Source organism: Streptopelia decaocto (genome assembly GCF_964273445.1).
Source record: "Streptopelia decaocto genome assembly, chromosome: 1".
NCBI classification, from domain to species: domain Eukaryota; kingdom Metazoa; phylum Chordata; class Aves; order Columbiformes; family Columbidae; genus Streptopelia; species Streptopelia decaocto.
Window position 1 is genome coordinate 151,563,301 of NC_138663.1, and position 576,716 is coordinate 152,140,016.

Sequence of the window (576,716 nt, forward strand, 5' to 3'; positions counted from 1 at the left end):
TAATGCAAAAGACAGTTGTTTCTTGTCAAATAGGTGAACCTACCAGAAATTAGATGTGAAGGGCACACTAAACAATCTCACATTCTCACTACTGAGCTGCGCTCCTGTATAAAAATATATCCTCTATGTACTTCATTAATTAAAAGATGTTTTCAATGAATGGTTGTAATGGTCAAACACTTAAAAGACACTAAATAAAGACTTTGCAAGATTTTTTTTGGTGGCTTCTCAAATACTGCTGTCTGCTAGTTTATGACTAAAGGTAATTCTCATTACTTTGTTGCACTGTGCTGATTGAGTCTTCTAAATGTACAGTACTCCTTTTCCAGTCTTTATCCTGGTTAACTGTCTTTGAGGTCATAACATGATAATTGATAATGCTTTGATTTATATTCAAAATAAAGATTAATTCTACTGCATGCAAAAAGGACAGGGAAAAGAATGGAAAAAAATATGTCTAAAACATCCATCACTAGTTTCCATGGTCTAACATTATTTTTATTAAATTCATAGTGTTTGAACTAGCAGATCCTTACACTTGGCAAGAAGCAATAAGAGAAGTAACAAATCTTTATTCAACGTCTTGAAACATATCAGCAAAACAGTGAAAAGAGAAAAATTGTTACAAGAAACATACATTTCAATGCCTCCAACACCAGAACAGGAAGGTTTTTCCTGTAAATTGTCAGCATTTTTTTTTCCAGATAACTGACATTATAATGTGTACCAATCACTGTTTCTAACACATTTTAATAGTCCTTAAATTCCTAGAGTTCATTTTATAAACTTGACATATGGAAGACAGTTTCTAATCTACATAGGTTATCAGATATATTGTTCAAGTTTACAGTTGTTTCCTTTTTATTGGAAAGACAACACTGACTTCTTATCTGGAGCTGGTATACGACCTTTCAAGTCCTTCCTAATCTAAAATAATTAACACCAAAAATTCTACACTTTGTTAATCTTGAAAGTCTCTAAATTATAGCACCACCCAAAATTATTCCATTGTGTTATGAGCTAATCAAGGCTGGTCAGTGGTGCTCAAATTGAAAAATGCAGCAACTTGAGTTTTAATTAATTTCATTAGAGATTGCTAAAGTTGACAGAACAGCCTGGCATTCAATTTAAGAGTAGTTACTTCTATGTTCTGTTAAAATAATTCTGTTCTTACCACCATCTAACCTAAAATTACAAACTTAGGACAAACAACTTTGTCAAAATAAACCTTTTTTGGTTTGGTTTGGTTTTTTTTGTAGGGAAAAGCTGAGAAGTATATATGACTTTTAGTTGTAATCAAATCAATCTTCATTTTAATTCAGACACTTAAAAATTTTTGTTTTCTATAATTCACTCGTTCATTCAAAATCCATCAGAAGCAATGAAACCAGCTGTACATAAGCAAGGAGAATACCTCTTTGTCTGCTTAAAGCAGAGAAACATTGCAGAAATACTAAAATATGGGAAGAAGAATATTTCTTGGATAGCAACTAGGCCTTTCTGTCAAGACATTTTTCATTGGAGTTTGTTTCCCTTTTGCCATACAAGACATTTCAGGCCACTTTTCTTCTGAAAAAAAAAAGACAGAAAATTATGCCTCTATATTAGTTAACATTTTAAAAAATAAGCCTGATTTTAAGATAAAAACAACGTTTGCAGCTAGAATGATGCAAGATGCTTTTAAAGAAGTGGATTACTCTTGTCACTGGATTACTCTTGTCAGCTGTAAACTGTAGGTCTGGTGACAAATGCCTACAGAATCCTGACCTGATGTTGTATATTTCCTTCCCTTATTCTGATGAATAGTACTTATTAGTTACACCAAAAGTAGTGGACTGAACCCTGAAGCTTGTACTCTGTGCTTAATGAGTTGTAAGTCAGGCAGTCCTCCTGGGATGGGAGTTTGCCTGGGAAATGACAGCATATAGGAACTTATTAAAGCCCTTGAAATTGAAACGTGTTCATAAGATTTGCAGGATCAGGCCTCTAATTTAGCGTGGACTAAAAAATGTTGATGGAAAGTTGGTCATTCAAAAAGCTGTGTAAAGGCTGAGCTGGGGCAGGCAGAATTGCAGGCAGTGCTGGCCATGTCTTGGGATGTTGTGAGAGCGAGGCAGTGAGAAGTCACTGATGTAGCTTGGCAGAGCACTCTAAAGTGACACGTTGAGCTAGGTTCAGTGACAGTGTAATGGACAGGTGGGTTTCATTTTCAGAATTTTAATGGCTATTTGACATTCTTTGTCATTAGTGATCCTGCTTAAAACTTTATTGAATGGTGATAATTTTTGTTTCCTGTTTCAACAGAACAAGAGCTCTGCTATCACTACAGCCAGCAAAGCACACTTATTAAAACACACTACTTCTCAGCAGAATGGCTGCAAGAATGATTCCTTGCATACAAAATATTCATACTTATTTTCAACAAAGAAGTTGCATGAGGGGAGAATTGGTCTTTTTTTCACTTCATAGGTATAAAAATTGTAAAATGCATCTTGAAATCCATATCTGATGATATGTATACTTACCACTCTACAATGATTGAATTTCAGTAGCTCTTTAAATTCCTGCTTTAAAGTTATTTTTAAAAGCAAGAAGCAAATAAACATATTTTCTCCTAAGGCCTTCTATTACAATATTTAACATAAGAAAAGAAATTCTGTTTTCAAATAGACCTCTGAAAATCAAATAAAATGTTATAAATTCTTCCTCTTTCTTCCAAAATGACCTCACTCTGGATACAAACCCAGCCATTCCTTTTAAACCAAGATTCACATAGAAATTTATCCAATTTTCTGTCTCAAATTTCAACTTTACAACAAAGTTCAAACTACTAGGTAGTGGAAATATAAATTTGTGGGTTTTATTTCAGCTGCTAAATAATCACTTACTCATTTATATTTTTGGTCTCTATATTTCATCTGCAGATCTCTGCTGTCCTTAGGAAGTGTCAGTATTGCACACAGTGCAATCACATTCAGAAGATGACAGCTAGTGACGTGTCTCTTTCATGAAGACACAAAACCCCACTGCTTCTTTCATGAATCTGATTCAGAATGGGCATATATACATGGCTTGAAGCACAAAATTACAGTTTCAGTGTGTAATCTGAAGTTCTGTTTCAAAACATGAGAAGCCATTTTATTTGTAAATTTATTGTAAAAATCTGGATGTGTTTTCTTAAAAAAAATCATTTGCTCATTTATGTCTTATTCATTATTCTTCAGGAAAGCTCATAATTGCAGAAATGCTAATAGTGACTTATATTTTTTCTTTTAATTTTTTTCCTTTGCAAAACTAATGCTGCTTTATTTGCTACAGAAAGATAAGGTTGATCCAAACATGTAAATTGATATTAGGAGGTCTACATGCTCTTACAAACAGGCAAGAATAAAAGTTCAAATTTGTGGCCTATTGACTCTGGCAGCGTCCTTTTAAAGCATTGTTGTTTACTGATGGGTTCACGTTATCAGGCACATTCCATTTGCATTACTTATAAATGGTACAAGGCTTAGTTCATGATTTATTTATTAAGATCTCATGTTGTTTTTTCGAATTAGTGAGTAGCCAGGTAACTTCTGGAGTGTCAAGCAAAAGGGCAGATTATCAGCTCCACTTAGCTCCCCCATTTTCACTGAAATGCATCAAAACCCCTCTTGGGTATTTGGTTGCTGGCAGGAAACCTTTGATGCTGTAAAACTTGCTTCTGCCCCTCTGTATTGAGCACCCCTACACACAGCTTGCTGTGCTGGTGAGGGGAAGTGGAACATGACTTCCCTGCAGCACAGCAGATCCAGCCTATGGGAGTATTTCTGGGTGCCCCTGAGGCTGCTTCAGAGGAGAGAGCTGTGCTGGGGGGTGACCATCTGCAAGGAAATCTCTGTCCTTTCCCACCCCCAGCACAACTGCAGCTCCCAGGTCTCCAACAGGCCACACGTTGCTGCACTGCAGACCGTGACAGCCAGGCAGAGTTTTTTTGGGGAAGGAAACCCTTCCTCTGGACCCAGACACCGTGCTCACATCCAGGCTGGTGCCATTAGCCCCCTTGGATGGCTCTTAGTGGGGTGGGATCCAAAGTGGTGTGGCAGCCTGAGCACATGGTGCTGGCAGCTGTGGGAACCAGGTGCAGGACTGGTCCCAGCTCAGCAGAGGCTTAGCACCTTGCCAAAAGGATATCCACTCTCCCAGGGGGGGAGAGGGTTGGGTGGCAAGTGCCAGCTGTCCCCCTGCCCCATGCTGTTGCGGTCACTGCCTGACATTGGCCTCACCTTTAGGAACACTTGAGCAACTTTCTGTTCCTGCTACCAGGTGTGACGATGGCTAAAACTATGCACCCGGGTGGGAAGTTAAAATATGCACTGGAAATACACATGTTAAAAAAAAAAAAAAGTCCCTAGGTTTAATTTGAGGCTTTAATCTGACAAAAAGGGCTTCCTGCTGCCTAGGCAAGTGCTCTGAAGATTAAAATTTCTTCTAAAAGAGCTCTCCAGGTTAGAAACAGTCACACAATAATGCTTGTCAGCATTTTCTAGCCTAAGCACCTGCGTGACAGAAATCAGTCAGATCTTGCTTTTTAATGCAAGGAAGAAAAAAAATCAAAAGAGAGAGAGTCATTGCTAATGTTAAAGATTTTTAAGTACTTCTTTTTAATTTCCAGTAATTCTTATTTTCTTTAATGACTTGTCATGGCTTATAAGTGACCATTTTGCTTCTAAAATGTAATTTTTAAATAGATTGCATCTGTAAGCAAATAATAATTTTGAGTTATTATTAGTATGTAGATTAACTCTTCCACTTTTGCAGTGAAAGGCATATTTATTTTCTGTCCACAGTGCCTTTATAAAGGGATCGCAATTCTCAGTCCTGAGTTGGAGGGATCATCCTGTACACTTCTTCAGTAATGTTTCCAGTGTGGCTGGTAGGAAGGATGCCAAAGGAATTGCTATTGTTTCCCTGTAGCATGACAACCTCTTCAAGAGGAGTAATCAGCTTGGGCCAAGAACTTGTTTCATGCGTATGGCAGAATTACTGACCTGAGCTGGATTTGAACCCAGAGCCATATGATCTAAATAGGAGATGAAAATTGATCTCAAAATAACCTCAACAATCTAAGCCAAGGAAGTGACAAAAGGGTGAATGCTTAGCACTGCAGAAAAATAAATACTGTTTTAGAAAACAGTATCTTAAGTTGAAGGATATGTATCTGCTGGTAAATATAAGGAAGACAAAAAAAGAAAACCTTTAAAGAACCTTTTCTACAGTAGTATGACTAAAACTACTGGAGTGAGAGGCATATCCCTTGTATTGTTAGACTGATGAATACTGATTATGACAATGTCAACAATATTAGCTTACATATTATGTTACAGAGAAAGGCTAGCTGAAAAGGAGTACAGGCTAGTACAAATGAGGCCCTTAGCAAAGTCCCATGTCTAGTTTATATGTGTGCATACATATATATATATATACACACATATATATTTGTTTATGTAGAAGATCGATCTATCTACACAAATGTACACTTGGGAGATGTGTCTCACTGTGTGTGTATGTATTTACAATATCGTGTATGATGTATCACACATTACATATCTAATGTGTTGTATCTCCCAAGTTTAGCAAGTATTCATTGTGATCTTTAGCAAAATAACAGCGTACTGAATTCCTGGATGACATTCTTCATGGGAAGTTGGGACCTCCACCAAAATTTACTTATCAGATGGATAAAATTCAGGCTGTAGAAACGGCCCACATTCCAGCTAGGAAAAAAGACAGAGTGGGTGAAAACCACGTCAGCTTTTTGCCTGCCTGTTTGCTTGGACTGTCTGGACAAGCTACCCTGGCAACAAGTATTTGAGTAGTGTGTTGCTTAAAATTCAGAGATTTTTTTTTCTCACAGAAAGGGTTCAAAAAGGACTTGGAGAAGAGGAGTAGGCTCTTTCTAGAGCATCTGCCTGTGTGACAAGCATTTTACCTGTACAAGAGTGTATGTTCTGCTCCTGGAATCTAGTATATAAATTACAAATAAAATAATAGCTTCATCCCAAAGCACTATCCACTAATCTACCTGATTATATCACAGGTAATATGTAAGCGCTTTTCAGAGCTTATCCTGTCAGCCATAGCATAAATGTGAAAGCCAATAAGATTACTTGGATATGAAGCATTTTAATAGCATCACAGAGTCAGGAAGTAAACAGATTATGAAAGGCAGCAACTGGCATTGATTTTATTTTGCAGCTTGGCCCGAATGTCCTAAACTTGATGAGCCTTGTAATCAATATTGTTTGAATTTCGCAGAAGATTTTATCTCATCCAGAGGATAAGGAAACGTGCAATTTCAAAAGTCAGACAATCAAAATACAAATGATGAGAAGGAAGCAAACCACAGTGTAAAACCCAATAGTGAAATCCTCTTTGCTGGGCCTCAAAGGTACCTGACAGGGTCCAAGGTTGAATCCGTGACAGTGCCCACCTGGAAGCGTGGGCTCTCCAGAGAAAAGTCAGATTCTGTAGGTGTGTTGCTAGATAATCTCCAGGCTTCTACATCTGTGGGTTTATTTTTCTCCCTTATCACTCTGGACCATTCCCAGGGAGCACTGCATTGATCTGTTGTGGTTTTGGCATGAAGACGTGCATCTAGAACAGAGATTCAAGCTTTAAATCTTCTGAAAGGAATCTCATTTGTGCAACAAAACTGCTTTGCAAATCAAACTGGTACAAAGGGACAGTCAAAGATATGGTCCTTCAAAACAGCACTGTTTCTTCAAATCAAAACAACAATGTAGGGGAAGGAATTTGGCCTAAATTGACAATTCAGTGAAATTAATTCCCTCATTGTGATCTATGAGGTCTTTCTGAAAAACATCATACTGTAAAAACTGTAAAAATATTTATCTGCAAGCGTGACGTTTTTGGAGGGCATAGGGGAAGTCTAGATCAACAGACTGCATGCCAGCTCTGATTTTGTGCCACACAAGCCTCTGATATGGTAGAAGAAAGCACTGTTCTTCATGAAGCTGGCTAACAAGTCTAAATTAACAAAAAATTAATATATGCTCTTCTCACAGAACAGGAGCATTTGACACGTCTTTAACCACAACTTTTTTCTCCCCAAAGTGTTGAATCATGTTCAACATTTTATCACAAAACACTGAGATAAACCCATGCCTTTCTTCCTGTGTAAGTACAGCCCTACATTTCCACTGGTGTTTGCAAATCCAGTAGATTTTAATACATTTTGAGTCTATTCAATTTGAAATTCAACCCTTCCACTCTGTCCCTGCAGCTCAATAATTTGTTTCTGTGATAATCATCTTTTACCTAGAACTCATACCAAATCTGCCACTGCACTCATTTTGTGTGGTTATATTTCCATTTCATACTTCCAGACTAAATGAGAGGGCAATTACATTCCCCTTAGGTTAAGAATAGCTGAAACAAAAGAAGCTGCTGCATAAGAGTGAGCAGGGACTAGCTAATACAATTCAACTAATACCCTTTAGACCTGTGAAGTAAGAGAGATCGGTTGGATGTGAATGGGAAAGATAACAGCAGAAACATGTTGAGTGCACACAGAGAAATATCAGCAAGCTAAGAGAAAAGCAAGGAGTGCTGGATGCTGGTGAGACAGTCAGCACAAACAGTGCACGAACAGTGCAAAAGCAGTCCAACACACTCCTGGAAAACAAAACAAAACAAAACAAAACACAAAACAAAACAAACACACACACACAAACCAAACAAAACCAAACCCAACACAAACATAAAAGCCTTGTGGGAGAAGTGGAGAAAGACTTGCAACAGATGACAGAGCAACTGCATCCTACTGACTTTGCGGGGATTGGGCCATATGAAGTTTTTCTGCCTATACAAAGGATTGCATAAAGAAAGTATCTGACTCTACCATCAGTTTCTCCTAACACAGAGAGCCCTGAAACACTGGCTGACTGCTGGGGACAGACAGACAATTCTGTATGCCAGTGTTCTCAGATCGCCCTGTGAGTCACCACCGTTTGTACACCTTCACCTCTGTCTCAGGCTGTGAAGGGGTGGCTCAGATTTGACATCATCCAAATTCATAAGGCATTTCAAAGTATAACTTCCACTGAAGCCTTAGCTCTTAATTTCAGAAATGACTTTGGGATTTTCAGCTTCCTCAAGTTTTTGAATCTGTATTTTTTACTGTGTACCTTGAAAACTCTCCCAGAACTGGTGCATTCGAATCATGTGCAACTCCTGCAAATTATTCTCAAACTTTTACTTTTCCAATAGATGTGTAATGAACAAATGAATTATTTGTTAGTTTTGTGGGGAAGAAGGGTGGAGGAACAAGGTAAAGCTGCTAGGGAAAATGTGGAAATCCATGGCTGTGTGAACAAATGGTTTTTTTTCCATGGATTTGAAGTAAATACATACTGAGAGTCTGATTTTGTGAAAAAGGAAGTAATAAAGGAAGAGTCTTCTCTATCTGTAGATTTTTGGAGTAGTATTTATCTTTTAAATATTCAGCAGACAATTAATGGTAGGTTTCTAGTATGATTCTGTCCTAAAGATCACCTCATTCTTTGTAGAATCATCAGGTGGGGAATACATGGCATGTTATATAATAATATGTGAAAAAAATGTACTTTCACTAATGATTATTTAATAAAAAGTTATTTTCATCTGACCTTCCGCTGGTTGTTAATTTAGCATATGATTTAGCAGAGTGACTTTCTGATTCTCTGGTTGTTTTTTTCCTTCCCTGCATTGTCATCTATTGCACAAATTTTCTGCCAAGTGTGTCAGGTTTTTTATTCATTCCTGTGACCCTGTGACCCAAGTCATCGACCAAGAACTGCATTTCATGCAAATTGCAGCTGAACACTCAAGGATAAGCCAAGGGTTTTCTCTCCTACTACATCAGCTGCTCCACAGACCAGTGGCCACGCCTGAGTGACCCAGTACCTCTGCTGTAAACATTGCTGGGGAAAACTGGAACAGATTCCTGGTCACTGTAATTATGATTGCCACCTTGACTGTGGTGTTTTACCATTTTTCTACAAGGGCCGTGAGTTTGTTTCCTGAAGCACATCAATGCCGTAATCTTAGCTCCATGATTTTATGGAAAATTTACAGCATCACTGCTTGTTTTAGAAAGCTAGCTTTGAAAAATGAATAGGAAAAGGAAAATACCCCAGAAAAAATAACCTCAACATTCACTTTTTGTTTCTCCCTTCTTCCAGTTCTGAGGTATCATGACATCACTCATCTTAGGCTTATTTTAAGGAAGGCATCCTCCTTTTGAACCTTTTAGAGATTCTTCTGTCTGAAGTCCCTTATACTTCCTCTCAGCAGCTTGTTTCCTCTGCCACCTCTCTTCATCTTTTTGGAAAGGTTGTTGAAAAGCCTTTCCAGCTGACACAGACTCACATTAGCATCTGTGTGCTCTAACAGTACAGGGTGCCAGCTACTGTCCCTTCCCATGATCCTAGGCTGGCGTCCTGGTACCCAAAAAATGTGGGTCAGAGATTTTATGCATACGTTGACCTGCTTGGCAATGTCAAATGATCCCTCAGTGCTACCATGGAAAACTCTTCCCCTTGTTTCCTTTTCCCCGATGTAAAGCAGGGGCAAGGTAGAAAACCTCCCCTGTAGCCTGCTGTGGCTGGCCAGAGGTTGTTACTGGACTCAGCACTATCCAGTGGCATCTGCTGCCTGATTTATTCCAGTTTATTCTGCTAAGGCCCCATTTGGGTCAGTCAACTCACCCCTTCTTCCCTCTGTGCTGAAGAACAATTCTCCTCTTGTCATCTCTCAGCTCGAAACCTGCTTGCTTGAGCAGCACACAGAGAGATGTTTGAGAGTCATTCTAGTACATTCATAATGACTTAAACGCAGACCAATGAGCAAATGCATACTGTAATTTCTTCCAATCCATGATATTAATGGAATAAAGATTTAAGTCTACAAAATTAAAAACAGGCAGGTAGCTACTGTACTATTAATCACAGCTTTGCAACAGTTGTCTTATAGTCTAAAACAGTATCAGTGTTTCAATATTTATGTTATCTGTGTTAATGTAAAACAACAATAAAGCTATTGAAACAGTGAATCACCTCTTGAAAACCTCCATAATGGCTAGTCTATGCTCTGGACTATATAAATCATAGCATAAGAAAATATCCAAATGAATTATATTTGCTGGGAATAGGTTTGGTCCTTAAGAAATTACATGTCTTGCAAAGAAAAGCAATAATTTGCAGCACGTGCTCTTCTAAACTGTGAGTCTACCTGGGAAATGCATATCTCACATTGCAATTGTGGGCCAAGAAGCTGAGTCCCTGTGTAAAGTGATTGGCTGTCACTGTGATAGGTAAAAGGGCTATTCTAAGAATGATGTAAATTGGCTCCTTTCTATCTAGTAAACTTTAAGTACTGTACAGTTGCTGATGGAACTGCAATTTTACAACAGGGTAACAAGCTGTCTCTATCATCATTTATAACACCAGTGATGCTCTGCAAAAATCTAAGTATATTGTTTTAATCCTTCCCTAGTCCTGTCAAGTATACAACTAATTATCCTGGCTTATGCTGTTGGAAAAAAGGCTCATACATTCTCTTGTCAGATTGCTGAAACAGTGAGTTTTACAATATATGAAACCATTCATTGTTTCCTTTCATTTATGGAAGTGTATATAAGGCATTTCACTGTAGCTACAACAAGAAAATAGGCAAGCTGTTTTAAATATGGTGGTATAAAAACTATGCCATGGTCACATACCTTGCTTTCAGCTGAATTGAGGAAACTTTCTCAAAAAACCCTTAATGCTTCATCAAGTATTTCTGTGCCTACCTCCATCTTCTTGCAATACAATACTCTGTGTATTATGTAGAGAAGAACAAAATTACACAGAACAGAGGTCGCGGGTCTGCAATATTTTCTTTGTTTGGGTTTATAATTGTTTCTAAGTGTTTCCTTTTTTAACTCTTAGATTTATTTTAGGATAACGATGCTGGTACAGACCTTAGTGTAAGCTCTGATAAACAAACAAACAAACAAACAAACAACAACCTATTATGTAGTTAATTTCTGAGATTGGACTTAAGCCAAAACCAATAATCTTGATGTATATATTAAAATAAAAGTAACCATTTTGAGAAAAATGGAAACTTACATACAACATTTGATACATATTTTCCCTCTTCCCTCTTTATTTTGCACATCCATGAAAATATTAGGAATAAATAATAATGAGTTTAAACAATATTATGCACCATGTAGGAAATATTTGCACTGAACTGAAAAGCACCGGAAATTATATAGTTGTATTAGCATTTGTATGACATCTGTATACTCAAAGTATTTGCTTGAAAATAGTTAGCACATGGAGAGTAATACTGGAAGCCCTATGATTTAAAAAAACTCATGGGACATACCAGGAAAACACAAAACAGATGGGCTGTGAGTCTGAAGAATGTCAGCTCTCCTAATTTTTAAATGTACATGGAATAAGCTTTCCCAGTAAAATTGGTATTAATTTCTGAAGTTGAAAGTCAACCTGAAATAGAGTCAAAATGCAACTACAAGCATAAATGAAATTTAGTATCACTGAAGAGAAAAAGTAAATGTGATTTCCATTAGAATTTCAGGCAAGTAATTTATACAGTTCATTTACATATTTAGCAATAATTTGCCCTGAATGACAAAATCAATATTTACTGTTTAAGATACATGAATTTTAAAGTGTAAAAACACTACTAAATATCCTAATCAACAAATTCTTTTGGGACTCTATAGGGTAGCAAACTAGAATAAACTTTTCTGTGTAGAAGTATTTCTGAATAAATGCTCTTATTATGAGCATATTAAGAGTAATATCTTTCTCTTACTCTCTATATTTCTTGGTCTATGTGCAAGGGCCAATTCGTGCAAATCAAGGAGGCCAGTTGCAATACTATAAATTCTTCTTACAGATCAAATAAAAACTGAAAACAAATGTCTGCGAAATAAATTAGAAGTTTTGATTTTGAGATAATTTAATTGGGCTGATTTTTAAGGTATTTTCATTTACAAAATCTAAAAAACCGTATCAAAACTCTTCATAAATATATTTATTCTAGAGAAACATCATTAAAAATGTAGTTCAGTTGTGATCACTGTTTCTTTATAAATTCTTCTCTCTGTCTCTGGACTTGCAGGGAGAAGCTGGGACTGTTCAGCCTGGAGAACAAAGGGGTCAGGAGGTTCTTATTTGAAGTGTATAAATATCTAATGAAGCAAATAAGGATGACAGATCCAGGCTCTTTTCAGTGGTGCCCAGTGACAGTACAAGATGCAATGGGTGCAAACCAAAACCCATGAAATTCGGTATGAACACAAGGAAAAAATTTTTTTGTCTGAGGGTAGTCAAACACAGGAACAGGTTGCCCAGAGAGGCTGAAGCCTCCATCTGTGCAGTTATTTCAAACCTGACTGGATACAGTCTGGGGCAACTGTCTGATGCTGTTTGAACAGTGGGGCTGTGTCGGGGATAGAGACCCCGGCATGGGTTCTGGCCTGCGGCAACGGAGGAAGAAATGCAGCCGACCCAATGTGGGTGATAAGCATACTTCTGTTTATTGATGCAAAGCACCATCTTTTATAGCAATGCAGAGCACAGACCTTTATAGCAGTTCTATTTATAGCAATTCTATTTATAGCAGACCTTTATAGCAGTTCTATTTATAGCAATTCTATTTATAGCAGACCTTTATAAAGCAATTCTATTAATTATGCCTACTCGTCAGACACCGATTTGATAGCATACATAATGAGCCCATCCCAGCATACATAATGAGCCCATCCCCTTCTGTGGTTTCTCTGGTATGTGACTCCCTCGTTATCTCGGAGCTGCCTCCTAAACTTGTTCACTGAGGCTCTCTTTTGACTGAGTGTGACCGAGGCCTCTCTCGGTCAGTACCTTCCCACTTACCCTTGCTCAGCTCGTGCTAACTGAGGCCTACTCATGTCGTAGAGGGGGTCTCTGGAGCCATGTCCTTTCTCTTTTAGCCATTCTCCGACAGGGCTGGACCAGATGATCTGGAGAGGTCCCTCCCAACCTAAACATTTCTGTGAATCGCACCACCCCAGCCATGGGAAATATCTCATCTTGTTTCTGTGATGCCAGTGAGACTGTAGCTCTGCAGTTGCATGCAGATCTCTAATTTATCCTTTAATTTTATAGCACTGCATGCTTCTGGATTTTTGGTTTACTTTTGGACTGCCAGTCTGAACTCATTGTAGGGAAGCAGGGTCATGTCTATGTAATGAATGTTTGGTGACAACTGTAAGGTGGATTTTGAGTCTTGCATTTCCTTCTGTAATGCACCTCTAATAATTAAAATTAAAAAAAAAAATCCATGAGATTTTTTTACAGCTGTGTATGTGATTTAATTACATTAGTCATACAGAAAGGATTTGTATTGTCATAGTAACTAAACCAAGACTCTTTTTTTCCCTTTTATGCTGCCATAGCATATTATATAAATATAATACTACTTCTTGTTCTTGGAGAGGCATGTCTGAGCACTTCGCAGGGTGTTTTTTTGTTAGGACATAAGATTCTACAGTTTGGTCTTCCAATGTAGGTCGTCAACTCATAAATGTTGTTGCTTGAGCTACAGCATATTCCTTTGCTTAAAGCAAAGGAATATGCTGTAGGCGCACAAGAATCTACTCATCTATGCAGAATTAAGTATGGGTGTAAAAATTCAGCTCACTGGAACACTGAAACTCATGCTTAACTTTAAGTTGGAATTCAGGCATGTGCTGACGCTAATGAAATGATGGGCTGCTTCACCTGATTTAGGGCCTAAGTCTTTGCACAACTGAGGCTCTGGGACTGGAGTTACAAACAAATCAACAGACCACCTTCGATGTTTTGGGGTTATTTCTTATCACCAGTTCTGTGGGGAAACACCTTTGCTACAGAACCATCCATTGATACTGCAGTGTACTCAATGTACTTTTTACTCAAATAATTAATCTTTGTTCATCCTTAAGCTTATATGTAGTTACTCTGAAATAATTAATTTTGCCAAGTGTTCCTTTATATTTACACTGTACCATGTTCAGAAAAAAAAAAAAAATGTAAAAACTGATTATAAAGCTAGCAGACCATGTCTTGGATTTTGATTGGGTAGAAAATCAGTCATTAACCCAGGAAAAACAGTAATTTTCCTGCACAGCTGCTCAAACATGCTGGGGCATTTACTATGGGAAAAAAAACAGGAGGGGGGGAAGGCATCAGCATTGTAAAGCATTGATTAGAGTTTATTATACAAATAATTACATTTAATCAATTTTCACAGTTAACAAGGGATTTCTTGGGGATTATTATTACCTAATTGTTATTAAAGATCTGACTATAGATAGCATATGCAATTCATTGCTTATTATTACTTTTACAAGCACAGATGGCATAGTACAACCAGTAAGACTAGCAGACAGTGATCTTTTTGCTAATAACAAATGAATGTACTGAGTGATTTTTTTTTTTTAGTTTGGTAAATGGACTCTTCAGATCATTTTGTCTCAATAGCAATTCCTACAGATTGCATGTAGAAGCCTGTTCAAGAGATTCCCGAATTAATGTTACAGACTCAAAATATTTGCGTTATGATGCTCATTCCAACTTGCCTGAAACTACGTTTTGCATAAGAATCAGTTTAACTTGAACTCTGTGAACTCTGCTGGCAAGACTTCTAAGGCATCAAAATACCAATAGCAGTCATACAAAGCAAGAAGTTAGTTCGAGAGCAGTTAAGGCTATTTATTTAAAAATAGAGTCATATTTCTTAAAAAGAAAGTAGAAGAAATAAAAAAGATTCTTATGTAAGAGCCAAATATATCCTTTTAAACTAGAAGGAAAGAATTATTTCAGCAAAAGATCAAAAGTTTGTTCAGGAACAAAAACACAAAACACAAAAACACAAATACTTTCGTACCTTCCTTTCCATTTTTGGGTCCCAAGTGAGCAGATGGGAGGAGAAGTGTTTGAATTTACTGACTATTTAGTTAGATTAAATGGATTCTTAAAAGCAAGACAAGTGTGCTGTGATAAGTACAGCTTAATTATTTTCTCCAATTCTATCCAGCAATTATGTCTTGGAGTTATATTTCCTCTCCAAGTCCCCATCTCCAGTAAGCAAGCCAATCATGTCATTCACAGTTAAATGGAATTATCAAAATATCTAAAAACTGTTACTCTCCTAAGATGTAATTATAGTCCTCCTGCATGAGAGCTTTTATAGTCAGCAGTTGCGCAAAGCTGGAACATGTTTTCACTATTCATCTTAGGTCATATTAAAAATGCATTATTTGCTCTCCTTTAAAATATCCAAATCACATCTCAGAAAAGGCAAAAAACAACACTAGGTGTTATTATTAGAGAAATGTTATTGGAATACTTCAGTTTTGAAACTGAAAGGAAAATAAACCTCATTAAAAAGACAGCAAACATTACATGATGTTAAGTATAGATACTACAAAAATAGAAAAGAAAATGTAGAGCCATATACTATAATTGAAAATAAAGATCACCTGAGAAATAGGTCACACATGGGAATAGATAACTCATTTTTTGCAGAAGACATATATCACAGTAGCTATACCCCTAAGTATGTAGGAAACAAAAGGAAAGTAACACTATTTGTTTTTAACATACTTGTATGCAAGTTCTGCCATTATACTAATTCTGCCATGCACTGATTATGTCTCTAATTTAAATCTGTTGAATGGCACCTCTAACATTTAAGCTTGTTATTAAAACCCTCCAAATACAACATTCTCTACTTTCAGGCCCTTCTAAGCGCGATTCAGCATGCCAAGGCATCAACAAAAACAATTCAATCTGATCTTCCAAATAAAGTTTTTAATAATGAGGTCAAAATCTACCCCTACGCATGGTGTACTTACAAGGTCAAAAATTATTTAATTACCTTGTCTTATTGAATTAGTACTCAACAGCTGAGCTGTGGTAACTGGCAAAGTGCACACCCTAGTAGAATCCATTTGGTAGGTAAAATCCATTAGCTTAAACCACTATGAAACTCTACAAAAGAAAATCACCATCAAGAAGTTGTGGTTTAACTGGTGGTTTGATCTAATGTGTTTCACTTATCACAGCTTGGCAGAGAAGTAGTTGCTTGTTTAGCCACAATAACATGATTGCTTCCATTTTACAGCCATTTCCTTACACATTTTCCATTAACTTCAACAAAGAGGGGCCTGGTTCTACCTGCCTTATGTTAAAGGGTGCTATTCAGAGCAGGCATGGTAGAAGAGCATGCACATGTTATTTCTTTTCCCATCAGCTTACTTTAATTGAGAGTAAAATAAACTTGTCTTTAAGGCTCTAAAGCATACAGGAAATAATGTAGACTGTCAGGTGAGTTGAAAATCGCAGATATGTCCAGATCAGAGGGTTATAAACAATGGTTCGGTGTTTGGTTGGTGGTCAGCAGAGTACCTCTGAGCTTGATACTGGGGTGTTTAGTGTATTCATCAATGACCTGGATGATTTGGAGAGTACCCTCAGCAAATTTAAATTAGAAGCTATGATTACCATAACAAATAGTAGGCCCTGATAAACTGAGGGACTGGACCAGCAAAAACCTTATGAAAGTCAATTAGGAGAAGCAACAAGTTTGGCGTGGCAGATGCAACAGCCCTGTGCAGTGTTGCAGCCTGGCAGGAAGGTGATGGAGAAGCAGCTGTGCCAAAAGGGAACCTGAAATGAAGGAGAACCAACAGTTCAGTCTCGTCATGAGTAAGGCAAATTTTGTGCTGAGCTGGTGCATCGTCAAGGAACATTGACCTAATCTGTAGGTCTTGTACACTTGTACTCCGCTTGCTGCCATTGATGTTGAACCTGGAATATTTTGTCTAGTTTTGGACCTCCCTATTGAGGTGAGGTGAAACTGAAGAGGGTTTAAGTGAAGGCTGGTAGGACATGATGTAGGAGAGGATGAGGGAGCTTGGCTTCTTGAACCTGGCTAAAATGAACTAAAGATGATCTAAAGGAACCAATTATAAATAACATAGGAATAACTACAAAGATAACAGATGAGTTACTCTGTGGTATCAGGTAATACAACAAGGGACAACAGAATGACGCAGGAGATTCAGACAGGACATTAGGAAAGACTTTTCCACTAAGAGAGTATTACAGCCCTGGAAGAGGTTATCCAAACAGTTGGTGCAATACTCATTATTAGAAAGTTTCATAACTTGGCTGAACAAAGCCATTGCTGACCTGACCCAGTGGAGATCCACTTTGATTGTGACTTCAGAGTAGAGTCTACATAAGTCATATCCACCCAACATTTTTGAGGTATTAGAATGCTATGGCTTTATGATGTGTCCAGCATAGGAACTGTGTACAATTCAGGTAGCAATTTTGGAGATTAATATCAGTGACAGCATCATAACTAACACAACTATTTTCAATGCACAAAACACACAGCAGCCAAACATCCAACACCAACTGGTGGAAACACAACCAGAAGGGATGGGAATGGAAAAAATTATATATATAATTGTACACAAAATAATTTTAAAAATTCTGTTGTCTTCAAGTAGGATGTGAACATAGAAATATATTTAAATGTCTTTTGTTTCTTGGCTGGAATTGTCTCAGTACAATATGCTTTTCCACTCTAGTTCCTGTTTATTATGTTTAAATAATTGTGTATTGTAGAGGAAATAATTATGAGTTTTTATCACAGAATCATAGAAATATGTGGGTTGGAAGGGCCGCTTAAAAATTATCTGGTTCAACCCAGATGATGTAGTCCAACTCTCGTGTCTCTTTTAATATGTTTTGTGAAGTGCTTTATTTGTAACTTTTTCTGGTCTCTGCCATTTAATCACTTCCTCACTTGAAGATTGCTTTGCCTGCTCTTCTCTGCACCTTGCTCAGAGAAGTGTTGCACTCATTGAACCATCAAAACCTGGATATAATCGTTGATAATGACCACTATTATACCAGCCTGTGGGAAGCACTGATGGAGGGGGCAGAAAGTGGATCCTCATGCTTTCCTTGAACATGCTTCCCTGGTGTGTCATGTTACATTATTCTCCACTGTTGATGCAAGGAGGATTTATAATACAGCTGCCATGGATCTCTGTGACATGGATCACTTTCATGCCTCTCTTTTTTGCTAACCAGTTCATTGTCAGCTACAGTCATTCATCCCCTATAGCCTCTCTGTATCCTTCCACACAGGCTATTTGAAACCGGCATACAAACGTATGGTGCAACATTGTCCTAAAACCATCAGCCATCTGGGCAATAGAATGCAACCAATAAGTTTCTATAAAAGTTCAGATAGTGCTGCTCTTAATCAAAACATCTGTCAGAGAGAGTAACTGCTGAGTTTAAATTAGAGCCAAGTTTTCATTGCATTGATCTGGCAGTGAATACTTCATTGGTCCTTCTGAGGAAAGTATTTTGATCTTTGGTGAAATCCTGCAAAATATATTTTTATTGTTACAGATGTTGTGGCTCAGAGACAAAACTAACCTTCATAAAAGTAATAAAGAAAATGCTGGCTTTTCAAAAAGATGTTTGAAATTGTGAAGGATTTGAGACAAAATGGTGTTTATTGGAAAGCACACATTCCTTATCAGAGCTAAGATGTAAAGATTTCAATATTCAGATGTGATTAGAAAGTAAGCCCATCTGTGTTTATGGTTCAAATTTTTCTGGAGCGAATGTTCTCTCCCTGTGCAATAGAAGCTTTCAGCACGTCAGAGAGAAGTGGTCAGAATCCTGCTGTAAGGTTTTGAGCCTCAAAACCTGGCATAGAGTTATAATCATTAATATTAAAAGAAAAAAAAAAAAAGAAAAAAAAAAGAAATCAACAAACCACGTAAAGCAAACACAAAAGATCCCTTTGAAATACTTTTTCAAGAACAAAAATAATGACCTGGATTCTGAGCACATGCACATGTTTAACAAGAAGCAAAAGAATGTGCATGTGTATAGCTCCACAGGCAAGCATGGCAAGCAGTTTTATGTGACTGTTTGCTCAGGATTTATTTTGTTTTTATTTTGATGTTGTTTTTGTTTGTTTGTCAGTTTTTGTTTGTTTGTTATTTTTTTTGTTGTTGTTTTCAGCTGTGGTTTTTCTCCTTTTGTATTCATTTTCAAAAAAGTATGGGTTGTTACTATGCATCTTGGGCTTGATGCTGCCAGAGTAAGTATTAGCAAAACTACTTGACACATGAGAGAGTATTTGTGTGCTCTTCTAATCTGAGAACAGAAACAACACCATATGACTTGTCTGACCAGTCACAACTAATCAACACAACTAGAAAAACAAATATTAGACATTGCATAAATACAGAAAACTGTTCACAAGCCGTCTCAGCATTACTGTTGCATAACAAACACTAATGATCTGCTCATAGGTTGATCATAAGCATTAGAAAGAAGGAGGCTTAGGCTGATGAGAAACAGTATTACTTTATTTTTCTATTTTCTTTGATTTTGGCAGCATTTGCACTTAAAGGAATACTGCCTCTTTCTTGAAGCCTTCTCCATGGTCAAAATAAGAATTCTAAAATAGCCTTCACACTAAGCTTTCTTTTTAATTTTGCTTAAACCCAAACTTCTTTGCAAAAAAAGATCACCTAGACATAACTCTAGTCCTTGCTTTCCTCAAGTTCTGTTTTCATCTGTATAACTGTGAATATACAGTAGGCATGAGTCAGTATATCAGTCTTGATGTGATGGCCAAAAATATAGTAGAGCAACAGCTTTGTTACAGTCAACACAGGGAATTCCCTTTTGGAAAAAGTGGATTCTCCTAAGTACTCTAGAAACTTCATGCTTCCTTGAGTCTTCCTCCTGGAAAGAGTGAAAGGTGCGGATAGAAAACCAAAAATGAGAACATCTGAAAAAGAGCAACAAGGTAGGGAAACACAACTCTTTTAATGCTTTGCAGATTTTCTTCTCTTGGCTTTGCTTTTCCTTGCTTTGATTTTCTGTATGGAGAGTATAGTACTATGCTGGTTGAATATTCACCTCATACTTGGCATCGGTTGCTCTGTTGGGGAAATCTATTAGAAAATGGTATTCAGACACGTGTTTTTCTACTAAAGGAAGTCTAAGCATATTACGAACCAGATATTCACTTCAGAATAAAACTGTCCTCTTCTTGAGGTTTCCTCCCTTTTGAACCAGATATATCACCTGCATCTTGGGAAATGAGGACCACATATGAAATGAGGTAGATTACTCATCTGTGTTAATCTAGAAACTGGAGAACAATTTACTGTTCTCAGCAGACTTAAATATTTGAAAGGAACAGGGGCAGATACTTGGAAGGTCTAGGGACAATCTCCCTCTGAGGGCTTTGCAGCATTAGAGCTCACTCTTCAGCAAAGGGAGGCAATTTATTTCCACCTTTGTGCAACGTTTGAGTCAAGTATTTTTATAGTGCTCCTGACTATCTTCCAAGACAGGAAAAAAATACCAAGACAAGAAGTCAAGTGGCTTTTGCTTTTAAGACATACAAGAGAGGCATAATTGCTGATTCAGAGCAGTTTGCAGTCCAGGGGGCTGTCAGTAGCCTATTATCATTAGACACATTTAACATGACTTGTCAGTAACAGGATGCTGAATTTCCCCTTCAGCAGCACATCTCTCAGATTCTGCTTCTTTGTACTCTCAAGTCTAGTTGGACCATTTGCATTTCCCTGTCTTTCAGGAGAAGACAATTGAACCTTTCCAGAAGCTAGTAACTCAGGCTTCCGAGTGCCTCCAACAGATGAAGAAAGCTGACAACCAACTCTTGAGGACTGAGAAGTCTGTAAGCAGAAACCAGTATGAACGACCTTGCCTACCAACACTTCCAACACTTCTGTCCATCACCTGGTGTCATAAACCTAGACACCTAAGTTTTCAGCATGGACCTCACCTAACTGTTTGGCATTTACAAGGCTACTACAAATGTCACCATCTTGACTAACTCTCCCTATCTGGTCACTTGGGATTCAAAAGCTACAAATCCCTGTAATGGGTTTCTTCATGTGCCTAGTTCAACAGATGAGTTCAGATTGTGCCTAACAACCCTAATGCAACTCATAAAAAAAACCCCCACACTTCTATTTGGAACCAAGAGTGTTTACTGCCTACATTTTTAAGAAAATGCTAGTTAGAGCACTCATTGTTACAAAATTTTGGACAGAGAAAACTAGTATCTGTGCTTCCTGTTTACAATAATCACCAAGTTATGGATCATTGACCATACGCAGCCAAAACTACAGAGGTCATGAGGTGATCTGGTAGAAACCAGGAAGCCTTTATAACCTTCAGTTAGGTGTGAACTTAAAGGCCTGCTGTTTTATTCACACTCACATATCTGGATCTACTAATTGATGTAACTTAGAAAATATCACAAATGCAGATTAATTTATCATGAAAATTGCTATGCTATCTGCTTTCTTCTTAAAATATCTTCTTGTGACTTACCTATAATGTTTAAACTCCATTTTAATTAAGTCAGTACAAAATATATTTATTTTTGTTTAAATGAGGTCTGTAAACCAAAATATTTTTTACTCACATCTGATACTGAAGTGCTATATTCTAAATAAACCCCCTTTAAAGTAAGTAAAGCATTTCATTTGGAGATAACCACTTAAACTTTCTCAAACCTAAAAAGAGATCTGTTGCTAATGTGGATCAGTACACAAATAATAATCCACCTTTTTCTGAGTTTTGTACATTGATCCACATTTTCCTTGTCAGAGCGGGTTCAAGTTACTTTCGTTTTCACTTGTCTCTGGTGTCAGGGGGCTAGTCTTTGAACAATTCATATAGAAAAGACTAGGCTTATGTATTCCTGCTGACACTTTCACTCATTCCCTTGATTTGAATCATTTTACACAAGCGGAATTAGTTTCAATTTGCTAAACCGTTTTGCTGGTAATATGTTTGGTGAAGATATCAAAGAGTGAATTAAAATAACCTTATTCTCCCTGTCTGACCTGGATTTGCAGTCTAAAAATGATAGAAATCAGAAAAAGCATGTTCAATATCAGTGTTATACCCCCAATGACCTGGGGTAAAAATAGTGAGAAGATCAGACATACAAGGAGGTGCTATTTTTGCACACTCACTGTTCAAAGCAGAACCACACTTCAGCAGCTTTAAAGAAAGCATTCACAACATCTTTGAAATGCAAGCTTGAATCACAGAACATACTGTGCATTGAAAGACATCCATCTAGAGAACAATGAGTAGGCATTCTATTTTTGAAAAATGTGAGCAAATAAATGGCACCATAATACATTTATTTGTAATGTGTAACAACTAGTTCCAGGGATAATTGCTAAGTGCCTGTTTACAAAAAAACAGTTTACTGAATACATTCTGAAATGGGCTATTAACGTCACTATGTATGTGTCACCTATAGAAAGTTGTTGATTCCGACTATGTTCACTTATTGTCTTCAAAAAACAAGGAAAAAAAGCTTATCCATTTAAATTCAAATGTAAAAAATATCTGCTGACTGTTCCTGCAATGAATTTAGTCCATTATTTCAGATAACTTAGTTGTGCACACAAAAACATCTTGGATAAAAAACAACAAGTGTTGCACAAAGCACCAGGAAAGAGAAGCTTCCAGTGCCTGTCAACTTCTTCAACACTAATACACATTTCTGCATCAATAACTAGTTTTCCTTCATACACCAGGAGTCAGTTTTACACTTCATGGTGAAAAAAGGCATTATCACCAAAAGCCAACATACATTTATAAAACACACCTAAACCTACAAAAACACAAGGTATAGCTTTTAACATTAGTTGACCTCTTACCTGCCTTACAATGCAGACAGTACTATAAGCCAAAGACTGGGATCTCTAATAGCCAGAGATCAGCAAAAGCATTTAAATCCTCACAGGAGTGCCCAAAACCAATTTTCCTGACAACACTGGGGAGTGTGTATTTAGGTTTTAAAATAGAAAAAAATACTTTAAACCCCATTTTGGGTAAAAGCAAGAGATGTTATTAATCTCTTGGTCAAACAGTCGCTTGATAAAGTATGGTGTTGGCAATAAAGCAAGGGAGAAAGACAATTCCCTGTTTTCTGTCAATTTCTCTCTCTCATTTCTATGGCTTCTTTCCATCTTTCTGCATGATTGGTGTGTTCAGCTCTCCTCATTCCCTCCATACCTTTCTTGTTCAGTCATCCGCATTCCTAACCATCTAGATAGTGCTGACATTTATGTAGACCTAATCACCATTGCCTGCAAGACAATGCCCAGAAAGCTTATAGCTACCCTTTGATGTTACAATCTAATTAAGTACAAAATGAAGATTTTGAAAACAACTGGTTAGTTGCCATCATAACTATGGATGTGCCTAATTTGTTAGGCACCTAGCTGTGGCCTTTACACTTCCCTACAGGTTCAAATCTCTACATTTTCCTATAGCCATGAATGTCTAGTTTACACCTGGAGTGAGGTGTAACACCTGCTTTGTGTGTGCTGCTCTGACCCTCTTCCTCTTTCAACCACCATAAAGTCTCTGGCAGCGGGCAGGATCCTGTCCTCTCAGCCAGAAAGCAGCTCCTGTCCATGGGTGGTTCATAGGCTGCAGTAGCTGCCTACACATTTTTTCTTCTTCTGAACAAAGATTTTGTCCTGTAACTGTCTAAATATGGTAAAACTGGCTTACTATAGGTACACAAGTTGCCATACTGTTACTTCTTGATCTTTTTTCTTTTTTTTCTTAATCCTTTTTAGGATAATTATATGCCTTTATCTTGATATTCTCACTGAGTATATTCTTACTACTTGTTACTGCCAATAGCCCAATATGTAGTTAACTTAATTTGTCGATTTTAACTGTAGCAAGCCTAAGGCAATATTAATATGATGCATGTATTAACATATAGAACGTGACTGTGGAAAAAAATAACTCTTTAGTTAGATTAGGTCTTAGCTGAGATAAGACCACTCCATGAAAAATATTATCTTTTTATTTTGAATATTTTTGAATGCCTTTTTTCTTTTCCATTCTAGAATGGAATAACAAAAATATAAATTATTATAGAATCATTCACTGAAAATGGCTGAAATAATAACATGGAGATGAATTCAAGTTCCATAGTGGGACAAACAAACAAAATCCCCAGGAAGCTAAACTCAACAAACACTAATAACTTAATAGTACTTGCTATTAATATTAAAGCTTTCTCTATGTGTTATTACCTGAGCTATGTGATTCATGGTTTAATTAGATAGGAAAAACTTTAAGAACAGCAAAGCAAATTGTCTCTCCCATGAAATCTTCGAGATTTCAAAATATTTTCCATTTCACATCAGGATAAAAGCTAAGACCTTTTGACAATCCTCATTTAGGGAACAACATACCACCTTAGAGAGCACTCACACTGAGATGCAGGCACAAATCACTTCCCTTATTTTGGCTGACTTATCTGCTTTCAATTTAAAGACCCACAAAATTGCTGTAGGCATCAGGCTGTGCAATATTCTTGTGTGGAAAGGCAACAGACATGCTTTTTTTCTTTCCAATGCCACCCCTAGTTTGGACTTTCTCATCAAAATGCTTGTGTACATGTAAACACACACCTATACATATATCTGTATTTAAATTTTGACCAGCTGTAAGGACAAGCTTTGTAAAAGTTTTCTTTAGGCCTTGTGAGCTGTTCTTTTGCTAGGCTGCGTGAGGCAATGTTTGCTTTGGGGTGTTTTGGCCAGTGGCTGTTGAAGATGGCATTCTTTTTGCAACAATATTGATTTTATTTGCTGTTGTTGTTGTTGCATTCATCTTTATACACAGTCATCCTGAAATTTTTCTAGCTCAGGCTCTTGTGTATAAACATTTAGATTCAACAAGCCAAAAGAATAAATTATTTCTAAAGGGTAATGATAAGGAGTGTCAGTTCCCTACTGGAAAGTGGATTCATCTCTAACAGAATAAATGTATTCAATTATGTGCAATTCTGAAAGAGATTACATTAGGCCATTGTGCTCATGTTATGCATCTGAACTACTGTGTAGTTACTGTTTTCCAAAATCTTTATTCCAATCTTAATGCAAGCATTTTAACAAAAGAAAGCCTCAGTTACTCTCATCCCATGCAAATCCATTTGAGATTCGCAACAATGAGGAAAAGACACGTGAGACCTATTCCGCTCTAGTACCTGTTTCTTTCCCACTGTTTTACGACATTAAAATGAGTGTTAACACTGCAGGTGTGCATGCAATGCACAGTCACTAAGGAGACTAAAAAGGATGTTGGTTACCCAGTGCAGGGTCTGATCCAGCGCTCCAGGGAATCCTTGAGAAATCAGTGGGTGTAATGCTGGATGCTGAAACAGCCTTGCAAGTCTTTCAGGCTCAGAAATGCTAAAGGTAAAATGTTAGTTAAGCATTTCAGTTTGTGATTTAAACATGAATAAATAGAGAAGACTGTGACTTCTCAGCTTGGTGCAATACCTCTTTCCACCACTCTACCTAGACCTATTTTTTTTCCTCATGTGAAAACCCATTGCTTTCCCACCACCCTGCTTTTCTGTTTATTAATATAATATTTATAATATTTTTATATTCTGTGATGTCTGGGGGTTTGCTTACTAAAGCAAATGTCCAAACATAGCTGTATAATGTGTTTAAAAATTCAGCATGACAACTATTATTGGAACAGTGGCTGGGCAAGTAAATCTTCCATGAACTGAAATTAGAAAATTATACCTAAAAGTGTTCACCCACCAAAACAGACCACAAGGAGAAAAGAGTTATAGATTATTGTCTTGCTTTTATTTAATATTTTAATCAAGCTGGCTTGAGTCCCACAATTAAACAAACAGCTCTCTCTTCCAAGGGATTTCTCAGAATGAACAAACTGCTAATATTACAGCAATATCTCATAACATCAGGTTTCAGGGTATTGAAATCGCCACAGCCTTTGCTTTCAGAAAAAAAAAAGGGAAGGGAAGGGAAGGGAAGGGAAGGGAAGGGAAGGGAAGGGAAGGGAAGGGAAGGGAAGGGAAGGGAAGGGAAGGGAAGGGAAGGGAAGGGAAGGGAAGGGAAGGGAAGGGAAGGGAAGGGAAGGGAAGGGAAGGGAAGGGAAGGGAAGGGAAAAGGCCTTGGTTTCATAAGCTGATATATAAGCTGATAATAATGAGAGATTGAGTCAGTAAGGAAATTTCATTTTGAACTGCTGCTTTAAAATGGCTTGTGTTCCTATTACTTCCCACATGTATAAGTAACTTTGCAATCATTCGAATTCCTAAAAATCCTTCAAAACCACTATTTTCCATTTGTTAGATGTCTAAATGTCTATGAACGTTCTCTGAGACACTCATTGAGAATAGCATAATATTGCTACACAGATTTTATTTTGTTTTGTGCTAGGTGTTGGTTTGCAGTGACTTCATGCAAATTCTCAGCTTTTTAAAAACATATAAAGTAGAAATGACACTGCTGATTGCTTTCTAGGTTGCAGTTAACATCTGAGCTGAGGCAAAACCCAACTGTTTGCTGGATGGAAGATGTGTTTAAGAGTATGTATGCGTTATGTTGGACAACACTACAGCTAACTTGTCTTCAGTGGTAATGTAGATTATGGGAAGGGGAGCATTAGTTACAAGCTAAATCTTCTCTAGGTAGAGTGATAGTTCTTATACAATTGATATGCAAAATGTCCCACAAACCTGGTGTATTAGTGAGCTGACTTAGTCCAATCCATTTAAAAGACAAAAAACATTTATTACAATGTCAGGGTTTCTACAGGTGTGCCACATTCGTACAAGCTGGATTCTGGATAATTTTTCTTTCCTTATTCATAAATCTTCACCTTTTTCTTTTTTTTTTTCACTCATGAGTTTGATTTAGCAAGGTTATTTGTTTGCTTTTTCTGTTTGTTTAAAATTTATTTTCTGGTGCTTTATTCTATCTTTATACTACCTTTAGATTAACTACACAGAATCCTCATTTATGTCCACAGTAAAAGTATGCTTATTTTTCTACACTCACCTACATTTGAAATTTCTTTTGATGGGGTCTTAATGAATTGCAGGAATATGACTTAGGCAAGCAAGGAGAACATATTGACATTTCTGGAAGGGAACTCTTGAGTTTGGGATTTTTTTCTATTTATCAGCTCTTCTAGCCATGTGTCTTTTTAAGAGCCACACCAGAAAGTCTGCATGCAGAGGGAAGCAAATTACAGATATTATTCCTGCAAAAGGCATCACCTGTGACCATCTTGCATTCTCCAGTTGCCACACAGTGGCAGTGAAGCTGCTGAGTACTGCTTAAAGTTGTACTTCTCACTTGTCACAGGATACATTTGCATTTGTATTAATTGCAGACACTGAACAACAGTCTTTCCCCATGTCTCCTATTTCAGTCCTTTTGGTTTAGTGCTGTTTTCCAATAAAAGAAAAAATGCTTGAGGAGAATTGGTCAAGAAGAAAGCTGAGAAATCTACACAGAAGTGTCGTATGTTCCTGAGTTTATGCAAACAAGCTCATAAGGTATCTGACAGTGCAAAGTCAGAGTAGTTTGCCACATATGAGCCTGTCTGCAGCTTCTATTGATGTGTTAACTACTGCTGAGATGGTTAAAATAGCAAATAAACAAAACCAAAGTCACTCTTATGAAAATAAAAACTGCTTTGTCATCTATCAGGATGACCTTTATCATTATCAGCCACAAGAACTGAGAGAAACCAAAAAAAAGGCTAAAGCACCTATTACATTAGCAAAGTACAACATCTACTGGACCTGTTTTCCCAAAACAACCCTTTGCTTTATGCAATTCAAGCAGTGGCTTGCAAAGCCAGCTTAGTAATCATGACAAAATAGAATTGCAGGTTTCTGGAAATATCAGTAACATTAAGAGCAAGATAACAAAAAACCCCAAAATAAACAGACACACCAAAAAACAAACAAAAACAAAAACAATAAACCACCAACCACAACAAAGTGAACCAACCAAACAACAATAGCAACAAAAAGCAGCGAAAACAAAAAAACCCCAGCTAACGAAAGTATTCAAAACCAATGTGAAATTCATCACATGGATGAAATCAGATGATTTTACAGTATCAATGCTCTAGGACACTAGTTTACAGTATCAAATGCTCTAGGACACTAGTTTCTGTTATCTACATAAACTTTATTTCTAAATAAAGTGATATGGACTTTAACAGTTGTATGGGTCTGGCTGGGATGAAATTAACTTTCTTCATAGCAGCTCATATGCCACTGTGCTTTGCATTTGGGGCTAAACAGGGGTTGGTAACACCCCAAGGTTTGGGCTACTGCTGAACGTTGCCTGCACAGCATCAAGGTTTCCTCTCTTCCCCTAGACTCCCAAAAGCAAGTAGGCTTGTTGGGTGGTCAAAATTCTGACAGGGGACACCACCTGGGCAGCAGACCCAAACTGACCAAAGGGTATTCCATCGCATGCCAAGTCGTACTCAGAAAGAAAAGCTCAGGGCAAGGAGGAAGAAGGGGAAGATGATCATGGGGATGGTGTTTATCTTTGCAAGCAAGCGCTGCACATGCCGAGGCCCTGCTTGCCAGGAAGTGCCTGGACATCTGTGGGCTGATGGGATGTAGTGAATGAGTTCCTTATTTTACTTGGCTTATGTACACAACTTTTGCTTTCCCTATTAAAGTGTTATTATCTTGATCCAGGAGTCTTCTCTTCTTCCTTCTTTTTTGCTCCCTGTGCTGTGGGAGGGGGAGTGAGCAAGCGGCTGGGTGGGTGTTTGGCTGTTGGCTGTGGTCAATCTACCACAACAGCATTTCCAGTTCTTTATACAGAGTCTGAGGGGGTAGAAGTATAGAACATAAACATCTGATTCATCCTCTGCTTTAGTGGCAAAACACGGGTATCCTTTAAGACTTATTTTGATCTTAGAAAAATAAAATGTATTTTCTCAAGTCAGTTTTCTATGGAATTTTATTATATGAAATGACAAGAGTCTTACTGTAAGATCTCTTTTCTAAAATACCTTTCATTAAAAATGTTTGGTTATATTGGTCTTATGAAAATTATTTTTTGTAGCTGATCCAAAACTGAGTCAGGGTTTATGACTGCTGTGACTGTGGCATATCAAAGCTGGCTTTAAAGCTGGCAATATGTACACACAGTTGCAGTCCAAGTTAGAAGTAGGTGAGGGCAGGCTAACCTCCCATCTGGTTCACTGACACCCCTGGGTTCATGGGCAGAGTTGACATCTTGCCCTGAATTTCTCAACAGCATAGTTTGGCTGTTCCTGTACCTCGGGTACTTAACTCAAAGCTGGTTTTGGAATACCTATGCATAGGCATTCTTTATGGAGCACCAAGTATACCAGTGATAAAATAAAAATTAAAAAAGAATAGCAATATTGACTCAAAGTAGACATGCTCAAAGTGCTTCTCACCAGAACAAAATGGTTAATTTAGATTTCAGAAGAGATAATGGAATTTTCCCTTTGTTCTACACAGTAATGGCATATTGACTGATTTAGTGTTAATGGTATCATTGTTAATCATTGACTACAGAGATGCAACGAAGAAAGTGGAAGCTGCTATATAAGCAAGAGTGAATTTTGCTGTACAATGATGCACAGCCAGAAGGCCTTTACCTTATAGAAGAGGTAAAAAGGGTTTGGAGCAGCCCTGAACTTGAGCTCAGTTGGAGCTCAGCACCCTTGAGTCCTTTCATCTTCAACCACTGGTTGTTTCGTTCCTGACAAAGAATGTTATTACATATTGTCTGTGCATACTGTACTTGTTTTCTTTGTGTGAGTGAATTAGTGTCAGGAGAGGGGAATTAGAGATGTGCAAATTTACCTTTTCAGATATGTGTGGGGATTCCTTTCTTCAGATTCCAAAACTCATAGCTAAATTTTGTTTCTTGAGTGAAAAGCAGATGTGATTCCCTCTTCATAATCTTTTCATAAGGCTCTTTGGCTCTGATAATCAAATCCATACTTAACTAACTTGACAGTTTGCCTGGTATTCCTCAGTCTGCCAAAAAAATGTCAAGTAGCATTGAGTGGTGAGGGGCTCTGAGATGCATCATCTCATTCCTCCTCTCAGCCTGAGAGAATTTACTCTTCGTTTGTTGTTGTTTGCTAAGTAATGGGATACATGAGGCTATGAAAAATAAAGTTAATTATACCTTCTATAGGTACAAAGAGAGCCATAAGTCTATTTTTATAAGTTATTATGCAGATCCAGAATTCAGATAGTTTAGAAAACACAGATTGTTCTTTACCTTTTAGTGCAGTATCTGAACTGGTTTTCATATGTATGTTTATTTGAATTGTATTTCATCTGGCACAGTAATTGCTATTCATCTGGAGGGTCTTTTCATCTTTTGTGAAATGAATGGACATTTAGGACTAGTATCAAATATAAGATCAGATACATAACTGGCATAAATCACCCTAACTCTACTGAGCTGCTTGATTACTACTGTCAAAGTTCAAATCTTAAACTCATTGACTGCTTCTTTCTGTGCAATGTTAATATATACATAAAATAACATATTTCCTGCTGATGCCCCGTAGAGGCGTGTATAACCAACCACAATCCACTCTAAAGCAACCAACCATGAAAGCTTCACCATGCCATGGAGTCTTCAGTTGTTGCTGTCTAGATATCAGCACAGTATGTAGATTTTGACTGATGGTCTCTGTTGCATGAATGAACAGTTATCAGTGAGGAATAGTTTTGAAAAGTTTATTTGATACATTTAAATAGGAATTTCTGATAAATGGCCCTCAAGCTTCAGGAAGTAGAGCTGGAGTCACTGCAAAACATCAATTTTTGTGGATAAATGGAAGCTTGTGGTCAGTTTCTGTGAGCTGCTTTGAGGCAAAGCATATCCTTTTTTTTTTTCCACAATGGGTGGTTTAATTTATGTCAGTGTTAACTAATAGGGGTGCCCATGTCTAGCTTTGAACCCCTCTGGCACATAAACAGATATGTGCATACAGTGTCATGGGCAGAAGCAGAGTTCCAATTTGTCCTACAAATTCTCTCAGTCCATGCCCGGGGAAGAACAAAGACCCATCAAAGAGACTCCTTCTCCCAGCTGCTTCCAAATTAGGTAAATCAGCCATAAACGCTTTCATCATTTCTTTTCAGTTAATAAGGTTTTGCTTCCTCCAGATTGTTCACTGCAGTGATATTGTCGGTATCTTCAAAAGCTGGCAGTGACATGTATATAGAGATGTGTCTAAACCAGAAAAAAAATCAGAGATACTTGATAGTTATAAGTAGTTATGGATGCTACAGCTGCAGCACTCAGACCCTGATTATGTACCCTTCTTCTTTGCAGCCACAGATCAACCTTGCATTGCTCTGACTGGAACAATTCTATCACAAGTAGATATCTTGAATGTAACTCCAGCTTCTTGATGATGTGTTTCATTGACAGCAGTGGCTGTACCACAGATGTGCATTAAATTTTATTCAATAGATCCACAGTGACCCATTTACAAAACTGAGAAGAAAAATGAGCAGCTCATCATAGGTATATCTCCTCTTCTGAAGGGGATGTTTCTGTGATGTATCTTCATTCCAGCTCCTATGTACAGTGATCCTAGCTGCCTTGTATTAGAGGTTTGGTCTTCTCACGGAGACCTCTAGGACACTGTAAAAAGTGCTGCTCATATTTATTTCTCTTTCCAGTGATAAGTTCAGCCACTTTGAATCACAGAGCTAAAAGGGCCTCATCTTAGGTCAAATTATAATCTGCTTGATTGTGTGGCTAATGCAGTGACTGCACTTGATACAGAGCACTTCCCTTGCCCATGTCTAGCTACATTCACCCTGGCTGGAGTTCTGCCTTACTGTGTTGTCATATTTTTTGGTTCAGCTTGCTGAGCTAATTGTGTACAAAGCCCTAGCAACAGCAACCAACGTAAAACCTTCTTATCTTCTGCCCAGACAGATTGAAAACTGGGTAAGCAGAATGATAGATCTATGCTCTTCACTAACAACCATTGACTTGCTCTGAGTGTGCATTGCTAGTGTGTGGGCAAAAAATATAGGCTTTCAACAGCAACAACAGATGGTCCTAAGTGCACTAGCCACTTCAGGGTATCTGCAACAATTGTATGTTGAATAAGGCACAAGTATTTGCTGCTTTCATTTAATTGCTTGTCTCTTCTTTATTCACCTCCAAACATGGCAGTGTGTCAAAACAGGCACAAATTCTTGGGGTTTTGTGCAAAGAGTGCTTTGCTGATTTATTTATTTATTTTATTTTATTTTATTTTATTTTATTTTATTTTATTTTATTTTATTTTATTTTATCAAACCAGCCTGGGAGAGATCACCATTTCACTCTCTTCTGTTCTGCCTTTGGGAGTGTTCTGAGCTCTCTTTTGCCCTTGGTACAGGGGAGGCTGTTGAAGTGGGGTATTATTTAAAAAAAAGACTATGTTCTTCTCCCTTTGTTTATGTTTGTGCCTATGGCCTAGCAGATTTAAGCATGTTTCCTATGAATCTGAAATGTCCTTATGAAATAAAAGTAAATTTTTTCATAGCTCAGACTGTGCTTTTCAGGCTTAATTACACGTATGTATCTGACATGTCTGTTATTGTTAGAATTAAGAGTCCACACAATTCTTTTACAGACTGTCACCTCTGTGTGATCTGCATAAGTCCTGTCAGGAATGCTGACCTTGTGCTGCCCTCAAGCACCTGTGTCTGGCCAGGTCCATGGTGACCCTTTACCTTCGCATGAAAAGAAATAGAATGATAACAGAATCCATGACATTTTCATCCTGCTTACAAATGTCCACAAATAAGAAGATTAATTTATTTAAATAGGACAACTTTTTTTCCTAAGATGGAGCAAGACATTTTTTCATACTGAGGCCAGGAAACTGCACGGAGAGTTTCATGGCCAAATTCTTTGAGTGGCATTGTTTTCAGATTCCTTCCTAATTATTGTGATGTCAGGAATGGCAAATCCAAAAGGTCACTTTACACAGTCCTGGAAGCGGTGCTTTCTCCCTGTCTTTTTCTCCCTGAGAAATTACAGTGAACTGATCATGGATCTATTTGTGCCTTTGCATTTTGTTTGAACGTGTTGAACGACTCTCACTTGCTGCATGGTCCAATCAGTGTAAATTAAACTAGGCCAGAAAGATATGAACTAACACACTAATCTAGAAAACAAAACCACAAACCAAAATTAACATCCCAAACAATGTCCTTGACAACTGGCAGAATATTCAGAGGTTTAATTCAGCTTCCTACTACCTGCATGTGGTAGGTACCAGGAATCCAGTACTTCCTCTTTTATGGACTCCCCTCCAGCAACAACAATTCTTCTCTGCTTCAGACAAAACCATTTTTAAGCATCTTGTCAGCCTATTAATGCTTAAGTCAGTCTACATGGGACTGTAGTATGAAGTTTCTAAAAATTGTCTGGAAATGATTTTATGAAAAATTTAGCTCAACGTGTCAAAATGGTTAATATCTTTGTAGCTAGAGATCTCACTAAAAAATCGTATCTGAACATCAAAGTCTCCTTTGTGTTTTCAGGTATTTTGATATGACAATAATATTAGGGGAAAAAAAAAGATTTTGCTGAATCCTTTTCATACATTTCTACAATTTATGAAAAAAGAGGCTGTACCTTTGGGGTTATCGAGTGGAATGAGTGGAGGCTATTCTGAATGGTGTGTCTGCACTACTATAGAAATACCTAAGGAAGCTTCAAAACAGCTTGCTCAGTTAGTGGAGCTGACCTATCTTAGGCTCACAGACACCTTGTCTCTGAGGATGCGTTCAGATTCATCAGGGCAATGGTTTGGCACTGGTCTACCTGCACTGCAGTTCTCACTGCTCCAGGTCCCCAGACACCTTCCCAGAGAGTGGTGCCACATGACACGACCCTATGGCCCCGTACCGGTGTCATATGGCTGTGGATGCAAGTGCAGGAGGCACTGCACTTTGTTCTCCCAGCACAGCTTTGGCAGGGCTAAAGACCTCATGTACTACACACACAGGGCTATGCTACTTCAGGACACAAAGCAATATTTGTGTGAAGCTGCATCTGAGACAACCAGTAGTGCTGGAGCAGAACTGGCCCCATCGGTGACACAGGTGACACACAGCCAGGCTGAGCAGGTAGACTGCTTGTGTAGGTGCTCAACTGCATTCAGTTATACTTTGACAGCTAGTCATCCTTTGAATCAAAGGTCTGTGTAGGAACGTAAGTGTGGGTCTGAATCATTTCAAGCAGAGGAAAGGATGGAGAAAGTCTTCACTGTGTTCTGGATCACTCAGTTCTATAAACCATTGAATAGGACAGAAAGTGCGTGACCACTTTTTATAGCTTTAAAAGAAAAGTTGTGTGACCCATGTATCTTACACCAACAGTGATGCATCACTGATGCTTGCCAAACGATTTGAAGACTTCCTCCTACCCTTGGCAATTCTTTGTCTCTCTCTTGGCAGCTGTACATGGAGAAAGCTGGCAATTTTGGACCACTGTTGTGAAGGGCACATGCTGTTTCAGTCTCTGTACAACATGCTCAAGTACCCTGGCTAGTGGCCTGGGTGCCAGCTGGGAACTGGAGGCAGCACTTTGTCCCCCCTGGCTTCCTCTTACTTTTACCATCAGGATTCAGTTTCAAACTAGTGCAAGAGGAAAATTTCAAACAGGGTAGGTAAAGCAGCACCTCCTAACTATAGCCTGTGCTTGGAAGTAACTTTTCACCTCAGCCTTGAAGAAGTGAGCCTTTCCCCTTGTCCTTCTGTGGCCCAGCTGTATCAAATGATGGACAGGTGCAGCCTGGAATGAAGGTCCCTGTCTAGCCATTAAGGCTTTCACCACACAGGCTACACTGCAGAAGTTCACCTTACAAAACCTTTGAGGAGAGAATTTCAGAGACACCAAAAGGATATGTAGTTGTGTATGGAGAAGAACTTATTAAGGTAATTTTAAACTCTTAAATCATTAAGGCTTTTCCTAGGGTAATTGAATGTGATCCTTGGAAGCATTCCAGGCCAGGCTGGACAGGGCTTTGAGCAGCGTGATCTAGTTGAAGATGTCCTTGCTTGTTGCAGGGGGGTTGGACAAGATGACCTTTGAAGGTCCCTTCCAACCCTCACTATTCTATGATTCTATTCTGCTAAACATTAGGAAGAGTTGTTTTCAGTATGTCCCAGTTTTCTGTTTTTCTTTTCCTTTCCTACCCCCCTATTTTAGTGCACTAAAATAGCTAAAATAGCTCATACATTGTTTTGGAACTTGTAGTACTTCTGTTATTCTGCAACATGACTTTAAAAAGGGAAGCTTGATTGGCCCAGCCTTCGAGGAGCTGGAAAATAAGGACCTATGCAGTGCAGCATCCGAAAGAGATCCAGGCTCAGCCTCGTAAAGAAAAACATCTAAACATTTATGTGATTACTAGGAACAGCATATTCTCTTGCACCCATGTGCTTCTGGATGCATTCCAAGATATTAATAGCAGTAGTGGCAGGGCTGTACGTTATATTGTTATTTCCTCCTTGGAGAGAACAGAATGTTAGACTGTGAGAATATGACATGGAAACTATGTGAGTTGGCTGCCCTCTTCTACTTTATTTACTCCTTCTTAGATCTTTCTGACTTAGGGGCTTTTGCAATCACTTTAGAAGAGATTCACTTTTTGCCCAGGAAGAGGAACTCTGGAATTTCCACTCTGGATCAGATTATGGACATTAATCCAGGCTTCTGTCTCTATCTGTCAGAAACAGAACAGACCTGAGTAGTCAATATCATGTTGGACAACTTGAGAACTTAAATTTACTTTACTCTTGAGTTACAACGGTGATCAATAGATGTCAGTAGGTATAAACATCGTTAAGCTTCATTACTTTTCATCTTATTTGTACAGAAATAGACATTACACATTCAGATAAATATCCTTTCATTTCATTGTCTGTCTCACTAAACTAGTTGACGAGTGTGTCTTCCACCAGTTTGATCTAGGACTCAGCTAATATAGCAGGCCAAATACAGCAAAGAGAAAGGCCTAAGAACGCAGGGAGAAAACAGTGATTCAGTTTTTGTTCTTAGAGCAAGGGCTGGTCGCTTTCTGAAAAGCTGCCATTCTATCACTAAATGGGAACTTAATTGCCTCTTGAACTGCCTTAGTCTGGACTAGGTCTAGCTATGTTTTCCAAGACTGGGTTTTTAAGTCGGGGGATTCCCCAGCACCCTGATGAGGAGGAAGCCAGTAGCACTGCTGAAAGCAGCAGCTCCCCCTTTCCAACCCCTCCTTCCCTCTCCCATGTGTTTGTGGCCTTTGCACAGCACTGGCTCTTGTGCCAAAAGAATTGTCCACGTGGTGGCACAGAAAAGCAGATCAGGGAATTGATCCAGTTTGAAACTAGCTGTTTTAAGAGCAGAAGCTGTTACCTGCTGCTGTTCAGCATTCAGTCATAGCAGTTGATGCTGGTGCAGAGCCAGGATAGTGGGCAGTGCAGGGTCGGGGGGAGGAGGGTGAGGGACAGGAGAAAGATGGGCAGAACTGGCTCCACCTGCAGCACTGCTGGTTTATGCTGTTTAAAGGGTTTTTGTAATTATGGGCTAAGACACTGTCAATTTTGCATTTCTAAGCAAAAAAAAGTCCCTGTTCCTGAAGACAGTGAAGCTTGACGTATGCTCTCTGTGTACAGCAGCCAGTGTAATCTTGGAGGGCATAGTAAAGCTGAAGTAAAACTACTTCAAACTAGAGACAGTGGGTATTAATTAAAGGACACTGACAAATCATAGATATACAGTCACAGTTGATAAATCTATTTTTCTACCCCAAACTTGAGGATTGCTTCTCTTGCTCTCCAGATGAAAAGTAGAATCTGCAGATTAAGACAATGATTCTTGTTAAGTGTTGAAATAAAGTTGCATTTCAGGGGACATGGATTCAATAATCTGCATAGTACCTTTCAGTTTTCCGTGTGGTGTTATCTGTTAGTTACAATACTGTAACTTGTTGAAGGGCAGATGTTCTCTCACCATAACTTAGCAATGAGGTGGTCAGGGAAAGGGAGGATCCAAAATTTTGTAGTGTTTAATTTCTCCCTGACGTAGAAAGGCAATGACCAGCAGCTCCTGTTCTCCGAAGACTGTGTGGACTGTTCCCCATAGGACAGGCGGTACAAGATAAGGCTTCCCACACTGTTCAACAGAAGCTGTTTCCCATGGAGGGATTCAAACTGTATAGCCCACCTAGCAGAAAGTCTAAGGCATCAAACCTGATGCAGTTGTGTTCACATTGCTTATTGGAGGTGGTGCTTTTCATAACCTAAGCCCCGAGCAGCAGCTGGGGTTTGTTTCAGAGAGAATGAGATAGTTTGCTCCAGAGTAGTGAACAGCATTTATTTGGAGTGGGTAATAAGGATTCGTGAACCGGGAAATTTCAATAACCTGATAGTACAGATGCTGGTTACAGGGACTTCAGTTTTTGGGGAGCTTTTTAAGATAAGGGATGAGCTTAAGTGTTTGAAAACACTTTATTTCCCAGTTTTTTGAAAGTGACCTCTAGATGTACATAAAATTGCCAAACTTTTCTTGTTGGGTTAGTCAATGTAAAGAGGTAAGCATGTAACACAGGTAGTCATCTGTGAAGATTTCCTTTACCAATCTTCAGAGGTTCTGACCTGTCTATTGCTGCTGTGTAGGGACTGCAGGTGCTTATTTGTGGATAGTGAATCACCTCTGGTCCTTTTGTCTTCTGAACTTTCCTCATCATCCTAGATTCAATGGCCTAGTACCAATTGCCTACTTTACTCATACTGGGTCTAAAATATTTTTATATTTTGACTTAGAAAGAGAAGATACTCATTTTAGTGCACAACGGAAGGTACTACAAATGCTAAATTTCTGCTTTCTAAAGGCAATTGAGTTTTTTGTATTATCGTTATTAGATTTGATCCCAGTGTGAATCACCCTGAGAGTCCTACTCATGATTTATTTGATAAAACTGCTCCTGTGCTCCCTGTAAGATTGTTGCACTACAAATACATTATTTTTCTGCTTGACTGAGAGTCAGACCCAGCTATGCAATTGGATCTGAAGTCTCTGATAAAGTTTCTGTTTGGGATCCTGCTTCCAACTTCTTTGCAGAGGCAGGTCAGAGACCAAAAATTGAATTTTGCATTGCTGCTGAAGTAATTCAGATGCCTGGTACCACAGGGCAGTTTTGAAAATAGCAACTGATGTGCAGTTTAACACCATATTAGGTCTATCTCACTGGGGCACAGGGACCTCCCTGGCACTGAAACTTTCCAAAATGTGCCGGCAAAAGCGCCCATTGACAAGCTTAACCTCAGAAGACCGTATTTTCTTGGTAGATGTGAAATGAACTTCATTTCTTCAGAAATCAAGTACTTTTGAAATGATGCTTCAAGTTTTAGTTTTGTGCATGGTACCGTGGAATAAGGCTCATTGCTTTTTTTTGCTTTCTTCCACTTTAAACACAGTCTGAAGACAATGAGAAAAATAAGGAAGCATGTAAACAGGACTGTAAAACCACTTAATGACATGTATGGATTCACAGTTAGTTTGTTTTGCAAGCTTTTTGGTTTTGTTCTAAATGAAGTGATGAGCTCCAAATATGTTTTTTATTACAATATCTAACTGCTCTGTGCTGAAGATCTTGCCATGGTACCTTCCAGCAATAAAGACACAATGTCACAACTTTGCTCAGTGAGCTCATCAGGAAGATACTTGTGGAACAGCAGCTGCAGCGAGTGATTTTCTAGAGAATTGATAAGGAAATAAATAGAATGGACTAACCAATTTTCCTGGAGTGCTTATCTGTCATTTAGGCTTATGTAAAATATTTTAATAATGTACAGACCCTGGTAGCCAGAAGCTATCACTGGGGTATCAGCGGAATCAGGGTTTGCATAACAACAGGAGGAGGTATCCTTGCTATGTTTCCTCCTCTTCTCTTGTTTCAATCCCCCTCTGTGCCTGGAATGTAAATTCTAAACCACTGATCAAGGCATGAAGCAAACCCATACGAGGCAGCTGGCAGGTGGGCAGCAAGTGGTCAGGACAGAAGGAGAACACCAATAACCTACATGTCTTAACACTTAGTGTAGCTTTTAGGAGATTTGAGAGTATGCACAATCTGTACAGAAGCCCATGGCTCAGATGTTCAGCTGCATCATGTACATCCAGCACGTAATCTGGTACCTGCTCATCAATCACTTAGGTTTCCTGGAGACTCTGGTCCTGGGTACTTACAAACACTGTTTAGTCGAGAGAGACCTTGGCTTACAAGGTGTTTCTTTTTTTTTTTTTTCATGTAAACTAAGTGTCTGTTAAAGGCTCTTATGTGATGGTGTTGATAGCTGAAGTGACCTTCATCTGTACAATTCGTGCATACGAATTCATCACATAGCCCTGCTTGACCCTAGAGGGTACTTTAAAGGGAGAGTGGATAATGCAGACCAAGTGACTGCTCTGGTGCTCCACAGATTTAAATGTGTTTGTAGAACCACATAAAACATGTTGTCTGTGATTACTTTTATATTAAAAAGAATTCAAAGGCAGCTAAATGGGAGGAAGCCAAAAAAACATATGGAGAAAATAATATCCAAAAAGCCTGGTACATGCTAGGAAACCAGCAGTCAAACAGGAACAATAACACAAAAATCAATAGGAAAAAAAAGCATGTACTGAATCCAATTAAGTTTGCATTGATTATAGAGAGCAAAACAAAACCAATTTTGACTTCTCTCTCCAATATTTGATCCTGAGAATGGTGTCCTTATTTAAAACATTTTCAGAATCAGTTTCTATGATATTCAGCTTTCTCCTCTGAGAATGTGCCATGCACCACATTTGTAATTTATGTCAGAATAAATTAAAATAAAAGCAGAGAAGCCACTAAAACCAGTTTCAGTTTTGAGAACTAAAAGTATCAAAAGCACAGTCAAAGAACTGAAATAATAATTGGTAACAGTGAATACAAAAATAACAGTTTCAAGCCTGTTTCAGATTTGGTGATATATCAGAGCAGGGCTAAGGAAGCAAAGCAAACGGGAAGTTTTTTCTCAGCAGAGTGGATCATAAATTCGGACCGCACCTAAGACTTTATCCAATATTTTCGTTAAAATTCTTTAGACTAGAAACTACCAGATATGAAAAGGCACTTTTATTTATTCATTTAACTCCTACCTTGCTGCCTAACATTTCCAGGTGATCAAATTATTCTGACTGCTGTAACACATTCTACATCAAGAACAAGGTCCATAGGCAAACCTGGATCAGACAAATGGATAAAAAGTGGAGAATAAGGTAGTGGTTACATAATTTTGGATTTGTGGCTCTAAGTTTCATAAACAAGACAATTAAAAAAAGTAATGAGATAAAAATAATGGCATAATGAAAACATTTGTTCTACCTTTGACTTTTTACTAGTTTTCAAGTTTCATTGACTTTCTAATCAAAGTGAGGATGATTTCAGTATTAGAAGTAAAAATTCTGGAAAAATGGGTATATTTATCATAATAGAATGTGTGGCAGTACAAATCTCTGTGATTTTTGGAAGAAAGGTCTCTGAGAATGATATTCTTTTGTTCCTAGTTACTCTGAAATATCTGTTCACAAAACAATTTTATTAACTTGGGCTGAGGTTAGTCTCTCCTCACATCTAACATCTAAAAGTTCAGAATGTGGTCTAAGCTTGCCCAATCTGATGCTGCTGTGAACAGAAAACATCGGATGTTGAGGGCAGGTATCTAAGCAGGTGAAACCAATTGCTTTTTAAATGTGCTTGCCTCTCATGAAATGTAAAAAGCTTGAAGTGCTCCTCTCACTTTTGGGCTGTTAAAGTTAAGAGGAATCACAACCTGATATCCAGATCCATGAAATCTGTTGATTTCAGTGGTAATATATTGAGAGATCTGGCTTCAAAATGCTACAGCTCATACACTTGGTAGTTTTGGATGCTGTAATGAAACACACAAGCCCATGAGTATTTCTTAGAAAACACAGTCCTGAAATATCCTTTCTGATTTTATTTTTCTTTCTCTCACTGGAGTAAGATTTCAGTGTGATAAAATGCTGTATAAAATGCATTATAATGGGGAAAATAAGCAAACAAGCAGGGGAAGGCAGGAGGAAATCATCTTCATTTTCAATAGTAAATCATTATTATTTTGGGCACCAGGAAAACAGCTTAACTTCTTAGAAAGGGTGGAACAATGGAGAATGTCTCTGACCTCACACAGGATACATATGCCAAGGTCCAGCCACGTTTTATAATTCCCCATCAGCGCTGCAGAATAGAGACTGTCTTGTTCCCATCTGCAAAGACTTGAGAAGGGCTGTGCATGAACTGAGGTGTTACTCAATGTATTTGGAAAACTTTAAAGTGAAATATTGAAATGAAATTAGCAAAATTTGAGCAGCTGAGCAGGATCACAGCTTTGGACTTGGGTGTCTGTGTGTTCTGTGCAAGTCCCAATTTTGGTAAGTCCCTTTGGCTCTGCCGATGTTGTGGGATGTGAAAGTGCTTGCCAGCTTCTGCATCCCTGAAACTGAATCTAGGCACGTACCATCTGCCTTTCCTCCCCAGGCTATGGTCTTCAGCCAAAGAATATTCAGGCATACAAGCGAGAAGACAGTGACATCAAGTTTCAACAAGTCCCCTAAATGAGTGGGGGATCAGGATTGCATGAAGTAGGGTATTATGGAGGACATGCAGCATAGTAAAAGTGATCCTTCAGACCGTACGAGTAAGGACAATATATTAGTTTTTCCTGCACAAGCCAGGAGTGGATGTCGAGGGAGGGGTATTCTGCCCTTCAGTATAGATGTGATCTCTCTGTATCTGCCCAGGCAGCTGCCTAAAATTAAACATGTAAATAAGTAAAGCTTCTGAGGAGAAGAAATGTTTTCTAATCCATTTCCATTAGATAGAAAGGTGTTATGGGTAAGTAGGTGGTAAGTTTTGCTGCCAATGAATTAGTACACCTACTTCGTGGCCATCAACTGTAGTTAGAAATGTGTGCTAGTCTGGAAGCTTTTCTTACAAATTGACAGTGACTGGCCAGGCTGAAAGCAAGTGTATCCATTTGAATCTATTCTGACCTTTGGTTTATGGCATACGCTCATGTCATGTCACATTACCTCATCATATCACAAAAGCTAAATGTCACACAGTGTCACATCTTACCCTAAGATGGCTCATCAGCCCCACTGTTCTCAGGTAGGTATCACATAACAAGAGCACAGTAAAAACATCGTCTCTTAGGTTATTTTAGCAGTTGTCAGTCACTAAGAAGCTGAAAGCAATATTCATGCAAATGAACAGATATAGCATAATTTATTTGTAACCTCTTTGGGGCTTAGTTAGTGAGTATTATTTCCATAAATCATTTTGCTGTGTGTTAACAAATCTTTTGAATACTCATGACCACAAGCCCTTGGAAATCTTCTGCTTAAGACTCTCTGAATTATTACTGTGTTTGAGGTGAAAGAGCACAGCACCTGAGGGCAACTGCTCAATAAAATTGTCTTTGCCTTCTGTGTGGTGGTGGGATTGCCCTGCTTACAATACTCCTAGCTTTCTATCAGCCTATGAGTCAAAGCCTAGTAATTTAATCAAGCTTGTGCCTGTTTATAAAGCTTATGTCATCCGAGTGGGAAATTGGAGCAATCCCTTGTGACTTAGGGGACGAGTCACACACAGACAAAAATGACTGACCATGGAGCTTGACTGCCACAGGACACAATTTGTTTAGACAAATGGCTAACAAACAGCTGTGAGTGATACTGAGGTTTGGATAAATAACTCTCAGTTCATGGCAAGCTCACAGACTGGAAAAGAGGGTGGGCAAAAGGTATACTCGTCCTGTAAACTGGTTAAGTGATCTCTGCAGGCCTGCTCAGCCCACACAATGCTAGTCTTTGATAAGACTTGCATGCAATCAAAAAAGTAAAGGTTTCATATTTGAAGGACAGGTAGGTACACGCAGCTGCAAAATGACACCTGGAGGCCCTTTGGGAGAGTTGGCTATCATGCTTTCTTGAGGCGAGGGCGGAGGAGTGGGCAGGTGCAATTACTTTCAGAAGATCTTTGCTTCTGGGCATGTAGAAGTTGTGTCGACCTGGAAGTGAGAGGTTTCAAAGCAAATGCTTCTGATTGTTCATCTGGCTACATTTTTTTTCCTGTCTTGTGAGTACAAGCAGGTGCCATTCCAGTGAGCATGGTTTTGTCAGGCCACTTGACAAAAACATCCTCATTTTCTTCCCTTCTCCTCCTCCCACTCCATTCTGGGCATAGAGGGAGGAAAGGAACATGGAGAGATGTGCCTTTCCTACCAGGCTGCAGGCTGGGATATATTGGGTTGGACTAGATGATCTCCAGAGGGCCCTTCCAACTCCAGCCATTCTATGATTCTGTGATATTCCCTTTCCTTGTCCATGCTGCACTCACACCTTGCCTACTGTCTCACACGTGATGGGGTGATAGGGGTTTATGACACGGTGGGGAGCATTAGACTTCTTGCATGTAGTTCACCCACTTTGAAAGTCTGGGTGCCACATGGCATGTGGCAGCAAGGTGCCAAAGAGGAGTAGGAAATGAGGGAGAAGGGATTCAACAAGGGAATGAGGCTTCTGAGGCAGCAGGCATAAGGACCAGCTCCATCATATGTTAGAGCCTTCTCTGTGAAAGGCTAATCATCTGCAAGCTCCTCAGAGGCCTGTGGAATCAAAAGGTTTTGAGGGTTCCCAAAGATTTCTTGGAGATACTCAGCTTCTTTCAAGACTAGAATCCCCCACATCACTCTCTTCTTTTGCCTTCCTGTTCCTCCTGCAGTCAAAATGTCTAATACTTACTAACTAAATCATTAACTGAGCTAAGCATTTTAATAGGCTAAGTAATTATTGCCCATGGTCATAATATATGATATGGAGAGGGTTTTTTTTGATTAAGAAATGTTTTTCCACCCCTGTATAGCATATGACCTTCAATGTATAGGCTATATTTCTTGCTCACTCTGCCACCCTGAGGGCACCACTTCCCTTTATATAAATAAAAAAAAAAGTTAATGATGCACTTGTAATCACATGGCTGCATTTGAACGAATCCCATTCCAGACTTTCCCTGAAGGGTTTAATTATACAGATTTGTACAGAATTACACTCAGTTGTAATCCTGGGGTCTGCTAGTGTAGCTGGTGGTTCCTTTGAGCATCTGTACTCCTGACCAAGTGTGCACAAAGAAATGCAATGCAACATTCAAAAGCCAAGCTTAATGAATGTAACTGCAAACTGAACCTCTTTAAAAACAATTATTTAGAACAGAATAATAGAACGTACCTTTCTGCAGAATAGCAGAACATAATTCTGAGCTATCCCTTCATTGTGGGAAGGAAACATGGTCTCAATTATTTTTCTTATGCAATTTAATATAAATACATTTTTTTCAGTCACAGATATTTCAAAAAATAACCAATTCAAAAGGATCTCCCTCCCTGATATCTTCCTATTAAAGGTCTGAGTCAAAGTCTGACATCTGCTACCCCAATATAAATCTAGAGATGATACCTGGATTCCAGTGGAGTAGCTCTGGATTTATAACAACTCAAATGAGAGCTCATTTGGCCTTCTAAATATGTAATTGTTCTCAGTGCAAAAAAATCTATTAATCCCTCCCAGCAGTCACTGATTGTGGCATTTTAACAATAACAGCCAGCATGATTGAGTGTTTTCAGTGCTTACTGACAGATGGTCATTGTGTTACAAAACAGCCTCCAGTAAATAATGACCATATCCACATGAGAGATGGAAAATAGTTCTCTATTGTACGATCCTTTTTTGCTGCACATAATGAAGTAGAAATGTGTCTTCGACTCCATTTTATACTGATACTGAAAGGCCAAAACTTCCATTTGAATGAAAAGTGATAAGAATATGAAAGCAGAAAGGTTCCATGTTGCTTTTATTTGTTTGCTTGCCTATTTGTTTTCATCTAATAAACCATTAGGACTTTGTGGTTAATGTTCTTCTATCCTTATTTCATAGTATATAGTTCCCTTAGGGCACTAATGGAGCTTCTTTTTAAAGATTACAAGTAAACTAAAGGCAAAGAAATGTTTTAATAGTTACAAGATGGCAGGGCTAAAGCTCTGCTTCATCTTAACATGATGAGTGTGAGTGCACAGTGGTCTGTGTGGTTTGGAAAGAGATTTCATTCTAACCACAATGCTTAGGACCATAATGTGTACTAACAGCTTATTACATTAACATTCGCAGAGATGTGAATTTACTAATGTTACTAATGTTGCTACAGAAATTATGTCTGTTATACTAAAAAACAATCTGAAGCACCAAGCATATTTGATAGACGCCTCCAAAATGTTGTTAGAAGATACCTTATTGTACACTAGAAGCAGCACAGTAGAAGCAGGAGAGGAGATCAGAATCAAATGATGGAAGCAAGTTGTCTTGCATCAGATTATTGATAAATAAAAGGAGTATGTTTCACTATGTTTCATAGAGACAACTAAGCCTATCTTACTGAACACATTCAGACCTTTTTTTTGAAGAATAAACTGTTGAGTAGTAACTGACTTAATTCCCACTGCAAAAAGACTCAGTGATACAACTGAGCTGAAGTGAAATGATGGAGCAAAACTGGAAAAATGAACACATAGCTTTTTGTTTACCAGAGAATCATAGAATACTTTAAGTTAGAAGGGACCTTTAAAGGTCACCTAGACCAACCTCCTGCAACGAGCAAGGACATCTTCAACTAGATTGGGTTGCTCAGAGTCCCATCTAGCCTGGCCTGGAATATCTCCAGGGATGGGGCATCTACCACCTCTCTGGGCAACCTGGGCCAGTGTTTCACCACCCTTATTGTAAAAACTTTCTTCCTCATGTCTAGCCTGAATCTCCCCTCCTTTAGTTTAAAACCATTACCCCTTGTCCTATCGTAACAGGCCCTGCTAAAAAGTCTGTCCCCGTCTCTCTTATGAAAGGCCGCAACAAGGTCTCCCTGGAGCCTTCTCCAGGCTGAAGAACCCCAACTTTCTCAGCCTGTCCTCACAGCAGAGCTGTTCCATCCCTCTGATTATTTTTGTGGCCGCCTCTGGCCCCTCTTTAACAGGTCAATGTCTTTCCTGTACTGGGCACTCCAGAGCTGGATGTGGTACTCCAGGTGGGATATCACCAGAGCAGAGTATGGGGCAGATTATGTGTTGACTGTTCAAGAGTACAAAAAAGTCTAGCTTCACAAGACCATGACATGTCGAAAAGACATAAGGGTTCATGGGGCTAAGAAGTTGAATATATTTTAACAGAAGAATAAATTGTTGATCACTAACTGGCAGAAACTTGTTCAAAAACAAATTTAAGTTTTATAACCTCAGTGGAAAACCCCCGTGCAACAGTACAGGCTGAGGGCTGATTGGGTAGGAAGTGGCTTTGCTGAAAGGACACGAAGGTCCGTGGGGGCGAGAAGTTGAATATGTTTCAACAGCATGCCTTTGTGGCAAAGCAAGCCAGCCCCACACTGGCCTCTGCTAACAGAAGGGCAGCCACATCAAAACTTAGACAACTGGTCTTCCAGTCATCCTTTCCAACCTGAATCGCTCTTTGACAACCCTAATGTCCTCAGCAGGTTTAAAGAATGTGACATGACACAGAAAAAGCCCAACCAGTAGCTGAGTTCTCCTTTAACATTTATAAGGTTTTTGATGCTCTCTGCTAGTTCAGTTAGCCTATTAAAGAAGAAAATGTGGTGGAATGATGATTACTGCTTCTGGGAACCCCATATGAGGTATTAATCTCCTCATCTTCCAGATACTTGTTACATACTTTCTCCTCGTACTAGAATGGGATAAAACAAAACAAATAAAGCTCACCAGTTTACTAGAAGCCTGGTTTCTCTCCTCCTCTCCCCTCCACTCCCCTCCAATGTTTTTTATCTTGATCCTTCATAATCTTCCACATACTTCACCAATTCTGGATAACAATTGCTAACTGTCAGAGTAATCCTGAGCAGCTGTTTGTTCACTTCAAGGATTTGTTTTGTCTTTGCCTAGGCCTTTACTTTTACCTGGGTATATTTTCAAGAACACTTGATATGTGCTTGTACTCTCATTCTTACAGGTCAGCCATCACTTCTCTTAAAGACAGTGTCCCAGTGCTTTTAGCAGGTAAGGAGCAAGGAGGTTTGTGAACACTGGGAAAATCTACTGTGCTGGCTTAGAAATTCTCAGACTTCCTGGGAAGATGGAGTCTCCATTCCCTCTACCTACTCCCATATGCAGAGACATGCCCGTTGTAATGCACAGGGGTTCCAGGCTGCTGAGGTCTCTCCTTTTTCTCCCTGAACTACAGCGCTTAATCTACTGTGACAAATGAGTCAGATGGAGCCACAAATGGAAGCCCAGAACAGGCAGTATGGAGACACAGCTCAGTTTTATGTGCCTTTCCAGGGACAAGGCACCTAGAAGACTGCTCTAGTGTTAACATCCTTACAAGATCCAAACCCTCATCAGGATCTGGCCTTTTATTCCTATGCAGGGATCAAATAAAATACTAAGTCTATAGATTTGCCATGATTTTTTTTTTTTTTTTTGTCTTGGCAAAGCTTATTTAAATGTTCAGGCAGGACTTTTGTACACATGCAGAAATAAGTAAATAATCTGTGGGCCTTAAAAATCAGCTGCGATCAAATCCTCAACTTAACTGAAGATCTTTGTAAAATCATGGACCTAAACTAGACCCATGTTCCCCAGCTATAAATCAATGTATCTGTTGAACAAATAAGCCTTCTGTAGAATGTTTAAGGGAATGATACCTGGTATAGAAAAGCAAACACATCTACATGAGATTTCTGACATAAGGCATCTACCATTGTGCTTTTGACTGGCTAAACAGAATGTCCTTCCCACTTCAGAGAAGCTGAGGTCTGGATTTGTTGTTTGCCTCCCTCGGGAGACAAAAGCTGCATGCTTTTCAAGGTGCATGATGTCTGACCTTGGTAACTGCTCATGCCTGATGAGGACTTGGGAATCATATAAGACAGAAAAATCAAGGTAGAAGAAAGTCTTTAAACTTTGAGAGCTGCTTTTGGCTTGCTGTCTTGATCTTTGATGATGTGGCATTTAGCATGTTACTTATGATAACTTTGAGGCTCAGGGAGCCCAGATCTCATAATGGACTCAGAAGATGTGTTTCAAATGCACTTATTTGCATATCGTCCTTTTTAAAATTATTTTTTAATTGTTTAAATGCTAATTTTGTATTACAGACATGGGAGCTATATCAGTAAATGCTAGACTTGAATAAGTACTTTTACTAATCAGGTTACTAAAACATAATAAATGAAGGTTATTTGAAGAATAATTTCTGTCCAAGATAATCTTAACTGCACAAACTGATTGGGATGAGATTCATAGAACAAGGATTTATACGAAATCTACCTTCAGGTTGCTGTTCAGAACCCTGAGGAAGGTGGAAATGTCTGGAGATTTCCAAAGCACTTACCCAAACTTATCCATCCACAGACAACCATTCTCCTACCCTAGTCCTGTCACACATGAACACTAGGCATTCCCTTGCCTATCTGATTTGTGAGACTCATACCATTCTGTTAGGGAGGGTCTGCACTAAAACCAGGCAGAGATGGTTTTAATTCAAATGATGTACATGGAGTTGTCTTCCTGAAATGGTGCAAAATCAGCTTCTCTAGTTTTTGGAATATTTTCCTGACCACAAAGTTATACTATATTATGAAACAGAGGTGTTATACGTCCAAACTCTCAATTTAATAACTGTGGCTATTTCATTGCCACAGCTTTCTAGCCTAGTGCTTTGTTCACATCCGGACAGTGATGTGAACATCCCATTTTCAGAAATATTTAAGTAATTTATATTAATCAATAATTAATAAGAGCCCAGAGCACATTTCTCCCCTTTCTTTTGGAGCTTATGACAGGTTCAGTACTTTTCTTTCCGTAGTCTAATGAGTATCAGGAGACAGGTGACTACATATCCATGTAGACTGAGAAGGGGCTAGAGCACACATAAAAACGGTGAGGGCACAAGCATTAGCTGATGGCTGTCACAGGAATGTTGTGTCGATGGCAATATACCTGTGCTTGTCAAATTTTCCATGTTGATGCTTCTAAGGACCTCAGCAGTTCTCCTGCACCTCAAAACAAATATTCATTAGTGTGGTCTTTTCAGAGAAGAGCAGATTTCTGAAAAGGTATGTGTATGAAGAATTGAAATTATGTGTAAATTCAGACTGCATCCAACAATTTCAGATGGAAAAGGTGAAAAACATGTCAATTATTGAAATATTCTATTTCATTACTTTTAAAGGAAAATGCTTCATTTCAAAAATTAAACCTAAAAGTTATGCTGTAATTTCATTTAGTCACTTTTTTTCATCATAAAAGTCTGTTTGAAAATTAATCCAAGTTGACAGGAAAAGAAATAATGAAGGGCTAAGGTGGGATTTTATTCACATATATGAGAACCAAAACAAGGTAGTTAAGGTTGAAGTAAATACTTCTAACTAATTCGTGTGTGTGCATGTGTTTGGTTTTCTGCTTTGTTTTGTTTACTGTACTAAGTAAAAAATCCTCAGAAAGTCAAATAATGACTTGACAAAATTTTTGCCTAAGACACCTCACAGCAAAATCCATGATTTGGCCAGATCCAGCTTGTGTACATGTGGTCAGGGAAAGGGCCAAACCACAGGTGGGAGGACAGACAGTCTTTACTAATGATCTAGTTCTCACAGCCACAGTATAAGCCAGCATTGGGATTTATTTATTTCTTCTCAAAATGAAAATCCTGAGTATACAGAGAACAGTGAAACTGGAAGAAAAGTATTTATTTACACGCCCTTCTGTTTTGTTCAGATACTGTAAATAGTTATGCTCAGGTGGTGTTTTCTTTTCTAAAACTATAGATTCAGAACAGAAAACCATTAAATGTTTAATACCATTCTGGAAAACGGACTTGTACAGAGTTTAATTACATTTATTATTTAACAAGTGAATGGCAAAACTTATTTTAGGTTCCTCAGAGCATTTCAGATATTAGCAGGCTTTATAGAGATAAGATTAACAGGATTACTAGGGATGTCGATACTATAGAGCAGAATTAAAAACTACAATGAATGTGGCTATTACTATCACTTTAAAACTATGCTACAATCTATTACGCTTTCTTAGCAAGTTAATGAAATTCTTTGTGGCACACACAAAGGATCTGCAGTATAATAAAGTTATTAGTGAAAATAAGTCAACCTTTTAGAAGGAATAAAAAAGGATCACTGGCAAAAGGGAAATGTAGTTCACTTATTCAACAATCATACTATTGTTTTGTAAACAATACACATTTTGAAAAGGCTTATCACTTCATGCTCTACACAGTTCTTTCGTAAAATATTGGTGCATGTATTTCTCTGGATGTCTAAATCAGTTTTTAAAAGCAAAGTTTTCTTATAATCTGCAATAGGAACGTAACTACAACAACTAAAAAATACCAAGTGCTATTTCAGGAGTAACAAGTAAGGTTTACAAGCTTTAAAAATTTCTCATGCCAACAGCAGTTGTTTTTCTTTTATTGTGGTTTAATATGGTTTCAGAATTCCCTTGGCTTTAAGACCAATGACTTTTTAAAGTGTAAAACCTATCTGATTCTTCTTACCTTATACTGAAGGACAGGCTGATTTGTTGGAAGTTTTCTTTGTTTTACATATTAAAAATTAAGCAATAAGGCACAATGTGGAGGAGCGATTATCTGATGATAACCCCAGCTTCCTGAAATTGCGTTATTGCAAATATAAATATAGTTTAGACTGTTCATTGGATATTAAGGGCATTAGCATGCTCATAGAGTTTAATCTTTCCCTTTAGAATATTAAATTCATAAGGCTTTTTTTTTTGTCTAAGCTATTTTTTAATGTGCAAGAGAGGACTTCGCATACTCAAGAAATACTGTAATTGCCCGGTGCATATTCCACTGGGGAGATTAATTTACAAGCACTGTACAGTTCTGCTAAAACTACTTCTCAACATTTCAAAATGTCAATAGTATATTTTCCCAGCCCTGTAAACACATTTTGATACACAATATAAACTTTAATGGTAGTTTTAAGACACCTCTGGGGGTATGGTTATTTAAGCAATAAGACACAGTAGGGTGTGAATTATGGTATAATAATTCCCTACCAACTGCATTGTTAGGCACAAGGCCAAAGGCCAAGGGACCAATGAAGACACTAGGTGTGAATTATGACATCATAAGTCACACTCTGGAGTGTCTTACTGCCATTAGAGAAATATTTAAAACATGTTTTAACACAAATACTTTATTCCTATAGTACTATATTTTAATGGAACATCCTGAAAAATCTTCCCAAGTAAAAAAGTCAGCCATTACATAACCTGGAATTAATAACAAAACTGAAAATGAAAACAAGAAAGGTCTCATATCTTCTGTTTTTTAGTTTGTCATATCGCACTGTGGTAACATGTTTTAAGGAAGAGGTCAAGAAAATAGGTGTCTCACCCAAGTTTGCAAAAGATAGAACAAAAGCCTTCTGCACAGAGGGGAATAATCTGCTTTGTTCATTGTCCTGAAAATCAGATTACCAGAATCACGTTTGTACTGGCTTCTCCTGTGTCACTGTGTTGATAAAGCTGCTAGAAAAGCTACAGACCTTTCTTCCACACTTGGTTTGCAGGGCACAATACAGACTTTGAGAGTAGCGAAAAGGTTCCTTAGACTCCACTTGAGCTCCTGCAGCTGAGGCTGATCATGGCTCTAACACAAATGTTAGTAAGGGCTGCAAATAGTACAATGTGCATTTATTTTATTTCCCATTTTAAACCCTATTTGAGAAATGTATTCCCTCTGGGTCCTCCCACGTTACATGTGCAGTGACCATAAGAGTCCTCTGGAGATAACACACAAGCTCACCTTACACATAACCAGCTCAGTGACTGGTAGCAAGCCCACTGCCATAGCAGAGATATTGGCATGGTCTAAACTGGCTTCTCAGTCAGTTTTTACAGCTTGCCCTAAACCACCAGGCTGCTCTGGATTGATTGCTACCAGTTGCTAAGCCAGCTAGTGGGCATTAGAGTCAGCAGTATGATAGACCTGGTGAGAGGGCTAATTGCCAGGCCTGTTTGAGGAGCGACAAGCCTAAGGGCCTGTCTGCACGTCTGGGCACAGTGAGGTGTTCAGGGTGGCTAAGCCAGCTGGGGTAGATGCTGTTAGATCTCTGTACAGCGATGCTGTGCCATGTAGGGATAACAATGTGCATCCTGCAAGCAATGTACTTGCAAGGTTGGGTTAATTAGCCCTCTTGCATCCAGTTCTGGAGCCATTTCATTTTGCTCTCACACAGGGACATCTGTGTATCCCTGTTATCTGAGTAGAAAAGCCAGAAAGCTCAATTCGTCCAGGCAAAGCCTTGTTCTGATATAATGGTTTAGGAGGTGAGAGTTGTTTCCTGCATTGGTTAGCTACCCCTCCTGGATAAAGTCACAATCTATGGCCGTTTACATCAGCTGAAGGTAAGATTCAGAGCCTGGAGTCCTTGCTTCTCCACAGAAAAGAAATGGGTATTCTTGAAATAAACAGAAATACAAGGGACTTCTGTGAAGCTGACAGTGGTAACAAGGTAAAATTCTGGGCTAACCTGGTGTCTCCCCTTCCTTGTCCACTCAAAATGTCTGTTTTAATATCTAGTGAGAGAAGGTGCTTAATCCTGCCTGCAGATTGATGATATTAATGAGAACAAAATGAGTTTTGCTGCTTCCCTGTAAAAACAAACAAACAAGCATGTGATTGCTTTTTGCCATTTGGCCTGCTGGAAGCTTCTGTCAAACATGATGGAAAAACCTACATTTCTAAGCATTTTTTTTTTCTTTCCCATTAACTTCCAACCAATGCTGAGCTCACTTTTTAAACCTAGCTTACATTTGAAAATATTAGTTTTACATCCACTTGCAAAATTACAAGCACTTTTTCCTGGATCTCAATAGGGAAAGGGCAAACAGCCAAGAAAAGTGTTTTGCACTGGCTCTACACACTCCAAGAACTTAAAATAAGTGGCCCCTGACAAAATACCTGTGTATTCATATAAATTACACCTCTTAGTGGCAAAGCAGTATTTCAAAGACTGCTGAGCAGTAGCTAACAAGTTTCCAGCAGCATGTTTTTCATAAATTAACATTACTGCTCAGAACTCATGTTCGACAATTAGAATGCTCCAATTTCTGAAACCATTTCATTACATGAAATTTGAGGTATAAATGCATCATTGTACCTCCACAAGGATATAATCCTTTGATACAGCCATCTCCATAAAGCCTTCTGGCTTGTAGCAGTAAATCACAGCCCTATTTTCATACCTCATTACCGTTATGTATCTTTCTGCTGACACCTGACCTTACGCATAATCAGGTATGAATTTCAAACCATACTTATAATCTAAATGAGTGCCTCATTATTTTACATAACCCAGAATGAAATAAGATTTCAGATGTAACTGCAGAATTCACAGTTCACACATTCAGAAACACAGGCCCACCGAAAAGAAGTCATGACTGAGCAGCATTGAACCACACCGGCATGTAGCAGCTTTGCAAGAATTTCAGGATTGGATTTAAGAAAGGATATTGCCAGTTCTGAAAACAACAACACAGTGTTAAAATTGTTTGGTATGTTGTTAAAGATAAACTATGAAAGAAAAATGAGAGCACTGAATTTATTACCTGTATTTTGAAGAAAGAACGACAGCACCAATTGCATAAAGTTATAAAACACCAGTTATAAACATGTAAATAATGTTCAGGTTTGCAACGCCAATAGAACACAGACATCTACAAAGAAATATATATATGTATACATGTAATATAATAAAACCATTCATTAGAGAACAAGAAACATCATATTTTTGTACTATATAAAACAGCTGTACAGTGTGCACACAGACTTTCCTGATCTCTCTAAAATGTCTGTCAGTCACTTCTCCCCATCATTTGCTTAACATATTTTCTTTATTGTCCATGGGAGAACTCTAAGTGACCGTCTTGTACTTTTAAACTAAGCACTTATAGTGCAGTTTGTCTCCATTTATATATATACACATACATATATATACTCACAGGTGCACACATATATGTATATGTGTATACATATGAAAAGAACAAACATACACATACACACACACACACACACCAGATCTGAATAGCTCCTCCATCCTGTGCTCTTGAATGAGTGCTTATAAAAAATCCCTGCACGCTTTGTGAAGGGAGGAAAGCTTGCTGATTGTGCAGATTGAAGTCATTAGATGGTTTCATTCCTAACAGTCTGCAAATACATGCATCTGAATCACATCGTGGTGTCCCATATGCCTGAAGGGAGTCTGTTGCAGGAGGTATCTTCTACCTTCTTCAGCAGTGTTGGCTTTTTACAAGGCGGTGGAGGTGGGGCTGTGATTCTTTGCTCAGTGTTGTGCAAGATTTGCTGCCAGTCTTCTCTCTCTTCACACAGCTTTCTCCTCCAATCCAGAAGCTCTTGCAGAGCCACACTCTCATTCTCTGAAAGTCTAAGCTGATGAATAACCTGTTAATGAGAAGGAAATAATAATAATAATAAAGGTGGATAAATTTAATTATCCTGGCAGTGTAAAACGGCAATATCCATGTTGAATGATACTGCATACAGGATTCTCTGCCTCTTTTGTCATGGATGTAAACCTGTGAGCAGGGCAGGTTCAGGCCCTGTTTTCTTATCTTCTTTATAAAGAGCTCAGTGATACTTATGATGATGTATAAACAGTAATGACTTTCAGCAAAATAACCTTCCCTTGAACTCATGAGAGGTGTTTCATACTGTCAAGCCCCTTGTGAGAAGGGAACCACTTTCTGCTCTCCATCCATTATTTGCAAAGGGCATCGTGGAGCATTATGAGCTTATCCACACATTCTAGTATGAGCCATGTTAGACGGTGAGTGGCTGTGAGCTCTCCCATTCTAATATTTACAATTACAGAAATAAATAAATGCATGTGGCCAAGCACTGAAGTTCCACACTTCTGCTGAGGGAAAGCTACTCTCATTTGTATTGCAGCTGAAACAACCCTGATAGATTAAACAACCCTGGTAATAATTTGAAGCAACCTTGTCCTCCAAAAGGGTTTAAAACTTTGTGCTTAACTTGCTGCTCCACTCCTCATTTATCATTCTTTACACTGAAAATAAAGAAAATTAATGATTTAGAATTGCCCTATTTCAATCTCATGTCTGAAAGTCACAGAACTGAAGTCGTATGAAGTAGGTACCAAAAATGAAACTAATGGAAAAAACTCCCCTATGTCAGTAAAGGGTGCATGAACACAATCCTCTAAAACACACAAACAATACTGCCCATAGTGATGAGTAGTTCATATTTCTAACAACTTGGTCTTAAAACTGATGTCATAATACTGTTATTCTAACAAAATACTCCTTTACATGGAGCAAATAGCAGCTGCAGGTGTAGCAAGGTTTTTGCCCCTGTCTTGGTTTAACCCCATTATTCTAATTCTAACAGCTAATGGCCCATGGCCCTTACCCTGTTGCCTTCCTTCTGAAGGACCCCCAGAGGCACCTATGATGTGACTAAAATGCCCATGCTTCACCTCACACAACAGGCTCACGTTGAGAAGTATGGCTGTTCTTGTCAAGGTTGCATTTATACTCCTTGTCATAATGAGAGCTGGCTGCAAGTTAGTCACCATGATATGTCACCAAGTATGTGCAGTGCCCCCAAATGCTCATGAGACACTACCCATGTGGTCGGTTCTGGCTGCAAGGAGGGCTGAGCGACATGAATGGCATTTTTGTCACTGATGGGTAATAAGGTTCCAAGGGTAGATGACTTTGCAAAGGCCTGTGGCTCCTGCTGTTCCTCCACGGAGCAGCAGGTACCTGGGTACAGGGGTTTACACAGGCTTTACACCAATGCTGCAAATGTCTCCTGTGCAAGTCAGACCTTTCACATATGCTGTCAGAAAAGGAATGCGACCGTACATGGAGATGCCTGAAGATCTATGGGGAATCTGCTTAATTTCTGGTTGGTTGATGCTTCAAAGAGAAATGCATTAACCTACATAATGACATTTTTAAGAAAAAAGAAGAAAAATAGAAAGTGTTTGAAAGACTTCATTAAAGTATATTTTGATGCCATCCAATTACATACCACTAGGAAATCAAAAACCTCTTTGCTTTCATGTTTGCACAAAAAGCAACTGAAAGGAAAATGAAATGTTCCATGGGTATTGTTAGAGGGATATCAGATAACTCTTGTGTACCAAAACACATTACCGTTTTTTTTTCTTTTTTTTTTTTTTTCTTTTTTTTTTTTTGGTTTTCAGTGTGGGGAGGAAAGGTTAGAAGACAAATTAAAAGTTTGTAATTGGAAACAATTTATTAAGACAGATTGGGCAGTTTTAACCTATAGAACAGATGTATGGCTTGGGAGATGCTGCAGCTTATTGTGGCCAATTGGCCAATTTCTATAGATTTTTGTGGGTTTAAATTATGGGCATAACCCAGTTTAGAAAACAGGTAGAATGGAATTCATTCTTCCAATTTAGTCACCTTATTTGCATCTAAATGTTAGGCATTTCATGAACCTGTATTAGGAATGCTTCTCAGAGAGGTGCTGGAACATACAAAAAGCAAGCTGTGCTAGCTGCAAGAGTTTCATACAAAACAGTTTCAGAGATAAATAATCAAAGATGTGTCTGAAAACTGGTAGATAAGTATACTTATAAAAAAACAGATGCTTTGAAACTCTGTATTATTGGGTGTGCTCAGGTGAAAAAAGTTTGATAGCACGACTCTAATGAAGTATGGACAAAGTATTTGGATAGAGACGGCTCCACTGCCATTCTAAGAAACATAAAGGTACACAAGTGCAGGGTGAAAAGCCAGTGCAATTTGCCTGGGCAGGGCAATGGACAAATGCATCCTATCTATAGCTTACAGGCACTGAAGAAGGTTTCTTATCCTGACCCTGCTTATACAAGCTGCGAATTAATCTTGGGTCAGCAGTCTCACTATACAGCTCATTTTCCAGTGTATAGTGGACAAATGTAGGCCCAATCCACAAATAAGTGTCCATCCTTTATTGCATTTTTAAAACAGGGAAGGAAAATATTTTAAAACTTCATTCACTACGGGACTGAGATGTTAAATAACCATGAAAGAGTTTATATTTCAACGTGGATGAAGGATGGACAATGGAAATCCAGTGGAAATGAAATGAGGGAAAATGCGCAAGAAATGGCAAAGATCTAAATGAATCAATTAATTTAATTAGTTCTATTTGAACAAGATGATATCTTTTCTCTTTTCCATTTGTGATTAGACCTGTGACAAGTTAAAGATTTATTTTACATATTCATTATGGAAAAGATCTGCTGAGTAATTTTACATGAAGCACAATGTATAACAGAAAACCATGTTTCTTTATTATTATTCTGTATCCTGAACATGTATTTTGTGAAGAGTAAATGAGGTGTGTAGAAAGCAATTCCTTTAAGACTACTGATCTTCTCAATGAACAGTGAAAAAACAACTTCAACTATTAAGGGATAGAGATTGTACCAACTGTAGAACAGGATCTTCCTACTCAGTGTCAATGGTCAATCAGACCATTATGGGCAACAAAGCTTTTGGGCTAGACCCACAAAAACATGTAGTATTTGAATGCCTAGCATCCAACAGCCCTGCCATCTGGTGAAAACACCATCCCTGTTTTGGTATCAAGAGTCCTTACTGAGCAAAAAAGAAAAGCTGAAGTCTCAAAGACAGTGACGCACAAGAGAAGAGCATCTGGAGTTACCAAAGCTGCAACAGATTGAAGCAGTTAATCAAGATCCACACTTTCCACTGCAAATATGGCAAGATGAACAAAATAAATGTTATGAGCAGCCCAGGGAAGAGACCCTAGGATTTGTTCCTCCCACCTCACAGCTAAACTATCAGACTGTAGAAGCAAATGCTCTCCTCTTGGCACTAGGGATTTTGGTTGGTGACAGAGCATCAATGGCTCGGTCCCATCGGGACATGCATGGAAGGACTTTCATCATTATCTAGTGGTTTGAGCATACTGGGAAATCAGAAGATGTGGACTTCTCTCAGGTTAAGGAAGAGACCGAGTTCCCACATGCTGAGAGGACATTGTGACTAGAAGAGGTGGACTCTGAGTGCAAGGAAGGAGGACTTTGGCTCCTGGGCTTTGTGCTGTCCATGTGTGGTAAGTATGCTAAAGCAAATCCTTCAGAGTGAGTCCCTTATGGTTTTAGCACACAAGAGACAGAGGATACAGAGACTTTCATGGTTGCATGGTGGCAACCATGAAAGTCATGGACCATGATTTTGCCTGCTGAGTTATACACATTTAAGTATCTCATAGTCACTGGCAAATGAGCCCCTGAGTTGCCTTCTGGATTTAGGCTTCTAAATTCTGCCTAAATTTCACTTTATGGCCTAAAGCAGACATATGGGATTTCAGCTTTGCCTTAGAAACAAGATGAGTTGATGTAAGATAAGTCAATAAATTATTTTAATTTTAGTCTTATTTCTGAGGCTAGTTAAAAAAAAATAGCGAGCTTTTAACTATGGAGAGTTTAAGGTTTCACATTTTTAAATAATTTGTGACAAAAGGTATGCCAGCTAACGAGATCAACAGGTCCATTTAAAATTAACTTTGAGTTCTTTAGAGATTTGGCTCTAGCACCTCAGGAAATTCATTCTGCATTAAGAGATCAAATGCTGTAACTTTACAGAGGATATTTTGTAACATTTAAAAGTAATAAAGAGCTTATATTGTCTATTTGTGTGTCAAATGCAATGGTCTTTATCATCAACCTATGGCTAAAGGTCTCATTTAACTGTCTGCCAAACAGAGATTTATTGATTTGCATTAGAAGATTATTTTGAGTATTTCATCTCATTTTGCTCTCTCCCTGACCAAATGTAGTGTTTACTTTTTCAATAATATGTGTATTGTGCTCTAGTAACTTTTGTTTTGTTATTTGTGATTACGTTTAATTTTTCTACTATTCACCAGAAAATGAAAATAAGTATTTAATTACATTTCGGATGTTAAAACATAGAAATAATTTTCTTTCCATAAAATGTAGCTCTTCATGCTTGATTACAGTTCCAATTTAGTTGCTTCTGTAAGTTTTAGTAAAATTTCTGAATATAGACATATAAGCACAACAGAAGAGAGATTTTCGAATCACAACACAATTTAAGGACATGTATAGCATATAAACCTGTAGTCCTGACACATTTGCAAAAGGTCCATATTTTCCCTTCAGAGAAACACTACCAATTATTTTCTTTAATAGATTTGTTAACGTTGGTGCTTTAAAAGAACTGTCAGTAGATGCTCACAATAAATTATTACAGCATTATTATGTTTCTGTTCCATTAGTGTTTTAAATTGTTAGTAAAGTTGATGTCCCATCATGGAATCTATGGGGAGATTGAGTCTTGAACAGCAATGATGTTAGTTTTCTGAAGTTTGATCAGGATCTAAAGTGAATTATGCAATAATCAGAAATGGAACTTCCCTGAAAAAAACTTTTTAAAAAATCTTTTCCAGTTTGTAGGCTGCCTAAAAACATAAGCAGAACAAATTTCAGCCAATAAGTAACTTACAGTTATCTTTATTAGAGCCCTCAAAATCAGTTCACAAACCCTGGCGGGTCCCCTGTGGATCATCAGTTTTAAAGACAGAAGTGATCAGGGTGTTCTCACCTCTCATTTCAAAATTAAAGATACAATTTCATTCAGTAATTCTGGAAATAAGTCATACTGTATGCAATTATTAGCAAGACCAACACATTTTCATTCAACCTCTGACATACATGCATCTCACAAAAATGTTTAACTCATTTTAATGGCTTCATCTTTCCCCGTTTTCTTTTTGTATCTGATAAGCTCCTGCACTGATGGCTTCCAAACACACATCACATCTTTTTTCCAAACTACAGGAGAAGCACACTGCAACCTCTCAAAAAATCCTTCAAGTTTAAACAGATATGTTTGGGTTTTTTCTATGTGACAAAAAAGCATAAATCAGGAAAAGATTCTTTTTCCATCGGTTCTTGAATCAAGAAAAAAAATCTGTCAGCTGACAAGTTATTTGCCAATCCAATACTTATTTAAAGATACAAGGGGGAAGCGCACAGGAAACCAAGAGTGTATTACAAAGTCTAGGCAAGCATTCATCGTGAATCAAATCAATATGTAAATTTGTGTTTGATTGGGAAACCTGCACTGGCCGTGTAAGACCCCAGCAGGGAGCAGAGAGCAGCTATGATAAATGAGTTTACATGCTTCTAAATTCCAATTAAAAATCTTCAAATACAAATGTACCACTGGGATCCAAGCTGATTCATGCGACTGTCTTGTGAATGCATTTTTATTTGTAAATGCAGACCCCCTGGATATAATGACTTTATGTGACATGCAACAATAGAGTGATTTTTAGTTAATCATTCTTTTAAACTGCTGATTATTTTTCTTTGTGTTGGAGCAACCTTAGTTTCTCCAAAAGTAACACTTCAAATGGACGGCAAGTGGGTTCATTGGAAAAGAGAAAATGGCAAAGATGACAGTTGCTCTGTCTGGTGCAAATCTGGAATTGCTCTGCAGGAGGTATGCCATCTTAAATAGAGTTGAATATGAGACCCATAACTGATATATATGTTACATTTGCATTGTTCTAAACAAGAAAACATTTTTTTCTCTTGGCTAAGATTTGTATTACATTGAAAGAATAAGCTACTTTTAGAACAGGTGTTATATAGATGACATATCAAAGGAAGACATAGCTTTGGCAATATTTAAAAATTGGGGGTAATTTTGAGAGTAACGTTGTATTTAAAACAAAACTAAAAAGTGGCTATATTTCTGAAAAAAAAAAATGGATCACCACAAATGCCAGGAAGAAATTCTTTCCCTTCTGGAAAGCATTTTTCAGGTATCTGGATTTTTCGAGAGACAGATTTAATTTTCTTCCAAACATCAGTCGTGGGGTGATGCTGGAAGCAGGATATTCTGGTGTCAGAGACCATGGAGGAACAGGCATCTTTGATTGCCCAGTCCAGCCTTCTGCTATCACACATGGCATTTGGAGACCTCTCAAGCTTCATCCTAAAAAAGAACTAATTCCACTGTTTGCCTCAGTTTGGCTTTCTGAAAGGATTTTCCAGAAAAAATCATAAAAGAAAGTCCACTAAGGATTACTAGCTACAGAATGAACTCTGTCTCCAGAAGGACCTTCCTCACAGACCACTGGAAACCAAGAGATCACACCAGCAGAAGAGTCACTTCACACCTCTCTGCTTTCCCTAAGTGGGAGCTCCTTCTCGTTCTGGTCAGAAAGAGACTCCTGGGCTACACACGCTTTTGGTGTGTCCCAATCAGAAGATTTCATATTCTTCATCTGACTGCAATTCTATTTTATATTTTTCATCTGGCTGAAATTCTGTTTCTGGTGTAAGTTGTCTGATTTTCTTTCATGCCTTTGTTTGTTTGTTTGTTTGCTCGTTTGTTGTTTTGGTTTTGTGTTGTTTTGCTTTGCAGGGTGTGCGGTGGTGGTGGGTGGTGATGTGGTTTTCTTTTGTTCTTTTATTCAGGAATACATTTTAGTTGTAAAAGCAGGACTTCGTCTTCCATACTTTTCTGCCTTTGCATCAGTGAAGTTGCCTGGGACCACATTTAATTAGGTTAATCATCTTCCACACAGCTTGGAGGTATTTCAACAATCGAAGTTATAATATATTTGCAAAATAATATCAGTCACAAATCCTGGGTACAGATATAATGTGTAATCTGGCAGAAACTATTAGAATAAGGTGAGCAATGTTCAATAATATATGACAGTACACATCAGGCATTATGATTACTTGAGCTGGGAATAGAGTTGTACAAGCCTGTACATTCAAAACAACGGTGTATTTTATTTACTTATTTGGATTTTTAGGGTTTCAATCATTTATTTTTTATTATTTGTTTTGGCTGAGTTTCTTTCAACTCTAGATTTCTGATATCAGCAACTAAATGACACCTTCTGAGAGTGACTAAAACATCAACAAATATTGAATTATACTGTTGTTTGTTTTGTTTTGCTTTTTTTTTCTCTAAGGTAATATTTCTCTTTCCAGACAAACTCACTACGCAATGCTCTTTAAAACCTTCGGAGCATTCTCCTAATTTACCTCTGATGCCTGAGAAAAAGATGATGCCCAGGACAGCAACTGTACCTTTCTCAAGATGAGTTCTGAAGACAAATCATTTATTGTAGAGGTCTTCAGAACAGCTGACCTAACAATGCTGATACCATTTTGTACATAATGTAACAGAAACTATCTGAAAAAATGAATCATGTTGCTACTTAATTGATCACTGCTGCTTTGTGGTATTAATGGAGATATTTCACTTGATCAGTTACAGACGAGGTTTTGCCACAATGCTTTCGAAGCAATCATCAACTTGTATTTGCTAATGTGTGTACCATCTTTTCTTCTGCAAAAACACTACACTTATGGTCAAAGAACACTAGAGGCAAACAATTTATGTCCTGTTAGCAATCTGTATCTCTGCCGATCAACATGTTTGCAGCAGCGTGTGACAGCAAGAGAACGAAGGGCAGAGGGACTGATTTATTCTCCCTCCCACCAGGCACTTATGACTAAGTCAGAAGTGAAGTCACTCTCCACAGATGCTGTCCATGGGGTAGGGGACCGCATTCCCATCAAACTCAGATTGGAAGCAGCCTTTTCGGGTGACCCGCTGGCCATGGGGGCAGCTGAAGGGGAATAAATATGTATTTCAGCCAAGCACCTGAGCTTCTGGAGGGGAAAGGGATGCTCGGGAGGTTTTGTTCCTCAACAGTCACAGCCTTCTACCACAGGAAAATGCAATGAGGATGAAACAGTAGAGACACAAAAGGGGCCTCATGTGTAGGAAGTTCTTTGTTGCATCTATGGGTTCAAAGAGGAGAATCTGTGCTTTCCCTTTTGATGGTCACAGAAGTCAGGTCCAGGAAATGCTTGCAGAGCAGAGGGGCATCAAACCTCCAAAAGCCCTCGACACAGAACCGCAAGATACTGTACCTACTGATGAATTTATACTGCGCACTACCTCATATCATTTAATCTGTAAGGTACATGTTTTTGACTCTAAGTCTTCTAAAAATAAAGCTACACTGTGTTATAAGACCTGAATTTTATTGGTATGTGACATTACAAAGGGAATTCTTTGATGTTACTGTCAAAACAATAAACAAAACACAATTCAGGGGGATATGTTAGTTCAGATCAATGATGAATAGGTATCATTTTGTGTCATCTCTTGGATATTATGTGTTTACAAAGGTGTTAGTGGTTTTGCTGTTATTTTTTTCTTTTTTTTCTTTTTTTTTTTTTTTTGGGGGGGGGTGTGTGGGTTGTTGATTTTGTTTGTTTGTTTGGTTTTTATTATACCAGACTTGTTTGATTGCCATGTTTTGCTTCAAAGATGATCAAAGATTACTTCCAGCTAATAGGCAAACATGACAGACATTAATAACAAATGTTAGAGCCCAGTGTTTAGAACTGTGACAATGGGTGGGGGGTAGCAACACATTGTATTTTTGACTACTCATTATTTTATACTTTCGAATAGTCAACAAAAAAGTGATCTGCAACAAATATTAAATCAAGTAGGAACAAAGATGGCCCTTGAAACTATAATGAACACAGAGCTCTTTCAGAGGGAAGAGGCTGCTGAAAGCAATGAGATTTCATGAAATAAGACCTATGGCTTAAGCTATAATGAAACGATAAATACATTCTTCACGAATATGAAAAGACATCTCCAATTTTTCATTGTCAAATGTTGGCTCCTATATTACTGCAATCTGCCAACCTGCACTATGGGGTTTAAACAAAATAGAAGAGATAAGACTGCAGATTTTTTAATATAACAATATGTGAAAAAACAACCATGATTTTTTATGTTACCTTTTTGAGCATGTGACAGATAGAAAATGTTTTAGAAGTGGGTAATCAAAACCTTATGCCAGTGTGTACTTTATGTTTGATATTACTTAACCTACTAGGATGGCAAGCTGCTTGCTTATTTGTGTCTTGTTCTGGGAGTATCTTCATAGATGCTGAATGCATGTGAAATCATCTGATTTCAAATAAGCCAACATTCAGTCATTAGAAAACTAAACTGCACAAGGAGGCTTTGCACCATTTAAGGGGAGATTTTCTACCTTTCTCCTTGGATGGCTGAATATTCAGGAGACTATGGTTGCAAACCAACTTGCATAGATTATTACAATTAGTTTATTTCATGGAACATGAAATATCACATTGATATGTATATGAAGATGGATATCATATCTGGAACATTACATAGGCTTTCTACTTTTTTTACTCCTTAGTCCCTCTCTCTTTTTACTCCACCAGCCTCTGATCTGTCCTTGGTTCTTTCCCTCCTTTTATTCTTATTTTCCTTTTAGTTGCTTTTCTAATTCCTCTCCCCTCCCCTCCTTTTTCCTTTTCCTCCTTTTCCTTTTCCTTTTCCTCCTTTTCCTTTTCTTCCTTTTCCTTTTCCTTTTCCTTTTCCTTTTCCTTTTCCTTTTCCTTTTCCTTTTCCTTTTCCTTTTCCTTTTCCTTTTCCTTTTCCTTTTCCTTTTCCCTTTCCCTTTCCCTTTCCTTTTCCTTTTTTTCTCTGACTTTTTCTTCTTTCCTCTTTCTAAATCCCCTATTCCATTTTATTATTTGCGTTCTCCCTCAATCATTTTATTCTTCCTCCAACCTTACTTCTCTGAATCATCCTTTATCTGGTGCCTGTTTTACTCCTCACTCCCACTCCCCACCCCCCCCACCCCACTTATTATCACTCTAGTCTTTAAGCTGCCCCTCACTTCCCATCTGTTCATTATCTCCAGGTTGTCCACCTCATCCCATTACAGAGAGACCATGTTGCTTCTTGCTGCCCACGTAAGAAACAAGGAGTCTTTTTGCTGGCCTGCTTTTCTTCACTCCACTATATCTTTTCTCTCACCGCATCCCACTTTGTAGCGAATGTTAATAACAACTTCAAAATATTTTTACCCCAAATAATAAAAAACCATAGTCCTGGATCTGTGAAAAAGAAGACGGAAGGGGTGCTTAGCTTTTGTTTGAGGTGCCAAAGATACAGTCTTGCTTTTGTGGATGCTATTTCATCTAGCTGCTGTTGCTGACATTCCAAAGAACTTATGTATTTCAACAGTCTTTATGCTCTGTCTTTTAAACATACGCACACATAGGAGCTATTGAGAACAGAGGAAGCAATAAATACAGTTTGGAGGAAGGAGCCCATTGGATTGGCTAAGGAACTGAGAAATGCTTCATGTAAAAGAAAAGGAGCACAGAGGTAATATTTTATAAACCTGCTTTATTTTAGGGGGCAGTTGGCTTTTAGACTCTGCTAAACAATTTCAACATTTGTGGAGTCTCCAGTATGCTTTGGGATCATTTCCTGGAGCATGACTAATCAGAAACAACCCTTATAACAAAATTTCCTATCTAAGCAAGATTATGGCACAAATGGCCAGAAGATGTATCTCTTCCATTTTGGTGGTTTCTTTGCCTCTGGAAGGAAATTATGGGATAAGAATTCAAGACTATAGATCAAGGCACATTTAAAGTCCCAAATTGTTTAAACAAATCACTGAAGCAATTTGCAACAATAAGCATTTCAGTAATGTTAAATCAGTAATTTTAAATCAAGTCTGGAAAAGGAAGTTTCCTAGTTTTCAGCTCTTCAGGGAGTAAGAGGTGCAGCACAGTTACCAAAAGGCTTTCTGCAGAAGCTCAGGCAGATGCAGTTCTTGCAGCTCATGTATTTGGGCTTAGTTGCTAAGAGTAAAGTAGGTTTTCTTGTCAGGACAGATCTGGATTTTGTTTCTTGCAGAACCATTTTGCTGTAGGTTACATTTTGAAGATTTCCTTGACTATAATTTTTTGTTTTTCAAGGAAAGCATAAAATACAGGGAAGATGGCATCCTAGGTTGGTAAAAAGAATACATGTGGCTCTTTGCTAACAAATAACTTCTGAAAGATCTACTATCCCAACAAACTATAGAACATGAAAGTTTTGGCTAACTGGTTTTGGCAATTTTGACCCCCAAATCCACCATTCAGTATTCATCTTCATTGAGGATGAAGATGATGCTATGGTGTTACATCAGATGTTGTGTTCTTTATGTTTTTATGTGGTACTTACTTGCAACCTACAGATATAATCACTTGGAAATCAGTAACTGTACACCCACAGAATAATAGGAAGGAAAAGGTATTAGTTTTTAAAAAAGCTCCATACTCTGTTATTCTTTTAAAATGCAAGACTCATTTCTTTCGATGTAAGCTCTTCCATTTTTGATAAGATAGAAGTATTTTTTTACACTCTTCCCCTCTTTCTAGCAGAAGAAATTATAATTTTATTTTATAACTTTAAAACGAGAAATATTTTATTAGTATTTCCACAATTTAAAAAAAATTTTAGTCATTTTCCATTCCAATAAAAATCAACCTTAAGGGAATCATTGCCCTAGAAAAGTGGCATTTGTGCCAACAGCTAACATTTGTTTTGTATTGTTTCACTTTAGAGATGATCAACTAAGTTGCTGAATTCACATCTGCATGATATTTTATACTTTGGTAATTGCTTCCAAAAGTGTTTGTTAAAAGATTGATCCTTATGATGCATGTTGACAGATATTGAGCTGAAGAATTTGCTCTCTGAAGTGTGTAGGTTTGCCATGTGCAGGAAGTATCAAGCAGGGATGCAGGTAATTATCACCTGATGTGACAACATGATGGTACCATAAGCCACAATGCCTCAGCTTTAGTTGGATGTGTAAGAGCCTTGAGATCCTGTGGCAAAAATGAAATTAACTCCTGTCACCTCAGTAAGGAACTAGCAGGGAGATATTAAAAAACCCATAAATATTAGAAGTCCCTGAAAGCTAATGAACCAGTTTCCCTTAGCTGAAATGACAGGTGTCTGCCAAGAAATCTAAGGACCCAGCCTATGTTTCTTTTTCTAAAGCAATTAGTCAATCAGTACTTTCATAGATCTGTGAAACAATCTGTCCTATTTCATATGTCTGTGCAAGAATTACTTTAAAGTGATAAGGTTACTGCAGTGAAGCCTGGCAAAGGCTTTTACAATACAGTCGTACGCTGTTAGAGTCACCAGCAGCATACTAAGAAATGTCAGCTGTAATTAAAACCAATCATTTTCAAATATATGCCATACTTTAGAAATGGTGAGGAATGATTTTTACAGTAAGAATTCTCAGCCCTGTGAACAAAGACTTTTTAATTTTTTTTCTTTTTTTTTTTTCTTTTTTTTTTTTTTGGTGGGAGGAAGATTTTTTTCTTTTGGCAACGTCACTTTGGAAGATGTTTATTCATTAAGGCAATTGTATAAAAAATCACAGAACTGCAGGTTCCTTCTCTAAACTTTTCACAGTTCTTATTGAGCTTGCCTTTAAGGATTGTCCCTGAATATAATTCTGAGTACATGGCACAGAATCTATTTTAAAGATTTGTGAAAACAAATGGCAAAACATCTATTTACTGAAGTGTGATATTTCAAAGTACTGAATTGAAATTGTGTTCAGCTTTTGGCAAGCAGTTTTGGAAAAATCGAAAATAGATGTTTGTAAATGGTTAAAGACTTGCTTCTAAAATAAAGCATTTAAACGTTGCAGATGTATTTCACAGAAGGGAACAGTTTCCATTTTGCAAAGATAAGAAGATGATAATGGCTCCCTTATACCAAGTTCATTTAACTCTCCATGTACTGCACTGATGTTGTAATTTACATATGATCTTCCTTGATCCCAGAGCAGCAGAGCAACAGAGGTGTAACGTGCTCTGTGGTGAAAGTGTCTCACTGTGTGAGGTTTATAACTGGAGCAGTGCCTGGGACTTGGATTTTTCATTCGTTAGAAAGGTCTCTTTGGCCACTCTTATGCCTAGTAAGTATTTGGTTGACCATTAAAAAATGTAACAGAGACAACTGAAAACATTGCCTCTAGTCATCTTTATAATCTCATATCCTCATCCAATATACTGATCTGGAGACAGCAGACCTGTAAGTACTTTGTGAAAAATGTGGCCAAAGTATATTTTGAGAGTTTGAGAGGTATGGTGATGGTAAAGATTTGTTACTGTGTACAAGACAGCTATGTGGGAACATCTACCAGGGCAGCTTTGGCCGGCCTCATTGATTTATCTGAAGAGATCAGTCTAGTCCGGGCACAATTTTTCAGCTCAGATTAGGTGCTGTAGTTATCCCTGTGCTTTGGACAGTAGGGCAGAAAAATAAAAAGTGAAGACTTTTGTACTAGTTTGCTTACGTATTTACTCAGTTAAAAGCTATTGTGTTTTAAAGTTACATTAAGACTGAACATGATGTTGCAGGTTGAATCCCACTCCTGTTGGAGTCAATGCCCAAACATTCATTCTCTTGGTTAGGGCCAGTATTTTGTTGCAATTAAATGTCAGCTGTCCACCACAGACAAGTAGCTTTTAAATGTGATAAAGCACTTCCCTTACCTTCTGGTAAAATTGTTTGAAAACTGTACCATTGGTTAATGAGAGGTTTCTGTTGAGGAAATGCCTCTCAGCTCCAATATTTTTTCTCTGTGGACAATATCTGGCTTTACTGTAAGATACTTACAGTCTTCTCAAATGAAAAAATGACTTGGGACAGCCCTTTTAGAAAAGTGGACTGAAGACAAAAGACAACAGGAGAATTAATGCCATTTAAGTAAAATAGAATAAAATAGCTTGAATGCCTTCATGCCTGAATTGGTTATTTACAAAGGAAGAAAAGAATGAAGAAAACATATTATGACAAAGTTTATTCCTTTTTGTTCACTTAACATGAAAGTTAATTCGATGTTGTTATTTTAAAGTGACATTGACTAAACGGCAATTTTAAAAGAACTAAAGTGGAAGCTTCACACCACCTCAGTACCTATTGCTGTTTTAATTTCTAGATATTATTTTGATTTTAATCTCATTTATACTGGTATAAAAAAACAGTGAAGATTGCTATAATTATGCATTTATTCCTATGAGGTTCATTATCACACAGCTCTTTCTGGTATGAATGAATATCTTGAGAGAGAAAACATCTTGCATCTTGATCCTCTGAGGGTGAAGAGATATTTCCTGCCTGAAAATAGCATCCTAACAACCAGCAACCATAAGTTTCTTAAACTTTGAACTCTAGTATGAGAACCTTTCAGGATGATTATACTCCCAGAAAACAAACAAACAAACAAACAAACAAACAAACAAAAAGAGTAAATTCATTATTGTACTTAGCTTAGCTCAATACAAACCTGTAAAAGAAGCCTACATTTTTTAATGCCAACACACAAATTTGAACCAAGGCAGTTTTCAACATGCAGCTACTATGTTGGGGTTTTTTTTCTCTTTTACTGGTTCTAGTAGACTATCAGTAAAATATTTACCTGACTAGTGTGGCTCTCTCTATGTCTTTGAATCGATGAGCCTGCCGTAGTGCTGGCTGACAGTCTTGAATATTCATTTTCCTCTGACAAACCTAAAGCAAAACAATACTAATTTATAATCTGACATTTATGCATTGGCTGATTTCAGCATAAGATTCAAAAGACCTTGTTTTACTAAAAAAGAACAAAAAAATCACACATTTGCCTGGATATTTACTATTTCCATGCTTACTGAAACTAGAATAATTCTTGTTTACCAAGTATGAATAGCATCACAGGTATGCATGCTGGTTTACAGAAGGAGCAATTGTACTGAAAGAGCCTACAAATATCACATTTCCTATACACTGGCCAGGGATTCCTCCTGCAATGCAGAAATCCCTGGCTCCTCTTCCCCTGGCTCCTTTTCTCCGCAGAAACAATGCAAAGGGAATGGAAAACAGGCCTGCGGTCTGCTCTCAAATTAACGTCTCTGGGTCACGTGGGAAGTCAATAAGTAGATCCAGGACTTCATCTCCGCGGTACAGAGGCTTTTTGTGATTCTTGTACTTATTGTGCAGTCTTCACGTAGGAATCAGCTGCCCAAAGTTTAGCTGTATGAAAACCAGTCAACCAGTATAAAAGAGCCAGGTGGTTTCCCTCTGTAGTCAAGAGAAACCAACACCTCTGCTCCTGTGATCCTAGAGCGAGGCCCACTGCCGGCCATCCCCATCGCTTCTGCCGGAGAGGGAAGACCATTCACATCGTGCTACAGAGGATCTGAAAGGTGGGAGGAGGGGAACCAAAGGCAGAAGCAGAAACACAATCAGTCCATGATAGGTGTTATTAAGTCCCTCACAAACGAGAATCACAGCCATCATGGTAGGTCTGGTATCCAGCAATTTTGGTATTGCTTCCTATAGCGTATATTCCAAATTTTCATGAATCATCATTGTAGAATCATCATCATAGAATAGTTTGGGTTGGCATGGACCTTCAAAGGTCATCTAGTCCAATCCCCGTGCAATAAGCAGGGACATCTGCAACTAGATCAGGTTGCTCAGAACCCTGTCCAGCATGGCCTGGAATGTCTCCAGGGATGGGACATCTATCACCTCTCTGGGCAACCTGGGCCAGTGTTTCACCACATGCTACTATGGCATCTATAAAGAGCTTATCACTATTCCTTCTTTAGTCAACCTAACAGAGCTAGTCACCATGAGAAGAGGATTCATCCTGGTAAGAGATATGTAAGTTGAATTGTTCTCAGTAGATCACTTGAGAAATGGCTAACATCTAATCTAAAGTATTTGATTAGATGAGCCATTTGGATTTTGTGTGGCTAAAGGTGTGGTAAAGTGATTGTGTGATATGTAACTCTTAGATAAGAAAAAATGAGGACAGCCCCACTCTTTGCATATTATACATAACATATGCAGAATCATAATGGAAACAATGCAAAGTTCAAATGCAATGAATCATAACTGCTTATGGGATAGACATAGTTCTATTTCATGTTTATGTTCAGTTTCTTGTTCAATCATGAAACTGGCATAGAGGCACACTATGAAACATGCTTGTCTTCCAACCTGCTATTTTCAGTATAAAAAAATGCTTGCTTGCTTGCTTTCTCTCTCTCTCTCTCCTTCCTTCCTTCCTTCCTTCCTTCCTTCCTGCCTGCCTGCCTGCCTCCCTCCCTCCCTCTTTATTTTAATTTAATCAATGAGCACTAACTCCTATATGGTTACTGATATATGATTTAACTCATGAAAATATAAATTGCACGAATAATCTCAAAAAATAACTTGCTTTGCAAGAGAAATAAAACAAGAATTTTTAAAAGAAGCAGTGATCCTTATTCCTTTTTGGTCTCTCTACCCTTCTCCTATTTTCCCCCTTATAATGGGGTATTACTGTGTAAGTAGGGACACCTGTTTTTCTTCGATTTGTTCTTCTGAATGAAACTTGTGTAAAGTACTAATAAATATGGATTTCTTTTCTACAGATTCAGTTCATCTGAACTTCATCTGGACACATGGAAACAGCAAAGAAGGTGAAACCTCTGTTTGCAGCTGAGGAGCCAGGTCAAATCTTGTGATAATTCAGCATTTCAGTCCTTTCCTGCCTGGTCCAGAGTGGGAATCTGACCCTGTTCTCTCACTGATTTGACCTATGTGTTGTTTTGAGGGGGAGTTATCACTTTTTGAAGGTGCTCCACGACATATGAGGTATATATTGGGGCAAGGTCTGATATTCAAGGTCTCAGGTATACTAGGCTTGTAAAATATATGTAAGTTACCACTATTCCTTTCTTACCTATATTAAATTCCCTGTCCTCCAACTTAAAATTTTTCCTCACCAAAATCACATATTTTTGGTCAAATGAAATGCATAAAATATATATTGCTCCAAAAATCACAGTTTTGTCAACACAAAAAAAATTGCCTTTTTTTTTTCAAATAATTTTCTGAACTAATAATTTATTCATATGGATTCATTTTGGACACATCTCAAATAAAGCCATGAAAATTCATCCACATTTTAAGACAAAATGACTTTTTAAATTAGGTGTTATTAATTTAATTCAAATAACAGCTATAATGTAAAATATTTGCATGATTCTAGACCACGATAAATGAATGAAAATACTTTCCTAGACCAGCAGCATGTTTTGAAAAAGATATTGCTTTTGCACTATATTCATACACTTCAGGATCTACCGCCCATGACAGCCTTGCACTAAGAATAAGGTTATAAATGATTTTCGGTTTATTTCTATGAAAAGCACTTTGATAAGAGGTCTTATCACGTAAGTAAAGTTTCCATGTACAGCCACGGCACGTCATCAGAGACATAGCAAGCAAAGGCTTGGTAGAGTTTGGAAAGATAAATGGAGCAAGTGATTACATTCCAAGAGTTTTCCTTTACGTACACCTAAGTAAATATTAGGATACCACACCTGTGCACTGAATAAAACCTTGCTTAACTCAGCACAAGGTTGGAAGCATCAGTTTAGCAGGGGCAGAGGCAGAACCACAAGAACATAAATTAATCAGGGGTTCAGGCTGGAGTACAAATTACACCATCTGGACTGGGCTTTCTTTCAAGTTACCAAAAGTAATTCTAATTTGTCATTTTCTTGGCAAAATTATCCTTGATAATATTATTACTGCAATCATATGTGGTGGTGATAATGATAACAAGGACTATGATTCAATCAATAATCTCAAACTGGAGAAGTTAAATGAAATAAATGCTTTTTTTTTTTTTTTTTTCACAGCATCAAGGATACAGCCTTATCTCAAGCAATACGTGTAATTCAAACTAGAAACCAAATCCTCTACTCACCCCCTGTAATGAATTGTCTATATTCCTTCAGAGGAAGATCCCATGCTCAGTCCCTGATCTTCTTCCTATACTTCCTATTTTGCATTTCTGACCTCTTCTCAGATACTCCTCTTAGGATCCTTTAGATAAACAGCTCAGATACTGAGCTCTAGTTCACTGGACATCTAGAGGTGGTTTCAGAGACTCTCCAGTCTCACAGGGTCTTCTACACCCAAACTGGAGACCCTGCGCCTCCCTGTGGCTTCCAACATCCATATTTGCAAAGCAACAGCAACACCACAGAGTATGTGGGTTTTTGCAACTGTGGTCACACATAATTCCCCAAACCTTCTACCTTCCACCCTGATTCTGTATTCTCATGTAGGCTGGATCTACTGGTCGGCTCCAGTTGATACACTGGGTGCTCTAGTGTGAAAAAGGCATCACCAGGAAAACCAAAGTGCAAGGCTCTGTGCTGATCAGCAGGTAGCCCTTGTCATTGTGACATGTCCCCTTTCCATCAAGTTATCTGCTGTGACACCTCTCCCATTCTGTGACTTGTTGCCTGATGTGCTTAGATCTGGTGGTTAAGTTCCAAGAGACTATATAGAAGACTGCAGCCCACAGGTGACCTGCTTAGACAGAATGGGCTGTCTTCTCCACGGCTAAGGTTAGACAAGATTAAGCCCCTCACCTGAATAACGCATGGGGCTTTTGGTGAAACAGACAGGTTCTTCGCAGCTACTCTTATGCCAATCTGCATAAACTATACAGTGAATCCATTCACCTGCATCTCCACCAGATCCAGGAACCAGGAACCCTGGTTCCCACCAGGAACCAGAGAAGAACCCAGAGAGGTTCTTTTAGGGACAGCAGCTGGCCAACAGCTGGATGAACAGTGCAGTGCAACGAGCTGGTATGACCATTAAGCACAATGCAGCACAATGCTCCCTCAGTCCAAGAGGGCTGTCTCATCTTTACAATATCTACTCTAATTTTCACTTGGGTTACACAGAGTAAGTATGTCTACAACACACTCCATGGGGGGTAAGGAACTGTCAGATTTCTGGGTAATTTCTCCCTTTCACTAACCAAAGGTCAGGTCACCTCAATCACTTATTATAGTTGTTATATTTAAACATTTCACTTAATGATTAAACATTCCTCTATATCCTATTAGGTACTAGCTGGAAATAACAAATTTCAGTAAACTTTTACCTGCAGTGTTTGAGTGTCTCCCAGCAGAGGATCTGCTGTTTTGGGTGATTTAGGATTACAACTTTCAGCATTGTAACATGAAAGGTTATTACAAGCTTTCTGATTACTCTCTGTTTGGACAAGAAAGAGCAAAAGAGCTCTTTCTTTCAGATTAAGAACTCTGGTAAGTGTGGAAGATTTGTGGCAGAAAAGTTACAGTCTGACAGCACAGAGCTGTAGAAAGCTATTACTCTTGATATTAAAGATAAACTAAAGAAGAAGAGGATTACATTATACAAAATGAAGGAGAAACTTCTATTAAAATTCTCAACTAGCAGCAGTGCCAGAAATTAAACTCAGCTTCTGAAAGTAACACAGCATTAATCTGTCTGGAAGCTGAGCCAGCAAGCTTTTTAGCTGATTAGTGATGGTTTTCTAAAGAATTCATCAGGTTATAAGTAAGACTAACATCTTCATCAAAATTATTATTCTTATGACCATAGTGACTTTAAGTCTCACAACGCTTCAGAGGAGTGGTGCTGACACCTCATTCATGACAGTAAAATACAAGTCTTATTTAAGATATTGCTTCTGTATTAACTCATATGAGTAATGTATGAATCTAGACTTTAGTTCCACCAGTGGAAAGCAGATTATATAGTTGCACTGTGTAACAGTGGGAAGAAAGATTACATTCAAGAGTTCTGTAATCTCATTATCAACTATTTAATCATGCATTGTGGGTTTTATTTTCCACAAAGCTAGAGGAGCTTGGTGTCCCGTAACAAAGAAATGAAAAAGTATTTTACATGGAAACATCTCATGGCACATTCTCAAATATCAGTATTGCCCAGATATATCCAACCAGACATGGGTTTAAAAATCATGACGATGTTAAGGTTGAATCCTGGAAATATGTTTTCCTAAGAAAACTGGCAAATTGGTTTTGAATTAATGTAATCAAAGTACACTAAAGTTTTCCATATTGTCAACTCTTTCAACTATTATTAAGTGTTGCTGGAAAACTAGCATTCTGTATCACAAAATCTTCAATCTTATTTTGCTCTGCGTCAGGGTAAAATGACAACTTGTATCATTTTCGGGCTACAAAGATGATCAGGGGCCTAGAGCACCTTTCCTATGAAGAGAAACTGAGAGAGCTGGGTCTTTTCAGCCTGGAGAAGAGAAGGCTGAGAGGGGATCTTATCAATGCTTATAAATATCTCAAGGCTGGATGTCAAGAGGATGGGACCAGACTCTTTTTAGTGGTGCCCAACGATAGGATGAGGGGCAACAGGCACAGACTGAAGCACAGGAGGTTACATCTGAATATGAGGAGAAACTTCTTTCCTTTGAGGGTGCCAGAGCACTGGAACAGGCTGCCCAGAGAGGTTGTGGAGTCTCCTTCTCTGGAGACATTCAAAACCCTCCCGGACACATTCCTGTGTGATCTGCTCTGGGTGAACCTGCTTTAGTGGGTGGGTTGGACTGGATGATCTCCAGATGTCCCTTCCAACCCCAGCCGTTCTGTGATTCTGTCATTCTGTTGATCACTTCTACAGCAGTCTGACAGGTGAAACATAGATTTAAACCTTGAAATACCACAAATAATGCTAATTCTTTACCCAGTGGGATACTGCCAGACCTAAAGGGAGTTTTTTATTACTCACAGTATACACTGACAGTCAAAACCATCCTTTATGAAAGCTACATCAAAACTGGGAACCTTCCACGGAAAATTTGGGTTTGATGAATCAGTGGTTTTTAATGGGAAAAATATCCTGGAAAATTCCATTGCACAACATTGCACTTTTATGATTAAACTTGCTATTCACAAATAGTTTGAAAATAATTAGTTTATGCATAGTAGATGCTGTATATTATCATTACAGACAGCCCTGGCTACAAGTGGTTGCAAATATACTGACAAAAACTTCACACAAAGTTACAAGCACCCATCTCACCTGTTAGTTGGCCTATCAATCAAGTAACGACTATTTATTTCAATAACTGAGATTGTTTACTAACAACTAGAATCATCACAAATTACGAACTTAAAGCACCATTTCATTTCTAAGAAGCACACCTCTTATAGTTAAACTCCTAGTTAAGGGCTCTGGGGATAAAATGGTTGATCTTATAGAAAGCTGATCTCCCACAGGTCCCCTTAGGACATCAGAATATATGCTTAAAATCCTACATAGAAAGGAATCAAAGGCTTGGTCTACTTACAGTTTTTGTGTTAACTTAACAGCCTGACTGTTATATGTACTGAAAATATTCTCCCCTGCTGCCCAAATTATTATATTGATATAAATGGGGAGATGGTTGTAATGGTCAAAGATGCCTTTTTCTTCTGTCACAGTGTGTAACAGAGCACACAGAGATGAATGCACCTTTACACTCTCATAGCTTTTCAGGCTGGATGAGTTTTCTGCTTTGATTATCAGAGAGAGCAAGAAGAATTGTTTAGGCCAAGCACTGTAGAATTTGGAGAATAGGTCTTACTGAAAGAAAGGAATTATTTAATTTTGAAACGTTTCATTTTTGTAAGAAAATTAAAATTTTCATTTTAAAACATTGTGTATTAAGCACCCTGGTCTTAAAAAAAAAAAAAAAAAAGACCATATTTGGAAAACAAAATGTAATATTTCACTTGACCTAATATTTTTTCCCTCAAAATATCGACTACATTATGTGTAGTTCTACCCTTAACACTAAAGGCTATACAACTGATCTGCTTGCACAAACCATATTTAGATGTAAGTTTGCAGCATGAAGATAACTGTACCTAATGCCATGCAAGTATTTAGACATCTGCTTTTCCACATTCCATCAAAACAAATACTTTCTATTTGTCTTGTGTCTATTCATACTTGTGTATTTGCATTGTGTGATTTTATGTAATACAGGTGTTATATCATTAGGATTTATGCTTTGAGGATCTCAAAAGATTTCATTCTTTCTGTCATTGCTTTTCCCCCATTTTGATCATCTTGTTGCAATGATTAACAAGCTGACATTCACTACTAAGGCACCTGTAGCAAAGGGAGATCCTGATTTTATATTTTCTGTCCCATTTGTATTGATTATAGGATCAGAAATCTCCCATCTCAGTCCTCTGTGGCTCAGGTTGTTTATAGACTTGGAGCTGAACTAATAACAAGTTCTTCAAGAGAGGCTGTTTTATTTTCTTCACATTCAGCTTTTACTGGAGAGGGGCTTATCAGCTCACACATACAAAGTTAAGCCAGTTCCAGAAACACAGATATTTCACAACTCAGAAGATTCCAGCTTGAGTATATCTTAAAAAGCTAATTCAAGGCAACACTTCAGCAATTTTATGTTAAAAGAGCTTTAGGATTAAAAACTGCTTACCATTTGATACTGAATTTCCATTTTCAGCAGTCACAGAACTGGACAGTAGATTAGATGACTGAATACCATGGTTATTTGCATTTTTATCCTGGGTTTCTGATCCAATATCTGATATATTTGGATCTTCCTTGCTCCTCAAGTTCAGATTAGTTTCAGCACCTGACACAAACAGAGAAAGAGACTGTCAGCTTCCTATTAACTAGTGGTTTCCACAAAAGTAGAAAAAAATAACACATAAAAACCAAGTTACTTTATAAAATGAATGTAATTAGTCACTAAATTCATGAGTGCAGTGATAAGTATGGAGGATTTAAGTCAGTGACTTTTAGTGACTTTTGCAGGGTTTTTCTCTTTTTTTTTTTTTTTCTTTTTTTGCTAGTGTTCCACCTGTAACCACTTAAAGATTATGGAAGTGAAAGACATTAACAAAATTTCATCTCTACTGTTTCTTTTCAGACAAATATCAGCTGATAAAACTCAATGAGTTTTTGTATTGCCTCTGTTTAAGATTCTCTTCCATTTCACATGAGTTCATATACCGGTCTTGACACTGCAATACAGTTCACCATTGCATTAGGTGATACTAACACCAACTTTGTTTGTGTTTGGGGTTTGTTTGTTTGTTTCTCTTATGGCTTTTGATATGAAAAGATAGGTCACAAGATGCCTCCCCATGGGCATTATTTACCCTGCCTCAGGGCTCTCCAGCTATCAGCTGTCATAAAATTCCAGGTTTTCACATCATAGCTTTTTAGTAAAATTTCTTCAAGACATCAAGAGGAGCCTGATCCTGCAGGCCTTCCCAAGCTGTGTACAATGCACAGACACTTCTTCAAAGAGGAGGGCAAAACCCTTCCCTTCTCCCCGGTCTGGCTGATGGCACATCCACGCAAAGCAAAACAGCTCATAAGAGAGTGCCCGGAGTGGCTCTGAGCTCGCCCGGCTTTGTCAGCCCAGAGCACAAGAAATGGGGCTCAGCCACCAGCCATGACCAGGTAGAGCTCCCCACTGGAGTTCAGGTTTGGGAGGCAAGACAGGGACTGGGATACAAGACCAAGAATGGATAGGGAATGGTAGGAGGGACCTCCACCTCAATTCTGGCATCCTGGGCTACCCCCACTCCACCCTCGTGTGGAAGGGCTGATGAAGCTGCGCGAAATGCAGTGCTGGCAAGGCTCTGCAGTTTTGGGTGGATTCTTCTCTCTTTTCCAAGTTTCTCTTCATTTTGTGGTGAACATACTCATAGTTTTTCCTTGCCATAATCAAGTTTGTTTCACAGATGACAAAGCTGAATTCACTTCTCTCTCCATTTAACTCCATTTCAGCTTTCCTAACTCCATCCCCTCTGAGATCTGGCCTTCACTTTGGAGCTGACATATTATGGCTGACCTGGGTACAAAGGCCCTCATTTAGCACTCTTAAATAGAAATTTTTCTTCTATGTCAGCTCTTGAACTCCTTGATTTTGGTTGCGCCTATTTAAGTTTTGTCATAATAACAACAACAACGAGTGGAGGATAAAACACTAGCTGTTAAAAACAACATTACAACATTCATCCATACTTCCAATGACATCCTCAGCTCTCCCAAAGATTCAGTATATTCTTGTAAGTCTTGAACACATGAGCATTTTTCAAGCCAACAGGAAAAACAGTTTTTCACCAAATAACAGATAATGTGCCTTCAGGTTTTCAAAATTAGTGTTGACTGCATGGTTGATTTTTCATTTGTATGCCTGAACTGAAAAAAACCCACCTGGTTTACAAAGTACCAAAATTTAAAAAATGAATTAGTGAAACAAAAAACTTGTTTATTTGAAATGTTTCATTTAATTGAAAAGGGCTTTCTTAGTTTTGTTTAGCTTTCAGTTATCTAACTCTGAATCTTTCTTAACATTTTCTCTTCTAGCAAAAAAGCTGTCCTGAAAAGTCAAAGATTTCATTTCCAAGCTGTCAGAATAAGACATTTCAATATTTTCTTTGCTCCCTCCCCTGCCCTCATTCCCTGATCATTACTTTTTGCCAGATCTGATTGGAATGTTTCAGGGGCACTGTTTCATAAACTGTGTATTTAGGCAAATGTGCTATGCATTGAATAAATTAGGCCAGCTCTACCCACAGTAACTGACTTGGGAAAGGCGATAGAACCAGAGTCTGAGATGGAAAATGCATGCACTACAATTATAAAAGCATGCCTGATTTAGCTTTTGTACAAGCAAGTTGACGGCAAAATGCATCTTTGCAGCTCATATTAAATTTGTCTGAAAAGGAAACGTCACTTTTAGATGTTAATAGTCAGCGCACTTGCCTATAGATCATAATCCACCTACATAATTATTGTGCCACCTTTTACATAAAGAGTCTCAAGGGAAGTGGCTGGGATCCTTATTTGTCTTGATATCCAAAAGATTTATTGATTTGCCTGACATATGCAATTCATTTAAGAATGCGCAAGTAGAAAGACTTTTTCTTGCATTGCTATTTGCAGAAGCCTTTTGTTTCATAGGTACATTGATATCTTTTCATGGCATACATGAAGAGCTCTTGGAAAAAGAAAAGTGTTATCTTTTCTCCTTTATATCTGTAAGATGAAATGCTACAAAGAATTGTGGATAGCTACTATTGAGCTATCATCCTAAAATGGCATAAACAAGTAGTGGACAGTTATGCAGCATATCTTTTGGGACACCTTTCTAGATAAAGATCTGTTGTTCCACTTATTCTGTTCAATCATTGTAAGAAAAACACAACTTTAGTGAAGACTACACAGAGAAAATACACTTCATAGTGCCGTATTTAATTAATCCTGGGGGTGGGAAAGAAGACTATATTTTGTTTCAGAATAATCTGGATTATATAAAGGTACTCATACTAATTTTCTATATATAGGCATGTTCATCTCCTTGTGTGCCGGATGCACTTGGCCCGCCGCCATGAGCCAAACCAGCAGCAGTTTGGTCCAGGCCCCAGAGGAGGTAAGCAGCATTCGGCTTGGCGTATTTCTTCCATGCAGTAAATAATAGGGTGAACTTGCCATCGAATTCTTTTAAGTTGCAATTTTCTTTGAGAAATCTAAAGATTGTTCTTCAGTAAATAGAATCCTAAATTACTTCCCCGCGACACCTTGTTGGAGCAGAGTCATGTGAGTCTGTGGAAAAAGTGTAACCATTTATGTTGGCTAACTTCTAAGAGACTCCTGGAGAAGCCAGAGTGCATCCCTAGCAAACAAGTACTGTCTATTTATTTTGGACTTTGTGTGCAGACAATCTTTTCCACAAACAGGATAACAAGAGAAAGCTTTAGCCAGGTGTAACCAGTGTACTGTCCCAGTGCTGCAAAACTTAACAGAGACAACTGTGTAATTCATGTTGGAAGGGGCCTCAGTAGGTCCCTCGTGCACCCCAGCTCCAAGCAGGCACAGCGGTGGGATCAGACCAGGCTGCTCAGGGCTTTGCTGAGCTGGGTCCAGAAACCCCCCAAGGCTGGAGCCTGCCCAACCTCCCTGGGCAGCCTGTCCCCCTGCCTGCCCCCGGCCGGCCTGTCCTCGTGGGGAGAGGTTCCAGCACCAGCCTGAACCCCTCTGGTTCAGTTCCTGCTGCCGTACCTTGTTCCCCGGCCACGCACGGCTGTGACGGGCCCAGCTGACCCTCTGCATCCCCTCCCCAGGCACTGGGCTGGCTGTGAGTGTCCCCAAAGTCATCTCTGCCCCAGGCTGGACAAGCCCCGCTGTCCCAGCCTCTGCTCGGGGACACCCTCCAGCCCTGGGTGTCATGGGGCTGAACTCACTCCAGGTTATCGGTGTCTCTCCTGCATTGGGGGCACCAAACTGGCCATGGTACCCAGTTGTGGTCTGACAAGGAGTGCTGGGCAGAGGGGACAACCCCTGCCCCGAGCTCCTGGCTGTGCTCCTGCTGATGCAGCCCGAGATGCTGCTGGTCAGCTCTGCTGCCAGGGCTCGCTGCCCCAGAAGCCCTTCCCCAGAGCTTCTCTCTGGACAGTTTCCCCAGCTTGTGTCATTGTAAGAAGTACTTCCTTCCCAAGTGCAGGACTTTGCATTTGTTTTTTATTTTTCAATAAGATTTAACATTCCAAAAGGCCCTGATATTATCTTCTGAGCTGGGGTATCCCTCTCTGTCCTGACTCCCCACTACCCAAAATATCTCTAAGCATAAGAAATCTGTCTCTTGACTTTTTATCATAATATTTCTATTTCACACAGTGTATCATTGCACAGGAATACTGTGGACAGTTATAAAAGATATAGGGAAGCTCTCTAAAAACTTAGAAAATTCCTACTGATTCCAATATTATCCATCAAATATTGGTCTGAAATTCATTTCACCTTCATGTTTTCTCATTCACCTCATATAGAGTGTTGGGCTTTTCTGAACATTACCGTTGGCTTCCCTCTGCTGCCATGAATCCTTGAAGACAGAAGCATGCACTGCTCTCCCATCCCTTATCAACTTTCTGAAATCATCAGAAACACTTTAGGAGAGAGGAAAAAACTATGATTCCTACAGTTGAACATCTTCACCAATACACAGAATGTTAACTTTTTGTTCAGGCTTGCACTCTGCTGTTCTCACCAGATGGGTGGATGATTTTTTTATTTTTTGATTTTTTTTTAAATAACAGCATTTTAACTGTTTCCAGCTAGTAATAAATGTTATTTGAAGAGTCATCCATGTCTACTTGTGAGAGACTAGCTGCAGAGAGGTATCAGCTGTAGGAGCATGGTGGGAGTTCATGATTATGAAAAGAATAGAAGCTTAAGTGAAAGCTTACAGACTCTTTGCAACAGTGAACAGCATTTCGATTATTATTTCAGCAAACTGACTTTGCCAAAAAGATATCTCTGACTCGGTCAAATTCCGCTCTGACTAATCTTGCAGTTAATGAGGATGTATGGACTACAAGGATGTACAGATGTTTGGACTGGGGCATAACCTGCCCCTCAACTGCAGCATAGTTAATAGCTGGAAGCCATCACATGTACAGTGCTTTTAATCAGAGCATGGCAAATCAAAGTGTAACAATTATTTCCTTACAAGCAAATTCTGTGTTCCAATAAACCCATAATTAATTACATCAACATTATTTGAAAAGTGTAAGAGGAAAGGCATACAAAAGAGGCAGCTCATGAAACCCACATTTGCTTGTTATTCTAAGTGTTCCTGGAAAAGATTGAGATTAAAAATTATGACAAAGTCATAAGGCACAGGATGGACTGAAATTTCACTTATTTTGGAAAGAAAAGTCAAAGTATGGTAATCATAGGAATGACTTATATATCTGCTTTTTATTGTCCTTTTTGAGTCATTTTCTCACTCTTAATGCACTGAAAATCTACACAATAGAACTTTTTTGTCAAAAGAATACTTAAATTCTTTTAATTGAACTACGACTTCCAAATATCTCGTTATTAAGCTCATTTTTCTCAAACATAAAATGCAGCATCCCAAACATCCTAGTTATCTCATAAGGAGTATTTAGGCCGAATCAATACTGTTATCACCAAATTAGTTAACAGGGTAGTATAGGCTCTATTTGGATGACAAATTAAAGTGCAATAATGAAACATTTTGAGAAACTATTAATTTTGTAAGGAAATTATATATTTAGCCCATTCTAAAGCAAAGTATAAATCAATGACTGATTTCAGTATTTAGATGGAGTCAACATAGACTCTTTGTGCAGCAAGACATGAAAAAAGGTAGTATGTTATTAAAAACCCAGCAGCAACTCACCTGGTTGGGTTGTATTTTTCTTTTCTGTCAAAGTCCGTTTTTGTTCTTTCTTTAAAAGTAGGCATATCCATAATGTATATCCGTTCCCCTATGTCCTTTTTTTTTTTTTTCAAATACTTCTATTTCAAATACTTCTTTAGTGCTCATTTACAGTCTGACTCAAAACTCATTAATAACAACAGAAGGCCTCCATTCCTTTCAGTGGGTTTTGGATCAGATTCATGCTTACCTTGGATGCTCTGTGCAGTGCTGCCAAAGCACCAAGGGATTCGTAATACAGGGTAAATACAGAGGGGCGTCTTGCTTTGTCTATTCTGGTAATTCAAATGTGCTCAGAACTGTTCTCTGGCCCTGAGGCAAATGGTAAGAGACCCATGTCCATGCTATTACACTTTCTTGCCCTCCACAGCAGAGGGGCTGCATCCAAGTTGTCTACTGGGAACAGGCCCTGGCCTGGGCCATTTCCTGAACCATGCCCAGACCTGTGCGGGAGCCAGCCTGCCAAGTCCCAAACCATGCCAGGGACTGCTCTAGAACTTTGACTACACCGAGGATTGAGCTGCCATATCCAGGACCTTCCCTGGCACTTGTCTACTAAAACAGACATAGCCCTTCACCTTGACAGCACTAGTTACCACAATCAGAAATGAGTGGACCTGGCCATCCTTTCAAGGCACGTGTTCTTTTTCATTAATTAAGCAGAGAGCTAAGGCTGAGTTCCCAGCTGAGGAATTTCAGTGCCACAAGCTAAGCAGGGTGTATCTAGGTGCCAAAGTAGAAACAGTCTCTGTCCTGGCCAACAAAAACATCAGCCCCATAAAACGGAAACCAAAAATGTTATAGAAAAAGCTTAAAAGTTTTTCCACAAAGGAACGAAACCTACAAAAGTATGTAACACATATAATTCTGGAAACAAATAAATGAAAACAGGGAAAAATAGTTCCCCTTCTTATCATTTAATGTCTTTAATAAATCCCACGATAATGTCAAACATTATTTCTTCATTCATGGCAAACATGAGTTCCTCTAACCAACAGACAATATATGTTTTTAGTTATCAAGATCCACAGCCATTCACACTTCATTAGCAATTATGAAATCTGGAAAATGCATACATTCTGGTAGATAAATTAATGTAATACAGGAGTCAAAGCTTTTTGGTACCTGGTCTATCATGGAATCTAAAAGCTAAATAGCTTGATTCCCCTGAAACCTGTGGCTGGCATCCAGCAAAATGGAAATTTCAAATCAAGCAGCTTGCCATTATACATGTGAATAAGTGAGAACGGATGGATCTTATTAACCAGCATATGAAAGACAAGATGTTGCAGACAGAAGGGATTCCTGATCTGTGCTCTCACTCTTTCTTGGGAGAGTCAGGGATACACTGAATCCTAGTGGCCAGTCCTGCATATTGGTTACATTTACTGTGGTAAGTGGACACTGAAGTAAGGGGAGAAAAAAAAAAATAGAAACTATGCAGGCTTTTTGTTTGTCTGTTTGTCTGTTTTATGAAGGAAAGGCATAGGAAGGAAAGGAGAGGAAGCTTAAATAAGGACAGGCCATTTGATTAAGTCTTGAGTGTTTACCACTGTGTTTTGTTGTACGTTGACAATTGCACTTGGTGTTTCCTGTTTTGCTCTCACTTACTGTTGAGATATTCCTTGCATGTGGCATTTACTCACTATCCTCAGCACATGTTGTCTTGGGTGCCCTTTAGCTGGATGAATGCATATTGCTTCAGAGTAGTTCTGTTTACCCACGTGAAGTCGCACTGTGACCTGCTGTAGCATGAGTATTTACTTTGTCTGCTGAGAGCTGGAGGCAAACAGATGCATCTTATTTGCTGAAAGAAATGGAGCAGGAGTCCCCCAGCCTGCGAGTATATGCTGCCTGTCTCACCCTCATAGCTATGCTGCCGGCTGCCACTGCCAACAGAGGCAATAATTATTCATTGATTTATTTCACCTCACAAGGCTGCCCTTATGGCAGCAATTGTCTAGGATTTCCCCCTGCAATGATGCTCCTAGGATAGGTGGCAATGAATTTGTACTGTCACTTCAGCATCCTTTCTTTCCCTCTGAGCTGTGTAAGTGGAGCTATCTGGTGGTGTTACAAGCCACTCCAGAAGCCGTGTTCTTCAATTGTGCATCTTCAAAGTGCATTTCCAGAGCACTTCTTTGCTCTGGGAAGATGCATTCACAGAAACTCTGTATGAACACTGGTAGGCAAAGAGGGGCGATGAAGCCCATAAAGAACATCAAGTAACAAAACTCACTCTGCTGGCGGTAAAGAGCTCCTCTGAAGAACATTGTGTTAGTGTGACGCCCATCAGCCACAGTGCAGAAGATAAGGCTGGTAGTGAGAAAGAAGTCGCTGAAGTGACTGCAGGAACTCCTGGATCTGGTGCAGCCTTTAAGAACCATCAGCTCAATCAATTTTACATAAATCACTTCACAGCTATGGAAAGTATACACCTAAAAGAGAAAGGTTTCTTCTGCTTTCTTCTCTGATGGACTGATGCTGATAGGAAGACAGTGCTCTCATTTTACATTTATTTCAGTGACAGTCATTACTAGCTGCAAACTTTCCCCTCCTTCCTCGAAGTAATGTTAGAGACATCTCTGAGTCAGGTAAAATTTCAGAGTTGGTGATAACACAAGTGTCCTCTTTCCCTGTCTGGAGGACTCTGAATTGTTTTAATTATGCTTGTTCCCAGCATGAGACAAAGAATCCTGCTGATGAAGTGGAGAAAACAGCCTTCTTAAATTCTGGTAATGGATTAAGAATATCTGCACAGGCTGCCACCTCTCCTACTTGGTAGTATCTGAGCAAGAACGTGGAAGATCTTTTCAACGCAGCGAGTGTGCTAGAGTCCAGCCAGTGCACATGTTTCAGAGACTGGGGACTTCATTCACCCCATCTTCCCTAGGAACTGATCTCTGCAGGACTTTCTGTTGTCCATCACTAACCACAGAGGGCAAGAAGGAGGGCAGCACTGTTTGGGACACTTTTCTGCCTTAGGAGAAAACATTTCTTCCTTCCATGTTCCCCACCTTTTCAAGTCTAATATGGAAAAAAGTAGCCGATTTTACTCTGTAATAGTTTTGTTTACTGTTAGGTGTGTTGCTTGGCTGACCAAAGAGTCTATTTCTTGTGTTTGTGTGGTTAATAAACTGCTAGTGTGCTGGAAAAGGAGAAGGCAATTTAGTAAGAAACACAGCTTCCCTTTTAAAAACTGTTTTCTTCTAACTAATATGGATGCAGCACTTCTTGAAGGCAAACATTTAAGTTTGTTTATGTTTGTGTGTGGTATCTCAGTAACAGAACAGCTATTACTGCTGGGCCATAGCTGTTGTTGGAAGAAATTATGTGATGAGACACTGTCTCAACCTTCCTCCCCCTCAAACACAGTTGCAAATATTGTAAAAATAAACAAACAAAAAGCCCCAAACAAACAAACAGACAGGGATTTGCTACTGCCAACAGCATCACACCAATTCTATTTACTTTTTCTACAGAATTCTTCTACAGAGATTTTTCAGGATCTCTCTCATACCAGCTCTGGCACTGACTGCAACGCAGAAGTCTCAGTGTGACTGCCTTGGGCAGATACATTGTGTAAGCAGATCCTGGGGGAAAATCCAAGGAATATTTTTGGATCACCTATACTGTAATCCTGCCCACCAAGGGAGGACAGCTCTTCTGGAAAACCTCTCAGACAACACTCCCTATTTACTTTCAGAGTGAACTTCAAAACTAAAAGTCAAATTTAGATGTTTCTTTACCTTGTTTTTAAGTTCATTTTGAAGGGATACAGTGATGGTCAATGACACATCCATGAACCTCAAAGCAAGAACACAGGGCTATCACAGGGCTATTCTTTGGTTTTCCACTCATTAGTGGGCCCAGGCAGAAGACAGATGCTCCAAACTGCTAGTCTTATTTCCAGTGCTCCACTTCCAAAAACTCTCCTACTGTCTCAATGGCAGAGTGCAGCGGTGTGGAGAGAACATGGGGGTCAGGGCACCTTATGTTTATCACAGGATCACAGAATGTTAGGGATTGGAAGTGACCTCAAAAGATCATCTAGTCCAATCCCCCCGCAGGAACACCTAGATGAGGTTACACAGGAAGGCGTCCAGGCAGGTTTTGAATGTCTCCAGAGAAGGAGACATTATGACCAAATCTATGACCAGTCTCTTTCCCACTGTCTTTTCTTGCTTCTCCATCCAGCCCCACAAAATGTCAACAGCAGAACTGGAACACAATCCACACACATGGGTGTGTAGAATTTCATGGTGAGCTGCACAAGTCCTGTCAAGAACTTCGGGTCATCACCGAGGGGCTGGAGTTTCTGCAGCCACAACTGTGTTGCTCTTGGATACCTGACCCTGTGAGTTCAGAAGTAGCTTGGTTTGTTTATAATACATCTTTGGTTGCTGTGCTAACATACCCCTAAACGACAACCTGACCAGTGCTGGAATGGTCACTCTTGATCTTATCTAGGTCCAAAAATAAAAGTCAACACATTTAATAATTATCATTTCCAGTAAGAAAAACTGTAGTATTTATGAGGTAAACCATTTCAATATTTACCAAAGATTTTTGAAAGACTGGACATGAAAGAATATTTATTTCTGCACATGCTTGTTTTTCACTTCAGGGCAAAACAAAAATAAATGTCACAATCTTTACATTTTGTGTGAAATGGAATTATTGTTCTCTATCGAGGCTCTATGCAAAAGATGATTTAATGCTGAGCTAGATGTAAATAAGTTAAAAGCATCTGAACAGATTTCTCACTCAGGCTGAGAATTTAATTAGAGACTTTCACTAAAATGTGTTCAAATTTCATTCTCCACTATGTCCCAAATGCCTGTAGTCCTGTAAAATCAAGTGATACGATGTTTACTGCCAAATAGCCGTATTCTTGGTTGGTATCAGGAATAGAAATGTGCTACAATTCAATTTTCTTGTTCCCCTAGATATGACTAATTTCTCACATTAATTTATCTTTGTTTTCCAATTAGTGATGTAGTGGTTCCTTAAAAAAGCCCTTTGTGGTTCTGCATCTTGGATCATAAATAAAAAATACTGAAGCCTGTTTTAAAAAAGCTCAGAACACTGTTAGTGATGAGACAACTTCCAAAACCGTTGCTGAATTTAAATCAATTGTGTTGCATCAGAAGGCAAAGAAAATACATTGTTATGAAAATAATAATCCTGTAGAAGCCTACATCAATGATCAAAGTAATGATTAAAGGTGGGCTATTATTCCAATCTATGGGGCTTGAAATACACTAAGCTTGAACCAGTATGGCGTGGTTATTGTTCTCCAGTATCAGACACGATGAAGGGGACACAAAGTAAATCCAACTCAATGGAAAGAAAGCAAAAAAAAATATCAGTAATTTAAAAGGAATGCCTGCAGTTCTGAGAGATGGACCATGTAAAAGGAACAGAAAAGTTGTTGCAATTACTTCTCCTAAGCTTCCTTCCTGCCACGCAGTGACTAGGTATGAACATAAGAGATCCTCTACTTGGTCAAGCCAAGGGTCTGTCCACTCCAGGATCCTTTTCTGACAGCTGTAGATACTTACAGTATAAGATCATGTCAAAGATGCAGAGAGATTTCCTGGGGCTGCACAGTCTTCTCCAACCTCAATTTGACTGGATATAGCTTTGTGAAATGTGTGGAGGAGTGCTAAAGATCTGATTTTTTTTTCAATACAAGCATTTAAAATGCAGAATAAATATAATAAAGGCTTATGACAATATGCGTTCTTTTTTTTCACCTGGAATACAAACGAGACTTGCTTTGTTCTTCTAATAATCTTCTGGTTAAAATTGTTTATGGTAATCACACAAAGCCTCATTTCCATGTCAGAACAGAAAAACAAAGCAGATAACACATTACATTATTTTAGGCTGTAAGAGCAAACAGTGAAATCAGCCAGGAAGAGAAATACTACAGTGAAAAAAAAAAAAAGTCATAACAGAAACCCAAGCAACTCCCCAGCAGTAACATATACTAGTTTTCAGACAACATGAAATGGAAAATTATTCTTGATATATTGTGTTTATCCTAAAACTACAGGAGTTTGTTTTGTTTTGTTTTGTTTTTTGCATGAAAAATTATGCGGATAATGGTAGACTTATAAATGAGAAGACTGCAGATTGAGGTGATATCTTTCAGGCTGTAAAAGAGTTCATAGACATTCTCCAAACAGGAATGAAGGTTACTTTCTCTAGACTCTTCTGACCCCTTTTTCTGCTGCAGTAATGCAAACCACAATTATTTCCTCAGAAAAAAACACCCAGCATGGGCTGGATGGCAGCTGTACTGCCACCATTTCTGTCCCTCCTTTGTAATTTTCTGCATAGGGCACCTCCAGCTGGCCAAGTATGGCCCTTCTTTAATGACTCGCATTAAACTCTTACTAGCAGCGCTTCAACTTTCTCCAACTTTTCTGTACCTACTGCAAGAGCTTCAGATTGAGAGCTGCAAGTAGTCCACAGTGAATCAGAGAGTGATGACTCTCCTGTGTTTGGATATCTAATCTGAAAATTAGTCACAGATAGTCACCCTCACTCCCCGGTAATTAAGGCAATTATATAAACAGATATTAATCTCTTTCTGAGAAGTGCTGTGAAACTTAATTCGTTAAAGTTTTAATGCTTTGTGAATTTTACTTTGAAGGTGTTACAGAAGTCCAATGCCTCATGTAATCATTCCTCCAGCATTCACGGGTAAAAGAAAATAAAAGGTGACCAACACGGCTTTCTGTATTACTCATGTTTTGTAAATTGTTGGCTTTTGCCACAAAGAAAGTAAAACTATTACATTGTATCCATATAATGTAGGAATAAGGACATGCAGATATGAATATTATCTTTATTAAGTTGTTTAAGAGGAAAAGCTGAGTGGCTTAGAGGATAAGGGACTGGGATTTCATCTCAGAAACCCCAGTGGGGATTTAATTTGCAAACCACTGCTGAGACTTTAGCTGCACAATAGCTTACTCTAATCTGCTGATTGATAAAATAAATTATTTACTAGCTATCAAAAGGATACCTGCCTCTGACAGGACAGTACTCCCATACATTCACATAAATCCTGTTATTTTCCAAGTCTGAGCCAATTTTGTTTTGCTCAGACACAAAGTTAAGCATCCATCTTTTCTCAACAAGCAGGAAGGAGAGAAAGTATTAAGACTTTATTTCAGTATCCGAATGGTAAGAAAATTCATCCAGGTTAAGGGAAAATCATATTTCCTTTGTTCCTTTCCGTTTCAAACCAACATGAGTTCCTACTCCTCCAGTCTGAGCATTGATGATGGGCTGGGAATTATTCTGTCTTTTGTTCTGAAGCTGAAACAATTCCCGTTTGTAAGGAATAATTTATTATCAACTGTACCAATCAAGAGAGACAACACTATGGCCTAGCAATCTGAGCATCATTGATCCATGCTGAGGAAATGTCCTTGCTCCACAAATATTTAACATGAAATGCTTAAACATGTAATTGGCTCTTCCTTATATAAGGAATGTCCCATATGTTGAATAGTTAAAAATATTTGTACTTTCTGCCAGAGAGTGTGGTTTAGTGATTAAGGCATTGAATTGGGTTTCATGAAGTCTAGTTTCAAATCTAAGGTCCTGTCTAGAAATATCTGAGTAGGGCCTTGGCTCACAACGATTCACTTTCTAGTTGTCTTGCAAACTAAAGTTTGTACTTCTAGAAATCATGGAGAACAGAAGTGTGTGTGTGTGTATTATTGCTTATCTGCATTCAAGTCTTGTTTTATGTGGAGTAAAAGGAAATCCCTGCCTAACAATACAGCTGTGGCTTCAATGACAACTCTTTTGAACCTTGGATAAATCACTTTATCTCAGTTCTCACCTGTTACAGTTTTGCTTATTTAAACTATAAGCTTTGCAGAGCAGAAAACTTACCCTATTACATGTAAAGTATTTTGCAAGAAATTGCACACTATATGATCTTGATCATTGCTTGAACCAGTAGATGCTACGGTTATCTAAAAAAATATGGCCAGGCTAGGCCACCAGGCAATAAAAATTATTGCCAATTGATTATTTTTTTCTGTTGCCTGTGTGAAAGAAGAGTGCTCTCAGTTCAGTTCACAATAAGTCTGCAGTCCATCAGAAAACCACAAATCTGTTCCATTGTAATTCTGGATGATCATTTCCCACAGAGAGGTCAGAAGCCAAAAGGACATCAGTGTTCTCAGGCCTTGAAATTACTCCTCTAGGCAAGAGGGAGGCATGTTGGCGGATCTGTCTGTATTGCACTTTTATTGGCAAGGAAGCTTTTGTCTCCAAGGCTGATGATCCCACATAGAAACTTATTGATTCCCACAGCTAACTCTCCTTGACTTCAAAATGGCCCCCAATTTTACTTTCTAGTTTTAAATAAGGTTGTTGGTAGGTTATGACTTATGGAAATAAAGGAAATCGCACATTATGGAGTGCTACTCTAGGCCATGTCTTTAATTTTAATGAAGTAACGTTATTTTTTTTTTTTTACCGCATTATCTACTATAAATAAAATACTACAAATGACAAAAAAGACTATAAAGAGGAGTCTTTCAGGAACTTAATACGCATTAGGCAATAAGTGATAAAAAATCAGAAGGTAAGACATGGACAACTTCTAGTTTTTCATAACGGAGACCACTGTGCTGATTGCCATCTTATTACTTTTCATAAGAGGTTAAATTAAGGATTTGTTTTCCACCTGTTACCCTAGAAATGAACTGAACACATGAAGTACATGAAAAAAGGCAAATTGTAAAAACACGCACACACATTCACCTGTATTTCTTTGTTACTTTCAGTCCATCTGCTCATCATTGAGCTATTCATATGTAACCACACTTAGTAGTATATAGCAGCTTCATAGCTCATAAAATATTGATTCAGGTTTTTTATCTTATATCTTTCTTGAACTTTGATCTTTCATACTTAGCACTGCCTTGATGAAATATTTAGAAGTAGAACATTTTCCATGCGAAAGGTAAATTTAGAGTTTTTATATAGTAGCCTCTGCTAATGCATCAGCTTCGACCCACAGGGGACCCAAGCTGAACCCTATCTTGGTCAAATTTAGTTAAAAATTGAGTTTGCAAAAACCCTCCATTCCAAAGAAAGTTTTTTTTAAGGTAAAGGTCAGTTTTGTGACTTGGTTGGAGTAGGCTTAACACACTTCCTCAGCAGGTGCATTGAGAGACCCTTGAGAAGATACATCCAAAGAGCTAACTTTAATAGTTACTTCCCAGCAGATAAAAATGTATTATATATATGATAAAACAAGACTCCCAACTTAAAAAACAAACAGACAAAACCCAAAAGTAAACGAAGAAAACATTCTTCATACATATCTAGGCATTGAATGTTATCAAGTAATTTTGCCAAATCAAGCAAAACTACTGCAACATCTCCTTTGCAAACTTCATCAATTCATATACTCAGAATAACAAACAAGGGCATTCTGTTGAGGTTGAGAACTGATGAAGTCTCAATCCATAGCTCAAGGCTGACTGAATTCAGCATGTAGGAACATGTAAGGTCCAGCTAAAGCTTTTTCAAGATCTGGAGAACTCACAAGTGTTCTGTCCACCATGATTTTTCTGACAGTTGGTATGAGCCTTTCTCCCAGTATAAGTCTCTTGCTTCTACCTACCCACTAACTTTCATGAAACCTGTAGAAAGTCCATTAGTTTTGAGATGTTGATCTCCCTGCTGTATTTCGATAAAGGGGTTTTGGCTGAAGGATGCCAAGGTTCATAGGAATGGAGAGATAAGGTGGGAAACAGGCAGACATACACATATCCAGAGTAAGCACAAACACCAGCTTCTCTTCTATTATAGCTGCACAAATCAGGATATGATACTGAAATCAATGGAGCGGTATGTATTTAAGAAAATGGGCAACGAATAAGAAGATAATCTATCCCATTCTCTACTGTTTTATATTTCAAAAATAGAACTTCATATTGCCCATTTTGAATATGCCACACTCAGCTCTTGATTAAGACAAGCTGTTTGGACAGACAGAAATGAAGATGCAGAAGAAGCAGAGAAAACAGTCTGGAGGGTATTTCACTCTGAATTTTAAATTCACAAAATGTTTTGTTTGGGAGATGCTACCAGAGAGAAAAGTTTCTGTATACAGTGCAGTGACTATTTTCAATAGGATATTTTTATTTTATTTTTTTTTAAGTCAGGAAAGTTATGTCAAGACTGGAGTCAGTGTTGTAATCAATACGCAGAACCAGGATTTACTTCAACTTTAATCAATTAGAAGTTACCACTCTACTAGTTTAAGCATCTAGACTTTCCTCAAACCCAATGGAGAAAGATAGGAAGAATTAAATGCCCCAAATGTCTCTTCATAGCCTAAGGATTTGATGCTTATATATCGAGGTTTTAGATGGACAAAGCCAGGTCAGAAGCACCTCATGCTCAAAGAGAAGCTAATTGAATCTGTTAACATCAGGTTGAATTTACAGTATGCATAAGTTCCATAGACTTGTTCCAGTAACAACATTAAACCCTTTATTACCTGGACAAGGCAAATAAAGGGACAATGTCTGAGGACTGTGATCTCAAAAACCTTTAGCAAAATGGCAAGCTTTGCTTCTTTTTACACTTGCCTTTTGTACTAGATTCAAAAGATGTTCTTCAGATACCAGAAAGCCGGGATACCAGGTAATCTCTGGATATGTACATAGGTGTATGTAAATAATAGGAAAGGTGAGAATAAAGGATAGAGAAGGGAAATAAATATATTTTGTGGCACATCTCTGTCTCAGCTTTATTTGGGAGAATAAGAATGGCTGTATATCACCTTAAAAGAAAGTCTTCAAATTAAAGTACATGCTATCTATCAGACACTTAGCCATGTATTTCAGTCAAAGTATTTCTATAGATTGATACAATAAATTCATCTTCATATGATATAACATCTGTGTTTATTCTACTGAGACTGCTGGAATGTTAAAAATAATCCATCTAAATTTGCATCATACAAACATTTTGGTAAAAGAACAGTTGACTTCTCAGAGAAAACCTGAAGACCTATAATTTTTATATGAAATCTATTTACTACACGTTTCGTATTACTACAATAGAGCTTTATTTTTAAAAACAAACAAACAACGGTTTTGGTTTGTATTTTTACCTACTCTATCAGCTTCCAATGTAAAAACATTTTGGTGCAGAAAAAATACAGTATACAGAAGCACAGAGGTCTGTCTTACCTTCTGGCTCCCTGATCTTACGTCCTGCTGCAGATTTTCGTAGCACACTCCGTCCTGAGTTGAACAAGCTAGTTAACTCATCAAGGGGACTGGTCAACGACCTTGAGTTTGTAGGGCTGTATGAAAATGAAGATGAGGAATTTGAGTTCAGTTTCCTGTGATCTGCTCTTGCCACCTTTGGGGAATATGGCAGTTTGGAGAATGGAGAAGAAGAGCATCCAAGCTGAGCAGGATTTGGTCTCTGAGGTACTTTTGACAGATCTGAGTTTGTACCTGTTTTCCCTGCATTAATCAGAAAACTAACACAAGTCTCTGGAGGAAAGGCAAAATGTGTGGAAGCCCGGTAGGAAATAGGAGGTGGTACAGGAGGAGGGGGTGGTGGGAGAGGAGGAGGTGGTGTGGAAGGAGGAGTCACTTTGCTGGAAACATTGAACACAACCAAGCCTGGAGATGCTGGTCTTTCATTCTCCCCTTTCTGGCTTTTGGAGTACTGTGGTGATAATGGACTTGAGCCTTCTGATTGCACAGGGTATTTTAGGTTGGTTTCCAAGACAGGAAGCTTTTTGACTTCTAGTGGTGTAAGAGGTGATTCATCAGAAGCAGGTGAACACGTGACAGGGGTTGGAGGAAATACAAGAAGTGGTGGTCTGTGCGGGAGCAAGTTAGGGAAAGGGGCTGGAATGTCACAAGAGTCTTTACAGATCAAAGCTGCTTGACTGTTTCCATCCAATGTTCCATCCTCAATGTTAAAGTTTTTTTTGCTTTCAAAAAACAGAGGAGGGGACCCAGTTACTACTGGAATTATTGCATTACCATTACTTCCTTCTTCTGGTAGAAAATATTTCATTTCTTCATATACAGACTCTCCTTGTTCTGGGCTTTCTGCTTCAGCAGAACTGCTTTTCATTGCATTCCCTACCATTTCAATATAGACAGGCTCATTTTCCTCCTCTTCTTGTGACATATAGAGACTCAACATGCCATGTTGTGGCCCATCAGCACAAGTTGCTCTCTGTACTGTCACAGTGTCATAGCCACCTGGTTTAGCTACTGTGATTGCCTGTTTTACATCCCCAGGCTTTTGGCCAGGTATTTCTTCATAAGAGCCACTAAGTTTCGTATTAGGACTTCGTTTTGGTTTTCTGGGAGGTATTTTTTTCATGGTACTATAGTCATCACTGTGTGGCCTTGGACGGGTCAGCACTAGAGAAGTGAAAAAGGTCTGAGTTATTAACAGATCAAAGACAGATTTTCTTTCACAGGTCTAGTACTTTAAGCCTTCAAATGTTGCCCATACAGTTTTGCAATGAGCAGCAGTCACAAACACAGGGATTCAGTCAAAAGTATAAATATTTCAAGGAATGAAAAGCAGAACTTTCAGCTTCCATACCACAAGCCTCTGCTACTTGGGCATATAATCTGCTTTGGTAATGTCTACTGCCACTGAAAGATGAAAACACCTGAGGAGATTTCTTTTGAATCCAAATGTTCACTACAAGGTCTGTAATGCATAGAAATATGTGCCTGTTACTCTTTTTGCCCCAAGGGAGAGGGGCATGCTTTTAACAAGGAGGTTCAGCATGGTGCTGCTTTGACACCCTGTCATTGCCAGTAACTGAAGTATCCCCCTTTTATGCAACATCTATAAAACTCTAATTATAGGCATATATTATGCCTGTCTCTTCTTCTTTTGTGCTGCGGGTGTGGAAATAATTCATAAAGTTAGGGAATCCCACAGCCTAAGGGCAATTCCGCAACTGAATATACAGTTAACTAAGCTAAACGTCTTTTTACAGCCTCCAGGCACTTGCGGAGTGAAGACACAAGACACCTAGGTGATTGGTCTTTTAAGATCAAAATTAGATGCTGTACATCAGAGCTGGTTTTGGACAAAGACTCAGGAAACTGCCATAATTCTTGGAAAATTAGTATACAGCAGGGAAACTGGCCCTATTGTTTCATACATACGAGAAGAATTCCAAAGTTGTTTGTGAGTGTATACAAGCATTAGTCTTAAGACCAGATATATACATATATATCAATTGTAATTCTTTCAAAAACCTCTGCTAGAGCTTTTTGGTTAAAACAATAATCTCTTGCAGATCTGGGCACAGGAAGCCAAAACAACTACAGAGCTCCTTAAGTCATACTAGTTTAAAAAGATATTGGATACAGTTCATCTCTTCTTACACAGAACTTGAACGAGCAAGGAAGAGGTTAAGAAAAATGGACTTGCATCTAATGAACTGGACATGAGAACAGTAATTATTTTGCAAGAGGGAGTTGTAAAGGTTTGCATCCATTGTATGCAGGATTAGAGAATAGTTATACACAGCTTTCAACCCAACCTGAAGGATCTTCCCTGAGAAGTCTAGCGGATCCTTTACACAAAGACACAAGTCACGCTTATCAAGGAAAAGCAGAATGCATTCCTCCCCTTCATCTTGCACTCATTCATTTCAAGGGTGAAGGAAAATGGAACAACTGAACTCAAAACCTTTCTATATGCACTATAATGCATCAAGACACTTTGAGACTTCCATAGCACTCTCCTTCCAAACACAAATTCTCTGTAAGCAAGTTGTGACACAAATGTAAACCACTGGTACATAAGTTATTCATGTGAATGCAGGGAAGAAATAGGAGAGAGTTTAATGTTTACCTTGGTGAAATTCAAGAATCGAGCATCCTGTTTTAGTGATGCAAGGTATTCTAACACACAGTTTAAAAGCTGAAACAAAATGGTCAGTGGGGTAGAACAGTTGACAAAGATCATTTGTCTCTAGAGGGAGTTCTGCAAATAGGTTTTGGTTGTTGACAAACTAGGCAATTAGAACACACGAGTATTATTTGCTGATTTGGAAACGAATCACAAATCGACTAATTTTATTTACTACCACTGAAATATTTCAGTGAAGCAGGACTTCTCAAAGGCGCTTGCCTGTGTTCAAAAGGATCAAAGTGAAGAGAATAAATCAATAACCTAGAGCAACATTTGCGACTGTTTCTCCCTTTATGCCTAACCTTCATTAGCGGCTTCCTTAGAAGCCGCCGACAAGCAAGCACTAACAGCCTCGTAGGAAGCGCTCAGTCGTGTGTTGGGGTCCCTCTTTGGTTTGGGAGGAGGCTGTTTCCTTGGTGACGGCAGGCTAGTGCTGTCGTCCATGCTGAACACAGAGTGCAGGGAGGGGGATCTGATGGATGACCCAGCCGCAGAATGTACCAAGCCGTCCACTGCCATGGGGACAGGGACAGAGCTGGAATGAAAGTGCTTCGGCGTTCGACAGCCGGCAAAGCTGTCCTCAGAGACCTTCCCACCCTTGTCTTCAGCTCTGCAAACACAGAAGAAGAGGCCCAGATGCATTATTCAAGCGCTAACAATGAACCTGTTCATGCAAACATAACAACAGCTTTTTGGTAAACAATCTCACAACTCCCCTGCTGGGGCGAGGGGATGTGTGTAGTAATCTTCTGACAAACAAATCCAGATCAAGCTGCTCGCTTTCTTCCATTTCCTGTTCCATGCTAAATCAGGACACTGGCCCTTTTTCACACAAATGCAGCCTTCCGTTAAGCAGTTTGGTATTCTTGATCAGACATTCAGAGAATGAATTGTTCACACTTTGATTGCTACACACGATCGAAAGCTGGGTTTTCAATCTGAATGATAATTTCTGGGAAATCCATTTTAATAGAAAGTTACTGAGGCAGTAAATGCTGAGCCTTTGTCATTATTTTCTAAAAAGACAACCATAAATTCTATTTAGATAAATTCTATTTAGATAATGCAAATCTTAAAATATTAAATGACCTTTTCAACAAGCTACATTGGCTGCTTGAACAATTCCACCTAGATATCTATATATCTTCCTGTTTAAGCTTAATTATTAGTTATCATTTTAATAATATTAATTATGACGTTATGTTTAGCTATTTCAATCACAATTTTGGAGTTTTACTTATTCATTTTTTTCCTTTCTTTTTTTCTACTTCAACATGTATTGAGAAATTATGTTTATCGGCAGCTTCCAACACATTGATTTTGAACAAAAATTCTGCTAATATTTTATTCCTCCAAAAATCAAAACTATGAAAACCTTTTAATTTAGAGTGGTAATGTATTAGACAGAAGATATCTATGCCAACATTATACAAACGCATCCCCATGTTTTTGTGTTTGTTTTTTTTTTTTTAATGTATTTCTGCATGATAAATCATCACCAGAGCTGGAATTCATGCACAGGATATAGCCAGCTGCCCATGTAGTAAATGAAATAGCTAAAGATGAAAGCACGGTGCTCAGTGGATAATTTGTTTTCACTGTAATGTTTAATTACAGTCTTTCCTACAAAAGCATTTCCTCCAATATGTAATCACTGGGATATTTGAAGCTAATTAAGCAGATGCACTGCCATTTTCGCTTTAATAAAAGTCACTGACAAAAGCAATGAAAGCAAAGGGAGTTGTTCTGAACGAAAATTAAGGTTCTATGGAAAAATAAACATTTATATGTCCAGCAAGTTATAGACACATTCCTGCTATAGACGCATACCTATTAATGGCAAATGCTACCTCTACCCATTCAGTTGTCTGAGAGAAAAGAGACCGGGGACTCAGTTCCTAGAAAAAGACTCACCAGCATTTGTTGGAATTGTAAAACAGGTACTCCTGAAAACTCTGATGGGAGTTAAACAAGAAAACATTTGTCTATTTTTAAATAAGAGGAAAGAATCCTCCTCACAATCAATCCACCTAGTTCAAAGCATAATCAGGATTTCTTAGGCTGGGCTTTATTGTATTTTAATGCCTTCCCAGCTGTTTTGCATTATCTTGTCAATTTCCTAATGGTTGGATTTTAAGTTAGAAGAATTTTTCTTTTGTTTGTTTAGTCTGATGAAAGTTCAACTATAATATATTTATCGTACAATTAAAAAATATTTCTGTAAAAAATACATGCCTCAGATACTTGAATAAGTTCCTATAAAGCTCATTCTCTCCTGAATAGGATATTAGGGTTGTTCTTAAGTTTCTAGGCTTAACTACCTGACACAAAGAAAAAAATAGGCCCTAATATTGGTCTGGGCTGAGTATATGCTTGAGAAACCTCTTGTAATTTCTCAGTCATTTCTATGACGTTCTAAGCACGGAAGGAAATCGGTAAAACTGAAGAAACACTTCGATTCACAGTAGATGTCTTGTCATCTTACCTTTTGTGGCCTTCTTCTGGTCTGTTTCGAGCCTCTAACTTCTCCCTATGGTAAGCAGTGTTCATTTCATTGCGAAGTCGGTCGTTTTCCCGAGCAATGTCAGAAGCATTTTGAATGACCAAGGCATCGTATGTTTTCAATCCCATATCCTCAGCATTCTGCAAGAAGCTTTTGATTGAGGTGACCTCTTGCTGCTTGATACTCATCTTCTGTAGCAAGCGCTGGCGAGCTAGAAATCCTCTCACAACTAACCATAACAGAAGGAGAAAATACGGATCAATGAAAGACAACAAAATTAGTGAATAACTTAATATTACTGTGTGTTCTGCTGTAAACATGAGGAAATAAGTTCAGTCAATGTCTTACACAAAGAACAAAGCAAATGTGACAGCACAGAAATAACATACTAAAATGGAAATCTTTATGTTTTCTACTGGAAGTGCCCAAAACAATGTAGCGATAGTAAATTCATTCATAAATTTGAGCTATCACAACTCAAAATGTCTACTTTCATTGAACCTTATTTTTTATTACATTACAACTGGAAACTTGGATGTATGCCACAGACTGTGAAAGCACACATTTACACTGCAAAGGTCAAAAGATCTTTTCTTTCAAAATAAAACCCTGAATAAATGATTCTTGCATTGAATGCAGTAGGAATTAAATGATTGCTTGCTTTTGGTCAACTTAAAAAAAATGCTTTAAATATTTCAGTGCACCTAAAAGAAAACCAAAACGGATACAATTTTTTTGAATGCAAGTTAAAGACCTTCTATTGCTCATTTCCTTTCAGCAAAAACAATTAGATTAATTCAATGCAAATTTCTCAAATGTATCTGTCACATCATGTCTGCATTTTTTCAGTTTAAAATTTTCATCTGCATTGCATCAGATTTATGTATCTATTAGGCCTATTTTTCACACTCTTTGTCAGTCTTACATTGGGAGATTTTGGTACATCTCCTGTAATAGCTTTCTGTACTACTTTCCAAAGTATGTACATTGATTACAACAAATTCCACTCAACCTAAGCAACACCTAGTCCCCCAAATTTACAGAAGTGCCCAGATGAGCAGAAACACAGGGCACAGTGATGTCCATGACCATGATGAACTGGGCACTAAACTAATCACTCCACCTGGGTGGTATTAATATTCTCTGAGCATGCATGTTGGCTTAGAAGGAAGAGATACCCTAACTAAATGTGCATTTTTAATTTAATTTTATTTAATTTTATTTTTTTTAAAGTTCCACAATGTCCTGATTCTTTCCTGACCTGGAATAACTACTGTGTATCTCACAGGGAAGAACCTTCTTTTAAAATTATTTCCTTGCTGCCTGAAATATTGCTGATTTTCACAACAACAACTTTATACGCATCAAAAATAGGTTGAACTTCATCATTGATTACTATAGTTACTCTCATTCTGCTCATCGAAAGTTTTTCATAATTGAAGCCAGCAGGTAATAGCCTGTATAAGATACTGGTTTGAGTTTGGGGGAAAATACTGAAAATGTTAATGTTTAGACTGGAAGGTAATAAAGTGCTAAAATGCATTAGGCCTTTTTAACAACATAATTAAATTTCAGTCTTAGGAGTACTGCAGAACAACATCAAAGGACAAAGAGTCAAGCTGAATTAATCTAAAGGAAAAATGTAAACACAGAAAGATACAATTAGTTTTTTTATGAATGTGAAATGTTATAAAATAAAATAAACAGCTAAAACAGAGGGCAACGTGGAGTATTATCTACCTCCTTCTATGTTCTTGTATAGATACTTAAAATAAGGTTTTTCTAGAGATGCTCAGTGCCCAACTGATGAAATAGAAAGGTTCATGTTAAGATACTAATACTGCTACTACCCAAAATTCACTGGGTTTGGAAACATTCAAGTTCAGGTACTTCGAGATGATTTATAATGGACAGCTTTGAAGGTTTACATTTTTATAATCACAGCCAGCCATGCCATTTCCAATCCCTTTTGCTACGTTCTATAAAATCTGACTTCTTTAAACTCTGAAACGTTAATGCACTTACCCAATTTATTTGAAAAGGAAATTAATGGTACAGTTATTTGTTGACAATTTAATGAGAGTATTCACATTGGATATACACGTTACTGAGTGTGAATTCACAATGTTGCTGTTGCAAAGGTAATGAATATATGCACAGAACATTATCAGAGTTCACTGTTCAGGAGTAAGAAAAATTCAAAAGAGCTTAATAATAAAAAATTGTTCCATCACTTCCAGTATTTTCTTTAGACTTATCTGCAACAGAGCAGATAGGGTATTTGACAAACGGTTAAGCATCAAATCCTGGAAAAAAGCCTGTGTTTTAAAGCAACATTTTTACAAGTGTGTGTTTATGTGTGTATTTTTACCTTGACAAAAAAAAAAATTGGGGGGATGGGGTGGTAACACCACTAAGGTTGGTTAGGAAAAGGAAATAGGGAGGCTAATCCTTTGGTAGGTTTGTTAGCAGACATGGACGATGCAGAGTAGCCTGCCAGGATGGTCCAGTAAAATGACATCCAGTACAGCTCACTGTGGCATTTAGAGACTGTACAGCTATTCTCAACTATGCACTTTCATCAAAGCTGAAATGTTCTGAAAAATATTCAACAAAGTTTTGTCAGGAAGAGTTGGCAGACAGACACCTCTCTTTTCTTTTGCACACATTTTCATGAACTGAGTATCTCAGGTTTTCATTAGGAGATGGACATTTCACCACATTTCCTTCTTTATGAGAACATTTGAAAGATTTTGTCTTCAGTTCAACACAGAACAAGAAACTAATTTTATAACCTCAAAAACTGCTGCGAAATGAAATTGTCATCTCCTAGACCTCTACTGTGCAGTGTCATCTACTACTGTATGGTTACTAAGATTTTCTTCTGAACTTGCTCCTCATTTATGTATATCTAAAATAATTCTCACTTATGCAAATTAAAATAATTGAGGTTAGCACCCATAAGGCAGAAGAATATCTACTTTTTTACAGTTCATCTAAGGACAAAAATCAGAATAATTGAAATTCAAGTAGACCAGGGATCTGGGTTATGTGAGAAGTGTATTAGCCATTGTGTTTACAATGTATTAAAGTTAATTTCTAATCTACATGAACTCTAATGGAAGAACTTCAACATAATGGACTTTCCAACAGGTACAAACAATTTTCTCAGGGATTCAATAAGGTCAAAACCTTCCACATGTAGTTCTCATAGCTGTGAAAAAAATATGAGAGTCTCTAAACTCACAGATCTGTTTTTAAATAAAAAGTGTTTTTACACATGCCTTCACTTTAGTTTGTCCCCTTTCTTTGCCCGTGTAAGTTAACTTTCACGAAAATAGAAAAAGACTTATCTGGTTTGGTTTGTTTTGTTTCTTTTCCCCCTAGATTTAAGGGAATGCCGAAGGGATTGCTAGTAAGAATGAGATAAAAACAATGCATACCCTATCCTATTCCCAACCTGCCAGAGCTCTTTGGCATGCTAATTCTGCAAGTTTACCATTGTACCTGTTTGCAAAGGGCAGCTTATTTCATGAGCTAACATAGTCAAATGGATGTCTAGCTGCTTCTTATTCTTGATTTTCTCAGGTTTCCCAGACCATAAAAACATGCATATGAGTGATAGCTTTGATAAAAGCTTTGAATGCATAGTTTTGGTGAAAATGACTTTTCAAGTTAGCCTAATTATGGAGGGCTAGAAACAAAACCAAAATAAATATTTCTGTAAGAATCCAAGAAAACCTATTATCTTCATTCTTCAGGCAGGGTTTGGCAGATGTTTGTTCTCTTACCTCTACCAAACATGGACATATTTGAGGATGTTTTACATTTTGGTGTATTAAAGCACTCTGCAAATGGGACTCTGAAAGGTAAATATTTCCTTTCTTTGATAAGTCAGCACGAGAAGGGAAAGAGGATAAATCATTGCTTTTCTAAATGTGTTAATACAACAGGGTGACTTCTATAAGGTATCAGGCACAAGTTATACATCCAGCTGAACCATGATCTGTTTTAACTGTCACTCTCCACATTCATTCCTGAACTGCTAAGATTTCGATTCCACTTGCTTCAAGTTTTCTCTTGATTTCCTGATTTTCACTTCACGCTCACAACGAAGAACAGACAGTTAAAACAAAAGTGGTTTTTAGATTCTTAAGTCTGCAATATTATGTATCTGACTAAAAAAAAAAACCCACAAGTCTTTGTCTTTTTAATTTCCTTTAAAAAAGTGATAATGGGAATTGTTGCAGACATCAGCCAATTAGATAAATAATGCATTGTGTGAAGGAAGCTTCTTCAAACAAAGCAATATTCACATTTTCAGCAGTTATTTGAGATTTTGATAGGAAATGGAAAAGAAGTAACAGGAAATCAGGAGGCAATGGATAATACCTCCTTTTAAAAACGTGCCAAAACATGTCAGTGAGACCTTAGTAAAAATGCATGCATCAAAGGGGGAAAAATGCCTACACATAAAAAACCAAGCACTGCCAAATATGAAAGCTGTAAGAAAACGGGAAAATAAAGACAACTAAAAATATTAAATTATTATCTTTGCATTCACTGTTGATATATTGGAACACATTGCAATTTTGTATCGTTATGCTATTTGATTTGCAACAAGAAGTTAAAGGTGATCTTAATGCCTTGAAAAAATCACTGCACATACTTTAAAAAGGAAATATTCAAGATCCTCTAAGTTTTAATTACAGTCAACAGCTTGCCATATAATTATGTTTGACAGACAGAAAGTGCAAGCATCCCCAATGCTAGTATCATCTGAAAAATCTGTGTAAGTTGTTAGCTGGAAATATGTCTGTAGGGAAATGTATAAAATAAAGCAACTACTCAAGGAGGAGAAAATTTTTTTGTTATGCAATATTCTGTTCAGTGTACAAAGTGACAGCTCAGGAACACTTGTTTTGTAATTGTTACCTTTTTGGCAGGTTATAATTTTCTTCTGAAGCTGAAGGCACAAGTCGTTGAGATGGTCAGCTTGCCAGTACTTAAGAAACACTTTTCGGACTCCTATCTAGAATATAAACAGCAGGGAAACCTTTACCATCAACAGAAAAAGGTCAAAACGATGACAAGTGAATAACAATAGTACGTATACAATCCAGCTAAGGGTTGAGATCTACAATTTAAGAATGGTACAATGCAAATACTTGTACCGAAAGGCAGTATCACTGGGTTGAATAGAAGATGTATTTGGAAAGGACAAGCAAGCTGTCAGATGCACAGTCCCCCTTCAGTTCCAAAAACATCCAGAACAAATACTACAATCTTCAAGTCAAATGCAGGTTGGAAAAAAAAAAAGCAGCATTCTGAATGTAATTACGCTAATGTGTTAGACAATGTAATAGAAAAGAAGAGATGCAGGCAAGGAGAAAGGTGGCAAGCCATAAACCCACGTGCAGCAGAAAATGGTGACAGCTGCCATCTGTGCAACAGGAAGGATTTAGCTCAAGTCTGAGGGTGGGAGAAGCTCACTGCTGTTAGTGAGAATGATTCCCATTGTCCAGGAAAATTATGAATCCTAGTTCCCAGCCTTGCCTGCTGAAGTTCTTATGCAGGTCTTTTAGAATCAAGCTTAAGAAGTCAGAGACAGAGGGACGAGGGACTCATTTGTGAAAAAATAATCTCCTAGGTATTGATTGAGTATATGAGCTTATTCTGGTGCTGCTAGTTGCTTAGTTTAACTCATCTACCTCTTGAGGGTCTTAATAACCATCATCAGATGATCTTCCCCCTTTATGGAAAAATGTAGCTAGTTAGACCAAAAGAATACACCTTCCTTTTGTTACTTCCTGAACATGCTGAAACAATCCTTAAAAATTCTTTTCCTTATCACCTTCAAAAGCATTCCTTTTTAATAGCCTAAAAAAAACCCACCACACATAAGCAAGCTACTCTACAAAGAGTAAGTAACTAAAAATTGGTTAAATAATGGGTTTTCTTGTACCATTTTCTTCTCAGGAATTCTGTAGGAGAAACTTTCCTTTGCTCCTTAGAAATAAAAGGACTAGTACCAGAGAACTGTGCTATCCTGTGAAGATTCTAGCTTCTGTGTAGCTTTTAATTTTGTATGGCTAATAGACATACTGATCAATTAATTCAAGTCTGGCTGAAATTGCAGAAATTCATTCCAGCTCTTGTTTGTCTGCAGCTCATAAGCTCATTCTCTTCTCATTGCACCATCCTGCTGCACTGTTGTTATTTTTCAGTATAGACCTGGGAGACAGATACCAGCAGGGAGATTGTCATACCTTTTCAACAAACTGTTTTTAACCCAAACAGTACTGTCAGATGTACATCACTAGTAATGATGAACTGCAGAAAGCCAGTACTTAGATACCATGTCTGAACTCCACTAACAAAATTCAGAAATGTCTGCGGCACATTTTTGTCCCTTGGCTTCCCTTCTCCCTACTCTACACTATTTTGCATCAAATGTTTTAAAAAGTCTTGAATTCTGAAATTTGAGCTGACAGACGATGGTGCAACTGTTAGTCTTTTAGTTAAAATTAGATGCACTCAAATGGCAAAATTAGAATGCTTTCTAACTTTTTCTTTTTTTTTCCCTGGTGTATGTCTTTTCCCAATAAAATAGGCCTTTTTGTGTTATTGCAAAGTGTGTGAAGGCAAGGTGACAAAAAACACATTTTACTTGTCTTGCCATTGTAGAAACTCATAAATAGGGAATAGTTTTTCTTTGCATGGTGGAAAATGCCTGGAACAGGTATTTTAGAAAACAATGCAGCTACAGAAATACTAGTATAACTTAGCTAGTCCAGAGCAGCTCCTCTATTCAGACCATCTATTCTGGAATAATCTTTCTGCTTATAAATTAGAGCTATTATTCCAGAACTATATTGCTTTTTCCTAGATCCTGTTTCTACAATGGTAGCTACCCTGGTAAAATGTTGTCTTTATATTTCCTTAATAAATTATCTTGAGTGATGCCTTCCAATTTTTAACTTCATCTGAGGCAATCTCACTGAGATTTCATGGTGCTCTCACACTCTGTTTCCAGGGAAATACTCTCATCCTCATTTTTGTGACCAGTGACTTCCAGCAAACATTATCACTTTTCTTGCCATGCTTTCAAAATTCTCTCTTTGCCTGGTCGTCTTAGTACTCTGACTTATTCTTCATCCTTCATCAGTTCTGGAATCTATTTTTTTTCCTAGGGGTTGCTCAATTTTCTTAGGAATCTTTCATTTTGTCCCCACTTCTTTTCCTCATTATTTCATCAACAAGTTCTGAGAAAAAAAGGTCTACCACTTTCTTCTTTAGTATGAATTTGCTTCTCTTTTAGATATCTAATCCTGTATCATGAACAAGCAATCTTTTCATGTTTTCCCAGCAAATCCTATCAGTTTTCTCTTATCTTCCCATCAAGTATTCTATTTTCACACCTTCAGCTTTCTTCCAGGATACTAGAACTCAACCTTGACTCCTCCCACCACACCTACTCTGTCACTAAGCCTTGAAAATTCTGTAACAATTGCTCATCAAACAACACATATTGAACTTTCCCTATTACTAGCTTTGGCTACTAAGCCCTCTGTTTTCTTGTTTATTTTACCTTAAATTCAGAATTATTCTAAAAGAACAACCAAATTATTATTCATATGGTTAACTGTAATTAAATTATCATGTAGTTATTAGAATAATCATTTGTATCTGAGTAGCTCCCAGACAACCGAATCCTGGATACAAATACTTAATAAAATCATATTCTTCTACTCTGATTACATTTTCTCTTTATACTCCACTTTTCCTTTCCATAAGCCCTCTACATCACATTGGAGCCCTTTATTCCCCTTGTCTCAGGCCTATGCCAAATCATCCACTTTTCCCTCATTTCTGCCTCTTTCCCTCCATTCCTCAAAATGCTTGTTTCTCCCCCTACTTCCTCACTGGAAGTCTCTAAAACATTCATCTCTACTAGGGCAACATTATGGTACTTTGACAGAAGAAAAGGGGATGAAAAGTTACATTCTAGAACCTTAAAAAATGCCCAATTACCCGCATTGCCCCTGGTAAAATTAAAAACCCCATTCCCAGTTAGTCTCACAATTAACACACTGGTCACATCAAGGCTATATTTCGAATACGTAACCTAAGTGAATGTTAAGTCACAATTTATTTTGCAGTGTTCACTTGCAAAAACACAGTCAAGACAATTGCTTAAGCTTATGGTCAATTTAGCTACAAGTGTCTGGCATTGTAGAGTCACAGATCTAGCGAGGGGACATGCAAAGCATTAGCACACTCTTCTCTGATCCTACACCCTAAGAACAATATAAACTGAGTTCTTGTGGCATCACTTATGCTATGAACTTCATTAGTAGAAGCCTGCTACAATTTTTAAGTGAATGGAGAAATACAAAATGTCAATAAAAATCATTTTTACATTCAGATAAAAGCTATTTATAGATTTTTACATCATATGCCGGGTCTATAGAGAGCAGAGCTCTAGACAGCAGCAGGTATAGAAGAAACTGCTGTGACACATTTGACTGCGTTAGTATGGCTCGAGATCTGTGTTGCTCAGTCTTTGAACTAAATGTGATCCCCTCTAAAGTTGACCGAGAACAAGCTGGTCTCACTGCCCTCTGTACAGTTCTGGCATTCAGTGGAAGCAATAACGTTGAAAAATGTTGGGAATTTCACATGCCAGATATCAAAACAGGTTTTGAGGCTGCCACTTGTCTTCATTCTCGTCTTTTCTCTAATCACAAAATGTTTCCTGCTTGCCTAGGGGGAAAAAAGGTGAAAATGTTCTTCCACTAAAGCACTCACTTTTCAATACTTTCTGGACTACAAAGTGCTCTCATTTGAGTCTGAAATTTTAATGTCATTCAGACTCCTGTAAAAGTAAACCATCTGTGAATTACAGTCATAGTTATTTTAATTAGAAAAGCATTAGGGTTTTAAATGTTATTTTTCAAAATGACACATTTTTTAAAGATTAAGTAGAATTGTCATTGATGACTACCAAAGCTTCAATTACTGCTACAGTCCTCCTCTTTTTTTTCCTGGGAGGAAGGAGAAAGTATGTGAGGGAGCTGTTCTTTCTCTCTTTTTTCCTTTTTTTTTTTTCTTTTTCTTTTCAGAAAAGGTGTAGGATGTAGAAGTACAGACATTCAAAACTATGGAATGGATGCTGAGATGGTGTGTAGGTGGCACGGAGGCAGTATTAGCTCATACTTAATAGGTGTCAAGGGAATCTGTAAAGCTGTTCTTTAGTTTAAAGAAGGCAATTTGTGGGAGTGCTGTGTGTTTCTGGCAGTACTTTCAAAATAGCTACCTACAAAAGACAGAGAACTATAATCTAATGATATTTTACACAATGACACACATTTTCACAGTGCATTAATGAAATGTAGAAAAAAGCCTTAAAACTATTGTAAAATGTGTCTTTTTGCAGTGTATATGTCTGCAAAAATATAATGACAAACACATTTACAGGGTACTGATCTTTTACAAGGACTGAAATGTTATTTTGAAGCCTTACTCTCTTTACTTTCTTCATACATTTTAAGAGTCCACTTTGGTCTCTGGCAAACTAGTGACCTTTCACCATGTTACATACTGAATAAACCCACAGTTTAGCATAGCTTATGTGTGGCCTTAATATAAAGTATGTGAGTAGTCCAGTATTCACGCAAGCGACATTCAGAATTTATGTAAGGGCTTGTCAGGAGTTGGACTTCAGGGAGAAAAACTGTCATTCCGTTCTCTGGGAAAGGGCAGAAAAATCGTCGTTCCTTTTCCAAAAGCTGTACAGACCTCACAGCTCTTTGGACATGTGAGGTGACAAAAAAGGTCTTACAGGAAAGGAAGTGACCAGGAAATACAAGATGTATGTGAGAAACACCCAGTGGAGGAAACCCTACCCCAGTTTTCTCTCATGGGATCTCTGTATTTACCGGACCTATCACTCAAGTCTTTCAAAATTCCAGAAATAGATGTAGCAGCAAAAGCAACAATATGAAAGAGTTTCTCTGTGTGAACTGAGAAATATAGGTAACAGGCAACAGGGACAGCAGTAGCAGAAAAAATAAGGTGGGAGACTGGAAAACTAAACCAGACAAATGAGGGATGAACACTGGGACCAAATACGAAGTATCTAAAGAAGAAAAAAAGAGAATAAAATGAGAAAAGTGTCAAGACAGATACAAGGATCAGGAGGGGGGGAAGAAAGAGAGGGATGGAATCCAGATTTGAGAGATCTAGATGCAAAAGATTTATCAGAAAGAAAAGAATGAGTTTGCAAGACTAGTAGTCATAAGCAAGCCCTGCAAGGTGGACAGAGGGAGGATTATATTCTTGAGGAAAAAAAAATGATAGAAATATGAACCAAAAAGAAAGCTCTATGTTGAGAGACAGAGAGCTTGTGAGTGTTCTGAGGTCAAAGTGAACCATGCTTCCTCTTCTCTGGCCAAGGGGATAGCATGAATTCATATTGTGTGGCGCAAAACAGCTGTTGAGGAAGCTTGCTGGTGGTGGCTGACCTAGGCCAGACTTTTGGTAGTACTTGTGAGGTCCAAACTCACTGTGTGGTGATTTCTGCTCATAGCAAATTATTTCCAAGAATATAATGGGATGATATAATGTAACAAAGATATAATGGGACAATGTAATATTACTGACATAATTCAAAATATGAGGGAAATCTAGACACTAGTGTTTTATTAATTTACCTCCTGGGATTTTTTTTTTAAATAATATCTTCATAATTTACTTAATTTTAAATCTGCCTTAATGAAAATTGACTCTTATTCTAAGAAATTAAAGACAAAAAGGAACATTGACTTCCAGCACAGTTTAAATTACTAAATGACAAATGAATAAACTGCCATACAATTTATGGGTACTCAAAGTTTTCACACTCCAGGGGAAAAAAAGAGTTAAGAAACCCTTCTATATTACATTGCTTACAAAGTGCTCTAGTACTTTATCGTATCATGTACAAAGCGATTTATAAATTTATAAATGGCATAACCATTTCATTTTAAGCCAAAATAAACATTTCTGTTTAACAAATAACTTCAAAGTCTCTCTGAACTAAGCATAGAATTTACATATGTATGAGTTCATATAGCTCATTTCTCTGATTTAATCATATGCCACTTATGTTCTATATTTTTCTATTTAATCACAAATACACTTTTCCCAAAAAGGACTCTGGTATGCTACCACTGTATATTAATACATTGAAATTTAGAAAATACTTCAATACACCTGTATCTAATCCAATAAATGAAACACCTCCATGTCAATAATGAAATATGGTTCTGGTGACTGTCAAGAACTGTGGATCAGACTCTTCATCTTCCATCTGCAGTTCTAGAAGTGTCAGAAGAATTTAAAATCTCTAGATGGAGTTCTGGTATTTCCCTTTAACGAGGGCTTGTTCTGTGTTTTAACATTCTTTTTGAGTGGAAGAAGTTTAATAATACAGTTCCCCACTGGCAAGGATCATTTCTCCAGAAGCACTGCAGGCTCCTAAAAGAACTCCAGCAGTGTCAGCAGCTATAAAACCACGAACTGGCACTAACACAATATCTGTCTCATGCAACTACCTGATGCTGATTTGGAGCTTCATAAAAACATTCTGACTGACTTTCCTGTACTGCTTATTTCATACCTGATGAGTCTTTTGATCATCCCATTCAAACTTAAGACTTGTCTTACTTTTTCCAAAATGAGTGATCTCTTGTGTTCAGAATTCAAGGCTACTGATAAGAAGGTATAATTGTGGATTAGAAGAAGCGGGCTAAAAATTAGAAAGATAAATGAAGACAAAGATTTTATTAGACATATTTAAGGATTCCTATCTTCCAACCAGATGAGCATTTCTATCAGTCAAATGCTGAAAGATTCACTTTCAGTGAAGTCTGGCCTTTGCAGCACTTCTTTTTAACAGCTGCACTGTAGAGCAAGACCAAATTAAACTGATGTTTTATCTTCTGATATAATACAACTTGTTTGAACTTTGGCAAGCTCTGTCTAAAGTAACTGAGAAGGGTTAATATCAGACCACTGACCTTAGCTAAACAAAATCTAAAGCTCCAAGTTTAAATGAGAAAGCGCAGTAAGCTATGAGTTAATTCTCCTTTATTGAATTTATATTTGCAATCTTAACAGTGTGTGGAATGATAATCCAAACAAATGAAAGTTTCCTTATGTCAGGAAAAAAAGCCAAGGACTGTTTGTGTCCCATACTTCTCTCAAAGCATGAAAGTGTTTGCAAGCTAGTCATGCTATTGAGATTGTAGTCTTTGCTTAACTAATACATCACTGCGTGACAATAAATGAAAACAGCACTGAAAATATGGGTTTCCTACTGTAAAGGCCTTTGGCCTTCAGATGTTCTGGAAAGCAGGACATTCTTCTGCTTTACATGAGCAGTCAGTATTTCCACTCAACCTGAGACTTAAGTGCTCCTTCTAACATTAATAGCAAAACTCTCACTGGCTTCTCCAGGGGTTAAACAAGTCTATTACTTTCACTCTGTCTGGAGTAAGAATGGTTTGTTTTGATTTAGAAATCTGATTTTCCCTTATATCGGGTGTGCTTAAAACTCACAGCAAGTAGCTAAGCTTGTCATGATCAAGTATATATTTAAGCTGAAAGAACACCTTATCTAGGCTGTGCACAGAATCAGGATGCAAAAACTGCCTTTCATTAATAGCTCTGCACTTTTATAATTTCAGCAGTTAAGCTATACTGAAACTGCATGGTATGGCAGCTTCAATGAAACAGCTATTTTATTGTCCTAGTTTAGTTATCTCCAGTTCAGCTTAACCAAGTAACAGCAACATTTCATAAACCTATCAACACTTCCCTAATATATGCTTTCTTCTAATACAGAAGCTGCTGAATCAAGCACCAGCCATTGACTAGCTGATAGTGCTTGCTCTTTTGCTCTACTAAGCAGTAGAAAATAAACCAAAATTTGATTCTGGTATTGGATCTTCTTCGCTTGTGCTCCATTTCCGAACAGACTGCAGAAGAAATAACTTGTTCTGTGACCAGGCTCTGGGTTTTGCTGTTTTTTTGGTTAATAAAACACTTTCCAATCACAATTTATGTGAGAAAGAAAAGATAAACTGGCAAGCAGGAAATAAACCATTTTCTTTACTCATTTTTGGTCCTTCACTTCTGAACACAGATTTACTTTCCCCTCCCCCAGGTTAACATCACCTTTCACAAAACAAGATGGTAAGGTACATTATCAGAAGGAAATTAAATAAAGTGTCATCCAGAATCACTCAACTATAAAGTCCAGATTTTTCTTCCTCCCCCTCTGCTGGGGAGTTTATTGGCAACCTCATCCTCTGATGATGCCATATAAGCAGGAGGTTGATTTCAGATGCGTGTTGCTTTCTCCTAAACTTCATCATCTTTGATGTGGATGTTTTAGTTATCTATTTTTTTTGGTCAATATCTCTACCTGAATCTGCAACAGCTCTTCAGGGAAGTGCAGGTAACAGTGTCAGGGAAGGCATTTTTGACTTATTCATGAACCCCTGCATCAAATAGATTTTTCAGTTCCAGCAGTGATTCATTTGAAGTAGTTACTGCTGGCAACAGTGGCTGAATAAACTGGTTATATGTGTAACCCCCTACTTCTTGGATGATTTTAACGATGCACTACAGATGACACCCTTCTTCTGGCTTTGCTAGCTGACATCATCCTGGGTTCCTCTTTTCCTTCTTTTTCTTCCCCCTCTTCCCTTGTAATTTTTTTTTTTTTCAGAGTCCTCTGATGTAAAAGCATAGAGGAGAGCACCCATGACAACTGCAGATTGTATAAGCTTCCTCATTTAGATTGTTATTTAAAGTTCAACTTTCATGATTAGTCAAATGAATCAAAAAGATAATTGAGAGAGAGACATTATGTGACACAGACATTAGTCACTACTGCTGATAGTTGGGTATATGGTCTTGTATCACCTATACAAAACGTATTGGTATCAAACCTGTATTCACTGGTCATTTGTCTGTAAGAAATGGTCTGGACTTAGTGTCAATTTTCTCCTAGATGCTTCCTTCCATGATTAACATCTTTCTATCCCTTTGTCACAGCTCTCTGAGGCTTGAAAAAAAGTGTAAGGAGAAGGTCACTCATTTTTTCAGATCTTGCTCCTTTCAGCTTAGTCTGTTCCCATGTGCTTCTTAGTCACTGAGTGACAATGGTATGACTCTCACCCCCAAAACCTCCTATTTCATTTAACTCATCAGCATCTCTTAAGAGTTTTGTTCCTTTCTGGTTTGAAAGACAGTGTATTATGGACTACTGTAGTTTTGCACACCTGACTTCTTCTGGTGTTAATGAGATACTGGAGTCAGAACTTCTAAAATCTGTTTGAGAACACAAGCTTCAGTTCCCTGCACGATGGAGAGATTCTGTTTTGCAATTTCCTTTTTACATTTTTGTCTTTCAACGTTTCAGGCTTATTTTGAAGTGCCAATCACTACAGAATCACTAGTCTTGAGCTCTAGGCTTTTGCTGACAGCCAATTGCTTGTTTTTGTGCCGTAATGCTGTTACTGGTTCCTGGAAAATAAACTCCATAGGCATCCTACTGTGTGTTTCGTGAGTGGAGCACAATATGCAGTTACTGTTACACAGCTTTTGCCCATGTCAAGCTTGTAGCTCCTCACGAGTTCTGAAGGTTAGTGATGCTCTCAGCTCCAGGTACTTGTAAGCGAAGCTACAGCCTCTAGATATTACTGACTTCTTTTATAAGGAACCTTGTAGCAAGGATGCAAGATATACCCCAGAGCTGACTTGAGAAATCTGAATAGGGAAAACAAGTCTATTTTAATATTATTATCTTTTCAGAGCCCATCCTTTTGCTCTTTGCTATTGAAAGAGTGAGGCTATATATGCCCACTACCTATTTTAGTGACTAAAAGGGGACTTAAACAGTATTTTGACCAAACTAAAATCTTCTTATGTGTCCAAGTGCAGGTGATCATGCATTTGTGCTCCCAACCTAGTGGAGGGCTTACTGTTTTTCCTGTTACAACTAAGGAGTCTGGGCCACTGAGAAGCACCCATAGCACAAAGTCCAACATAGTCCTTGCCCTTCACAAACAGTTGCAGAAACATTTTCTAGGCATCTTAGTGCTTAGAGGTCACACATGAATTAGGTGACTTATGTTAACCCTTTCCTTTAAGCTAATATTCCCAAAGCCTATAGGAGTCTTCAGTCCCTAAACTTCATACCTGTCCCTGAAGCTGGTCTGGATGCTCTCTTGTGGAACAGATTTCAATTCTCCTGGGCTGGGAAAAGACCTGAATCTGAAGCTCACACGACCTGGGACAATGAACTACACATTAAGTAACAGAAAGCTTCTTTTCTGTAGAAGAGCTTATATAGCACGCAAGGAAACACCATTTTCTTTAGAAATTGCAGATGTTAAAGAAATCAGTCCTGCTCAATTACAAAGCTACCCCAAGGAGAAGACTGAGTACTCTGGCTAAATGGAGAGATCCACCTTGCAATCCTCATGCTGATGAGGATTAACTAAGATATAAACAGGGTAAGGAGACGGGATAGAATGTTGAGAGCTTCCTGTTCACGTTTGGCTTTTTAATTTTTTTTTACTTTACTTGATGTACAGCAACCCTAGATACTTTGGTCTGTCTCTGAATCAGCATGGTGGTGCCTACAAAGGCTTTGACTAGATGGTAAATCCTAACTAGTTGTTTTTGTTCCCTCCCGTGGTCACAGTACAGCATTCAGTATAGGATTTTACATAAAGAAAATGTGCAGCGTTTTTTTTTGTAATTCAGAAACCACTCAAACACTAAAATATGTATACCAGATACCTTTAAAAATTTACACAATGTATATGCTTAGTTGGAATATTTTCCTTCCACCAAGAATACCCTGATTTTTTTTAACACAATGATCACAGTTACTCATAGGCTAGAAAACCCAGAAAATCTGTGCGATTCTACCTCAAAGCATATATTAAATACTGAAAGAATATAGTGCTGCAAAGGATCTGGTGGCTTGCCACAGTGGGAATGACTCAGCTAGCTTGTTTAAAGAATGATATTTTAATTGCTTTGTAGATCACAAACCTGCCAGCCTTGTAATTTACACTGTTGAAGAACAAGACGACATCTTTCCTTGGCAGACAACTTCTTCTTCTCTCCTGCTGCTGTATCAGCCAAATCTTTATACCTAGAAAAATCAGCAGAAGTAGAGTTACTCTAATGTTGGCTTGGTTGACATCTTTGCAGACATTGTCAGTTTTTCTTTGACTCTCGAATCTTTGATATCCAAACTGCAAGCTTAGGATTCTCCTAAGGGTGAAGAAAACAAGGTGTACAATCACTTTAAATCTTTTATGTTATTAGACATGACCTTGGTTAATAACAGTGTGGGACAAGTGATGTCTAAAACCCAGATTTGCTTCCTGTCAGTTCTTTGGATGCCTCACTGAAAATCAGTGCAGAAAGAATGCAAAGCCTCACCAACCAATTTAATTGATACTGAATCAGGTCACTGAATGGTGGAAAACATTTTTTCAGTATCTGTCATATGACACATGCCTATTAAGGAGTAATTCTTCAGAAAGTGACATTGATAAAAATGTTTTCCATCAGTCTGAAGTAATTTTTTCTTCATTTTGAACAAAAAGCCTTATAGGAAAGAGAGTTTAAGGAATTTGATCAGTTTACACTATTGGAAGATCAACAGGAGACTTGATTACAGCATCGAGTACCTTCAAAGGCAGAAAATGCTAGATATTAAAGGACTCTTTGATGTAATAGATGAAAGAACTCATGCAGGAAACTTAAGTCATACGAAGTCAAATAAAGTATAAAATTCAAATTTTAACTGTGGACATACTACAACATATTACTAAATTGATGAATTTTATACATCTTCATGCTTCATATTATTACTATACTTTCTTAAAGGTATTCCTCAGTCTACATCTGACTGGATGTAATGAGCTGGAATGCTTTTTCATCATAAAATGTCAATTTTTGAAAAGGAAAGATTTTGCAACTGTGTCACTTTTGATTAAACTCCAAATGAAACAGGGTTAAGTTTTGAAGTTTGTGTGCTAACTGCACTTCCTGACATTTTATTTATTTGGTTCCTTAACAGTTGAATTCACTTATAGCTCTGGTGCAACTCAAAATTTTTCTGTCCTGTGTCCACTCACACACACCATGGCAGGCAATGCTGCAAGGCTGGAATGACTCCAGGGACATCAGTGGTCCGAGGAGCTGTAACAACTCTGAAGTAACACCTGCCGGCAAACTGCTCTAAGGGCAAATTTCACCTAGACTTCTAGCTTTCTGGAGCTGCACAGATCCTTGAGTTTCTTAGCTCCCGCAGACTGGCAATGTTCTCTGGTTTGGTAGCAGTCCTGCTGAGGACTCCATGGCTAAGATTATTTCTCTGGCATAGAAACCATCTGGGAAAAACAAAAACAACGAATGAACAAACAAACAAACCCCAACCAAGCAAACAAAAAACTAAACCCAGCCTTTCTATTTATTAAGTTTTCTACTATGTTCTACTAAACTCTGTCACCTTCCAACAGAGTGCAGTCACATCTAAGCTGTCTTCCGGGACTGGTCACTAGACTGTCTTAATTTCCCAGTTGTGCCCAGGAATTGTTTGGAGGAATGCTGGCTGGAAAGGCCAAAGCTTCACCAGAGATCCTTTTAGTTAGCCTAACACTCCACATTAGCTATCAAAAACCAGGAATCCTGCTTTCCCAATAGCTCAACTAGCTGTATGATCACAAAGACATTTGCCTTATGGACTGCTAAAAGGCTGGGGCTACCCTGTTCCCATACTTGTATCAACTGGATTTTCTTAGAAATCATAGTGAACCAGAGGTGTTGGAGACACAACGTCTGGAAAGCTTAGCAAATGCTGACTGATACAAAGATGATTCGATGATAGACTCAATGCATGAAGAAGTAACTGTGAAAGTGGTCAGTCTGAAACTCACTCATAGCAGAAACCCAAAGAAATAGATCTCACTCCTTAAACAGAGCCAAATTAAAAGGTTGAAATTGTAAGTTTGGATCAGATTTACTTTAGATCCGTGAAAATCACAGGACTCAAAGACAAGAATAACCAAACATTCTTTACAATTTATATTACACAGGGAGCCAGACAAAAATTATCCGCTGTTTTCCCCCAGCTTTAAAAGTCCCTGAAATTCCACCACATCATCCTGGAAGTCTAATCAGAGTTCACAATGTCCTTCTATCCACTAAATCAAGCCTTATCTTAGAAAAAAGGATGGGCTGATGGTTGTAGTAGGAGACAAAGAGCTAACTATGGAAATTTAATTCTGTCACAAACTTCCGCTGTGAACACAGCAAGTCATTTGGGAGATATCAACCATTCCCTATGTTAGACACTGAAAAGCTACACCCCTAGCCTGACTTAGTCATCTTTTTCTCAAAAGAGTCTGTGAAGACAGGAATTTCCATTTGTTCTATGCCTCCTAGATATTTTTGTTAAAATGAGAAGAGATTGCCCTCTGGAGGTGCCTTTCCCCACTGACCATAGATGGACTCAGGAGCAGTCCAGGCAGGACGCTCACACTCTGGGTGGCTGGGAGGAATCTCACAAGTCTCCTTGTCTGACTGACTTATCTGCAGAGTGACTAACAGAGGGACTAACAGAACTTCCTTGTTTCTCCAGCCTCTCTTGTTCAAATACACTGGTAGCTCGGATGAAAAACTACCTTTAGGCCCAGTGCCATCATCTGCCATCTCAGATCAACCATTTTTATCTTGTATAAGGCTGCTTAAACAAAAACAACACCAAAAAATGTAGCTATTTCTCAGCCAGGATGGTTCCCCAGTTTGCTTCTCAGCCCATTTGTGCAAATAGCAGTGTTAGCACTAGGAGAGTAATGGGAATGGGTAAGTGGGAATGAGCAGACCACACCTACTGGTGGTAGCTCAAACTTGTACTGGACAAAAGTGGTTATGCAATCATAAGCTTATTTTTTTTATACTTAATTTTAAATGAGTTAAAATATTTAAACTATCTTACTTTTTTTTTTCCCCCTTTTGTTGGGAAGATAACCAAACACTTTGGATTTAGCTTGGTGTTTGTTTTTGTTGTTGTTTGTTTGTTGTGTATTCTAAACTTGCTATTATCCTCAGTAAAATGTGTTAAAAGGAAAGAAAAACAAAATTGACAATAATATATAAAAATAAATTTAAGCGACAAATTATTGAAGCACGAAATGACATATCTTCAGTGTATCAGATACCTACTGCTGTGAACTGAGCTTGTGTTAACATGTAGACACAATAATTTAATATCTTCTTAAATTTAACCCTTTTTGTCGTCTCAAGAATAGCAAAAGAACTTATTATTATTCAAATTTATTGTATCACAGAAAGTAGTAATAAAAAATACTGAATTTATGGTGCACGCCTGTATAAACTAGAGTTACTTGCAAACAACAGGTCTTGCTTCTGGGGAAATGTAATCTGAAGAGTCTTTGAAACTTCCCCTTTTTGGAGAATACTTCCCTGACCGCTGCAGCCTTAGTTTACTCTGAAATAGATGAAGAAACTCAGTGAAATACCAGGATTCTTCTCACTGACAGGTCACGTACTTTGCCTCAAGGAAATAGGCAGAGTGTATTTATAAGGCTTTAGAGAGGATCCTGAGGAATCCAGTTAGCACACTCAGTGCTATCTTGCTAAGAAAAATCTTTAGTCAGGTGAAATACGCTTCAGCTTAACTTGTATAAATTAGTTGCCCAGAGTTTCTTAAGAGTCAGTGGAAGACACTATTCAGGTGTCATATACCCTACTCTAGCACTGATGCTGAAAACAGATAAGATGAATTGTGCACTGTAAGGCCCCCATTTCTTTCCACTGAGTATAAAGATGGTCTATGCTCTTGACTCCAGCATAGGCATCTAACATTAGACAAAGTGAATCTCTCCCCTAGCCAAGCCAAGCAGCTGATAAAAAGCAATATTTCATGGCCTACCCAGCACAACTCATTCACTAACGCAGGCAAAACAGAATACAAAATGGGGAGCTCTAAAGGATTTAAATGAATCAACACCTCTCCACCACCGTGTCAAGACTAATGTAGTGTTGATTAAGAAATAAATGCAAGACCTTATCACGTGTGTCCCCCTTCCAACTAGAAGCTGAGACAGGGAAAACCACCGTCGGGGGGCTTTCCCCAGTGCCCCTCTACAGGAAATCAGTGTGAGAGAAGCTCCATTTTCCCCACTTTTGTCCTTAGCACCCTCCTTGTCCCAACTTGTCATTTTTACACACCTAAGCAGAAGAGCGAGCTTTGGGCTAGACAGGCTAGCACTGTGAGCATGCACAGACTGGCTGGGACCCTCTGGTGTTACAGGAGCTGTGCTCTGACCTCTCTTCCTTTACTTCTGAGTGATTTGTTTGTTTGTTTGTTTGGACTAGATACTGCTGCCAATACCTTCAGGTAGCTTGTGATTATGGAAAACTCAGTTCTCTTGTGTTTTCACAGATAAGGATGTTATCTGATAATTTTCTCCCTCACCTCCCTAAGTGCACAGCTGACAAGATCCAGCAAGCAGTTTTTCCCTGAGACAGAATATTCCCGAGTTCAGGTTATGGCACAGTAACCCACAGGACTATTCTCAGGCTCAGCACGTTATTTGATTTACACGGTGTGTGCACAAATAGGCTAGAAGGCTGCACTCACAGGTTTGTATGCGCAGCAAATCTTTGAGCATTGGAATAAACACCACACACACAATTTCAATAGCACATCAACATGATAGAAGATGCTAATGGAAAGAACAGGGCAAGTACAAAAGGCACAAAAACACGCAGCTCCAAATCAACAGCTTAAACAAACCACATAGATGTCCTTGAACGGAAGGTTCAGAATAACTTTTTTTGTTTCTTTCTTTCTTTTTTTTGCTGTTCTTTTTCTCGGGCCTCTCTCTAGTCTAGCTAAGAAAGACAGACCAAAAATGACAAAGTCAGGGGTAGCTGCTGGCTGCAATCCAATGTCCTCAGTAAGAAGACAACTTCTAACACCAGAACTCAAATCTTTCGTGAAAGCAACTCCTTCTCTCTGCATCTTTGTCTTGTTATTTAAAAAAATAAAAATCATGTATGTCTAGCATTAAACTGATTTAATAGAATGCTAAGTAATGTACTTTTAAGTTTTAAATATCCAAACATAGTTTATGCGAGGAAAAATAATCAGTCCTGCCAGTGTAATTCATTATGTCTCAGTTTCATTTTCTCTTTCTTTTGTTTACTGCAATGCATTTGTTTGCCAGGGTAAAATGGCATGATTTACTAAAATCTATTAAAAAAGCAGTGAATAAAGGAAGGCAATCAAAATTAATTTGTATCCTGTATTTCTGCTGGAAGAAACGTAAAAATTGTCATCACAAATAAGTAAAACCAGGTTGTGCCGTCTTGTTAAATTCTCTTTTTTTCCTTTCTAAACTTCCTCTTTTCTTCCTCTGACAACCGGTAACAGATTGATGTATTATTACGCCTGTGAAGTATGTGAAAGAGACGGACTTTGTTTGCTAAACTTGTCACTATGTGCTCATAACTCAGGATTTTTAGTTTTGTTTGTTTGGATTTGGGGAGGATGGGAAGAGTGGGTTCAGCATGGTTTGTATTTGAAAAATCTATCAAGTGAGAGCTGAAATAATCTAGAGGACCTATCTACTGAAGAGAGAAACCTACTTTTTTAAGAAAAAAAGAAGGATGTCTGGAATATGTTCAAGTAAGAGAAACCTTATAAAAGCAGATAGTAGCAAAGAATAGGATGGAATTTTGATTAATGTTATGTGTATATAAAGGATAAATACTCAATCCACTTCCCTGTGTTATATTTTTTTTTCTTGAAGGAATAACCTAATTATTTTTGAAATATGAGGAACATGGGAAATTCCACATAGTTAGAAAATAGGAAATAGATTATTATAGTTTCCAAGAAAAGAAGAGCAATTCTGCCTATCTCTGTACAATATATATGACAGAAATATCTCATTATACAGCATGAATATTAACAACCAAAGCAGGTATTCAAAATTTTGGAAAGAATAAATCCTTGGGTGGAGAGAAGAAAAGATGTCTATAAATAACAGATTACAGCAGACAAACACTGCATTTTGGGCTTCTTTTATGAGTATAAAAATACAGTCTAAGAGGACTATAAGGACTATAAAGTTCACCTTTATATGAAACACATTTTGCACTGAGGCTGCTTCATACAAATGTACAGAAATAATTCAGATTTGTGTAGAGGTGAGCATGAAGTGCAACTTGCCTGAAGGATTTGAAACAAAGAATAAGTATATATGGCAATGAAGCAAAACTTTAGAGCACCTGCCTACTGTATTAGTGTTGGTTTTTAAAATATCCTAATCGATATCAAGCAAGACAGGATTAAATGGCTAGACCTGCAGACCAATAAGATTTAAGGGAGAAAATAAAATCAGAGCCATTTTGAAAAAAACTGCAAACAGTTTTATTCTCTCTGGGTTAATCTGGCACACAGACATTTGCTGACAGAAAAAAACCTGGAAAGAGATAATGCTAAATGTGACATTACAGCAAACTGACGATGTATCATAGTTTGACCACAATGTTTTTATTTATGCTGCTGGAAGCCAGAAATTTCTCAACTGATGAAACATTCTGATTTTCTACTTCAACAATTAAAAATTCACTTCCTATATAAACAAGTGTAATGGCATACATAGCATGCTTTAACATGTCTATGGAAAAAAAGAAAATATACTTAGAGTGACATAAGTGGTATGCAACTGAGATAAAAGCACATAATTAAAGACTAACAAATAGAAGTGGAAAAGTCTCAGAAAATTCCCAGAATAAAATTTTACAGTGACCTGCATGTGGGTCAGTCACTGTGCCCCGGTGAAGCTCAGTACAGACTTTTGAGGGAGGATCAGGGCTATGAAATCCACTGAATCTGGATACCCTTGCATAAGAAGTGGCCATCTGGGATATTTTAATTTAGACTGAATAAAAAGTAAAAAAAAATTTCTCAGATAAAGATACTCCTTTATGATCGGTGATAGACAGATGACTTGGAAGGATTTATTTTTTTTCTTTCCTTAATTTTATGTTTTTCATCAGGTTTTGCCACCCTTAATCTTTTCTAGACATCTGAATTTCTGTTTCTGGAGAGATGAAATAATGAATATACGTGTGTCTTAATCCTAGAATATTTATTCATATACTTCATGTAATTAAGCAGGGCCTTCCTCATCTCAGACAATGTGGCAGCAGAATAATAAATAGAATATAAATTATAGTTCAGCTCTTGGGATTAGTGGATTCAGCTAAGCAAATAAAGAATGAATTCACAACATCTGTTCAAGTTTTGCATTACAATACATTTGCATCATCTTACTTAAAGCTGACATTCCCATCCCACCTTGATAAAGCAACGTAAAAATATATTTGTTTAAGAAATTGGTAAAACTGACACATTAACTCAGAAATATGTTAGCATCAAACAGACAAGCAGCCCTATTAAATGAACACTTGCCTCTAACTCTGTACATGTTTTATTTTACTTCTAGATATACAGGCCTTCTGCATAGCTAACTTCCTCTTCGTGCTTGGCCACTCCACAAACAGGCACACTGAGCAGTAAAATGCTTCACTGTATGCAGAATATATGGACAATAGAAAAAAAAAACAAACACCCCTTTCTTTATCAACCTGCTAATTTGATTCTGTGTAACACAGAGGTGATATAGTACCGGTGTGTAATGAAGCTAATTTCCCTTCTCCACAGATGTAGCCATGTGAAAACAGGGCATCAAAATTACAGGTCCTCCTGCAAAACTAAAAGGTCTGAAATCACCAAAAATCAAAAGGTACCCCCTTTGTTTTTTTATTAAAGACCGGAATAAAGAAATTTCTGGAAGTAGGAGTCAAAAGACAATGGAACAGGTGGGTAAATTTTTGCCCTTTCCTACCACAGATCAAAAACATGCCCTGTGAGTCTAAGCCACATCTCACTACTCAGGCCATAAGGAATTAGAAGATGTCATGCATTCCTTTCTTTAAAATTACACTACAAGGCAAGAGTTTTGGTGATTATCATAGTGTTGTGCACTTGGCCTCCAGGAAACTTTCTGCTGGGCCTCCCCTGCAGGTCAAGATAGAAATTCATTCTTCAAGGAAAACAGGACAATGTCATGACTGCTGGTCTACAGATCTGCAGGCACAGTGGTGGGTATAATATTACAAGGGAGTGAAATCACGAGAAGGTTTTGAAATGGTATTCAGACAAGGACATGCTCAGGTCCAGCTCCTGTGCAAGTGTTTGGAAGCCTGGAATCAGATGCCTGAAATAACTGCAACCAGGCTGTGTAAAGCAAAGTGGCTTACAACTTTTTCTGAAAAGGCTTCTTCAGAAATGTGATGTGATACTGAGTTGAAACATCAAAGTGGGCTTATGCACTTTCCCACATGGTCTCTGGGAGAGGTTCCTACTTCATTTCCCAGCTCATTTGGAAATATACCAAGATAGACACATATTGCAGAAGCAGAAATCAAAACCATAGTAAAATGGAAAATTTGATACTAAAGGAAAATAGGGTTGAATTTCATGTTACACCTAGATGATGCTTTGTTTCTCCCTTGCTTTGCTTTTTTTTTGTTTTGTTTTGTTTTCTTTCTTTTCTGTGCAACTTTCACTCAGCCAAAGAGGAATGAAAATACCTACTATCCTTCCCACAATGCTCAGTAGTAGCTCAGACAAGCTGTATTAGAGATATAGGGAAGGTTTCTAGAACCTTCTTAAACCATACAGGCCAAAGAGCTTCCCCAGGGAGATCACCTCTACCTTTACTCTCTGCTGTGGGAGCTTCCCTTGTGCCCTCTGAACTGTGAGCAGCATCAGTCTGGGTCACGGAGATTCTCCTGGCTCTGAATTGTATAATGCTTAGACAAACTCTACAGAAGCAGCACTTTTCAAGCTAGGCTAAGGCTGTCCCCTTGGCATACTGTATCAATACGCGACCAGATTTGGCTCTCATTTACTGTGGAGCACAGTAGGAATAATTCTGCTAAAACTGATGACCTTAAATCAATGCCACATTGGTCTAAGACACAAAGAAAAGTAAGATCCAGTGATTAAGATACATACTAGGATTTTACATGCATGCTTGCAGAGGATTTTGTGTTTGCTCTCAGATGTCACCTGTATTAACTGCCTATGATTATTCAGACTAGGAAATACAGCTTTTGGAAGTCTCATTCCAAGTTCTTCTGCTGAAGATTAAATGGTTGCAAAGAATATCAAGATGTGGATAAGGAGAAAAAGGGTGCCATGAATGTCTGAGTTGAGTGGAAAGAATTTAACAGCTGCAGAACCACAGAAAGAAAAACCAGCAGGAGGGTCACAGTCGCTTTTGAGTGTGGGGCAGCTGGACTGCATTTATACAAGTCCTATGAGCAGGGAAAAGAGCAGTCAAGAGCAACCACTTATATTTTCCTAGGCACTGCAAGCACAGAGTTCTATTTAATTAATCAATGAATACAAAGGAATTATTTTAAAATTATACAGTAAAATTAATTTATCCATGTGACAATTTGCATCTTAATTAGATAATCCAAAGTTCCTGCATAGTGCCATTAGCATAAACTGAAGTGTTGCATAGTTACTTCTTTAAAATGTTTATTTTAAAGATGGACTGTTTGTATTAATTTAAGACTATTGTTTTGATAGGCATTTCCTTAAAAGGTTTTCAATGTATAAGGATTACTGAAGATATTAGTGGTTGATAATATTTCATTTTAACAGGTTTATTTCTATGGTAGGCATTTAACTGAACTTCTTACTACCATATATAAATCTATGTCTATTACCATTGTCATTATGTGATGTCAGCAAATTATGAAGTACTCAATAATTATTTTTGTTGAAACATCAAGGTTCTGAAATCATTTAATGTTACTAGCTGCTTGTTATGGGCACATCGAACTCAGTCAGCTTGTAAGATATGAGTCAAGAGCTTTCAATATGTGCATTTGTATACAAACATAATTTTATCTATTTTTATAACCCAGACTTTTAAATGGAACCCATTACTGTGGTAGGTATTTTAGTACTTGTGGGAACATTTATCCATGTTTAGGAAGAGCACAACTTCTTAAATTCATAGATGTAACATATGAATAGATATTATAAGGTTATCATAGAGCAACCGGGTTATTTAACGATTTAATGAATGTTCAGTTAACTCTGAGGGATGAGAAATGTCAAATGCTAGTGGAAAGTGAATGTGAGTCCAGAGGTTCCAAGGTTGGCATTAGCTCTGGAAATAGCATAAACATTTTAAAATTTCACAGATCCTTCCTTAAGAAGGAAAATCACTGGAACTGTTGCAACAGTTCAGACACAATTATGTTTGTATGTGTCAAATAGACTTATCATTGCCTAAGAAAATGAACTTCGCTAACAAAAAAAAAAACCAACAAGGCAGAAGAAAAAAAGGCAGAAAAATACCTTGCATAACTATTGTAAGTGAAGGGAGAACAAAACTTTGAGATTTTCTTTGAAACAGCTTAAAAGCCAGTCATTCTCTATTATACAAAACAAGAAACTCCCTGTAAGAAGCTCTGCTAATTTTTATACATTCTATACTCAATGTAATGTAAATAATGCTGGAAAATTATTCAGATTGCACACTAAATATTTGGAAGTTAGGAACTGCCAGACTTAAAACTGACCATGCCATGCCGCCTTTATTTCCCTGTATCTGTCTATTTTATTACCTAATAACACCCCACACTCAAGGGACCCCTTTTCATGTCAATCCTGCAGAACCATAAGCATATGACAGACATGAATAATTCAACTGATTTCAGTGCAACGTCACAAGAGTTTATAACCATTTATAATCAGTTTAGGCAATGAAGGTTGCATTATAAAACTCAGAAGATGGCCAGCAAACAATGCTGATATTTATTTTTGCTTTCTGAATACAGAGTAAAGCTAGATAAGGGCTTCAAAAGCTAGAAGAGTGCTTTAAAATTGCTGGGGAAGGGGAACCTCTATCCATTCCACTCCTGTCAGTTTGATGCCAGTGCCAGTAATAGATGCCCAGGGCCTGGAGAAGGGTCACAGGTCAGCAGGAGCACACCTCAAGAGCAGCACAAAGGAATTCCAACCAGTACGCCAACTTTATCAGGGGCTCAACTTAAATGTAAACACACATAACATGGCGAATAAACATGAGGAGACATGCACATGCCTGCAGGGCTATGATCTTATTGGCATCATAGAGACATGGTGGGATGGGTCCTATGACTGTAGTGTTGGAGTGGAAGGATACAGGCTACTTGGAAGGACAGGCAGTGGCATCACCCTCTATGAGAAGGTGGGCCCTCTCTGGAAGGAAATGAGAGACCTGGTAACCTGGGATATGGAGAAGGCTGAGGTACTCAACAACTTTTTTGCCTTGCTCTTCACCAGCAAGTGCTCTAGCCACACTGCCCAAGTCACAAAAGGCAAGGGCAAGGACTATGAGAATGAAGAACAATGCACTGTAAAAGATCAGGTTTGAGACCATCTAAGGAACCTGAAGGTGCACAGGTCCATGGAACCTGATGAGGTGCATCTGTGGGTCCTGAGGGGACTGGTGGATGAAGTTGCTAAGCCACTATCCATCATACTTAAGAAGCTGTGGCAGTGTGGTGAAATTACCACTGACTGGAAAAGAAGACACATATTCCCCATTTTTAAAAAGGGAAAAAAGGAAGACCTGGGGAACTACAGATGACTTAGTCTCACCTCTGTGGCCAGCAAGATCATGGAGCAGATTCTCCTGGGAACTACGCTAAGGCACATGGAAAATAAGGAGGTGATTAGTGACAGCCAACATGGCTTCACTAAGGTCAAATTGCACCAGGCAGATTGATTGGGTGACCTTCTTCAGTGGGGTTAAAGCACTGGTGAATAAAGGAAGAGCAACTGATGTCATCTATCTGGACTTGTGCAAAGCATTTTACAGTGTCCCACATGACATCTTTGTCTCTAAATTGGAGGGACATAGGTTCATGAATTCAACAGATGGACTACTCGGTGGATAAGGAATTGGCTGGATAGTCTCACTCAAAGAGTTGTGGTCAATGGCTCAATGTCCAAGTAGAGACCAGTGATGACTGGTGTTCCTCAGGGCATCAGTATTGGGACCAGTGCTGTTTACATCTTTGTCTGTGACATGGACAGTGGGACTGAGCACACCCTCAGCAATTTTCCTAGCAACATCAAGCTTTGTGGTGCAGTTGACATAGTAGAGGGAAGGGATGACAACCAGAGAGACTTTGACAGGCTTCAGAAGTGGGCCTGTGCAAACCTCATGAAGTTCAGCAATGCCAAGTGCAAGGTCCTACACACGGGTCAGGGAAATACCAAGCACAAATAACAGGCTGGGCAGAGAATGGATGGAGAGCAGCCCCAAGGGGAAGGACTTGGAGGTATTGGTTAACAACCTCAACACAACCTGGCAATGTGGGATTTTAGCCCAGAAAGCCAATCATATCCTGGGCTGCATGAAAAAAAACATGACCAGAAGGTGAAAGGAGGTGATTCTCTCCCTCTACTCTGCTCTGGTATGACCCCCATCTGGAGTACTGCATTCAGCTCTGGATTCCCCAACATAAGAAGGACATGGACCTGTTGAAGTTAGTTCAGAGCAGACCCATGAAGATGATCAGAGCCCTGGAGCACCTCTCCTATGAAGACAGGCTGAGAGAGTTAGGGTTATTTAGCTTAGAGAAGAGAAAGCTGTGGTGAGACCTTCTAGCAGCCTTCGAGTACCTAAAGGAGGCCTACAAGAAAGCTGGAGAGGGACTTTTTACAGCGGTACATAGTGGCAGGAAGAAGAGCAATGGCTTTAAATGGAAAGAAGGTAGATTTAGATTAGATAAAAGGAAGAAATCCTTCACTATGAGAGTGGTGAGGCACTGGAACAGGCTTTCCAGAGAAGTTGTGGATGCCTCATCCCTGGAAGTGTCCAAGGCCAGGTTGGATGGGGCTTGGTCTAGTAGAGGGTGTCCCTGCCCATGGCAGGGGGGTTGAAAATGGATAATTTTAAGGTCCTTTCTAACCCTTCCAAACCCCAAACTTCTATGATTCTATGTCTGACCTGACACTGAAAACTCCAGTCAAAAAAGAAACTTAATTTTCTCTTATACTCATTTGTGCATTGTTGGTGAGCCCCAGAAACACATGCAGCTTTATCATTTGCACAGTCCAACTCTGTGACATGTAACATAAGAACTTATTTTTTGTATGTACAATACTTCTTTTTCCACGGGCTAGAGAACTGATGATACCATACAACTTCAAAAGTGGCTTCTGTTTCAACTCTAAAATGTTGTTCTCTGTTTTTTCTTGGAGCCTGTTACAAACCATTAATTCTGTTCCTTGCCATAGATGGGAGCTAGACTGAGACTGTGAAATACCTGCAAAAAATGGATAAATGTAGAATAAGTCAGTTGAATCATATCCTAAAAAAAAGACCATTTTTCTCTATACACTATAAATTAAGTCTAGGCTAATTAGTTGAGCCACCATCTACAGTTACCTAGCATGTTTCTTGTCTTTTGAGTATTAAAGAGGACCTAAGGGGAAAAACAGAGAAAATGAGCCAAACAGCTACAAACGAACACCTAATGGAAGTAAAAAAGAATATTCTATCTGCATTTAGCCTATTTGTAACATACAGAGCTATTTATTTTGTTCATAATATGAATAGGCCAGATACTATCATTATAACATCACATTGTACAAACACATGTGAAATGGCCTACGGCCTTTAAGCAAGTCCCAAATACTTGCTTATATCTAGGCAAATCCCCAGGTGATGTACACCAATTCTAACACATGTGGCTTGCGAGGGAGAATGTCAGTGCATTTTGTATTCTGGTTATCTTTTAAAAGTATAATAATCCTCTATATTGGTAAGTTTCCACAAAGGATTAGTAATTTACAATAATTCTGAGACTGCCGTAAATTCTTCCAAACTAGGCCCTACTATCAGAGAGGCTGGCAAAGGAAAAAATAAAATGCTGGGGAAAGGAGAAGAAAGGCATGGATGTTCAGATGATGGCATTTCTCTTCCCATGTAATCATCACATGTGATGGAGCCCGGCTTTCCTGGAGATGGCTGAACACCTGCCTGCCCATGGGAAGTAGAGAATGAATCCCTTCTTTTTCTTTGCTCATGCACACAGCTTTTGTTTTCCCTATTTAACTGTATTTATCTCAACCCATGAGGTTTTTTGCCTGCGTGATTCTCTGACCTACTCCACTGGGGAGGAGTGAGAGAGTGGTTTTGTGGGGCTGAGCTTAACTGGAGTTAAGCCACAGCACTTCTTTATAGAATAAGATGATAATCAAAACTGCCAATGGCATAGTCATTTTAAAAATCATGGGTTTAGATTTTGTGGATGACCTTCATTCTTCACAAGACACTAGTTATTACCATGTTTATGAATTTGGGTTTAAGGTGCCCTCAAAATTATGTCTTCAAAATACTTCATTTACTCACCTATTCTTGCATTCTAGAAGACAAATAAAAATTATTACCTTCAATCAGAAATACCTCTTCCAGATCTAGGTCTCAGACAACAAACTACACAATGGTAAGATTGCCATTTGGTATAAATTGATATAATTACATCTCCTTTAATGGAATATTGCTTTTGAACACGTCAGATTATGTCTTGCTCTCCTTGCAAGGATTTAAGGTATCGTGGCACATATCAATGCATTGCTCTATGAGAAGACTGGTGATGTTATTGTATAGCAGACAATAAAGCTAAAAGGGCCAGTGTGATGACCTATCACTTTGCAATCTACTCAGTACATCATTCTCACTAATGCCCTGCCTAACTTGCTCAGGAGACTCTGAAATGTTTTGCTGCACTTTTAAAATTCACAAATAATATATCACAAAATATTATAACTTCCCTGCTTTCAAGAAGCAAGAAAAAGAGACGATAGACAGAGAAAAAAAAGAACACCAAAAAGCTTCTGGACAAAGGGAGTTCAGATATGCAATGGTGAGTCCCATAGAAGATCCACAAACATAAACAACATATCTGTGCAATACAGCCTCAGCTAATAGTACAAATTTGACCAAAAGCTTATAATAGTTTATTAATAATGGCTTTATGCCAGTTGCAGAAGGATAGATATTATTTGACAAAGCCATGCTATTAGCATGAACATAAACTTCCTTGCCTGAAAAAAAAAAAGGTATCTCTTCAGAATGACCTTCAAGCAAAGTCGATTGTCTGGATGATTTAGTAATAATTAAGTACTCTAAAGCCATTTTTGACCTAAAGTCCACGATGAGAGTATTTCATTCTCAATGAATGCCGCCCTGAGTAGAACTGCAGAGTTCAAGATCTGCAGTTAAGTGGAACTTCTAATAAGAATTTCTTCTAAGAACAACTTTATACTGGAATCAGAGGAAAATCTATAATTAAAATAGGCTTTGAACATACTTTTCCACCATCATTTCTATGATTATCATAAGAATTCATTATCATTGTGTTCCATATCTTCCTTCCTAATATTTCCTATTCAAATTGATGTTTTACCATCTTTTTAAAGTTACTTTAAAACAAAAAATAATCAGAATGTTAGCTCTTTTTAACATTCTACTTTCAAAAAACTGAAAACTTAGAGATTCTTTATTTTCTATTGACTCTATATAGCTTACATGTTGTAATTTGTCTATTTTAAAACATTCGGTCCATAAAGGAGAATAAAGTTAGTCAATGAAAAGGAGGAAGGAGAAGAAAGTCAAGAAAAGAGGAAGAAGGGGAAGAGGAAGAAGAAGAAAAAGAGGGTGGTCTAATACTGTACCTGCACATGACACTGTCTAACCAGTTAGTACAATTACTTAAAATCTAAGCTGCATGACTGCATATGCATAGTTAAAACTGAAGATTGGTGCCATTTAAGCCATTTTAAAGAGAGTATGAAATGGTAAATCGTAGCATTCTAGTGACTTATTTCTTCTTGCAACACAGTAAGAGATGTCTCTACATACAGCCTACATGTTCTCCTTCAGAGCATGAATTTTTCTCTGCTGTTCCTTGAGCAGTGACAGAAGACAGGATGGGAACCCCATCATGGAAAAGACAAGACTGAGCTGAAAAAGTTAAACCCAGAAAACACAGTGTTGAATCCTGAGTGATGAAATACCAAGAAACACCCAAAAAGTGCAAAAATAAAGACAAGGTATAGCACACTAGCAGATAATTATTTGGGATTTCTGAACAACATGGTTTTTGTCATAGAAATCCTGAAATTCTCATCAGCTCAGTGAAAGGCTCAATTTACTTATCAGTTCACATAATCCACTGAGGTTATCCTGAAGTCCAACAGTTCCGAAGGTTTGCCACAAACTGGCAGGGGAAGCCTAACACAGATATCTTCTTTCAGGACCTGAGCAACTGGACCTCACAGCCTCCATTGCTAAGCAGTGTCTCAGACACAAGACATGTGAACCTCTGTCTCTAAGGCAGTAATTCATAAATTCTTCTTTGACCAAGGGAACTAAAATGCAAGCAGAGCAAAGCACTGGGTACAGTTCGGCAACTTGGTGAACCACACAAAGAAGAAAGAGAGAGGAAAAAAGAATTTTAACTTCTAATCCAATTTACAAAACACTAACAGTAGAGTCAGTAAAGGAGGATGTTACCAAAATAAAATTGTTCAGAATGAGTGAAATAGAGCATCTTACTACCTCATTTTTACCTGAACATGCCTGAACAGCTGTAATCTTGTACTTCACTGAGCAAGAAATATAAGCTCACCTCATTATTCTAGATGGATCCTTGATCACTATCATTATTTTTAAAAATTTATATTCCAAATGGCTTTTATATGTCTTCCTTGAGCACTGAGTGAGGTGAATGATGTGAAAGTCAGCCAGGATCCATTTTATTAATTGATGCAAAGAGATTAGTTTCTAGATATTAAGCTTGTACGACCAGGCTCCCTCTGCCCCAGAGAGTTTCTGAGCCCTATTGTTCTACACTGGTAACAGAGCACACACTGATACTTACTTTTTTTGTTATTCCACTGAATACCAAAACATAACAAATTAATATGTTCCTGCCAAACTGCTTTTTGTATATCTTGGGTGGAATTGTCCTCATTTTAAATAAGATATCAAAATGCTAAATGCTGGAAAGAAACAGCCATCTGCAGACAGTTTCTACTTTCATGGTTATTTTACTGTTTTCTTTCTTCCAGGAAAAGTATATTTGAGGATACTTTACCTCTGTGTACAATTTGGGCTGCAAATTGGAAACTTGGAACTCTTCCACAACACAGTTTGTGCCACTGTCTTGACTTAAAATAAAGCTAGAATTTCAAAATCTAGCCCACTGAGAATGATTCTGAAAATGTTAATGCAAAATATATGGGTAAACTTTTTCAGGAGTCTAAAATGCATGTTATGCAAGGCTTTCTCTTTTAAAGATAAGGTAAAACTGATTTCTGTCTCTCTACTCAAAGAGCTTCAGAAATTGAGCCAACACTGCAGGCAAATTCAGCAGAAACACTGCAGCTGGAGTTGGCAAATCTGCTGAAATCACATATATCATTTCATAATTATATTGGTGGTGCCTGTTTTTCCAGCATTTAATAGCATCTGACCTTATTAATTTCAATTTTTATTATATATTCATTGACAGTAGCTGTCACAGCTTCCACTTAAGAACCAGAATTTCCACAAGATTTGTCTTCTGATCAACAGCCTTTGGTGACTGAGGGGTTCACCTAGCAGCTGTCAACTTTTACTTTGATTACACAGAAGCAGAACCAGTAAATCCAAAAAGGACAGCAATAGAAATACTGATTAAGCTTTGTATCCCAGCAAAAAATGCTCTTGCCAAATATGACCTTTCCTTAGCTATTGTCTTTCTTTAGCCATCGTAAGAGTTCAAATGTGACTCAGAAATATATGGTAAAGAACAGTCATAGTAATCCCTAATTAGATATTAATAGAAATTTATTCAAATTCATCCGATTAAGAAAGCAATGCTTCTGTCTATATTACTGATAGAATATCCAAGTTTTCCAATATTCTATCACTTCACCACGAAGGCCCCTGATTCAAACATTCTGTCTTTTTATTAGCCAGTGAAGAAAAGGGTTTTAATTTTTTCATTAATTATTTTTTTTAACTCCGACCACATTATCTATATGATAAGGACGACCATAAAAGTAAATGCATGAAAACTTCAGGGAGGGTGGTGGAGGGTAGCAATTCACTCCCTTTTGGGAATTTAATTTGGGATCCGGGCCACAAATTCTCTTTGATTTTGCACAGTGCTTTCAGATCTACCATTAATATCCTTTACTTAAGCCAGGTAAGCCCAGGAGAACTGCATAGTACATTCAGCTCTAGAAAAACAAGATTTCCTTGCCTCACTACCATAAACCACTTTGCAGCCCAACTAAGCCAAGCCGTGAACCACAGAGCTGCGTCCATGGAAACTCAGTCCATCAGAAGGACTCCAAGACACAAACTGAAGGTGAAAATCTTACACTTACGGGTAAACCTCTCACAGGCACCTGTCTGGTGATACATCTTTGAGTCTTGTTGTTCTTGGATTGATAGATCCTAGGGTCACACTTAGCAACTGTATCAGGATAGCAGGATACCTTCTGTTTTGCATCTGTGGGCCTATTTCTCCCCCTTTGGGGCTGCATAGTCAAATTGCTAGTTAGCATGACTGAAATGGGGAGGAAATCCTCCCCTTCAAAAGAGAAAACCTGTGTGCAAATCGAGAGTCCTTACTAGTATTTAATATTTACAAACAAGGACACAGTAGAGCAGGACAGAATAAAGCAAAAATGACTTAGATTTTCATTCCTTACAAAACATTCAAGAAAAAATTGTAGGCAAATTTCATTTTTCTCAGGTGCATCTTTCATTGAGTTACGAGATGCAAACTGTCTGTTTCTCCATCTGAGTTTTTCTGTTCTCAGCTGTCAGAGTTATGGGAAGATCTTTGATCTTTGGGGCAAGCCATGGGGAAGCTAAACTTTTTCAGCCCAGTGAATAAGGAACAAGTCCTTCATCTTTCCCGGGGTTTGGTTCCTGATTTTTCTGCCCTCCACATTTCAATATAATCAGTATAGTATTAAACAAATGCACTAATTCCATACTTAAAAAAAAAAAAAAAAAAAGAGCCTCAAAATAAAGGAACATCATCCTTATTCACTGTAATAGAAGCTGCATTTTATCCCTGGGCTTCAGAGTACGGTGGCTCCTTCCAGATGTGAAAGTGGAGGCCCTATGACTTGGTATGTATTTCCGTACTCAAAGGCAATCAGCAAAACTTCTTTGTATTTCAGATCCTACTCCTGCTCTTGATCCTTCCTTAATTATGAGGTTTTAACTAAGCCTCTAACTAGGCATCTCTTTACACTTGCTGTGTGGTTTTTTGTTTGTTTGTTTCTTTTTCCTTCTTGGTTCCAGGACAGCTTAGAACAGAGTCTGTTCACATACACACCAGTATTATTGTAGTCTGTTGTTATCACTACTGACATTTTATATTTCACCTGTTTACATTACATTTGTATTTGTTTGGGATTGAGGGATCCTAAGTAAAAATTAATTTGATGGCATTTTTTCTCTCTCTTGCAAATTGAAGAATAACCACTACCTCAAACAGAAAGGTTTAGTCTCTTGTGCAGCTTCCTGATTGTTGTACAAGAAGCAGCTCTTCAAAAGTCATCGCACTCAGTGCCTGTGCTCAAAGTCTGGCCCAAATACCGGTGCAACTCTTGTTGCACACCTAGGGGCTGGAAATCACATTCTGAACCACACAGAAGAAGTAGAAGAGACATGATGGAGGAAAACTAATTGCAGAAATAGAGAAGATACTACTTCCCCAAGTATTAAAACACTAGAAATGCCAGTTTGACAACAAAGGAAATACAAAGTTGAAAAGTGAGAAACTCTGTCAACTTCAGGTCTATAAGCATGTATGGAAATCAGACAAATAATTCTCATTCCCCTCAAGGAATAGCAGGACAAGATGAGAGTTAGGCTGAACAGCCAACAAAAAACATCCAGTTTACAAGAATATCACCAAAGTAATTATCTGTTTTCCAAAACTATCCTGTTAGTCACTGAGGCAATACAGAGATGTAGTACAAGTGTCAGTTCTTTACAAGTGTTTTTGAAAAGGTAACTCATAATCTCTGAATTCAGTAATTTTTCCGTTATTGTTACTTGTAGTCCATTGGTTAAAAAAATACAGCTTTAAGAACTGATGGTACTTTTGAACTGCAATCTAATATATCACTTCTGCTTAAAAAAAAAGTGTGCCTTTCCACCAATAACAGAATAAATAGCCACACGCATGTACTATCTGAAATGAAAAGAATTATCCAAATCCACTAGGTATGAATATGAGGGTTAACTGGTCATCATGAGTAAAGGGAAGAATACACATGTTCTGCTGTTACAAAGTAGGACAGGCTTTGGCCTGTGTAACAGGAATGGCTACTGTAAAAAGCCTTACGGTGCCAATAGTTTCTTGCAGTACTGCTGGGACAAGAGCTCTGTGTTCCTCTTTGCACACAAATCTAAAAATCAGTAGTGTCAAGAGACGTATGCAAAGTGATTGTTTCTAACTTCTGAGTAGGTTCAACATATATTCACAGGGATTATTATAAAATGGACTTCATTTTCAGTGACACTGTGCTAGCCCCACCACTGCTGAATTTATTTTACATATAATAATACAATTATTAGGACCCAGTGCAAATAGGTAAAAAGACCAGTGCTCAGCTTCAAAGAAGCTATAAGATAATTTATTGTGGAGGAAAAAGGATAAAGATGGACAATAACAAAACTAGAACGCTTTAAAATGCTAGCATAAATGTTGATGGCATCATATTGTTGGGTTTTGTTACTATTCTTGTTTTACTATAATTACTGCAAATAAATATTTATTGTGAGACATCAGATGCCCTCTGTTTTTACTTTGAGGTAAAAGTTTTAGGGTTTTTTACTTATAAGTAAAAATTTGTCTTTGAGAGGTACTTGAAGGAGTAGTGGAAAAAGACTGAAATTATATTTGAATCTTCAAATATTGTTTCAGCATATTTTAAATAAAGCTTCTCCAAAAAAGACGAACACTGGACTCACGCCTACACTGTTAAAGTGAACACACATGGTACCTACCATTCTCTGGCACTGAAGCCAGGTGAACAAAATGATCTTTGTTCATATGGTTACTTTCTTTTATCCTCCAAAAGAGAGGAGCTACCCCCACACTGTCCACCAGGATTGATCACAGGCCTGTGCTGATCCCCAACCTGTATCTGGGAAGTGCAGTGTGAAAAGCTAGGTGGCAAGGACAAAATCCCTGCCAGGAACCACTGTAAGGATTTAACAGTAGAAAAGATTTTGGGTTTGTGCTCATGTAATAATCCTTTGAAGTGTTCAATTCAGTAGTACGGCATCGGCTGTACAGAGGTTGCCCCTAGCACTTCAGAATACGAAAGCAGCCAGCTTTTCCAAATCTCCCGTTCTCTACATTTTCTCAACCAGCCTGAACTTCTGGATTCATGCTGTGCAATTAATATTGTGGTAGGACAGAGATGGCTTACTTTTGAAACACGTAGGATTAGAAACTCCTATACACCTGAACTTTTTGAATATTTATAAAATTGCCGGAGAAAATATGATCCTGTTCAAGCAGTAATTTAACATTCACAGCTTTTTCCAAAGAGGCAATTGAAAGGTTAATACATAGGCCAGATCATGACTTATTGACATATCAGTCAAGGAGTAGAATGTGCAGAGAGGAGGAACATGTGTTGAATGCATGAGGATGCTAGCTGAACATCTCTAGGACAAGATGGTGCTCTTTCTTTGCTGAAACATTTGAGAATGTGTGCCAAAACCCCAAAACTGATTTGGGGATGGAGGAAAAGAGCTTGCCTTCAGCCAGAAGCGGTGACATATATTTTTTTCTCTTTTCACAGTAATTCAAAATTCAATTCTAACAAAAACAAAAAAAATGGACTTGTAGTATAAGCATTAATAACTCATCACCATACAGAAACACATCCTAGTATATGAAATACAAATACTGAACCCATGATACCTATACTGATAAACCTGAAAAATTAAACTATTTCTTCTGCTGCTTTTTAATTAACTGGACACAACATACAATATTTTGTATTTTATAAATTGTATTAATAGCATAAATTAGAAAAATATAACTATTAAGTTATATTTTTTAAAAAATTGAATACATTTCACTGATGATATTTATAAATATATTTCCACAAAGTTCATTATTCCTTCCCTTGCTGGCAGATATGATTTTTCCTCTGAAGAAAGTCTGAAAGGTTCATCAGCAAAACAAAACTGCAAGTGCTACCAGAACATGACAGAAGGCTTTGTACTGTAGGTAAGAAAAACTTTCTATGAAACTTAGAAGAATTTACCTTGACAAGAAATCTGTGAAAGAGAGACGTACTGGATACCCATGTCGTATGATTTTGACCATGTCTAGGACACCAATATACTGCAGTTGAGCAGACACATAAAAATTGTCAAAAGTATCTGGCAACTTGGAGTTATTCGGCTTTATACAATGAACAGAATGTGGCGTGCAGTTCTGCAGCTTCCCAATAATATCTGTGAGGGATTTCTGTGAGGAAAAAAATCAGTTATCAACCATTATTTTGCATCAAAGGCAATTGCTCAACACATATGCTATTCTTAACTTTTCAACATCATTTTCTCAAAAGGCTTCACCTGGCCATGCAAGGGGATTTCTCAAGTATATGATTTTTCTTTCTTCCATTGCAATCTTTAGTGAACAATCCTGCCTTTAAAATGTTTGAGGGTTTCTGGGGATTTTTTTGTAAATTTATGTCCAGAAGGTGTTTACTAACCCTGAGCTGTATCGCCAGAGTGGTTGGACCCCCTCGTTCCAGTCTCTGAAGAAATGAGGATGTTCCTTTCTTTTTCAACAGCTGCGGGGTAGAAAAGCACACACACAATACCTTTAGCTCAAGATGGGTGGTAAACCTTCATTTTCAATGTTACACAATTTATTAACAAAAGCAAACATTTATGCAAATACTGTGTCATAGACAACGATTTGAGTTTCAGAAATAATTGGGAAAGTGGATAAATAGCCTCAAGGATCTGCAGAGCCATGACTAGCAAGAAAGTTTTGATTTCAAAAGCAGCTGGAAAGATACAATACCTTTCCCAAATAACTGGGCAAAGCAATATGATCTGGAACTCCATTGCACAAGCAGAACTTCTGCAGTTAGTATTCCATAAGTCTGCCTATATGTAGCATAATTCTGTAACTCTCTGAAAAGGTTTATTATGTGTTTGACATATGCTTAAGTGAATAAATGTAAGCATAGATGATTAAAAAATCTTGAAAGCAACAATATTAATAGCAAAACCTCCTCCTTTTTTCTTTCTGCACAAGTGAACGTAGTTAACCTTTTTATTTTATGTTTTTAACCCATTTTCACCATTATAGATATAAATTATCAATACCTTCATATCTCATTTAGAACCAATGTTATCCTATACATCAGAGTTGGGAGTGGGGATAAAAGTGGTTGCAGAGATTAGGGGTTTTTTGTTAAACTTTCTACAGGTAAGCTGGCAAACTTATTGCAATCCAGGATTTGGCCAAAGCTCTGCATCAATAACAGCCTTTTCACCTCTGACTTTTTTCATTGCCTTTCTGCAGTCCACTTACCCATAAAACTCCCTTTCTATCAAGTCAGCATGTCCTGGCCTACTCCTGTCTTTTTCTAGTTGCATCAAGAAAGTGAACACTGCCTCTGCTTGACTCACTCAAGCCAAACTCCATTAAAAATATTGCAGTGCAAGCAATTCTCTATCCACTAAGCTAAACTTTGGAGCTCTTTTTTATTTCAAATCTCACTAACTAGGATGCAATAAGATTTTAAAGGCAAATTCGTACCTAACTTGAAGAAAGAAAAGTAAGAGAGATCTTTCTGTTCTAGGTCTTCTCATAAAAAGAACCACTAGCATGCCAATGACGTTTCTCAGTTAAAGTTTAAAAAATGATTGAAGAATATAGCTAAAATAGAGTTTTCTCCTCTTGACAGATAATACACTCATCCCTTCCACCCAACAGATTAGGTGACTAGATCAAGATCATTTCTTGAGTTAGTGGAAGAGCCAGGAACAATGTTTTTGATGCTGAAGTTCCTGCCTACTGTCATGGGTTTCATAATTCTTCCCACGGAAAATAACTGTTTGGTTCAGAATGAGGCAAAGAAAAGAAAGGAAACAAGGCAATGACAAAAAATTAATTCAGTCTCCAAACTTGGACATCTTCAGCTATGGGCTAAGGAACAAGACTACATCACCTAAGCTGTACTTCTCTCTTACCCTCTAATACACAGTTTTACATCACAAAATCTTGTACTTCTAATCTACAGGGGGAAAAAGAAAAGTAACTTGATAATCTCTGTTGAGAAACTAAAACCTCCTCCTGAAAACTTTCTCTTTACCAGAAGAACGTTTTAAAGCTTTAACCATAAGACATACCAAATCTTTGCAATAGATGAGTTTTTCAACTAACAATGAAGCAAAGTGTTCATAAAGAGAAATAACATTAAGTCAATGGAAAGAAAAGCCTCTTGTTAGTGATGTGCATTCATGTGACTAGAGTTCTGTTGTATGAACTCTGAAACCCACTGATTCTTCCAAAGGAAGTAAGGGGAATACAACAGGCCCAAAGTATGCAGTAAGAAAAGGTTACACAAAAACAAGGGAGCAAGAGCTGATGTGAGCAAAAGAGAGTTGTGAGAGCATCAACGAAGATATACTTTATTTTATTTGAAAAGGGGACACAGTCTTCATATTTCACAGAGACTTGAGCTTCCTATGACCCCTTAGGTACTCCAGAATTCTGGCCAACTATTAGATCTTTTCATGTCTATCTTAGGATGGATGAACTTTTCTCTTAGACCCTACTACAAGAAGTAGTGAGCTCAAAAAGGTGAGCCATCCTTAGCTGTCATGGCATGCTCAAGATCAAGGAAAGAGTAATTTATAGAAAGGTAAACAGGTAGATACATGTCCATACACAGAGAAATCTATAATTATACAGCCTAGAAAGTAGCTAGGTCTGCAGATGACAAGCTGAAAAGGGAGGGTAAACACAACAACCCCCTGTCTGACCTCTGAAAGTGTCTACTTCTTTTCCCTGGATATGGTGGTGTCTAGATGACTACCCATACACAGCAACATGAGTACCTTCCATTTTGCATTTCTCACTACCTACAGTACTGTAACAGTATGTTACAACTCACATATCATATCTAAAAGGAAGGCCAGTCTGTGATGGATAATTCTTGCTTTAATGTCCCTCTTTGTCCTCCCCCTTTTTTTTTTTTTTTCTTTATTGCCTTTACCTTCAGGATAAACTCCAATAAAAATGCAGTAGTTATGACTTTTCACCATATAGTAATCTTAATTCTAAGCTGATAAGAAAATGCCCCTTATACTGCATTTCCAATTACAATAACAAAACAACAAAAACAACATTATTCCAGCCCATCACAGTGGATTTTCAAAGCTATACTGGGAAAGGGAAGAAATTATTTGGGACAGCACAGTTATAGATGTGGGATTGATCCACAAAAGTGTTTAAGCACTTACCTACTTCCAGCTGCTGCATCAGGTGCCTATTCCAAACTAACAAGTGTCTCTTTTTTTGCCACTGTAACAGCTTAGATACCTAAAGCTCTGCTTTTGTCCTGCAGGGCAGCACAGTACCTTGCTCAAATTAGGCCAACTCACTATCCAGAAATGAAGTGGTGTTATGTCTCACCTGCATAGCTCTTCTCAAAGCCTACCTTGGAGAAGCCAAGCCATCCTTGTCTCTGTGGGCAGAAGGATGAAGTTCTTCACACCTTACATCTAATACCTAAAAGTTTAGAGCATTCTCACTGAATCTTAAATTTCTGATTTAATTTATCACGCTTCCTAAATGACCGTGAATATGTCTTCTGTCTCTGAAGAGAGTAACTCCAGATTAAAAGCTATTCTGGACTTCTGAAGAACCTCATAGGTTCAGAGATCCCAGCTGTGTGGTGTTTCCCCCTGGCTTGATTAGGCTTCTAACTTACACATGCTTTTCATACTTCCTTCCATATATGGTACGAGGATCTTTTCCACAGCCTTAGGAAGCTTCCTCTAGGAAGGTCTTTCTGTCATGGAAAGGCACTTAAAGGTACCTTGTGATGCCTCAGCTGCTTGCTAAATACAGCTTTAAACCAACACCATTCACTTCAGCTTAAGTTTTTCCACTGAGATTACTGACAAGAACAGTAGACCGGAATTAGGCTGCTAGCAGCAGGGGGGCTATAAGGAAAGTCCCCTTGCTATTCTATGGATGTATTTGCATAAAGCCTTCCATAATGACACATGAGAGCAGGCACCTTAATCCCATGACAGAATCAATTTTATGCAGCTGTAAGCCAAAAATAGAGTCATAAGATTCAAGAAGCCGGGTGAGGCAGCTGATGTGTTTTGAGAACTGCTTGCTTCTTTTATAGAAGGAGGAATTCCAAAGCTCTGTCAAGAGTGGACTCAGCAAATCATGTTATTTCTCCTCAAAAGACAGATGTTCCATGTGACATTAACACTCAATTTTCTGATAACCTCCCAAGTTTCATCCCCACTGCCTTTTTTTTTTTTTTTTTAAGCTTTTTTGGCTGACTTAGCTATCAGAAAAAGAGACAAGTTCAGAAATGGGAAGAGTTTGATTGTCTACAACTATCTGAAAGGAGGTTGTAGCATGGAGGGGGTTGGTCTCTTCACCCAAGTAGCAAGTGACAGGACAAGAAGAAATGGCCTCAAGTTGCACCAGGGGAGGTTTAGACTGAATATTAGGAAAAACTTCTTTGTGGAAAGGGTTGTCAGGCATTGGAACAGGCTGCCCAGGGAAGTGGTGGAGTCACCATCCCTGGAGGTGTTTAAAAGGCATTTAGACATGGTTTAGTGCTGGAGTTGGGTTAGGTTACGGTTGGACTTGATGATCCTGAGTGTCTCTTCCAACTGAAATGATTCTATGATTTCAAATCAACAGGGAAAATTTATTTACAAGTGATCATTTAAAACAACATTTGCCAAAAGGTATAGTGTTGATCTTCATATAAAACCACACAAACTATTTTGCAAAACAGAAGTCTTCTCAGGTTAACACAACAAAGACATTGAGGTTTTATTTTTGCACTTCTGTGTCTTTATTTACTTAACTATCCATCATAAAGTCAGCCAAGGAGACAAAAGGAAGAATGTTCCTATACAGCCAAAACCCATTAATATTGCATGCACTGCTAAGCCCTGGAATCACAAAATCATGGAATAATCCAGGCTTGAAGGGACCTCCTCATCTTGCCCAACCTTCTGCTCAGAGAGTCTAAGAAAGAGGTTCTCGAACCAGCATTATTAGTGTTAGTAAATTATAACCTGTTAGTTCTCACTATTGCTTTAGTGTAGATATTAAGTACTACATTGTTGCAATAGTTTGATGGCTACAGAGAATGATGCAGAGAGTAAGGAACTTTCAGAAATTATAAAGTAACTGAGAAAAATCTTCAAGGAGTGAAGAGCAAGAAGAGCCCTAAATTCTTACCTTGCTAAGCTCAATATATCTCTTTGCTTCTCCACTTGCACAGGCTACTGATGGCTTTTTAGTCAGCAAGGCTGCTTTACAGCCTTTGATTTTAAGGGAATGATATGGAGGAACAAGTGATCCAGTTTGTGTCAGCTTGGACTGAAACAATTGATTGATGACTATATTTTCACTGGCTGGGAAAAAAAGAAGAAATTAATGTATGAAGATAAAATACAAGCTAGAAAATTATATATATTGTATTTGAAAGTAAAAAGATGTACAATAGGAGATAGAATTAAATAAGTAATCTTAAAAGAAGTACACAAACTAATAAACTATCGTATTATGTTAGTTATCAAGGAGTATTCAATATCTAAGTACGCCAGGTATCAGTAACATTATTTTTAAATGTATTCAGGTCCTGTGCCGAACAAAACAGGGCAGAAAACAAAACCTTTCAGACTGTGATCTGTCTAAACTTTACTTACATGACAATCACCTCCAAATATTGTTCCATTACAGACTCCCAATTTATCCATCTATTAAAGCAATATAAGAGATGGATTCTGCAGATTTATCTAACATGCAGTATTTAGAAATGATCGAGACACTTGATAGCAATAAATTATAGACACTCACTGCACCAAATAAAAATATTTATATAAAAAACAATATGGGAAGGGATGAAAGGAAAAAAAAAAGCAAGGTGAAGGACAGAACTGGAGCAAACTATGTTCACATTTCTCTACATCAAGACCTCACTTACTAATATTTACAGGAAAAAGACAATGCCATACATATGTTTGATGCAGTGGTGATAATTAGGGCAAAACTAATACACTTCCAAGTGGTGTTTTTAAAAATAAAATTTGAGTGTTAAGACAGATATGATACTTTATAATAATTTCAGTCAAATTATCCTTTATGAGATTATGGTCACAGGCCTTTTAGGATGAACATGATAATTATCTGCAGCTTGTACTGCCACAGAACCAATAAACATTAAAAACCTATTGTGTGATACATTCTTAACCTTTTTTAATTTTTATTACTTTTATTTAAAGTAACTAACAAACTGGCATTATGATCACACCCATAAATAACGTCATTAAGTTTAGCATAACAGGTAGAAATCCTCCATTTGCTCTTTATTAGCTGTCTAAAAGTATATTACCAGATGCTTAAAAGCAACAGAGTTGTTTCCCTTTTTCTGTGGAGATTACTATTCCTGAACAGGAATAATAAAATTATGAGGAAGCTAGTAAAGCAGATACTTGAAACTGTTTCAGCACAATCAGTGAACCACCATAAATGTAATCTGTAGCATTAGGAAAGGCATTTAAATTATGTCTTTCAAATTAAAACAGATAAAACTATATCAATAATCTCTCCTGATTTGTTTGTTGGATAGGTATGTTCCACATTCTTACACATATATACAAATTACTTTAATGTTGTTAGTATATTTAAAACTTTTGATTAAGGAAACTAAATTCATGAAAATCAAAGGAAGCAAGCACTTAAGGTATATATCTACATATCTTATGAAACTGACCCTAAAGGAAAGATGTCACTGACAATCAATAAGTTTTAAGCCTAAGTCACTTAAAGAAGAAGGAATGTAGCCCTTAAATGACTCACATGCTTGCAAATATTCTGCCTCCAGAATTTTTCCATTAATTATAATTGTTATTATTACCACTTCTTAATTATATAACCACTCTCAGGATATCAAACATTTTATATCAAATACAATCCTTCATTCTTCCCTTTTAACAGCTGCATAACTGATTACACAAAATAGCAATGAAATTGCAAAAGGAGACTATGTGAGGGAACGGAAGAATATTCTCTCTTGCAGGACACACTGGAAGTTGCCAGATATTCTTATACTCTTTGGCAGATTATCATATAAATTCCAAGTAGTGAGAAATGGAATGTCTCTAAAACTATAATCATTAGGATTATATTAATGATCAATTATTTCATTTCTTTCCTCATCTTTAAAGCACACTCTTTGCCTTTAAAATGCATCTATTATTTTACAAGGGAGTTTAGCTAATTTCATAGTAAAATTGCTAAAAAATAAATACATTATAGCAGTTGGGCTGACTGGGAAGATAAATATAACCTCCAGAAGACCTCTATTTCTATGGAAAGAAATAGAAGTATATAATATATTAAGTGAAAGACTCTGCAGTGGTTGAAGAAAAGACAAATAACGTTTCAGGATCCACTGACATTTCCCTGAGGAACATGTTTTTGTTTTCTTCACAGAAAGGGGAAATGATAGAGATTTTTAATTATCTACTTATGAATCATTAATTAATAAAATGAGATACATTATTATTAGGCATAAGAATACAATATGCACGGGGAAAGGTATTTAATTTTGTATTTCAATGGACATTTGTATCTATTCACTGAAAAACATAAGAACGCCTACAAGTTCCTGCTTTTAGAAAGGTACTCAAGCAGTAAAGCATATCCCATTGCAAACTCTATGATTTTGGGAGCCTTATTTCCCCTTTTCTGGGGCTTATTTTTGTTTGAATTCATACTCAATTATTTTTTCAAGTCATACTAACCAATCACACTATACCTTCTTGTGCTTTACATCGTATCACATGATTAAGATGCTTTATGTTCATAAATTCTAAACGCTTTTTAAATTAGAGCAAAGTTCAAACAATGTATACATACTTCAAAAAGATGAGGTTGACTTTTTATTTCAAAAACTGGGAATAAAATATATATAATTTTATTCTAAAACTCAAATGAAAATTAAAGTCATTATATCTTGATTTCTAACAACAACAGCAACCAGAAAACCATTTACTTACTTTTCATTACAAAGATGAGATTTTGTGAAAGGGAATCTTTATTTTTTTCTATGGCACCAGCAATTTCATAAGTAACCTATAATAAAATATTGTGACATCATTAGTAATGACCAATGCATCTTCTAAAAATCTTACAGCAGTAGAAATGAAGCTAAAGTTTTCTCTCCACTCAACATTAAAAGCTGGCACCACATACTGTCTTTTGCTCCTTTCATAGCCCCAAAAATACCAACTAGGAGAACTGGTTGGTGAACATTGTGTGTCTCTGCAATACAGAAATTTCAGCAGACTGATTCTAAAACGTTTCCACAATGCAAGACTTTGAATCCAAAGTGTAGTGTAGAGCAGAAGGCAGTGATCTTTCCCTGTAGGTTGAGTGAGTTGCTCCCAGATCACAGATCTTCTTGTTAACAGGAAACTGTCACATTGACCATGACAAAACACTCATGGAGCAACCTGAGTCCCAGTTCACACTCAAGACAAGTTCCAGCCATTTATATGTCCTTTGGAGGCAAGTTCAAGTCTACAGGTTATGTACAAATCCCATTTACCTTCCTAACAACTATGTACATAAGGATTGTTGATCACATTAGTTGCCTAATGTCATAATTTCAAGAACAGACACTCCATCTGTCATCTGACTGCAGAGAAACCTTCAAGCATGGGGTGGGCACTCTGAGAAGTGAGTAAAACACAAGGCTCTAGCCAGAGCTCCCGAGGGTACATCCAGAACATCCAAAATGAAGAAATATGGCCAAGTGGCTGTTTTAACTTTGAGACCATCCCAGGAGATATTACACGGAAAAGCAGCACTAAGACCAAAAAAGCAGTCACTGAGCCCAGGGTTGGTGGTGGTTGTTGTTGTTGTGTTTTGTTTTGTTTTGCTTTGTTTGTTTTTTTGTGGTTTTGTGTGTGTTTGTTTGTTTGTTTTTTAATAAATGGGAATGAAAAACAAACAACTAGTTAATTCACAGGCTTTAGATATAAACAGTTCTGACTTGCACAGTAACAGAACCCAAAGGGAATTTTTAAGTTAAAAGAGAAGAAAATTACAGATCATAGTACCTCCAGGATTAGGCAGACACTTAATGGGAATTTCTTAGAATACAGTTTGTTTTTATTTACCTTGGGACCCTGTTTCTATCTAAAGCCTTTTTGAAGTTTTTTATTGGCTTTATATCCTAAGCCCCTCAGATATTTGCCGAAAATTTACCTTTATATCTTTAATAAAGCTTTACACATATAATTAAGATTAGTAATACTAATCAGTGCATTACTTTTGTTTTCCATTGGGTCATTTGACAATTACGGAATGCTATCTTACTCACAAAAGAGATTATATGACTTGGATGTGTATAATCTGTTACAGTTAGTAATTGTCAAATGATGTAATTAGTATGGCGTATGACATTCAAAAGGTATAACAATGGAATTACGTTCCTTTCCATGACAGATGCAATGTTATACGATTTTCTAATTGCATCTCCTAAGGACATACAACATAGTTAGCAAACTATTAGAATAATTTAAGTGTACTATTAAATGCTTTTAGTGTACTTAAAGTAAATGTTCTATCGTACTGCTCCATAAAAGATAATTAACAGAACTTATTTGACAAATCCATAATGCCAGTTCCTAATTGAGTGTCTTAGGCTTCGACTAAATTAGAAGAAGAGAGTTAGTATTGGTGGGAAGACTAGATAAGTATAGCAGTGGGAGATACTATATTATGATTAAGTGCCTAGATTGAAACAAGGAGAAGTTTCAGTACTGGTATAATACACCATCGACTTCTAGAACTATATTCATAAGACATTTCTCATATCACATAAAATACATAAAAGTTTTCAGGATCCTTTCTTGTGAAGAAATTGCTAACTCTAACGGTTTTCCCCTTGAGTTGGTAAATTAATTCACTGCCTAAATACATGAAAACTGACTCAATGAAATGGCACTCTAGGGTTCCATATTCATGGCCAGTCCCACAAAAGAGGAAAATAAAGAAGCCCTATTATAGCTGCCAATTTTGTTAATTTAATCCTGCCCTCTTCAGAGATGCCAACCTACACAGCACTTTGCCTAAAACACATGTATTTCCCTCCATTTTCTTCTATTGGGTTTTTAAAGTAAATCTGGCCAAAATTCTGCATTGACTGGCACTCAACTACAGTGGATAGTTATTCTGAGGAGACAAAAAACAAACAAATATTATATGATTTGGACAGGAAATGTGCACTTGCTTAGATTATGATTCTGGTATTACAAAATATGCTTCTTTTTCTCACTTTTATTTTTTGCAGCTGCTTGTTCTATATTGTTCTACATGAATTCTTTGGGGTAGAGAGTGTGTAAACCTACATGTTAACCAAAGGAAACAAGATCTTCAGATACTATCTGAACTAGTTGAACTATTTTTGTTAAAAAAGAAAATAGTGTGCAGTTCCACACTGCATTTTATTTCATTAAAACAGATTAAAACAAGAAAGGGACTTGATTTGCTTTCCTTCTTGATTTAAGTTCAAAGGAACAGAGCTTAACCTAAACACAGTGGTAGTGGGGCAAGCCAAACGTTCATCTAGTCCTGGATATTTAAGGAAAAATACTGAGGAATACTTCCACTCTGCCTCTCACCAGTCCTCCCCTCAGCTTCCAAGGTTTTGCCCATTAGGGAGCTCCTGACCTGTGGGCTGTATCTCATTTTCATGTTTAATATCTCTGGAATGACGTTTCCTCCTCAAGTTTCTGTTTCCAGAACTCATTAACATTTTGAGCATCTATAACGCTTTTTGGCAACAAGTTTCACTAGTTACTAGCTATGTGAAAAAAATACTTAATTTCATTTGTTTTGAACCTGTTTTCTGGTCATTTAAGTTTGCACAGCTAGTTTTAATATAATGACAACTAGGAGAAACAAATGAGTTAAAAAAACAACACCAAGAAAACAGGAAGCTCACACACCAAACGTGCACAGATCTGACTTTGGGAACTGCTCGTTCCTCTTCTCTTCTTACATACTCTTGCCCCTTTGGCTCATTTGGTTCTCCTGCTATTCTGCTGTACATCTTTTCTCAGAAATTTCTTTTCTGAACTGAAGTATCACCTCTCATAACATCTGACTTTGTAAGGAATTTTATCTAAGTTCAATTGATTTCCCAATATACTTTATTAACAGTGCCACCTTTACACATAATTTTCATCAATTCCTCCAAATATTTTATTTTATAAATAGTATTCATATCTTATGATTGGCCAAAAGCACTCACAGTTAATGGCAAAACCAGCAGGAACCCTAAAACAAGCTAGGGAAATTCCACCTGGAATGTTAAGGTAGATTTGGTTGCAATCACAGTTAAAAGGGAAAATTTTGCTATTTTAATAATAATTGCAAGATTTGCATGTGTTGTTAAATTCAGTTAATATGAAAATAATCAGTTCATACAGATAAAAGAGAAAGTTTTCAGAACACGTGTGAGGACAATTTCAAGGCACAGAGTGTCACTTGTAGTTAATTTTCTGCCAGTACTTAAATGTTAGTGATAAAATATAAAAGCTTGAATGTGCTATTTTTTTATTAGGATCATTGGGCTTCTTAGACTCCTAAAACAGGCCTTGTTAAGCAATGAGCAAAGTAAATAATTTTATATAGTCTGTGAAGTCTTATTCTAACACTGTGATAGAAATAATTGCATATTGAAACCAGCAAGATAAAATAGGAGGGGAGATGGGGAGAAATGTTCTATTTTTTTTTTCTCCTGTAAGTAGAAGTCCAAAATCAAGTCTATTTGAAGAAAGAAAAACAGAAAAGGAGAAAAAAAAAAAAAACCACAACTATCTCATCTGCGTGGAAAAGTGAATATTTATCAAGTAACCTTTATAGGCTTTGGTATAGCTTAGACTAGACTGATTTGATTGTTATGTCTGGGGATTCAGCCCCAGGAAAAAATAGAGAAAATGAAAGCATCCTTATTGATTAATCCATCTCCTTTTGTCTTTTGATTTAGAGGTTCAGTTTCAGAGTCTGCCTAGGATATAGAAGGCATTTCAGAGAAGACTGCCTTGCTGAAGGTGAGCTGACAGCTGAGAGGCATTTTTGAAGTGCCCATAGCTGAGAAATGGAACAGACATTGATCTGCACTTAAAGGACATTATGTGCACTGGTTTATAGAGCAAAGAAGTTGGTCTTTAGGTCTCACCAGTATATTAGAGTACTGCAAGTTAAAACAGTGGCAAGAGAAAGTGACAAGGGGCTCATCTGATTTGTAAATTCAAGTACAAATTTAAACTGCAGAAAACTTAAATTATGACAACACATTGTTCAGATTACATGAACAATGGGCAAATAGTTCATTATCTTGAACACCAGTGTGTTAAATACCACTATTAGCTAAAACTGTGTCTCTTGGCATTGTGCTAGGACAATATACTTCTGATTTACTTATTGACATGTTAATTCTTCCATAAATTTAAAAAGAAGAACTTTGAGTCCTCGAGAAAGTTTGGTGATGGAATAGTATTCTTCAAAAGTCATGACTATAAGTAATGCTACAGTTCAGAGATATAATTCAAGTGAAGCTCTTTGTTATGTGAGAGCCTGCAATGTAAATATTAATGTTATCAATAAAAGTACTTAGAAATTCAGTATTACACATTCTTAGTATAGTTTCAGCTGATGGTGGGATGCATTGATCAACCGCACCCATAAAAACGTTCGTTTTCTCAAGGCGAGCACTCAGCACAGAGTCAGCGTGCCTCCTCCTCTCCTCTCCTCTCCTCTCCTCTCCTCTCCTCTCCTCTCCTCTCCTCTCCTCTCCTCTCCTCTCCTCTCCTCTCCTCTCCTCTCCTCTCCTCTCCTCTCCTCTCCTCTCCTCTCCTCTCCTCTCCTCTCCTCCTCTCTCCTCTCCTCTCCTCTCCTCTCCTCTCCTCTCCTCTCCTCTCCTCTCCTCTCCTCTCCTCTCCTCTCCTCTCCTCTCCTCTCCTCTCCTCTCCTCTCCTCTCCTCTCCTCTCCTCTCCTCTCCTCTCCTCTCCTCTCCTCTCCTCTCCTCTCCTCTCCTCTCCTCTCCTCTCCTCTCCTCTCCTCTCCTCTCCTCTCCTCTCCTCTCCTCTCCTCTCCTCTCCTCTCCTCTCTCCTCTCCTCTCCTCTCCTCTCCTCTCCTCTCCTCTCCTCTCCTCTCCTCTCCTCTCCTCTCCTCTCCTCTCCTCTCCTCTCTCCTCTCCCTCTCCACTCTCCTCTCCCTCTCCACTCTCCTCTCCCTCTCCACTCTCCTCTCCTCTCTCCTCTCCCTCTCCCTCTCCACTCTCCTCTCCCTCTCCTCTCCCTCTCCTCTCCCTCTCCTCTCTCCTCTCCCTCTCCCTCTCCACTCTCCTCTCCCTCTCCTCTCCCTCTCCTCTCCTCTCCTCTCCCTCTCCACTCTCCTCTCCTCTCCTCTCCTCTCCTCTCCTCTCCTCTCCTCTCCTCTCCTCTCCTCTCCTCTCCTCTCCTCTCCTCTCCTCTCCTCTCCTCTCCTCTCCTCTCCTCTCCTCTCCTCTCCTCTCCTCTCCTCCTCTCTCCTCTCCTCTCCTCTCCTCTCCTCTCCTCTCCTCTCCTCTCCTCTCCTCTCCTCTCCTCTCCTCTCCTCTCCTCTCCTCTCCTCTCCTCTCCTCTCCTCTCCTCTCCTCTCCTCTCTCCTCTCCCTCTCCACTCTCCTCTCCCTCTCCACTCTCCTCTCCCTCTCCACTCTCCTCTCCCTCTCCACTCTCCTCTCCCTCTCCACTCTCCTCTCCCTCTCCCTCTCCACTCTCCTCTCCCTCTCCCTCTCCACTCTCCTCTCTCTCTCCCCTCCCCTCCCCTCCCCTCCCCTCCCCTCCCCTCCCCTCCCCTCCCCTCTCCCCTCTCCCCTCTCCTCTCCTGGTGCTGCCAGGCACAGTCTCGGTGAGAAGCAGCTGAGAACACCCACGTGCATGTCAAGCATCAGAAACAAAGCAACATCCCGGATGAGCAGAATTTTTCCAGAAGAGATCAGACTGTCGGAGTTCAGGGAAATGTGTTAAACAACCTTCAGATAAAGCCTTCCACTAGGAATTTTTTTTTTCTTTTTAGTAATACAAAACCTAAATAATTTTTTTTTCTACCTTCTGCCTGAACAGAACAGATAAGCTTTTTGTCTTACAGCACTCAGACACCAAGACATTAAAGAGCTCTTAGAAGAGACTCATAATGTGTCAAGGCATTGTAGAATTCCGTTCAGCTGCAAAATTAAAACTGGGAGATAAAGTAAAATACTCGATATGATCAAGTACTAATGTTCACAGTGGCCTTTGCAGAGCATGTGTTCGTATAGTTAAAAACTGTATCATATTGCCCATGCACAAAAAGACAGATTTAGTGTCATGCAGGCATAATAGTAAAATTCAAGATAAAGGAATAAAAAGGTGTTGCTGGTTTTTTTTTTTTTTTAAATTTCTTTCACAGGATCATTCTGTCACCTTTGTGTAATACAGTGTTCTCTCTCAGTTTCCACTGAAAAATCTCACTCCGTGTTGATTTCTTCTATGTTCAGAGGCTTACTTATGCATATTGTTTTACTCTTTTATTCTGTTCTCTTCATTCCAAAACAGTAAAGAAAGTGTAAAAAAAAAAAAAAAAAGTCTCTCAAAATGGTATCATGCATATAGATTTTCTTAAAGCATTTTTTTCACCAGAAATTCAAGTATAGATTCCAAATTCTTTAGTATTTTTTCCCTTACTCTGACCCTCTTCCTCCCATAAGCCTTCTCAGGCTCATTTTGAGCTCATGATTTGTTTTTTCATTTCCAACGCATTATCTCTTCTTTTTTCTCTCAGTACTGACTTTCCTGAAATGGCCTAAGGCTCCTTAGGATTGGAACAACAACATGGTTTGTGTAGTCCTAAGGAAAGCTACTGGGCAAAAAAACATAATGGAAGGGGCAATACCTAACAATGAATGACTACCATCAATCAAACACACTTGATATCGAAAGAAACAATTTTTCTGTTACTATCCTCACACAAAACGTTAAGAGTCTTTAAAACTGCATGGACAGATCTGTATCAGCCATAACTCTCTCATCGCATAAAGCTAGAGATATCAGTTTTGTTCACAAAAGGCTGTTTGTCGATCTCAAATATATAGAAGAGGTCTCTTCAGTGAGGTAGTATTTTTAATAGCTGCATTTTCAGTATAACTGCACTTATGAGTTGCTAAAATAGCTACTGTAAGTGTCTGAGTAAAGATATGAACCCAATTCTTCCTGGGCTTTGAGCTACACACATAAACTACTGATGAAAAGGAGCCCAAATTACAAGGGTCCATATGAGATTCATACCAGGGCCAACATAGAATATTAGGGTGTTTTTGTTCTAGATGACTTGGAGTAGCAGCTGTTTCACATTGGCTCTGACCTACATTGCACTTATAACTTTTTGTAACCTAGAGAAATCAGGTTAGCTGTCTGTTGTCTGCCTTTGCCTTCTGTTTGGCACAGACCAGCATTCAGTGTGACTTCCTCCACAAACACCAGCACAGACACATCACTGGAATATAAAAGATTAAGCCTAGAAGTAAAAAATTTCATGTTCAATTACCTGTCACATTTTCCTGATAATGCTTTTTCTACCCTCCAGTTATACTCATGTAAATAAGGAGAAGATTTACCAAGTTAAAGGAGTTACAATCAGAGAAAAAATGCGGTAAGTGACAGTAAAATCAAGCCTCCTTACTTTAAATTCGGGGATCTCTGAAGGTAATGACACAGAGAAAGATTGCTTTATACTTCACTTACTTTAGACTCATGTAATTGATATTAGACTATAAAAGCAGGTCTCAAAATCTGCCAAACTATACTGTTACTTTATATATGAAATTCTTATTTTTGAGTGCCAATAAAACCTGGTATATTTAAAAGCCTGATCCTTTGACAATTTCCATAAAGTGTAAATCACAAATGACTTCTATAAAAAGCTACTAAATGTAGTAAGTACTAGCACAATATAAAGAACAGCATCAGCAGTTTTAAAATCCCAGATTTTATTACTTAACTTATTCATGTATTAAGACATCCTAGTTGGAGAATAAACTCAATGTATACAATTTTTAGTACAGTAAATGTAAATACCTATCATGAATCACTGGAAATTTATATCTATGATAGTGACATAACAATTCCATGAGATATCAAAAATGCAAGTGTCTTTAAGGATTTTGCTCAGTCACAACTAATGGGAGAGGAGAGTTAAGCACTTGTACAGGAACTTTTCTGTTTTGGAGGGACGAGCATTTTACTGCCATAAGGATGCAAAGAGCAACCTGACTGTCTGGAATATTTCCTTGGCCAATGTAAATCAACAGATCTCCATTGACTTCAAAAGAATGTATGAATTTGCATTTCTTGGAGAGCTGTCTATTTGTTACTACTTTTAGATTAAATGTCATTACTATTATTAGGAAAAGATCAAATCAAGGGTCTGTGCTGCCAAAAAAAACCCCACAACTAAACAACCATGCAAGGATAAAACACACATTAATGAAAAGTGTACCCCTTATTACTCACAGTTTAACTTTCAGAAATGGGCACCTGAAACTTTGTTCTTAACTAATGTTCCTACTGAGTGTTTCTTCAGACAATGAGACACATATTTTTTTCATTTGGAAGAAATTTTTGTATTGTTCTGGTTGTGATTTTAATGCAGCTGCCTTGCTGATGCTGTCATGTCAGTTTTTTGATATGTGGAACCTTTTAAAGCTATTGTGATAAATTTGTATAACCACAGTAGAACTCCATGAAAAAAATATTTGCCTAACAAGTATAGAACAGATTTATAAACTAATTTAGACATCTGCAGTCCATGGTTAGCTTTAACTCTATCATTTTAAGTGCTAATAATTTTCACAAAATCTTTGTGGTGCTGTTATCTAACCACTTCATGCTCACATTCCTACTGAAAAGTCCCAATAGTGGAGATATTCAAACCACTTAACTTTGGCAAATAATTTGAATTTGGATAGAAGGCCTTATGATGAAAGAAGAGCCTCCAGGGAGTTATTCAGAGTATTTAGGTTAGGAATTTAAGCACTGCCCAAATAGTCTTAATCCTTTCCATAATGATCACATTTCTGTCATCGGGCAAGAACAAATTTGCCTGCATCAGAACACTACTCATCACTTCCATTGACTTCATTTCCAAATGAGGAGCCACAAAATAGCCCTTTCCCCTTTGATATTGCTGTAAAGGACCCTTATCTGGTTAAAGAAGCCGAAGTGTGCACATTCCAACCTCTCATCTGTCCTGGAGAGCTCAGGGCATATAATGTTACCTTGAGATATGACAGAGCCAGCAAGTCTTTTTTTGGTGACTTGGAGACAAGCCTTGAACATTCCTTATAACAGTACCCACTACCAGTAAGCGGACTGACTGGGTGTTGAACAACTTAAATCTGTTCCACCTAAAACATTCATCATAGCAGATGTTGTGTTATTCAGCACCTTTAGCAGCATGGATTAGAATTATTTTTCTGGTGTTCTTACCCTGGAAAGCACATAAAACTCCCTTCTGAACCTAAACTGATTTTTTTTTTAGCAGCATACCACATAAACCCCCTCGCATTTGCCACTTAGAAAATCATGTGAGAGAAGGTTGCTCTAGTTACCTCTAACAATTAGCAGCAGCAAAGATATTACATCTGTTTTAGAACTGTTATATGATTTCTAATTAAAAGACTTTATCATAGCTGCCCAATTTCTTGTTTGTTGAAATTATCTCTTCTGTCTGTTGCTTAGGTAAAGAGAGTCCAGGTGTCAGTCATCTGGTTATACTGAAGCACCTGCTCTTTACGTGTGTCTTCCATGAAGGACTGGGAATTGATTAGAAAAGTATCATGTGCTGCCACTAAATTCTAAAAAATCCAGGTTCTGCCTGACAACAGGTTTTACTAAGATCTCAGGTTTAAAGTGACCTATTACCTAAAATCATCAACTAATAACACAGTTATGTTCATATACAACACAGTGTATGTGATCCTGATGTGGTGGTTCTGAGGCAGAGTAGCTAAACAGTTTCTAAGTGTTCTATGCACAAAGCTGTTAGTGGACTCCATCCGTGGATGGATGGCTCATGGGATCATCTGCATAAGACTTGGAAAATGTGAAAGGACACCGAACAAGTTGTTCAGATGTGAAGACAGATTCCTGTAGCTTTCAGTCTATGTACTCACCTGATTTCAGTGGAAATTTTGGAAAAGTGGTAACTAAGAGCCCCCATTGTATTGTGCCTGTACAATCTGCGTTCATTAGCTCATTTCGAATACCATGCTTTGGACAGACAGAAGTGGGAGCATGTTAGATAATCACAGAGGGGCCATTCTGTCAGATTATCTAAAAAAAAAAATTATCCCTTTAGACAACTACCTATTTTGCTTGCTTTGGGCTGTGGGTGGTTGTGGAGACAACATGAAAATGAGGGAGTATTGGAAAGAAAAGGGTAAGAGGTCTGTTTTACTGAACTGATTACACTTTTCCCATGGACACAGCAGGAAGGGAAATGCAAAACATTCATCCTGTTTTACAGCCATATTTAGAGACACTTACCACGTTCTGGGATTTTGAAGAAAAAAAAAGAAAAAAAAAACATGCTGGTATGCAAGGTATCTACATATATGGCACTGGATCTACAGGCAACCTATACTGTTCTGGAATAACATTTGAAAGCTAAGTGACAGTCAACTAAAATGGCATTAAACATTTATGGTGAGGTATCTGAATCACCCCCTTCTTCAGTAAGTGCTTACAATGAAGATACAATTTAGGAGACGGAATTAGGTAGCCTGAATCCTGCACAATATAATATAAATTATTTTGTATACTATTTTATATACTAGATATTGCACTGAGATTCTAAGTTGTCCTCTGAAAATTCACCACTAGAAAGTGAATTGTTATTTATAGCCAGGAGCTGGAGAAGCCATGCAGAATTTTATTCTGTTTATTCTTTTGCATTAACTGTGAGTAACCAATCATTCAAACAACTTACCCTCCCAGCATAATGCATAACAGTGAAGGTGGAGCCCTGATCCTTTGGGGCAAGGTTACCATTTCCATCCTTTGTGGAGGAATATACTGTATTTGAGTCCAATGTATCCAGGTAAGACTGAATGCGTTTTGACAGACTATGTTCCACAGACCAAATAGACTGGCTTTCTTCATCTAGCATTGACAAAAAGCCTGATGGTTTCTGAAATGAAAAATAGATTTTTCTCATTTTATACAGGAGAAATAGAATTTCATTTTTTTGCTTGCAGATTAACACAGCTTGTGGTTTAGTAAACAGAAACATGTATCACCTAAAAGGAAAGGAAAAGTTGGTTAAAATATTCTGCTAAGTCCCTCAGGCTATGCGCATCAGATAATTCTGCAAGAAACATCGAGAATCATATTTCAGTTGCCAAAAATGGTAACTGTTGATGATCTTTTAGGAAACGGATTGGGCTGCTTCCTTCATAGAAGTTATACTCCAGAAACCAGCTTCAGGCATGAAAGGAATTGTCAGGCTTACAACAGAGACTTGTCAGTTCTATAGCTGCATTAAGGACATGGCATGACACACAGATGCTACACGTGAATCAGTACGGGCAAGGAATTTCTGTGTATCTTGTTCAACCCTGGACTTTTACAAATCTCTGTTAGCCCCTGAGCTATGGGGGCAGTTATGACAGCTCTCTCTGTGGTCTCTTTGCAACCATAACTTTCTCTACAGACTCATAAATCAGGCAAAAGTTTGTATTAGTCTAATATGCAGAGGCTGTGTATAAATATACGTGGTGTAAAATGGACATGAAAACTACCTGAAAGAAAAAATCCAAGGCTGCAGTATGGTTAGGGGGAGAATACACCGTTTCCATGGTAACTCCTTCTTGTACACATTCTGCTTGCTCTTGTAGGAAAAGCACTTCGTTGATGTACTGGTGTATCTTCTCGTTGGTCATGTTGACACACAGCTATTGTAAAATGAAGAAAAAATGAGTATTAGAGGTTTACTGGAAAATTCATCTATGTAGATTTTACTGCTTGATTGATATTGAATTTGATGAAATGTCAATCCACAATATCTTATCTCTCAGCAGACCATAGATTTGCAAGACCCCAGGGAAATTTGCATTTTAAGAGCTATTAGTATTAAATTGAGAATAAACAGTTTTCTGCCTGTACATTTCATTGTGAATTCCACATAAGAATTATCAAATACCAGCATTATTGAATACAGTGCAAATTTACACTAATTCTATTGATTGAAGTGGGATAACTCTATGTATAAATTGGTACACTTAATATACTTCTGCAGTTTACATTCAGGAAGACTACACAGAGGCAATGTGCTTTTAGAAAAAATAACTACATATTTGGTTAGGATCCTGACTCTGTAGTTACTTCAACGTTGACAAAGAAATTCCAGCTCTGCTTCCACATATAATGTCACGGAAGTCTAAAGAAGTCTCTGAAGAACTCATTGTGTTTTGTCCAAAAGTATGTTATATAAACAACTAGAGACATTTTACTGGATGCTTCTCTCCATTTTATTGATATTCTAAGTGAAGATTGGCAAGAAAATGGTCTTCAATAGCAAAGTTCAAAGCTTGGAGAGATAAATAATATAAAACCCTCTAAAATATTTCCTTTGATTGCCTTATAAGAGGTGTAGTGCCACTTTTGAAAAATAAATAGTTCAACAGGAATTTGAGTTTCAATTAAAAACAGGTGGGAGTTGTACCAGCTTATTTTGAGACCTTTCATATTTTATTCAAACACACAATCTGCAAAAAAGTAAATATTTAATAACTTTGTGGAATAAATGTTTTAACTGTTTTATTTCTATTAAAGTGGAAATTTTAGTGGAAAATTCTCAAATTTCCTCCAATGCTAGACTAACTATCACTAAGAAATTAAGAAAACAGAAAATCCTAAAAGGGTGGAAGAACCCTTTATATGAGGACTGGTGCAAGTAATGCTCGCATGCAAGTCTCTTCTCAGACTAAAGTAGCCACATATTTGTTTTGGCCACAAACTGTATCTTCTATGAATAAAGAGTATAAAAGCAATTCTACCAGCAAGTCATATTAAAAAAATGAAATATTTAAATTGATCCTAAAAGTGCATGGCTTAACAATCAGATGAGTGAAAAGAACCCAAGAAATGTGTAATAGCTGCCTGAATTTTCCATTAACACCTCATGCTGGTAGAGTCAACCTGTACGTGCTATACAATGAAATAGACCGGTGTGAATAACAGTAGGAAGAAATAAAACAAAAACCTCATTTTATAACCAAATGTCTGCTATTAACTGTCTTTACCAATGCATGATGGTAGAGAGAAGACAGCCTTGAATAAAACCACTGTTTTTTAAAACTGGGATTTCTAGAGATTCAGATTGTTATTTCATTTTATTAACAATGAAAGTACACAATTGACTTACACTATCTACTTATTTTATGGAAAAAGACAGTTGTTTTGACTTCGTGGCAGGCAAAATATGCTTTATTGAGCACTTTTCAAATTCAAATTCTTATTACAAACTTTTAGTAATATAAGCAAATACTGACAGAGTGGCAGACTTGCCACAATGACAGTAAGGTTCTGCAAACCAGAGCAGAGAGCAAGCTGAAGTGCTTATCTTAATACAAAGTGCAAGCTGCTCCAAAGCTGCTTTCTCTAGCAGTGGCTGTAACAGCTCTGTGGAAAGAGAACCAGGAGACCAGTCAGGGACTGCTGAAAAGCAAGACATTCTGATCATATCTTTCTCCATTTCTATGTTTTATACAACCTGCTGGGAAAAGTTAATAAAATGACTGTTTCAAATTAAAAGCTCAGCACAGGTTGACATAATAATTAAAAGAGCTGAAATGTAGAAATCAGATGAAAATGAACTCAACTAGCTTTGCTAACCCAGCTTCTTTTGCTCCACGTCATGTGAGGTATTGTACAAAACAATTACATATTTTCTGTCCAAAGATATGAAAAATTCAGAAAACTGCATTTTTAAAACATGCATTTAATTGCACTCATAAAAATTAGATAGAAATATAGTAGCAATAAAATAAAATACAACAAAATTTTAACCTAAAATAAATGTTGTGGGAATATGTTTAAGCATTGTATATTTGCTTTACCTTAGAGCATCACTCAACATTACGTATGGTACTTTTTGTCACTAAACATTGTTAAACTGGGTTTTGCATGCCTCTCAAAGGCTCCATTGTATGTCTCTTCTGTAAGAAATCCTCTATCTTCCTTTCTAATCCTAAACTCACTATCATGTCTCAGTGAAAACATGCACATCATCTTTTTGCCCAAGTCTTCATTAAAAAGTACTTATTGAACTTGCAGAATCATCCAAATTGTAGAATTAGGAAAAGAATATAGTGGACTTTCATAAAAGCAATTCATCACATTAGACAGGGTTAGCTTGGTTTCTCTTCTGTCACTACATTTGACGAGTTAGTATTATTAAGTGTACTGTAAAATCAAATTTAGGTAGAATACCAAAATTGTACTGTACTCTGAAGACAAAAAAACACCTAGGACTCCTGAAATTTTTCTGCTCTTCACTTTCTAGAAATAACTATCTGAAAATGCATAGGCAAAAAAAGGGAATTTGTGAAAAGAAAATTTGGTGGCTGTCAATCAGTGAGGGAATGATGGATGGAAACACCCTTTGGAAAGCTCATTTACATCCTTTGGTCATGCAGAAGAATTAGCTCTCTCAAGGGATGGGTATTCAGAGCATGGAGTAGAGCTTACAGCTGTCAAATCAACACATCTATCAAGCCACATGTTACGGGCCAAGATGATGAAACTACAATGCCAAGTTTGATTTGCAAGGATGTGCTCTGGCATTTCTCACAAACGTAATTCTAAGATAGTGGAAGGCAGAATCATCTTCTATTTGCTGAGGTTGTACTCAGAAAATATTATTAAACCTAAGGCTGATAATCACTTATTTCTCAGAAGTATGTAAGTACTGTAGGATTAAGAAAGAGTGCTGCTGTGGAAAAGTAAGATATCAGTTAAAAAATGTCCTTGTGCAGCATTTTAGCTATCAATCACAAACTGAATCTAGCTGGGAACCTCAATTTTAGATAAATTATTTTATTTTTGGCCAAAAAGTGTCTACCATAAAAGAATAAAGAAAAAAATTAACACTTTCATGTCAGGTACATGATAAGCCAATTTTAAAACTAGAGAAAAGACCAAAGAGACTGAGACGGAACAGGGATACACCATGACAAAAGCCATACAGCATGTAAGATCCACAGGAACCTCATCAAGGAACAAATTAAAACACAGCATCGCCAGGCCCCTCAAGGAGGGAGTAGGATCTTCCAGCCCCACTCAGCTTTGCCGGGGATCCCCCCTTCATGGGCCTGCTCCCCGGTGACAACATAGCAGTGCCAGGTTCCATCTCCAGCTTCTCCTGACAGGATCCCAGCCCCAGCTTGCCATGTCAGAGCTGTTGATGGGTGCCGTTTCAGGCCCTGTCTCTGCCCATCGTACTCAAGCCCTGTGGGATGGTGTCCATCAGGGAGGGCATGGCTGGCCCTGGGGTCCTCCTGGTGCCCGGCTCCCTGATGCCAAGGATCAGCTGGTTCTCGCTGCTCCACAACAAGGATGTTAAAACCTTCCTCTGTATGAACACTAGGAAAACTCTAACTTTAGAATATATTATTTTCCCCGGTTAAAGGCTGAATTAAGATAGTAAAACACCGTCCCTCATCCTACGGGGGATAAGGAGTGCCCCAGCACTGGGAGCTGCAGTGGGAGGTTCTGCATTCAAGTACCTATGTAGTATCAGAGCCCAGGGTGCACCAGGAGCCACCTGTTCCACAGGCGATGACAGAAGCGAGCAGGACCATCCACCTATGCTAGGGATGTCAAACTCATTTTCACTAGGAGCCACATCAGCCTTGCGGCTGCCTTCAAAGGGCTGAAAGTATACTCCTAAAATTACATTCGGCCCTTCAAAAGCAACTGCTAGGGTGATGTGGCCCCCGGTGAAAATGAATTTGACACCCCTGATCTATGCTCTGGACAGGCAAAACCAAAGAAGGCTGATTTCTTCTGAAAAAAGAAAAGAAAAAGAAAAAGAAAAAGAAAAAGAAAAAGAAAAAGAAAAAGAAAAAGAAAAAGAAAAAGAAAAAGAAAAAGAAAAAGAAAAAGAAAAAGAAAAAGAAAAAGAAAAAGAAAAAAGAAAAGAAAAGAAAAGAAAAGAAAAGAAAAGAAAAGAAAAGAAAAGAAAAGAAAAGAAAAGAAAAGAAAAGAAAAGAAAAGAAAAGAAAAGAAAAGAAAAGAAAAGAAAAGAAAAGAAAAGAAAAGGAGAAAAGAAGAAGAGAAAAGAAAGGAAGGAAAAGAAAGGAAAGGAAAGGAAAAGAAAGAAAGGAAGGAAAAGAAAGGAAAGGAAAGGAAAAGAAAGAAAGGAAAGGAAAAGAAAGAAAAGAAAAAAGAAAAGAAAAGAAAAGAAAAGAAAAGAAAAGAAAAGAAAAGAAAAGAAAAGAAAAGAAAAGAAAAGAAAAGAAAAGAAAAGAAAAGAAAAGAAAAGAAAAGAAAAGAAAAGAAAAGAAAAGAAAAGAAAAGAAAAGAAAAGAAAAGAAAAGAATATTGGAATGCCCCTTCAGACTGCCTGAATGCAGACACTGGTGTGTGTGACCTCCCTGTCTGCTATCACTGAGATTGCAATGACTGTAGTAAAGTTGTCATGTAACTTTTATCTATTCATATCCATCCACCCACAAAACAGACAACATGAGCTTACATTTGGATACCTAGAAGTGGTCTCATGGCTGAGGCAATGTAATTTTATAAAAAAAATTCTGTAATGGCTGTTTTGGCTAGGAAAGGTCACATGACAAAATTAAATGAAGTCTCAGCAGCATTAACTGAAGAAAACATGCTGAGGAGTTAAAACCTACCGTAGCTAAGCATAAATGTAGGTGAAAATTCCTTTGAACATAGCTGGGTTGTATGAGCTTTTCTGCCTCGCCATAGTGACTCTAGAGTGTTCTGTGCTCTCAGAGCCAGCTGGCTCCCATTGCGAAAGAGGTGCTGCACAGAGCTGCCACAGAAGACATCCCTCTCGCAGCACTCCACTGCATCCCATGGATAATGACACACATACTTTATTGGGTATAGAGTTGAATGGGGGTGAAGAGACACTTGACTGCTTCTGTAATCTGTGGTGCTAATTCCAATAAATCACTTATATTTCCTATAAAGAGGAGATATATATATATATATATATATATATATACATATACACTTCCTTCTGCAAAACTTAAAAGGTCTTCAGGGCAAAATGCTATGCAAGAGCTAAACATGTTATCTAGCAACAGCTACATATTTTTTCAGTTTATCACTTAAATCGGATGTCAGAGGGAAAAGACTACTGGAGTCCACTTTATTTATCTGCATTATTGCTCTTTATGATGCTTCCACAACTACAGACCTCCATTTCTGTAGAAAGACCTGACTTTCTGCAGGAGGAAGAAAAGCTACTCTTGCAACTCTAAGGTCTGGTTCTTCTGCTATAATACAGTTTTCTTAGAAACAACTAGGGGAAAATTATACAGGCAACTTTATCAGCCTTCCCTCCTGCTTATTGCCTGTTAGGTTCATTTGCTGTGAGTTCTTTCCATTTGTGTTGCAGGCCCTTCTGGTCAAAGAAGATACTAGCCATAAAGACATAAAGAAGACAGCAGCATTTCTCGACTGCATTATTTGGAGTTGTGGTGTGAAGGAACTATGAATAAGAACTGACCTAGTCTTAAACTTTACCAGAAGTAGACATTTTCTACTTTAAAAGAAGCACAGATTAAACCGTAAACAAATATAGTACCTTTCAAACAAGGGTACCTAAGAAAACATTGAAAACTAGCACTCAAAACTGCCATTTCTATTTTTGCTAGAGCACTCATATTTCCTGAAATGAACACAAAATGAAGGCCATTTCTGTACAGAACAGGCCAGACAAATCTGTGCTTGCCTCTGCCCATGTTCCAGCATGGCTGTATACAAAGCTGTTCTGGCACAGCAGGTATGCAGCTGCTCTAGGAAAATACTGTTCCCAAGCTAATGATCACTGCTAGGAAGTGACTGTAAATTGTAATTGACATGAGCTAAAAGTGTGTTGTAGTCATTTACCACGGCTCAGCTGATGAGCAGTAACTCCCTGAGTCCTGGTATTTCAGAAGCTTTCAGTCTTTATTCAGCAATGACTCCCTCAGACTGTGACTTCCAAAAACACCGTCCCCTGTCTTTCAGCTCTTAAATTTCATACCAAAAATCACAACTCCACTTACTATTGCTTAATCCATAGACTTACTTACTGGTATTTTAGAATTACATGTCCAATTTTTGCTATTATAAATATAATGTATCACACATGCTCTATAAAAGGAAGGCTTACCAATGCTCATTAAGTATAAGGAAAACTCAACACATAATACAGTTTTTAACTTCTAACATTGCCTTCTTTGTGACCATCTATAAACCTTTTCTTCTTACTAACTGCTAGTCATATCGTTTTGCCTGCAGAGTTACCAGATTCTTGGTGTAAACATAATTAACTTTAGTTTTCTAGTTGACATCTATTGTCCTATTCATTGTTCATGAACTGTTCCCAGATCAATTCTTTGTTTGTCTTTAACATTTCAATACTCTAATGTCTTGTCATTCCAATATACTCACTGGAGTGAACCAGTTATTCTGACTGGTTTATCCAGCTCTTTCTTTCTGAATCATCTTCAAATGCAGTCTATTAAAATGACATGTGATTTAGTATCATATTGTTCTCTTAATTATGATATTAAACTATCAACTGACCTGATTTGAAGCCTCAGAGAGATTCACACAGCTGCTTGGAATGCCCCCAGACTTGGGCAATCAAGAGGTTTTAATCTTTCTTGAAAACAGTTCTAATTTTTTTTTTTTTTTCCAAGAACGTGGGCAAACATACATCACAAATAATGCCTTATCTTACAGTAATTTGAAACAAAAGGTTCACTTTCTCCAAATTACTTCTATAACATCATTGTCTAATATGTTAATCTAAATGTGATGAAAAAGTAATTTTTATGGCTCCTCCACTATTTGGCTGTAACACTTTGTTAAGGTTCTGCAGTCTCAGGCCTTGAAACTGGGAATGTTTGCAGCCATGGTGCAATGTTTTGCATGAGGGCCCTATCTGGGCTAACAAGCCTGTTTATCACCAGGGCTAACGAGCCCAGACAGAACACTGAGCTGCGAGACAGCTTGAGCTTTTGCGTGCAGGCTCTTTTGGGTATGGCTGCATGATGACACTGTGCCATGTGGAAGTAACAAACTTTTCTTCATTGATGAAGCAACGTATTCACTTCAGGAATCAGACACGTTAATCACATTAAACCTTTCATATAAAAATGAACTCTGTAATCCCCTAACCCGTATTCTGTCTTTTCAGGAATGGAATTGGGTAGTTTCTGAGGTAATGACTCAGAGTATTACTCAATATTACTCAACAAAATGCATTCAGTCAAGGTGGAGGGATAGTGTCTCTTGAAATATATTTATTTAGAAAAAATTAAATAAAAATGCAAAGTTGACTTCAAAATTATCACATTTGCTATGCAGAAATCATAACATAATTACTTCTTACTCATTTTTCTTTGTCTTGTATTTTATCTTCAAACATCTTCTGCAGTCACTAAGCAGAAAATGACTTACCCCAGAAATTGGAATTCATGGTATTTTGTTATGTCAGTTGTAGAACTTACATGAGTTTAATGACAAAAAAAAAACAGAAAACAGAATCAAGGGAAAATAACCTATAAGTCCCAAGATGTACCCCTCTCTTTTGAGATGAATATAAAATCAATAGAACACTTTATTCTTATTTATCAACAGGTTTCATGTTTGGGGTTTTGTTTGGTTGTGTTTTGTTTTTTTTTCCATAGATTCAGTCTGTTAAAATGTTTATTATTATTATTATTATTATTATTATTATTATTATTATTATTATTATTATTATTATTTGACGTCTTCCCCCAAAGTAGACATTCACAATGGGTAAATGACTGGGAATATTAGCACACATCAAGAGTGCTTAATCCAGGAAACATTCAAGGAACTGTAACAGCAAAAATAGTTCTGTGAGAGAGGAACTGGAATATGTTTTATTTCATTCTTATGTTCTCTTTCGAAGGTAGAGGTAAGCCCATGCTGTTTGTGCTTTCAAACATTTGGAAATTGGGTAGTGATGCTACACAAAATGAACTAATATGGCTCTGTGACTTCTTTTTCACTCAAAGGAGAAAACTGAGGTATAAAACAATGGACTGACTGGGATGAAGGGGAAAATTCTGATTTTAAACAATAATGGGACCTTTGTTGTTGCTAACGCCATGCCTATTCTTTCCTATGCTTCGATTTTTTTCTACTGCATTATAGAATGAATGAACAACTGAACAATAATTTAAACAACTCTTTCAGTGTGTTGTGTAGAGTTGCTAAGGCATTCTGAAATACATAATTCACAAGAGCTTTGGTATTCAGAGCGTAATATTGAAGGTGGGCAGTTTCATAATTTAAAAAAAAAATATTTGATACATAAATGGATTTTTAAGCATTCGGTGAGCTAAATTTTAATTTATTTCCCATGGATGTAATTCAATTGTTTAAAATGTCACATGATGTAAAGTCACACAAAGGTGAATCTGCTTGCAATGGCACTTAACATAATGTAACATTTTCACTCTATTTTTTCTCCAAGGCATCTGAAGACCTTTTGATCTTTCTTCCAATCCAGTGTATTGTCCTCCTATTCACTGTCCTAGTTGAAGTATCATTTCCACAAGCATGAAAACAGACAACACTAAACATTTTCCCCAGGTTGTCCTTCAGTGCTGATGCTACCCCCCTTACAAATGATTGTGGTAGATGTTTACTAGATTCTTTTGAAATTATGAATAACTTTACAAGGCCCAGGTTTTAATTCACATCCCTCCAGGCAAAATAGGAAAAAATATTTTAAGAGTAAATTTTTGCCTCCATGTATGTTTATATGCTGATCAAAACACTCATTTTTGCTAAAACTCAAAACATTAATGGAAGAGTTAACATTAGCAATTACAGTAAATTCAGCAAAACATAGTCACCTACCTGTTCAAAAGTATTCTTCTGAAATTCTTCAAATCCAAAAATATCCAGTACTCCAATTTCAAACACCTGGTCACTAGGGAAAAAAGATATTACAGATACTAAGAATTCAAGCAAGTGAATCATATATCTGTTGTTCCTGACAAAAGTATTTCTGTTCTACGACAAAAGCAGGCTGTATGTCAAACACAGTATGAAACACACAAGCAGACCATGTATACGAAAGAATAGAAGTTCTACTCATCAACCTATTACATTGAACATAAATAAAATAGCATGGCTCAAGATTGTTTCAGCAGCCACTTTGAAAATTAAATTTGAAAGAGAATGAAAACATCTTAGCTTCTTTAAAGTCCAGTTTTTAAAGCTGTAGGTACCTGTTCACTCAGATGAGGGATAGCTGTTTAGAGGAAGTTTCAAAATCACCTGGTTGCACTCAGCTACCCCTTCCAGCTTACACTTCTTTGACAGCAAGAACTGCTCCTATTAAATGTACTTCAAGGGAAACCTGCTAAGCCAAAGTCCTCTCTGTGCCAGCATCAAGTAGAGGCTGAAAGCTCAGGCTGTACAAGAGGTTACCTCTCTTAGGGGAAAGAACGGTCAGGATTTGGGCATGAAGAAGACGGACATTTCTTCTCTGTGTATATAAAAGAACACTTGTTGGCATGGCATCTGATTTGTCATGTGCCACTGCTTGTATTGAAGGAAGGGCTTTTATTTTGGCCCAGTGGAAGGATTAGGGCAGGGCAGTCACCTGTGATTCGGAGAGGAGACATGGGAAAAGGACAGAGATGTTGTTATTCTGTACTTGCGACTAAGTCATGGTAAACTTGATCTGACGAAGAAACTAAGTTTGCTATGGGGAGCAAAATGAATGTTTTGGGATATCCTGTTACCTGCTTTGGAAGTATTTCAGAACTGTATATGAAAGTGCTGGGCTCACTGAGGCTGGGGTTCTTTATTTTTGTCACTGTACTATCAGATAGAGAACATAAAAAGAGGGTTACAGTAAAAACTTGGTTACAGTTTGCCTATGTGAATGCAGTGGGACTTTCCCCAGAGTGAAATGATCTGCCAGTAGGACGAAAGGCTTTGCAGTATAGCCAATGGACTTCTGGAACAGGAAAAATCAGCAAAGAAAAATCACTCAGCTTCCTGAGAAAGGAGATGGACACTTTCTAAAGCAGATGAGTTTTCTTTTCTTTTTGCTAACATAATTTGTAAATGTATGTGGTTATATGCATAGAAATAATATTGCAGACTGCTGTTTCCGAAATCTACTTTTTCTTCCACATTTTCCTTCCATGTTCCATGCTGCTTCTATATCTAAATCTGTCTGTACTTGGATATAGACATAAAGAAGAAAAAGGTGATCCACTGTTGAAGTACTTTACTATCGTTCTATTACAGTAATTGTAAACACTACCATTAAATTAGCTGAGGATCTAGCCCTGAAAATAAATTCCCATATAACAAACCAAAAAAGTAAAATAATTTAAAAAATGAGTGGTAAAAAACAAGCTAGGAAAACCAACCCTCTGGGACAAGCAGAGCCTCCTTCAGAAATCAAATCCAAGAAGTCTGCATTTCTAAGCCATACCAGTTACCATACCAATTACTGATGGTCACAAGATATGCATAAATGTCAGACATAGAAAGTTGCGTAATAAATCTAGTCTAGAATGACTTTGTTCAGCAGGAGAGGTTATCGTGAGGTCGATTAGCCTCCAAGGGAATTTCTAGAAGAAGCATAAGGATATATCATCACCTTCATGTCTAGCAGTGAGTGCAATTCAAATTGTATTTTAAAATGCAAGCCTCATTCTCACGTGTTCCTGACTAGTTATGGGTGTACATTCCTCGTCACAATGTGTTTTCCACAAAACCAGTCCATTTCTAGAAAGAAGAATTAGACATTTTGAAAACAAACTACCTCAGACTAATATTGAAAAGCCAGAACTACCATGTTATTTAAATAAGTTTTGGAAAAAAAGTAATTTGGAATTTCAGAATACTTGATAAGTTTTCATTTTTATTTGATTATATTGTCATCTATCTATAGCTTTCCTTATAAAGAGGCAAAACTTGAACTGCTATGTAATATTGCACAACAGCCGGAATATTGCAGATTTCACCATTATTAACAGCTACTTAGCATGGTTAGAATAGCTTATCCCTTCTCTGTCTGATTCAATGAATAGATTAGAGACTGTATTGCTTACATCCCAGTTGAGTGCCATGACTGTTATTTTGTCAAACTAGTCTCTCTTACTTTTTCTCAAGGAACACATAAACATTTGCATAAGGAAGAGACCTAAATGAACTAACTTAATGAATTATTACAAATCAGGTAAAAGAGGAATCTGGCCCTGCTTTCTAAAACTCCAGGTGAAAGCCTTAGCAGTCACAGAGAGGACTACCTCAAATAACATTCCTTATCAAAACCGTTATATTCCCAAGAAATATCTTGATTTGCTGGAGATGCATTTGTTGACAGGAAAACATGTCATCCTGAGTTTTTTTTGTGAACTCCACCTGATAATCTTGGCTCTGTATTATTAGAAGATGCAGACACTACATGAAAAGAGCTGGAGGTTTTACATAATTGATATCTTGCCTACAGGGCAAGTATAACAGAACAAGGCTCTGTATCCTCTACAAAAGTGACACTTATTAATTACTACATTGTGGCATTTATTTGTAAAATCTCACCAACCATTATAGTAATTTTCTGTATTAAATTATGGCCCAGATTTTGAAAATTAAATAGCAACACAAAGCAGAACATCAACATTAAAAGCATTGTTTTATATGTGGCTACAAATTTTCCTTCCTTCCTTCCTTCCTTCCTTCCTTCCTTCCTTCCTTCCTTCCTTCCTTCCTTCCTTCCTTCCTTCCTTCCTTCCTTCCTTCCTTCCTTCCTTCCTTCCTTCCTTCCTTCCTTCCCTCCTTCCTTCCTTCCTTCCCTCCCTCCTTCCTTCCTTCCTTCCTTCCTTCCTTCCTTCCTTCCTTCCTTCCTTCCTTCCTTCCTTCCTTCCTTCCTTCCTTCCTTCCTTCCCTCCTTCCTTCCTTCCCTCCTTCCTTCCTTCCTTCCTTCCTTCCCTCCTTCCTTCCTTCCCTCCTTCCTTCCTTCCTTCCTTCCTTCCTTCCTTCCTTCCTTCCTTCCTTCCTTCCTTCCTTCCTTCCTTCCTTCCTTCCTTCCTTCCTTCCTTCCTTCCTTCCTTCCTTCCTTCCTTCCCTCCTTCCTTCCTTCCTTCCTTCCCTCCTTCCTTCCCTCCTTCCTTCCCTCCTTCCTTCCCTCCTTCCTTCCCTCCTTCCTTCCTTCCCTCCTTCCTTCCCTCCTTCCCTCCTTCCTTCCCTCCTTCCTTCCCTCCTTCCCTCCTTCCTTCCCTCCTTCCTTCCCTCCTTCCTTCCCTCCTTCCTTCCCTCCTTCCTTCCCTCCTTCCCTCCCTCCTTCCCTCCCTCCTTCCCTCCTTCCTTCCCTCCTTCCTTGTCTTTCTCTGTTTTATACCACTTGTCTTCTCAAACAGAGGGTCCATACATGTTTTTCTGGACTAGCTGTTAATCATATTAATTCCAGCAAAAATCCTTTCCTTAGATTAAGCATAGCAGAGATTCCCAAGGCAAAATAAAGCATGAAGGAGCCCATATTTACAAATGAAATGGCATGTCACCAGTGTCTAAAAGAACAAATAGCAGAAAAGAGCAATTTTTGTTCTGAAAAATCCCCTTATTTTACTTTATTCTTTTACGGTTAATAAACATCACTGACATTTTTCCTCACTATGTTTCATTTATCCAGTATTTACTATGTATAAATAAAACAGCTATCATTTTAGTTGGGACTGAGAATTTGGTTTCAAGTCTAACAATATTTCCTAGCATAGACATTAGAATAATAGCAATTTGCCAATATTTGAAGAATATTTTTATATCTTGGACCAGTACATACTTATGAATAGTGAAAAACAGGCATGGATATTAACCATAACTCATCTGATTTTTATGATTTGCAGCATTTTGACTGATAACATTTTAAGTCCCCAGTTTTGCCTTTTTCCTCAGAATGACATCTCTGTGAAGATGTCCTTATAGACTAGAAATACCTTTTGATCTTGTACACTCAACAATTCCATTATAAAGAAACTACACAAAAATTCTTGGCAACCCCTAAAAATAATACACATACACCAGACATCTTGTCTGATGATCTACTGTCTTGGCAGACATCTTGCCATTCATCAAGAGATGCTCTTGACCCATTTGCCATTCCTGGCAAGGTGAAAAGAATTCTATTTACAATACTTCTGACCCAATGCTTCAGACAAGCCTACAGGATGCTATTTGACCACTCTTTTTTCATCCCAGATGGTTTTCAGCTCTGAAATCCATCAGGTTAATTCCCATTGTAATTGTTCATAATCTGCCTATGTAAAGCAGTGAAGTGAATCTGCTGAGGTAGGATGATCTAATGTGCCTTTTCATTTATCCCAGATATAGCGTTTCTTGTTCTTCCTCCAACTTCTACCAGTAACCAGGAAGGAAGCCAGTCAGCTTATGTCTGATCTGGAAAAACTAGAAGTGATACTGATTAATGAGGAAATATTTCTAGGGTCAGATAAAGTATATCATTCAGCCTTCAAATGAGGACCCTCAGAATCCTACTTAAGACTCTCTCAGTTGTCCCAGGGGGACAGATTACACCCGTTATCATAAATACGGTTCTTGAAGGGAACAGGCTGAATACTCCTAGTTGGATATGATCATCATCTCAAACAATTACCAAAACAAACTAGTTTCTGAGACTTTTGAGAGAGATTTTTCTGAGTTGTTTTTGTTTTTGTTTTTCTTTTTTAAGATTCTGAGATTTTTGCTGAGATTTGGTGTTGTTGCCACATCTCTCAGTCATCTTGTGCAACAACTGTAGTTTTTCTTTTAACATGACCTTACCCAGGTGCAAATGGTACAGGTAGAGACAGTGGTTGAACATAGCGGAAAGAAAAACTGGTTCCATATCTGAGAAATATTTATTTGAGTGACTTGACAGGTATGGTAGGAAGGGAGAAATATTTTTGCTCATAGACTCAAGATCTATAGCCCTCTCATCAGTGGCACATACTCTTCCCCAGCTCTTTAAAGCAAAATTTGTTCTATGCCTTACAAAATGGCATCGTCTTGTTTAATGAAATACTGGAAATGATCCAGACTGAAGCAGATCTCAAAATAAGATATTATGCACCATGTTTTATTAGATGCTTTGTACTGCTTGTCTGTTTTAAAGATTTTCCTACCTCCACATATACAGACAATTCTCATTATGCTGCAGGTTCATGTTTTGGACAGGAACTCTCTTTCTGTTCTTCTTGCATTCCCAGCACCCCTCTACTGGGTTAAATAATAGATAAATAAACATTTTTATGCTCTGATTTTTTTTTTTCTTAAGCTGGGGAGATTTCTATTTCAGAACATCCCATTCTATAAATTAGATAATGTGCATTAAGAAGGCTATAAATGAGAATCTTGAGACTTTTCACTTTGCCCAATTAAGTGTTGCCACTGCTACTCTCTGACAACATTTGAATTTTGATGGGGATAGGATTACACAGTCAGAATACACAAGCTTTCAGAAAATACCTATTTATAGATATTCTATATGCTCTGTTTGAAACAGAAATCTCCTGTGGCTGACCTGGTGATATAGACAGAGGGTATAACTGAACGTAGATCCATTTGCTTGTCTGTAACACAGCCACGCACACTGGCATAGCCCCATCTTCACAGAATCAAGAATGTTAGGGATTGGAAGGGACCTCAAAAGATCACCTAGTCCAATCCCCTGCTGGAGCAGGAACACCTAAATGAGGTTACACAGGAAGGTGTCCAGGTGGGTTTTGAATGTCTCCAGAGTAGGAGACTCCACAACCTCCCTGGGCAGCCTGTCCCAGTGTTCTGTTACCCTTACTGAGAAAACGTTTCTTCTCATATTTAAGTGGAACTTCTTGTGTTCCAGTTTGAACCCATTACCCTTTGTCCTATCATGGGTTGTCACCGAGAAGAGCCTGGCTCCATCCTCGTGACACTCACCCTTTATATATTTATAAACATTAATAAGGTCACCCCTCAGTCTCCTCTTCTCCAAGCTAAAGAGACCCAGCTCCCTCAGCCTTTCCCCATAAGGGAGATGTTCCACTCCCTTAATCATCCTCGTTGCCCTGTGCTGGACTCTCTCAAGCAGTTCTCTGTCCTTCTTGAACTGAGGGGCCCAGAACTGGACACAATATTCCAGGTGTGGTCTCATCAAGGCAGAGTAGAGGGGAAGGAGAACCTCTCTAGACCTACTAACCATCCCCCCTCTAAGACACCCCAGGATGCTATTGGCCTTCCTGGCCACAAGGGCACAGTGCTGGCTCATGGTCATCCTGCTGTCCACCAGGACCCCCAGGTCCCTTTCCCCTACGCTGCTCTCTAATAGGTCATTCCCCAACTTATACTGGAACCTGAGGTTGTTCCTACCCAGATGTAAGACTCTACACTTGTCCTTGTTATATTTCATTAAATTTTTCCCCGCCCAACTCTCCAGTCTGTCCAGGTCTCGCTGGATGGCAGCACAGCCTTCTGGCGTATCAGCCACTCCTCCCAGCTTGGTGTCATCAGCAAACTTGCTGATAGTACACTCTATTCCCTCGTCCGAATCGTTGATGATTGAAAAATACGGGCCCCAGTACCAACCCTTGAGGCACTCCACTAGATACAGGCCTCCAACTAGACTCTGCCCCATTGACCACGACTCTCTGGCTTCTTTCCTTCAGCCAGTTCGCAGTCCATCTCACTACTCGATCGTCCAGACTGCACTCCCTCAGTTTAGCTGTAAGTATGCTGTGGGAGACTGTGTCAAATGCTATACTGAAGTTGAGGTAGACCACATCCACTGTTCTGCCATCATCTATCCACCTCGTTATGTCCTCATAAAAGCCGATGAGGTTGGTCAAGCACAACTTCCCCTTGGTGAGGCCACGTTGACTGCCCCTAATGACCCTCTTATCCTTGATATGCCTTGAGATGGTACGAAGGATAAGTCATTCCATCAGTTCCCAGGGATGGAGATGAGGCTGACCGGTCTATAGTTACCCAGGTCCTCCTTCTTGCCCTTTTTGAAGACTGGAGTGGCATTTGCTTTCCTCCAGTCCTCAGGCACCTCTCCCGTTTCCCAAGACTTGGCAAAGATGATGGAGAGTGGTCCAGCAATGATCTCAGCCAGCTCCCTCAGCACCCGCAGGGTGTATCCCATTCAGACTCATGGATTTATGGATGTCCAGATTGCCTAAATGCTCCCTAACCCAGTCCTCATCAACTAAGGCAGACTCCTTCATTGTCCTGACTTCCTCTGGGGCCTCAGGGGTATGGGGCTCCTCAGGACACCTTCCAGCAGAGTAGACAGAGACAAAGAAGGCATTTAGTAATTCTGCCTTCTCTGTATCTTCTGTCACCAGGGCACACACCTCATTCATTGGTGGGCCTACATTGCCTCTGGTGTTAGTTTTATCTGCCACGTATTTGAAAAAGCTCTTTCTGTTGTCCTTAAACCCTCTCACCAGGTTTAATTCTAAGGAGGCCTTAGCTTTCCTAGTTGCCTCCCTACACACGCTGACAACAGCCTTACGTTCTTCCCAAGTGGCCAGCCCCTCCTTCCATGATCTATAAATTCTCCTTTTCCACTTTAGCTTACCCAGCAGTTCCCTGTTTAACCACGCAGGTCTTCTGGCTTCCTTCCTTGACTTTCTACATGTCGGGATGCTCTGATCTTGAGCCTTCAGGCCATATAAGACAGAAACTCTTTGCTAACTAGATAATAAAACATTATGCCTTCTACTTACCAGCAGGCAGGCAAGACAACATTAAGACGTTCTCAATCTTTTATACCTAATTAGCTTGGTTTTCATCAGAAAAGTAAAGCAGTGTTTCACAAGAGTTCACAGACACTCTTAAATCCCCATAGACGTAAAGTCCTCTTGCAGAATGAGTCAGGAGTTGTTAAAAATCATCCTAAGATATTTTATTACTAATATTTGGATCACTAGATCCAACTTTGCCAATGTGTAATCAAGTACCTTGAAATGCCACATTTAGGCAACTGTGAATGCTGTAGTCTATTTTATCTACAAAACTGAAAAATCAGTAGACTTATTTGAATGGAAGTAAAACAGTAGTAAACTTTGAAGATTTGAGAGACTTGGGAAGAAGTTCACCTAGAGTATTCTCACAATAATAAAATCAGCAGAATAGGAAATAATTGTATGAATTAGTGAATATAAATAACAAACATTAAAAAAAATTATAAACACCTGTGAGAAATTTTAATAGCTTTCTCTAATCTCATTCTAGAGGGCAATTACAGAAAAACAGTTCCTCCCCAGTGAGTTTCTTCAAAACAATATCAGGATGAACAAAGTAATAAACCTCAAAGGTACTTTTCAACCAGTCCAAACTAGCATCCATGGTCATAATGTAGATCTAACTAGACAAAATTGTAAGGAACTTTTTATGAAGGAGAACATCATTTCTGAAGGTGTATTATCTTAACACTGTCATTAAAATTATTGCTTTATATTTGTTGGATAGTATATAAAGTAATGAACTTGCTGGATTCTAGCAACACTTTTATCCTCTGTACTTAATACCTCTAGAGTTTGGTCTTCGCAGTTTCTCACACAGCTTCACACAATGACTTGCATTAATCCAACTTGCATCTTAAACTGCTATGCCTTGATTTACTACTAAAATTATACAGTATGATTAGGCTGGACCAAAAAAAATCTGGGGTTGGGGTATTATCTTCTTATCTTAAGCCGGCTAACTCAAGTAAGGTTGAAATATCAATGAAGGATGGTCAACTTCATTTTCACTTAAAAAAAAAAAAAAAAAAAAGCTATTTAGCTTCACGTTTGGAAAAGGACCTGAGGCCGAATTTGGCCTGCTGAAATTCAGTATGTCTTATCATCACTGTCAGTATATCCTGAGATAGTTAGCTTCCTTTAGCCAGCCTAAATGAAGAACTCCCCTTTTTCAAGCATAGATACAAAATAAAACTTCTGTAAATTCCTCATTCCTGACAACACGAAACAGCTGTCCTGTTTTAGCTAGGACAACATCACATAGTCTTCAAGTTACCACACAGGTAGAAATATTGTCACTGAGAAGTATTTCCACAAGGTAGAAGTCACCTCAGGCACATATGATTACACTAAAAGTAGACTACAGAGTAAACAATTTACAAACAGGTTTAACTTTCATTATTTGAAGATCCTATCATACCTAGAAATTATAGGTTGACATTACTGAACAACAGAGATACACAACACATTATTCTTAAAGACTGAGAGATATCAAATTGTGAAATTAGACATCAAAAAATTATTTCAAATAATTTTAATAGATTTTAAATATACTGATTCTAGTTTCCTTCCTCGATGGCCACTACAAATGACCTCACTGTGATTAGGAATACCTGAGATGGATTGTTTGTCACAGACATGCATCAAACTAAGCCCATGTTCTATAAATCCCAGGAATGAACGGGGAAGAACTGAATGTGACAACATGTCACTGTCTTTCCTTGTTATAAACACAGTACTACAAATTAGGACATGGACTGGAAAGTTTCTTTAGCTTGGTTGTCCAGGTGCCTGCAATTGTAAGGTACTGTGCAATCAGAAGCAGACAAGTAAAACAATTCTGTATTACTGGCAAACCTTCCCTTTGCCTCCAGCAGGAAGCCAGACACTCTGGTGGTATATACATAATGATGGAAAGCTTTTATGTGCAGAAAGCTCTGAGTTCCTCAGGCATGATAGCTTTTTCTGTTAGCTAGGTCTATGGAAGAGAGATGTAATTTATTACTAATTGGTCCTCAAATGGGATAGAAATAAAAAATAAAAATAACACAAAACAAACAAAAAAACCCCCCACAACGAACTTGTGAAGCCTTCAAACTCTTCAATGAGTCTAAAAAAGGGCACTTGATATTTGTCCTATGAAGCCAAGACAGATATCATATCAGAAAAATATATTTGCTCTTTTTTAGAAGTTCCACATCTGTCTTTTGTGGATTTTCTTTTACCAATAATGCCAAGACATCTCGTAGTTAGCGTTCATTAGAAAGCTTGTTTGAGCACCCAATTAGGTCTACTGCAGGGATGTCAAACCCATTTTCACCAGGGGCCACAGTTGCCTTCAAAGGGCTGAATGTAATTTTAGGACTGTATAAACGTAACTACTCCTACAAATGCAAGGCTGATGTGGCACCCAGTGAAAATGAGTTTGACACCCCTGGTCTACTGTTTAGTTTGCTACTTTGATTCTGCTGACACTTCTTTTTTGTTGTTGTTTTTTGTTTGTTTGTTTCTTGACTGTTCCACTGACACACATTAGTTAGCATTCATTTTTTCTAAGAAGCCATGCTGGACAGCAACAACATTAATTTTAGCAGCTGATAACCTAGAGGCATCCAGAACGTACTTAGAACATTTAATTCAGTGAAATGTAAACATTAATTTGAAGGCCTCGAACAAAGTTTTCTCATACCCTGTGGTAAGCTCATAGTTTTGAGGAGAAAGAACAAGAATATTCTGCACTAAAAAAACAATGAGCAGCTTATTGCTTGTTGAAAGACTTTATGCATTCTGTACTATCAACTCTTAAAAGGCTACTAATTCTAACCACCAATCCAGATTACTGCATAAAGTACCACGTCCCCTTACCCAAGCAAATTAATAAACAAATATGTTACTGAGGAAACAATTTGAAGGAATGGCCAGTGATTTAAAGATCCAGGCATCACTGCCATGATATCATAAAATGGTCTAAATGCTGGAATTATGTTTCTTTTACGGATCTGGATATGAACAGATAATGACACACCTAATAGTTTGTAATGACTTTCCTACCTGCCAGTCTCATCTTGATTTTGAAGGTAGCAGTTGATTGTGTTGACTAAAAAACTAAATAAGCGACCATACAGAGATTTTGCCAAGAGATCCCGGTAAAATTCTGCAATCTCTATAGTATGTCTCCGTACAATCATGTCTCCTAAGAGAGAAAGCAGAAAATTGAGATGAAAGCATGCTGTAAAGCTCACCTTAAGTAATTTTAATTACAGTTCCCCCTTTTCACTTCTCCTTTGCCAAACATATGCATGGTGCTGTTTTTGGGTTTTTTTTCTGAAGCCTTCAGTGAAAGATGAGAAGACTCTCAACAATTGCAAGATCTTCAGTTTGGAAACTTGTACCTTTGTACTTTTTTTTCCTTTATAGGAAAGGGTATGCATACCACACAGAACTAGCATTTTACCAAGAGAGACTTTTTCAAAACCTTTTTTTTTTCCCTTTTATTTCAGGACACTCTTGTTGACTTTAGTTTTTGGTATTAATATCTAATCTGTTATCTTGACACACTTTTGGAAGATTAATCAAGTTAGGAGTCTGTCAGTGTCAGACTGTGAAACTGCTTTACTCCATATTACAAAGACACTTCTAATTCAGTGTCCCAGCCTGACTTATTGCATAGCAGATAATCCTACATGTTCCTCAAAGAAAATTTACAAGAACATACAAGGAATAAGAAACAAAATTTGTCTGCTTTCAAATTTTTCAAATCAGAAGGATCAAAAGGCCACCAGGGTCTGATCTATGAGAATGTAAGCTTGGAAAAGATTACCTTTAAAATACTGAACATCAGTTGTTAAGGCTGAAGCGAGCTCATCTGTTGAAACCTGCAGCATCCCTGCCACTGAAATGAAAAGACAATTTAAAGAATGCCTGGTTTGTGTTCTACTGCATTTTTATTTTTATAACACATTTTCTTATGTAGATGCTATGTTTTAATAGTGAAAGAACGCACACGTAAAAAAGAAGAGTGCTGTTACAGGAATAATCAAAATTAATGAACATACAAAATCAGATTACTATAATCAGCACTTTGTGAAGTTTGAATGTCTCTGTATATTACATTACAGCTTTCTTTCCTCTTTAAAGGTTACTTAGGACTTTCCCCAGGGCTTGGCAGACTTTCTCTCATATGAGAGTGAAAGTATGCTACTTATTGACATTCTGTATCCATAAGCCACTTTGAGGAGATTTGTTAGTGAGCAAGAGGGCAAACTTCAAAGCACAAAAACAAGACATAGATTTTTTTTTTTAAGACATAGATTTTGAATGTAAGGAATTCAGTTCAATGCAAATTGTTCAGCTGTTGACAAGCAGCACAAGAGCATTTTAAAAGAAGATTGACCAGAGTGCACTGTCCAATTTATTTTGGCAAATGGTAGCATTAAATATGACATCAAATGAGACAATTTGCAATACCAGTATCGTATTTCATCCCATAAAAATCCGTAGTTTATAAAACCTCCAAGTCAATTGGATAGTGTCTTCCTACAGTAAATTATTAATTTTCAGTAGTCTTTTTTTTTTTTTTTTGTCTCCTTGGAACTTTGTTTCCACCTGTCGGTGCATCAGCGCAAGTGCCCTGATCGCGATGCTCCATGGTCACGTCCTACTGACCTTGTTCCAGTAGCTGCAGGTCTGACACAAATGCTGTCTCAGCGTCTGTCAGAGCTGTAAAGCGAACATCTCCAAGATGCAGAATTGCTGAGAGAATTACAAACAGGTTCTCCACCTCCTGTACATATTTTATGCAGAATTAAAGAGAAAGAAGAGATCTGTTGGGCACATCAGTGAAAGGCAATGCTTTATAAAAATACAAATACCATTAGTTTGCATCATTGGCATTTGCTAAGTTAAAAAGTACTCACATGTGAACTATTAACAGGAAATTTGGATTTAGAAATCACACTGGAACCTATCTAGTACATAAAACAACAAAATTACCTTTTTTTCCTTTTGTTTTAATGTAAATCATATTAACTACTGAGTTAAGAAAGTTTCATAGAATATGATAAAAAATACTGAAGTCTCTTTAATGGATGCATTATTTCTGCAAGAAATAAACCTATCTTCTCCATAGACAATTTCCATCAAGACAAATTCTTTATCTGGGAATAACAAGGTTTGTTTTTTCCTCAGCCACTTGCACTCATGAACAAAGTGTCCAGCTCTAAATTATAACAGGGTCCTGGTGGTAAAAGCTGTAGTTATGGTCTAAAAAAACCAAAAGCAAGCTCCCTTACCCACACGCTTTCCTCCCATGGTTGCATGATATGTTCTGACACCTTTAAGGCTGTGAAGCAGTTATCTTTAGGGCTAGATTTTTCCTGGCCTCTTTTTTACCACAATAAGAGAACTAATTTTGTTTATCAGGTTGGTTTTGCTTTGTTTTTTCTTTTTACATAGTAAGAAATATGCAGTTTGCTAAATATTCTAGTATCCTGAAGGAAATTATACAGCTTTCATGAGCTCTTATACTCAGCCCTCCATTTCTCCTGATTCCCCTCAAACTTTTGTCCTCTAGAATTGCTTCTTGATTAATTTTCCAAATTATATTCTTTGTTAGCTTTATAAGATTAGACAAACACCAGATCTACCATCTTGATGCTTTTTGGGGGTTAAGTCAGCTCTTTCAAGTTATCCAGCTCTAATTTTACTTGACTAAATATGTATTTACTTTTTTTTCAGGTGGTGCTAGCAAAGGCATTTGGAATGTGTGTTTCACAAAATTAAAAGGGACAGGGAGATAATCAGGAAGAGAAAAAATTCCTGTGGGTTTTATGAGGTTTCTGTATTATGGGATTTGATTGTTCCTTTTTATCTATGTAATTTAATTGTTCAGAGTATTATACCTTGAAGCTGTTTTGTGAATCTTTAAGAATGGAAAAGATTTACATTGTTGGCACTGTGTCTAATTAAAAGTGATTACAGTAATTTCCCTGGAGTGAACTAGTACTGTGTATTGTTTCAAGGTCTTAACCAACAGAAAAAAAAAAAGACGGAAAGGCACTTCTATTCCCCACAAAAGGTTATCAGAGACAGTTCCCTATGGCCTGCTCTTAACTAAGTAATATGGTGATTTTAGCCACAAATAACATGAGGTCGTGTAACTTACCAGGCTATTGAATCCCATAGCACCTAGAGCTTGTTTTAGTACAGCTAATTTCTCCCTGTTTTGAGGGTCGGCTGTTAACATTGTCTCTTCCAGTACGGTCTGGCTTAGATACCTGCACAAAGGAAAAAAAAAGCACATGCAGTATTTGTAAGGCTGGTGTACAATCATAGAATCATTTTGGTTGGAAGAGACCCTCAGGATCATCAAGTCCAACCATAACCTAACTCTAGCACTAAATCATGTCTCTAAGAACCTCGTCTAAACGCCTTTAAACACCTCCAGGGATGGTGACTCAGCCACTTCCCTGGGCAGCCTGTTTCAGTGCCTGACAACCCTTTCTGGGAAGAATTTTTTCCTAATATTCAATCTAAACCTCCCCTGGTGCAACCTGAGGCCATTTCCTCTTGTCCTATCACTTGCTACTTGGGAGAAGAGACCAACCCCCTCCATGCTACAACCTCCTTTCAGGTGGTTGCAGAGAGCGATAAGGTCTCCCCTCAGCCTCCTTTTCTCCAGGCTGAACAGCCCCAGTTCCCTCAGCTGCTCCTCATCAGACTTGTGCTCCAGACCCCTCACCAGCTTCATTGCCCTTCCCTGAACTCACTCCAGCACCTCAATGTCTTTCTTGTAGTGAGGGGCCCAAAACTGAACACAGGCTTCAAGGTGGAGCCTCACCAGTGCCAAATCCAGGGGCACGATCACTTCCCTAGTCCTGCTGGCCACACTATTCCTGATACAAGCCAGGATGCTGTTGGCCTTTTGACCACCTGGGCACACTGCTGGTTCGTGTTCAGCCAGCTGTCAATCAACACCCCAATCAGACTTTTGAGGTTAAAAGCCAGCTTCGCTCTTCTAACCAGAAGTGTATCACAGATTTTTCTCAGCCTTTGTAGGAACAATACCAGTGACAGATGGGCCATATTTCTTTCCTTAAGCTTTTGCTTAAGGTTCCCCTCCACCACCTTTAGCCTTACATGTAAGATAAAACTTCATATTTAATTTATACCACTGGGAGCTGGCCATTCTTGCACTACCAGAGATTCCCCTTTAGAAGGAAGATTTGAGGAGATCCTCTGATAACTCCGACTGCTTAAAATTCCCCTCCTGTTGGCTGAAGAATAGATAGCTCTTATTTGCCCTATCCCATGATGAACATTTGCTCCCTTAGCAGCTGAATGGGCAACAGGTATACTCAGTGTCTCTTAGAACAAAGAAGTAAATAAACACATAGAGTAGTAAGTGTACAGCCCTTAAGCTGTACTGCTTTGCATACTGTGAAGCAAAAGGAAATTTTACAAACCTTCTGAAAAATAATTATTAGAAGAAAGACAGACCCCTAGTATAGCAGCTAGTTTGAGAAAGAAAAAACAGAATCAACATAAAGAGTAGTAACATAAAACAGAATAATTAGAAACTATAGTACAACAGCCTATTGAAAAGAACACCAATCTAACCTTTACAACAATGTATTTTGACCTTCTTTTTGACCCTCTTAATATACGTCTATGGGCCAGACTTTAAAAAGCATTCAGTTGTCTTCTTATAGCTGTAACCACCAAGAATGAGGTGTCTGAATATCTTATGGAATCTGATTTTTAATTACAGCATGCTGAGAAGGTAAAAAGATGTTTTCTTTTATCATTATCATTAAATTATCATAATCATTAAAATACACATTCATCACACAACTGACAATCTTCACAAACATCACTTATGTCAACAAAAGAACTCTCCACACCTAAATCAAAGTAACATCATCACAACACAAATAAAGGTGGACAGTTTAACCACCACCTCTCATCCCTTTACCACAATTACAACAACAAAAAGTCCCCCCAATTATTCTACTCTCTGATAAAGTCTGGTCCATGATCTGTCATATAAAGATGGGAAATGATACTGGTTTAATTTCTGACAGTTCTTGTTCACATTCCTACACTAATTGCACTATAGAGGAGACACGGTTTCAAAATAAAACTCTTATTACCACAGAAAGTCTCGCAACGCTCTAGTAAGGATGGTAGCTCTTATGAAGGTGGTCTTTTATCTGAATGTGTGTAGCTTTTAGAAACATGTGGAAGAATGATTTAGCATTTGCACTTTTCTAACTGATATTGAGGTTTATGAGTCATGTGACGAAACACAGACCATATTTTTAGTAGATGGATACCAGGTTTACCAGTGTAGACTTCCCTTGAAGTGATAGTGACATACGTCACCCAAGCAGGTGGGCAGAGGAAAAATAATGGGGAAAAAAAATCATGTGCCTGGGTGCATAAGCATTTTTTGCACCTACAGGAGAACTCAGTCAGCAGATATCTCAAGTACAAACAAGCCTCAAATCACAGTGGCTAAAGGTGGTGAGTTAACACAGCCTCTGAGAACGTGGGTCTATGAATCTCACTGCCAGCGTTCTGCACCATTTCCTTGAGGTTACTCAAAACATTAATTTTGTCCAAATCAGGTAGATACAAGTGATAGCACAGCTGTCAAATTAGCTAGAGCAGATGATGCAAAGTATATGCCAGGCTTATGCTGGGGTTTTTTTCCTTCTTTTTTTTTTTTTTTACATTGCCTGCATGTTTCAAAAGGAGACTAGAATACATCTGATAATGAACCTGGCATAGAACCTACTGGTATAAAGGTTAATCCAGCAGAAAATTTTCCACTGTTCTGAACTGCTGTGTGAGCTTATACCAGTTCAGTGCTGTGCAGCATGTGCATAATTTTGATCCACAATTAGGAAATATACAGCAGCATCCACTCTGCTGTCAAAATATCCTATTCTAGAATGGCTGGAGGAGTTGGAAACTTATGGACATTTCTGTAAAAAAGCCTCCTCACTGGTGTTCTCTCTGAATAATTATTTGTGTCTCTCTCTCTCTGTGTACCAAGCAAGGAATATTCTTTCTTGTCCTGTGAAGAGAATACTGTATGCTACTTTTATTTATACAATTAAGTAGTTTTGGTTATTTTTAGCACAGTTAAAGTACTAGTGGGTAACATTGCAGCAAAAAAGATATGCAAACACTACCAAGACAGGTAGTGGACAGCAGAGTGACCCAGAACACTTATTCCCGTGGAGGAAAGAGCTGAGCTGAGCTATGAACAAACACACGGCAGCTCTTGCCTTCAGCACAAGCACTTCTTGCTGATACAGCAGGGGGCAAACTGGGTACCCGCCAAACCAGATGCCTGTGGCTCCGACAACCCGTCCATAAACTGCAGCATCTGCCAGGACGTGCCTGTTGGAAGAGAATCTGACTTTCCCAGTATAAATCTCCTGAAGGTTTAATCAGCAGATGTGCTGGTGCCCTTGGAAAGAGCTGCAGTTGGACATTTTCTAAGGTGCACTGCAACTTAGAATCAGTTTCTCCAGTCTAAAAGGAATTAAATTCTCTTGTAACATCTCAGCAGGCCCGCTTGTTTTCCGTATTATTTAAGGACTAAGGAAATATGAAAATTGCTTTGAAGATATGCATGTTCAACTGTTATATGTTTATAATATAAAGTATATGTACATTAAGGATGGATTAATTGTATAGAGTGCTTGGAACTGTTGATGGATATCATACAACTCTCCCAAAATGCAGAAAATATACACTGCAGCAGAATGGGGATATAATATATACTAGCTGTACAAGGAATCACATTTTTCTAATTATTGTTAAGTCCATTCTACCTTGAAACATATTGACATTTAGATTGAAATACAATATTTTTTTTTTTCAGTTATAAAAAGGTTCCCTGGCATCTCCTTCTTTCCACTTAAAGGCCCTGAGGATGAAAAGGGCTTGAGACACCCTTTGTATTAATGTTACTATTATCACCCATTTATACTTAAGAACCAGAGTCCAGAAACAATTTTGAATCACTGCTTGCCCTACAAAAATAAGGAAAGGGGAAAGAGATGTGTCACAGCACAAAGGTGATAATAATAAATAAACATTCTTTCACTGCAGATAGATCACTATTTCAGAAAATGTAACCTTTTTTTTTTCAATATGTGTACGTTTGCTTATATTTATAGTGCATGCTTGTCTTTTGACATTCAAGTGGCCTGGATAGAATAGCTTTGTTTGTGATGAAGAGGGATTGAACTGCTTAAAATTTCCATAGTGAACCTACCATGGAGCTTTTAGTTATTATTTTTACTTAATTTTTATTATTGCAAACTATAGTGTTATACCCATCATACTTATGAAAACTTATGCTGTTACTAGACTGTGAATAACACTCTTATGAGTTTCCAACAAGGTAGCCTGTGTTCAAATGCAAACCAGACCTAGTGACTCCTGAATTATTTGATGCTGAAAATTTTAGTAAAAGAGGTACTGCTGCTGTACAAGCCAGAGGTGATGTTCCATAATATCTCCTCCACGCAGGCTGTGGACCAATTGTGGACTTACTTAGCGTAGTGTTATTATCCTTACTTGCTTATCTCTGCATGGAAATTCATTCTGCAAATGCTCATTCACATTAGCTTACTGAAGCTTTAGAAAAAGATTATCAGATTTCGGCTGAAGTTGTACCTTTTAGTTGAAAGTAGCTGCTCAGACAAATGATATTTACATCTCTGGTAAAAGTGATGAACTGAACAGTGTACGCAGTTCTAATAATTAACTCCTTTCTACTGTGTCTCTAACCATTTGTTTAAATGCTAGCATGTTGACATTTGCATTGGACTAGTACTCTCAACAGACAGCTTATCAGCATACAAAAACATTTTAAGGACATGTGATCAGTAACCATTTATTTCAAAAAAGAAGAAACTTACTGATCCACAGTTTTTCTTTTTTAAGAAGATAAACTGTTCAATAATTGTAGTAGGGTACAGTCACTTTCAGTAAAACACAATGCTGCACTAGACAGACAATTTCTTGAGAAACATAAAAGAGACTAGATAGGGGGTTTTTTCTGATTTTTCTTCTAACAGTTCTAATTTGCAGCACAGTAGCAATCTCATCTATTCTAGCCTCTTGAAAAAAAAAAAAGACTATTTAGAAGAAAAAATCAGTGTTAGTAATTTTTCAGGATATTGCTTATCACAATGTGCAGTTTTTCAACCATCATTCGAATGACATCATAGAACAAATTTTCAGGTAAAAGTGTGCCTAGTGTGCACATGAATATAAAAAAGTACTTACTATAACATTAAATTATTTATGTATTAACTGCTCATCTAAGTCAGTAAGTACCTTACCTGTTTACCTTATTATTCTCATTATAATTGTTACACATCATAATAATTCACATTTTTCACCTTATACCTGAAGTAAGTTCCTAGTTTTGTACATAAATCTCAAATATGAAGAAGAAATACATGAGAACAAATGTCAGCTTACTTGTATACTGAGTTTTTGTGACATACGCATATTTCAAAATTTCTTACATAACCTTACTGGTTAAAATTTTTCTTTAAAGTAATATCGTCTGCTTAGGTGATTGAGCAAATAGCAAGGAGCTGAGACTAAAAAGAAACATTTTGACTATCAGTTTGCTGCTCTGCCAAAAACCCAGCAAAGCAATATTTGATTTGTATTGAACTGAAGTTAATTTATTTTCTTTTGAACCATAACCCAATAGCATTTAATATCAAATGAAATAATCTGCTTCGTTCAACATAAACAAAACATGTCATTTCATTTCCTTGCAAGAAAAGCAAAGGAAATACAAAGGTGGGACTCACAAAATTATTACAAAATGTGGAAGAGTCTTTTTATCTGATCGTTCCTATTAAAACTGTGACTTTTCATAAAACCTGTGAAAAGAGAAAAGCAAACTAGTTCCAAATTTTATAATTAAGGGGATTTAATCGACAAGAGGGTACCACTTTTCTAGTTACTCTCTCACAGTCAGCATGACCCACAGTAAAGATCTGGAGCTTCCCCACCTGTTGTGTCAGGCAGTCATTGCAAAGTGAGTCCAAAGCACCCAGAGCACGAGGGAGTATTGAACCTTCACGTGTAAGTGCTGGAACTTCTCAGTCAGCTCATGCTGAGGTAGAAAAGCTGAGCAGAGTCCACTCAGGAATTTTCACCTTCTTTTGGTGTCAAGTTCAAGAATACCATAGGCTTTCAAAATAGTCAAGCATAGTCAAATCAAAGCCAGAAAACAACCTCTTTTTGGCCCTGGATTTACTGGCCAATCCTGAAAGGCTGTCTCACGCTCAGATCATAAATCAATATTTCTATAAATTTCCTGTCCATAGTCATCAAAGTCTACAGATTGTGGTTATCAGTGCCTTGAGGGAGATCTGAACTGTTGATGTATGTCACATAGGGAACTCTTCTGATTCCAGCAAATAAAGGTTGACAAATAAATGATATTTTGCACTTGTCACAGGGACCCTGGAGCAGTAAGCCTTCCTAAGCGTTGTTATAAACTTCAGTATTTCACTAACAGAGTAAATAAGGCATTACAAAAACACTGTCCCAATACCTAAGCACTTCACATTTGTGAAATCTGACACTTGAAAATCTATAAGAACAGCCACTTTATGCCATGTACCTATATGTGTTATTGTTATTTATCATACAGAAATATCTGGGTCATTACAGTGGTTCAACCCATCTCTGACAGTGAAACTGCCTCAAAGAGGTGGGTAGGTTGTGTCCACTTCATCAGAAATTCCCTTTTGTTGGGACAGTTAAAGTTGGGTTCCAATTAGAGGAGAAGAGTAAGTGTGCTTTTGCCAGATGGACACTTCTTTTCAGAGGGTTTTCCTGGAGCAAATACATTCTGTCATGAATAATTAAGAGAATTCTTGGCAGGATGATATAATTAAGTGGTTCCAAGTCACTACAAAAGTTTAGGATAAAGCCCTTTGATGACAGAAAAGGGTTTTGTTTTGCTTTTTTTTTTTAAAGTTAGCATCTAGCTGTTTGCTACTCGACTCCTCTCCTGATGGAGGATGAGTGCTGACACATCTACATTTTGTTATAAAGCTTTCTGGGCTATAGCAGGGTTGATATAAGGGAAACATAATACAAAATTAGTTGTTAGTCTTCAAGTTTATGATCGCTGATAACAGTCCAATAAAAGTTGCTTGTGGTAATAAAGATTTCACTGATCACAGTTAACCTCTTCATTAAAAAAGCTCTGGTTATAGGCAAAGCACTTTATTTTCTAATTGCTTATACTCAGAACAATTTACTTACTGGAGGTCTCAAGAGTATTCTAAAGCTTCTGGGCTGTGCTCAGACTAGAAACAGAGTATGTATCTCTAATACAAAAAGAAAAACGCAGAAGCAAGGAGCTGAATAAGGTCATTTATGCTAGTTTTTGGTCAGATAAAGTATCAGAGACCAGATGAAAGCATATTTTGTCAAATAATTAAGCCAAACACAAATGCGAGCTATAAATATACAATTCAACTAAGAACTATTATACAATTAGACAAGGGGGTAACTCAATGTACAGATTCAGGACAAGTAAAGCTGATTAGGTGGTGGATCATCAGAAAAGCATTTAATCATAAATGGAGAGTCAAGTATGCATTGATACTGCAAAAAATTAACCATCATATGTAACACTTATTTACATCTGCCAGCATAAGAGGCCTGAAATACTTCAGGTGATAAGGCTTCAACTGGAGTATTCCATGTGATTTTGGGCATCCTATTTCAGAGAAATCAGGATCAGTTAGAGAAAATTCAGAGGAAAGCAATAGAAAAATGTGTCAGAAAAATGACTTAGAGCAAAAGTGTTCATTAAACGTAGCCTACAGAATACTGAGGAATATATTGCAAAGAGTAAAAGTCCTACAGTCCTTTGGGCCACAACCATGGACATGGAAATATCACTGCCTTACACAGCTGATCTGAGGGACACAGGAGAACAGCAGGGTAGAGCATGAAACAGATCTTAGAGAAATGAATTACTCTCAAGGAGATGCAAAATGTGAAGGTACCATACTAGAACTAAGATGTGAAGATTATTTACAAAACTCACTTATTCTGGATTTTGATACTGCATTCCTATCAAGTTTGTGGAGGACATCATATTGAGGGGACCAGCCAATATGCTGGAGTGTAGGGCTGCCCTTTATAGGCTGAAAAAATGGCCAACAGGAACTGCATGAAATTCAGCAAAGACAAATTCAAAGTCCTGCAGTTGGGAAGGAATAAATCCTTGCAGTGCTTCAGGCAGAAGAGCTGGGGCACAGCTCTGGGGAAAATAACCTGGGGGCCCTGAGGGCAGCAAGGTGGGCGGGAGCTAGCGATGAGTCCAGGTAGCAGAAATGACCAGAAGCATCCAGAGCTGCATCACCAGGAGCATGGCCAGGAGATTGGGGGTTGTTTGCCACTGCCCAGGACCCACTGTCAGACCTATCGCAGCCAGCTCTGTGCACACACACACAATACACAGATGACATTGCTAACACGAGGTGAGATCAGTGGAGGGCCTCCTCAGTGGTCATGGCTGGAGACATGATGAGGGATATCTGTTGAGAGAGCAAAGCTTGCTTGGCACAGGGAAGGAAAGGCTCCAGAGACACAAATGTCCTTGGAAGTTTTCAAGACTTGGCTGGACAAAGCTCTGAAGAAGCTCTTCTGCTCTCACAGCTGGCCTTGTTTAGGGACTAGGGACCTCCTGAAGTCCCTGTTGAAATGAGTTATCCTATGATCCTATGAAACACATTAATTCCTCAGATATGTTGGGGTTTTTTGAACGTCATATAAAAACAGTAACTTGGGCCCCAGAAGAGTGGAAAACTAAGACAAGGTAAGTCTCAAATTGTTTGGGACACCAACTTGACCTTTGAGCAGTCCCTTAAACATGAAAATTAAACGTGGCTCTTAAAGCCATAAGATATCTCAGGATAAGTAAGTTCTACTCAGAAATGTACATTGTTTATAATCTGAAGAGATGACAGTGTTCTAAAGCCAGAACAATCTTAAAAATAAGAGCCCTACAAAAGGATGAGTAACTTCTAAATAGTTGTTCATTTTTAAAATTGTAGAAAACTTAAATATTAAAGAAATTCATTTTAAATTTTAAGAAAAACTGATATGAACAATTTACTGTCATTAAATTTCCAGACACTTTGATCACCTTCTATGAACTAGAAACAAAAGAAAATTTCTTTTAGGATTTTTTAATATCTTCCAGAGAAGTAGGACAGTTGCTTTTTAGGAAGATATCCCATGCAAGCTGTATCAAAATAATCATCAGCATACATGCTGTGCCCACCACCACTATCTCCAAGCTAATTCAACTTAGCTTGATTTTGTATCTAGAGGATAAATGGTTCATACCTTCTGCATTAAATTATTCATTCATAAGTCTAGCAGGATGACTGAAAAATAATCCTTTCTTGTACAAAGACACTCAGGGAGGATAAGATTTTCAGTCTACTGGGCTTCCAGGTAAAGTCATGCACTAAGTGAGTTCTATCTTACTTTATTTAGATCTTAGTTCTTGTGCTCCATGAAGTGGGGAAAACAAGGGCTGAAAATCACTACAGAAACTTTGCTTATTCCAAATAGCATCCTGAGGCAGAAAACCACAAGTTTAAAGGTTCAGGAAAGATAGAATCATCTTCCTGGTAAGAACTGGGAACATGAATGCAAACACAGCTAAAACAGTCCTGGCATTAGCTTACGAATCAGTTAAGTTTTCTCTTTTGTGTGGCTGTTGCAATAGATTTTCAAAGAACCTGTCTGTTTGCACAGCAGATCCTGTCTTGATACAAAGAGTTGGACCAGATCTATGGAGGCCCCTTTCAAACCAAGGGCAAAGGAAAACAATTTTTTTTCTCTGTTTATATTCCTTTAGTCATTGGGGAAAAAAAAAAAAAAAGCATGGGAAGAGCTGAATGTCATAATCTGATCTTTTCTGAGATACTGGGGTATCTGGTTCCTCTGAAGAATTAAGCTTTCATGGTGTGCTTTCTTTTTCTGACCCACTTGCTCACATGTCATTTCTCTGCTACTAGTAGGATGTCTCTTAGCTAACCCCTAGAGAAAAAGAATAGTATCAACTCCTATTCTAGCACAATTGACCACACTATCTAGTACATTTGTTTTGCTAAAAGGAGTTCAAGATCAGTGGATAAAGAATAAATATTTAACATAAACAAATAACTAAATACAGGACGATATCTATATTTAATTATGCAATAGTGTAGATCAGGTTATGAATCAGAAATTCTGGATTTTGTCTATAAATCCCTTATTTCTTTTATAAAAATGGTGTACAAGCAAAACTCTTCATTCACTAATTCAAAATAGCTATTAAAACTGAGATCCTGATATTTATTTATACAAGCCAGTACTTTTTTGTTCCCACTTAAAGAAAAAACAAAACAAAACACACACTTTATATATATATATTTTTATATATATATATACACACACACGTATATATGTATATATAAAAAATATGGTGTAATCATGTGGAAACCTGTCATACAGTAATTCTCCAAAGCCATTATGTGCTGTCCAGTTAAAGAATTTCAGAGAAATGGAATCAAGCTGTTTTGAAATATCATCTTCATCTTGGATATGACTTTCTGCATACCTCTCCCTTCACACAGAGGTAGCCAAATTCTTTGTAATTGTGGTGACAGGCAGGAAATAGAACTGACTTGTCACTTGCTTTGCACGAGCTGGTTGACAAGTCAGCTTTACAGGTAATGGTAGGAAATACTGTGTTTATATCCTAGACGAGAGCACGTCACTTAGACTGAATAGATTCAGATATGCCTGTTGAAGCATTCATACATTTCTGGTGTTGTAAAGGCTTTAATTAAAGCTCAACCTTAATTAAAATACAGTTTGACCTTAATGAAAGACTCACACAAGTATCCTCTCAGTGCTAGCTTCTATAAAATGTTGCATCAATTATCCTAAACCAAACACAGACCATGCATATCATGACATCATATTCAGTGACTTCAGGCCACTGGAACAACAAGAAAGATGATTTTTTTTTTTCCTTCCAGGTTTACATGGACTGTGAAGTAAAATAATTGTTTATTCTACCACTGTATATTTTCCCCATTCAACAAAACATTTACATGTAACTAACTCCAAACCCACGCTTCATCCTACTGGTTTCAGTTGAATCTTAGTATCATAATAAGTGCTAATAAGAAGCACAACTGGAAGGTATATTTTTACACTCTATGTTGAGCTTTGATTCACTATGAAAGACAGAAAGGGAGATGAGGTGTTTAAATGAGACAGCAGGACATAAGTAGTGCTGGAGACGTAGACTTCAATCTACCCCAAGCACTGCATACATAATTGCTAGGTTTATCACCTTACCATACATTAACTTCTACACAATGCAACGCAGTGTTAGACAAAGATTCCTGAACTGTATCTATATGACTGAAGTGCAGTACAGAAGGCACCGGAAGTGGGATTTATTACCTCTAATGGACCACTGCCCCAACACAGCTCTGGTACTTTTTGCACAGCACCATCTGATGAGGTGTGTCTGCTGCGCTCCACAATGAGCCACACAGACTTATCCTTTGCCTCTATTTGTCTTTACATGACGTCTAAAACAAAGGCCGTTTAAATTTGACTTTTCTTATTACAAAACCTTCATTAATTGATGCTTTGTTGCTAGAAAATTCTCAAGAGAGCCAATGTCACAGGAGGATGAAGAAGTATTTCATAATCAGGTTCCAACTTTAACACAATCAATATGCATATTGTGGGTGTCATTTCATGTGACATTGTATTAAGCAGCATGGATTAACAAGCTAAATCCCTTCCTTCCCCTTATTAGTGCTGCCCAATGAACCGCGTATCTGCACAATCATGTGAAAAGCGTGTGGCTTTTCCCTTTGCAGTCGCAATCCCTCCTTCCCATCCAGCTCAAGGTGGTAACTCCGATTAAGCACAATGGTCATCACTGAAAATTCAACATTACCAGATTAGTTAATTTCTACTTTAAGCCAAGGTGAAATTATAACATCTCAGATATGTGTAAGTTCCAGACAAAATGTAACCACTTATAAACCTGTTTTCTTACTACTATGTCTGTTTACTGTCCTCACATTAAATAGTTGTGAAGTCTTTATCTGAAATGCACCAAATTTTTCTGAAAGGTTAGCTATTTCTGCGACTACTTGCTAAATCCCAAGATTTAATTTAGGTATAACTAAACATTAAACTTAAGGACCATTTTCCTAGACTGAGCTTTACATGTTTTTTTAAAATGTTTGCAAAACTGATGGGGTGAAGGGTATTGAGTGTATAAACCCAAGACATTACCTTTCAAAAATAAATTCCACTAATCTCTACTATATTTACAAAGTCACTCAATAAGAAATGACAACAAACATTTTTATTTCTTTAGATCTCTCATGTGAGTATGTGAGGACAATGCATTCTGCTTAGTGAGAAAAAGCTGCCTTGCACTTAGCACTGTTTGATATGTAAACAGGAACCAGATAAAGACAAAGCAAAACAGTTGACATCAACGAAGTAAATGACATTTACGGAACATGATAATGAATAGCTTCTGGCTTTTTATGCTGAGGGAAACGTGGCATATTTTACCGCCTTTTTTTCCTTTGTCTCCAGCTTTTAAACCTACCCCAACCTGAACAAATTTTACATCCTTTGAACCATGGTATGCAGGAGCACTGAGCTGGAATTAGTGCTTACCATTTAAGTGCACAGATTTCTGCTCATGACTGGTGGAATAAAGCACCAAAACCAGACTCAAAAAATACTAATAGCTTCCTAATGTCAAGAGGTAAAGTATCGGCACAATATTAATAAATTAAACACTATAGAGAGATTTAGTTATAGCCAGAATATAGCTCTTATTTTTCTAAACTAAGAAAATCAAATGTTAAGATACATCTTTTGTAAACTGGTTTCAGCACAGAAAGCTTATACTAGCCTCTGTGTTGCTCTGTAAATATTTTTTTCCCTTGATATTTTCATAAGACAAAATTTCAGATAATTCTGTAAATGTACCTGTACTATGAAATATATAGGTTTTTACATACAGTGATTATGCTCAAAGGGAAAGTGAAGAAATACAGCTTGGTATTATTCTCAAAATGCCCAATGGTTTAAATCAGAGACTCAAGCCTTCTGTTGCTAAAATTACATAAAAATATAAATCTAGGATAATTCCATTTAAGAAAAAATGCACAAGAGGAGTGACTCCGAATTTTTCACACTTCTAGAGATATTAAAAGAAATATTAATGGCAGTATACCTTGTAGTGCTGTTTCTCTGACTCATATCATTCACTACTTTATAGGACATTATCACCCAGATCATAGTTCTGTGAACTATCACTTTGCAAGCATAATTTTGAAGTTGAATATCCATTAAATGTGAAGCATGATTATGATGATGATGATAAAAAAAGTAGCCAACACTGAGCATTGTTGAATGCCTTTAAGAAAATAAGTCTGCATGCAAGTGCAAACTGGTCCAATCCATGTCCGGAAACACTTCAGAAATTGTGTTTGAACTTTGCTCCTACAACCAAGAGTAATTTTGTATTCCTGTGTTCAGACTTCACTTCAGCACTAGTTGCCAGGTAGATGTCATTATGTTTATGGGCCTCAAGGCATTTCACCACCAGCGTTTGCTACTTTTTAAATGCTGATTCATTAAATAAAACTTACTGGGTCAAGAGCCACAGTATCAGATCGAAAATTTAAAAGGTGCTTTGGGTACCTGCTTATAACTTTCACCAGTATGCAGTTAAAATGTTGATAATATTCTTCAAAATTATTTTGTATAGCTGCTGATTGTAGTTCATGGATCACTTTCAGATGAGCTGATTTACAAGAAGCCCTCTTCTTCCCATATAAGCAGATATGGCCATGTGTGTTCAGGTATGTAAACTAAAAAAGGAATTCCTTTAACTTGACCAAAAAAAAGTTAAGGCCCTCCAAGTCACTCTACTTTTGAAATACTGGGAAAAACACACTATGTAGACAAGAATTAGACATTTTTAAGAAGGATTAATATAATTAATTGATAACAATTATTTATGTGTCACAGGTACACATACGTGAATATGAGTTGGTGCAGTACCTAACTTTACCCACTTGCTCTACAAAGCAAGAATATTATTTCTATTTTAAATGAAGCAAATACAAATGTATTTATGTATGTTATCTATTTAGCAATCAGCCATCCACAATCATTCATGGCCATCACCGTAAGGTAAGCAGAGGGTCCTGCTTTTTGCAGAGCTGGCAAGTTACAGGACACTAAACAGTGGGTTCAGTGCTGGAGAATTCAGGGCTGCTCTCCCATGCCCAGCAAGACCTGCCTTGCCCCCCTTGTCCTGAATCCCATTTCTGATCCGGTGCATTCCAGGATGTCAAAAATGTGAAGAAGACGGATGCAAGTGGGTGTGTGTTTCTCTCACATCTCAGCCCTCCTAGTGAAATCGGTGATAGGAAATAAAACCCATGTGAACAATTATTTCAATAGAAAAACATAGCAAAGAAGAGTCATATCGATTTTCTCTGTGTTTTATTCATTACTGGAAGATTTTAATTACATAGGACAGTCTCAAATTGTTTTCCAACAAATTATTTCACTAAATAAATGATTTGCCTATTTAATGGTATCATTTTCATCAATTCACTTTTACTGTGAAAGGCCACAGATATTTTTTTACAAGTGATTAGCACTGTTTTTAGTCTTTGTAATCCTAATCTTGGGTAAACAGAACAGATCATGGAACTGGTGTCAGTGTACCAGTGTCAAAATAAAGACTGTAATTACTGTGTAAGTTTAATACAAAGCTGCAACACCAGCTTGGTAAACTGATTTCTGTCCATTTAATGATTCAGTAATGATAAAATTTCATAAAGGTGAAAGCAGAAATTAGAAGGTGTCAGCATTTGTCATAAGCCATAAATTACATGTCTCTGTAATCACGATTACAAATGCAGTTTGTTTGTTAAATAGTATTTCTACACTGTTTCAGTGCCCTTTTCCATCCTTTTAGTCAGGAGAAAATTTCTACTGAGTTTTTTTATTTTTTATTTCAGAGGACGTTCTTGATTTGCATAGTTCTTCGTTCAAACCGGATTTGTTCCAACAGTTTTTCTCGCCTATATTACTACTATTCAAGCAAATCAGATAAGCAGAGATCTTATTAGCGCACAGAGGTCACAGGCCAAACTGGTGTGTTGGGAAGCCCAGAACCCTTCAGCTCCCCCCAGTGTGTCTCCTTGTTCAATTCAGACTGCTGTTTGCACAGATCTGATAAAAATATGGTGTTCCCTGGTTAGATAGGCTAATAAATGTCTGAAAATCATTAAACATTCCAAAAAAACCTGTTCTATTTTACATCTATTGGCTGCCAATCAAGGGCGACTTGAGACTGTTGGAACTATATTGAAACTACTTTTGTTTACTTTTGATATCAACCACTGAGTACACCAAGTTTCATACAAACTATGTTGTACTGTACTAAGCTGCAGCAATAACAATTTGTGCCATGATTCCAAGAGATGTGTCATAAACTAACTGCAGATAAACAAGACCTATATGTAGAATGAAGAAGTTCCAAAGATCATCTGCGTAATAGGTGATTCAGTACAAGATATTCCTGCATCATTCTATCCAGCATTATATTGCATAAAATAATTTTAGAAGCCAAGACTGATGGAACTGCCATTTTTAGGAGCCGTATGAAACTGAGATCATAACATCTTCTAGTCATTAGCACTCAACATATACAGAAGACTTTAATTAGTTACTTGTAGGCTTTAGACAAAACTCGGTTTGAGTGGTTATATTTTAACTACAAAAAATCCATGTGCAAATCCAGCAAGAATCAAAGGAAACCGTGAGTGGCACTAACCTGACACAACCAGGTTTCACCTCAGTGTAGAGGTCATTTGGAGTTATGATTAATGAAAGAACTACAGCAAGAAATTACCTTACACTTTGGGGTGACCTTACCTGACTTTTCCAGAGACAGCTGGCTAGAATAATTGTAAAGTTACGCCAATGCAGTGAAAACTTCAACCTAGCTCAGGGAGCTGAGTGAAGATAGTAAGTTCAAAAAATGGTGAGAGGTACTGTCTCTCTTATATCTAACACAAAGTTGAGATGAGCTGAGTTCAATGACTGGGCCTTCCATATGACAATAATAATCTCTTAAATGACCCACTCCTGACTGGAAATTCATCTACTGTAATTGTATCAGGATGATTCTAAGAGTGACTTTTGAAATATAAATTGCCAAACTATTATTATTGCTCTAGATTTATGCAATCTAATAGCTAAGTGGTTTCAGGAACTGAATCCACTGAATCTCCCCCCACATACGAGACGATTAGCATCCTAGTAGAGTGCAGAGACATATTTTGTACTTAAACTAAAAGCCAAATGAGCTCCTCTACCATTTTTATAAGTGAGTAATCACATCTACTTTTAAGTTAGGGTTTCTACAGCAATTTCATGCCTTGGAGCTACATCCATTTTCAGTTTGATGTGAAATACTGGTGGGCTGCCTAAACAGTCAGCACTTAATTTCTTCAACAGAGGACCAAATTTAACCTCAGTAACTTCCATGTATCTTTAGCGATTTCTTAATTCTAAGAAAATGCTGAACTTGACCTAGAAAATTTAAGGTACAAAATATTCATCAACAGAATTCACAACAAATTGGAAAGTCATCTGTTTCATGTTATATTGTTTTTGCATTTTATTTCTCCACTTCAAGCATTTTTTTCCAAACAATGTTTTATTGTACATTTAGCTTTCTGTCTTCAGTAGACTCTACAGATTCCAGTGATCTTAATTACCAAGTTTGTCTCTTTCTCTTGGATTAAACAGATTTCATTTTTTCCTGCCTCATACTCTTTATCTTTCATGCCACAGACAGATTATTCTTCTTTTATTTTCTGCATGTGTTTCTATATCATGTTTACCCCAAAGGAGACAAGGAAGACAAAGAGTCTCTTAATCAAAGAAATAGCAAATGGTATAATGCCAAGTGAAACGAAGTAAATGCAAGTTTCTGGTTTAAAATTAAACATGCAGAATAAAACTGACTGGAGTTATAAAAAGGCAAAAGTCAACATTATTTTATACAGTTTGATGTTAATTTTCCTGTTCTAAACTGCTCACTGGCACCGAAAGAATGTAAAATACCAAAGATGACCAGATACCTGAGTTCCTTTAGGACAATACAGAAATACAAGGAGGAGTCACTTGGCACCCTACCTTACTTACTCTACCATACCACTCTAAACATAGAATTTATTCCTGAAAAAATCTCATCTGTTCATTTACACACAGTTAGTTCTATACCTTTAGCTTTTTAGAATTATGATGGAGAGAAAAAAAGGTAATGACTATGAATGATTTCTTTACCTCCGAGACTCTGCCAATGGACTGCTGTACATCCTCTGCCACTATTCAATCAATATGTATAAAGAATAATACAATGAGAAGGGGATTGTTAACATCAAATGAAAGAAAATACCCAGAGGAGTATGAGTTTCAGATTTACCCTCTAAAACAAAGCAGAATTTCTATAGCATTTATTCCGAAAGGCAGACAAAAAACAAGTCCACTTGGGACCTAAGACAAAGACACTGAGCTAAGTCTCGAACTTATTTTACTACCTTCATTAAATAAAAAATATTCTTGGATTTCATTTAAAGTAATGATTATTAAACATCATTGCAGCTGCATTTTCTTAAAGGATCATTTGGAAATAAAACATTAATGTCAAAAGCAGCTAATGTTGACGCTAGAAAAAATAAATTAAACATCAAAATCCAAAGCTAAGGTGCCTCTGCTTTCAAGTAGAAAAATATTGTTTTGGATATCCTGACATGTAATTAGAATGCAAGTGAGCAGGTGTGTATGTAACTAACCCTGAATTTAGGATGAACCACTTAAAACAACTGCACAGCCAGATACTCAAGACAAATACTGTGAAATAACACTAATAATACAGAGGTACACTTTATGCATGAGGTGTAGGTATCTGTAAATAGAAAAATAACCACTTAATTTGCAAAATAAAGCAGATGACATAAATGAATATTCCTGTTTTGTTCTGAAAACCTGTGCTGTGATCCTGATTATATCTTCTGTAATTGTAATGCCAACCTCCTAGTCATGTATCTTGTAGGACACAACTCTCCGCAAATATCTCACAGAATGAGAGGGTTTAATATAATGTAGTCAGTTTTCAGAAAGATACTGTATAATATTAACTTTAATGCTGACACTATTGTTATTTCATTAATATTAAGGTGCATAGTGATGACCTCAAGGAGGCAGTTTTAGTCTACATGGTCCAGTCATCATAACCAAAACATTTCTTAGCTTCTGTACCCTAGTAGGCTGCTTATGGTTCCATCTAATTTTCATTAAAATATGAGAGTCTAAGCCTAAAATGTGAGAGACTAAGCCTAAAATATGAGACACTAAGCCTAAAGTTTAGCTGAACAGAAGTGAAGTGCATGAATAAGGAAAAATGAAATGAAATTAATTAGACCACAGAGTAACATTTTAAAAAGAGCAATATAGAAACAAACAAACAAACAATCAAACTTAGTTACTCTTTATTGTATTTTTCTATCTCAGATATATCTGAAATCATGTATTGTAAAATGTTACATTAGAATTAGGTAAAATTAGTTCTGGTTAATCAATATCACTTTTAAACATGCAGATGTATACAACATATATTTTCTGGTGTCCATCCTCAAGAAAACTGAGTTAGTCGAGATTATTACTATGCAGCATAACAAATCATAACATCAGCCATTTACTGGCATTGCCTCTCAACTCTTTATTCTTTGAAGTGCAAAGAAAAACACCGATGCTTGAAAATCATGCACTAAGAGATTCATGGAGGTTGAATTTAAAAGAAAGGACAACAAAAAGAGAGCTAAGGGAGAAAAAAAGAAAAATGTTCCTTTTGGTTCAATTCCTGTTCATTTCTGGGGCTGAAAAAGAGTAAAGCAAGTTGAATAATCTCATTAATCCTATTTACTTAGAAAACCTGCTTAAATGAGGAAGATAAAGGAAAATTCAAGGTAAATGTACTTGGGTAAAGACTGTTACCAGTTGAAATAAAAGTGGAAGCTGAGGTTATGAGGGGGCAGGAAAAATAGGTTAAAGAGAATAATGTGAAAGCTCATTTTGCTGGAATATGCATGTGCTATTCACAGTAAAGGTTCATCCTCAGGAAAAAATCAGTGAAAAAGTTCACACATCAGAAAATACAAGGTAAACAGGAAATGAATAAATGAAATGCAGCAAAAGTGAACAAAAGGACAAAAAAGGCAAACGACAACAGAGAAAATTGATACAATTCTTTTGATGTTGAGATTATTTCAGGTTACAGAGATATAAAAGTCACTGAAGCAAGTTTAAACCTGCTCCAGAATCTCAGACAAATGCATCTGCTTCTCCTCTCTCCATTACCTCTCTAATAACTAGCTGGTGTAGCTTAGCTGTCCAGACCTCACTGGAATCTAAGTAAATAGAATTGCTTCATTTCATTCGGAATCTACAGATCTTGTCCTTAAAATAGTAGTACTGGTCGCAAATGAGATTGTTGCAGTATTATTGTAGGAGAAGAGCACAGTTAGAGCTTTTCACTACACAATTGAAATATTAGTAAATCTTATTAGGAAGATGCAAACTGATTGAGGTATATAATTTCTTAATTTCTACATTATTTGCTACCACATAGTTAAAAAAAAAAAAAAAGAAAACAAACCAATTTTCACTTTTACTTAGGGCTTTACCTATTCATATTCACTTATTGCACTCGAATTCCAGCAGAATTAACTGAGAGTTAACTCCCGCAGTTTTTGAAATGTGTTTGAAACTGCATCTTCACATTACTCTATTATTTAGAAAATTTGTGAAGCATGCTTGATAAGTCTTTATACCCCAATGGTTCTTTGCTGTCTAGGCATGCTAATATACATACCTTGTGCTATGTGTATCACTGCATTGTCTTGTAAGTGTTAATGTATTTAAAATGCAAGCTTTTTTGGAGAAAAGGAATGTGCTGCATGTAATCAAGTTAGGACAGGAAAACTTGCACAGTACAAAAAAAGAATACAGATTTACTTGTTCAACCAGAACTTGATGTTTTGGGGTTTTTTTTTCCAATTTAAGAATCCTTTGGAAAAGAAGAGAGAACAGGGAAGAAGCAGAGACATGGAAAAAGTTGAGTATAAATACATTTGGTACATCTATATATATGCTTGTACACATAAATTCAAGGCATTTTACTTTGAGACGCGAGATATAAGACAGTAAAGAAAATATATGTTGCTTTTAAAATATTTTAAAATATTCTATGCTTCACTTCTAAACTCCTCAAAATGTTATGCCAAAATGTTTACAAGTGGAAAAAATATTAAAAACATAAATTTAATTGTATTAAATGTGAAATTGAATTTAACTTGGATACCCAAAGACAGATAACTTCTTTTCAATATGCTCCAGAGTTACTTTTGGCAAGGTAAAACTTTTCTGCATAATTCCAGTATAATAATTTGAAAATTAACTTTCCACTCAGCATTCATTACAAAAGCAGTATGTTGGAGTAGGATAATAGCAAGATGATGAATTTTAGACACTGCCTTTGAGAATCACCTATACAAAGTCATCCAGTCTCTAAAATTCCTTATCCTCTGTAAAATATCATGTGCACTCCTGGTTCATTTGTTAGTAGGGTGGTCAATGCTAAGTACAGGGAAATGAACATAAAGAAAGTAGAAACGAATGATAACTTATCTGTATGATTTAATTCAAGATTAAAAAAAATAGGTTGAGAAAGGAAAAGGAAGTAGTTTGCAGGTTTTTCCTCCTCTTTACTCACATATTTATTAAGAACTTAAATGCAAATAGATCCATAGCAAAAAAAAAAATCTTAGGGGTGACAGATCATAGAATCATAAAATCATTTTCGTTGGAAGAGACCCTCATGATCATTGAGTCCAACCATAACCTAACTCTAGCACTAAACCATGTTCCTAAGAACCTCGTCCAAATGCCTTTTAAACACCTCCAGGGATGGTGACTCTACTATCAAATGCAAATCATGAGCTTAATAGTTGTCACATGAGCTGCCATGTATTGAAAGTGTTAACTAAGTACAAGTTTACAGGCAATATGCTAAATAAAATAGATATATTGAAGAAAACATACCTATGCAATGGAAAGCAATCAATAGAGAATTTTGAAGATTCAGTTACTTTTTGATAATGTGGGAAAAAAAAAACAGATATTCATTAACTCTCATGAAAAATTGATGAAGGATCTTTTAGGATTTTGCAGGAGTTTTGAATGGCCTCTGTCCCCTCAAGGGTTTAGCTGCCTGGGCTGAGAGAGAAGCCTTTTGGGGACCCTCCTTGTCTCAGAAGTGGATTTGAGCTCAAGTGTTGGGCCTCAGTACTGGCCTGATGTGGTGTCAGCCATACCCGTGCCCAGCCACAGGCCTCCCTGACCCCGACCTGGGGACTCATGTCCTGGCCTGGTCCCAGAATGTGCCCATCCCCATGGCCCTGACCAGCTCTCTGGGTAGCATTTGACCCCACTGATCAGCCCTGGACATGCTGGGTGCCACAGGGATGTGCCAGGAGGGTGAGGGTCCTGCCCCACTGCCACCCTTGTCTCCCTCCTCCTCTGCCCACATGGGGCAGCACCTGCACCAGCTCCTCTCTGGCTATTGCACAGAGTTGTCCGCATCCTGGAAAAGGCACTGAAAACTCACAACTCAAAGGATGCCAAGCAAACTGTCACTAGCATTTGAAAATGATTTTAAGGTTTGAAAGCCTCACCCAGTATGATTTCCCTGTATGTGATAGCAAAGAGATAGCATTTAAAGAAAAGTAGAAATGATAGGCTGCTACTGTTTGCCCAGAAGAATTAGGAAGGGGTTTTGGTCAAGTAGATTTAGAAGGACTTGACCCTCATGGCCATTCAGCTGCAGGGATGGTAAGCCTAACATCTCCTGTCACAGCTTTTCTCCCCTCCTGTGACCATACCTCCCACGAGGGAAAAGCTGAGGAAGCTCTGAGTCTGATCTTTACCTTCCTCCTAAATTTAAATACAATGAATGCCACTTTCTTGATTGCCTGGGGCTTTATTCTGTCAGCAGGGTTTTAAAACAAAGTGGATCCTCAACAGTGAAGCTCATAGAGCCTCAACACTAGACTTTATTGGGGTGAGACTGAGAGTTTTGATATAACTTACACTGAGTTTCAGCACACAAAGTCTAATGATAGTTTGGTAAAGTGATGTAACTTGGCACTTCATATAGAAATTATTACTCCAGCTGGACTACTACCTGTGGGAAAATCTGATGTAATCTTTCAAGCTCTAGTTGTTTCATTCAAAGTATTTAGATACAACCAATTTTGTAAGATAGGTCTAACACTTGTTTGCATTTCCTTCTAGTCATCAGACACAGATATCAGCAACAGGTAATTAGTAAAGCAAAGGGATCAAAATGGTATTGTGTAATCACCTCTGTGAATTTTTATGGACACAGCTGGGCTTTATAGGGGTGCTGAAAGTTTAAATAAAAGTGATTATCTATGAGGAAAAAAGTGATCTGTCATGCTTAAATATAAAGAAGGAGCATGGAACATCACAGGACTGGGACATTCATTAAAAAGTCTATTTTTCCAGTGCTGTGGGACTAATTAGGAAAATAAGTTTTCTCTATGAATTTATCTGGTATCATTAGACTGCAACAGCTGCATTTGTAGACAACCGACACAGGTATGGAAAGCTTTTAAATTACATTTTTCTGTTGCATTTTAAGTGAGAAAATAATCAAGCGATTGGAAAGAAAAATGGCATCCAATGATAAAAGGAAAGAAAAGGAAGAGGGAAGGCAAGTAAACATGCAGCATATTCCTGGCTTTATACCTATAGCAGTTGGAAACATAGAGGCTGCCTCCTAAGTATGTTGGATTGGGGAAATCTGGGGTAAGTGGCCACTCACAGGCTTGAAAATTGTCATCTTGAACTCTTGTGTGTGAGGGAAAGGAAGAGTGAGGATAAAAAAGGATTATGCTAGAATAACCACCATTTGCACACATTGCATTAGTGCTTGTTATAAAAGATGAGGACTGGAAACACACATAAAATCACACATAAGGCTTTGCACTTAATGCCACTGAAAAACGCCTACTGGGATCTTTTCTATATAATCCATTTTTCCATAACTGTAATCTGTAAGCCCTTTTTGGAGACCAACCTTATAATTTAGAGTGGGGAATGATTTCCTCAGTGATCAAGTAAAGAGGTTGTGATCAGTGTAGATTTTAATAAGAAATTCTATCACTTCATCAAAATTACTACTTTATACAGGAAATGAATGGAAATTTTTCTTAGTGACAGTGAAGAGGGTATCTGCACTCAAAAACTGTAAAAGAAGATACACCAGTTCTGTGAACTATCTACAGCTATTGTTGCAGAAGAATTTAATTGGTTTTTAAGAGCTGGGGGAAACAGCACAGCCAGAGAGAGCACACACTGCCATGAATATCGTTGTTCAATTGGAAGAAGGAAAGTTTTGCATATCTGGGAACAGCAGTCTGAAATACTAATACAAAATGCACACCCTTACCATACCTCAGCTTCTGCATGAACATGTATATTAGTATTTTCCCCAGCCTGAAGTTGTTTAGTTTTACATATACAGCTCATTTACAAGCAATCTATTTCAAACTATAAATGTTGGGTATCAAAGATCTGACATTACAAGAGAGGACTAGAAAACATCTCTGGGAATCACCTTTCAATACTGAGAGTGTTCTATCAGCTTGCCTATACTATCAAACCCCATAACAGTACAATCAATTAGGAGAACTAGCAACCTTGTTTATACTGAAAATGGAGACATCAAGTTGAACAGCTGTCAAATCCACCATCATTTCTGAAATAATTTTCTATAGTTAAGTAGCCTTCAGCTATTTTTCTAATATACATATACAAATGTAATGACTGACTTTTAATGACAGTGTGTTTGAGTATCTTACACATACCTATTACACAAAGACATTCTTATATTGTTCTATACACTACAGCTTTGGAATATCAATGATAATATGAAGCAATTGGCCCATAAAAATAAAAGCAGGTCTTTCCACATTTTTCTGTAAGATTCTTCCCACATTTTGTAGTACGTACTGTAACTGTAAGGCTAAACTTAATGTGCTAGAAAATCTAGTACATACTCTTATGAGACTAAACTGCACAGGCCAGAAAAGCAATGCTTGCAGGAATGGACTATACATGGACCTAGCAAAAAAAAAAAACCAAAAATCAAGAGTAAATCAAGAGCAAATTGAGAATATAACTTCAAATCTCTAATATCTCTGTATTATGCATCATCATCAAGATAAACAAAGTTCTTCAGTTCTTCTGAAACAGGCCAAATTAACAGAAATTTCAGAAATTTCAATCAAGCTGATAAAAATCAGCTTCTGAATGTAATGAACACATGGGAGTAGTTGTCGTCAATCAAAAAGCCTTGATTTGCCCTTTCAAGACTGCATTTCTGATACAGTTTCCCTGCTAAATGTTGAAAAATCATCTTACCTTTCAGGAATTGTTTCTGTTCAAATGCAGATACAGTGGGAGGTGTATTAATTCAGATCCCTCCCTACATAGATTTAGATGGCTCACTACTTTAAGATTCTAGTTGTATATAGGTTCAATAGAAAGTGGCCAGCTATTTGTCTTCATATGCTGCCTTAGCAATCGAAATACTTGCAAGAACACACATTTGAGTTTAAAAGCTCAAGCTCCCTCTCAGGATGGCATCAAACACCACAGAATTACAACCTAACAACTTCCCCTACATACCGGGGTGAAAGCCCAGCCTTACTGAAACTCTCAGGGACTCCAAAGGGGAGGGATTTCTCCTTTTAGTTATTTACGTTAACTCTTAATCCACGATTACATACTGCTTAATGCATTAACTACCTCTCACCTTTCACAGCATCAAGTCTAAAAATAACCACTATTGACAATATTAGTTTCACTCTTTAAGGTACTTTGATTTAAAATGAAAATAAAACCCCAGAACTATGTCTCATTTCTCATTTTGCAATGGATGAAGAAAACAATGAAAAGACAGGGGTATCCTGTGATCTTAACACTTGTTATTTACCAAGATTGTTCAATCTTCTGCATAAACATACTATATTAAACAACAGAAAGAGGAACAGAAAAATTATAAAAAAACAGTTGGACATGAACCACCTATAGTTTCAAAAGGGCTGTTATCTAATTAAATTTGCTATTAGAGTCAAGATTACACTTGCTTAAGGCAAACATGACAAATTCACTTATTAATGTTACCAGAATGATATGATCTCATCAAAATCTGACAATGCCAGAAATAATTAATTTATAACAGAGGCCAAGTCCTGCTTTCTGATTCATGTATGAGTTTGATGCTGTAGAAATTCACCCCTAGTTTATCAACCAGGAAAGATCTGTCCCATTGAACTGCTACACTCAGGAGTTTAAGGTAGGAAATATTTGGCCCAAACTCTCTTTCAATAATGCAAGATACAATCTACTCTATGCAGCCAAAGCAAAGCTTTATTGATAAAAGTAGTTTTATGCAAATGCTCAGCTATAAATTACTTCTAAAGAACTGGCACTGCAATGTTCAGACATCTATTTAAAAATGCTATTATATTCTTTTTGGATGCTTATCAGATATCTTATCAGCTAAAGCTTCGTTCATGTGAATTTAATTATTCAGGTTTTTGCTAAGTTCTTTCCTGTTGGAGCTTCTTACAAAGCGATTTCAAACTGTTTCATTTTCTGAATAAACTCAGTAATTCCACGCAACCTTTGCTAGAAGAGAAATAAAACAATGATCAGGAGCTCAGAATCATTTGGTCTTCCAAGCATTCAAAGGATTTTAAACATAGAATTTGACTCTTCCCCTTCTCCCCTTTGAAGGGTGTCATTTTTAGTGAACATTTTAGTAACATGGCCTCAGGTTTCTTCAGATCTAGTGCATTGCACTATTCTGTATAATACTAGAAGTGCAAACAGCTTAAAACAGAACCAAACATCGGTAGTCTGAAGACTTGTGCTTAAGAAAAAATCAGAATCAAGTAAGTATTTTCTGAAAAAAAAAAAAAATGTGATATCTTTCTATTTACATGTCCCAAACCTAGGAATACTATTTTATTCAAGTACTAGTCAGAGTGGAAGATAGAAAAGTTCAGAAAAAATCCATAAGAAAAAGCCTTAGAAATTAAAAACTCAAACCACTCATTTCACATTATTTTAATTACTATTAGTCTTTTTACAGTTAGTCACTATACTCATTATAAACCTTGCAATTTAACAGAAGATGATTAATGCCAAACAGGTTTCTCTCATTTCAGTGATTTTTCTTAGGAGTCATCTAGGAAAGTCTGAAGAAAGGAAGGCAAATTATCTAAGTTGGGAATATGTTTTCATTCCAAAAGAATTTGAATTAATAATTTTTGAGAAGCCCAAAATTTCCTGAAAACTCAAAAACTTTCATTTATATTAAACATTTGGAGTGTATTCAGCCTTAGACACAGGTCTTTATACAGACCTTTATATTTAAGCTCTTACTCTTAAAGGGGATCATCACAGTTTATGAAGCCAGAAATGCAACCAGCTCATGCAGAGACACATACAAAGACTTAATTTTAAGTATTGGGTGTTGAATCCTATCCTTGGTTCCAAATCAGTGAAAACTTTGTTTCTGTTTCTCTTCATAAATATGAGGTAAAGTAAATTCCAACAGGAAATTGGAAATATCAGTTACATATGGTGAAATTTCATCAAAACCAACATATTGTATAAGAAAAGTCTAATTTTAACAAGTCTTTCCTGAAGACAAAAAGATCATCATGGGAAACAAGCAAACAAACACACAAAACCCAACAGCAGACAAAAAAACCTCAGACCTACTCTAGTCCACAGAAGATGGAGAAATAACTAGGAAGTTTCCTTTCTCTTTTTCCTTTAAGACAATAATCTTAATGGATATAAGACAGAACTAAATCCTTATGAACAAGTACTCAATAATAAATCATTTCAGAGCTCATTGAAAAGTTACAACACAAATGTTAATTACTGGAGGAAGGACCTTAACAGCAAAGAGGCACTAAAATAAGAAAAATATTAATACTAAATATAAAGTCGTTTTCCTACCTGTGTGCAGACAAATTACTGAGGTACAAGGTGTATTTTTCTTCAGCAGACAGCCCATCCATCATCAAGTAAAAAACATGAAAATTACTTTGCTTGAGAGGTTGCATAATGACACGAGACTTCTCCAACATGTATGTATAAATCCTAGCTGATTGAGAAACAAACAAGTAAATTCATCATTATACTGATTGCTCTAAACTTATGTATGTTAAACCATTCACCATTGCAACACTGAAGAATAAACGATGTTTCTTATAAAACAGTCTGAAGTGAGCATATCAAAAGTATTACCATTCATTATACCATGGCTTTCTATACCAATCACATATAAACCCCTACTTCCATTAAAATTACTGGAACAAATGTCTTAGTCTCTTATATCATCTTTAAAATTACCCAGTTTTAAAGATAATAATGTACTCTGTTTTACTTATTTGAGGAACCAGTCATCATATTTGGGAAGACTTTCTAAGAGACAAGCTGTTAGTCACCTTACTGATGTATGGCCATCTGAGCACTGGCATCTATTCTAAGCTCCTTCTTAATGAAGAGAGATAGATGCAAGAGAGATTCAAGACATCTTGGAAAAACTGCACTTGGAACCATTTCTTCTTCCTCTGTTGGCAATCAAGAATGCTCAGATGAATAGTTTAGATTAACCACCTAACTTCTAGATGGCTACCTCTAGATCGCTACAAAGAGCCAAGTCCTCTGCAAACTGGTCATCAACAAGCTCACTAACTTGTGCCTGGGGAAACATGGGTATCTAAGACAGGTTATGATGCCAAATGAGAACCCATGGCAATCAGCATATCTGGGAAGAAGGTGAAGGAAGATGAACCTGACCACAATTTGCCTACAGAAACGCTGATAACAGGATCACACATAACCTGAAGCTCACTAAGATTCTGAAAGAGGCAAAACACAGAAGCAGAGGAAATATTGAACCCTCAGATCCATTCACCTGCTTCACCAGATTACAGGCATTTTAGAGGTATTTGTGAAGAGACAGAAGGAGATTCACTGGTTTGGGCAGTCTATCCTTCAGCCCTCCACTGAGTGAGGGCCGAAATTTAATGAAATTTAATGAAATACAACAAGGGCAAGCGTAGAGTATTGCATGTGGGCAAGAACAACCCCAGGTTCCAGCATAAGTTGGAGAATGACCTGTTGGAGAGCAGTGTAGGGGAAAAGGACCTGGGGGTCCTGGTGGACAGCAGGATGACCATGAGCCAGCACTGTGCCCTTGTGGCCAGGAAGGCCAATGGCATTCTGGAGTGTATTAGAAGGGGAGTGGTTAGTAGGTTGAGAGAGGTTCTCCTTCCCCTCTACTCTGCCCTGGTGAGACCACATCTGGAATATTGTGTCCAGTTCTGGGCCCTCAGTTCAAGAAAGGTAGGCAACTGCTTGAGAGAATCCAGTGTAGAGCAATGAAGATGACTAAGGGAGTGGAGCATCTCCCTTATGAGGAAAGGCTGACGGAGCTGCATCTCTTTAGCTTGGAGGAGACTGAGGGGTGACCTCATTAACGTTCATAAATATGCAAAGGGTGAGTGTCATGAGGATGGAGCCAGGCTTTTCTTGGTGGCAACCAATGATAGGACAAAGGGCAATGGGTGCAAACTGGAACACAGGAGGTTCCACTTATATACGAGAAGAAACTTTTTCACAGTGAGGGTGACAGAACACTGGAACAGGCTGCCCAGGGAGGTTGTGGAGTCTCCTTCTCTGGAGACATTCAAAACCTGCCTGGACACATTCCTGTGTAACCTCATCTAGGTGTTCCTGCTCTGGCAGGGGTATTGGACTAGATGATTTTTCGAGGTCCCTTCCAATCCCCAACATTCTGTGATTCTGTAGACACCACCCTGCAGTTCCAGATGTGGCAGACTAAAGAGAACAAGAGAACACCAGACTGTAGCTAGAGGTCAGGACCCTCCCTGTGAGCGAGGACCTGATTCCATTTCCCACTTACCCCACTGTTCATACACTTTATCTCATTATTGCTTAAATACTAGCTGTGGTGCAAAGACCAGAAGCATGTCCCTTCACACAAAACTGAGCACCCCCACCACTAGGATGCAGTACATTCTGTGGTAGATTGATGCTTTTAAATCTCTGTAATATGACAGAGCTTTCAGAGGCTCTTAGGAAGCATCCTTGCCCTAGAAAAGACTGTTGAGTTCAGAGGATAAACTGCACTTCTCAGCAATGGAGGAGCAATATTTTTGAAACCCTCTAAGTAGAGGAGGATATTAAACCATACCTTCCCATAGTCGGGATGACAATCAACTCATATAAGACTCCTTCCTTTTGAATTGGAAGTAGTTCTTGAATATTCAGTGATAGGAAATACTGGTGCATGCATCCTGCAGCACAGTACGTATGTTCTCTAAACACATACAATTTTTGAGCCATTCATGTTTTCTTAGGATTTTTAATTTTTATTTTTTTTTTTACGTTTTTGAAGCAAGACAGGATTAAGCATAAAACAGCACCAAGCTATTCGATGCAGCCAAAACTGTTGCATTTCTCGGCATAAACAGAAGCCCTACTTCAGATGCCTTGGAGGCCTGAAGTTCGAAGGCAAGGTAGAAGTTTAAAGACTGCGTCAGGTGGGGATTCCTGGAATGGTATTTTCAATGTACATTTCAAATGTACATTTATACAGTCCTAAAATTACATTTAGCCCTTTGAAGGCAACTGCAAGGCTGATGTGGCTGCCGGTGAAAATGATTTTGACACCCCTGATCCATACTGTTAAATTAAACACAGCAAACTTGAAGTTTCTTGAAGTTGTGTGTATAAGGGAATGTGCCCTGTGAGAATATTGTTGAAAGACAGTGTAGAGTGGAGGGAAACAAAAATGGTGAATCTGGAACATGTTGTTTTAAGAAAGGTCTCAGCAGTTAAGTGCTGTCCCTGAAATTAATAAAACTATGCACACAGTGCTACTCTGCACAGGCCAAACCATCCCAGACACATCCCAGTTAAGCAGTATGGAAGGTCAGTGGTGCATTTTCCACCCCTTCTTCTACTGAGCTGCACAGGCATGGCCTGACATGTGCTGGCAACCAAAACCATGCCCAGAGTTCTATCTACAGAAGAGACAGGACTGACAGAGAGGAGTTGTACAGCTGACTTGCAGAACCAAGGAGACATGATCTGGCCCATTTAATCATCCAACAAAATGTAGAAATTAACTCCCACTATTACAGAACCTATATTATGAGAAGCTGGGTATCGGCCATCTTGCTCCATGTTGCTCCACCACAGAAGAACTGTGCTGGAAGTAAAAGGGCACACTTAGGAAATTATTTAACTGGTAGGAGGATATTTTTATGCTTCCAGTAACTTTGCAGCACACTGCAAATTGAAGCAATACAATCTTAACCTATCATGGCAGGATTGGCCCAGCCACGCACTTTCATCAGAATCACTCATTACCTGACTGCCATTCCTACAGGGTAGAATGGAACAGATGAACCTGAAGGATCATTTCTGTCTTTTATTGTGCTTGAAACTTATTTCTCAGTAAAACTAACCCTACCATCAATTAATTTGAAAAGAGGTCATTATGAATCTTTAATCACTTTTTTTTGTGTGTAATGATCTTCACTAAGGCTTTCATAACTATCACTCAGGTGTTTTTAACATTCATTACTGGAGGTTATCTATCTGATTAATTAATACATTTAACTTTGATGACAGGCAACACCACTTATTTAGATGCCACAAATTAATTCAGGCCTTTTTAGGTCACCTACTTTAAAAAGGCTAAATACAGTTCATCTCAGCAGCTCCAGCAATGGGAAGAGCTGTTAAGAAAAGTTGAGCTTCTGATCAGCAAGAATCACACACAGCACTGTCTTAATGGAGTTAAAAGTAACTCATAAAGAAAACTATCACAGTAATATGCTTCTCTACAAAGTGAAATTATATGTTCTTTAATCTATGTGTGAAATAAAAGGGAAGTTCCAGAGCAAAGTCTGTCATTTTTGTGCAATGTTAACTGTGTGTACAGGCACAAGGAAATTGGAACTTGCTTTAACAGATCACTTGATCTACTGAGCAGCTACAAAGTCAGCAAAGTGGACTCTACTGAAAGTCCGGTCAGTGAAATCTTTCTTTCACCTACACCTTCTTTTTCTTGACAACCATGCTGTCCTAAACACAGATATTGCTAAAGACAAAAGAACATTTAAAAGTTCAGAGCTGAAACACTGTACAAAAACACATCAGAGAGCTTAGCTGGCTGCAGTCTTTCTTAAAACAAAAATGGAAATTCATATCTGAAACTTTTTAATTGATAAAAAATGTTTGTAAGACACACAGGTGAATATGAATTCTGCTGCTTTTTGCAAATCAAATTAGATTATTCAATTTCAGTGCAATTTGAAAAAAAAAAAAAAAACAAAAACAAACAACATCAGGCCTTGCTTTTCAAAAAGTGAAAACTGAGAAAAGCAAGGCCAGAAAAGCTGGATAGTAAGTTTGTCGGGCTTGATTTTCTCTTCCTAACCCTCTTTTTTAGTAATTTGAGGAAACTGACAGAAGCCTTACCTTTAACCTTAGGAATTATGTTAACATACCTGAAAGACTATTTACTCTCTCCCTTTCCAAATAAAAATAAAATGCAGTAATCTTGCTTCTGGAAACAAATAAATAAATAATACTGGCTTTGAGTAGAATCACACTTAATAGCTCCATCCTTTTTTTCAAGACTTCGTGGCAAAGATCTGGTTTATGAGACTGAATCAAGCCTGTAGATGAAAACTATGGCCAAGGTTTCTGTTATTTAGGCATATTGGACTTTTGCTATAAACCTTATGTGACAGAAGAACTCCAGCATGAACAAAAAGCTGTCACAAACGTCACTGATGTCCATTCAAAATCAAGGAATGCTACCTTGAGCTTGCCCTCTGTAGTAAAAATTTACACATTGCATGCCCCTTCCTTAGCAAATTGTTCCGGATCCACCTTTAAGATCTGTCTGTTAAGTAGTTTAAACAACCTAAATCCTTTGACAATGCCAGTCTAGTGTCACCTGGATTTTTGTTTACAAACCAAACATATTTGGCCCAGTTTGCCTCAATGAGTTATAAAGTCATGGCTCAGCAGAATCAGGTGCTCTGCATATTTACATTTTTCATTCATGTTTAAACAGTGCAAGACAGTAAATACTGCTGCAAATGATCTTGCAAATAGATACAGAGAACCACTGGGTGGGATTTAAACCAGCCAAAGGCAACATGCCTGATTCTTTTCTCACTTATAGTAGTGTTAATCTGGGACAATTTCACTCAGAAGTGATTCTTTGGAGTGTCCTAGAAAAGGAAACATCTACAATGCAAATCAAACAGCATGAAAAGGTTCAACTTACAAAAATCTAAAAATCACTTTTACTTCTATACTGAAGCTTCTCACTCTTGACTGTAAATTAAGGAACTTCCAGCTAACCTTAGATTTGGCAAAAGTAATTAATTCAAACCCTAAATATTTGGGGAACAGTAGGGCAGAGACTTTTTTTTTTAAATTTTTTTTGTTAATGGTCTTGACTGCCCCTAAATCTTCTCATTTGATACTTATGGTTTGAAAGTGGTAAAAACGTAGCATTAGTGTATCAGAAACCTGACAGGAGAGCCTGGTTAACTGATTTCATATTTATATCATTCACAGACAAAGGCTGTGAATTAAACTGGCAAGTCTGTGTAAAGCTGCTTGAAAACTCAAGTCCCTGCAAACTCAAGCAAGGCACCCAAAACTGTGGGAATAATTGGCCTTGAGGCCTTAAGGCTTCTGTTCCTCATCTGACACAACCTCAGGTCAGAAGTACTGTGAAAATGAAGCCATTTATGTTTCTGAAATGCTCATACAGTAAAAAATGTTGATGAGCAACACAAAATGCACAAAAAAAATAGCACAGCACAGCACAGCACAGCACAGAATAGAATAGAATAGAATAGAATAGAATAGAATAGAATAGAATAGAATAGAATAGAATAGAATAGAATAGAATAGAATAGAATAGAATAGAATAGAATAGAATAGAATAGAATAGAATAGAATAGAATGGCACAAGCCATACATGGATCAGTTAAGAGAAAACAAACTATCTAGTAGCAGTTCACTGAAGAAATACAGTCCATTCTCTGCACTGAATGAAGCTGGGATGGGCAAAACAACAGCATTAAGTTTGTATGCACAAGGCAATCCAAGAGTATCTCAGACAACTTCAATTCTGGCATTTCCTAAAGTTCATATGCTTAACTTTTCAATATTAGTATCATTGTAACCTGTTTGCATTTTTGCTCTGTGTGTGTAACAATAAGAGAAAAAGTGTGCATACAGTGTAATCATGATAACTAAATATATATGGAAATTAAATTTCTAGTATATAAAGGGTTTATAACAAGTTAGTTTTAAGGACTGAGTTTAGGGATTATTTGTATAAGCTCAATTCAGATGCTATTTAGTCCATTCAAATGTTTACATCACTTAATATAAGTCCCACACAGCTCATAAATGAAAAAAAAAAAAAAAAGCTTTTTAGTTTTACATTTGCTTTACAAATATCCTATGTTTGTAAAACAATACAGGAAAAAAAAAAAGTGACAACAATTTCCCACGCAGTGACATTTTCACTGAACAAATTTATTTGCTAAGGTACTCAAGAAAACAAATCATAATTCCCACTCTGAAATATTTCCAAATAATATTTTTAGGAAAGTTTTCCAAAGCATAAAAATATTTAGAATGATAAAAAATATGTAATGTTGGAAATGTTCATCCAATGAAGTCTAATTTACTCGGATCAAAAGTGCATCTCACCACACAGCTTTTGCATTCAGGAAGATCAGTGCAGGTAGGAAACTCTGTGTACAGTTACTTCTGCACACACCTCTCACTTTAGCAGAGAGTAACTTTATGATGACCTTTGCAGATCAGAAATGAAACCTCTTCCTGACTGCCTGCAAAGATCAGAATCTTCAGAATCAAACTGAAGTTTTGCTCAATATTTTCTTTTTCCTTTCCTTTCCTTTCCTTTCCTTTCCTTTCCTTTCCTTTCCTTTCCTTTCCTTTCCTTTCCTTTCCTTTCCTTTCCTTTCCTTTCCTTTCCTTTCCTTTCCTTTCCTTTCTTTCCTTCCTTTTTCCCCACTAATGAATGCTTACTGGGGATTATGACTTACTTATTATTATCGCACTTACTCTGAAAGGAGGTAGAAATTCTACACTAATTTACGTCTAACAAGAATAAACATCAAGATGATTCCTAGTTCCTTTAGAAAAAGCTCAAAGCTGTAATAAATTGCTTCTAATTTCAGTATTACAAGGCATATGTGTATTTTTTTTTCCGTAAACAAAGGAGTTTGTCACTTATTATTAAGGGATATTTAAAATACTCAGTATTAGATGGAATTGCAAAAAATCTCTTTGTTACTTTTATTCCACAGTAAAGCGATAACAGCTGTCACAGTTTGTTCATCTCAGACATAAAGGGATTTCCTAGGAAATGGAAGAGGAACCGGTGGCATTAATTTTTTCTCTTGTCTTTATCTGCCACCTCGTGGTTGCACAGAACAGGTCTCTGCTCCTTAATACTGCACACTACTCTTGACAAGCTATGAATTCAAATGTTGTGAGACATGTTCCTCTGATAGCCCATAAAACCCCCTTGCCTTTTTCACATACTTTAAGGCCATTGATGCCTAACTCTGGGATTCCTCATCTACTTGTCTGTGGGTAGTATCAAAATAAAACCATTGGACAGATTAAGTGATACTTACCTGCAATTAATGTTTTTTTCTTCTCACAAAACTGTAGCTCAAAATATTTTATGAAACAGCTGGCAAAATCATTCAAGGGTGTCTTAGCATGTCCAAAGGCCTCCAAGATACAGTTTACCTGCAAGACAATGGTAAAGAAGTAATAAGAGAAGAAATAAAAGCAAAGATATTTCTATAAACATCAGTGAGGTTGGTTTGTGATTAATAACTGAGAAAAAAAAAAGTAAAAAAATAATTTTTTGGCTTCAAATTTAACAAATTCCTTGAACGTGTTTTTTTCTTTTTCTTGTGTGTTTGTGGGTTTTGGGTTTGTTGTTGTTGTGTGTTTTGTTTGTTTATTTTTTTCCTACATTGAAGTAAGACGGCTGCAAAGAAAAAAATAGTGGAAGCTGTAAATGGAAGGGGAAGACAATGGCTCACACTTGAGTCATGTCCTTACAGGTAGTTGGATACATGTGACTGGAGTCATATGTCCAGAGCTGTCATGCTTAGCAAAAAGATTAGAAGCTTTGAAGGAAGCTGTGCTTGTAAAGTTACAATCAGTCAATATTAATAACCAACCAAAGGAATTTAAAAGCTTTATACAATACCAGAAATGGCACAAATTATTGATTTAAAATAGAATTACTTTGGAATTACACTAGTGAAAAAGTGAGAAAAAAAGAGTTTCTGACTTTTTTGTGGCATCTCTCAGTAATACCTTTCTGTATTATATCTTCATGGTCACAGCAATTATTTTAAAAATGTTAAAAATTTAAAAAATAATAAAAAGTATAAAATATACCATCTTTATTCCAAGTATTCCTCTGCATTTACCTTTTTTTGTATATAACTGGTTTCTTACATTAACTGGATTCTCTTCGGCACTTTCCTCTTTTGCATCCTAAGAATTTAATTGCAATATGGCCGCAATAGAATATTGTTCGGACATTAAGAGTGGTTTGCTGAAGCTGGATGACATTGATGGGCAGAGGCAGGAGGGAAGGGGGCTGTGGAGTAGCACCGATAACGTCTGGTTCCAGTCACAGAGAGAAAACTCTAAAAATCAGGCCCTTCAGAATTATTAATTAAAACAGCCATTTGTGCAGTAGGTGGCAGCAGAAAACTAGTCAGCCTAGTTTTGGTTCTACTCCAGCAGAGCTATTTAGGATGTATTTTTTCATTAGGCTAATTCAGCACTTTGTTTAACCTGTGCAGCTTTATTAACTTTAATAACGTGATGCATAACTGCAGCAGGAATAAATTCAGGCTACTGTATTCATTAAAGCACCTTAAAAGGCAACTAAACTAAAATCTGTACTTGATTCCCCCTGGGAGGGATCTGCTCTATCTAGCTTTGCTCTCTGAAGTCAAGTGTCCCATCTAAGCTAACTACAAAGGATCTTTCTATAACCAAACAGCAACTCATTTGTTTTAACATGTGATGATTCTCCTCTGCCCACATTGACTACGACACATTAACACACATGGGTACGTCTATATTATTAAACTAAACAGGACCAGGAGCAGGGCTCTCTATCCTCTACAGTAAGTGGCAAGGTAAGGTTCACATTCAGACATCTACCTCATTTTTGCAGAATAGGGTGGACATTGGACATGGTCCCTGGCACATGGTACCTTCTGAACCATGTGGCCAGAAGACCTGTTGGGGATTTAAACTGTGTCAGGGAGCAGGGTAATAACTGCATGTTAGGGATGGTTGTTCAGTTTACTATATAGATGTAGAGTAGGTTAAAGAGGTCTACAAAGTTAACTAATTTTTAGATGGAGAAAATTAGGCCTGTTCAGCCCCCTCCCACAATGATTCCTGTTCTTAGCTAAGGAGATCATCTTATCTTATTTGCACTGGATCATGATGGTCATTCCTCAGAACTTTCCTGTGGTCAAAGGACAAGTTGAAGTGGAGACAAGACTATCCTCCACAGCTCCTGAGTCCCACTGCTGTACTTGGAAGATCTGACCTGAATTTTGCAGCTCTACTTGAATAACATCTATGGTTTGATCAGTTCAAAACTGTAACATTTGTGTAGGTAGTAAATGAAAAAATACACAGTAGAAATAGATCTCATTTGTAGATCTGGCTCTTGTGTTTAAATTAAAGTGTACTGTCCCTGTATAATGATATTACTGCACCACTAGGCTTTAAAACTTCAATTTTAAAAAGTGAAAAATAACAAAAGTGTCCTTAATATTGTCACATGAAACCTGGATTAAATGTGTCAGTTTAGGAACATCATCAATGGATCAGATAACACTGTGAAAAATGCTTTAACACAGCAATTGTATGACTACACAAAGTAAGGCCACAGCTTATGCAGTTGTAGCATTTTCAGCATCATCAGGCTTTTTTAATCTCTTCAAAAAACACAAATGCAACACTGTTTTCTAAAATCCACTCAAAATTCATAGGACTTTTACTACCTTATCAGCTAGAATGTACAAAATGTGAACTAGTAGCCTTTTGCACATCCCAATAATCCTGATTTGTAGATTGTCTGTTAGTGCCAGGTGTACTTCTGACACTATTTTATCATCTTTCTGGACAGGATCATGCATAATTCAGGAAGAAAGCAGTATGTTTTGAACTATGCATATGATGCTATTAAAAAAATTCACAACAAATTATTCTAGAGCTCTCTTGAATACCATATATGTGGCCGGTGAAAGCTAAAAAAAAAATATATCTCAAGTTGAATATAAATGCTGTCGAGGAAGGTCACCAGAGTGAGTGAAATAATCTAAACATATATTAAGTATGAAACTCAAAACTCAGTTGTGATAATGCAGACTGTGCTAAAACATTCAGTGTAAATCTGTTTCTGAGCTGGGATCATCGGGAAAGACAATTTTTAGAATGAATATGAATTGGCAATCTAGGGGTAGTGTTACAGCTGTAACAACTAAACATGAGATGCGATGTTCAGTCAAAAGAAAACTGAAAATTCATAATGTAGCGGAAAGGAGATAAATTCATCTGATATATGAAGCAAGTTCTCATGATTTCATGTTATGCACTGGGCAGAATTCTGCTCTGCTGTGGGAATAAAATACGGCAGAAATACTCAGAACTCTTGCCTATTTCATAAATATATTTAGCATTTAAATGCTAGGCCATATACCTTTGTTTAGTCCTTGCAGTTTTCCTGCAAATTTCCATTTTCTGTCTTACATATCATTACTTCAGGTGTCTCAGCACTTCTTACACTGTCCAGAGAAGCAACACCACAACCACAGAGATAAATTTATTTACTACAATTAGTACACATTTAGGAGACAGTAACTTGTCACATAAATGCTTCCTATTCACTGAAACATTGTTTTCCAAAGTCACCAAAACATATATTACAGAAACAAATCTGACCTCCAATTTTCAGTTTCCTCTCATCACATCAATGTGAACTTGACTTTGTTCTCATTCATGTAAATTCAGGGAAAGAAACCTGCTTTGACTTCATTGGTGAAAATAAACCCTTCACGAGCTTCTGCACAGCAGATGCCTTTTTCCTTACAGTTCAAATGTCTTTGTCTGTCCAAGACACAGAATTTTGTTTTGATGTACTCAGTGATCAGAATGCTACTTACATGTTTGATCTTTGTATCAAAGGCATTTCTGCTGGAGCTGGCTCTGCAAGTGAGGTGCCTCACTATCTGTTTGCAGGCTTCAGTCTTCCCAGAACCACTCTCTCCACTGCAAGATTACAGGCAAGAAAGAGAAGGGGGAATAATTGTTATTTTCACATTTGATATGTTATTTATATTCTCTCCTAGCTCTGTTTGAATGGATTTAAGATATCTCAGCCAAACTTTCATTTCAAATAACAGAAGGTTTATGGATGGCAAATAAAGAGCAAAATATCAGAGATGACAGACTGGCTGTCTATGTTCATGAGGGCTGTCACAGCTGTCAAACTGTATTGTCTTGTACCACAAGAAAAGCCAATCAAACCTAAAGATTTCAAGCCATTTTGAAGGTATTATTTATAGCAAAGATTTTATCTCCTCCTTTATCTCTGTCCAGCAAAGAAGCCTGCTCATGCTGCCTGGTTCCCTTGGCAGATGGGGAACTACTGTGGTAAAGATAAAGATGGCAGTCAGAAGGAAAGGAAACTGTAGAATACAAGAGGAAGAGGGAAAGAAAATAGCAAAGGAACAGGAAGAAAAAGATTATTGATTTTACAAACTGCCCAGTTTCTGCAGTGCAATACACTGACTTCAGTGATCCTGTTTCACTTAATTTCTTGCTCATGGTATGGAATAAATATTTCAGAGAATGAGAATCTCTGAGGGGTAAAATGAGCAAATAAGACAAGGTAAAAGACAGTATGAACAACAAAGGTAGGAAGAAACAATAGAAAAGTGGAGGGATGGAGGACAGAAGCAAACTCAATGGTGTGCTTTAAGCATGGAAAAGGAAGGAAAAGAAACAAAAGAGATGTGAAGAATAAAGTTAGTGAAGCTTGGTTAAGAAATTAATGTAATAATTTCTTACTTGAATTATAAAAAGTTGCTTTCTTTTAGAAAACTGAACCAAACAAAACGTAACCTGATGCTTCTCCTTTGCTTATCTGCTTGACCAAATTTAAAAGGTTGTTTCTACAACAGCCAGTTAGACTTTTCACAAGTACAATGGCCATGCTGGCTAGTCAGTCAGTTATCTGTATAGTTCAGTTTCTGAAAATGAGAGGGGAGCAAAATACAGTACCTGTCTGGTCATTGCTTTATCTTTTCAAATCTCACTTGTAAGGAGAAATAAATTAAATAAAAGAAGAAACAAAAGAAGGAAGGACAAAAAGGTCTTCATATTTAGACAGGGATGGGATCTTTGCACCATTTAATGTCATTCAACTCTTACAGGATGTACATGCAGCTCTGGTGAATATCTTGTTTTTTGGCCTGGTAAACTGTAGCCTTAGGTGACAAGACAGATGTCTCATTACTATATGTGATGTGTCAAACTGTTTTTACCTATGTCATCGTGTTTCTATGATGAGCTGGAGTCTTACCCTGGACTTCAAACTCCTATTGGCATCAGTAGGATGTTTGTGGTCCAAGACTGCAAAGGTTTGCAACCTGGATATTTGCTATGCAAAGACCTCAAATAATAGGACACAAACCTGTATTTAAACAAGGTCTTAGAGCGAAAGAAATAATTTCCAGTCAAGAATGCCACTGTCATAGCTAAAATGAAAACAGTATCTCTACAGAATTGAGAAGTTGCTCTGTAAGTGCACTATCCCTTGCTCAGATCTTCAGCTTCTGACTTTCTGATGACTTCACTCTCCAAATGTTAATTGTACCATTCTGCCTCTGTTCTTAAGAAGTAACATTACCCTTCTGTCTTTATAAAAGTTGTGTCCAAGTTCCATGTTTCTTTGCCTGTTAACACTAACAGGAACAGAAAAAAAAAAGTGAAACAGGGCATTAGTTTTGTGATACTCCTCCCCGCTAGAGACATTTCATACTCTTGCAAATCGCAGATCCTATGCCTGTGTTATCCAGAAAGTCAGTGAGCTTAGAGATAGATATAAATCTATGTTGCACCATCACTCCTACCACCCACTAACACTGGCCAGTCCTCTGGCACCTGTGTGTCACAATGATGAAATAATTTTGTCCCTCCACAACATACTTAATCCAAAATCACAGCTGCAACCTGCTATCACTATACCACAGCTTACCAACAAGGTTAGAAACCGTGGCTCTTTGGTTATTTCAGCTGTTAAGGAACTTCTCTGAAATTAAAACCTCTCTGAAATTTAGTACAGTCACAGTTACAGACGATGCCACTGAGCAGAATTGTTCATATATATGCTTGAAAATCAGATCTGAATTAATTCATAGTTTGTAAGAACTCACAGCTTGTCTAATGTGTACTGCCCTTTATATCCAGCAGATAAATATTTGTATTTGTATCATTCTGAGGGCTGAACAAGACATAAAATTTAACAAATTTTTGTAATCTTTTATTATTTTGCTTGCTTAGGCCAATCTTCATCTACCAAAAGTAGCTTCTTTAACAGACGACTTTTCCAGGATTAGTAGGATGGATTTATTTTTCAAAAAATCAAAAATCAAAAAATCTTTCTCACAAGTGGAAAAACTGGGAGGGGAAGTGGGGGGAGGAGAAGAAGGAATGCTAAAGTAACATTTGATACGCTTGTGATTGTTTTTGAGTGTTACAAAGCAGGCATGCAAATTATAATTACAAACAGAAAACAGAACAAAGGAAACAGAGTGTTCACCATTAGTTTCCACACTTAACAATTAATTTGTTTCCCTTTTTAAATAAAGCTCTGTCCTGGTTTCCACTGAAAGCTAACTGTGGCCCAGATAACACAGGACCATGCGAGAGTTCACAAAGTGGACAGTTGCTGCCCCTTCTTCAATATTTCTTCCCAAGATTTCTGTTTCCTAAACCTTGCAGTGACACAAAGATTGCAGCGACTACGAAGATTTGACACTCTCAGCCCAACTGTTGATTTTACAGTGACTGACATTTTGTCCAGCAGTGTCACAGGAGCTTATTGACTCAAGTGGTTGCCAGAGGGGCTCAGGATTCACTAAGAACCTGGTTGCTGAAAGGGAGACACAGTGTCACTTAGTTGTTCTGTGGATTTCAAGAAAGAAATGCTATGTTAGGTAAAGTTTCAATTGCTGATATAATTGTTTGGAACATTTGGGGCAATAAATAATTTAACAATGAAAAAATAATTTGTTACCTTGAGCCAGATCTTATTTATTCCATTTACTTTGAGGTGGAGTAAAATTTTTTGTAATGTCCCCATTGTCCACAGTATCTTTGCTTTAACAATTTAATTATGCTTAGAGAACACTTCCTTTTCTCTGTTTTAAATAACTGCTTCAACACTGTATTTTTTCATAATGTAATTTACAATATGAACATTGGTTTCTTATGACTTTTGGATGGACTGCCTTATCAAAGTGGAGGAGAAGTTAACATTGCAGCAGAAAAGCATTCTTCCCCAGCAAAACTTCATTAGAAAGCATTATGAAACAGACAAAGCAAAGCTGGCTTATTTCACAGATAAAGAAGGTTAAATTAGGAAATTAGCAGAGATAGTGTACTCCAAGGGAAACGAAAATGAACAGAGAATTTGAAATCCTGTGCTACCAAAGGGCTTTAGGGAAGTTCCAGTAATACTCATTTTATTCCTCCTTTGGCTTTGTAACTTTCCTATATAACTACCTGAGGGAGGTCCTGATTCCTACTATATTTCATTAATTTTTTAGTAGGACCTTAAATACACCTCTAGTCTCCGTATCTTAAAATAATATTCATAATTAGAAAAACAAACTCTGTTTTTAAATAAAACATTAAAAACTAAAATTGTTAGGAAAAAGTCCAATTAAAAGTGCAAAACTTCGAAGACGTGAGAGGCAAACAACTCAAGGTGTTCTACAACCAGAGGAACCAAAGAAGCTACACCCTGCAAATCCACTGCACTTGGATTAGCACCCAGCTTTTCTGCTGTCTTGGGCCAGTCTAGCTGGGCTACTGGCACTGCTCACACCAGTGAGCTCATTGCTAAAGCACGTGGCTGCTGGACAGTCCACACAAAGTGCCTGGATGTCACCTTTCAGAACAGCTGTGGTTGGAGGTACAACCCGCCTTCAGGACAGCTCCCCAAAAACTACAAAGCCTGTGTGAACACCCCAGCTCTGAGACCTCTGTGGCTGCTGGTGGCCAACAGGTTCAAAAGTTATTGGGTGGAGCGGGACTTAGATGTGGACAGACAGAACCATCACGTAGAAGTAGTTAAGCCCACCCAAAATAGTCAGAAAATAGCAAGCACCAGGCAAAATCTTAAGAATTAATTCCTGCAAGTACTGAGAAGTACATCTTACATACCCTCAGTTTCTGCATTTTAGTCAGTTTCATCTATATACTTATGAATTCAGATAACAGCATCATTGTGGTTTGGTGTCAATTCCAGTACAAATAAATGCTATAAATCATCTATTTGTGGAAAAAAATGACACAACATAAAGCATGTAAGGAGGAATGTACCTGCCATTTCAGAACATATAAGTGACAGGGTTTTATTGTTTGCATTTCATTTTCAGTTCTGACCAAAAGTGCCACATTCAGAAGTGCAGGAATACTTAAGAAAACAAACAACCCTACTCCTGCATTACTTGAATTACAATCAGAAATGTTGGAAAACTTCCAACAGATTTCACTCATGTAAGATTTCCACCAGTTTTAAAGGAAGATGTGAAATTTAGTACTACAAGTTCCCATCCTGATAGTAAGATATAGCTAGGGAAGAGAAAGAGTAAGCTTGCACACTTTTGGAGGGTCACGGTTATTTCTTTATTCTCAGTGTGCAGAGAATGTAAACGAGACACTGGTTCTTGTTTGATGACTGAGGTTTCGATATTTGAAGTAGATATGTGTAAGCGATATCGCTAAATATTAAATAACATGTTTTATATCATCAGTAGTGCTATCTGTAACTGAACAACCCTGTGTGTTAGCTGGAAACTATATTTCTAAAGTAAACTAAACTGGAAAGCACATTTCTAAATGTTGGGTTTTGGTTTTTTTTTTTAATAAGATGTCCAAATCTATAACTGTACTGCAGTAGACCATTGCACTTATAATACATTGAATTATAATTCGAAAATTAAAGATTATTAACTTGAACAGAATGTCTGTGTGATGCCAAACTGAGGAAATCAAAAGCTTTCAAGGCTTTCTGCTTTAAAAGACAAGGATTTGTCTCTGTTCCAGATTATTTGGCTTAAAAATGTAATTTATATCACAACAAACCCATTGGATATTGACATTCCTGGCTGCTAACACATACAAAATTATAACATTTCATTTGATATATTCATTATGGGCTGGTTTGTGGTTTTTTTTGATTCAGCAAATTAAGCCATCAGTATCCCATAAACCATTGGCTTCATCGACTAAGGATCCTTAGCTTCTAACAAACCAATAAACTATACTTAGGCTTCCTAGACAGCTCCTCACTTATCTTATCAGTGCTTGCTGCATTCTCATATCATGAACAGCAGGAGAAAAATGCAGATAGAAGGAAGTTTTTACGAGAAGTCAACCTATTTAAGAATGTAACATCATCTTATTTTATTTTGTAACTTTCATACAAAGTTCATACAAAGTCAGCTCTTGGTGTTAAGGATACATAAACGATGGTGGCTTTCTATAAAATAGAAGTAATTGTGAATAACTGGTAGTAAACCCTTCAAGAATTTATCCAAATTCTTTCGGATTGTAAAACACTGAATTTCAGTGAGTGAACACTTGATCAGATGTGAAGTGACTGGGGAGGGGAGGAAGAACAATTTAAATTCTTGCAACATGGTAACTGTGTGGAGGAAATTAAGAGTATAGCTTCAGAAGACAAGAAAGTAAGTAAAGTGTGAAAAGACAGAGAAGGTGGCAAGGCTGATCCAGATTATCCTGAGAGTTTTATTTTTGTTTTGTTTTTCCTTTTTTTAATCAATTCAGTAGCTTAATAGGATGTTTAGGGGAATAGATAGCAGCAGAAGACCAAAGTCATAGAGAAAACTGAAAGAGGCAATGTTAAAATGAAATAGTAGTAACTATTTTATTAAATTTGGAGATGAAAACACAGCTTCACACAGTTTAAATGGGACATTATGAAAGTTCTGCAAAATAAAGTACTTTAACATTGCTGGAAATTGTAGAACCTAAAATGCAATTCTAAAGCTTCTTTAAAACATAACATTTTTACCATGGAAAAACAAAGTTTTGGCACAGAAGGGTTGCCATTGGGTTTTCAGAGGGTTCTCTTTCACTAGCAGTATGTAATAATGTTACACTAAGAATCTTATCTCAAATCTCTGCTAAATCTGCATTCTGGAAAGGTAAGGTTTTTAACATAATGCAGGTAAAACCAGAAATGATAAATTTGTTTAATTTATAAATTAGGGGCTAGTAAGTATTTTTACAAGATATATTCTTAATTACATGAAATTTATAAAGACTATAGCAATGATAGAATTAGTGGAGCTTTGAGCTAACACATTGGAGGGCACTGTCTGCTCCTTTGCTCTTGCAGAAGATGTTTCAGTGTCCACTGCCCATTCTATCTTCTGTACATTCATACCACATACACAGCCTCTGCAAAGTGAACTATCTACTTGCAATTGTACGATTGTTGGAATACTTTGCCATTGATATTTATGTATAATATTTTATGTAATGGGTGATTCATTTTACAAGACCATTCATTTTATGCTGTCTGCTTTGTTGCCTGGGGAGAGCCAGTCAACCTGCATGAATAGTGCTGTAAGCCTCTGCCCTGCCAGAAATTATGAACATCTGAACAAACAAATGGGATGAAAATTGAAGTAGTCCTTCAAGATCAGAAAGTAGTCTGGTGGTTTAAGCAAGGCTTTCAAGGCTTTGGACTTTTAGGCAGCTAAGTTCCAACTCAGGCAAGTTCAGATGCCTTCATCTCTTTTCATTATCATCTCTTGAGAAAATATGGGAGGCAAAAATTACTAGACTAAGAAAAACAGTATCATTAAGGGTTACGCTGCATGTGCAGAATTCATTAGCAATAGTATGTGTCCAATAAAAGAGTAATTCACGAATCATTAGTAATGGCCACTAAACTCATGGGAAGTATCTTTCTGTAATTACATTTTGGCAGAAAACAACAACAACAACAACAACAACAAAAAACAAACCACTTTGCTAATAGAAAATAAACTTTATCTCCACAAAATAAACAAGCTACAGAGTTTGATGAGTATGAAAGGATTAACTTTAATAAGAGTACAGTTTCAGATATTCTTCCTAGTCCTTTTGAAAATCTTGTGTGTAGCTCGATGTACTGAAAATAAAATAAAAGACACCTATAAAGAAATTACTACTTTTTAAAATAATAAACTCAAACTTTTCAGGAAAAATTCAGATGAGAGTTTTACATACTGCCATCACTTGATCTTTCTCTGGCAGCTAATAGTTAAGCTAGAATAATATTGAGAATTGCAGACAAAAAGTAAAATACTGGTATGGTACTAATTCACACTGCTGCATATCATATCACAACATGCACATCAAAACAGTAGCTTCCTCTCATGGTAAAATCTTTACAAAGTAAAGCATAATTATGTTTATAAAATATATTAACTTATACTATACTTACTATACCATACTTATACTTATACTTACTATACTAACTATACTATACTTACTTATACTATAAGATAGCATTATAAGCAAAAGCAAAGTAGTATAGACTGAAGAGTTTTACTGTATAATTGCATCATGTTTCACTTGCTAATGATGACAACATAAGGCAAAAGTGTATTCTCAGTGTGTGATTCCAGGAGTGCTCATACGCCAAAATGGCATGTCTTGCAGATATCAAGGGAATTTAATCTTGAGACCAGTGCATGCCCACACAGATCATCTGCTGTTGCTGAACTTACATGCTACTAATAAAACCAAACAAAACTAGCACTCTTCTGCTTTGTGGGATTATTTTCCTATGTGGCATCCCGATACTCCTCACTGTAAGAGCTCTGACTTGGACAGTGTCTCAGGCCAACCATTCCAATATTACAGCAGCAGCAAACACAGTACAAGGATTCTAGGAACTATTTAGTCTAAGCCAAAGGCATCACCAAAAGCAGTGGGCCCTACCAGACCTGCTTTGGGAACTCATTTCACTTGTAGAAGAATTTGGATTTAGAATGGATTCAGGTTAAAATAGCTCCTCAGCATCACCACTACCCTCCCAGGTGTAATTTTGACCTGAGAGTATTTCTTCAGCCCAGATCACCAGGCCACCACCTGAATGTTTGCGTTGGCACAAAGGTTGGTGCGGAAATGAGGAAATGAGCACGCAAAGGTAGATGGGCAGAAGCTCTTGTAGACACCTTATTCCAGTGTAACATTCTCATGGATCTATGAATCCTTTCCACTTCTTCATCCACTGTCTCCTTCCTTCTGAGCGCTTACATGAAATGGCCTGTCTAGCTACAGAGAGCTTCTCTGAGCTCCCTCATCTTCATTCAGCCTGTCATTGTACATTAGAGGTAAGTGTATTTTTTTAACTTTAAAATTTGTTACTAGGTGCACTTATCGCGCTATATGTGGATGCCTGGAAATGTACCCACAACTCAGCTTTATTAATGGAGGTATTTTAAAATCACAGAATTTCTTACTTAGGAATGAAGAATATGCTTGATACAAGAGGCGGAAGAAAAAGAAGTAAAACACAAAAGCTTGGAGTATTTCAGAACTGCAGAATTGCTGTTACTTGGTTTGATAGAAAATGAAACTAATATCTTGAAAACTTCTCCACAAACTCCTCTTCAAGTGGAAAATCGAAGAAAAACTGACTGGATACTATGCCACATGCCCTCAGGGCCAGAAAGTCCACCCTGCTCCATGATATTTATTAGCATAGAAGTAATCAATGAATCAGCCCTCACAGTGGTGGAAGAACCTTCTCTTGCTGATAGCTAATGTTGTTTTACAGCTGAATTAGCAAGAAAGTAGAAATCCATTTTGACCACAAATGCACACATGCACACACATGACCAGGTGACAGAAAGAAGGTAGATTAATAACTTAAGTTACATCATTAATATTTTTCAGATTATTATTATTATTGCTGCAAAACACATGGAGATTTCCTATATCACCTTTACTTTTCGCGAATTATTTAGATTCTACCGAAGGACTGATATAATATGAATATCCCATTTTTAATACCTCTTTATGAATTTCTAAAAGATCTCAATTCCCTTCTGCTTTCTCATGTAGTGCTATTAGAAGAAAGGTATTTCAAAGAACTGTTTCTAGCTATTTCTGTCAAGTTGCAGCTATACTTATCTCCTGTTCCAAATTACCAGATGCTTTCCTTTCAGGTTCCATTTTCACAAGTGACCTTTAGCTCTAATTAATTATCCACATAAAGGATACTTTAGGATGGTATATATGTGGGTTGCCTCGATGTGATACAGAGATGTCTTGCCAAGTCCTGATGTGAACAGACCACTCTCTTGTCACATTCTCCATCAGGTCTCTGATTTATATTAAGCTACGGTGGGCTGGTCAGGGATTGAGACAGTGGGGCTTAATAAATGCCTTGACATACTGAAATGAAACCACCAGTAGCAACTGTTTCCTGATATCAAAGCCATTTATCAATAAGTACAATATTCTTTGTGTATTACTACACAACACTTAACTTGGCAGTTGGCTTTTTCTTGAAGTGTGACCAAGTAATATTTTCTACTTCTTCTCTGTTTACACTTATAGGCAACTTCACAAAGATTCTAATCAATTAGCAGTGTCTCAAGTTCATACTTTGAAGAAAATGCTGAAAACAGTGCCTTAGGATATTTCTTATTTTTATCAATATTGTTATACCTAAAGAAAGAGTTAATATTTACAAGATGATAATATGAACATACAGTAATGATTTCCTAATATTGTTTTTACCTCTGTTTAAATGTCACTGCACACTGGATAAATAAGTATCCGTTCCATTCTGACTAGGTTATAAAAAGCTTACCTTTTGTTTCAGCCAATCAATAGTCAGTTCCACACATAAATGATTTATACATTTATAATTTGGAAACTTCTGAAGTATTTTTTTTAAATAAACTATGCTTTTAAAAGAAATATTTAATTACAAAATTCAGATGTATTCGAAGACTTTATATACAGAACATCAAATAATCACAGGAGTCCGTATCCACATAAACAGAATGCAATAGAAAAGGGATGCATATGATTGTATTTATGTGTTAATTTTAATTCTTGCAGCTCTAAACCAGCATCATTAGCTACTTTTGAGTATCATATCCTCTCCATTTCATAGTATTCAATTATCTTACAATAACAGGTAGTTCAAGAGCATTTTTTTTCTTTCTCATAGCCCATGAAGTTCTGTAAACCCTTGCCAATATTTCAGCCAACAGCAGTTGTCAAAGGGACAAGATTGCCCAACAAATTTGTGCAACTAAATCAAATTCAGCAGACTCATTGTTTTCAACTAGGATGAAGGAAAAAAAGGGATTAACAGATTTGGGGATCAGAAGTTTCAAGTGAATACAAACTTTCACCATTGTAAAACTCATATATTCAGATGAGGCTGTTTCACTGGACATTTCTAATACATTTATTCACAAATTTGAAGTTATTTATCATTAAAACAACACTGTGAATAAAGGTACTAGTTAAAGTCCATTCTGAAGTTGAAGAGGTAAATTACAACCTCAGGGCCACACAAATTTGTGAGGTAGAGTGGAAGTTCCAATACAGGTGCACCAACTCAGAGTTTTATAATTTAGACAAGGACTTCTCATTTTTATTGTCATTAGATTCTATTTCTAATCCTGATTCATGTTATATTAGCAAACACACAGAGCAGTTTTGAATTCTTTACCATTAACTCTTTGTTCCTAATTAGATGCAGCTAGATGGAGTGGGAATTCCCCAAGATAATTTATGAACTTGAGATGTAATTAAACCTTTTCCAGTTCTATTTTGCTCTAATGTATGATACAGAGATCAGTACACATAAAGAAATCAGTTGGAGGAAAAAAAAAATAGAAATCTCAATTGCTGAGTCCTGGGGGGAAAAGCTGAAAGGCAGGAGTTACAAATTAGTTAATAGAAAGATAAATTTTCACCTGAGGATAAAGCACTGGGGACGCTGCTCCTGGAATAGCATGTGGTAAGCTCTTTCAGCACAGGCAAATATATGTGGGGGAAGTGAGGAACATAATTTTCCAGAGTTACTTAAATAAAGCTGGGTGACCTGAAAAAATGTAGAAAATTAACATTATCAATACATTTCAAACTAATTATGTTTCACCTCCCTAATCCTGGGTCTTTTGTAAAGCTCTCTAAGCATTATGAACAGAATCTCTGTACGTATATATGTGGTACCATTACAGTATGAATTCAGATTTTAATTAAAGCAAACAGAGCTGTAAGCATAGAGATCTAATTAAGATACAAAAATAAACATATACTAGAGGACTCAACAATACTGGTTTGTGCATTGAGTAAAACAAAACCTAGTAAGTTACTTTTTTATGCCTCATGTTTATACTTCTTCAATGTCTTGGTTTAAAAATCTTACAAAATGAAATATAATAATATCATGAAAAATTAAAATTGAAATCAAAGGATTAAGTTATAAACTAATTCATTTATTACAAGACAGAGAAGTCTTCCATGAATGCTCTCTCTTCAATATTGAATAACTTCTGTGATACACATAGTTAGAACATGTACTATCCTTAAAGCTTAAGTATGAGTATAACCAATTATCTGCTGCTGAACCTCAGTTATTTTCTGAGGATATCCTAATGTCCTTTCAGCTAATATCAAACAGATTTTAGAAAAAATAGATAGTCTGCTAATATCTACAATTCTTTTACTTCAGAATAAATAAATGTAATAAAGAAAATACTGAATGTGATTTAGATAAGATTGTGAGCAGAAACACCATACCATTTTACAAATATCCTTAAATAACTAATTTTAGCTACCTTTTTATATAGCTTTTATCAGACCTGCACATGGGTTTCGAAAGTTAACACAGGCTCTACAGAAACCCATGGCAGCTGGGGGACAATTGGAATACTATGAAGCATCTAGAATGATACTGGATGCTACCACTTAAATCCCTTCCTTTCCATCATGTCCCATTTCCCCAACTGTTCTCTCCAACAGCCTTTCCACCACAGTGCCATTTTGTATTTGCTCCTTTCTACAAACTAATCACCCTGTCCTGTCCTATGCGTGTCTTATTTACTTAGATATTAAACTATTGAGTCTGGGGGCATCTACAATGCTGTGACTGAATGAATCCTCCAAAATATGGCCCTATTCTCATCCAGGACTTTAAAGCTACCAGACTATACAAGATTAAATCCGCACTGATTCTCAATGAATCATTTCATCATGTCACAAAACAGAAAGAAAAACCTTCACAGACTTACTGTGGCAAGTGCTTTGCAAGTTTGCATATTTTTCTAACACACAATTTTCAAGGATATATTTGCCCTAATCATACACAAATAAATGCTGCACAAATGTAACAAAACAGGATGACCATAACACAAGCTGCTTCTACAAACAGTTACTATGATACCTTTGAAGTGGTGTCTGCACATCCCTAGTAGAATAGTGATACCTTAATGTATAGTGTAGTAATACATTGTATTTCCATGTAAAAATGCATTAGTGCTGTCATCTAGCAATCGCATTGAATTGCATAAGAAGCAACGTATATCAATGTCCACTAACATATGATTCTTTATGTCATTTCAGAGTGAATAATTGCTTATAAAAATATTTTTTAGTAGTATTCTATTGGAGCTAAGTGTGGGGGGTCAGTGCAGCATAACAAAATAAAGATTGCCCAGAAGTTATGAAAAGTATTTTTAAGAGAGAAAATAAAACCTGGAGTGTTGCTGCTAATGAAAAATGTACATTATAACCTTTTCATTGCTTCATCCTAGTTTTAAAGATAGTGTCCTGCCCATTCTGTTTCTGACAGCTAACAAACCACATTCCTGAAACAAAAATGCTAACTAGTGAGCCACATCATATGGCATGTCAGTGTCTACCGAGGAACAGATATATCATCAATTTTTAATACTTCAATATACAGACCAATAACACAGAGTTCAAAATAATACCAGCTAAGCTGCTGCAGTATGAGCATTTCAAAAACAGAGAAAACAAAGCTATTTCACAACCATGTTTTTTTGATCATCTGGGAAATAGCTGCCTAATGAACAATACCATGCAGATAATAATGATGGAGTAAAAGCCGTGATGATCCAAGGTGATCCAAACAATTACAGGACAAAGTGTCTCATGCTAAACTTGCTAAAATAGATCTATCACAGAGAGGCCAAGAGAAGAAGCAGCAAACGTTCAGGAAAAATTTTAATATGGAAGCCTACCATCTGAATTCTTTTTTCTTTACAGTTTTCCCTTGGTGCACAAAATCGTGTATCTAATGTAAAATACACAGTGACAGGAAAAAATATCATAATCTTAAACCTTTGGGATGATGGATGATTTCCATTTCTAGAAACCAAATTTAGTCTCCCAACTTGGAATCTGCTACTACTGCCATTGAATGTCACAGTATTTTTTTCTCTCAAATTTACTACTGATAAACACAAAGCCACATGACATAGCAAACAGAGGCTAGTTTGCTTACCAAATTTTGAACCCTTTATAATTCTTGTAAGCTAAGTAAACATATTTGAACACTCCCTAACACAACAGTGAACCTGATCTCTGTGCAGCAATGTGATCTCAGTGAACAATGAGAAAATTACGGGGAGGGAGGAAGAAATCAACAGTTATGCTAGTGGTCTGTCTCTAAAATAGCTGAGTGGTGATGAGGCAGAGATCAAATAAATTGAATTTATGTTACTCTCATTGATCTATAAAGTCCACTTAAGTTAGTATCAACGTCTACGGACTAAAACAAGCCCCTTGTAAATAACTACTCTTTTTTATAAGAGGAAGATTAGAAAGATAAGGGAACTACTTTTCAAGAGAGAAGCATCTGTAGCGCTTCCTAAGTGGCCTGATGTGTATGACAGTGCACACATGGACCCAAGTGTCCTTTGCCCATGGGCTGCCTGTGCCCAACACAAGCAACCTCCGTGAGACAGCCCCCTATAATGGCCTGGTGTGGAGCACAGACAGTCATTTTGAGCCTTTCTGCACCATTCAAGGTTGTTATTTCTCTAATTGTGCTTTGGGCAAGTGGGGTGTGAACTCAAACAACCACTGCATGAAGTATGTGTCTACTTCTGCAAGTCTGGCAGTGGCAGAAACCATCAAGGTCGTGTTATGTAGAAGGAATTATTTTTAAATAATTGAAAGTGCTGCTGCTCATGGAAAGCATTAGCAAGATGGCTGTTTTACAAATAAGACACAGAAAAAATAGTGGCATCTTGGAAGAAATTATTTTTTTTTTGCAAAATATTTAGAACTAGGATGATCCCAACATAAAAAAGCAGATATATGTTAATTAATCTTAGAGGTTTGGCCTGCTAAATGAACTATATGATTACACTGGAAAAGTTGCACACTGTAACATTTTAAAGAGAGAATGCTTACCATGGTAGAATAAATAGGAAGTTCTTTAAAAGGGTTAACAAGCAACAGTATATCACCAATGTAGGTCTGAAAAAAAGAATAAGATAAATTGCTTTATTAAATAATAAGTTAAAATTTTAAGGAGGCTAATTCTTTCCTTCCAGAAAAGAATTTTTGCAAAGCTGCTTAAATCTAACTATCAACATATTAAATAAAATGTGTGAATTCAGAGCTTTGAACTTTATAATTTTAAATGGAGACCTAAATTTACAATTCAGACAGCATTAATTATTCTTTTTGTAGCAAAACTAAGTTCTTCATAATTGAAAATTATGCATAGAAAAACTGCACTGCATATATTATTGGTAGATTACTTGAAAGTTAATTTGTAATTTACTATTTGTTAAACTACAAAAATCTGACATGCCTACCCCATAAACAAGTTCTTCAAGAAATTTATTTACAGGATTGATAACAGAATTTAGAAACGCTATACTGATTATGCAGAATTGATACATTAAAATATATGGCTTGTGGGATAGGACAGAGCTATTGTTACATGTGTAAGTATTTTTACATGTGCATGTGTATGTGAACATTTGTACACACATATAGAAAAAAAAATCCTGGCTATATTATTAATAAAAATAGCAAACCATCCACTGATTGCAAAGGTGCCAAGATTTTCTGTTTCCTATTTAAACACTCATATGTGAAATATGTACTTAAGTAAAAGATTGTAGGTCCCCCTTGCTGCTGTACTTGTCATAAGTAGCTGCTGCCATATCATGCTCTTAGAATGCAAAAAAGCCAGGCCTCTGTCTCAGAAGGTGTTGACGCTCTACCAAAGCATGATGGCTGCTATTGAGCAGAATATTAATGATCACTGCCTATGAATTTCCATTAACCTAAGGAAAATGCCAGAGCAAGGCATGAGATCCTCTTAGGTAAAATCTTCCCTATTTTAAAATAAAAGACTTCCTTTTTATAAATACTGAGTATCTGTGGATCCTCCTAAATTCAGTTAAAATTATCTGGTTTTGACACCTTTAAAAGTGAGATCAAGCAAAACAAATACTCAAAATAGGAATTGACCCTAAACCCCAGAATTTTTATTATCTTTGAATGCCATAACAGCTGGGGTATATTACAAGGAGGGTGGTTAGCAGATCGAGAGAGGTCCTCCTTCCCCTCTACTCCGCCCTGGTGAGACCCCATCTAGAATATTGTGTCCAGTTCTGGGCCCCTCAGTTCAAGAAGGACAGGGAACTGCTGGAGAGGGTCCAGCGTAGGGCAACAAAGATGATTAAGGGAGTGGAGCATCTCCCTTATGAAGAAAGGCTGAGGGAGCTGGGTCTCTTTAGTCTGGAGAAGAGGAGACTGAGGGGTGACCTTATTAATGTTTATAAATATATAAAGGGTGAGTGCCATGAGGATGGAGCCAGGCTCTTCTTAGTGGCAAACAATGATAGGACAAGGGGTAATGGGATCAAGCTGGAACACAAGAGGTTCCACTTAAATTTGCGAAGAAACTTCTTCTCAGTGCGGGTGACAGAGCACTGGAACAGGCTGCCCAGGGAGGTTGTGGAGTCTCCTTCTCTGGAGACATTCCAAACCCACCTGGACATGTTCCTGTGCTACCTCACCTAGGCGTTCCTGCTCCAGCAGGGGATTGGACTAGATGATCTTTTGAGGTCCCTTCCAATCCCAACCATACTGTGATACTGTGATACTGTGATAATTGAAGTCCCCAAAATTCCAAAGGTATTCACAGCAACATGCCGATTCCCCATATTCCTTTAGTCTAAACAGTGAAATCCACTTACACATTTAAAAACCATTTGCATGTTTCACATTAACATATTACTCAGCTGTTCAGTAATTTAGAAATAAGTTATGAATAAGCTATGAACAGGGACACCATGATTGTCAAGTGTAGATTTTTCTCCAGAAGTAATGTATGCCTAACCAGATGCACCCCGAGGTTAATATGGCAAAACCAGGAAAACCTGCTTTAGAAAAACCTCGCTATAAGTATTTTGTTCGGTATCTAGATGATGAACATTACAATATAGAGGATGATTTCCATTATATAGGAAGAGATCATGAGTAATGAATTCTAAGCTTTTTAAATCTAAATTCCTTTCAAATTTCCAGTAATCATGTGCTCTATTAAAATTAATATAATGTTAAAGATGGAAGGATCTTTTGGTAGTTTTAGAGGGAAAATTACATGTGCTCATCAGTTTTTAACAATACACTTGCTCTGTGAAATAAACACACATAAATTTTATCCAACCTATCTGAAGTGTTATTACATTTTTAATTTCTGCTTTTCCCATATAAACTTGAGAAATTGTCATTATACATACTAAGCCATTTAAATATTAGTCATGAGCCTGAGGCAGGTTACAGTCCAGTACTTATGACAGTAATCCTACTTTTCCTATTCTCTCTTTTGTTCTTTTTTGAAAGCTTACTGTTGATAGGTGAGTAGCAACTCACATATATCTGATTATTATTGAAACGCTTCTGAATCTCATAAAGCAGGCTGCTGTCTGTTAGCTCACTCAAAGAAGCCAGGTCGTCATTTGGAGCTGGAGGCATTAGCTTGATCTGGAAAAAAAAAGTTAGAGAAATAAAGTAACTTCACAACAAATCATGCTGTACCATAACATTCTAACCTAAAGTATAAACCTGGATCACTAGAAATTACATAAATAAATGCATTAGGAAACTGGAAAGTTGTCACTCCTTGCAAACAATTACACATCATTAATCCTAAGCAAGAAAAGAACATCAAAAATTATTATCAGTGCATGAGTCTGGTGGGCTCTTAAGAACATAGACCACTACAGGAGTGTCATTTCGCTGTCTCTGAACCCATAAAGATTCCCAGCTCAAATGCAGTTCCACTGCTCTCTTCATTAAATGTTTATGGCAGAAGAAATCAAGACTATAAAAGTTAGTGCACTTGTAAGCTATTTAATGTATAGTATTTAACAAAGCTCTCACACTACTCTTCATCTTATGGGATTTAAAATTCTAATAGATTTTTTTTTCTGCAGAATAGAATGAAGTTAATAAGAAGTGGGAATCACGTTGTCAAGGAAACCAGAAGAGATACAGAAGCAGCTACTTTAGCCAAAAGTGGTGAATGAAATGAGCTTAATATTTTTGAGATTTAAGAGGAATAATATAAGCTCTGCAATGTAAAGAAAACACTAAGGAAATGAAAACAATATCCAAAAGACAGAAGACAGAAGAAAAAACAGTCAGTGATAAGGGAAGTTTGATTAAAGACAAAATTAACATTGACAAATTAACGTGTGCTTATAAATTTTGATCTATACTTAGAATGTAAGGTGATTCCTTTTTTATGTCAACCCGAATAAAAACATTTTTGCATCTCAGCAGAATACCTAGAAAGAGAAAATTCTCATGTGAATGATGGCAGAATAATTTGAATTGTTTTTTCAGAGTTTACTAAAATACTCTCTTGGTTTCTGTTTTAAGGATGGACAATGAAGATGAAACAACTTTATTCTGTTGTTCTGTTAAGATGAATGTTCAGGAGGAAAGCAGATACTGTCTTTTCTCAAAGAACAACTCATCATCCTCAGCCTCTGGCAGTGGCATGTGACAGAAGCAGCAGACCAGGAGATTTTGGAGGGAACATGGAGTGTGCTTCTGGCAAGAAGATGAGCCCAGAGACTATAGATACTGGTGTTTAATACTGGGGATCTGATCCCAAACTACTGAACTTGTATTGTTTCCATAGGTTCAAGGTCAACTTCAGAAATCATGATGATCAGGGTTCTCTTCCCACACCTGTCAGAGCTGCACAGTGTGACAGGCCAGGAGGCCTGTGTGGTTGAATAGGAATCTGTTGGGTATGCTCAAGCAGAAGAGGAGAGTTTACAGGTCATGGAAGCAGGGGCTGACCACTTGGGAGGAATATAAGGCTGCTGTTAGAGGATGTAGGAAGGCAGCTAGGATAGCCAAGGCCTCCTTAGAATTACAGCTGGCGAGAGGGGTCAAGGACAGAAAAAAGAACTTTTTCAAATACATAACAGATAAAACTAATACCAGAGGCAATGTAGGCCCACTGATGAATGGGGTGGGTGCCCTGGTGGCAGAAGATACAGAGAAGGCAGAATTACTGAATGCCTTCTTTGTCTCTGTCTACCCTGCTGGAGACTGTCCTGGGGAGTCCTGTACCCCTGAGACCCCAGATGAAGCCAGGTCAATGGAGGAGTTTGCTTTAGTCAATGAGGACTAGGTTAGGGAGCAATTAAATAGTCTGGACATCCATAAATCCATGGGTCCAGATGGGATGCATCCGCGGGTGCTGAGGGAGCTGGCTGAAGTCATTGCTGGACCGCTCTCCATCATCTTTGCCAAGTCTTGGGAAACGGGAGAGGTGCCCGAGGATTGGAGGAAAGCAAATGTCACTCCAGTCTTCAAAAAGGGCAAGAAGGAGGACCCGGGTAATTATAGACCGGTCAGCCTCACTTCTGTCCCTGGGAAAGTAATGGAACAGCTTATCCTTGGTGCCATCTCAAGGCATATAAAGGATAAGAGGGTTATTAGGGGCAGTCAGCATGGCTTTACCAAGGGTAAGTCATGTTTGACCAACCTCATAGCCTTTTATGACAATGTAACAAGGTGGATGGATGATGGCAGAGTGGTGGATGTGGTCTACCTTGACTTCAGTAAAGCCTTTGACACAGTCTCCCACAGCATCCTCACAGCTAAGTTGAGGAGGTGTGGTCTAGACAACAGAGTAATGAGGTGGGTTGCAAACTGGCTTAAGGAGAGAAGCCAGAGAGTGGTAGTCAATGGTGCGGAGTCTAGTTGGAGGCCAGTATCTAGTGGAGTGCCTCAGGGGTCAGTACTGGGGCCAATATTATTCAATATATTCATTAACGATTTAGACGAGGGAATTGAGTGTACTATCAGCAAGTTTGCTGATGACACCAAGCTGGGAGGAGTGGCTGACACCCCAGAAGGCTGTGCTGCCATCCAGCGGGACCTGGACAGGCTGGAGAGTTGGGCAGGGAATAACCTGATGAAATTTAACAAGGGAAAGTGTGGAGTCCTGCATCTGGGCAGGAACAACCCCAGATTCCAGTATAGGTTGGGAAATTACATATTAGAAAGCAGTGTAGGGAAAAGGGACCTGGGGGTCCTGGTGGACAACAGGATGACCATGAGCCAGCACTGTGCCCTTGTGGCCAGGAAGGCCAATGGCATCCTTGGGTATATTAGAAGGGGGGTGGTTAGTAGATCGACAGAGGTTCTCCTTCCCCTCTACTGTGCCCTGGTGAGACCCCATCTAGAATATTGTGTCCAGTTCTGGGCCCCTCAGTTCAAGAAGGACAGGGAACTGCTTGAGAGAGTCCAGCACAGGGCAACGAAGATGATTAAGGGAGTGGAGCACCACCCTTATGAAGAAAGGCTGAGGGAGCTGGGTCTCTTTAGCTTGGAGAAGAGGAGACTGAGGGGTGACCTCATTAATGTTTATAAATATATAAAGAGTGAGTGTCACGAGGATGGAGCCTGGCTCTTCTCGGTGGCAAACAATGACAGGACAAGGGGTAATGGGATCAAGCTGGAACACAAGAGGTTCCACTTAAATTTGAGAAGAAACTTCTTCTCATTGAGGGTGACAGAGCACTGGAACAGGCTGCCCAGGGAGGTTGTGGAGTCTCCTTCTCTGGAGACACTCAAAATCCACCTGGACATGTTCCTGTGCGACCTCACTTAGGCGTTCCTGCTCCAGCAGGGGGATTGGACTAGATGATCTTTTGAGGTCCCTTCCAATCCCAAACATACTGTGATACTGTGATATTGCTGAAGAGTTTCATCTTAATGAAATAAGACTAACTATTTATCTTCATCTTAGTGTTTCCAGATTTTTGAAACACACATAAAAGCAGTCATTCACATGCAATTTTTTGGGCAACCATGAGCAAACACTGGGAAATTTGTAGTTATAAACAAGCAGGATGAACTAGATGTGATTTGGTATCTTCTCTAAATCACAGATCTTTGGCTCTGTCAAGTTTTTTCTTCTAAAAATAGTATGGAATACCAGTATCAAAATATTCAGTGAATAGTCGTAAAACAGATGACATTACTTACTCCATTATTTCACCAAGAAGAAATAAATGATGACACCAGACATCACAACCACAGAACCACTAGCTCTTATGACATAAACCAAAATCTTGTTATATTTTCTGTTTCAGTATCTCACCAGCTTTACTCATATTAATATGTTGGTATGGTACAAATGAAGTCAACAAAGCCTTGAAACCTTCTCTAACCTACCAAAAGAGAAATAAAAATGCAAATTGTAGAACAGGAACCTCACGCTTCATTTTATATGAAATATTCTCATCATTTAAGGTTTGTCAAAAAATGACTCCCACATGAGCACAAAAAAAATTCCAAGACATGACTTGTTATGTGTACTTATTGCACGTTTTACTCCATGCCCTTATGAACATTTTTTCCTAGCTTCCAAGTGTTTTTATGGTCTTAGTTATTCTAGTACTATGCAGCTGCTTACAGTCCAAACAAACCATCAATTACTATATTTGTTTTCCAGTCATTTACCCAACTCAGCCTTCTCTTGTCTTCATCTAAGCCTAGTATTGAATAACAAGACACAAGCTTAATCACTAAAGAAACTGCAAAATACAGCAAAATTAATTCTAAAAAGTGTTACGTAGCATGCATGAAGCCATAGCTCCTCACAGAGGAAAGGTGTATGTAAGCAGGGATAGCAAAGTCCCAAATTGAGTCCCAGAGCCCAGCAGTACCTTTGATCTATGGAGGGCGCACTTCTACTCTTTACTTCAAGCACTATCATTATTATTTCTGTTTTGTTTCTTGTAATAGCTCTGTCCTGGAGATTTTCACAAAAATATTGAGGTCAACAAAAAACTCCCATTTTGGGACTGACACAGTGATTGGAAGGATTTGAGGACTTCTGCTTTAGTCTTTAATAATTTCCTTACTATTCCTCTACAGACAAATACACTCAGTAGAAAACAATGTTTAAAGGAAGTATATGAGGAAACAGGCAAACTTCTCACAGAAAGTTGCCCCCTTTTTTTTTTTATTTTATCAGCTCTATCAACAGGCAATAAATGTTGATGACTAAAATGGTATATGTAAACCTCACATGCATGTAAGAACATTTTTCAATGTTTCTCCAGTCATCCACCAAAACAGGAAAGGCAGGCATCTGATCTGCATCCTGTCTGCAACAGCTCAGATGTTGAACTAGGGAGATAAAGTAGTAACCCATAAAAACATAAGGAAAATGTGCAGCAGTAGCTCTAGATGTACTAGCTGCATAGATGCATGAGCACAAGACACAGTAGCACCCAATCACACTTTCATTATGCTTTCTATTTCTTTCTTTCCCCATAAAAATGGTGATAAAATACCTTTTATTCCATTAAGTTCAATAAGCAATTAACGTACAAATGCAAAAGAGTAAGTATCTATCTCAAGGAGATCATTCAGTAGACTTAGCTAATGTAATGATTGTTTTTTACATGTACATGTAAAATGTACTTACTTCAACATGGAAGCTGTGCAAATAGGCCAGCTGAAAATTTCATGATGTAGCTGCCCATAGTCCTCATCTCACAGATTCATTTTTTTTAGAAAATATGTATTCTAAATTGGTGGAGTCTGTCAAAATGTTACTGTTACTATTATCCTTTTTTTTTCTGTCTATTTAAAACACTTGCTTGTAAAATATTCGTATTTTCAGACTCAGAAAACCGAGTATGAGTTTTGAACAAGACAAACATACACGGGTTGCCTGCTGTGTCTTTCTGTCTACCTATTCTGGAGGTGCATTCCTCACCTTATTAAAGTGAATGAGAAATTTCTGTCACACAGAAGATGTCATTTTTTTACTTTTTTTGTGTTTAATTATGGCAGTTGGATGTAAGGCTGGCTAGAAAACAAGAATTTCACTTGGGAAAAAAACAAGTAAATTTCGTTTTGACGATTGTTTTTTATGATGCACATTGGAACAGAATAATATTAAAAATAGAATTCCAAGAATTCCAAGTTTCTTGTAGAGGGAAAGCAAATGAAAGACAGAAGCCTGTGGCCTCCTTCCCTTACTAGTGTGCCCACCTTACTTGCAGGAATAAAGCAGGCATAGGCCTTTACTATACTCTCTTGTGTGCTGGCAAAACTTCACCTGTGCTAAAGACTGGTCTGCTCTTAATCTATCTCTATAAAGACTAAACCTACACTAAGCTAGAGACAAATGTCTTTATTTGTAAGTTGGATATGCTGGGGTGCATCAGCGTTGGTAGTTTTTTAAGTACCACCTACTAAGAGCACAGGACCAGGCCATTCCAAAATGCAGAAAATCTAGCAGGTGAGGTGAAAAGCCAGCTTGGTTGAGCAAGGATCTTCTTCTTGAAATACAGTGAAAAAAGAAATTACATGGTCAGTGGAAGCAAGGGCAGGCAACAGGGGAGAACTACAGAGGTGCTGCTCTCCATTTCAGGGAGGAAATTCACACTGCCAAAGCTCAATTAGAACTGAAGCTGGCCAGTGCTGTGAAGGACAATAAAAAAGGCTTTTTAAAATATATTAATGGCAAAAGGAAAACTAGAAATAACATTGTCCCATTAACTGATGAGCACGGTCACCTTACTAACAGGGACATAAACCAAGCCTAGATGTACAATGCTTTCTTTGCCTCAGTCTTCAACACCGACGATGGACTTGCGGGCCCCCATAACCCTGGGCTGGAAAACCATGGCTACGAATATGATGAACTCCCAATCAATCCGGAATTTGTACAGGATCTGATACTCCAGCTAGATTCCTGCAAGTCGATGGGGCCTGATGGGATTAATCCAAGGGTGCTTGAAGAGCTGGCTGATGTCACAGCGAGACCTCTCTCTGTGATTTTTCAACACTCTTGGGAATCTGGAGAGGTCCTGGAAGACTGGAAGCTGGCAAATGTTGTCCCAGTCTACAAGAAGGGCAACAGGGATGACCCTGGCAAATACAGGCCTGTCAGCCTCACTTAGGTTCCTGGCAAAATCATGGAGAAGATTGTTCTGGAAGTTATTGAAAACCATCTGAATGACAACATAGTCATTGGTCCCAGCCAGAATGGGTTCATAAGGGGAAAGTCTTGCCTGACCAACTTAATTTCATTCTATGACATGGTTACCCACCTAGTTGACCAAGGGAAGCCTGTTGGTGTAATCTTTCTGGATTTCAGTAAAGCCTGTGTCTAATACTGTGTCCTACAGTATTCTCCTGGACAAGATGTCCAGCATCCAGCTGGGTAAACACACAATGCAGTGGGTGAGCAATTGGCTGACAGATCGGGCTCAAAGGGTTCTAGTAAATGGGGTTATGTTGGGCTTGTGACCAGTTGCTAGCAGGTTCCACAGCGATCCAGCTTAGGGCCAGTACTCTTCAATGTCTTTATAAATGACTTAGACTCAGGACTTGAGGGATTGCTTAGTAAGTTTGCCAATGACACAAAACTGAGGGGAGGTGTCAACACTCTTGAGGGCAGAGAGGCCCTGCAGAGGGATCTGGACAGATTGGAGAACTGGGCAATCACCAACCGCATGAAGTTCAACAAGAGCAAGTGCTGGATTTTGCACCTGGGACATGGCAACCCTGGCTGTACATACAGACTGGGGGACAAGATGCTGGAGAGCAGCTCTGCAGAGAAGGATCTGGGGGTTCTGGTCAACAGCAAGTTGAACATGAGCCAACAGTGTGCCCTGGCAGCCAAGAGGGCCACCCATGTCCTGGGGTGCATCAAGCACAGCACTACCAGCCGGGCGAGGGAGGTGATTGTCCCGCTCTGCTCTGCACTGGTGCTGCCTCACCTGGAGCACTGTGTGCAGCTCTGGGCACCACAGGATAAAAAAGATATTAAGCTACTGGAAAGTGTCCAGAAGAGGGCTATGAAGTTGGTGAAGCATTTGGAGGGGAAGCTATATGAGGAGCAGCTAAAGTCACTTGGTTTGTTCAGCATGGAGGAAACTAAGAGGAGACCTCATCACGGTCTACAGATTCCTCATAATGGGAGGGGGGGGGGCAGGTGCCAAACCCTTATCTTTAGTGACCAATGACAGAACCCAAGGGAATGGCAGGAAGATGTGCCAGAGGAAGTTTAGGTTGGACATTAGGAAAAGGTTCTTCCCCCAGAGGGTGGTGGAGCACTGGAACAGGCTCCCCACAGAGATGTCACAGCTCCAAGCCTGACAGTGTTCAAGAAGAGACTGGACAACACCCTCAGACACGTGCTGTGAATTGTGGGGTTGTCTTGTGCAGGGGCAGGAGCTGGACTTTATGATCCTTGTGGGTCCCTTCCAACGCACAGCATTCTATGATTCTATGACATTTTCTGAATGGTTAGCAGACTTCCTTGTACATTCTTGGCTCATGCCAGCTAGCACTCATGCAGATAATACCTGGGTATCATCCAGGTCCCATGTCAATGGTCACTGCCCATAGACTGTTTGGGCAGGGCTCAATCTTCTGAAGGAGAAAATAGTTTTGTCTTATAGATGTGAGCTGACCCATCCCACATATCCATAGGCCAGTAAATAGGCCACAGCTTGGTTTTATTTCATAATCTAGGTATAACCAAAGATGCTGACTCTATAGATAAATGGTTAGAAATGTGAAGTACTCAGCTGAATTCCAAGTATGTAAATATTTTTCTTTTTTTTTCTTTTTTTCCCCTACAAAGTTCAGGATTTGGTGATTCAGCATTTTGTAGCACTCTTTGCATCAAATTTCACAGCTCAGTGAGCAAATAAATCACATAGAAATTAGAAACACTAAGCACATTAGAGTGACAACCAATTCGACCTGGTAGTAAACATTATTTACATTAGTATAACTTATTTGTGGGATCCTTCAAATTCTGTTCTTCTCATTTACTTTTCTGAACATATAGATGATTTTTCTTATTTTTTTCTTCTCCATGCAGGTGTGTGGATATCATACCATGATTGCATGATACATATTTTATGAAACAAGAAATAAAAGCAACCAAAAATACAGCATAATTTCTAATATAAATATGCCTCTGGAAGTACTAGCTTTTAAGCTTTTTGTAACCCTAACAATGAAGATTCTTATTTACTTATTTAAATTACATATCCTTAACAGCATTCACAATCTGATAATAATCTCTAATGATTTTTAGTTTATATACTTGTGTCACTGAAATAAGGATGCATTCTAGCTCTTATGTGTAACACTATGATACACACAGTTGTCCCTTGTGTATGCAGTAAGTGAAAAGGGTATCAGGGGATATTCTGTCACACAGTTCATATGGCTAACAATATGTAAACAAGAATTATAAACAAAAAAAAAAAAACCCTATTTTTTAATAAAAAAGACTCAATTAAGAAAAATAAAATATTTTATCTATATTTTTTTTTGTAGCATGAAGCACATAATTCAATTCCAGGACACTAATTTCAATCTGCTATCAGAAAAATATCCTTCCTAGCTGAGAGGAAGAGCAATTGCTAGCCATGATAAAATTCTGGAACTTATTCATACTGCTGTCTTTGTTTGGCAGCACAGACCTTGACATTATAGGTGATCAAAGAAGATCTTTTACCTAGGAATAAGCAAAAGCTAATACAAGCCAAGAGAGACCCAAAATGCTTTATCAATGTAGTCATTTGATCCCCATCTCCCATGCTTCATGTAACAAAAATCTTACTTTATGAGAAACAATATTTTGTTAAGACTCTTATGCATTATTTTTGCAATTAAAAAAAAATGAGGCTACATAAAAAAGCCAAAGAAGTTATGAGCTTTCTCTATTAAAAATGCATGTTTCAGATGTAATAAGATGAAATTTTTGACTCTGATCCTCCAACAAAGGCCTAATCTGCATGCCATATTGCCTAAGAATGTACGAAATTTCTGACACAAAGCATAGGAAATATCATGCTGATCTATTTCAATAATGTATGAACATAAAATCCAAGTAATGACTCCACATATCCTATTGAAAAATTAAACAGTACATGATTACTCTGAATGTCGTTTGGAATGCAACTGGTAAGAATACAAGATTGTGAAACTCATTAGAATGAATATACCCAAGAGGCAGAGATGGGGGGAAGGGGTTGTTCAAAGCTTTCCTTTGGTATGAGCACTAAATAAAATTGTTAATTTCCAAATTGTGATGTAAAAAAAAAAAAAATTACTTGGAAATAACATCTCTGAAAACTAAAATTACATATTATATACACAAATATGGATATGATATACATATGCCTACAGTTGCGTGGCAAGTAGTATAGAGCACAATCCCCATCCTCACAGGTAACAAAAATACATTAACAAGAATATTCAAGGTACAGAGAAATTTTGGTCTTGATTGCTTTTTCTTCAACTATGGCAGGTTTTGCTGCCTCTTGATTCTCTTGTCATAGGTATCTCTCTTCATTCCACAAGAAAATGGAAGAAATAAAGCACTGCTCACAGTAAGCAATATGTTTAAGTTACTACAGCTTAATGTTCCCAAGAAAAACTGAGACTGCCCATAAATACAATCAAAAAACATCATCAAGAAAATGCTGAAACAAGAAACACCTGTGACAGAAAAGACAGTTTCCAAGATCACAATTATATCACTTCAGACAAGAAAAAACCTCATATTTTCATTTCACAAAATATGGGAATTCTTTGGTTTACTAAAATTAAAATATCTTCTGAAGAGATTAAAGTATTTTAACCACTTTTCTCCATAAGAGCCAAAGCTTATTAAGCCCTTGCCAACAGAAAAGTTCTGTTAATATACGATTTTTTTTTTAATGCAACCAGTCATTTAAAAACATAACAGCTGAAATAGCAGAGTTTCTAACCTATCCCATGTTAGTGTTAATTTCCCAGATAGGACTGTTCCTGCTTACTAATTTCCAAAGGAGCATAATTCCTTATTCAGCAACTGCATATATTGGGCAAGCTTTGCAGTTTCTACTTCTTCTAAAAGACAAAAAGACACTCATTCCTTCTAGCTTGTGTCAAGCAGGATTTCACAGAGAGTTTTCTCCAGAAATTTCTCAGCTAATGGAGCTAAAAGAGATTCACCATTAAGTCTGCTGCCTTGTTTTTGAATTGTAACTGTTGTGGGAAGTTGCACTGATGTATGATGAAACAGTAGGAATAAAGTTTTGAAAATCTGTCCTGTGAGCCTAAAGTGACTCTAGATCATGGTGCAGGAGAAAAGTACCAGCATAGAAACGTCTGGTTTCACTTTCTCTCCTGGGAGATTAGCTGTTCTTCTTCCAGTCAGTTTCCGTGTATGTTTTACTTCACAAACCATAAAGCAAAAGCCTACAGGTAATGAAAACTTGAACAATTTTAGCTAGGTCTGCACCAAAACAGAATCAAGCAGAAGAAAGTATATATTTTCTTGTCCACACTCCTGTTGAACATCTAGAAGCAAGTGATAGTCTCAGTAAGACCCTAGGCTAAACACCTCTCTGTCTTTCTCTACAATTATAGAATCATAGAAACATTTTGGTTGGAAGACACCCTCAGGATTATCAAGTCCAGCTGTGACCTAACTCTAGCACTAAATCATGTCCCTAAGAACCTCATCTAAAATCATTTTAAACACCTCCACCACTTCCCTGAGCAGCCTGACAACCCTTTCCATGAAGAATTTTTTTTTCCTAATATCCAATCTAAACCTCCCCTGGTGCAACTTGAGGCCATTCCTCTTGTCCTACCACTTGCTACTGGGAGAAGAGACCAACCCCCCTCCATGCTACAACCTCCTTTTAGGTAGCTATAGAGAGTGATAAGGTCTCCCGTTGGCCTCCTTTTCTCCAGGCTAAACAGTCCCAGTTCCCTCAGCCACTCCTCATCAGACTTGTGCTCCAGGTCCAGATCCCTTTATATGGCCATCCTATCCTCCAGCAGGTCAACATTCCTACCCAACTTGGTGTCATCTGCAAACTTACTAAGGGTGCACTCAATCCCTTAATCCAGATCATTGATAAAGATATTAAACAGAGCTGGTCCCAATACTGAGCCCTGGAGAACACCACTCATGACCAGCCACCAACTGAATTTGGCTCCGCTCACCACAATTCTTTGGGCCCGGCCCTCCAGCCAGTTCTTTATCCATCACAGAGTGCACCCATCCAGGTCATGAGCTGCTGCTTCCCCAGGAGAATGCTGTGGGATATGGTGCCAAAGGCCTTACTGAAGTCTAAGTACACAACATTCACAGCCTTTCCCTCATCTACTAAGTGGATCATGCTATCGTAGAAGGAGGTCAGGTTGGTTAAACAGGACCTGCCTTTCATAAAGGGAAGGCTCCTTCTAAGAGGGTTGCAAGCATTTACTTTTCTGACCAGTAGTGTGTCTCTTTTAGGTTGACCGTGTTTTCATCACATCCCTGCAGAGTCAGCAAGGCCAGAAATTGTATGACATGAAAATAAGATGTCAGCCAAGTGCAAAACATGTTGTGATATCTTCTGACTGAATAGGGAAATTAGTGCTCTATGGGATTCCAAAGCTGAGGACTTTCAGAGATGGACTTGTATGACTGACACATGAACTCACTGATTGATCTCATATGATTAACACATTCTTTTTAAATGTGCTCAAACAAAAAGCAATGGAGTGCATGATTCTGCCAAGGCAGCTTTGCAGTTTCTTTGAACTGAACATGGTTTAAATGGAAACAGTATCTTGCTTTTTTGTTTAGCTTCAAACTCACAGTAAATTATTTTAAATGGAAACTGTCCCCTCCATTCCTCAATTCTAAAGTAGTTTTTTTCTTAAGTGGCTAAATACTTCTGGAACATATATCTCCTAAATGCACATACCATAAAATAAAACCCCTTGTAGGAAAAAACAACCAGCTAACCAAAACCAACCCAAATAACATTTATGTCCTAAACACTCAAAGTTAGGACATGCCAGATTTATAAGCAACAGATAATTGCCTCATTTTGCATTCACCCTAATGCTGAATGAGATTGTGATCCTGTGGAGAAAATTTTAAAGGGTATCCAAATAATCGGTGTCTGTATCCTAATGCATTAGCACAAGAAAGGGATTAACACTGCAGCTGTAAATCAAGCAAGTCCTATCTTTAAATTGCAGTCTCCCAGGTTGTGCTCCTTTCCTTTGTAAACCAAAGTTGGAGACAAGAGCACCCTTTGGGCAGTGCTAACAGTTTTCCCTCCCCTGCTGTTAGCCATGAATAGAGTTTGAGGGGCTCCAAGCCCCTCAACTGCTGCAGCCCCTGACCTGCCACCAGGAGCTGGCAGGAGGCAGCTCTTCAATTTGCAGAGAGGGAACTTGTTGCATGATCAGACTGATTGCAGGGAGAGATCAAGGAGGCAAGGCTCCACAGTGCAAATGATATTTCTGTGTGGTGAGGGGAAAAAAATTACTACAGTCTTCAGATTCATAAGTTTACAATTTCCAGACCTAAGGCTCAATAGACATTTCAAGAAACTGCATGCCGTTACCTGTTCGAGTTTGGTTGTGGTGCTCACAGTGACATTTTCAGGTCCACCATCTTGAGATTGCTGCTTACATAAGCCTTTAGCTGCATCTTTAAACATGGTGTCTTTCTCCAGCAAGCTGTCTTGCTTGGCAATCGGTAAAGCCAGGGAATTGCTGCAAAGAGAATCAATAAAGTGATTAGACTCCTCCTGACAATGTCAGCCAAACAAAAGATTGCCAAATGGGGGTGGCACAAACACAGAACTAAGATACAATTCAGGGCTCAGACACTAGTTGCCAGTCCAAGTACAAAAAAACCCCACAACACGTTGGTGAGAAATAAACTGTTCACATAGAGTAGTCTGTTCCCAAAGACACAGAACAAAATACTTTGATTTAAAATTCACCTTTATGCATATCTGTTCTGAAGCAGAACCAAACAAGCCAAAGAGAATATGTATGAGTCTGCTTTTGATAGCACTAGCCTAGCAAATCAATAGCCAATTTGGAAACTGAATTTAAAATACACAACTAATCTACACAATACTGTTTTGAAAAATAATATATTCTAAAATAATTCAATACAGATATTTCCATTGCCATTAACAAAATTAAATTCCACCACTTTTTAGCTTGCTTTTAATGAGATAATATCCAAGATATATTTTATGACCAAAAGCTTCTTTGAATTTGTGATATGCTAAAAAAACCCAAGCAAACAGCAGACTCCTGAAATCACTGCAACAATACACTACACTCTTCATTCACATAGAAGTCAAACCTACACATGGAGATGTTTCTCTTACTGACACTTCAGACCACATCATACTTCTGAAAAACAACAATGCCAAAATCTTGGATGATTTTGGCAGTGTCTTCTGTGTAGAGGAACTAGCGAGGAATCAGCCCCAGGAGCTGAGAACATAAACATCTTAAAAAATAATCGTCTGGACTCTGACAGTGCAACTGAGACAATCTCATGGAGTGAGCGGCAGCTCTTTGCCAAAATGTGTGTGTAATTTCTTTGAAAGGAAATGTTGCCTCAATGTGGGAACGTGGGAATAACACATTCCACTATGGGACCATGTCCAGATGTCAAATTTAGTTTAAAAAGTCTTATTTTTACTCTAAGTTACTTGAGTTTGATCACTGATTATAATAAAGCCAGGATTACACACACAGCTAAATCAAAGGAAATGAAGGAGGACCCACTGCGAACATTGATTACCATTGCTGTTGAAAACAAAACCGAACCACAGACATAGTTTTAGAAAGGTACATTCCTAAGCAAAGGCAAAGCTTGTTCCAAGCAGAATTCATTGGAAAACAAGTCCATGTAGTAGTTTCCCATTGGAAAAAGATACATTAACAAACCCTTTCTTTTTATGAAACCCTCAGTCTGCAAACATCGGAAGAATTAGATTCAGCATTTTTTAATAAAATATACAAAATTTCCTTTCTTATTATGTTGCCCTTCAGATATATATATATAGCTTTTTTTTTTTTTTACTCCTGTGATTGACCTAAGATAGATTTGCCATAAATTTGTTTACCAAATGTCACATGGCCAAAAGATCCAAGAATCAACTTGTTTCACCTTTTTTCTTGATTTGGATTGCAGAATAGAAAAGCCATTGGCCAACTCTTTTCATGAACTTGGCAATTAGATGTAACAGAAGAAATTAAATAGCTGTGACACTCACAGGCAGAAATGTCTAATACTAATTCACATTCTACCCAGACTCAGAGCTGAATGAAATATAATTAAATATAAATCTTTATTTCTGAGTAGTCCTTTGCTGTTGTACAAATCTCTCAAATTCCTTTAGACTGAATTATTTTTAATATTTAATCACAAAAACAAGAAAGATATAAAGAAAAGCATACACAATTAATTCAAATACTAAAAAACAAAGCACTATCATTTATAACTTTTTATTATTCATGTGATGCTTCTTTTACATTGTGAAGATCCAGGATTTTTTTTTTTCTGTGAAGCTGAACCTTATCCATTTAATGTGACCACTTTTGTGTTAACCATGCAACACACATGAGAAACACTTCTTTAAAATTCAGCTGTAAACTCCCCAAATAAAATAAACTTTTCAGGTGTTGCAAAAGAGAAGTAGGTTGTAAATCACAGCAAAGTGTGGGGAAAAAAAGGTGTCTACTGTTTCCACAGATGCATTTGGAACTTAAGAGGACAACAATGACTTAACCGGTGTTTTCCAATGTATTGATGCACAGGACAATGATCTATAAATTATGTGCATTTGTGAGATATTAATAGGACCTTACATGATAGAAATGCTGACATATAATTCATATTAGAACAAAAGTGTGAATTATTACAAGAAAGAAAAAATATATTAAAATCACTCCAACAGTTTATCATGACTCAGGTTCAAGAAGACTCAGAAAAATAAAACAAACTGAAAAAAAGTGTTTTCAGAAAATAATACCTCTTAAAAATATTTCTATTGACATTGATATGTATTTCTATTAATCACAAGATGAAGTCAAGCAATGTTATTGAAAACTGAACTATAGGACAGAGCAAGACAAGATTTTATGTTAATGTAGGCAAGTAGATTAGCATGAACTGTCTTCTTTTATGAAAATTAATGGATAATTAATCGGTAATTAACCACAAAGGGAGACTTAAGTCAAAATAATGTTGCATAATAGACAGGAACGAGAGTTATCTAGGGTAATCTTACTTGAACAAGGTAGGACTGTTGCTACTGGCATACCTAACTGGAAAAAAATCCTTCATGTTACATGGCAAAATAGTAATTTTAATTTTTAGATGTAAAAGACATCATATATGCAATTAATTTGAAGTTTTGTGTAGTTTTTTTTTTTTTTTTCTAGATAAACTGAGATGGTTTTCTGTCAGTTCCCATCCTCTAGCATGTCCTTGTTTTCTAAGAAAAAAGAAGTAATATAAAAAACTGGAAGCTGACAATCAAATAATTGCCAGTTTTTTCATCAATATTTGAATCACTACTGCAGCTTTTAACTTGGTAGAAAGATGTTATAGAAAGCATTATATCAAGGTGGATTCTGCAATGACATTTTCCTCCAATTTCTAAGCCAATTTACACCTCTAAACTGCATATCTCTGAAATTTCAGTCTAAATAACTTTTTTAAGTTATGTGACAGAAACTTCAGAACTGATTAAACATTAGGAGAGTGTCTGAAACCAGTAGAATAAATGAAATGCAAGTTGCTACATAAATGGTTAAATGGAAATGCTCTGTAAGAAGAAAAATGTAATCTATTTTCTTCTTTGTTGTCATGAACACTTCTATGTATGTTTTACTTCCACATTCTGCTGCCCATTTTGAAACACATCCATTACCATAATTAATATTAACTTAAATATGTATAAGAAAATATATAGTGTGATTAAGTTAGCATTACCTTGAGAATAAGTTCCAAATTTTTTACTATTTATTACTACATAGATGACTGCACTATCTGTTGGCTTAGGGACTATTTCACCAAGAAAACTTCTACAAGTACATGTATTAAATTAGAAGTGCAGTGGTGATCACTGGGGCCACATCACAAGCCTAAAATAACCTTCAAACAGATAACAGTCAATGCAATTTCCTGAACTATAAGCTATGTCAATTAATGTATTCTGGTATGGATACATTTACCAGTAGAATAACAGAATTTCTTCTGATTGTACCATTAGAAATAAAATTGGTTCCAGCATAGACCTTAGGTTTTCTGTGTTGGCCAATCTTCAATAACCTCATAATTTTAGTACAATTCTGTGCTTTAGCTAAATTACTTGGTCAACCTTCAAACAAACTCATACTGCTAACAGAAAAGTAAGATAAATGTTGATTATATGACAACGTGGTCTTCAATACAGAACCAGCTCTCTACTCTACCAGGTCTCTACTGCCACTCATTTTCATGTGCCAGGTTCCATCATTTTATTCACAAATGATAATACTTTAGCAAAACAGTAAGAAACAGATATGGTGGCAATGCATTAATTAATGGTACATCACAAACGCATTTGTAAATACTTATAATGAGATGCTGCCAAAATTTATGTATCGATATTTTGCAGTGAGCAAAGTGCATTGCCTACAAATTACTGTACTGGGCATAAGCTGCAAGGTTTTGGCAGTAAAGGGGGTATGTGGGGGCTTCTGTGGGGACAGGCCAAATGTTGCCTCATGCAGGACACAGGTGGCTTCAGCCAGATCCACAATGGTCCTACCATAGGACAAAGCTGAGCCCATTGGCTAAGCTGATGGCACTTCTATGGAAATATATTTAAGAAAGGGCAGAAAATGCCACAGGGAGAGAAGTAACAAAAAGATGAAGAAACAAAAGAGGAGCCACCAAGTCAGAGGTGATGGCCCACAGCAGAGCAGACACCACCAACCCCTGAAGGTACTTCAGTTACTTCTCTCTGCTTCTGCTTCCTCTTCACTTTTGTCCTGTGTGGTACATGGAGGAGCCACATTGGTGCAGGTCCACCCCTGGAAGGGCTGCAGTCTGTGGGTAGATCCACAGCAGGGCAGATATTTCCCTGAAGGCACTGTGGCCCTGGGAGGAGCTACGCTGGAGCAAGTACCCCATCGAAGGTACCTCAGTTTGTGGAGGACCCATGTCAAAGCAAAGGAAAACAGTAAGGAGGAAGGAACAGCAGAGAGAAATAACCACAACCCTGCCCTGATGAACCCTTAATCCCTCACTGAAGGGATTAAGTGTAACTTGCAGCAATACCATGGGGGAAGAAGTCGTTGGAGTGAAGCTGAGCATCAGAAAGGGGGAGAAAAGGTGTTTTCCCTAAGTGTATAAATGTTTGCTTCTTTTTTTGCTTTCCCTTTTTAAGCAGTATAAATCAAACTACGAAGTTGTAACTGCGGGGAGCTGTATCATTTTATCTGTGATTGTGCATATTTTTACTTTCAGGACTTGTCCCTGCTTCTCTCACAAGCAATGGTAGTTTTGCTACTCTATTCCCATCTACCTTCATAAAAGGATCTTTGGGTCTACAGTATTAACCTCTACTAATTCTGCTAAGGCAACCCCAGATAATTTTACTGGTACTTATAACAATGTCTTTTATTATTCATAGTTTATGTTAATAGCATTAAGGTTAAAAAGAAAAAATATATATAAGAGATACAAATACAAAAGATGATTCAGTGGATTACCAAAATGAAAGAGTTACTTGACCCATCAAGTTGCGCAGAATCACAGAATGGCTGAGGTTGGAAGGGGCCTTTAGAGAGCATCTTGTCCAGTCCCCCTGCTCAAGCAGGGACACATAGAGCCAGGTGCCCAGGACCATGCCTAGATGGGTTTTTAATAACTCCAAGATCACACAAACAGGATTCAAAGACTGGCAAATATAGTTCAAATGATAATCTGGCCTCAGTGCATCACTCTTTACAAAACTAACACTTACAGTTTATTGGAAATTGTGGGCACATCATGGATGATCTCTTCATATGGCTCCTCTTGAGATAAAGCAGAAACAGCTAAAGGGTCTTTCTTTTTTTCCTCCCAAACAGTTTCAGCCTTCAGAAGCATTTCCTCAATAAATTCAGAAGCTGCAACATCTAAGACATTGGAACATCAAGATATCAGACAAAGAAAATAGTGCAGAAAAGTTCCTTTCAGTTCAAATCTCCAGATCAGATTAAGCATCCAGCTAGATAAAATGAAAATAATTGCTCAGATATTGATGATAAAACAATACTTGAAATTACTCAGAAACGAAAGCAAAGTAAACTCAGTATGGAATTGTCATTTGTAAAACCTCAAAAATCGTTCTAACAGTGTAGTGAACTGAAGTATTATTCAGTAATTCATTTGACTTCAGGAAAAGAAACACAACTTTAAAACTCTCAATTTCGACAAAAGCATATACTGAAATCCTTTTCAAACCTTTACATTTCTATAAGCTATATTTATATGTCTTGCATATACAGAAGTGCTGAAATCAGTTGTATTTGCAGACCAGAAATATAATCAACACAGCTATGTTGAATAGATACTAAATATGGTTAGCTAGCTGTATTATTACATGATCTCAGTTAGGTCCACAGCCTTTTATATAAATACAAACTGGCAAGTATCTAACCACAGGTAACTTCCCTGAGTTTGAGTGTCATGAGGTTCCCTGTGAGGGTATATGGAGGTGGCACATTATTTGAAGCATAACATATCTTGGCTTATTATACAAATGAAGTTTCTCCTCCTAATCTGACAGAAAGATTGTATTTTCTACATTACTAGGTTCCTTCTTTGTTTTATTCTAGGCACGAAAAGTTGGACAATCATGTTCAACACTGCTATCTAGCATTATAGCTTTAGCCCTGCTTTGATCACTGGGTTAGACCAGTTGATCTGAAGTCCCTTCTTACCTAATATACTCTATAATTCTGTTATCTTTAGAGTCAGTGCTTCAGCTCCCTGTTGCTATCTAGTCTAAGAAAGTGCTTTCTTCTTTGGGAAACAACAGGTGTTAAACTTGAAAACTGGATGGTGAATTAATTTTCAGTCGACAGCTATGGAGATTCCAGTTCACAAGGCTATGTGCTATCATCAGTTGAGATAGAGAAAGGAACTCAGTAGGAAGCCATCAAGGAAGTGTAAATGCAGCTAGTACCAAAGCACTGAAGAACTTACAAGAGAGAAACAAAACTAAAAATAAAGAGGGAATTCAACAAGAGGAAAAACATGTTACCATTTGACATGACATCCTGCATGATTACAACTAGCAGTTCTCAGCAATACATGAAAAAACATATATACATACATGCATATGTGTATGTAACCCTACACACTATGTAATTTATATGTATACACACATATATGTGTGCCTGTGTGTGTATAACTAAGAAACCAAGAAGGAAAGAAAACAGTGTCACAGTAACTAGTACATACACAATATACATGGATTTTCACCTACCTGAAGGCTTTTCATTATTGCAGTTAAGAAGATTGGGATTTGCCCCGTGCATCAAAAGCAGCTTCACAAGGTTGGTCTAAAATGGCCAAACACAGATGTTTGAAATGGCAGAAGTAGGAAGGGAACAGAACACATGTTATTCAGTTTGTTCATTCGTTCCTGCACTAGCTGAAATCATATGATAAAACACAGGCAACACATGCAAAATACCACCTTCTGCAGTTAGTACACACATCACAAAAGGCAGAATAAAATACAGTTCTCATACAATTTCAGTGTACCCTCATCATAACTCCACCCTCAAAGTGTCTCTCCATCCGTAGATGTGTAAACAAATCTGCATCAGTAAGGAAAAAAAACTAAGCCTCCATCACCACTCATCATGACTTGGACCACAAATATTTATTTATGCCTTACCAATTCAACAGCTGTGTACTATTGCTGCCAAAGGTGTCTGACTCACAGCCACCACAAAAGTAAATCTATTATCTGTCGGTAGTAGAAATAGGCGCATACTTCTTATGTTTACCCAATCCATTTAACATACTAGTAATAATAGCAATTATACTATAATAGAGTAGGATACAGTATCACATAATGAAAAAGTCTAAAACATATTTTTTAATTCCTGCAAGAATGCTGCAAGCAATTGTTTTTAGCGAGCTCTTCTATTGCTGCACTGAAGCCCCTAGAGATATTTCTCCATCAAAAGCTGTAGTAACGTCTACCCTGACAAACTGGTTGGTCAGAAAGGACTAAAAAACTGCACAAGAAGCAAAAAATACATTTAGAATGTGAATATAGAGCCCAACTAAATGAGAAAACTGTCTGCACTTTTGGATATACGCAAAAGCAAATCCAATTTGTAATGTAAATATAATCAAAAGGGGAAGCCCGCATGAGCAGAGGGGAAAACAAGCTGTGGAGAAACAAAAGGATTCCTCAGGCCAGAAGAAGAGAGCTACAGATAAATGAGACCTGAATTGGAAGGCAGCTAAGAGAAAGGATAGTAATTTTACATCAAAATAAGCAATAAATTAATAAAAACCAAAAAGGAAGGAAATAATTGCAATAAAAATAAGAAAATTCAATATGGATTCACTATACAGACAGCAACTTACTACAAAAGACCACAATAAAGAAGAATCAGTTAAGTGCAAAAATAAACCCCAAACTTCTAATAACAGAAACACAATAAATTATTGTTGCAAGTTCCTATACAATAAAAAGATCTTGCTCTCCTCAGCTTTCTAATGCTGGCTTTCCAGTAACAGTAACAACAGAAAATGTAGCAAAGTGTGGAAGCAAGGAGGAAGCAAAAACAGGTTCACTTCCAAATCCAATTAGCCCTGCTTACAACTGAGTACCCTCAACACATATATCTCTGTGTTTTTTCATTATGAAAAAATGGTGCATGCTTAGTCACTGACCTTACTAAACCAGCAGCAGTTACATAATTTCATTAACAGCCATTTTGAAAAGTAGCAGTGGTTTTACCAAAGGAGAGGGGTTTTAAACTCACTCTCAGTTCAGTAACAATAAACAGATTTTTGGGTTATCAAAGTTCAGGATTTACATCACAAGAAGCCTGTTCTGTGCTGCAATGTCAATGTTTCCTGCTGCCAAAGAAATAACTCCTGCTGGAAATCCTTGATGCACATCACCAAGATTAACGTATTCACGCCACTGTTGATTTCAGTTCCCTGCTTTTGGCTATGCAGAACTGTCTGTATTAGTTTTAACCTCATTCACATGTTTTAGAAAGAGTGAATATATACATATAATTGAATATATATATAATTGGATATATATATAATTGAATTGCCAGATCTTCAGAACTGTGCCAAAGACTAGAACTATTAGTAATTACAGCAAATTATCAGTATTCAAATATTTCAATTTCAGAGTTACAAATACGGTAGATATGACTACATTAAGAGAAACTGTAATACTTAAGGAAATATTGCAGACATAAAGGGTAAAATGACAATATATATATTTTTCTTATTTTACAGTTATCTGTGCCAATTCATACAAATAAAAAAAAAGAAGCTTTTTTACCAAGCCAGAACCTGCTTGCCTTCATTTTCAAAAGCCTTCATAGATCATTCATGCTTTTCCTATTTACCTATTTACTCATTCACTCCACTCCCACTCCAGTTCCCACTTCAAATCAGTCATACATTTTCAGATACCTATTTCGGTCCTTTTTCTAGGCTGCACCTTATACTAGTAAGGAAGTCTTCAAAACATCTGTAAAATTACATTGTAAACCTCATTCACAATCTGTTCTGATGTGATGCTTGCCAAATGGAAAAATGAGCAAGGTGCTGCCATTCCACCATTCAGATGGATTGAAAAATGGCTCAATGGCTGGGCCCAGAGGGTGGTGATGAGTGTCAAGAAGTCTGGATGGAGGCCAGTAACTAGCAGTGTATCCTGGAGATTGGTACTGGGTCCAGTGCCTTTCAACATTTTAATTAATGATCTGGACGATGGGGTAGAGTGCACCCTCAGCAAATATGCAGATGACACAAAGCTGGGAGGAGTGGTTGGAAGGCCAGAGGGTTTACCATCCAGGGAGACCCTGCCAGGCTGGAGAAATGGGCTGACAGGTATATCATGAAGTTCAACAAGGAGATGTGCGAAGACCTGTGTATGGGGCGAAAAAAACGCAGGCACCAGTACATGCTGGAGGCCACCCAGCGGGAAAGCAGTTTTGCAGAAAAGGATCTGGTAAACACCAAGCTGAAAATCAGACAGCAATGTGCTTTGGCCACAAAGAAGGTTAATGGTATCCTGAGATGCATTTGGAGAACTGTTGCCAACACATTGAATGAGGAGATCCTTCCCCTCAGTGCTGCTGAGGTCACACCTGGTATACTTTGTACAGGGTTCTCAGTACAAAAGAGGTGGATACACTGGAGAGAGTCCAGTAAAAGGCTACTAAGATATGAGATAGGAACACCTCACATAAGAGGAAAGGCGGAGAGATCTCAGACTCTTCAATCTGGAGAAGGCTCAGGGGGGATTTCATTAATGTATATAAATACCTGAAGGGAGGGTGCAAAGAGGACAGAGTCAGGTTCTTTTCAGTGCTGCCCAGTGACAGGACCAGAGGCAATGGGCACAACCTGAAACACAAAGTGATCCATCTGAACATCAGACTTTTACACTGTGAGGGTGACCAAGCACTGGCACAGTGAGGATTTGGAGTCTCTATCCTTGGAGACATTCACCAGTTGTCTGGACATGGTCCTGGGCAGCCTGCTTTAGGTAGCACTGCTTGATCAGGGGAACTGGATCAGATGACCTCCAACCTCAAACATTTTGTGACTCCGTGTAACGTGGAAAAAGTCCATCTATGGCTTTTCCAAAAAAAAAAGTGCATTTTTTCTTCATCAGAACTAACTTGTTAGCAAACTTTTAACAGTTTGTATATTTATGGATAGGGGAAATTCTTAATGAAAATGTATGAAGAAAGATTGTATTAATTACAGCTTTACACAGACAAGATTAAAATAAAAAGGTTTTTTGTGCATATAAGAACTCTGAGTTTGGTAAGCAAGACAGAATGCATGATCAGATGTGCAGGCAGACCACCACAGTTACACCAAAAGCGCTATGGGTTTTTTCCAAAATAGAAAGTGGTAAAAAAAGTATCCTGTCTACAGTGAACCTGAGCTTTAGTTCTCAAAGGAAATATTACAATGAAATGAAGTGTAATTCACATTAACGGAAGCAACACTTACAATCTAAGGAGCTAGAAAAACATGCACAGATGAACAGAGGAAACCTTGACTGGACATAGAAGCACTGAAGTTGAACAGTTCTTTAAACCTAAAGAAATATGGACTGCAATACTGAAAATAAAAAGCTATAAGGGAAAAAAGAAAAAAAAAAAAAGCAGGATAAATAAATTTACTGCAATAGGCACATTATAAAGCCTTCAAATAAAACCTTCAAATACTTCAAATACTTTGCCAAAAAAAAGGGCTAAATTTTACCATACATTAAATGCTAGCTAAGAAAGCCTGGATGCTCAGTTTCATATATCACAGGCTTAAGAACACCAGTGTTGGCCAGCTGACAGACTGTGAGGCCTTTTGCCACAGATAAGTGACTGCAGTGACCAGGTAGGAAATACAGAGCATGAAGGAGAGAGATTCCTCAAGAATCTCTTTACGTACTTGAAGCTGCAAAGGCAGCTCCAGACTGCCCTCGAGCCCTGTTAGTTTTACTGCTAGTGAATTAGCTGGGGAGCAGAATCAGTGCTCCTGAAAAGTGTCTTTCTTTTCTGTATGGTCAGATATTTTCCTCTGAAGCAATGCAAAGGACACCAGATCTGTGCCAGCAACTGTAAAGGATAAGCTGCTGGCTCTGGCTGAGCTTTGAACTCCTGAGTTATTATCCAAGTCCCAGTACCTCTACCTCAGATCATTTATTCCCTTTTCTTTACCATTGGAGAGATACATGCTTAAGTTGTAAATTCAGAAAGCTGGAGATTTTATGCAAATGTCCCAATGTGCTACTTTGCACAGCAATGAATATGCATTATCCAATTTGCATGCACCAACAGTAAATTCCTTCTGTTCTTCACTTTTCTTCCCTGTCAAAACCAACATTTCTCTCCACTCCTCTCCTTCTGTTTCAAAGGTGCACATTTCCTACCATCCTTAGTGACCTGGTTTACCATCCATCTTTTGTTCACCCCCCCCATCATTTCTTATTCCTCAGGCCTCTTTTTCTCTGTTTCCTGTATCTGAGACTCATAGCTCCTTAGATGTATCTCTCCAACTTATTTTCTTCCACCCTTTTATTAGTGTTCTTATTGCTTTTTTGGGAGAATGCTATTTTTCTTTTCTTTCTTGATATTAATTCCTCAATTCTCTTTGACTAAGGCCTTCCCACTCCCTTCTTGCAATTTCCTTCCACCTGCTGTGACTTCTTAGGCTTCCACTCAATTTTCTCTGGATATGGTTCCCCAGCATGCTTTCATCCACACTGAGACAAAGCCATCTAATAGGAAACTAGTGGATCAACAACCTTTACTCAAAATCAGTATTATTTTGGACCATCAATCTCACAATAGTGTGCAAAACACACTGAAATCCTCAAGTATTATTTTAATATCTATGGTGCTTATTCACTAAACCATCAATCTCACAATAGTGTGCAAAACACACTGAAATCCTCAAGTATTATTTTAATATCTATGGTGCTTATTCACTAAACACCGTGAAACCGTAGGCAGAACACATAAAATATCACTGGTTACACCATTATTATGTGCAGTCTTCACCACTGAATACGATGGCCTACATCTGCACTCATAAGAACCAGTTTTCAATTGCTTATTAGGCTCAACTTCACTGGGTTGGAAAAGTGCATGTTTATATCACTGTGTGATTTTTGTAAGGTAGTTTGCTAAGATTGCTGCCTATTAGGAAGAAAAATAAATCAACCAAACATGAACACCTTTTGGGAGCAGGGTGTGAGAAAATATATTGATTGACCCTTGTGAGCTCCAATGTGCGTATGATTTGAAGACTTTGTATTAGGCAGAAGATGAATTCTTTGGGGTGAGAATGTTCCTATTGTTGTCTGTTTGGAAAATTGTCGAAACTTAGCCAAATTTCAAACCTTGAAAATATCATAGCCACCAGATATTTACAAGACAGTTTTTAGATTATAAGGGATAAATCAAAGAGCCCATTTTTACTAGTATGGTCCACTGTAGGCCTAAATGTTAGTATAACCAGTATCAGTGGCTCTGTTTAAACATCCACTTGGATATTTAAAAGACTGATAATAAGAAAATATAAATCAAGGAAGTAGTTTCAATGTTTATTATTACTATTATTACCATTACTAAGATTCTGTGATAGAAGTGCTGTAACTTCAAGCTAGCCAAATATTCAGCAGATGGAATAAACAAGACCAGAAACTGCTTAGGATAACACTGGAGAAATGTATTTAACTGGTGGAATGGGTTGATAATCAGCACTTGGCTAACAATCAAGGACAATGAGAAGAAAAGTTGAGGTTAGGGACCAGTGTTCACTTAAGCTACTGGCGACTGAAACAAAGAAAAGCAAACGCCAATACAGGGACTCCCAAGATTTGGGACTAACTTCAACTATTACAGTTACTGTGAACTGAGTATTGAAGGTCATATATTTGTTCTCCATTACATAACAGTACACCTTAGAAGACTGAGTCCCCCTTAAAGCCAAAGTCTAATATGCAAACCTCTAAACAAGAGCAATATCATTCAGAAGCTAAATAGCATTTTGACTGCAGTTGCAAATCTGATACACAGTACTGCTCTAGACACAGGAAATCATGTCTAAAACTCATTACAGATCTCCATTCTTAGTACAGTATAGATGAGGAAGGTATCTTTTCTACTTGAGTGCAGAAAAAAAAGACCATAACCCCCTGAGGTCAGCAAAGTGGAACAGATTAGGAAAAATAGGTTGTGGGAATGAGACTAGCAGCAAGGTGGAAGGAGTGGAGGGGAAAAAATAGAACAGAGCATGGATAAAATACCGGACTTTGGAACCAACAGCATTAAATAAATGAAGTGAAAGGGAAGAAGAGAGACGTGGCAAGGAGCCAGGATGTAGGTAGAGACAGACTAAGCAGGAAAAGAAAATGAAAGAAGAAAGTAACACAATGAGGAAAAAGCACTGAGATTGAAAAAGGGAGATTGGGACTGTGAGCAAGTGGGAAAAGGGATAAGTACAACAGAATAGCAAAAAGGTTGGCATGAAGCCAAGGCAGAGAAAAGAAAACTTGGATGAGAACCAGGGAGAGGAGGAGGGGCAGAAGCTGGCAGTGCAAGGAAATTAGGATTGGGATAAGAGGCGTATGGCAAGGACATGAAGCCAGGCAAATGAATGGGACAATAAGGCAAGAGAATAAAGACACGAACGGAACAGCCTGGCGGCAATGGGACAAATAAGGTTACGTGTAGGAGGAACAAACCACAAAGACTGTGTGTGTTCATACACAGAGCTTGGAAAGGAACCCAGGTTCACCTCTACCTTTCTGTAGTCAGCATGTTTAACCTGCATGGTGTAAGAGTATGCCTTTTGCGCCTCTGGAATGGTTCCAGTAAAGAAGTGCAACTTAATGCTGTTTACAGCTACCTAAGCAAGTGACAAAGTTTACCTAAAAGTTTTTCTACAGCTGAAATGAAGACTTCAGCAGTCTTTACTTCAAGACTGATAATGTACATTTCTATTTTTCAGTTCACCAGGACATTAGACGGAAAATAAAATAAAAATAAAATAAAATAAATCAGGGAAAATTATGTGATCTTGTGATTAAAAATGCTTATAAGTTATGTTCCTATAAATTATATATTATTACTACAGAGAGGATCATAATTCTGGCACTTCTCAAAGTTTGTGCCTGAACAGACTTATTAGTCTTCTTTTTCATCTATGCCTCTCGTGGTTTTATATATATATGCATATTTATTTATATGTATATATACGAGAGGAAGCTACTATAGCTGGTATTTTATGGAAAATGAAAGTTATATTGATCACTGACATCCTGCAATAATCAAATACATATCTAGTGTAGTCCATACACAACTCACCTTTAAAAGCATATATGTATACACTGAGAGTTTTATAGTAATTTTGTAAACTGAGGTTGGCCCTAGTCTGTGTATGAAACTTAAACTTGTAAATCTATTTTCTTATTATAATTTGGTATAGTGTGAATCTAGCTTTTCCTGCCTGAGTGTTCTGTACCCACAAATAGCATTTGAATCATTTCTAGAGACCTGCTGAATATATGGAGAATAAAAGAAAGATATCACAGGCTGAAATCCCAAAGTGGTCTCTCTGCTTGAGGAAAACGAGTGTAATTTGATCTGAAGGGAAATGCTGCTCTCCTACCCGAGTACAATCACGCGTGCCAAAGACAAACAAAAAGACTAAAGAAAAGAGGGTGAGATATGTCTGGATAAAACATTCTCTGGAGGATTTTCTGACCATAAATGAATGTTTCCAACTGCTTGACAGGGAAAATACGTATTCTGAGTGACTATACTCTATTCTTTTTGAAATACTGAACCGGCACCCCCTTCTTCAGGCTCTTCCCATTGAAAACATTTGTGGAATATGCAGAAGGCCAGAAATTGCAATCAAAGGAACCGCTATGGCAATGGCCAAAGTTGAATGAGACTAAATATAATTTCCTACTTCAGTTAATCCCTTCTCATCAAAGCATATTCTAATGATCTATGTAGGTTTTTTTTTATTTTCTATTTTGGGGTCAACATGCACTTAAAGAAAAAAAATGAAATTGCAGTTCATAGCTGAGTCAAATTACTAATACATTTTGGTAACGATGAGTAAATTAGACCACATAGTAAGAAAGTATGCTCTCTTAGACTTCAGCAAGAAACACAGAGTCCCTTCTATGACCTGAAAGAAATGCTGTGTTTGGATGAACTAACAAGACAGAGGGGTATGATTCAGCCCAAGCAAACAAGCCAAATGAATATATATTAAGGGAGAATATGTTGACAGAATGGGAATTTCACACACAGACTTTGAAAATGGCATAGGACATACATAATATTAAGAATAATGAGCTAAGCATCTGAGCTCACTAAACTTTTTTTAATATATTTCCAGTCTGTTAATGGGAAATCCTTGCTGGTACAGGATTTACTCTTGGAGATGTATAGTCAGCAGTTCCACAGTTCTCTTTTTTTCTTTTTTTTTTTTTCCTTTTTGACATAATGAAACCATTGAACCTTAAAGCCAGAGGCTAAATCTGTCTCGCTAAGAGCATGCAATGGAGTAAACTTAAGAATCCCTTATAATCCACACTGCTTAACTCTTAGCTCTGTCCCTGACTCTGCTTTGGACCACTCCAACCAGCCCTCTACAAACACGACTAATCTCCTGTGGAGGAAACTAGATCTAAACCATATGAATGTGAGCCAGACTGTTGTCTGGCTTAATCTTTAGCCTTCTTTTATTTAGCAATTTAACACTTCAGACATAGGCAGCATCCCCCAAGGACAAAATTTTGAGAGAGGTAGTGTTTCAGCTACTGGGGAGTCAGCTCTGACCTGCATGCCTCCGATAGCTGGTTTTAAAGGTGACATTTCTGTGATAAACAACAAAGAAACAGCTTGTGCCTGGGAATTGTGCCAAAGTACCCAAGGCAAACGTCAGAGCTGCAGCCTATTCCCACCACAGGGAGGGCGAGTGTGGGCCTTCCTCATCACAGCAGCCTGGAAGATGTCCAGCCAGGACAGCACTACCAGTTCCAAATTACTTGCTCTTCAGAAAGCAATTGCTGTGCTAAATTCAAATTAGGGGGCCAGCCTGAGAAATACAAGTCGCCCTTCCTCAGTTGGTATCGGTGCCAGGGTGGGTGGCGTGGTCCCCAAGTGAGGACGTGTGCCCCACTCTGCTGTGCAGAGGCAGCAGCCACGTCCACACCAGCACTCCCCAGGCTGCACGCCAATGAGACAACGGAGTTCAAAACTGCCAGCAATATCAGCATTAAGAATGCGTATGTCCAAAATTCCCCACTACATCTATGTAGGAAACCCTGGCATATTCTCATTTCTTGGGGCTTGTTTTGCTCCCCTCATAATCTGATTTTGAAGAGGCTTTTGTGTGTTGATGCAGATTTGCATGTGTGCCAAAGAGGCTGCTATATTCTATCCTTTTATTAAGGTAAAATTATTAAGGTAAAATTATTAAAATAAGCAACTCTGACATTAATACCTCAATAATACCTATTTTTGTATAATGTTAGAATCTCAGTGCACATTAAAAATAAAAACTTGGGTTTAGCTCCAGTAGTTACAGGGAGAAAAACGACAACAGCCCTAGAAGCTCAGAATACCTTGCTTAAAAACATGCCTATTTTTTAATACTATTGCTATTCTTTTTCAATGTTTGCAGCTAGTGGTATTTCATTTAATAGTCTGTTGCACTCATTGGTAACCTAATCTGTTTCTGAAAAGCAGAGCCTCATCTTACGAAACAGAGACACTGACCTTCAGGCAGTAGCCTCAGGAATAACATTCTAGCAAATTTTAGATGGTAAATTTAACCACGAGACTGCTTTTCTTTACAAATATATGTAAAGACAGGTACAGATTTTTTATTTTTTTTATTTTTTTTTAACATTGGATAATACATACTGTCATTTAAAACTCTTATTTATTCCCTGTTTGGAAACAATGCAACAACCTACTGCTATGTTTTGCTTTTGATAACACAGGTATTGTTTTAAATATTTAACTCTGCTCCCTCTGTAGGATTCACTCTGTGCAGTTTTACATTGACTAAGAGTAAGACATCAACTCCATGTCGCCTTTATGATCACTGGGGAGACCCAGCACATCCAGTGGGCAGTTGACCCATCCTTTGTCCCTTTGCCCTGCACTTTGGTCTGGATTCTTCCTGTGAGATTTTAAAATGTGTAAGTTAGACATCTAATATATGCTAGTTGTCCATGACCTCTATAATCAGGGAGGGTCAGATCTCTAAGTATTGATTCATCCCACCTATTTAAAATGTACCTCCTAGATTTGTCTGAATTGCACTCTGGAGGTGATTGTTCACATTAGACAAAACAAACCTTTGTACTTAAGTTGCAGTTGGCTCATCGTAAAAATTACTGGTTCTGCCATTGTAGAGGTGTCTCTATAAGCCAGGTGTTCATTATGAGGTGTGGGTGGTCTTTCACATGCCTAGCTCACTAAGGATAATGTATCTTTTCTCCAATTGTTTCTCATATCATTTACTGTTGAAGTTGGAGCAATAACACTTAGGTTGTATATTAATTTATAACTTGAGATTTGTAACAAGAAGGCTGTGGTGCCATTATTTTTTAGAAACTTCCTCCTGTACAGATGCAAATTAAATTTTGTCTTTATAAATATTAAACTTCAGTATACTTCAGGGTATAAGAAAATAAAAGACAGAAGTGCTTATTTTGGCTCTCTTTCAGTGCAAATTTAATTTTTGCTGGAGACAAACTGCTGTTGATGGTAGATTGATTGTAATGAGCTGTACTGGGCTGATAGCTTTACAATGTCTATTCTCAGATGATCTCTGCCGTTTAAGATGCCACCTATAGTACAGAAATGTGTAAACTTTCCACATTAAAACCAGAATAGTCTCCCTAACTTGCAAGTATTTGCTATTTCTACAGAAGGCTGCCTACCACAAAGAAAAGAGAAGCAGTTGAAAACATCATGCTTTACCTGTCCATACTTTGCAGCTAAGTGCAGGGGTGTCCAGTACTGATTATCCACTACACTGAGATCAGCCCCATGGTCCAGTATCAGAGATGCAACATTCTTGTATCCATTAGCGCAAGCCACGTGCAGCTGGAATATAAAAATACCTTAATAGTTTCAAGAATTCAGAAAAGCCTGTGACACCCCACCATGTATCCTGGCTGCCCCACAGACCTAATTGGCTAAATCATGGTTACGGCTAATACAAAATACACATGTGATAACAACAGAATAGAAAACCAGTGTGGAATCTTTTTCAATATCTATAAATAAAACCTACCAAAAAATAAGAATGTTAGCTTATTGAGAACTATTTAAACAATCGGGTCTCACTAGGTACTCTTCATACCATTTCAAGCAAACATCCTTTGAAACACATTCACAAACTTCACGAGCCTGGGTAGATTCTTGTATTTCAGTAAAGTGTGGCCTATATCTAATTGTCTTCTGTCGCAGTTCAAATATCCCAAATGTAACCTGACACTACCTTCCTCCAACATGAATTCAGTAACACATAATCATTGAGCTTGCAGCACAAAATAGGTAACGAAAAATACTTTCTCAATTTTGAACCACAGAGATTTTCTTCCTTTCACTTGCATTGCTTCCTTAGATACTTAACTGTATGTTGAGGCACATACCTCACATGACCAAACTGATCCAGGATGGTTTAGTGGTTCTCATGGTTCTGTGCTATGATTTCAAATGTTCCATCCACTTCTGAGAGCAAAGGGGACAAAATTTGCCTTTGGAAATTGGCACAATATGATTACTCAACCCCAGTCAGGAGGACTGAGTTCTCATGACGATCAGTAAAGACAGAGCTCAGGAAGATTGCAGAATGGAGAACTGAGAATATAGGTGGCAACCTGTATCCCAAATCATGTAGCCCAACTACATGACTGTTTTCCTTTGAAGCAATGTTAGCTGAAGAGACTAGATTTCTTAGGGTTGAAAGGAATGGCCAATGGTATAAAAAAGGTCTTGCAATAAACCTGTTACTGGAACTGTCTAATTCCAAAGTCACTATAAGCACGGGAGACACCAAAACCAGAGTCCAGGATATTATTTGCCTTATTTGCTATTTCAGTTCAGCTGCACCTGCAGAGCATGCACAAAGTTTTGTCTATGAACATCCTTGAAGCAGAGGGATGAAAAACTCTATAGCTCATCAAAAATCTTCCCCGTAAAGGGGGCAGAACACCGATTCTGTATGCTATAAATGTTCTAATTACAAAAACCTCAAAATTTTCCCGTAATTTGACATCACTTTGGCTTTTCTTCTCTTTTTACAGAGGAAATTATATTTTCTACTCAAACATCAATTTCATAAGTGCTATTTTAAAGTAGTTTAAAAACTCAGAGGATAAAGAAAATATTCTATGACTGAAATATTTCAAAGAAAAAAATTATTGTAGGAGAATTTAGCAGAAAAAATAATTTTGCCATATATCATTCTGTGTCTGTATTGCATGTACACACATATGTGTTCTCTATTTATGGGAATGTTTGCATTTATACGTTTATGCCATCATTTTTTTTTGCCTGATTCATCTTAAGTTACACATGGACTTAGATATATTCTATCAAAAGAAAATAAATCTCATTTGGTACTGAGATATTTATTGTTTTCTCTGTGCAGATAGATGTAGAACAACAAAAAAGACTATTCTCAGAACCCTTTGATACACATACAGCTATCACAGACTGGCTGTCTCCATACTCATGAAGAGAGACAGAGCAGTTTAACAAATTCTGGACTTCCCACCAGTTTGTCAGACAAAAGTTTTATGTAATAGAAATTTCAAACAAATGCAAAATGATCCACTTTGTAGCTACTTGTTGGCAGACTATTAAATAAGTTTAAAAAAATTCAAGTTCAACATAAAAATGGTTCATGCAAAAAATGTCCCCTTTGTCCATATCGTACCAAGCAAAAAACAAACTATCCACAATACTTTTCTCCTGGTATCTGCAGTACTGTTAAACACATTTCAGACATATATTTCAACAATTCTAGCTAACTACAGAAAAGGTTTTATGCAATGATAGTTAGGTAAGTTCATAACTCAATTTAACTTAGCCAATTCAGACTGCAGTAGCAATAAGAGTAAAGTCAAGAGAAACAACTTTGTGTTTTACTGTGATTTAGCAGCTTAGCTTAAATTTATCAGAAAACTGGAAGTTAAATTAATGTTTCTATAAATTAAATTAAAAGTTGTGTTATTTCTTCCCACCCCTCCCCTGCTTCCCTCCTGTTTTTAACTAAAGTTAAGTGCTTGGGGTGTCCATCCCAAAAGTCACAGCTTTCTGTACAGACAGAGCCAGTAGCTGGATTCAACAATGCCAATTATGAGGCTCAGTTGCAGTTTAAATACTTCACAGGTTTTAAAATACAGAATCAAATACTAATGTTTCATTGTATTAATTCAGTATCATGCAATGTAATTCATCATAAGTGCTAAAATAATAATAAAGTTCAATAATACATGCCTTTCCAATTATTTTACAGTATTTGCAGAAAAAACACAGAAATAATTTTTAGAAGTTTTTAAATATCTCAGTGCTGCTGATGACCATTTACTGATTGATAATGACGTTGAAGATTTTATATGCAAAGAGAACATTTCACAGACAAGCTATGTAGGGAAAAATACTTTAAAAATACTTTATTACATTAATTTTAAAATTATTTTGATGGCTGAAGAAGTAGTGATCCTGAAAAAAACAAAGGGATAGCAGATCTATTAGCACAAATAGGTATAATGACATGAGTAACTACAGAAACATGCAAATTTGGTAGAAGGAACACTTATCCGCTGATATGGTGGATGATTCATTACACTGAATCAAGATGGAATGGTTTCATGAAACAGTGTCTTAGCCTGGTTCAGACAGAAGATACGAGCCTAAAACAGGAATCACCGATTGAAGTTTCAGGCCATCTCTTACACAGAATGTCAGAGACCATAAGTATCTGCTGTAGTTCTAAACTGCCAATACTTTTTTTTGCTATTAATTTTTGTGTTGCATATTCAGTGGCTAACAGCAAGCAATTGCACAGCATTGACATACGTCTATATTCAAAAGACCAGATGAGAACCAAAATCTCGCATTCCCTCATTTCTGCTCCTAGAGAATTGCCATGCAAAGACTTTTAGTGGTACACAGCTGCAGCACATGCATATTCACAGGGCGACGATGACATATTCCCACTCACCAGGGTAACTCCTTCATCATTCTTTTGATTCACGCTTCCTCCACTCGATATGAGCTGTCGGACATCTGTAAGCATTGTCATAGGTCTCTGGATCTTCATTTGGCGCAGCGAATTCAGCTCTACACCTGGAACAAAGAAAAGGCTAAAAAAACCTTCCACTATTTCATTCATCAATAAAGAATAGCCATACAATTTTGCTTTCTGGGTTTGTAAAAGTTTAATCAACATTTAATTAGGCTTCAGTGTATATTTATAGAACTTATATTTACCAACAAGTTTACTCATATCTGTAGTTATCAGTCACTACATGGATGATTTAATGTCAGTCAGCAATATCCAATTCATAGGCTTGACCCCCTACTGACTGGCAAGAGCAATTGTAGGCAAAGCAGTTGTTATATGATTAAATCCACTGGGATTTTGGAAATACCTGTGAATGGGAAAAGAATTAAACAAACCACTCAAGTGTTTGAGTCTTATCTAATTAAAATTATTTTTTTGCTGCATTCTTTCAACCCTATGTATGCAACACAGTGCCCAGACCAGTGTTTCAAATCTGTTGGCCCCACTACATCAGAGACTGTGAAATCTCTCAAGCAAATGACATTAAAACTGAACACTTTTTTTTATCTGCCTGAGTTATTTTTAACCAGCATCAGTTCTCCAGCTGAGACCACTGCAAGGCCCCATAAACCAAGCGAAAATGTGGTGTGGAGGCAGAAACAAATGGGAGGGGATGAAAGGAATGAAGGGTGCGGGATTGCTTGTGTCAGCATTGCTACTGAGAGAAACAGTTGTCAAAGTACAGTTTTAAAAGGAAGATCAGGAAGGGAGTCGACTACCAAAAGAAAGCATGGCCTCCAGCCTGAAGAGATTTAATATTATAAACAGAAAGTATAACAAAATTGCTAAGTGGTCAAATTAACAACTGGCTGTGGCGTGATTGAAATATTTAACCAAAACTCAGGGCTTGATTCTTCCACTCCTGTCTGCACTTGAACACGCTAATAGAAAACGTTATTTGAGTATAAAAATCCTTCCTCTCCGCCCTGGCCATGACATAATAAAAAACATGTGAATAAATGATTTCTTGGTTCTCTTCCACATTTGTCAGTGAGCTGAAAAGTGACAAATTAGAAATTAATTTAATTAATATATATTTAACTTAACATTTCATCTCCAAAAACTCCTGCAGTTTTTTACATTACTGAAACAACTGAAGTATGTTCCAGGGTAAAAGCACATTTTAAGTTTCTTAGTATTAATCTAACCCTGGAACTCTTATAAATAGCTGTACCATATGTAGTTCAGCAAAGAAACCCAATCATTTTCTTTCTTTAACATGCTTTCTTTAACATACACACTGCTTTATGTTCTGAATTTTATTTGCCTGCAGCATTTCTAAAAGTTTCAGCTCTGAAGTGAAATGTTCAGTGTGAATGATGTCTTGATGGGCACACTTAGTTATACCCATATTTTCACACCTGTCACGTAAATGATACTAAGTGAGATCATAAATAAAACACAAACATAAACCTAATCTGAAGAAAAGGAGATGTTTTCTGTTATCTGGACTAAAACCTGTGGTCTTTCACATAAATGCAATTCAGAAAAACATATATATATATATATACATACATACATACACACACACATATATATATGGTACTGATAGCTTAACTTAGATAACCAATCAAAAGCAGAATGTGCTAACATCCTATTGTCTGACAGTCGCTAGACTGGAACACAATGCAGATTTCATAGGATGTTCTGATTATCTTGTAACAAACAATGTATTCTTTTTGTCAGAACTGAAGATTTTATGCCTCCATCACATGTCGCAGTAATGATATAAAACTACCTGATGACATTTAGAGATTGTTGATGCCACATAGCATCAATTAGATCTCTTTTTTTTTTTCTTTCTGTTTCTGCCTATTTGTTGCTTTTTGCAACAGTAAACTGATAGTTTAAGATTCGTGTCCCAGTGATGGAACTATCTCAAATGCATAAGTGTAGATTTCCAAACACTATGTCGTGTGAAGGACTACATACACCCCAAATCAGTTATCATTTGCAGCACCGACTTCACTTTTCTAAACACATTACAGACCGACTGAGCAGCTGAAATGAAACTTGACTGATCATAATAAAGCTCTTTCTAATATTGTCAGGTAAGGAAGATTAAAGCTGAAAAATATATTTATAATTTTATACCTGATGAAGAAGGCTATTTTAAGTACTACTGACAGAACTTACATCAACTTTTTCTTTCTCTTGATGTCTACAGGAAACAATAAGTTTTGTTTTTCGAGGAGACAGGCAATAGGTGGAAATTAATGTACTACCTCTTTTGTGTGTGAATAATACCTCAAGCACACAAAACCAAAAACTAAGTTCACAATCTAGAAATTAGAAAAATGAATTTCTGACTTTCCCTGGTAAGAGAAGAAAAAAAAATACTGAGAGTGAAACAGAGTTTTTATCAAGCTGTTTGGTTTGTCATGTTTCATGTAAATTATAGTAATGGCGACAGGTTGTGCCTACAGGTTGAGGGCAGAGGCCAGCTAAGTCCACTCAGCCTTTTCTAGCAATTTACTACTGACTGATGCTCAGCATGATCAGAGAATGAACTTATCAGTAATTTCTTATACTAACAGTGAAATATTGATCCTTACATCTTGTAAACGGCATCTTATAGAACCTTGGTGCATCCTGTATGGAGCCCCAAAAAACCTGCCTGTTAAAGATTAATTTTATTCATGCTGAGGGAGGAATCTAGAATAGAGTTCAGCTGCAGCAATTGCTATATCATAGAATCATAGAATCATAGAACGTTAGGGATTGGAAGGGACCTCAAAAGATCATCTAGTCCAATCCCCCTGCCGGAGCAGGAACACCTAGATGAGGTTATACAGGAACATGTCCAGGCAGGTTTTGAATGTCTCCAGAGAAGGAGACTCCACAACCTCCCTGGGCAGCCTGTCCCAGTGCTCTGTCACCCTCACTGAGAAGAAGTTTCTTCTCAAGTTTAAGTGGAACCTCTTATGTTCCAGCTTAAACCCATTACCCCTTGTCCTACCATTGTTTGTCACCAAGAAGAGCCTGGCTCCATGCTTGTGACACTCACCCCTTGTATATTTGTAAACATTAATAAGGTCACCCCTCAGTCTCCTCTTCTCCAAACTAAAGAGACCCAGCTCCCTCAGCCTTTTCTCATAAGGGAGATGCTCCACTCCCTTAATCATCTTGGTTGCCCTACGCTGGACTCTCTCCAGCAGTTCCCTGTCCTTCTTGAACTGAGGAGCCCAGAACTGGACACAATATTCCAGGTGTGGTCTCACCAGGGCAGAGTAGAGAGGAAGGAGAACCTCTCTCGACCTATTAACCACCCCCCTTCTAATATACTCCAGGATATACGTTCTATGACAAATATAATTATAGTCTCAGAGAAAAGGCACAAACATTCTACATAGCAACAAAAGACACAGTTTATGCGAATCTCAAGATGGCTTTACTATTTTCAAACTAGTATTTGTATAAAGGAATTATACATATTTCATTAAACAAATAGCAGTAGACAGCCTGGCAAGTGAGCAACCACAGTGATATGTTCTATGGGCTTAATCTTTTATATGTCTAAGTGAGTTTTGAAGCAGAAACAACAGAGATTCCCTTCCTCTGCCTTTATAGAAAATAGAATGAAAACATGAAAAAAAAACCTAATCAAAATTGCAAAATTAGAATTGCAGAGTTTTTAATTCCAAGAACTTGGGAAATATTAGGCTTCAGCATGAAGATTTCTCTGGCAGGGAACTGGGAAGCAGCTTTACCAAGCAGGCACATGTATCATTCTCTGAGGCTCAAAAAGGTGACCTGGTCAGTAACTGCCTTCCCTTAATCAAGTTTGTGATTCCAGATAGTCTGCTCTTCCCTGCCAGGGAGTGACACTTTTCATGAGTTTAGATGGAATAACAAAATGTTACTCATACAGTAAGTAACTCTTGCTGCCTGAATCAAAGAATGACCTTCATGTTGGTTTTCCAAAGGGAAATGTGGTTGAGATATTCAGCTGAAATAGGACAATAGCCAGCATGAATAAATAAAGGAAGAAAAGTAAATTGGCATGTACTATGGGAACCGATTCACATTTTAAAAAAATGCAAAGTCAAAAAGGAAGGCATAGGATGGAAAATATGCTTAAAATACCCTGTAAAATCAGAACAAGAGCTACATGCCCACAAATTCTGCAGGACATGAGATGGGGAAGCAACAGTAGCAACCCTGCAGGACACAGCATTTGGTCATGAGTATCAGAGCTGATGACAGGCAGGAGCATAACCTAAAAGCTACAAAATATATTCTTTCTCACCATTTAAGAAAAACACCTGACAAGGCCATTTAATGTGCTTTGGCTGTCTCACCCTCTCTGGCATATGCTTGTAGAACTGACAGCTCAAAGGATTGTAAAAATCTCAGATAAAAAGAGTGAAATGAACTTTCAAGAAGTCGCAGTCATAAGGAAACACATAACAAAGAGAACTGAGAATTGCTATAAAAATGTTTTTCCTCAGGGAAGTCCAGTACTAAGAAGTCTCTCCATCTACAAGGGGAACACCTGCTTCTGTGACCAGTACAAAGCAAAACACTCAAGTACTCTTTGGGAAATACCCACTAAGCACACCCAGCAGCTGCTCCTTCTGTAACTTGCACATCTCATTCCCAAACTAATTTAACAGTCTTCAGGGGAGGTCAATATCATCTGCTCTTTCAAACAAAAATATACATTAAAACCTTGCAACAGCTTTGAGAAGCCAACCTCTCCTCTTATTTAAGTCTTCTCTCACCCAGTCTATATCTGCCCTTCCTGCACAGAGCTGGAAATGCAGCAAGGCTGTTTACACCCCAAGTGTGATGAGCCTGTCTGTACTCTTCTGTAATTCTGGGGATACCATGGTTTTAGATGTCTATTTTTCTTCTGTGCAGTGCACTATAGGGTAGACACATTCATAAACAATCAATGAGGAAAAAAAAAGTCATGGTACCATTCTGAAAATATTAATTATATTAAATTTCATTCATGAAAATATTCAGGTGTAGTTTATCCAGCTTTATTTGCCTGAAGTTTTAGAAGGATTTTTCTAGCTGCTTACTAGGTAGCTTTATAAAGAGCATTATTTTTGTTAAATTACATTGTTCAGTAGCTCTTGGGCATATCACATGTCATTAGGTGCACCTGATTTTCGAAGGTCAGCATCCGAATAGATACATTTCAGCAACATTTATTATGTGAGAAGGGAAGTCAATATTTTTAGTATATCTGCAAAAGAATGTATACTTGCAGAACTGCTGAGGCCTACAGCTCTAACTCACTGAAGAACTAGTGACTGATGGTTGTTAGGTTTTAACTCTGCCTTTAAAGATATCATTACATATGCTTAGTGAAGGATGTTTAATTTATTTCATTCTAGTCTGAAAAAGCTATCAGAAATGAAATTTCCATCTCCTCCTCAGAATGACAATACTCCCACTCTAGCGAAATGGGTTTTTTTCCCCTCTCTCTTCTATAATAGGATGCTGATGACCCTTGCAGATAAAATTAGTTAAATGAACTCTATCTCTTCCTAACTAGTCTGAAAACAAAAATATTTTTTGTAACTCATTTTAAAAGAGTGGTACCATCTCGAGGTTTAATACTAAAGCATTCATCTGTGGATATATCTTGCATGTTTATGATTTTCTGCTGTAATATTAATATTAGAACACAGGAATGCAACTTGTGTCATTGTTTCTGGTTACTTCCGGTAAGTACGTCTGAAATGAGGTCATGACATACATTATTTCTATACTCAGGATTTTTCTGAAAGTTCTTAATATGTTATGCTTGGATGTTTTTGTGCGAGAGCAGCAGAAGCAGGCTACTCAACAAATGCCAGGGAGACAGGAGACGAGGGTGAATCCAGGCCAGGTAGAACAGTGTCCTTGCTGACCAGGGCTCAGCCCCACAGTACCCAAACAGGAAGATTAAGCAGGTCTGGTGATGGGAATCAGAGCCAACTGACAGTCCCATGATTGCCAGAAAAGCCTGCAGCAACACATCCAGACAACTCAGATGAAATGAGGAAACTGAGTCAGTGGTTCAGGGTCAGGATCAGCAAGGTTCATGGCTAGGCAGAGGTCCACCTGAAGTGAGAACCAAGGGCAAAGACCTGAGCCTAAATGTGTCTCCCAAGCCAAAGGATGGGTGAAAGATCACAACAAGGCTTCTCCCAGATCTGCCTCACCACTTAGTTCTTTTCTCAGCCGACTGCTCCCAGGTTACAGGGCTGCACCATATCAGGGCTGGCTTTGAACAGCCAAGCCCCTGGAGTGGGGGAACACGACACCAGGAATCTGGGTGCACCCCGGGCATTGACAATTATTTTCCTAACTTGCTAAATGTTATAGTTTTAGGAATTCTATAAAAAAATGATAACTTATTTCTGATGGTGACAGAATTAGAATATTCATCAATAAGTTTTTTGAAAGAATACTAAAAGGGCACTCCCAGTTTATGATGTTCTTCACAGTCTTTTTTCAAATCTTTGCAAAGCCTATTAGTCAAAAAGATGTGTGTTTTCCTTCTAGTATCAAAGTAGATCGCAAACTGGCTTTAACTTAAAATGTTAATTCAAGTGCCAAAAGTCTGCTTAGTGAGTTTAAAGGTTTTCCCTTTGATAGAAACATATGGGTAACAAAATGTTTCCATATGATGGACTTTTTTCTTTAGTTCACTTTTAAACACCCACAGATTTGCATGCTGAAAACACACAAATATTAAGAGGAGTCTAAGACTTCAAAGTCAGTTCCCCAAGAGTTAGAAAATGTAAAAATTAAGGTAGCTTGTTCAAGCTTATATTAGAAAACACAAAGGCTAAAGGAAGACAGATGAGCATTCTCAACTGCAATATTTTCAGTGTGTCATGTATTCCGTGTACTTCATTTTTAGGACTTGAAGGAACCTACTGAAGCGTGTCATTTGGTCCCCTGTTCTCACTGACAACACCATCACCCAACCTCTATCATCAATTAATGAAGCTCTTTGCAGAAAATAGATTTTTTGCGTGTTATAATCTTATGGTTAGGTGGTTCCAAATCAGCAAGAACCAGAGTGAAAAATCTCTGAACCACCCTGAGGCTGTTTGGCTTTGGTTGTCTGTTCTTCCATCAACCTACCACATCAATATTGTTAACAGAAAATTTGTAAGCAGAAATCACGATCACATTGCATATAGTTCTAAAATAGAAAATATATCAGGAGATTTAGTTTTAGCTTAAGTTCACTCATCTTTTTAACAATCTGTACATATTGACATCTTATTCAGTTCTTATTGTAGTATGTTAGCAATAATTCCTTAAGGTCTATGAAAAGCCTTTCACAGTTTTAAATATGAAAGTCTAGAGCAGTACTCTTCTGAAATGATATTGATCTACATCAATTGCTTTTCTTGAATGCACTGAAGAAATAGTCTATCCCTAGGAAAATATACTCTGAGGCTATACATAACTCATATGTGAAATGAAACCAAACGTGAAACCTGGTCTTCACACTATTAAATGAGTTGTTTTGAAAGCTTCTGTATTACTGTAGTTTTTCTGCTTTGAACTGACATAATAGTATCTCCATATGAATAGGCAAAAGCAGACCTGACAATGACCACTGTCAGTAAACTGTTAGTGGTTCAAATCTATACACACTGAAAACTTTTGTGACTTCCAATCATCGTCCTCCACTTCATCTACAAACTAACATAGTTCCACTGGCTTCAGTGCTGACTTACATCAAATCAATATCCATCCTTTCCATTTTTATGTCATGTTCAATGAAAACATTCCAGAAGCTGAGAGCTGACTTACCATTTTCTTCCAAATACACCAGAAGGATGCTGCTAGATTCAGTCCCTTCTATGGCATAATCAAGTGCAATGTTTCCATTAACATCTTGCAGCAGCACATTTGCTCCAGCCTACAGACAAGAATTAAAAACATTTTAGGACTTTGTAGCGAAATCTCAACACACTGTTGGGGCTCTTACACATGCCCATTCAAAAACATTTCAAAGCTGGGGGGCTTAGACAGCAGGCTCATTATGACCTGAAACAAAACAAGTCAAACCAAAACACACACAAAAAAGCAAAAACAAAATAGAATGTCAAAAAGGGCTGTCTTTGCTTGGGGCAGCTGCCACTGCTGCCACCCTCACTGCCCAGCCTGTCTTTACTGCACAGATGTCTCAGCTGCTCATCAGCAAGTTTTGGAACCACCACCATTTGCAGCATAGCATTTTATAGCAAAGAAAGCTGTCACCCATTACAATCTGTCTTAGAACACTCCACAGTAAACAGTAGTGGCTCAAAAGCTGACTGACAAGCAGCACAGACACTCAGGCAGCAGGGACGGGTAGACAGCTGGTAGGGGTAACCTTGTCAGCCGGCCTAACCTCTTATGGCCTCATCCATCAATCCAACCTCAAAGAGAACCATCCCTTGCTAAATAAAATTGTCATTTGTCACCAACTGGAGACAATGAAAGTGAGCTTGATGATTTCAGCTGTAGTCCCTACAGGAGACAACCTAACATTTCAATAAGTTTCATTCAAAATTCAATATAAAGGACAGATGACTAAAAGGAGCCATTAGGAGGGGGAGGCTGGGAATAGATTCATGAACAGCTTGAAAATAAACTACTAGCACAATAAGAAAATTTCCATTTTTTTTATATTATGTATTTTCTGTATTCTATATTAAATATGTTAGTATAAAAAGTTGCACTATTGAGTACCTTTTTTTTTTAAATAAGAAATCTCTCATTCTTGAAAATATTATAAATGTCTAGGGAACATAAAAGTTTACATTACAGTGAAACATCATGCATCTTCTTTAAGAGGCCATAACTTTAATTCATTTCAATTGTTCTCTCTATGGCTTTTAACTGCAAGTAATTATGAAATATGAGTAACCTCTGGTAAATTTAATTACTTTTCTTACCAGCTTGTACAATAAAAAGTTCATCTAATAAAAATAAGGGGTACCAAGGACAGACTTTCTTAAAACTATAGCAGCAGAGGTCAACAGCAGGAATTATTAATAGAAAATATGACTGCTTCTTTCAGGAGCCTACTCTGCAAGTACTGTATCAAAGGAAAACTCTAATGGGCTCAGCTCTCTGCTCATGACATGAAAAAACAGCAAATTCATGTGGGTTTCATGCCATAAGACTTCAGATGTTGAAGCTGGACTGACAGTCTGAGGTGATTTCCTGGGTTCCCCTTGTAGTGATGAGGGGACATACAGGCATCAAAGAATGACTCACTTCAAGTATCTTAAACACCTCAGATATCTTACTAGACCATATCCTCAAACAGCAAAATAACCTATCCTGCTACAAAGTATACCACTTTCTTTCAGCACCTGTCTTGCTGCAATGGCTGTAAGAGGAACCTAGACAGTAAATTTAGATCTTTTAAATTGATACATAAGATGAGAAGGGTTGACTCTCATCCTTATTGAAAAGGAATGGAAGGAGACTTACAAGGAAGGAGACTTACAAGATATAAACTGCTATATTCATTAGAGTGTTAGACAAATAAATTTCTGCTTGCCTGTCCTGCCAGACAAAATGAAAACATGATCAAAAAATCAAAGGATGGACTTGAAGATCATAACATATTTGAAGGATGGCTTACCAACTATTTATTAAACTTGTTCCACTACTAGGAAGCACATTTTTGTTTGTATGCTTTCTACTCAGTGACCCATAAGAGTTTGCTGGTGATGGCAGAATCAGGGAAGTAACACATTTTGGTATTTAGTTGACTCGTATACTATAAAAAAGCATGAAGTCTTGAGGGTATCTGTTCTTCCCTGCATTCAAATATTCACCAGGCAATGTCAGAAGAAGGTCAGGAGGATAAAAACAAACCTACATACATTTTCTTCCTTGTTAAGAACCCAAAAGACCTTTGACTTATTCGATTGAAGAAAAGTAGGATAATTAACTTAGCTAGCAGCACACTTTTCATTCCTTCTCTAAGATGTAATGTAAAAAAGATATAACATGGAATTACTCAGCTCCAAGTAATTTTTATTGGGTAGTTCTATATTAATTCATTTCTTAAGAAATGCTCACAATGAAGGTCAACTTTGGTGACAGCTGTGGCAGCGGAGCTAAGAGAAGCTTTCAGAATTCAGGTAAAGAAGCAATTCTGTACAATGATGTACATTTAAAAGTAGTATCTTGCTTCAAAAAGAAATATTTTGTGGGTTTTAATAATCAGGATTTTTAATAGTGTATCAACCCTGCCTCCCAGTTTTGTATCATCTGTGAACTTACTGAGGGTGTGCTTTGTCTCACTGTCCAGGTGACCTTGTTCATGAAGACCTTGAGCAGGAGTGGACCCACTATTAACCCATGAGGTGAATTGCCTCCAGCTGGACTTCGTGTTGCTGATCACAACCTTCTGGGCCTGGCCACTCGGCCAGTTTTCAATCCATCTCACTGCCTCCTTATCTAACACAAACTTTGTCTATGAGGATGCCATGGGAGATCATTTCAAAAGCCTTACTACAATAGAGGTAAGTTACATCCACTGCTGACCCCTCACCCACCAAGCTAGCCACTACATTGGAGAAGTCTATTTGACTTGTGTGACTTAAGTAAATCTGATTTTAAGAAATGTATTAAATGTTTTAAGAATAGCCACAAACACTGTGATTTGTGAAGTCTGTCCTTGGCTATAAAACAAGTTTCACGTTGAGGAATTTTACTTAATTTATTGGCCAACTAACAAACTTTTAATTATTGATTCTGCTACCAAAAATTAGAAACAGGCAAAGAAAGTAACACCTAGAGAACTATACTTGGAGTCCTCTCCAGACACCGCTCCTCCCCTTTCCCATCTCCCATGGGCTACACCTGCAGTGGGCACTGCAGGAGACTGAGGTCAGCACATGGTGGTTCCTCTTCTTTGGTGGCTCCTTGTTTCTTCCTCCACTGCTCTTACATGGGCTCCTTCACTGGCCACAGTCCTGCCAGAGGTGAAACTCTCCCCAGGCCCTCTACCCAGTCCCCGCCCTTTGGGCAGCTCTTTCTCTCCAGCCCTGCTTGCAGCCCTCAGCTGGCAGCATCATGCAGGTTATGCCCAGTTCCCAATTCCAGTGTGCTTAAGAAAGAAAGTCATTCTAGCTACAGAAAGGCAGCAAATCCTACTGTATTTCCCTTCATGTATTGCATGATATCTTGCCAAAAAGCTGTCTGGCAGGTTGTCAGTATGATGCAAACTGTACACACCAGTATTTTGAAGGGCTCATTGTATGGACATTTCTTCCTGTTCAGTCTGACTACACATTTGCTTGCAATACGTTGGAAATTACTCACTATTAAATGTGACACAGACTTTTCAGTTGCTACGGATTTCATTTATTCCCAGGCACCTCTCAGTTAGTTATGACCAGTCATAAAAGCTGATTTGAGATCTTATTTTCTAATTATAATGCAAACTTTCTGCTTAGCTACTTGTATAATTAAAGACAAGACAGCAATCCCAGAGGTGGCGGAAGACATGGTAGAATCCCACACAGAAAACTGGTAGGAATTAGAGCAGAGTAAATGAAAGAGACAGGCAAACCAAGCAGCAGAAAAGCAGGAGTCTCAAGCAGAAGTACAGAAAGAGCATGACAAAGGTTTGGAACATGCTGCAAGTAGCAAATGTCATAAATACCATACCTTTGGTTCAAATTCAGATATAGCCAAAACTGTGCCAAAGAATGTGACCACCATTGTTACATATATGAGCTTGTGGGTTATACAATAAGAAAACCAAATATGATAAGAGATGCAGATGCAATTCAGATTATCTCAGTATAGTCCTACTTTGTTCTTAGATTTCTGTTCATAGTACATGAAGAAAATAAGAGGAATACTGTCCCCAGGCTGCTGATATTAGAGTTTCCAAATTTATGTGCATACCTTGTTTATATTAAAAATGCAATTTCATACTTACTCCAATTCAGTTGAAATGTTTAATCCACCCTCTTGAATTCTATATACAGTGCTTAGTGTACATGAAAAGCTACTGGCTCATCCATTCTCAATACATCCTTATTCTCCAGTCATTTCTCCATAAAAAGATAAACATATTGCAAAACTTTATCCAACATATCCCATGAATATAAAAAATATTTTTGAGAAAAACATTTGTCTGCAATGATAAATTGCTTCTATTTTGGAAAGACTGCAGGAGGAATATATTTAAATATATTATTAAGGAATGTTCCCAAAGACACTAATTTCAATATGCAGAATGGAAAATGCAACTGAAGTGCATGCTCTGCTACGCAGAACAATATTCATATATAAAGAGTGCATATGGGACTGAACTCTGGTGATCAATGATAACCAAGTAGACAGTGCCAGATTTGCACACTATCCCCATGACTAGAAATCAGAGCCTGCTGCCAAAGAGAAAATACCTTTGGCTAGTGAAAGGAAATAAAGTTTCCTTTCTGGTTCCAGAAATTATAATTCTGATATTTCTTTACTCTGCATTTTTCAATCCTGATTTAATTTCTGCCTACTTATTTATTTGTAGAATCTCTGACAGGTTTTCATTTCAGACATACTGAGTAGCTTAATTCCACAGGTGACACTCCAGAGCAGGTACTGAGCTCAGGAAACGTATATCACAAGGTATGTTAGATGTGAACAACTTCACAGTCCCAGTCTATATGCATATGCCATTTTTTGCCAGCACAAAGCAGTTTGAGAGGACTTCGCATTCAGTGGAAGAGAGATGAACAACTTCAGATTCACTGCAGAGTACACGACACAATGTACATTCCCCCTATAACTTACCCCATGATCACATCTTTGTGTAGCTAAACTTCTAGCTAATTTAGGATAGTACAAGGAAGAACAACACTTGCCACACCAGGATGTAGCAGGAGCTGAATTCCTTCTTCCCAAATAACATTCCGAAAGGTGGGGAAATGACCCAATAGCTTCTGAAGTCCAAGAATTATTGGAAAGTTTGATTTGTCAGAGCTTACAAAAAAGAGTAACTTCATCACGTAAACATGTGAATGGACTGTGAGCACTGCCAGAGTCCTCTACAGGGCTCTGTCTCTACATCAGCTGCATCTTGCAACTTGACCCAAGCGCGAAAGTATTAATGCAGTCACAAGCTCTTCAGACTATGTTGCTGTAGCCATATGACAGTGGATCAATGTCCAAACTCCCACTGGTAAAACAAGAGCTGAGTTTAGTCCATATTCTACATCTGGGAAGCCTAACTAGTGATATTGTTAATTCTCAAATAAACAATTTATTTTTAATTTTCGCCATCAATCTTTTTCTTTTCTTTTTTTTTTTTTTTTTTTTTAAGAATTAATTGGAATGTAAAAATCAATCTAGCATGCACAGGGGCAAACCTTTAATTAAATATCTTGAAACTTCCTTCTGTGCAACAGACATAGGTTTATCCACGCTATTTACTAGCTGGCTAATAATCCTTGCTACTCCTTCTTATTCCCAGTGTTTCTTATGCATCTTATCTCACGATTCCCAAATCAGAAATACAGAAATACATCTACTTACCATTTCTCGAAAAAGAACAAGGACCCAGGAATCTCCATTCTGAGAAATGTGTCCTTCTTTACAGATTTAAAATTTCTTTCATTCTGTCTCTCTGAATTCCGCAATATTTTGTGTATCAGCAGCCTAACTTCGTCAGAGTAGATGATAACCGCATTCTTCCAATACTTTATTGGCAAAATTAAAGGCAGTTTTGTAGGAAGAAGTGCTGTGGAAAGGATTTGGGCAAGTCTCTGCCTACATACTATCTCTTACTTTGCTCCCCAGGTAGGATGCTAGAGTTTATGCACCCAGGGGATTTTGTGCACACAAGGGTTAGCTGGTTGAACTGCATTCTGAACCAGAGTCAGCATCCATTCATTTTAGGTGGAAGCCAGGTAAGCTCCAGAAAGTTTTAGTATGATCTACTGGAATTCAAGCTTAAAGTCCTCTATTCTGTTGCATGCTTTAAATTATGCTTCCAAATTCATGTTCCACACAGGTTATTTAAATGTCAGAAATAACTAAGCAATTTAGCTTTTTTTGTATAGTAGAAAGTTCCAGGTGTGTTATTAAAAAAAAAAAAAAAACAAGTTTTCTCCTAGTAAAAGGTTTCTGCACAATTGTTACTATGGTCCAAGTACTCCACAGTATCCTAGCCTTGTGCAATTTGTGTTGTTACCCACCAATTCCCTCACAAAACCTAATTTTTTATATCTATTTATATTCTGATTTATATTTATATTAGTAATCTGTTTTTATTCCATTCCACATACACCATATATATATAAAGGTATACATTTACATGTGTGTAAAAGTACTAAAATTTACATAGTATTTCTCTCTTTTATGTTAACCACTGTTTCCAAAAGGGAAAGATGAGCATTTTTTCAATAACAGCTTGGACAATTCACTTCTTCTTCATTTTTTTTTTAAATAGAACCACATGATTTACAAACTATTCCTTCTTATGAGATGACATTAACCATCTAAACAGACCAAGACCAAATGTAGTTCTTCACAAAACATTTATGGTATTTCACTTCCTGTAATGTGAGTAGTTAAATTTTACCCCCTTATTGATTTACTTCTTCATATTAATTCCATTAAAAGGTTTTGCACATTGAAGGATGTCCAAAGTTTACATGCAGACATATGCATGATCTCATGTATACTATGGTTATTGTGCAAATGGTACATCCTTCCAAAAGCCCTTAGTATGCTATCAGTTATAAAGAAAGCAACAATAATCAGGACATAACACTATTTGCTTGCAAACAAGGAAACATATAGAAAATCACACATGTTCATGGGCTCCCTGGTGCCATGTGATCTTGCTCTCCAACCTCAAAGGCTTGAAGAAATTTCCATTTAAGATAACAAATCCCAGAAATCTAGCTAGCTTCTTTTTTCATGGCTACTATTGAACTTGTTTTGACTCTCATTTGTTAACAAAGTGAGAGAAATAAAGTTGCTCTACACAGTACCACATTTTAGGTCATTGGCACTGGATCTCAGTTTTCGCAAATGCATCATGCTAAGCAGAACAGGAACAGATCTCAACGCAGGTCTCAAACAAAGTCAAAGACTTCTCCACATTAGCAAACCACAAACAATGAAATAAAAGATTAAATGAGATTGAGCAGCTGCTCTCAGTTCAAAAGCATGTTTTCCTTCCAACTTATTTAAACAACAGATTTTCTGTAGGCAGGAAATCATTTCATAGAAATAACAATTTAGTTACTAGAAGAGCTGGAGAATGGGGGGGGGGGGAAGAGTTTTTTAGTGATTATAATTATAGACCTTCCGTTGACAGTTCTCCTATGTGTTCCAATCATAATTCAGGCTTACCTGCTTACAAAGAAGCAAACTGACACATACATGCTGAGTTACTACTTATGTTTTCTCTTGTTAGGTATAGAACAATATAGAAACTATTTTACTAAATCTAGATTGTCTCTGAGAATGCAGATTGAAGTGTTAATAGTTTCATTTTAATTTTTTATACATAAATCTTTAAGGAAGCCCCTTCCCATTGACATCACAGATTCTTAAGATATTTGGGATATAATTTACAGATTTCTATCAACTCCAGAGTAAAACAAGGATTCCTGTTTCAGAACAAAAGGTCAAAAGAAGCCCATGAAAAAGCCAACTCTCTTCCCCTGAGCAGATTCAGGACTAGGAGTCTACCATGCAGTTCACCTTTTTCTAAATTTTTAGCTTTATTCCTCCTCCCCCTGGGCTTGACAGGAAAGGGAAGCAGGATCACAAATGTTTGTAAGCCATCTATAGAGATATGAAAGTTCCATTATAGCCCATGGTACACAGTGCAATCACATCAAAACTGCTGTAGCTTCTGTTTAGGCTTTAATAACCCTTAATGTAGCCTGCCAAAAGAAAATAAAACATACTCCCTTTATGGAACACAGGAGTGGGACTGATAGAAAACCATTCCCCAAACACGGATAGCTGCTATACAGCTAATCCTAGCAGTCTCTTTTCTTTTATATATCTCAAAGGAAAACAGATAAATAAAAATTTCAGCTGTCCAAAAGCAACATTTCACAAGCCTGTTCTTCATCCTTTTTAGAGCAGTTTCTATCACTGCAGCCTGAGGGGACACACCTGATCTTCGATTAAATGGGAATTTCAGTAAGTCAAGACTGATGGCTTGAGCTTCAAAGTACTATGTTTTACAAATAATAAACTATAACTTCTATCAGGCAGTTAAGTTACTTGCAGGTAGTTATGTTCCACATCCAAACACCACCCCCCAACCATAATGGATACCAGACCTAGGCAAAATGTTTCAAAAATAGTAGGTTTTCCTCAGTGAATTCTTATTTATTGAAACCTGACCTTTTAAATGTATTGAAGAAATGCAAACAGCAGTCTTATCGTGTAGGAATTTACAAACTGAAAATATTTTCTTCCTTTCTTTCCAGAATGTCTCTTAGCAAATAATCTGAGTGAGATCCCAAACTCCATACAGCACTTCAGAAGTAAAATCTGTGGATCACAAATCAAAATAACCACTGAAAAAGTCTAACTGCATCTTTCACGCTTGCAATTTGATACACTAACACATGTTCTGTGCATGCTTTACTTGGGCTTGTAGCTACAGAGAAAGTGAAGGGAACAAATCCTCCTGCTCAGCTGATTTCCTTCATAGCAGAGCATCATGTTAAGGCATATTCATGAAAACAAGTTCTACCTTAATACAAACAGAGAAACATCTTGCTTTCTTTAAAACGGACTTGCAGAGAACACAGTTCTGTGAAGTGGGCTGGCCCAAAGCACCAGCAAGAGAACTTCTTCCATCACCTCGGGTCAGTGGTTACCTGCAGCTCACTTGAAGCCGAAGTTCCCACCTCTCAGAGAGGAAAGATGTTGATCAACTGTCTACAGCCTTTGTTCTATTTCAGGGTTTTAAACTCTGTAAGAGTTGCTACTGTCTATAAATCTATGCCTGCCATATTACCAAAATTATTCTTTCACAAGAAGCAGGAACTGTCTGCCATCTGGATGAGCTTAACTTGTGATATAAGTAAAGGCTTGAATTCATTTTCGACATGCCTGATCCCACATCATAAAAACACAAACACAAAGCTCAATCCCTTATGTCCGTGACAATGCAGCCAACAGAACCAAAGCCAAATTCAGAGCCTTGTAAGTGCCCCCGGGCACATAAAATAAACTGAAGAGGAGAGACAACATATCCCCAAAAAGACACTTTAAAGGAAATCAGGAGACAACTCAATGCTCAAAATTTTCTGTCAATATGCTTATAAAATTGCTAAAACATATGTGTTTACATTAAGATAAATATATGCTATGCCATTACTACTTATTTTTTCTTTCACAGCTCCCTCAGAAAAGTTGGAAATTCACTTATCCTTGTGTAAGTAAAGTATTTCAGCTGCCTTATGGATACAAGTTCTTTAATTCACAGCACTTTTTGATTCTGTGTGACAGAAATGGGCACCAAAATCTGAATATGCAACTTCTGGTCAAAACAGACTTTTCTGTTATAATCTAGAAATTAGGATTTATAGATGCATGCCAATGTGCATAAAAAACATCACAGCATTCCAAAAATCCCAGTCATCTTAACTTCGGACATGCTGGTTAAGAAAGGATGAATAAATGTGCCAATACAATGGCTGTTTATAAAAAGCATCATGTAGATCTACACGTATAAGATCACCAATGCCTAAAGTACCAACCCATTTTATTTGAAAATGTACTTTAAAATCATCAAAGTTCTGAAATTATTTTGATAAAAATTTCATAAAATTTCAATAAGGCATTTTTTTCCTTAAACTAACAGAATGCAGGCAATATCAGTTCACAGAAAGGGTTTTCAGTAGAGTTAAAAAAAATACTGTCATGGCACATATTACAGATTGCTTGACAGGCATAGTCTGTTCAACTAATGCATTTGGAAGATAAAAGAATTAGCACTGATGACTGAAAACTAAAGACCAACATTCTCCCATCTGTTTGTGCACCATGGGGACTTAAATTCCGCCCATCAGCTGGAAGGCATGTAAAAGGCAAATAAAATCCTGCTCAGTTCCAGTACTGAACACTTCTGATAACACTGCAAAAATATAGTATGTTTTCAATAACATCTTTTGAAGTAAAAATACATGTAAGCATACAGTTAGGTGATGAAAAATTAAAATCTACTAACCCAGAAGCTATCAAACAAAAAATAAAGTACATTTCTCAAGTTATCACTCTTTCCATGCCCTAGCACTACCGTATTTATGAGGATTTGTGAACATTCTATTCATTCTAAATGCATACAGATACTTGGATCTTAATTAGTTGGCACGTAATCTTTCATGGTTTTTCCTCATGTTCTGACTCCTAGCATACACCACCAAAGTTTCTTAGAATTTAAGGTCTTAATTTCTAAACTAAATAAAGTCTGGTTTCCTTAACTTAGCTTTATCTCAAGGGATTATTTATACTTCCTCTCTTCACCAACCTAAATCTCTGAAAACAGAATCATCAAGTTGGTTTGAATAGAAATTGGAAGGACAGAATTATTTTTGTTATATCCATTTGTTTCTTTACTTCCATACTTCATTCTGCATTTTTCCAACAACTTCATCAAATCATTCTCAACGTACTCAAAATCTGTAACTTGAATGCATGACAAAATTTTGCCATACAATTTAAACTCTAATTGAATCAGCCTCGGTATGTCTTCTTGATGTGTAATTACTGCTGGTTTTAAATCTATGAGGAAAGAGGCCATAATTACAACTTTTTTCTTGCTCTTGTTGGCTGGATGTCACGTCAGGGATGGAACACTTCAGCTTAGGCACAGTGTAGGGCAAACGAAGCTACAGGGCTTTTGGTGTGACACTCATTTCCATCAACAAGCTTGGACCATGGACAGAACATGTTCAAGTCCAGTACTAGGGCTCCCACATAGTCATGAATTTAAACATCCAGTTCTTTAGTCTCTGCACATAAGCTTTATTCAAACAGAAATTACAGGAACCAATCTTGCTCTCAAGATATGCTCTTCTCTTAAAGTAATCAACATTTCTATACTATATTAGCCAAAAAATTACCTTGTATTAAAACAACAACAACAACAACAACAAACAACAACAAAAAAAGTATATTAAAGAGCAGCTAGTGAACAACTTTATATCCATGATTCTCATCTCTAAAGACAAGCATGACATAAAAAAGAACAATATATGTGTTTGTTTCTTTCTTTCTTTCTTCATGGGGGTACCTCTTGGGTCAAAATACTTGTTGCATGGTTTTAGCGAGGTCTTTTCAGAAAAAAAGGGAAAAAGTGAGGCACTAAAGTATCAGGAGGGTGCTAAAAGCATGAAGAAGCTCCTTTTTGTTTAGTATGTGGAAAAAAGAAGAGTTTAATTAGGATAATTATATGAATTAGATGGACAAATTTGAACATCACAATAATAAGCTAAGACATAATTTAGCTTTTTAATGAAATAATTTTCTTGGAAGGTAAGCAAAAATTGAGAATAAATCTCAGAATATATTTTCTCACTGTAATTTAGTATTTATACTGAAAGCTGAGGAAAACTAAATAAGTGACAATAAAAAAATTAAAGCAAAATCTATTTGCTTGATATTATACCACAAAGAAAAGTTCTCTTTGCCAAGAACAGCATTCAGTTCTATTTTTAAGCCGCTGCAGCAAAAATGTAAAAGATCAGAACGAGGTCAACAAAAAGGGTGGTTGAAGTACAGGAGAATGGGTATTTGACTTGATATTGCCAGCTCTCAAATTATTTGGCAAGAAAAGGGAATTAGAAGGGAGCCTTCAAAGAGCATTGATGACTAAAGACTAAAATTTCCCCATCTGCTTGTGCACATGGGACTTGCACACTCCCCATCAGTCGCAGAGCTTATGGAAAAAAATGAAATTATTCAAGCACTGAATGCCTCTGATAAGAGTATAGGAGCACACTTTCTTCTCATTTTTATTTTAATTGTAATCATTAAAAATTATGACAGGCACACAGAAAAATGATCAGTCCCTGTCTCATAATACTGCAACAAAAGGTCACTTTATGAAATCATTGCCTTTTATTTTAAGAACAAATAGATTTAAATTCTCCTTCACACAGCAAGGAATGAGCCTTTGGAATTCTCTGTCAAAAAGTCTTTAAATCTGACACTACAGTTAGAGTTAGAAGTTACCTATTAACTATTAATAAAGCTTGTAATTACATACGGTCAACCCAATCTCATATTTTAGGAGATGAAAAGATCACTCCCTGGGGTTAGTAAGAATTGTCATTTATGTACAACACTGGACAGTCAGTAAGGCCCAATTTTATTGTAGGCAAAATGGGGATAGGACTCCTCTGACTATGGTACTGCTAACTATAGGACACAAAGAGGAAAATAGGCCAGCAAGTATTACTTTTACTAATGTTTCCTACTGAGTTCCATGTGTGTGTGCATATATATATGAATATATACATATATAGGGAAGTATTCGTACATATATATGCATATCTATATATACATACACTCCAAACAAAACAGCTGCACAGAATTCTGCCTCATAGATTCACTCAAAGGGTTTCCGACCCTGACCCACCACTGCTGAAGGCAGAACAAACAAAACCAGCACATGAAGGAAGCTGATTGTGATGGCTCAGTAAAGACTGGAAGCTGATTTTGAGGAGCTGGCAGCTTCCAGGCTCAATTTAAAAAACATAAATGGTGGAAAATCTAACTAGGGGCAAAAGTGAAGACCCTGTTTAACATGATCATCTTCTCCTTACTCGTTGTGGGGGAAGCCAGTCTTCCCATCTATGCACACTGTCATATCCATTAATGTATTTATGCAGCTTGGAAAATACAGATGCTGAATGTTCTGATTTTCAATATCCATTCCATCTTGAGATTATGTACACACACACAAATAGATATATATGTGTATATATATATCAATTAAGTAAGCTTCAAATGGCACATGGAAATAAACAGCACTACTTCAGGCATGACATTAGATATTATCATTTTACTAAAGCAGAGAAAAAGTAGAAGCCCACATTAATGCATATACATGTACAATGAAAATAAAGAAAATTCTGTACTACATGTATCTGGTATAAAAAGCATGAGATTAAACAGTACATAATAAATTATAGCTGTGCACAGCGTATAGTTTCTGCAAAGATTAATCCATTCATTTCACACAAGGAACTAAGAGTACAAACCTGCTAATTTAACTCAGTTAATTTGCGTTTTTGTTATGAGACAGATTCATTGTTTTGATTGATAACATCAACATATTCCCAGTGTACAGGGAAGGGACTGTATAGCAGCTTAATCTGCACTCAGGGTGACGCTGTCCTGCTGGTTAGTAATTAAATCTATACAGTCTACAAACAAGGCATCGTGTGAAATACCAAATGTATTTAGGAAATTTAGTATGCCAGTCATCTCAATACAGAAGACCTGGCTTCTCAGAACACCAGCGTGTAATTAGAGAACTTGCCAGACAAGCAGATTAACCTGTTATTTTCCTGTGCTTGGGTAATAGATAACGTGCAGCAGATATCAAAAACTACCAGCTGTAAAAAGTAGCAACTTGCTGTATGGGACTGCAGTATCCTGAAACAACCATGGGAAATAGACACCCCATGACAAACTTTCTCATTGTTTATAGGAAAAGGAAAACATACACTTATAACTCCTCATAATACAAGCATAGCCACAGCCCACATTTATAAATTAATCAAACATGAGATTCTAGGTTTATTTGGAAAAAAATCCTCTCAATCAGTTAATGCATATATTGGAAAAGTGTTAGAATTTTACAGAAAGTTGAAACAAATCAAGGATTGATCTATATGTTTTATTAGACAGATTTTTTTATCAGTGTTCACACAGCGTAATCTTAGTAATAAATGATGAGGTGACAGGCACCTATCATCTTCCTATCAATCGCCTTGCACAACAACATTTGTCCATAATCATTCTCTCTGGTCTTCATCCCAACAAATACATCTTCCTAACCTCCAATATTCTCATAATTTTTATGAATATCCTTCTTCCCAATAAATGCAATATCAGTAATCTGCAGTATTTATTTTAATTCAACAAATACTTTCCATCTTTTAACATTTTGGAAAAATGTTATTTACTCTGTTTTAAAAGTTTGCAATATATCATAGTTTCTAATGAGAGTCATTTGAAATGAAGGCAAGTCTGTTTTGATAAACTTTGATTTTTAACATAGCTGAAGATACAGCTGTTATTTAGAAATCATATAAGAAGCCACTTTTTCCTGTGCTTTCATATTCCAGCTTTGAAACACATTTTCCAGCATCCTTTTAGCCTTTTGGCCCTGCAGACAGCAACCACATCTTGCTCAAGCTCATTATAAAAAACAAACAAAAAATAAACTACATCCAACTTCTTACTATTTTGCAGTTCATGTCCTTAACTGCTGCACTTCATTATACATCCCAGTCTCATTATCTTACTTTGTTCTGCGCTGAACTGAATTACTTACTTTTTTTGCACACAGTCCACACCAATTATTCTACATTTGGGAAGTCAATGTTTTTCTCCACCTTTCCTATTCTAATTGAAAAGTCTTCAGAAACCATGTGCAAACATGAACCTTTTACTGACCCTCATGTCACCTCATTTATTACCTCTACTAACCCTGCACTGTTATAATTTACCTAAACCATCTGCTTTCAATATGTGAGCCAGTTTTTCCTGCAGCAGTTTTTTTTTTTTTTAATGACTTTACACATCAATCTTTCTGGTGGCATATCAAGACAAGTTGCCCTTGAATTTTTGATAAATTGTAGTCGTGCTGCATTTTCCCCTACTAGCTCACTCAGAACTTCAAGAATTCATAAAGATTCATTTGATGGGGGTTTTTTTATAGGTTCATGCCCCCAAGACCTTCTAAATTATGCATTACAAACTATGTCATTGTGATATTTCATTCCAATGTTTCCCAAATGAAAACACACAAAAAGCCATACAAGACGGAGGAGGGAGGGTGTTTGTGTGAGGGTTTTTTGAGCACTGGGGGACAGTTCTATCCAAAAAATAACATGGTATCAACTTACCTAAAAGAATACTCTTTTTTTTTACTTTTTTTTTAAATTTTATTTTCCAGAAGACAGCAGCTGACAAGATCCTCCTGAAGTCTGGGAATCACATCTACCATCCTTGTCATTGCTCTATTTTACTAAAAATATGAAGATGCTGCAAGGTTCTGCCATTTGCTGTGAGATACTAATTTTTCTTAGCCTCAAGAAAAGGGTGATGGAGAGAAGTCTCAGAAGATCAGATGTATGTTTGCTGCTTATTGTGGCTAATTACAGAAAGAAGGTAATTAATTACAGAAAGAAGGTAAGAAAAAAAATAACCGAAGGAGTTTCATCTGTGTTGAACATTTCACAGTTTCCAGGAGCACCTAAACAAAAAAGCAAATGCAACCTTTCCTTACAACTGGGGGGCAGTGACATAGATCTGGGTAGGCAAATGTCCCCGTCACAGGAAATACAGTATATACATATGTCCTGCATCATTAGATCTAACACCAATGGCACACTGAAAATCATTGCAAACACGCTGTTCAACCCACTAAGCTGCCAAAACCACCTTTTTCCCTGCAGACTCCCCTTTCTAGACTTCAAGAGAGAAAATAATATACATTTTCTAGTAGATTTACAGCTGGCTGATCTCCATATATATGTATATTTGTTTATAAATTCTAAACATGTACCACTGTACTAACTTATTATGTACATTATAAAACATATACAGAAATAGAAAACAAAAATGACTGAGATAAAGATAAAATAAAGAATATTTGAAATAATTTTTACTTTATTTATTAATGGTATAAAAACATTTTTGCTCTATTAATACTAATATCTTGAGATGAGAACAATGTGATTGAATATGCTTCATTTTAAAAAAAATGGTTTAACTCTTTATGATACAGTGATTCAAAGGTCTGGTTCTACTTTCAGTTTTCTTCACTTGGTTTTAATGTCTGTCATAGCTGGAAAAGATAGCTCACAGAAATATACAGATCCAAATGGAAGACACGCATTGTTGGTGGTGCTTATTAAATTATGATACTTATTTTTCAGCCCCATCTACCAATCAAACAAAGGTTTTTATTGAAATTTGGCTAGGAAATTCCCATCTCCCCTATGAGACATGCAGTGAGTGAACTTCAGGTGGGGTGCCAGCTCTGTAACCCCAGAATTCTTTCTTACCCCAGTCTGAGCAGCTGCTCCATCAATGGAGGAACTCAACAGGAACTGTTAAATAATTTCAAGCAAATGTCACCAGAAGATTGTCTTATAGTGTTTTTCTTTTCTCTTTGCAATTCTTTTAATTATTTCCCTGATTAATCAAGCTCCTTCACTGGCATATTTCTCATATGTTGGCATTTTCATACATCTTATTCCAATAGTATTCATGTTTATGAAGCAGTTTGCAGTTTCTCTTACAAATACTGCTGAGGCACACAATTAATTACAGATCTAAATACCATTCTCAAGTCAGTACCATTGACTATACATATGATCTTTGATGGCCTTGGGATTTCTTTTCTTCAGAAAAAAAAAAAAAAAGTCCTTTATTACTTTTTTGCCTTGATTTCATACTGCTTGCCTGTTATGCATTTTTATTTCAAATACCTGAAAACAGTAAATTAAAAAAACAAATTCAAATACTTGAGAAACACTATCTATTTTCTTAGTAGTGATTATGTCTAACTTCTCCTTCTGAATTATATTCTTCCGTGAACTTTTATTCCTGCCTGTTTTCAGGCCATAGAAATTTAGCCATAATCTGACAGGCATCAAATATCCACCACATAACTTCACTTGCTGTTGTTCACAAAAGTGTATTTTTTAATATCCTCAATATATTTCTTTGTTATTTTAAGCAAAGAACAGAGATAATTATATCTACACAGGCTTCTGAACAGATGTAATGTAGGAATGCAATATTAGAATGGATCTCCTGAGGCATTACTTTGATAAAACAAGTAAACGCGTAACGTATAATCTCATTCACAACTTTAAATTCAATTTTAAAGCCAATTCGGTTTGGGGGTTTTTTTTGTCCCCTATTATTCCGCGTAGAATGCTCTTTTCCAACCTATGTCTCCTAACACTCAGAAAAGTTATTTTAATTTCTGTTAAGTTTTTTCCTGGACATCTTATAATCATTTGTTTTAACGCCAGTAGTAACTTCAAACTTCCGTAGCTCCTTATACCTCCTCCTCTACCTGATTTATTTACATAATTTTTACAACCTCTCTGTACTTGGGTTTGTGTTTGTTTAAGTTAAACATATTATTTTTAGGCTTTCTATTCCCCGTGTTTATCTTTGCAGTTTTCCTTGGTACCATTCTTGAACGTGGCTGTATATTGCTACCTGCAGGCTGTCATTCCTTGTACAGTGGCAACAACACTTCTCCCTTTCTGCTGGTAACATCTTCATTCTGACAAATCCAACAATCTCTTTTCCCTATTGGCAGCTACATATTTGTAGCATATAATCATCTTACACTTGACTAAAGCTCCCAGGTCTTTTTCCTTATTTCTGATTATTCCCAAGCATATCACAGAAATGCCTGTTACTCATAACTCAGAACACAACCTTGGAATTCATACACTTAAATTTCAACCCATTTTTATCACTGAAATCTTCAAAGATACCCTGTCCTTTCTGCGTGACATTCTAATCCTCACATAAACTGCCAAAGTATCACAGCTTTGTCATCAGCATATTTCATTACCATACTCTTATTTTTCCTCCCAAGGTTATCACTGAAAACTCTAAATAAAACCACGTTGTGAGACCAATCCTAAAGAAAATCCAGTACTCCCATACTTTCTCTCTTCACATCTAGGCTGTTGTCTTTTTGCTACGAAGTGCTTAACTACAAGGCAGCTTTTCACCTCTCTAATTTAGCTAACAGTTCTCCTCATATTCCCTAGATAGTCTGCAAGAGGGACTCACAAGGTAATTGTGTCACTGATTCAAGCAGAGGCCACCTGGCATAAACAATGAATCTCACCTTCTGCAAATATCCCCCAGTGGTGGAACACTCCCAGACCCTCTTCTTCATAGCACAAAACTATGTTTACTGAATATCAAAAGCGAGATGTTGATTTTCATTATCTTGTCATTCCTTCATCCTCTTTTGCTGGGGATCAAGAGAATTACAGTGAAGCTGATCCAAAATTTTCCATCTTTGTTCATGTAGCCCACCTCTTGGTGTAGTTGTCCTGATGTGCTCCAGCCAAAAATGGGTGTGTTATTTTTCCCAGCAGGTCTAACTCTCTTTTACTTCTAGGAATTTGTATTTTCTGGAAACACTCTAATGCTAAGGACATCAAATACGCAGTGATGTTGACTGCTAGCACTGGTGTATAAGTCTCCTACCAACCCCAAATGTTTTCCAAAATCAAAATCCAGGTACTTTTTGCCATCACTTGGATGTGGGGTGTGTGTGCATGTAGTTTTTTTGGTTTTGTTGTTTAAAATCACATCTCCTCTTATTCCCGTCTGTGAAATGTATTAAAGAACAGCCAGGCACCCAACTGACAGTCCAGGCTAACAACCCCTAATTTTTACTGGCAACTGAATCTCTTGTTTATTGTTCACATCCTCTTTCCCCTTCTTTAATAAGATAAATCTTCTAAGTTCTGTCCTTTTCTTGTAAATATGCCATATGCTGTACCATCTGAAATTAGTATTGAGAAGTGCTACTGTTAGCCGGTTTCTACAGTTCATGATGATGTTTCTACTAGAAAGCACTCCTTTTCTTTGTGAGGTCTTGGCCAGAAAGATTCAATTCTCCCACTGTTGTTCACAGAGTTCTCAGTGATTTCTAGGCATCCAATAAGCATTTACAGACCATTCAGCAAAATCACTTTCCTGTGCATGAAGATAGGTTTTATTTTCTGTGGCTACTTCATGTGTAAAAAGGCTCTGATTCATCCCATGATTTAGCATTCTTTGTACCGTGAACTGCAAATTCTGTTTCACTAGTTCTCTCTTCTGTCAATGGAAGCTTTTGATGCTTTTTCTTTTCTCTTTATATTATCCTCATTCCTTTACTACGTTATCTCATTACCTCATTGATGGCACTCAAAGGCAAAATGCTTTGTAAAGCTGCTGCATCCAGTTAGGTTCCTGTTCTTATCTCTCCTTGGACCACCTTTAGTGCTGCACCACTAGGCTAGCTTCATCCTTTTTTTCCCAGTCTTAAAGTAGAAACACTAATATTTCTACAGTTTCCCCCCAAGTGTTGCCATCTGGTGTTCAGCAACTCATTAAGAATCTTCACCTAGATTAGTTCTATCCTAGCTCAGTCAGCAATGATGAAAGGCTATAAACCAGTAGGACACACTCTCTGGAAGGTCCCTCCTGCACTCACTGCACATCCAGCTGCCTCTGCAAACTGCAAGTGAAGACATATTCAAATAGAAACCCACTGCTTCCATATAAAAGACTTCTATTTAAAATTTCTTAAAACTACTAGATATTGATAACTCTCTATAAAGTGAGAAGAATCATTTTACTTTTAGGCCACATGTCCCTTTATACTTTACACTGTTATCCACTGTCCCATCCTGACCTCTAACTGCCCTTTACTGCTTCCTCTTGTACAGTCTCAAAGGAGGAAATCATATTGAGCAAGAATGAGTGGGAGCACAGAATTATTTTATTTGAGGAAGAAATTGTTTATTCTGCTTTAATTTCTTCCGAAACTATGAAAGATAAAGATCTTTTATTAAATTCTAAAGCTAATGACATCTTGATCTTTTGTCTTTGCTTGCTAAAACAGTCTGATGCAGCTGCAAAGAACAAGGGCAAAATAACTACACAACTGCTCTCTGATTTACATGACTTCAGATACGTGCCATACCAAGTGTATGGTGAAGGGAAAAAGAGAGTTACAGCTCCATAAGATTTCCTTTCTACTCCCACTAGTAAATCTGTTCATGTACAGTAATTATTTTCCAGTAAAACTATATCTGATTTTGGAAAAGGGATTTTACATTAAAATCAAAAGTAGGTATTTTATAGAAAATATAGAAGAGTCTATCAGAAGAAGATGGGGCTAAACCAGGAAACATTGAAATAACTAATAAGTTCCATAAGCAAAGAAGCAGTCAAATTTAAAACATTCAACTAATACTAGTACTGGATTCAAATCTGACTAACTGAATGCATTCAGGTTTTATCCTGTCAGCCAAAATGCAGCACTGCTTGTGGAAGGCTTTTAAATAAGTGTTTTCAAAAGCCCTGTGCAAAAATATAATCCCATCAGGCTTCACAAGCTGAACAGTGTCAGGGAAGTTCATGGCACCTGGATAGATGACATTCAAGCATACTCAGTAAAAAAAAAAATCAGAGGATGATGTCCTGCCACCACCAAAAGCCCAGCACTACACTTGAGGTGTTGGACTTCTGGATGAGAGCTATGACAGGCTACACGGCATTTACTTGACCCTGTGTTTTGTGAGAGAGTGGAATTGTTCAGATGGCTGAGTATGAACTTCCATAATCATATTATGTTTAATGGCATATTCTCTGCAGTTTCTTCTGTATTCTTTCCATTATGCAGCATGTAATGACCTTTTTGTAGAATCATTGTTTCAATACAGAGAAAGCTAAATTTCCATAATAGCTTAATTCTACTGATTGCTTGATTTGCACTAAAAAACCAAATAGCTCTTCAGTACTCTAATGAGTGAGAGGATTTAGAAATAAAATCAACAATTTACAACTTACAAATTTAAATTATTTCTTATCACACTAAGACAAGGACAAACAGGCAAGTATAGAGAAACTCTGCCCTTTCAAGACAATCTCATATACTTTTGGAGTCAACAAGAATACAGCCACAGCTGTACATCTCCCACATAAATGAGATTTTTGTTTAGCACCCAGTTTGCAGTGTGATCCATGTGTCTAATATACAGCTTCACCAGATTCTCCAACACATGGCCTGTGAGGCATGGGATGCCTCAAGCACAAGCTGAGGAAGCAGAAACCACTATCTACCCTTACAGGGCCTTAAACATTAGTTTTCTAGTATCTTGGCTCCTTGTAATGTGATAGAGATGGTGAAATCCACCTTTCATCCCGCCTCTTCTCTAGTAAGCTCTACAGTCCACATACTCTGTTATTTCACACAGAATCACAGAATGTTAGGGACTGGAAAGGACCTCGAAAGGTCATCTAGTCCAATCCCCCTGCCGGAGCAGGAACACCCAGATGAGGTTACACAGGAAGGTGTCCAGGCAGGTTTTGAATGTCTCCAGAGTAGGAGACTCCACAGCCTCCCTGGGCAGCTTATTCCAGTGTTCTGTTACCCTTACTGAGAAGAAGTTTCTTCTCAAATTTAAGAGGAACCTCTTGTGTTCCAGTTTGAACCCATTACCCCTTGTTCTACTGTTGGTTGTCTTGTGGTAGCCTAGAAGACTCAACACCTCCTGGGAACACCATCTTTGCACAAAAATTCTTCTCAATATCTCTGGCAACAATCTGAGAGCCCAAGAAAATAAGGACAAAGGAAGACAGAAGTTTCTAGATACCACAGATATCCTAACGGTCACAAGGACTTCAAGAAGTATGTCACAGACCTACACTTTGAGCAATTGCCAGGCTACAAGAAGACAGAGCAGGATCAGACACAGTTGATGAAAATAAGAGAAAGCTATGTGGTTTATAAGCAAAAAATAAAATTCAAGCCCCAAGCTGGAACTGCAACACTGGGCTTGATCACTCTTTTCATGTTTTACCAGCATGAACATTTCATTTTGGCTAAAATGATTATGCAGCATTTCTTGATACTTTTTCACTTTCTTCTACCAAATATTGTTCTAAGTACTGTCTAGTTCTCAGTGAGAAAGTGGCCCTGAAGATACTTAATACTCTCTGAAATTACATCTTGTCAACCTAGCTAAAAAATACAGCATGAATGTAATATTGTTTTGAATTTCAGTCCAACAATGTTGACACCCATTAATTTAAATGAATTAGTTGTGTCCAACACTTTTAAAAGTAACTCCAAAATCACAAAAAACTTTAGAGATGGCCTGTCAATGTTACACAAAACCAAATCCTACACTAAACTTTTTTTTTCCCCAAATCTCTCTACATGAAATAGAGGTCTATACTGTGTCATTATCATTTCTGTAAAAATTATGCCATAACTGATGAACTACTAAGTAATAATACATTAAAGTCTTCTCTTCAAAAGACAAATAATATTTCAGTCTTACTGAAAGTCTCTGTTATTCTCTGTATCCCTCCTACTTGATTTTTAATGTACCATTAATGTCAGGTCGTATGGTTTATTCTCACGGCATAAAGAATTATGGAGAGGTAGATTAGCAAATGTGGATTACACATAGAGTGGACAGTACTATACTGTTCAAATACTCTGACACTGCTCAGCTACTGTAAAGCCAAAAAATTCTTCGAGCAGAACTCCTTTTTGCACACTGTTGAGCACAGATTTTCCTAAGTTCTTAAAAAGAGATAGAGAAAAAATATTCAGTGTAATTTTTTTTTAGCACTTGTACTTGGTATTCTATGCCAGAATTGCATTTTGTGCTTCAGTTCTAAGTTCCAAAAAGCACATGATGAAACACATTTAATTGGTTGGCAGACAATAGTTACATTTGCTTTTCCTAGTAAGGTCAGTAAAAAAGAATACATTAAGAATGTCTTTCTACTCCCCAGTTTTTTTATCTATATGTAAAAATTCCCAGGGATGTAGTACTGCTCTCTGTCATTGCAGTAAATTTACTGCTATGTTTATTACAGTAATGCCTTTGGGTCAATGAAAGAATAAACCTCCACTGTGCAAACTGCTGTACAAACAATAGAATAGTCTACCTCCCTAGTTTCATTTGACAAGACCTGCCTTACAGATGGTGAAAACATTACATTCACCTCGCCTTCTGAAAGGTGCCTCCTGATGATGGTAAAATAAAGTGGATTGCTATAAAAACGCATTTTCACCTGCTTACTTTTTCTCTGCTACTCTCAGCGTTAGGTCAGTCAAAATACAATGCCACAATGTGCCCAGAGATGATAGAACAGGAACAAACCCCAACTGGACAGAACTGCTGCCAGCATGTCTCATCCTGAGCCTTCAAGAGGCAAGACAGAGCAGATACTTCCAATAAATCTGGTTGCTTTTCATACTCCTTTGGAGATTTCATGTGGGCACAAATGTGTATAAGCCTACGCGTCTTTGTTCTTAAACGAAAGGCACTTCAGCACCCTCCTCAACCTGCTACAGGAATCTCCGTCATACAACGTCCACAGAAACAGTCTCCCGGCCCAGGGGGAAAACACCCAACACTAATGCAGTCAAGACACAATTGATGAATCTGACCTTTACCACCTGATTTATATGTACAGCAACCAGAACTCTACTGATTACCTTTGATCTCTACTCTTTCTCATATGTTAGCAGCTGCCTTGGGGGTAAATTCACCATTGTCTGACTATTTAGCAGACATGGGATATATTTCTTGGCTGTATTGGCAAATGCTACTCCCCCTGCCCAGCCTCATGACAGCTACAAAACAGAGAAGATATAAATATGTTCCCTGAAAAGCTATACCACTTGAGGTAAAATGTTGGGATAGAAAGAAATAGCTTCAATAACTTCCTTCTACGTGTATTCCAAAAACAGTGCTTATAATTTCAACAGTATTCCAACAGGACACCATAGCAGATTGTCATATTTCAAACAGCTACAGACACTCCTGGCTCTCCGTGAAAGACATTTCAGCTAACAAGCTTCACTCCTGTCTTCGCTACCTACCAGAGCACAGAAAGAGTGAGTTACCACAGCCAAGTTGATGCATGACAAGTCACTATCTTGTGTCTGAGCCAGTGAAACATGAAAACCACCAAAAGTGGGATAAGTGATAAAAGTAGGCATGCTTAATTAGGCCTTCATTAATAGACTTCCGGGATCTACATATACCCTACATCCATTTTTGTCTGTTTTTCCTTCAGGAAACATTTTGAAGTCCCCATCTGAGGAAATTTTCACTGGCCTCTATGACAGTTTTCCAAGGAATCAGAATTTGCACAGGTCTAAAGTAAAGGATGTTACTGCTACCTCTTAGCTCATGTCTTTAAAACAGATAATATGGCCTTGTCTACGTTGTACAGTCAATCCAGAAGAAATACATATCTAAAAGTAATTCATGACGGTATACGAAGTGTTATTTTCTCTTCCAACTAAAAATTGTGGCATAATAGAAGCTGTCTGTAGCTCATATTAGCATTATCCAGGCTGATGCTACACATTAGACATGGACCATGAAACAGTATAACCTCAAGGCAAAGTAATTCCTAATATCAAATGCTCGCACAAAACCAGTTCAGAGTTGTGAAAAATACTTCCCTCCAACCTCAGTTTCCATCTTCACTTTGTCAAATGTCATTAAAGACAGCGTTAATGTCATGGTTCAAAAACTATTGCTTACCTAAGAATATTTTCCTTTCTCTGCCACAATACTCTATTTATTATTGCCACTCCAGAAGGGACAGCATAAAGTTATAATTGACATACTGAGGGAAATTCTGCCTTAAAAAGTGCTGTCTAGAATGTGGGCATTGCAAATAATATAAACAATTCAAACACTACCTGCAAAAATCTATATGGATGTATCCCTGATTACTGAAACTTTAATATATCAGATGATCTAGTTATCGCAATCTATCAAAAGTTAATCAAAACCTTCAGAAGAAGACAGCTTGTAATAAACAGGGACTAAATCAAACAATATTCAAATGCTGGGGGCTAAAAAATAATTTTGACTATAACTCTGGGTAGAAATATTTGATGAGTTTTTACTAGATTTGGTTTCTTACAAAAACAGGCAGGGGAAATTTTAGAAGTGCCCTCTCATGATATAAGCTGTTCTTATTAATGTGAATAGCACTATGGTATTCAGTATTTGTGAAAATTCCCCACATTACAAGACTTTCCCACAATACAGGGGTTTTTATAGATGAGCTTCTCTGTTCTAATTGTTTATCAGTTTAGAAGTACACACAGAATCCAAAGGATACACAGGCTTCGAAAGTATATACATTGAACAGATAAAGCTAAAACAAGAGATAAAATATCACCTTTTGAAAACCTTATCCTTTATTTGCCAAGAGTACTGGTAATGTTTAGAATGGGATAGTCCTACCAAACTTATCTGATAACTGTGGTTAGGTAAGCAATACTATTTTAAGCACTGAGAAAACCAGATTTATACACATTGCATTGTACATTTACTGAACAATTGTGGTTGTGATAGAAAAGCTGAGTAAACAACATTCCAAGCACGAAAAAAGCTGTATCACTACTATTAAATCAAATGGACCCAGGAAAACTCTAGGCATTGAAGCCAGCTAGCATGGAAGATACCTTGTCTAATCCAGTGCAGTGTGATAGCTGGATATAAACCATTTCGAGCTTCAAAACCCTGTTGGGGAATTGTCTGGAAGGAATCTAGATGGCACATGCTAAAATCACACCAAAGGACATCTATCTAACATTCAAGCGAAATACTCTTCTGGGAGAAGACAGACCTTGATCTGACTTTCCTCTAGAAGAGGAGACATTTGGACTCCAGTCCTCAAAATCCCAAGAGGGCTCTAATCAGTATCATACTAGTTTAAAGCCTCCCTTCCCATCCCTGACTTAGTGTAGGTATACAGATCCAGAACAGTGTTCCTATCTCTTCGAGCAGAGACAGATATTTCCCTATGAGATGATCTCAGGCTGCTAACTATTCTGAAGGACAAAACTTAGACTATCCTCTTTTCCTCATTATTTCTTACTACCCAGCTAGACAGCTTCCCACACATAATACTTCTGGGACTAGGACCTGCTGGACAAGTTGAATGTGAGCCAACAACGTGCCATTGCAGCAAAGAGGGCCATAGTTTTCTTGGACTGCATTGCCAGCAGGCCTAGGCACTGATGACAGCCCACCACTGGTGAGACACCAGTTGCAGCCCTCCCTCAGCAACAGAAAGACATGAACATACTGAAGTGAGTGCTGCAAAGGGTCTATGAAGAAGGGACTGGAGAATCTGTTTTACGATGAGAGGTTGAGGGAGCTGGCATTCTTCAGTCTTGAGAAGGTTCAGGTGGGTCTTACCAAAGTGTGTAAACACCGGATGAGGGGAGCAAAGAAGATGGAGCCAGACCCTTCTCAGTCATGCTCAGTGAAAGGAAAAAAAGAAAGGCACAAACAGAAACTTCTGTTTAAACCTAATAATAACTATTTCTGTGTAGGTTGCCCAGCAAGGTGATAGACTTTCCATCCTTGGAGATACGGTCCTGGGCAAGCGGCTGTAGCTGGCTCTTGTCTGAGCAGGGGGGATTGGACTAGATAATCTCCCAAAGTTATTTCCTGGGAGTTATTATCAAGTATACAATCTTTAACAATATTTCTTCCTTCATTTTACCTGTAACATTGAAATGCCATTATAAGTACACTAGTAAATATTCACCTACTTGCAATGACCTATTAAAAATACACACCTTTTAAAATTATACAAACAGACTGGAAAACCATAAGTCAGACTATAAATTGTTTCTGCACTACTGTTTAAAGAGTGGTATAAAATGAACTGGGAAAAGAGCTGTTTCAACATCTTGATGTGAAACTAGAGGCTGTGATCCTAGGAATGGAAGTACATGAACAAAAATGTTCGCTATGAAGGCTGAATGCCATATCTACTACTACTTTGGGTAAACTCTGCTTCAAAAAGCTAAAGTTGTATAGATAAATATTAAATTTGCTTCATTTTAACCATGTCCACAAACACTTCTTTATGAATGAGTGTAATTGAGTGAACACTTGGTTTTTAAAAGGAGTTTTTGATAAGATTGTATGTGAACTCAGCCCTTAATAGAAAGTGACAAGGAGAAAATAAATTATCCAAATATTCCATTTGGGACTGAGTGCTTAACAGTTATAAGATCCTGACCACAGGGAAGAGATAAGAGAGACTTGACATTGGTGCTTATATGGTATTCTCACTGAAGGCCTAAAAATGCTTCACTATATGCCTTGTAAAAAACTTGAGCACCCAAACAAAGTCAAGAATCAAACACACACAATATATGCTTTCACCAATATGATTAGTAGTAATATATTGCATTCCTGCAGCAGTTTCAGACCCTATGGTGTTACATTCTATTTCCTTTTCAAGCACACATGCATTGAATTGCTTTACTTACCAAGAGTAGTAGCAGGACAATATCAGGATTATCACAGGCACAGGCTACATGCATTGATGTCCAAAAATCCTCATCTTGATGATTTACATTTACTCCTCTGTCAATCAGAATTTCTGCAGCAAATGCATTATCGTAGCGGGCACACTAAAAGAAAGAAGAGCAGATGAGCAATGGTGTTTTACTCAGTGTACAACTGAATTTATTACATACAATTTTTGCTCCATTTAAATTGTGCAGATGACACACTGTAGTTAAACTATGGTGTTTGTAGGGGACAACAGCTGACGAATCTATAAAAATTTTTGTGGAGACTACAAGTTTCATGTACGTGATTCATGGAATCCCTTATTCCTTGTGAAAAAGCACTGTATGAAATCTGCTGAAATCTACAGTGAAGATGAGGTTTTATTTCTGTTCATTATTGTAATTTCAAACCAGTGCACAGGCATCAGTGCATGATGATGAAACCACAACTAACAGCATCTGCATATACACACACTCAAACCTACACATATCTGCAGTTAAAAAGCAGGCACCAGCTGAACTAGACAGAGCAGCCTAAAGTCCCTAAAGATGAATCTACTTTCTTCTGTTTTAAAATAGCAGGGAGACAGATGTCACATCAGTCACACTGAAGATACAGATTGTCTCCTAGGGCTTTCAGCGCAAGATAATATTTGGGATGCCTCAGTTTGGGAAATCCCAAAGATAACATCTCAGATGGGTTGCATTTTTAAAGAGTGTGTGAACACCTTTGCAGCAGGCAAATATTTGGAGGAGAGAAAAGAGAACTCAAATTTTCTCTGTTCCAGATCATTACTGCACCCTCCCCTTACTTAGGTCTCTATTTCCCAAAGTCCTTGGTAAGCAGCATAGCCATAGAAGATGAAAAACAGATTAATTCCACAAGGCAAGTGCTACACCTTGCAAGAGCCTGGTCGTGCAATAGCCTAGTAGGCATGCTGAAGTCCACTAATATTAAAGGATTCTTTTATTGGTCAAGAAATTCTTCTATTTTGTGTACATATCATGAGAAACTCAACCCAACTGTTCTAAAATGAAACACTCTGCCAGCAGACTTTTCACTGGATCTGTTACACCCTTATTTTTTAAGTCACGTTTATTTTAACAGCAACAAAATTGGATCCAAATATCTTAAAATAGTTTCACATCAAATAGAAAGCATGTCTGCAATTGAAGCATCACAGACCAAAATAAAGGATCATAAGACTTAGGAATTTATGATGAGTTTTGTTGTTGGCTTCAGCAAAGACAAAATTTTACCCCTGCAGTATTTCCTTTCTGTCTGCCTGTCAGTCTTTCCTCCAAATGCTCTTAGATCTTGCTTCTTTTTTGGTCATAGTATACAAACTGTTTTCCTTCTATCTTTTAGATACTTAATCTAGATTTCTATGCAAATAATGATAAACTAAATGCAGATAATGTGTTAAATATCCACAGGTACGAAACTGGTGCACGAAAATATGCACAAAGCCAAAAGAAAAATGTTACATCATGGTGTTTTTCATACAGGGTCTGTAAATCTCTGAACCATATAATTCTATCTTCGGAATCAAGCAATATTTCCTTTGTTCTTTCCTACTGCACAGATAATTTATAAATGAAACATTTAGTTCTACTTTGTTAGTTACCAGTTCTATGACATGATCCATCCTTTCGTAAGCAATTTGAAAATGACCATTTATTTCACACACATAGCTGAATGCAATCATACTCACCGTGGAGGGCAGTGTAGATAAAAAAATTATGGCTAAGCCTTTCTTTTTGTTATTATGCCTAATCTGCTACTCAGTATCCCACCATATTTATCCACAGTCACTAACACTAATCTTCAATCACTCTTACCAGATGGAGCAAGGAGCCTCCTGAGGAAACAAGCGTGTGAGGGTCAGCACCATCCTTCAATAGCCGTAGCACTGAAATATCAAAGAAAAGATGAACAAGAATTAATGTGGCAATATACCTAATTCTGAGCTGTTAATAGGCTGATTCTTCATCATCTTCATTAAGAGATTCAATAATATACGCAAACGTCTCAGATAACATTTGCAAAACTATCATGTCAGCATTTCCCATCTCATCTATTTTAATGGCTAAGCCTGGAAGCAAAGAACCTTTGATAACAACGTTAAATACGAACAGTATCAAGGACTTCTCAAGCGGACAGATGAGCACGTCTGTTCTGTCCATAGGAGAGGGGAGGGGAGAGCTGGAGGAGAGACCCTGTCTCAAGGTCACAATCACCTGATTAGCTCATTTGCAGAGTTCCCATGAGATTTGTTGGCTTTTTCAGTAAATAATTGAAACAGTGATCATAACCTACATCACTTGAAATGAATAATTATACCAAAGCTGAACAGTCTGCACTCAATTTAAACTTTCCAGGGCATTGTCAGGTCACTGATGCAGCATAATTCTTAAAATGATATTTGGAGTCAAACTCCACTCCCAGTTACATGTATCAAACCCCTTTGAAATGAAAACAGGCTTATAAACGCAAGCAAAACCGCAACCCTTCATATTGGTGCTCACTCAGGTGTGGAAATTCAGCACATTTTCCCCATGGTCTTTATTGCCTTTATAACCTTTTCACTTGGAATCAAAGCATCGACTAACTCATGCTACCAGTGCTCATTCCTGGAACAGAACTGCACAGTAACAACGCCAGATATTATCAGGGGACTCCACTCTGGCATCGTAACCCTCTCTTCACTAAACTGGTATGAAGAACCCTTTTAAAAGGCCTCCTTCCAGGGGAATAACTGTCAATAATGTTTCCTGTGTGGGAATACAGCTGGTTCTTCCTCCATCATCTGGAAATCCTGGTTTTAATTCCCAGTTAAGATTCCTGGATGGAGCTGTGCACAGGTCTGTAAAGAAATGTTAAGTTCTGAGTACCCCAAAATCTGTTCTAGTCCAGTGTCTGTCCTACAGGAGGGCCATAAATTTGTCTCAAGGCTCTTCCAACTTCTGTGAATTTGTCAAGAGACTCATGTATATCATCTCCTTACCCATGCATTTTTTGTGTTTTCTTTCTCCCTAGAATATCTTGCAACTCCAATTTCACTGTACATTTAAACTTCTTACAGTATTCAAGTATTCAGTTAACCTATTTGAAAGGAGTCATTTTTCTTTTCATATATTGTCAACATACACAGGCAATGTTTTCTGAGTGTGTTGAATTATTTTTGGCGAGGTGCTCTAGAAATATTCAGCCTAAGAATGAAAATTTGGCTAAATGGTTGCAAGCCTGTAAAATTAAACTGAAACACTTGGTGTTATCATTACTAAATACTTCACACATAGTAAACACACTGATATATTGGACAAATATTTGTAATAGTTTTACAAATTCATTTAATATTTTGCTCTTTTTTAAACTTTGAAAATCAAACATCAATCCAAACCATTGTATAAATTCATACTCTATGAATAGGTTAATGGTATCTATTTCACTTCATCAAAGGTTTTTCTTAATTTAATTTATATAACTGTAAAAGACTTTTATATTCTAGCAAATGACACTTTGTAAGTGAAGAGTTACTGTCATCCCCATCATGTTTACCAAAAGTAGAAGTGGAACATTAAGTAACATGGAATATATGAACTGTACACCAACTGCCAAGCAAGATGAAAAGCACTGAAGCAGAGTGGGAGGGGAGAGAAATATTTACAAATTTTCATAATCTTGGGAAAAATAGATTAATGACAATAACCAAAGTGTGTGTTTCTACTCTCAGATCCACAAATCCAATACTCAAGCACACAATTGTCCTCATCCAGACAGCGAGCATTCAAAATAAAGGTTCAATGTTAAGTTCCTTTCTTCTCTCAATTCATAAATTGTTGACCACATATGGAGACACTTCCTACACCTTAGGTTTTAGTGAGTAAATACCTTATTGTAAATCCTCCATGCTTAAATAGGTGTGCAACTACATCCTTCTCAAGAGTTAACATTTTCAATGTTTTTACGTTACGCCATTTCTTTAGTAGACCAGAAAATACGAATTCCAGATCACAGAAGATTTCTTAAGGCTCCGAAAGTAATTGAATTCTGCCAATCCCATCAGGATTTCACCTGAACAAATTTATACTACAAGTTGTTCCACATCCTTCATCCCTGATTTTTTTTTTTTTTTGAGGGGGTTGAGGGGGCAAATTCCACCCATTTCAGTTTCTCAGCCGCTTAATACAGTGGTTTTATGTAGCATTCTTTCTTATGGGATCCGTGTGTAGGTAAAAAATGCAAACTATGGCTTGGTTCCACCTGCATTGATGGTCTCATTTGCAAATATGGGCATTAAGGCAGATAGTCCTTTAAAGTGTGATTTGCAGAAACCATTAAACTGCCATAATTCTGTTTTCAAGGAGGCTTTAGCTGACATTGATGACAGTATATAACCCTTCAAAAGTGCTGTCTTTGTGGTGCATTCTGACAGACCGCATTGCTGTCAAAATAGAGAGGCCATGTTGTCCACTGCACGGCCCTCTCTTCCCTGTGCCAGCCCTCCCCAGCTACCCAGCTGCACATTCAACTGGACCAGTAAGTTGTTGGTTTTGTTATTTCTTTTCTCCTTCTCCTGGCACGGCTAGTTTTTGGGCCCATGAATGTAGCTGACTGCACAGCTCCATGAGGACCAGCACAGAGGACACCAATGCACACATCATGTGGACACAAAACAATAACACTGCATTTTGGTGGCAGAAGTCTTACACTGATTAAGGCTGATAATGAAATAACATCCTCAGTCTGTGTTTCTGCAAGACGGGATAAGCTAATTAAGGAGTCAATCAGAAGGGTCTGTTCCATTCCCCCATTCACAAAAGGACTTACAGAACATTCACCTCTGGCTACTTCTGCATCTGGGAATGGACTGCAACGGCACAAAATAAACCCAGCAAAAATAAAATACAGAGTTTCTTGTTGGGTCATCGAGATTAACTCTATCATTAAGAGTTTTCAGATCACTAGAACTGGCTTTTAGGTAGATCCTTCTGTTCAAAGACAGAGGATAAAGACCCCTTGATTTGGCAGAAGCAGGACAGAGAGGAAGGTCAGAGGGTTGGGCAACTGCATTTCTAAAAATATTCCACAAGAATTTCATCTGGAGCCTAAAATGACCAAGTGACAGAAAGAGCCTGTGGCTACTTGTGAGCAGAACATACGGACATTTTATTGAATCTCTTCCTTCCATCAAACCCTAAAAGTCTTGGTTCTCAAAGAGAAGTTATGCAAAAGGAAGCAATGCCTCTCCAGATCAATTTAGCAACACCTTGCTGATGAAACCAGTAAGTGACAGACAATTTCTTGATCTAAGATTGAAATTCATAAGAACAAATGTGTTTGCTTTGCTTTCCAACACCGCCTGCCCCCAGCAGAAATGCAGACCAAGATTACAGCACAGGATTAGCATGAAAACTGTGATCTTAAAGTAGAATATTAAATAATTATGACCATAAACAAATGATCAAGTCACAAACAAAATAGGGTAAGTGGATAACTCAATAGTTCTTTATGTGGTTTATTTTGTTCTCATTATTGCATGTGGTTTAATCAGTTCTTCTGGAAATTCATGTCACAAAGAACGGGCAAGAGTCTTTGATCTGAATCAGGATTATATGCTGCATTCCTCTGCATATAAAAACAAGTAAAAAAATTTCTCTTTCCTTGAATTCATCCCCTCCGCTAAATAAATAAATAAATAAATAAATAAATAAATAAATAAATAAATAAATAAATAAATAAATTTATCTATTTATTTATTTATTTCCCGGCCCTACTATGCAATTCACTTAGGTAAGACTTTACTAGTCAGTAGGAAAATCTTCACCTTATGTTCCTGTTTTCCTTTTAACAGAACTACTCTAGTTACTGCTAGTAATTTGGGATGAATCATCCTAATGAGGCCAGAAAGTCATAGAAAACTATATTCTAGAAATGCTGTATATCTCTTAATTAATGCAATTTTTAATAAAGTGTTTACAAGACTTTCTTTTAAAATTTGTCTTATTTGTAATCTTTCATAGAAGAGAAGTCTTCAGATAAGATGAGGAGACTGAAAACAAGCTTTAAAGCAGAAAACTGATATCTGCTTGAAAAAAACCTGAGAGTAAAATTTTCAGTAAACCCTCAAGCACATCCTTTGTGTGTATGAACAGGTTCATCCATTCTCTGATGTCTTTTAGATCCGGCACACAAAATTATCGACTACCTACAGCAGAATTTCATACTTAATTTCATATCTAATAAACGTGTTTAGGAAAGCACTGAAGTTGTAAAGTCTCAGCAGCAAAGAAAGATAAAAATCAAGTTATCTTTTTACATATGCTTGATGTTACGATTTTAACTAAATTATTCCAGTGAGCTGAATAGCTTTCCACACTCCATTGACTGTATTGACTAGATTACAAGTTATTATGTAGCCTTATAACCCAGTTACCAGCCACAGGTCTTGAACTAATTTCGCACATGGGACTAGGACTGTAAGGCTTACTTTATCTCAGCTTGGCTTGGCTTGCTTGAAGCTTTGTTTTAGATTTTTAAGTGTTATAGCAACTGGCTAATGACAGGGTGACAATTACCTAACAATTCTGAGTTTCATTTAGCGTTGCAAAACTGTGCTGTGTAATGTGTTAAGAACCTTGATATATACAGCAATAACTAGCACTTACACTGTGCTATGTTGAATTACATCTAGGTACTCTGGCACGTAGAACTAAGAACTATCTATGAGCTTATATGCTGCAGAGAAAAGGAGGACAGATCCAAAGTGACAGCAGAGCCCTGAAGATGAATTCAGAGAGTGCAGGTCTAAGAGTTAACTCACCACTGATCAGCTACAGATGGTAATGCCAACCTTAGGAGCTGGGCAATGTTGCATTCACAGCAAACCCAGTTGTAGTAGTAACAGAAGAGACAAAAAGTGCCCAACATATGTAAAACTTGAATGTTGGCCATCTGCTGTGCTGGATATAGAATACCACTATATGTTGCTATCAATCGTTCCTCTGGGGAGTAGCAGCCAGCTAGCGTAAACTTTGTTCTCATTAACATCTATTTTTGTTCTCTTTATTTTAGCAGGAATAACTCTAGCTGGAAGGCTTTGCTTGTTCATTATGTGCAGAAACGTGACTTACTGCAGAAGCCTAGCTAAGACCGTGCTGTTGCTGGAATGGATTATGCTATTCTCCTCCTGCCCCAGGCCACATGTTTCTGCTACTTGCCTCTCGCTGGCACAAGGCAAAGATTAGTTTTCGACTAAATCAACAATCTGGGAATGTGGCACTGGGTAATGGGTATGAATACAAAGAACGGGGTAGCCACCAGTTTCACCAATAGCTGAAAGCAGTTTAGGCACAAACTTACCTAAAAATTGAACTATTAGACAAAAGAAGTGATAGTGTTAAGGAAGTGTCATATTTCAGGCTTGACATGAGGAAGACATTTTTTATAGTAAGGGTGGTAAAACACTGGCCCAGGTTGCCCAGAGAGGTGGTAGATGCCTCATCCCTGGAGACATTCCAGGCCACATTGGACAGGGCTCTGAGCAACCTGGTCTATTTGAAGATGCCCCTGCTGATTGCAGGGGGGGTGGACTAGATGACTTTTGAAGGTCCCTTCCAACCCAAACTATTCTATGATTCTGTGGTTCTATGATATTTTCCCCTTTACTCCTTCCATAGTCAGACCTTTGGTCCAATGCTGGCATCTTAAACTTTGTATAGATCCACCACTTAAAACTCCTGCCACCTTCATGCCTCTTCAGTACTTGCTTCTTATTCTTCAGTAGTCACTCTGTACTTTCAGTTTGTACCAAAGGTACTTATGAGGAACCTGCTCTACAACTCAGCTGCATCTGAGAACTGATGAATGCCAGTCTCTGGTAAGTTATTCTTAATGAGAATGGCAAATGAAATCAAGTAAGATGTCATAAATTTTTAGGTAATGCACTCTTAAAAAAATATTTACCTCACACCTTTGCTATGACTGGTTTAAAATTAATTTTTAAAATCCAAGTACTACTGTTGGTAATTTAAACATTCTTTACATTGTCTTGTTTACCTAACAAACACATTTACAATAGTAATACTGTTACCACATAATTACAAGTGCAATAGCTGATGTTTTCTTTCAAAACAAGCTCTACACGGTTGACAGTGCTTATTCAAAGCAGTCATGCCTTTAATGGGATTTTTAAACAACTGATTTGTAATCCTACTGCTTTTTCCATCTTTAAAATATTTCCAGTGATTACTAGCAACATCTGCCAAACTTGTTCAAATCTCAACTTCTCATTTTCTGAGGAAGTCTTGGAAAGAAATGCCCACTTTTGTTGCATGAAGATTAAAGACAACAAACCATAAAGGAAACATGCACAACATTTGGACATCTAAGTGTTATGTCATTTACAGAAGGCAGAAGAGAGGAAAATTACTTTTTCCACACTGGCTGAATTTGCAAACATTTGCCTTGCATTTTCAAGCTGTACTGTTCACTGTTTGAACAGAACACTGATGAGGATAGGGCTGATGCTTCCATCCTCCCTGGCAGAGGTCACATAGTTTATAATTTTTTCAGGCAGCCAATTCAGGAATCAGATTACCATGACCTCAAAGCAACTGGGCCATTGATTCTCTGCTGCATTTAAAAGTGTGATGTGAGTTCTCAGGCTGATTCCCAAGCTCCATTCAACACAGTGTTGCCTTTAAAGGAAACAAACCAAGCCACCAATGAAACATACTGGCAAAGGTAGTCCTACAGCCCCAGACAACACCTCTCACAGCTTTAATCATAAAATAGTTTGGATTGGAAAGGACCTTCAAAGGCCATCTAGTCCACCCCCCCCTGCAATGAGCAGGGACATCTTCAGCCAGATCAGGTTGCTCAGAGCCCTGTCCAGCCTGGCCTGGAATGTCTCCAGGGATGGGGCATCTAACACCTCTCTGGATAACCTGTGCCAGTGTTTCACCACCTCCATTGTAAAAAATTCATGTTAGGCCCAGATCAAAATACATGTTAGTTCTATCCCATGCTCTCTTTGTGGAGAACTCAGTCAGACCCCAGGCTTGGAAGCAGCTGAGGCGCTCCTCTGTGGGATCAAACTTCAAGCAGCACGGGTAGACAGAAGGCAAGAGAGGTCCGTTCCTTGCTGCTCAGTCCTCTGCTACTTTCCCACCAGACCCTGCACCCTCAACTAGGATACGTTCGTGCCCAGGTATTCAGCAACTCTTACAACTTCCTGCCAACACACTGTCACTCTAGAGATTGAGGGCACGTCCCTCTTGTTACCTGATGCACCTGGAACTGGAAAGCCACATAAAAAATTAATGGTTATGTCTCTGAGCCACACAGACACTAAGTCAAACTCCAAGGAGATCTGTGAAGAGGGTCACAGTTCCCTCAGTGGGGTAGATATTTCTGTCACTGTAGACACAGTCAGAATAATTTATAAGCTTAGGGACTACCATTATTTAATAACTGCCAAATTTAAAACAACTTCTTCAGGCACATTTGCCTTCTTTCATTTCATTTTTATACACAGGAAATTTAATGCAGACTGTGCCTCCACTGGAAAATATTAAGGCCACAAATCCTGGTGTGTGTCCTTACGGTGCCTGAGCACAGTGATACAAATTAACTTATCTCCTTACACAAAAGTGACAATAGGCAGCAGTTAAACATATGGCAGGCAACGCATCTCTGTTTTTAGGATCTGAGAAGACACATATTCACATTGAAAAGCAGTCTAGACTCTGAAATAATTTCAGAGGAACAACATTAAGAAATAAGTGGGTCACATTGCCTAATAGCTACATCCAATTTCTCTCTTTTTGTTTTTTTATAGGATATTTATTCTTAAGGTCTTCTTTTTTTTTTTTTTTTTCAGTTCTCAGTTTCCAACTCCTTTCTGCTTTATAGTTACTCGTTCAAATAGATGGGCCCTAATTTACATCATTTACTTGCAAATACATGCACTGATGATATCTGAAGTGATGCGGAAAAACAGTGGTGTAAATCACAGTAATTTAGAGAAGATTGGAAGTAGCCATTCAGTTCTATGGCCCAAAGATATTGCTGCAATGAGCACACCCAGGGTCACTAGGCAATGGTGGTGATCCCTTGTTCTGCCTGTGTTTTGAGTTAACTCTTCCAGAGCTAGAGCTTTGGCCAAGTCCTGGGGAGAAAAGTGCTGTGGTAAGGTCTGTCTTACCTGTCTATAAAGCTGTGATTTTACCTTACTAAGACCTGTACATATTACAGAGCTATTGCTAAAATGATTCAACACCGCCTCCCAAAATAACACATGCTTAGCTAAAAATATTGCTTCTATCATCATAGCTGATAGCACAGCAGGGGTTTTGCCAGCATAGCTATTTCCCAGGCCAAACCAGCTGTGTCATCAAAAAATGGTAGCACAGATTTGACTGAATTCTGAATTTCTGTTAGTGAGATAAAATTACAATAAAAACAAAGCTTTTTAAAACTTACCAAAAGATGAAAACTGTAAAATTAGCCTTAGGGGAAAGCAGTTGATCATGCAGTAAACTTAAATATGGCTTTTCTCGAAGCTTTCACTCCCAACTAGCTTATGTGAGTTATTTACTTCAAAGTTAAAAAGACCCAAAAAAGGAGCCTAATATCTTAGCATTTAGGTCACCTATTGAATCCTGCATACATGTTTTATCTTTCTCCCATGTGTGGGTTCTCCTGGAGGTCCTGATAAAAGTAACTAAAAATAGCAAGAACCTCATCAGCAGGCTACACTTGGTTATTACAAAAGCTCACACTCTACTGGGTTCACCTTAGAAATACATGTTAATTTGAAAGCTCTTAAAATTACTGGTGTAATTTTTAAGCTAACTTTTTTGCTAGCAACACACACAATTGTACATAAAAGTTTTGGATCTTTACAATTTTTTATTAAATATGTTAAATTTATTTTAGACTTTGCAACTTTCCAATCTTATAGTCATTAAATGATAAATACTAAAACACACATCAACAAAATTACTCATTCTGTGGTCAGCTTAATTTGGAAACCATTGTCATCCCATGCTTTTCCCTAATGTAAGAGTAAAAGTTAAAGAATTTGCATACAACACAATTTTTTTTTGCTGAATAGACTATATACCCCTGCTGTTTTACCCATAGTTTATGTTGATCCTATGCCAATGTTACTTAATTGGCATAAATCAAATTACTGCTGACTTATATTCCATATGAAGCAAGACACAGTCCCCCTTTTAACTCTCTCACTATGCAGAGCGAGTTTATGTCAGTTGGTTTAGAAGCCGTGTAAGCAAGTAATTAGGATATGTATTAGAGATCTTCAAGGATAACAGGCTATTATCCTGCTTAGCAGCTGCTAAATGGTAGTAATTACCAGCTGTAGACCACTGGCTGTTAGATTCTGTGTATATAGTGAAATTCCCAGGATGTTCACATGGAAGCAAACTTAAACCAGGCAGTACAGAACAAACTAGGGACATTAGCTACCCATACATTAATCCAAAATAGTCCTGCATGTGGCATATAAGTGACCAGAGCTTTGAAGGAAATGTCTGGTTCCAGGAATATCTCACCACTTGATAGATGTGGTTCAGGGTGCAGTCTGTGACAGTTTACATTGCCATGAGCTGGTATGGGGAGATAAACCAGCTGATGGCTAAGCTTATGAAAGCTGGTTTAGCTCCCCGGTGTGTTTCAAGATGAGCATAAAGATAGGAGCACAAAAGGATAGGACAGAAGCAGAGGAGGACTGAAAGGAGAGCAACCAACGGCAATCTCAATTTGGCTTAGTTTCAAACTATGCTAGAAACACACTTTGCAAGTGTCATTTAGCATTGTATGTATCCTTAGGCTACTGTCAAAATCATGTAGGTGGCTCCAGGATGCCTGGGTATTCCCTTTCTTTGCATGAGCCCCATCGCTGTGCAACAGGCAGGTGAATTGGTTCAGAGAGCTGCCACTGAATTTAACTGATGATTTTGGGCAGTGGTTCATTCTCTCTTGCATCAGTTTGCTGAAGTGACTTCACAGTATCACAGTATGTTTGGGATTGGAAGGGACCTCAAAAGATCATCTAGTCCAATCCCCCTGCTGGAGCAGGAATGCCTAGGTGAGGTCGCACAGGAACATGTCCAGGTGGGTTTTGAATGTCTCCAGAGAAGGAGACTCCACAACCTCCCTGGGCAGCCTGTTCCAGTGCTCTGGCACCCTCACTGAGAAGAAGTTTCTTCTCAAATTTAAGTGGAACCTCTTGTGTTCCAGCTTGATCCCATTACCCCTTTTCCTACCATTGTTTGCCACCAAGAAGAGCCTGGCTCCATCCTCATGGCACTCACCCTTTCATAAACATTAATAAGGTCACCCCTCAGTCTCCTCTTCTCCAAACTAAAGAGACCCAGCTCCCTCAGCCTTTCTTCATAAGGGAGGTGCTCCACTCCCTTAATCATCTTTGTTGCCCTGATCATCTTTGTTGCCCTGATCATCTTGTCCTTTGTTCCTCTGCAGCAACACAACTGCTAAATCTGATACAAAGACCATCCAACAAGAGCAGTGGTAGGAATGGGCTGAGAACAATATGAATGAAAATTTCTGAATTAGAAAGTATAGCCTTGGCATAACATCCAATGAACACAGAGGTATACCAGTGTAAGCAAACATTTTATTCATATAACCTCATTCTCTAGTGAAAAATGCACTGAACTCACAGAATTACCTCCCCTACTGGTGTAACTACACCCACGTGAGAGTGCAAAGTACTATTTCCATTAAAACAACGTGACTGGAGTGATGCAATTCTTTTTTAGGTGAATCAGGACATATACAGGGCCACTACAGGGTGTAATCAATATAATATCCCCAAACTTTTAATAAAAAGACAGCTATAACTACATAAACAAAAAATACAGAACTGATAAATTTAAAAAACAACATTTTAAGTGTTCCAAATAAAAATTATTGTATGCTTCATTTGGCCAGTATCACTATCTGAATGAGTTTTATTCATCAGCTAAATAGAACCTACATATTTCTTTAATTTTGTTTACACCTATCTTGCTGTATCTACTAAATCCAAGCTAATTCCTTCCCATGTTTTGTATGTATGTGTTGCTGATACTCTGTAGATTAATATGGCTACACTCTGATTCCCCTTAAAATAATTTGTGTTCTAATTTGACCATTAAGTAGGAAGTCCACCAGGTCACAATATACTGTCATTAATGAATAATACTTGCCCTTAACATATAGGGTAGGTCTGAAATTTCCACTCACAAACAGTATCAGTCAACCTGATAATTTTCATTGTTCTTTTCCTCATCCAGACTTCACACTCTCTTTCAGATGACTCAGCATAAGCACATCAGTTCATTAAGACATTCTAGGAAGGCAAGCCTGAAGACAACTCCTGGACTCCAAAACCAGTACCATGCTCTTTATTGCTACCTTTCACTTAAAGAACTTATATCCAGTTTGGGTAACAACGTTGGATGCTGTGTTTCTGGCCTTAGTTCCACTCTCTGGGCCTGATCCTGACCCTACCCACAGGTTGTTGTCCTGGCCCAACCTTGGCCTGTCTCCACATCAATGCCTTGATGCCCAGGGCTGGGACTGCCCTGGTGCCCCCCAGCTGCCAGAATCTTGGCTGGGGCAGCGGGACAGGCCGGGAGCAGTTGGCCCTCATGGTGCCCTTACAGCATTTACCTGCATCTAATTAAATTTTAAAAATCACCTCCAGAAAGATTCCAATCTCGTCCACACTTCCATAGATTTCATGAGGGCAGAATCACATCTCTGCTCTTTCATCCCAGCACTTTGAAAGTCCATATAATCAAGTTTTTCTGACTAAAATAGTTTTTATCTATATACATAATTTTTACATTAAAATTTGTGTGCTGTGAAATATTTTCTGGTTGAGGTACATTCTGCTGTACAGGAAATTTCAATCTATCAACACACTTCAGTCTATTGATACCAATAATCTTTTTCAGATATCTCAGAGATGGTAAAGAGATGTGGAGAACACTGTACACACATGTAGCCATTCCCTTCTTCACATTTACAGTTTAAAAAGGAGAGAAGTTGGAGTTGTGTGTATACATGTCACACTCTTGTTTTTTTTCAACAATATCAACATTTAGCCACAATCCTTTACAATTTGCCAAAACTAACTGAGAATAATATATTAAACTTTTTAGTGGTTCTTTCCTACTTCACAATGCTTACCTACACCGCTCAATTTCATTTTTTTTCATAATATAATGCACAAGGTTTGCAAAGCCTAATGGCTCCTTGCACATGTGGACAGCATGAGACGTGTTCCTTCTGAAGATGATGGAACAGGATCTGCTTTTCTTGTCAGCTCAAGGACAGATTCACCACACAGAGACATATCCAGAAAACTGAGCTTCTAGAAAGAAAAGTGTGGAGCTTCTACTCTTCACCCATCTGCTAAGCACAGCTGACTGAGAGATCCTTGAGGTCTGGGGAGATGACCCTGTGCTGCACAAACAGTCAGGATCACTGCAGAAAAGCAGGATATGGGATCCTGTTACATCAGTCTCCCATATAAACATGTAGATAAAAAACAAGCACACTGCATGGATACTTTAGTTTGGGTAACCTCTTCCCAGTATTTCCTTATACCACTGTACAGCATTTACTGCATTGCAACATGCTGGTTGCCAAGTCCTTCTATCAGCCTGTGTACTACAAACACTAAATACGAACACTGCGACAACTTGGCTAGGTGTCATACATCTTTATAGAAAACAACTAGGTCTATTTTCTGTATAGTTCTATTTCCTTCCTGTGCATCTAGCTCAAAGAAGCTTTCATGGTTCATTCTTTGTTTTCCAAAAATTGGATTTGGCTGAATTGATGCATTTTTGAAATGAATTATACTTTTCCTAGTAGCAGTCCAAGCGGCTTATATCCACTAGTCTCCAAATCTTATTTATTCTTCTCTAATTTTGAGTTAGCTTTTTCCATCCAAAGCACAGGGACATTAAGGATTTGACAGTTATAGCTAGAGCTTCTCTCACATCTTGGCTCCCAAGTTCCCAGCCTTCAAAGAATTCTTTCACACTTGGCAAAGGGCAGGCTTGTCACATTTCACAATATAACATAACAACTTGGGTAACCTTTGTCCACTTCTGACAGCATGCCCCAAATATTACCTTTCACACTTGCCTATTGTGTATTCTTTGCACAGACTAAATGTTTTCTATCAAAAGGTAAGGCAACTATTAAATGTCCTAATAACACTGATAAGGGTCTTTTCTCAAGTAAATTTGTTTTGGTACACACTGGAATCTTTATTGGTCTCCCAACTGAGTTAATTCCCCTGATAGCTGATAGATGACCTGGATGTCCAGCCAGGAGAACAAATTGCCCACAGACAGGTCCATGTAATCTCCTCTAGTCAGTGCTGCTCTGACTGCCCAAGCTCAGCCTCCTAGAAATTATCCAATTTCCACTTTCTCTTATCCTACAGCTATTTCTGTGTGCTTGCAAGTTCAGTGCATTTTGCCTAACACCTTTGTTTCCCCACATCAGCAACAGCAACTACCACAACTACCAATATGTCAACAACAGAAAAAAACCTGAAAAATCAGCAATGACCACATAATCACCCTGAGAACAAGCGACCACATGTATAAAGCCAGCACAAAAGGAAAGAACTATCATAAACTTGAAGCCTGTGAATACCACTCTCTTAAGCCACCTCAGAATAAGCATAGGAAAATATCTCTATGTATCTGCTTTGATGTAAGGCTATCACACTTGTGCAGCTGAAGATTGCAGCAATGTAGACTTCATCTGATTTCAATGTTTAACATTTGAAATACAAAAAAAAAAAAACCCACAAGGACACAGGGGACGGAAATAACAGATTTGTAACAGTTCATCTACATCCAGTTTCCAACCAAAGAGACAAACTTAAAGTACAAACAGTTCTGCATTCAGTATTGCCAAGCTCACAGATGGCTATGGTGCACACCTATCTTATGTAGGGTGAACCTACAGTGGGTAATCAGAGAAGCATTTGAGTATCTGGGGAGTCCAGGATAAGAAACAGACCTTCCATCTCATATTAAATACTTAATTGCTTATTCTTTTACACCAGTAAGCCTCTGGAAGGGCCAAACTAACATGCCAAAGCTGGGGCAATTGGTAAACTGCAAAGTAAATTTTGTTTTACATATGCTTTAAGGTTTTACAGGTATGGATTGTCACAGTATGTGTAGAATGGAGAGGACAAAATTATACTCACACAGCACCTGGTACAATCACGTCATTTTCATAGCTTATGGAATGCTAAACTGTGGCACAAGTTGGACTTCGAAGTAGAATTACCAATTGTTCCCCATAGGAATCTCTCTGCTTAGTCTGTTCTTGCACTATTAGAGCTGCCTTAGTTCTACAGCCTAGTTAACTCAGTCCTCTCTGAAAATTAAACATGATGTTGGAGTACAGACATCCTGAGGTCCTTTCTAGCCTGACAGATTTTACAAGTCTATGAATTCAGCTATCTTTAAGTAACCAAGAGAAGGAGCAACCAAGACCACATTGCCTGACATAAGAGTGCCTCTTAATTCTGAGTCATATCACTGAGTCCATGTCCATATGGAGCCTCAGAGTAGGTTTGGGCTTCAGTGACAAGCTAAAAGTACAGAGGCTCAAGTTTCCTGAGTGATACACAATACTGTGATTTCTCATTTGCTTAATCTATGCACCTGACCTATATCTGGCACATAAAGCTGATAAACCAGGAAGAAGCCAGGGAGAACTCTGCACTAAAAGTGCCTAAGTTACTCATAAAGAAATGTACCTAAATTACCAATAAAGTGATGAGGACTAATCCAGGAAAACCCTCATGTACATAAACAAAACCACATATACAGAGAAAGAAAGGGCTAATACACTAATGCCCATGTAAGCATCAGTATAACTATATGTACTTGGACTTTACATCTGTCCTTTTCTGTCCAACTTGTATCATTCTAAATATTGTACCATGGGATTTTTAGAGAGAGATTTAGAAGCAAAAGAAGTCCAACTTTCATCCCATATAGCAACAGAGTTAAGCCAGTGAAGTACAGCTGGAGATTATTAAAAGCTTTGATAGCTGGTGCCCCCTTATAGGATGCCAGCTTAGTAGATTAAGAAACAAAGCAGCAGTTAGAATTTCACACAGATGCTTCCAGCTTTAAACACCCTTCAAGTCATATTTTCTGTACTGTCAATAGGTAAATGTGGAAGTCTAGGAAAAAACTACCACTCTATGCCAACAATAGTTGTGCTTGCTAAAATCTGGAGCACAGACCCTAGATCAATGATTTAGTGCAGCTGTCATGTGTGCCTTTTGAGTCTGAATGTAATCAAAACCCTAAACAGCGCATGGTGTGAGAAATTACCTCCTGCAACCATCTCATTTTTTGCCTTGTAAAATGACAGCATGTACTTCTTCAAGGTCACAGATACACTGCACTCTAATAGCGAGTCATCACAAAAAAAAACATGGTAAAAAAGCAGTATGCAGCCCCAGGCTGACTGTCTGAGTTCTGCCATAAACCTTTTACATATGCATAAAATCCTTGTTTAAGCTGGACATTTACAAATATTGCCACTTACACCATAACTACCCACCTTCCCACCTCCATTCTTGAATGTAATTCACATAGAAACACAAGCTAAATTATCCATTCCCTTAGATTCAATGATTGTATTCTTGCAAGCTTCAGTTCCTCCACTGTAATAACCTGATACTGTGATGGCTGCAAATAAAAATAATCAAGAAAAATCAGTAGTCTATTCATTAGGCCATATAACCTTTGTACTCATTTCTCTCTCACAGCTATAGAGCTTGTTCACTGTCAACTTGAAGTGCAAAAGGTTTTAACAGCTAAAAAGCCTTGCAGACTGAGTTAAGACATTACCTCAGTGTACTGAGAAAAAAGAATCCTCCAATTTGTGCATCAGAAAGATGACTGAAATAATAAGCAGTATACCTGCTTTGTGTTTAGAATTCTTACTGACGAAGAAAAACCACTAAACCGTACAAATAAACTTAGATCTACCTCCGATATATTTGTGTTCTTACTAGGAAAGATACCACAATTCAGGCAGAACGAAAGAGCAGAGTAACAGAAAAAGCCTAAAGAGACAGGACTCAGCAATTTTAAAAAATTATTTATTCCATTTAGTGGCGCTGACTATATTCATTTAGTTCTACCCTCAGAGCTTCTAGAGGAAGTTACAAACTCCACTTTCCAAAAATTCTAAACATATGTTCTTCTCAATCTGACAATTAATATGACAGTGGTAAACTAAAGTCCATATGTTGCAAGATCCCAAAATAAGGTCTTTTCCCAGTCTTATGTTTAAATACTCCCTTTTATCAACATTCCTCCAGTCTAACAATATAAGTGTATATTCTGCTGGAAAAAAGACTTCTAAAACTGAACTGAAAAATGGGAAATATTTTAAAGAAATTATTAAAAGTGTAGTTCATTTTTCATAAAGAACTGTATTATTGTTTAAAAGATTTTGGTTTTTAAAATAAAAATAAACATAAAAAGTTATTCACTATTGATTTCTGTAGTTTTCCAGCTTAATTTCTATGATGGAGCAACCTGTGATTGAAATGAAAACAGTGTTATTGAAAGATGAGTACAGAAGTTTCCCCTTTGTACTGTTATATTATTGGAAATCAATCTGAAGCACAATAAATATGTTGAAGAAGACATCGACTGCAACTTGCATGGAAAAGATTCTATTCTTGCTCTTCTTTTTTATTTTATATGTCTAGAGTAGGGTACTCTACCATCACAGTGATCTTTCTTTTTAAGCAGTGTGACTTATAACAATATCCAAGGAATGTTGGCAGTACCTGTCACTCAGTAGATGCCATCTTTCATTGACTGAATTGGCTTCTGACTGCTGCCAGTTTTTAGCCTTGCATCCCACTGCATGATGCTGGAAAATCAACTGTGGATCCCCTTTGACATGAATAGGAAGAATGCCAGCTGCCGATTTGTTGATTGTTAGTGGCTTAACGACCCTTTACTGGCATGACAGTGAATTTGTGAGTGATTAGTCTTCATGTTTTTTGCTGCTTTTGGGTGCCAGAGCACACTGGAGTGAAAAATTATATTACTACAGGGAAGGAAAGATCGTGTGGGGAAAAACACCAACAGAGAAGTATAAACGAGCAAGGACAGATATATGTCTGTAAGGGTTATCTTCAGACCAGATAATACTCTTAAAAAGATGGATTCTTGTGCAGGAGTAATATTCTTCTGCATATTTTAGTTTGTGAAAGCCTTTTGAATTAAGACTCTAATCACGCAAAGTCACGAATAATTTACACACTGACTTGTCCCACTGAAGAAAAGCTTTACCTCATAGTCCACCAAAATAAATAGCCAAGAATTTTGAAAATGTGTTCAAAAGGAAATAAATAAAATTCTTTGGAAAAAATTGCATATTTTTACAAAGGTTTCCTCATATGTATTATGTTTTACACTTGTAATTGAGGTAACATGCAAAACTATGCTTTCTAGTTAACCAAATGTATTGCTGTTTGGATTTATAGGGTTAAGGTTCAAGAATAGACTTATCTATCTACAAAGTAAACAATTCAATGTCTACATTTTAGAAACCTGTTATTCAAAGAAAAGCCAAAATCTAATTTTCTAGAAACTCTGTATATTAGTAAGAAACAGGCATACTTTTCAGAGAGGTGATCAGCAAATCCTTCAGAGTGCACTTAGAGACACCCAAAACCATCAGATGGGAATTGCGAAATTCAGCAACATATCTCTGTCTTGATTTATTCAGAGCTTAAACATGTGAAATGAAGCTGCTAATAGTCTAGTATACAGTCCTGTAGTAGAGGCCAGACTGGATGGGGCTCTGAGCAACCTGACCTGGATGAAGATGTCCCTGCTCCTTTCAGGGGGGTTGGAGTAGATGACCTTTGAAGGTCTTCTTCCAACCCAAACTATTCTATGATTCTCTGATGATGACATCAAGGTTTTTGTACAGTAGCTTACTATGCAGTCAACTTTCTACAATTTATTGTACTATAAACAAGACCACCCAGCTTTAATTTGCCTCTCAGGGTGCTTCCCCGGTAGAAAGCCATGCCAGGTGGACATTGCTGGACAGACTTGAGGCGTGGAGCCAGGGATAGCAGAGCAGAGAACGGGTAGTGGGAGAGAGGAATGTGCAGACCTGAAACAGCTCTGGAAGCAAGTCCCAGGAGCCCCAGCCTCTGTTTTGTGGAGAAAAGGAGAAAGGTCTAACTCCATTTGATGGTAAGACAGATGAATTACATTTGGTGTGAATCCCCCTATTAGGGGGGAAACCAAAGCAGAGGGATGCATTGTCTTTAGTTCTCTACTTGGTATGGGCAGAAGATAGCTGCTTAAATCAAGGTAGTTCTGGGCATGTGCAGAAACAAAAACTGCAGCTGAAACAACCCGGGGAGATTTCAGGGCTAAGATAAAATTAACCAGGGAGGAAAGACACTCCTGTGGTTAGGTTGTCCACAGGGAGAACAAAATCTCTAGAAAAATCTACACTATTGAGCCTATCCTTCACTTTTTGATATGTTATGCATTTTTCTGTGACTTTTACTTTTTCCAATTAAATAAGTGTTGTATATTAGGAATAATACATATTTTTATCAACAAAAAATGGTTTAACATTCAGTTCTCATCTCAGCTTTACCAAATTACTAAAAATGTAAACACATAGACAAAAAACCCAAAAAGCACATATGGAATCCTGTAAGAATTCAAATGTATTCAAATTTCATCTCCCTGTGATTTTATGATTGCTTTTGAAATGGGCTGCTTTAATTACTTAACATCTGTTACCCAGTAACTAAAGGCATTATGTTTCCCTGCGTCATAACAAAAAGGACGCCTTGTGTTGCTGAATTCAGCACACATGGAGCTAAACAAGGTTAACAGCCATGCGGAACCTATAGGATTGAAGGCTTGCTCTGGTTTGAAATGTGCCTTTACGTTCTGGGCCTGCAAAACAGCTTCTTCCTCAGTGGGTGGACTGAAATGGTTGATTGATGCTTAATTTTTCTATATACAGAGCTGATTAAATCAACGGCAGCATGTCTGACAGTCAGCTGTGTTAGTGCCTTCAAAAGTTACAGACATATGAATTCCCAATACAGAATACTTCTATTTATCTGCCTTGTAGGTATATTCATTTATAGTATAAATTTTTATTTTCAAGAGCCTCTTTCACACAAAATTTTGTGCACTTTTATTAATTTCATGTGCTCTGGATAGTCTATCGACTTTCCTACTCAGTGTATAGTGTTCAAGTATCTTACAGATTGGACAATAAATTTTAAATTATATAAATTAACATACATATTTTTTGTGATTTCTTCTACAATAGTTTCTAGTAAATCAACATTCTAGTAAATCTAGTAAAACAACATTTGCCAATAGGCACGTTTAGTTTATCATCTAATGTATAGATTTCTAATCCGATTCAAAGGAAACTAACTGTAGAATCCAGAATAGCTCTGTATTGGCAAACCTCCCTGCTATTACACATATACTGAATTTCATATGCTTTCCCAGTAGAGGGAAAAAAGAAAGTTTAGATGAAGTTTAGGGGGTGAGTAAATAGTGATGTAAAACTAAAATATATTAAATAATTCTAGCACAATCCTGAAACAAAGCACTACAAAACTTGAGAAATGTATTCGTGTTTTACATTTTAAAAAGACTGAGCATGCCAAAGCAAGGAAATACAGAGTACGTAATCCCTCAAATACATTTTAGCTGCCCTGCAGTTCTGTTTCTATTGCCCTTAACTATCCTGTGGTTTAAATTCCCCAAACTGAGATTAGATTAAATTATTAATTGTTTTTGTCTTTCTTCACAATATCATTATGCAGCAAATTACTAATCAGTGTAATTCATCTCATTTCCTATTATTATATGTTTTGACACAAGATTTTTTTTTTCTTCTTTTAATTTTATTTTGGAGGCTTTCCTTTGTCGTAAAGGTTTACATTTGCATACCAAACATAACACAACTGTTTGCCACTTTATCCTCTCAGCGTTGGAAGGATTGGTGAAAGTGAGCAGCTTTCCCAAAAGAGAATTTAAAATCAACAGCACACAGAAAACTGGAAAAAACTACTCATCTGACACAACCTAATCCCGATTCACCAACCGTGTTTTTATTTCTGGTTTTAATGCTCTTGGTGTAATACATGTGTAAAATGGTTATATATGTAGTAAAATATTTCTCATAATACCACTTATAAACTTTTACTCCTGCCTCTTCAAACGGCTGTAGCTGAGACAAACAGTATACAAAAGAAATGCTAATTAAAGTACCTTTGGGAGAAGGAAATTTAAAAAGCTGACATTAAATATTAAGCATAAGAAACAAGGCAGGAAGATTTTTAAAGGTGGAAGTAAACAAGAGTAGATTATTTTAATTTGGGATGGTGCAGAAGATTGATCTGGACTTTCACACTGAGGTCTTTATCTTTTCAAGAGACTTTTTTTTTTTACTGAAGATGGGGGGTTTTCTGTATAATTTAAGGAAACTGGCTTAATGATAAACACTCAATTTGGCAGATTTAATGCCACAACTATTTTTCACCTCTTTCCTAAATATTTAGTACAACAATATATTTTATTACCTTGTCTTTCTGTAAATTGACTGCAATTCTCTGTCTCCAGTAAACATATTATCTTATCTTCCAGTCTTGTCTAGTAGCAAAGATGCCTCTGAACTACTGACACACAAAAGAGTAATCCTCACCCAAGGCTTTGGTGAATTTTAAAAATAAGACATTGCTATGCTCAGAGCCTCACTTCGTAACCACTCATCCAAGCACATGCAACAGGCAAAATCATAAAAGCTGCCTGCAATCAGTTTGAGATGAAGAGGTGTCATCAAACATCTAAAAAGGTAAACTGAAAGTCAGAACCTCAAGGGCAGACAGGTTAACTGAGTATATTACCACTCTTCTTAATTATAAAAATGTTTGCAATTAGCAGTCCACTTCACACACTCTCAGTGGTCGTCGTTCCTCAGCCTCCTTCTCCAGTTTCTTCCTACCTGACAACAGCTTGAGATAATGGAGTCTTACATTCACAAACATGTCACTGCTGCCCACGTCCTGCCTCTGCCAGCTTTTTACAAAGCCTGCTGGCAACTCGTAAGCCTGGTCTCTGAGGATCTGCAAGTTTGGCCCAGTATGTTTGCCAGACAACAGGCAGTGCAACCCAATGTTTTCCAGAACAACTTGTCTGTAACCAGCCAAGCTGTCTGTACTGGGAAAAGAGACAACAGTAAAGCATAAGCAAGCCTATTGTAATAAGATGAAAAAGTAAGAGGTCAGAAGATTTGGAAACAATGCAAAGAACTAAGAAAAAATGTGGTTTACTTCCATCTCAGTTTCAGCCACAGTTTTCTGTTTCAAATTGCTTTTATACTTTTTTTCTGTGACTAGGAATGGTCATTATAACATCTTTGACGCACTCTGTTAACTACTGAAAGCTAATAGGCAGCTCATCTGCCACCTCAAACTAAAGACACGTTCTTCTTTTGAACAGATTTTGCTCTCCTTTCCCCTGGGCCCTTTTTATGACCTGAAGTTGTTAGAATGCAAATTACACCCTAGCACCAGCTCAACCTGTACCCCCTTTCTGCTTCCTTACATACTCTTTTAATTCATGTAACTGAAATTTATCATAATATTGTACCTCATACAGTGTTCACAAAAAAAAACCAAAACCAAAACCAAAACAATTTTTTTTTTTTTTTTTTTCCCCTGAAGTAAGCAACCACATTGCTGGGGCTAGGACCCAGTCCTGAGAGGCCTCCTCTAGCAGTGGACACTGCAACCAAAGTAGGATATTGGTATTATATTTAGCAGGGCCTGTTACAACAGGACAAGGGGTAGTGGTTTTAAACTAGAAGAGGGGAGATCCAGGCTAGACATGAGGAAGAATTTTTTACAATTTTTTTCAACACTGGCCCAGGTTGCCCAGGGAGGTGGTAGATGCCCCATCCCTGGAGACATTCCAGGCCAGGCTGGACGGGGCTCTGAGCAACCTAATCTAGTTGCAGATGCCCCTGCTCATTGCAGGGGGCCAGACTAGATGATCTTTGAAGGTCCCTTCCAACCCAAACTATTCTATGATTCTATGATCTTCTGCTTTTAAACAAACTTTTGCATGCACTCCCTGGTGAGAGAAGGGAGGGTAATGTTGTCCCCAGCCACCACATCCTACCGCTAAAGGCAAAGGGTCACTGCAGGGTTAGTAAGAAGCCCAAGCAGAGTTGAGGAGGGCTGAGTAAAACGCAGAGTCAGGCTCAACCTCTGCAGAAAGGACCAAGAGTCATTATTACAGATGCAGCACTGGTGCTAATACTCACTCACTTTGGTATTGTGGCCATTTAGACTCACAGTGCTGCCACAGAATCAGCATATTGCTCATCAAAAGGATGAAATGGGCTTTAATTAAATTTAGAGAGTCTGCATTTCCCTTTTGAAATGCTGATTTTCACAGGACTACCTCTTTTGTCTCAGGATTGAGTTGATGGCTCTCTGGACTTCCTACCTTGACTTTCCACACCCTGCCAGCATGGCAGACCTTATGCCATCCATCTCCACTCCCTTACAACTTAAGAGTTTTCATAACAAAAGATACTGCATGTACATAATTTCTGACAGTTCTATGATTTCGGTAATACTGCAGGATTTCTGAAAGGTTGGGTTACAAAATATACCAAAAGATAACTCAAACTAAACCCAGTGCTTTATTTTCCTCCCCTTCTTAGATTTTGGGTACAGGACTGTCACATTCACTTTGAACTACTGTTTTCATTATGGTAAGTTTATCTACCAGTTCATGCTCAAAACACCACCTCTTTCAAAGCTGCCACTGTTTGCCAGTGTTGTCAGTGGCAGTAACTCCACGATGGCTTCAGGAAGGATGCATATCCCTTATTCTCAAGCATCCAAAATACCAAGATCCATTTGACGTGACTATCTTGTATTTGAAGCAGAAACTCGTGCTCAGATTCTCTCAGCTTATTTCCTGATTGCTCAGTTCATTTCCTAACTGCTTGTACATGAGTCCAAGCTGATGTGCAGGCTCAGCAAGGACTGGAGTATGTGTATTAGAGAAGAAAATGTGAGCCTAGACTAATGCCAAGCCTAGGTGCAAACACACCTCTTGCACAGTGGGAAGTAATGGGATGCAGGAGCCAGCTTGACTACATCTTCCAATTTGCAGTGAAATTATATGACTGATTCTAGCAGGACAAATGTCCTGCTGTCCATTATTAATAGGGATTTAACTTCCCAGAGAAAAAAGCTACATAGGATTTAAAGGCAAATGAACTACAGGTACTCCCTTGCCAGCAGTAGAGATGTATGAAACTGGTGTCAGAAAATACAGTGCACTCACTTATTCACCAGCTTCTGCTTCTATACATGTCATCACTGTGAATTATAGTTGCAAAATCTCTCAAAATGCTCACTGCTAGTAGTAAGGGTGAATGTGGCCCACCAGCAGCACTAGACAGTACATTACTTTAAAAAAGAAGAATTGCAGATAGCTGTAGGGAGAAAGAGGAGGACTTCCCTTCAGTCTCCCTGGGGTCAGATAGAAGATCAAATTTCAGTTAGGAACAATTAGAGATATCCACAAAAAAAAAAAAAAAAAAAAAAGCCTCCAAACAAAAAAATATAAGATTTGACTTTGTGAGAAATATAGTGTGCATATATTTCATTTCTAATCTTCAGACAAAACAGGTCACTGGTAAAAATTTCTAGAAGACCATTCTAAAATGAATTTTAATGCCAGCTAATGATCATACCTATTAGCATGCAGTGTCAGAGATGCATTTTTTTGCCCAGTAGCAGCTGCTATAGTAATCTTGGAGAATATATATTACATTCTTCATGAATAACAAAGACGATGAATTCTTAAGAGTGAAATTCCAATCAGACTGACATGTGAAATGTCTCTGCACTAGCCACATCATAAATTCATCTACACATATATGCATGTTATCCAATTTATCTCACCTACTAAACCAGACTACTTCTCACTATTTCGAAATGTGCTGTCCAGTCTATATAGTTTACGATATTCTGTAAGAAATGAGCTCCTGGACTCCCTTGGAAAGCTACTTCTAGCGTCTTCTACTGTTGCATCCTCTTTCCAGTTTTTATACTACACTTTTTCTATTCCCTTCACAGAACTGTAAAAGATTCCTCTCTAGCTGTCATCTACACCTATGGAACGGTTATTTTTTTTTGCTGAATTATTACCAGCTGCATTCAAACTTGTTCAGATGTGAGCATTGCTTTATCACTCTCATAGGTCTTTCATCTCCTCTGTTTTAATCACTCTATAATTTCCCCCAGTTTTGTGGTTTTCTGTGAGTTCCATGGAATGTGTCCACATTTTCTCCTTAATTAGCATGTAACTGACATAAATTGTCCATAACCAGACCCCAACCTGCATAAAACTAGTACTCCAAGATTCATCAACAAAAAGGATTTTGCTGAATAGTCTCAGAGGTGGACCAGACAGTCAAACAGACTTTGGTAGCACTTCAAGAATGAAGAAAGCACATAGACATGGGTAAAGAAAGCCTTCAAGAGCCAAAGATTTACAAACTATTCCTAAATACATCTAAAAAATTGAAGGAAACAGGCTCAGTTGCAATTCTCTGTGTATGAGTCTACTCTTTTGTAATTCTTTGATGTATAGCCTCTTCCAAGGGTAAAACTGAAAAACAACTGTATGAATTCCAGAATGTTAGCCTTGAGATTTTCAGTTTCTTTTTACAAAAGCCCCACACTCTGAAATCTGTGACTTACAAGCACTTTGAACCCAAGGATCACAAAACCGGCACAAAAACATTTACATTTTCATTCACAAAATTGACTCAATCTATGTGTATCCAGTTCTTTAATGTAAAGCATCCAGGTTGCACAGTCCTCTTGTTGGACACCACAGTCTGCCCATACATCCTAAATGGCAGGATCAGGCTCAATAATAGCTATGTGCATTATATTGTACCTTGAGTGGAATTCATTTCTTCAAAGTCCTTGCACTTCAAGCTCACAAAATTCATTACCACAAGGAAAGGTGTCGCCTAATAAAATTTAGTCTACTAAAGCTATTTGAGTACTGAATATGTAGCAACACACCTTTACACTTGTTATTAAATATCTCATTATAAACAAAATGTCCAGTTTGAAAATTATCTCTGGAAAATTAAAGAAATTCAAACTGCATTAAAATACCCTGCTGCTGACTATTCATGTTTAGTAAATGAAATGGAATTTTGAAGATTTGCTGAGTTCTCATCTTGATTACTTTCAGCATTTATTCCAAAATATACAATATTGAGATCAGTCTGAATTCCATTTTTTCATAGGATAACAACTGATCTTCATATAGCATAAGAGGCTTTATTCTAAGTTATTAAATTATTATTACTAACTCATGTTCAGGTACTTCTCTGCTATTTACTTGTATTGAGCTACTTTTGAATAAAATACTTGTTCAATGTGCAGCTTTTCCAAAGAGAAGCATATTTTAAGTATTTACTACTGAATTTGCTTCCCTATATTCAGGCTGAGTTTATTTAGGAATGCTTTTGGCTACTGAGCACACCATGCAGTAAGAGCCAGATTCTGAATCCCAGACATGATTTTACTGGAAGAAGGGAAGGCCGACAGGCTGTTAAAACCTGTCTCCCACCTTTGTTTGCTCAAGCCAGTATTACAACCTCTTTATCAATCCCCCAGGCCATTTTTTACCAAAAGCAGGGAGCTGAAGAGATGGTGTGACATTTGAAGAGTCAGGAAATGTGTGCTTATTCCCATCTGCAGCCTTACATTGAAGTCATTTCTGCCTTAGGACCCAGTGAAGAAGAAGGTTCAGATAGTTTTTCACACCAGAGCTGTATTTACTCCAGCTGTACAGATAACATGGATGTGAACCTGCAGTGAGGTAGAGGATACTCCATGCAATTATCAGGCTTCATCACAATTAGCTTATTGGCTCTATATATCCATGAGTACATAGTGATGTGTAATATGAATGATGAATGCTGAAACTACCGAAATATTAATAAATAGACAAGGGAAACAGGGGGTGCCAAAAGCCCAACCGTCCCCAGCTATACCTGTTTCAGTGGGATTACTTCAACTTACATCTAGCCTGGCTTTACAGTCTGAAAACACCTTAATGTATGGTGGCCCTAGGCGTGCTTCCAGAGCTCATCTTCCAGTTCAGTTTTGTCTGAAAGGAATCTAGTTTGCCTGCTCCATAAAGCAAAAGCAAACCCAATAAGTGGATATGATATATACTACAAAAGCATATGTTTAATTTGAACTGAAACCCTAATGTAGATATATTCACGCAAGAGTTACGGTTGGACGTTCCACTCTGCATCAATAGTAGGAGAGCAGCTTTTATGTAATGAGTTTCAATTTTTTGGTTTGTTTGTTTGGGTTTTTTGTTTGTTTTTATTGGCTCACACAATAACTTTTCTTAGTATACCATTATTCAGCTCAAAGCAAACAACTTCTGGGAACACTTGGCAACAGACAGACATTTGCAGGTTGCCACGCTGCTTAAAGACAACAATCACATTTTTTCATGGTCCTGTGAAAGGATCACAAGCATCAAATTCAGGATAGTGTCGTTAGTCCTACCGGGGTTGTCTGCAGGCTGTTTGAGCTCCTTGCTTTTGGGATCCTATTTTATCGGTACTGAGTGCAGGACACCATCCCTGTTTTTCCCCACCTTACTTTCTTCTGCCTGAGGTACCTTCCCTTTTTACTTATGCTATTCAGCCACAGCAGTTGCTAAACTTTATGTCTGATCCAGGTGCAGCTCAAGGCCAAGTATGGACACCACAAAAGACTGTTGATGCCCCAGCACCACTCCAGTGAGCAACCTACATTTCTTCAGCATGTCAAAAATAGCCTTATGTATCTGACTTTTACAGAATGCTAAAAGTCATATCTAGCATTCTGCTTGGTTTTTAGAGAAGGTTGGGAACTATAGGAACATGGAGGAAGAAGTTCTTCACTTACAATCCCTGTACTTTTACACACTAGTGGAGTGGAATGAAAGGTTGTGAATCTTATTTTTAACTTAGTTATTAATATAAATGATGCCCTGGGCACTCACTTGAAGAGAAGAGCTCTTTGATTCATTTCCTGTATAGATATAAATGCGCAGGACTACACCTCGGTGATAAGTCATGATAGAGCAAATGCCCATTAAAATGAAGATTCAAGAGTAAAAAACCCATACCTAATCAAAATGATAAAAATTAGGAGAAACTTGTGAATTCATTCATACAATGTTATTCTATTTCAGAGCCTCCCTTATTCAAGTAGTTTTGTGCTAATGAGATTACAAAGAGCTGCCATAAAATCTGTTTGCAAAGGGGTTGCTAAAAACATTGAATCAGCTCTTTTCTTATATCCTTCCCACACAACAGTATGGGGGATTGCTGGGGACTTCCAAAACTAGAGAGATCCTTACTGCAAGGTTTAGACCCATTTTCAGGACTAAATTACAAAATTCCTCAGATTGCTATTGGCTGCACCAGAGAGACAAACAATGCCAGGAAACTAGAAACAGAACCCCTAAAATGTGGTTACGTATTTCAAAAGGATATGAACATCATTTTACAACCAGAAAGATGACCCAATATCTGGTGTGACTATGGGTCAACACCATCTTGTTGCTCTAGTCAGGTCAATGTCACTAATAGCAGCACTCATTACTTCAGATTTTGGCTACAATTGAGAATTAATTTTCAAAGTAACTTATGTTAAATTCTATAGCTTGTGTAGGTATATAAGAGGCCACACATAATGATGATTGTGGTCCTTACTGGGTTTGAAATATTTTCGTTTGTATACATATTAACCTCAGACTAAATTCATTAGGTTTCTGAAGGTTTGTCTATACCTTGTTGATTTCAGTAACAAGCTATGATATATTGTGTGCAGTGCATACCTATATATTCTGAGAGTCACTTTATGATTACCATAATGTGAATTGCATTTTTCCTAAAGATACGTAAGCAGAACAGGGAAGCTTTTCCCTTGAAACTTTGAGCTATACAAAACAAAAAAGTAGTTCAACATTACTGAGTACCTTCTTTATCATCATGACGTATGATTGCATCCTGTATCATATCAGCAAGATTAAAACGAACTTGATGATTCTTTCCATGTTTCAGTTTTTTGACATAGCCCTCCCGTTTCTGGAAAGCTTTTTCTCGTTCGTAATATGCCTTTATTTGGTCACAGCGCATCCGCTTCACCAGCCGCTGCCGCTGGCCAAGAGGGAGGGACTCCAGCAAGCACTGCTCAATTTCCATCTCATGGGACCGAAAAACATTACATAGCTGGAAACAGCCTGTAAGAAATTAAAGACAAACACATTTAGATCATGCAACAGCATGCTTTCAAATGTGCCATGAAACCTCCACCAATTTTCTTATTGTCCTTTCTAACCGTGTGTAAGTCTACCATGTGAGTTCCTCCTACTCAACGAATGCTGACTACAGTGAGTATATATCATTATCAATCACTTTTTGGAAACAACACATAACTAATTCCATTAAATCACTGATGCATTTTTTAAAAGCTAACTCAGTTCATGTAAGCAAATGTGAACACAAAGAGGTCTAAAAGTACAAATGTGAGACGGACAAAATATCTAAATAATTCAATATAATACTAGTGGCTTGCATTTCCTTACAAACAACAGACTATTATGCAGAGAAATGCTAGTCTGATGCCCATGCTTCCTTTTTATTAATTTTCATCTTGCTTTAGGTTAGCAAATTCCTGTTATTCAGTGAGAAGAAAAATCACCATATCATAATTATAGTGAGTCTATTTGCATGCAATAGATACTCAGGCAACTATCTATTAAAAACATCAAAGTCATTTCAGACTCCTAACTATGTGTATGATTTTTTTGTTTTGGTTTGGTTTTTTTGCATTGTGCTGAGCCATCCAAATGGCATCTTCTAATGAAACCATCAGATACTGAAACCTTTGTGTAGAAAACCGATCACAAATTTGTCTTTGATTCAGTTAATCCTATCATTCACAACATTAAGTCAGATTCCTCTTTTGTTGTTGCCATTAAATCTGGTGTTTTTACTGTCATTGGAAGAACAGTGATGTTCTTTTCCAGTATGTTTTCTTTTCCTGTGAGAGTGAAGACCATAAGAGACTTCTTGCTGCCGGTTGCTGTTCAGGGGACAGTTCTGTTACAAAAGAAGACATGAGGATTTTCCGATAATTTTATTGTCTGAGTTCTTGGATGTGAATCCACATCTTCCACATCGACAATGTACCCACTAGCCTATCCTAAGACCCTTTGATGTGGTGGTTGGAGAGCACCCAACCACTTCTGATTCTCATGTTCTACTTTACGTACAATAATTTTCTTCATATGGGAGCGAGGTACCCAAATTTGTAATTTCAAGGACTGCCAGAAGCCCAGATGAGAGAGGTTTTCTTTCCCTAGTTTGATGGAAGAGCTCTTGAAGGCAATGTAGACTTAAGTCATCCTGGGCAGTTAAGAAATACCAAAATTAAGCACAACTGTGCACTTTTAATTAGGCCTGCTTTTATCTACCCATTTTGCTAAATCTGTAATTACATCATCAAAGGACTCCTGCCTCATTCAGGTCACTAGCTGAGTAGGTGCTGACTAAATGACCACTTTGTTTTCTCCTTGTTGCTTGACATATGTCTAATCTACTGAATACCATTCAGACCCTGCTCTGAAAGCATAATTAATAATTTCCTGACAGGCTTTTGTTAAGCTCACATCATAATGACACATAAATGCCTCACAAATATTTATTTATTTTCATTTAAAAAAGAGGGATAAAGGGGCATTCTTATCTACATTCTCTACTGAAGAACAGAAAGACAATTATTTGCTTTTTAATTCACTAATTTTGGGTGTCCTGATTCAAGAATACTATACTATTTTCTTGAAATTTTTTTGTTTTGCTTTGAAGGCATAGTATTATACAAACTGTTATATACCATAATACCATAGTAAAATACTATCAAAGTGATAGTCCTAGCACTGCATGCCAATCACTCTATGAATTAAATCTATTACTTTATTATTTATTTGTTATAATATGTTATATTATAAATTATCTATTCTATTCTATTATGTATTATATGTACTCACTATGAATTAGAACTCAAGGTCTCACACCAGACTTCCCAAAACTGAGGAGCACAGATTTATGCAAAAAAGTGCCCAGAGTGTCTTGCTGAGAAACTCCACGACAGAAGCAGACACAGAATACAATTTTGCAGGTCAAGTTCAGTCAACTTATTTTAACACAGACTACCCTTTCCCTCCCTATAATTTCTGTTCCCTTCTTAGCTTGCCCTTCTAGTTAGAATAAAACAAGTTGTCAAATTTAAAAACTGGAAGCAAGTATTGGCTTGCATTAAGCCAAAACACAAACCCTTTCTTTCTTTTTGCACGTCAAGAGCCAACAACTCCTTCTGTATAAAAGACAATTTTTCATTTGACCTTAAATGCTATGTTTCATTTCTGAGAATGTCAGAAAAGACAAGGAAATGAAAGGGTAGTTCTGTAGAGCTGCAGAAGATGTAACTTTATTCCCCACTTCAGTCCCAGCGTTCAAAACATCTAACCAAACAGCAGATCTGTGCTCATACCACCCTCAGCTCCAGGCAGTTTGCAACTGCAACTCCTTTCTGTCATGACTGGACTGAGGAATGAGCAAACTTCATATCTTTTGCTTTGTATAAAATATCTCAGTACCCATACCTTAAGTCTACACAGTATTTCTGGCTTGTAAAACTCTAAGTTTATACCCTAACACTTCTAAATCTGGGTATAGTGCCTGCCAGCCAGCCTCATAGCCTCAGAAGGAAAACCAGCTTGCTGTGTTAAACTGTCTTCGGCAATGCAGCTAAGAGTATAGCAGTACAAGAGTTTTACCTCTGCTCTGTTCCTTCCTCCTCTTTCGTGAAGACGAAGGAGCCATGTGCTTGAGCTCCACCTGACAGAAGTTGCTGTCTATAGCTAGAAAACTCAACCGAGGGTAAGAACTGTTGCTGTTGTTCTACTCTTAGCTGTAAATCGGCGTTGTTTGCTGACAACTGTAACTGTATCTTTGCTTTTACTCAGCTTAGCTCACGTGCAGGCTCTGCTCTTAGGAGGACCTGGTAGTGTTTGCTGCCACATCACAACTGAGACTGGTGCAAGCTGTAGGACACCTTTGTTGTCACAGTGCTCTGCTCCTCCAGGATGAGAAATCAAACAAGTTAGCTTTACCATGGAATTACAGAATCACAGAATAGTTTGGGTTGGAAGGGGTATTCAAAGATCCTCCAGGTCAACCTCCCTTCAACTGGGCTAGGTTGCTTAGAGCCCTGTCCAGCCTGGCTTTGAATGTCTCCAAGGATGGGCATCTACCACCTCTCAGGGCAACCTGTTCCAGTGTTGTACCACTCTCATTGTAAAAAATTCTTCCTCATGTCGAGCCTGAATCTCCGCTCTTTTAGTTTAAAACCATTACCCCTTGTAGTGTCATAAGGTGTCCTTTTAAGTTTTTGTCAAATAGAATACAGCAAAGATGAGCTCATACCACCAGATTCCAGTTTCAAGAAGGGTGTGGCTGTCTCAGTGTCCTCTGTCGCTCCACTAGGATGACTTTCAACCTGCACAAGTGCCCATCTATTTGTTTCATGAAGAACAGCGCTTTACTGCCAGAACTGGCCTCACATAGAGATTTCCAGCATGTGGTCAAAAAATTCAGGCAGATTGAGGACTCTTAACCCACTTGGGAACTGGTCTCAGCTGAGAAGTAATGAGTTGCAGATGGGTTTTTTTCTCTCAGCACATCTGGAACCTGATACACAAGATCAGTATCTGACTGTAGCTATAATAGCCACAAGTCGGCAGCCTCATTAGGCTAAACCTGGATTACAACAATATAGTAGAAACACAGACCAGGCCAGCTCTCTGAATTAATCTTTCAGATGCTCATCTTCCAGGCAGGAAACATTCAGTCCCTGTTTTAGAACCAGGCAGATCCCTGCTCTGACTATGGTGAGCGGTCTAATGAGCACGGGAAACCACCAAGAGCACAAGAGGCAGAGCTTCCTGGCTAACACCCCAAGAGAGCTGGATGCAAACAGAGGAAGGTTATAGACATGCTTCTGGAGGAAATTCTGAGGACCATCTAGTACCACTTTGAGCAGGGGGTTAATCACCTCAGGCATGAAAATATGCACTTTCCTTGTCGAACTACCTGAAGTTTCTGTTGGCCCGATCCTCAGGATTAAGCTCTACCATTTAAAGTATGCCAACCACTCTGTCCTCATTTAGCATTGCCAACAGCAGATCCAGCTTCAGCTGTAACTAACTAACTAACTAACTAACTAAAAGCTAACAAACAAACAGAAAATGTCCAAGAAAAAATAGCTGCTAAATTTCACGATTTTATTAGGCAGATGTAAACAGTTACTCTTTAGAGACTGACAGCTAAAGCTATGCTCAAAAGATAAGCCATTAGAGCCTCCTAAAGGGTAACGTACAGCAGGTTTGTCCGTCTTTTTGTTTTCTGCGTAGGAGGAAAATGTCCCGAACCATTACACTGTACAAGAACCTTGTACAAGATCCATTCAAACAGCAGAAGATATATAGAAAACATTATCCCAACCAGAGCTGTGGGTGAGTATGCCAGTCAGGAGGCAGTGTGGTAGCATGAGGAAAAGTTTGTGGGTAGGGAGAAAAGTTGCCTTCTGAACCAATTTGCAAAAGAGATTATATCTCATTACATAAGATACAAGGCTACTGTATGTGTTTTTTGACTCAGTGTATGACAAGTTACAGTTTTGTACAGTGATTTGGTAAGCTGACTGTGACTGTCATGGTATATTGCACTGGATAGCTGTGTCCCCATGAAAATGCTGAAAAAGCTTACCAGGGTATTATTTATTTGATAAGATGCCCTGGACCAAAACAACTAGAATAAACATGATTGTTGGTATGTATCTGGTTTTAATGTCTGCATTTCTACATAAGCACAGCTTATTAAAACCTTTATGAAACACTGAAATATCAAAAACAGAGATCCTCTTTCTTATATCACATTGGTTATTAATTAGCACAGGACAAAGGAACTCACTACAACTGTAATTAATAGGAAAAAAACCAAAACAAACCAAAACAAAAATGTTTCAAGGATACTTGCTAGTGTAGAGCTGCTTCACTGGCTGGGTCCAGCCCAAAACATTAGAAAGGGAAGAATCATTGCTACAAAACCACCTGTAGCAATTTACAACTGAACAGAATGTCAGTTGCATTACAACACAAATGACGAGCTTGATCCTGCCTGTATGAGAAAGAGATTTCTGAGTAAAGAGGAGCTGCTTCCTTTGAATTGTCACCAGTTCTCACTGTAAAGGTGAGAGAAGGAATATTTTGTGCCACTACAAGCACCAGCTACTGAACAACATTAAGAGGTTGGGGAGAGTAATGGGATATAAACAGAAAGGAAGAATGTGATTGCCACAGTAATTTTCTTCCACCTCTTGCAAGTGATTTGTGCCCAAGTAACTTTACTGTATGTAGGAACATTTTTTCCATACCACTTTTTAGAAGCCATATTGATACAGCTTTCTTTTATATTTCCATCTTTTATGGCTTTATGTCACTTAACTTTAGTCACTTGCTTAGGCATTTAAATTGTGAGTCTAGTCATCCTAAAAAAGTGCACCTCTGATGGTAATTCACATTGCCTGCGGGTGATTATGTTCATTTCTAATCTGGATCACACATCAGGAGGCATTTCCAGAATGTGAAGATGAATGTCTATATACAAGTTCATACAGGCACTACAAAAAACTTTGTGCTCATACGTATTGTATTTTGACTTTTCACACAATATAAATATTTGCTGTTGTGATTCAGAAAGGTAAGTACTCCTGGACCCTGGGAATTGTGTGTTTTGCAAAGTATGGAAAATTTGAAACTTGTCTCTTCATTAAAGACACACACACAACTAAACTGCTGACATCGCTAAATGCAGCAATCATCTCAAACAAGGTGATACAGAGTTATGGTGTATAATGTTTAAAACTACAAATTTGCAAATACTGAGATATATGCTTACCTTTATTTATGTAAACATTCATGTCGATTTTGATGATATTTTAAACAATGAATGAGTACATGTCTGGGTGTTTGAATGGCTACAGTCTTTACGGCATGGAAACAAAATGTAGAAGGCTAGACAAATGGCAACCTGAGATTCTGAGAATGTATCCACTTGAGACTGCCACCCATGCAATATTCTTTAAGCATCTTGATGTCATTAAAAGAAAAAGGGTAAAAAAAACCCCTGAAATACACACTGTTTAGCTTGGGTCCTGTAACACTTTAGCTCCAATCTTGGTCTGTTCTTGCTAAAGATATGGTATCAGTCACCTGCATTCTAACTTAGATAACTAAAATTGTTCTGAATTTCAGAAAGATAAAATATTTGAAAATTTCAACAGCTTTCATGAACGGTTAAATAGCTTAGCATTCATTAAATAACAACAAAAAACCTCCTGGCATTTCTTTATAAATACTGTACTGTTACATGGCACTTTTAAATCTGGCTACCTAAACATATTCACAGTACTAACAAAGATATTCCCACATTCTATGTGGGAAAAGCATGTAAAAAGCAGCACATGCTTTGGCACTTACAGAGCGAGATACCTGGATGGTGTAAAACAGTGCAGTTTCATCCGGTTCAAAAAGCTGCATTAATTTACACACTATGTTTGATAACAGAAATCAGACCAGAAACTAGACCACTGTCCCTTTCAGTAATGCACTTTGCTGTTATACATAATGACTTTACTATACATGATGTTTTTCTGCTACCAACAATGCATATTAATATTTTAATGTATTATATTAAATTAGAAATATCAATTTATTAGTATTTATGTTGAATTCCATATGAAATCACTGATATAAATATAATAACCTAACTGAAGTTATGGTGTCTGAACCACAGATAAATGCATTTTTAGAGGTGCTCTCTTCAGAAATCAGAAGTTATTATGTATCATCTACTGATCTTCCAGTTCCAAAAAGAAATACTTCTTAGCCACAGAAGGGGCTAGAATCATATAAATCCATCTCAAATTGCAATGTCAAGGTCAGTATCAAAATACTTGGAATTGAAAATCCTTTGTTCGGTGCAGGGAAATTGCTCACCATTTGAACAGCCTTTCCATTACATTTATTAAGCTGTAACTGAAGCACAGTGCTCGTAGCCACTCAGCCTGATTTTAATGGCTAGAGCATTTTTCACCAGGTCAGCACTGCTCTGCTCACTGTAGCGATGGGCTTATTCCTTTTGTTTTTCCCTGGTTCTCCTCCTCACCCCACAGGCAGATAATCATGAGGGAACATTATAAATGCAAACAATTTACCTGGTAAAGAATGTAAAGAATTCAATCCATGCCAAGTCTTCTAAGAATAAATAACATTGCAGTAAGGGAGCTGATGTGCTTCTCCTCTTCTTGGCTCCACAGAGCTTCTTTTGGGTGTAATTACAAAGTCAGGGCTCTTAAATGACACGGTATACAAAGGTTCCTCATTTTCTGCCTAATACCCAACTCTGTCTTTGCTGAAGAGCAATCGTGAGCACATTCAAGCAACCATCCTCTTATAAAACCCACTCCTGTATGCTGCTCTTGAAGAGCCTTTCGATGTGACTAGACTGGTAAGCAGGAACTGCAATCAATTTCCAGCTTGATACCAAGGAAAAGTTACTTATCAGGCACTATTAATCAACTCTGTAGGCTTTCTAATAGACTCTATTATCTATCTATCAGCAATTCAGTGAAGCTACAGCAGCATTCTCTAAAAAATTATTGTATTTAAATCGAAGAATCAACCAGTTTGGGATCTTGCCTTCATAGTGAGAGAAGAGAGACTGAATAATAACAAATCAAATATAACAGACGGCTCTGCATTGTCATTTATGATTTATGTCATGTAGCAGTCTGTAACATATGAATATTTTGTGTTCTAGGCAAAAGTCATTAACTCTGTGCCAGCCTATTCAACAAATACAGCCAAACTACCTGCCTATGTAGAAGAGAAACTCAACTGGCTGTTTGAGCTAAACCTTATTAACTTTTGTCCACTTTTGGATCAATTAATCTATGTCACTAATTATTTGGGATTTCCAGAAGCAAGCAATGTATATATATTAGATTAATAGAAAGCACTTAATAAGGCTTGTCAAGTCATAAAGTCTTTGAGCAAATAACGTCAGCATATTTGGTCATATTTTAGTAACCTAAATTGCTATAAACCACACCAGCAAAAAGTAAAACTCAAGAAGCTCCAAATCAGAAGGCTCAATGAGAGCAAAGAACATCTGGGCTTGCCAAATGACAATAAAGAAGATAAGAAGGAAGACGTAAGTCCTTTAGAAAAAAAAATATCTCCTTTTAGCCCTTTCACAGACCTGGCTGTCTTTATTTGGCTGCAATGCAAAACTTACAGAGTTGCAAATAAGCTATGAAGAGTTATTTCCTTACAGTGCAGTAAATGGAGATGTAATAATAAATTTCTCTCTAGTCCGCGCTTTCAGATAGGACAGAGAAGAGGGGAGGACACACATCTAGGAATAGATGCACTGGAAAATTCTCCCTGCCATCACAGTATAATATAAAGGGCTTGTTATGCAGCCACTCAGATCACACTAAGACTGTTGCTGATACCTGTAAATCTGCAACTTTGGAGGGTGAATTAACACATAGGTGCACAGTGAGAGGAAGCCAAAACACAGAGTTGCTATGCCTCAAAGATACTGAGAAAGTGGAACAGCAGCAGAAATAACTGTTTTACTGTAAATTAATATCTGAACAAAGAAACAAAAAATCAGATTGTTTCAAAACCGAAGGCAGTTCTTTCATCACAGACATTCTCAGATATCACTATTTAGGCTGCAGATATGACAGGGATTAAGAGGCAGATAGCATACGAGACTTACAGAAACCACATAAATAAAAATTTGCAAAAGCCTGCATGCAGGAAATTTAGTTAAAAAAAAAAAAAAAGAGAGAGAGAGAGAAAAGAAAAAAGGTACATGTGGTTAAGACAAAGAGGGTATAAGGATATTCAGTATCATACATCACAGATAGGCAAAAGCCAAAAAGGAAACAGTGGTTCTTAGACCTAACCATAAGGCCTGGCGAGCACACAGGAAAGGAAATCCTGTGCCAAGCTGACTGCGGTTCTACACACAATCTAATCACTTACAGAGATTATTGTAAAGTAAAAGCAGATGGAAAACTAGTTTAGAGTACAGTGGAGCTAATAAAAATTCTGCAGCAGAGCTAATATGTAGGCCTTTGGTCACTCTTCGGTGTATATCAAGGGACTCCATCTCAGTTTTCAAAGAGCAAAAGGATTGGAAATGGGCTCTTCTCCTTTCTGCAGAAAGGCAACTTCTCTGGAATATTGCATTTAATTCTAGACAGTCAAATTGGAGCAGTTCAAAAGAAACTACCACAAGTGGTTCTGGGGCCCGAGGGACTGATTTATGAGGAAAGATGAAAAGAATTAAATATGCATAGCTTAGCCAAGCAGTGACTAAGGAGAGATAAGTTAACAGAAATTTGAAGGGTGAAAGGAAAAAAGAAAGGTTATGCAGCATAAAAAGGAAGGGAATTTGGAACAATAAAATTCATTTAATACAGTGTAAATTTAGGCAGATTATCAAGATAAAAATAACACACATGGATAAGATTAGGAGGTGAGACTGCAAGATTCCTTGTTTGGTTTAACCAGTGGACAGCCAAATGTAAGCACCAACCAATGCTTTTGGCACTCAGGGCAGGTCTCTAACTCAGCTCGGGCACCTCCGGAGGATGGCCCTGCAGCACAGTTCTGTCAAGACAGCCAACCAGTAAAGCAACCCAACAAAATTTCGGGTACAGAGAGCTACATCATTGACATCTGAAAGACTCTGATCTCCCTCTTGCTGGGGTGATACTTATTGGGTGCGTCCTAGGTAAATCTGGCTAGAATAGCAATGATGGTCACTAGTCCCAGCTGGGTCTTCAGGGATAAGCAAAAATGAAAGCAGGCTGAGCAGCTGTCTTGACAACAGAGTTTACAACAGTCTGTCAAGGTCACCTTTCACATCCACCATCTAGCATTATACTCATGGTTAGATAACACCATAGCACAGGAATATGGGCACATAGAATGCAAGAAGAAAAGTGCAGGGAATCACTATCACACTTGCTTGTGAGCATGCATGACAATAGCACTTCTGGGTTGAGTTAAAATGGGGAAATCTTGTTGACCAAGAAGAGGAAGAAGAAAAAGAAGAGGAAGAAGAAGAAACTGAATGGCTTCATCTCATCTGAAAAAAATGATAAAAGGGATGGTGTCAACAAATGGACTCTCAGTCTACCTGAAACTTAAAATTCCTTCACTGAGGAAATAACTAGGCAAACATATAAAGATGCTTCAAAGCCATTGAAGAAACTGAAGTAGAAATCAAACAGCAGCTCCAACATTACTGCTCACAAGACAGAAAAAGTGACTTTCAAAGACACAATAAATCTATATATTCATTGGTGATTAGTAGGAACTAAGCGCCATTTAGGCTCCTTTAAAAGCCTTACTTTTCACAATTCTCTGCGTGATTTACGCATACTACTTCTGTAACTAACATTAGTACTGCAGAAAACAAAATCAAATAATTGAGTACAAAGCAAAACATCTGAAGAGCAAGGTATTAATTTAATCTGCAATCTAAATATAAAATTTCTTCCGTTCCACATAAACTGAGTGCTGAGTAAGGATATATTGAGTTCACATATTTTCTTGGAACCTCCTGCAATAAGCTACCTAAAGACAATACTACCCACCCCATAAAGATTGAAAAAAGGAAAATTTCTACATGCCTCCCTCCTTTTCCTCAGCTTAGATGTCAACATTTACAAAACTTTTACAAGAGGAAGCTTTTATTCCTTATATAGTAAAAAGATCACATTTGAAAGCCATCATTTAGTTTTCAAAATATGACCTTAAGAAATCACTCTGTTTTCTGTACATGTCTTTACAAGGTCTCATATATATTTTATATATAATACTTCATAACAGGATTTGCATCAAATGTTACCACAGCAGGACTCCACCAGCCCGAGGTGGTATGGCCCAGATCTACTGCCTGTCTGCATGCTCTGAATATCACTTTGATCTCTCCTGAAAAGTCATACTGCATAGAGAGACACTCATAACAGGATTTACGGCCAAAGATATCAGACTCCACATTTTACTCCTTCTCAAATATAACATTTTCTGGTTCAAAATAAACTATGAGGTAAAAGAGAGTAAAACACGGTTCCAAGTGGAAACCCTATAAAAACGTTTGTATTCTGGCTGGGTAAAAACTTATTATTATAATAAATGACCAAATTCCCTTCCACTCATGCGCAGGCCCTCCCGTCCACAGTCCTTCTCAGTTTGCGTCCTACTGGCCAAAACCACATTAAAATGGACTACATCCCAGCTCTCCAAATCACCTTACAGACAGGAGGAACTTGTCACGGGTAGTTGTCTTTCAGTGTACAAGAATGGCACTGGCAAGGAAAACAGATTTGGCAGCAGTATTTGCATTTGTGTTTCTGCAGGTTACAACAAACTGACCCATGTCATCAGTTACCTGAGGGTAGGTCCAGCAATCAGTATAGTAGAACTTGTAGATTTCTTTTAGCAGGTGTTATTTTGCTCTTGTTTACAGTGAAGGCAGTTGCTTGAAAGCACACAAATGAAAAATACACCTTTTAAGAAACAATCTAATAAAAAAAAAATGCATAAGACGACTCTTTATTTGTTTCCAGTCAAACCAAACCATTTTCTCTTTGCTTTTACAGCTTACCAACTGCATAAAATTTACTATGATGCAGCATACTAATTTGTCTAAAATTAGAAAGAAAGGAACTGTGATTATATGGAGCAAGAAGTTACTTCAGGAATGAAAATATGTTTCTTGAGAAAAGTGGCTATATGGCTACAATTTCATATGCGAAAATAGAGATATTTTGGCTTTTCTCTTCTGTCCTCTGTTCTTACAGCAATATTCTCAAAAATGTAATATCAGAATTCTGAAGCTTCATGCCTGCTGTGTCAATATAGTGAGAAAATATGATACTTTGACCTTTACAGTCTTCTTTCATTTGATTTTTCCGGATGGCTAGATTTCTTTGCTGTCTGCAGAATCATTGTATCAGAAGGAAAAAAACAGACCAAATAATACCCAAAATATGAGATTTCTTTTTCCTTACAAGTTCACAGCTAAGTTTTCCACAGAAAATGCTGATGCTTCTCTCTCATGGTGGATTTTTTACAGTGGGAAACAAAATGATAACATAGAAATTAGTTTTCATATGACTGCCATTTCCATGAAAAATATTATAAACCTATAGAACCTATTTTTAGTTGAATTTGTGTAGTCTTCAATTGCCAAACTTAATATTGCTTCTCTTGCTGTTAATTCAAAATGTATTTTTCCAAATACCAATTTAATATGAACTTTCATCTTAATGTAATTTCCAAATACTATCTAAGCAGTTGTTAGGAAAGTTGTTATCAGTTGTTACAGTTAGGAAAGTTTTATTTACTTGGAGGCACACTTGACAAATTAGACGACCAGAATTACAGAAGTGCAAAGATAAATGGGCTACTGCAAATCTAAAGTATATTTTTCTAAATATCGCTTCCTATGTCTAAATACAGATATTAAATTAAAGATTCTTTTTACTTCTTTCCTGGCATCCAATGCCTTGATTTCTATCTTTTTTTTTGACATTTAGGTAAGGTAGAAAATGAGTTCAAATCAAAAAATAATGTTGAGTTGCTATCATTGTCATATGAACCCAAGAAATGGAGAATAAAAATAAATAAGCATAGTATCATAAGCTGGTACTTATGATACAGAAGTACTAATATTCATAGGTGGCAAATAATTTCCTTTTCTCCCTGTTGGCCCTCACCTATCCTGTGATTACAGTGAGAGAGACAGAGGTACAGAGAGATTAACAGAAGTAGAAATGTTCTAACTGTGGCTCCACTTGTATCAAGCTTTATCAGAAAAAAAAACATTTGCTCTTGACTGCAGAATTAAAAAGGTGTTTTACCTAATTTTAATATATGTTTCATGCAATCTGAATTATCATACTGACTAAACTTAAAGAAAAAATCTGCACTGTGTATCACTAATACATCAGACTCAGATTCAGTCTCTCAAGCCACCATAAGAAATGCTGTTGTGTTATGTTAGCATTCCTTTTCTGTGTTTTACAGTATAAGCTTCTTTAACAAATACCTTTCATCAAAATTTCTTTATTCCCTCATCATTGCTTTGTGCATCTTTACGAGATCTCAAATCTTGCAAGCGGTGGCTCATCTCACACAGCTGCTCCTCTCGCTCTTTCTGGCCTCCCAGGGAAGGTGACCCCTGTCTCTTCCTCCTGATCTCATGTTCAGCAGGCGGGTCCTCTCGGTCACACTAGGCATCTCATTTCAGTAATAGTCTTAACCTTATGCCACAGGTCACAGTGTTATAAACATGTAGAAGGAAAAGGAAGTTTTCCCTGCAGCCATGTTGTACTTAGCTCTCTTATTGCAGAAATAAACAGTGACACAAGATTTAGCTGACACAATCATGAAATATCAACCTAAACTAAAGGGATGGCTCTTAAATAGAGACTGGTGTGAACATTCTACTTATATTTAGAGCCCTCCTTCCTACCATATGTGTAACTTTTAGTTGAGCCCCTCCTCAGTGGCAGAGGATGTCCAAGAAGACATGAAACTTCTCTGGGACACCATAAAATGGACTAAATAAATGAATATCACCTCCTGCCCAACCTGGAACAGAAGAAACCCTGGTCACAGGAAGCAGAAAAGACTTTGAAGACTTTGCTAGCTCTCTCACCTCACTAGTCATCCAGTGTGACAGAGCATCTATGTGTCACCTTCACTTGAGTCATCACACATCCTGCACAACTGCCGCCACAGAAGCAATGGGTTCCTGTATCGCTGACCAACTAGAGGTCTCCAATTTTTCTTTTCAAGCTCCTCTTTTCTTCTCACTCAGTTTAAGCTACTGCAACTCACTCTATTGAAACCAGCTCAAATTTCCACAGGCTGTCTCATAGTGAGAAAGCTGACATGAAGGTATCACTTGTTTCACCCACAGCATTGTCTCTTCATCCATGCAAGAATCAAGTTCAAGTCCCCATCCTCTGTAAACTAAAACTAATGTATCACATCACATCTTCCCCCAGCCCTTTCCAAGCTGCATAAGGTTCAGGTGGAGCTATCACTGTGGCAGGTCTGAAGCCTCAGAAGACTCTGGGTGATGTGAGAACAGCTGAATCCCTTGGCAAATGCACACAGGCTGAATTTAAAGTGTTAAACAAGAGTTTGGGATGATATGCCTCTTTCCTCTGAAGTATCCAGGAACATACTAGTGCATTCTGTCACACAACCCTGGTGAAAAGGGACAGACATCACTATGGGTGAAATTCTCATCCAACTATTCTGAGAGTTCTAGTGGTTGATAATTTTACTGAAACAGAAAATACATTGAAACAGTAAGCTCTGGAAAAGTGGGGTAAAATTAAATAAAATAGAAATCATAAAACTAATCCACAGAATTTACTCTTCTTACATTCATAAGTAGGATGGTAATTTTGTTACCAAATACTTTGTGCGTTAGCGTGAAAAATGCTCAAGATGATATCTGAAACTACATTACTGCTGGCTTCAGCCTTTCAGGACAAATTATATGACAAAGGTCTCTAGCATTGCAGACTAAAGTCAAGCCAGATATATATATATATAGATATATAGATATATGTAGATATATATAGATATATATATATATTTTTTTTTAATGTAAGGAAAGATCTATGTAGTATACGGGATTTTTAAATACTACAATTTGGAGGCAGCAAAAAGAAGGAATAAATCAGTATGAACTACAAGATATCTGAAGAGGATATAACAAAATTTAAAGGCCAAATCTTTCAGTGCATCTTCTAGTTTAGTTCATTTTCTTCATGGGCAATTCTTGCCATGTATTCAGAGGCTGAAGGTAGTACAGGCTAGATGTTAGAGAGAATTATTACATTTCCTCTGAATCTTGTTTCAAATCGTGAATTAATTCACCAATACATGTCTAATTACTATTTCCATCCTAGAACTCTGTAACTATTGGTTTGTAACAAAGCACAATTCAGTGTTTCATAATTCATATAAAGGAAACAAAGGAACCAGAAAGAGAGAGAATCCAGAAAGAATGGAAGTAGATGCTGATGTTTAGATTTGATGATCCTAATATTTGGATAAATTCACTTGGCTTGGGTTTTCAGCTGGCACAACTCTAATTTCTTAGCAAGGTTTTAATTCTGTTTGCATTTTTGCACCTCTATAGCATTTGCAGTAGAAATCAGACTCTTGAGTAATGACTTGAAGTCTCCTGACTAAAACACTATTTTTCTTAGTTACCTTTGCAGATCCCTCAAGGAAGTCAAAAACACAGGTGGAAAACCACAGCCATAACATTTCAATGATGTTTATGTCATAACTGGATATGCAAGGGAGAGAAGATAGCAGCAAGGTGCTGCCTAATTCACAAAATTATGTTCATTTGTACGGTCTGTCACACAAATCATTGAGATAAAATGGTACGCAGCAGCTGGCAGATAACATGTGGTACTCTCCTATGTACCACTGTTCTCGCTTCTAAACGGCTTACGCCAGCTGATTGCCAAGGAAAAGCACAGACAGGGCCAGCTCTCGGCAGCAATGATACTTGGCTGCAAAAAGGAGATGGGCACTAGTAGCGACAACACGAACTGCTCAAACAGGCAGACACACACCCAGAGTGTGTTTTAAATGCTGCAGGTGCCAGCTGAAGACAGGGTGGCTCACTCCAGAGTATTACTGGGATGAAAGACCTCACTGGGCATGGACCCAGACAATCTGGTCTGACCACACAGCTGTTCCTGCTTACAGCAGGAGGGTGGACTAGAGAGGTCCCAAGTCTGGGTCTCAAAAGATCCTGTCACAGAGTCATAGAACCATAGAAGAGTTTGGGTTGGAAAGGACCTTCAAAGGTCACCTTGTCCAACCCCCCTGCAATGAGCAGGAACATCTGCAACTAGATCAGGTTGCTCAGAGCCCTGTTGAGCCTGGTGTGGAATGTCTCCAGGGATGGGGCATCTACCACCTCTCTGGTAAACCTGTTCCAGTGTTTCAGCACCCTCATGGTAAAGCATTTCTTCCTCATGTCCAGCCTGAATTGCTCCTCCTTTAGTCTGAGACCATTATTCCTTGTCCTATGAAAAGATGGTGGCAGCATGTCTGATTTTCACAGCCTTCTAGTGGGAGCAGTGCACTGAAAAAAGGCAAGATTAGTAAAATTGTGCTAATGCCGTAGGAGAATGGCTATAGCCTTCCTCAGCTCAGATCTTCACACTTAATCTCTGCAAACACATGCAAAAGCCAGGCACACAGTGTTACACTACATAAAATTCTATCTTTCAAGTGCCATTAAATTATGTCTTTTCGATGCTTCCTCTCTCCGCAACGTAGACCAAGAGACAGTGTTCTGCAAACACACTTTCTCTGGTGCAATGTCATTTCCTTCTGATGCAGAAACCATTGGTGAAATGGATTAAAATCAAAGCAGGGTGTGAAGAGCCACATCTAAATCCCTGTGAGGTTCAGCTGCTCTCAGCACATCTCAGAACATCGCTGGTGCTGCCACCCTGCACACAGCCCTGGCCCATATTTGATCCCAGCTGTCTGCCAAGCACAAACATCACAGAGACTATTGGCATGCTAAGTCAAATGGTAACTCTCAGGGGAGGATCACAGAGGAAGTGTTCCTCCTTCTCTAATTACAGGTAGAGATGGAAACACATTTGTCAGTTCTGTATGGAAAAGCACAAGCAGTAGAAAGCCCTTCTAGTAGGCTCCAGCCAGTACCACTTATCTTCTAAATCATAATATTCGGAAGAAAAAGTGGTATGTGGTAAAATAAACTGACTTAGTGGGAGATTACTCATTAAAAAAAATCCAAATTTGGAAAAGAGGAAACAAAGAATATTGTCAAAACTAATGCTGTATATTCACCTTTCCCTCTGCTGCGCTTTAGTTATTCATCTCTGCCCTCTAACCAGTGCCATGAACATCACAAGTAGAATTTTCTTCCTTTTAATAAGAGAACCTCACAGTCATCCCACTCTCTTTCCAGTTAAGGAACCTATAGTTTCTTACATATGTAATATGCTATTGAACACACATACACGCCCATATATATTCGCTACAGTTTCACTTTAAGAAAGTAATTCCAAGGTGAATAAAAACTGAACAATACTTTTCTGACACCTTCCAGATAGTTACTATGCTGCAAATTCCTCATTTGCATTTATCAAATCTCATGACAAGCTCAAAGTCTTATTCTTAGAAATCACCTTTAAAACGATGCAGTAAAACTGATCTGTGCTTCTCTGCATGAACAAGGAATTTAGGCTTGTAACTCCCACCAGTTTTAAAAGCAGTACCATACACAAGCCTCATTAAATCCAGACAAGAGAAAACCCTCATAAATAATTTTTCCTTGAATTACTAAAATATTTCCAGGGCACCTTAATTTCAGATTTAAACATCAAAGAACCACGTTATTCATCTCTTATCTGTAACACAGTACTTTAGAAATAGTTTTGGAAATGTCCTTGGTACACTTAAGTCATTAAAGACCACAATCTGGGACGAAAACCTCCACAGCAATCTGCTATTTGTCATGTAAAACCAGTGACATAATCACTAGAAGACTGAAGTTTTCCAAGTCCTGCAGCAAAAAATACCCATGTCTAACAAACTACTACTGGCTGTCCAAAACAATATCTGAACAACAATTCATTTATATGAGGTAAAACCAGCAATTTCAACTCAAACCCTGGATGCTTTAAACGGCAACACCTAAAAGCTCAAAAAACGTACAGCAAGACAGGCAGCCTTGATAGGCAGACAAAAAAAAATGCTGCTAGGAATTTGCTCTGCATCGATTTAATGCATTTAGCATAGATCCTAATTTCAGTCTTTACAGAGGCAGCTTGCATGATTCAAGGTTAAAAGTTCATTCTTTTTTTTTTTTTTAAGTCTGTCACACCAAACCGCTAAATATTCTGATAAGGAGGAGATACAAGTGTCTGACCTTCAATAAATGATGAGATGTATTATGAAGCTATTCTCATTTGTATTACCCTAGTAAAGTGTAAGAGCCATGTCCAAGGTTGTCCTTACAGTCATCTTTAATATAATGCTATGAATGACATGTTTCTTTTTTCTGGATATTATTGTCTTTGGTGATTAATTTAAACAAAAGTTTTAAAAGCCCATCAGTATGAACTTCAGAATGACAGCTTTATCACACACACAATGAAGTTGCCTCTGAACAGAGGAGAAAAAGAAACAGTGCTCTGCCTGCATATTCACATGCAAAGTAACAGCTCCCCTTCCCCACTACCACGTTGGCATCATGCAGCATCTGCCTTCGACCTTTGCATGCGCATTGAAAAGACACACCTCAGAAAATGAAAAAGATGGTTTTGAAATCAAAATAACCATTTTGTTACTTACAGCATTTGATAAAATGGTAATGAGACATTCTTTCATCTCAGGCTGTAGTCTCACTACAGGTTTCAGCATTCTCTTCTGCTACAACTGTCATGCCCAGAAAATGCATTATTTAGAGCCCTTCCTCAGGTATCCAGTATACCTCAGAATACATTATTTAACGCAGTTTCTGTTCCAAGATCTTGCAGAGGCTTCCAAGTCATCCTCACCCGACCGCTGGAGTTATAGTAAACCCCTGTGCGTCTTGAACCATGACTACTGCACGTGCTATTGTAGCACGATTGATTGACACTGCTCCTAATCCCACATCTCCAGAAATAGAAAGATTTAATTGGTGTGCACTTGCAGCCACATTCTTCCAGCACTGAGGTGTGCTGCTGCACTGCGGCTCTCACAGTCCTGCCAGTTAATGGCTTTTCAATAGCTTTCAAATGGCAGCAAACTAAGCTTGATGAGTGAGCTCGAATGAAATAGCAGAGCAAGGGATCTTAAATTTTATTTGTGCACGTTGTTCTTGTGCCAAATGTGAGCAGATTCTTAGCTGGTACTGAAACAGGATTATTTTTACTTGCCACCAGTTGCTGTGTGAATAGGAAATTGATATAGGCTGCCAAAAATAACCACCTTTACCATCACAGATCATTTTTTCAGTATGTTGTAAGGTAAAAATCAGGATTAAACTCACAGTCATCCTCAGACTGGTTTGTGCAGGAACTCATTTAAATTGAGCTAGGAAATAATGCCTGTGTGCACATTCCTTGATTTGTTATTTTGTCCTTTCTTTGTATTACATTGCATATTTTTCACACAATATTTATGTCAGAAGGGAGAAACTGCAATCTCTGCATGCTTTATATCATAATTATCTTCATGTTATCTAATGATATTTTAGTCACTGATTGTAAGACAAAATGCCTAAGAAAATGAATCACTAAGAACAAGTCCATACATTTAACAGACTGCAAGATATATATGTATACTGACGCATTACCCAGTTTCGGATTAAGGACACACAAAAGGCAGACCTGCATTGTATTTTAAACACCCAGGCTGCATCATCCTCTGAGCACAATTCCTGCATTCCTTTTCCAAGAACAATCACCTAGGAATTGGGTTACTACTTCTTTGAGAAACCTACAGCAGAACTACAGTAAAATTTTTATAAAATCTAACTATAATTTAAGAAAACTACACTCAGAGAAGATTTACGTTTGCTTACCATGTGTCACTCTTAACACATTCATCACTTCACTCAGTGAGAGCTCTTGTAAAGGGAAACTGATAGCCCAGCCACATTTAAATATTTATTGGTCTGAAAGGTTCTATCCACTATTTTGTATACCTACCATTTTTAACAGGTACAAAGTGTTAAGGGGACTACAAAGGGAAAAGGGTCTAACTCATTAGTGAGGATTACCAATTCAGATTCTCTTAACTATTCTGCAAAGTTCCCACAAGAGTAGAAAGATATATATTCACAGGCTTCCAGCAATCCATTAGCAAAACCCTTAGGTGAAATCTTTCAGCTCCTAACGGGCACATATTTCAAATCTGCACAACAATAGTTTTACAGGAATAATGTTTTAGGGTTTTTTTGATTTGTTTTCTGAAAACATCACTTTTCAAAAGAAAGATTAAAAAAAAATCTAGAATAACCCGGGGGAAATAGAGATGAATTATATTAAACACAATACGGTAATTATATTACCATGGAAACTTCTTACTGTAAAGCTCAGAAGTCCAAAGTAATTAAATTCTTCCACACTTTCTTTCACACCTATATAACACTAGGCCAGTTTGGGCCATATGGCTTATAAAATAAACATACAGTGTGTTTTAAGAGGCAATGTTAGTTATAGTTCATGGGCAAGTGTCAAGTAATCTGACAGAAAGCTCTTTGAGCAATACTTTTTGGTGGAGACTTTCTTGACAGGTTCATCTCTGGTGGTACTGTCATGCCGACAGACTGCCATGTCTAATAACATCACGCTTCCACCAACTCACACTGGCTAAAACCAGGAGGACTCTTGGTAAACTCTGGAGAATGGGAGCAATGGACAAAGGATGCTTTTCTGAAGACAGAGATGAAAGGAAGAAGAAACGTTTCTGATTTCGCTTGAACAAAATGTGGAGATAAAGTATTTGGAAATGTCTCATTTCAGATCTTAATATATATATATTTATTGATAGAATTGTAGCAATGAAAATTTAGTATGGTGCAACTTGGTAGCATTTAAGTGACAGGTTAAACTGCATACTCCGTCCTGCAACGAACAAGGGAGAATTCAAGAAGGCCAAGTGCGAGGTCCTGCACATGGGTCTGGGGCAACCCCCAGCATTGACACAGGTTAGGGAAAGAAGAGAGTGAGAACAGCCCAGCAGAGAAGGACTTGGAGGTACTGGTACGTGAAAGATTGCACATGAGCCAGCAATGTGCACTTGCAGCCCAGAAAGGCAACTTTCTCCTGGGCTGCATCAAAAGCAGCATGGCCAGCAAGTCAAGGGAGGTGATTCTGCCTCTCTGCTCTGGTGAGACCCCACCTGGAGTCCTGTGACCAGCTCTGGAGCCCTCAGTACAGGAAAGACATGGACCTGATGGAGAGGGGCCAGAGGAGGCCACAAAATGATCAGAGGGCTGGAACAGCTCTGCTGTGAGGACAGGCTGAGAGAGTTGGGGTTGTTCATCCTGGAGAAGAGAAGGCTCTGGGGAGACCTTATTGCAGCCTTTCAATACATAAAGGGTGCCTATAATAAAGATGGGGACAGACTTTTTAGAAGGGCCTGTTATGACAGGACAAGGGGTTTTGGTTTTAAACAAAAAGATGGTAGACTTCAACTCGATATAAGGAAAAAATTTCTTACAATGAGGGTAGTGAAACACTGGCACAGGTTGCTCAGAGTAGTGGTAGATGCCCCATCCCTGGAGACATTCAAGGCTGGGCTGGCCAGGGTTCTGAGCAACTTGATCTACTTGCAGATGTCCCTGCTCATAGCAGGTGGTTGGACTATATGGCCTTTGATGGTCCTTTCCACCCCAAACTATTCTATGATTCTACAGTCCATTAAGGATACTCAAGGTGCAGGACAGACTCTTGAACAGTACAAGCTGTTGACTTCATGTTTACATGAGGCTTACTGGGAACAGAGCTGCTGTCCATACAGCCAACACATCTCCGATATCTTCTCTCCTGACACACGCTAGTCCATGTAAGCAGAGAAGCACATGGGGCTGTTTGATAAGAGAAGGTCTGCAATGCTACACCATAGCTGGGGATTGCTCCTTTCAGATCTTTAGACTGTGTAAGTCCATGGGGTGGCACGTATGCACCTGCAGTAGGGCACTGTGCACTCTTCCCTTCTCCAGGAGACCGTGTGCCAAAAATGTCTGGTCAGCTGTTCAAGTATGAGTGATAGCCTGCAGGGGAATGAAAAAAAGGCACCAACTTTTCAACAGATGACACCTGGCAGATGGGTACCTCAAAAGGCCTTTCATTTTAGACTATCATGGGCTTTAAAAAAATACATAAAATATTTAGTTTTATTACATGGGTAATTATCATCAGTCGGCTTTGCAAAATAAGTGAAAGTTTAAACAGAAAGAAAACAGCATTGTATATATATTGCTGTCAGCAGGAAGTTCTGACACATGTTGAAGGGTAGCACTAAAGCAGCACACAAATGAGAAAGGAGGAAAGGTCTCAGGGAAATGGTAGAAAGAAAACATTGGGCAGAGTAAGTGGAATGAAATGGACAATGAAGAGAAATGAGAACAAGGCATAACTCCAAGTGCAGAGACAACATGAACCTTGAGGAAAAGTGGTAGCTAAACTTGAAGTAAAAGGAAGCCAGAATAGGGATGCTGAAGACAACAAAATGTGGTCCACCTGTAGGAAAGACACATGATTTCCACTTCAATCTTTTGCTAGGCTGTAAAGTAGAGTGAGAACAGACAGAGAAGAAATTGCAGTACTCATGGTGGTGGATGTCCATGTCATAAACAAAGATTTCAAGTGTGAGAACAAAAAAAAAAAAGATTTAGGTTTCTGAGATGAGAATAACAGAGGGAGTATTTTGTTGTCAGTGATTTTACAAAGTAAATTGTACAATTGGCTTATTCACAAGAAAAGGGGTATTAGTCATGCTAGGTATTTTCTCCTGACTAAACTCCAGCAATAAAAAAGGAATTATGAAAGAAAAAACGAGATATATGAATAACACTTAGAAACCAACTGTGTAAACTGTGCAAACTGTGCAACTATATCTGGAGTATATCTAAGTGCACTGTAAACTGCTTTCTCTGAACACTAGGGAATATAGGCATGTTTTCACTCACAGCGCCTCCAGTTTCAAGACGACTGCAGTGTTGAAGTCTACAGAGAGGCACGAGTGTACTTGGACTGGGGGACAAAGATCGAGCTGGTGTTAAAACACTGAGTTTGATGTATTTGATTTCATCTAGCTTACAAAATATAGTGATAAAAGAGAATCAAGGTCAGAAAACAAGATACATTTAGCCCTTCTGGAAAAAAAAAAAAAAACCTTTGCCACCTCTCCCTACAGAAAGAAAACAGCCACTTTCATGCTGTGTACAAATCCAGCATTCGATGAAAGTACCGATTTTTTAAATAGAATCTTGAAAATGGTCAGTCATCACTAGGATAGCTATTTGGCTTAAGCTAAACACATGTATGGATCATCATCTCAGAGTAGACAATGCTTCCACATTTCAATTTCCAAGGCTCAAAGCTTGTCTTAGAACAAGCACCTGTGAAATGTTTCCTACAATAACCTAGCAAACAAATACACTGCCTAAAATAAGGTTTTGCTGCCAAGAACTGACATGCGGTATTGTATTCATGTCACATAAATATTTTGTTAGCCTTCCGGTGTCTTCTGGTGTTGCAAACAACTGAACATCTAATATTTTTAACATCTTAGCATTTTATACTTTACATATGACTGTAAGATTTGATAGAGAAACGAAGAACTATCTGAAAGCAATTTGAATAATGAGAAAAACACCATAACTATCAGTTTTAAAAACATGACAGATGCTCCCTGTTTATGCCATTTTCATTCAATGCAACAAAGCTTGCTGTATTCCTTCAGATGTTACAATTTCATTGCACTACTTATGGGTTTAAGACGGCAGACAAAGAAATGGAATGCAGAGTAACATTAACATTGCTCATATATTTTGACAAGCAATACTGCTTAGCAATCAGTCCTTGGCCATGCTATCCAGCTGCCAACAAGCCAGTCTTCAGATAACATCTGGTAGTCATATGCTCATCAGGAAGCTAGGGACAAGCTATAGCAGATGCAGATACTTGGCAAGCAGGACGCTATACTAATTTTCTCTACATGCGTCACAGCTGAACAAAACATGGCAGTTTTTCTGAATAAATTTTCAAATGAACTGGCCTGTAAGAAGGATATGAGGTTTACTCTGTAGATATCTGCAGCAAACCAAATCTAATCAATCAATCAACCACTCAGAGTGTAGTTGACTCCAAGAGAACTAGACAGCTTTTCTTCTTCTCTTCGTCCAGCCTCTGCATACTTTCCTCCTTTCGCATTTCACTGGAAATGCCTTGACTTTTTAGGAAGTAGTCAGTCTTCCTCCTGTTCTTCTACCACTGGATCAAACCCTTACAGAATAAGAAAAGTTAAAAAACCCTTTTTCTTCTCCATTTACTGTTATAACGCAGTGTATAATATATGGGTGTACTAATTCATAGTTAATTTTAATGGATTGGAAAGAGTAGATTAAAATCACAGTACTGATGAAGTCTGCAAAATTACCAGTAGAAGTTATGTGCCATTTGAGAGAACAACTTGCTTCCTCCCAAAATGACCTATCTAACAGTTATATGTAGACCTATCTAACAGTTCCTTAACTGGATAAGATGAAGAAGCTATTATTCATGGTGGGAGAGCCCAGAAGAAAGTAATAACAAGGCCAAATACAAAGAAATCGCAGTAGTCTCATATATTGTTAGTCCTATCTTTAGCACGAGTAGTGACTCAATAATTAATTTCTTCATTACAATCTGTGTATACATTTTTAAAAATTAGATTTCTTACTAAAGTTGATGTAAAAATGTTACGGAGAGAAGCTGCAGACTATTTAGATGAAAAGCCCCTTACGACACTGAAAAGATAAGCAGAAAAACACGACAGCAATCACAACCACAAGACACAAGAAAAAAATGAAGAAACAACCGTGAATTGCCATGTAGAGAGTTCTTATATGATCAGATAGATTTTTTTTTTAGGTTTATAGTATTGAGGAATTAAATAGACAAAGATAACAATTCAGTTCAACATGAAAAGTGTGTTGTTATCCTCCTGATAATTAGCAAATGCCAAGACTCATTGCATTGTATTGCCTTTTTCTTTTTCTTCTTTCTTTTCTAATTGGTTTCATAGTTTGTAAACCAGGAGCAAAATAATGACAACACTAGAGGATGGATAAAAAGCCAAGAGCAGAACAGAGGAATTTTTATATCATTTATTGGGGCAAATGTTACTACATCAAAGTAAATCTTGAAGTACAAGTAGAGAAAACTTGGAAGGACTGCAGGAGAAGTTAAGATATAAAGTGTTTCTAATTTAGGAAAAAATAACTTGGCCAGCTGAAAAAGCTGAAGAAGTGACATAATCACACTTTTATGTGACTGGAAGTCTGGAGGTTTGAAGGATGGTGTGAAAATTTGTAATCTCAGTGGTAACTCTAATATTAGGTGTTCCAAAGGGAAAGAAAAACAAAACAAAACAAACCAAACAAAAAACAACAACAAAAAAACCAACCTGATTAGCCAGTCATGACATCAAAAAAAAAATCCAGACCAAAACACTTGCACCACAGACAAGTGCTATAGACCAAGAACAGAATAAATCTTAGATGTAAGTTTTAATCAAAATTACAAGATACTGAGTAGAGTTCTGTACATACAATATAAACACTTCAATATAATCACTGTAATCAAAATAGGATATTATTAAACTATATCAAGGACAATCTGGAAAGCAAAGACTAAAATTAGGCAAAAATGGCTACCCAAGACCTATTTTATTTTCTGATCTCTCTCTTGTCCTTTTTATCTCTTAATAAATACAATATTGCTACTTTTTGAGAGCCTTTCTGCACGCCATTCTCCATGCAACTCAGCACAACTAGTTAATGCATGCTTGGTTCCCAATTTTTTCTTATGAATGAAGCACAGAGCAGAAATGGGTCACTTGTAAGAAATTGACTGTCAGATATGCACAGTGTAGCTACATGTAGCTGGGATGCTCACTGATTCTGCACCTTCTCCGGTCTCTGATGGCCATACTTATGTATTTCCTCTTTTTACTTTGTTTTTATCAACGTTTAAGGAATTCATCATTCTAAACACAGAAACCAGGTGAGAGTCTGAATTGATGAAAATTATAATGGAATCAAAGGGTATAAGGATAAAAACTTCTGATACAATCGAAGATACCATGATATAGCTTGAAGATGACATGGACAAGAAAGTAAACTCAGTGAACAAGAGAGAAATGCAGAATTTACTGTACTCAGCATAAACATAGTAGAGTTAAATCTCATTCTTAAATTAGTAGAGAATAAATAAGGAGCTGACGAGAATTAGGCAGCTGCTAGGCGAAGAAGAGAAGGGATGAAAGAGGTATATAAAAAAACCTAAGAAACAGAGGCACACAGCTGCTTGCTTGCTGCCCGCCCTGCTTCAAGTGGGATGGAGGAGGGCATAGGAAAGGAGAAAAACAACCTTCATGGGCTGAGATAAGAATAGTTTAATAGCACAGCAAAGGAAGAGAATAAAATCGTAATAAAAACAGATTATACAAAACAAGTGGTGCACAAAGCAATTGCTCACCACTCGTGACATCAATAGCCCGTACATTTCTGAGCAGCAGTTATTTGTCCCCCGGCCAACTCCAGTTTATATAATGAGCATAAAGTCATATGGTAAGGAACACCCCTTTGGCCAGCCTGGGTCGGCTGTCCTGACTTTCCTTCCTCCCTGCTTCTTGTGCACCTGGTAGAGCCGGGGAAGCTGAAAAGTCCTTGACTACCCAGGAACAACCAAAATGTATTACCAACATTCTTCTCATACTAGATCCAAAGCAGTGCTCTATACCAGCCACTAAAAAGAAAATTAACTCTATCTCAGCCAAAACCAGGACACACGGTAAGATGACTGCTAAAGGCCTGCAATTTATAGGGATGTCCAAGCAACACTGAGAAAGCAGCAAACCAATATAATTTTGATAAAATTATCTGAGGTCAAAGTAAGAGCAGTCAGTGAGGTGATAAACAGAGGCAATCAGAAAGATGGTGGAATAGAACTTCTCCCATGTGGGCAGTGGACAGGTCACACTTGAGATGAGTAAGAGCAGAAAAAGGGAGGATTCCCCAAATATAGACTGGGAATGGTGTGGAGAGTGCCAAAGATTAATCAACAAATGCAAGATGTCTCGACAACCAGCTCCTCCAAACAGAAATAAATAGAATATTCAGGTCAGATTTCTGTATTTTGTACAATCGTGAAAAACAAAGATAAAATTCCTCAACTCAGTGAGCAGCTGATTTACACAGGAACAAGTAAAGAGTAAGGCAGCTTTGTACAGTTACTGAACATACCACTAGAGCAGCAATAAATGTCAGCACAATATCTAAATTTAGGGAAAATTCAGATTGCTGGAACTCAGTTTTTCTAGTTTATAATAATGTACTTCATCTTACATTTCATTCCCCAATGATTTGAAAACCTGTAAAACCTATTCTTACAGAATAATGCATTTATTTTCTTACTGGAATGGCTGGCTGCTCATAACAAACAGCAGATTCATTTCTTTGCTCTCAAATGAACACTTCTTTCAATCAAGCACTGCATTAGAAAAGTAGTTACTATTCCAATATTCTTTTCTTGGAAATACAATAATAATTACCTTTTATTTCAAATAGCAAAGGACAGCTGAGAAGGTAACAAAAGAGAAATGCACAAACATAATGGAGTAAAACTTGTCTATAAAGAAGAATTATTCAGTGAGCTAAATCATGTCATTCCAACCAATTTATAAGGTGCTTTTTTTGTTTTGTTTATTTATAGTGGAGTTTTCCTTGAGAAAAAAAAAGAAAAAGTATTCAGCATCTTGCCATCCTGGCAGAGGGCAAACCACATGGAAAGTTATTTCACCCTTAACCCTTTAGACAAAATACATTACGCTGAAATCTCCAAGGATTGCCACTCAACGCCATATATCCTTAGGAGAAAGCCACACAAGCTGGTGCTGACTATAAACCATTCTTTCAGAATTCTTAGACTTTAACCTCAAAATCAGCAGGGGTTCTGTCATTGTCTTCAAAGGGAGCAAAGCTAAATCTTTTAAAGTGAATGACCTATGATTATTGGAAAATGACATAAATGAGCTACCTTGGAAAAAAAGAATAAGTGATTATGCATAGCACACCAAGACTAATTTGCATAACATCTTTCAAAAATGCTCCTGTTGAACTTGGTATTAACTGGAGACTGCATTTTTCCATTTCTTAATACCATTGTCATTACAAAACTATTTTTTCTTATTATTACCAAGATATTTTTGTCAAATTCAAAGGCAACATAGTAGTAGGTAATGCTAATTTGATTAGAGAAATCAGTGTGATTTTTTTCACCAACTCTAGGTCTAATCTTATGTCCTTAGCTGAAGTTAAGAGTGGATAGGGCTCAGCACCTTTTACTATCAGTACTTCTGGGTCCTCCATCTTCGTAAATCAAATGTTGCATTAACATAGGTTTACTGAATTCAGTTCCTTATGTTTTAAGGAGAAAAATAACCATATTTGCTAAAAAACATTGGCATTTGCTGAACCTAATTATAGTGTCTGAAACTAGCATGTATTTGGAGTGTTTGCTAAAGACAATTTCATATTACGATGCATTTAATCATCAGAAGCAAATTTCAAAAATGGACTTTAAACATATGAAAAAAGCTGTAAGTGTTTAGCACACAAACATATCAATAATATTATGGAAAGGTCTAAAGCTCTGTGATATTAATATTTTTTTTTGGTGTGCCTCTAATTTTTGTCTGCTTTTGATTAGGATGCCATACATAATGCAGAAGACAAGATATAGCTGGTTTTCTGTAGTTCAGTCTAAAATGCATAACCATAGTTAGAATACCTCAAAATTGGCACAGTAAGTGAGTAAAAAAGGTCCTTCAAAGACTAACTTAGGATATCAGTTAACCTATAGGTATTCTCACCTCAGAGTGATTAAACATCTTTGTACGTGGTCATGAGCTGTATGCAAAAATCCCGCTTAAATGTTGGCATGATATATGTTCATCACTGTAAAAGGTGATACAAAAATATGACACAGTAGATACAGAGGTTTCACAGTGAGACTTGGGGTGACAAGGCTGGCAAGAAGATTTTCCTCACTGAGTTAAGCTGCTGATAATAGACCTATGCAGTAGAGTGGGTAGCTCCTGATATGCCAAAGGGGAGGGTTCAAGACCTACATCCTGGATAAGCGGCATATTGATATACTCTAAAGAGGTATAAATGTGACTGAGACCTCTGCAGACCTACAAAGAAAACAATTAAAAAAAAAAAAAAGATGGGCACTAAAAGGCGGCATTCATCACCAGGAATGGTGTAGTGTGCTGAATGCCATTTGAGGTGTAATGCAGAAAAAAGCAGTGCCCTTGACCAAACAATTCAGAAAATCTGGCAAGTCAGCCAGATAGAAGGATGGAGGTTTTTCAGATTTCAACGTTTTATGAACAGATTAATAGCTATTTTTGCTTTTGCTGTTGTTTCTTGCTGTTTCCTTATTTTGTGTGAATATTTGAAATGATAATCTATTTTGTAAGTTGCAAATAAAAATTTTTATTTAAATTATCTTAAACTACAAATTATTTCAAAGTAGTTAGCCAACACCAAAGCGCTTTGCATTAGTAAAAAGGATGATGATCTTAATACAGGAGGTAAAAGGACTCTGTACTGAGCATCTATGGTACCAGTACAAACGAACATACCGCTACAAGCCATAGCTGTCTGATAGCTATTTCTCAGTGTTATTTCTCAGATGAACTGGCAGCCCCTGGCTTCCCAGTGATCCTCCACCTGTAAGCTGGGAGCCCTGCAGCTCACCAAGATGCTCTCTGGAAATGTCGCAAACAATGGCAATGGTTGGAAAACAGATTGAATAGTTCAAAAATGCTCTCCTTGAAGCAGATGCATGAAGGGAGTAAGGCACACTCAGGTTATCTCAGCTTTAAAAGCTGAGTTACTAGCTACTCTTCTGCAACAAATAATCCATAGCCCAGTGCCAGAAATAGAGGGTTGGAAGCTGCCACCCTATTCACAGACTTTTTTCTTTGCCTTGATTCTTAGCCATGTTCATGGAGGTACACAGTGCACAAAGAAATGCTTTCCTCGCCAAAAGCAGATTTTTAAAGTCCAGGGTTTAAACAACAAGTGGTTTTTTTTAGTTACTCTCTGACTCGAGGCAGTTTGTATTGTACTCTTCTGGCTCTTCTTCGTAAGATCATATCAGTACTATTTTTCCTGCCAAAAAATGATGCTGGAGAAGAACATTGTCATCTGTGAGGATGACAGTATCAGAAAACTGAAGGCAAGAGAGAGGGAGCTCTCGAGATGTATTCCTTCCAGTCCTGCTCTGATTAATATGCCCTGAGTTGGTCACGATGGAAGAGAAAGGCAAATCTGCAGCTGTTCGCTCTGTGCCCCCACCAGCTGCTCCAAACATACCAAAGGCAGAGAAACCTGAGAGAAGGGTGAACGGCTGGATGACAGCTGTAGGGCTCACACCAGCACATCCATCAGTCTGGCTCCAGTTGGCCAACTCCCTGCAACTCACAGGCTGGAGGAGCAGCTGCCCTGGGGATAGCAGAGCTGGGGACAGCAGCCTTCAGGTATGGACTCAGCCCACCCACCAGCTCTCCCAACAAGGGCAGGCAGGGAGGGAAAGCAGAGACCTGCAGGCCCTTGGCTCACAGCCCTGCTCTGTGTAGAGCAGGCAGGTGATAGCTTATCAGGCCCCAATGGATGATGTTTGATGGGAATCTTGCTATAAGACATAGGAGCAATCAGTACAGGGAAGATGTAGTCCAGAGGAGGGCCAGGAAAATGCTCAGAGGGATGGAACACCTTTCCTACGAGAAAAGGCTGAGAGAGGTGTGGTTGTTCAGCATGGGGAAGAGAAGGCCCTGGGGAGACCTTATAGTGGCCTTTCAGTACTTAAAAGGGGCCTCTAAGAAAGATGGGGACAGACTTTTAAGCAAGGACTGGGACAAGGGGTAATGGTCTTAAACTAAAGGAGGGGAGATTCTGGCTAGACATGAGAAAGAAATTTTTTACAGTTAGGGTGGTGAAACACTAGAATGGGTTGCCCAGAGAGGTGGTAGATGCCCCATCCTTGGAGACATTCCAGGCCAGGCTGGACGGGGCTCTGAGCAACCTGATCTAGTTGCAGATGTCCCTGCTCATTGCAGGGGGGTTGGACTAGATGGCCTTTGAAGTCCCTTCCAACCCAAACTATTCTATGATTCTATGATTTTTCCTCAGAGCAGCAAACCTCCTCCTCATTATCAAATGCTTCCTAGGGCAGGGAGGATACCAGAGGTGCAACAGCAGTGAGGTGAATGTAACTTTGTTTTGACATACATTAGCCTAATTGTCCACTTTGATTATTTGCATGATATTCCCTTACACATAGTAATGGACATTTTCTTGCCCAAGCTGCCTTTTCCAAAACGTCTGTCAAAAGTCTTTCAGAATCCCTGACCATGTCTTTTTTTTGGTTTGGTGCCTTTGAGTTATGTTTTTATTCACATCCAACTATACCTCTTAGCCAAAAGAAGGAGGCAGCTCCTCCCTGGTAAGGAACATTGCCCTTCTGCTTAGCTGTTTGGGCCACTCACTGTGTGGTTGTGTACCAAGAAAGGCACTTGTGGAATATTCCTGCTGATTAGTACGTTAAGTTAATAAAATATTGTTCTTCTAAAACTGAGCATCTCTGCAGTTTATTTCCTATATCTCTTTGAGCCTTTTTATAAATATTAATAAAAATAAATTAATCTTCTCAAGGAATCTGTTAAACAAAATCTGAGGACAAAATCTCTTGTGTAACTTGCTAAAACAGTAGGTTTGTTGTGCACAGAGAGGATTTGCTGGCAAACACACACAGGCTACTGTTTGAATAGGTAATGTCATGGTCCATCTACTGCTCTTGGATGACCCAATTGTACTTATCCTCTTGGAAGAACACCACAAAGAACATCAGTGTTCGTTTTTATAGAGTATGAAGTATTCAATAAGAAAATCAGTGTGAGAGCTAGACCATATTCCTTCCAGTTTCTGTTCAGATCTACCTCTGAAAGGAATAATAACCCATCAAAGAAGACAATTTAACTATGTTAATACTGAAGTTTTGAAAGGCAGCACAAAGCCTGTTTAACTCTCTACAACACTGCAGCTCTTTGTTGATCAACTAGGTGAGGAAGGCTTAGTTATTTCAGATGTTCCATGGTATTTAACTGCAGCTGCGAGACAAAGGACAGATATTTCACAAATAAGATTTACATATCAAGGGTTGGCAGTAAACTAGGCAAATAACTGACACCAAAGTCTCACATGAAAATAGTATGGAGGTAAATGTTCACATGGAGATGTCAAGAATAGTACTGAAGAACTAACATCACATTATACAGAAATCACATATTATTAACAAGAACTTATTTTCAAGAAGATGAATGCAAAAAAAAAGAATAGGGAGTAGACATAGTATGCATAATCACAGAAATTAATATAAAAATTATAATCTATGGAAAAGTGTACAAAGATTGTGATGCTGCTGATCTTCTGAAAACATCCTTCCTGAACCAGCCACATGACTGGAAAAACAAACAAACCAACCAACCAACCAACCAACCAACCAGCCTACCTTATAAACTTATTCAGAATTGAAGTGGATTTGTAAATTATTATTTGCCTCCTTTAACATGATGGGTACTTCCAATTTCATGGATATGATCTGATGCACAGGAAAAACATACTGAACTTGAAACACTTGATACTATCATCTTTCTAGCCCCTGCTCTGAAGCATTCACCTCTCTGTATTAGTGAAAATCATCTGTGAAATTTATTATTAATTTTGTGGTTTTCTGTCCTTTCTTCCCTGAAGGAACACAATGCAAATGGTTAGGGAATTTTACTGAGCACCTCTGGGGACTGTAGTGGGCGCTGTCCCACCACAGCCCTTCTGCCCTGCCCTGTCACCAATAGTGTTGCACGTGTGCAGTAAAGTACCTGCAGCCTCTGAAGAGCAAAAGTGAGTTACGCTGGCATGCTGCTGGAGCTTTAGCAGAGCTCTCAAGCTGCTGGTTTTTAAAGCATGACATACTGCTTCAATCTGTTCCAACCTGGTGCCCCAAGAGCCTGGTGAATTCAGAGCCACATCAGGCAGTACAACTCTTCCCTAAAGCACACCACCACAACCTCCCCACTTTGATTCTGCACACAGGTGCTAGGGCTACAATCACACAACAGCGCAGCAACCCCACTGACCAGTCCATCCCGCCCCTCATGTTTCAGGCTGGAAAAGGTCATATATAAAGCTACCCGAGGACATACAGAAAAGTTGTGGATACCCCATCCCTGGAAGTGTTCATGGGCAAGCTGGATGGAGCGTTGAGAAACCTGATCTAGTGGAAGGTGTCCCTGCCCATGGCAGGGGGTTGGAACTAGATGGTCTTTAAGGTCCCTTCCAACCCAAACCATTCTATGATTCTATGAATGAATATAAGGTACCAGATGCATGAATCTTCCAGTACTTTCATGTCTTTGCCCATGAAGGAAGGGTACAAACCTAAAAAAGTAATTTATTAAGTTTCTGCATACTGTGAACTAGGTATGGCTTCTGTTGCAGCCATGAACACACATTGTAAGATGATAAGTGTCATCAGTGGGACTATACCTCTCCTATTCCACAGTAACCTTAGGACAAAACCTGAAGATCATAAGCACAAGGACATTACCTGTACATGTGCAGAAAAATGGGGTGTCAATCAGCTTCAATATTATCTTTGAAACTTTGAACAACTTGAAAATGTTTGAAGAAGTTTTAGTTTCCTGAAAACATACAGCCTGTTTAAACATCCAAGTGTTCTCAAGCAAAACCCCGTACATGTAAAATGAAATAAAACACCTGTAAAACGTGTAATTTGAGTTTCTGGCTTTATTTTTTCTTCCTTGTGCAAATGAAGAAAAATACCATTACCTGTTTCCAAAGTCATTTTATGAGTCCAACATATGTTCTGTTCCTACAAAATACATTAACAGTTCTGAGAGTGGCTTACTATAGTCGCTTATTTGCTGTTCATCTAAAATACTAGCTATGTTTTCTCTGTTACTGGAAAAAAATTAAACCATTTTTTTAAACACAGAACATAGATTCTTTGGCGTGTTCTATTTTATAGAGGAAGCACTGGGTTTGACTCCTGTTGATAACAGAAGAAATTTTACTTTCAGTTTATTTGACACTTTCAGCTCTGCCCTCCAAGTGCCCTCAGTCTGCTTCATATGCTCTTAACCCTAAGAGCTGAAGCCGTCTATTTCAAGAAACACCGCTCCTTCATTCAGCATCCTCTGCTACTGTCTGGCATGCTTATGTCTCTTCACAAAGACTGGGAGAAAAATACAAACCACTGTATAAACCAATAGATTTGCATTTCATTTCTTTTTACCTCATGGCTGTCACTGCTGATATCTTTAAGCCTGCATAATTTAACTGGAATTAATGAATTATTGTTGTTTACAGTGGTAAGGAAGAATTTTTTATCTGATGGGACAGAAGTCACTACTACATGAACAAAGGGAAGTTTCATAACCAAAGGCACAGGGCAAAGATGTCAGAGAAAGAATTTTCTACCTGACAAGAAAATCATTAACAGTCTTTGATAAGAGTCACGAATGATGCCCAGATAACATGCTGCATCAGAACTGCAGGATCAGACCATTAAAGAGAAAGAGATGTGGCTGCAAAGAAAGAGACCTTCAAAAAAGGAAAGGCTTTTGAGTAATTTTGTCTGCGGTGGGTATGAGTACTGTGAAAAGATTTTGTACCTTCAGATCATTAAACTCAAACTTTCTAGGATGCCATTTTTGTAAAATGAAAGAAGTTATTTTTAACTTATTCTGTGTAAGACAATCTTGTTATTAGATTATTTCGCTAGAATATATTATCTTGGAAAGCATGCTTGGAAGTATTATGTACAGTAGGGTGCAGTTAGGATAATACTAAATCCAGTAAGTCATAGCAGCAAACATAAGGCAAGAATGCTAACATGTACTGCAGAGGGGATTACGTAGAGCTTGTGTTAGAGAGAAGATCTTGTTCAGTTTCTTTACAGATGAAATTAATCCTGTTTGCTCCTATAAAATCAGATTGGGCTGGTTTTGAAGTCCAAGTCTTTTTATAATCAATGCATTACAGTGGAATGTATATTCAAGAATGATCTTATTTTATGATGTCTCTTGTGTGAAATTCCCACTGATACACTGGGAAATCTGGATACATGGGGACACCAAGGTCAGGCCGTGCAATCAAAGCAGCAGAGATATCACCAGGACACCAGCTGTGCTCTGTATGAATTATATTAGATACTTGGTCCTAAAGTGAAAAAAATATTACACTTTTCAGTAAAACAAACAGCAACTCCTACAATATGATCTTGTGGCTTTTTAAGTTTTCATATAGACATTTAATTTTAAAATGTAATTCCTAAAAGCCTGCTCCAGTGTCAGCTGAAGCGCCATGGAAGTGTTTCCACTGACTGTAGCAGGATTTAGATCCAGTGCAAGGTTTCTCAAATGGCTTATTGAAGATACTTCCATTCATAATGTGCTATTCAAACTTAGCAGCTACAGACAATGCCATTAGGACTAAGTAAAATTAAAATTTATGTTACAACCAAGGTGCTGAGAACTAGCATAGAATAGGAGGACTAGAGGTTATGGGGAAAGACATCCCTTGAATTGGGAAACTGGGATCAAAGTAGGCAGATAAAAGGTTTCTGAGATGGAGAACCTACTAACCTTGGTCTGATAATATGGAAAATTTTGGTGTCAGAGAACCATCATAGTCTCCAGATCTGTACAGGGCACAACCTTGACACTTCATGGCACAGACTATGCGTACCCATAGCAGTCGCAATCTTCCACTTGGTATGCTTGGTATGCTTGCTTTATTTTTCCAAGTAAATGAAGATGTGTGTCCTGGGATGCCATGCAGATAAGCAATGGAAGGGCTAAGGTAGCAGTGACACAATGTATTTTACCTTGTGGCACCTATCCTAAACCATAGCCTCTCCTCAAGTCCTGGATCCCTTGCGCCAGGTAAATGTGGCAAATTGAGCAGCACCAGCAAAGTCTGATAGTGGAAACACATTCCTAGGACAGTAGTGAGACTATGATGTTGCTAAAATCTGAAATACAGACACCACAGGAAGGAAGATGGGGCAGGGACTAGAATAATAGAATCATAGAATAGTTTGGGTTGGAAGTGATTTTCAAAGGTCAACTAGTCCAACCCCTCCAATGAGCAAGGATATCTGCAACAAGATCAGGTTGCTCAGAGCCCTGTCCAGCCTGTTCTTGAATATCTCCAGGGATGGGGCATTTACCACCTCTCTGGGAAACCTGTTCCACTGTTTCACCATCCTCATTGTAAAAAATTTCTTCCTCATGTCCAGCCTGAATCTCCTCTCTTTTAGTTTAAACCCATTTCCCCTTGTCCCATCATAACATGCCCTTCTAAAAAGTCTATCCCCTGTGAGTCTTTTCTTCGAAGCAGGAGACTAGCCAAATCAGTAAAAGCTGCTGCAGTAGCCTTAAGTATTTCTGGGCACATTGCAGAGTGCTCTGAAGGTTACTTCAGCATTTCTGAGGCAGCCCAAGACTTTCTTAGTAGACTGAAGCTGCTGGCAGGTGGGCTTACACAGGGATGTTCTCCTGACTCCAGGGGCACCAAGGGTATTAATAAAAACTGTGTCAGAGGGAACTTACTGCATTTGCTGATCTTTCCAAGGAGCATGACAGTTGTGTTTCCTTAAGTCTGACAGGAGAAGCTGCGGCACATGCTTTTTTATCTTACTGCTGCCCAGAAAAATGTATAAAACAAAACAAAACAACAAAAACAAACAAACAAACAAAAATCCAAGGGGAGCATGTTACAGTCAAAGATGTGTTGAAGTGCTGCAGATATTTTAGAACACATTCAAACAAACCACTGAAAAAAATACTAAATATATATATATACATATATACATATTAGTGTAGAACAATAAGGCACATCTGCCCAATTTTGAAGCAATTTATTAACTAGTTTATGAAACTTCACATTCAAATTTTTTCTGTCCACATTGTCAAGAAAGTGATTCTTGATCCTGGTAAGATTTGTATGTAGTTTAAACGACAGCAAGCAATGTTTTCAAGGGAATAAAAAAGTCAAGACAGAAACAAGACTTGTGTTTATATAAAAAACAGTAACAAAAAGAAGCACCCAAAATCCTGATACCTCATTACAAAGATTAAGAAGTAAGTAAGAATGGATTTTAAATATAGCTGCCACAACAAATTATAATTAAAATATCTTAACGTTAATCTCTCTGGCACAGCAAAGACTAAAGAATCAAATACTTGTTCACTGAAACAATAATTTTCTTTGTCAAATATTAATCACTGATGTAATCTTCCTGAAGTTTGTTAAAAAATGTTGCAAATCACCTTTTTGTTTTAATGTCAAATGTCGGGTATTTTCCCACCCCTCGTCAAACAACAAAATCCATTTTCAACATCCATTCCAGCAAACTATCCCAGCACCACTAAGCATCATAAATAGTTTGCTTTTGGGCTAGAAGCCACCTCTATAAAGACTATTTCATAAAAGAAAACTACCAGTCTCTGGCATCCTCCTATTTCTTTGGGCAAAAATCGAAGTTGCTAGACTACTATACTACCTTTAAAATTTAATTAGCATTCATGAAAATAAACAAATAAACATACAAATCTAGGAATTTCCTGATGATCTGTGTCTTGGAGGCTACTTATACAAGTAGAGGTCTGACCTCTAACTTCAAGTGGAAGTAGTTTCAAGACTTAAAAAGAAAAGAAAAAAAAGGAGTGGGATTAACACCATAAATAGAGAGAAAATGGGAAAAAGTAGATACAAAAGTCAAATGAGGAAAAGTAAGGGTTAGCTTTTGTATGAAAACTTAAGGCAGAATAAGAAAGAGGCCATACCTCAGCCTTACCATGACGGGCCAGTACTCTGATGTCAGACAGACTTAAGTCTGTACAGAGAGCATAAGACCCAGCTTTTATCTTCTGCTTAATTTTCAAATAGATCAAAAGGGATTTTTTTTGAACTGGCACTTCCCTATGGAGAACTGTAGCTGATGGTCATGCAGCAGCCCATGGTAGGAATAGGACAAAAAGAAATTGGGTAGGAATTTGAACACAATGCCAATTCATTGAAACTGGAAAATTTTGTGGAAACTTCTATATTTAAGTGAACCTCTTTTTGAAAAGGTTTTCAGGTCTCAAAATAGAATTTCTGGTCAAAATAAAACAAAACTCCAGAACAGACAACAGCATGGTGACCAATATATGACTTGGCTGCAAGAGGAGCAGGTCCTATCAAAAGCCTGCCAGGTTTCCTGCCAGCTTGGCTAGTGACCCAAAAGGGAACAAAGCTTGCAGTGTCTCTAGGCAGTCCTGCCATCTGGACTGCCTCCACATCATGAATCCTGAGGTCTCTAGGGACGGCAATTCCAGGAAAGTCCGGCCACAGAGGCGTCTTGCAGGTCACTGTCTCAAGAAGTTCCCTGTGCTGGAGGTCCCGGCACCTAAGACTGCCTGACTCCTGCCAGAGATGACAGTGAGCAAGTGGCCTGAGAGAATCAGGAGAAAAGGGCTGAGCCAAGAACATTAGTCCTGGGCTTGCAGCTTCCTATAGAAATTGAACAAATGTTTTTATTCCTAAATAATTTTACCCCTTCTGTGGAGTGTTTGGGCTTTTTTGTTTGGTTGGGTTTTGTTTGTTGTTTGGATTTTTGTTTGGTTGGGGTTTTTTTTGTTTGGTTTTGGTTTTGTTTGTTTGTTTTGGTGTTTTTTTGTTGTTGGTTTGTTTGTTGGTTTTTGCTTGTTTGTTTGTTTTATAAGGCCTGGATTCTTTAGAAGAATTTCCTGCAAAATATAAATTCCAATAGATTTGCTGAATCAAATCTAATACAATCTACGTATTATACCAGGCATCTGTATCATATCCCTTCCAGTATCACTGCGAAAAAGATGGGGGACCATGACACGCAGACAGGGAAATTGTATTTGCATGGATAATTCTTCTGCTCCTCATGCAATGTAACAACAGGAAATTATGCCAAGATCAGTACACAAATACAATTTAGAAAACTGTTTGGCAATCAAGTGTTTATTTTTCAATAACAGCCAAATACAGCCAACCATTCCTCCCATTTAGGGTACAAGCATTACAGTCAAAGGCTCTTTTCCTGCGATGGATGCAGAATGGACAAGATTCTGCAGCAGCAGCATCGTTTGGGTTTCTCTTTTTACAAGCTAGGCATAGGTTTTCCTAAAGCATCCCAAGTCAAACTTTTTACCTCTCTTGTTTATTCAGGAAATTAAAAGCTGCAGTAGACACTTTGTGCTCTTACAAATTCTCTCCAGCCTGCTGATTTTTCCTACTCTTCTTTACCTCCTAAACAGGATTATCAGGGTGTGAAAGCCTGCAGCATTCTCTTGTAGAATATAAAAGTATGCTCAAATGGGAAGATGGCATGCTTATTTTCTGATTTATATCACTTTCAGACTCAAGTGAAACCACACATTCAAATGAAAATCACTGCAAAATTTGAGAAAGGGTTTAACTGAAACTTGGGACTGTGCACATGTCGGTTTTGCAAGCTGCCTGAAACCTTTTTTTCCCCAATGTATCCCATCAGGTGCTTAAGTCTTTTTGCACATCCATTAAGTTGTTTTGTTTTTTTTTGCCTGGTAATGATTTCCCCGCACCAAGAGCCTCCAAAAGTATGTTGTAAGTTATAAAAAGATCTTACTACTTTCAGTGAAAGAATAGTCATGAAAGACAGAAGAATGAGGAAAATATAATTCAGCACTACAGAAGCTGGTTATTATTAAACATTGTTAATTATAACCAGTTTAAATGGGACCTCAAGACATGATCAAAGCCTCAGTCTACCAGGGACTGTAAGCACCGAGAAAGGTCTTTGCCCTGAGATGCTGTAGGTCTAAGTGTTGAAAGACACATGGCGGGACAAATATCATCATGAAGTCAAAAGAAAAATGAATCAGTGAAACAAAACTCAACACAGTAAGTTTAAACCACAGCAGACCAGCTGCTTACAGTTGTTAACATGTCCAAATCAAATCAACTTTGGGTCTCTGCCTGTTTCTAAAATTTAACCTGCACTTCCCACATTCTTCAGTGAGGAGACAATGCAGCACCAAGCGTTAACTACCACACAGCCATGAGGGTTTATTTAGCCTGTGGGATCCTCTGAGGTAACATGGTCATTCCCCTCCGATAGCTCATTTTCCTTGCCAGGACCTGCTGCCAACCTGCCAAAATCCCTGCCACAGAGTCAGTTTCCAAACAGCTGTCACGGCAAACAGAGTTCGAAGCAAGTTCAAAGCTGCCAGCGAGTTAACTACTCAAGTATTTTTAAAATGTGGGAGGGGTGATTTTAAACTATGCATAATGTAGACACACACACACACTTGTGTTTGCACTGGAATTATTGTGCTTCTCAGATGCTTGAAGGAACGTTAGGTCAGCAGCTATATCGAGTCATGTAATTTGCTTTGCTGATTTTAATTCTCATGCAGCAGTAGATCTTCCTTGTCAGATGGCTCGCTAGCTATTTTCCATTTTGTATTTTGGTAAATTGCAATGAAATTCTCAATCTACATTAATTCGATACCACAGCTAATGACAAATGAGTTAATCATGATGAAATCTTTACAACAGTTCCTTTGGGTTACCTACTTAAGTTGCTGTCAGTATTACACAGTCATTACATTCAAATTAAAGGATCATTATGGCATATATTGAATATTTAGCTTCACAGCAGGTAAGTTCTGTTCAACATATCTAGGATGCTGAGAAACAGTCTCCTCTGGTCCCCTTCTCCAAAATATTACCAGCAGGAAAAAACCCATTGGGATTGTGTTATGAAAATATTCCTAGTATGGCCTGCTTCATATTTACTTCTAGAGTGCTCTTGAGAGTACTCCGTATTTCACAGCAGAGCCCAGTAATAATAAGATCACTTAGTACCCAGTGATCATACTGCTCTTACTGTGCCACTCTTACAAATCCCTAAATCCCTGGTGCAAAAGACATTATAGCCTGTACAGTTACAACCTCAAAATAAAAGACTGCAAGTTGTTTCTTTTCACTGTCATCACCATCATCCTTTTCCTGACACACCAGATAACTGGATGATGCAGGAAACAGCAAGTCAGTTCATTCTTCTGCCAAGCATCCTCTGCAAGTTGCTGTAAACCAGAGGTCCACTGAAAACTTTCCCTGAGACATGCTAAGTAATCTCCTTAAGCCAAATTCCTAGAAGGCAGTTTACATATATATGTGCCTACCCTCAAGGGCACCTGGGGGACACTCTAAAGAAGCACAGAAATAAATGCTAAATTCCTCAGTTCTTGAGGAAAAGTCCTCCAATTATCTCAACCATCAGGGGACCGTGGTATATAACTGTAAGCTTAAGTTCATTTCACTATATACTTCTAACTTTAGTTGCTCTAGATTTGTACAAATAAAAAGGTGAATTAGCTGTACTGTTTTTATTCCTTAATAGCGTGTAAATGCCAAGAGTTGGCTTCCTGTTCAGGTGAACCAAGCAGAAAACATAACAGTGGTACAAGCCAATGGAGGGAAGAATTGGGTTCATACCAATACCTAACCAGCTCTGAATTTGATGGCAGAAATACTCAGATGCATGTAAAAGTATCTTCAGGTCTGTCAGGGCTCATATTTTTCATGAGACTTAGCCAAATGCTTTCTGCTGCCTTGGCACCTGCCCACCCCTCCCAGACACAAACCTCACACAACTCAAGTTCTTCAAGCCCCAGCTCCAAAAGACAGTGCCCAGCACCCCTGGAGCACCAGGGCACCCCTGATCCACCTCCCTTCCTTGCCTGGTGCTGCACCATCACCCACACAGGGAAAGCAGCCCCTGGGGACTGATATGCACTCCTAAGGGTCTGAAAGGTTATTCTGGAAATGAAGTAGAAAAAATCCCACAGTGTTTCAAAATCCAGGAATATCTTTTAGCCTTACTAAATTTTCCTGCATCATGGACACCAGTGAAGGGCAATGAGTGGAAACGGTGTGGAAAACAAATAAAAATTAATGCTTTGTTTTTCTCTTACTTTGGGATACTCCTCAAATTAACAAAATTCTCTCCTGACAAGATCAAACATGAAATGGAACGCCATACTGAATTAACAGCTTATAACGCAAGTGTTGCAGCAGTACTTGGTGAGGAAGTAAACACATCAGCTAAGCAACCGAGGTGAGAAACTTCTTCTTAAATACAGTTTCAGCAGCAAGGTATGACTCTAATTAGAATGGAGCTATTTGAGAATGGCAAGCTTCAATAGTTCCCGCTTCTCTAAAAAATGCTTGTGCACCTTTTTTTTTTTTAAAAAAAAAGACAATGTTGAAGCACTGGTATGAGCCTACTATGTATGAACTTCTCAGCACTGAAAGAAATATTGGACCATAAGTGACCTGCTTTCTGTGTTCTGGGTGAGTAGGTTTAAACAGAACACAAATATTCCCATTGGGAACAACTTTCCTGGCTTGGCTTGAAAGAGTTTAGTGCCTGGATCTTGTTTAAAAAAATATGATGGGCTAAAGTTAGAGAGTACTCAAAAGAAAAGCGAATTCAAAACAAAATAAAACAAAGAAACCCAGCATGACCCATGGGCTGCCCCAGTGACAGTTTCACAACAGTCAACAATCACACCGTGGCACATTTTTAACACTCTTCATTAACAAAAAGATACTCTTTCCTGTACAGTTGTGCCAAAAGAAGATGAGAAAGCAGTTTTGGCTTTGAAAACACTGCTATGGGTTCTAAACCAAGCCGTAGCAGAAAGAACACCGCTAACACAATTACACCTGCATTAGAAGACTATTTTTAAAATAAACCACATTGAGTCAGGAGATAACCTGACTCTTTTAAGGTAACTGAAATTCATACAAACTCACTGTGTTGTTTTGTTGGTTTGGTTTGGTTTGGTTTTTGAGAAGTGCCATCACAGAAAGATAAACAATAGAACAGGTAAGAGAGTTTTGATTTGGAGAAAAAAAAAACAAATCCTTTCCCTCATTAAAAATACTTCTGCAGAAACAATCTTACTCCAAAGCTCTTCTGATTATATAGCTGTAAAAATCACATGTACTATATCACTGATTCACAGTTTTACAAATACCAAGAATATTCTTTTATATTCTTTTATGAGCTTAAAAATCTGGTTACACACAAATAAAATAATTTAGATGCAACTTTATTAAATAACAATAACTGAATATCGTAAACCAAAGTAACAAAACAAGCTTTTTAGCTTGCTATCTAAAAGAGTAAAAGGGAGCAAAGTGTTTGCCAAATATATGACAAGCGGCTGTTTTCTTTGCTGTTTTTCTAGAAGTATTATTGAGACAGAAAGTAAACACAAAACCTTAAAATATGCCAAACCACATCCATACAAGATAACTTTGCATTGTGTAGCACTTTTAAGACAGAACTCTAGCATAAGGTTGTCAAAATAATAGCTCCAAAGGGCCCATTTACATTTTTCTAGCAGCTAATGAATTGCCATGGAAAATGGCAGCAGGCAAGCTTATGGGAAGTATCTTTAAATCTATTTTTCCCCTTCCTAAAGTATAAGCCCAAGAGCTACACTTAGGAGTGAAACACTCCCTGTTGGCTCCAAACAAAGACTGAAAGAATCCTAGTGTATCTTTGAGGAAAAAAAAAAATCATTAAAGTTATCTTCATTCGTCATTTACAAAGGGAAAATGAAAGGAAGAAGTAAGGTACTGCCCAGCTGGAAAAAAAAATAAACGTCAGGAATGGCAGGAAATTACACATTGACAGTTTTAATCTGCATTTTATAATAACTACTACAGGTGCTTAAAAGAAAACTGTATGCGACAGGAAAGAGGATTTACTATCATTTTTATGTGGCAATAGTTACTCTGAGACAGCAAGCCTGACAGAACTTAACTTCACTCAGTGCCTGGACTACAGCTGACCTGCACTAAAAAGACTGTACAATACAATAACATATCCTAATTAGCTCTAATGAAAGCCTCTTTAAAGGCACAGCTCTTCATAGCCCTCTTCTGACCTCTGGGCAAACAGAAGAGAATACATACACTTGCAATAAATTAATTACAAGACAAATTGTTTACTTTATATCCAAATAGTATAAAACAGCTTTGTCTTAGTTGGGAAAATAGAGATTGAGCTTGTATAATTGGAAAATGGGGTATAAAAATAGACTGCTTTTTGGATGGCAACGTGTGGTCTTGGTTTCAAGTTTACTTAGTTCCAGACATTTTGATAAAACAATCGCAAAACAGTAATGGCGAAACCAAGGTATCATTAAACTAATGAAGCATATTGATTAAATGTTTAGCTAGCCAAAAGAACATGGGGCACATGAATGCTGGTGATAAAGAAACACTTATGTAAAGTTGATGACCTGGGATACAGCCCGACCTGATTAGCAGGGAAACAGCTTAGCACTTTGATAGGGTCCCTAAAGAGAAAGTGGGAGGGAGCAATTTAAAAATCGTCCTTCTGAGAGTTTCCACTTTGATTTAACACTACACCATGTAACTCACCCCTTGTCCCCCGCATTGGTTTCTAATGTGCAATCATCCAGAACTCCCAAAAAAAACTTTTTCAAAGTGTCTTACTATCTGTGCCTCTCTACCACAGTTAACACTGCCTATTTCTTTCTGTGACAGAGAAGATTCACATATTAAGAAATTATTAAATCATCAAGGAAAATAGAGAGACTGTGTCCTTACTATGGAACAGGATAGTACCTGAGTGTACAACAACCCTTCCCCTGAGGAACAAACTCAAGTATATTGCCTACAAGGGAATGACAGCATATTCTGGCCAGGTCACTAACCAGAACAATTAAGAGAGCAGGACTGTAGAATGCTACAACACAAGATTATTCAGTCAAGCATAATATCAACAGCTTGACAAGCCATGCCTCCTTCAACCTCTGTTCCCTTCCACCCAAGTTTTCATCACTGTAATCAGCTGAGAATTTGTGCTTCACTGCTTCCATTCTGTTATTTAACAGTGATAAATAAGGATCAACATTTGACTCCACAGTCTGAGTAAGACCCTCATTATTGTCATGCTGTTTTCCACCAAACAATTCTACTGCAAAGAATAGAAATCCAAAGTGACATGAGTACACCTGAGCTTCCAAACTGCTACATGTCTCATCCAGAGCCATATTTCAGTGAGCAGAGATTTAAGCAGTTGATGTATTAAATACAACATACTGTTTCCTCTCCACTGACAATTTTGTAAAAAAACTACTTTGCTTCCAGGCTGTTATTTGTCTTACACCCAACAAGCATGTATTTCTGGGGGTCGGACCATACACTTAAATCTTGCAGCAAAAGCGTTATCTCAAGGCTAGCATAAAAAGAAGAAAATGTGTACATTTTTGCACTCCTGTACATTAGTATGCTTCCTTTAAGATCAGCCACTCTGGACATTATCTTAGGAATTGCCATCTTGATGCTTTTAAATGAAGTCCTATTTGTTTGAGAGATCTTTAAACTAAATTCAGGATTGAGAGTGTATTTTCCATGGTGCTTGCTTATTCAGGAAATGTCATCTAAAGGTCTAACTATTAATTGCAATTCCTGTTTTGCCTGAAACTAAATCGGGCATCTTTGCTTTATTCATCAGGATTCATTTCCAGAAGTCTGCTTTGGCCAGTTACAGACTACCAGCAATATATAGCATAAGCAAACGCATAGCAGAGTGAGTTCCAACTAGTTGATAAACTCCTCAGTCTCTTCAATTCCTTCAGTCTGCTACAAACTTCCTCCTTGACTTCAGACAAGTAATTTCACTGTACCTCAGTCATCTTCCACAAAACTGAAATAATTATACAAGCCTTTTATGTATGAGTTATGCATACAGGGGAAGCTCAGAGGTAGATAATGCTGCAGAGATTATTTTGATAATGTTTCTGAGAAAGTTCTATCTTCAGTGGATAATTTTCGTCAAAAATTTGCATTTTGAACAACCCACACAAGACAAAGTGTGCCCTAAGGAATGAGAAGCATCATCATCACCTACACTCTCATAACTGTCCTTGCTTCTTTTGGGGATACACAAGTATGTCACTGTCACCATATTGACCCACTTAAGCCACCTATCTAGCTCCAGCTAGAAAAAGGAATAACAGGGCAAGCATTAATTCTGACCTTGTTACTCACCTAATCTTCAGCTATTTTCATAGCATTTCCTGAGCCTCATGTCGCTCTATTTAGTAGCTCCTAACACATTCCCTTTCAGAGCACACGATCAGTCTCCCTTTGAACTTGTGTAAGGCGAAGATGGAAAGGGCATACTCCTCTTACCTCCTTCTCCTCCAAAAGTGATACCAAATGCATTGTGCTAGCACGTCCTACCTCAGCAAACTTTTGAGCTCTTCCACTTCATCGCCAACATTTTAAGCTCCTGCCTGTAATGTTGTAGAGATCAAAATAAGGCCAGCCACAAGCATCCAGTACCAAGCCCAAAACCCCAAAATCTCCCAAATAAAAGACAGTAACACCATAGTTAAAACCATGGTCAGTGGTTAGAAACACACCAGTACTTCTAAGAAAGAAAACTTGGCATAATATTAAAGCACAATGAACAAGCAGCAGAAAACATGCCCATAGCATTAAACACTGGGAACTAAAACATAGAGATAAATGATAGACTGCTCATGATGTAGATTGCAGTATTATTTATAATCTCTGTCTCACACCATTCTTTAAATGCTCTTCCCAACACTACTTGCTGCTTGCCACTGCATTTATAAGTTTCTTAAAGGTCAAATTGTACCAGAAAACTCTTGTGTTGTTAATGGAAGGCTGTATATGTGTTAAATGTTTCACATAAGCCTCTGATGTACCAGAAGGAAGGGTACCAATTAAGAGGAATCCTCCACATGAGTTTCTACTGATAATGCTGCTTTTATGATATATATTTAAATTTCATTAACCTAAGGCAAATGATGTATGCTGGATACCACAGGATCTGGACCCAGGCGTGTTTGTATGGTTAACTTTTCAACCTTTTTTAAAAATCTTTGGGCAGTATAGCGCACATTTATCAAAAATCATCAAGCTTTGTTTTAGTTTTTTTTGTTTAAGTTCTTAAGTTCTTGTCTTCTTAAGACAAGTTCTTTGTTTAAGTTCTTAAGTTCTTGAAATTCAAGCAGTTGAGAGAAAGGCGTATCCATGGAATATTGCCTTTTATATATTTTCAGTTTGATCCATGGGCTCTCTTTCTATTTTGAGAATGACTTACAAATATGCTCTCTGAGCCATCATATTGCATCTTGAGCTCTTCCTTGGAACCCAGACTCAAAAAAAACATGTAAGCCTGACTGATATTTCAAGAATTAAGTAGTTTAATGGAAGCATAAAGAAAAAGAAATAATTTTGTTCAGTCAAACAGAATTCAGAATCAGAACCTAGGAAGAGAAAACAGTTTTACCAGGTATAACAATGCAAACCAAAAAAAAAAGCTATTAAAGCTGCCCAATTAAGAATTTTTAAACATGTCAGCTAAGGCGAAGAATCTCAAAGATGTGAAATCAGTAAAATCATCATCTAGGACAGCTGTAATACAATGTGAAGCAGATATGGATGATGAGCTCATGAGTTAAATGTAGTGAAAAAAAATCTCTGATCAAAAAAAATTGTAGTTTTGCAGATATAGAAAAGTCTCTAGACCACAAGTGAATTTGAAACTAGTAATCATCTAAATTAATAAGAGCAGGAGACACAGAAATTAAATGAAGGAACAGCAGAAATATACAGGGTTTATAACACAAGATTGCATGTAATGATAATAGGAAGAAATGAACAAAAATGGTTGGGGTTGGAATTTATTTTTGATTTACAGTACACCACAAGTTAAAAAAAAAAGGGGGGGGCGGGGGGGAGGGCAAAACAAAAAACCCTGAATGTCTTCTCCTGTATATCCCTAACGCAGGATCCTATTTGAGTTGCTGATGAGTTGCTTTGTATCTGTCTGGCCTTACCAAGACACAGCTCTCCACTACTACAGTGTCATATGATAACACCCCATCGTTGTAGTGCAACATTGAGAGAAGTATATTGGACAGGGAAATAAGATACATGATACCTGTATCACCTTGTCCAATTTCTTTCGGGTAACAGGCTTTATAATCATTTCAAATTACATATTCAAACTACTTTTTGCTCCCACTATTCCAGTTTGGCAGCCACTTCAAAATGACTCTCTGAATATTCACTTTTATGATTAGAAACAGAACAACTCAGAAATCCTCTAGCAAAACAAGAGTCACACTGAAAGCAGCCATCAGCTGAATCTAATTTTATTTAATAAACCACTTTGGATTTAGCTTTCAAAGAACTGAAGGGAAATGTTGCCTGACTTCCCTGGTGGCTGGAAGCCTGGAGTACCAACATCCCCAAAGTTCGAAGAGCTAACCATGAGCAGGGATGCAGGACATCCCCAGTGTGTACCTTCCACCAGAGACAGAGATCATGAAGCTTTTCATTATCTTGAGTGCAGGTGTCCAGAGGCCTGACAGCTCTGGAAGCCCTGTACATGAGGAGGAACCTGTTCCGGCTGCATAGCCTGAGCCACTTGAGGCTCCATTCACCAGGTGAACAAGTTTCACTTGTGCTGGTGCAATTCTCAGGATAGACTTAAATGCTGCAACAGAACAGGCCTGCCAAAAAGGTTAATACTGAAAGGGAAATATCCTGCTTTGCCTCAATTTACCCCTGCTTTTCACACTCCCTGTTCCCTATCCCAATAACATAACAATGCCTCTTGGACTAGCTCAGGTGATTCCCAGTCTCTCACTAAATTGATCTAACACATTAATCCCATATCACAGAAAACTGTTGTGTTTTTTTGTTTTGAGGGTAGGGGGCTAGGACCAGTCAGCTGACCACCAGTTTGGTGAGTTGAACTGACTTAGTAAGCAACCTGCTACAGCCAGTCAAGCAGATGTCAAGACCAGACAGTTTCCTCGTCTCATCAACAACAACAGAAGACCTCTGTCCTCCTTCACAGGCAGCAGTCCTCTCCAGAGGAACAGCCACCTCCACTACAAGATCTTTTCTTCCAAAGGACTTTCATCTCCCTACTTCCCCAGCCACAACTTCATTCAGGCTTTCTACAGTTAACATATAAAAACTACCATTTCCCACAGAACAGTTTTCCTAAAGGACCCATATACTTTCTGATACATGTTCTAAGTGGAGAGTCTCTCTTCAGGGATCCACCAGGCTCCTCGGCTCAGAAGTGTGGTACAGAGCAGCGCCTCTCATCTTTAGCTCTGTGAAAAAAGACTGCAACCATGCAGAATCTCAGTAAGGTAAGTGTTCTCAAAATAAACCAGACCTTTACACAACAGCATTTCTAAATTGGATGTGGAATGACAAAAATGTATATTTATTTTGCATGGCCTGTCTAGAACACAATCAGTTTTTGCAAAACTGGTCTTTTTTCACTGACTGACAATAATGGCTTTTGATTAACTCAATCTGGAAATCTCGAATTTCAAGCCCTTGTATGTTAATAGATAACTCATATCTATTTGTTTTCATGTCAGCTCTATTCTTGAGTTTGAAGACCTCTTCTGCTTTCTGCATTGGATTTACAAGGTAAGCAGCAGCAGGGTGGGCTGCTGGGGTGGCATCATGGTCTGTTTTGCCCATGATGATAACTGGAAAGTGATCTCCCTGTCCTCATCCGGACCCACAAGATTTTCTCATTTTCTCTGGATTTAGCTTTCTGTTCTGTTGAAGAAGGTAAGTGAGAGAGCAGCTAGGTGGGCATCCAGCAACCAGACAAGGTCAACCCACCACACTTTCTTTGAGTTTTTTCCCAGAAATCTATTTTTACAAAGTGAAGAAGATATTAAAGAAGCGTAATGTCAAGGAAGACCCACAGCATGACTGAAATAATTCTTTCCTCCCCCTTCCCAGCAAAACTTTATCAATTTCAGGAATCTTTTGATTAAAAAATGGTAACCTTATCACGGAAAGCAGATATTTCACAGTTTTAGTAGTAGAAGTAGTAGCAGAAGTACTACTACATCTACTAACAATAATACATTTCTAACAAAAAAAAAGAAGTGTTGACTGAAAGTTATTAATCAGAACCAGTAAAACAATGACAATAGTTTTTAACTAACTAAACTGTCCTAGCTACTCTCTTATAACATAAATATAATATTCTTTTGCAGAATCCACAAGGTGGCCACACTTGCTTGGGAAACCCAGTTGGTAACTCATACATTTAAAAAAATCTAATGTATGAGGAACCTAACATGTATTTACACCTAATGCAATACTCTCATTCATTTTGAAATGGACCCACATGACACTATTGAATCCAAGACTACTAAATGTTCCCATAAGTCTAGTCTTAGATCTGGCCAGACTCAGACATCCAAATAGATTCAAAAGCCATAACTCACTTTGGCCTCTAGAGCAATCGGGTCCAGCTTCTGCCATCCACTGACTGAGAACCTCAAAGACCTTGTTGGGGAGACCACATGGACATAATCACAGGACTGGTGTTTCACTTACACCTGTTTATGCTCTCGTACCCAGGTCATTATTTTATACTAATACTTCAAGTTAATATTCTGTACTTACATTTAAGTCACTCTGTTAATATTGTCGTTTTTATTAGTACACACTCCATAAATCCAGAATGTCTACACCTTGAATATCGTACGCAGTTCAAATCACTCCAACCATACAAATATAGCATAACTACAGAAAGTCAAGATACATGTAGTCCAAGCACAACACAACTTCAATACTGAGATAGAATAAAACAGGGTAAGATGCTTATTTAGAGAAAGACAGTGAATATGGAAAGACTAGTAAATAGGACAATATTTTTTACTGTTTATCATAATATTAAAAAAAGCAGTGCCCTTAAGTATCAGGCAGGAAGTCTACAATTAAACTCTGGGTTTTTTTCATGGCACATCAATACATTTTGGACCTCTTTGACACATGATTTTGTGCATTTTAAAAGTAAATCAGATTTAAAAAAATATGTCTGTGAGGGTTTAAAGAAATACATATATGAAGAACTTTTAGGTATCCAGGTACTCTGACCTGGACTGACCCCTAGAAGAGAAAAATAATCACTGCACAAATGTCCTGGTTTTATATTCCCTTCTAAAGTATTTGCTTCATACTATTACTGGAAATAGGAGCAGGGGGTAGCAGGTCTTAAGCTGTATTTCAGATGTCAGTATGTATTTGCAAATGTCCTGATAGAAATTAAAGTACCTTCAAAACTGGTGCTTTCTTTTCACAAAACTTACATGGATGTGTAAAATGAGTAAGCACAGCAAAAAGCTAGAAAACATACAGTGTCTCTGAAAAAATTAAACAGTATTAAAGTATCCATCTATCCAATCTAAACTAATAACCTTCTGATTCCAAAATAACTTGATATAATAACATTTCTATCAAAAAGATGTAATGATTTGCAATTTAAGTGCCGTGCTGAGTGCCTACTTTAAAAACATATGTGTATCACGTTTTTCAGAATGGAAGGATTTTTCTAGGGTAAGGTACTCTGCATCCTTTGAGTCATGGTGATAATTTTTTGAAGTAAATCTTTGTCACATTTAATCATGTTTGCCTCCAAATATCAGGTATTTCCACAAGAGAGAAACTAGAAATTCAGAAGATCAAAATAAAACGTAAAAGAAAAAAAATAAACAATAAGAGAAATCTAATTTAAGAAATTTCTGAGTTGATGCAACTGAGGAAAGTTCAGAGGTTTCAAACAAAGAAAAAAAGGCAAGTCAGGGTACTTGACCTATGTGGAACTTTATACTGTAATTCTACGAATTTAAAGTTCCCACTTGATTAAGAAATTAAATTCATCAATTTATGGAAAGGCTAATGCTATGCTAAATTACAGTGGAAGAATCTGACCACCTTGTAAGCACCAAAAGTTATGATCAGCAAACTTCATATCAACTTCTGAAAGTGCAGGAAGAGGCCTAAAACAAACAACAACAGAAACAAATCACAAACTCTTCACTGTCTGTCCCCCCTAACAGTGCTGCAATAGTACAATGTTTCTAATTTAAAGTCACTAAGTTGATAAGAGATAAACAATCAACACAGATTTTGAAAAATTCATTTTCTTCTGAGCCAACATAATTTACACGAAATATTTTTACAGCTCCTCCTTCAGAAAAATAGACACTAGATAAAGGAAGGATATCTCTTTGTCTATAATTAATATTTACAAGAGGGTATTGACTTCTTTTAAGATTTTATGTTTTGCACAAAACTGAGCTAATAAAGATATAAAATCCATTTCTAACACACAGCAAGTATTCTACCAAAGTTTATATGAAATCACACAGCTCAGCTACCAGCTCTAGGGTAAGGTAGATAGGACTTTCACTACTTGCCTAACACCACGTATGTACACAGCTGTCTAAGAGGATTTAGCCATTCTTTATTACCTTTACAGTGTCAGAAAAAAAATAACAAATTAATAGATGGTTGGAAAACAGCATTGGATAGTCTCTGTGTTATGACAATCTGCAGATAGAAAAGCTGGGATTTGCTTTGCTGAAACCTTTGTTGGACTGTACGGGTATTCTGCCCCAAATTTAAGGGGCTGCTGCTTTCCCAGATCTTCATCATTATACCGTCTGACAGCCTAACTGCAGAGACTGCTACTCCTCATCCATGGCTGGAGAATTGAGGCTGCTTTATAAAGATTTTCCAAAAAAGTCACAAAACTGGCTATCTTGACAGACCTTAGCCAACAACTGGCTACGTGCCTTTTGGCTGGCATTTTGGCAGTGACAACTGGCTGGTGTATCTGGGAAAGCGACATCCCAAACTCTATGAACGGCAGGATCACATGTAGCCATTTTCCTCCTCTATGGGATAAAATACATGTCCGGGACACGCAAGTGAACAGACTTTATGCAGGTGAAAAGCAAAAAGACAAATGATGGCACAGAGCTTCAGTGAAGCGCAGGGACAGCAGGCATGTGAGGCTGAGAGCAAGATTAGTTGCCCATTGCCATCTGCTTTAACGCGTGGGAGCACACACGCAGGAGATGCCACCAGCTGTGCGCGCCAGGGAAGGGCAGATTGACACCTGGAGCTGGGAGCTGACAGTCTTCCAGCGCTTCCTTTGGCAATCAGCTTGACCTCAACCTTGGAAAACGTGTTTCATAGTAAAGTTCATTCAGCATGAAGGGGTAAGTTGGGAGAAAAATGCAGCCATAAGCCGCAAGTCAGTCTCGATCAACTCCTTTTCCCCACAACCTTGTAAACATTGATCTTCCCCTTTCAAGCTTCCGCACACGATGCCATAGGATCTCCTCCTTCTCCCAACTGAGATACGTGCATAACAATGATACCTGAATATAACTGGAAGCAGACTCTGGTGAAAACTACTTATGCTAATACTGGAATTAGTCTTATTTTTCCCCTCAGTTATCATTATTCAGTCTTTACTGAAAACAGTAGCTTACTAGTTCTATGCATGTCTCCTTTTCCCAGTTTCCTGCCAGAACTGCAGTCACAGGCCACTGCAATGACCTAACTACACCCTGTTGTTTGGCGTGGCAACTCCCATGTCCAAAAGTAGCCTTTTCTTAAGTGACAATTTGGTTTAGTTCTCAGCTCATTCTTCACATGAGCATTGCATGCTGTCATTTCTGTTCTTACACAATTCATGCCTTTCCTCTTGTACTTTCTTTTATCTTAAAAAAGTTAAACAAAAAACAACACAGAGAAAGAAGCATGATTTTAAAAACATTCTTTTCAAATCAGGAATGAGGATTCTGTTTGTTGACAGTAACCATGTAATGATTTTTCAGTGAATAAAATACACGGGAAAGAAAACAGTCATATACAAATCTCCATCAAAACAAGCAAACAGACCTTTACCTGCCATTAGTCTTTCTGTAATAAGATAGCAATAAAGTGAATAGTATCAACATCAAAATTAGCTCTGTTTGTACATGGTTTAAAACAGGTAGATAAAGTTATAATCTCACTGTTCAGTGGATACTAGAGATTTTATTTTTTTACTATATATGCAACCCAGGTGGATGTTTAATATCTTGAAACAGATCCCAAAGGAGCAAGCAAAATTAAATTGTGAGGGATAGAATTACAGTTCTATGTCCCATGGTATTTATTTAGGTTTTTTAAAATATATTTATTGTCTTTCATAGAAACTCGGAAGTAAAAACCAGATCTCAATAGACTCAAATGATCACATTGGGAAAATATGCAGATATTGCATATAACTATAATGTCATAATTGAACTTATGCTGTGTGTGCAAGAAGAATATAGAAAGGGGGTAGTAATAAGGAAATTGCCTCAGAAAGCAACAGCAGTCTCAACAGTCTGTTTAAGTGGATGAAGAGAAGGTAAGAGTTGCTTTCAACTATACTCCACGTTTTATGCTATATGGGAGCTCTCAAACATGGATTGAAAAAGATGATCCCTAGTCTATGATGGCTCTCAGATCCCTGGGTACTTCATATCACACCATGAGTTCTGTCTCACATAAAGAGCAGCTTTGTTGACACCAGATTGCAAATTTGTTGAACAAAGTCACGTTATACAGTAGAAATACACAGCTATCATCTTCATCCTAAAGGCTCAAATAGTCCCTTGGATGGCTTGAGTCCAAACCAAGAAGCAACCTTAGTATGAATATCCTAAGATAGTTGCAAAAGTCTCTGTGAAACAGAGATGGTAGGTGCTGGTCTGAGACATTTGTAACAGCTTATTTTAATGAAGGAATATACTTCAACCATTCATACTTGGTCACATACCTGGAGATATGTCTTCCACATGAAGAAATACACGATGAATACAAATACTGCAAAACCCCTTCTTTTCCTTCCACCCATAACACCTGTGAACTTAGTTTTTAAAAGTTGTCCTCCATTTATCCAATGACTTTTACCAATGAGAAGATGTTCACCAATAGCACTGATTCAACCAAGCAAATTAGTGTCATATCACACAGGGCAAAGTATCCTTGTTTAGTTTTTGTGTTCCTGATGCTAAAGTCCATGCTGTCAGCTGATCACTAAAAAACATCTATGCGACAACTGACATTTAAATAGCTCCACAGCTGATGGACTTTGCAGAAGCCCATTCTATGTTCCCTTCCAGGACAGGATATTCATCATTAACTACAAATTTGTTTAGATCCTGATAGTCTCACAGAAACAAGAAAAAAACAGACATCCCATGATCAATGGTGTGAATTGCTATACCACAATTCACTATAAGAAGTAGCAGCTTCCAGTACTTAGATGAAATAAACCAAAACCAAACCCCACACCTCTAACAAACAAGTAAAAAAATATCAAAACCCCCCAAACAATAAATGTATACCTTATAAGCAGTTTTAGAGTTTTGAAAAGCCTAGCATATTCTCTCGTGAACACATGACCAAAATTATAAAATGAAGTACTATAACCTGATGCTCATCACCTAGTTAACTGTATATGCAAGGTTTTACCATTTCACATTGACTTCCACTGCATTTTACTTTCCATTTAGAAAGCCTACAAACACAAAGTTATTTTGGCTGATGGTGTCTTTTTATACTACACCAATTCAATCACTTCAGATTACCTGCCCACTTAACTTCTAGGTGATAAATACATTTGTCTTTATCTAACTTGCTCCCTGGGAATGGAAGGTTTGATATTATGATGTAGTTATAGAGGCTACAACCTTTGAATCTAAGGTGAGCTTCTTCTGGAATACAGCATATTTCTGAGGAAAAGGACAACATTTCACTACAAAAGTCAGTGAGCATTTTGGCCAAGAGTGATATCAGTTGCTCATTATTTGGTTTTGTGAATTAGTAAAGAGTGTGAGTCACACTGAAAGGTTTTAGGTTGAGATTCCCTTAGGATGTCCAGAATATCAAACACTCATGATGCCTGTAAAAGCTTCCATAATGCCTGTAACAAATGTTAGCCCTCTGCAGTAGCATTTAAGTTTGAAGTCTTTTCATCTGTTTAAAGCAAATCACCTCCTAATTTCAATGTCACGCAGTTCCAGAACTACAGGATATGGTGAATGACAGCTCTGCCCCTATGATTTTAAAGCTTCACTCATCTTTTCCACTAGTTTTCTCCTCAAAATGAGTAATCCCTGCCATGCTAGTCCTCAAGGACAGCTGCTTCCCCTCCATCATTTAATGGCCCCTCTCTGCTCCTCTACTATCCTTCCTGTGGTGTGGAAACCTGACTTGAACGCACTGTCAAGATTCAAGCACATCAAAGTTGTACATCACAGCAAAATACAGAGTAGATATTCTCTGTCTTGTTCTCAATACCCTGCCTGATGATGCCCAACATTTTAACAGCTTTTTTGGCTGGTGCTTCTACACACTAAGCTGAGAATATCAGGGTATTGTTGATGAGACTCCGAGACCTCTGATAGTGCAGCCCTGTCAAAACTCATGTAGGACTCCCCCAGTGTGACATGCATGAGACAGTTCTTGTTTGTAATCATCTGTAAGTGGGACTGCAGATCCCTTGCCAGATAAATGAATTCAAATGGAAATGCAATACCTGACGCATTAACGTTGTTAAGGAAGGTAGCTGCACTGCCACCTGCCCTTGTGTCCTGCCTAGAACTAGCCAGATACACCATACAAGTATTGCAGGAAGACAAAACAAAGTACTTCAGAAGTGGCAGCATCAGTCAGGCAGGTTTTGATGATGCAAGCTTAAGAGTCTATCACAGACTTTTTGTTAACTGGCATCAGCTTCCTGCTGAACTACTGAGCACAGCTCATATTTTAAGAAATCACATATTTTACTAATTTTAAAGTTATAATACTGTCTCAAATTTCAATATTGTAAATTTTTTTCAATGTTTTATTTAGAAAATGAAATGAACACAACTAAACCAGTTACATTGGAAAGTTCTGTCTTCTGACTAGTTATCAAGCTGACTGATTATTCACTTCGAATCATTCTAAAATGCCAACTGCATGGTATTTTCGCTTCTTCCCATACTATTTAGTGTCACCTCCTTGCTTACTGTTAATCTGTCTTCTTCATTAGAAACAGAATCCCAAGAAAGCTTAATTCCTTTCACTACAGTAAAAAAATAATTTTGAAAAGCTACTGTTTATAGCATGATGAAAACTTTTGACAATCCAATCACTTAAGAGAAAACTGAACCTGTCTAAAAAATCAGATTCAAGATATTTATATAGCATGTATTACCAAAGCATACAATCATTTAACTTCTTCTAGAATGGTGGAATTTATAACATGGCAAGCCAGGCTGTCGTTTCAGCAATTACCACAGGATTAGCTACCCCCTACCTGAGGCTCATCAAAAAGTACTACTAGGTTGGAAAAGCCATCCAGCAGCTGAGCTGAATTAAGAAAGTTGGACTGTGTAAGAAGGTTAAGATGCTAAGATGCATTGGCTAGAGGAAGAAAGCTGACAACGAGGAGCAGGAGTGAATTCTGAGTTGAAAAGAGCAGAACAGAACCCTCTAGGTAGTACAGATGGGTCTTCAGCAGGAGAACCAAGGTTGGGAGAAAGCATTGACTGGTTTTGCACAGCCATGTGAAAGAAAGTTGAAGCCCTGAGAAAAAGATTCTGGGCATGATGCCATGCCTTCTTGAGCTCAGATGGCAAGCTGCCAGTCTACACTTGTATGTCGCAACAGATTTCTCCTGACAGCATCTCTGTGAGAGTGGAGTATTAACTCTCTCACTTTAAGAAGGCGCAACCTTACTATCCTCAGGGTTTCGATAAAGGCTGTAAGGAAATATGACTAAGATCTTATATTTTATTTAGTTTTGAGTAAATATTCCTATTTAAACTAGGTCTCCCAGTATGTAAAATCTGGAGAGGTTCACAGGGAGCTTTTTTTGCAGTAGAGGGAGGATGGAAGAAGTCTCCTGAGTGTTTTGCCAGTTTTTAAAGATAAAACCTGGCATTGCTTTTGAATTGTCTACTTGGGGGTGGAGAAAAAAAAATATTTTTTCTACATTATTTCAGCTTCAGAACTAGATTGGCCATCTTCTTTATCTATAAATTGCTATACTTTGATTTTACACAATATCTACACACAGTCTGTGCAGAAGAAAATAAACTCTCCACCCTAACAGAAGGACAAGTGACAACGAAAAAATGCACATACATAAAGAATGCTTTACAGAATAAAACATTATTCTTCACCTTCAACAACAACAACAACAGAAGTATCTCACAAAGTAACTTTATCCCTCTCATACTTCCAGATCAACATAAATCACTGATGAATAACCTCAGTAGGTACTTGATCTCTGCAGCTGCCCTGCTATGGTATTGCCACTTTCTCAGAGAGACATTCCCTCTCAGATGCACTGATCAACTTACATAGTAGCTGAATCAGCTGTCCCAATTTCTGAATTACACTCTGAATATTTTTCACAACAGAAGTAACTTTTTTGCTTTATGCATAACCAAAACAACCGGGACCAGGGCTCACAGAATTATGGAATAGTTTGGATTGGAAGGGGCCTTTAGAGATCATCTAGAGTAGGGGTGTCAAACTCATTTTCAGCAGGGGCCACGTCAGCCTCGTGGTTGCCTTTGAAGAGGCGAATGTAATTTTAGGACTGTATAAATGTAAGTACTCCTACATTTATACTGAGGGCTCCAGAGCTGGATGCAGGACTCCAGGTGGGATCTCATCAGAGCAGAACAGAGGGGCAAAATCACCTCCCTCGACCTGCTGGCCACTATCCTTTTGATTGCAGCCCAGAATACGGTTGGCTTTCTGGGCTGCAAGTGCACATTGCCAGCTCATGTCCAAAGTGGTGGGAAGAATATATAGGATGTGGAAAAGTTTATGCAGTTTTATAAAACAACAGCAACAATAAATTCCATGAATACTCTTCTATGCAATGATTGGGGGTTTTGAAATCCTATTTAGGTACACAAGGAATGGGCTACATTGCCCAGCTGCATCTGACAGAATTCCAACATACTCAGAATGAATTTAAATTCTCAAAATAACCATCACTTTTTGTCCCAGCAATCAAGTACATTGGTCAACAAACATCTATGGACATTTCAGTTAACTTAAAGTTATTATTATTGTAACTCATTATTATATAGACAGAAAGCAGCCAGAAGTTCATTTGCTAGGGGGAAATAACCCTAGCAACCCAGCTTAATACCAGAAAGAAAACTACCTCATCTAATTAAAAAGAACTACCAACTTAGCAGTACATGCCTCTAAGAAGTATATAACTATTCTGTGGTGACAACTTCTTACCAATGACCTACACTGCAGGCGATGCCTGTTCTATTTAACATAATATATTTCAGCTGACACAGCTACATTCACAGCCTGTAGAGTCTAATATTTCTAAATATTAAGGTCTATATATGACATCCTGAATCTTCTAGGAAAAAATTTGTTCATATACAAACACTGAATTTGCATGGAAGTCTTCAAGTCCTATATGATTTTTACTAGGGAGATTAAGCCAAACAATTATGTGGAATGTGGCAGGGTTTTAAGAGGCAAGGGCAATACCTCATAGCACTTTAAGAACAAGTGAAGTCTGCTATAGTTAACAGAAATGATAAAGGGAAGATGTAATCAGCATGTATTTAAAGCAGTTGAAGTTCATACAGGATTAGAGTTAAGAGTCCTGATTTGGCAAAAGCATGTCCTGCAATTTTTCTAATGCCAAGTAATCCAGGTCACACCCTCCTCACCATTCACAGAGAACAGAGAATCCCCTAAAGCTCAGCTCACTGAATAGTCAGGAAGGCTGCAAAACCAGGTAAAACACTGCCCTGCTGAAACACTCTCCAGGACCTTTCCACCTAGATCTGGGTGCACTCTTGGAAGAGGTATTGTAGCATCTATTCTCACCAGCCTTGAAAGGAAACTGTGACTTTCCCACAAATAACCAGACACTAAATGTTTATCTAAAAGTGGTAGACAATTAAAAACTTGGCTTCACTGCTAGCTATAAGCATTGCAAATGTGTGAGAAGGTACCCCTAAAGGATATAAAATTTGGTTTAGTGCTTTTGATTTTTTAAATGAAACAAGCAAGTTTATTGTAGCACTGAACATGGGGACCAATTTATTTATCTTCTGCATTTTGATCTATTGGAGTCCAGCTCCCTTCAAGTTTGCAGTACACAAAGTTCCCTACCATAGGAAAAAAAAAAAAAAAATTAATCAGTAAATACCAAAAATACTGGTACTGAAAAGTCAGAAAATAGGTGCCCTCAAGCTATTACTAATGCAGCTCAGTGCATAAAGTACCAGCAGATGAGTTGACAGTCTTCAAGCCACCTGATTCTTAAAAATCAAGGCCAGAAAGTAGGAGCAAAAAACTTCTGTGGTCCTCTGGTCTCAACAGATACAGAACCAGGACTGCAGGATGCATCATGGGCTGCAGAAAGAGTCACCAAGTAGTGTTGCAACTGTGATTCAGTCACAAGATCAGTGATTCTGTGCTTGGATTCTTTTTAAACTTCCAGGGAGGAGGCAATCTCATTGCTATATCTGCACTCTTATTTCCACCACCTAACCTATCATATGAGCTGCTCTACTGCTTTATTCATTTTACAGCAGTACAGTACAAAAGGATAACAATTTAGCAGGAACATCCAACTAACAGGGTTAAATGGCAGGTACTGGCACAAAAGCTTACGGAATACAGTTGTATCAATTAATTAAATCAACTGCTAATGTAATCCTTCAAGAAACAGACATTAACTGCAGGCAATGCAGCTTGTCTGAAAAGCTTATGAAAATACAGCCTTAACCAAACAGATGCACAGAAGAATGACGGAGGAAAGTAGCTGTCTCAAAGAGTACTGAGGCTGGACCATAGAAACCACTGGCAGTTGTGCAGGAAAGAGTGGTGGCTGGCACCTCAGGCTGCAATAAGGGATTTACCAAATGAATGGCTACATGTTCCTGAAACCTTGAGAGAAGCTGCCAAGCCAACTTTTATGCTCAAGGAGGACCAGATGTTCCAAAAGGGCTGGGAAGAGACTATCACCAACCCCAAAGAAGCTACTAAGGGTATTAGTGACCAGAGATTCTCCCAGAATTGCTCAGTGGATACCAGAAATAAACATTCCCCAGGTACAGCCAAAAAGTTTCTCAGCATTCCCTAGACTCCCCCTGACCTCTGCTCTGTGCTCCTTGCCCACACCAGACAGCTCTGGCAAGACCACGAGTGACTGGCAGGCTCCAAGAAAAAGAATGGTGGAGACTGGGGGCAGGTACAGCTCTCATGCAACGGGGTGTCCCATCTTGCACTTAGGACACTGAAAATTGCCTTCACCTGAATATCTTCTTTAATCTCAAAGAGCTGCTCTTGAAATTTTCTACCAGCAAAAAGTTAGCTGAGATGCTCAAGTAAGATTAATTTGTATTAAATATTCCTAAAGAATATTCTAAAAAAGCAAGAAGTGAAACCAAAGAACAAGGATGCTGTTATAAACCTAGAAGTCAACAGGCTGAAATCAAAGGCTAAGATGGTGCTCTTTTCATGAAAAAAATCTCACAGTCAGAGTCTATTTTTCCCTCCCTTCTCTATACACCAAAAAATAAAACCCACTGAAAATTCACAGGCTGAATGGATATAATGAATGAATGAATATAAGAAACAATGACTCGTACATCAGTAAGGACTTTTAGAGAAGGTGATGTTGCCTTCTGACACTGAACAAAGTGTTTTTCTTCTTACACAAGGCTACACATCCAGTGAGGTTATAACCCTTTGAAAATATTTCAGCTAATACAGCTATATTATTCAAAGGAATTTGTGCTTGACAGCACTCTGCTGGCACCAAACATGCTCACACCCTCTAACACCCCTGGGCTGAGGTAATCTATGGGTGCTGGGAGGGAGCTGGGCTCTCCTAGCTGCTCCCAGTACTCCTTGTTGGCACACAGGTTGTGTGGAGTAAGATGAGAGCAATGTCAAATGCAGAGAGGGGATAACAAAAGAGACCAGGACGAGACAATATCAGTGCTGAGATCTGTGTAAAAGAAAGTAAACAGACATTTACCCAAAATGTCATTTCCATCCTACTGAGTCTTGCAAAGTGTACAGATCAGGATTTTCCGGACTGTATATGTAGTTAGATACTCCCACCCCCAGGAGTTTTATCGGAAGGACTGGCATGAAGTTACATAGTGCAGGGCATCACACCCAAAAGCAGACCAGAGAAAGGAAAATTTCCAGTGTTGTTTGGTGTCTAGCCCCACTGATTACCTAGAGTGAATGCCTGCATGCAATTCTCCTAACCTGCATCCTTTTGTTTCTGTATGTTTCTGTGTATTTCTGAGCATCGTGCTGCAAGGCTGAGAGCTGTCAGCAAGGGGACACTAATGCTGCTGATGAAGTATATGGCACACATCATTTTAGGCAACACTTATGATGATACAAGACTGGATACACACTTCTGCCAAAATGGACCCTTGTCACCGACTTCTTCAGAGGGCAGGAAGAGGAGTTACCACTAGTTTGACTTGTTTTTCCACTTATAGATGGGGACAGAAAGCCATCATAGCTTGCCCACTCAGGGCAGCTCACCTAAGTAATTTCATTTTACAGGAGATAAAAGCTGAAATAAACAGCTAAAGGTGAAGTAATATACATTGTAGAGAAAAGAAACCCAGCATAGCTTCTGGTCTTCTGAAGATAGACTTCTTCCTTCCCTGCCGCAAAAGCTTATTTCTTAGCCATGTCTGTCTTACTAAGAACCTGGGCTTTAAAAATTGCTTCTGAGGATTTTGGAAGTGAACCATTGTCTACAGTGGCACAGAGGTTGTGCAGTTTTGCACACAGTGGGACCTACCCTGCTAATAGACCCTCGGAAGCTTCCAAACCGACACCTCTTGGAATAGATCTTCCTTTGCTTTCAAACCAGAACTTCGCACACCAAAGTGAGAAAAATCAAAGGAAATGGTGGAAAACTGAGGTTTTTTGGAAAGCACCTTCCCTCCAAGAGAACATTTCCACTATTTCAGTTGCATGCTTGATCTCATCCAGGCCAGCCTTGCAACCAGCACAGCTCAAGGAGGTCACACCAGTGGGCTGGGCCCCCCAGACAGAGCGCAGAAGTTTCAATGGAGACAGCTTTGCCTCTGCAAAGCCCGTGCTGGGTACCAGTGTGTGGCCAGTCTCGTACACTGTGTACAGCTAAAATGGTCACTGACAAATGAAGAAAGACACTTCATGCATATTTGGTGTACAACACAAACTAGCTCCTGGCCCATATTATTTCTTTTTGCATCTGTTTAACCTTGCTCTATCTAGGTTTGCTCAATTAATTTGAGGATTCTATTCACATCTGAAAACAAAACAAATGAACAATCTCTTGAGAGATGCAGCTGCTCGCCATCACATGAACTGAGTTTAGGACCATTATTTAGTCAGAACTTAACACTTGCAGGGAAATATGCAGGAAAATCTGTAACTGAAGGACTTCAAGATGTTATTGTGTCACAGAAGAGCTTTATTCCCATCTTTAAATCTCCAAATCACAAAAGCTTCAGTGTTCAGCCAACACTTGCCCTGTGCTTGTCTGAGCCTTATCATTCCAACCCAATGTAAAAAGCATCAGTCAGCAAGTTCTTTGCCAGTTATTTGGCAGATGTTGTTCTCTAAAATCTAAGCCAAAAGGGTAAACACAAACAAATATTGGTTTCTGTTCTGCAAAGAAATTGAGCTATTCAGTTCTGATTTGAACTAAAGAAACCAAAGCAGTAGCACAATGGCTTTCATGTGACACAGTAGTACTTCAGAGAAAATACATTCTTCATTTTATTGACTGCACGTAAGACCATTTTGGCATCTTAAAAATAAAATAAAATAAAATTTAACTTAATGCTGTTTCATTTGGAATTGTTATCATAAATATTTTTCTCCATGAACAAATAAAAAGTATTTGGTCATAAAAATGCACTCATGGAGGGAGAGAGAGATGGAAATGGAAAAGAAAGGCACATGTAACATGTCAGACTTTTCTCCAGCTATAAATAAACCACAAGTTTATACCAAATTATTAGCAAATGAACTACAAGCACTGAGCCTCACAGAAGCACGCTTCCTGCCCAAATCTAGCAGTCAGCCTAAAATATGTTCTAAAAGTAGATTTATGTCTTACAGGAACAAATACAAGTTTATAACATTTGTAACTCACAACAAACCAACCTTCTAGTCCTCTGCAACACGACCTTTCCCAGGACTAACACTTTTATCATTATTTGATCATCCTAAAAACAAGCCTGCTGTGTATTTTATTTTCCCTAGGTAACAGAAATATACTACTGATAGCACATTTTAGTATAACTGTTCTTTTCATAGAATGTTTTAAAATAATTGGGAAAAAAAAAGAAAGAAGATTTTTTTCCCTAAGACGTTCCAAATACTGCTGGTCACATAAATCACAAAATAGGTCAATGAAGCATGATCAATATTTGTACAACCCATTTCTAAGCACAGATATCTCTCTTTTCTTATATCTATGTGCTATTAAAAATGCATATTGTTTCTAGAACATTTCTGTGGATTATATCACTATACTGCACATTTAGAAATAAAGAATAAGTTTAAGCCTGATGTATTTGAAAACATGCTTTCAAATAAACTTCTACATTATTAGCTTCCAGCTGATAACAGAACTCATATTCACGTTAATTTATCTTACCTAGATTTTACTACTACCAATTATTTTTATTTCTTTAAAACACATTATGTACTTTTTTATATTTAGGTATAGTCATTATGCATGGATATAGTTCTTAAACACCTTATGTTGAAACACACACATAGCACCAGATGAAAAATACATAAGGGTTTACAATGGGAAAAAAATACCTGTAAGATTTCTTTTTTTTAAAAAAAAGCATTATAATAAAACATTGAAAGTGTGGAAAGAAATAGATTTTCCTACCAGGAATTTTATCTTGACCAATTTGGCTCCCACATATTCCTGTGTTCCACTGAATCAATTTCACACTTACTCACCTCCCTGTCTCTGTGATGAGGTTTATTCATCGGTTTGATATTGCCATAGCAACTCTGCAACATGGTAACATGTTAGCCAAGCAATGCTGCTCACCTCCCAGTATATGGTGAATAGATGTCTGGTATATATAACATAATGTTTTAATGCATATTGATTTCTGCTTCCTCCTACTAAGCTACAGGTTTAACATCACCATTTTTAACTGTATTTAACAGTCTTTCATCGTAACCTTTGCAGTATTTAATTTGTAGTAGTCTTAGCTTAATTACAAAAATTAGCTACTACCTCAGATTTAAAACCAGGATCTATTTTGACTGTGAATTCCAACTAAAGCATCTGGACATCTTTGAACAACCAGAAAAACAAACATCACTACTCCCACCCCAAAAATTCAGGGCTTTTCCAGCGTTCTTGCATTTTTGCCCCATGCAACCAAACATATGCAAATCAAAGATCGGACTGTGACTAGCACAGAAATGCACACATGCTCAATTTCAGAAGCTTTCCCATCAGAGCATATAGCCTGGAGGGAGTGAAAACCCTCTCTCCCCCCAGTATGCCTCCCCAGGAATCTGCCAGCAAACTGGCTGGTGGCTCGTATGGGAGAGGGATGGTGCTTTGTCCCCAAAAGGGATGCAGCGTGGCTGAGCCCGTAGGATGCCAGGGAAGGATGCTCTGGCAGCTTCTGCTTCCACAACTTCCCCACGAACAGTGGGGTCTCACAGTGCGCTCTGAATTACCAACCAGAGGCAGCATGTCTCCTCTGTTTGTATAAGACAAAACAAAAAAAAAAAAAAACAAAACGACACGTCAGAACAAAAGTGGGATCTCTGTTGCAGCAAGCAATAGAGGCTTCAAAGCTACAAAGACTATCACATCAATAGTATGCAAATCAGGGCATCCCCAAACACAGATTTGGATCATAGCAAGGAGACTAGGCAACCATCCAGGGCAATAGTATGAGTGGGAGCTGAAACCGTCTCATTGACTGTGTCTTTATCTTCACAAGTTGGCAACTGTTTCACAGCTGCGCTTACTCACAGTGGAAACATCCTTATGTTTCAATTAGGTTGAACCGCGGCTTGACCCAAATGCATTTTAAGAAAAGCAGTTTATTTACTCTCAGACATGCTTGGACAAGCCTTATAAAACACAGAGGATCTGATCACATGTAACACAGAAAAGCAGAATGGAGACAAGTGACACCTTAGCATTGAACACATCTCTGAATGTGGTAATGTAGCTGGACACCTCCTTCTACCTACCTAATAACATCAGCACTGTTTCAGACCACACTATGCTTAAGCTCAAAAGTTAAATGCTGTTGTTTGCCTTAGGCAAAGTGTAAAACATGCTTGTGAGACAGTATGAGCTTCACAGCTGAAATCCAAACTACTGCCACTTCATTATAACACGCTAAGTTTTGTGATCTGAGATGTATTATGAAAACATCTGTACATGGACAAGGGCTTTAATTTCTTTCTGTGGCAGAGCTGAAACCAGCATTTTGGCCTGGGATTTCTTTAGATTATATCAAGGAAAAGATGTGGAGCAGAGGGGATATGGAAAAAGTATTTTCAAATAAAAGTTGTTTCAGTTCCTGACTATGCTCTCAGACAAGAGAACACAAGAGCTATCAAAGTGCTTTAAGGTGTATTCCATCGTGCTCCAACGCAGCAACAGCAGCACTAATTGCGCAGAACAGGCAAAGGCATTTCTATTACCATTTCCTATAACTTGGCTTTGATTTGTTCTCAATCAAAAAAGCTATCCCAAATCCCAGGAGATACAAGTACTTTACACTTACAATAGTTGTTTCCACTGAGAGCACCAAGAGGGCAGCTTTTGAGGGCTGGGGGAATAGAGGAGTTGGGGGCATGGGGAGTGCTAAAGATGAAAACATTGAATTCATGTAATCTACACACACTACTAGGAAATCATACCTTTTTTTTGCTTACGTACAACTCTTACAGCAGTGCAAATAGCTAGGTGATTGCTCTTTTCTTCTAGCAAAATTTGTGATGGTTCTATGCTTCTAGGCATTTTGTAATATTAATTCTCTTAAAATATTTAGTTTTCTCTTTGACAAAAAAGGAGCTCTATAAAGGAGTTAAAAGAAATGATATATTATGCCTAATGTGAGAGCTTATTTCATCTGAATACACACTCAATTTATTGTGACCTTTGCTGGAACTCTTACAGTTAGTATTCTGCCAGTGCATTTAAGCAAAATTAAACATCAGCAACTGGTCTGGTGTCTGCCATACCCTTCATCCTCCCAGTAAATAATTAGAATCTTCAGATCCCAACACAGTTATCTGTTTCATCTAAAGGACTTCAAGTAGGGGCCAGATGGGAGCTATTTGTGTATACACAGACTGTGAACTCATGGCCAAAACTGGGGCTTAAATATATGAAGATACTCAACATCAGTCTCGTAGGCATGTGTCCGTTGGACACATTTTGGAAAACAAGGAATAGTACAATTTCCAGATGAATACTTCACCTTTAAATAATGCCAAAACTATTAATCTGCAAACAAAACAAAATCTAACTCAACAATAACCAAATATAAACACCACTAGCAGCCTAACCTAAATCTACATGAAGGTTCAGAAAGGACAGAACTACCACCTTCACTTCCCTTTTGCTCCCCTGGTCTCAGCTACTGCACAAATTGCATTCCCAAACAAAACAAATGTAAGAACTACTTCACTCCTAAGTATTATTATGAAAGGTTAACAAGAAAAACACAACTGAACATGATACAGTAATTTCCTTACAGGTCCAAAGCAGTCCTCCATTTGAGCAGTATGGAAATCAGTTATTGGTAGACATTAATGTTCCAGTCACATGAACTGAGGTCCAATTTCAGTTTGCATAAAGTCTCACTAGCTTTGACACTCTCTAGCTCTTTCATCCTTAAATTTGCAGCCTTCATATTGTCTTTCATAAACACGTACTTGTCATTCCTTCTCTGCTATCACCCTGATTTTTTATGCAGGTCTTAACAAAACTGTAAGACTGCTAGAATAAAAGCCACATTTTAGTTACCTATAGGATTGTAAATTATTTCAAGTCAGAGGGCCAACACACACAGCCACTAAATTGCAACAACAGAGCTTTGCTTTTGCTAAGGGTCAGATATCATTTTGGGGAACTATCATGGGCTCCTCTTCAGACTTGGCATTTCCCAGAGCCAGAAACCCACAGATACAGTGGGTACTTCACAGGCCTTAGTGCCAAGGCCTACACAGTCACACTAGGATGGTTTGACAGCTTTGGGGCTCTGTGCAGTGCCAGGAATCATTTTTCTTTATGTCCATCTTCTGAGCTTGGCCACATCTCAAAAAACATTTTATATCCAGTCATATCAGCCACATGGGCTGCCAATCAGACTGTTCTGAATTAAAACAAAAGGTCACACAACATGACTTTGGCTTCAATTTCAGTTATTAATTTAGACCAAACAAGAGGAATGACGGCTATGATTTTACATAAAGAATCCAATCCCTAGATATAATTCCTTTAAAATGCACCCATGGCTACCTTTATGTTCTCCCAGCAGAGGTGCAGCCCTGTGCAAATGGAATTTTGCCTTGCTGAGACTCCCAACAGTTTAGTCTGTAAAAACCAGCAAATAGACCTTGAGACTTGCAAAACATCCTGGATGAAAAACATTCATATTTTGAGCAGCTTTTTTTTTTTTTTTTTTTAATCAGAAGACCGCATTGTAACAACAGAAAATTAGCTTGATAAGATGGGTGATTCAAACAGACAAAATGGGATGTCAGCAAATAAATTGATGCCAATATAAGCAATCATCAGGCCACATCAGGCAAGCTGTGCAAGCAGAAAATGAAGGGACTGCAAGTCAGTCCCTACCCAGTAAAACAATTGGTGATATCTTTATTTGTATTTAGAGATTTTTATTAGAAATGCTGTTTTAGTCTTAACACGTACTGCTATGACATGGTATTATTTTTGATTGATTGCACTTTTACTCTCTTAATTCGGATGAACCAACACCAATATACAACAGCCTGTCTTTAAAGGCAAACAGGTATTTATGATATCATCAAAGATTACCATCACTGCATAATGTTGCCTTTTTTATACATCCAATAACTTTTAATACAGTCTGTTAAGGCAAACTTAAACCAGAGGGAAGACAGACTTCATTACAGAAGATTCATTCTGATTTCTGTTGGACCACAAGGAGTAGGCAAAGCCTTACACTGGTTTCTAAGGCTCAGTTCAGCAAAATGCTCATAATGCTTATAAGCGTTTTAGCACCTTTAGCTTCTTCAGATTAGGAAGGTCCTATAGCCACCACATTGTTAATGTCTACATTACACACATTTAACCAGTTACAGAATAATAATAATAATATTAACTAACAGTTTGTGTGGGACGCAGCCAAAATAGTTATGTATCTATCTATTCATATGAACAGGTTAACAAATCTGAATTCGAGTGCACAATGCTTACTTTCATATGTCACATTACAATCATATCAGTTTTAAAGATCGCTGTCTAAAGCCATGTTCATCCTTCCTTGCCAGTTCAGGTGCTTTGAAAGTTTGCCTTCATGTCTTTATTCCCTTATCTGTGCTTGTGGACAGTAGAATAGTACTATTAACAAAACACCTGAGGAGAACAGAGAACTGTTTCACATTTATGTCTGGCAATTCACAACATTACATAGGTCTTTGAAATAAAAGAACACTTTTTCCTAAAATAAATTAAAACAGTTAAATTTGTTTATATGCCAAATTTATGTAAAATGATTATGAGAAAATATATCTCTTCCTGTGTTTGAACTTGACAGCAATCATTCGATGAGTACATTTGGCATCTAGTGCTGACCAAACACAGAAAAGTTATCAGTTGCTGTTATAATTATGGAAACATCTATGAAAACCAAGAGCTGACACAGCCAACCCTAATTTTCTTCAGGAACCTCAATACATTACATTCAACAAGATAATGAAACAGATAAAGTAATAGGATCCTGTTTGTATTCCTAGTGGTTTTGCCTACAGCTTTATTCCTTGTGTTTCTGTCAACGGCTCTATTTAGTAGTGTCGTTTACCAAATATATATTTTTATTTGTGCTTTGATATAGCAAAGTTGTTACCTTGATTCCAATACATTGATATGATCGCATCCAGCTTTGCTATGGTAGAATTAATATGACTTGATTCACCTTGCTAAATCTGAAGGATTTTGATTGCCACTTGTAATATGCCAAGTATGGCCAGCATCTATTTAACCCACCCAGGATTTAACCTATATCCACAGACGAAATATGTTAAGAGTATTACTCAAATCAATTTGCAAAAATCACCACATCTCACACCCTCCCTGATTTCAAGTAACAAATCTGTTCCAAGCAGATATATATATATATACACATATATATATATGTGTATATATATATATATGAAGAGGAGTTTACTTGTGGAGTACCTACCCAATATGGGCAAGAGTAGAATTCAGCTTTACTCCACAAACAAATTTAACCTATAAAGAAGATTCTGCTAATACACACTCACTGTTTGGAAATAGCAGTACCAGCACTGAAAACAGATATTCTTTGCAATTGCTCTGGGGAGATGTGCAAACTGTTATTTGTATTTCATAATAGGCCTATGTAGTCCTTGTAGTGGCAGACAGTTGAAAGGTCAACCAAAGCCAGATAGAAAAACCACAAGGTGAACACTGGGCATCAGCTAGGAAGCAACTGTTAAATACAAAGTAGCAGCTGAGCAATTGGAGGGACTGATAAGAGACCTGAGCCATGAAATTATATCAGATTAATTTCTGACTCAAAGGTCATTATTATCCTCTCTGCAGAAGGGAAGCTACAGATCCGTTAACAAAAGGAGAGGCATTGTAAAATACAAGCAGTTATATCAATTCTCTGTTTTGCTAGCTGTTTGAGCAAGATGTCCATAAATAAGAGATCATTATAATTGGCTTCTACTATTGTATGAATTCTTTTCTAACAAAGGAAAAGAACAAAAGCAATAGGACACTTGTGTATGTATTGTTTTCATTAGAGTTGAATTTTGACAGACGGGTTATTTGACACTAGGGTCCTTCAGTAGCTTTGTGACTGCAGTGCAACACACATGGGCAACTTAAATCCTATGTAGTTCTTTATTTAACGCACACAGATGTTTTTGTTTGTTTGTTTTCTTCACAGCAGAAAGCCCCCAACACTAGAATACAGAAGACTTACCAAGCCTGATTCCTTGCACTCATACAGCTTTTAGCATCTCACTGATACCAGCCTTCCATAACTGATACCTGTAAATACCTAAAATTGATTAGGTAGATTGATCCAAGTTCCTCCTGAAGAGCAGCAAAACAATCAGACCATTTTTACTGAAATGTCAGGCTCTGCACAGAAATATTAAACAGTGTATCAAATTCACAATGTAGTGAATTGGTTACAACTTGTCCAGTCACTAAGATGGGGCTGTCAACTGGTGTATCTTATTTCCAGGGCATTAACTGAGGAAAACATTTTCTTCTATTGTCTTATCTCTATGTTCAATTTAAGTGAAGAGTTTTATTTTTTCCATTGTTTCCTTATCTTCTAACACTAAGACGGGAATGCTGAGAAGAGAAAGAAAATTCACACTCCCACAATTGCACAAATCTAATTTAAAGAACAAACTTAGATTTCATTAAATTCTTTCATTCTTGCATATAGCTTAATTTATTCAGAAATCCTAGCCTGCTGTTGGCTCCAGCCAACTCATTATATTCCAACCTTATGACAGGAATAAACCTTTTTAAAAAGTTTTTAAACTTTTCCACAACCTAACACAAGGGCAGATCCTTTCAATAAAGATAGTGGAGAAATACCTGTTTTGACACCAGCCTCCTAAGTTTTTTAATTCCTAGTCTTCTCTAAAGACAGAGAAAGCTCCACAAAAACCTTGTGTTTCTATCTATCTTCCTAACAACTCATCACCAATGAAAAGAAAAGCTTGTTGGGAAACCACATACACAAGCTCTCCCAGGGCAAGTGCCCCTGAAATGCTGCTAAATCAGAGCTAATAGCTGCTCATCATAAAGTGATTTAATGGTCTACAAAAACCATCTTTTTTTTAGTATTGATAAACCAGTGATTCCTGTGTTTTTAACACACAGGACTCCTCATAAAAGAAAGGAAATACTCCTCATCTACAGAAAAGAAATACTAGATCTTGATTCTTGATCTGGGCTTTATATGGTAACCAAAAGAGATCACATTTTTGCTGTACTTTTTGTTCTAATTAGGGATAGATTTTGTTGCTGTCTGAAAGATTAAAAAAAAAAAAAAAGCACCTCATTTCATGTTAACTGGATCCAGCATAACTATAGTTTTTATTGCCCACTTTAGTAAAAAAAAAAAATCTCCTGGAATTTGATGAGACAAAAAGTTCTCTGCAAGTTCTGTCCTTTTGACAAAATGGGCATTCTCCACATACTGGATATTTTTCCATTTCTTTTTCCCCATCATCAAGTCTTAAAGCTATGCATAAGACTTTTAAGGCAGTTGGTTAGCAGGGCACCTCATGCAGCTTGTCGTTATCTAGATCTCAATATTAAAACTTTGATTTTGGATGAATAAACTACCCTGCCCTTTGAAGGAATCTTGTAACAGGGTGTGCTGAAGAATCATCTTCTGTTAAAGACCAGGATAGCCCAAGCATTTGATTCCATTGCAGGTAGAACAAACTGAAGAAACAACTCCATAAGTGTCTTCTGGGTTTCCCTTGCCCCCATTCTACCTATATATCGGTTTCTGTTAACCACCTCCTATCTTCTTGAAGATAGGATCAAGACAGTAATTTCACTGAATCAAAAGAGAAAGGGAAAAATCAAGAGCTTACAGACACTGTCAACAGACACCCTGAGATACAGCCAAAGTTGAACTGAGATCTCTGAAGACTACAGCAAAGCAGCTCCTGGTTTTACAGTCCAAACATGGGGTCAACAGCATAATGACTACATAGCACAAATCACTAGGCTGCCATAAACTTATCCTGGCAGATCAAATTTGGTTTAGTTATGCAGTGTATAAGTTCATGATAATTCAAGAGAGAATTGCCCACATTAGATTTTTACTGAACCTTATACTGCTGGTTCCCAAGCTCTTCTGCCAGTCTCTTCATATCACGCTTCTTGGTTTTCATTAACTTACCTAAAGCGGAGGCTTTGATCCCAGTGTTTGTACCTTTTCTTCAAGCACTATGCAGGTGAAACTTCCTCCTGTCAAAGCATCTAGTACCTGGAATGACAACCTGGCCCAGCAAGAGCCTGGAAATCCTCAGGCTACACAAAAAGCTCCCAAGTTTGCTCAGTCTGTTCCTAAATATAACAGCACAAGATTCAGGCAGAGACTCTGCACCCAGGCACCACATAGTAGACTCCTGTTAGTAATGTGTACAGCGCTGTAGCGTACTACAGCCACACATTGATGATTCATACTAAGGGGAGTAGCTGTTCCAGATTACTAAAAAGGCTGAAAAGAGAAAGAAGAATATGATAGACCTGTCTACTGGAAGCAGGATAAGCAAAGTGCTCTGCTAGGTGCTTGACTTCACAGAATCACAGAATGGTTGGGGTTGGAAGGGACCTCTGGAGATCATCCAGTCCAACCCACCTGCTGAAGCAGGTTCACCCAGAGCAGATCACACAGGAAACTGTCCAGGCGGGTCTTGAATGTCTCCAGAGAATGAAACTCCACAACCTCTCTGGGCAGCCTGTTCCAGTGCTCTGGCACCCTCAGAGTAAAGAAGTTTCTCCTCATATTCAGATGGAACCTTCTATGCTTCAGCCTGTGCCTGTTGCCCCTCATCCTATCGCTGGGCACCACTGCAAGGAGTCTGATCCTATCCTCTTGACATCCACCATTGAAATACTTATAAACACTGATGAGATCCCCACTCAGCCTTCTCTTCTCCAGACTGAACAGACCCAGCTCTCTCAGTCTCTCTTCATAAGAAAGCCCACCACTGGACTCCCTCCAGTAATTCCTTATCCTTCTTAAACTGGGGAGCAGCTGACTGAAAGGCTCCAAAATTGAGCTAGGAAACAAGTCACTACCAGCCCAGGTAGGACACTTGCTCTGCAAGCCTTCCTCATCTCCATTCACCTGTCCTTTCCAGATGCATGAACCAAGTTCAAGGCACTTTGATAACAAGCATGTCTTGATCAAGGGATATAAATACAGAGGAAAACTATCATTACGTGTAAACACATCATTCTTGGTTATAAAAAAATAGCAGCACAGACAAGTACTGCTAATAGATTTGGCATGGAAAAGACAAAAGTATTTGTCAATAAGCTGTTTTAGAACTCACACCAATATGACAACATTATTGTAAAATCTGCATAGCAGTTGGAGAAAAAGCCAATTCCAAGTTCATGTAGGATTATCACATTTTTTATTCTGCATGAAGTCTGACTTGTTTAACTGAAGATACTTGCAAGAGTGGAACAAAACTGCTTTCAAGAAAAACACAGACAATGGTGATATTTTTATAACCATTTGTCGCCATAAGTGTGAATTAACTATGATATATGACCTTTTGGAATAAGACATGTCTGCAAACCATTCATCAGTAGGTTATTAGGCTGATCGAACAGAAACACTGTGGATGGTTGTGCATTTTCAGTCATGACTCTTCAGCACATCAGTTTATGACAGTAGTGCTGAAATCAGAAGGACATTCAACATTGACCTTATAGGATTTCCTCAGGCTAATAGTATATGAACTTAGACCTGGCATGAGGACCTATATAACTCTGAAAGCACAGTAACACCTTCACTGAAAGATGTGTTTTAATTCAGTTAGATGATAATGCAATGCTGCTCTGCTTCTGGCAACAAAAGTATCATTACAATGCATTAAAATAAAAGAAGCTGGCTGACAGCACAGTGTCTTGAGATCTGAGGATGATGGACAAAAGAGTTATTATTCCAAAAAATAAATAGAATAAAATCAGATCAAGATTCTGCAAGAGATCAGTCAGATACTTCAAAACAGAGCTCAAGTGTAAACCTAGAGCGGTCATTAAGCAAAGAAGAATGGGCAAGTTGGTCATTTTTGGGGGGCAGGGAGGGTTTCCCATATGGTAAATATAGTAGCAGGTAGATTCTAGAAGCACTGTGTCAGGGAATAAGAACTGACATTTGCACAGCATTTAAAAAATGTTATGAGGAACAATACTGAAAGGAGCTGAACATCATCACTTCCTAAAAAGGTTACCTAGCACTAAGGCCAGTTCATCACCCCATAGGATTTAGAGCCCTATGACACAAAGCTTTAGGATAAAAGACACTACAGTTTAGTGAAACACAACTATATATTACAATTCTTGTAAGGGTTTGTCCTGCCTACTCCTGCCCCTATTTCTGGCTTTGTACAACTTTGCGCACCCCTGGAGTGACCAAAAAATATGTAGGAGTTCTTTTTGCTCTTTTGCTTTTCAAGATTTCTTTATGGAATACCTTCTTCAAATGCATTACCCCACTTTTCCTTCTCATCTTTAAGATAAGAGCAGCATATTGAAAGTCCAGGAGGTAAATTTTTGAGTGTTAAAAACAAGCATCTTGGAATAGAAAACAACAAGACAAATGTAACCATAACATCAGTGTCACCTGCTTCAGTACTAATATGCACAAGTTCAGTTATATGAACATATTCTGGAAACAACAAAAGTATTCAAACAAAAACTAATAAAATTCTTGGTAATCCAAGAGAGCACAAATTTAAAAATGCAAATGGCACAGGACACCATAGTCAAATACTGTCTACCATAAGAGACTGGAAAAGCAAAAGAAATTCCCAAATCAATATAATTTTTCATATTCTAAGACTCACAGAACTGACAGAAAATGAATTTACTCAACAACCAGCATGCACCTGCAGTAACTCTTCTACTCTGAATACGTGGAGATGCTTAACTAAGCAGCAGAAGAGACTCCTCTCCAGAGCTACTGCTGCTGAGCCAATGTGCTGATTTTGCAATGGATTTCCAAAACTTGCAGGTTCAAATTCTCCAGCTTTATCCCACATGTTGAACCTGGAGCATGACCCCAACCAAGGCGGAACTCACACTTCAGGCATGGGGCAAGGCAAGGCAGCTGTATGGGCTCAGCTTCCCTATGTGAGGGAGGAAGACAGTAAGAATAAGAGGCAAGAGAGGGATGGGACCACTTATCCTGTGGGAGAGTTCTACCTAAGGATGGGGACAGTCACAGATGCACAGCCAGTCTGACATAGAGCTGATGGCAACTGCTGTCAATGCTAACTCTAAGCCCACTGCTGGTGACACCTGAACAGCTTGACACAGGAACCTCCAACACAACAAATGCTAATACTGAGTCAGCATCAGTTTGAAAACTAATCCACAGCATCATCTATCACATTTCTGCACTAGTCCTGGTGCTAACCTTACATCCTTCTTGCTGCTGTCAACAGGTGTGAACAAGAAGTGAACAGCTTCAGATCTATATCCTTTGTAGCCTTTGCACACCAGCTTGGTGGCATAACTATTACCCTGCAAGACAACTAAGTCTACTATTTTCTTTTCCCCTTAAACTACAAGTAAGAAGATTCAGGTTAGCTATTAGAAGATCACTAGCATAAATAGGTGAAGCTGTCATCAAATAAAGACTTCAAAACCACACTAATGTCTGATTAAAGCTTTACCCAGCACAAATCCTTTCAGCTGGATCTACATCCTGGGTAGGCCCTAACAATGCTGACAGGGAGCAAGGGAAGGACATAAATTCAGTCCTTGAGCTCCCTTCAGGGGACTCTTAGTGACTCCATTGGTTTCCCTTGGCCCCTTTTTTCAAAGCACCACATGCAGTCACATCCATCCACACTCGCAGTTTGGTTCAGTGAGCCTTCGCACAAGTAGACATAGATTGGCGGAGAAAAAATAGGAAGAGATTACTTTTTCTTTGAAGCAGGGAGATAAGCTACATTAGTCCTCCAGGTTTTCCAGCCCTATTTCTCTATTATTCCGTATCTGAGAGACCAGGAAAGTGTAGGACTCAGATCCCTTGCACTTCTCCCCGGTCACTGGAAGGAAGGAACCAGTCAGCCAACAAAAAAACATCACCTTTCACAAGGCAAGTCTAACCTAAGAAACAGATTGATATTTAAAGCTGGGGTCAGCGATGGTCAGCCCATAGATATTTAACTTGTGCAAAATGACTTTTAAAACTATTAGTCGAATCATCTTCCAGCACAAAGAACTGCTATGTTTTCACTGAAGTCTAATACGCACACGTGTTATTACTCTATGTGGCACCTTGCTGTGGGACAGCTTTGTTTTTGATTGAATCTGCAAACTAGCACTTCACAGCCATAAGAATACATGCTGCTGCAGCTGCACCCATTTCTATTTTTCTGACAGTCGGCCAGGAGGCACAGACAAGGCAGCATGTTGTGCTTTGAAGCAACTTCTTACCCCTTACCAGCCTAGGCACCATAAAATACTCGTACACTATTTTGGGTGGCATTTCATTGCAAATTCCATATGCTTAGCTGAACTATTCAATGATCAGAATGGCAATAAAGAGATTGCATTTGAATGCACCATGTAGCAAGTATTTTCCCCTATGGCTGCTATAGCCCATTATCTCCTAAAATAAACAACGCACAGTCTGCTTGCTCCGTCAGCTGAGTTCCACATTAGGTATTAGACACCTCTCTGCAGCAGAAGGATGTATGTGGCTCAAACATCTACTCCAGGGTACAGTCTCATCTCCATTCAAAGATATTAGCACATACACACTTCCCTGTGCACCGAGATAAAAGAGCCCAAAGGGTGCAAGTTCTTTAACATGGTATATAATAGAAAATGGAGAGAAGCAAGGCTGCTCCAGATTCTTTCCCCAAGCAAACTGTATGGTTTTCCTCTTAGCTATAGGCGTAACCATGTGATAATGCAACACTTAAAATAAAAAAGTTAATTCCCAGTAATTTCTGAGGGAATGAAATAAGAAGAAAATCTCTTCTCCAGAACCATTTAGTGCATACTGAAGGGAAACAGCCACCATTATGGAAAACCCCTTTAAATAATTTGTACTCATATGCCATCACAAATTAACAAGGAAATTGAAGATATATAACTTCAGGACATGCAGCAACTCATCTCTGCAGCACCATCGTACATTTGTTCTTGCGTATGTCGTCCAGCAAAGAGGGACAGAAAGTCATACATAAGGTTAGTTTTGCAGGCAGTACAGATTGAGATGCAGGAAAACAAAAAAAGAAAGTCCCAGCTAAATGAATGGGTTTAAAAATCTCTCTTACCTTCCTTGCAGAAGAAACTGTGTCTACCACTCTAAGGTACTACTATGTGTAAACAATCTAGTAGAAAGGATGATCTTTTAGAAGCTACTACAATATTTAAGATCCTAAAGCAGCTCATTGGATCAGCTACCTAGTGATAAAGTAGTTCAGATAATCTCAGCTACATCCAACAACAAACTCTGGCCAAATGTCAGAGCTTTTAGTCTGCTTTGACTAAAGCTGGCCAGGCACTAGCCTTGTAAAACAGCTCCAGCATGAACAGGGCTTCACACAGTCTTCGAAATATTTCTTCCTATTTTCCCTTTTTGACACTTGACTGGTAATTTTGCAATCTATGCAAGTTTAAAGTTTTATTTTTGCCTAGGCTTTAAACATTAAATTGATCTCCACTGCACAACTTGAGGCCATTTCCTCTCATCCTGTGACTTGTTACCTGGGAGAAGAGACCAACCCCCTCCATGCTACAACCTCCTTTCAGGCGGTTGCTGAGAGCGATAAGGTCTCCCCTCAGCCTCCTTTTCTCCAGGCTAAACAGCCCCGGTTTCCTCAGCAGCTTTTCATCAGACTTGTGCTCCAGACCCCTCACCAGCTTTGTTGCTCTTCTCTGAACTCTCTCCAGTCACCTAAACGAGAGGCGCACAGCCGAACCTACAGCACTTGCAGACACCCTTCTCCTCAGGAAAACTGGCCACCCATCCCCTGGTTCATACTGTCATTTAGGAATCACAGATTGTGAAACTTGAGAGGCAACATGTTGTCTTTTGAATGTCCGGTTTACTCCCAAGAAATTATCCCTGATTATCAGATTAAACTGTCTTTTTGGCAAAGAATAATATTTTCAAATAAATAAATAAGCGAGAAGCTTGAATCATAAACAAGGCTAGGAACATGTGAATATTTCTTTCTACTAAATTAACACTGGCAAAGGACAGAATGAAATATTGATCTATATTTTTGAATTAGCTCTCTGAGGTTCGCAAGCACCTTTTCATAGCTGTGAACATAGCACAGCAAAAAAAAAAAAAATGATGATTACTCACTTTGCAAGCTGAACTGCATGGATCGTTAATGGTTGACTTGTTAATTAAATATGGTAGCAGAATCCTAGATTAGTCCTGCCTTTAAAGAACATCATTAATATACCTGTTTTTCAATTTAGGAAACATCATCTCTGCATACAGTAGCCATTGTAATATTCCTGCCTAAGTATAAAACTTCATTCATTACATTGACAGGTCACATCACTTAGGCCTTTCACCGGAATATATTTCATCAGCTTGCAATTGCTGTCTCTGTTTCCATGTATAAGCCCCACATGCACAATATCTCCTTTAAATCTCAGATCAACATTTTCAGAAACCAATAAAAAACAAACCCACAAACAAGAGAATTGCAATAGGTTTTCTAATTGATTATTTGGCACCACACAAAATTCCCATTTAGCTGAAGAATTCTCTTCTTCACGTTTTCCATTTTTTTTTCCAGCCTATTGCAGTGTATGCAAAATGGAAAAAATACTTTGCTACAAATGTTCAACAAAGAACCCAAACAAGTTCAGTACAGCTCTGTCCTTGATCCTTTTAAATTGCATATTACAATATGAGCGTGAGCATTTACAACATATTACAACAGCTATTGGTGTCTTATTTTTTATTTAGCATGTGATACATCAGTAACGTGGATACAATCTAGCCCTATCCTCCCTCACGTATGGAATCCAAGGTCAACACTCCGTGTTTCAGGAGACAGACAGCAAGTGCCCCTGGGAAAAATATTCCAGAAGCCCTCAGAAAAATTGTAACTAAAAAGGGATTATTTTCTGAAAGTTTCTGCAAAACATCTCATGCAATCAAATTGACTAACAATCACATGTTATATATACATATACATGTTTTATATATACATACACACACAGAAGCATCCTTCAAAATTTAAAAACATTAATTTAGGCACTGCAAGACTGAACACATGACAATTAAATGACTAGCACGTTGAAATGCTGAGGTAGCAATACTGCTAAAGTACATGCTGAGATTCAACCCTGCCTTCATTAGGCAGATAAAGTCATCACTGTGGAAGTGTAAGATTGTCTTTTTGGCTAGTACTTAATCAGGCTTCAAGTATGTATTGCTAATAACTGTGAATAATAAATCAATTCAGAGACTGGAGCACACATGCATATAGAAGACTGATGAGTGGTTGTTAAGAGGTCTGTTCCAGAGAGAGGAAATCTCTTACACACTTTTGCAAAGTGTATTCATTCCCACGAATACTTAATGAGAACTTCACTGTTTGCTATTTCAGTTAGACACAAAAGGAAATTCTAAGAAACAGTGACTTATGAAACAAAATGGAGACCAAATGAAGAAAAGACACAGTTCTTCATTCGTGTGCTCTGTTTTTGAGGAGGTGCAATTGATCCATTTTCAGTGGACATTTTGTGATGGACACTTCTCAAATAAACAAGACAGCTACTTTGCAGCAAACCCTTGGTATTTTAGGAGATTTACTTTGCCTACATTTCTGAAGCCAGAAGTTCTCACCCACAAAAAGAGTATGACCAAAATTTTGTCTTTGAGGACATCTGGAATGACAGCTTTGGTGGTGATTGCATATCTGTGAATCCAGCCCCTGCTGCTTCAGTACTAAGAGTATTTTTCCACCCCTCCCTCAAACTTATCTTAATAAGTTAAGGGGTCTATCCTCTTTAACCCCCAAAATACATCACAAAAGAAGACAGGTCTCTAAGTATTAATCAATAAATTCACCATTCAATGCTCTAAACGTGAATTATGTAGAAGTATGGTGAGCTACTTGGGAGGCAGAAGGAAGGAACCCATCTTAATGCTGCAAGCATAATACACACCTTTTTTGTTTATGAATGGATCTCTATACTTTTACACCAAACAAAAGCTTTGAAAGTCTACCAAAAGAAAATATTTACTCAAATTCAGTGCACTCCTACAATATTTCTGATTATAGAGTATTACTATATCCTATATTTATTACTAATAAATATTACTATATATTACATAAATAGCATGATAGTAAATGCACTCCTGATATCATGCTTTTGCTTCTATAAATTGGTACAACATAGATTCACACTGGAGCTAAATCAAATGGCACCAGGAACAGTGGAATTCACTCAAGATTCACAGAGCTGATACTAATAGCATTTACCTTGCACCCAAACTGAGAATGAATGGCTTGAGAATGAATGGCTTAATCCCATCAGTGGCATGAAAACAAAGTCATAAAAGTACCTGTACATCTTACTGTTCCAGTCACAAAATCTGGTCAAAATGGAGAGAACTGTCACTAGGGGCCAAAGCCATAACGTTGTGAAAGCTGTTTGTGTCTGTGTTGTTTGCGACTGTTCACATAAATTTTTACGAATTCTGCTAGTTTTAGTAGTCATACCACGGTACAGGGGAATGTTTTGCATGGAGGAAAGACAGAAAGGGGGGGCAGATTCAGTGACTAAGACATTAATATCTATATTCTAGAATATTAATACTTACATCAAAAGGGATAAACTTTCCCCTCAAATTAAGAGGTTTTGCCACAGAATTTAACTCTGCAGTTCATCCTATTTTTAATAGATTTTGCTTGCTACATTCTATCATATAGTAGGTGATAAAACAATCACATAGTCCTTTTGCAAAAATTAAGAGCATTTACTGTGTTACAGTGGTTGCAATTTAAAAGGCAGTTTTTCCATGCTGCTGGAAATTAAAGTATTAAATTATAAACTACAGTCTTCTGTGTGCTTAGAGAAAAACCAAAATACTGCAGGTATCTAATTTAATGAGGGGGAAGTCTTTGCTTTTTTTGAATTACTTTAAATAAATTGAATTTTCTTTGTTAAGGAAATACTGAATAAATTATACTAGTTAATGTGCTTTTTAGATGGACTCAATTAATATCGGATATTCACAGACAACATAATAGAACAAATCAAGATCAGTATGACGTCCCTCAAAGGATGAATAATTAAGTCTTAGCCACAATATGTACAAAAACGCAGGGTTACAGAAAATTTCTCTCTGGTCACATAGATGAGGTTCCCATTTATTCTGAAACCGTTACAGATAATGCCTCAAACCCCTGACTACATCAAGAAAAACATATCCTTTTTTCCCAGAACAATGTTTTAATACTGTACATCCATTTCCCACACAATTTGTATATGTTGTAACACATTCCTTCAAGCAACAAAGATGCATGAAACACATATGTCCATGGAGATGCAAGAGCATTTCACTTGTCTTCAGTGCCAGAAACTACAGTTACTGCTTTGCCTACAAAGGCTACAATTTGGAGGGAAGGTTCAGGATTATCGCAATTGCAGAAACAGCCATTAACCAGTTTATGTTGCCAATCAGTATGTTTTTCTCCTCAAATATTAAAATTGTTATTTTTGTCATATGATCATATACGCAATACATTTAGTTTTACTGTATCCTACGTTCTTAAAAAATCTTTATTCCTTTTCTGAATTAAGTATATGCAATGGATTCACTGCAGTCCCACCACTACCAACAACTAGATACCTACAATCAATACAATTATTTACTGATAAACACATTGTTTCCATATATCATACGAGACTACTCAATTCCCCAATTTCCCAAAGCCAGAACTTAATGCCAAACAGCTACAATTTACTAGGGAAAAAAAAATAAACTAAATTCCCAGTGTAACAATGGACAGCTTTGGTGCAACACACTCCCAAATACTTCAAAAAGGACAAAATGCTTCACAAGCTTTGATGCTGGCAGCATCCATTCCAAGAAAACTCAACTCTACACCATGCTTAAAACAGGTGGTATTCTTACAGACAATCCGTAGACAGGAATAAAACCTTGAAGAAGCATTTTTTTTTTATTTATTTAAAGAATAAAATGTACACAAAGTATAAAACCAGATTAACATATTCATTGAGGAACTCTAAATTTAATACATAAATTCATTAGGGAAGCAATAAACATACTGTATAAATTAATTACTTTGTGGTTATCCTCATTAAATTCTATTTAGTGAGTTAATAAGCTTAAAAAGCAATAGCAAATTGCTAAAGTGCATGTACAGGTCTGGGGTTTTGTTTATTTTGTTTTGTTTGTTTGGGTTTTTTGCATTTGTTTGAAAGCAGCATGTCTAACTGAACGCTGCAATTCTGAATGCAAGCTAGTAACATTATGCAAGGTGTTCACTTTACCTTCTAGACTGCATTATCAAGTGCCTTTTGCTAAAGGATTTTGATTTGCCAGAAAAGTGCAGACTTTACAATGTTCAACTGGGGAAGGTACTCTTGCTAAGGTTTAAGAACCACCTGCTCCTTAAAATTAAGAAGAAAACTTATTTGTATTACAGGATGAGTTCCAGCTTCTTGGGAAATATTAAGCAGAAACATACATACACGCATATGTATCTATACACATATATATTTATACACACACAAAAATACATTGCTACATTTGAGAATTATACTCAGGCTCCTATGGCCTCTCACTGTTTGAGGATGATAAACACGTAACCACATTGACAGAGTTACGAATTGGGAAGAGGTTGGGCAGCACTGGTGGACACCATATCCAGCACCAATAAATTAACTTCTGTGATGGTGTATGAGTGCTCCAGCATTGAATGGTCTGTTATTTGCATGCTATAGAAGATTGAAATGCTGGCCCCATTTGTCATGGCACAGGTAGAGTCTGTTTATGCTCTCATTTTCTGGAGCGAAAAGGCTCGAAGTGCTGTTGGCCTACACTATGATTTAAACAAAACAAAAAAAGCCACATATACATGTTTTTTCACTTGATCTCTTCCCATGCCATAATATATAATTGAGAGAAAATGGCAAACTGCATCCCAGAGTACATTAGTCATATTGATATTATAAATACCTTTATTTTAAAGTAAAATATAGCCTGAACACATCTCTGGCTCTGATGCGGCATCAATGCATTAACTAATCACGGTTCAGTGCCTGTATCAATACACAGTGCTCTCACCTTCCTAGGACATATACAATTCACAAACTACCAGTGCTACCTTGATAAAATATTTACAGCGATCTTTAACTATTACATGATCAAACAATTCCTTAGATAACCTTGGGATATTAATCCAATTTTTCACCCCTTAAGTTGATTTTATTAACTCCCTAAAACTTACAGCAACAGACTCTACTTCCCTTTGTAGGAACAATAAACAAAGACTGTCAGTCCTTTTAAGGGATTCTTATTCCTTGGATTATATTCCTTTTTCCCCAAGAACACCTAGCCCAAAAAACCTGGTGTGCTTAATTCCTGATTCTATAACAATCAGGAGAAATATCTGGCAAATTTCAATGACCATGCTCACACAAAGAAAATATAAATAAATAAATAAATAAATAAATAAATACAGTTTCCAGGAAGACCAGTCCAAACAAAAAAGATCTCAGTATCAGTTGTCAGAATGGACACTTTTGAAACAAAATTCAGAATAAATCAGCTATCAAAGCAGCATCAGAGAATGCTGCAGTATTAATCTTCCATCATATAAGCTGCTCTGCAGCCCTATGACAGTAGCATTAAGTCCACAAATGAAAAAATAAAAACAATATAGGCTTCAAAAGAAGGCACATGGTGATACAGAACAGCTACCAGAAATTCTTTCCTTAAAAGTAAATAACCCTATAGCCTGCTGTTTAAGCAAAACTTGAACTCTTTTAAAACCTAGTCCTTCTGTAAACAGAATCATGTCCGTCAATCACACCAAGTTTTTAGACATTTTCTATTGATTTTGGTCACTTAAGACTAATTCACAAAGGATTTGAAAGCCAGAGCACAGTAAAATGCCATCTCCATGATTGGTTAAAAATTTATATTAAACAAATCAAGACATACTCATGTTGCAAACAGGTCCTCAAGAGTTTTGTGCTGACACTTGGGCAATAAGACAGCTAATGAGAACAGCTGTATTCTGCTCAGCACTGCTTAGGACACTTCAACAAATTGACTTCAAATGATTTGTCACCAAGCTCCTCCAGGAAAAAGCCACACCATTTAATGGGGCAGGGGGGAGAAGAAAGACAGGTCACAACATATTCATCTATGGAAATCTTTGAACCCAGGCTAAATACTGAGATAATAGTTAAAATCATGCTAGAAAGAACATTTAATGTGGAGTAAGTTTAACCATTTATCTCTGTTACAATTATAGATTTTTGAGGTATTGGCAGACACTTTAGGCTTTATTCATGTCTTTGCTTTCAGTAGTCATGATAGTACTTTAAAAGAACCATCTGTAAAATAAATTTAAATGTAGTTTGAAACAGAAGAACCACAATGAGTCACTCCCAGCATTTTCACGAAAACAACCAATGAAGTCGCAAGATAAAAGATGGGTGGTACTGGCTGGGATTGGTTTTCTTGCTGTTTTCCTTTAATATATCTTACTGTTTCACTCCTGAACCATTGTGTCTGTGGAAGAGAAGAGGAAAGGTCATCAGTAGCCAGTGGCAGCACCAGCTGGGAGTTCAAAATGACACTTGTAGTTTTCAGCTGTCAGATGTTGGCTGAAATTGTAACAAGGGCCAATATGAAATGATCTGTAAATCTGTAGCCTTTTTTTTCAACTGGCAAGAATAAATGAAGGGGTTTGAGAGCAATTTGAAGTCTATTATATTATTATACTTATACATGAAGTATTGCGAGTTTTTCAGTTGCACTTGTTCCCGGTTTAGCAGAACTACCCCCCATGTCCTGCACTTAAACACCCAAGCAAAAGGGCATTATGAATTACACTTGATCCACTCCCTGTTAAAATTTGCCAATCTCTTTTCTCTCTGGCTGTTACATTTTTGTGAAAGTAGACATCATAGATAAAATGAGATCAAATAATAGTCATCACTTATTTACTCTTACAAGTGCTATCCATGAATTGCCAATGTCTTACCATCAATAAACAGAGCTGAAAAATGCTGAAATGATACAAGGAAGGTGTAGAAAGCAACACAACTATACAAATATTCTCTAGTCCCATCAACATGGCACTCTGGGTCCAACCTCATGTTTTACATCCAAAACCATATCTTTTGTAAACTAGACTTGCCTCTCCCAAGCAGCGGGCTCTGTGCGAGAACTGTGTGTGTTTGAATTGAGAAGGAATTCACATATGTGCACCCAGCCCATGAGCAGGACCAAAAAAACAAACAAAAAAGGAAACAGATTCCTCCATAACTGCAAGTTCAGCAAATATGCTGCAACAGCAGCCACAACATTGCTGTCCTTCCTTCAAGAGATCAGCTAATATTTCAGTATGGATACAGAAAGACACTCCAGCCCACCCGTCGCCATTCCAAAATCCCAGCCTGTTTATCAGAACAAATAACCCTTCTGGAATGTGCATAGCCAGCCTACCAACACCACAGCACTCCAACACCTCACACTGGCCTCCCAAGCATCCTCATCTCCAGTGCAAAAGAGGACACTGCACTGAAAGAAGGGGAGGTGACACAAGGGTCCATGATGCATGTTTCTTTGATTTCTAGACCGGACAAACTGGTGCAAACAGCTGCCGCATGCTGCTGTGGCCCATCACCCTCATCGTACATTACAAACCAAAGAGATCAAATTTACCTGCTATGTGAGTTATGAAAGGGTCTGGTCATGCCTGTGCTTAGTTGCATGACTTGACTGATCTGCAAACAACCTGAACAGAATAATTGGCTTTGCCCCTTAGAAGCAGAACAATATTACCCTTCCTTCCTCCCCTCCCAGGGTGCAGTATGTTCTGTGGCCCTTGCTCTTGAATGGCTGAGAAATTCCACCCTACTCACTGGCACTGAACTGACTTTTTAAAAATCGTATCTATTGTATTTAAATTATGGTCTTTAAAATAATAACATCTAGCTAGTCTAATGATGGCTTACTATATGCAGCCAAAAAACAGAAATGGAATGTGTTCTTGGCTAATTAAACTCCTTGGACTTAAATTATATTTGCTATCACATTTGTCCCTGTGGACATCGCCTAATTTCTCCTTGCTCTTCTCTCATCTGATAGACAGAAAGGTTTTTGGGAGCAGGGACTGTCATTTATTATATGTCTGTACAGGACCTAGGCCACCGAAGCCCAAAGGCTTTGAAGTGCTACTGCATTTCAATGTCCTCTTCAAATAATGAGGACATTTGACTGCTCTTTCTAGCAGAAATGACTTGCAGTAGCTATATTTAAAACTAATAATGAGGAGAAAGTTTGAAAATGGCATTCTCCGTTCTTGGAGAACTATATAAAGAACATAGTAAAACCACCTTGCTCTGCCTTTTTTCACTATAGGTAACTAGATTAATTATCCATCAGGTATGCAGGTCTACTGGAACGTAACGACTTCCATGGGGCAGAGAAACGCGGAGGTGACTGCAGGTCATGGGCTGCTGCAGCAGTCGCCGCAGCCAGCGTGACGCTGCACAGTTGTTGTGGGGTCCCCCTTCATGTGCCCAGGATTACTCTTTCTGCAAGAACTGCACAGTTACTCCAGCCCAGCACCTCTTATTAAAGCTTTGTAAGGGAAATATAGTGTCATCCTCAAACATCCTCTGTTCAGCTAAAAGTGAAGGGAATTCGACAGGAAGTGGAGGGGAGGGGAGGGGGAAAACAACCACTGATGCAAATGCTGCCAGTCCCATACAAAGGAATAAAATTTCACTTTTTTGGAAGAAACAAACAAAAACCCCCTCAGCATTCTGGAAAGGAATAGCTGCAACAAATAAGTATTAGCATAAGTATAAATTCAGAAAGCCTGGATTGCACCTACACCAATAGACAATCATAGAAATAAATATTACTCAGACTGTGAAGCTATAAAGTCTCTGAGGGTGAAAGTTACCATGAACCAGCTTGGTTTCCTCAGTCTTTACTCACTGGGATGGGGTTCCCCACCCTGACCAACTCTTTTGGTCTCAAGACACTGGGTGTCTATTAGAGTACCCTGTAGCTCCTGTGTGCTCTTTGTGCCCACATTTCCTTTTACAGGAGGAGAAAAAACACATCTGTAAACAGAGAAAAGATTATTAAATACCAAAACCTCACTTGATACAGAATGGGAGTAAAAGTCCTAATGCTGTTACCATCTACTTATCCCTCTGAATAGCATGCTACAGCCACGAGCAGGGCTAGGGTCTCTTCAGTGGCAGCACTTGTATTAAAACCCAGCTAGATCTGACACTCAGGAGCGCTTCCAAGCTCTTTTCTACCACAGGCATGAGGGGGCAGTTAAGGGCAGAAGACCTCCTGAGAGAGTCCTAGAGAAATGTCCCAGGCAGAGGAAGCCAAACTTGGCAGGGTCCATACCCATGCTGTTCATACAGAGCAGACCTTGAAGCAAATTAGGCAGCCAACAATGCCTTTCTCCTCCCTTCCCGCCCCTCTTCAGAAGTAACTACTTCTCCATCTCTGGTAGGGATACGGAATTAATTAGCATATATGCAATGTGAACAATCAGGAAACTTGAACCTGGGGCTAAAGCAAGAGCCAAATTACTTGATGCTAAAACACATTCAGTGTGAAACAGTGAAAGGGGTCAGGGAAGTACCGGGCCACTTGACATCAAAAACAGTATCTGCGGTAGGAAGTGGGAGTAGAGCACAGCAGCTTGCAGTGTTTTTGTATCCTTTCCTTTATATGGCTGTGTTGGCACACTGGGATGTAGACGAGCATGTCCTGCTGGGAAAGGAAGAGATGTGACAGGACTGAGGAATCATCAGCCCAGGGCATGATCGTGCAAGCTGAGGCGACTCCGACTATTTTTGCATTAAACACACACACCCGCGCTCAGTGGCCCCCAAGCATACAGCAGCTCTCCCTAAAAGTGAACCATTTTCTTTTACGAAGACAAACAAGGAAAAGATTAGTTTAAAAGCCTACTACAACTGTTGTGCAATAAAAACAAGTGACAAGCTTTTAGGCTTAATTGCTTCATCAGTCCAATAAGAGAATAAGGTATTCTGAGCCTGAGAGCTTGTTTGTTTCTTTGCCAGCTACATTTATTAAACTAATAAACAGTTCCCTCTCCACAGACCTTATTTATACTATATTACTTCAGACTGGCTACAAAGCTCCCCATCTTCCAAAACATTAAAAACCTAGGGTTTAAAGAGAGCAAATTATCAGGTTCTAATTCTGCAAAGCATGAGCTACCTTCCAGAACTCAGGATTAGTCAAATTTATGAATCTCTGGAAAGAGCAAGCCTCCTTATCGAAATTAAGAGAACACCTGAAAGACCTCCGAGAAGAAAACCTCTCTGACCATCTGCTTGATGGGCCAGGACATTCTCTCCCACGTTCTCTGTCCAACTGAAACATACTACATGGATTACCTGGAAGCAAGCTACAGGAATAGCTTTATCCTTGTAAAGCTATGCTACATTTTAAAATGGGCTTATGGCTGCTCCAAGTTGCACCTTACCATCTATGTTTATACAAAGCTGCCTTGGCTGCTATAAACTACAAGAGCACACAGTCATTACACCCCGGCTACACCCTGAGTTCTCTTTCTCACCCTCCAAAGACCAAAGATAACTGTGGTATAATGTGATTCAAGGCTGCCTTCTTCACTAGGTAATATCTGAGCAGAATCTGATCCTACAGATGCATGTTCTAAAGCCAGAGTCATTTGGGTTGTGATAACTTGACTATAATAGGTTTTTGTAAACACTTGGCATATATCTATCTTTGCCATCATGTAAAAATAGAACAGATAGTAATATTTCCTTACAGACATTTGCTACAGAACATTGCCATAGAAATGACATTCTCTATAACCACTGGAAGTTATTGCTTCTGATTTCCTTACGGGTGTATTTTCCATAAAAAGTCTTGCACCAGTGCTAATTACAAAATTAGCAAGAAGCTCAGAAGTAATTAGATTGGGATGTTAAACCACTAATGTTCCTTAAATAAAACTCCTAATTAGGACACACAGAACATTTATTTACAAGCTAGATCTGACAAACTGCACAAACTTCCCCTTTCTACCTGACATCCATGACACTGCCAGGGAAATGTTAAGCACCCACAGTATTCTCCTCAGGAAGGAGCGCTCATTTGACTTGTGCAGGTACAGGCAAGAACTCCTTTACCCATCCACTTGGAGCCCAAAGCAGACAAGCATAGCAGAGAGAGTCATGGCCATACATTCAGATACCTACCACCAGAAGGCCATTCATCTCCCTCTTTTGATTGCATAGGGAGCCTGGGCACTTGCTCATATTAAGCTTCCATTATGGGATTTAGCTCCTGATACCATAAAAATATAAAACTACTGACACTGTCTGGTCTTTCCTCCTCCTACATGGTATTTCTCAGACTCCAAGATAAATGCAGTTGGATAGATGCTTTTGTTTTATTACACATAATAAAACAGCACCTGACACAGAGGCATCTCAGTTGAGAATTGATCCACAGTAAACTACTGCAATACAAGCAGCAGCACTCACAATTCCTTTATAGTCTGCTTATCTCAGACATACTTAACTGCTTAAAAAAAAACCCTGACAATTGTATTGATATTGCATGCATCCTGCAGACAGTCTTTCCAAATATTTTGTATCTTTTTCTAATCTGAAAACAAAATCACCCATGATCTCATAGGAGCAGACACACAGACCTTTAAGTATCAAAGGGAAAAAAACTTTTTTAAAAATAAAAGCTTTCCACCAGTCCTTAAGTCCATTGAGTATTGCTTCGTGTGACAAAAGAATTTCTGTTTGCATGGAACACTTCACTCCTACTTTGACATTAACCAACATATAAATTGATGTCTTCTGAACCATAAGCAGTATCTTTCAGTCACCTGGATCTTATTATCTGATGCAGTTCTGTTATACGCTTTTGCCGTGGCTACAACGTACCTCAGATGCCTACAAGGAATCCTTGCATGCATGCCTCTGGGACAGAGCTAGCTTCCAGTATCTCAGTATAGGCTGAAACCACATTGCCCAGTTACCTTTAGACAAATCTTTGAAAAGCAGCTCCTCATTGCCAGACATATTCAAGTGACAAACTCAGTTGTGCTATCTTAACCATTTTCACTGGTGAGAAAAAAAAAAAAAGCTTTAAGTCATTTGTGGGGTAACTTCAACTACCTTTTGGCTGCTAAAAGGAATGTTGTATTTTAGGAGAATTTTTATCTTCTTTCCAGAGCTTGCTCTTTTACCCATCAGCTCAGATGAGAGTGGCTTATGTCTAAAAGCACTAGAAAAGATAGCTTGGTTACCATAGTGCCTGCGTCTCTGAGTCAACACTGGTGTCACTCGCACATTGCTGGGGATGCATGTGCTCTTCCATCTTTTCGAGGCCACTGAAGTTAAGATTTGATATCTTACCCCAGACAAACATTCATTCCGGAGAGGAACGAGTCATTTTTAGCATGTTTGGAAATAACCAGCTACTTCCCTTTGTATGATCTAAAAATCACAGTTATTTCATTGAATGTCCTGAGTTTGAAGGGACCCACAAGGATCATAGAGTCCTGAAGCCATTTACCTGTGAGGTCTCATTGTTGGGACTGTTTATTTTACTTTTAGTGTACCTTTCGATGTCCCTTTTTCTTTAATACCACAGCGACCAGCTCAGCGAAAACATACATATTTGCTATGTCCATTATAAAAAAATCTCATTCATACTCTTCCTATAGCATAACACAGAGAATATTTTTCAATATTATATTTCTCCTACTGAAACTTACAATAACAATTCTTTTCCAGTGGATACACTCAACCCTCTGTATAAAAATATTAACTCATACTGGAGATAGGCAGAGAAGTTCTGACTAAAAACAGGTTGGGTGTTTTGTCAGAAAGAGCAAGTTTTGCTGAAACAAAAGCCTTTCTCCTGAAAATCCAGGACGTAATTTGGAGGAGAAACATGATGACCACAGATCTCAGCTAACATTACCCAGTAGCTGAGAGCTAGCATGGCCATAATCGAGATTTGAAACCTGGTCCTACACTTCAGATTGCACAGATTACTTTCATGAGCCCAAATACTTTAGGTAAGAGAAAAATTTTTCCCTGACCAAACAGACATAATGTTTGCATTACTAGTTCCAGGAATCAGAGAGAGTGATATTTTAAAGTGAAACATTTAGAATGAAGGAACAAAAACCAAAATCCATAATCCAAACCTCCTCTTCTGCATGTCTAATAAGACAGGCCAAGAATATAAGCCCTTAGAGGCATGAAACAGAACATGATATACTAACAATTACTCCACAAAAAGGCTGTGTGAATAGCCATATATAAATACATATATACACACACAGATGTTTATTTGACTGCTAAGAACTAAATGACTTAACAGCTAGGCTTGGCACCATATGAAACACACACCTTAGGGAAAATTAACAAATCTAAGTGCAAAGGTTAGAGTTAGCTGCCTGCCAGGAAGGTTCTTCCATCTCACTGAGCCAAAAAAATATTCGGCATCTCTTTCAGAAGGATGCAACAAACTGTATTTCACATGAACTTGGCAGAGTCTTAAACCAGCAGGTCCATCCCACAAAATGGCAAGAATCTCCAGCAGCTGTTGTTGTTGACAACATGTGACAACCAGACATCATCAACTGCATGCCTGATTATTGCTAATTTTGTGCAGGGTTACAACATTTTCCTATGTTCGTTAGCTACGATTATCTTAATAACAGTTAGTAGCAGAAAGAAGATTAAGTGGAAAAAACAAAGAGAATGTGCAAGTGACGTTTCTAGGCTATGACCAGAAAGACGGTAAAAAGCCAACATGCAGGCTTAACTTGAGATAGTACTGACTGACTATACAAAGCAGCTTTGGATCAGACTGCCTGTTTGGTTTTGGGTTTTTTTTCTTTGTTTGTTTGGGGTTTTTTTTTGTTTGTTTTGTTTTGTTGTGGTTTTAGGGGCTTTTGTTTTGGTTTGGATTTTTGTTTGCTTGGTTTGGTTTTTAAAGCAGATGAGAAACAGACTACTTTGCCACTTTTTATAGACATTGACAAAAAAAATGGTGCTCATGAAAACCTGGATAAAAACATTATTCAGACTGGAAGAATATTTTCTGATGTATTTCACAATTGAACAAAAACCACTCTGTGTGTGTACACATATGTTCAAACCGCATATTTAAGCATCACTCCACAATGACTTTGTGGTTAGCACAATCAGGTGAGACAAAAGAGGCTCATGTTCAAAACTGTAATTCATCTCATTAAAGTGGTCCATTTATTATGGCTACTTACCTCATGGTCACTTTGTCAGAGTTTCCATGCCTAAGCTAAGAAATAATTCCTCTTCAAAAGAGGAAAAATGTGGTTGAAACTGTTATTCTGACTGCCATTTCATGACAAAAATACTTTAAGACAGCTTTAACCTAGATATTTATTTTTCTTCATATGATACCCTACATAAGTATGGTATTTTACAGATACCTTCAAGCAAGGATCTGAATTTAGCACTAAAATGTTGTTTTACAGGAATGTATGCCAAGTGCTTTTCATCTCATTATGCTGGTTTGAAATAATGGTCCTACTTAGAGTAAGACTATACTAGCATAAAACACAAGAGTTATTTCAAAGCAGCGCAATAAACCACTGTTTCATGATGGTCAGTTGCCTCAACCAGCACTACAATTTCCAGTCAACTCAAGCTCCATTTAATTCCTACTGTACAATTAAGTAGTACACTATATACTAGGTGGATTAAGTAAAATAATTTTGTACACTTCCAACTGGAAGTATTTTGATCTTCTAATTCAAATATTTTCAAGATTTATCCATTTTCCACATTAAATATATGTTCTACGTACTATACATCAGAAGTTAGTGCTAGGATTTAGAAAATTATTCCATAATCAGGACAGATTCCGTTCACAATGAAAAAGTATTATAACAGAGACAGAACATATAAAGCCAGCTTCGGTCTGGAAACTTTCAGTTCTAGCCCAACCTTTGTAATATTAGACAAATGTCTTCCCCTCTGTTCTTTCCTCTTACAAATTGCCTGCTTTACCTGTGTCATCCCTTGAGGCCAAGGACTGGCTTTCTCTTTGTATAATGTGATTTACAGCTGGGATTTCTGAATGCTGCTACAACACAAAATCACTGCAACGCTTCAGAGCTCTGCTCTACCAATCACCCTAATCCCAGTCTTTACTGGTACTTTTAATGGCATCCCTGCTGTTCCATAACAATAGTCCAGTCAAGAGAACTTGTCCCATCATTCTGAACCTACTGTACACGCACACAAATACATACATAACACGCCTTTCTTTGTTTTCTTGTAACCTTCAGGTCACATCTCAGATGCTGGCAATTAAATCTAAATTTGTTCCATTCTTAGCAAAAGGCAAAATCATTCCCAAAGTAAAACTCCACCTAAAAAACTCCCACTTCAGCACTGCCCACTCATTTTTGGTATAAACTACTGAAAATAGCGAGTCTATCCAGGGCTCTACAGCAGGATACATGGAGAAAAAAGGGCTCCACAGGAGAATATTATAAAGACATGGGAACAGGAGACAAGAAATCACAATCTGCTTGAGATTCTGCCCAGAAACAAACCACGGCAGGAGACTCCGGTCTGCGGTCACACTCAGCCCCCTGCACCGCTCTCAGGGCTGACACTTCGGTTTTGCAGGGCTGACGTTCTTGCTCCTCTAGTTGGAACAATGATTTCAAGTTTAAAAGTTTCCCACAGGCAGTTCATAAACTCACTGTGCAAACACCTACATTACATTCCCCACGCCCCGAGACAAATGGGATGATTCTGCACGCTACTCGGTATCATCCCAGAGAGAAGGAAAAGTCATTTTTCTCCAGAGCGACTTTCAGGCTTCCGAGGCCAGGAACCCTGTCCCTTTCAAGACAGGTCTTTTGGTATCCAGCCTCACACGTACCCACAAGCTCCTAATTGCCTATTGCAAAACCCGGGCCCGGGGAACCCCCCAGCCCGGCACAGCCAACACAGAGGACACGGGCTCAGGAGCCACCCCAGAAGGTTCAGAAACCCTTTTTTCACCTATTTGGTAGGCACGCTTTCACAAAACATTGCAATTTAACCGACTGACTCGACCCATGAATGAAAATGTTGATCAGAAAATTCCCATCCAGTTGCCTGTCAGCGCTGATTTACACTAGCGGGGTGGCAGGCTTGCATCAGCCTGTCCGCCCAAACGGGGGGCTTGGGAAGCGCCACAGCATGCCCATAAAGGGGGTAATTTAAGGGAAAGCACAAATCTGAGAGAGCCTGGGTTAGTTTTTTCACCTCCGCGCACAATAAGAGCGGACTGAACCCAGCACCTCAGCGACCCGCTGCATCTCCTTCGCTCCCCACCCTCAGCACGGGCTGCTCCTACCTCTCCCCGGGCAGCCCTCACCAGGGCTGGCGCCAGGCTGCGGGGCCGCTGCCCCAGGGCAGGACACGGACAGCCAAAAAAAGAGGGGGGGGAGGAGGGAAAAGAAAACAGAAAAAAGCACCCCACACATATACACACAGATACTACCAACCCCTCTGCAAAACGTGCCTACGCTGCCAGGAGACCCGGGGGACACTCACCTCGGGGGGAACGCAGCCTCAGCAGCAGCCTGCGCCCAGGGGTAAACCGCCTCTCCGCCGGTGCCGGGCAGGGGGCCGCACGGCGTCGCTGGGCGGCGGCGTGGCTCGGCGCCGCGGCACACTTCCACTTTTTCTCGGGGGGGTTCTTTCTTTGCAGCACGGTGCGCCCAGCCCCGCCGTGCCGAGCTGCGCCGCCTCTGCCTGCCTCCCTCGGCACTCCTCCCTGCCCGCCTGCCTCTCGCAGACGCCTCCCCGCGATGCGCTGCGCTGCCCGGCTGCCGGCCGGGCCACGGCGGCCGCTCCCTGCGCCCCGCCCCGGTACCTGCCGGGTCGCCCCGAAGGAGGCGGGGTGGTCCAGGGGAGGCACCTCGGCCCCCGCGTCCCCCCGCTTCGCCTCGCACCCAGCCAGACCCCTCTCGTATCCCCCTGCCTCCCTCTCGAGCACCCGCCGTGCTTGGGGTTCATCCGACCCCGCAGGGCACGCCGCAAAGGGCTGCTGCTGTTTTGTTTTTCCAACTTCATTGTCCACCCGTCTCCTTCGGTTAACTGCGCGGAGGAAGGGGCCGGGGAGGCTGTGTAGGATGTAGTTCAGCACAACAAAGGCCCACTTGATTCCCTGCTGGCACACAATGCCCAGCAAAAGGGAAACGCTGGGAATGTCATAATTATCACCCTGTGTAGATGGAGGCATAACCAACACTTCTTACGAGGTTTGTAGTTTCGAAATAAATGGCAGCTTGGATGCATCTATTTCTGTCCCTGTACTATAAGCAGCTCGCTCACACCCTGCTGCTTTAGTGCTGTGTTTGCTGGCACTTTGGGCCGAAATTTTGCAAAACACACAAAGGCAGCAAAGCCGTAAGTCCTGGTGACAGAGAAGTATTTTGACATCTTATCAAGTAGTGAGACTAGCTGCTAAGATATTTTGCTTATGGGTGAGAACCCTGCTTAACTTTTAGCTAAAGTACATATCCACAGATGCACATCAGTGTGTCTGTTTTCTGGGATTAACTAAAGGGTATAAACACCTACCTATTAGATTACTCCTCACTTGGCGTTCAGTGGTCTCTGCTTACCTGAGGATGGCAACTGCACTGACTCAGGTTTGATTGTAAGGGATATAAACAGCTGTCCCTCATCTAAAGCTCAACTGTTATCCACATCTAAATGGTCCACTTTTGAAATTCACTCAAACTTTCCAAAGAAGCCCAAACTGAAAATCATGGATCTGACCACAGCTACCTTCACATTAAGTTTTAGGGGCCCATTACCAAATACCTGAACATTTAGTGTCCCTGTAGGCAGATTAAAAACAGGTGTGTGGGGGATGGAGGCATGGGGAGCAGAGCATGCTCTTCTCTGTGCCTGGAAACTGAACTGGTACACAGCAGGAGTGAAGGAGCCATGAGGACTTAAGGGAAGGAATGCCTAGTCTCTAGCTTTGTGACTGGGGTGTTCAGTTAGGAAATGTGTTCCCAGGATAATTATTATCCTGGTGATGCATGCGACAGGGAGCAGAATTTAGACCCTTATTCAGTCTTCTGCAGGTTAAATGCTTGGATGATCTCTTCTGGCTCCTTGACTTTGAATTCTGGCAACTCTCTGGCCTGACAGCAATGGAGTATCCTATTGCCTTCCTCACGCCTCAGCTTGCCTTAGTGCCTGGCTGAAGCACCTTCTTAGGAAGTAGACTGAAACTCTGGGGCTGAGGAAGGCCTATAGTGGCTCTTTGCTTGTTGGCCAAGCACTCCAAGTGAGCAGTCATGATGCAAAAGACAGGTAACTTCCTCCTTGTGCTCTGTAAACAACTTTCAAGGATAAGATCTGTCATTTCCTATTGATTCCCAGTCAGTCTAGAAAGACTGATGTCTCAGATGGAAAGGATCTCCTAGAAGCTTTTTGTGGTTTCTGTTTCTTTCCTTTGACTTCTTATGTGAATTAGACTTTTTACTCAAAAGTCACCTTCCCTGCCTAAGGTACTACGGGCTAGGCATCTAAAATGGAAATGAAGCAACAGCTGTCTACTATATCCCAGTTAAGGCACACCAGATCTCTCTCTCTTTGAAGTTAATTTTGTTTTTCAAAACTATGAAGTGTGTTAATGGTATCCTATCTGACACACTAGATCATGACTTAAAAGCAACCATTTCAAGCCAAATAGAACTTGTTGCCAGTACTACCAAGGTAAGCCTCATTCTTGCAAACATCCAAAAGTTTATTTACAAGGTTAATTGTGTTGTGAGTCATTGAGGTGACTCATGTGAGGCAAAGCATAGAGGAAAATCTCTGAAAACTGAAAGATTTTCTCAAAAGTGAGAAATCTGAAGAAGTTACAAAATAATCAGAACTATGTATTGTGAAATTAACAATCCATTAATTTTTTTTGTTCTCAGATGTAGAGCACTAATATAAAAAAAAAAAAGTCCATATATCTTCAAGCTTGCTGGTGCCTAGATTGCTTAAACAGAGCACAGAAAGGTTTAGATGCTACAGAAGGAGACTCCAGCAGTTAACTGGGTTGCTGCTTTCCCTAAGGGTATCGTTTCACAATGCAGCTAAGCGGGTTTTGGAGTTATCTGTTGCCCTAAAGGTGGCAGTCCTGCTCCTAATGTTTCCTCTGTTGGAACAAAATTTAAAGAACATTAAACATTTGTTCATAGCTAGTTTTGTTTCTTGAACAGGCTCTCTGTGTAGATGAGAAAGAAGCAGAGAGCAGTTGTAGTGCCAGTGAGAGGAGATGGGGACTCCTCCAGGACTGCAGCAGGCAGCCACCGACTTGACTGTCTTAGGAAATTCACCTCTATCAGAAGAGCACAGAAGAGAATGTACCTTAAATCTACTCTTCCTCTGTATACTATTCTACTTTGCGTGGCATAAATAAACTGTTAGGAAGAGGAGAAAGATTGTTACTTTATGACTAGGACACACCATTAGGCAAAGGGAAGACCTCATTTCTAGTCCTTCCTTGAAGAACTGGTAGTAGATGCTGGAGCAAGTCATTAAACCAAGGTTTCCCTATTCCCCCAGTGTCCCAAATCATTCTTCCTGCATCCAGTACTCTAGCCCCGAACTTCAATGCCCAGTAGAAATACATACCTACCTCTCAACTCATTAGCAGTGACAGTGTGTGTAGTGCATATCTGCATTACAGGGTGGTCTGGGCAGGAGTGCTGAGTCTGTGCTGGTCCTGGTACACCAGCTAGACCTGGTCTCTTTGCAGGACACAGCACTGTGCTGTGTAGGCATAGCACCTTCCAGCAGGCAGTGCATATTAAAACAGAATTCTAACAGTTAATAAAATATCGAATTATTCCACTAAACTGGCAGTATTTCATTAAAACAGCAACATTGTTTCTGATTCTAAATCTAATTCTTCCTCTATTAGAAGACCTAAAAGGTCAGTTTACCATTATATTGGATGTACATAAAGCTACTTTATTTGTTTTAGGTTTTATTAATTTGCTCACATAGAAACATGTACAACTCAACTTTTTTAAAGCCACAAATTAGAAGGCAACAAAAAAATTCTTGACTATAGACCTCAGAAGTTAGTAATGCTCACTATAGCGGTAATTAGGTATGACTTTAAAACAAAAAATACTAATTTGGGGTAAAACCTTTGTAATAGTGAGCTAAGATTACCCACTGTTGTTTAACTGCATCTGTTCAAACTCCAATATGAGCAAAATGGGACTTAAGTATCATTTCCAATCTGTGTGCAGTCTACCAAGAATGCTATTGAAACTCATTCATTCATTCATTCATTCTTTATTAATAGTTATGAATCTAAATTGCTACCAGGTTTGTCACTAACCTGAAAACAAATTTTTGCTCCTGCCTTCTCCACCAGAGCATGTCATTATATATCAGTTCAGGGAATGAGGTTTTGAATCAGAAGGAATTTGAAATAATTTGGAGTTGTTGTCAATGAGCTCCTTTCCGTAAACTACTGTTGGTGGGAAATTCTAGTGCGGGTCCCCCAACTATTATTACAAGTAAAAGTGTAGAGAGTAGTCATAAGAAGACATGGAAATTTCCGTGGCACAAGCTTTACCAAAATGCCAAGCATGCCACTGAAATAGCATGAATATGAACAGCATTCCTCCTTGCAGCCCAGAATTTTCTGTTTGATGGGGAAAGAAACTGAACCTCTGTGGTTATTTTCAGGCTGCCCTCCTATGTTTCAGTGGATTGACTTCCACTTTTTCACCTTTTTATAACTGAATAATATTTTCTCCAGATCAATCCAAACTAAAGATCATGCTAACCCTGCACTTCCCTCAGGATATATTCAACTTGTGTATTTCTTGTAGACTTAATGTTTTTCTTCAGAAAAACAATCTCAGCTCTGTACCTTGGAGAGATAGAGGCATGACATTGTCTCTTCTTGTCCCATGCAGCTACAACACATGCTATGTAGATCTGTTTTATGCTTTTTAACAGAATATACATTTGTGGAAGAAAAACTTCAGTAGTTTGACAGCTAAAAGCTTAGGTAGGAGGTGTGAATCATTGCCTGAAAGCTGGGAGACACTTTGTTCAAGCAAATTGCTTGGGGTGAAGTGAGGACAGTAAAAGGCTTCTAGACAGCCAGAACTCTAGTGATCTCAGAAAGCAAAAGTGAGGAAGCTGGATAAGAAAAGATTGGGTTCAAGGGAAAGGAGAGGGCATATTTTTAATCATGCCAAACATACCTAGTTTTCTGACTTCGAAGGCACCCTAATTTTGCTGCATAGACACAAATTGAGAGGTTATGTCAAAGAAAGTAAACTGATAGATAAGCAAATAATCTACTATGGCTACAGACACGGTGGGTGGTACAAAAATACAAAGTGAAGAAAGTAACCTAGAACATATACATCAAAGGATTCCACTTTATTCCTTGCTGTAGAATATCCACTTTAAAGGAGAGGTCATGAATATCACAGAAATGTCAGTGAAAGAGAAGAGGGAACACAGAAGGGGAAAGGCAAAAGAGGTGTCCTTTCGGAATGGAAAACATCTTTATTTATACATAACCAGTACGCAGCAGCCTGACTTGCTTCTGGTGAATAAAGGTCTTTGCTGAAGTTTTCCACCAAGGTTAATGAAACATTGTAAAAGTTAGTCAAGGAGAAAAATTTTGTATCCATTCAAGTGTGTATGAATTTCACAGTATTTTTGCATCTGTCACTTCAAATTATAGTCATCAATGTTTATTTGTTTTTCAGAGAAGACAATAGCCTGATCAGATTCCTTTCTGGTATAAGCAAGGCAAGTTAAAAATAATTTGTCAAAATTTACCTCATGTGCCACATGCAAGGTTTCTTTTGAATCCATAATACAAAGCACAGCGCAAAAACACATAGTACTTTTGTATTATGGATTTTCTTTGTATCTAGATCCACTCTGCAGAGTGGATCAGATGTTAAGCTTGGGCAAATTGACAACATCATTGATTTCTATTCATACACTTGCATTAATCAGGGTCCATAATATTTTAATATGCCACATATCTTCTTGACAATGTTTGGGGAGGTACAAGATAGGAAATACTGAAGCAGCTACTAACCTCTGAATAGCACTACTGCCAATCCGAATTTATGACTCCATAAGGGCTTATCACAACAATAAAAACACTAATTGTTGGTGTGTTAATCAAGGATTGAGTTATCAAGAGCTTCAACTGCTTTGCTATGGTTGCGTTTTAAATATTGAATTAGATGTCATCGTCTTATACTGAGGGAAATATTTTACATTGGCAGGGGCAGTCATTCAGAAAACTTATATTTAGACATTCTATAAACTTGTGCCCGAAATACTAATTTCAGACAACTGCTCCATAGATTCCTACCATATTCATCACTAGGTGAGTGATTTAAATACTGGGGTGAGGTGTACAATATTATTTGTTTTTAAGGCTGAAAAACACTAGTTTCATGACTGTTGTAGCAATGTAAGGCAGAGGATAACTGCACCTAGCTTCAGTTCAGTTACAGTGTGGCTCCGTTTATTTTAAATTCTTAGTGAATAATTTTAGATGCTGGTGTTTTGAGAGGAATTTTTTAATTCACTGGAATCCAAGCCAGTTCCTTAATACTCCCGGTTCAAAATCCCATTTTTGCCAGGAAAAGCTTTCTCAAGAAAGAATCCATGAACAGTAGTAAATAATAATGTCCATGTTCTTATCCTACCAGAGCTGTGGAATGGACAGTGTTGCTGGTTAAAATGAGAAGATCTATTCCTCACTACTCCAATGAGGATTAACCCTTAGTGTGAATAGAACAGACTCACAAGCTAAATATGTGTTTCTGACACAGCAAACAAATGTCCCATATACTTCTTGTTCTCTATGGGTCAGCCAGTTAATATTTTACTTCAGTGTTCCCACTCTTTTCAAAGGTTTTAGTCACATCCTGGTGAGAAAAAAAAAGAATGTTTCTAGTGTCTCAAGAAGTCTATAGGATGGAATTTTGCTTTTCTGGGCCTCTCAGAAATGCTGAACCTTTAAAAGTGGGTTCAGGATATACCTTTTCTTATAATCTTTCATCAATTTAATACAGGTTATAAACGCTTTCAGACAAAAAAAATGTCACTATCCCAATTTATAGAAATTTAACTCTGATCTCTCTTGCCACTGGAGTTTCCGTTTTATTGCTACCAAGTGTATTATTTTGTAATGAAAATACCACACTGTGTTACAAACATGACATTTTTGTCCAAATATGACAGATAAATTAATCTTAACTTCTGATTGAAAGTTTCTTTCAAAAATAAATGGTTTGCTAGCCACTTTTACATTCATTAGGAAAAAAATGAAACAAGGGTGAATTGTACATTTTTCTGGCAGGTTTTGGTTCCCGAAATTCTCTGACTATCGCTAGGAAAACTGGCATTTTACCTGTCATCTTGGATAAAGGAATGCTTTTTATTTCAATTTTTACATTAAAAATACATATAGAATATATTCTTGTTTGAATTAACATTTCAGTACAGGAAAGTTTAAACACAGGGAACTGAGAAATTCCTCTGATGATTTAACCTATCAGTCAGGCATGATAAAACATGACCTTTCTGTTAGTTATACTAGATCTCTGACTTTGCAGATAGCAAAATAAACCCTGTTCAAATGTCTTAGCAGTGGAATTAAAACAGTAGTGGCAAGGCTATGAAGTTCAACACTGATTTAGTTACACTTTTATGCATGTACAAAATTCAGTACTTGTTTTTAAAGCAATACAGATAGATAAAGATGGATACTATACTAAGTGGCAGTGTTGAAGTTTTAATCAGAAAATCAATTTTCATTTGATTTGTATTATTCAAATTAAATTACCTTAATTTACAAATTCAGAAGGAATTATTGGAATCAGCAAAGAAAATATTAATGAAAAAATATCAAGACTTGTTGTCATTTTAGCTCAACAGATTACTGACTGCTTTTACGATATCCAGTGACCAAGCAAACATTGATTTTACCGCTAATATTCATTGCTGATTCCAGCACCACAGCTCAGGTGTTCATGACCCCTCCACCTAAAGACCACTTTACTAGCAGGCAACAAGTACAGGTTTAGACTGAGATGGCTTGTCTTGTGCACCATTATCTCAGTTTCCTTTAAGTAAAAGGTAGAAGCTTTTGGCACTGCGTTTCCAATCCCCTGCTTATTATGGTAGCCTTGACAAAATCACCCAGAAGCAGAGATCTATTGCACTTCCCCTTGCATGAGCAGAGCAGAGGGTGTCCATCTGTGATTACACAGCACGTACACATCAATGCCAATGAACCGTCCCATTAATTTCAGTGAGATACTATCTCAAATACATGATGCCATCACTATTATTTCAATGAAAAAGCACTGAGACATTTATTTGCTTAAAGACAGTTACGCAACTTATGGTAATGCCTTGCTCTGGTTGTTGATGAGTTTTGCCTAAGGAAGACCAGATAAGTCTTTTCCCTACCTAAGAATAACTGAGCGTTAAGCAAGTAGTGAAGCATGTGAGTCTCATCAGATGTAAATGGACGTAAGGAGCTCAGATGTTATGTTCAAACTCTATGAATCAGATGTTAGCACAAACAGTATGGTGACATATTGAATGTCTTCACTGTTCTCTAAAAGGAGGATTTATTATGTACAGAATATAGTTTGAACCTTGGAGAATGTTACCTCCTTCCATTCTGAAGCAAACTTCATTCATTAACATGTTTTTGAGGATTTTCGTTTGAAATAACTTTAGTTCAGCTTTTTAAATTCTAGAGCAAGAGATTCTTGGCATCCTTGATCTTGGCTGAAGAATGTGTAGTGGTAAGTTCTCCACTTCAGATGTAGGATAGAACCTCAGACCAGAAGTATGTGGAATAAAATCAGAGAACAGAACAGGTGAAAGAGTAATGTGCCACCAGGTGAGAAATTACTATTTTTAAATAGCATTCTATAGCTTTGAGAAATCCCACATCCGTTTCAGGAAGGTTTTATTTGATCACAGGAAATTTGTTAGACCTGATGGCTGTTGTTCCAGGACTAACAGGTTTCTTAGAAAAAGATCAGACAGTGAAACAAGGGACATAGATAGTAGAAGTTACGTAGTGACATTGAAAAACCTAACTCAGAAGTAGTCTGTGTTATTCTTTGCACTCCAGTATAATACTCTACTTTTTTAATGCCAGCTTGCACAAATGGCAATAAGAGAGCAGTGTAGGGGAAAGGGACCTGTGGGTCCTGGTGGACAGCAGGATGACCATGAGCCAGCACTGTGCCCTTGTGGCCAGGAAGGCCAATGGCATCCTGGGGTGTATTAGAAGGAGGGTGGTTAGTAGGTCAAGAGAGGTTCTCCTTCCCCTCTACTCTGCCCTGGTGAGACCACATCTGGAATATTGTGTCCAGTTCTGGGCCCCTCAGTTCAAGAAGGACAGGGAACTGCTGGAGAGAGTCCAGCAAGGGGCAACAAAGATGATGAAGGGAGTGGAGCATCTCCCTTATGAGGAAAGGCTGAGGGAGCTGGGTCTCTTTAGCTTGGAGAAGAGGAGACTGAGGGGTGACCTCACTAATGTTTACAGATGTATAAAGGCTGAGTGTCAAGAGGATGGAGCCAGGCTCTTCTCGGTGGCAAACAATTGCCACCACACATGTGCCTCCCACTATTGTACATGAGACACAAAGTTCTTAGACTAAGGAACAGTAGAAGGTATCAAGGTTTCTAGGTTATATATAACTCCAGGTAAGATTTGCCACCTTCTACAATTTGGTCCTGTTCTGATCCCAGTCAAAAGCAAATGCCTAATTTTGTGCTGCCACTTTAATAACAGAATGTCTGTAGAATATGCACAATGAAAATCCTATTAAAACTTCAGATTTATCTGACAGGAGCTGTAAAGATACTTAGAGAACAAACAGTTCATATTTTACAATAGTAACTGTTGGTAATGATGAAGAATGAAGTAAATTCACGTGAATAGATAAAGAGAAAAATGACTAAATTATTTTTCCTTAAGTCAGTTTACCTGTGATGCTGAAATATTAGAGAATAAAAAGGGAGGGACACAGTACTCATGCCTTCACTCTTTAATGCAGAATTACGCTAGACAAATATTTCGTTCTAACCTTCTCATTAGCAATGCTAAAGAAAATAAATACCTGTATGTGTATATATCAACTATATGTACCTATATATATCCAGGGATCTGGTGAGGTGAAGGGGTTAAATCATGTTTAACCAGAATGTATACTTAGTGTTCTTTATCTCCCTGGAACTTGTTAGCACTTTGAGGACCAATTCACTAGGAATGAATAATACCATGAATGACATCAGCTTCCGCCAACATGCAAGAGGTTACTATGGTAATGGAGAAAGTTTTTCACAGTACAAAACAAGTACCATACTTGATATATTAGCCAGCCAAAGAAAGCAGTCACATATAAACTACCGCATCTTTCTAATGAATAGCCATTTATGCAGCGTGCGTGTTAGCAACTCTGCTGAGTTCCTCTGAACATCAAACTGTTGGCAGTTACATTGAAAAACCTGGCAGATTTACAAAAGTGTTAACATTTTGTTTTCAGCAGCTTGTTTTTTTTTCTCTTGGAGCCCATATCTTCAGCATATTCACAGAGTCTTCAGCCAATGCCAACCAGGAAGGTCTCTGATGTGAGCTTAAATGTACTGTATATGCACACTGAGAAGGCAGGATGTCCAAGCCATGCAAGTGACTCAAAATAGACTTTTTTTTTTGATTTGTAGCAGAACAGATGGCTTCTTTGTTAGGTGGCACTTTCTGTTTTATTTGCTCACCAACTTTTCCATAAGAGTTTAATCCACAAAACAATGCACCATATTTACTACAATACAAAAGCCAGAAAATGTTGAAACCTTCAAATTGTGGATATAGTTATATATGGGTATTTCTCTACTGGATCAAAGCCAGCACCAAACCAGCAGAATATCCTCTTGTGAAAAAAAAAAAGAAAAAAAAATCAACAAACAAACAAACAAAAAACCCAAGCAAACACACAAAAAAGAGGCAAGATATTATTTCCTTAGTCCTTTAATTTCTCAAAAGAAAAACAATGACTTCTTATTTTGGATGTGGTCCTATCAACTGTCCTTTCTTTGTTGCATGGGATGCTTAGAGCTAGGGGAAAGAGAAAATCTGAGAGAAGTCACAGACCATTGATTCGAAGAGTCTGCTGCCAGATTACTCTGGGGTTTGTTACTGATGTAGACTATTGTAAACCTTGTGCCTAAGGACTAACAACTGCCTTCTTCACAGCACTTCTATGCTTCTTCATAGCATTTACCTTGCTAAGGATAAAGGAGTGAATAAAAAACAAATGAATATGTTTAGAGTGAATTAACTTTCATGTAAAAAAAACATTCCTGCACTCCAGAAAAAAAAAGGAATAACTATTCTTGGATTCTGTCTTCTGCCACCTATGTAGTACATTTTGGCTGTAGAAGCTGCCAAATATATATATTTAAAATTCTGCCAAAATTAAACTTCACTTCCCAAGTCTTTCTGTGTATAATCATCCCATCATTCAGTCTGCCGTCATTTTTGTAGACATGATAGGCTGTTCCAATTCCACAACTGCCTTCCTCATCAACCTTTAAGTAAAATTTTTAAATGGATTTTAAATGTGAAACACCACTGATCTGATTTTTTTAATGTATATAAAGTAATGTCTTCCTAATGTCAGAATCAGTAGAATATTTCCTTTTCTAAAATTTGAATGTTGTCATCTCTGTGTTTTCTGGCACGGAATTTTCTAAAGTACATTCTATACTGGATATCAGAACTACATAGTTTGAGACAATTTTTTTGGTAGTATTTTCACAATTTAGTTTCTTTTCTGTTGCCTCATCTGTTATAGTGTTAGTTGATATGTTTCAAATATTGGCAAAAGGGTAAACAAGAGGTGGAAAAAAACAGGAAAAACCTTTCCTTTCTGTGTGAAATCCTGTTTGTTTTTTGTTTTGTTTTGTTTTGTTTTTTGTTTGTTTGTTGGTTTGGTTTGGTTTTTTTAAAACAGCTTTATATTATCCCTTCTAAGATATTTCACACTTAATTGTCATTCTGTAATTGCAAACCTGTGGTAGTTCCAAGAACAGATACCCAGCCTTTGGAAATGGAGGAGAGAGCAGGTTATCCATGTTGGCCTGAGACCTGCAGCCTGACTGGCCTCAATGGGCCAGAACGACACTGGGAGCAGAACACAGCCCAGTTTCCAGAGCAGGAGTGCTCTGGAGTGTTGGTAGCACACTTGTGGGCTAGGGCGAGGTATTTGTAGGCACTGTCATAAAAACCAGAGATGATCATTTGAAAAGAACTTTTCCATACAGCTCATACAATTTACCTGGATTTTTTTTTTTTTTTTTTTTTTGCCAGACCTTTTGTCTTAGGCAGGAGCAAAACCAGGTTTCTGCTTTGTAGCAAGTTGTTTAATGCTTGTGTGCTAACACCATCTCAAAAGCAGCAGTAGCTTTCATTGAAGAAAAAAGGAGCAGTGCTCTTTAAAGTACTGCCACCAGATAATATTCCTGAGAAGACCTGATCTGCCCTTTTATGAAATGAAGCTTGTTAGGTCTGGGCTTTTAAAGATCTTTAGATATCCATCTTCTTTGAAGTGTACACTGTCCTTAATACTGATATTCAGCTGCTGCCCCAGAAGCTCCTGACTAACTAAGAAGGCTTAGACCCTTTTCAAACTACTCACCACCTCATTCATCATTGAAGGTATTTCCTTCCCATGGATGGACAGAGAAGCAGCACCTGACAGCCCTGGGAGGTGATATGGAACACTTGTGTGTGGTAGATGCTCTCCTGGTTGTGATGTTAGGAAGCTGGAGCAGATGAACTGATTGTGACCTTGGACCTACAAATTCTTCGCACAGATTTCACTTTCAGTAGGATCTCTGTTCATCCTCAAACTGCATTTTATAGACACAACAAAATCAAGATACACAATTTTATGCTCTGCTTCACAAGTTTCAGTAGGCTAAGTACAAAGATTTGGACAATGATGAATAGACTACCTGGCACTGAAAATAGTTATTCACCAACAGTTGCCTCACAGTTTTATGAAAGATAAGTTATTTTATCAATTTCTTGTTCTTCAAAGAATGTTGACAATAATTTTAGTTTCACTCAGCAGCAATTTGATTTCCTTGTTATATTTATACAGAAAGAAACAATACTGATCAAAATAATAACTCAAGTTTAAGGAGTGTTCCAATTCCAATGAAGAATACAAAGAATCCCTTGCACTCCATTATTCTTTCCTGCCATGCTGGTTATTTATCATTAGCACTAGTTGCAATAGCTGGTTTTGTGGCTTAAAACCTAAAATATGATTTTTTTTCTACTTCATTTAGAATCAGAGGAGACCTGATTTTTGTTTTCAGACTCACCTGAGTTTGGTCTGCTGCAAAAATGGAGATGTTTCAGATTTTCTACATCCGATTGCTTAGGATAGTTACAGATCTTTTTAAAAAATGCAGATAGCTGTATTTTTTTAGTAAGTATTGGAATACTGTCTGATATGTAGACAGTTGTAATCATACTACCAAGAGCTACCATAACGTTTTATAGCATTTAACAATACAAGTTCAAAACAGCATGAATCTACCTCTACTCTAACAGAATTCAAATGAATGAGCAGGGGAACTAATGGTATCAAAGTACATTGTTTTTTCTTGTTCTCTCATCAGCTTTGTCAACATGAATTATTTATGTTGCTGAGCAAGTAGAATCAGTCTCATTCACAACTACACACAGGTGACAAAATGTAACAGTGATAATGATGATAATCTCTTATTGCCCTCAGTTATTTTTCTGCTATTTCCAGATACAAACCTGCATTTTTGAGTCTGCTGCTTCGTTTCATAGCATAAGACATCTGGAGTGGTGGGAATCCTGGGGCAGTTTTGAATTCGGGCAGCTGAGGCCGCCACAATTTTCCCATCTCTCACAACTACAAAAACAGTCCTTTGATGACTACAGAGTTTGATGTTACGTAGCTTGTGCACTGCTCTAAGCTGATTAGAGAAGTGATTATCCTAGGCTTGGAATTTCAGAGATGATTTTGATTAATCTTTGACTCCCCTTACCCTGCTCTAGCCATTATCCTTTCATGTGCAAGCATCTGATTTACATCTGCTCTTTGGATGCTTATGATCCTACCATTGCATTAAAAACTACACAGTCACAACACATCCACATATTACTTCACTCACGCCTGCTACATTATCTCTGTATCTCACTCCTTCTGCCCACAGTCCCTTCTTTCCACCCTCACCCAAGAAATAAAACTGCACATTTGAGCCATACACACAAATGCATGCAAACCTCAGATGTTGTCTTGCTTCTGAATCTGCTTTTCTATTTGAAGCACTTCAGAAATTAGGTGATTTGACGTTACATGAACGAGATGTCAAGTAAGTGAATATCTGGGGAGAAGGAGAAACAACAGACATTGTCTGTGAAATCTCATAGTATTTCATACAGAGTTTGTGCCTCCAGCAGAAGACAAATCACTGTGTCTTAGACCATCAGAGAGGAAAGCAAAGATGCATGTGGGAATCAGTTTCTGAATGTGTCTTGAGACCAGTCTTATAAGTAGTGCAAGATGGATACGCTCTGCAACTATCAGGCAGAGAGCAGAGCTTTAAACGAACTCCAAAGTGGGAAGGGCTTATTCCCAAAAGGTTGGCACTTGGGTGTTCGACAGAGCAGAGTTTAAAGAAAAGACAGAAGTCAGGCCAGAGAGGAAAAGAGAGAAATGAGCAGTGTAGAACCAGTGGTGAGACAAGAGCTGGAGGAGAAAGGTGTCTGTAAAAGAGAAGGGAACCTGCCCTTCTCAGGAACAATCAGGAAGCAGATCCTGGTCTTTCTATTCAGACTTTTAGTCTGGGCTATTTGTTTTAAAGTTGTTATGTTTAGATCACTTCAGAATGCCCCAGTGGAGGTGGCCATTCCCAGTTAAAATTTTCAGGAGAACTGTGTCTTGTTCATCTTTTTCCATTCTACCTGCATTTTGAGATATTCTCGGCTAGCTTTCCTTTTTATTTGTAGAGTTGCCTTGGGCTGACAAAAAGCACCTACAAAACAAGAGTAGTGCAGTGCTGAATACTTTAAAACATGGCTTTTACTAGGGCTGAAGCAAAATGGCAGATTGCGCAGCCGGGAATAAAAAACAGGTTTAATAATAACAGATGACTTGCAAGTCACACTTCACATTCACTCCAAACTCTGCCACAGAGTGTGCTGTGTCTTTGTTCTAATTTGAGTTTTAAATATGAGTTATCTATCTGTCAACTTCCAGCTTATAATGAAACAATTAGGAAAGCATTTTTATGCTTTAGTGTTTGGGATTTAAGCTCAAGCAGTAACAGAAAAAACCCAGTCAATGATTCTTTCCCCGAAGTATGAGGTAGAACAAAAAAGAGAAGGTGAATTGACAAAACTGACAAAAATATCTAGAAGGGACATAATTCTGGGTATGTGCCTGCTAGCTTATATCTCCAGATAAATCCCTCCAGTTAGCTAGCCTCATATCCTGGAAGGAAACTTTTTTTAAAAGTGACATTTCAGCTTAGTAGATAAAGCAAAATATGGGAGAAAAATTCAAGTCTGACATAATTCCTTCCCCTACTCCCCCCTCTCTCCCTCCCACCTTGCTTTTCTACTTGTTAAGAGATTTTTAAATTTTGTTTTCGGTTAATTCTCCCATTCAAACAGAAGCAAGAATTCTGTGGTTTGAGGCTTCATTAGGTTCTGGGAGACACAGCTTCAATACCTCCTTTGGCTGAGGGAATTTAAATTTGTATTTTTAACTGAGTATCCAAGCCATCAGACACATTTGCATCATTTCTAGATTGAAACTGCTTTTCTTTCTTTTTTTTTTTCCTCAGCGTGATTGATGCTTCAGACTCACGAAATCCGGTTGTTCTGCGACCACCTACGGCTACTGAAGATTGCCTCAGGAATGGCGTTTCTTGTTTGAAATGGAAGGGTTAATGTGACCTTCCATTTTGTAAGACGATTGAGCTTGACAGCATGGCTCATGAGATCACACAATCTAACCCCAAAAGTTAATCAACCGCATAACTAACTGCTGCCAAGTCCATGCCAGTTAGGATTGCATACATTCATGTCAAGAGGGTATCTGTGTGTTCCCATCTGGAACAGTTTCTTACACATTTACACCTAATTCAGATGAACCTCAGCAATAACATTGGGCTAAAGTCAAGAGTTAATTTAAAGAAATGTATTAAGCATTCCTGTGGGCTATAAAGGGAGTCTGCCTGATACTTCAGTTGAAGGAAAGGAGGAAGCCAAACTGAACATCTCCCAAAGAGGATGCAAAGGTGACCAGGATGAAACATTTGTCGAGGGTGATTTTTAGCAATTGGTTCTACTTTCAAAATAGCCTGGACTACTGCCTGCAAGAACCTTAAAATGGTAGTGGAACATTTTTATTCTGATAATGTTTCTTACATTTTTCATAAGGTCATTCTAGCTCTAGACCTACACAAACCTTTACAAGTATCAATGTTTAGCTAAAAAATTGCACCATTGCTTTATACTCTGCATAGGTTTCAATTGCATTCACACAGGAAGGTAACAAGGATTACAATCACTTAGTGATGGTCTGCATATGAAGAACAAACAACTTTGCTTTGTTGTTAATAAGGATGTTATCTAAACACTGTGCTCACTACTGCTTCATAGTTGTACAAAGTAGCTAAAAAAATCCAACAAAGCTGGAAATAAAGATTGCATACTTGGGTTGCAGAGGCTGGCTTTGCGGGTAGGGTGGTAGACTAAATTTCAAAGTTTGGTTTGCATTGCAAACTCTGATACAGATTTTGTGAGATGAAGTCATTTCACTGCTCTGCCTTATGTCTCCGTAAGATGTGTAAAAGTCAGAAAATGGAATGTTTGTTACTGAGTTTATTTTTTGTAACACTGCTGAGCACTGCTACTATGTATATAGCCATTATTATGTGCAGGTAAAAAGGGCTATACTTGTCCTACCAGAACATTAGTGTCTGATTAGACCCTCTGGGGCTACTGCATTCCAAACTATTAATCAGATCCGTAGTATCCAAATTGGTCAGGAAGGCTACAGACATTAAAAATGGGAGGTTTTTGGCCTGCAAGCAAGCAGAGGTCAGCATGAACTCAGGAAACCTGTCAGCAGGCCACCCATTAACAAGGATTTCACCTTTAATTATTTCCTCTCAATGTAAGACTGATGCAAGAAATTAAGAGCAGCTAACAGGGTTTAATGAGTTTATTGCATAAATGTAGATCAACTATTTCAGTTTGTGCAGTATTTGCATGTATTTTGAATCATTAAAAATAAGTAGAAAGTATCAGTGTTGAGAAATATAAGGGTATACAGAAAAAAAATCATTTATACCTACATAGATTTGGTAGAATAGTAACAGTTTTAGGACACTGACATTCCGTATTAACATGTCTTCATTGTATTAACAGTACTAAAATGAATAGCTGTGCTATTTGCAGTGGCTTTCACAAAAAAGAATGATCATGTTAGCTCAGTCCCTGTGAATAATGTATGAGACTGAATTCAACTTATTCACCTCATCTTGCATTCAGTCTAAAACCCCCACAAAATAAAGGGCTATATTTAGCATTAAATAACAATTAATTGTTTAAACTTCCATATCATTACTTTTGTGCAGTTAGAGATTGGTTGGAAAATTGCATATGGAGTAGTTTTCCATTTATTAGAATTTTCAGATGCAGGCTCGGTGTCAGATGGAGGCCAGTCTGGGTTTTTTTCTATTTTTCCCATTTAAATCTTTTAGGCCCTCAATGCATTTTTAATAGGCCATAGAAGAATCAATTAAATCGTGTTATTTGGATGCATTACAGGGTTATGCTCTTGTGGGTATCTACCTAGTGCTAATTAACCAAGGAAGAAAGTGTTTTGCACTTTAAAATGGTGTAAAATACTACATTCACAAATTAAAGAGCTCACACATTTTAGAATTGAAGACTTATTAATAATAACAATGCATTGGTGAGTTACGACTTCTAGCTGAAGAAAGTTATGTGGAAAAGAAGACTTCATTATCACCTCTCTTTAAATCAACCTATTTTCACCATTTTATTCTCTTAAAGAAAACTATATAACTGCTTTGAAAACCTAAACTACCTAGGATAGTAATGACCTTGATGATATGAAGTCTCCCATAGCAGGCAAAAAGGTTCCTGAAAAAGATACCATGAGGCTCTGAGGGCTCTTTCTAGCCCTGCCTACACTTGGAAAATCAACCTGCTCCTGTCACAACCAGGCTGACAAAGAAACTGTATCCAAAAGAAAACAGTGAGCATGGACAGTAGTAGAAGAGAAGAGAGTCAGGTCATTTCATTCTGCTGCTTTTTACAGTTTTTCCAATCCGCAGTGAGGAGGAGCAACAGCAGAGTCCTGCCATGGGGCAACACTGAGAAAATAGGGTTTACCAGAATGGCTGGTGGTCACATTTGGCTGCAATGAGATTTAGCAGTAGTAAAAGAGCAGAAAGGCATTTTAATAGCAAGCAGGGAGATACAGGGGCAGGGGGAAGAACAGCAAGCAGGACAAATTGAGCTAAAAGGTAATGAGAATAGACAATGAAGGAGAATCAGTGGTAGTATCATTCCAGCAGAATTGCAGTATGACATCCCCACATCCCTGCTTTCCCACTGCTGGGGAACAGCAACTTCTTACTCAATTACTCCTCCTGGAGGGGAACAGGGGGTTTACCCATCTTCTATCCATCTCCTGATGAACATATTCCAAACACGGTTCTTTAGATTTCCTGTTCAAAAGTCCCAGCATAGCCAGGGGCTATTTGCCTTACTCCTGCTACACCAATATCTGTCTAGAAAATGAAGATATTATCCCTCTCTCACAGTGGTCATGACAAACGATGTTCTGGTGTCGTAACATTGGTCACAGGAATATTGCAGGACAATGCACACCTAAGCAGCCAAATGCAAAGGGAAGTGAAACCTAGAGGATAACCCACAAAAAAGGCACTGTGATACTTTAAAAGAATGACACTTGGTATATACTTTAATATTTTTGAAGATACTATAATGATGATGTTGTAATTAAATGCTGCACATGATATGTGGCAGCACTCCCTTGACATCACAGAGTGACAGTCATTTTCAGTTTGCTGACAGTATTGTAGCATTTTATGCAATTATTTACTTTGCTTGTTGCTTTAGGCAGGCTGTATTACATTAAAAATCAGTTCCTTCAAAGCAAGGTTTAAGGCAGTGAATAGTTGTTAGCAGTTGAATTTAGTTCAGAATATATTCAACATTTTTTTTTCTTTGAAATATATGTTGGGATTCAGTCTTCAATGACTTGTGTTTCTCAGTACAGCCTTTGGTAAACCCAGGAAAGATCAATTGAACTGAGTACTACCACAAAAGGGCTTCCCTTCATGCTTCTATGATTACTTTATTCTGGTCCTGCTATTACAGAAGGACAACAGTAGTTTTCTGAAACAACTGACATTCATTAAGGGATCCTATCATACACTGAGCACAAACACAGGCACAGTTTGCTAAGCTAAGCCCTGTCTACAGGAACAAATGCATCCCCTGTATTTCTAAGGAGAGCACATTGTCATGTCTCAATAAGGAGCTGGATAAATATTGTAAAATATTGCTTTAGTAGAACAGATGTTCAGACCATATTGACACCTACTAACAAACTCAGACCCCCTGGGGCAAGAAACTCTATTTACAGTGGAAATGAATTATATCTGAATGTGTGAGCAAAATGCTACCTAAGGTAAATAATATTACTTTATATAAAAAAAAAAACAAAAAACAAAAAAAAAAAACAAAAAAGCCTAGATGAAACCCAAGTACAGACTCAGAATTCCCATGTGCTTTAATGTTACTTTCAGAAAAACAGAAACTGTCTATTAGTCATTAACATAACTTTTATTTTGTGAATAATAAGCTGAATAAGCACTGAAAAAATATTATTTGCAAGCATTTTTATTTTTAAAGCTATTGATTTATTTTTAGGTATGTGGACCCAGTCTGATCTCAACATTTTGTTTTGATTATCATATAGACTGTCATCTGAAAAGAAGTTCCAACAGAGGACAAAATAAGATCTATCTAAACTAAATGGCATGTGTATTTGATTTCACATTGGGGAATAGGATGAAATAGCTCCAGGAGATCTCTCAGGGCTTTTCTAAATGACGATTTCCTAAGAATAGTTACAGTACTGTTATGCTATAATCTCCATTTCAGCCTGCTGTCTTTTAAAAAATGAGTCCTAGAATCAATCTGAAATATTATCAGCATGAAACTGTTGGAATAGAGAAGATGCAAGATTAATGTCCAAAATTTTATATCAACTCCTTGAGCACAGAGCCTACACTGCTGCTGAATCAGATTTTTGTGACTCTGTTTTCCAAATAAACAGATAGATTAAGGATTGTAAAGGTGAAAACGAAGCTATTTTGTATAGATAGGAAGTAATAGGGAGTATGGGCATTTTTACATCATAAATACAGTACAATTCTTGGTGAGATCTAATTATTAGAAAAAGAAGCAACAGTATACATGAAGTCATGACACTAAAAACAAAGAGGTGACAGAAAGGGTAAGACAAGCCTCAATCTGGAGAGCAAAAATGACACAGATCCAACATAATATCTCCTATACATTTTCTTTTTATGAATTTAATAATGCTTAGAAAAAAGTAAAGAACATAAAAATAAAGTTTAGAAGTACCAGTTCCCTATTAAAAGATTAAAGCCAGTTGGTGTACTGAACACTAATTTATTTTGCTGGAAAGTCTGTCATTACTTCCTATATTCTACACACTAATCTGTTCATCCTGACAGTGAGCTGCCCACAGCTACCACAATAGCTAAGATCATCTGAATTTATTTATTTTGTGCATGACAGAAAAAGATGCAAATTCATGTCTTTCTGGTGAGTAAGTGCACTATTTATACCTCTTTAATATTAAATTGAAATTCTTACAAGAGTTCAAACACAAGGCACAAAGTGTCTTTATAGAAAAACTCACCAGAAACTGTGTTAATATGCATTTTGGCATATAAGATTCTACATTAAAAGCATTTATATCATTCAAACAATCTCACTAACATCAGGCCTTTTGTTGTTAAAGAAAAAGATCTCGTGTAAGACAGATAAGTTCCACCAAAGCCCTTATTTGTAAACACAGTACAGTTGCCAAGTGCCTTAGAATACTCTTAAGTTACCTGATCACGTAGTTGGGAGCAGACTGTAGAACAGACTTTGTCAGCTAGCAAACAGAACTTGTGTCTTCCGATCTGCAACACATCTTTCAAGTATTAAAAATGGATAAAGTGCTATTCAAATCCTGCAGATGTCACATAACACATTTACTGTTTTGTAATTTATAAAGCCAAATTATTGCTCAGGGCAGCACCTTATTCCCTCCCCTATCCACTTCTATCTCTCATTTTAGACTATAAATTATTAATCAGGTAAAATTGCTTTTTCCCCCATTTGTATTTTTTTAAAAGAAATTAAATAAATCAGAACTTTGTCAACAGGGATACTGGAGAAACTAATTCTCACCATTCACTTTTTTTTTTTTTTGCCAAACTCAAAAAAAACACAGAATCCAGGCAGAGGGAGAAACACATGTTTGAACATTTTTTTCAACACTTTTACCCTGTAAAAAGGGATGAGATACTAACGAACAGAGGACTAACTGCCATGTGTTTTCTGGGAGACAGAGAAGTGATATATTTTGGGAACATGAATTCATCTATTTTTCTCTGTAAAAGTGTGTATATTATAATAGCAAGTGGTATGTACTGACGACCAGGACACTGGAGCTTTGGATTAAGACCTACTGCTAATAAAAAGAGTGACAGCGCTACCGATAACTTCAGGAGGAAAGATTTTCACTAGAATTTTGCTATTCACAGCTCTAACTCTGGCTGGTCAGGCAACTGTTAATATCACTTCCCCTATACTACAGTTTCTCTCTTTGATCAGAAAGAGAGTACAAATTCCATTCTGGTAAATGCATTCCTTGAAGGAATTTAATTTTCAGTGACTTTTTTCTTTCAAGTGTGACAACAAATTTCACATCTTTGGTGAGTGTGACCATGTTTTCACACTAAGCCTTTGCAAACTGCCCTCAGCAGGCATCAGCATTCTGCTCCCACACTCTCAAGTGCTGCCTGTGCTACCTCTCTAAGCACATTTTTCTTTCTCCAACAGTGCAGCACATCACCATGAAAGCTGTGCAAAGTGTTTTTGAGAGGGACAAGCCCAGAGAGGAACCACTAGTTACATGATCTACTGCCAAAATCTGGCAATATAGTTTTAAGCTGTGGGGGAAAATGAGTAAATGACTAAATAAATGAAAGTATTATTTTTAACATATTATGGTATGCCTTCAAAGTACCATAACCAACACAAACATTGTGTTCCAGGGAAGAATTGTCATCTACATCTGTGGTGGGTTCACCCTAGCAAACACCCACGCAGCCTTTTGCTCCTCCCCTCTCCAACAGGAAGGGGGAAGACAGAAGACTTGTGGTTCATCTTTGTGACAGCTGGATAAGCAAAGCAACAGCTGCATGCTTAAGCCAAGTGAAATAAGGAATTATTTCTCTGTTTCCCATTGGCAGGCAGATATCCATCCACTTCCAGACAAGCAGGGCCTAAGCATGTGTAATGCTTGCTGGTGAAGACAAACAGCATCCCCACAAATGTCCCCCCTTCCTCTTCCTTGCCCTGAACCATTCTTGCTGATCCATGATGTCCCATGGTATAGAGTACTCCTTGGGTCAATTTAGGTCTGCTGCCCAGGCAGTGTTCCCTGCCAGCCTCTTGCGAGCCCCAGACTGTGGGCCTTTGGGTGGGAGGTGGAGAGAAAGCCTTGATGCTCTGCAAGCACTGTTCAGCAATAGCCAAAACCCTGCTTTGCTGGGAAGAAAGTTAACTTCAGCCCAGCCAGTCCCATTGCAATCTTCACTCTTTATTCCATACCATTTATATTATACTCAGGTCCCACATCATCTGATGCATCGAAGTATCCTCTGACCATACTGTTTCTATATTGTTTCATTTCTGTTGTCTGCTAAAACTTTTCCACTTAACTCACCCAGATTGCATTGCAATATTTGATCTTTCTAAACCATAACTTTTTCCTTTCCATTCTATTTCTCATTTTCGAAATGCACTCTTACCAACACTTGCAACTTGTACTGAATACCTAAATCACCTTTACATCCAACAGTCAGGTTTACACATTCTCATTAACCACTTTCCCATCCCTTGATATATATACTTCCTCATCCCATGCCATGATTTTACTCCCTCATGCCATGTCCTCCTTTCAGAGTGTCCATAACAACAGCCAGTGACTTGGGCCCCATCTGTCAAGAAGGTCACTCAGGAGAGGAGAAGCAACATGGTGGATTGTTGGATGCCAAGATCAGCTTGGGCTGGGTTCCTGTCTCAGTCATGGTGTCCTCAGATGCAGAGGCTTTCCCTTCTCTGCTGAAATGTGCTGAACAGAGGCTTGATAGGCAGAGGCCAAGACCCAAAACAGTGCTAGGAGATGCTGGGTCTCATTGGAGTATTCAAGGCACCCTTCTGTCAAGTCACACAGCAATTCAACAATATTACTTGCAAGTTCAGGAATGTCCCAGTAGGTTTTACTCCCAGCTCTAAGGGTCAATGTTTTGTCTCTTCCTTTCACCCCTAAAAGCCAGAATGCTGGAGGTGGCAAGAGGCTGACAGGGGACACTGCCTGATGGCAGACCAGAATTGACCAAAGGGATATTCCATACCATGTGGCGTTGTGCTCAGCAAGAGAAGTACAGGGCAATGAGGAGGAAGCAGGTCATTTGGCAATGACACAGAAAGAATGAAAGAAGGTATCTGGCATAACAAAGAAATCAATAACACACTAGTACACAGAAGCATGCATTTCCCTGTTTGGGCCACTGGATTTTGTTACACATCTGTTTGTGTTCCTGGCAGCTTTTGGGTCTGTGAAATATCCTTTTGACACATTTCATTAAAGCATCACCATAGGAATTTGAAAGGTTATGTTCTGCCATCAGGATGACAAATATATCTTCTTCCTCCTTAACCTTCAAATCAATCTGTGCAGCACAAAATAAGTGTGTCAGCTTCATGTCCGTAAGCACTTCTCACATGTTTCTTAAAGGAAAGATATTTCAGTTTACTTCAACAAACTTGTTTTGTGGTTCTTAACATTCTTCCTGGGTGAGCGTATATGGGGAGCAAGGAGATTAAGAGCCTTTTCGAATAGTTTTGTACCTCCTTAGTTTTGATTTTAGATGTTTAATGTACAAACAAGAAATTCTTAGAAGTAGATACAAGTCAGAACAACTGAAGTGGCATGTAGGTCATGATAAGATTTTATCACATAAAACTTTAAGCAGCATGCTCTAAGCATATCTGTAATACCCCTGAATTGTTTTCCCTTGGTTTCTTCCTTCCAATTTTTTCCCCCTATTTAAATACAATCTCTTCTTAATCCTTCTTTTGTAGGCGAGGAGACTTGTGCTTTCTTTTCTGAAGGGAACCAGGTTGAAGAGGTGTTCAGAGGTCTTCAGCATCCATCCTGCCTTCCTTTCACTTTGTGCTGCTGTGTTTTAACATGCTGTCACTTCCATCACACCTTCCCTCCCCAGAGCTGTTACAGGAAAGGATCACAACCAGTGAGGTTTCCTGACAGTGAAAATGCAGAGCTTGGGTTTGTTTCCTCAGTACAAGAAAGACATGGACCTGTTGGAGAGGGTCTAGAGGAAGCCACAAAAATGGTCAGGGGACTGGAACAGCTCTACTGTTAGGACAGGCTGAGAGAGTTGGGGTTCTTAAGAGAAGGCTCTGGGAAGACCTTATTGCAGCCTTTCAGTACTTAAAAGGGAGCTAGAAGAAATATGAGGGCAAATTTTTTAGCAAGACTTGTTGTGCTAGGACAAGAAGTAACCATTTTAAACTGAAAGAGGGGAGATTTAGGCTAGATAAAAGGAAGACATTTTTTACAATGAGGGTGATGAAACATTGGCCCAGGTTGCCCAGAGAGGTGGTAGGTGCCCCATCCCTGGAAACATTCGAGGCCAGGCTGGACAGGGCTCCGAAAACCTGATCTAGTTGCAGATGTCCCTGCTCATTGCAGGTGGGTTGGACTAGATGACTTTGAAGGTCCCTTCCAACCCAAACTATTCTGCTTATAATCCTATGATTTGCTCCAACACACATGAATGGAATAAAAATACTGGTGGGCTGCACAGAAAACAAGATTGTTTAGTGACTTGACTCATGTCCCACAGAACACTGCTGATATTGGCTTCAGTCCTTTCCTTGCCTCCCTGTAAAACATATCCGGGCTATGATCTCACGAGGCAGCGTAGATGTGGTGGGACAACTCACACACCAGTATTGCTGCAATGGCTGGATGCAGCAGGCTTTATTAGCAAGCGCAGTATCAGGTGCTGAGGGCTCTCTAGGGGGCCTGGAGCAGCAGAGCATCACCATGGGGTCCATCCTGGCAGGGTTGGGCAACCAGAGCCTTGTCCAGTCTGTGATAGTAATAGGAGACACTTTTAATGGGTCAGCTAACGACCATGTCATCCTCATGCTGATTTTCCTTATGTTATAAGCTCCTACATTTAGCGTCACTGGTGCTCAGGAATAGGATTGGTAACTGTCACCAAGCCTGTGACAATTTTGGACCTGTTTCACCGTAACCCTTGGCCAGGATTTCACCCCAAAAAGAAACCATGAAAATCACTAAAGCGAGACTGGGGTAAAAAAAAGCAAACAAAATATTGTGAACCACTGGATTTAATTGAAAACTGACATGCCAGACAAATGCACTGAACTTTATATTTCAAAAAGGAGAGAGATCAGCAGTAAAAAAGGTATCATTAAAACACCTTTTACACACACGTAATCATAATATCATATGGAAGTAAATTCTGAATTCAACAAAGTAGGCATTTTTTTTCCCTGAAATAATTCATATTGTGCGATGTTCCATAATCACCAGCAGGAAAGAGTAAACTGCAGACACTGAATTCTGATCTGGGGGAATTATCTGGTCTCATGGAGAAGAGCCAATTTGCTATGATGCAAACTCTCCTCCAGTTTCACAAATACAATGAGAATGAAATCTTACCTGATGCAGAAATTTTGACATTTCATCCTCTCTCAAACTTTATTTTTTTATCTCCTGAGGAGTGTCTAATTTCTTCATTAGGAAAGTCACCTGTTTATTTAAGAAATCAGTAGACAAATGATCTGTATTAATGATATATTTGATTAAATGCCTGTAAAAAACTAAGGGGGAACTGTTATTGCAAGTATTGCAAGTATTATTTCACTTCACTTCAGTCTGACAAAGAGTGGTTGGTGCTGGAATTCAGTGAAATACAATTTCCTTGTTAGTAAGCATGAGAGAAAGGATGATAGACAGCTACAGATCTAGGACTTTCTTTCAACTGAAAACACTTACAAAATATATTAAAATTACCTACTTGCCCAAATGGCAGCATTTTCTTCAGAGTGTCAGTCATTTCAAAAAATATTTGGGGACTTCCTTTGGTGAAGTTACCAACTAATTCATCATAATACTTAGCCCTACATGTCATCGAAATAGCCTCACTGGGATTTGTTCGCTGATTGCACCTTACTGTCTTGAGGGGAATAAATTCTTCCTGAGCTGTAGCCATAGGATTATTGTAGTTTTGTCATAACTGATTGGTTTCCATACAACAGCCATTCACTCAAGCTACACAGAAAAATAAAGATATAAAAGTAATACAAAGATATTTCTGCTGTGGCTGATATTTTCAAATTAAAAAAAAAAAAATCTGCCAGCAGCGCTCAATCTAGGAGAAAGTGTGTTCACACAGTAATATAACATTCTAGATAAAGCTTTCATATTGCTACAATAGCTCAGCTGTGTGTTTTTTACTGAACTGAACACACAGCTCAGCTGTGTGTTTTTAGCTGAATGTAGCTGAACATAGCTAGCAATCAGTGAAAATTAAAAAAAAAATAGGCAAAGGTTCCTCATAAAGTAAATGAGCTAATCTATGCAATGCATTTGCCTGCAACACTTACTTTGTTCTTGAATTTAAGTAGGAGGACCTATTAACCTGCTTCTCAGCAGTAGAGAAAATTAATCCACCCGGTCTAAATAAAGCAATCATAAATGAAAGGCTTTCCTGCAGATTTGTCACCCTCCCACATCCCTCCAGCAGGCAGACACCTATAGACAGTAAAATGTGAAGGATGCCAGTGTTGCTTGGAACCACAATTCATTTAGAAGTGTATTAAGCAGCAAGCTATTTTTCTGTGTTTAATGAAAGCTATTACTTTTTCTGTAGGTTTCAGACAAACAAATGACATATGAGCTTTGGGGTAGTATTGATTCATTTTGTATGGAGTTTCTTTTGCCCCTCTTCACCAAATACAAATTTATGCAAACAAACAAACAAACAAACAAAACCAACAAAAACAAAAAAAACCCAAGAGAAACAGGAGAAAGGAAAAGAGAAAAAAGGTAAAGAAAAAAAGAAAAGAAAAAAGAAAAAGAAAAAGAAAAAGAAAAAGAAAAAGAAAAAGAAAAAAGAAAAAAGAAAAAGAAAAGGAAAAAGGAAAAAGAAAAAGAAAAAGAAAAAGAAAAAGAAAAAGAAAAAGAAAAAGAAAAAGAAAAAGAAAAAGAAAAAGAAAAAGAAAAAGAAAAAGAAAAAGAAAAAGAAAAAGAAAAAGAAAAAGAAAAAGGAGGGAAAAAGAAAAAGAACGAAAAACCATGAAAGGGGACTCTCAATCCACAAAGTGCAGTGAGATTGTGTTTTGGTAATGACCCACACTGCTACAATGAACTTAACTCTGAGGGGCAGTGTGAGAAATCCTGGCAAAAAGGCATCAGGAGACTTGGCATGATGCTCTACCCACAGAAGAAAATGACAACACTCCTTTTAACTCCAGTGGGGCCCGAATGTTGATCGGTTCTCTTCCTCTCAGGCTCTAACATTAATTTATCATGAGACAGTGATTAAATTATTTCTACTCTGTGCCGATTTCTTTACTTGTTGAAAATAGCTGAAAAAAATATTTTTGTGAAAGAGGATTTCTTGTTTTCCAACCTTCAGGCATTATATAGCTATCTAAATCTCTAAAGATGTCTTATTTAGTCATACTATATGAAGTGAGTCCTTCCTGCTGAGTTTCATTAATATTCAGTCAAACAGGAATAATGATACTTGCCTGCCTTTATAATGTGATCTCAGATCTGTAAATGAAAAGTTTAATATGAAAAGCTTAATGAAAGTGAAGTATTTTAGAAGCAAATATTAATTTAAGTACAAATGCATGAAAGTCACATTAAAAAATATAATTAAAGCATTTGCTGTGATTAATTTACAGGTATATTTAGATTCACTTTATATGTGTTTTGACACACAGAGAGTTTTCTACACACAGTATTCACGGAATTCACACACAGCGTATTGATGACCATAGGCAGTATACAAGGGTAATATGTAATTGTTTCAATACAATACATTTCTGCTCCTAAGTTTTTTGTTGAAGTGTAAACATAGTGGTAAAACAAAGATTGGCTCATCTTTCATTAATGAAGTGAACATAGTTGAATTTTTGTTTGAAAAATTCTGAAATGATGTAATTTTTACTTTTCATAAAAACAATTCAACTCTCTTAGATGAAATAGTGTTTTTTTCAACTAATACTTAATTAAAAATAACTCTAATCTTGATAATCCTAACAGTAACTATGATTTGTCTTGGATAAAAATTAAATTAACAAAAAAAGAAGCCCCGTAAGTGGCAACAGTTTTTAATATATTAAGTATTCAGCCTAGCCTTCAAGGGCCACTGCTACATTTGTCATTGAATTACATGAGTAGGGTGAATAGGGTAAGTATTTCTGACATGGTCAGAATTTTACAAAAATGGGCTATGGAAATATGCACAGGACTATTGGGTCAAATCATCACAGCAATCCATTACGGGGCAGAATATTCATGTAGATTGTGCAACTAGTACAGTGCCTCATGAAAAAAAATATACAAAAGAAGAAGAATAACAGATCTAAGTTAAATAAAATTCTGAGTACAGTATTTGCCTGGATAAGTGTCAATTTATATAACAAGTTCCAGTAACAGGTGAAGGGAGGAAAACAAACAAAAAACAAACTCCAAACCATTGCATAGGAAAAAACCTTTATCTACCTCTGGCAGCTATTACACAGCCTGTGGGGTCTTGTCTATTTTGGAACATGCCCATTTAGTAAGTGAGGGTGTGAATTTACAGGATCTTACATCTTAAGAAATTCTTTTTTTCTTTTAATCCCACTAGTCTGAACTTCCACACTGAATACATGCTAAGGCCAGTCATGTTCCAGTTTACAGAGCACCTACACAAAAATAAATGGAGACACTGGAATTAGATGCAGTAACTTCAAGTAGATCCACATTGAAGAATCAGAAGAAAAGCAGGACAACATGTCAACGGGAGTCTTCATGGCTACTGTCGTCCAACTGAATAAAACTCATTGCAAGAGTTGACTTAAAGAAAAAAAACATGTGCACTTAAATACTGGTAAGAATTTAAAAAAGATAGTACTTAGATTGCCACAGTTTTACTTTTCAGAGGTTTCAAGCTACTTCAACTTCAGTCTTTGAGTAGCTGACCATAGAATAATTATATTTCCTTCTCTGACTCATACTCCAACTATTTTCTTTTTCATTTTCAATTACTTCTGTGGTTTTTTTTTGGGTTTTTTTGGTTTTTTTTTTTTTTTTTGTTTTTTTTTTGTTTTTTGTTTTTTTTTTTTTTGCTGGAGACACTTCCTTTTGCTTCCTCCTTTCATAATTCCTCCTGAAAAGATCACTTTCTCTTTAGTACCAACATTAAAAAAAATAGAGTGACTGGAAATTTACTTCAAAAGATAGTTCTGTCAGCAGCTGAACTAATCAGATTTTATTTCCCACATATCTCCTGCCTACAGATTCTTTAGTGTCTAACAAAGGATAAGATTATGAGCCTTTCACTCTATGTGGCGAGTAATAACCCAGCAGCCTGCTGCCTGTTTTCAACAAACTTTAGACTACTGAATGTGCTTGGCATCTCCGTACTTTTTGTTGACTGTTTGAAGTTGGCCAGTAGGTTCAAAATATAGAAGGTCAAAGAACATAGTTGTATAAACCTCACTTCCTTTAAAAATGACACTTAAAATGCTCCTTTAGCAGGAGAAATCATAGAATCATAGAAAGTCCTGAGTTGGAAGGGACCCACAAGGATCGTCGAGTCCATCTCCTGTCCCTGCATAGGACAACTCCACAGATTTTGCATTTGTTCTTGATTTCCAATAATGATTAAATCTTAGATGCAGATCAGTTCTTAGTTTCTCTCTCAGACATATATGAGATTTTCACACTACATAAACTCATTAAAAAAGAATCATATAAGTGCATACTGACACAGTAGCTCAATACAAACAAACAGATGATTCCCCCTTCAGGCAAAACAGATACCTGAAGTTTCAGTCTTCCATAAATGCACACATCAAATCAATCAAGGAAAGTGGATGACTGTGGATAAAATGGCATTATTATAAACTAATATAGGAACTATGCAATTTCTAGCGAATTATGTTCAGCATTGCAAATCCAATATCATGTATGATACAGTACTTCAGAGACAATGTGCATTGAATAGAAAATATCTGAGGCTTATTTTTCCTGGCAGACTTCTTAAGTCTTTATCAACCTCATGCAGAGGAACACAAGTGTAAAAATTAACATGATTATCTATTTCTATTTAAAATCTAAATGTTGCTTTTGTTTCGTATGTGGAGCTCACTTCATATGTATCAAACCAAATCATATTGCATGGAATTATCTGGCAGCATTTGTCCAAGTCTGAACCTACATGCATATTTAAAAATGTGGAGGAAGTATCTAGGTAAGAATTCACCATAAAATGAATTACAGTTCTTACAATGTAAACAAGGTCTTATTTGTGGGAAGCCAACAAGGTAATTTGCTAAACTTGCTTGTTCTTGTCATATTAGTGTTAGATGCTAGTTTGATGCTCATGGAAAGCATCAAGGAGAAAAAGGTTGAGTGCTTGACTTATAACCTTTGTGCTTCCTCTGTAGCCAAAAAACACAGCCCTTCTTAGATTTTGTTACTGTGCCTTAGAAAGAGTGCCCAATGACTTTGCTGGTCAAAATCCATCCTGGTGCTGGATTTTGCCAATGTTGATAAAGTGCCACATGGTCTTCTTGTACTATATGGTGCAAAAGAAGTACATGACGAGCTCCCAAAGAGGAACTGGGGGAGAACAACACAGAGGAAAAGGAGCCATTTGTCATCATATACTCTTTGTATCTGCACTGTCTGCTTGATGAAACCACATATCTGGGTAAATATGTACTTGATAGAAATGCAAGTCACTGTTATAATAGATGTCAAACCAAAGCACAGGTTGTATGTAGCCTTATTTGAATGGAAGTTTTAAAGATACATAATTAATTGCTACATAACTTCCTTCACAGCATGTTGCTTTAAGTGCTCATTTTAAGAGCTGCTTTCTTCCTAGATCTCATACAGAAAGCCTTCTTGTATAATCTGGCACCACAGATGATACTGAAAATCAGGCCTCGAGAACACCAAGTGCTGCAGTACTGAAGTTAGCTGTGAATTTAGTCTCAGGCTATATTTTCATCAATATTTGTGCAAAGCTCATGCCAATGAGAACTAGATACTTTATTTATTGTGTGCGCATATCAATGTGAAAGTCTCATGCAGCTTGTCCCAAAGATGACGAGTCTCTGGACACTGGTACTAACATGAATTCATGGAAGGGTCATCTTTCATTTCCCATGGTCCATGGTCATCTGTGAGACTGAGACCAAAACCTGTGTCTGATCTTGATTTTTTTTTTTCTGTTCATCTTCAAAAGAGAACAAGGAATAGATACAGACTTAGTTTATGCGCACTAGCATTTGGGACATTTTTTTCATACTATTACAAAGTCTATCATTTTATTAGTTGTTTAGCAATGTGAGTTGGGTGAACTGTAATCTTAAAGAGCATCTGCATTTGAAGGAGACAAAAATTGCCACTGTTTGAATTTTGGGATTACCTTTTTTTTTTTTTTTTTTTTGGTGGAATTCAGTGTTGGGTTCAAAACCTAAATTCAAGATGCTACACATGCAGATAACTATGTAAGCTCCCATTGCAGTCAATGGCTATCTAGTCAGTAAACCTGGGTCAGTTGAGAGAGTTGCTAGACTTAACTGACTATAATGAACACCTACACACTCAATTCATATGTAGAGACCTGCATCATAGACATATAAATGTAGATATTTGATCAGGAAGCCAAATGCAACACTTAGCTTGCACATAGAATTAACTATTTGATTACTGCCATGTTACCTTCCTAAACTACACCTTCTAGAATTTCAGCAGAAAGATTATTGAATCATACCAAGGTAATGAGCACAGCAGCTGCTCCTGGTTTTGTATTAAGACATGTGCAGGCACAGAACAAAGTATCTGTCTATCTGCATCATCTTCTCCCCCATGGAATTGACTATGGCAGTAATTCCTGGAGGGGCTATTCAGAGTCCTACAGTTCTGCATGGTTTAGCAAAGACTATCCACAAAGTTGTCTCCCATCTCTTCTAGGAAAAAGATAGTAGACCAGATTTCTGTTCCTTATTGAATGGGAACCCTTGTGCTACCTAGATGGGATTACCTATGACTGACTGTTGTGTCACTCCAGGAAAAAAAAAAAAAAAAAGGACTTTGATAAGTTATTCAAACATGCTACAGATGGCCTAAAAAAGCCCTAAGGCTCTCAGGTCTACAAGAAGATGTTAACAACTAGGAACAAAATTTGGCTAAACACGACAATGAGAAATCTATGCTACCATAGCTACATTCCTATTCCTAGTTGGACAGCGACTACAAATTTGAAAATGGTTTGTAGTCTGTCTTTGGTAGCTGTAGCAAAGTTTTTAACAGGAATCCTGCACAGGCAGGCTTAAGTCCACTGTTTCTGTGGAGTTAGGCAGCTCCAGCACTAGATTGCTTCTAGAGAATAATTATTTTCAGTCAAGCAGTTCAGAAAAGCAGAGCAGCTATGCTCAGGGGTACAAACCAATTGTTACTGGATATTAGCCTCTGCTTACTACATACAGAACTTGAAAAAAACATTGGTTAGAACTGGGCTGTGACATGCAACTCTACCTTGCTGAAAATTTCAAGTTTGAAAAGCATTTGTGTCTACATGAGACTCCAGGAAGTAAATTCAGAATGAAAAATAAAAAAGGTCCTAAATTTTGAGCACTTCAAGCAAACTGCTTGTCAGAAACTCCCCTAGCCCTTGGCAGGCTTGCCAGAAGATCAGGTTGACTTCAGTGGAAACCTATTTGTGCTCTTTGCAATACTTTGCAAAAAAGGAGCATATTTCCACAGGGTGACCCACTTCCTAAGAGTTGGTATTTTTTGTGAAAAGTGTTCTGAACAGCCCTCTGACCAGCTTGAGTCAGTGTTGCGTGTGTTAGCTACTGGCAGACTGATGCTGCCTTTAAAGGAGCAGGTAAGTTCAGCAGGTAGGCAGATTCATAGAGAAGATGATGATCATTGAGTGGGGAACTCCAGCTTCTCCAGATGCTTCTTCATTGTAGCCAGAAGGCACTAGAGCAGAGCTGAGGGAACTTTATGAGTTTGGGGTGGTGATCTTTGTGCATTGTAGCCTCCAAGTGAAAGAACCATGAGGAAACATCCCCCTCTGTTTTGAGGAACTGCAATGACGAAAAACAAGGTAGATTTTGGTTCCCCTGTACTATAAAAACTGCAGAAAAGATCTGTGGGAGGTAGCAATAAGATTTTTTCATATGTTTTTTGAGAACATTCCCTAAATATATATATTTAGAAAAGGCACGCAGTGCTTTTATTGCAGCATTCACTAGCATTGGCACAGAAAGCCATGCTATCAGGACCGAGAGGCAAGCACTGGAGTAGATGAGGGCATAGCTTCCCACTACAAGTTTAGACAACTCTGTCAGACCATTAACTCATCAAGAAAGACACTTTCTGATCCAGACTTGCGGTTTCTGTGACATTGCAATATTTTTTATTATAAATTAAGTTACTTGTATAATAAACTAATCTCTGTCTTCTGCTATCCCTTTTCTCCTCCTGTCTGAACCTCTTTTTGCTAATTTTCCTTCATTTTTCCTACAGAAACTTGAATTGCAGGAAGAGGCATATTGCTGCAGAACTGCCAGTTTAAGTTCCTTCATGAAAATCTGACTTAGGATGCAGCTACTCTCAAGAGAACGGGGTTTAATTTATACATCAATTAACAGTGTAAATTAATGCTTTACTGTTCATCCTCTCTTCAAAGACTTTATGTGCCAGTAGAGGTTTTTGTTCTGAACAAACATGAAAGACTTCACAGCAGAATACATGAGACAACCTCAGAAAGAAAAAAAGAAAAAGAAAAAGAAAAAAGATGTGAAATACCTTGAGTTCAACCTGCTGCAGCTGGTTTGGATTCTCTTGTGAATTTTGCCATTTCACATAGCTAGCAGACCAGTACAGATCTAGCTAGATAACCAGATTTTCTTCAAAAGTTTCAGATTTCAAAATCTTGAGTTCCAAGTCAGCCAAATAGTTTCTAGAAGCCTGAAATTCCAGTTTGACAAGTTCAAACCATTCTATGTGATTTTTGGACCCAGTATAGGAAATTTAAGGATGCATCTCTATTAATGTCTTAGTTAGATAAGCAGTGATTTTGAAGTAAATCTACCAGTTAGCCCCATTTTCAGTGCTTTGATTCACACCACAGAGCTCTGAGACAGAACACACAAACTGGCTTCCTTTTGGAAATTAATTTTTTTTAATTAAATCAAGGGATATACTCTCAACATGAGCCAAAGAGGAGTGAGAACTTAGTCCACAAGATTGGACAAGTGCTAGTCTGAAGCAAATGTTGAAATATGGACTTCATTATTGTTTCATTTTACATGTCTAATCTTACATCATAACTTCCCACATAACTTCTTAATGTTGACTCTGAGACTAGTACTGGTCATTGACTTTGTTTTTCCATGCATTAGTGTTTCAGGTAAATATAAAAGGATTTCTTTTTTTCTAAACAGAAAAAGTGAGGACTGCTGCATAAATCAAAACTTTAAGAATAAGAGGAGAAATATATGCGAGGAGGGAGAGGGACGAGTCTCCTCAGGGCTTCAAAAAGCACAGCAGAGCTTGGAAGCATTTTGTAGTGACAGCCAGGGGTAGTATCTTCCAAATACCAACAACCTAGAGTAGAAGGTAAAAGCTTTCTCCTATCTCTGCAAGTCACCCATGGTGCTTAGGAGGCCACTGAAACAACAGTGGACACCTGAGCTAGCATACCACTTGCTTCTCACCAACCCCAGAACCAAACGTTTATTCTCATAATGTCACCAGAACCTTTTTTTGGTATAAAAAGATTAGCTGTGGATATACATGGAAATAACAGAACAAGCTCTCTTCAGATTTATGGCAGTATGACAGCAGAATCGCAAATATTGCCTCTTGGTGCATTGTAATGTCTCTTCGTTTAGTAATAATCACTACATACTTTTCTGAATTGCTAAAACATGAAAAAGGATATATATGCTTGTTTTTTTTTTTTTTTTTTTTTTTTTTTTTTTTTTTTTAATAATTCTGCAATAGGTAGGGCCTCTAAAATTTATTAAAATGAAAGATCTGGAAGGTGCAGGAAGGAAACAGATGGAACAAAAGAAATACCACAAATGCACCACATATTTCCTTGTAGTAATTAAAGAAAATATAGATAAATTTTATTCTTTCTTGAACCATAGTGCTATGTCAGGTTGCTTTAAAGCACTGCCTAAATCTTAGTAGATATGGGAATCTGCTTCTGCTATGTTACATTATCTAGTAGCTTGCCTTTAGGGTGCATGTAAGAATTTATACCAGCAGTCAAAGGAATCTGATCTTAGACATAAATCACAATATTTGTGTTTATCTTTGCTAACGTGAGATTTAGATAAAGTTTTTCTACTATATTTGTGCTAATAATTTAAGAAAGCTTATATAATGATAGTTAAGGTCTTTGTAAGCTATTACAATAAATAATTTGCATCTGTATATAGGCTTTTTTCCTGTAGCTCAGCAACAAATTGTTAATGTTGGTCTAACAGCATGTTTTGATCTGCACAAGGCTATTTAGCTTTGCTTCACTGATAGCTCTGTGATGATAACATAGCTATTTGAGTTGCCTTTCACAATCCAGCTTGAGAGAGACGTGGTACAAACTGCTAATCTGTCTCACAAACAACATTTCAACTAAAAATATGCCAGAATTACACACAAAAAAATTGCCTGTGAGATTGTCTTTGCACAGGTTTCATGTTTAGCTAAAATTAACCTGAAATTATTTTGCAAAACAAGCTCCCATATATCAACATAAAAAAACGGAAAATTACATTATATGATATGTGAGAGTAAAATAGTGGTTTATGACATAAGTAACTATAAAAAATGATGTAGATTTCTTGAACTTTGAGGGATGATTCAAGTGGATTTTTAGCAATTTCTTAGCAGTCATATCCAACACATGTTTTCTTAGAATCTTCTAAATTTCCATATGTTGCTTAAAGCCAAATTTGAAGTCATATCTGTTATGCAGAAATGGTATATAAAATCAGTGTGAGGAAGGAAATTAGATGCCCTCTTTCATATATTTCAAGCTTTCTGTGTAATCCTCTTCTCTTTTCATGTCATTATTAGGTCTTTTATTCACTGGATATGTGTTGATTTTAAGAATCACCGAGGATTTTAAATCTGTTTATTGTTTGCTTCTTTACTATATCCAGGGCCTTTGTTGCTTTTGGCAGGCAAGCCATTGCCAAATATATTCCAAGACTTTTCAGGAAAATCTTCTCTTTTTTTTTTTTCTTAAATGTGAATTTTTAAAAACATTTCTAGATGCTACGATTTTTTTTCTCAAGCAGTCACTTAATAAAATTAACTTCTACCAAAGGAGCCTAATCCTCAGCTAAATCTGTTTTCTATACCAAGGCAGAACTTCCAGTGTAGCGTATAGGCATATAACATAAGAGAGTTATCAAAAACCCAGAGTCTAATGGATAAAGAAATGCCAGCATTAGCCATAATAATAATAATAATAATAATAATAATAATAATAATAGCTATCATCATCATCTCAGATTTGAATATGCTTTTAAATGCTGATTGTCAGAGAAATAAATGAGAACTCTTGTAGGTGGAATATTATTACACTGTCAACCATCACTTTTATCATTTTATAGTGTGCTATCTTGAAGTAAAAACTGCCTCAGACACGGTCATGATGTTCTAAAAATAAAAATGTAATGTATCAGCAAATAATTGTATGTATCATTGGTCACTATTCCACAGAACTCCACCCTTTCTGTGACTGCAGATTAAAGGTTGTTCAATTGAAGAAGAAATATTTCAAATAATTCTATTCTACTTATGTTAACACATCTTGCAGTTCAGAATGATACTGAGGTATAATATCCCAGCTTGCCTCCAGCTATTAGCTTCTCTGTTTGAGAGTTTGACATTTATGCTATCAGTATTAAGATTAATGTTTGAGCTGAGTGCACTGTAATATATATGCTGTGATAATTCACTTTTTCACCCTGTAAACTGTATATTTTACATCATGCATTGTCATGTTTTAGTAAGGTTTTTGACACATGAATCTGCAGTTTTTAAGAAAAAAATTCACCGATTTGTCCCATGGGGCTAAAAATGTGGGTACCAGGTAGAGTATTGTGTTGCATTTAGGAAGCCATACTTATTCTTGGCTACTCTTGAGAATGCTATAATGGCCATATTAAAGCAGTCTCCACTACAATCCTGCATTCAAATCAAGTTCTGTATTATTTTACTTAAAAATAGGAGCTTTGTATACGCATTCTAAGAGTCCCTGAAAGTTTCAGAAGTTAAGAATATCACATTTACATTAATATTTCCTGATCCATGGCCCAGCCAGAGGTCTGTATAAGAGTCCCACTACAAACAAAATACTTCTAACTATTTTCTTATAAACAATTAATAAAATTTAAAGTACTTAATTTTGCTTTGCAACACATATTGGAGGCAGGCATTCCTTGATTAGAAGTCTTTTCAGATATGGCCACTGAAGTTAGAGACAAGATTTTATTTATTCTAACAGATGCAACATAAAATCCATATTTATTTCTTCAAGGAATTTTGATCTGTTTCAGTGAATTTGAATGTATCTTTATCTAACTTAACTGAAATTTCCAATGATTTATGTTCTGTATTAAGAATATGATATATTAAGAAAGATACAGATAGATTCAATTTCATTTATCTGGAGACAAATTTTCAGTTTAGTGGAAATTCCTTCAAAAAGGAATTTCACCACATGGAATTCCTGTCTGCCAGTATTTCTTTGTGAATGCTCTTCTGCCCCTCATTTATTTGCTGTTGTCATGCTTCTAAAGAAAATGGTGATGTGGAAAAATGTTTTAAAATTAACCTCAAGGATATTCTACTTCTCAGATTATCCAAAACTTTCAAGGAACTGATAAACCACAAATACACAACATATAGGCTAACAAATAATACAGCACTGAGGATGCAAGATATCACCAATCCTAGTCTGTTCTCAGGCTGATCATCTGTGCATTTAGGAGGTGTTTAGCACTGGTTAAGACAAAGCTCCATTTCCTTTACAAAGTGGAGAGAATCAGAAAACTGTCTGTTGTTAAGGCTTCAAAATAAAAATGTAGCTTTATATTCTTAATATGCCCATTCTTCTTTCTTCTTCCTCCTTTATTTGTTTTTCTCATGCTTTCTCCTCTGGAGTTCAACATTTTACAATAAGGGTGGTGAAACACTGTCCCAGGTTGCCCAGAGAGGTGGTAGATGCCCCATCCCTGGAGACATTCCAGGCCAGGCTGGACGGGGCTCTGAGCAACCTGATCTAGTTGCAGATGGATTGGACCAGATGACCTTTGAAGGTCCCTTGCAACCCAAACTATTCTGTGACTCCATGATTCTATGATAATAAGTGGTCTGGCCACATTAGTATTCTTCTGGCCAGAGATTTGTTGCATAGAAATGGTGATTGAAACTTTGTTTTGAAAATACTTTAACTGGAATGGGAAAAATCTTGTCTCTAATTTTCCTTTGCAGATTTCTCCTAATCTTGAGCATGGATAAATTACATAGCTCATGGCACGTGGGGAGAACCTTCTCTTTTACTTGGAAAGGAAGATAATTTATTTTAGCGGTTGATCCACAGTGCTGGGCTGGTGTCAAAGTTCCAACTCCCCTGACTCTGTTTAGCACTGTTTTTGCACAAGTCTTACGTATTTCATGGTGTTTTTCTAATAGTAGAGTAATACTGTTTCTAGCTTTATTGATGAACCCTTTGGGGAGGAGAAAGGGTTGTTGAAGGAAGGATGGTAAATAAAATCAGTTTTTTGAGTTTTTTTCTTGATCTTAACTCTTCTTAAAGAGTTAAGAAATTGTTCATACTACTGTTCTTAATGCAGAGAGTGTTTTCTGCAAGACTGAAGCATATATGGGAAGCCCCCATATCATATACAAAACATTCAACTCCTTCTACAATATGAGTTTCTAAGAAGAATAGTATTTGTTATACTTAAGAACATACAGAATAGTACATAGTACAACTTTTTCCCTTTCCGTAACAGAATTCACAAATACTTGTGGGTCTCCTGTCAGGAAAGAATTGCTAAAACGTTCCCATAGTTTTAATCCAAAGGGTACAATTTATTTCTGCAATATGATTCTCCTGCAGGAAATGGAAAGATTTAAGTGAGTTAGAGCTATTCTTCAGCTCTTCTACTGATTGTTAATGCATCTGACCCGGAAAATAATTTCTCCAACATGCCTGGAGCATAAGATTTAGCTGGGGTGTAGCTCATACTCTGTGCTGGGTATGCAGCACCAAGGAACAGAAAGCTGAAAGATTTTTCTGTTGCAAGTGAATCTGTAGCACCTCAAAGGGGAACAGGAGACAAGAAAAAAACTTCTTTAAACATTCTCTCCTCCAGTTTCTTTTTATAGCTTTACCTATTAAATCAGAGTTAAATACCAATGGCTGAAATATGTGGGGACATATCTTCCAGAAGCTGCCTGAACCTAGGACAAGGAGCAAAATAGTTTAAAGAATATTGAGTATTTAACCGAGGTTAGTGATAAGAAAGTATCATAGAGTCTTCTGCAAGAGTGTGTGTAACCCTTTATATGGAACACAAACTGAGACAGGAAACCATATGAAATATGAAAGATTTACTAGACTCAAACAGCACCCAAGATAAGCATTAAGAGATAATTTCCTCTTAAATAAAATTGACAGTAGTGCCTGTGTAGGTTCATAAGTGAGGTACCACCTCATCTGTCACTTCCAATGCATTGTGAGGGCCTTATTTCCTATGCTGGTGTGTACATATCCTGGCTGAACAACACTGAAAGCTTTTGGATTCTGATTTAGGTTTCTGAAGAATGGAAATGAACGTAAAAGCACAAATGGTTCATGAGGATGTAAAACACAGAAATAGAATATGTTCCTGAAATGGCAAAGACAGAATTAAAAAAAAAAAAAATTAAAAAAAAAAAAAATGAAAAAAAAATTACTACACAGAGTACACTAGTACTCTGAATTATCAGAGGTTTCTGTTATTTACTGTTTGGAGTACATCAGAAAAACAGTTACAGGGTTTTAGGGTATGTGAAGTAGCAACAGTGGGAAATTTAGCAAGATGTACCAAGTTATTGAAAAGTCCTGTTAGCAATTTTTTGTATCTTCAGTAAAATGCTGATATACTTCTATCTTCTTCCCCTCACCAACAATTTGAAATATGTAATACCAAAATGGATGGACCCAACTCCTCATAGTAGAGGATGTGACTGAGAGAAAACTGCTGAGCTATGACAACTTGGAAGGGTGTGGTTTGTCCCATTTCTGAAATTAATTATCCTAAAAATGAAGTTTCAAGTGATTCTGAGCTTTTTGACCTAAATCTAAGCTCCATTCCTCCCCATATCTGTGCTGCATGCACATTTTCTGTGAATATTGGTACTGTAACTAATGAAGCATGGCAGTATGAGAGCACAGTCAGAGTTGGAATCACTTTTCTTGATGACTTTCATTTACTATGAAATTATGTTGGAACTAGACTGATACACAGTTTGACTGGTATGTTTTAATTGTACAAGCAAAAAAGCAGCCGTCTTTTGCTGATGCTGAAAAAATAAGTGGGCCAATTTAAATATTTTTAAAGGCCTCAAGGATGAAGTTACTGAATTACTTGCAAGCTCTTGAAATTCAGCAGAACAAAACCTTTTAAAAGCCGGTCTAATAGAAAAAACAAAATAAAACAAAAACCAAACCACATTTCCTGTTCATACTCTAGGAAGTCTTGTATAATACGTTATTTATGATGAACTTCTTTATTTGTAAGGTCACAGGGTTTTTTTTTTGTTTTATAGATCAAATAGAATATTCAATTTACATCAAACACTATCCTACCAAAAAGGAAGAAATAAAATGCTGCTTTTATGCTTGAATTAACGTTAGAAGGAAAACTACAAAATGCAGTATCTGAAAATCAGCAAAGGTAGTAACAGAAGTAAAGCTGTCAGCTCATCTGGGAATAATCCCAGGACTAAATTAGATCAAGCAAGAGGATTTTAATGGGGTTCACTGCATTTTGTATAAAGGTTCTTAGTTTTTTCCTCTTACCAGTGCATTTTCACTTTTTCTGATGAACACCTTATTTTCAGCTCTCCCTACTTTGCTTCTCTGTACATAGGAAGTACAAATGATGTAACACCTGAACAGTAGCACCTGCTGAAATGTTTCCTGACACACATGGAGATGCTTTTCTACTTCAATGAAAATTTGTGCTCCAGGATAGTAATCAATCTAATCCAACCTAATCTAAACTACTTTTTTAGATTTTGAGGCAGACCACATTGTCTGAAATTCTGCTTCTGGCAACCCTGGAGGAGTCAAGTAATTGAGTGACTAGATCAGGCCTAGATTTCTGTAGAGCACCAGAACTAGGGATGGGGTTTGTCTTTCCTAACTGTAGATGTCTACGAGGTAAATGTGTACATCTGACAAAGAACCTTGAATTCTTTCCACAGTTAATAGATATTTACAGGGAATATTTCGTCTCACATGGTTTGTATGTCTATGTATGGCTTGTATGTCTATTTCAAGATGTTTGTCTACTTCATGTGATTCATCTGTTTTTTTCTACTGATTGCTAAAAGAGTTTTAGGTCGCCAGCTCTAATATGTACTATTGCATATCTATTTAAGTGAAATTTATTCTGTGCTAAGCATGTTTTTGCTTTCAAAAGTGAGAGTTTAAACACAGAAGGATGCTTTGGAAATATCTTCCACCTGAACAGAATGGAGTAGAATAGTTTAGTTCCCGTTGGAAAGGACCTACAACAAGCATCTAGTCAAACTGTCTGACCAAGAGTTAAAACCTATTATTAAGGGCAATGTCCAAATACCTCCTAAATGCTGATGGGCATGGGGCACCAACCAGCCTCTAGGAAGAGTGTTCCCACAGTCAAACAGCTAGAGTGCTTATCCAGCTGCATGCATAAATCTACCTGCTCTTTTTCCCAAAGGAGAATTAACCTCACATTTTCTGTCTCTCAGAATAATACTGTCAGCTGGACATAAACGTGATATACCTTTCTTTTAGAAAATATTCCATTTTATGAAATAGGACTCAAAACTCACTGGATAAAGCAAAATGTGAATCTATAATCTTTGAGGAGATGGGTTTACTTTATTCTGATTTCTGGTTTGAAAGCCATTCATTTACATACACAAACAGCACATTCAAAGTTCATGGCAAAACCCCCCAAATTCTGGAAGACTTTGGAGAAGGTCTGCTGTTAACTTCCTCATTGTTTCTTCTGTGACATTCCAAGACACACTGCAAGGAAGAAGAGAAAGTGCTTGCTAAATATCTACTTCCACCTACTGGCACATAAAGATTGCTTTTGTAAAGTCTATTCGTGTTTCTCACCTCTCAGCCTTTTGGCAAGAATATCCCAAAGAGTAAAACATCTTCCCAAAGTATAAAGCTTCCTTTGCATCATGTCTTTGCTTCTAATTTCAAACAGTGCTCTAGATTCTTAATCTCACTTGAGAAGCTTTAACATGTAGTTCACCATTATGTACAATATGATTTTCTCCTTTAATTTCTTACTAATATGAACCACAGACACTTCAGACTTTCTGGTAAGCAATCTACTGTGATTTTCTCTACATTCAACATTATAGACTATTCTGCAGTTTCCAAAGTAAGATTTTATGCCAGATGCTCTTCTCAAAAGTGCATACTCTGAAAGAAGTCAGTATTTCACTGGCTTTCTTAATTCATGCTCTTTCTTTATTCTGAAGTTGTCAATGTAAAATGAGTAGATCTATTTAAGGATGCTATTGCAACTGGGGAGACAGACAAAACAACTGGAGCCTCATTGGAAAGGATAAGTGAGAAATTATATACAAAATCAAAGAGTCCTCTGGCCCGGACAAAAATAATTTCATAGATGTAGATGCAAGGTGGGTACATAATTACAACATTCCTGTACTTCCAAGCTTTGGGTAATTTAAGACCAGTTCTTTCACAGGTTTTCCTGATAGAAGTTCATGAACAGTTCCAAGGCCACTCAAGATCAAGGAACCCATATGTTCAAACATGGCTTTGTCTGAAATCTGAAATCTGATAGAGGATGTTTCAAAAAGATGGACCAATTTGAAATCACTATATCTCTGCAGCCACAAACCGCCCATGAATGAAACTCTTACCCCTTGAAAGGGTGGGACATAGAGTTTCAAATGAGCTTGATGACCTCAAAACCAGAATCACAGCAGCAGTGACCTCAGTGGAAGATCACACTTTGAGAGGTGCTTGGGACAAGTTCAACTATCATCTGAATGTTGTCCATACAGCAGGTGGAGGGAATACAGACCATTTTTATACAAAAGGGTTACTAAAACTTGATAACTCATTAAACCATTTGTAAAATTTTGTATAATTGTAACATGTTACCATCATGAAATACACTGCATTGAAATTGGGTCCATCTTTTTGAAACACCCTGTAGAATGGGCTGAAGGTAGCCAGAGTGCATGTTTTTCTATTTTATTTTGAATTAGAGCAAGAGAAGATCACAGCTTAAGAGTTCATTGTGAATAACTTCTCACATGGAGGGAAGAATTAACAAAATAGTAATCTATTTGCTATAACAAGAGTTTTCACAGATATTTTTTATGAAACTCGTTTGCATCAATTCAAAGACACTGTGGAATGAGATGATGACCCCTCAGAAATTCAAAATTACTTAAAAGACATAAAAGAATGAATGCAATGAAAGACCAGTTTCTATAAAGAAATGTTAATGTGTTAACTTCTAATCAGTACATCTGATTTTCTTCAGTATCTTTTATGATGAAAGTAAATGAGCTTGGGAAAATATGTTGACAATGTAACCTCTACTCACTACTAGAAAGTACTGTGGAGAATGCCAGCAAAATAAAGTAACTAACTGACATGATTGCAAGTAAAATGTATTATAAACAAGAACAAAATAATGCATCTCAGAAAGAAGGTCTGGTTAGCTGTAACATGTCATGAAAAGAGTTAAGTTTACCCACCTCAATACAATTACAATGTAATATGAAGATGTATGAATCTGGCTGCACTTTAACTTGGCAAACATACTTATTTGCACTGAAAGGTATAAAACTGAAGAGAATGAAAACCTTATGGGAAGATTAAACACTGGTTATAATTCCTATTTCACTTTGACAAGAAGCTATATTTTGACCTGTAAGGCAACAAATTATATCCTTTTGCTACATTCAAGGTCATTTGCTGTTTCCTAGCAGAGCTTACAAAAATATACTGCATAGAAATAATGCAGTGGTGCACTATTCTTTTAATAGTACATTTAGAAGTACATAAGCTAAGGAAAATGAATAAGGAATAGTGCAACACTAATAGTGTGACAGTAGTACAAAAAATAGTTCGCTTTATTTTTAAATTCATAATAGCAAGAGGTAAGCATTACTACATGCTTGTACCATTTATGTACACTAAATAGCTTTTGAAGTTTAAAAATGCATACACCAATAACAGCAATCAAATCTTTCTTTGTAAGGCTCACCACTATAACATAACCAGAATTACACTAGGCAGTTTATTATCCTATGTTTTCTTTATAGAAGCTGTACTATTAACAGAAAAGACGATATGGAATATTTGACTTCTCAAAGGCAAACTCACAGGATGAGAATACTGTTTAGCAGAATGTCAATAGCATTGACATAGGAAGACAACTACATTGATCCTGTGCAGAAATTATACCGCAGTGAAACAGGCAATCTTCAGCGTACAGAAGCTGTCTTAATTTTGTATATATACTCATTGTGAAGTCCATAGACTTTTTAGTCATATCAGAGAAATAAATAGCTTATATAGTGAATGCTCTGAGAGTAAAGGGGAACACTTATCTGCCATTCATCAAAAACACTTAAGGATGCACCAGCTTATGGGTGACAAGCTGATTAAATACCACAGATGTAAACAATCTACACATCACCTCGGGATGGATTTTTAAGAGAAAAGGATTTCCTGTGTTAGAAAATACTTCTTCTAAGTTGCAGCATTTATTTGCTATTTCAAAAGATATTTCTGAGATATTCTGTCTTGAAAGGCTGTGATAAATGTTCTTTAGAAATTCGCCCTAGGCATTAAATAAGGTTACATGTTAGACTAGACTTTTCTGGGTGTAAAGGAAAAAAGGAAGGAAAAGGAAAGTGGAGAGGATTAGGAAACTTCAATGTAAAATTAAGAATTCAAAATTTATTAGGCCAGAGATACTTCAAAAAGAGGAGAGTCATGTAAACCAGTGATTAAAATATTCACTGATGCTATGGGAAAAAGGGATTATTATTCTCTCACCTCATGTTTACTTCTGAGGCTTTTTTCTAACCACTGGTAAATGTAAAATCAATAAACAACCCTTTTTGTGTAAAAACTGGTAAATATAAGCCACCTCCAGCTCAACAGCCAAGTGTTACTGGGAATTGCCCAGACTTTGAGTTTGGCTTCTACCACAAAGCTAGAGCTTGCCTTGTATGCTGTATCCATCACAGATCCTGGATTTTACACTCAGAATTTTAAAGCTTTTGGGATCAGTTCAGTGTTACAAGGCCCAAGAGACTAAGATGCATATTTTCAGGTATGTAAATTAAAATACATCCCAAAATTACTACTTTAAAAGAACTTTAAGGTTACAAGTTCAAGGTCTTAACAAAACGGGATGTACTAGACGTGAAGGTTAGGTAACCTTAATCAGTCTTGTGAATGCACTTCAGGACACTGTCCTTAATTACATCCACCCAACTGCCTCCATCCCTATTCTTTGTCTATTTTCTTCAGCTCCCTCAGGCCTTCCTGTGCTGATTCTTTGACTCTACTCTTTGTCCAAAAAGATCCTGCTGCACTCTCAGTGAAGCTGATCTTCCCCACTCACAGTCCTCCTGTGGGTTGCTTATTCAGTTTTAGGCTCCTATTCTCTGCATGCATGACTGGGAAGGAAAGCATCCCTCCCACTTTGCTTGGGGTGGGGGTGCCTGGTGAGAGTTTTCAAAAATTATTTCCATCTAGATTTTAAACCTTCTTTTGAAAAGGAAAGAACATATGGACTCGTGCATATAAGACAGCCCCCCACTCAGATTTGGCTTCTGTATGTCTTTATTTTTTTTAATCAAATTCCACAAAGGGTTAGAAGCCCCAGGTGCATAAGGCTTCTACAAATTTCATAAAAAAATAGTAGAGGAGAGAGACCTCCTTAACACAGATAAGAGAAAAAGGTTTGTCATTTATTCAGTGCTTATGAGAGGTCAGAGAACCTGTCCGAGGTACAAAGATGTTACACAAAATTTCAGTGGTTTTATTGCTCACAGAGCAACGCATTTAACTTGGACAAAAGAACTTATTCTCCTCTCCTCTCCTCTCCTCTCCTCTCCTCTCCTCTCCTCTCCTCTCCTCTCCTCTCCTCTCCTCTCCTCTCCTCTCCTCTCCTCTCCTCTCCTCTCCTCTCCTCTCCTCTTCTCTCCTCTCCTCTCCTCTCCGTCTTGGAAATAAAACTCAGTCTGGGGCAGAGAGTTGCTATGGAAAATTTTAGCCTAAATGGTTCAGATTTGGCAGCATGATAGACATCTCAGAACAGGGATTTAATATAGGCAGCACTAGAGTCCCATCTGTAATTATCCATTATGTCCCAAGTGAGAAACCATAAACTGTTTCCTTGAGATGTAGGGAATGTAGTTTCATCCAGACAGTTTAGGTTTTGAGCTGAATCCAGTCTAAGGTAGTGTTTACAGATGAACACTGGTTAGAGGAGGATCTGAAAACTTTCCACCATAGAGGGATGGAAAGAGCCAGCCATAGAGCTGCCAACAGAAGTCTCTCATCTCCAGTCTAGTAATGACACAAGCACTATTTTTGCTTTAATTATATATATATGATAAGGTTGGTTTAGTGAAATAATTATACACTATTTCAAGCAATAATACTTTACAAAAATAGAGGAGGAATCAATTCCCTTTTCATGGAAAGGTAAATTCCCAGTGTTTTTAGCAAAAGCAAGATGACATTGTGAATTCCAGAGAGTATCTGACTGCTCACAACTCCAGACAGATCTTGGATAGATTTCAAAAGCATGGTTTATCACATCAGCTGAACAATGTTATAATAATGCAATTTGATGTGCTGCTTTGTATTTCCAGGTATCATTAAGTCATCAAACTTCAAAAATTTTGTAGATTCTCTTTTTTTTTCTTTTTTGTTAAGAGTATTCTCAATGACCTTGATGCAAACTTTCTTTTTGTGCCATACTGTGCTGATCTTCTGCACATGTTCTTCTACCCTGTGCAATTACATTTTGGTCAGTGTTATTTTTGTCCTCATGGCTTCTATAACACACTCACTGAAAGATGTGTCCTATTCCTTACATGCAAAGTTGCAATGCTCAGAGTGGAACTTATTAACTACAATAAGAGCAATGTATTCATGCCAGGTCGTCAAGGGGCAGGAAGAGAGGAATGGAAGGGAGCAAAGAAGGTGACAGTGATTATCAAGAATGACTGAGCCCTGCTGGTAATTGCTGCAAGGACAGAGGGACTGTGTGGGAGGAGTGGCTCTAATGCAAGCCTGAGGAGGTAGAGTGTTCTTCAAGCGAATGGAGAAAAGCTGAAATGCCCATCTTCCCAAACATCAGGGTGCAGATGAGCCTCACTCTGCAGATAAAATAAAGTACTGTTGTTTTACCTTATTATCCTGGTGGAATTCCTTTTCTGTATTTATTTGTGCCTTCAAACAGAAGGCAACTTGCTTTAATGGGAGGCATAATTCCACGACCGGCAACATGGTGCAGTGGGAATATGCTTCTCTATCACTGGATCCTCTTCATCTCCAGTGATAAGGAACATGAACACCTTCACTGGCTGATACAACCTTGCTTTACAGACTAATTGTATGTCAAAGATTACTTGTGATTACAAGGAAGTAATCACTAATTAGCAGTCTTCCCAAGTAAAGACAGGCTGTTTTATAACTGTGTATCACACTCGTATACAGCTGTTCTCACTTGACTTCACAGATTAAAATGCAAGGTCTTGCAAATTATACTAGGTATTTCCTTTTCTAGCTCCAATAAACAGTATTTAGTACTCTGGATCACAGGACACAGGAATAACTCCATTCATCCCTAATCACACAGGGGTCTTAAAATTATGTTTTCTTCTTCATTTGTGCCTGAAGAAGTCCTATAAACTCACAGGAAAGCAGGGCTAGCAGAGGCTAGCAGACTTCAACTCCTTGTGCTGAGGTGTTTCTTGGGTATGTAGTTTGTCCTAGCTAGGTGTTTGTTAAACCAATTGAATCCAGCTAGATACCCTACAGCTAAATACCCTACTCCAAGAGACTAGTTCCACTGTGTCACTGTCCTTAAAGCTAAGAAATGTCCTCCTGTGTGTAACTAAAACTCCTCTCTTAACAGTCAAACCAAGCTTCATTCTCTGCAAATAGGTGATCAATTGACCACAAATCCTCTTTATAGCAACTTTTTATATCTGGAGGTATTAGTTTCTTTTTTCTTTTTTTTTTTTTTTTTTTCAAGTTTGATTGAATCTAATTCCTTCAAATTTACTTACTGGGTGCCTTTTTCAAAACTATTTACAATTGCCAGTGATCTCCTCTAGACTTCTCCCAATTCCTCTACAGTTTCTGTATAGTGGAGTAGCCAAAATCTGGAGCAATATCTCATAAGTATTAAATGAATAACCTTTTCCAAAATGCTGATTAACTACATATCTGTCTTACCTTTTGCAAACGATTCTGAGTTTGTTCTGATACTTGAAAAGTATAAATATAGAAGGCTTTAAAAAATAAGCCTCTGAAGAGGATTTCTTAGTTTGGGTAAAGTACCAAACATGAACACAGTTGCATAGGTATGCATTTTGCTTAGAAGAGACGCAGATTCAGCTAGTCCATGGTGCTGTGTTGTAAAATGAGGCCTTTTGGAAACATATCTACGTGTATAAAACATTTTCCAGATTTAATATATGCTCTGTTTGTTTGTTTACAAACACTGCTATTTATTTGCATAGTTGGTACACCTGAAATAAATAGGGCACAGCATGAGTATTAAATTTCTACCACTGGCTTAATTTGTGCAACCCCAGACAGAAGACCTGTGTAAAATCTCAGTTTCCTCTGATAACAGACATCACAGAATTCCAGTGGCAAAATCTAGCATTATGTCTAGGTCAGTCTTGCTATGTCTCTGCTATTAGTCCTCCAATAAACTGCAAGGCTGTCTGGGTTTAGCTGTACTGCGATCTTAGTAACCCTTCCTAGTGAAGTTGAGGTGTTTTTAAACACAACATTGAAAAACGTGCAACAAAAATATCATTATTTTAACAAGTTCAAAATAGCAATTTTTGGCTTGAGCCTCAGTGTCTGTAGCCAATGGGAAATGTCATATTATTTTTCATTTTGAGATAAACAAATATCTGAAACAAACAAACAAACAAAACAACAGCAACCCCCGCCCCACACAACCCCTTTCCTTACAGCCTATTCAGCTAGATAGCTGTGTAGTTCTTCATAGTACCTCAGTCAGTGCTTCACTGCTCAGCATACATGCCCCAGCAACCTTGAAATTACAAGAAAAACTAAGTGAGAACTACCACGCTCTGCAACCGAGTCAAGTTTCTACAGACGGCAAAGCACATGTTGCCAACAAAGCTTTTTCTTTGTTGATACTACTACATCATCCATGTGCTATTTGTGTATGGAGTTTCCAATGAGTAAAAGCCAGGAAATGCCAATACTCATTCTGCTGTTGTCTCATTCTAAAGATGTAAACATGAGCTGAATGTTATAAAATCATAAGACATAAGAAGGTCTACTTCAACTCATCAGCCACTCACACCCAGAAGTAAGAGTCTTCATAATGCTGCCTCTTACACTTCACTTCCCAACTCAAGGGCTTAAGAATAAGATATATAAATATAAATTGTAAGCTAGGCCATTTATAAAACCAGCATGCTTTAAGAACTTTAAGGAAGTCATTAGAAAGGCCTAAAAAGGAAAGTTTGTTTTCTTACTCATTGTTAGTCTATGAACAAACCCACACACATAGTTAACTACACAGGAAAAACAAAGCAGCAAAATTCAGTTTAAGATCCCTGCATACCATGCAGGTGAATGTACTGTGATGGTGTAGTTCTACTAGGTTTGAAAGTTTTTTTTCTGTTTGAAAACTGTGGCATTTTACTAAGATCTGGAACATCCTAGATTAAAACATTTCTATTTCAGTTTACAGTTTTACACAGAAATCAAGTATTTTCACATTTTCTAGAATAAATTGTTTAACACCGAAGACATCTTTAATATAAAATTTTCAGCAAGGTCTACATAAAGGAATAGAAAACCAAATAAAAGACATTTATGTGCAAAAATTTCAAACACTTGAACAATATTTCAGATACTAAAAGACATGCAAGTATTTTAAATCTTGATTGTTCATTTTTCAGTTAAAGGCATGATCTTCTCCTAACGATAATTATTTTTTAAAGTATTATTTTATAAACTTGTTTTGATAAAAAGAATACATATACAAATTCATTGAAAGCAGAAGCAGAATACGCCTGAAAATATAGTGATGTGTGCATTCACTAAGTATGAACTATATTTTTTTGCCACAAACTCCTTTAGATTTTGTCATAACTATTGCTTGCCTACATCATGAGGAAAGATGCTTTTACACAGGAGGCACAATCCCCTACTCAAGCTGGCTGTGGCATGATGTGGTGGAAGCACACCATCTTCTGGTAGTAAAAGATCACTTTTCAAAAGCATGTGAAAAAAGACTTTGTGTCAAGATAGATCAACCAGGCTGAGGGAAACATTTTGAAAGCATGGCACAAAACAGCTTCAGGATCCAATAATTTCCTTTCCATATTCATGAGAACACCTTTCCCAATATTTAGTACAGAGTGCTAAAGCTGAGCTAGCCACAGCTGCATTCAGCTGCATTTAACAGATGCAATCTGCTCTAGCTCACAGAGGTTAAATCAACAAAGACACTCTGACATCAGCAGAAGGGAAAACCTCTTCCACATGATGACTTTCCCTGCCCATGAGAGGCAGAGCTGTCCTTCAAAACAGGGAGAGAAGGAAGGGATAACCTGAATCTCAACCAACTCTATCTCTTTTCTTCTGCCATGTGTGCAAAGGTCCGCAAGTGGTTCTGCAGGTTGTAGTGCTGTGCTGTTACAGAGATACTCCAGCTTGTTCAAAGTGTTCTCCTTCTGTGGAGAGCTGCTCAGCCATGTTAACATTTGGCTAATTTGCTCATTGAAGAAATAGAGGTACTGAGATGGTCCAAGCACCTTGTCAAAAGAGATCTCCTGCTTGTTCAGAGGTGGCTTGTGTGTCTATGCCCAGCAGGGCATTTCCAGGCACAGACCTGCCATTAAGATACACAACAGCCTTGCTGTACATACTCTTGGGCCTACATGCTGAATGTTTTAAACACTCACAGCTTCTACAGATATTACTGTAGTCTCAGATATACCGCCTCTAAAGAAATCAGAGTCAATTTAGGCACCTAATAGTGGGATGTCTGTGAGTGAACTGGTTTTGAATTAATCAAGTAAAACAAGGCAGTGAAAAACCAGGTATCATGTTGGTCTGGAAACTGCTGCAGCCCTGGAGATGGAGCAACAATGCATGTATTATACTGTGAATTTTTCATTAAAGGTTGGTTTTTATTTTTTGTTCTTGAATATGAATATTTTACATATTCCAGTTCAGAACAATGTGTTTGTTTGTTTGTTTGTTTGCCTGCATCTGCACTTTTAATGGTAGTGTACCTTTGTATTGCATAACTGATAGAGATCCATTTACAGATGGGGGAAAGGGGACTAACAAATCTCAGCAAAATTAATTTTACTCTATGTAAAAGCAAGCACTCAAGTTTTCAAAATTAAAATTAAAAAAATATATACATATATATATAATACTTGCATGGAATGGCGTATTAAAATCAGTGTGTGTGTATGTGTGTGGGTGCAAATGTTTGTGTGGGTATATGTATAATGACTACAGAGCCACTCTCAGCCACAGCTACATCTTAGTGTAGCAACATCTCCACTCAGAAAAGCTCTAGAACATTCTTACCTCCTTTGCATCACATCCTTCTTATTCAGCTACTCACCTGGATGTTTCCAAAGCTGGAGAAATGGAGGTTGGACTGCCAGTTGCTTGGTAAATGAACTGACAGAGCTGCCAATACTCAACTGCAGGACTGGTACTTATCTGCCTTTGGTAACGCCATTACCCTTTCTGGGCACTTCTAAACATCTGCAGAGCTTGTTTTTTCACCTGCCTCTGCAGGACACTCTTGGACAGTCAGCTGCACACCCTTAGCCTTACCTCTCCTTCTTAGGCATTCCTGGCTGTGCTGGGTCTCTGCAGGTCTTTGAGACAGCTACTGCTCTCTGTGGCCACATTGCCAAACGTCTGTGCCGTGCTCTTATAGGCAGATGTTGTTGGTCACAGTCTACACGTAGTGGCCTGCTGGCATTGCTTCATTCTGACCATGGATGGTCCCCTGTGTGCCACTTTTGAAGAGATGTACTTGGCACAGTCTATCCAGCTGCTCTGAGAACAAGATATCCACAACCATTCTCCTCTAGACCTGTGATCTGAAAGGCAGAGGTGAAGGTACCTTCTACAGCAGTGTGATCATTCAGCTCACTGTGGATGAAGGCAGGGGATGGGAGATTTGTATAATAAAGGTAACAATTTTTTGTCTAGTGTATATTCTAATGCAGCCTTTTTATTGTGCATAGGATAACAGGGAAGAGAGGAAGAAAGCAAGAGCTATTGTACACTTCTCAAGAGCTCACAATCAAATATGGGCAGGGTGATGAGTTTTGGGTAATCAATGTCCATTGTCCCAGGCTGACATTACTGCATACCAATAAAACCTTTAAATTCACAGGGAATGGAGAAAGTGCAAAATGTTAGCTTGTTTGACATTTAAAATAAAAAAAAAGAGCTGGTGAATCTTAAATGAGACTTGAGGAGAGGGGGAAAAATTACTAGGAGCACAGAATCACAAAATCACAGAACGTTAGGGATTGGAAGGGACCTCGAAAGATCATCAAGTCCAATCCCGCCACTGGAGCAGGAACACCCAGATGAGGTTACACAGGAAGGTATCCAGGTGGGTTTTGAATGTCTCCAGAGAAGGAGACTCCACAACCCCCCTGGGCAGCCTGTTCCAGTATCTGTCACCCTCACTGTGAAGAAGTTTCTTCTCATATTTCTGTGGAATCTCCTGTGTTCCAGTTTGTACCAATTCCCCCTTGTTCTATCATTGGTTATCATCAAGAAGAGCCTGGCTCCATCCTCATGACACTTACCCTTTACATATTTAGAAACATTAATGAGACTGAGACTTTTATGTAATTCCAGCACAAACTTCTCAAATTATTTTGTGTTCCTGATCCTGTGACCCCAAAGTCCCATATCTTTGCACTGATACATGCTCTTAAATCCAGAGACAGCACTTACCCAAATAACTTGAAGAACAAGAAAATGATGGAACAAAAGAAGAGTGTTTATAAGTGGGAACCACTAGGCCTAAGATTAAACTTTTAATTCCACAACATATCACCAGTAAATCTAGGAATTAAGTTAGGCCCTTTTAATCCCTTCAACCAGTCCCATATTCACCAGACTAGTGTTGCTTTCCTGAGGCTAGAATCTCAGGCATTTACAATTTTAGTCCTCTGTGTATCCAGAGGACACATAGGTGGTAATACATCAGAGAAAGGATTCCTGCAATTGATTTTCTATGGCGTTAGGGCCAAGTGAAAAAGGTCCAAAATTATTAAGATCTCAGACTCCTTCAAAGGAAAAATGAAACATAAATGAAGCCATGAATTTCCAGTGATGGAAGCACCAGGTGATCAAGAGATCGAAGAGGCTGATATAAAGTTTAGAGTCATGGAACATGTGCCAACTTCTGCTGTCTTGTTGTGTGCCCTTGAGAAAAGTCGTGTCTAAGAGGTAAATGGAAATAGTCAGGCCAAACCAGCACTGTGGGTGTTGCATACCTGTATCAATAGCTTGTTAAATGATTTTCACCCTGGAGGAGCTGAACCAGGTCTCTTAATATAAAACAAGTTTGGTATTGATGAAGTAATCCTGGATTACATCAGGCACTATCTTGTTCTGCAAGGGTGAAACCTCATTGAAAGCACACACAGAGCTCTGCTAGGTGTCACTCCACAAGCATGTTTTGTGTCTGCATCTGAATTTACAGAGTTGTCATGCTCTTTACTTTTCTCCTTCCTGGCCACAACCTTGGGTTGCACTGTTTGCTCAAGTTCCCTCTGCTTTCCAGTATGCTTTTTTTTTTTTTTTCCATTTTTTATTTGCATTAGATTATTGGAGCAGGAGTCTAAACACTTAAGTTACTGCAGATATCTCCTCATATAGAAGTCAGTGAGCTGTAAAATATTTACACTGTTTACAGCCGTACCTCACTTCTTTACACGTTTCCAGTGGGCTGCTAAAAGGTAATATACTGTAATAAAGATCCAAGATTGCTCATACTGATTTCATAACAGCTCTGAAAGTGCTCTGAACTCTTGCATTGACCTGATGGAGAAATATATATCTCAACTTTCTAAAGCCTTAGGGTTGAAGTGGAGCAGGAAAGCTACATGTTTTACTCCAGAGTCTTTGCTTTATGCTTTCACTCTGATGACTGGGGAAAATGAAGTTAGGCAGGTCTTGTAGTTACTCCTGGAGTCATCAACAAGTCACCCTCCACTCTGCTGCCCACATCCTTCACAGCTGGGTCTTTCAGCCCTTTAAATTTTTCCACTTGCCTTGCTGAGGAAGTGTTCCAGGGCTCGAACAGCTGAGCACCAAGTTAGATGTGTCTCCCTTCAGAGCAATGCAAATATCTTGTAGAAAAAGAGAAGAGTGTTGTGATTCTTCAAAGGGAAGCAAGAGGAGGTGACAGAAGATGAATCAGTCCCAAGGCCACAGAAGGAATCAATGAGTTTGAAGATTCATCTCCAGAGTTGAATGAAAATAGCCAGACACTGTATTGAATAATTACAAGCCAAATTTCAGCTCTTTTCCTATTTTCATGTTGATCTGGAACAAATTCAGGAAATTCTCAGGTATATCTTAAGGGTTTTCTTCAAGTAATTTTGGAACAATATATAAATCATAGTGCTAATTGGTTTCACAAATTATTATGAGGTTTCTATTGCCTGTCTGGATGTAGTGCTTGAATTTGCAGGTGTGGATAGAGGCGATCACTGTAAATGCCTAATTTTCAAGTTATTTATTTGAACGCAAATTTCATTACAGAAAATTCACACCTTTGTTATGAATTTCATAGTTCACTTTGGAAATCCAATAAGTTAGTCTTGATATTTACCCTAGCTAAGCTTATTTGAGGGAATTATTTGTAAAATTTGAGCTCAGCAAGGCAGATTTGCTTAGTAATTCAAGCAAATATTTGCAGGATTATTTTGTCACTTTCTCTGGCTATTGGTGATGAGATAGAGGAGTAACACTTTCTCTTAACGTATTCGGCTTTTCCCAAAAAAAGAATCAGTGTCAGCTAGAGACCAATACCTCCACCTTCTCTTAGATGCCTGACACCAAAACATTTGTTCAGGGGTCCTCTAAGAAAAAATCCAAACTAGCTACCTTTCACCTTGTGCTCTCTGATAAATTTACAAATTTTAATTAACATTATATTAAGTTATCTAAATGTAGTCTCACATAGTCCTTGTGCTAGAATATTAGTGAAATCTCACAGATGGACAAAGAGAGGCAACGTTTTAAATGATGTGACATAGCAAATCACATGTTAAGGCCGCTGATAGCACAGAGATTTTCTAGGTCCGAGAGCTCTGCTTTAACAGCCAGATCAACTTGTTTTCATTTTGTGAGAAAAAGAAAAATTTAGAAATTTATTGCCCTCTGAGCTCCTCCAGGGCTGCTACAGGAGATCTGCAGTGCTATGGTGAAGGGTCAGCAATACCCCTGAGACCTCTGTTTCTCCATCAGAGGTCTCCTCCACCCTTTGGAATTTTATGGCAAATGACAAGGAGCCATCCCCCATGGGCATGGGATGGAGGTGCCTTGTTCTCAGGTGTTTAAGAGTCTGACAAAGTGTTTTCAGTTCTAGCAGGGATCAACACATTTCTAGAATTAAAACAAACATCTTGGATAGCAAAAATGCTCTGAACAAGGAGTGTTTCTTCAACCCAATGCACAAGGAACCTTTCTTTAGTAAGCTATAAAATCACTTACTATAAATCAAGTATTTTTTCACTGGCTTTGATTCTCAGCTCATACTCATAGACGTGTCTCTAGATCCTTTCCATATCACCCTGGCAGGCAACTATGCTCACAGTCAATTGGATAATTCAAAGACACGATCTCTCTTTCAGACTGAGTTTCTTCTCCAGTGTGACATTCTTTGTGTCTAGTTCTCAGCATTGTAGGTTTGACTTTTGAGTGACCAACAATTGCTGTAAGAACAGACATTGGGCCACTGTCGCCTGTGACACCTGCCTTCAATAACCCAGACCTGTGGTCAAATATCACAGCTGGAACAACCAAAATATTGGGGTCAAACCTTCTTCACAGAGTTGATGGCTCCCCAGAGCAGCTCCTCGGCACTGTTTGCCTTTTCCCCTTTTATAGACTGGTCACCACTGCTCAGGCAGTCATCTCAGGCATGTAGAGCTTGCCATTTCCAACATGTCTTCCTCCAGCTACCTCACAGTGGCCAGTGATATAATAATACATTTTCCCAGTAAGTGACCTTATGCGGGGTGCTTTCCTGGATATGACCAGTGTAGCTTCTCCTTAACTGAGGACTATCAATTTATGAAGTCTGATCCACAGGTCATGGGCCATGAGTGTGTCCCTGTAAAGAGACCAAGAGAATTTATTCCTTCAGAAAAAAAAAAACAAAACATGTACTGCAAAATACATGCATGACAGTAATTACAAATATCTCCAAGACTTGGTGAAGATTAGGACAACTTTACCTCCCTGTTAGTATTAACTGAATTATTGGTTTGTTTTTCTGAATAACGGCTGCATTGGAAGCAGATCTTTTTCAAATGAATCTTTTCTGGTCTCTTATAGGAAACTCCTAAAAATATTTATAAATAGGTAGAATGATGTTTGGCACCAATTATGGCATTCTAGTAAAATCACAAAAGTGAAATCATAATTTGTGCATCTTGCTGGTCTGAAAAACCCTGACAGCTTTAAACAACACTTATAGTACCTTTTAGTGTAAAGAAATTCCTTCCCCTAATGAATCTATATCCTAGGCTGCTGATCAGCTGACCTGCCAGCAAATAAATAGATATGCAGGTGTCTTCCTTTCATGCTTCAATTTTCTGTTCAGCACTTTGCTGAGAAGAACAAACTCTTTTTCTGGAAGTTGGTTCAGAAGGATTGAAAATATCCTAAATGTTCAATATTTATCTTCATTTCAGGGGAAACCCCATTTGTCTTTTTTTAAATTTTGCTTCAAGAGAAGATTTCTCAGAGAAGGAAATTTCTATAGCTTTGAATCCAATCAGATCTGACAGTCCAAATCCATTTACAGAGAAAATTTCCTTTAACAAAAAAAAAAAAAAAATCACTGTATAACTTCAGTTTGAATTCTTGGCTGCCAGACTTTAATTTCTTCTCCTTGTGGCTCTAAATCCAGGGCAGCTACAAAGCAAGGGTGCTGTCTATTGAATTTCATTACTTTTCCCTGCATGAAAATGGTTATGAATTAGAAGCAGATCCCAAACAAAGGTATATATTGAACAGAAATTTTAAATGTTAGCAAATGACCTCCTTGTATAGAGACATTTATACTGAAAAAAAGCTGTCTAAGGAATCAGCTCTGTGTATGTTATGTCCATTCTGCTTAGCTTCTAGACAAGTTTGTGTTAAATGCCACTCTATCCATTTGAGCATTTTTTATAATCCTCTGTATATTTGTGTACATATATACAAATGTGGCACACTTGTTTCCATGCATGCTTCTATATTAATATCAACAGGTGTCCTAACCATTTAAGAGGTTGTTATATGTATCACACTAGAGGCCTCATTTAATCCTGCATGGTCTGCATGTGGCTTACAGCAAAGCACTCTGTTTTGAACATGATGTGGAGTATTAAAACAAGGGTATATTGACTGTGATTATTAGTTGGCAGTTGAACCTAGAGGCAGGATGCTCATCTGTTCCCTCATATTGTTCTGTCATAAATCACTTTTAAAAGGACATGTGGGAATCAACAGTGTTACTGTAGGGTTTGTAATAAGGGAAGTTACTGTTTATGTTTAGCTGAAGTACCATAAATTGAAGTAATAGAAGAGACAATATGAGACATCAAATATTTCTCATGCTTACCTGGTGGTATAGCTTACACTGATATGACAAGATCTTATTCAGGAATGGAAAGATATCTCATTTTCTGAGTACCAGTCTGTGTTTGGCCTTTGACATTTGCCAGAGGCTGCCAGCTGTGGAGATAGGTGAAGGACTGGACTGAGATGAGCAATCCCATTCCATGTGAGCTGCTAACATCTTGACTAGATGGTATCCACTCTCTGTCACTTCTTAGTGGAGTGGAAGATGAACTCGAAGCTGAAAAGCACATTGGAAATCCAGTAATAATGTAATTTCCACAACATACCAAATATAAATGAACTCTGCCTCACAGACATTATATTGTAAAAATTCATAGAGAGTTAAAGATATTGTTTACAGGCCAGTCTTGCTTGTTTTATATGTCAGTGCTGACCACATATTTTCACTTACTGGCTTAGGCATGTCTTTTCGCTTCATTGACTATGTCACCTGCACAAAACTGATCCCCACAGGCAAGCCAGGGCTTATCCCTTCTCCATAGCCATCCTCTCTCCAAATACTTCTGAAGACAAACATCTAACTCATGGCAGATTCTGAGTGAATCAGACCAGACTGGAAAGTACCTAGAAAAGTGTGATGAGCTTTGGAAGGTCTGAGTTTACCTGGGGTCAAACCAGAGGGGAAAATATCAGCTAGCTGTGGACCCATGTGAACCCCAAGGGCCTGACTAATGTGTAACACCTGTAGCAGCAGGTGTATGGGAATATATCAGAAGATTTGGCAAGGAGGTTAGTTAAATGTAAATACACTCAAGTGACTTGTACCTGTCTGTAGAAAAAGCACATAGATCACAATAATTGTTTTACAGACCTTGTGTGCTCGATGAGTAGAACCTCTGTGTTAGATAACATAGGCCTGTGAGAAACTCTAAACACCTTGTCACTGTGTCTGAGATTCCTGCTTTGTTTTGAGAAAGAGCAGGAGGCTGTGCCTGCCTGAAGCCTTGAAATGTAGGTGAGCTCAGCACGCCTGGTGATCTTCCAGCAGGGCTGAACTTACCAGCGCCTGCGTCCCCATTGGTGTCACCACTGCCTGGGAGCTTAGGTGCTACTTCGGAGATCCCCTAGTAGAGAGGTAACTAAAAGAAAAGTTGTTCTTGGCATATGCATTTGTGGCCTCTGGCTCTTCTTGCGACGTGCCTGCGTATGTGCACACAGCAGGGATAAATTTATTTCCACATCTAGAAAGTGTTACCAAAAAGAGAAACAAGTAGGACCAGAAACTGAGGGAGAGATGCTTCTCTCCATGCTTTTCTACACCACATTATTTTGATATTTTCCCTGTTCTTCCTTTGCATTTATGTGGGTCTTGTCATCCTCAACTGTTTTCTGGATGTAACCTCATTCTGAGCAGGCACAATACAGGGCAACATTTGAGGCAATGTGATTATAATACACTAAATACAGGTGAAACTCCAGAAATAATAATGCTTCATTAGATAATTCATTTATGAAACCCATACAGTCATGTTTTTTTTTTCTGTTTCACAGAAAAAGGGAACCATTACAATGAATTTGTTAATTCCCACAAACTCATTCCACGTTGAGTCTTTCTCATTTTCCTACAGGAACTGATTTTTCTGGCTAACACAACTAGTAGAAAATCTCAGACATAAGGCTCCAGGAAGACCTGTCTTATCCTTCATAAACCTGACAGGGACTTGAGGAAATGTCATTAATTTCTCTATAAAGTAACTTATATCTCTTAGTCAAGATATATCTGCCACCCTAATCTCTTGTTCATCTTTGTTTACAATCCTCCTTATAAATGCTCATTTTCTTTTTGTCTTACAGTTTCCTTATTACCTTCTTTAGATGGGTAGAACAGATGTTGGGCTGTTGCCTAAGAGAGAAGTCTGTGACAGTGCAATGAGATGACCAGTGTAGCTTTCCAAGTGGGTTTTAAGATGGAACTTTTGATTGCTGTGTAGCAATGCATTAAATACAGTAAAAAAACCCCATGAAAATAAGAAAAAAACAGGAGACTGGCATGTGGTGGGGTTGCTCAGTCTGGAGGAAAGGAGGCTGAGGGGAGACCTTATCACTCTCTGCAACCACCTGAAAGGAGGTTGTAGCATGGAGGGGGTTGGTCTCGTCTCTCAAATAGCAGTTGATAGGACAAGAGGAAACAGACTCAAGTTGCACCAGGGGACATTTAGGTTCAATATTAGGAAAAAAATGTTCACCAAAAGGGTTGTGAAACAGTGGAACATGCTGCCCAGAGAAGTGGTTGAGTCATCAACCCTGGAGGTGTTTGAAAGACATGTAGATATGGTGCTTAGGGACATGATTTAGTGCTGGACTTGGCAGTGTCAGGTTTATAGTTGGACTCAAAGATTTTAAGGGTCTTTCCAACCTAAATGATTCTATGATTCTGAGTCTGAATGTGAATATGTGGATATCTATGCTAAACAGAACAATAAAAATACAGTTACAGTGAAAAGGATTTCTGGAATTTATATGAAACTGATTTTACTGGAAAATATTCTTTCTCTGATGGTTTACTATCCAAAGACAAGGAGATCAGTTTTTGAAAGAAGCCAAGCCCATCACAAGTGCAACTTAGTTAAGAATTCGAGATTCCCAATAATAACCAAATGTCTCCACTACCAGATAAGAGTTATTTCTTATATAGAGAATGCAAACATGCTCTCTTTATTTCTTCTCCTTAGTTTAGCTGCTAGCCAGTGGTAGCTTTACCAGTTCAAGCATTTGGACATCGGTAAGTCTGTGAATTTCCTCGAAATAATCATCTCCCTTAATTTTACTTTGACTGAATTAAGAAATTAGATGAAATATTTTTATTCTAATGTTGAAAGATAAAGCAAATCATACTGAAAGTATCTTACAGCCTTACTAACTGCACCTAAAAGAAATTCAGCATCTCCACAAAACACTGATAGACACAGGTAGGCACAGCACAGTGGGGTTCACAGCAGCCAGCAGTAAAAGTTAATCTTGCCCATAGGCATTACCATAAAATTGGGAAGTATCAACCAGGACTTCACCATGTCTCTATATCATTGACTTAGCTGTTCAAATAAGACTGAGTTTCACCATCCCAACCTCTGTCCGTACATCCACAGCTAAAGCCTTCCTTCAGCCCTGAGGGACTGGCTTGCTCCTTCCATACAGAACAGGCATGATGAGAGAGGAGAGCTGAGGTACGCATCTGATTCCCCTCCCAGGCATGAGAGCACTGAACTCCAGGTGCCCTACTTCTTCAGCAAGTGCACTAACCATCAAGCTATTGTATATAAGGTCAGGCCACCACTTCCTCCTCTTGTGGACAGGTTTTGGAATGAAACTGTGTCATGCTCTGGGCTTTCATCAATAGGGGTGACTAGTTTACGAATGTCGAACAGATTTAAGCTTGAGATAAGTACTGAACATGCCATTTAGCTGCTCTGGGGTATGTGCATTGGCAGAACGTTTTATATGAAAGAGCTTTAGCCATGGGGATTTGAAAGCCTACAGACACAGTTACTGTTTAGGCTGCCTAAATATTTATGTGGAGTTAAGATAAATCGTTGTCTGTGACTGAAATTACTTGCATTTCATCTGAATCGTACTTTTGGTGGCTTTCTGTACCTTGGCCTCATGTTCAGTTTTGGAATGCTTGTGGACCTCTGTACACAGGAGTTCATGAAAGGAGTTCAGTGCTTTTTGGGGTAACACAGCCAGTTCAGAGAGCATGCAGGTGCAGTTCCTAATGGCCTATGGAGGCGCTGATCCTAGTCTGATACCAGGGAAGTTCTTTGTAACTGGGCAAGGGAGTAGTTGAAGTTAGATTTGAGTCTGTGGTTTGAATAAATGTTTGACAGCCCAACTAAGTGGGATGCAGCTGGAGTCTTTATTTGGCAGGTGAAAGGATTCTGTAGCAGGACTGAAGAAGAGGGTGTTACCTTCTATGGCAGGTTCGACTAGACAGGCACAGAGGCAGAACTCACCAATGTCACTGCTGAGCATATCACCACACTGTACTTGAGACCTGTACCTTTCTTGTTAAGAAGAAGAAAAGGCCCTGTTTATATGCAAAGTCACAGTAAAGCAATACTGTAATTATCCTTGCATGTCTGACATGACTGGGATTTGTGAGTTTGTCCAGAAAAAATACATGAATAAAATGAACTAAAAACAAAACAACAAAACAAAACAAAACAAATCGAAACAAAACAAAACAAAAAGATAAAGAAAAGAAGCTATTGCACCAGACGAACTAGTCCAGTATTTAAAATTATGGAGAGACTCAAACTAATTTTCGTATGTAAACTACTGTACAAGTAGTTGAGAGTTCTTGCATGCTTCCCCTCTTTGTAAAATGGCCTGGGTAACAGCAGCTGATACAACAAGAGAGTAAATGTCAACCATGGGGAGGTGGGGGGACAGGGAGGAGTGAAACAACACCCAAATCTGTCCAGTTGTGTTAAAGAGGAAAACAGTCATCAGCCAAATCAAAAAGCAACCAGCAACCTTCAGAGATTTTTGACGCAGCAGCAGCCAGCTTGCAAAATGGTATATATAGAAGAACCATGAAAATTTGTATGGGGAGGTGGGAAAGTTGGGGGTGGGGGGTGGCTGAGCTAGAGAGGGGTGGCAGATCAACCCTCCCACTGGGGCGTAGGGGGCCTCACATCAGCTCTGTCACCGGTGGGTGGGTCAGAGGTGCAGGGTGAAGCATGGGCACCCACCTGCCCCACCAAATGGGTGTGGGCAAGGGGGAGCCACTCCTGGGGTGGGGGGTGACCTTGTGGCCCCCGTGGTTGGTGGGGACTGTCACTGAGAGGAGGATTAGAACTCCTTGGGATGAGTTGTAAATGGTATCTAGAAATTTGAAGGTAAGAGCTGACATTTTGTAAGTGTCTGCTACTGTGAGTTGGGTGCTGCATTGTTAATATTAATCCAGAAAGAAAAAAAAAAAAAGTTGTCTATTTTATTACGGGGTTTTAATAAACCACTAAATTGCTCTGATCTTGACTTTAAATAAAGTACCTGAGTTGAACAGCTTATTCCCTGGAACATCTGAGTATTTTTGTTGGGAAAACAACCCTTAGAGTTGTGGTGGTTTTGGAAACTTGTTTTAGAGGAGTATTCTACTTCCAGTATAATTGATGTATATGCCTTAAATTCAGGAACTGTCTATAGAACTGAATATTATAGTGTCTCCTGTGATTTATTCCTCCTAGGATGATCTGTTACACCATAGTCAGAGACAACAGACATTCTGGATCACCTTTGGATGAATAACTGTAGAATTCACAGTAAGATACAGTGGAAAGATTCAGTGTCTGGCTTTAATAAAACATTAACCTTCTAGAACTGTGTATACACAGAAGTTTATTAATCAGTTACCTTTGTGCAGCCTGAAACAAAGACAGAGAGATGGAGGGAGGCTCTTGGCCTCTTGTTATATATGGCATGATTTAGAATAGAAAATGCAATTAAGTTTAGTAATGTGCAGTAGATGCTATCCGATTTTTAAATACTGCTAGGCACAGAGTACAGATGTTATGGCACACCATTCATATATTAAGCATCAAGCTTAGGCATGTGCATAAAGCACAGGAGAAATCCTCTCTCCATGGATTTTACAAGCCAAGTCACTTCATGCTCACCTGGCTGACAGAAGACTGCCTCAACAACAAAACAAAACAGCAACAACAAAAAAGAGAAAGCAATTTGCTATTTTGTGTTAGTGATGAGAGATGGTCTGAGCAGCACCAGACACAGCACCAGAGCCACAGCAGCTGACTGTGAGGTTCTTTCAGGCTGCCAAGATCCAGCCTTAGCATCTTCCATTTCCTGACCTGCAATTCAGTAGCTACTCAAAGTAGCTTAATACAGAAGATGCAAACACCCTGCAAAAGACTCATGAACAGAGTAACCGCACTTAGTTCAGTTCAAAGTCAATGCATGTATAGTCTTTCTCCATCCAAATTAACATCCAAATAACAGTCATTGTTGGGTGTATGCATTTAGATGTGAATTTTAAGAGTCAGACATGAAAACAATCACATAACTTCACACAAGCAAAACCAGCTACTCAGATGAAAACCCTGAGTTAATCTTTTGTAGTTCTGTTCACCTTCCCCTCAAACAGATCTTCTTTCAGCTCTTCCTAATGTGTGTACCTGCCCCTGATTCTAGCAGTTCTTTATTAATTTATTTGGCACAAGTGTAACAGTGTAGCACTTGGAAGGCTGTGGAGAATGATATTAATGTCTCAATACTTCAGATTTTATATAGAACCATATTTAACTCATTATTATATCAGCATCATTACAAAAGGCAGATAGTAAAGAAGTGCTCTTCACTGCGTTTACAGGTGGCTCTGCTATGTACTAATTCACAGGCATAAACGACTACTTCATTGGCATCAGTGCTCCAGGAGCTTTTTCTTTCTTTTTATCTTTTCCTTTTTCTTTTTACCCTTTTCTTTTTTTTTTCTTTTTTTTTTTTTTTTTTTTTTTTTTTTTGACTTGCAGAGACAGAAGCTATACAGTGAGTTTAAAGGGGAAAAGATTTTTACTACCAGCTCGTTTCGTTCCCAGGTGACGGTGTCCAGGACACGCAGCCGTTCGGCGTCTGTGCGCTGCTGCCCTCCGGCGGGCACAGGGCGGCGGTACCATCAGGCTCCCTAAAAACCGGGAAGATGATGATGATTGTCTGCTTTTGTCCACCAAAAATGAACAACGAAGATAATCCAAAATAGCTACTTTTCTTTAAAAACCCTTGGTTATTCTATTTATTTATTTATTTACTTTTGTTGTTGTTGTGACTGTGGTGGTGATGAATGTGAGACCAAGGCCAAAGAAAGCTATTAAAAAGGGATTTTGGATAGAACAAGTAAATATAGGAAACAAGTGATGGAAAAAGTAACAGACTATGTACTTCTCTTGTTTCCACTGCTTGCTGCTTCCACTGATGGTGGAAGAGATGTTTCTGGCAGCCTAACAAATAGGAAGATTGTCCTGGTTTTGTTAAAAACATGTTTCTCTTTTAGTGAATTTGCCTGTCAGCTAAAGCCTTCATATTAGCTGCATTTTCCTGGAGAACCAGATATATGTTTTGGTAAACATAGTAATGGAATGTGAAGTTATTGATAAGCATGGATGGACATCTCACAAGGGGGGCAATGAGAAACAGGTGACCAAGAAACTGAACAACTGTGTATAAAATTCCATTCACGTGAATACTTCATATAAAAGTAGGAGATCACAAGGATCTCGTCCCTTTTCCCTTTTCCTTATGGCCGACATTAGGACAGGACCTTGCTAGTCGTCCCTGCGAACTGAGGCCTAGTGACAGACTGAATCCAGCTCCGGAGTACAATCCAGGACTTTGGTTGCCGGCTCTGCAGTTGCTGAGACTTTCAAGATTGGTTTTGTATATTTTGTATTATTTTCTCTATTCTTATTAGTAGCATTAGTAAAACATTTTTAATTTTTCCAACTCTCTTCTCTCTGTCCTCCTTTCCCTCCCGATCGCCTGTCCTTAGTGGGAAGGGAGGAGAGAGAGGGGCTGAAAGGGGAAGGGTGACAGAGGAGGTTAACCATACATCTGCCACGGTTTTATTGTCACCCCGCAATCAAAACCCTCGACAAAGATATACCATCGTTGTTTTACAGATGAAGAATGTTGGCCTCAACCTCATTTCTCATCAACCTGCTCAGCTTTTCTGCATCAGCTCTGCCTCACACTTCCAGTGTAACATCTCAAGAGAGCATCGACAGTATTCTACAGGTTGAGCACTGGCATTTTGGCTTGTAATCGTAACTTGTCGTGGTTTAAAGCCAGATGGCAACCAAGCACCAGACAGCCTCTTGGTCACTCCCCCTGCCAAGTGGGGTGTGAAAGAGCATCAAAAGGGAAGGGAGAAACTTGTGGGTTGAGACAAGAGCAGTTTAATAAGACAGCAAATAAAGAGGAAAATTATAGTAATAGTAACAACAATAATAATATAGTACTACTAATAGCAACAACATATATATATATATGCATATAAAAGAAGAGATGCACAGGCAATTGCTCATGAACACTGGTCCTGTACAGCCCATCCTTGAGGAGTAGAGATCTGGACAGCAGTGTGCACTCAAACACGATCATGTCAAACAGCCAGTCCTGGAAAACAGAGCATCTCAGTCCCAAATAGCTGATCTCAGAAAGAGAGTGAAAAGGCCAAAAACTAATGAGCTGGAAAAGGTGATTCTAGCTATATACCAAGCATAGTTCTAATGGTAGGGAAAATCTCATTGGCCAGTCTGGATGCTAAACTAGGTGCTGTCCTGTCTGTGCCCCCACCCAGCCGCTATGTGCACCTGCGCTGGAAAGCTGAGAAAGTCCTTGGTAACTGCCAAACCATCAATGAGTTCCCACATTCAACTCCAAAACAGCCTAGCTACTGGAAAGAAAACATTAACTCTGTCCCAGGGAAATTCAGTGTGTTATTATGAGAGAGCTGGGTCTGTTCAGCCTGGAGAACAGAAGGCTGAAAGGGGATCTCATCAATATTTATTAATATCTCAAGGGTGGATGTCAAGAGGATGGGACCAGACTCCTTGCAGTGGTGCCCAACAATAGGATGAGGGGCCATGGGCACAGATTGAAATATAGGAGGTTCCATCTGAATATGAGAAGAAACTTCTTTACTTTGTGGGTGCCAGAGCACTGGAACAGGCTGCCCAGAAGGTTGTGGAATCTCCTTCTCTGGAGACATTCAAAACCCACCTGGACACATTCCTGTGTGATCTGCTCTAGGTGAACCTGCCTTAGTAGGTGGGTGGGATTACATGATCTCTAACCATTTTGTGAACCTGTGATCAAACTAAATCCAAAACTGTGCTAGCTACTAAAAAGAAAATATTCTAACAACTATGAAGAAAATTATCTTGATCCAAACAAAACCAGCAGACAACTGATAATTGAACAGAGACGTAAGTATGACCCATTGTAAACTTGCTCTCAAAAAAATTGCCAGTTGTGATTAAATGCTAGACTAGCACAGGGCTGAAAGGTGTCATGGAGTAACTGAGACATCAGGAGAAGACAAGCAGCAGCACAGCAGTCTTGCTGTTGCCTTGGCTTTATTCCCCCCTCCCACACAGCTACTTCTCAGCTACCTCTCCCACCTGCCACATCACCGGATGTGCTACTTCACCCTAGTCACTCTCTTTGTTCTTAGTGTCCTCTTGTTTGAGCAGGAGGAGGCGGCGAATTCCTCTTTGAGGAAAAAGAAATCAATAGTGATTATGGTGAAACAGAGTTGTACATCTTTTCAAATCTCTGTCATCCTTGTGACTTTCTCATTCAGAGGACAATAAAAGAAAATATGTAAAAAAACCTGAGCCAGCAGTCTGCCACCAGATGCTGCTTATCTGCTGTCCTCTGGCAAAACATTCCCCTTACTCTTCCTCCTTTAAAAGTGCAAGGTTTGCTCTCCAGTGATGTCAGGAGCTATGAAGCTGTTGCCTTCTATTTCCTTTAATGGGGAGGCAAATGATGTCTAAGCACAGGTAGAAGTGTTACCACCCCTTCCACAGCTACATGTAGCAATTTCTATGAAGTCTGTGGGGAGTGGAACTTCTCTTCTACCAGGGGAAATAGAAACAGGCCCCTGGAGGTCCTTTGTCCCTAACCCCCACCAAGTCTTTCAGTGCAAAGTTAAACGCTCACAGTGAAGATAGGCCAAAATTTTCTTCGTAATCTCAGTCCTACTTCCTTGCACCTGTAACAGAAGTTACTTAATATAACCTCACATTGCCCTCCCCACTAAGATTCCTATCATACCGAGCATACACAATGTCCAGCACAGATTCAAGAAATTTTCCTCCTGCTTTTTCCAAAGCACAGTTCTTGGCTGACTGCACCCTCCTAAGTAAGTTTGCCTACAGATCAGAATTTATTTCTCCAAAGGCTTTTCCAGAATACTTGTTGCTGTAATATTTCTAAGAAGAATTGTACAGCCCTCCATATTTCAAAGCACAGCTCCTGCTAATTTCAGTTGCAGCTGTGAGTTTCAGCACTTCTGCAAACGACACCACAAGGACATCAGTCAGTCAGCCAGAAAATGAGGAACATTCAATCAGTGACCACCTGTGAAAAATACAGTTTAAGGAACTATACAGTAAAGACTTGGGCAGCTTGGAAATTTTCAGACAAAATAGAGCTCTGCCAAAACCACCAATTTGTGGAGTCCAGTATGTGCTGTTTAAAATATTTCAGACTGAAGGACCTGTTAACAAATTGAAAGTGGTGTCTGGAGGGAACTCAGCTTAGAATTCTGAAAGGGCTGTTGGGTACTGAGCCGGGGAAACTGAAAATGACAGTCTCCAGATACAAAGGAGCTCATCAAGATGAAAGATTGGTGGTTGAAAGATTTAGCATGAGCTGGCAGTGTGCACTTGTAGCCGAGGCTAATTGTATCTTGGGCTACATCAAAAGGAGCATGGCCAGCAGGTCAAGGGAGGTGATTCTGCCCCTCTGCTCCGCTCTGGTGAGACCTCACCTAGAGTCCTGTGTCCAGCTCTGGAGCCCTCAGTGCAGGAAAGACATGGGCCTGTTGGAGAGGGTCCAGAGGAGACCACATAAACTATCAGAGGGATGGAACAGCTCTGCTGTGAGGGCAGGCTGAGGGAGTTGGGGTTGTTCAGTCTGGAGAAGAGAGGGCTCCAGGGAGACCTTATTGCAGCCTTTCTGTACTTAAAAGGGACCTGTAAGATGGGGACAGACTTTTTAGCAGGGGCTGTTATGATAGGACAAGGGGTAATGTTTTAAACTAAAAGAGGGGAGATTTAGACAAGATATAAGGAAGATTTTTTTACAATGAGGGTGGTGAAACACTGGCCCAGGTTGCCCAGAGGGGTGGTAGATGCCCCATCCCTGTAGACATTACAGGCCAGGCTGGACGGGGTTCTGTGCAACCTGATCTAGTTGAAGATGTCCCTTCTTATTGCAGAGGGGTTGGACTAGATGAACTTTGAAGGTCCCTTCCAACCCAAACTATTCTATCATTCTATCACTCTTTCCTATGCCAAGAAGCTCTGGAAGGTGAGTACCCTGAGCTCAGTCTGGAAGGAGAACTCACCTGCATGTTGATATATAGGATTTCCTGCAGAATAACAAGCATTCATCAGGATCAGAGATAAGATCTGAAGAAGTTATGTCCGCCAAAAAAGTTTTTGGAGAAATGGTTTTACGTCAAAATTGAAACAACTCAGATTTAAAGAAAGAAAAAAAATATCAAAATATCCAGAAAGTAAACATGGCCTTTCAGCCAGCTCTTACAGACAGAAAAGCAATACAATTCTGATTTAAATAGGACATAATAATATCTCTTCTTGCATGTTTTGCCTCAATACTACTTCCTTCCAATATTTCTGAAAATTAGTTTGGATCCCAGCTGAAAACACTTTCCATCAATATCCCATTTTCCATAGGATGAACTGTCTCTCCCATCACTGAATGAAGGGGGCTAAAAAAGCAAAAGGAAACCTTCATGGGAGCAAATGAAAATGATTACTTGGTCGCATGGTTCGATTCAATTTACACTCTTGAGTTTTGGATTATGCAGTACCTGATAACTGCTAGCAGCTTGCTGTGCTTAACTGGAACCTGTGCATTATTTAAATGTTTGTTGACAATGTTGAAGCACAGACTGGGGAACCCATGTTTCCTTTGCATTCAGGAAATGAGCACCCTTCCTTCCCCAGCAGGAGCCTTTCTGACCTGTTTCCAGCAGTCTCAGTCCTTTTGCTGCCCCCCACATGTCCTGGTTTCTTACCATAGAATCAGCCAGGGAAAAGGGATCATTTAGGAGGTCTGTACTTCAGAGGGCTCAACGCTGAATTCAGATCATATTGCTCAGGGCATTATGCATTGAGGTGTTGTAAATCTGTAGGAACACATTTTTCACGGCCATCTGGGCAACCTACTTCACTGGTTGACTGTCCCCACGGTGTGGTTCTTCAATTCCTGCTTAGATTTTGGCTAAAACACAGCTCATGCTAAGGCTTTATGTATGCTGGGATCAGCACCATTAGCTCGAAGTGAAAGCAACACATAGGTGAGACATGGTGGTCAGAAAGGGCTAAAAGTCATTATGCAGCCAGTATCACCTGCAGCTTGCTGTTTCCTGCAGCTATCATCCTTCCGTATCTGCTGTCTGTAATTTTCTTCATAAACTGCTAATTCCCGGGAATGGTATAGACCCAGCTTCCAAGATGGAAGGGTAGAAATATGTCCACTTAGCCCAAAAGTTTCAGAAACAGGTTCAACAGCAGCTGGACTGCTGAGGCTTTCATGCTTCCCAGTATGATACAGGGGACACCTGCACAATGATGGAGAAGGAAGATTGATCAGTGCTCTCTCCATCATCTAGGTAACTCTTTTGCCCATAGGTGCATGAATTACAAATTATGAACTGCAAGTTATGAATTAACTTCTGAGTTATAAACCTCATGACTTAAGTTATGAATTAGTGAATTCATGTTAGACATGTCTGGACAAAGGGGATTGAACCCTTGTTTCTCATGTTTGTTTTCTTTCCTAATGAGATGATAAAATGAAGTTTAATTTAAAGAGTACGTTTACCTGTAAATTTGAGAGATCCAAATGGACCATGACACCATGTTAATATATTTTTTCCTTATGTCAAGTATGAACTTCCCAGCTTGATTTGTGCCCATTGTCTCTTCCCACACTTTAAAGGGTATGATTCTGTTTTCTTGACAATCTCCTACCTGATATTGGAAGGCTGCTATTAGGACCCCCCACTGAGCCTCTTCACCTCTTCAGACAAAAACATTTCCCTCAGGCTTTCCTTGAAGGGAAGGTGTGTGCTCCATCCTTACCATCCCTTTGTATGACAAATGGACTCCCTCAAATTTCTCACTTTCCCTCTCATATTTGAGGTGTAGTGCATCCAAACATGGATGCTAGATCCCAAATATGCTCCGAAAGGTGCCAAGGAAAGGGGAGTAACCCCTTCCCTTAAGCTACTGGTGACACTCCTGTTAATACAGAGCAGTGTGCTGTTCGCCTTCGTCTCTGACAGGGCTCACTACAGACTTGTGTTTAGCTTGATTTTCCCCAGGAACCCTTGGCCCTTTTCCCCAAGCTGCTGTCTTTGTCTAATCTCACTTATTCCCTAGGCTTTTCACAGCCAGTCCATTTCATGCCTTTGCATTTCTGCCCAACTCACAAACAAACAAATCCTAATTAGGGTCTCTCCAATGTCTGCAGTCCAGCTCCAAATCTGGTTTGTTTTCCCCATCACCTCTAAGCTTTACACAACCTGCAAACTCCATGAGATCCCTTCTACATCAAACATTTACCTTCCCTCTTCCCTATGTTTGCATCAACTTCCTTCTCACTGCTCCTTGGCCTGACCTTGGAAAACAAGCTTAGATCTTACTAATGGTGGTAGTCCATGGACTCAGACAAGAGACAGAACTGCTGGGAACATTCTCCTCTCCCTTCCGAAAGTTCCATAGAGATAGAATATGCTTAACATGAGGAAAAATAAAATATTATTCAAAAACATACACCTTGTCAAAGTATGTGTGCACAGGACAAAGAAGGGAAAGGGAAAGGGAAAGATAAAAGGAAAAGAAAAGGGAAAGGGAAGAGGAAAGGGAAAGAGAAAAAGGAAGGGAAAAGGAGAAGTAGCCCTGATTAAAACAGAGCAAACCCCACTTTATACACATTTCTTCTTTCAAAGTATACACTCTCTACTCCTTTCCAAATACAAAGTAGCCAAGTCATTAAAATAAAATCCAAACAATGCATTTTCCCTACCCTCATCTTTAGAAGAGTAGAACTTTGAGGGCTGCAGTTATCCAAGACAATTCAAACTAAGACATAAACCAGAGATACAGACAATCTCAACTCCAGCAGTGTAAGCTTGGCAAAACTATGGGACAATTGAAATCAAGGTCTTACAATGGCAAATGCAATTTGAGAAACAGTCAGAGGCAGGAGAGCCATATAATGAGTCTACTCTGTATGTCTATAGGGTGTGTGACTGCACGTTGTAAAATGGGCATATATTAATTCTTAAGATACAAATTACATGTTTCAAAGCAGCTATATATCTGCCAACTGCACATTATTAAAAAGGAAAAAAATCATACAAGCTCACACTTTCTGTGAAAATGTACTGGAAAGAAAATGTTCAACTCCCTTATGTTTGCTGTGATGCTGTTTAAGAAACACCACATGAAAAGGAACCAAAGTATTCACACAGTTTGATGCATTTGCAGAAACCTACCTTAAATGCTAGATGTCCTTGATAAGAATGTAAAATATGGTATGAACCAACTAGATACTGCTTGTTATCTATCGCACTTATCTACATAATGTCTATCAAATGCAGAAAGGCTCAGAAGCTCCCACTAACCGAGGCATAAGTGTGATTGTGGTCTGGATGCACTTTGCTCCCTCATGTATCACCAGTTTGTTAGCAGAACCATCAGGAATGAGGTGTTCTCCTTTTCTTCTTGCTTTGGTCAGAAAATGCTGATTTGTTAAAACTCAACTTTGTGCAGAAGCAGACTGAGTTCAAGCAGACAAGTTTTCTCATGAAGGCAGGAGAAAACTAACCCAATAACAACAAAATTCCCAGCTTTGTCAAGTAGAAATATCTGAAGAGCCTGTTGACTTGCAGTCTCTGAACACACGTGGGAGTTGTCACAGTTCACATTTTTTGTGAAGAAACTTGAGGTTCAGTTTCATCCTAATACAGGAAGGGAATACTTCTGAAATCTTTTCACTGAGAAGAGGAAATATTTCCTCCAAGCCACACCATATCCCAAACACTTTCCAAAGTTCTGCACTGTCCACATTTGCCAGCAGCAGAAGGAAGAAATAGGACAAGGAAAAGAGACAGCGATGACAAGTGATCTAGCTTCACAGAATTTTTGCTACGTGCTGTCTGTTCAAAATATTACACTGTGTCTATTTATGTCAATGCTACACATTCTAAGGTGCCAAGTACCTTCAGAATTAGCTTAAGCTAAGCACACACGAGCCCACTGAAACCACCGGGGAATCCTACGTACCAGAAGTTAAATTTGCAAGTTAAGCCATCAAGTCTCTGGGAAAGTAACAGTAACAACACATTTTTCCATAACCAGACAACACTAAAATCAACAAGCTTCTAATTAGAGATTCTAGGCATCTCTTTAATATATGTCAGTAATAACAGACAACTCACTGCATGCTAATAACTGTTTTATCTACATGCAGCTTCTACATGTGTACCTTTGGCTAAACCTTTGGTTCCTGTAGAGGATTTAAAATGCCCTTTTGGTAAACTTAGCACATCAAAGTTAAATAATAATAGAGTAATAATGATAATAATGATAATAATAATAATGAGAAGCAGCAGCAGTGGCAGCTTCAGATCCAAGACACATAAATAAATAAATTTGTACAAGGAGGACTTCCAGACAATTTGAAACTGTAGTTAAACCTCATAAACATCTCAGTGTGGTAATCCAACACACATATGCTTGTTGATGAAATATCTTCTTGTGGCCCAGAGAAGCTGGATTAATTATTTAATTATTTTACCACAGTCCATAACTCCTAGCTTCAAATTTCTTTTATTTATTGTCTATCACCATGAGAACATAATCAAGTCAGTATGATTTATAAAAATAGACAAGGAGACTGCAATACACAAAATGTTGTTGCTTTACTAAATCAGCTTATATGACACACTTCTTAACTCCTAAAAATATTTTCTAATTAAATACAGTTCATTACTGTGGCTTTTCTTATTTTATCTATTCCAGTAGCAGTTTGATACTTCTTTGAAGATCATTGGAATAAGTATTCAATGTTTGAATTACAATAGCTCCTCGAAGTCGCAGCCACATGCCTACCACACTATTTCTTTGACTACACAATACACATGGATTCTTGGAGTAAAAAAGACACAGATCTTACCTACTGAACTAAGCACACAGACAACATAAAAGAAAAAAGACATCCGTCTAGTCTTTCTATTGGTTTGATTTTTTTGTAAAACAGAGTTCAAAACTGCAGAAAAAGTCTATAGTTAACCTATGGGTTGAGCCCAGATGTCTGGAATACAAATAGTTTGTTAGTTGTATGGCTGGTTCCAGGCTTATTGACTTTTTCTTTTTACTACATTGCATAGAATAGAAAAAAGCAAGACAAATAAAAAAAGATATGAAATATTTCCATTGGATACACTATTCAGAAGAAGATAAAATTCTATGCCCAAAAGTCAAAGGCTTATACATGTGTTTCCATATTTTCATATATATACATACATACACAATATCTTTATTTGACTACAGAAATTATGAAACCAGAAAACCAATTCCACCCACTGTATTTTGTTGAATTTCACCATGTTTCTTTCTGTCCCTGCCTTGCTTACACAGAAGCATACATGTTCCATGATGAGTAGCAATACTTTGAAATCAAGCTGTTGATGCATCTTATATGTTTTTTCTATTGAAAATACTCCTAATTAGTAAATACTAATAGATTTTAGTAATTAATACATCTTTTGTTCACAGGGAAGAAGCAAGCCTGTGGCTACTATTCTGTTTATTTCTGAAAAGTTTGTTTTCATTATCCCATGGATTTACATGTTTTTCTCTCCTCAAAATCTTGCTGTCAAAGAATAAAAACTAAAAAAAAAAGGCCGAAAACACCTGACATCTCCATTTTGTGATGGGGAATCTCCTGTTCGATGTTTCTTCTCCATACTTTATACTTAAAATATATTATTGATTAAACAAAGCAAATCTAAGATGTGTTTTAGTTTTCCTTTTCAATTATGGATAATAATTTGATAGTCAATGGTCCTGTTTATGCTATACTTTAGAGGCAACTCCTTCTTCGATTTGCCTTATGGGCAAGAAATAATTTCAAAGCCAATAAAACATTACTTTACAGTTGTTATTTAGACTCTCCCTTTGTCTAAAATAATTTTGCTTTCTGGTAATCACATGACGGTTATATCTCTGGTGTGTTTCCTGTTTTGGGTTCCCTTATTAAACTGAAAAGAAGTTCTCGGAAGCTGGTAGTGGATGGGGAGAGACTGAATTGGCAGCTTCATTACAATTCAATATTTTTTCTGACAAAAGCATAGGAAAAGAATAAAAAGACATTACGCATAAAAACAGAAATGAATGGCTTCAGAGGAGTCTAACTGCACCAAAAAAAGTACCATCTCCATCCAAGGATATTTTGGCCCTTCTCCGTGGTATTGTAAGTTGAAGTTCATCCCCTTCTTCTAACTTTGCAATGCCTGGCAAAAGATTTGGAATAATTTTAAGTTAATATTTCAAGTACATTATTTTCATAAATTGTATGCAAAAAGTCATTACACATCATCTTATGAATATAAGCATGGCTTTTTTTGTCTTTATGCACAGTCTTACAACTTGCAGCCTACCCAAAGCTGACACTTAACATCCTCTGTGGAGCTGAACCCACTTTCCCCTCTGCACTCAGCACATCACAGTTCGCTTGAGCAAACACTGCAAAAAATCATAACAGCAGCGTACCCAAATTCCTCATGTTATGATGACGAGACAGTCAAGGTCAGCATATTGCTGGTCCTACACCACTGTGTTCCCACTTTTCTGGAGAAGGTCTCATGAGCTTTACCAACCCAATAAACCTACCAGACATCAGCTGATCCATTGCAATTGCAGAGCACAAAAGTGCTTCCTGCCAGCCGCACATCAGCTGACATGACAACCGAAAGCACCTCGCCTTCAAGTTGCAGTCACTGAGCTGAGAGCACATCTAACATCTGCTGTGACACATGCTCAACAGCATGAGGCATTGCAGCGAGATTTGGGTTTCCAGGCGAAAGCAGGAAAGTGGGAATCTGGGAAGCAGGAACCATGAAGTGGTAGGATGGAGTAGAGATCCTTGTTAGGAAAGGGAGTAATGTAAGAGTAAAATAAGAGGACAGACAAAATTGAAGGTTGTTACGATGCCAGAATGTGTGGCAGCGGTGGCAGAAAGTTAAAGAAAATGTTTGGACTGCCTCAGTTGCCAGAAGGAAGTAAATAATTTATTTTTATTTAGAAAAAGTCTTAGCTTCCTTCCCTATCCCATTTGTTTGATGCCATTACTTGCCAACAGTCAACTCCATCACTCGGTGTCACCCACTTTTTGTAAGGCATTGATCACACAACCTGTGAGCCCTATTCACACAGATCTTGCTGGAAAATAACAAAAGAGAAAACTCTCAAATCCACCATTAAGGGGGAAAGACACACAGACAAGAGCTACCAAATGAGGTTTAATAGGCCTTGACAATAATTCCTCAAATGCTGCTGCAGGAGTACACATATATATTGAGCATTGAGGCTGCTAGACTAGCACTAAATATTTCAATTGGTCTTTCTCGTGGTGCTTCTAACTTTTGCAGTCAGAAAGATCTACTTATAGGAATCAATGATTTTTCATCTAACCAAAGAGTAAAACTGCAGTAGCCATAATAAAGAGCAGAGAATTAAGCTGTTAAGAAACACCTTTGGAAATCCCACAGTAAGGTATTCAAAAGCTGGGTTTCTAAAATTAATATGTGACCTTTTAAAGCAGAACATAGCTCCTAAATATTTTATTGGGTTAACTAAATGTAAAATTCAGTCCCTAAGTTCTTCAGTGAGGACAGTACGTGCTGATTTCGTCTGCTTCAGGCATCTGACTGAAAGCAAAGTATCCATCCCCGTTATGTAGTCAGTGGAGAGAGAGGAATTGTTCAGAGGACCTAAGCTAGATGCATATCCTCCAACTGCCAATACCTTCTATAAAACCATATTTTTTTAAAGTATTCTGCAATTTTGCAATTAATTAGATCCATGAATGTAGGCCATTTTCTTTACAACTGCCACAATACTTCATCACCCAACACTAGACATTCTATTTGATACAGTGTATTTGCAAACAAAGAAAAGAAAAACTTAGATGTTTACCAGCCGTGTAGCAAGAATTATTCGGATAAGACTGTGGCATATTTTGGATGCAACGAAACAATGTCACCAAGCTGAGATCATCACCAAACACGTGGGCCTTCTTCCTCTGTATTAGGTGTCCCATAGCAAATGTTGTATCGGTATATAAAACCTACCGAATGAAGAGGTGCAGACTTCAAAGATACTGTATTGGAGACATTAAAAATCCTTTAACACGTCAGATGCTGAAGTAAATTGAGCATTCTCACCTGGCCATATATGAAAAAATAGCCTGTTTCTTTGATCACTATTTTATTTCCTTGTTCTTCCAGAGCTGTTCCACGTTTAAAGCTCAGAAGCCAAGGGACAATGCTTGAATCATCTAAAAGAAACAATATTTTTTGGGTAATCAGAAAAGTAACTTGCTTCATTTTCATCTGCCAAAAATTAATAAAGCTGACTTCGAGTCAAGACTTCCAGTCTCACTAGCTGGATTTCCCCACTGAAAAGAGGATATTTGCAAGAACTGTCCAGCTGGTGGGTTTTGTTTGTTTGTTTTAAATACAATACCATAACTCAATTACTGCTTTGAAGTTAGATAAAATTGGATGGAAGAGCTAATACGTGGACATGTTAGCTATAAATTGTGGAACATATTCTTACCTTTCTGTTGGATATCACTTTTGCTGTCAGCAATCAGTTGCAAGCAGGCCTGCAGCACTGCAAGGTGAAAGAGTTTTGAAACCAAAGAAATAGGAATCAGTAATAGAATAAGCTTTTGAAACAACTTTAAAGAAAGAAGATATGAAAAAAAAAATTATCTCAATCTCTTATTTGGAAATGTAATCTATTGATTTTAACACAGATCTTACTCAAATGTGTCCAAACAAAATTCATACCACAACATGTACTAGATAAATTTCAGAGATCATGCAGCTAAGCAGGATGCCCCAGATAGCCGCACCAGTAATGCTTGTTGTAATCTCTGGCCCTAATACAATTGAAAAATGTAGCAGTAAGTCAAATAAGCTAGGAATCATCAGATTAATTAGCTTTTTCATTTTCTAAGCAAAAGGTCAAAAAATACCCCAACCCTGCCAGGTATGACAGATTTCAGATTTTCTAGTGATGTTTACTGTATCATTTAAAGAAATTAGTTTCCAGGCATAGTTGCTGTGAAATATTAGTCATATATACTGGTTACACGGTACTTTCAAAATAAATTCTCGAAATCCATATATATGCACTTTCAATATGTTTTCAGATACCCACACTCAATCAACCTATGCAGAGATTAAGAAGGAAGATACAGAGATGACTGTTAGCAAACTAATGCACACATAACAAATAGTTTAGTGTCTGTCAAAACCGATGGGTTACTCAAAACTGTAAAGACTGGCAGCACTAATGAGAAACTAGGAGTTTGATCAGCAAAAAATATTGCGGTATGCTAAAATATAGGCTCACAAGTGAAACAAATACCTTAAAAAAAAAATCTGCTAAGCCTAAATATCAGGGAACAGGATAAAAGAAAATAAAAGAAGAAAGAAAAAGAACAGTTGCATTTGCTGAGAGCAGAGTTTAATGGAAACATCTGGTTCTTATGCTACTTTGAAGGTTAGAAAACAGAGCAGTAACATCTACTGCGCTTGAAAGAAATGAATTTACTAAGTCAGGAGAAGGAAATTCTGCCTTGGATTTTTGAATCTCCATTTTTGTTTATCTCTTTTCAGGTAAGAAGGTTGTATGTCAGATTTGGCCACTCTCACTATAATGAGCAGTGCCTGGCTCCATGGGATCCTGTTTCTACATCTGCCAGTGGTATCCACATGTGCAACCAAGTGCCCAGCAGCACAAACCTCTTGCTGCACGGCAGGTAGTGAGAGGATTTGAGTAGAAAGTGGCTGCTGTCAGTATCTAAGTCTCTTTTCCAAGGGTGCCTGCCTGAAAATGCCAGAAGGGTGCTGGATGCTCACCAGCACTTAGCGGTGCCAACTGGCAGCAGCTAAAGATTCAAACACACGTCAGGGAATGCTTCAATGTCACAGTGATCACACAGCCTGTGAGCCCTACTTACGTTAATGGGAATACTATCCTGCAAGCTCCTGTCTCCTTCACTCTTCTTGAGTTCTATTAACACCAATCAATAATGTGCCAAAATCTATAGATTCTCAAACCAAGAATTTAAAGGCACCTGAATTCCCTATCTTCTGATAAGAAATAGAAAAACCAAGCCATCACAAAATCAATCATTCAGTCATTTTTCTCTCATGGAAGTGACAGAGTTTTCTGAAAAAGGAGATTCCAAATAAAATCAAACTGTGATTTTCTGAAATCTCACAACAAAGCACATCAGGCAATTTATTTCATAAGAGATTCTATTCATTCGGTCTCCTTTGGAGCAAAGTGCTTTCCTAGTGAATAGAATTTGCTGATTCCCTAGTATTTTAGTAAGCTAAACCAATGTTTTAATTCCTGCTTTTAAAAGAACTCACCGGTGTGACCACTGGATTTTTCACTATCCAAACAAGAGAATTTGTCATGATTCACACTAACCAGCTGCTATCCAGCTGCGTACCAACAAGCAGTGCCCACAAGCACTGAGAGTTACAGCTACTTCAGCAACTCTTGTTTAACCTGCTCTGCAAACCTGATTGACATTCTTAAAACTATCCCGATTCACATTTTGCAAGTCTGGATTTATACTTCAGTTGTTTGCAGCATTGGAATACTAGTCATCATTGCTGAGAACTGCCACACAGTAATTGAACTCAACAAGTTCAGTACAGTCAGACCTTTTCCATCTCTTTAAAACACAAACCAACTCTCCGTTATTCTACAGATATCAAATCTACATATATTCTCTATAAAATCTCACTGTTTGTTTTTTTTAGTGTATGCAGATAGAATTAAGGCTCCACAGAAGATAGTAAGCTTGTTCTTCATGGAAAATTATGGACACAGCAGTGTCATTCATGATGATAAAGAGAACAGAAATTAGCACTGTGGCCATTTTACTGAAAGCCACAAAGGACAAATAGTATCTAAAAAAGTATTTGAGGAATTGAACAGCATGCTTCAAAAAATGTCCAGAAGCCAAGACTGACACATAACTATTTCCAGCATGTACAAGCACTTCACTTTGACCACAGTGGAACTACATTCATGCTGAAAATTAAATAATTCATTGAAACAAATTCAGACTAAACAATTCTACTATTGAGGAGAATATATGGATATACAGAGTATGTTTTCTGGATAAATTAATATAGATTTTCAGTAAAAAGTTAATATTACTAAGAAATGTTAGCAATTCGATTCTAAGGACCCAAATCTTACCTGAAGTACAACATCAAGAATATATGCACTACAAAATGTGGGTTGAATAGTTACTATCAGTACAGAGCAGAATAAATCAAAAGCTCTACCTGAATGCCCTTCAGCTCAGTGGAAAGGAAACCTGAGCATCAGGTTTGTAGTCTAAAGTATTTTTGAATATTTCATGCATGCAGAATGCAGGATTCCTAAAGTATATCTTAAAAATATGTAAAAATATCTAAACTGAGTGTCACCATGAGGTCTAGCTGTACAAAACAGAAGGTATCTAGAACAAGAAAGCATCTCTCGTCCTCTTGTGACTTTGTATAATGGCTTTAATCTGACAAGAGGCTTTTTTTTTTTTTTTCTGATTTTAACCGCTCTGCAGGGTGTGTGGGGGAGAAGAACATTTCAGAATCTCTCTTCTTCCATGAACAGAACAGCCAATTCTGAAGAAACTAGTGACTCCAGACGCCTTTATAAACCACAGCGAGAACACGAAGGGATGTGTTCTCCACCGGTTGAGCAATGTAACCGCAATAAAAAAAAAAAAATAGCACTAGCTTTTACAGCGGGATATGAATGCAGCCTTCTGCACATCTGTATGATTTAAGACCTGATACTGGTAAAATCGAATTTGCCCTCCCATGCAAGCTTTTGTATTATTTAACTTGCATAATAATGTCAATATTTTGCAATTTAATTGCCATCCAAATGAACTTTTAAGTTTGTTATCTGTGAACAATTTTTTAAGTTTCGGTATCTGAGGCCTGAGATATTTATCTCAATTTTTGCTGAAATAAAAACAAGCAAAAAACCTGAACTTTAAAAAACAGATCTGCTTGTTTAGGTTCCTTCTTTGGTCTAGATCTGTTCTCTGTAGACTTCCTGAAATATACTTAAACACTATAGATAATTATGTTTATAAATTATATTCATGCTCTTGAACAATTTGCAGTTCTTCCCTTAACTTCTTCATTTCTCATCAGAAGAGATCTTATTTTACTTTTTGTTTGTGTATTTTTATAGACTGGTTATTTTGGTGCTTTTCAATTAAGAAATCTTTATATGGCATTAATAATGAATTAAATAAGTCCCTGCATTAAAGTGGCTTGGTCAAAGTTACAGATATGGCTCAGATCTAATAAACCTCTTCAAAGTATTGTTAGCATTATTTTGACCTTAACAGAATTATCAGTAACATGGTACACTCAGAATAACAAGGAAATAATTTACTAAGATTTAAGAATACTTTATGTAGATTTCTATTATACAGTATAAAGCAGAATATTGTTTTTTAAAACTAGAGCCTATTTTGTGTATCTTCAATTGCAGAGAGTTCTGCATAGCACACAACAGTGATTCATTCATTCAATAAGTGGAATTCCTCATGTAAAATTGGAAGCATTGTATCAAGTAATTTTCTATCCTTTCGCATAGAAAGGCATACTTCCTTTTGAGCTGTCCTGTTGTCAGCAAAACCAAAAAAGAATAACATCTCTTTTCAAGAAGTAGGCCTTAAAAAAATACATAAGAGAACTCTTATATTTCCCCTCTTCAAATAATAAAATAAGAAGTACTTTGAACACTTGGTGAGGGAATTTTATATGTGGTATTTGTTTAGACTAGTAACAAAAGGTTAGGTTTCTTCATTCAAATATTGCCACAGTCAAGTTCCACTTGTAAAAGTTCTTGTTATCCCTCTGTCACAGAGATCTAAAACTACAACATCCAAAAACGTTTCTAACCAACAAATAAATCAATTTGCCAGCAAGGAGATTATACCAAGAACAATGGTAAAATTCTCACAATCTATCATAGAATGCTAGGGATTGGAAGGGACCTCGAAAGATCATCTAGTCCAATCCCCCTGCTGGAGCAGGAACACCCAGATGAGGCTACAGAGGAACGTGTCCAGGCGGGTTTTGAATGTCTCCAGAGCAGGAGACTCCACAACCCCCCTGGGAAGCCTGTTCCAGTGCTCTGTTACCCTCACTGAGAAGAAGTTTCTTCTCAAGTTTAGGTGGAACCTCTTATGTTCCAGTTTAAACCCATTACCCCTTGTCCTACCATTGGTTGTCACTGAGAAGAGCCTGGCTCCATCCTCGTGACACTCACCCTTTGTATATTTATAAACATTAATAAGGTCACCCCTCAGTCTCCTCTTCTCCAAACTAAAGAGACCCAGCTCCCCCAGTCTTTCCTCATAAGGGAGGTGCTCCACTCCCTTAATCATCTTGGTGGCCCTATAAACCATACTTGCATGGCAATAGTTTTGTCCTATGGACACAACGGATATTGGGCTAGAAACTGGAAAGTGCTACAAAAAAAAATTGCCTAGTCACAAGCCACGTTAACCTGTTTCACTGCTTTGTGGAATTACTTAGAATTTCTCTTCAGTTCCCTCCATACACACAATAAGGCTGGTTGATATGGATAACCTCAGTACACCAAAGTAAATATAGTCCATGGGTGCTTCAATCTGATCACAACAGGACATCGCCTGAATCTGAGTTTCTAGAAGGCCAGATGCTCACCTCCCTAGTCAGCCATGGGAATAAAAATCCCACAGTAATGACCAGAATGAGGCACAGAGACCATGCAAATGAAACATGACAGTTGTATACTGAACTGGCTTAGGTAATGGATCCTCTTGTTCCTGGACTCAAGCACACGTACATCTTCAAGAGAAACAAGCAAGGAAGGCAATCAATAATTCTAACCACGGTGTAAACTTCAGGAGAGGTTTTTGCTGTGTAGTAACTTTCCCCTACAGGCAAAATTTATAAAAAGAAAGACAAATAAGAAAAATCATATCTGTTCTTATATGTCCTGATATGATATTTACCATAAGTGGTTAGATGATCAGTCTGCCTACATATTAATAATACGTGCCTTTCAAAATCACGCATTAACTCCTACTCGTTGTATCAAGAACTCTGGTTCTGACTGCTAACTGTACAGCTTTATTTGGAACAGATGCTTGAAAGCCATCTCTTCAACCTACTTGAGCTGGAAATTTTCTCAAGACACAAAATGTACATGCGACTACTGATGACTAATAGTTTTAGCCATGAACACAGACAAATGTATAGCCCCTAAAAGTATGAAATAATGACATTGTATTAGATCCGTATTCCTCTAATTGTCATTTAAATTACAATTGCAATTTCTGGCCAGTTTTATGCATGCAACATCAAGCAAACAGAAAAAAAAAAAAAAGGGAATTCCACATGTTCAAGAAGGGCTGTGCTGGGCCTAAAGAAATCATGGGGCATCCATTTCTGGAAATTAATAACAGAAGTTTAAAAAGAAAACAGAAATGAACCATAGCTTTATTTATAAACAAAATAATGGGTTTATATTTTACTTCTGTTCTCTGATGAGAAACAGTTGTATATCAGTGACATTTTCAAGTATTCACTTTCTAAGGAATTAGTCTTTGTTAAAGTGAAATTATAAGTGAGAAATTAATTGTGCGATTGGACTCTAATTTGAGACCTTGTTGAGGCAAATAGAAATAGGACAAGAACAAGACAACTCACTCAATATCGTAATCAATCTGCCATCACACCCAAATAAGTGCAGTGCATCTGCAGGGCAATTTGGAGGCTACTGGGATTCTGGTACCCAGAAATGTGTGAGAGAAGATAAAAATGCAGAGCTAGTGATTGTGTGAGCATGACCAAGTAACACAGGATTCAGCACCATGAACAACACCATGTTCTCTTATTTCACTCACTTTCCTAAAACAAAATTCTGCACTGATTAGTGGGTTCACGGTAATCAGTGAAGTCTAATCTGAGGAAATGTAACATCTTACTGAACTTTCACAAGTTTAATTTGTTGTAATTAAAGCAAGCAGAAAGGTAACCCTGTCTAACAGTTGACCGTTTATATTAATGCAAAAATTGTAATTTACTTTTTTTCTTTTTTTATATACAAAAATATGGTAGACGTGTTATAACACATTTTTTTAGTAAGTTATGTAGCTTTTCCATTTTAAATGAATGCTTTCTGTTATCCATCCTAAAAAATTTTAAAGCCAACTTTGAAAACTTAAAAAAAGAAAAAAAACACTTTAAAAAAACTTTAAAAGCTTAGAGAAATTAGTATCTTAGAATTTTATGTGAGGAAAGATAAATAGTTATAATCAGAGGTGGCTACCTGATGAGAAGAATCTTACATCTGCCAGAAGCACAGCTGAGGAGCCCAAAATCCTCCTCTCCCCCATATACCCTCAAATAGCAATAAGAATAAACATGAAAGCCACTGTGAATGAAAGTGAATAACTTGCAGAGTACTGATGCTATAACATTAACAAAAAAAAAACCCAAAACAACAAAAACCACACACACACACACACAAAGCCTCATTTTTAAAGATACTTGTGCCTTAGGTGTAGAAGATCACTAGTTTTTATTTGGGAGACGCTGGGGAGAGGAGAGCAGGGAAGCTCTGCGGCTCCCATGGTAGGACACAGGCTACAAGAAATATGATTTAAGCAATCTTCTCTTTAGATCTGTTTGTGAAATCCCTCTTAGCCAAGACCCTGAACTAAAGATAACTAATAAAGTAGAATAATACCCATTTGAATGTATGGATTTTGGGTGATATCCTAAATGAATACTCTCTTTTGAGAGACTTGGAGGTAGGTATAGTACTTGAACTTAAACTCGAGAACTCCAGAGCTTAATTTTCATTTAGCTTGCTGAAGCTTAAGTGAAATACATTTCAGATTAATTAGTCAATCAAAAACACATTTTAAGCAAAACCTGATTTAGCCTTTACCTACAAATTACTCTATTTTAACTTCATATATTCATAACTTAAGATATCAGCTTTCATCAGTTAAAACAATATAGAAGTATCTGTAAGGTGACTGAACTGATTTAGCAACTCAGGAATGTTTTTAGTTACTTGGTACAATTAGAGCATGTACCCAAATTGTGATTATAAAATTTTGCATTGCATCCTTTCAGGCAGCATTGTGTTTCAGAAAAGAAAATAAGATGTAGGTATTTTATCCCCAGAGGAAACAATTATATTCCGTTTATATTCCAACATTATAATACACACCAGATGTCTTTTATTGAGTACAGTCTTCAGTGTTCTCACCTTTTAGAAAGGTCATGATAAAAAAATCATACTGGATAGGCATTCCTTTATTAATTTTCCTAATTATATTAATATATTGTTTTAATACAGAAATGATGCCAAACTTCTGAATTCCTTATAGCCTGCCTTTTTTGACAGGTACAGGCCAGCATTTCTCTTTGAAAGCTCTTACTTCGCTGAAGTTGAGTTTTCTTGTTTCTTCTCTCTTTTAGGATGGACATGTTTTCTCAGAAAAATGACCTGGCATTTTTAATAATAGCATTCCCTCTCTAATATTAATCAGAAAGCAACAAGTTAGTCATTACGCTGAACCGAGAACGATGGATTTAGAATTGAGCACTTTACAATTTGAGTAATTTAAAGTTGCCTTACTCAACTCTACCACATCATGGAGAAACATCTCTGTTACAAGTAGATTTGGGATCTAATGTTCCAAGTTCAACCTGCAGATAGCATGAATGTCTGGCACCTTAAACAGTATGGTAACCATTAAGAGAATATACCTATAATTAACACCATTCTTTCAGCAACAATTGTAAAAAGCTTAACAGGCTCTGGTAGCATGGATCGGTTGACAGGAGAAGATAAGAGTCAAACATCACTGCTTTTCTCAAGCCAGTATCCAACTGGCACATCCCAACCCGCTCCACCGACTGCTATTTACCTGTTTCTTCTGTGTGGACAACAGACCTTCTCACCCTGTTTCTGCTCCCATTCCAGGTTTCGTTTTGGAAGCTCTCAGCTGGGCCATGACGAGGAAGCCTGTTCTCCTAATGGGGAGAAGCATCAATAAGTGAAAGCAGCCTCATGTTTGCTCATCCCCTGCAAGCTGAAAATCACCCCTCCCGCTTACCTGCCTGGCACCAGCTGCAGACACTTGCAGGAAGGAAGAAACAGAGGTACCCACTTTATTTTTGTCAGGGGACACGGGTGGCTGGTCTAGCGGAGACCTTGCCTGGACCCTGTAGATCAGCTCGCTGCGCAGAGCTTCTAGTTCTGTTTTCAGGGTGATAACATGGTAAAGAGACACTGCTGCAAGACAAGAGGACAGGAGCATTGCAAGCCACAGGAATGTGACAGAAAAAGGTCCCGTGGTGCCCGAGGCAGCACCGGGGGGGGCAGAGGGAGAGGAGGCGGTATCCTTCTGTTGGATGACGTGCAAACAGTCCACGGACTTCATCGCTGCTCTTTCCTCACTAAAGCCAGAGGGAGAGTTCAGCTGTCCCCCTCCGAGGTGCAATCCATCTTACCCGTTGCTCTCTGAAACTAAGGGCATCCAGAATAAGTGAACAAAACGCTCAGATCATTTCCTGTCATATGAAGCTGTTGATAGAACCATTAAACTTAATGTACAGAGTGAACGTCTAAGATTCAGTCTCCTTTTAGTTTTCTTCTTTCTGTGCAGCATTTTGGCAATGAATGCCTTCTCATGAACCGCTTGCTCAATCTACCTTCCTCCTTTCACTTTCAACTATTTTTGCGACAGCTTGCTATTACTATTTCCCATTATCTTTCCATTTAGGCACGGCTGGTACCACCAGTAATTTAGAGTCTTATCTAGAAATGCAGAAATGATGTAGAGTTTCCTGGCAGCCTATCATCCAGTGCTACTTAAGGGACATACATATATGACAATGTGTGGGCCTCTGTATGTGTGTGTAGGTATATAGATGTACTATGTATATACACTATATCATATATATTTGTATATATATACTAGTATCTAAAATGGCTATATGCCTATGGAGGGGACAACCTATTAAAAAAAAAAAAAATTGTGGTTTCCTAAACATAAGAGTGAAATATATTCCAAGGTATGTGTAACAAATTACTGGTCTCTCAACTGTCTGAAGTTGCAGATTCAGTTCATCATACTAACTTGAAAAAGTATGACATTTTATTAAACTTATCTAATAAATATAGTTTCTCTAGAGAATTCAAGGACCTGGATTAGTGCAAAAGGGGACACAGAGAAGGGGGGGGGAAATAATAGGGTAGAGGGGTGTAGAAGGAAAATAACATTTAGAGAATTTAAAAAAACCAAACCAAAACAAAAAACCCCACAACAACGAACCCCAAACAACAACAACAAAAACCCACCACAAAACAAAAACAACCCCCTGAACTTTAAATATGTATGCTTAAGTTTTTCAGGTGAATCCTGAGTGTCTGGCTTAAGCTCATATTTTTAAGATTTTACTAGTCCTTTCGTGTTTAAACTCTGCATTATGAATTAATTTCCTCTTTGCAGTGGCAAGGATATCTAAATATCCTAGATGTGTTCCTATACTTTTTGTAGTGTCTTCTTACACAAAATTAAAGTCTTACACGTTTGTTAAAAGTTTCGGTGGCCCAGAACAGAAAAAAAAAAAAAAGACCAAAAAGCATCAGAAATAGGGTTAAAATCAACAGGTCAACCCTCCACACTGGAACCCTTTTTTTTTTTTTTTTTTTTTTTTAACTGTGTAAATAAACTTTATCTTTGCAGGACAGAGAACTTCTACAGGTCTGTCTGAATATTGTGTGATGAATCCTGATGGCAACACCCATCAGAGTAGTTCAGATCAAGTTGATTCTGTTGGGAAGGAGAAGGTAGAAAGAGCAACAACAGAGTAACAACTTCTGTAGCCTCTTCCTCTCCTATTTCTTAAGTCTATGAGAAACTGAGGGCCGTTATAAGCTTTATCTTCTGTTGTGATGCAAGATAGTCCTTTCCTGACTTTGCCATCTCTAGCAACTACCCAATATCCTGCACAGGCAAGTAATTATTTTCCTAAATGCAGAAGAAAAATAACAATACCACGTATCTTAGCATGCCCCTAGAAGGCACGTATATACTGCGACAAACGATACAGAAATCAGTGCAGTGTGGAATAAGAGCAGAATACCATGCAGTTTCTGCATATTTTCAAGGTTTTTGTTTCTGTACGTTTTTAAAGCTAAGTTAAGGTGCAAATGAGGCTGCATTTTGAAAGAAATTTAAGATGCACTAAGACAGTTTTTTTGGAACAGAATAAGCAATTATTAAAACTAAGCAGACATGCCTTGAAGCATCACTAGACATCAGAACATTATCAGCCTAGTACTGACTGTTCCAAAAATAAAATAATACAACAGTTGGAAATGAAGTGCTATTTAAGAAAATGAAACCAAGTGAGCGAATGAAAGTTGTAACTAGCTATCCAGGAACACTGAGAAACAATTGGCCACTGAGGTCTCAGCTGTCATTAACACATAAGAAAATAACAGACAGGTATATAATTAGCATCACTATAGTTGCTTCTAGGGAAAATAGGCTGTTTCCAGACTCCACACCTTCTTTAAATGCGGTCATTATTTGGGCTGACAAAATAACTGTGGTGACACAGAGGACTTCTGTAAGACATCTGGCTTTGTCCTGCTTATCATTCTGATAAGTGAGGATTTAAAAGGGGAGATGCAGAAAATCAGAACAGCCCCACACAGCAAATTGTTCAACAGGTATTTCTAGCTGAGTATCAAAGGGATTGCTCCGTTTGCAACCTTGCGCTGTTCTGTAGTTCTATGACCAGTTAAATGATTTGAAGAGAAAAACATTTTTAGACAACTTTTATGATGACAAAAACACAGTGGAACACTAAATATTGACATTGAGAGATCAATCATGAAAAACAACATGAACTACCTAGAAATTTACTTAGTTGAAAAGCTTCCATTTTAACACAATCAAATGAAGCTTCAGGAAATTGCAGACTACTAATTGCATTAAAGCAAAAATTCAGAAAAATTACTTTAAAAAACCCAAACAAAGAAACGAACAAACAAAAAATTAGTTGCAGAGCCCAGAGCATGGAGTCAGTGCCTCGATGCTTGCCACTGTGTCTTGTCATAACATACTGTCCTTGCAATTCCTCTTGTTGGCAGACCTGCAAAGTTGTCCTTAACCTGCTTAAAGCAAAGTCAATAAGATTAACACACGTGCAGTTTCTTCTGTGTTTTTAACTCAGGTACAACTGAAATGGACTAAGGAGTGCTCAGATTAGCCTTCTATTAGCAGACAGGGGAGGGTGTTGACTCCAGCTGAACATGAGCTCTCAGCGGAACATTCTTGTAGAAACAGAAGTACAACATTTGTATATATATACTGGAGCAAAATATTAAGTGAATATAAAAGGTAGTAGTAATTCTGCTTTTATATCGACAAAACTATTTGCATATAATTATGACTGCCAAAACCGAACAGTGAAAAGGTTCAGAACAAAAATCTAGAATGAATATAAGAGGACTAAAGAACTCGTCATGGAAAGGGCATTCAGTTTGTGGTTAGCAGCCTGCCTCTACTGGCCAGCTTCCCTGAAAACCATTTTGCAAAAGTTTATACTATATTAACTGCTTTTGGCTCAAGATGCTATGCTACACATGCATGCAGTAAAACTGTGAGGCAACAAGGAACCACCACAAGCCCAGTTCAAAGCACTGTTTTCCAAACTATTTCTAGAAAATAAAATGCTACTGCATTAAACTGCAGAAGCCTAGTCCTGGCCATCTAATTCTAGAAGCAAATAAGAATAAATGCTTATAATAAAATATTTTGAAAATATGGTCCTATTTTGCATGCACAGTACAGTTGATCCATGCACACAGTGAATCCAACCATTTAGTGCTTCCTTAACCCAAAGAATGAGCTACGTTGAACTCTCAGGTTGACTGACTAACAGATCTCATTAATTTAGCCACGGGAAACTATTGAGAAATGCCTTGGATAGTCTAAAGTTTTTATTTAACCAAGTCTTTTACTTTTGGGAAAAAGAGCAAACTTCTAGGTAAAACTCAAAATAAGAAGAAAACAAACCAAACCAAACCCAGTACCACTGAAGACTCTCAACAGTGAGAATGTTTTCACGAAGGGAAATGGTTTCCTGAACAAAATCAAGGCTGGTTAAACCTTCCAAGATGTTACAGCAGAAACAAACCCTATAATTTCTGCAAATTTTTAATTTCCGTTATGCAGTATGTCAGATTAAATGATCAAGATGGGCGCTGCTAAACTGCAAATTTATAACACATCATCACTACATCTGCGGGGAACCAAGGCAGAGATAGTAAGCAATCACACAGGAAATTTGTGGTTGAACCAGAAACTGAACTCTTGATTTCCTGAAATCCAGTACTGTACTTTAACCACAAAAGCATCCTCTTTGAGGGGGAGGAAAATCCCATAATGAAGTTTAACATACAAAAGAGAAGCAGATTATTTGAATATGAAGACTTGGGTAAAAACCCAATTTACCGAAGAAATGTAAAAGTTTACTTAAAAACAAAGGTTGTGCAGATGCTGCAGCCCAGAGATCCAGACAAATATCGATGGCCACACTAAAAGTACGCTTCCAGTGGCAAAGGTCCAGCTTCGCATAACTTCTGAAGTAACCACAAAATGTAACCGGTCCCTGTGGTTATCACAAAAAGAAAGAGGCCACAACAGCTTGCCTTACTACACTACACTGTGTAGAACTGATAGAGGAGCAAAGAATAAGCAAAGATTCAATTTTAAACACATTTAGTTTCAAGTCCTTTCTGAAGATGGACAACATGGATGGACTATTTTGGAAGATATAAAGGGATAAATCCTGTATGACAGGTTTCTGCTATTACAGGTATCTGTATTAAGAGTATTCACAGATAGCTCTCTGAAACAGTACACGTTCCTTTCAAGGACATTTAATTAGTTCTTTTAGCCATTAACTGCAATTTATGAAGTAGCAAAAGCAGGTACGTTCCTGCCTCACATATAGATAAAAAAATCATTCTCTTTGTGGATACTGTGTTCCTATCATCTTAAATTTTAGGGAGCTGTTGAATCCCTTTCAAGTAAAGGATGTATTTTACAAACAGTTAAAGACATATTTGATATATTACCTTGTTAAAAGGAAAGAAAAATAAAGATTCTGTGAGATTTTTCTGAAGCGAAATAGATATTAGTTTCTCTTTGCCTCTCAGTTTCTAAATTGCCAGGATAACATGAATGTCTCTGCGCATTTTAGATATTTACATTTCCCATGCTTGATTTATTCCTTGCCAAAGACTTTATTTCTCTAGACATCTAGACAATTCAGGTCCAAATCTGGCAAACATACCACAGAAAGTAAACATGCAGCTGACTTGCAGTCATCATTACTTTTTATGTATTTACCACAGTGCTTTCAAAAAGAATAGGAAAAAGCACAGGAAGGAAAAGCAATTATTATAGGTGCGTCCCAAAGTATGCAGCAGAATCAACAAGAAATATAAAATAATTTTTAAAACATATAAAAGATACAAAGAAAACATAACATTTATATACCACAGCAACATAATGCCAGTCTACTCCCTCCCCCCCCACCCCCGGCCCCATTCTCCACCATGACGTTATAGCAATTCCCTCTTACTGCACAGGGGAAAAGGAGCCCTGTCATCCAGCTGTAGCTCACTTCTCTTACAGTCTCACTCGCTATCCAGCAACACGGAGTATCGCACTTCTTCACCTCTTCGACACCGTACAACTTGACAGATTTTGCACAGATGGGCTAAAAAAGCATTTGTATGGGAACGCAATAAATAAGGAGCCATGGCCCTTCATGTGGGAGTGGCCGCTCTTCTGCTGCTACAGCTGGTGGACCTTTTAATAGAGGGCACAGGCCTGGGATCCAAGTATTTTCAAATCATTGCATTATTTCTTCATAGCTGTATCTAATTGCTACACTCCCCCTGAGCCGTCAACGACAGAAAGGGAATGGTTCTCTGCCTGACCTTTTCCTTTGAATTTTTGTAAATAATTAGCCCATACCAGATGTAAGCATCATGCAAAACAGCTGTAGAATTTCCTTTCTTTGCATCTGTAAGGAGCAAAATCCGTTCCTTAGTTGCGCATCAAAACTAGTGACAACATCCCTTCAAACTTGGTATGTGAACATACATTTTATGTCAGGAGCCTTCCAGTTGTGCATTATTTAGCTCATTGCCTAAGATTATTAAAGGTGTATCTCCAGTTATTATGAGTGGCACCATGTTCTGTAATACATTTAAACTAGGTCTGCTCTTCAGCTGTATTGCCTTTCAGAGAAAGAAAAATTACTGTTTTTCAAGACACAGGAGAGTTATTCTGTCTCCACACAAGCTGAAGCATAACAAATTAATCACATTAAGATTTTCAAAACATGTCCAGAAATATTTTCCTTATCTGTTTACAGAGAAAGAACTCTGCAAAAATTCTAAAACAAAGACCCTGAATAGGGTCCAACAAAAGTTTTAAAGCTCAGGCACGTTTCAGATCTTCAGACCAAACAGTTTTTGTTTAGCTGATGGTTCAGTATTTTCTCAAAACCTTACCTACCTCTACTTGATCTTTTTAACTAACAGCAAGTTCTCTGCCTCTGGTTTAGGTTTCATTTCTAGCATTTTAGTTCAGATGTTCATATATCGTTATGAATGTTTACTGTGATCTAAGCAGTACTTAAAAATTGTGAGAGAAATGAAACCACTATATTTTACCTATCTGATATGAAGGCCTATATAGAATCACAGAATAGTTGGGGTTGGAAAGGACCCCTGGAGATCATCTAGTCCAATCCACCTGCTAAAGCAGGTTTACCCAGAGCAGATCACACAGGAATGTGTCCAGGCAGGTTTTGAATGTCTCCAGAGAAGAAGACTCCACAACCTCTCTGGGCAGCCTGTTCCAGTGCTCTGGCACCCTCAAAGAAGTTTCTTCCTCATGCTTAGGTGGAACCTCCTGTGTTTCAGTCTGTGCCCGTGGCCCCTCATCCTACTGTTGGGCACCACTGCAAGGAGTCTGGTCCCATCCTCTTGACACCCACCCTTGAGATGTACATAAACATTGATGAGATCGCCTCTCAGCCTTCTGTTCTCCAGGCTGAACAGACCCAGCTCTCTCAGCCTTTCCTCATAAGAAAGATGCTCCAGGCCCCTGATCATCTTTGTAGCTCTCCGCTGGATTTCCTCCAGTAAATCCTTGTTTTTCTTAAACTGGGGAGCCCAGAACTGGAAGCAGTTCTCCAGATGCGGCCTCACCAGGGCACAGTAGAGAGGGAGGAGAACCTCCCTCTACCTGCTGGTCACACTCTTCTTAATGCATCCCAGGATATCACTGGCCTTCTTGGCCACAAGGGCATATTGTTGACTCATGGTCAACGTGTTGTTGATTAGAACTCCCAAGTTCTTCTCTGCAAAGCTGCTTTCCAGCATATCTACTAAGGAAATTATTATAACATCATGAGACACTTCAGGACACAGGTTATGTTGCACATTGTAGCCCAGCTGCTTATCGATGTTCACATAAGAAAAAGCAAATGCAGGATTTGCATTTTTCAGAGTAATGCTGTGCAAGTAAAGTTTAGTGATGTGCTTCCCAAAACAGCAAAGTGCTTTTCATTCAAGGGCAGTATTCACATGAAGTACCCGAATCCAAGTTGCTCCTTAACTTTAATTGCTTCAAGAATTAAAAATACTTTTTTCAATTAAAAATTAATAGTTATCTTGAATAAAGTGTCAAAAATATACCACTTACTTGCCTACCTGTTTCCTAGTTATTGGATTAAAACTGAACTATAAGCCTTGCAGTAATCCAAGAGAGGACACACATTTTGCAGCTTTAGAAAAGACAGCAGTAAATCTTTATTTTCTACGTATTTCACATTAACCATGCAGGATGGGAGCAAAGGTGATATAAGCTCAGTTATGCATTTCTCTGTAAGAAAGTAGAAATTGCTTCAGCTCGAGTATCCTTCTGCAGCTACATGGAGTATAAACCTACAACAGTGGCATTATAGCATTTAAAATTGACATTTAAAATATTACCAGCAAAAGGTGTCAAAACTAGTCAGACACACTTAAAAAATATTTCCCAAGTGACATAATATGTAGATCACCCCTCAGTCCCCCAGGTAATAGAGGAACTTTGAAATGCAGAATGTGTTAAAAGTGATGGAAAGCTACCACATTATCATTTTACTTATTAACACTTCCTGAAAGTGAGGATACATGACAGAGCATAGAAAGAGATACTTGTAATATAGTTTTTTCCTGCTGTAATAGCTTTCCACAAACACTGCATCTAATGATGCAGATGTCTATTGCATGTACTCTGGTTTTAGTAAGTAACTGAAAATGGTATCTTGAGGTTGATGAGTTACCATGCATACAAAAATACCCCTGGACATACTGAAGACAGGCCACAAACTAGAACAAGACATTAACAGCACTTTTAATGTATCAATTTATTGCATATGTCAGTACATAAAAATAGAAAAGTGTTTTTCGTAAAATAATTTTATTTTAAAAACCAGACTAGAATGAGAATGTAAAACTTTGCCACAATTAGCACATATACAGTAACGTTTACGCTTTGTCTACAAAACTTAAGAATACTTTATAAGACATTTTTGCTTTAACTATAAATAAAAGAAAAAACAAATTATAAGCTTGCATCATATATTCAATGACTGTTTCTGAATTCAAAACACAAGTGTTATTTAGAATTTCAATATGCTATCTGTATTTACACTTCTGCAGGGTTCAACTCTACATTATACAAGCAGGATGGCACTGTAAATTATTCGTAACGGGATACATCAGGCTGATCCCACTACATGCAAGAGGCACCAATTTTATATTTGGCAGAAGTGCCCCTAGCGAAATCACTTGTCATTAACAAAAATAAAAATGTACTTCTCAAGTATTGAATTATGAAATATGAATGGAGGTATGTCTGCATCTTTCTACTAATAGAAGAGACCATACCTTGAACTCTCAATTTGGCCTTGCAGTCTTCACTGTGAACACCCCACGTGATACAAATGATTAGCTCAGAGATGCTGAGATGCATATTTTGTATTAATAGTTAATCCACCTGCCCTTCAACTGAGAGATTGTCCGTAGCTTACCAAATCTATTTGTGCTCTATCTCTAATTTTACCTGAGAAATGGATATGAGGGCAGCTACACCATTTAAAGTTTTTTTCAGAGGAAAGCTTATCTTCTCTCTCCACATTTCACAGTTCAAAAACAAATATTGGGAATGTAAACTTGCATTAGCAGGAAGCCTCAAGTATTTCCACTAATTAAAACCACACACACATGTGCACACACAAGGTCTTACACTGGACGCTTCCTTACAAGGACTCTGGTGCTAAAACTGTTCCAGTTCAACTCCTGACCCTCTCCATGCCTTTTTTTTTTGTTGTTGTTGTTTAAAGTTCCTCTTGTAAAAGCGACAATTCCTTTAACAAGCATATTTAAACTATGAGGCTTTCTTACAAACCCATGAAAGTAACTCAACTTCCTCTTCCCAAACTAGAGATTTATATATGCAGGACAAATACTTAGGAAACATCTATTACATAAGCAAATGAAGAACTGTTAAGGGAAAACATAAAATGGTATTATGTGGAATAAATGCAACAGTATCACAATACACCTTTTGGCAATTTGAAGTTATTACTATTGTGTTGCTTGCAGTTCACTTTTTAGCAGCAGACAACCGAGTTTCCATCACACGGACCATAAAACTAGAAGAATTCCTGACTTGTCAGAACAAGTTTCTTTCCTCTTCTCCTTCCCTTAAAAGAACATGCGTACAGCAGTGGAATATTTGCATTAAAAATAACTTCCTTCCTATTTTCTTTCAATGTATTTCATAGCCAATGCAATGAAAGAGAGCAAGATGGACATTCATTCACAAGTATGTGGCCAACCCATTACAGGAGAAGCAAAAATGTGCATTTGTGGAAGGTGGAAGAAAACACATTAAGTGGAAAGAATGCACATATTACAATTGTATCTTCTCATACCAAATACTCAGAAAATCAGACAAAGTTTAATCTTTATGTCATGCAACCAATATAGTGAAAAGATCTGGCTTGACAATTAAAAGCAATGTTTAGATACAGTCCACTTTGAACAGCTCCAGATTGCCATAAACTAATGCCACACATTTGACTCTGACTTCGCAACTGTGTGCCCAAACAAAAGTACTTCTGTTCTTCTGTAATTCTGTTACTGTAGAAATCAACATTTTATTAAAAAAAAAAAAAAATTAATGGCAAGTTATGACAACTTCTAAAACATTTAGTTTCTCTTCATTCTGTCTCCAGCAATCAACCTATTCTTTTGGCCTTATCAACATATATTTAGAAAAAACAGTATTTGCCCTCTTATTTTCATTCTCTCCCTCAATTCTAAAATAATGTGAACCAGCTGAAACAATCTATGCAAGCAGCTCACATTGTTATTTTAGAACACATCAGGGAAAGGGAATGCTATGCCTATTAACACCCTTCTATTATATAAACACCCACCTCAGCCAAACTTTACCAAAATACGTTCCCTACCTGCCTGTCCCCCAAAAAATACCACCACTGCAAGGCTGATGAGATAGTTTTGGCTTCATTCAGATTTGAAACTACGCTACGTCTATAATGATTTTAGGACTACAGATCCAAAAAAGGTTACAGCTTTTCCAATCACCTCTAAGAAAACCTTAATAATGGTGTGACAAAAGATAGTTACAAGAGAAAGCAACTTCTGGTAGGCATGCTTACTTAAAAAAAAGTAAAGATGTATCACCCTATCTGTAAATTGCTGACAACTATTACCGATGTGTACATAAGACTTGTAATTCTATGTAATAAATTTTAGGAGGCATAACCATTAAGGCACCAGTTCAAGAAAGCAGTTTTATTCAACCAGAGAATTTAAACACAAGCTTAAAATACCACTGCCCACCAAGAAAAAGATTGTGTGTGCTGAGATGCTTTTCTGAATCAGGACAATGTGGCAGAAAAGTTTATTTCAAAAATTCAATCCAAAGGACAATTGTATGGATTGTGTGGGAAATCTTCCACAGTTTGTTCTTTCCATAAAAAAATATTTTGAAGAGGCAAACTATCATCTGCAGCAAATGAGAAATTAAACCTGCAGAAGAGATTCAAACAGCCCCACATTCTAATATGGACTATGCTAACAGCATTCAACTTCGATACGACTATCTAGGACAGGGACCCCTAACAACAAACAAAAAAGAATGCTAAAATTCAGTCAGTATCAAACTCTCTCAATTTAAGTACTGGCAGCTCTGAAATGGTAACACTAGCTTCAAAAATCCCAGCAAAGCTAGAGAAAACTGCTGATGCTTAGGCTACTTCGTCAAGGTACAAGAGAACTGTAAAATACTTTTTGCAAGCAAACAGGTATGACTAACTAAACTCAGGTCTGCTAAATTTAATGCACTGCTCATTTTTATTATCCTTACTGTAACAACTGTATACATCGATCTCTATAATCATGTGACCGGTGGAAATTATTTGGATCTTTGGCGGTATAAATAAAGGGCACAGACATTTAACTACACCAACCTAAAAAAAAAAAAAGAAAATTGAGGACAAATACGTAGTTTCATCTTGTATTGACATTCCTTTCTATCACACCCACCCACTCTGCCTTGGGAAATCCCACCTCAAATGCACAAGCAGATCAACATCAACAAATAGTTTGCCTGTATGTTAGTGAGGAGAGCTTGGTGCAGAAAATGACACCGCTCCCTTTTGAAGGTTACTTCTATTTTTTAATGAAGAAATTGCCTGGGCAGAATCCTGAAGCCATGATGTTTAGGCACATACAACTTTCTGGGCACTATTATAATACAAACAGTAAAATGAAAACAGGGAAGGTGTCTTTTCCACATCAGTTGCAGTTTGAAATCTATATGTATGCAGAATCATAAAAAACCAGTTAATAACCCAGGATGGCATGCCTGCATGTATACTCAACCATTAGTGTTATTTTATATTATTTAGCACATTAAAGACTTCCCATCTTGCATAATATAAAATTTCAAGGAATAAAGCACTAATCTCATGCATGGCACACTTCAAATAAAAGAATTCCAAGAGAAGCAAGAAATCATTGTGCTAACCGTGACTGTCCAAAAAGTTCACTCATTCAGCAGTGAATACTGAAAATGCTCCCATTGTTTTAAACTAATACATTCTGTACTACTTCTGTAGCAAGTTCCTTTAATAGCATCAGTTGTACATATCAAACAAATGGAATATATGGACAGAGATACCAAAAAAAGTATAAGAAAGACATAAAATGGTTCATTTACAATGCTGCAAGTGTAAAAGTTATCTGAACATCTTAATAAAGCATCAGACCTTTCCAAGTTTAATTTCACTCTTTAGTCAAGTACAGACATGACATACGGTTAAAAAATGGACATTCTTTTACCACTTCTCACAAATCAAGGTACAGTGCAGGTACACCCTCCACCCCATCGAAGAATATCAATTTATATTATTGTTACATTAGAGGAGGTTTTCGCCATTTCTTCAGGGGAGTGACTCTTTATTACTTCTTTGATGAACTGTTCAAGTGCAGTGAAATAACCCTGGCACTGCCAAGTGTCATTATGAGTTCCATCAGGAAATATCGCCAATCTCTTAGTCCGAGCTGGGGATAATTCATAAAGTTGCTTCATCATAACTGGTGGAATTAACTGGTCAGACAACCCCGAGATGAAGAGAGAAGGCATTCTGCACTGAGAGATTTTTCTGTAGGACAGAAATTTATTTTTGTAGCACCATAAAGGAAGATATCTGATTGGAAAGAAGGAAAACAAAGTGCTGGCCATGTATGGGATGCTAAGAAAGGTGTTCTCCACCACGATGGCAGAAATCCTATGGGAATTTTCAGAAGCTAAATGAATAGCTACTGCTCCCCCCAAGGAACGGCCAAAAAGAATAATTTTTGTTTTATCAAGGTCAGACCGAGTCATCACATAGTCTAACACAGCCTCAGAATCTAAGTACAAACCTTCTTCACTTGCTTCTCCTTCACTTTTCCCATACCCTCTATAATCAACAAGAATTAAGTTGACTTTCAGGTTTACCAGCATTAACAAAGCATTTGGCAACCTGTGGCCAATGTTGCCTGCATTCCCATGAAAGTAAATGATGGTCGGAGAATATGCTGCATTGTCCCCTGTGTATCTCAGCAGAATAAGATTGAGAAGAACTCCATCTTTGGTTTTGATGAAGATGTTTTCATGTGGTATACCAGTAGGCATAGGAACATAAAGGCGTGATGAAGAGGGCTGTTCAGGAAAGTAAAGCAGTACATCCTGGAATTTATATAATATACCTGCTATCGATACACATATTAATATAAGTAGTATAATGCCTCCGTACAAGTGAAAAGTTACTATCAAGGGTAAAAGACAAATACGGCAGAGACTCCAAGACCAGGAGGCCAAAGCGAGTAGCCATCTTTTAACAAAGGTCCAAAGCATCCATGACTTTTCCATTGTAGAAGTCAGTGGTCTTTTACTCCAAGTAAACCCTGTAAAAAAATCCCAAACATAAATATATCAATATAGGGGAAAGAAAAAGGAAGTGATTTAAGCATTCATACGTGCAGAAGATTAAGGGCAAGTCAATATATCAAAGAATAAATATCAAACTTGGTGGCAAACTCTGTTTGAATTTTTGGAAACCATTCAACTCCATAAAGCAAGCAGAAAAACAATCATAAGCAAAAGGCTTTTGAACTCTTCAAAATATCATTATTTCAGCTGACAAGGTCCATCAGCAGCACCAGAAGTTTGTTTGACTGTGACCATAATAACTTACATTTTCCCTCAGCCTTCCCTACCGACCAAGAGAACAACCATACAGACCATATCACCAGTTTGTCAAAGGTTCTCATATAAGTAATTCTAGAATCCAGTGAACACAAACAAAAATAGTCCTTATTTCCAAGTTGCTACTGATTAAGTCCAAGAGGACCACCCAACAAGCCTATGAACTTTGCTCTGCAACCAGTGGCTGCTCAAAATGCACACAGGGCCTGCTATTGTTTAGTAGCTGTCTTTCAGAGTCTTGATCAACTGTGGTTACAGAGCAACAAGGTCAGAAGAGACTCCTCTATAGTAAGATTCTGCATTGTCGCTACATTTATGACAGCTGTTTTGCTATATTTGCATTGGTTCTGATTTATAATGATAGATCTCCACTACCAGAGCAGTAATCTGTATTAAGTCTTCGGCTGAATGAAAGATCATATCATCATACAAGACCACTGAAAATGGTCAGCTAACTACATTATTCTCTGATCAATGAAAATCACAACTGCTGGAAAGTACAGACATGAAAACAGACTCATGACAAAAACATACACAGAGCATAAAATGAGGAGAGTGATGGTAATGATAATAGATTAAATCTTCTTTCCAAACCCAAGACACAGTTATGTCTCCCAGCATAAACAGAATCTCTCACATTATTCACTACTGGGTTCTAGTGTAATAAGGAAGTAGGCAAAACCTGCAACACCTACATCAGAACTACAGTAACCAGCCAGTTGCCACTGAGTTGATTAACCTGCCTGGGAGGGACAACAGGAGCACACTTGTTTACAAACACTGTAAATTATGTAGCAGATAATAATTACAGTTTAGACACAAAGTTATGCTGTAGTGCAGTAAGAAGCTGAATTAACTCCAAAGGAGTTGGACACACAGAGATGCATCCAAGCATTCAGTTAAGTCACAGGACCCACACTGAAATAAACTGTATGTCCTAGTACTGCTGGAAAGGGCTGCAACTGCACCAGTCACCTTAGTAGGTTCCAGTGATAAAAGGTGACCTCTGCAGCCACAGTCTGATAAGCCCCCAATATGACCAGGAAAAACTGCCACCTGTAATCACTTCATGCAACAACTAGATATAAATCAGAAATAAAAATAAATCTGTTACATCTTAAGATTCACATATTAATCAAAGGCAACATGAAATTAAGATTTTATATAGTGTATCTACTCCAAACATGTAAAACTGGCAAACTATAAAGTAGTTTAGAGAGCACTTATCCCAACTTGGTTCTCTTATATTATTTATGAGCTCGTGTTCAATACCCACATCCAAGTATGCACAAATATTGTCTATATGAAAAATTAATTATTGTGATCCATTTCTCTAGTAAATAAGTTGCAGTAATTAGGAGACACAAAGTAGATACCTTAATTTGTAAGAGAACTTCCTAATTAAGTTGACAAACATATCCTGCATTACATTTTAAGACTATAACAACACTGACAATGACACAGTAAAAGCACTTTCCTTATCTATGCTGTTCAAACTTCTGCTGACTTTCTTATGAAACAAGAGAGACTCCAAAGACACTTTCTCAACAAGACATTCACAAAAGAGACCCGTCATTAAAAACGACGACTAAAAACCAAGGAAGTAATAAAAATCTTACTTAGGGTGATGAAGTTTGCAGATAACTATCCCATATACACTAAGGATTGCTATTCAAAGACAGATACAGCTGATTTTCTAAGCCATGTTAGTTTCATTTTTGCACTGCTTCTATTCTCATTTCAGTAGGACAGTATGATCAAAATGCTATACTAGTGAGACACTGTTGCTGTGTGTGTGTATATATATATATATATATATATGTAGAGAGAGAGAGAGAGAGGTATATATAAAACCTGGTACTGGAATTGCAAAACTAATGCATCCTACAAATAAAACTCAGCATCTGCTAGTTATCAGGAAGAGCAAACTATACAGCCACAAATGTTTCATACTCACCTACATGTTTAAGTAAAGCTGACTACTCTGCACTAATGAACAACTACATGACTATCATACTTTTCTTCCCATCTGCGTGAAACTTTTAGTTCTGTCCATTTCCAGGCTTGAATCAGACCACGTCTATTTCACATCTTACTGCATGGTTTGTTAGCTAGAGAACTAAAATATAAGTTTCCCCCAGGTTCTTCCCCGCCTCCTTTCAATACCAACTGAGAGATCACTAGAAAGGAAAATGATGGTTTCTCAAACAAGTGCACAGGCCTAGAAGAGACTATAAACCAAGTCAATATATGCTCATTCTCAATAAAGCTACAAACTATGCTTTCTATGGAGTCCGAAGCAGCAGGCCTTCCAAGCATTACCTTGTTTGATCTGAACAGTAGAAGATGACACAAGCAGAACCAAATTTCCAGGTAAAGGACATAAATGAAAAAAGTAAGCCGATATACTAATTTTCAGTGAGAGATAAAGTGTTTGTTAACACTTTTTGAAGTGCTTGAGATTTGAGACTGCTCAACATACTGCATGATTACATACACACACAAACAAACAAAAAATTACATCTCTTCTAGGTCTTTACTCCTCACTACTGTTGTGCTGGATAGGAAGCTATAAACCTTTCAAACAGTTTACAATATAACATCTTACGATGCAAACACTTTATGTTGAATTATGAAGAGCACATGTTTTGATTCTCCTGTATCTCTAACTTTTGTGACTAATAGGATGCCAGGTCAATCAAGAAAAAGGGGGGAACAGCGAAGCAAATGGAGAAAGATGTATTTAGACTTCGAGTTGTTCAACTGAGAAACAGCATGGACCCACCACCTCGATAAGACCCTCACCTAAACAAGCCTACTTCAGTATCAGATTACAAGAACCGCTTACTGACTTGCTCCATAACTGCCTGACAGCCCAATTAAAGAAAGAAGGGTGCACCCTTTTATGTCTTCTAAAAGACAACATTTTAATCAATTTCTGTCACCTGCAAATATGCCTAGTTAAGATTTTTTAACAGATGACTGTTTAGCAGGATTACCTCTGTTATACTGCCTTCTACTGTTAGAAGTATCACAGCTTTACACAGAAGTGGCATGAAACATCACCCTTGTATTACAGATGGAGATGCTGCAACCAAAGTGAGCAAGTTGGCCAGAGAAAAGTCTTCTATTACAGCCAGAGAAATAAAGTTTCTCTACAGATTTCCTTTTCAGATCTCCTAGATAAAACATTAACTGCTTAGAAATAATTCTTACTTCACTAAAAAACCACTATTGTTTTTGAAGGAACATTATATTCCAGCACTACATTTAAAGTAATTGTCATAACTTCTGTCAATGACAAGGCTTTTCTGTAACAGGAAGTCACATCCCATTTTACAGCATATACAGCAACAGTATTTTATAACCGATCATTATTTAAACTAAGTTACAGACTATGAAAACAAGCATAAGGGAGATTTTTTGTTCTTTAAACCTGTTATGAAGTCAATGGCTATGACAAGTATACAGTCATCAAGAGCAGACCCATCCAGCTCTATCTGGTAGATGTTTCCCTACGTAACTCTCATATTAATGAAAATTCCTACACAAGCTGCTCTTGTTCTTAGCTACTCTCGTTGCCAGAAAGTATATCCTAATACTTAAAAGGAAGAAAGACTAACTTAAATTAGCTACTTCCAGTTTAATGTTTATTAACCTCCAAATACGTAAGCCACCCTCAGTTTCCTCAGACTATGTAAACTCAGCTCCGCTGCTCTCTCCTCAAAGATGATGTTTTTTTCAGTCACATATATGATCAGAGCTCTTTCCTCTAGCATTTATCTGCTTCACGCTACCTTCTGTCCCTCTGATAATGCTGCATTAGATAGGCTAGCCTTTGTGAATTCAGGTGGTGTGTTTGTTTTTTTGGGGGGTGTATGTTTTTGTTTTGTTGTTTGTTTTTATTTTTGTTATTTTGTTTTTTTACGATTGCATAGTTAAAGAGAAAAGTAGAAGACAATATTTAAATACAAAGTTCTATCATGGAAACCATTAACACAACAGAACAGCAATGCGGCCCAATTCAACTGTGCTTTTGGCTTATAGGCCAATAAAGAGCAGTTCAGCTAACACCGTCACAGAACTGGATTGTCTCTCAAAACAGAAATGGAATTTGGAAGTGATGAGCTTCAATTTTATGCCACAGAGAATGGATACAAACACACAGATCTGTATCTATACCTCTCCACTGCTGAATCCACAGTCCAGGAGTTATTGCAGACCTCTGTGTTCTATCAGATGAGCTACAAATCCCATAATTAAGTAGCTAATGAAAAATAAAAATCACTCATAATAAAATTCTGAAGAAAAAAATGAAGTCTTTAATGATCAAGACGTTTGAATAATATCCTGCTCTGCCTTAGTGCTATTCTTAAATGGTTAATGCCATTATCAACTGTAGATCATAAAAGCTTAAGTGCAGACTTAATGTACTTGGCAACATTTTTTCATACATTTTGAATGGTAACTGAAATTACTCTTGTATTTGCCACAAATGCTGTTGAATTATTTGTCTTTGTCTATGTTCTTAATACTAAAAGGTGCTATTTTTACACAATAACCACATTACAAAACGTTTACCTTTGGATCTGATGAGTTCCCAGGGTTCATCTCTGCCTGAAATACAGTTCCATTTATGAACTTTGAGTAAAACTGCTTCTGAATTACACACATAATTACTGTTTGTCTAGAGTTATTTGAAGCCAATAGCCCTAGAAGTTAAATCTGCTTTACTAACGAAACCGTGCATATCATGTTCATACTCCTCCTATCAAGCTTAGCTCTTCTTTGAAACATCTGATAAACTTGAAAACATCCTGAAGTTCAAAAATCACCTCAAAATGTCTTGTGTTTTATATGTACAACACTCAGTATAAAACATACATAGTGCATAATTACAAAGTTGTAATAGATTTACATTGCCTCATTAAAGCTACCTTTTCGTGTATGAGCAGCCTTAAAGTTAGTATTAAGAAGAGCACTCAGGTGTTTAATGGCTTCTTTCTCATTAAAGAGCTTTAAAAAGCACAGTTAGTTTTAAGACTCATGGCAGCCCTTCAGATTTCACGGTTTCAAATTCAACAAATAAACAAAATGAGGTAACTCTTAAGAAAAAAAGGGAGATATCTGAGGACATCAGTTTATCTTTGCTGCACTTCCTTCTGCTATACTCCTCCAGACACAGATAAGTGTTACATTTATTCTTATTTCTTCAGAAGACTTCTATAAGTAAAAACATTAAGTTTTCGACTGTCTAAAATTAGTTTCAGAGAGGGAACTAATCTGGAAGGAAACCTACAAGTTCAGTAAGAAAAGGATAAATACACTTTCTTAGTGCTAAAAACTTACAGAAATACTCTTGTGTTTTTAAAAACAACAACAACAACAAAAGTTAAAACAGTAAAGTAGCTACTTCTGGCCAAGAAAAAGCAGAGTAAGAACAACTGAATGTCAGACATTTAAGAGCTCTGGCTTTTAAAGTCAGCGAGGCACCTCTCCTATTTATTTCAAACAACAAACTTCCACAGCTCTGCATCAAGTGGTATGTATTCGTAACTGAACATGGAAGTGTTTTCCCCTTAACTCTTATTGTTCCCCTCCCAGCTGACATATCTTAATGAACTCTACAAGCATGTACGGAATGACGACAGTACTGTGTAAAAACAAAACAAACAAAAGAAAACAACAACAAACCAAGGACAGTTATAATATCAGAGCCTTAGCTTTCTAGTGACCATGAGCTCCCAAACCATATTACAAGTCTTTTATTTCCTTTTTTACCTAAAAGACACGTCCTGCTCAGCATTTTCAATATATTCATTTGGCACATTAAGCAACATTAAAGTTTATCATCTGCCCCATGTTCACCGGGCATCCTCATTTGTAAGAACTGTTCCATATGGCAACAGAAACAAACGAAACACTAGAGCAAGATCTTGCTGCGAAGATGCAAAAGCTCCCCCGGGACCTCGCAGCAAGGCACCCGAAGGAACTTTTGCCGGCGCTGTCAAGGCAGCAGTCCCTCGGGAGACACGTCCCGCACGGCAGGCGCCGGAGCCACGCACGCCCACGGGACAGCACCCGCCCGCCAGCCGCTCCCGCCCAGGGAAGAGCCGCGTTCAAGTCACGGCGAGACCCCAAAACCGAATCAAAGCCAAGCCTTCCGGCCACCCCACGCCGCCTCCAGCCCGGCCTGCCCGCTCCGCTGTCCCCCCGCAGGCAATACCCGTCTCCCACCCGCCCCGCCGCGGCCTTGCGGGGACGGACCGGCCCGCCACCTGCCTCAGCTTCCTCCGCCGCGGGGCGCAGCCAGCCCGAGCAGAAGCGACACCCACCCGCCGCATCCTCCCGCGCAGCCGCGGCCGCCGGCGCTGCCTCGGGCCAGCGCGGACCCCGCCGCGCAACTTCAACCACCGCTCCGTCCCAGGCAGGAACTCACGCCCGCCACGGCTTCCGCTTCCGGATCAGGGTCCGTCCGCGCTTTTTTTTTTTTTTTTTTCCTTTTACTCCGCCCCAGGCACAGCCGCTCCGGGTTCCGCCAAAGCTTCTCCGCCGCGGCGGCAACTGCGCAGGCGCGGACGGTTCCGCCGCCGCGATAGCCAGGGCCTCCCCGTGCGGCCGGAACCATTGCGCCTGGGGGAGGAGCAACAGGCAGCGGCGTCAACGGGGCGCTCCTCCCCTTCCGGGGCGGCCGGTGTGACCCCGGCTCGGCGGGTTCGCCTGCCTCCGCGTAGGTCTCCGCTCGGGATCCCCGTTCGGGATCCCCGTTCGGGATCCCCGTTCAGCCACCGTCTCCTCCCGCCTGTCTCCCTCCCTCTGCCCGCTAGTCCGCTCCGGGGAGGGAGCGGCCGGCGCAGAGCGGAAGGTGCCCGCTGGGTGGTGTCCGTTCACCCCCGACCCGTGTCCATGGCAACGCCGTCGCGGCGCGGCGTGGGGATTCGGAGTCTGCCCGCGGGAGCAGCACCGGCTACGTAGGACCCCGCTCTCTCAGCGCTTCCACGCAGCCCCTGCGGCGGGCCTGGTGGGTCTCCTCAGCGGCAGGGGCCGGGGGGGAGCGGGGCGGCGTTGGGGGCGGCCTGTACTCCGGGGGAAAACGATCTCTGAGCAGCGGGAGGCGTGGGCACTGCCTTGTCCCGTCTTCCAGTCCTGTCGTCCAGGAGATGCTTGTGTTAGAGCAGGGATGTCAAACTCATTTTCACCAGAGGCCACATCAGTCTCGTGGTTGCCTTCGAAGGGCCGAATGTAATTTTAGGACTGTGTTAATATAACTACTCCTGCATTTATACAGCCTTAAAATTACATTCGGCCCTTCGAAGGCAACGGCGAGGCTGATGTGGCCCCCAGGGAAGATGAGTTTTACACCGCTGCGTTAGAGTATCACAGTCTGGCTGCTGAGTTTCACCCATAACTAAGGACTGTGGGTACCAGCTAGTGACCTTTAGGTAAAGATAACAGTTAAATCCTAATTAGAAAAATGAGGAAATCAGTAAATCCTAATTAGAGATTTTTTTTTTTGAGACAGAACAGCATTCTGGTGTTTTTTTTATTTCTCTATAAGTATATATATGTATTTTTTACTTCTTAGTGAGAAACGGACTCTGATGGCTTCCACACCTGCATTGCAGCCTTCTCCTAAAAAGACAGTGGCCTCTCGTGTGCCTTTTGCAGATCTGTGTTCTACTCTGGAGCGAATACAGAAGTGTAAATCTCGTCCGGATAAAACCAAGTACTTCAAGGATTTCCTGGATTCCTGGAGAAAGTTCCATGATGCTCTTCATCAAAAAGAGAAAGACGTCACAGATTCTTTTTATCCAGCAATGCGACTTATTCTTCCACAGCTGGAAAGAGAAAGGATGGCATATGGAATTAAAGAAACGATGCTTGCGAAGTTGTATATTGAACTGCTTAATTTACCAAGAGATGGAAAAGATGCTGCAAAGCTTTTAAATTACAGGACACCTGCTGGCTCACGTGGAGATGCTGGAGATTTTGCAATGATCGCATACTTTGTGTTAAAACCTAGGAGCCCAAAACAAGGCAGACTGACAATAGAACAAGTCAATGAACACTTAGATGCAATAGCTAATAACAATGCTGCTAAAAACAAGGGTCTGTTAAAGAAAAGTCTTCTTCAGTTGATTACCCAGAGCACAGCACTGGAACAAAAATGGCTTATCCGGATGATTATAAAGGATCTGAAGCTTGGTATTAGTCAACAAACTATATTTTCAATTTTTCATCCTGATGCTCTTGAATTACACAACGTCACAACTGATTTGGAAAAGGTTTGCAGGCAACTGCATGATCCCTCTGTCTCTCTTAGTGATGTTTCTATCACGTTATTTTCTGCCTTTAAACCAATGCTTGCTGCTATTGCTGATGTCCAGCAAATTGAGAAACAAATGAATAACCAGATATTCTACATAGAAACTAAGCTGGATGGTGAACGTATGCAGCTGCACAAAGATGGAGATGTGTATAAATATTTTTCCCGAAATGGGTTTGACTATACTCAGCAGTTCGGCGCTTCCCCCCTTGATGGTTCGTTAACACCATTTATTCATAATGTGTTTAAGAGCAATATACAAAACTGCATTCTTGATGGTGAAATGATGGCTTACAATCCTGAGACGCAAACCTTTATGCAAAAAGGAAACAGATTTGACATAAAAAGAATGGTGGAGGACTCTGATCTGCAGACCTGCTTCTGTGTGTTTGATGTATTGATGGTTAACGATCAGAAGTTGGCTCGTGAAATACTGACCAAAAGGTATGAAATCTTAAGTAGCGTATTTACTCCCCTAGCAGGCAGGATACATGTTGTACACAAAAAAAGCGCCAGAACAAGAAAAGAAGTAATTGATGCTTTAAATGAAGCAATAGATAACAGAGAGGAAGGGATTATGGTGAAAGATCCCACGTCCACCTACAAGCCTGACAAACGTGGGGAAGGCTGGTTAAAAATCAAGCCAGAATACGTTAATGGGCTCATGGATGAACTAGACCTTTTAATTGTTGGTGGTTACTGGGGGAAAGGCTCTCGTGGTGGAATGATGTCTCATTTTCTGTGTGCTATTGCAGAGACGCCTCCTCCAAATGAAAAACCTACCATTTTCCACTCTATTTGTCGTGTTGGCTCTGGCTATACTATGAAGGAATTATATGATCTAGGTTTGAAACTGGCTAAACATTGGAAGCCCTACCATAGGAGGGACCCTCCTGGTAATATTTTGTGTGGAACTGAAAAACCTGAAATGTACATTGAACCTTGCAACTCTGTCATAGTTCAGATCAAGGCAGCCGAGATTGTTAACAGTGATATGTACAAAACTGACTGTACTTTGAGATTCCCCCGAATTGAGAAGATAAGAGAGGACAAAGAATGGTATGAGTGCATGACTTCAACCATGTTAGAAGATCTCAGAAGCAAAGCAGAAGGGAAGCTGGCATCTAAACACCTTCATATAGAGGAGTATGATGAGCCACAAGAGAAAAAAAGGAAAACTGTATCAAAGGTGAGGAAGATAATTGGAATAGCTGAGCAGTTCAAAGCTCCTGATCTTTCTAATGTAAACAAGGTTTCAAATATGTTTGAAGATGTTGAGTTTTGTGTTATGACAGGAATGGGAAAATACACAAAGTCTGAACTGGAAAGCAGGATAGCTGAATGTGGTGGCAGCATTGTACAGAACCCAGGGCCAGAGACTTACTGTGTCATTGTAGGAGCTGAGAATGTCAGAGTGAAAAACATTATTGCTTCCAACAAATATGATGTGGTGAGGGCAGAGTGGCTCCTTCAGTGTTTTCAAACCAAAATGCTGGTGCCTTGGCAGCCAGCCTTTATGATTCACATGTCTCCTGACACCAAAGAACATTTTGCTCGTGAGTATGATTGTTACGGAGACAGCTACACGGCAGACACAGATGTTGCACAACTCAAGGAAGTGTTCTCAAGAATGAAAGACAATAAGGTGATGCCTTCTGACATGATCGCAGAGTTAGAAGAACGTTATTCGTGGAACAGCTGTCGGCTCAGTATATTCAGGGGAAACACTATTTATGTGGACTGTTATGCTGTGGTTAATGAGCCCAGAACCAAAATCCATGGAACGACACTGTCAATTAGAGCTTTGGAGCTCCGTTTTTATGGTGCAATAGTAGTCTCTCATCTTGAAGAGGGCATCTCCCATGTTGTTGTAGGAGGTGATCATTCCCGGGTAAAAGAGATGAAATCACTCAGAAGAACATTTGCGATAAAATTTAAAATTGTATCTGAGCTGTGGGTAACTGAGTCAGTGGAGGAAGGAGTCCTAAAGAATGAAAATCAGTACTTAATCTAAAATAGTTTTTAAGCTTGGAGTGAAAACATTCTTGTTGGCATGACTGAACTTTGATATTATGAGGTTGCCTTAAGTTGTGTGTGTTCATGCCTGTTTAAAGCTGACTCTGGCTAAAGAGAAACAATCTATTGTTAAAATTAGAGGAAGGCTTTTAGTTACACTGTTGTGGAAGGAAGAAGATGCTAAGCAATTTGGAGGAGAAAAAAACACCACCAGATAAGTAATGAAAGCCTTTTACTTCACAAACAGGTCTCAGGAGAGATCTAATATTTTATGTAAGAGAATTTCTAGCTATTAATGGTGCTTGCCTCTGTTGTTCAAAAGAGAAACAATAATTTACTATTTTATGGAGATTCTACTATTTAACATATTATTTATTACTTTATAATGACATTCATGTTTTTGTAGAATTTTGTGTATATTCTGTATGCTACAGAATTCATGAATTTATACAATTTAGCTATACTATTTTAATTTGTTTACCTTGCTTTTAGCAGTAGCACTTTGGTTTTAGGGTATTGCATTGATACCATGTTTCTTTGTATAAATAACCATTGTAAAGGAGAACCTAAACTTCTGATTGAGGTGCTAATGAATTAATAATGACCTATATATCTGTAAAATACAAATCAATTACTTAAAAACTGTAATGACCTCCTGTGCTCATTGCAGTTAATCCATGAAGTGCGACAGAGCTGGGCTTTTACACTTAACTATCAGTTTTATCTCAAAAAATGTTTCATAAGCTATTTCAGTGATGTAATATTTATTTCCACATATCCAGTTCAATGGATATTTTTTTCAATTACTAAATAAAATCTATTTGTAAAGTCTGCCTGGTATCTTTTTTTTTTTATTTATTTTTTTGGTGAGAAGTAACTTTTAGATGATTTATGCATTAACTTTGAGGAGACAAAGGTTCAAGCCTCTGTTCCTGTTATGTCAATACTGGTATCAAACAGAACCAGGTTTTGGCTGACTTATTTCTTCAGTGCTCTCAGTGGTCATGCTCATATAAAAAATTACTGTAGAAAGAATTAGGAAATGTTATACGAAAGGCTAACTGTTGGAAGCTTATTGTTATAGTTGGTGTAAGCATTAGGAACTCCTTTATTATTTGACATGTACTATATAGGTAAAATGTAATAACCACTTTTCTTAAGCCGCCATATAAATAGTTAAAAGGCACAATTTTTTTTTATACATAAAATAGTATATACTGAAAGACAGTACATTGTTTTCCTTCTAATAATTCAAAAATTAAATTGGTTTATGTGATGTCATAAATTCAAATTTATAAATTGAAAATGAAGAGTGTTTGTCTTTCTACTTGTGCAGATTTCTCTTAAATGGATTTTAATCAAATACATGTTTTAGGTGATCCTGGTTAGGAAAGTTAAAAGCGAAAACAAAAAGGCAAATATGCATTACAGCTGACTCTTGAGACATTGTCAAATATCTTACTTTGAGATCTAAATGTTATTTAAACAGATGTATTTAAGAAGCATTAATTCCACATTGGTTTTTTGTCCTCTCAAAGCTATGCAATGCTGAGGAAACTAGAACTAGTAACTTATCAGCAAAATTGTTATTCTTTTTACTGACTCCTCAGTACGTAGTGCACTGAAGGTTTATTTTTACATTTATTTAAACTGAAGGTTTATTTTATCACAGAAAGACCCCTCATGGACTTGGTATGCTGTTTTAGCTTGTTTTATTTTGTATTTTGCCTCAGTTCTAGTTAGAACTAGTAATTAATTGTTAATCATGCATATTTGTATGGGACATGATAATTAGCATACTGGATAATGTCAAGTAACTAAGCTGGCGTGTATTTTTTTGTTTTGGTTGCTGTTTGAAAATTTACATTTACTTTAAAATGCTGAATAAGAAATGCCATACAGCATGTGTCAGTGTAAAAAAGGAATCTTTAGTTACTATTACACTGTAAAAATAACAGGCATTCAGGTCAGGGGTTTATTTTGGAATGTTTCTTTGCATGGCAGCTGCATGGATCTGTGGATGAAATTGCTCTTATTGGACTATGTATCTAGAATATAACAAACACCATCACTCTGAATGTCCCCTGCTTCCTTTTTCTTCCCTCGGCTTTATATGCTGAGAATGACATCATATGGTGTGGAATATCCCTTTGGTCAGCTGGGGTCAGCTGTCCTGGCTTTGTTCCCTCTCAAATTCTTGTGTACCCACAGCCTACTCACTGGTGGGGTGGTGTGAGGAGCAGAAAAGGCCTTGATTCTGTGTGAGCACTGCTCAGTAGTAACTAAAACATCCTTGTGTTATCAACACTGTTTCATCACAAATCCAGAACATAGGCTCATACCAGCTACTATGAACAAAATTAACTCTATCGCAGCAAAACCAGCACAGGAGGTATACAGAAAATTTCATGCATGATGTCTAAGGGTGAATATAAGACAAGTAAGAGCTGATGTGTACCAAAAAAAAGTCTTTTATCTATTTTGTTTTGTCTAATAAAAAAATGTTCTGACATATAAAACTAGCCTTACTATTAAGTAATCATAGTCCATTAAAAACAGTGTTCAAGACGGAGGAAAAACTGGAGTCAAAATGCTGAAATATTAGCCTGATATTTAAGTTCCAGAAAACCCCCTCTGATAACAAAACATCAGTCTATTGTGTTTTTTACTGCAATGAATACTCTAATTTTCTTGATTACATTTAGATTTTGAAAATAGGTGAAGGTTTCTTAGCTTATTTACATGTTGTGTAAAGCTGATTTTTTTTTTTTTTTTTAATAGACACTTGTCTTAAGAGCAAGCCTTCCAGTTTGCTTAGTAATATTAAGTTTTTAGTTTGTTTTAAGTTTATTTTATGATGATGTTCCTGAAGAAGTGGAGAAAGAAAGGAGAGAAAAAGAGCCTGCAGACCTTGCAGTCTGGGGGAAATAGAGAAAAGTTTGGTCTTCTTTACATTCACTGTCTTTTAACTGGCACTTTTCAAAAATGCTGCCAGAGATGGAGAAAGCAGAGAGCAACTTTCAGGACTTGGTGTAGCAGAACATCTCGTATGTACCCATCCTGTCTGCAGGTGTATGATGGGGATTGATGCTCTGATTTCTTGGCCAGTTACAAAGGCCATTCTGCACAGGCAATAAACTGTGTGATGCCTGGGAAAATGTTCCACGGTTCACTATGTTTGTTGAAGAGTTTAATAAAATAGGCTCATGTCAAGCTTTTTTTCTGCTTTCGAAGGCATAAACTCACACTTGTGTAATGCAATTGGGGAATCAAAAGCCTGTGGGCAGCTTGCACACAGTATCACATGTATCTTGCCAGGGAGCAATATTTTTTTATTCAAATGATTTCCCTGACTTGTCAGTGGGAACAGAGTGCGTATTGATCATACAGAGCTGGTTGTCGAGGTTTTGATTGCGGGCTGACAACAAAACCATGGCAGAGGTATTGTTAATCTCTCCCCTACCCTTCCCCCTTTTGCCCCTCCCTCTCCCCCCTTTCCACTCAGGACCGGCGATCAGGAGGGAAAGAAGGACAGAGAAAAGAGAGTTGGAAAAATTAAAAATGTTTTACTAATGTTGCTAATAAGAATAGAGAAAAGAACACAAAATATACAAAACCAATCTTGAAAGTCTCAGCAACTGCAGAGCCGGCACCCAAAGTCCTGGATTGGACTCTGCAGCCAACCGGAGCTGGATTCACTCTCTCACTAGGCCTCAGTTTGCAGGGATGACTAGCAAGGTCCTCTCCTAATGTTGGCCATAAGGAAAAAGGAACGAGATCCTCCTGATCTCGCACTTTTATATGAAGTATTCACGTGAATGAGATGTTATACTCTGTTGGTCAGTTTCTTGGTCACCTGTTTCTTGTTGCCCTCTCAGGAGAGGTGCATCCATGCTTATCAATAACTTCACATTCCATTACTATGTTTACCAAAACATGTATCTGGTTTTCCAGGAAAATGCAGCTAATATGAAGGCTTTAGCTGACAGGCAAATTCACTAAAAGAGAAACTTGTTTTTAACAAAACCAGGACACTGGTGAAGTCTCAGATGTGCTCATACATTAGAATATACACGTCAGTTTCACATCTAATGATGTAAAATGAAAGTGTATAATTTGCTAATACTGTAGACATTTATGCCAGGTGTGAAGTAAGTGCCAAGTGCTGTCATTGTTTTTTAATATGCAGATGGATGAAAATTTGTCATTACATGAAAATATATGAAGCCAAAACCATAAGTAGTTGACATTCAGAAGGCACTGGAATATGCTATTTGCAAGGGCTGTTTATTCCTAGGATAACTTACCGAATTCTTCTAATTCCACTTGGAATGTACCCATCTTAAGCAAACCACTAGTATGTGAATAAGCTGAAACCTAAACATAGAAGAAAGATTCTACACTGGGGAGGAGAAGGGTAGGGTTGCTTTCTAGAAAGTGAGTAGTTTGTGCACCAATGGGAGAGACAGAAAAACGTGATGAGTTGTTAGGCATTTGCACGTCAGCACAACCTGAATCAGCCCTCTTGCTTTCTTTCACATGGCCTCTGCTTTTGCCTGTACATTGAAAATAATTAATTGACAGTCTTGCTATTTTAAGGTGCCTAAAAAGATCTTATTCTTGACTGTGCATATAGGATTTAAACTACTGAGTCTTGCAAAATAGCGTACTATTAACTGTTTAGTTATACTTTGAAGACCTGAAGGCTAATAACACTGAAGGTAACTGTGCATATACAATAGATTGCAACCTCCTGGCTCTGTGCTGAAGATGTATTATCGTAGCAATTTCACATTTAAAATATTGTGAATAGTAACACTGAGGAAAGTCAATTGCCTGGATGAATAAAAGCTTCCCCCTCTTTCCCTACAACTTAACTGTGGTATCATGGTAGCTTTGGGTCTCTTTATGCAGCTCTATTGTGAGTGTAGTGAATATCAGAATCAAATTCTTACATTTCTCTCCTGCTTTTAGGAAGATAAATCAATGGAGAAAGAAAAGGCAGGAAGCTGCAGTGAGTCAACACAAAACACTATCTACTTATACACTGGTCTTTATACAAACTGCATGAAATGATCACTAACTGTTTAAATGAATGTTTTAATTAGACAGGAGACTAGAAATAGTGTTTTGCATAAAATATGATGAAAAATCATTATTATTTAAACAGTTACTGAAAACCATCCCCTCATAGTTAATCAACTTATATTTTCTTTGGTTTTTGAAGAATGAGGGTAATTCACATATTTAGCCTGTCTAGCTAAATTATATCATCAATTTATTTTTTTATTTGGCATACACCAACAACGATAACTTCCAAACTATTTCAACCACAAATGGGAATCTAGTGTACAAGAACTTCATAGATGGGAAGGAGCTCTCAAAACCCTCAGTACACCCACCTCCTCCTGGGTTATGACTGCCTGTGGTCAGGGCCACCTCTTTGGTGGTGTAGCTGTGTTACCTTGCTCAGATAGTTATTAAAATTGCTGTGTGCAAAAGAAGTTGCGACAAGCCTTGCTAGGGCCCTCCTTCCATCAACTTGGAAGCTGCATTTAAGTTCAGGCCCTGGTCTTAGTCCTCACCACAACTATCTTGCAGCTGTGCTTGGCTGTGTACCTCCCTGGTCCCAGTCCTCACCCGCTGACTTGACGTTGGACCTGCTTCATCACTATGGGCTTACCTAGCCATCACTAGCTGACCAAGCTTACCATCACCAGGTCTGCTTTGCTCATCCTCTTGGATGGGACTTGTATGGTGCAGCTGTGCCATTTGTTGGTGAGGACACTGTCCCATGCCCACCTTATTGTCCCTTTGGCTTGCACCACGCTTCCCCTTGTGGAGCAGCCTGCTTGCATCTCTTTACACTACAGGGAATTGAATTAAGGAAACCCAGCTTCCTCACTTCTCTCCTTTATGGAAATCTTCACCGCTCACAGAACCTTCTTTCCTTGTCCCCCTGATAGTCACCTCATGTTTAGCTTGGATGTGATTTTCTTTCCAGGACCGAATTAAAAAATTGTGGGAGTCTTATAAATTTTTACCATAGTACATTTGTTTGGTGAAACACTTAAAGACTGTGTAGGCCCGGTTGCTCAATTTCCAGTTACTCTTCCCTGAAATAGTACATCTGTATGTTTTGAGAGAGTCTGCACAAAGCAGAAGGCCCATTTATTCAGATGAAAAGAAATCAGTCAAAATCTGTGTCAGCTATGGTAAATGACAGGTAAGGTGTATTATTCTGCTTATGGTGCCCTGATTTAATGATCTGTTGACAGATTTTATAAAGCTCATTAGTTTGCAAGTGAGGCTGATGCACTGTTTTTTATAACATTCAGTTTTAGTCTGTCTGGTTAAAAAAAACCCAGAAGTCATTCAGTCTTTCCAATCTATATGAAATTTCAGTTTGAATTATTTCAAAAGAAGGTCTTGAAGTTGTAAATAATAAAATTTCTTTTAAAGGAGAAAAAAAATGTTTGTTTGAAAGTGACTACCAAAATGCCTTTTGACGTAGTCAGTTCAACCAAGCATACAGCATCTCCAGCTGATAACAGCTGTTGTACCACAACAGATAATTTCAAGTTCAAATTGCAAGCACTAATGTTCTTCATTTTTTCTTAAAAGAATGTAAAGAGACGTAGAATACCTAAGCATGTGATTGTATCTGAAAACTGATATAATGAGTATTTCAACACATTTGTTTGTCACTATGTTAGTAACAAAACACATTTAAATTAATTCTTCTGTTAATACTGCAGATAGAGGCACTGTGTAAAACTATGAAACCAGAGTTCAGTTTTCTCCTGTGTCGTGTGTCATACATGAAGTAAAATGCAATTTTCAGGACTTTCAAATCTCAAGAAGTTACCAGAAATGAGAGACCAAGGGAAAAAGAAGGGTTGTTACACACAACATGAATTCATATGGTGTGAGGGGTTATATATTCCACACTCTTGTCCTCAGTCTTTCCCAGAATAGAACCAATTTACACTGTCTGGTTCTGTGTAGAATTGTACTAGTCAGTTAGAAAAGGTTAAGTACGATATTACTATCACTTTACTGAAGTTTAAATTAGCCTTTTTGGATGGATTCAGATACAAGGGATTTTATTTCATAGAACTATTCTGATTTAAATGTTTTTTAATTTGTGTAGCATTATGGGGTTTGTTGTAGTATAAGACTAGCTTATAGGACAAGGGGAAGGCACTAGATGTCTTTCTCAGCTTTAGGAAGGCTTTTGAAACTCTCATATGTAATATTCTCATACACAGCTGATGAAGTAAGGGCTAGATAAATGGACAGGGAGGTGGACTGAAAACTGGTTTAATTGCCAGGCTTGAAGAGTTGTCATCAGCAGGCCAGGTACAGGACAAGACACAATGAGCACAGAATGAAAAAGGGGGAATTTTGTTTAAAACTAGGAAAACACTTCCTTACTGTGAGGGTGACAAACACAGGAACACGTTGCCCGGGAAGGTTGTAGAGTCTCCATCCTTGGAGATATTCAAAACCCAACTGGATACAGTCCCGAGCAAGATGTTCTACCTGACCCTTTGAGAGCAGAGGAGTTGGACTACATGATCTCCAGAGGTGCCATCCAGCCTCAATTGTTGTGTGATTCTCTGAGTCAGGTCTGAACTGAACTTCTCAGTCTAATTTCTGGTATCTCATGAATCGGCAAACTGTCAAATGGTGGCATGTTATACATTGCAAACTTAATGCTTTTTTTTTTTTTTTTTTACGTTTGCAGTATGAGAGGTATTAGTATAGCTAACACTTCTATCAGTGTGATAGTAACAGCTACCCATTAAGCTGAAGGAAAACCATAGAATTTATTTAATCCTGTACTGTAAAACTGGTAATAAACTAATGAGTCCATACGCAAAACAACAACCTGAAGAACCCGAACAACCCAAAGAACCCAAACAACCTGCCCCCAAACAAAAAAAACAAAACACCAAAGCATACACCAAATCAAATTATATTGAACATGAACACCAAGGTTGTTCAAAGTCTCATGATTAGTGGAAAGAACTCTCTAAGCACTGTGTGTAAATGTTTAAATAGTAGCCATATCTGAGAGAAAAGAAGGGCTTTCTTTCAATTTGAGGTGATACATAGTTGTATGAGTTTTGGAGGTGAAAACAGGTTCCAGTAACCGCTTTCATCTGATTGCCCAGCCTCAATGCAGAGGTGCTTAAGTTACAGCTTCTTTCTTGCGATAGTAGACTTTACAAACATAAACACTACTCCAAATCATAGTTTGAGTCCCTGTGGGCAAGCAGGGATTGAAGGAAGACACAGGATTTCTCCATACTCTTGCACATGGCAGCTTCCTCCTGCAACTGATACCCCACAGCCCACCTTCCCTTAGCAGGCTTTGCCACACCAGCAACCAGAGGCAACGTGTTTGTTCAAATCTGTATTTTCAACCTTTGTGTCTTACACCTGCAGTTAATGAGCTAACCGTCTGATCAACAGCAGGTGGATAAATGGGTCATGTGTGCCTATTTGTGGATAGATAGGTGCATTAAAGTAAAAGGCAGCAATAAACATGTAACATAACTGGTCTCATTTAAGGTTTTGTGGTTGCTCTTTCTTGTGTTCTTCTGCCTACACACTGAACAGGAGGAGTGGTTTTCAGTTAGAGCTCTTTAATATGTAACATCAGCTGCCAGCTAAGTGTGCTCTGCCCTCAGAGTGCCCCAGTGTGACTGGAACATAGAGAAACTGCTCTTTCAAACCTGAATGCCAGATGGAAAGTTACCAAGCAGCAAGTTACCAAACAAGGGATGAAGACCTGGTGAGAACAAAGGCTAGGGGATATTTATAGGACCAGGTCTGCTTGTAGTTGTTGTATCCTCTAGGTTACATCTGCTCTAGTAATTAAAAGTGCCAGGAACTGTCCTCTGGTCCTGGTGACCCTACTATTTCTCATTCATACAGTAAACATTCTCATCTCTCAGCTCAGGCTGATCATGTAAAAGCTGCACCCTTAGCCCTGGCCAGGCCATTCTAGCTGGTGCTTCATCACTATTTTGGAAAATGCTGTTTGGTGCAGGCCAAACAGGCAGCATTAGCATGGTAGTGGCAGGTCTGTGCTATGGCTCTGTCTATCCAGGATGAAGAATTGAGCCTGGGCTCTGTGAGTGACATGGAGCGGAGCCCTAGGACCATGGAAAATCCATGCTAAGCCCTGGGTTATGCTCACGAGCAGAGAGGAAACATGGGGAGGTAGCAGGGTTTCACGGGCCCTCAGCATGGGCAGAGCCCTATTATGGGAATTTAGGCTCATAGGAAGAGTTGTAAGTGTTCATTCTTGTCTGTGCAATTATAGGTAACATCAGAACAGAATGAGTGCCCAGGGCCAGTAAACCTTCACCCACAGCTGTCTGCCCTTTGACTGAATTCCAGGATTCCCATAGGGAATTTTAATATTAATTTATTATCTCACAAAGATTTTAGCAATCAACGCACAAATCACAAATTATCTTTTACAATTATATTAAAAGCTAACAAGAATTAAAATAATGATTAAAATCATTTAGCAACATTTGTAAAATAGCAGTTCCCCAAAGATCAGCACAAGCAATGAAGCACTGGCAGGAACCAAATAGGCATGTGGCCAGCACAGATAACTTGGCTCATCAGTATTCAAGCAGAAACAGTCTTTGCATTGCTAGTCAGCCTAGCCTGGTTTTGTTTGCTTGTTTGTGGTTTGGGGTTGTCTTTTTTTTTCTTTTTTTTCTTCCCCTCCACCCCCCCTCTCTTTTATCCTCTACTTATGTTTTTTAGGTGGGGTTGTACCCTGTAGAATCCTATTCTAGGTCTGGTTTTAAATGCTGTTGAAAAGGGAGACAGGCTGTTTCTATTAACAGATATTTGTCAGGATGACTTGAAAGCTACCTAAATGCAAAAAAGGAGTTCGCTCACTGGCATTAAGCAATATGTGCTGAAAATGATGGGAAAGAATTTCTGTGTACAAGGATAACAGAGTAGATTGCCTGTGTTATATCCATGAATGTACTGTGAGCAGCTTCAAGAGCATCTCAAGGAAGAAATAATTTCTACCAATATATCCTTATAGCTTAAATGTTGACCTGTCAATATTACATGTATCTAGCTCCAAATGGTGATCAGGCTGCTTAGCAGAACTGCTTTAAGTTAACTCGGCAGCCTCTGGAAAGCTGCACGGAAAAAACAGGTCCACCTGTTTCCTGTTACTTGTACAGAAAATTTAAGCGCTTCCATGGTACCTTGCAGTTTGCTGCAGCTGTAAACTTAGCATTCTATGAATATTTTCTAAGATCAAATGGGTCCTCTTCCCAGGACTGCTTCCTAGTAAAATGGTCAACATATACCCCAGGAATCCAGAAGTAGAAACCCTGTTTTATCTGTCCCAAAAAAGTTGATCAAAGTGTAATCTGATTCCCTTTGGCTTTTTGCATCTCTTTTCCCGTGACTTTTATAATCCTGCATGGATCCACGCTTTGGGAGAACAGTTAATAGAGCTTTAACCCTTCTATTATTTAATCCACTTTGTTTACAGTCTGTTACCTGAGTGTCCCATGGGAACAAGAGGGCCATTCTAGTGTTGTGTTGTATTGAGCCCTTCTTACAGCTGGGCCTTCTTGCCCTTTACGCCAGATCATTCCTTGGTCACAGATTAGCACTACTGAGCAGTTAAAATTAGAATTTCTCTTTCAACAGCCATATTTCAAAGGCTGGACGATGCAATGCATAGTACAGATCATTTAACACCTTTTGTCTTAGAAACTATACTTCAAAAGTCTCTCCCTCTTCGAGATCTGCAACTGATTGCTTTTGGCCTCTTTTGTTTTTGATGCCACCCACAGAAACTCAGCATGACTAAGTTAATACCTGTTGATACCAATTGATATAACTTTTTTGATCACTTTGGACACCTTGAGCTGCTCGCAAAGATACTACGACAGCACAATATATACAGCTTTAAGCTATATAGCAATTATTCATTGTTTGGCACATAAAAAAGCTACATAATAAAGAATTAGGCTACACATTAGTATGCCCTTTCTTTACATGCAGCCGCCTTCAGAAAAACACACTTACTTAGAAGAACCTAGCTGAAAGGGAAAATCACTAAAAGAGAATTGGTCTTGTTTTAACCAAAACCAGGACGCCTCTTCACATATGACACTTGGAGACTCCTTACTAGCTAGGCAGGAGTCAGTAATGAGGTTTTGCCAGGATGATGCTGAGTCAGGTAAAGTCACAAAGCTTGGTCGCTGCTGCTCCCTGGTCTCAGCTCTTCCTGAGTTGTTCACTTCCACCTCCCTGTTCTTCCTTTAGAGTTTTGTTTTCTTTTCCATGTTGGTGGTTTTCCGTATGAATCCTTGAGCTAACTAATAGTACCAGTTCCCATATTCCTACCTCCACTGTTGATGTTATCTTTCTTATCTCACACAGCTCCACTTTAAAGATGTCACATTCCTTTCTCATAACTTAGCAATTTCCTCAGAAGTCTGAGCCAGGTTTCCATACCAGAGCTAAGCCTTGGATTTTTTAATCACAGCAGAAATCCTACAAGGAGGGAGAAAAAGTTGAAAGAAGGAGATAAAAAAGGGCTACATTCATAAAACATGTATATATTTAACAGAATATGAAAAGCAACCACTTTTTTGGAATAAATTCAGAAAAAAGCTGCATGCATTAAGTGCTGTGTGTTGTAAAATCAGCTTTCCAGCAACTGGTTTCTTTCTTCCCTCAATAGGAGATTTTTATGTTAACCATAAAGTGAGAAATCAGAGTCAAATTGAAGGAAGCTGCAACTTTTTAAGAGTTGGACCTCTTCACACAGAAAGAAGATCATTTTCTTGTTGCCTCTGCATCCCTTAATATTTTAAATCAAGTTGCCTGAAAAGAAAGAGCGTTGAGCAACGGAAGTGTGAATGTCTGTGTCCATGTCTATTTGTATCTAATAACTTCTGAACTAAGCAGCTAGTTCTAACCAGATTTCACAAAGGAGTACTGATATCCCTCTCTCTGCCCACTATTCTGCGTAAGGTACAATACTGTAGGTGCTTGAGTAGAAGAAAGAGAGAGCATTAATGGTCTCTATGAGGAAAAGGCTCTGTGAATCCATCCTGGAAAGAAGAAATTATAAAAACATTTCAGGTGCTGAAAGAATTCCCTCCAGTTTTCTCATCTTGTCATAAAGTCAGTCAACCCATGGCACAGCAATATGGAAACAAATCTCTTTGTTTGTGACACTACGTCCCCTGCTCCAGCCTGCTGCTTTGTGCTCATGTGAAGAGGGAACTACGTATGCCCAGCCACAGGAAGGTCTCATACTTCATTAGGCATCAATGTATCTAATCAGTAAGCCATAAAACTCTTTGAAACCACTCTCATCTGGTTCTGTTGCTTAGAGAAGTACATGTGCTCAGCATTGCTGCCGTGCAATGCTCTGGCTGCATGATGTATCCTGATGTGTGCCACTCTTGCAAATGCGATCATTTTTATTTGCTGTGTTTATGCAGACTCTAAGAACCTATCAGACTCCAGCTATGGTACTGTCTGCTGTAACTTGTTGCTGTTTGTCATTTTATTTAGTAAGAAAGATACTGAAAATGCAAGGCTATCACATCCTTTTTATGAATATTCAGTGAATCCAAACCCTGTGGAAATAAAAGATTATACATATCAGAAAGCAATTTCTACGTGGACAGAAAGAGCCAAAGCTGAGGAAAACAGATTGATAGATCAAAAACTGTGCCACAGATTGTTCCTTTTGGTTATATAAACCAAATAATTTCCAGGACCACAGCATACAAAGATCATTAGCATTTCCATCAAAATCACGTGATTCAATTGCGGTTTGGCTTAGGTGGCATTCCAGTGCTTTACCGGAGTTACTGGGCATTGTGCAGGATGGAGGGGTGCTGCACTGTTGGTGATGCAGTTTCAGAGTATTCATTTTTCTCAGGACAATACAGTTTCTTCCTTAGAAGCTTTAGCTCTTGGGTTCAGCTCAAATCTTTGACACTGCTGTGCTTTTCCTGAAACAGTCACAACAATATGCCACTGAGGAGCATTTTTTTAGAAAAATTGTTCATTGGGATCCAAAATTAAGATAAGAACAGGTATAATAATATCAGTCCTCCTTTACCATGTTTCTGCATGATCTGGTAATGTCACAGTGCTGTGCTGAAGAAGTATATCTGTTTTCTCTGTGGTTCACAGCATAATGTTATGTACATTAATAATGGCATCTTTCATTTAAGGAGAAGTTAAAAGAGCTATAGGTCATAGATTTAAGAATTTTAAAAGTAAAAATAAAAATGTGTATTTCTATGGATAAATGGGGAGTTCTAAAAACTCTTCTTCCAACTAAAAAATGCCACCTTTACTCTGCAAAACTTAGTATTGTGATTCAAAGGATAAACTAAAATTAATGGATGGTATTGGAAGCAGATGTAGTAGCTAATATAAAAATAAATTGTCCTAGGAAAAGCAAACTCAAGAAGGAAAGAAACATCCTTGTGCTGTGAATGATTTAGACATTAATGAGTCCATGTTCATCAACAGTGATGATTGTTAGCACTTAAAACAGCATAAAACATCAATGTCTCCTTTTAAAGATACTCATAAAGCAGGCAAATTCTACAGCAATCAGAGCTGAATGAAAGTACTTAAAAATGAATAACAATCGAATCAAGCAATGACTTTGGGTTTTTTTTGGTTTTGTTTTTTTTTTGGCTGGCTGTTCTTGTGCTCTGTAACCCAATATCACTGTCTGCAGCCGGCTCTTAATGCAGACAAAAGATTCCTTATGAATACTGAGTTGACATTTAAAGTCTTCTGATAAATCAACTTAGGGGATACATTTGTACATGAAAATTCAGCTGACATATAACTGCACAAAGTCTGCCAGAGCAACGTAACTTTAACTTTCTGAGCACAAAAAATAAAGCAAAGCTACTACTCTTGAAGTTTTTGAAATTATAAAGATTACCTAGGATCTATAAGGATTAAATGGATGAAACATTGATCCTCAGTTCTTGAGTCATCAGTCAGCATTCCCAAGTGCAGTAGTGAACAAGACTAGGGTATGAACTACAGCACTACAAGAGTGAAACATTTAATAAGAAAATCCATGTTTGAAAGGCACCCATCAGCCTGTACAGGCTGGCCTTTAACTCCTAATTTGTAGTAGCTCTAATGATGTGGGAATTTGTGCTTTATATTAGTCAGGTTTTCTTCAGCATATAAGCACATTGTTATCCTCATTTTGTTAAAGTTACAACATAGGGTTTAGCTATTACAAGCTCACTTCAGGCAGAGTTTGGTGGCTTCTAATTAGCACTGCAATCCTGTAAGACCTGCTTAATTGCTGCCAAAAGCTACTAAAGCTTTGTGCGTTCCTTGTCACGCTATCTTAAAAAGCTTTTTGTCTTCTGCTGCTGAATATGGAGAGCAGCATTTCAGTTTTCACAGCACTGGGCATTGTTGGTGACAAAGGCTGATAATAATCCAGAGTTACTCCATCCATCTCTCCACAAGGACTCAAAACAGTTAGTACTTCACAACAAGCCTACTAGTGTGGGTCCAGCCTGACGTGAAATGAAATTCACTGTTTCTTTAAAATGACGCTGGTTGGTGTTATAATAAAAGTTATCATGCAGGATGTGGTGACCTGTGTTGAACATCCTGTGGTTGAGAGGCTACAGGCTCCCTTGTGCTGGTTTTCCAGGGGAAACCCAGGTGGGTGGACTGGAGGCCATGGACTACTGTGGGCATTCCTCACCTTGCCTGTGGAAGCTCTGCAGGAGTGCTGTGTTGGTGATTCTACTTCAAGAGCTTTTTAAACATTTTATCCGATAAGAGCTTAACGCAGAGTGAATAAACAGTCCTTCACAAATGGACTTGAGTTTAGAGCTTCTGCATCCCAAAGAATAACAAAGCTAATGGATTAAATTGTCACTGAGAACATATATATATATATATATAGAGAGAGAGAGAGAGAGAGAGAGAGCTTGGTGTATAGATATTAGCTTTGTATATAGGTATATACACACACATATATAAAACAGATTGTACTACAGAAGAGGTACTGACTGTAGATTTAAGCTAATTGGAGATGCCTCTAGATAGCCTAAAGTCCTGTGTCTAAGCCCAGGAGGTAGGTGACCTCTCAGACACACCCACATTCTTGCTTACTAGGTCATGGCTCCTTAGTAGTCAAAACAGAAAAAGCAATAATTTTTCTATATGCATCTATGTATAATTTTGTGTCCTTCTGACTGTATAAATACTAAGAGAAGAATTAGAGATACTAAGAAAAGAATTAGAGATACTCAGAGTTTCCAAGAGATGTTCAGAGGTAAGCCACATCTGACTATTACTAATGTGTACAAAGAACTACAGAATATCTGTGATATAAATCAAGAGTTAAAATTTAAATTGACCTTAATGTCATGCAGTAAATCAAATTACTGTGTTTATAGAAATGACATTTTAATAAAAGGAAAACCAAAAATGCAAAAGAAACATATCTAGATACTCATAATCTCTATGGTTTTGTATATCTGTAAAAGTATTCATTTTAAATTAGAAGGACATTGATTTTTATCAAAATGCTGACTTTTGAGAAGAGCATCACTTATATTCTGATGGTATCATCAGTGCAGAAGCATTGCAGCTGCAGTAATAATTGACCTTTTCTGTTTTCCATGTTTCAGAGAGCCTGAAGATACATTGTTCTTTCATTGCTGAAAATGCATTTGGAGTTTATGCTAAATCAAATCAACACAAGCAAAAACCCCCACGTTGGTTAGTGCATCAAGAGCAAGCAATTTCATTCCTGTGTCATCCTTGTAGCAGATGAAAGATCAGAGGTTATCAAAAAGGCAAAGGAATTCAGTGCTTTATTCTTGTAGCATTTTTGTTGCTCTCATCCTGCCAACTGCTTAAGCGTGTGGTTAATTTTAAACATAAGAGCAGTTCTACAGATTCATGTATTTTAAAATTCATTTTTAAAAGACGTATTTAAGTGTGTGTAGGATTGGATTCAAATTTAAAGTCTAGTTTTTACATCTGATACATGTAGATCATTCTGGACATCTTTACACAAAAACAACATTTTGAGCCAAGCCTTTTACTTACAGAAGTCAACCTGGTATAGCCACTGTCTTTGATTGCATGGTACTGTTTTACACTAGCTGTGATCAAACTAGACCGTAGTCAATTTTTGGTGGATTTGGTTGGCAGATTCTTGTGGGTGAAAGCACAAAAGTGCAGAAACAATTTCCTTGTCAGACAGTATTTTTGGAGACACCCTGAAGAGTTCAGCAGAACAGAAACAGCAGTAATGAAACTGAAATACAGGTAATCCATTCTCCACTGTGTTTTGACTAAATTAAAGAAAAAAAAAAAGGAAAAATAAAAAGATTTGGACAGAAAGAATCTTACTAAGAGAGACTCTCTTGACTAATCTTGCACAAGTATTTGTCTGAAGCTATACTTGCTTTAAAAGAAGATGTACGGCTGCTGAGGTGTTGTCAAACACCTGTACCCATAAATATTAAAATCTCCCCCCCCTTCTCTCCCCTGCCCTCCCCTTTTTTCATGCTCAAAACCCAAGAATATTTAATTGTCCTATTTATTCCTAGTACAGTGCAGTTTCTAGCATTGTGCATCCTGAAACAATAAGTGGTCTGTTCACAGCTTAAGGCAATCAAAATATGGGACAGGTGTTAAGGGGACAGATATTGCTAGGATTCATGTTTAAGATAAAAGAAGGATCATTGGACAACATATATTTTCAAGATGGATATGAAGGATGGAGTGGACAAAAGGAAGGAAATTAATTTAGGGACAAAAGCAGTATAACCAACAGATTAGGAGGAGACAGATCAATAATGAAATGGTTAAAGAGTGCACAGAAAGGAGATAAGAAAGTTGAGGTATTGAGAATATTTGACATTAATGGCTAGGGAAGGGAGGCATGGCCAGCAACTCCGTTACATCTTACATTGCCAAAGAATTTCCTTTAGCTCAATCAGGTAGCCTAAAGTTTTCAGGCATAATTTGTTCTCTCACAGGAAAGACTAATGGACAGAATTATCTCAGAAGGTGATAAGGTGCACAAATCACCTGGAGTCCCCCCGCAGCCTCTTTGCGCATAGTCTTTCTTGAATTTTTCCTTTAGGTTATTACGTTAATTCTGACTCAAGGGTGACTCACTGTGACATGGAACAAATGCTGGTGAATGAGGATATGCAAGTAAAGCCAATCAAAATAGCCTTTGCCCATTCACCAACAGACAGAAGGACACAGTTCTGGATTTCCTGATGCAGTGGATTCCAGGCATCACCTACAGTTTTCTGCACTGTTCAGGGTAGACACTTCCCAAGTGAAGTGTTTTCCAACATCTTTTCAGGGATGACACCTACTGGTACTACTGCTGATGGTGGTGGTGCTCAGGCAAAAAGGCTTGGGAAGCTCTGCTGTAAGGAGGAAGGCAATGAGATGTTTGAAAGTGATGCATGAACATACGGCAAAATGTTTTGACATTGTAACAGGTAGAAAAGAGGAGCTTTGAGAGTTACTAAAGTGTGAGGAAATCAATCAACTCTAGCAAGATAATGGTTATGACTGAAGGATTTTAAGTCTATAAATATAGTGGGAGAAAAAAAAATAATAAAAAAAAGAAAACTGAAACAGAGATATTAGGAAACAAAATAAAAGGCATTCAGTTTTGGAGAACAAATGGCACCTGAAATCTCTAAGAAAAATGTGTCCAGAGGCTGCCTTAAATGTTGACCTGGACAAAGGGAGAAAAGATTGAGAGGAGTAATTTTGGTGGTGTTAGTCAGTAAAACAGTGGGAGGAAATGGAGTTGGTAAGGAAAAGGTAAAGCAATAAGATACGTGATCATAAAAACTAACTAAATAACAAGCAAAATGAATAATTTGTTACTTTTCTTGTTATTGCTATTAATAATAACACTTGGAACTAAACATATCGTTCCTGCCATTAGCATGGATAGGTAGGGAAAAAGTACGCAACAGCCTGAGCAACAGGTTGCGCTAGAGTGGACAAACCTTTCCATGGTTTTGGCCAAGTGCTAGTTGTGTCTTAGTTACATTTCAACAGGAGTAACACCTTAACAGGGCACCCGTGTGGGCTTATGAGGGAACTGGTGTCCTAGTTCCTGTCGTGTGAGGCTGCCCAGGTCACAAGATGAGGGGATAGGGAAGTGCCCAGCTGTAGCACTGTTGTTAAAACCAAATTTCCCTTCTGCATGTGCTCACTCAACCCTTAGAGCAGGAGAACCATTTCTCCACTGTGTGGCCTGAATCAGCCTCGGTGAGACATGCTTCAAGGCCAGCAGCATGGGAGACAGTTGCTGGACCTGCTTTGCAGAGAGTCCTCTGTTCCAACCAGTCTCCAGATGTGGTTAAGTCAGCAAACACATCAGCTGTTAGGAAAGAGTTTTCCTTGCTGGGCTTGACTCTTGGAGGGCTGCTGCTGCCATGGGCAGGAAGAGAAGGGAGTCTAGGGAGAGCTGCCGTTGCCTCCTGTTGTCCTTATGACTCTGGTAGCTCCTGCAGCACCACAGGCTACATTATAGGAAACACCAGAAGGCTGTTTCTTCAGTTCCAGACAGCAGAGAAGAATGAGCCTTCAGCCAAGTTCAGCTCAGCAAGGGGATGACTCTGCTCTGCATCACTACCTGGTGCAGAGTTAGGGTCCCTGTGTGGAAGGAGAAAAGAGAAAGTTCTACACCCTGCAAGATAGCCATGTGCTGGACAGACTGGCAGGAGGGACAAGGTGACTGGGATTATTTCTTGATGAAAAGCAGCCTGTAGAAGCTAGAACAGAAACTGGATTTGCTACAGGACAATGTGCTTGGCTTTTCTCATTAGCTTCTTTTGTACTTGTACTTTCTAATGTAGTGGTATTATACTACATATATACATGCACACTTATTGAAAAAACATAAACGTCTTTCTGCCTTCTTTCTTGTCTCCCCTAGACCTAATGCCCTCCTATTTTTTTTTTTTTTTTTCTCCAAAATGTTGAGTAGACATAAGAAACCATTTTCCAGACTGTGACAAACAAACAACCTAAGTCACTGACTCGATAGCACTTACATGGATTTATGCCTGCTGAGGATCTGGCAAAAGAGTTGTTTATACATAATTCAACTTCTTAATTGAAGACTGACAAACATACCAGGAAGGAAACAGGCACGCATTAGAATAGGCACATAGAATGTGTTCCTTCTCCCTAGAGTATTCTTGTTCTAACAAGTCATGAAGAGATGCCTTGATTTACTGAACATATCTTAGCTTTCCTTTGAGACAAATGGGCAACTGAGTCAAACAATAAATATTTTAATAAGTTATATTCTGGATTTTTGATCCCTCATGGCTTAAAATACTTCTGCGCACCTTGGAGTAATTGTTAATTTCTTAACTGAAATTTCTGTATTTGGAAATGGTTAATCTTCATAATTATTATTGAAATAATGTGCTATCAATTTCATAACTACAAGAGAACTGTTTCCTAAATTTCTATGCATCTTGGAGACAGTCAAGCTCCAGCTATTATAAATCATATATAATTAAGAGACTTCTATGGTCAGAAAATATTTGGATGAATAGATAATTAAATTAGCATCAGAGAGAGATGTCAACAGTCTAGTTGTACTTTAAATTTAAGGCTTGCTGCCTTATGCAGCTTTAAAAGCTCTAAAATTGCAAAGGCACTTTCAATTGCTTACAGCAGGTGGTAGTATGTGCTATTAAAATAAAATATTTACTTCCAAGAAAGACTTTTGCTTAGTTAATAAGAGCAGGAGTAGAACGGGCAAGAAAATGACTGCTATAAATGTGTTGAAAGCTTGTAGATTAGAAAATTGAGTATTTATTACTTCTTTATTATTAAAGCTTCCTGTTTCTCTGTCACTAACATCTTGGAGGACAGCTATGGACAAGCCACAGACATGTTACCAAAAGTAATTCAAATAGCTTAACCCTTACAGAATGGCTTTTATCCATAAATCCCACAGTCTTTTAATCTCACAGCCTTTTATAAAAGACAGACAGTAGGTAAATGCAAAATGGCAATTCTGATGATTCCCCTTCAGTTCTGCCTGAGACTGGGGTGAGCTGAATCTTCTGAGTCTCTGCTGTGGAGTCCACTAGAAGCTGTGGAGTCCACTAGAAGCTGCAGAGTCCTGTTTCTGCATATGTGGAGCTACACCTTAACCTTGCCCGAAGCATGTTTGGGTCTAATCTAAAATTACTGGATCTGGAGACTAGATGTTCTTACAGCAATATTCTGGAACCAATATGTGTGTACACATAATACATACAGCCAACACAATGAGGCTACTCACAAAGGAAACTGCATGGATTGTGAGTAGAAAAGTTACCTTCTTGTGGTGTTTAGGGATGGACTCATCATATATCTCCATTTTCATGTATTCTGCATCCAGAATATGACAACTTCAGACAGATTCAGGTCTTTCTGTCTCTATGTTCTCAGGAGGGAACCTCTATAGGACTGTGAATTCTTGTCATAGGGACCACATGTCAAAAACAGGGACTAAGTCACCCACTTCCATTGTCAGGCATAGTTTTGTATGGGTATGAACATGAGTTTCCCACATGCAATATGAGATGCTGTGATCAACAGCAGCATTCCCTGCACAGCTGCTCTGTATTTTCCATTGGGTAGGTAAGTTCTGACAGCATCTTCCAGACTGGAGCCCAGCAGTAAGATGAGGAGCAGTATGATTAATGAGTAATTAGAATCAGTGACATGTCTACCAGCTACCAGTTGGTTCAGGGTGCAGCTAGCAGCAGATATTTAGGGTAATTTTATCCATAAAATTATAGTTACCATGACATTTCAGATGCCTACAAGAATCATAAAGCAGTAAAGATAGCTGTCAAGTAGCTCAGAGACACAGCTGCGAACCTGAGTCCTTCTGCAAATTTTTGTAGGCTAGTTTTCCATCTCTAAAAGCCTTTTGCCCTAATTTACTACATTAATATAATATGTCTAAAGGTTATTCCCTCTGTGATATTACTTTAGCACAGCATGGCCTTTAACTGAGCCATCTTCTTGGAGTCCGTATAATCATTTGCAAACACACAAAACCAGCATTTAATTTAAGAAAGTAATTTTTCTTCTCACAGAAACATCTAATTAATATTTTGATAATACTCAATATTTAGCTACAGGTTCTGCTGAAACATGGCAAAAATAGGACCCATAGAACCTATAGCTGAGTTAATATCAAGGAACTGAATAGTAACAGTTTCAAGGACACCCAAGAGCAAAGGTTTTTTATAAGCCATCTCCATTCTTAATGTGCTGTTGGTTTTGTACAACTGAAGTGTTTTTCCTTGGATGATGCACTTCCATTGCAAAGCAGAAAAGCATTTTTGCCTTCTTCCACCTTGGGGACCCATTTTTTAAACACAAATGAATCAAAAACAAACTTCCGTAAATTAAAGTGAGAAAAAGTGCAAGATTTCCCTTCACTGAACAGCATTTTAAGAACTGCAGTATCAGTTTTTGTTGAAGCTGGGCTGTTACTCTGACAACCTTTCATTTCATACTGACCTACAATAATCCCATCATTCCCATACTACCTTGAACAGAACTTAACATTTGTATCAAGCTGAGTCGCTGTATCTTGATTGCAAATACCCCCCAGCAATTTATCTGAAACACTCTTGGCTTGTGCATTACATCAAATTTCAATCCTGGAGCACAGTCAGATAAAAGAAACTATAATCAACTATGGGTGTTTTATCTGGTTGCTGATTAATCATTCCATTAATCGCTGCAAAGACAGTGAGCTAACTCAGTGCAGAGCCAATTTCTGTGAGCTGGGCTTCTAAACTCAAGTGCAGTGCCGTATGAATCTGTCTGTATGTGCCCGGAAGTAGTCACCTTTGCACAGTTTGGATCTTGAGTCAGTCAATGTAGTGCCATTCAGAAGCTCCTGAAGTGCTGTATGCAAACTATGCCCAGACTCCCCTCCACTTGTTCCCATTTCTGGCAGCTCTGGGAAGAGTGGCACTGAGCCACCAGAGTGATGCTGCATAAAGCCAGTGCAGATCTAGCATGGCCAGGACAGGGGGAGAGTGAATAAGGTCACAGGTATCTGAGAGAAATTCTGCAGAATCACTTTCCAACAGCCTTGGTAAAAGGTTTTTCCAGTTTTTGTGCAGAGTGAGGAAAATAGATGGAGCCAACATAGGTGTAGTGCTGTATCTGAACTAGTAAACCTGTGTGAAACCAGAAACCACTGTGAGAGTAATTTCAGGTCCAGCCAGTGATTTGGTGATTATTGTGAACTGAGTCCACAGAGTTATTTGGAAGCCTCTGTACAGTGCTGCCTAGCATCCTTCTGATCTGGGATGGTTCACCTGCTTGCTTACCCATCTGTCCCAATCTACTCCATTAGCCTGGATGGAAGAGAGCTGGCTGTTCTCAGATGCGTCATCTATTCATCCAAATGCAATGTGAGTTTCACCTACAGCAGTATGATACCAAGTCTCCTAAAGAGCTGTGAAGGCTGCAAACTGAAACTAGGAAAATTGACAAAAAAAAACCCCAAAACCAAAAAGTAAACAGCAAAAGTGAGTAAGCTTATACTTCAGCTATACCACAGTTTTTGAAGCTTTAACATCAAGATGAATGACTTCCTGACAGATGTGTCTTATTCCAGCTGAAGGCACAGGCCTGAAGGAAACAGTAGAAGTCTAAGGACAAACTAGATTATTACATTTTTTTCTTTTCAGTTTGAAAAGTCAACATGGTGATGCCAGCAATAGAGGTCTACTCTGTCTACTCTGCCGGAGGCTGTCCTGGGGAGCCCTGTACCCCTGAGACCCCGGATGAAGCCAGGTCAATGGAGGAGTTTGCTTTAGTCGATGAGGACTGGGTTAGGGAGCAATTAAATAGTCTGGACATTCATAAATCCATGGGTCCAGATGGGATGCATCCGCGGGTGCTGAGGGAGCTGGCTGAAGTCATTGCTGGACCGCTCTCCATCATCTTTGCCAAGTCTTGGGAAACGGGAGAGGTGCCCGAGGATTGGAGGAAAGCAAATGTCACTCCAGTCTTCAAAAAGGGCAAGAAGGAGGACCCGGGTAATTATAGACCGGTCAGCCTCACCTCTGTCCCTGGGAAAGTAATGGAACAGCTTGTCCTTGGTGCCATCTCAAGGCATATCAAGGATAAGAGGGTTATTAGGGGCAGTCAGCATGGCTTTACCAAGGGTAGGTCATGCTTGACCAACCTCATAGCCTTTTATGAGAATGTAACAAGGTGGATGGATGGTGGCAGAGCGGTGGATGTTGTCTACCTTGACTTCAGTAAAGCCTTTGACACAGTCTCCCACAGCATCCTCACAGCTAAGTTGAGGAGGTGTGGTCTAGACAATAGAGTAGTGAGGTGGGTTGCAAACTGGCTTAGGGAGAGAAGCCAGAGAGTGGTAGTCAATGGTGCGGAGTCTAGTTGGAGGCCAGTATCTAGTGGAGTGCCCCAAGGGTCAGTGCTGGGGCCAATATTATTCAATATATTCATTAATGACTTGGACGAGGGAATTGAGTGTACTATCAGCAAGTTTGCTGATGACACCAAGCTGGGAGGAGTGGCTGACACGCCGGAGGGCTGTGCTGCCATCCAGCGGGACCTGGACAGGCTGGAGAGCTGGGCAGGGAATAACCTGATGAAATTTAACAAGGACAAGTGTAGAGTCCTGCATCTGGGCAGGAACAACCCCAGGGTCCAGTATAGGTTGGGAGATTACATATTAGAGAGCAGTGTAGGGGAAAGGGACCTGGGGGTCCTGGTGGACAACAGGATGACCATGAGCCAGCACTGTGCCCTTGTGGCCAGGAAGGCCAATGGCATCCTGGGGTGTATTAGAAGGGGGGTGGTTAGTAGATCGAGAGAGGTCCTCCTTCCCCTCTACTCTGCCCTGGTGAGACCACATCTGGAATATTGTGTCCAGTTCTGGGCCCCTCAGTTCAAGAAGGACAGGGAACTGCTGGAGAGGGTCCAGCGTAGGGCAACGAAGATGATTAAGGGAGTGGAGCACCTCCCTTATGAAGAAAGGCTGAGGGAGCTGGGTCTCTTTAGTTTGGAGAAGAGGAGACTAAGGGGGGACCTTATTAATGTTTATAAATATATAAAGGGTGAGTGCCATGAGGATGGAGCCAGACTCTTCTCAGTGGCAAACAATGATAGGACAAGGGGTAATGGGATCAAGCTGGAACACAAGAGGTTCCACTTAAATTTGAGAAGAAACTTCTTCTCAGTGAGGGTGACAGAGCACTGGAACAGGCTGCCCAGGGAAGTTGTGGAGTCTCCTTCTCTGGAGACATTCAAAACCCGCCTGGACATGTTCCTGTGCGACCTCACCTAGGTGTTCCTGCTCCAGCAGGGGGATTGGACTAGATGATCTTTTGAGGTCCCTTCCAATCCCAAACATACTGTGATACTGTGATACTGTGAAAGCATAGAGTAGGTTCTGCAAGTCAGATCTATTGATTTACAGGACTGATGAGTCTCAGATTTAAGGTTTAAACTTCTGATTTTTCTGTCTAGCTTCCACACAGCTATTTGTTATGAAGAAATAATTGTAAGGAAGGTGAAAAGCTTTCCAAGCTCTCCCTTCCCAGCCAAAACACTCTGGTATGACAAAGGCAAGTAGGTGGCAGTAACAAGTGACTAATACCCTGCTGGATAATTACATCAGCCACAGACTTATCTCTTAGCATCGAGTGCCTCAAAATTAAAGCAGGGAGTATAACACAAATGCTAGAGATACTGAATTAAGCAGAAGGAAAAAAAAAAAAATTATGTATAGAATGAAAGAAACTGTAGGAGTTCAGATGGGCAATGAAGATTGTAATGCTGACAGAGACAGAAACATCAGTGTGGTAGCTGTCTGAGGAAAAATGTTCAAGACCAGAATCTGTAGGGACATATTTAGGGCCCCTAAAATAGGTGTGGCAATGTACTGAAGGTTAGCTTCTTTGATATAAGTCAAAGTGAGGAGCCTAGGCTTTCAAAGCAAGGGGAGAGAGAGAAGTGCTTTCAGATAACTGAGCAAGGCACTTGTCCTTCACTGTGTAAAGAGCCAAGGAGTTCTGTAAAAGCATTCGATACTTCTGATACAAAAAACTATGTATGTGCCTGATTCAGAGCTTCACAGACGGTTTCCCAATTTCATCAAGCTGAGTCTTTGTCTAAATGTAGACAAAAGGGAGAGGAAATCTCCTTTTTGGCACAATTCGTGTAGTTGCAGCATGTGAATATGCAAGTGAGAAATTCGAGATCCAGGCTCTCCATAGCTTGACACCTTTTGTAGTACCTACTCTCTCTTTTTTTTTAAGTGTTTGAACCACAAGACTATGTGGTATTCCAGGAGGGAGGTCACTACACATCTCTCCTGCTGAAAGACGACCATTTTGCTATGCTGAATGCAAAATTTAGGGCCCGCTTTTGTAACCATGGCTATTCTCTCAAAATAGATACCCGCTTTCAAAAGGGCATTCCCCACACTAGATATCAAGTGGGTGAAGATATAGCACTGTATCCCAAGAAAAACAAGCTGAGGGTGGGACTGATCTCCAAAAGTTTTAGCACATTTTTTGATCTTTAGTCCTCTATTCATGAATAACAAATGCATCTTCTAAGAAATGCAATAACAGCTTCTCCTCATCTTGGACAAAAATAATGGAAGGGTACACCAAATTCCTACCAAGCTCCCAAATGCCTGTTCTTATCAGCCCTTTCTACCCCAGAAGATACAGTTAATAAGTGCAAAGCACAGCCTCACCTGGAGGATGCTGATTTAAACATGTTTCTAAATAAAACTATCCTGGAAAGTTCTAAAGCTGAAGGAAAATAACTTGCTGAAGTCTGAATATTTTATTGCTTAAACTGGGGGCTCTAACTTACATGTCTTTGCTGACCACAGCTGCAGCAACAAGGTACATAGAAAACCGTTGCCTTGGGACAGGTACTCCCAATACAGTTGTGTCTTACTAAATCAAACCTAAATCTTAAACTCCATTTGGGAAGTGATAAACAACAAATCTTGTGGAATTAGTTTCACTTGCTCCTATGGGATTTAGTACTCAATATTCCACATCAGCACTAACAGGGTTGATTTAAGAAACCAGCTTTCCATCTCAGCTGAACCTGTTTGGCATATTAAGAAGGTTTCCTTTGCTGGTGAGGATTTAAACCTATGCAACTGGTAAGGACAAGCATACATATCTGGGACCTTCAGACCATACCTTCACATTTGGATTTCCTGATTTTTTTTTTTTTTCTCTGTATAAAGGCCTGTTTTGTAAAAAAAAAAAAAACAAAAAACCAAAAAAAAACAAAAAAAAAAAAAAACAAAAAAAAAAACAGAGGGAAAAAAAAAATCACTGGTGATTTCAGGCATGTTAAGGTTGGCACCATCTGAAACACAATTAATTAGGACAAAGTGGCTTATGACTGCGGCTTGATTCAACCTGGCACAGAGTAGAGAACACACTTGAACTGTAGCAAGTAACTTTACCGACAATGAGCCACAAAAATACAGCAATTTACAGAGGAATTTCAGCTATGGACTTCAACTCAGGAGCCTTTCAGATTCAGGAGCTGGTGGAGAAATAAGGCAAGCTTGACTGACGATGGTAACCCAGATGTCTTACAGGCTTCTCTCCTGTACCAGAACGGCATACATAAATGATCCCTGAGGAAATTGTATTTGTGCATGCTTACATTCAAATCCTGTCCAAAACTCCTAAGTTTCAGTACTGGAACAGTGTTGTCCATTCGTGCAATTCACACATGGAAAAGAGCAATGGTGCTGTTCTGCCTTTGAAAGGCTGTAGGCAGTTTACAAAAGTCAAAAGGCAAGACATGGAACTGAAAAGAGTAATATAGGGGGTGATCACAGGTGTTGTAAAGAGAGCTGAACTTCTCTCAATGCAAAGGGGATGGAGAATGGCCTTTGTTTTGGATAAAGGCCTGTGTCAGTTGGGTGGATCAACTGGTTGTGTAAATTTCCTTTCCTGAGTATTAAAGGTATGAATGCTGTCCTGAGCCAGCCAGACCAGCAGTGCCTGCACTTTGATTCAAACACATAAGGAATCAGTGTAAAGAAACATTGTTTTCACAAGGATATTTCATTTGTGCTTGCATTTAATATTTTTCTTTCAGGTTCATATTGAAATGCTCAAAAGTTTTCATTTGCTGTTCAGCCATTAGTCTAATTTATTTCTTCTCCCCAGCTTGCTATCAAAGTTTCTTGTACGTATACTGTAGTGTGGGAGGTAAATTAGACATTAATCACACATAGTAAGACTGTGTTCTTTCCAAGAAGTAAACAAGATATATTGATCACAATTTAACTGTGCATAGTCATACATATATTGAAATTTCTGCAGTTATTATTCTGTCGGCATTGTCCTACTTTAGTCACCAAGCTATCCATCACATAAAATGCAACACAAGAAGTCAGTTTGAATCAGCCAATCTCTCAATCATTTCCAATCAAGTGAAGAATGTTCATAACATCATTTCAAAAATCTTGCTACCATTCCTGCCCTGGCAGAAATAATAATTCATCTTTCACCTTTGGGTGCAATGACAATTGTGAAGAAGCATTGTTTATAGGTTATCAAGGGTGCTTGAAAGACTGATCTGGTTCTAAGCCTGTATGACAATGAAGAAGGCTGAGCTGTTGCCCTTGTACTATGTCTTAATATTTGTGTAAGATTAGTCTGCAGTATTCAAGACAAGTACAAGTGTCAAATTCAGTTTAACTTGTACAGATATATACTGTTTTAATAGCTTAGTTTCAGAGGTGGCTAACCAAGCATATTGGTTTAGCATAATGTAAAGGACTACCTTATCTCAGTGGGCATCTTATTTGTAAGAATAACAGTTAATAACTTTTAACAAATCCAGAAGAACAGGAACCAGGAACACACACATTTTTTGACAAGTTTCTGACCTTATTTCCTTTCCTTTAAAGCAAACGTTGTTTGTCAGCTTAATATAATAAACTGCTTTCAAGATTAACATGCCCTTCAGGTGAACACTGAAGATAAAAGAAATGTCTCTTTCAGTTGAAAACTGGACGTGATGTATATTACACAATTGCTTTGATATATATTACTGTCGAGGGTTTAGATTGCGGGGTGACAATAAAACCATGGCAGATGTATTGTTAACTTTCTCTCCTCCCCCCCTTCCCCCTTTCGACCCTCCCTCTCCCTGCTTCCCACTAAGGACAGGTGATCGGGAGGGAAAGAAGGACAGAGAGAAGGGAGTTGGAAAAATTAAAAATGTTCTACTAATGCTACTAATAAGAATAGAGAAAATAATACAAAATATACAAAACCAATCTTGAAAATCTCAGCAACTGCAGAGCCAGCACCCGAAGTCCTGGATTGGACTCTGCAGCCAACTGGAGCTGGATTCAGTCTGTCACTAGGCCTCAGTTTGCAGGGATGACTAGCAAGGTCCTCTCCTAATGTCAGCCATAAGGAAAAGGGAAAAAAAAAATGGATGAGATCCTCGTGATCTCCCACTTTTATATGAAGTATTCACATGAATGGAACGTTATACACAGCTGGCCAGTTTCTTGGTCACCTGTTTCTCATTGCCCCTCTCGCGAGATGTCCATTCATGCTTATCAATAATTTTGCATTCCATTGCTATGTTTACCAAAACATATATCTGGTTCTTCAGGAAAATGCAGCTAATATGAAGGCTTTAGCTGACAGGCAAATTCACTAAAAGAGAAACTTGTTTTTAACAAAACCAGGGCAATTACACAATTGCTTACACAGCCAGCTGTTATAATAGATAATGGTTTCGTATTAGTAAAATCTGTATCTATGTAAATATAAGTAAAAAGAACAAGAACACTTACTATTAAATCAAAATCACCTTTAGCCTAGGATAGAATTTACCCTAATTGTGTGCAAAATTAATAAACTGTATTAAAGTAAATAAACATATACTTTAAAAATGCAAAATTAAAAGTTAGATTTTAAAATAGACAGATTCTTAATTTTCTAATATTATAACTTCTAAAATAATAGTAGTTTTACCACATAAGTTTAGCCTTGTAAAATTCTTTTACAGCCCTTTATTCCCTTATACCAGCAATTTTTAAACAGTCTCATGGAAAAATGCCTTAAGGTATGAAATCTGTTACAGAGAAATAAATATGGCTTATATATTATTTTTTTTTTCCTAATGGGAACGTTTATATTCCTGTATTCTTTATAATGTTGCATGCTCAGGACATGTTTTAAATTGATACTCACAGATAAAAGTAAACAACTCTTCCAGGACAAAGGTGATGAGAGAGAATTTCAAATATTCTAGATGTGCCAATTCAGATTCAGTAATTTATAGCCTTGGTGCCCACAGTACAAAGTGGACAAATTGTAACAGCTGGACTCTGGCAACTGAAGTTCTGGCACTTAAGAAAAGTCAGTAGACTTTGATTCCAAGGTCTCACGTATTCTCAGTCCAGCAGAAACCTTCTTATTCAGAGGGGGAAAGACAGTGCCAATAAGATGATGCTAACACGTCAGATGCCTCTGAGCCAGTTTAGTCTCTAGTTTGAAGGAATAAATGCAGGTTTTTATACAGCATACAGCAGGCTGATGACCTCTAGCGCTTTCCTTGAGCGCCCACAAACTTTCCCAAGAGAATTTCTGTACCAGAAACTTCTTTAGCCACTGAGTTACATTTCTAAAGGTTTGGCTATCCAAAGTGGGAATAAACGGGCAGAACACAATGCTGGTCTTTCATTGACCTTCAAGTAAACAGACCTTGTGTTTTTATGTCCAAGTGGAAAAAGAGTTTGGTCTACGGTGACCAAAACTGGCTGTAGTAGTCTCACAGCACCTAGAAAGAGTTCACAAAAACCAGTATGTTGATAAAAATTGTCTAACAAATATGAAAAGCATGCACCTTTTCAAAAATTATTAACTATAAGACACTTTTCAAACAAAATCCCTGCAATAATAACAGAAAAACAATTTTGTTTGGCTCTAACTTGATGCTTTCTATCTTCCCTTTTGATCCAACATTAGAGCTAATTCTATATTGACACTATTGACACAGTCTTTTTTTTTTTTGTTTGTTTTAATGCTGTCTCTTTAGTTCTGTAGAAGATAGTATTTCAGAAGGACATTAGCACACTTTTGTTTATTCCATTAATTGAATGGAGTTGACCTGAACCCACCTTTATCTGCATTGGGTTCTTCTACCTAAAAGCAATATGAATGTTTTAAACATGCTACATTTAACACTTTTCTTATATGTTCATTTTGAGATACTTTAATTAGCTTAGTGACTGTACATGCATGAGTTAAAACAACAAGTCTAAGTTTATGCTGAACCATGTTGTTTTTAAGATTTGAAAAGATGGATGCACTTTTCCCTTCCTTTTGCATTCCAAAATGGCCTTAATGCCCTTGCAATTATTTTTTTCTCTTGGATACTTGTCCGCAGTTGCTGAGTTTTACTCCTGCAGGAGGGTAGCCAGGCACCTTTATCACTTTGGCCTTCTGCTTTTTGCTCCTCTCTGGGTTTAGAATTCTTCAGGAAACATTTGAAATCCTACTGCTTATTCCCACTGATTTACCACTTCAACATTTGTGTTGCTCTCTAGAGCTTTTACAGTTACTTGGAGTTGTTCTGAAATCTTACTATTGAAGAGATTCCTCCTTTGGTAGGAGTCCATTACCAGCAACAAAAGCCTTGGCAGGAAGTAGTGGAAGGGGACAGACCTCGATTCAGCAACAAATTTTGACATGTCGACCTAAAGTCCCTTCACGTTCTAAAGTGAGAATTTTGAGTTAATTTTGCACCTCCCTCTGGCAGCCAAACAGCTCAATGCTAAGTAATTTTTCATTACAACAGCTAAGGTCAAGATGATAATCCTGAATTCTAAATGGTAATTAGATGAAAATGCTTGTTGTTCACATTTTGAATAGGAAATGAAGACAGCATTCTGATTTTCTAAAATATCATGACAGTGCACAAGGTTCATTGTGGCTGAAAGTTCTAGTGAACTGTAATTCACTTTCTATATTGATTTTGGTCTGAAGAGCTCTATTCAGGTAGAGCTTGTCAGAAGTTTTGTTTTGGGGAGGTTTTTATGTCAGAAAATGAATATTCCTCAAAGCCAAAATATATTTTGCTGGAATGTTCTATTTTTCTCAAGAAAAAATCAAATTCAGAGGCAGAAATGCAATTACTAACAGGAAGTTAATTATTTCATGGTCATGGAACACCTCTAGGGATTTGATAAAAAGTCACAAGTCTCTGTATTTTACACAAATTATTGGGCCAATGGCTATTTTGATGTCAGAGTCAATTTTTTGCTTGTCTCCTTTATACTACAGAAGCATCTTGAAATCTAGGATTTTTGTCGTTATAGAATGGAAAATATTTTTTTAAAGATGTGTCAAAATATATCACAGGGTAGAAAAGCTATTTTCTGCTTTATTCTTTTCTCTGATGATTCAAACAGTGAGTAATTTGGATTCTCCTTGGCATGCATGGCACTATATGTGTAAGCCTGGGTTCTAGGGCAAGTAACACTGGTATAAATCAAATATATTTGCTGACAGTCTTTATTGAAATTCATTGGGTTTTAAAGAGGTGCAACGGGGTTTGAGGTGGTTCTTCTTCTCATGATCCAAAGATAATGTCTCCATTCACAGGCACAGAGACGGCTGCAGATTTGTTACTCAGCTTAGCTGTGTGACATATTGCCAAGAGATTTGGACCAGACACTTCTCTTAGAAGAGTTATAAAGTAATTTATTTTATTTTTGTAGGGAGTCAGTTCTTCACATTTGAGAAAATATGTTATAGAGGGCAGCATGAAAGGCAGCATTTTTGGTCACTTTTTGCTATGTCAAATTCTAGAAGACAATATATAAACAACAAAAAAAAATATGTACATTAGTAAATACAGCTCTTGAAGGTTCCTTTCAATCTTCTGCAGAAAGAGGAAATGGGTAATTTACATGCCACTGTTTGGTAGAAGAGCAAGCTTTGATCAACAGGCAGAATCTCCGAGGATCTGTGTTAGTAAGAGATTACTTGGGAGCCACACTAAATCAGTTCATCTCCCACATGCCATATGCACATATGCCTTCATAAATTTTT

At 38.1% G+C, this 576,716-nt stretch overlaps 4 protein-coding genes across 7 annotated transcripts; 1 reads left to right on the plus strand and 3 right to left on the minus strand.

The window, feature by feature from the left end:
* Window positions 1-53,775: 53,775 nt before the first annotated feature.
* MYO16 (myosin XVI) lies at window positions 53,776-433,477 on the minus strand. The gene is made up of 35 exons (XM_082054681.1): window positions 433,356-433,477; window positions 337,318-337,581; window positions 308,941-309,011; window positions 307,075-307,218; window positions 279,555-279,663; window positions 271,659-271,783; window positions 268,403-268,528; window positions 257,143-257,218; window positions 255,634-255,787; window positions 250,210-250,360; window positions 237,167-237,277; window positions 234,683-234,748; window positions 231,214-231,341; window positions 220,123-220,228; window positions 216,541-216,658; window positions 208,754-208,901; window positions 181,581-181,692; window positions 180,083-180,200; window positions 179,238-179,309; window positions 178,469-178,610; window positions 167,529-167,601; window positions 158,192-158,344; window positions 157,381-157,581; window positions 146,357-146,432; window positions 143,532-143,707; window positions 138,781-138,861; window positions 138,328-138,533; window positions 115,881-115,983; window positions 104,700-104,796; window positions 99,747-99,993; window positions 97,564-97,871; window positions 94,540-95,742; window positions 77,507-77,665; window positions 69,626-69,717; window positions 53,776-54,649 (listed from the first exon to the last, which is right to left on the minus strand). The coding sequence occupies exons 2-35, from the start codon at window positions 337,541-337,543 to the stop codon at window positions 54,416-54,418; spliced, it is 5,712 nt and encodes a 1,903-aa protein (XP_081910807.1). The 5' UTR covers window positions 337,544-337,581; window positions 433,356-433,477; the 3' UTR covers window positions 53,776-54,415.
* A 64,030-nt stretch (window positions 433,478-497,507) lies between these two features.
* Window positions 497,508-520,959, minus strand: TNFSF13B (TNF superfamily member 13b). 2 transcript variants are annotated; one of them, XM_082054706.1, is made up of 8 exons: window positions 520,329-520,959; window positions 520,140-520,245; window positions 511,703-511,759; window positions 511,309-511,421; window positions 511,061-511,211; window positions 509,296-509,376; window positions 498,622-498,726; window positions 497,508-497,947 (listed from the first exon to the last, which is right to left on the minus strand). In XM_082054706.1, the coding sequence occupies exons 1-8, from the start codon at window positions 520,653-520,655 to the stop codon at window positions 497,925-497,927; spliced, it is 963 nt and encodes a 320-aa protein (XP_081910832.1). In that variant the 5' UTR covers window positions 520,656-520,959; the 3' UTR covers window positions 497,508-497,924. The 2 variants fall into 2 exon arrangements, 1 of the variants encoding a protein (XP_081910832.1); XR_014184249.1 differs by lacking the exon at window positions 497,508-497,947 and adding an exon at window positions 498,417-498,486 and having other exon boundaries at window positions 498,519-498,726.
* Window positions 520,960-532,504: 11,545 nt separating this feature from the next.
* ABHD13 (abhydrolase domain containing 13) lies at window positions 532,505-540,666 on the minus strand. Of its 3 annotated transcripts, none has more exons than XM_082076263.1 (2): window positions 540,429-540,666; window positions 532,505-533,845 (listed from the first exon to the last, which is right to left on the minus strand). In XM_082076263.1, the coding sequence occupies exon 2, from the start codon at window positions 533,808-533,810 to the stop codon at window positions 532,797-532,799; it is 1,014 nt and encodes a 337-aa protein (XP_081932389.1). In that variant the 5' UTR covers window positions 533,811-533,845; window positions 540,429-540,666; the 3' UTR covers window positions 532,505-532,796. The 3 variants fall into 3 exon arrangements, with proteins under 3 accessions (XP_081932389.1, XP_081932388.1, XP_081932390.1); XM_082076262.1 differs by having other exon boundaries at window positions 540,482-540,664; XM_082076264.1 differs by having other exon boundaries at window positions 540,586-540,659.
* A 186-nt stretch (window positions 540,667-540,852) lies between these two features.
* On the plus strand, window positions 540,853-545,316 carry LIG4 (DNA ligase 4). The gene is made up of 2 exons (XM_082076261.1): window positions 540,853-541,167; window positions 541,732-545,316. The coding sequence occupies exon 2, from the start codon at window positions 541,748-541,750 to the stop codon at window positions 544,484-544,486; it is 2,739 nt and encodes a 912-aa protein (XP_081932387.1). The 5' UTR covers window positions 540,853-541,167; window positions 541,732-541,747; the 3' UTR covers window positions 544,487-545,316.
* The last annotated feature ends 31,400 nt before the right edge of the window (window positions 545,317-576,716 follow it).

What these genes read in the sequence shown, in the direction of transcription:
- MYO16 (XM_082054681.1), bottom strand. Translation starts at nt 337,543, where the DNA reads ATGGAAATTGAGCAGTGCTTGCTGGAGTCCCTCCCTCTTGGCCAGCGG. An exon ending in TTGTCCTGCTACTACTCTTG is followed by an intron (nt 279,664 to 307,074) that starts GTAAGTAAAGCA and finishes TCTTGTCTGTAG; the next exon opens with GCTGGAGCAAATGTGCTGCT. An exon ending in TAGCTGCAAAGTATGGACAG is followed by an intron (nt 257,219 to 268,402) that starts GTAAAGCATGAT and finishes TGGCCATTTTAG; the next exon opens with ACCAACCTTGTGAAGCTGCT.
- TNFSF13B (XM_082054706.1), bottom strand. Translation starts at nt 520,655, where the DNA reads ATGAAGTCCGTGGACTGTTTGCACGTCATCCAACAGAAGGATACCGCC. An exon ending in AAGTGATATCCAACAGAAAG is followed by an intron (nt 511,422 to 511,702) that starts GTAAGAATATGT and finishes TGTTTCTTTTAG; the next exon opens with ATGATTCAAGCATTGTCCCT. An exon ending in AATATCCTTGGATGGAGATG is followed by an intron (nt 498,727 to 509,295) that starts GTACTTTTTTTG and finishes CCCGGTTTTTAG; the next exon opens with GGAGCCTGATGGTACCGCCG.
- ABHD13 (XM_082076263.1), bottom strand. Translation starts at nt 533,810, where the DNA reads ATGGAAAAGTCATGGATGCTTTGGACCTTTGTTAAAAGATGGCTACTC.
- LIG4 (XM_082076261.1), top strand. Translation starts at nt 541,748, where the DNA reads ATGGCTTCCACACCTGCATTGCAGCCTTCTCCTAAAAAGACAGTGGCC.